This window comes from Plectropomus leopardus, chromosome 22 (assembly GCF_026936395.1).
Source record: "Plectropomus leopardus strain MGB_pleo_1.0 chromosome 22, ASM2693639v1, whole genome shotgun sequence".
Classification (NCBI taxonomy): domain Eukaryota; kingdom Metazoa; phylum Chordata; class Actinopteri; order Perciformes; family Serranidae; genus Plectropomus; species Plectropomus leopardus.
In genome coordinates, this window is record NC_142197.1 from 25,195,769 (window position 1) to 25,674,741 (window position 478,973).

The 478,973-nt window shown below is 39.7% G+C and overlaps 9 protein-coding genes across 22 annotated transcripts; 3 read left to right on the forward strand and 6 right to left on the reverse strand.

The window, feature by feature from the left end:
• The first annotated feature begins 7,244 nt into the window (after window positions 1–7,244).
• On the forward strand, window positions 7,245–25,277 carry rint1 (RAD50 interactor 1). The gene is made up of 15 exons (XM_042511351.2): window positions 7,245–7,672; window positions 8,275–8,400; window positions 10,427–10,542; window positions 10,776–10,949; window positions 11,070–11,210; window positions 11,831–12,020; window positions 15,025–15,135; window positions 15,233–15,458; window positions 16,413–16,550; window positions 17,423–17,517; window positions 18,531–18,635; window positions 19,589–19,809; window positions 21,555–21,735; window positions 22,898–23,016; window positions 24,805–25,277. The coding sequence occupies exons 1-15, from the start codon at window positions 7,439–7,441 to the stop codon at window positions 25,016–25,018; spliced, it is 2,391 nt and encodes a 796-aa protein (XP_042367285.2). The 5' UTR covers window positions 7,245–7,438; the 3' UTR covers window positions 25,019–25,277.
• A 4,752-nt stretch (window positions 25,278–30,029) lies between these two features.
• Window positions 30,030–135,207, reverse strand: LOC121961297 (DENN domain-containing protein 5B-like). 7 transcript variants are annotated; one of them, XM_088072776.1, is made up of 24 exons: window positions 134,789–135,207; window positions 94,491–94,550; window positions 89,047–89,156; window positions 84,179–84,872; window positions 68,609–68,796; window positions 63,422–64,024; window positions 62,472–62,703; window positions 58,248–58,398; window positions 57,093–57,183; window positions 56,695–56,802; window positions 53,537–53,668; window positions 52,797–52,949; window positions 52,415–52,496; window positions 50,817–50,898; window positions 50,458–50,586; window positions 50,031–50,152; window positions 48,559–48,704; window positions 43,034–43,075; window positions 41,576–41,694; window positions 40,627–40,814; window positions 40,070–40,152; window positions 38,440–38,566; window positions 37,500–37,674; window positions 30,030–35,046 (listed from the first exon to the last, which is right to left on the reverse strand). In XM_088072776.1, the coding sequence occupies exons 1-24, from the start codon at window positions 134,895–134,897 to the stop codon at window positions 34,863–34,865; spliced, it is 4,110 nt and encodes a 1,369-aa protein (XP_087928902.1). In that variant the 5' UTR covers window positions 134,898–135,207; the 3' UTR covers window positions 30,030–34,862. The 7 variants fall into 7 exon arrangements, with proteins under 7 accessions (XP_087928902.1, XP_042367158.1, XP_042367161.1 ...); XM_042511224.2 differs by having other exon boundaries at window positions 56,695–56,805; XM_042511227.2 differs by lacking the exon at window positions 94,491–94,550 and having other exon boundaries at window positions 56,695–56,805.
• Window positions 135,208–140,265: 5,058 nt separating this feature from the next.
• Window positions 140,266–148,993, reverse strand: LOC121961207 (uncharacterized). 4 transcript variants are annotated; one of them, XM_042511107.2, is made up of 6 exons: window positions 148,736–148,993; window positions 146,035–146,104; window positions 144,730–145,206; window positions 141,045–144,314; window positions 140,871–140,922; window positions 140,266–140,743 (listed from the first exon to the last, which is right to left on the reverse strand). In XM_042511107.2, the coding sequence occupies exons 2-6, from the start codon at window positions 146,060–146,062 to the stop codon at window positions 140,722–140,724; spliced, it is 3,849 nt and encodes a 1,282-aa protein (XP_042367041.2). In that variant the 5' UTR covers window positions 146,063–146,104; window positions 148,736–148,993; the 3' UTR covers window positions 140,266–140,721. The 4 variants fall into 4 exon arrangements, with proteins under 4 accessions (XP_042367041.2, XP_087928815.1, XP_042367043.2 ...); XM_088072689.1 differs by having other exon boundaries at window positions 145,714–146,104; XM_042511109.2 differs by lacking the exon at window positions 146,035–146,104.
• Window positions 148,994–174,000: 25,007 nt separating this feature from the next.
• ttll12 (tubulin tyrosine ligase-like family, member 12) lies at window positions 174,001–210,976 on the reverse strand. The gene is made up of 14 exons (XM_042510926.2): window positions 210,772–210,976; window positions 209,768–209,940; window positions 208,687–208,885; window positions 208,441–208,600; window positions 206,401–206,534; window positions 205,270–205,346; window positions 204,327–204,443; window positions 196,103–196,297; window positions 195,863–195,974; window positions 191,237–191,388; window positions 185,405–185,486; window positions 183,120–183,188; window positions 178,306–178,444; window positions 174,001–174,388 (listed from the first exon to the last, which is right to left on the reverse strand). Exons 1-14 carry the CDS (start codon window positions 210,910–210,912, stop codon window positions 174,237–174,239), a joined length of 1,902 nt encoding a protein of 633 aa, XP_042366860.2. The 5' UTR covers window positions 210,913–210,976; the 3' UTR covers window positions 174,001–174,236.
• Window positions 210,977–212,233: 1,257 nt separating this feature from the next.
• On the reverse strand, window positions 212,234–225,495 carry LOC121961314 (sorting nexin-4-like). Its single transcript, XM_042511255.2, has 14 exons — window positions 225,296–225,495; window positions 223,308–223,432; window positions 223,005–223,143; window positions 222,126–222,275; window positions 221,151–221,198; window positions 221,015–221,070; window positions 219,609–219,681; window positions 219,181–219,242; window positions 217,832–217,897; window positions 217,585–217,674; window positions 215,502–215,601; window positions 215,208–215,353; window positions 214,248–214,362; window positions 212,234–214,165 (listed from the first exon to the last, which is right to left on the reverse strand). Exons 1-14 carry the CDS (start codon window positions 225,425–225,427, stop codon window positions 214,118–214,120), a joined length of 1,350 nt encoding a protein of 449 aa, XP_042367189.2. The 5' UTR covers window positions 225,428–225,495; the 3' UTR covers window positions 212,234–214,117.
• A 268-nt stretch (window positions 225,496–225,763) lies between these two features.
• On the reverse strand, window positions 225,764–240,468 carry pnpla3 (patatin-like phospholipase domain containing 3). The gene is made up of 9 exons (XM_042511254.2): window positions 240,158–240,468; window positions 238,523–238,755; window positions 238,338–238,403; window positions 232,499–232,708; window positions 229,632–229,692; window positions 229,344–229,520; window positions 228,594–228,726; window positions 227,920–228,027; window positions 225,764–226,795 (listed from the first exon to the last, which is right to left on the reverse strand). Exons 1-9 carry the CDS (start codon window positions 240,342–240,344, stop codon window positions 226,546–226,548), a joined length of 1,425 nt encoding a protein of 474 aa, XP_042367188.1. The 5' UTR covers window positions 240,345–240,468; the 3' UTR covers window positions 225,764–226,545.
• Window positions 240,469–243,984: 3,516 nt separating this feature from the next.
• sult4a1 (sulfotransferase family 4A, member 1) lies at window positions 243,985–275,668 on the forward strand. 2 transcript variants are annotated; one of them, XR_015775544.1, is made up of 8 exons: window positions 243,985–244,385; window positions 252,773–252,903; window positions 257,020–257,100; window positions 257,859–257,985; window positions 258,122–258,216; window positions 260,672–260,810; window positions 267,286–267,371; window positions 271,051–275,668. XR_015775544.1 is itself a non-coding variant. In XM_042511569.2 (7 exons), exons 1-7 carry the CDS (start codon window positions 244,217–244,219, stop codon window positions 271,161–271,163), a joined length of 855 nt encoding a protein of 284 aa, XP_042367503.1. In that variant the 5' UTR covers window positions 243,994–244,216; the 3' UTR covers window positions 271,164–275,668. The 2 variants fall into 2 exon arrangements, 1 of the variants encoding a protein (XP_042367503.1); XM_042511569.2 differs by lacking the exon at window positions 267,286–267,371 and having other exon boundaries at window positions 243,994–244,385.
• Window positions 275,669–276,731: 1,063 nt separating this feature from the next.
• efcab6 (EF-hand calcium binding domain 6) lies at window positions 276,732–352,914 on the forward strand. The gene is made up of 31 exons (XM_088072933.1): window positions 276,732–276,971; window positions 278,847–278,986; window positions 283,463–283,644; window positions 292,828–292,931; window positions 293,031–293,091; window positions 311,665–311,801; window positions 315,601–315,719; window positions 316,750–316,862; window positions 317,238–317,386; window positions 317,552–317,653; window positions 319,634–319,724; window positions 322,032–322,265; window positions 322,364–322,444; window positions 322,643–322,803; window positions 323,854–323,988; window positions 325,404–325,617; window positions 330,747–330,861; window positions 331,617–331,744; window positions 332,234–332,463; window positions 332,547–332,610; window positions 332,795–332,913; window positions 333,009–333,179; window positions 335,548–335,703; window positions 337,985–338,189; window positions 339,556–339,750; window positions 341,102–341,329; window positions 341,721–341,927; window positions 346,643–346,826; window positions 346,905–347,092; window positions 349,030–349,179; window positions 350,708–352,914. Exons 2-31 carry the CDS (start codon window positions 278,848–278,850, stop codon window positions 350,828–350,830), a joined length of 4,485 nt encoding a protein of 1,494 aa, XP_087929059.1. The 5' UTR covers window positions 276,732–276,971; window position 278,847; the 3' UTR covers window positions 350,831–352,914.
• Window positions 352,915–355,187: 2,273 nt separating this feature from the next.
• Window positions 355,188–465,739, reverse strand: mpped1 (metallophosphoesterase domain containing 1). Of its 4 annotated transcripts, none has more exons than XM_088072730.1 (7): window positions 465,573–465,739; window positions 455,418–455,781; window positions 450,503–450,684; window positions 426,033–426,258; window positions 373,066–373,181; window positions 364,790–364,903; window positions 355,188–361,771 (listed from the first exon to the last, which is right to left on the reverse strand). In XM_088072730.1, exons 2-7 carry the CDS (start codon window positions 455,594–455,596, stop codon window positions 361,653–361,655), a joined length of 936 nt encoding a protein of 311 aa, XP_087928856.1. In that variant the 5' UTR covers window positions 455,597–455,781; window positions 465,573–465,739; the 3' UTR covers window positions 355,188–361,652. The 4 variants fall into 4 exon arrangements, with proteins under 4 accessions (XP_087928856.1, XP_087928857.1, XP_087928859.1 ...); XM_088072731.1 differs by lacking the exon at window positions 465,573–465,739 and adding an exon at window positions 457,245–457,347; XM_088072733.1 differs by lacking the exon at window positions 465,573–465,739 and adding an exon at window positions 457,203–457,268.
• Between the last annotated feature and the right edge of the window lie 13,234 nt (window positions 465,740–478,973).

The following is a 478,973-nucleotide window of genomic DNA, read 5'->3' on the forward strand; positions in this document are numbered from 1 at the left end:
AAATATGGCTTTTTCAAATTGCCTGAAATACTATCTCCAGTAAGCATAAAAATATCCATTATGAAAGACTTCCAGTCTGCTCATGTCTGTTTTGACTATTGCCAGCTCTCTGAACTGTACAGCAGAACAGATTTTACTTTGCTGTTATATAACATTGTCATTTTAAGGCTGTTGTTTAGATCTCCAGATGGAGAGGAGAAGGCATCCTGAGCTTTCCCCATTCTTGTTTTGATGTCTTTGTCAAGTCAAGCCAAGCCAATTTTATTTATAAAGCCCATTATCACAATGCACAGTTTGTCTCAGAGGGCTTTACAGCAAACAACATCCCTCTGTCCTTAGACCCTCACATCGCCTAAGGAAAAACTCCCCCAAAAACCCCTGTAACTGGGGTGGGAAGGTGGAAGAAACCTCAGGAAGAGCGGCTGAGGTGGGATCCCTCCTCCAGCATGGACAGACGTGCAATAGATGTCATAAATAACAAATAAATCATAATAACGACAAAAAAGAAAGTGAAAGAGAGAGGGAAAGAGAGCGGGACAGACGGGGAGAGATACGCAGCAATAACGGTAACAATAGCAAGTCATATTACAATAGTGATAGGTGTAAAATTACTAAATGCACTCTATGATAGCATGTGATGTTACGTGCAAATATTTTGTCTGTTGATAAAAGTCTCATGCGTATATTGATAGTGGAAGCATTTGTGGGTCTTACTGTCTGTCTTGATGAGGCTGCTCATGTAGGTGGTGGAGGAGTAGGAGGTGTTGATGTTGAATCTGACCTGTCTGGAAAAGTTGTGGAGTCTGTCAGTTTTAGCCTGCATGTGGGGGTGGTTAGTTGAATGGAGAGCAAGATCGTCTGCGAAGTCAAGATTTTCCAGCTGGGAGAACAGGGTCAACTGGATGCCTCTGGGTTTGTCCGCTGTGGTGTTGGTTGTGATCCGGTCCATGGTGACGAGGGTAAGGATAGAAGAGATGACACAGCCCTATTTCACTCCAGAACGGTCGGAAAACCATTCAGAAAAAGTGTTGCCCATGATGACACTGCACTCTGTATATTCATATAATGTTATCTATCTATCTATCTATCTATCTAAATTACATATGCATCCACTCACACACACACACTTTTGTGATGTGTGATTTGATTGTGTATTTCATTACATAAATTCATTATGAGAAAAGCTGGATACTTGCCATTCTCAGTTATATTTTAGTGTAACTCCTGTAATCTTTTGTGTAACTCCAAGATCTTTTTCTTGTTGGGTCTGGTTACAAAACTTTTCTAAAAGATTCTTTTCATGTGTTCGGTCCACTAAACACCTAAACACACCTATGTTCAGGTATTGTAGTCTGTGAGTTTAAAATTACTATTTCAGTTACTCTTAATCATCCTTGATTACAGTGCAGTAGACTGATCTCCCTTTAAAGAAACACTGTAGTATTTCCCTCTTATAGTTGCTCTAGAAATCGTTAAAAAACAGTTAGAATCTGGCTTTAGAAGCGGATTGGTTCTTAATATTTTTTTAAGTTTCTTTAGCCCCTCTGTGGCTCAGTATTGAACAGTCTGTGTTAGCTCCTTTACCTCTTCTTAATTGTTTGTCCACCAAACCTTCTAAGCACACATTGGCTCACCCAGTCATAACTCACCTTCAAAGCATTTGGAGAAAGGTCTCAGGTTTGATAGAGTTTGATCCATATTTAAATAGAGCTTCTAGTATTTGGTTAAATCCTAAGTTAATTATTAATAAAAAAAAACATTTATCTGGAAGGAGTGGGTTGAAAGAGGCATCCTTGTGTTGGAGAATTTATACAATACTAATATACTTAAATCATTCAATGACTTTGTATATTATAATATGACTTACCTAACTCACAATTCAGGAGATATCTACAACTACACCATCTATTGCAAAAGACTTGTGGAGTACATTCCTGAAGGCCAGCAGATAAGGTGGATAACATTTTTCAGGTACTGGGACAGGGTCATGAAACAGCTAAATATTAAATTAAACTAAATATTATAGGATGCTGATGGAATATGAAGGGGATGGAGGTGTATCAGCGCTTAGGCTAGCCTGGGAAAGGGATCTAGGGGCATCATTTAATGAACAAGAATGGGCTAATATTTGTAGGAACTCACAGGTAATGTCAAGTGGATTTAAAGGTGAGGCTTATCCACTTTAAAACTCTACATAGATCTTACTGGACTCCGAGTAGGCTTTTCAGACTTAAAGGACTCGGCTATTTGTTGGAAATGCTGCATGGGTGAAGGTACACTGGTACATGTGCTATGGTCATGCCCCAAGATTAATCAATATTGGCTGAAAATCCACAGTTACATTGTCAATGTCATCAAAAGACAATTTGTATTCTGTATTCTGTCCCAAGTTATATATACTTGCATTGTCTGCCTTTTCACAACCACTGAAATATTGGACGCAGACGGCAATTAAGATTGGTCGACACATCATCCTCAGGAACTGGAAGAAACCTGGAGAACCTCCTTTTCAGGAGTGGATGACAGAACTGGGAAAAGTGGCTGCATATGAATGGATGTCATAAAGGATGCAGGACAAAATAGAAAAATATCTCCTGAAATGGGGCATGTACCTTTACAACATACAGAGGTCAATGTAAAGATTAAGTGAAATCAGGTTAAGTCTCTTTTATCAAGACACATAGTTTATGTAGTTAGTTATTGTTATTACCATTATAAGTATTTTTTATTATTATTATTATTTTCTTTCTTAATTAATTAATTTATTTATTCTATTTTATCTTATATTTTATTTATTTGTCTATTTCTTTTTTTATTTTAAAATTTTATTTTTGGGAGCATTTAATGCAATTGATCCCTTGATCTTATTAATACAGTGTTTCCTAAGGTATCCATCCGCATTGTTTTTCTGTTAACAGAGTGAGAAATAAGTCATATGATAGAAGGTCGACCCCTCTTAGTTTATGGGTGGGATGGGTGGGTTGTTTTTTTTTGTTTTGTTTTTTTTCTTTTGTTGTTGTTGTGGTTTTTTGGATGCTGAATATACGACAATGTCTTCTGAAGACCATAGTATGTTTGTTTAATTTGAATATGAGAAAATAAAAATTGCTAGTCATTGCATGTCTTTTCCTGGTTTAGTAAGAGAGATTGTTTTATGCATGTACAAATCAAAGTGCTGGAGGCTATTGATTTGGTGTGCGTTTATTTCCTGGAAAACTAGGAAACTAAACACTTTCCTGGAAACTAAACACTAATGAAGAAAACTCTGTGTCAGTGTGGTGGCCCCAGTCAGCAGAGGAGTCGTGCTGTAAATGGAGTGAAAGGCCACAGCCCGAGTGAGTGCTGTCCTGAGGGCATGAACGGCTGTAACAGTCACCCTGTTACCCTGCAGGTCAGTCTGAATGTGACAACATGAGGGCATCTGCCCAACAACACTAAGTTCCTGTGTGTGTGTGTGTGTGTGTGTGTGTGTGTGTGAACGTGCAGCATAGGCACGTGCAGCAGTAGCCCGTTGTCATCACAGAAACTTTCGGTGCCTCCGGCAGTGTGTTGCTGTCACTGCCCTGAACAAAACTGCTCACTTTGTATTCTGATTTACAACAAAGCCTTTTTGATTATAGCAACATTTTTTCATGGTATATATCATAACATCATTTAAACATTTATATTCTTATTATTACCAGCTAAAACCTTCATATATTGTTTGAAAAATAATAATGTTAATTATATAATAATAATAACGTTCACTAAAGCCTAAAAAGCGTATTAATGTGTGATCATGGGGCCTATGCATCCACACACCCTTTTAGTAATTTGTTTATGACACCTAGAATAAAAAAATGCCATTCTATTTGCCTTTTATTTAGTTTTTGAGAAACAGACCCGTCCTTTAACCCTTTGAAACCCTTTGATTTCTTTCAAAAAACATTGGAGGAGGACAAAAATGAACCAAATTTTTTCAAAAATAATTAGTGGGAAGTACAAGAAAATTACCTGAAAATTAGTTTTTAAAAAAAAGAAAAAAAGGAAAGTAAAAAGAAAAAAGGAAATTACCTTGAACATAATTTTTAAAAGGATGGTTATGATCATTGTAAATATATATTTTCCTTGGCTTTTTTCCTTTTTTCATCCCCAGATATTTTATCCTAGCTTTTTACAAAATTATTTTCTAAAATCGATGAATTTCTTGCAATTTGTGGATCATTTCTTACACTAAAAAAAGAGAGTTTTATACAGTAACATCAGAACCGTACAGGATGCAGTCATGAAACTTTTTTCAGTGTGTTTCCCAGTTTAGTGGAGTCACAGTTATTGCTCAATCAGATCATTTAATTGGACTCCTGTCCTTGTCTCAGTATACAAGCAGCTGGGGAGAATCCATTTATTGATGAAGTATGTCTGACTCCTCCACAGCTGGTGGAGATCATTTCAGCTAGTTACAATAAATCTTTATTATTTATAAAGTCTATGATAAAGACCAAATCACAAACTGTTTATTCACAATAACACATACATATAATCAGACTGTACCGAGCAGACTCTGCCTTCATTAGTTAGTTTCAATACACCTTAAAAAAATCAATATCAGTTTAAGTGTACATGATATTTAATATATTTTCAGCGCTTTCCGTAAGACACCCCTTACTGACAGGGATTTGAAGCCATTCTATCAAAAACGTCACATTATTTTACTCCACTGAATGTTGGAGCTGCTGCTCTACTGCTGCCTCCATCAGCTGTTGTGGAAGGTAAAGAGACCATAAAATTCAAATAAAGTGAACTGATAGACTTTTTAAGGTGGCAAACATAGGTTTTGCTGCAGTCCAGTCCATAGTAGGACATCACTTTGCCTTAGTCTCAGTGTTGTGGGACTGTGCTTTATCAGAGGAGGGGGTGGCTACGTTGTGACTTTTTCATTTAAAATAAATATAAAATGCAACCTTTTCGATTATTTGTCCCTTGTCTAAGCCAAAATTAAAAGCACAAGTCCGTCCTCAGTGCTTACTTTTTTTTCTAAATGCCTGACCCGTTTTGCAGCACCCCTTTCCCCCTCAGAAATAATGAACAGTCTCTATCAATAACCACTGAGGGATTGGAATTGACTTCCAGTTGCATTATCTAGGTGTGTTGATCCAACTTTGAGAAATGCGATTTAGTCTGATTTCAGTCAGACTAACGTGTTTACATGTACTTTAAAAGTCCAGTTTTAGTCAGACTATGCAAATATTCAACTTTTTCTAACATCATTATGTACTGACTGCATCACAGCTGGAGTGATCACACAGCAAAATGTACATTAGTTTTACACAGACCAATTTCATGACATAATTTAGTATTAGGAGCAGATTTTGATAATATCTGGAAGGTGGATGTGGTGAGATCACTGAAGTTGAGCAAATCCACATGGGAGCTTCAGAATGGAATGTGACAGCTCCTCACAGAGCTGTTAAACAAGCGCTCCTCTTTCCACCGCTCGTACAAAAATCCAAATTTAAAAAGTTGCATTGTTATTTATGACATCTATTGCACGTCTGTCCGTTCTGGAAGAGAGATCTCTCCTCGGTCGCTCTTCCTGAAGTTTCTACCATTGATTCCCCTGTTACAGAGGTTTTTGGGGGGGAGTTTTTCCTTAGACAATGTGAGGGTCTAAGGACAGAGGGATGTCATATGCTGTAAAGCCCTGTGAGGCAAACTGTGTTTTGTGATAATGGGCTTTATAAATAAAATTGACTTAACTTAAAATCAGAAACAAATCATGTTCTTTTGAGGGGAATTAGTGCTGCTGATGTGGGAGTCAGTGATGTGTTTCTCCAGCTTCATGTGCTGCATCCTGTCAGTTTTTGCCATGCATGTGTCATACTTAAGTCAAGAAAAAGCCTGAGGACAAATCAGCAGCCAGCAGCATCAGGGCAGTTCGTGTGTCCACATTGAGCCTCATCAGGATGAACCCAGTGACCTGAGAGCTCCATTTACAGCTGACATGTCTTCACTGTACTCTGAAGGAGCACGTGATGTAATCAGGTTATGTAAAAGCTATAGTTTTGCTGCTTTTTGCAGCATTTGTACAAAATTTATATCCAAAGATAAAGTGCTTTCTTTTTATGGAAGGTTTTTGTCATTTTTTAAAAATCTACAAGTAAGGCTCCATCTAGGATTGAAGATATAATAATAATAACAATAAGAATGATTTTTATTTTGATGATTTTATTTACAATGCACTTTACATTTGAAACAAATAAATACTACATGATAAAATAATTAGCATAAAAAACTACTAAAAAAACAACCAAAATAACAGATAAAAAACAATAATGTTCCTTCACAAACACTTTATGTTGTTACACTGTTTAACTCTTTGAAACCTGAACTGACGTCATTTTTCTTGTGCTGTGTTCAGACGCCTTTCACAAGCATTAAAACCTTTGAGACTTTAGCAAATTTATTTGGTTTCTTTTAAAACTTGGGGGAAAAAGACAATGAGCAAAATATGCCTCACATGACAGTGAGGTTTGTTTTGCAAGAAAGCTTTTTTTTTAACTGGGGAAATGTCCAGAAATGTTACTGAAATGTGTTTTTGTATGTGTGTATTAACAATGTTTAAGGTCATTTTCTAATTTAATTTAATTTATCTTACTCCTTATTCTTTTTTATGCTTGTTTTCAGGTCATTTTTGAAACTTTTTTTCTTTACACATTTAATGCTAATTTGAATAATTTGGTGTTGCTCAATTTTACGTTGCTCATTGCCTCCTTTCCATATTTTGAAAAGAAATCAAGTCAATATGGTCATGTTTCAAAGGGTTAAACGACATGAAGAACATGTATGATTTCATACATGTAGAAGGGTCAGAAATCCAGGGCCAAGAGGATAAACAGAACCTGACATGCACCAGAAAGCGCCACAGGCAGACTGGCACTTAATTCACACATCTACAATTAAAATGTCATCATTTATTTATTCTTCTTTAAATGTGCAGTTTCATTTTATTTTATTTTTTGTTTGATTCTGTGCACCATTTTTTATTCCAAAGTTTTCCAATTTTGATGAAATTTTTGTTTTTGTTTTGTTTTTCTTTCTGATTAAAATAAATAAGAACGTATTTGTTGACGTGTAGCGTGTGACGTGTGGCCAGACTCTTTGGTGTCGACGTCAAACGTGTGAGTTCGTTTTCTTCGTCAGTGTGTCCCGTAGATACAGTGTTGGTGGGACGAGCCTGCTGCGTACGCAAGAACGCGCAGTTCAGTGGACAGAGTGAGTAGGACAAATAGTATCAAATTATCTTTATTTAAGGTCATATATGGACAATACGTTCTAGATGGACTTGGAGTAAAGAAAAAAACGTGGACATACAGTTTAACCAACCGGTCTCAGAGACACAAATCGAGCGCTCCCTCCTCTAACATCCGAGACAGTTTGTTGACGGCTGCAGAGAGCAAAGATGGCGGCGCCCACAACAGTCCAGCAAACGATGAGCAAACTGTCAGACAGTTTTTCAAACCCCGCTCACACAAACAGCCGAGACAGCGAGTTATTTTCAGAAGACTCGGACACTCGACATGACTATGTGCTGGAGTTTCTGGAGAAAGAAGTCGGCAGCGACCTGAAGTCCCTGAAGACTGTTGGACAGCTGCTGGACAGACTGAGAGAGGAGAACAGCGAGCTGGAGGAGCAGGTGAGGAGGGACACCTCTGAGAGACGCCTGTCCAGTGGGACAGACGGTGTCTTTGTCTGTCAAACCAAAAATATTTACAACTTAAGTTTGAAACTGACCACATGACTCAAATAAAGTCTGTCCATGACTGTGTTAGCTCTGAAGCACTGTAATGTGTCTCCTCCAGGCTGAGACTGTGTCCTCCAGGCTGTGACTGTGTAGTTTGTGTCTTCCAGGTTGTGACTGTGTCCTCCAGGTTGTGGCTGTGTAGTTTGTGTCCTCCAGGTTGTGATTGTGTATTTGTGTCCTGCAGGTTGTGATTGTGTATTTGTGTCCTCCAGGTTGTGATTGTGTATTTGTGTCCTGCAGGTTGTGATTGTGTATTTGTGTCCTGCAGGTTGTGATTGTGTATTTGTGTCCTGCAGGTTGTGATTGTGTATTTGTGCCCTGCAGGTTGTGACTGTGTCCTCCAGGTTGTGATTGTGTATTTGTGTCCTGCAGGTTGTGACTGTGTCCTCCAGGTTGTGATTGTGTATTTGTGTCCTGCTGGTTGTGATTGTGTATGTGTGCCCTGCAGGTTGTGACTGTGTCCTGCAGGTTGTGACTGTGTATTTGTCCTCCAGGTAGTGACCGTGTCCAGCTCCGTGCCTCCTAAAGTGTGTGCAGCTTTGTGTGCTGCTGAGGAGGCCACATGTTCTCTGGAGGAGCTGCTGCAGAAGGAGAGACTCATCTCCAACAAGCTGCACCAGGTACACACATCAGACTGTGTATATATATATATGTATATATATATATATATATATATATAAATATATACTTGTTATATACAGTCTATGGGTACACACATCAGACTGTGTATACATATATATATATATATATATATATATATATATATATATATATATATATATATATATGTATATTTGTTATAAACAGTCTATGGGTACACACATCAGACTGTGTATACATATATATATATATATATATATATATATATATATATATATATATATATATATATGTATATTTGTTATAAACAGTCTATGGGTACACACATCAGACTGACAGCAGAGACCAGCTGCAAACACACCACACAGTATAAACATGTAAAGTTTCTATTAGTCTTACAAATCACATCATCTACCTCTGACTGTCTGTATTCATGTCCTGCAAGTACAACATGTACTGTTACAGTCACCATATCATCATCATCATCATCATCATCATCAACATCAACATCATCAACAACAATAACAACAACAGCAACAACAACATCATAATCATAATCATATTCATCAACATCAGTGCTACATGTACAATACATACTGTTACTGTCAGTGCTAATCTCAATGCCTGAGTCAGTTACTGGAGGACACTTATTGATATTTACCAAAAAACTCTAATGTAAAAGCAATAAAACAACGATAAAAACGCGCTCAAAAGTACTGCCAAACACAGAGCCTACACCTGCTGCTGGTCGCTGCATGAGCATGCTCCGTCCTCATCTGCCTTTTGTCCAACAACCCATATGCTCTGAATTTCACACAGAGCCTTTTAAGGACAGCACTGCCATGAATAGATCATTACATGCAACAGGAAACTAAACTTGTTAAACAAAAAAATAGCCTGAATTAACCATTGTGTGTGTGTGTGTGTGTGTGTGTGTGTGTGTGTGTGTGTGCTTGCATGCGTGCGTGCGTGCGTGTGTGTGTGTGGATTTCAATAACTGGCTATTTTTTGAGAATTTCTTTCTCTCTGTGCAGTGCAAGTCAAAAGAAGGAAAAAAAAACAAATTCACATTAATTAATGAACATAAACTCCGAAGCCTTAATTTTTATTTTTTGTTGTCAATTTACAATTTACTGCTGTTCTCCAACAAAAGGGGCCACAGAGTGCCCTGACACATTCCAAATGCCAAATATCATGTAAGTGTTGCAGCTCTGTGACGATCCTGCTATGTTTAACACCACCAAATGCTTCCATAATGTTACTTCACCAGAGAGGTGATGCAAGCAGATTTCTATGTCTGTATGACAAAGACACTAGATGGCTTTCCATTAACCCTCAAACTGCACAAATTGAAATTGCAATTAGATATAAAATAAGAAAATACGCCTAATGGAAACACAGAAAAAAAAACCCAACTCCCATTTATTGCAAAAAAGTTGTTACACTCACTTGAGTTGGTATTTCATGCGAATTGAAAAAGCCATATTTGTCCAAACTGCAATGGAAACACACTGGCGTTTCTAGGTCACATGATGCTATGGCTATGTGCTTGTCAGTAGGAACTGGCTCCCTCATGATGCAGCAGGAGCTACAAGAACTGTTACTGCATCACATAACTCTTCAAAAGTTGAGCAGATCATCTGGAAGTTCTGAATCCACAATTCCTCTGTGAAATCAGCTCCCAGAAATCCCTCATACATGGCCGCTCCCACGTTTAAGGGGCTCGCCTTTCCATTATGGCTCCATAACTCGCCTACATGGCCTTGGATTGAAAATAATGATGGCTAGTGTGGTGGCTGCAATAGAAATAAAGCTGCTAATGTTTTGAATATCCATCACGATGCTTCTTGGAATGTTATCATCAGAGAAGTCTCATAACATCACTCAGTGGAGACATCTCACAATTGTGTTTTATCAACATTTTGACAAAATCATTTAAGTTTTGCGCAAATCTGTAATGGAAACCTGCCTTATAAAGTAATTTACTTAGGCCATTCTTGGATGTATAAACAATGGTTTGTATTCCTATATGATTACACCTTCCAGCACCTACAGGGGGCCCAGCCTTGGATGGATAGTCTCGGCCAGACGCTTAACCAGGTGGACACTATAGAGAGACACGTCAAGTACCTACGATGCCTTCAACATATAGAAGAACTCAGGTACTGTGAACTGGAGAGTGACACATGGATGTGTGGACAGACAGAGATGACGATGGAGACGTAGGGGGTCAATGTAAAGAAAAGAACCGTAAAAGTGAAGCACAAGCTGAGTTGTATAGAGGTCTAAGCAATGACATATAATAGCTTGGGGTCTAAATCAGGATGGGCACAGGTAGTCAGTCACTCTAAATGTTGAGGTCTTGGTAGAATGTCTGTGTGTTGTGTGTCTGCAGTGCTGCAGTCCAGCAGTGTCTGATGACCAGCAGTGTCTGGGAGGCCATACGGGCAGTGGACAGCATGGCTGCACTGGACACTGGACTCAGCCAGTCCGGATGTTCTCACCTCCAGGACTTCCTCCGAGAAACACTACACTTCTGGCACAAGATCATCAAAGACAGACTGGCCGGGTAAACCTCCACCCAACCCCCGACCTTTATTTGTCTGAATGTGCCAAAGTTCTGAAATGCAAAGATCATCATCCTGTGTTTGATATGTGAGCTCAGTCCTCCTCTTTAATTCCCACACAGTGATTTTGAGAAAGTGTTGACTCAGCTTCACTGGCCGATCATCTCCCCTCCAACTCAGTCTCTGACTCCCACCGCCAACGGTCAGGAGATCAGCAGCCAGTTGGAGCTGCTCGTCACACAGCTGCTCGCCCTGCAGACCTCGTATCCTTCACTCTGGGCTTCTACTTTCACATACAATCTTTCTTTTACAATCAATCACACTTTATTTGTGTAGCACCTTTCATACAAATTAACTGTAACACAAAGTGTTTCATACAATAAAACCATAACACCACACACACACACACACACAAAATAGCACTCATTAAAACCGGGAACTGAGGAAATGCTACCGTAAATAAGGAAACACCAGAGTCACCATAAAACCAATAAACAGAAAGATAAAAAAGACATAAGTAAGTAGATAAATAGATTAATAAATAACAATAATAAAAATAAATGAATAAGTAGATTAATAAATAAGTAAAATACATAAACTGTAAATAAGAGGTAAATTAAAGGATAAAAACAGTAAGTAAAATAATTTAATAAATATCTTAGAAGTAATAAAATGATTTAGAAATTAGTAAAACTATAAAACTGACTAAAATATAACAATAAATAGTCATTAATTAAATAAAGTTCAATTAAAAGCCAAAGTAAAATTGTATTCACTGTTTGATTGTTTTGCAATATCAGCATCAACATCAGCTAACAGGAGGTAAACATGTTGAACACTGCAGCTTCTCCAGTCTTTGTTTTCTTTAACTTCCCTCCGTCAGTGATGACCTCATATCCCAAAGGGCTTCGGCCTCTTCTCAAGGTGCGCCCTCCACCCAGCCTGCTTCTGCATCCACACCTCTGTCCAAACCTCCTCCCCTCTGCCTGCCCATTCAGATCATGCTGCAGCCGCTCAGCAAGAGGTTCAGATACCACTTCTACGGGAACCGACAGACCAACTCCCTCAGCAAGGTCTCACATGCACAACTCACATCACATATACACTAGGGGTCGATCGATATCGTTTTTACAGGGATGATACTGATACTAATTATTAGGAGTCACTAAGACCGATAACCGATATTTAAATTGATATGCATTTAGAAGAAAAATGAAGATCTCTCTGTCAGTGTTTGGAATTTGGAATATAACAAAATCTACAATTCTACAATTCTACAATTTCATTTAGCAGACGCTTTTATCCAAAGCGACGTACAACACAAGCAAGAATTTAGACTTAAGGAAAAAACCCTTAGTAAGTGCAAAAAGTGCTTCAGGTGTGATTGGTCACAGGTATTGCCGTCTAGTGGCAGAAGAAGTGCCGCACAGACCCCCCCCCCCCCCTTTTTTTTTTTTTTAAACCAAAGTAATAACCAGTAGCGATCTCAGCATCTGAGATTCAACAATCTCAGTATCACTACTTACGATGACAGTCAACATACAACATCACACAACTTTGTCAGTGCTAGATAATCATTAAGTGCTGGGTTTTGGACCTTCTGACTTAATTTACCCCAAAGGGCAAAGCGGAGAAGAGTCAGGTTAAGTGCCTAGGTGTTCTCGGAACAAATGAGTTTTCAATTGTCTCTTAAAAGTAGAAAGGGACTCAGCAGAACGCACAGAGTTTGGAAGTTTATTCCACCATTTGGGAACAACAGAAGAGAAGAGTCTGGCTAGAGATTTAGAGCCGTGCTGGGCTGGAAGCACCAGGCGTCTTTCGCATGCAGAGCGTAGTGGGCGAGAAGGAGAGTAGACCTGCATCAGGGATTCCAGGTAGGCTGGAGCAGTTCTTGTGATTGTTTTGTAAGCCAAGAGAAGTGCTTTGAATTTGATTCTGGCTGCCACTGGAAGCCAGTGAAGAGAAATTAGCAGTGGGGTGACATGTGCTCTTTTGGGCTGGTTGAAGACCAGACGTGCTGTTGCATTCTGGATCATCTGAAGAGGTTTGAATGAGCATGCAGGGAGGCCTGCCAGAAGAGAGTTGCAGTAGTCAATGCGTGAGATCACAAGAGCCTGAACCAGAAGCTGTGTGGCCTGTTGGGTCAGGAAGGGTCTGATCTTCCTGATGTTGTAGAGGGCATAACGGCAAGACCGAGAAACTGAGGCCACATGAACCTTAAAGGTCAGCTGGTCATCAATCATGACACCCAGGTTTCTGGCTGAGTTTGTGGGCACAAGTAGGCTCGAGTCAAGTTGGACACTGATCTGAGGCTGAACAGATGGACAAGCTGGAAAGACCATGAGTTCGGTCTTAGACAGATTTAGCTGAAGGTGGCGTTCCTTCATCCATGTGGAGATATCAGCCAGACACGCTGATATCCGAGCTGAGACAGTTCTGTCATCAGGTGGAAAGGAGAGGAAGAGCTGAGTGTCATCAGCATAGCAGTGGTAGGAGAAACCGTGGGAACAGATCACTGCACTGAGTGAGGTGGTGTACAGAGAGAAAAGTAGGGGACCAAGCACCGACCCCTGAGGAACCCCTGTCGATAGGCCATGTGACCTAGACACCTCTCCTCGCCATGACACTCTGAAGGATCTGCCTGTGAGGTCCTTCAACACAAAATTTTGTTTGAATGCCTTTCGCAAATGTTTCATCAAAACTGAAATTTTCAACATTACATACAGCAAGTTACCAGCAACCTTTTTTAAAAAGTCAAGTAAATGCTTTATAAAATGAATAGATAACAATATCTCCCTGTGGTTTTACTAAGTAAAAGTTCCTCCCATGCAGACACTTTCTTTGCACTTTCTCATTAGTTAATATCGGTGATCATTAAAATAAAACACTGATACAGATAATCTGCAAATGCCAGATATTGCCCTGATAATCGACTAGGCCAATAATCCGCCGACCCCTGATATACACACCTGAAAACACTCAGAATTTATGCACACCACCGAAACCGACTGACACCAACTTCAGTTTATGTGTCTAATCTGAGCATGGTTTGACACATTAACATATATTTTTTGTGCATAAATTGTAATGATTACCAGAGTTACAGTTTCATGGCAAGCACATGATAGCAGAAACTTCAGACAGCTCAGTGTTAAAGTAGACCTGTCTTATTACAAAGTTTCCCATCAGACAATGTTGTCTTATTGAGTCTGTCTGTCTGAGTTTGTTTCATTCTTGTGAACATGATATCCCAAGAACATTTTGGGGAATTTTTCAAATTTGGCACAAACGTCCGCTTGGCCTCAAGAGTTTATTGATTAGATGTTGTTTCATCAAAGGTCAAGGTAAATCTGACCTTATCTGTTTCATTCTTGTTAACGCAATATTTCAATAATGCTTTGAGGGAATTATTTCAAATTTGGCACAAACTTCCACTTGGACTCGAAGATGAACTAATTTGATTTTGGTGGTCAAAGGTGATGATTGCTGTGACCTCATCAATCTCATTCCTGTGATATCTTAAGATCTCTCAGGGAACTTCACATTTGGCGCAAATGTCCACTTGGACAAAAGGATAAACTAATTTGATTTCGGAGGAAGCTCTCAAGAACACCATGAGAGCTTCTTTAAAATAGCATGAAGGTCTGTAGCTCATACAGAATTGTAAGATATTCTTCAAAGGAAAACCTTCTTACTGACCCTGTTTTGCAAATGATTTCACGGTCTATCAGTTCTCATTTTGCATTGTTGATCCAGGAATTCCCATGTCTCCCTGAACAGCCAAAGTAGAAGCACACTCTGAGACTGAGTGCAGCTTTACAGCTGTGAACTCTTTACCTCCTGTTGGTCAGACAACATGTCACACACACTAGTTCTTTCTGGGCACTAGTCATGATGGTTCTTAAACACACTGTCAGCAAAGACTGCAACAACCTTTAGGTTTTCGGTCCTGATTCTCTAATATCTGCTTGTACAATTGGATCAGAGAGACTTATTGTCCCCACAGAAAATCAGTCGAAAGAGTCTTTGGCAAAGCTTTAGAAGAGCTCAAACTCCTCCTTTGTCTGCGTCTTCCAGCCGGAGTGGTACCTCACACAGGTTCTGATGTGGATGGGAAATAGCTCGGCCTTCATGGAGGAAAGGATCCAACCTATCCTGGACCGAGCCGGGGCCTCCATCAGTGCCATGGTGAGCTGATCTACACCTGTCTGCTCCGATCTCATCTGGTTAGTCCACACAGGTAGTTATTGTGCGTGTGTGTGTGTGTGCGCGCATGCGCGTGCAGGTGGAGCTGTGTCGAGGCCTGCTGTCTCTGGTCCAGGAGAAGGTGGCCAGCGATGCTTCCAGGCTGCTCTATGACGACGTGCTCTTCTGTCACCTTGTGGAGGAGGTGCTGCAGTTTGAGAAGGAGCTGCGAACAAACCAGTCGTACCCAGCAGTGCACCCCGGTCTGCTTCACCTCCTACTGGAGGACGCTATCCTTCAGAAGTGGCTCACTGTGGAAAAGAAGAGTAAGTATACCTAGCTATGGTGTGATTATCTCAGATTTGGTGCTACATTAAAGTGTTTTGATCCCTGGAGCATTGATAGAAATGGTCAAATTCCCCCGAAATACCACATTTAGACACCAAAAAACATCCTGTGATTTGGTATCAAAAACTTTATACATTTTGAGATTTCTGAGTTGATTTAATAGCAGGCAGTTTTAGAAAGTACAGAGAAATCCCTTGTCAATATACCAAATACAAGGCTCCCATGGTCATGGTAAACCTGGAAAAGTCATAGAATTCATCATAGAATTCATAGAAGTCATAGAAAACTTTAAACTTTTGGGTAATTTTTTTCCGTAGAAAACATTAACATTTTTAGTGATTGTTATTAAAAACATGAAAAGGTTTTTGATTTTCTTTTTTTTTTGTCTTCAAATATATTTAAAGAAAAGCTCAGATATATTTTTCAATTGGCAATTTTTTATAGAAAACTTAAAAAAATGTTGGCAATTATTATTTTTTTTAAGGAAATGGGTTTGGAATGCATGTTTTTGCAAAAATTACATCACTTATTATAGCAAGAAACTTTAAAAACTTACAGTAATTTAGATTATTTTTGGATTTTCAAATTTCCCATTGTCCTTGTACACTTCACTGGGGACACTGGAATTATGTCTGAAAAATGGAAAAAAGGAAAAAATTTGGGAAAGGTAAAAAATAGATAAATAAAAATAAAAAATTGTGAAGGGGGGTCCTTGAAACGTCATGGTAAAGTTTGGAAATTTTGTTCATGAAAATGTGTTGGGACGCTGCAAATAGATCAGCATGTGGCACAGAGATGGAGATTTATTGACATCCAACAAACTATCATCCCATACAAGCATACCACCGGTGACATGTTTAGACATGCAGTGTGCACGGCCTCTCTAAGAGCCGTGAAGAGCACCCTAACGCTGTGTTTGTGTGCGTACTCAGTGGCAGTAGAGAAGATGGACGCCATGCTGTCAGCAGAGGGAGCCTGGAGCTCTCAGTACAAAGACATCAGTGACATGGATGAGCTGAAGGCTCCAGACTGTGCTGAGACTTTCATGACTCTGCTACAGGTCATCACAGGTAAGACTACGCAGTATTTAACTCACTATCTGTATGCTCTTTTATTTAGTAAAGCATGAAACATTTACATGTAATACAGCAGACGCTTGTTTATCGACCATTTTCCATCTTTCGAAATTTAAAATGGAAGGAAAAAAATTCTTCTTCTCTCTGCCTTTTACAGGCACACTGCTGCGTTTTTTGTTACAGTAGCACAAGGGATGCATGATATTTGATTTTTTTGCCGATATCCAATATGCCGATAAATAACAACTCATTTGGCCGATAACTGACACGGACATTTTGCACATCACTAATACCACTACTTCCACTTTTTTTCCCCACTAATTTTAGTGATCATCAAGTCTCTGTTGTTGGTTAATTGACATAATATTCTGTATATTCTTATCATTGATGGCCCACCAGCGAATGGAGACATGAAGTACAGTGCTTTTTAGTGTGTGTAATATCCTTTCATTGTGCAAAATAAGAAAAATATGTTCATGTTGTCAATTAGAAAAAATATTTTTTGTTTGTGATATGGGCAAAAATCAGCGTGTTGGCTGATTTTAATCATTTATTTTAAGCCCATATCTGCAGATACCGATGCCTCAAAAAGCACCACATGATGGTTTGTGGAGCGGTCTGAAAGCACTGACAGGAAGGTGTATGACGTGACCTTCTCTGCATACATGACATACAAACAAAACAGGGACCTGCTGATAACAACGTTCCTCCACAGCTTTCCAAGAGTTGAAAGACTTTACAGGGTACCTGCTAAAGCACACGATAGGAATATATGAAGTCAGAGCTTATGAAGAGTAAAACTCTTGTGTTTGTTGTCCTCCTGCTGTCCTCCTACTGTCCTCCTGCTGTCCTCCTGCTGTCCTCAGAGCGGTACCGGGCCCTGCCCTGTGCCTCTGCACAACTCAAGTTCCTGGGCCTGCAGAGAGAACTAGTGGATGACTTCCGCATACGACTCACACAGGTAACCATGACAGAGAGACGGATGTCAGTGGGAGAAAGACAGTTAACCCTTAGTGACTGTTTGCTGCAATTTAGACGCTTTTCATTATTTATTATTTGATCATTTTGGCTGTGTTCATGCATATGGAATCAATGTAGGCAAGATAGTGTCTTTGGGTTTAATCAGTGAATTTCCAGCTCAGCTCCTACAATAGGTCTAAAATACACTGTGGGAACTAAACTTTTCATTCAGACTGTTAAAGTCAAAAAATGCTCCACTGAAACGCATTTAAACTGACATTTTTGATCCCACAGCCATCAAAGCATAAAAACATGCATTGTATTATTTCTCGGTATCATTCTAGGCTTTTGACTTGGAATTTGTCATTTTTACTATTTTCCACCTGGTGAAGTCATTTTCACCATATGTGGCGTATGGAGAAAATACATGCGGTTTCCACGAGGTGCACTGTCACAATCAATATTGCTGCTAATCATTGACATATCCCAGACTGTCATCATCATCAAAAAAAAAATCCTAAAAAAATAATAGTGTACTTCTCATGTTGTATATTTTTGTGTTTTTTTCATCTAAAAACAGTGGCATCAGGACAAACACCAGTTAGTGATAGGTTTATAATACTTGATAAATGATGAGGACTGATGATGGTTAAAAAATTAGCTCAGTGAAAGTAGAACAAAATAATGTATAATATTTTAATGTATAATATATAATATTATACATATAATATATAATATTGTATATTATAATATAATATATAATAATGTATAATATTCTTTAAGTGTAAGTAGGTTGGGCATTGTAAGATGGGTAGGAATAACAAGCTTTTTTAATGCTCTGTAAAACTCTTGTTATCTGTAATGGTGTTGTACTGTTCTCCACTGTCATATTGCCTTATTATTGTTGCATAGTCATGTAGTTATTTATGGACTTAATATAGTTAGAATTTTGTAAGTGAGGAATGACGAAAGCAGAGGTGTCTAAATAATAATAAGAGTTATTTTCCTTCCTAGGTGATGAAGGAGGAGTCTCGCTGCCCGCTGGGTGCTCGTTATTGCGCCATCCTAAACGCTGTAAACTACATTTCCACCATCCTGGGAGACTGGGGAGACAACGTGGTGAGTTGAGTTAATGAATTTATTATTTGTTTTATTTAAGCTTTTTTTCTTTTGGCCACAGCAGCAGCAGGATGTTGCCATTGCTGGACAGCTCCTAATTATCTCTCATGCATGAGTACGCCAAGCCCTATGGTTTTATATGAAAACTAGTTTCACTGGGAAAAATGTCATAAAGGCAGTCTTGACGAGGAGTCTCACTAAAAACAGTAGGTATGCACAAAGACCGGCTTAAAAAATGTGTACATGCAAATGGTACTATGCTCTTAAAGTCGTGCTCAAAATTTATGCAAAAGGAATTAATTAATAGGAAATAATTCTGTTACTGTCATTTATCAGAGCATCACAACATTGTAATGCTCATCTCTGAATTTTAGCCATTTTAAAAGTCAACAGATATGGAAAAAGAAGTAACCACTGAAACGTTTTCGCTGGCCTCCATGCTGCTTTTTATGGTTTACTAACTTGTTTTCCCAAGCATTCATAACATTTAACATGATGCACCAGTAAAAACAGAGGGAGCCGTGTACACAGCTCTGGTCTCTTGGCAATGGGAAAGGAGACTGTTTATTAGGGGATAGAGTCACAATAAAAAACATGCACACACGCCCTAATTTTGGTTGAAAAGGGTATATTACACAAATAGTCACCTATGTGAGGACTGATCATCATGCTGCTTTAGTGGTAGGGATTCTTTTAAATGCCAAAATGAAACTTTTGTGGGTTTGTACTCAAAAGGAATAAAGATAAAGACAGTTAATTCTCTTATTTAAAAAAAGACACAAAACTTCATGTTGATAATGTTGTGTAAACACAAGTAGCTGCAAGAACTTTGTTTTTATTTTTTAAAAAAGTCTGAAAATTGGTTTAAAACGATTCAGATGAGTTCTAATCAAACAATGCTTCCAGAGAGCAGCCAGCAGATGGTGACAGACCTGTTCCTCTTCTCTCTGCAGTTCTTCCTGCAGCTGCAGCAGGCAGCCGTGTCTCTCGGCGAGGAGGCGGTGCTTGGGGGCCTGGGGGTGATGGAGGTGGGTCGCCTGGCCTCTCTGGAGGGCTCTCTGTTTGAAGGTCTGTTGGCGCTGTTGGATCGACTGAAGGGTGACATGATGGGGAGACTGCTGGAATGGACCATGAGGGAAATCACAGAAAAAGCCAGATCATACAGCCAAGACAGGTGAGACATCAGTGTGAGGAGGAGCACCATATTAATGCCTCTTACCCTCAGCTTACAACACATTTCTATAGCCGTCTGTGCAGTCTCTTGCCTTCAATATTTACTGTAGGTTTTATTTTTTTCTGAATGTTACTAGATTGAATGATATGCTTGGCTCATGGAATGCACTTTAATTTATTTTTTTTCATTTGCTTTATAGATAAACCTGCTTTGCCTTGCCTTTTTACAAAGCCCGAGTTAGCTTAGTGATGACCTGACTGATAGGAGTTTCTTGGTTCGCCTCAGTGAGCATTCCTCTGAAGTGGCCCCAATATACTTGTGGGGTTACGCAAGACTCCATTTTTGGCCCTATGCTGTTCTCACTGTGTATGCTGCCTCCGGGTTCCATTTTTTAATAGACATAATATTTGGTTTCATCATTTTGCCAGTGATGTACAGATCTGTTTACCATTAAAAACAACATTAAATATTCTATACTGCAGGGATACTCAATGTGCTTTGCTTTGGGTCAACTTTTGCAAAATGACAGGAGGCCAGGGGCCAGTCGCAGCAGCCCCATAGATGTTTCTAGGATTTCAGTAAATTTCTTGGATTTCAGGACAATGCTAAGATTTAGAAAATTTCTCAGATTTATAAGACATTTCTTAAATTTGAGGATATATTCAGGATTTTAGGACATTTCTCAGACTATTCTAGGATTTTGGGATGTTTGTAGGATTTAACGACATTTCAGGTTTTGGAAATATCTTGGAATTTTTGGACATTTATGGGATTTTCAGATGTTTTTACAATTTGAGGACGTTTCTTTGACTTTAGGACATTTCTAGGATTTTAGGACATATCTAGGAATTCAGGACATTTCTAGGGTTTGAGGATCTTTCTTGGATTTTAACATTTTTAGGATTTTAGACATTTCTAGGACTAAAGGATGTTTTTATGATTTGAAGACTTTTCTTGGATTTTAGGACATTTCTTAGATTTTAGGACATCAGGGGCTTAGCAAAGACCTATGTCAGGGGGTCCAGGGGATCCTCCACTGGCAAGTTTTTTGATCAACAAACTCTATTTTTATTTTCTTTTCGAATTAAAAAATGGTTGCGGGGCCACCCGGCACCCTGTTGGGGGCCAGATTTGGTTGAGTATCACTGCTATATAACCTTTGCTGAACTCTTTACATGATGTTTAAACTTGAGTAAATTTAAACTTTGTCTGTCCTAATTTTAATTAGGCTGCAGTTGTTTTGTGTGTTATTCTTTGTCCTTTAGCTTTTCATAATCGATCATTTATTAAAAATGCTGGTGTGATTTTTGATAGTTCTTTAAATAAGTTCAGTTTTGCTTTGTTCATCTCTCAGGTCAACTGTTACTTTTAAAAGTGCTCTACAAATAAAGTTTGCCTTGACTCAAATGAAGCATTTCCAAGCACAAAAAGTAACATAACAGTTTTCGAAGTGGGCTCAGTCCCAGATGCTGACTGTGTAAAACAGGGACGCCTGCAGAAGGAGACAGGATGCTGTTAATGATGCAGAGAGATGACTGCGATGGAGCAGTGAGAGGCAGAGGAGATCTCAAATAGTTAGGAAAGACATTCTGAACCTTGGAAATAATTACCTTCTTATTTTATCTCCCAGTTTTGGCCCTGGGGTTGTTTTTCAGATGGATTGATTTGGTTTCTCTTCTGCTGATTTCACCAGTCAGGGTGATTAAAGATTTAACTCTGATTTATTGTCTTTGTCTTTTCTCTAGGTGGCTGTCCCTACCACCCCAGCAGGACCAGTCCACTATGACCCTGTCCAGTTCAGCATGTCCCATGATGCTTTGTGTGAGAGACAGATTGTTGCACCTTCATCAGGTCCTGAGTCTGTCTCTGTTCCAGCTGGCCTGGCAGGGTCTGGCCGAGAGAGTGGACCACGTTCTCTACCAGGATGTAAGAGATTAGCGTGCACTAAAAACCTGCTGTACTGTTTGGGTTTCATTTGTGGCAGAGCATATTAAGAACAAACCGTAAAGCAGACATAAAGGCCCAGGCCAGGCCAGGCCCAAAAATTTTACAGTGACCAGAATTAGAAGTTAATAGCAAGGGGAGACGTTAAAATTACAATCTAGATTTTGGTTCTTAAATGTTAGCCAGTCAATAAAGTTTGGCTTCCCAATATCAGAGGAGGTGGATTTCCATTAACCCTCAAATTGTGTAAATTGAAATTGTGTATATGAAATACCCCTAATGGAAACACATCAGTTAAAAAAAAATCCCATTTATCGCAAAAAATGTTTTTACACATACATGAAAGTGGTATTTCAGGCGATTCAAAAAAGCCATATTTTGCATAACTGCAATGGAAACACTTTTTTTTTGCTTTTGTAGGTCACATGATACAAGAGGTGTTATTCCATAATCTGTTATATCTTTTATATAACTCCTCAAAAATTCCTCTGTGAAATCGTGGACTATCAGCTCCCAGAAATCCCTCATACGTGACCACTCCCATGTGTAAGAGGCTTGCCTTTCCATTATCGCTCCATAACACACCTTCAGTGACATTTTTGTGGGTTTTTGGACCAATAATTACACTATGACTTTTTAACGCATTTTGGGATTTCATAGTAAATTATGACCTATTCATGCATTTTTGGACAACATATTATACTATGACATTTTTATGTTTTTTTGGACGACGTAGTATAATATGACTTTTTTAATCTATTTTGGCCGACATACCATTCCATGAACTTTTCATGCATTTTTGGATGACATACCCTAGTGTAACTTTTTCACGTTATTTTGTACAAGATATGCTATGACTTTTTTATGTATAGATGATGTAGTATCCTATGATTTTTTATACTATTTTGAATGCTGTACTATGCTATGCTATGCTATGCTATGCTATGCTATGCTATGCTATGCTATGCTATGCTATGCTATTCTATTCTATACTACACTACGACTTTTTCAGGCTATTTTGACATACTATACTCTGCCTGTTTTATGCCTTAAAATAGCGTCTTGTCCACGTGTTGCTCCATGCTGCTCCTGGCACTTTGTTCAGACATGTCTTCTGATCATGTACTGTGTGTGCCTTATTCAGGTGATCCTGTCCAATCATTTCAGTGAAGGCGGAGCAGCTCAGCTTCAGTTCGACATGACCAGAAACCTTTTTCCTCTGTTTGGTCACTACTGCAAAAGACCTGAGAACTTCTTCAAGCAGTAAGTGTGTGTGTGTGTGTGTGTGTGTGTGTGTGTGTGGGGGTGGGGGGGGTCATCACAAGGCTGTTGTTTAGAGTGTGTACCTCTTTTCTCTGTTTAACCCTTTAAAACCTAGGCAAATTAGCTTGCTTTCTTTCAAAATCATGGGAAAAAGGCAATAAGCAATTTAAGAAGAAATTACCCAAAAATCAGCAAGTAATGAGTAAGAAGTACAAGAAAATTACCGAAAAATGGTGCAGCCTCTAGCTCACCTGCTGCAGTGTGCGCCCCATATGTTGAGGTCTTTGCAGCAGCCTGCGATCGATTCCAGCCTGTGGCCCTTTGCTACGTGTCATTCCTCCTCTCTCTCCCACATTTCGCCCCCAAAAAAATCTTAAAAAAAAAACAGCAAACAAACAAAAAAAAGCAAAGTAAAGCAACTCCAACAAATAAAACAAACACACAAGGAAATTCCCATAAAAAACTGCTTAAAAATTTAAATAATTTTGTAAAATAATATCACATATGTAATTATGATAATTATAAATTGAGCTGTCTCGACATTTTCCTCTTACCTTTTTAAAAATAACTTTCTAAATCCACTAATTTCTTGCAGTTTGCGGGACACATCTTGCCAAGTTAGTCATTGCCTTTATTTCCCATGTTTTTGAAAGAAATCAAACCAATTTGCTCATGAAGGTTTAAATAGTTGTGAAAATCATCTGAATGCATTACAAGAGAAGTGATAGCAATCCAGGTTTCAAAGGGTTAATGGAGAAAGTTGCACTGTGCTTTAGATGTTTATGTATGTGTATACTGTATCGTGTATGTGTATGCATGTATATGTATACTGAAGAAAGATTGTAGTGCTGGGGTGGGTTCTATGTGGCTGCCAAGTTTTGTTTTTATTTATTTATTTATTTTTTGTTGTTGTTTTCTGGTTTAGTTTGTTTTGTTTTGATTTTATTAGGGTGCCTGCACTGCGAAGCAGTGCAAGGAACCTATTACTACTCGGTGCAACACATACCCCGAAGTGCCTACACTGCGAAGCGCATGCATTAGTACACACTAAACGCGTATACAAGTACCCCCAGACTGTCCCACTGCAGCACAGTGGGACAGTGTGGGCCCTTTGGAGGGCCTACAAGTAAGACACTGATTGGCCCTTGTCGCCCCTGAGCTTGAGGGAGCCCTTAATTGTAGGCCGTTGTGGTCTATTAAAGATATCACTTACTGATTAATGTCCATTAATTGGTTCTTGTGTCTTGTGGCCCTGAGTTAAAGTGTGGCCACCCCCCTCCTGCTCCTCACATACATTAGTGGCCCCTCAGCGGCAGGCACCCTTCAAAATTTCTGCCGAAATTTTCTAGTTTTGTTATTAATATTATTGTTATTATTATAATTATTGATGTTATTTATTTTCCTTTTGTCTGTCTGTGGATCCCTTTATATCTCTATAATTTGTATTTGTGTAATAAGTACAGTACATAAGTACATTTTAGTGTTTTCAAAATGAATAAAATATGAACGACAAAAAAAACGTTTGAGTTTGGTCACATCCCAAAGTGTTTGTCAGGAGAACCATCTGTGTGTGGGGTTATGCTCCAGTCATGACAGATGGGTTAGCATTGATCATCTATTTAGATGAGCTGAGAAAATACCAACAAATCATGAAGCCACTGGAAAATCAGAATTAAAAAGACAATCGAGGATTAAGAGCACAACTGAAAGAGATAACTTTAATGAGCATTCTCATGAGTTTGTCTCCATTTGCTCTCTCTGTCTCTCTGTCTCTCTCTCTCTCTGCAGTGTTAAGGAGGCGTGTATCATCTTGTGTCTTAACGTGGGCTCTGCTATTCTGCTGAGGAATCTCCTCAAAGAGTCCGAGGAGGAGACGAGAGACTGGGTGGGTACAGGGGATCCTACACCGGAGTCTGCGCTCAATGAGCTGGGGGTTTACTGCTTGGCACCCTGCGACGTCTTGATCCTCCTCAACCTCAGAGCCTCCTGGCCTGGACAGTAACAATCCTCTCTGCACTATTTTCTGACGGGGAATCAGAGCAAGTGCTTTAACTGTCTTTGTAAACAAGACAGGTAATATTTCAGACTGTTCAGATAGTGGTAATAGTGAGTTGATACTATTGCATTGTCATTGTATGAACTTATTGTGCATTATGTTTTGGGGACCCACTTACCTGTCACCTGAGTTGACTGACATATACCACAAAGGAGAAATAACAATTGTTATAATGGATTATGTAATAAACCCTGATAACCTGCAATGCCAAAGGTCTCATTATACTGCTCTGCTCCTGCGCAGAATACTACCATCCTTGCAGTGATGTTGCACATTTCTTTTTTTTCCTTTTTTTGTCTGGTGAGGCTGTGCTTTGTCTATTTTTGCTGGCTTTGACCCTGGCTGTTAACAGCGACAATAGATGCAAGGCGGCTAGAGCTTCCTCTTCCCTTTTTCCCAAATTACACAGGAGCATGTCCATGGTTTTCCGGGTGGTTGTCAGTTTCTGGTCGCCTCTCTCTGACCAGCAGGCTTTAGTGCATCATTACCGCTTCACCTCATTTAATTTAGTTCAATAAAGTTTGATTCAGTTCAATATTATTCATAACGTCCTTTATCACATATCACAATTTGCCTCAGAGGGAAGGAAAACTCCCCCCCAAAAAACCCTATAACGGTGAAAAAATGGAAGAAACCTCAGGAAGAGCAACTGAGGAGGGATCCCTCTGCCAGGATGGACAGACGTGCAATAGATGTTGTAAAAAACAAATTAAATTACAGTAGATGACAAAATTGCATAAAGGAAAGAGAAAGACAGGAGAGATGCAACAATAACATAACATTTAACAATTGTAATACACATAAAAAGAATAAATGTAATTTATGATAGCATGCAATGTTACATGCAAATATTGTAGTTTATGTAAGCAGCGATAACATGACATGACCAATAACGATGGCAGTAGATGTTTCTGCCGAGTAGGATCACAGCATCAGTGCAACCAAGACCTACAACACAGGCGCAGCCACTGACAGGACCACAGCAACAGCACAACCGTGACCACAATCCAGGTGCAGCCATAATCCGGGAAATCTACGCAACAAGGGAGCACAAAAGCTTCAGAGAGGAAGCCTCATAAAGACTAGGGAGGAGAGTTATGTAGTCGGATTTGTGGTTAGGCAGTCAGATAGCTGGGAAGCTCTGTGTTGAAGGCTGCAGCTGCCTTTGCGCATGCTTGTAGGTCTGAACATTGTACATCCTATTGTCGCTGGGTGAGTTGTGAACTATTGATGAAGTTGTGCAGGCATTCATGGCGGCGCCCACTGAAAGTTTTTTAGGTCATGTGGGATCAGTTGGTTAAAATAGCTGATTTTTACAAGGTTAATATTGGGCATAAGTTAATTTAAGTTTTAAGATGAAGGTGTTATTGGTTGGAGGGCCTGTCCTGTTTCTTCAGGTGCAGAGGACTTGTCCTGGTGTGGGTTTACCTTCCAAGCAGCAGAAAGAGTTGCCTTTGTTGCGCAAGTCAGACATTGAGAGGGAGGCAGCAGTGGAGATGGAGAAAGTGTTATCTGTTGAGAAGTTGAGCAAGAGATTGAGCAGGAAAAAGTTGAGTTGAAAATGGAGAATCTTACGTGTCCCAGTGATCCTAGGAGCTCAGTTGTTGGGGGCTTTATGCCCCTGGTAGGGTCACCTATGGAAAACAGGTTCCCGGGGAGGGACCAGACAAAGTGTAGCTCACTGCACCCCTTATGATGAAAAAAGGAAAAATATCGTCCAGTTTCCCTCGCCCGGACGCAGTTGTTTGTGCCTACGGTCCAAACAGCAGTTCAGAGTATCCACCCTTTCTGGATTCTTTAGAGGGGGTGCTGGAGAGTGCTCCTTCTGGGGACTCCCTCGTTCTTCTTGCTGCTCAAGCATAAGGGTGTCCATATGCACACTTGGCATCAGGACACCCTAGGCCGCAGTTTGATGATCGAGTTTGTAGTTGCATTGTCGGACTTGCGGCTGCATGTCTTGGACACTCGGGTGACGAGACGGGTGGAGCTGTCAACCGATCACCACCTGGTGGTGAGTTGGCTCCGATGGTGGGGGAGGACGGCGGTCAGACCTGGCAGACCCAAACGCATCGTGAGTGTCTGCTGGGAACGTCTGGCAGAGTCTCCCATCAGAAGGAGCTTCAACTCCCACCTCTGGGAGAGCTTTGACCATGTCCCGCGGAAGGCAGGGGACATTGAGTCTGAGTGGGCCATGTTCCGTGCCTCCAATGCTGAGGCGGCCGACCGGTGCTGTGGCCGTAAGGTGGTCGGTGCCTGTCGGGGGGCAGCAACAACCGAACCCGTTGGTTGACACTGGCGGTAAGGGATGCCGTCAGGCTGAAGAAGGAGTCCTATCGGGCCTTCTTGGCCTGTGGGACTCTGGAGGCAGCAGACAGGTACCGGCAGGCCGAGCGCAGTGCAGCAGAGGGAAGTCTGGGCTTCCCTGCTTAGGCTGCTGCCCCCGCGAACCGACTCCAGATAAGCGGAAGAAAATGGATGGATGGATGGATGGATGGAGAAAGGAAAGATGGCTGCTGATATCCTGCTCACTGATAATCCCTCACTTTTTTTTCTCACTGTTTGAGCGCCTGACTGTATAATATGTTGTAAAAAAGATCCATAAAATTGTTGTAGTATAATAAATCAGCTAAAAAAGCATGAAAAAGTCATATGATAATATGTCATCCATAATATTATGACAAAGTCAAAATCGGGTAAGGTCATTTCAAAAATGCATAAATAAGTCTGGATAAAATATGGCGTTCAAAAACAGCATACAATGGTCATGTTCACCAAAATAGCAAAAATGAATAAATAAAGTATGTGATCCAGAAATGCAAAAAATTTTTATACTGTAGTGTGTCAGCTTGAAAAGCATAAAAAAGTCATGGTATAGTATGTCGTCCAAAACTGCATAGAAATATCACCAAAATGCATAAAAATGTAGTATAGTATGTTGTCCAAAAATGAATTAAAATTTTCAGAGTATAAATTTTCATCCAAAAATACACAAAAAAGTTATAGTATGATATGTCGTCCAAAAATGTATAAAATGTCATATGTTATCCAAAAATCCATAAAAATGTCACAGTACACTTTGTTGAAAAATGTCAAAATATGAGATGTTGTAAACACGGCTGGAGACCACATAGTATAGCATGTCAACACGTCATTGTATAGTACGTCAAAAAATGGCCCCAAACATTATAATATAGCATGTCAAAAAAACAAACGAAAACGTCATAGTATAGTATGTCGAAAAATGTCAAAATATAATATGTTCAAAAAACAGCTGAAAGCCGCATAGTATAGTATGCCATCCCAAAAAAGAATAAAAATGTCATAGTATAGTTTGTTGTCCAAAAATACATAAAAACATCATAATATAGTATGTCATTAAAAAATACATAAAAATATCATAGTATAGAATGTCATCCAAAAATGGACAACAATGACCTGCATGCATAAAAATGTCAAGTCGAAAAAAGGGCTAGAAACCACATAGCATAGCATGTTGAGACACATTATAGTATAGCCTCTTGAAAACACAGCCCAAAACATCATAATATAGCATGTCAAAAAACAACTGAAAACGTCATAGTATAGTATGTTGAAAAATGTCAAAATATAATGTGTCCAAAAAACAGCTGAAAGCCACATAGTATAGCATGTTGAGATACGACATAGTATAGCATGTCCAAAAAATGTCCAAAAACATCGTAATATAGCATGTTGAAAAGTCCACCGAAAAAATCATAGTATAGTATGTCGAAAAATGTCAAAATATAAAATGTCGCAAGAGGACCGAAAACCACATAAAATAGCATGTCGAAAACACGGCCCAAAACATAATAATATAGTACATCAAAAAAACGACCAATAATGTCATAGTATAGTATGTGAAAAAATGTCAAAATATAACGTGTCCAAAAAACAGCTGAAAACCACATAGAATAGCATGTCGAGAATTGTCATAGTCTTATAACAAGATAAATAGTATGTTGTTATAACAAGAAAAGTTTCTTGCTATGATGTGAAAAGCTTATTTTCTAACATAATGACTTGAATCTTGTTAAATCATGACAAACATCTCGTTTAAAATTGTGAGTTCCCCTTTAAGTAAAAACAACTCATGTTTGTAAGTTCTTAGATGGTCAGAAAATGGACATTAGACATTTTAAGTCAACATAGCTTAACTTTACCCTTTGAAATCTGAGCAAATTGACTTAAATTTATTTCAAAACAATGGGAATAAGGCTTTTAAAAAGTCATTTTCAGGTTGTTTTCCTGACGGCCCTGCGGACTCAAAGAGAAAGTCAGGGATGGGTTACTGATGTGGACTGATCTGCTCCGTTCTCATTGTCTGCCGGTGTCTCCGGATGTCCGTTCCATTTTCTCCATTGTCCGACAGGTGATCAATCTCTTCTAGGGCACCAAAATGTCTAGATCCTGCTCTGATACTGTCATTTATTATCACGCTCGCTGCTTACAGTAACAGCTGAACACCGGTGTAAGTGGCCGCCGTCTCCCTCCTTCTGCTCCGTATGTGTGTGACGGGGACATGATGAGAAGACATGATGAGAGGACACGCTGGACGTGGTTTGAGTTCAGGTGTAGTGAGTTTCCAGCTCGGTTATGCTGAAATCATAAACTGATATCTGATGTATAAATGAATGAATAAATGAAAATGTAAATGAAATGTATTTTTTTTTTTAAATGAAAATGCACAAATTAATTTCATCTGTACTCATCACATCTCAGCCTTTCATACCCTCAGGTAATGAAAAACAACAAAAAAAAAAGAAATATCGGTATCTTATTACCCACAAGAAGCTGGAAATGATCAGTTTATCAGTATTGGTTGAAATAATCATTATCATGCATCACTGCTTAGTACTATAAATATGTTTCCCTGTAAGAAAATCCTCTTGACTTTTTTCCACCTTTATAATACACACACACAGACAAACACAGCTGGCACCTTTAACACACGGGGGTGTTTTTATTGAAATAAGCATAATAAATATCAGAACAGAGAAGTCAGTCCAACACCGACATGAAACTCCATTTGTCCGCTGGCTGTCGGTAGCATTTCCTGTTTTCCTGTTTGAGCAGATCCACTCGGGGTTAATAACACTCGTCACACGACGTGTTCATGTAAGTAATTAATTCGCTCAGTAAGCAAAGAGTGCAGTAGTCTAAAGAGGAGTCTCAGTTGGGGCCAGAAATCTGCCCTGTAGCCATTAGCGAAAAGTCTGAAGACAAACATCCATGATGAAATGTAGGGCTGATATTGTGCTTTTGGGTGTGGATAGTCCTGTAGGTGAGGCATTAGGGCAACAGCAGCAGGAGAACAAAGGGTTAAAACATGATAAAAACACATGAATAGTGGTTTAAAGACATGTTTCCAGTTAATTCACAGGCTTTATTAACCTTAAAATACCAGTGCTGCTGTCTGCCTGCCTTGGATTAACATGAAATTAATAAATACATGAAAAGACGACATTCAGAACAAACCATGACAGGCTGCGGCTCCTTCACAGATTCAGGAGAGGGCAAAATCACTACAGGGATCTGGGGATGCAACGATGACCACTTTAAGTCACCTCAAGACTCATCATGGGTCACGATAAATACAGCTCAGTCTAAGTGTCAACATGCACTAATGAGAATATTTACACCATTTCTCAGAAAAGATTCGTTTACACAGCGGCAAGTCGCAACAGTGGCTTAATCTCTCATGCAGAAAAAGTTTAACGGGAGAACAAAAATCCATCTGAAGAAAAATAGTTTCCACCCATCTCTGCTGGCTGCTGGAAGGTTCTGTTTCTCTCTTTTACATCTGACAGCTGTCATGTTGCATTTATGTCCTATGGGAATTAACAGCTTGTAACATGACACGCTCACATCAAAAGAATTCATTTCATGCCAAAACATTAAAGAATGAGACCATATTATATTTCTTATGTTGTCAACAAATCTCATGAAAAGACATAAACAAATAATAAATGCCTATTTGCAAAAAAAAAAAAAGAATACAGAAAAGCACATCCTAGAGCAGTAAATGGCCACTTGTGAACCAACTGTGTATTAATCCACCGCTAAAAATAGTCCCCCACAAATGAACCATTTTGTTCCTAAAACTATACATTTGTGCATTAGATATGTATGCCTCTTAACAGACAGGGCAGGGAAGTCAAAAAGTCTTGAGATATGCGCTTTGGGTAGTCAAAAAGGGCAAAATGAACAACATTCACATCCTTTTGGCTTCCATTCAATGTGACCAGAAGGTTGATGAAATTATTTTCTGGTGGCAAAGCAAATTTACATCTATGCATTGCGTTTTTAAATGCAAAGGAAAGAGTTTCCATTTTTAGTAGGGCCGTTCTCATCTAAATGTGGCCTTAAAGTAGTTAAAAATAGCCTGCCTGGAAACCTCTCTGACAACAAGCAATGTAAAGTAAGATGCATTTTTAAATGTGGAGAGGTACACACATTTGGTTTCCCAGAAAGCCAGAGGCTGTGTTGTATTAAGTTGCTGTGAGCTCACCACTTAAAGCAGAGGTCTCTCCTCTGTGCTGCTGCCTGCATGTCCGCAACTCCCTGTACCAAATAGGAGCGTGAAAGTCAAGAGCACTCACTCTGAAGTAAAATGCAGGGATGTTTTGGTCCCCAGATTTTGCTGTGGAGTGAGTACACTGGACAGAAAAAACTGATGATTCAGATCTCCAACTTCAAGGGGCAGCTCAATATAACATCACATTTCTTGGTATTTATTATTAAGTGCCACACCAAGCACTGCCCACAAATACCTCCTCTGCAGGCAATAGTCACTTGATTGCATGCAGACTTTTGTGACTGTGCCCTAACACTTAACTGGTTTTGGTGTTTTTAATGAGATTTGTTGACAATAGAAAATACAAGAGAACACCTTAAAAATGTAAGCATTACGTAACAGCTATCAGGATTCACGCAACATGTTTCCTATTGTGTACAGTAAATTCTACAGTTTTCTTAATTCTTCTTGAATGAATCTGAGATAATTCTGTTAAGCCTTTGAAACCTGAGCAAATTAGCTTGATTTCTTTAAAAAACATGGGATGAAGGCAATGAGCAATAAGCGAAAAAATGACCCAAAAATTAGCAAGAAACTGGTAAAAAAGTACAAGAAAATTACCAGAGAATTTGTTTTAAAAAATGGGGAAATGGGGGAAAAAATGACAAAAAACTGACTTGGAAAAAGCATAAAAATGTATAATAATTCTGTAACCTAATTTTAAATATAATTATGGCAACTATAAACAGAGTTTTTACCCTAGCTTTTTTCTTTTTTTCCTAGACATGTTTCCCTGAGTTTTTGAAATTTAATTTTCTAAATTTACTTATTTATTGCAATTTGTAGAAAATTTAGTTGCTTATTTACTTTTATCCCCCTTTAAAAAAACCAAAAAAAATCATACTGATTTGCTCAGGGTTCAGATATCTTATTACTTGAGAAAGGTGTCAGAAAGCAGCACAATAAAGTTGATGCCGCTCCAGGTTTCAAAGGTTAACTCAGAAAAACAGCTGATTTTTTCATTAATCCTCTGTAAACATGTTCTATAGTAGTCTAGACAGTGAGTGGCCGATGCACTTCACACACTCTGCTGTTAGTGCCTCTATTCCAGTGATTACTACATTCATTTAGAAACAGGACCATTTTGTTGCTTGTGTGTAAATTCCTTTTTGACCTTGGGAATTGTAGTTTTTACAAAATAATCTTAACTTAAGGTCCACTTACTAGTTTTTGCCACCATTTTAGCCAAAAAGCTAGTAGGTGAACCTTAAATTTGGATTATTTACTTGGACATTTTGTCATTGACGTGACTGTTGGCAAACTGTTAAGAAATTCTATATTGTGTGAGGTACACACACACACACACACACACACACACACACACACACACACACACACACACACACACACAGTACGCTACAGAAATGAGTTGATCAAAATTTGGTAGATATAAAAATAAATGCAGAGTAAACACACATGCACCAGCTTGCACAGATCCTGAAATATGACACACATGCACACACACTCGGACACAGCATTTCAAACAGACAGGACGATACCTGTTCAGTAGGAATGTCCCTGCGGCCACAGACTCAGCCCCTGACTCTGAGTCTCATCACTGACATCAGTTTGTGTTTTATGTGGATAAAATGCCCAACACACGTCCAGTGAGTTGAAACACAGAGCTGCATGAGAGCTGCTGACTGTAACACTGCGCAGGGTGACAGTCAGTAGGTTATAGAACATAGTCCTTGTCCTAGCGTGTCAGTGATCACTCAGTCTCTTCCTGAGGTCGTCTCATCTTTCCACGTCCCATAGGCATGCTCGCTAGTGCTAACGCTAACTAGGGTGTAGGGAAGGTGGCACTGTAATCGCCAGCTGCAGGCTGGAAAGTGAATCTATCACACAGTTTATCTAGTTTTACCTTCTGAAGGCAGGCTAGGCTATGATGATAGCATGTCTTCTGCTGCTACTAAAAGTTTAAAGAAACACTCCAGTGGTTTTGCAATTCCCCCCTTGTATGTGTGTATTACTGTCAACAATTTTCCAAAGCATATTTAACACTTTTCGTTAGTTTTTTCTTCCCTTCAAGCAGCCGCTGTTTCAGTTGTTTTAAATACACTATGAAAATTAACCTGCAGAAGCATTAGCTTAACATAAGCTTGCTGTTTTGTTGTTGTTGTTTGCTTTTGTAAAATTACATTGCCATGACATGTTGGTATATTTTACAGAATAAGTCTGTTGATATTTTATATTTTTCTTGCAGTCTTTCATTCCCATGAAATGAAATGAAAGATCCAACACTAAAACACCAGATATAGATTAATCCACCACTTAAAATAGTCCCCCAAAAATGCAGTTTCTCTCTGTTGAGGTGAATTTAGCTTTTCTCCTGACGTGCCGCAGCTGACAGGCAGCTGTGACGCGTCTGACCAGCGCTGCTCATGTGGGCGGTGCTGACGCTCAACCCTGCTAACACGGGCCCCGCTGCTACATGATTTGCTTTGTGGTGATATTTCCGGCTTTAAGTACTCTGATGACACGAAAACTCAACTCACAAAGCCACTTTGGCCTTTAATGACGTGTGGGGTCAAAGTGCACCACCGATCGCGATTAATCAGCGTTATTTTTTTAACACGTTATTTTTGGGCAAAAAATCCAATATGTTGCATCCCTGGTGGAAACCAATGATCTTGGAGCTGTGAGCCACATGCTGTAGGGAAATCAGGAAGTATTAAGAGACGGACTGAAAAGCTCTTGGTTCGGGTCTTTTCATGGCATTTACTGACAATAATAAAAAATAAAATACTATGATGGGCTACAGCAAGCTTAATGTTGCTTCAAGATTTTAAGTGTAATGAAAACAAGTGTAACCAGCGGCTGCCTGGAACGTGGGAAATCATTCCAAATCAAATGGAAAATTGTACACAGTCATGTTTAGTAAGTGGGATCTGTAGTTCATGAGATAAAACATGACTACAGACTGGTTGTTTTGAGTTTAAAAGGGTTTTTGAGAGCTGAGGGCGGGGAAATAATACTGCATCCAGCGCCCCAACCTCTCACAGAAGCAGTGGAACTTTTTGCTTTGGTACCCAAATGTCTCCTCAGTTTCCATGTCTTGTCCCTCACTCCTTTCTTACGTGCTCACATGTCTAATCCCAGAAGCTAAAGGTGGAGGGCTGGGTGAGGTTGGTGGTAGTGAGGAGAAGTTTTGGAGGAAAATGCAGAGCTAAGTGTCAGCGCTCTCTCCCGTAGCTATAGGTCGATGCCTTTGACCAGCGAGGCTTCCATTGTGATGGGGAAGTCATGGAGCGTCTCCAGGACTCCGATGAGGGCATTGACAGTGGTGCGGTCTCTGAGCAGGGCTGTGTCTTCGTACATCCGCTGGATCACTGGGCACTCCACCAGCAGGGGGAGCCACTGGGTTAGCAGCCGGTCTCTGCAGAACAAATGGTAAAATGCTTCATCAGGACATACTAACCCTTCGCAGGTATGCGGCGCTGATTGTTAAGTTGTGCACTCTGAAAGTAACAGCAACATTTCTCCTCATAATTAAAAGGAGGTGTGAGGTTTTTCAAAGTCACTTTTTAATCACATTTAGAGTGATATTTGTGAACTTTGTCAGATTTATTATTTTGTATAAAAAATGTTTAAATGTTTAATCTAAATGTTATACATAAATGTTAAATATTGAATCTTACATTTAAATGTTATAAGTTAAATCCAAATGCTAAATCTTACATTCAAATCTTAAATTTAAATTTTATGTTATATCTACATATTAAATCTTAAATTTAAATGTTATATGTAAACTCTGAATGTTAAATCTAAATTTTAATATTAAATCTAATATCTAAATGTTGTGTTTAACCTAAATGTTAAATCTACATTTAAAAATTTAAATGATGTTATATCTAAATATTAAATTTGAAATTTAAATGTCATATGTTAACTCTTCATTTTAAATGTTAAATCTTGTATCTAAATGTTGTGTTTAATCAAAAGATTAAATCCTAAATCCTTAACCTATATGTTATATGTCAAATGTAAATGTTAAATTATAATGGTATATGTTAAATCAATCAGTCAGACTGTATTTATATAGCACTTTTCATACAAGCAAAACTGTAACACAAGCATCTGAAAAAACAAGACTTTGTATTTAATTAAAGAGCTAAAATAATAGTACTCGTTAAAACCAGGAACTGTTAATCTTAAATCTAAATGTAACATTTTACATCTAAGTGTTATATTTGAATGTTAAATGTTAAATCTATACATTTAAATATTTAATCTTAAATCTAAATGTTAAGATATATCTAAATGTACTATGCTAAATCTAAATTTCAAATCTAAACATTACATCTGAATGTTATATCCAAGTTTTATATGTGAAATCTTGATGTTCAATCTTGAACCTAAACTCTAAATGTTAATAGTTATATCCATTTATTAGATCTTAAATGTTAGACATTAAATATTTAATCTTAAATCTAAACGTTTGAATGTAATTGTTAAATATTAAATCATAATCTTAAGAGTTACATCTACATCATGATTCTAAATGTTATGTTAAACATAAATGTTAAATCTTGAATGTCTCGACTTTTGCTATTTTTTAATAGTGATTGTTTTAGTTTATTTCATTTAGTAACGATTTTACCTTGAACGTGAAATCTTTTTTCTCTTTTATTATGTTTTTATATTTAATTCCCCTGTTGTATGACATGTGCTACACAAATAAAGCTGCCTTGCCTGCCTAAATTTGAATGCGTCATGTCAAATCTAGATGTTAAATGTCAAATGTTAAATCTAAATTTTACATTCAAGTGTTAAATTTAAAAGTTTAATTTAATCTTGAATCTAAATGTTATATGTTATATCAAATGTTAAATCTAGATGTTAAATATTTAGTCTTAAATCTCAATGTTAAGTTATATTTTAATGTAATGTTAAATCTAATTATTATGTTAAACTGAATTTTTAAATGTTATATCTATATGTAATGTCAAATCTAATTGTTAATTGTTATATGATAAATCTTAATGTTAAATGTTAAGTCTTAAAGTTATACGTTAAATGTTAAGTCTTAAAGTTATATTTTTAATATTTAATCTTAAATGTAGATGTTATATGTATCTAAATGTTATATCTACTTGTTAAATATTAAATGTTAAATCTAGACATTACAGTGAAAATCTAATTGTTAAATGTTACATCAAAATGTTATGTTAAATCTAATTGTTAAATGTTCTAACCTAAATGTTAAATCTTACATTTAAATGTTATATGTTAAATGTTATATCTGAATGTTAAATCTAAATTTTAGATGTTATATCCAATTTTTAAATATTAAATGTTGCGACAAAATGTTGTATAAGTTATATCTAAATGTAATATGTTAAATCTAAATATTACATCTAAGCGTTAAATCTAAATATTAAGTGTTAAATCTAATTGTTAAATATTACATCTAAATGTTACATATTATATCTACATATATCTACATTACAATGTTAAATCTTAAATGTCTGCACTTTTGCAATTTTTAATAGTGAATTTTTTATTTTATTTTTTAAAAATAATTTAGTGATTGATTTGACCTTGTATATATCTCTTTTCTCTTTTATTGTAAATCTGGGTCTTTTATTATGCTTTTATATTTTATTACTCTGTAAAGCACATTTTATTAACCTGTTGTATGAAATGTGCTATACAAATAAAGCTGCATTGCCTGCCTAAATCTAAATGTCCTATGTTAAATCTTAATGTTGAATCTTAAATCTACATGGTTAATCTTAAATCCAAATGTTTTATGGTAAATCTAAATATTACATCTAAATGACAGAATAATAACACCGACATGTCAAAGGCAGGTGGATGGCAGTGTACCTGGCTCCGAGGCAGACCAGCAGCTGGAACTTCCCATCCTTGCCAATGTTCCTGGGGGTGGAGTTGATGGCGTTGACATAGCGACAGAGTGATTGACAGGTCATCCCCAGAGGCTCCGTCGTCTCCTGAAGGTCCCCCATCTGGTCAGCTGACTCCATGTAGGCAACAGCCTTCTCTGCAGAGGGACGAAGGACATGTTTCCTTCACACTGGTGTCTCACACACACTTTGCTGTTAGCAGAGAGCTCACAGCATATATCACAACTTTCTACATTTTTTTTGTACTAAAATAAAATAATCATCAGTTATGCAACTCCTTCCCTTTTTGCCTTTTCTAAAAGCTGAAGCAGACATTGAACAGATTGTCTAATAACAAAAAATACACCTGACAAAAAAGACAAAAATGTACATAGATGGATACTCCTTAAGCCTTGCAACATCACTTTTCTTGTGCTGCAATTTCATTCAAAAACATGGGAAAAACGGCAAAAAGGCAACTTGGTAGGAAATGTTCGACAAATTGCAAAAAATTAGTTTAGTTTAGAAAATTATTTTAAAAGCTAGGGAAAAACTATATAATTAATAAAAATTATTTATTTAATTTTTAAATAATTTAAAGCACTTTTCAGGTCATTTCATTTCTTTTTTTTTAAAAACTAATTCTCTGGTAAATTTCTTACACTTTCTTGCTAATTTTTGGGTCATTTCTTCTTCTTCCTCTTTGCTCATTACCTTATTCCCAAATTTTTGAAAATAACTTAGCCAAATTTGCACAAGTTTCAAATGTTTAATAAAAACTGGTTTAACAAATCAAAATCTGTTTAAAAAAAGGGTGAAACAAAACATTATAAACACATTATTTCCCCATAAATCCCCTCTAATGGGCCAAATTAAACGGTTTATCCTGTCAGCAGCAGGGGGCAGCGTCCCTCCACACTCACCCACAAAGTCCCACACAAACACCGTCTTCTGGAAGAGCCGAGAGGACTTGAAGCCATGATGGAAGAACTGTTCCAGAGCTGCCACCAAACTGTTCTCTCCACACAGCAGGACGGTCAGACTGCCTCTCTGCAGACATAGAACACACAAAACACATCAGTAGGATGCGGATTTTTCTGTACATAAACTCTACCTGTACCTGGTATTTAAAGTTACGGCTGGTCTACATCCTTTAGATTGTGTGGAAACAAGCTGTAAACACATTATTGACATATCACCTTTAACCCTTTGAAACCCGGAGTGAAAACATTTTTGTTGTGCTGCTTACAGACGCCTTTCACAAATATTCGAACCTTTGATTGAATTAGTGATTTCTTTTTTTTCTTTCAAAAACTTGGGGAGAAAAGGCTTTGAGTAACTCAGTGAGAAATGACCCACAAATTGTAAGAAAGCAGTAGATTTAGCAAATAATTTTTAAAAAACTTGAGAAAAATGTCAAGCAAAAAGGGAAAAAAAAAGCTTTGGAAAAACCTAAATTTCTAAACCTAAAATCTAAATTTATCAAGATTACATATTCAAAATTATGATTTTTAAATTTTAAGCATTTTTCATAGGTCATTCCTTTTTTTTTTAACTTACTTTTTGTCTTTTCTTTATTTCATTCTTTTTTTTTTAACAGAAGGTTTCAAAGGGTTAAGTCACCTGCATCTATAACAAGATAATTTTATGTAACTAATGTACTCAGGTTACATATTTTCTACTCATGATCACACATATGTATAGATGTTATTCATACTATTATAGAGACAACCCTCAGATTGCACAAATTGAAATTGTGAAAATACACTCAACGGAAACAAATTAATTAATTTCCAAAAAAACTGAAATGGAAACACTTTTTTTTGTCTTTTATAGGTCACATGATGCTATGACTATGTGCTTGTCGTTAGGAACTGGCACCCTCATGATGCAGCAGGAGCTACAAGAGCTGTTACTGCATCATTTAACTCTACTCCACAATTCCTCTATGAAACATGGACTATCACCTCCCAGAAATCCCTCATACATGGCCGCTTCTACGTTTAAGGGGCTCGCCTTTCCATTATGGCTCCATAACACACCTATATGGCCTTGGATTGGAAATAATGACGGCTAGTGTGGTGGCTGCAATAGAAATAAAGCTGCTAATGTTTTGAACATCCATCACCATGCTTCTTGGAGTGTTATCACCAGAGGAGAAGTCTCAGAACATCACTCAGTGGAAACACAGTCATCTCACAATTTGTGTTTTATTGTCATTTCTAAAACATTGCTTAGTTTTGCGCAAATCTGTAATGAAAACTCTGGCACATTTTGAGCCACATAACTACATGAAACAACAGTAGTCCACTTCATGGCCTCTTCCTCCCCTCTCTTTCCTTCAGAGAGCACTTAGTGTGCAGCCTGAGCCCTGAGCTGTGGCTGCAGGACTATTAGACCATTAGAGTGGCCATCAAACACCACTTTACTGACTACAACATCATGAACGCAGGCAGCGGATAGAGACGAACAGTTATATCACCAAATGTTCAGAGAGAGTACAGCCGTGATTAAGCGACTAAAAAATGACTTCATTCATTACTGGTCCCTCACCTCTTTCTCCGGCTTGTGGAAGTGTTTGACGATGTTGTTCACAGCCTCCCCAATGGCCTCTTGGATTTGGGCTGAGGTCGGTTCTGGAATCAAGAAAACATCAAGACATAAACACAGTGTCATTAACAAGCCAACATTACAAGCGTCCTCTGACTGGTGCATTATATTGTTCACAGGACACTGAGTTTTGAAATATTCAGTCTGAAGTCTCCAGTGTTTAATTATTATCAATCAATAAACTGAAACATTTCATAAAGTGCTTAAACAGACAAATTTATTACTAAAATTAGAATTAACATTCTGGATTAATGACTTCAAAATTTTCAAAAAAGCCACATAAAGAAAAAATATGAAAAAGAAAAAGAGGAGGGTTATTCTGTGCAGTGATATGATTGGTGGATGAAGTTTGGTGGAGAGAAAATAGTTCCTACATGAAACTTTAAACTCCCTTTAATTGTTATTTTCTTCTGTAAATAAACTCTACTTCAACCGTTGTGAGTCAACAGTTATAAGGTCTGGAAATCCCATGATGCATGTGAGTCCTGACAGATACTGACTGTGTCCTCGTCCTGACAGCGACGTGATGCTGATGCGTCTGGTCTGGGATGGCGAGCGCTGCAGCGGGGGTGTACGGCAGCCTCTCCCAGAATCCTCCTCTCCGCTGGGCACCACCAGCTCACCGATCAGGACCCTCTCCAGGCTTCCGTCGTCCACGCCCTTCCCAAGCCACCGACCACACGGGAACCTGGAGGGGACAGAGGCAACAAAGTGCTGCTTTCAGATGGATGTGTTTGTCTCATTGATTGACACATTACATCTATTCTCTCCGTCAGCACGCTGCAGATTCTTTCATCTCAGCAGTTCTCTGAGACCTGCTGGTACTAAAAAACTGCAATACATGACCCTAAACAACGCCTTAAAAAAAAAATTGAAGTTGATAAAAATCACTTAAGATTTATATTTTAGAAACTTACAAAACTAAAAGGAAGTTGAAGGTTTCTGAATCTTAAAAAGGTCGTTTTTGCAAAGAGAACTTTATCCAGGACTGATGCTGGACTTGACGTAGACTCTTTCTCTTCCTTATGGATATTTTTTTAAGTCTCTGCCTTTTCTGAAATGTTGTAGTGTTTTCTGAAACGTTACCATGTTTTCTGAAATGCTGTAGTGTTTTGGGAAATATGGTGTTTTGGAAAATGTTTTGTTTTGGGAAATACTGTAGTGTTTCCTGAACTGTTGGTCTGTTAGTAGTAAGTTTCATGGGAATTCATCTAAAGATTTTTGACACAGAACCATAAGTTTTAACTTCATAGTCGCTCTAGAGGAAAAGTCAGAGCTTTTTAAGGATATGAGTAAACCTGAAATAAGTAATTAATGAATTTCTGTACAAAATGTCAAGGCCAATCATCAGTTTTTTGGTGAAATAATTCAGGCTGGACCAAATTTGTGGAGTGACCTACCATCGTCATTAGCTAAGCTACTAGGAACCAAAAAACAGCCTGCGCTCACCTGTAGGTGTGTCCTGTGATCTCATTGCGCACCATGACACAGTCCACCAGCCATTTAGCCAGGAGGCCGGCGTTATCGTGACCCAGCTGTGCCGTGGTCAGCTTCCCCAGGTTCTGACACTAAACACACACAAACAGATAAAAGAGAAAATCTAGTTGATGCAATATGTTTTGAATAATATCAACTTGCAAAATCAAATCCTGCTTTCTGTACTTAAACAGTGTACAAGTACCTGATGCACAGAGGAACCGTTACTACTCAGGCAGTCTTAACATGAATATAAAAGTACCTACTTCCAGAGTTCATATTTCACTTTAACTCTTTCAGTTAACCCTTTGAAATCTGAGCAAATTGGCCTGATTTCTTTCATAAACGTGGAAAGAGGGCACTGAGAAACAACAGAAGAAATGACCCAAAAACTTTGCAAGAAATTAATAAAAAAAAAACAAGGCAAACACGACTTTGAAAATGTGCTTTAAAAAATAGAATACTTCTGTAACATATTTTTAAATATGCAATATGAACATTTTGAGCTTTTTTCTTTTTCCCTTGACAGTGTTCCCTAACTTTTAAAAAAAATTTTTTTCTAAATCTACTAATTTCTTGGAATTTGTAAAACATTCATACCCAAAGTGCCCATTGCTTTTTATCACGTTTTTGAAATAAATTGCACCAATTCACTCAGAGTTCAAAGGTTTAAATATTATGAAAGGAGTCTGAATGCAGCACAAAAAAGTGAGGTCGCTCCAGGTTTTAAAGGGTCAGGTGTGATCTTTCAGTTAGTTCAATTTAACTGTGTTACTAAAATGAAGAAGAATTAGTCAAATTAAGTCTTTAATCCTTTTTAATCTTTTGAAATTTCAGGAAATTGGTTTAATTTCTTGCAAAAATGAGTAGACAGCAATGAGTGACTAAGACAAAAAGCCCCAAAATGAGCACAAAATTAGGAAAGGAAAGGTTAATAATAATAATAATAATAATAATAATAATACATTTCTAATAATTAAAATAATTATCAATAATGTTCCTAGACATTTTTCTTTCTTTTCTTGTTTAAATTTACCCCTTTAAAAAAAATTCTGGTCTTTTTCCTGTTACGTTTTATTAATTTTTTGCAACTTATGGTACGGGAAGAAATCAAACCAATTTTCTCAAGGAACAAAGGGTTAAATTGCTTGTAAAAGGCATCCAAACGCGGCACAAGAAGAGTGCTGTTGATCCAGGCTTTAAAAGTTTATGGATACTTTCACAGAATTCACTAGGCTGGAATTTCCACACTTTGTAACTCAATAAGCTACATTTAACATTTATCTAACGTGTGATTTTTTTTCTATCAGGGTAACAGACTATGAGCCAGTCTAAAGTCAGCACAGCAATGGCTTTAGGGGAAACAACAGAGGCATTCCACAGACACAGATAACGGGACATGGATGAAGGGGAGCAGGGGCTTCCTCTGACCTTGAACAAGGCGGAGATGTGCGTGTGAGGCCTGAAAGCAGACTGAGGGACACGGAAACACTTATTAGGACAAAATGGATGGACAATCAAAAAGATGGCGTGCTGGTCTCAGAGCTCAAACAAGAATGACATGCATCATGCAGACAGAATGAAAACATCACCCGTGTCAACATGCACCTGAACAGACATGCAGGAGGGCAGCAGGACATCTGGGCCTGCATGGAGCGAGTTATGTCTCTAGAGGAGGGGCCCTGCTAACAATTATTGGTTCTGAAAAACGTTCTGAAAATAGTACGATGCAACCAATGCAATGTTTTAGTTACGTTTTTGGCGACAAGTCTTTTTATAGTTTCCAGAACGTTTTTTGTATAGTTTGGGTAACATTCTCTATAAATTTAAAAAAATGTTGCAAAATACTTTTTTTGTTTGTCTGTTTTTTTTTTTGCTAACATATCACTTAAAATTGCATTTTCTTAAAATAATGCTCTTTAATCTCAATCCTCAATAACATATTCTAAATGTTCCTTTGTTCCTATGTAACATTGTGAGAATGTTGTTTTATTAAAAACATTCTGTGATCTGTCACCTCGCAACATCACCAAAACATTGTAAAAATGTTGCAGTTAAAACATAACATCTTATTCAGCATTTAACCTTATAGGATCATTATTTGAAATGATGAGCACCCCTAAAAGGTTCTTTGATCGTTAAATTAAAATATGTCTTTAAAACATTATTGCAACATGTAGGCAACGTTAGCTATGTTGTGGGAACATTCCTTGCTGGCTGGGTGGACTGATTTTACATCACCTGCGCTGGTCAGGGCAATTTTCTGACAAACAGACTAGTTAAGTAGTTTGAGCACTCTATTGATGTTCAGATTTTAGTAAGTCTGTCAAACCACTCATTTTTTAATCATAATTAATCTGAGAATTTCAATAGTAAATCTTTGTAAATTGCCTTTTTTAAATCATGTTTTCTGTTCCATTATTTAGCATTTTAAAACCTTCATATTTCCAAAGTGCAGCAATTCTTACCAGATTGTGTTGATTAGGAGTCAAATGACAGTAAAAAACTGAAGGGGACTAATATAAAGGGCACATGTCTGTAAAGGGGAGACTCGTGGGTACCCACAGAAACCATTTTTATTTAGATATCTTGAGGTCAAAGGTCAAGGGACCCCTGTGCAATGGCCATGCCGTTTTTCCATCACCAATATGTAGTCTAACTTTGGAGTGTTATTGACCCCCCTTCCTGACAACTTTCATCTGATACCAGTATCATCAATGTAGCTTTTAAACTCAGCTCAGTGCAGCCTCTTGAAGATGAGAATGTCTGCTGCTGATTAACATGATTAAAAAAGAGGCAAGGCAAGGCAGCTTTATTTGTATAGCACATTTCATACACAGGACAATTCAAAGGGCTTTACGAAGTAATAAAATATAAAAACATAATAAAAGATACAGATTTACAATAAAAGAGAAAGATAAGATATACAGGTTGAAATCAATTACTAAATAATTTTAAAAAAGTGCAGACAAGAGGTGCAAAGATAAAAAGATAATTTTTAAAAGATTTAAAATCAAGTTTAAAAATAAGTTGATAGTCAGCAGGTGGAGCAGGCAGTGTGAAAAAGGAACTTTTTTTTTTGGGCTTTCCCTTTAAAGTGATCAGAATCTGGGCTTGTCGAACCTCATCTGGGAGGTTATTCCAGGTTTGTGCTGCATGATAACAAAATGCTGCTTCACCATGTTTAGTTCTGACTCTTGGACGCTCAGTAGGTCGGCCCCTGATGTTCTGAGGGTCCTTGAGGGTTCATATGTCCCAAGCATGTCGGAGATATATTTTGGTGCTGAGCCACAGATTGATTTGTAGAAAAGCAGTGAGATTTTAAACTCAGTTCTCTGAGTGACAGGTAGCCAGTGTAAGGATTTTAGGACTGCAGTTATGTGGTCATATATCCTAGTTTTTGTCAGGAGTCTCGCAGCAGCCTTCTAAATAAGCTCAAGTTGCCAACAGCTTGTTTTGAAGGGCCTACAAACAGACCATTGCAGTATTCTAACCTACTAGAAATAAAGCCATGGGTGAGCCTTTCAAGGTCTTGCTGTGACATTATTCCTCTGACTATGGCAATGTTATTAAATGATAATAGGCAGATGAAGTTACTGATTTGATGTGACTGTGAAAATTTAAATCAGAGTACAGGATAACCCCGAGGTTTCATGTTTTACTCTGAGTTATGAGAGAGAGGGATTCAAGGTGAGTGTGGACACTCTGCCTTTCTTTCTTTAGACAATGATGTTGGTCTTATCCCTATTGAGTTTGAGAACATTTTGATGCATCCAATCATTGATTTGCCCAATACAGTGACATAGATGTTCTACAGGTTCATAATCACCTGGTGAAAGTGATATGTATATTTGTGTCATCTGCATAATTGTGGTAGGCTACTTTGTTATTTTGCATAATCTGGCCTAATGGAAGCATATAGAGATTAAACAAGAGGGGTCCCAAAATGGACCCCTGTGGGACCCCACTTGTCATAGTCATCTTCTCTGACTTACAATTTCCTATTGAGGCAAAGCACTGCCTGTCATGAAGATATGGCTTAAACCATTTAAGGACAGTGCCAGAGTCCGACCCAGTTTTCCAGTCTTTCTAATAAAATTGCATGGTCCACTGTGTCAAAGGCAGCACTTAGATCCAGTAGCACTAAAATAGAAACTTTGCTGGAATCGGTGTTAAGGCAGATGTCATTTATTACCGTTATGAGTGCAGTCTCAGTACTGTGATGGGGCCAAAAACCTGACTGAAAGTTATCATAGCAATTCTATAGTTTTAAATAGTTGCTAAGCTGCTGGTGGACAACTTTTTCAATAACTTTACTGAAAATCGAAAGTTTGAATCGGCAAATAGTTGTTCAGTACAGTGGCATCCAGGCTGCGCTTCTTTAGGAGAGGCTTGATGACTGCAGTTTTCAAAGCATTTGGAAAAGTGCCAGATTGGAGAGACAGATTAACTATAAGAGTGAGCTGTTTTACCAGACTTCTCAGAACAGTTTTAAAGAAGCTAGTGGATAAAACATCAAGGCAGCAGGTGGAGGAAGTGAGACTGGAGATAATTTCTTCCAGTGATTTGTCACTGATGACCTTAAATTGTTCCATACTTAGTAAGTTGCCTTGGGAAGCCTGCAGTGATGGCACATTATTATTTTTCATTATTCTTTGTCTTCAGATTCTCCTCTCCTGGTGTCAATGGCCCCCACATGCTCGATGACCTGTTTGATTCCAGGGTGGTTTGACAGTTCCTGGGAAAGAAGTCCAGTCATGTCACTGACCTCAGCACTTGGATAGCTGCATGTGATGATCCTCTTATTACTTACAGCACTGATAGCACCGACTCCCAGAAGAAGGATTTCTCTCACCCTCACCTCTGGCACAGATCCTTTGTCCTTGAGTGGCTTGTGCTTCTTCTTCTGTATGCCACAGCAAATTTCATGTTTCCCCTTGTGAATCTGAACATTTTTAATTCCCGGCTTTCCATTCAGAAAATTGCTCTCTGGCTCGTTCACAATTAGTTCAGACAACGGTTGGTATTTGTTTCTTAGTTGTATGCCTGGCGATGCTGTAATTCTTCCTGTGACACCGACGTTTGTTTTTCTAATTCTGTTCGGTTTTGGCTCAGCACCAAGTGTATGTCAGGCGGAAGCGATATCAGTCTGTTCGGGTGCCGTTCTAGCAAGTTTCAGGAAAGACACTGTGTCATCCAGGTTTAAAATATTTGAGGTAGACTTAGATGTCTTAGCATTGGATGTTATTGGGAGTGTCTCATGAAGTCTTTCTGCTTCATGTGTAAAAATCCGTAGCAATCTGTAGCACAGTGATTTCCTGTAGATATTTCCAGCAGTTCTGGCATGATGTGCCTATTGTTGATTTTACAGGATTCAACGAATTCTTGTCACACGGGTTCTATTCATACTGCAGCTCCTGCAGGTTGGAGCCATCCCTTGCCATGACTCTGTGTCAATACATGTAGTTTCTTCTGAAGAAAAAATAGATAATCCCGATATAAAAAGGTCAAAGATTATCCTCCAAATGATTTAATCGTTGTAGGAAACCTCCTTGAACGTGTTGGAGTTTGTGACAAGAAGGAAAAAAAGGAAAAAAATCGGAAAAATAAAAGCTAAGCAGAGAGCAAGCAAGAAGAGCGTCTGCACTGTAGTAGATGCATTATGTACGGACCTTAATCGCATCACGACTAACACGTTAATGCTGACAGGCTGAGTTTTTATGTCATAATTAAGACAAGCAGCCAACTGACCTCCCAAATGTTAGAGAAACTGCCTTTTTTAGAAAAATTGTTTTTTTGTTGGTGTGTCTTTTTAACTTCGGACTTAAGAGCAAACACAACAATTCCCCTGCAGGGTTTATTGTTATGATTCAAGGATTCACTTGTGTCTTTCTGGGCGGCACGGTGGAGTTGTGGTTTGCACTGTTGCCTCACAGCCTGGTTCGATCCCGGGTTGGAACGGGTTCGGACCGTGGGCGGGGGCCTTTCTGTGCGGAGTTTGCATGTTCTCCCCGTGTCTGCGTGGGTTCTCTCCAGGGTCTCCAGCTCCCTCCCACAGTCCAAAGACATGCAGCTCAGGTTGACTGGTGACTCTAAATTGCCCTTAGGTGTGACTGTGAGTGTGTATGGTTGTCTGTCTATATGTGTCGGCCCTGTGATAGTCTGGCGACCTGTCCAGGGTGTACCCCGCCTTCTGCCCGATGGCAGCTGGGATTGGCTCCGTCCCCCCCGCGACCCTTACGAGGACGAGCGGTTACAGAAAATGACTGACTGACTGACTTTGGTCTTTATTGTGTATTGTTTGATTTTTGGGTGATGCGCAACATAATTATTATTTGAGAAGCATGCAATACACAAGATACCTTACTTAAATATATAATTGTAAGTATACTGCATACTAGTAAAACGACAGCTGGAAATCTATTTATTTACTCTGGCTTTTCATTAATGTGATTCTTGTAATTATTATTTTATGTCAATTCTCGCATTTTAACTATTCTTACTAGTCTCTGTACTTTTTAACTTCACATTTATATGTTGATTTTCACTGCCTGCATGTGGATTGATCTTATTGTCTTTTTATTTTTCTTTAAAGCTGCATCCTTTGGATGAAAAGTGCTCAATGAATAAAGTTTCTTATGATTATGATTTTATTTTTTATTTATTTTCTATTTAGGTAGGCCTAAGTATGTATATTAGTGTATGTGCCACAGTCTATCCACCATGCAGTAATCCTGAATGACCCGTTAATGAAACTAAAACTCCCTGCATGTCATTAAATGTGCGTGCGGCGAGCATGCAGAGTGTGATGATGTCACAGTGACAAATGAGCTAAACAGAGAGTGGAACTGACACACAAAAATCCGACATCCCCCACACTGCACCTCACTTCACAACAAACCACACTGACTGACTGTCTGCTCAGCTCCTAAGGGGTCAGAAGTCACACTACTCACGTCGAAGGTCATCTCCAGCACGTTCTTGGGGATTTGCATGATGCCCGAATCTCCCAGTTCTCCTGACACACACACCCAGGGGTTGGAGGTGGTCATGGCGTTGCTCAGCTTCTTGATTGGAATGATGACGACTCGGTACGGGATCACTGCAGGGGCGAACCACACGTCAGCACCGGAACAGAGATGTAAACACTAACATGCTAATTAGGCTCAATGTAGGTTATCTAAGTGGGTCAGTTTGTTTATGATCTGCAGCAGAGAGGAAACACAAGACTTCAAAGCATCACCTGTGGCTGCAAACACACACACACACACACACACACACACACACACACACACACACACACACACACACACACACACACACAGTCTGCAGTGTGTGTTCATGTGTCTAAATGAGAGGCTCAGCTGCTCTGTCAGCTGAATAATACATAGTGTTTGAAATCGCAATAAAAATAAAGTGATTCATACTGGGAATTGTTTTTGTACTTTTAATATAAGAACACATACCTTTAACACCGTTAACATAAGGTGCCAGAGTGCATAAAACAGCATCAAAATACTGCTTGTTGATCAAAAAAGTGACAGTGTAGGATCCTCCACACCCTCAACAGAGGTCCTAGTTAAGACCCTAATGTCCTAAAATCCTAGAAATGTCTTAAAACCCAAGACTCCTGAAATCCTAAAAACTTCCTAAAATCCGAGAAACGTCCTAAAATCCTGGAAACAACTTGACGTGTCCTAAAATGTTTGAAATGTCCTAAATTACGAGAAATGCCCAAAAATCCTAGTAACATCCTACAGTCCGAGAAACATCCTAAAATCCGAGAAGCATCCTAGAAACAACCTAAAAGTGTCCGAAAATCCTATTCTGAGAAATGTCCTTAAATCCTAGAAATGTCCTTAAATCCTAGAAATGTCCTTAAATCCTAGAAATGTCCTTAAAGCCTAGAAAAGTCAGAGAAATGTCCTAAATCCTAAATCCTAGAAATGATCTAAAATCCAACAACTGTCCTGAAATCCAAGAATTGTCCTAAAATCCTTGAAACATCATAAAATCCTAGATAAGTTGTAAAATCCTAAAAATGTCCTATAACCCGACAAATGTCCTGAAATCTTTGGAACATCCTAAAATCCGACAAATGTTCCCAAAATCCTGAAATGTCCTAAGATCCTAGAGACATGTATGGGGCTGCTGCGACTGGCTCCTGGCCTATCATTGCCTGCTGTAAGGCTTTAGATGTTTGACAGGTGGGACAGGGTGCGTTATAGATGCCTAGAGGAGACAGTGAGGCGACGTTCCAGATTTTAAAAAGCTGCATCTTGTTTTCAACAAGATGTTTTCTGATAACGTATGAACACAGCCTGTACTTGTATTTAAGTCAGAGCTCAGGCTGTGATTGAACACTGGAGCTGGACTGTGACTCAAGAGAGGTCAGACGTCATGATGCAGCTGAGGGAGAAGAACTCACTGATGGTGGTGAAGACGCTGGTGAAGCAGAAGTAGTCGACAGCGTTGAGAGAGAGCAGGTGGAAGAGGAACTGCTCCTTCTCCTCCTCACAGCGCAGGAAGGCGTAACGCTTGTACAGCTTCCTGCGTACACAGCAGAGCACAGTGCAGCCAGGTCGGGGTTAAATACACTAAAGCATTACTTCAGAATATCATCATCTGCTCTTCAATCATCACTGTAACTACATGTTTGAAGAACGAGTCTGCATGTGTTAGACTTGTGGCTGGATAAGTGTTCATGTTGGGTCAGGTGCTGCTAATGAACAGCCCACGAGGTGCTAAAAACGAACAATTTCACCTATAAAGAGCACACAGCGTGCATGTGTGTGCTTTTTTTTTGTTTGTGTGTGTGTGTGTGTGTGAGTGTGGCAGATGACATGTGTGCTCACTTGGTTAAGGCTTGTCGGGACAGCAGCTGTTTGAGGTGCTGAGAGAGCAGCTTCTTCTCCAGGGAAAGACGGATCCAGGCTCTCGCTCGGCCCACATCTGTCTTTATCTCTGACATGCTCTGGATATGTCTGAGGACACACAGGACAGTGACGAGAAGCTCATCAAAAAAACAGGCACAAGAATCCATCTTCATCTCTCTCTTTCTCACTCACACACACACACTCACACACACACACACACACACACACACACACACACACACACACACACACAGCAAGCACACAAGACACAGCTTCAGAAAGACGAGCGCTCATCTCTTTGATCACCTGTTTCTGTAATTCAGTGAGTAAATACATACCTCATATCCTGTATGAGGGACACCCGGAGAGACGGCATTGCTATGGAGCTGTCAGACTTCCTCCTCTCAGGGACATGGGGCACTGTTGAAGAGACACACAGGACATGATGGCTGTGTGAGCATCAGAAATGTGTGTTGTTTAAGGCAGGACAGGAGGACTGGGAAAAGACATGTCCTCTGGCCCAAACTCAAATTATAAATACCAGATACAAACTGCTACATCATAAAAAGCTATTCAGGACTGAGATTACACCTGTTAAATTACAGCATTTCAGTCCAAATATTCCAGACAACTGCATTAAAAGCAGTGAAGAAATTGGTTCTCTGTTTGATTGCATGTGGGAATGTCTGAAACTCCACATGTTCTGGAGAGACGTTCTTGAGCTGATTTCTAAATTGACAAAAAGTTTTCTTTCTGTTAAAGCCAAAGTATGGTTATTACATTTATGTCCTATAGATTTTCCAGCAAATGTCAAGAAACGCAAACTAGGCCAAACGTGTAATTGCATTAAGGACAGAGGGTCACAGTACTTATTTTAGTCAGTGGATTAAAGAGGTGCTCACAGTCTGGCATTCAGAAAAATGAATTTACATAGTAAGAGGCAAAATTGGGAATTGTTTTTTGACACCTTTCTTAGATTTTATGAATGACTTAACTGTGTAGATGCCAGTGACTAGATTAATAGGTTCTATCTCCAAGATAGCTTTTAACTTAGACAGACAGACAGATCAACTTTATTTATTATTATTTAAATATACACAACAATGTACACAGAACAAAATTTCGTTGCAACTGGCTCTGAATTAATAAAAAATTCAAAGAAAAACTAAATAAGAAACACTGTATATAAAAATAGAATAAATAATTAAATAAAATTGCACATATGCATAAATATATTGCACAATGGTGATTTCACAATTATGAGTAGTGAATTTTAAAAAAAAGTCAGAAAAAGAAATATACGTAGCACAGCAATACACAGTATCACAGCAGTAACTTATACTACTGCTAGAGTTAATAGGAAGAGAAAATTAGATGACGGCTGTTTTATACATTTTTATTTAGTCAAAGAATTATATTGTTTTTATCATTTGGTTTGAATGTATTATGGTATGTATGTAAGCACTGCTGTATAAATAGGTGTGTCTTTTTTCTCTCTTTTTTTATTCATTATTATTAATAATAATTATTATGTATCAATTATTATTATCTGTATAATAAGAAAATAACTATTAATACTAATATAATTATTGTTATTTTAATAATAATAATAATGATAAAGATGATGATGACTATTATTATTATTGTTGTTGTTGTTATTATTATTATTAATTTTTAACTTTTTATCTTTATCTATTATGATACATGTTTGGTTTACCTTTTACCAAGAAATATTTTCTTATGGATTTGACATTTGTGAATATTGGTTCTGTTTATTCCAAATTAACATAAAAATCCAACATAATTTGGAAAAAAAAACAAAACAATAAAAGAATGCAGGATGGACAGTGCGCATGTGTGTGTGTGTGTGTGTGTGTGTGTGTGTGTGTGTGTGTGTGTGTGTGTGTGTGTGTGTGTGTGTGTGTGTGTGTGTTACCTGGTGACTCGGCCTGCTGCTCCTGCAGCTTGTCCTCTCTGGCCTGGTAGTGCAGCAGGTGGGACCACAGCGCTGACTTCCCCTGAGAGGAACACACACACAGACAGCTAATACACCCACTGATGAAGGAAAGATTATACACACACATAACGAGGATTTATCAGGCAATAACCCCTTAACCTCAATATCCAATATGATCATTTAAACCTGATTAACCGCGGTGTGTTTATACTGACAGCAGAGAGTCTGCGTGTCCTCAGATTTGCTTCTTTTTAAATCTGATTCAGAAATCTGGAGTGTGGTAGGTCTATGTGCTTCATATTTGTTTCCCTGATTGTTTGTGTGTGTGTGTGTGTGTGTGTGTGTGTGTGTGTGCGCTGACCTGTTTGACCTGCAGCCCGTGGCTCCAGATCCTCTCCAGCAGGTCACACAGGCTGGCGATCAGAGTGTTCTCCTCCAGCCCCGTGATGTTGGCCTCGCCGTGGCCCAGCTCCACCGCCTCCCGGCCCATCTTCTCCACCAGCATACGCTTGGTCTGAACACACACACGCACGCACACAAATGCACAAACACACACTCTTAGAACAAGCAAAATATATGGATCACTATATGGAGTCTAGATTCTCCCTTCCATCCAGGAAGGGAGAATCTAGACTCTAATATTCACTTAATATTTATTTTTCCTCCTTCATCTTCCTCTGTTTTCTGTAAACAATAATATTGATAAAAATTGTAGAAAGTTGATTTTTTTTTCATTAATTAGAACATAGGTAAGCCTTTAAATATGGAAATCATTTTTTAAAGCCATATCGCCCTGCCCGAGCTGTGACTCATATCACTCCTGCTACACCCGTGACGGTCCCTGGCCTCAGTGGGGGGCGCTATAATAGATAATGAACATTTTTTGTACGTCAGGTGGAAATTCTTCATCACATGTTCCCAAAACTTGGAGAAAAGACATTTCTGACATGTAATGTTGATGAACATGATATAGTAAATGACCTTTGTCTCTTCCTGCATGCAGTATTCATGAAAGGTGATCACCCTCAGAGATTTGGTTTGTGAAGACCACAGAGTGTGTGTGTGTGTGTCTGTGTGTGTGTGTGTGGCTCTGTGTTTCACCTTCATGCGACACTCCTTCAGCAGCCCCTCCACAAACTTCCAGTTGGTCTGGGCGATGACGGCGGGAGACAGATCGGACAGTTTGGGCTGTCGCAGGTTCTTCCCCAGGCTGCGGGCCTCCTGCATGTATTTCTGGAGAGCAAACAGTCAGTGAGTGCTGGAGAACATGCACTTTGATCAGGCCTCAACAACAGAGTCAGTAAGAGAAAGGCTTTAGCTGCTGCAGAAACACTACAAGGGGGAGACATTTAGCTTCAGTGAACATACAGCACACTGCAGGTTAACACTACGCGTCTAAAAACGCTCGCTTCAATCTGACGCACAAAGCTTCACATGCTTTCAATCAGCTGTTGCTGTTTTTTAAAAATAGACAAGCTGTGAACATTCAACAATTCAAGGGATGTGAGTTAGGAGGAGAGGGCATGACACGGGAGCGGAGTGAAAACCAGGACGTCCTTTAAGAAGGGGTGTGTGTGTTTGGGGTGTGTTGGGAGGTGAGCTGGGTTCCAACTGAAACCATAACTGAAGTGCCACAGATATTTTACAGTGTTTCAGAGCTCAGAGCGCCTCCTTAAAATTAAAAATTTCCATCTGCAACTGCTTCTGGTTTAGTTTGGTTTTCAGCTCAGAAAACGTCCAGGAACCAGGTCACATCAGAGTTTATAACACCGAACCTTTAGGCTGAAATCACGATTTCAGTCATTTCAGTGGTATTGCTTCTATCAGTACATTTAATGCTTTTGGGAAGAGTTCAACTTCGACATGTCAATTTGCACTGTTGACCAGTTTTACATTAGAAATTTGATTTGGCTGTATTAAAGCACAGTAGGTGTGGAAGAAAAAATTCAATACAGCATAGTATAGCAATATTTTTGTGTGGCAATATCAATGGATGGACATCAAGTATCAAGTATCAAGTATATATTTTATTATATAAATTATTTACATTAAACATTTTAGGTAGCCTGCTAGAATAATAATAATAATATCAATTGCAAGGCTGAAACCTTTATCTTAATCTGATGAGATTAAACAGATGTTGACAAACTTGTCCTTTTGGGACATAAGTAGCCTTAACTGTATTTTCATATTAATTAAGTCACGATACAATATTATTGTGGTTTAAACCTGTTGCGATATACTGATTATTGCAATAACAGCCACTGTGATATATTGCGATGTATTACCTTTTCTCAACTGCAAATTCAGTCACCTAATAAGATAAAGTTTCTGTCTGATCATCATTTTATTACAGCAAATGTGGACTAAAAAAGCAACTGATTTTATTATTCTGATAGGCCAACAAAAGTCTAATTTTTATTCGTAATGTTAATAATTTAAATAATAAAAAGAATGGAGATGCATGATGCATGCATTTGTGTATAAATACCATATTGCCTTGCATAAATATCTTGATACTTTGCTTTATCGATTCTTTATTGTCTTTTGGTAATAATCTCCTTACAAAGTAGTAGTTTTTATTGGCAGTGGCGGAGTCCGCCATTCCCAAACTGGATTCAGATTGCCTTCCTAAGAGCCAGGGATTGAGTGTAATCCAGCTAAATTTGATCTCATTAATATCAACAAATCTGGTGCTGGATCATACTTTTAATGCACAACACAATAATGCACTGGGCTGGTCGCTGCTCTGTAAACAGATACAGCAGCTGCTTTAATGTCCAATATCTGACAGAGCAGCAGGTCAGCAGCAGGTCAGTGTATAGGTCAGTGTATAATTAAATTCAAGCTGTCGCAAAATACACAAGGACTGAAATCTTACAAATATAAACATTTCCATGACTGAAAAGTGGCAGGTTAGAGGAAGTATAACAAATGAATTACCCAGAAAACAGGGGATTTTATTTTTAAAATAGAACTGGATTTTTGTGAAGTTAACCTTTGACCTTTTGAATATAAGATGTCATCATTTCATCTTTTTGTCTTTTCAGACATTTGTGTTACATTTTCTCATTTATCAGAGTATGAATTCATGAGTTGTGACAAAAGCATGGTGACAGGTCACAGTGACCTTGACCTTTGACCACCAAATTCTACTGTGTGAATTCAAGTCACAGATTTATAGTAACATCTAAAGGCCATTTGTGACAAATGTCAGGAAAGCCCCTCAAGGCCTTCTTGAGATATCAGGTTCACGAGATAAAGATGGATGCAGGGTTATAGTGACCTTGGATCACCAAAATCTATTAAATTCATTGTTGAGTCCAAATGAACATTTCCACTAAATAAACTAAAAAAAAAGCCCTTGTGTGCTCCCTTTCATATCCTCTGGTACTACAGGCTCTGCAGCTCACTTCAAACTTCTCAGAATGACTATATTATTATTTTGAAATGATTATTGTTTGTTTTTTTTGGTTTTGTCTCATCTCATTTATTGATTTATTTATTTTTCTCTCTGGAGCATTGGTGTCATTATCACTTATTATTACTTTCACTATTACCACAAGAATATTATTAATGTGACACCGATTATTATTATTATTATTATTATTATTATTATTATTATTATTATTATTATTATTATTATTATTATTGTTATTATTATTATTATTATTATTATTGTTGTTGTTGTTGTTGACTTGAATCTATTTGACTCAATATTTCTTTTTTCTAATGGATGTTGCTGCTACAGTATTACTTTTAATAGTACAACTAATTGTTACATTTTTATTATTATCATTATTCACTTCACTCACTAGTCTTTCTCCTACCCTTACTTCACAAACACCTATAAAGGTGCACACACACACACACACACACACACACACACACACACACACACACACACACACACACACACACAGAATCAATCCACTCCACACTGTTCTCGAGATATTATGTTAAGAAGAACGAGATGGGTGAGGTCAGAGACCTTTGACCTGTTACCACCAAAATTTAATCAGTTCACTGTTATGTACCAGTGGCTAAATTTTAAGGAATTTCCTCAATGCATTCTGAAGATAAAATACCTTCATGAGAATCGGACAGACAGTCAACCCGAAAGTAGCCACAGCTTTCACTGGTGCAGAGACATAAAAACAAAGCCGACACTAAGAACATGGGGGAACCCTGGGTAGGAGTGTAAGGTTTGGGGGTGGAGAGGTCTCAGAGAGGGAGTCCACACACACTCCTCCACATACCAGGCAGGATGCAGAGGCAGATTTTTTAGGCGGTTTGATAGGCGGAGGGGACGCTTTGTCCCACTCCCAAAACGCCATGGAGTTCTGCAGGACCAGACAGCCCTCCACCTGCTGAGGAGGAGTACAAGGAGGAGTGGTACCACCCGACCCCCGACCAACCGACAGGCACAGGACACATGAGCAGACAGGAGAGGATGGAAACAAAAAGAGAAAAATGGAAAAAAACAACAGAAGCCAGCATGCACATTGATAAAAAAGAAACAAAGAAAGCTCAAACCGAACAAAGAAAAATATGACGCCAAGAGACAAAGAAAACAAAGACATGCGTGTACACTCAGTAACGTTAGAGAGCAGAGGAGGGGACAGGTTCTGGAAAGGTTGTGAGGAGGTTTCTCTACCTCTTTGAGGTCGTTGTCGAGGCCCAGATGTTCTGTTTGTTGTCTGTGACGGTCTTTCCTTCGCTGAGCAGTCGCCGTCCGATGAGACCACCTGCAGTTACAACAGTGTGGAGTTAGACTGGTTTTAAAAATGTTATACAGGCATTTGATGAATGTTGGAAAGGATGGACTGAGTTTATCATCTCACATAGATCAGATTTCAGGTAATGAGCTTAAGCTGTACTGTAACTCCCCTGATTCTCTGCTACACGCAAATGTTGCTCTTATGATTTTAGTATGTCTGTTTTTGTCTTGTTTTCTATCATTTCGTTTTACTAAAAAAAAGATATACATTGTAAAATGCTGTACACCCCATAATATATGTCTTAAATAGATAGAAATTTTAAATAAAAAAAAAATACAGATGTTATACAGCTCATATCTGACCGAGCGTCTGCCCCTCTGTTCCTGAGAGAGGACAACTGACCTTTGAACTTTTGGATAAAAAAATTAATCATGTCATCAATTTATCAAATTTTATTTTGTCATAATAACCGTATGCATTATTGAGTTTTGGCCATAAACTTGTTTTGTGAGTTTACGGTGACCTTGACCACCAAATTCTAATCAGTTCACTGACTCAAATTTTGATCCCACAGCCATCACAGCATAAATCATGCATTGTACTATTTCTGGGTGTCATTCTAGGCTTTTTAATTGTAATGTCATCTTTACTATTTTCCACCTGATGGCATCATTTTTACCATATTTAGCATATGGAGAAAATACATGCTATTTCCACTAGGTGCACTGTCACCATCAATGTTGCTGCTAATCATTGACATATTCCAGACTGTGATGATCAAAAAAATAATAATATATTTAGCATGTAATAGCATGTAATATATTGAATATAATTCTTTTTTTTTTGGTGGTGGTGGGGGGGGGGCATCATGACAAAAACCTGCATTTAAAGGGTTAAAATCCTGGAAATTAATGAATATTTGATATTTATGACTAGGATTGCATCCAATATGAAAACAGACCAACTAATCAAATTTGTTTTTTTTTCCTGTTAGCTACGTAACATGTCGGAAGAATCAAAATCAGCTCACTAAGCCTGCACAGCGTTGGTGCTGTCGTGTGTTTTCAGTCACGAGGTGGAAGCTAACTCACTTGTTATTGGTCGGACCCGTGTTGAGCACGTCGGCCTGCAGTTTGGGGAAGAATCCCTGCTCGTATTTGCCCTGACCGATCTTCATGTCCAGCAGGTGCGGGTGGATGGCGGTGTGGTCGATCTTCATCAGTCGCTGCTCGATGGCCTGAGCTGTACGGGGGACAGAGCAAGATCATGGTCTGAGTAAAGACGTGTGGAGGAGTTCAGTTATAGCATGTTACTGAGGGGAGATTGACCCTGATGCACTGTAGGTGCACTGAGTTTTCACAACATTAAGTGACTCATGCACCTTCCAGCTGCTTGATAACATGCTGCACTTATCTCAATTCTGCATTATCTCAATCACTAATATGTTCTTTCTTTGCACACAAAATAAGTGTGTGTAGTAAAGTACTGTTGGATTCATGACAAAGAAAATGTTTTTGTACCACCGTGCTTCTTGCATGTTGGTAAATCAGAATCATTCAAAACTAATCCATACTCGGGGATATGTGCACCGCAACAACATGCAGACTTCAGACGATGTGAGCGCCACAACCTTGGGCAGACCGCAGACCTATAATTGATCCAGACTTTGCCATAAATAAAAACAAACAAGCCAAAAACTGCTTTGTAACAACACAGGCTTTTAACCACTGGGAAAGAATGAAAAAACAGCGCTTCATTTCTGTCATTCAAGCTGCAATTCCACCTTCAACCACATGAAGCGTCCTAAAATTCTAGAAACACCCTAAAATCTTAGAAACTTCCTAAAATTCTGGAAAAGTACTAAAGTCCAAGAAAGTTCCTTAAATCTTGGAAACCTCTAGAAAATTCTGGAAACATGCTTAAATCCTAGGAACATGTTTGGGGCTGCAGTGACCTGCCCCTGTCCTCCAGTCATTTTTCAAAAGCGGCCCCCAAGCAAAACAAGCTGAGTCTCCCTGGCTCGATGGACAACTCCATAACCATAACCTGAGTTTTACTGTCTTTGTTTTGTCTCTTTTTTTCCATCAGTTATGATAAAACTGCACTCACCACAGTAATTACTGAAATCTGAGGACATAGTAACATCACTTAACCTTTCATGTGGTAAAATTTAGTACCCAAAATTGCTCCCACATCTCAACAACTTGTCACTGGGACATAATGAGAACACACACTTCAGCTGTATTGTGGGAATGTAACCAAAAAGACAGCTATGTAAACAAATGCAGAACAAGACCTGACAAAACGTGAACAAAGACTGATAACTCCCCCTGCTGCACACACACGTGCTCACGCACACACGCACACGCACACACACACACACACACACACACACACACACACACACACACACACACACGCACGCACGCACACACACACACTCTGCTCCTAGCCTAATGAAGAAAGCCCGAGATGCTCTGACAGCTGCTCATTAGCCAAGATGAAAAATCCTGGCTGCACTTCAGAACAGGTTGTTTAGATTATAAACCACAGATGCAGTATGTCCTCTCATCCTTCTTTTTTACTCCAGGGGTCCCAAAACACACTCACACTGGCACTGAGTCTGACCCTGCTTTTTGTTCCCCTAACACAGCGAACACACACCTGCCGTCAACCTGTCTAAGCCTCGAACCTGTTCTGTGTGTGATAGACAGGAGTGCGTGGTGAGTGAGGGCACCGGAGCGGGGAAGGCAGTCAGGCGTAGGCCATGGCTGCCTTTTGTCTGGGTAATTGGGTACCGGCATGCACCATCGCCCCCAAATAAGCTCCCCATCACCAATTAAAGCTTTACATTGTTTGGCCCATTAGCGTGAAACAGTGTGGGTCAAAAACCAATGGCATGCATGTGCACACGTGCACGTGCACACACACAAACACGCACACACACCGAAAAATGTACAAAAGATCTGGCTGAAATGAACTTTTTGATCATCTTTATAGAGGAAGATAATGATCTGAGACAATAAAAGCAGCAAAACTGAGCATATTCAGTCAAACTGAAAGCTGCTACTGTCATATAGCCACAGTAATAGCGGTATGTTGAATCAACATAATATCTGTCTAATGTATCACATATATCATGATATAACTGTTCATAAAGTTGTTTCGGTATGAATTCATAACCTTCCTTAAAGTCATTTTCTGCATTTTTATGTTCAATAGGATAAATTGACCTTTATTAATTCAGTTAGCATTTAAAGGTTCAACCCTTTAAAACCCCGATCAGTCTAGTGCTGCCCACACATTTCACAAGCATTCACACCTCCAAAATGTGAGCAAATCGGTTTGTTTGTTTTTTTTCAAAAACATGGAGGAAAAGGCAACCAGCACTTATGCAAGAAATGTGCTTCAAAATGCAAGAAATTTGTAAAAGCTTAAAAATAAGAAAGAGGGACAGAGAATTATTAGATTAAAAATAGGGGAAAATACATAGTTTTAATTATCATTATTATATATTTAAAATTATTTTACAGATAGAATATGTAATAAAGATTTTTTTTCCCCAAGTCACTTTCCAGGCGCGATTTCTTTCAAAAATATGAAAAAAAGGCAATAAGCAGCTTGCTAAAAAACGTTTCTCAAATTGCAAGAAATTCGTAGATTTAGATGAAACTCATGTTGCTCATGGCCATTTTGCTCAGGTTTAAAGGGTTAAGGACTTATTTAGACCAAACCAGAGCTGGTGATTGTTGGAACAGTGGATTTACTAACTAGATTACCAACAAGAGTATTCTGGACATTTTGGTTGAGTTTAATTTGTTTCTGTCGAGTTTAAATGAAGTGTGTTTTATGATGAGTTAATGAGGCAATTAAGCCTCTTTAGTCGAGAAAGTTAAATTTAAACGGTGTAGAGTTTTATTTCTCTGTTTAGTAAGAAAATAAGTGTGAGAATATTGTTTTTCTTAACATTTTTGGGGTTTATGTTGTGTATAGATTAGTCTGAAAAGCTAAAAGTAAGTAGCACCACACACCCTAGCGTCAGTTCAGTTAGCTACTTACCCCTTTGCAACCTGGATCAGCATCCATTTTCTTGTGCTGCGTTCAGAAAACTGTTACAAATATTTAAAGCTTTCAAATGTCAACAAATTGGTTTTGATTTCTTTCAAAAATAAAGACGAAAAAAATGAAATTAGCAAAAACAAACTAAAAAAACAGTAAAAGCTGATAAAGAAAAGAAAAAAGGAAAATCAACAAATTAATAGGGAAAATATTAAGAAATGTATGTGTCTAATTAAATGTTCAAAATTTATTATTATTTTTTATCATTTTTTTTAAAATTACTTTTCTTTTCAGGTATTTTTAAAAATATTAATAATAATTTAAAAAATCCTATAAAAAATAAAATAAATAATAATTTTTAAAATCATTTTCTTATTAATTTTTAAATCATTTGTGGTTGCTCATTGCCTTCGTTGCATGCTTTTGGAAGAAATCGAGGCAAACTACTCAGGTTTCAGAGAGTTACACTTCCAAAACAGCTGGTGCAACCTGCTCCTGCTCTGTTCTTCATGCACAGATGCGACAGGAAGATCAATCTTCTCATTTCTCACACACACATTAGTCCTTATTTTTTAAAATACACCAGAGTACCTGTAATCCTGCTGCTTAGCAGCTGTATGAGCATCAGTAACCTACAAACAGTAACACACACAGCCTCAGATTCCCTGTTGGTCTCCAGCAGTCTGACTCCTGAGTCTGACCTCCTGCCTCACACTGCACATTCAGCACCAATTAAAGGCTTAAACCAGGGAAAGCCAAGCAGCACTAATTGAGAAAATCAGAAGACAAAAGGCCTGAGCAAACACTCTGGCAGTGTGATGGTGTCAGAGAGCGTACAGTATGTGAGAGAGTGATGGAGTGTTTGCTGTGTTGGGATGTAGAGAAATGAGAAGTGTGGTTTTGTGGTCACTGGGGAGAGCCGAGCTGCTTCCACACGCTAAATGAGAGACAAGAGGAGAAGGAGAGATGGAGGAGGGAGAGAAATGGATGCAGAGTGTTGTTTAAATTGCATGGCACAGTGCAATCCTGTGTGACCTCGGTAATGGCTGATTGGAATACTCTGAAGGACGCACGGACATGTACGGCCTGCTGATCGACGCTGCTGTAAATCAAAACACTACCTGTTTCTTTCTCCCTGCGGGGATGTCTCTCCAACCACTTTTGTTCCATTTCTAATTATGTTTCTTGTTAAATTATGCAAAGTAAAGCTCACTGCAACACATTTGAGCACTCACATCTACCTCTGCTGAGCTTACCGGACTCCTTGAGGATGGAGCAGCGCTGGTAGCTGGAAGATCGGAGGCTAGGGGCGCGGACGTTGTAGAGGCGGGCCTTGTCGATGCGAGCGTCAAAGACGCGGAGCAGTGGCTCCTTCTCCTCCCACTGGGACATGATCTTGTTGTCGATGAAGGTAGCAAACATCTGTGTCTCGATGAAGTGGGAGAGGAAGGGCAGGTAGGGCTCAGGCTGGTCGGACAGGAAAGAGGCCTAGGACAGGCAGAAATAAATGTATGAAACATCAGCCAGAGGTGAAGTCTGCTCAGGCAACAACAAAAAGATATAACCGCTTAATTAGTCATTGTGATCATCTGTGTTATAGAGGAGGAAGATGTGTTTACAAAACTACCTAAAAATGTGAGTACAGGTGTTTCATAGTTCATTGACTTTTAATATGTAACCTGTTTAATGTGGATGCAGTGTAAGAAACAGCAGATGGAGATGTGTGAACTGACTTTAACCACCTGTAGCCTCAGTAAGCCTAATGATTCTATCCTTCATGTTCCTATTATTTACAGGATATTTGAAATATCAAACATTACTGACATACAAATACTATTACAGCAAAAGGTCAAGTTAGAAATAACAGCCTGTCTCCAATCATTGTTTTCTCTTACTATGATGCAAGTAAATTTTTGAGAATGTAACACACAAATATTCATCTATTCACAACTAAAGACATATTTCAGCACTGCGCAGTAGATGGCATTTACAGAATTCATGAGGAAAACATACTGCATGTGATATGCAAACATTGTCATAGAATCCCCACAGTGCTCTGAACGCAGGGCAAATTAATCACACGGGCCCATGACATTTCCACCTACATTTGTTTTAGAGAGAAGCCTCTATTTGCACAAATGAGGTAGACACCGAGAAAAAAACGCTAGTTGAGAAGGTGTTATGTGTTTGTGGCTGATGTGGTCACCTTGTCAAAGTTGTGCATCTGCTCCCGGTTGGTGAGCCAGGACTCCAGGTCGGGGGCGCTCTGAATGACGAAAGCTTCATAGTCAGCAAACATGGTGGTGAAGCGGCTGGCGAACACCTCCCTCAGTTGGACGTTTAGCTTGGCATTCCTCAGCTCCTCCTCTTCAGCTGCTGTCCGGCCCCCTTGCCCCTCAGTACCCTGAGCTTTGACCCCGGCTCTCAGGGCATCCACACGGGCCACCGTCACCCCGGTGCGCTTGGTCAGCGCCTGCAGTCTCTCCAGTGTGGCGTTTCCCTGCAGCAGTTCCAGCACTGCCAGCTCTTCCCCTGCAAGGTTGCCGTTACGGCCGTCGTCCTCCAGCTGCCGAAGAGCCACGGTTTTACGCTCCCTGCCGGGGGTGGACGGGGTGCTGCCGGGAGCGCTGCCAGGAGCACTGCCAGGATTGGTGCGTGTCCGTGGTGGAGCCCCTGTGTTGGCAGAGATGCCAAAGCTAAGCAGCACCTCGCTGAGCTCCTGGATGAACTCGGCCTTGTTGGGGAACTGGGGGAAGTCCTCTGGAAGCTCGATGTAGTGGTTGTCAATGTCTACGAAACACAGGTTGGCCTGGGACAGAGAAAGATAATATTATAACAATAAAGCTCAGAAATAGATTGTGATCCTTATAAAATGATATTATTGACATTTAGTTTACATCCATGTATGTGAAAACATGTATGCTTCACACACATATTCTCCCAACAGCACAGACGATTTCTACAATCAGCACAGTTTACAGATTATTGTCACCAATTCAGTGTCTGACCTGACATGTCTCCCCTTCTGTTCCTGAGATATGACGTTGAGTAATGGCAAGAAAAGGGTTTTGCAGAACATTAGGATGTCACAGTGAAGCTAACCTTTGACCTCTTGGATGTAAAATATCCCCACTTCATCACTATATCTGATTAGACATTGTGTGGAATTTTAGTGTATGAATTATTGAGTTGTGGCCAAAACCATGTTTTATGAGCTAATAGTGACCTTTGACCTTTTAAACACAAAATTCTAATCAGGTCATTCTTGAGTCCAAGTTGACATTTGTGCCAATTTTAGGAAAACTTTCCCAAAGCCTTCTTCAGATATTGCATTCAAGAAAATGAGACAGATGCAAGATCACACTGACCTTGACCGCAAAATTTGAATCAGTTCTTTACTATTGAAATTCTTGAGATAAGAATAAAATGGAAGCAAGCTCCCAGTGAGCTTGACCTTTGACCCCCAAAATCTCCTCAGGTCATCACTGAGTCCAAGTTCAAGTTTGTACCAAATTTAAGGAAATTACCTGAAGGTGTTCTTGAGATACTGCATTCAAGAGAATGCAATAGATAAGATCGCAGTGACCTTGACCTTCGACATCCAAATTCTAATGAATTACTTGTTGAGACTAAACGTGATTTTGTGTCAAGGTTGAAGAATTTCCTTTAAGGTGTTAGATATTGCATTCAAAAGAATGACAAGAATACAAGGTCACAGTGACCTTTACCTTTCATCTATGACCACCAGTGAACAATACGAAAGATTATTTCTCTAGATAATGAGTACAAAAGAATGAGATAGAATGAGAGAGACAAGGTCACAGTGACCTCAACCTATGACCACCAAAATCTAATCAGTTCAATACTGAGTCCAAGTGGATGCTAAATTTGAAGAAATTCCCTCAAGGCATTCTTGAGATACTGTGTTCACAAGAGTGTGACGGATAGACAGATCGACGGACGGATGGATAAACAACCTAAAAACATAATGCCACTGGCTACGGCTATCATCGCCGCAGAGCTATCAAAACTAAATCAAATGTCTACATCAAACTTTGTATTAGATGAAACAGGTACAGGGTGAGCTGGGACAGGTCTCATCTGGAGACATGCTGAGGATGGACTTATTTAAGGAGGTACGGTGGGGCAACGGAGATGCTGAGTATGAGGAATGTAGGTCAGTGTGTGATTGATAATAGCACATTGTCAGAGATCAACCTAAATCTGACATAATGGAGTTATCATCACACTCTCACATGGGATTAAAGTAAGACCTGATAATACCCTAAACCCCTCAGAAGCACTGATATAGGGACACACTCACATGCACATGCCAGGAAACACAAAGACAAATTCTAATTTTAAATAGGAGTGACAGAAAACATCCAGATTGAAATGTGCAGGTCAGACCTCAGAGTGCGGTGTGCTCATGTGCTGGCTGAATCTCCAGCATCCACATATGTGCTGCCTAGCACATTGCAATTCATTACTTACACCGTCACAACAATGAAGCTGTAAAACAAACCAGCTGTGCAATAAGATAAGATCTATTTTCAAATCAAATAATGCAAATACGAAGCATGTGACACAGCTGGAAGATCTGAAACACTATATACTGAAAATGAAAAATTTATCCGGAAAATTATGATAAATGTGTGGATACTTTGGGTGAAAATCATAATGTTCACTGTTTTTTTTCTCTTAATGTTGGTAGTTTGACTAACCTGGAGGTCTTACTGCTCATGTTTCTTCACAAGTTAGATCTATTTTTAGCAATGTGATCTCAGCAATTAACTGATTGATACTATTCCTTAAATATTCTCAAAACTACAAAATTAAGATTTAGGTAATGAACTAGGACTTTGAAATATACTATAAAGCAAATTATTCCAGTCCTTCATTCGGATTGGCTGAGCTGTGTTCAAAGCCATTGTAAAATACTCCTTAAACACACAGGTATGACTGCATGAGAGTTTCAGTATTTCTGCATCTATTAGTCGCTTATTGTCACATGAGTTGCAGAGCTAAAGAGAGCAACTGCCTACTGAAGCCTAATTAATTTATCATTGGCCAAGACAGAAATGGTCAGAGGCCAAAAAATCTGTTTTTTGAGGTCATAGTACCCTTGACCTTTAAATTATGACCACCAAAATTCTATCAGACCATTGTTGAGTCCAAGTAAATGCTTTTTCCAAATTTGAAGAAGTAGCCTCAAGGCATTCTTTAGTTATTACATATACAAGAACGAAAAAAAGATGAGGTCTTAGTGACCTTGACCTTTAAACTACGACCACCAAAATCCTATCAGATCATCATTGAGTCCATGTGGATGTTTGAGCCAAATTTGAAGAAATGGCCTAAAGGCATTTTTGAGATATCGTGTTCACAAAAATGACACAGATAAGGTCACGTTGACCTTGACCTTTGATTTATGACCACCAAAATCCTCTCAGACCATCACTGAGTGACCAAGCGGACGCTTGCACGAAGTTATTATTGAGATATCTCATATGAGAATGGGACAGACGTAAAGACAAAAGTTTGAGAACCACTGCTTCCGGGTCACCCCTGAAGACACCACAAGTCAGGAACAAGCACACAGTAAGTATTTATTACCACTAAAGCTTCCTTTTTCATAAGACTACTATGTTCATCAAAGTTTTCAAATCTGGGTTTGGGGTTTGGTTCGGCTCACATACTTTCACTTTTGTTCACTGTTTCGCGAGACGATAAAAAACAGACTTAAAGAACTCGAACAAACTCTGCATATCACAAATCCTTTTGTCTCCAGAAAGGCTGCACTAGTTTGGATCTAAAGCCCATTAGGAATACTTGTATATGCAGGAGGAAAATGTAGAAAAGGGATGATAACTGTGCCATGTTATCTGTCTGTTGTGCAAACATCTTTATCATTTGACATCAGGTAACAAGCAGAGCCGGATTGAAGTTAAGGGTTCAGAAAGGCAAACCTCGTCTGGCATTCATTCCCCAATTACCTCCAGTTCCAGTTTCCTCTCTCTCATCTCGTCCCCTCTGCTTTGCTTTCAGCCATTCTTTCATCATCAGCCCATTTCTAGGTCACTGCCACTTCAAAGGATCATTTACAAACAGGGAGATTCACCCGTCTAAGCAGGCGGGGGAGCCCGTGCGGGAGGGGGAGGTGGGGGGGGGGGGGCAGACGGGCTCGTGGGTGCTCCGCTGCAGCGTCCTGCGCCGGCAGCCTGCGATAATTAGCATCCATACGGAATGTGCCGGATTAACGAGTGCTGGGAGTCGGGGGATGTGGGCAAAGCCGGAAGCCGGCGAGCCTGGATGTTCCGCTTTGTTGGGGCCTTATCTCGCTCTTACACATGAACACACACACATTAACTGGAACCCTGCATTGGGTTAAATACTGGTTTATATCCAGAGCACATTCACAGCCTCGCTGTCTCACAAGTGTTGGGCTGAAATAAAAAGGCAAGAAGAATAAAAGACTGAAATCCACCTCAGGCTCACTTCGCCTTGAGGTGAATTTGTAGACAAACAGCAGGTAAATCCCTGTTCTATTGTGTGTGTGGAGGCTGTTTATAACATAGAGGTGTTTCTTGTAATTTCCTGTCTGTCTGAACAGGAGCCTGGTAGTCTGCCTCTGTGTGTGTGTGTGTGTGTGTGTGTGTGTGTGTGTGTGTGTGTGTGTGTGTGTGTGTGTGTGTGTGTGTGTGTGTGTGTGTGTGTGTGTGTGTGTGTGTGTTCAGTGTTGACCTTGGACAGTGTATTGTCAGCAGTAATGAGCACTGACTACACGCTGCTGCAGCTTGTACATGCACACACTTTCACTACTTGTTTCACTATACTTGTGGGAGCCTTCAACTGCACTCACCAAACCTTCCTGGAGCCTTCATGTAAGACCAGTGACAGGGATTAAACCATCTATAGTCAACTTACTGCCTGTTGGCAAAATCTGGCCCCCAAAAGGGTGCCTGGTGGACCCCCAATTATTTTCAAATTCACAATATAAATAGAATGACTCACACTGGACTTTTGTACATTTAGTATACATGAGGTGCCAGAGTGCATAAAACACCATCCAATTGGAGCCTGTTAATAAAAAAAGTGCCTCTGAACCCTCAACAGAAGTCCTAGCCAACTCCCTACTGTCCTAAAATCCTAGAAATGTCCTTAAGTCATCGAAATGTCCTAAATTCCTGGAAACATCCTAAAATCCTAGAAATGTCCTAAAAATCCTACAAACGTCCTTAAGTCCCAGAATTATGGGGCTGCAGCATCTGGCCCCTGGCCCCTGTCGCAAAAGTGGCCTCCAAGCAAAGTAAGCTGAGTATTGTTGCATTAAACCCTGAGTCCAGAGTCCTGAGTCCAGAGTCCTAACAGTCCTCAGAGACTGACTATGTACCTCTTGAGGAAGCTCCAGTTTGGAGCGGTCTGTGCCCTCTTTGGACTGCAGGCCCATCAGGTAGGGAACAGGAGCGTCCAGGAAGTGGAGGAGGGAGGCCGGCAGGATGGGGACGTACACGTGCTGCCACTGGAAGGGAAACAGCAGGGTGGTGATGCCCTCGGCCACCGTCATCAACCGTTGGTAGTCTGACAGAAGGAGCAAGAATCACAACATAAGGGAACATAAAAATAATAGAATTTCACTTCACATTCTGTATTTAACAAACATTTTGAGAGAACACAAAAGTTTGAGGAAAAATGCAAACGTTTTGAGAAAGGATGCAAACATTTTTGAGAGCGAACGCATACATTTTGTTACAGCATGCAAAAGTATTCTGAGAGAATGCAAAAAAAATTTGCAAGAAAATGCAAAGTTTCTCAGGAGAAAGCAAATGTTTTGAGAGAAAACATTTTGTGAGAGAATATAAAAGTTTTGTGGGAGAGCAGAAAAATTTTGAGGACACAAAAGTTTTTAAAGAAAACACATTAGCTTTGTGAGAACACAAAACTTTTATGAAAATGCAAAAGGTCTGGTAGAGAACACAAACATTTTGTTAGAGAATGCAAACGTTTTGCGAGAAAATGCAAGTTTCTCTGGAGAGTGAAAAAGCTTTGCAAGAGTTTCTCTAGAGACTATCTTTATTGCCTACTCAGTGTTTTATTGGCAGCTCTATATTTTCACAATAACCCTCGAAAGACTTCATTTGGCTAATAAAGCTTTTTGAATTGAACAGAAAATATAATAATAATTTCATAGTTAATAATTTCATTTCATATTTTATTTCATAAAGGTGGTATTGAATTGCATAAGAAAGTAAGTCGCTGATGTGTTTTTAATGAACTCTTCAACGATGTAGGGTGATTTGATTGCTCTATACAGACTGCTGAACTGAGCAGAGGGGCTGGAGGTCAAAGAAATACACATTTATATTGAGAGTATTGATGTTCAAGAGAGGCTTTAATCAAGAGATTTCAATTGAATCTGAGAGTGAGTTAGCTTTAAAGACGAGGAATTACATTCTGATGGATTCTTTTCAATCATGTTTTCACGTGTATGTGTGTGTGTGTGTGTGTGAGAGAGAGGGAGAGCGAGTATTGCCCCTGTTCTCTAAAACAGATTAAGGCCAGAGGCTGCAGTATTGAGTTCAGCAGCAGTTTCATCACATGCTATTGTGACGGCCGGAGTGAAAAGCCAGCGCGACCTCGAGGAAAGTGAAAAAAAAAGAAGAATAAAACATGATAGAGTTATAGCAATGCATCCAATCAGCTGCTCTCCCCTTTAGCCCCCCCCCCCATTTTCATTTCCTTTCATTGTGTGTTGGCTTCAGTCCTCCTGTCTGTGCGCGCTCATATGGAATCTGTACACTTTCATTGAAAAGGCATTAAGCTCCTCAGCGTCTTCACCACAGAGCACAGTGATTTATATTCACCCGGACGAGATGCAGCTGCTCGGCTTGTTCTCTACAAACCTTGAGCAACGTTACTTCACATGTGCTGCTTTCAGACGCCTCAACAAGTATTTACACCTTTGAACTTTGAGCACATTGGTGCCATTTCCTTCAAAAATGGGAAAAAAGCAATGTGAGACATGGTAAGAAATGCTCTGTAGATTGCAAAAGATTGGTAGATTTAGGAAAAGGCTAAAGAAAAATGTCTATGGAAAAAATAGAAAAAGGTTAGAGAAATAAAACAAGAATTCATAGTTAAAAATTTCCATATTTATTATGTCAGAATTATGATCAATTTAAAGCATTTTTCCCAGGCTATTCTTTTCTCTTTTTTTCTGTTTCATTTAAAAAAATTCAGGTTATTTTCTTGAATTTTTAACTAATTTCTTTTGAATTTTTAGAGAAAAGGGTCTTGGGGAAGAAAAAAAGGTTAGGGAAAAAATGAATTAATAGTTATACTAATTATATATTTAAAATTATTTCACAGAATTATTATAAAATTTCAAGCACATTTTCCAGGTCATTTTCTTGTTTATTGTTTAACATTCCATTTCATTTACCCACAAAAACCCCCCAAAAAATCAGGTTATTTTCTTGTACTTTCTACTATTTTCTTTCTAATTTTTGGCTCATTACTGACCTCACTGCACATAATCTTCTTCCCATGTTTTGAAAGAAATCAGGCAATTGTGCTACAGGTTTCAAAGGGTTGAACACAAACATAAAATTACCGCCATCTGAATTTGTATGAACAGCAACTGCAAAGATCCAGATGTTGATAAAGTGAGCAGAACACTTCAGGAAGATGGCTTTACACTAACAAAATAAGTTCAGAAATGCAGATCACACACACACACACAAACATTAAACAGACACTCACGACACACACAGACACACACTCACACTGACACAACCCAATAAATCAATGTCAGCTCACTTGCTTTTTTCTTCTTTTTCTTCATGTGTTTGAAGAAGTGACAGTGAGTAGCGTGTGACACAAACGTGTGTGTGTGTCTATGTACGTGTGTGTGTAACTGGTTACCAGTGCTTGTGCAAGGCGTCGGGATGAAGACAGGCACATGGGCATGCTGTGACAGGAAAATTAAAAGTGTGTGTGTGAGAGAGAAAGAAAGAGAAAACTGAACCATCTCTTAGCTTTGACTGAATTCCAATTTACTTTCTCACAGAATTCATATTTACGCAACTTTCACTTCTTGTGCTCCGTGTCGTAATGACTCTTTTATGTTTGGTTGGTGGATGTGATCTCACCATTAACCCTTTGTAACCTGTATTGACGTCACTTTTCTTGTGCTGTGTTTAGACGTCTTTCACAAGCTATTTGTCCTTTTGAAACTGCAGCAAAGTGGTTTTTGTTTTTTTTGAAAACATAAAGAACGGCAGTGAACAACTTGGCATGACTTGCATGAAATTAGTATAAGGTAAAAAGATTGGAACAAAATAGGTGGGTTTCCATTACAGATTTGTGCAAAACGTAAGCAATAATTTTTAAATTTCGCTAAAACACAATTGCAAAATGACTGCATTTCCATTGAGTGATGTTCTGCAACTTGTCTTGCGATGTTGCGCAACTGTGCAAAACATTAGCAGGTTTTTTTCTATTGCAGCCACTCATTAAAGCCAATCTAATAACGCTGTAATTTCTTTGTCTCGTTTAAGAGTTAAGAAGATCTTGGTCTCTTCATCCGTCCACACATACTGAGCCAAGTTTTGTAGAACGTCATGTGACTTTATTGTACTTCTTTTTCTTCTTATTTGAGTTTAACAGCAGTTGGCATCCATGAAGTCGCATTATTGCCACCCAGTGTTGTACATTATGTGACCTACAAAAGTGAAAAAACTGTTTCCATTGCAGTTTTGCAAAATATGTCTTTTAGGAATCGCCTGAAATACCACCTCATGCGAGTGTTTTTTTTTTTTGCGATAAATGTGAATTTTTTCGAATTTGATGTGATTCCGTTAGGCGTGTTTTGTATTCACAGTTTCAATTTGCGAAATTTGAAGGTTAATGGAAACCCGCTGAGTGTGTTCAGTGCTTTGGTTTATGATCGCATGCCTGCAAACCTACTTACACTCCCATCAGCTAACTTTTCATGTTATTTAGACCTCAAAATACTACATTTATGCAACAACACAGAGAGAAGACATGTCAGTCAGAGTCATCCCACCGCTGTGTGTGTGTGTGTGTGTGTGTGTGTGTGTGTGTGTGTGTGCGCGCTGTATGTTTGAATGTGTATAGGCTTTGTCTCAAGTCTGAGCAGGCTGAGAGTTTCTCCCTCCCACCCCCCTCTGTGGGAAACAAAGCGCAAGACTGAAACACTCCTGTCTGTTTTTTCACGTCACATCAAACTCTCTCCCGCTCGCTTCCTTTCTCTCTCTCTCTCTTTCTCTCTCTCACACACACACACACACACACACACACACACAATGATGAGTTCAGCCCCGGTGTCTCAGCCGGCTTCATTAACACTTGTCTGTTCCAACCTCAGAATTTTCACCCTCTTTCTTTCCCTCACAGTGAAAAAACATCACACAGCGAGGCCTCCTGGGGAACAACAACAAGATGATCTTATCTTCTCCTTTTGCTGAGCAGAGTCGGACTAATTCATCCTTTTTGTTCCAGTTAGAAACAGCTTCGGGTGCTCCTCTCTACAGAGCACATTCACCTTTGACAGCATCTGCTGAAAGCAACTCCCTTTGCAATATGACAAATACAAGCTCCTGTGACAGATGAGCAAGTAATCATTTAAAAAGGAACAAATCTGATACGGCAGCCTGTAGCACTGCAGAAATCCCCGACAGAGACCGGGCCAAAGGATGCTGAAAAACAGGACAGGACATGTCGAGTCATTGTGAAAGTGCTGCTGTGCAGCAGGGACTGATAAACAGACAGCTGCGTCTCACAGGGGAAGCTGTCTGTGGTGAACAGCTGACATGAGGTGTTCTTCACAAGCAGAGGCTTTAGTTCAGCTGCACCCTGATAATGATAATGCTCTGATATCATAAAAGAAGATGACTTTATGGAGGGAAGATTACAAAAAAATCTAAATAAAAGAGGAGAAGTGTCTCATCCCATGACAAATCAAGCCAAGAATTACTAATACTGTGTGAAGACATGGTCAGCTACTAGTCAACTGACCTGAGAAACACACAAACACAACAGCCAAATAGTGGAAAACTAAACACAATAAAAAGCAAAGAATCGATTCAATCAGACAGAGCCCTGGCACTGAAACTGAGGTCATATGCAAAATGAGCATGTGACAGCAAGATGTGTTGCTCTCACCCCGGTATACACTGTGTGATTTGGGGCTGGCTCAAGCCTCCTGAGATTTTTGCAGTCTTGTAAGTTTAGTGCAAGCCACATTGTGCGACATGGATCTGAATAAACTTAGGTACGAAATCAAGTTTGATGTGTGCAGATTGTGCAATGACATCACCTTATGAATTGCAGGCTACGACATACGTCCATCGACGTCAACACGCATGAACAGAGGGTTGTTGTTAGTGTGTTATTCATCTACGCCGCTGCCGTGGTAGAGAAAAATGTTAAATAAATTGAGCCTTTGCTGTAACAGTGTTTACGTGTGTCAGAAAAAAAAAAGAGAAAAGGAGAAGGAGAATGTGTGGAGAAAAAAGGCAACTTGGCACTCCAGTATTGCAACGAGAGGTCAAAGTAAGTATTAGCATCTATCAGCATTTAGCAGTGTCGCGCTGGTCACTGCGTCATTTCATGCTGCATTTCTGTTGGCTGGTTAGTGGACGTGGGTTGTAACAGCTGTCACACAGAGAGATTCTCATCCCAAATATCCAACACTGTCAGATATTTATCCCAGGCTGTCTTTGATTGCATGACCATGACAACAGCCATCCTTGAAGCTCTCTCAATGTGCAGCGTAGGACCACTGTTGTAGAGCCATAACCAAAGATATCGCCACATTTCTGCCACGATGGTTATCTTTGGTCTGAGACAGCCCAAAATCACTTAAAGCCGGTCTCTCCCTCCTCTTCTCTAGATTTTTTCCCGACACACATAAACGCCACTACAGTAAAGACTTGATTTGTTTGTTTACATTTTTCTCTACCACTACAGCAGCATACAGTATGCACACAACAAACTTGATGTCGTACACAAGTTTATTCAGATCCATGTTGCACAGTGTGGCTTGTACCAAAGACTGCAAAAATCTCACAGTGTGCAGGGGGCTTGAGGCTCCATCTGCACAATGACATGTCACTAGAACATATTGCTACTTTCCTATGGTACGCGGCACCTGGCATGCACTCATTCCTTGCTTTTCAGACCACTCCTTAATGTAACATTTGGTCAAAGCAGCCAATTAGTACAAGCAAAAGGATTTACTTCTGTTTTGACGCTGGTAGATGTAGGAACAGCGGCACATGCAAACGAAAACTTGATCTTAGTTATTATTAATTATGATGGTCACCCCATTTACAGTTTCTGATGACTGCAGCAAACTTTTATTTTTTACTTTTTACTTTTACATAAATATGTGAGTGTGAGGGTTTTGCTGTGTCGTGCACGCAGCGCAGGCAGAGCTCCCCATGAGTTCTTCTTTTTCCTCAGCTGCAGTTTGTGACTCGCTTGGTGGACAGTTAATCTGTCGATCCATTCACAGCTGATCAGGTCAGATCAATGGATCACTGCGAATCAAATCAAACTTTTAGACCCAGCAGAATGATCACTTAAGTTTCACTTTCACTGTGCGAGACAACTGTGCGAGACAACTGTGTGAGACGTTCTGATGCTCCACCAGTTGTAGAAAAATGAATAACCCAAGGGTATATATACACTTCAATAGTGCTCCTAATGATGGTCCACCGCCAAAAATAGAAAATCTATTTGTGGCCGCAGATATTTTAACAATGGCAGGCAACCACAAATAAATGAATTTGTGGGAAACCTGCATGTATCAGAGTTCAATACTCTCAGCTTTTTTAGCACAAGGCCACATGAGCACTGAGGCCTAGCATGCCCAACTATGCGTTTGCTAAGGACCTTTTATGTAGGCATGCACATTAATATCAGCAAATCATCGGTATCTGCAGATATCGGCTTTAAAATGAAATATTAGTGTCGGCCCAAAATGAACATTTCTGCTGACAGGACAGGCTGACAAAATGACGCCTTAGTTCTGCGACTTAAAATAGTTGAAGTGGCGAAATTTGCCTGTCAGAATGTCAAAGTTACTGTCAGCATTTACATTCACATCTGCCTGCCAGGACAGTAAATTACCTCCACTGATCATCATAGCAGACATTCCTGCACACTTTACCTCCATCCCCCACTGAGCCCTGTGATTGGAGGAGGCACTCGCCTGTCACAGCCAATAATTGTGCAAGGAGGACAGGTGGGCGGGGCTGATGATGCTTCTATCTGTCATGGTGTAATTACTCATTGATTGATTGGGATGAGTGTGGGAACATATGGCCGAGCAGCGTCTCATTAACATCCAGGGAACGTCCTCAGTGTCTCTCCTGAACTGAACTCTTCCATCACCTGCCTGCAGCCAAATGACGCTCCGTGCAGGGTTTTCCCCCTCATTACAAAGCGATAAGGGCTCATTTAGAGAGACCTGTCTCGCATTCAGAGCCCGTGCTGGATGCCAGCGGTGATTCCTGATGAAAACTGATGAAAAAAACAGGGATGTTTTTCAGCTGAGTGAGGGCTGGTTTGAATCGTTTCCCTCCAGGAGCAAGTGTCTTTTACACTGACATTGATGAATAAAACACTGAGACCCATTTTTATCAAAGGATGACAGGATGAGAGAGGAGCAGGCGTGTAAGTCCACTGAGACTGTTTCTGTTAACATTTTTAATACGACTGCCTCAAATCGCCCCAAATGTAGTAGACATGCAGTCTTAATTCATGACATAAAAGTTAAAAGTTGAAATGCCTGACCTGTTTTTTAAATGTTGACATTTTGGTGCTATCACTGCTGAGCTTGTCATTCCTCTGTCCAAATGTCGGGGCCTTTTTTCTAGCTATTTACATTTGATGCTAAGCACCCAGGCAGACAGGAACAATGCCAAAGTTTTGACAAAATGGCCAAACCCTGTCTGTATCAGTCCCTCAGATAATGCTGACCCAAAAAGATGACGTTGACCAAGTTACAAAATCCACAATGACTAAAACAGACGTACATTAGCAGATGGCTAAACTGGAAGTTAGCTGCTTGACAGGCAGAAGTCCCTCTTAACTCCACCTATATATACTATACACAGACACTAAGAGCAGTATCAATCTTACTAGCTTACTCACACAAAGAAAGTAAAGTACGAGTCACGTCTTAACCCTATAACACCAGGGTTTCCCACACACATTTATTTGTGGCAGCCTGCCACGATTAAAACATCTGCCACCACAAAATAGATCTTCGATTTTTAAAGCTGGACCTATTCCTAGGAACACTGTTGGAATAGTTATATCATTTTCTTATGTATAGCACTACATTGTCGAAGCACACTCTGGGCACAGACGGAGCAGCAGAACATCAGGCACAGTGAAAGTGAAACTTAACTCTTACAAATTTAGAAAGGGGACAAAGTATGATACAAAGGGAGACACATTTGAGCGAACTACATAAAAAACAAAAGTTTGATGCCATTTTGACTTAGCATTTAAATAACAGAGTGGCTTTCATAGTAATTAAATACAACTAATATAAACTTTTCATCTGCATATGCCACAGTTCCTGCCATAACTTGCTAGGTCTAAAAGTCTGCAATCCACAGAAGCTGCTGCTCTCATCCATGTTGTGGCAAAACACTTCTGAAAACTGTTCTAAAATGAACTCGAACTTAGATCTAATTTAACTATTCTTGCAAGCTTTCTTCAATAATGGTGGTTGATGTGGTAGCTTCTGCCAAGGAACACTGGAGATGAGCAAACAACAAACTTAAGCCAATCCCAGGATTAGACTAAAATAACATTTCCCAAATCTTTACTTACAGTATATACTCTTATGGAGATTCTGGGGTCTCACTACCCTTTTCTGGGGACCCAGCACTCTCCTCCTTCTTAAGCTCTCATCTTCTGGCTCTGATTTAAACAGTGTCAGCTTTCACTGGGGTTCTGGGTACTTTTCCACACCCCTGACCTATCTCTCCTGTGACACCATTATTTCAAAGACCTTTAATTCTGTATTTTTAAAAATGATGCAACTCAGTTTTATTATAATATCACACACAGGTTATAAACTGGGTATACATACTGGTTAAATGTTTACCTTGTTTCAAACTATGGCATAATAGACCACACAGCAGATAAACACAGGATTAAGATTTAATTTACTTATGTGAAAACCATATTCAGCTATTGAAAAGAGTGCATGTGTGTTGGTCAACTTTTCACCTCTCCTTGTGTGTGATTGTTCAACTTTTCACCTCTTCTCACACAACGAAGATGCAGCTGGTCAAGTCCTTATGCCAAAAAGTTATTATGACCTTGTATCTTATCGTGCACCTGATCATTATACCTTTGTTTTGCATTCTTAAATTGTTATGCTATCTTTCTTATCTTGCAGCTGCTTCTTTTGTTCTTTTTCCCAGGCTGCTGGATTTTTCACACATTTTTTCAAACAGTTCTCTTAATTTTATCACTATAGTACCTCCAACTGTTGTCGAGGGTACAAAGAACTCACAAAGCGTTTAGCCTATTTATAAAATTATCTTTCATTGCTTAAGGCAGGTACTTCTTCAAATGAACATATTCCAAATGATTTTTAGTAAAACGCTGACTTTTCACAGTTCCAAATCAGTTATCAACAGCAGTGTCGCACTTGTACTGTACATCCCATGAGTCCTGAAGCTGCCCTCTAATCTCACTCCGTGGCCAAATCACTCGCTCTGAGCTGCAGTACAGTGCAGAGCCATACAGTCAGCCAATCAGATTAACAAGTCTAATCCTCAGCCCATTTGGTGTCATTACAAGCTTCTGGTGCAGAGACAGACTGTCTCACAATGTGGTGGAAGGACCGAAGAATCAACCCCAGTGCTCGATTAGGGTGGATGAGTAGGAGTATGTAGAATGGGGTCAGGGGAAGTACCAGAAGTAAACAAGCTGCCATAACAGCAGTGACATCTCTCTGCAGTACACGTCTTAGAATGCAAGCGGTTCTTTGTTTAGTTTAGTCTTTAATGTCCTCAAGGGCAATTTGGTCTACAACAGTCGTCAGCACCAGTAGAGGTGTACACTTTCTTCTTCTTTCTTTACTTTCTATGTAATGTTAATTTTGACAGCATTGTCTAGGAGTGAGGAGAGAGCCTGTGCAGGTCTCAGCTGCTCCAACACATCAACTTTGAGAAAAAGCTGGTCGGTCTTCAGGTTTCCCTTTTTAAATAATGAACACATGATACCGCCACCTGCTGGTATGGAGAGTTATGTCCTCGCAATAAAGCACAGAACATATGTGCTAGTTGGTAGCTGGCTATAGTGCTTACAATGTGCTCTAGCACAAATTTTGGGTAAGACACAGACAATGTGAGAAAATGCAACAGTCGGCCTTCATCACCACTGGTTCTTCAGTGTTGGTTGATGAATCTGTGCCTGAAGAGACAGTCTAGGGACTGCGATTGTCCCACATAATGAATTAACTCAATCAGCTAACTGTGGCATCATTGTGAAAAATTGTCATTTGTTTTAACTAGGACAACTAAATGACCTGAAAGTTAACACATTTGGCCAGCATCACAAACAGAACACATACAATGGTGTCTTGTGTTTCTGTTTAAATAGTGACCCCCAGCACGAAAGACATGTAGGTGTCCTCAGTGAAGCCTACAAATTTGTTTAAAACTATTTTAAATTCATACTCATTTGTGTTTATTATCCTACAACGGAGGAATAGGGCCATTTTAAAGGAAAAAAAGTTAGACTTCGAGAATAAAGTCAGAATATTACAAAAAAAAATTTGGAATATGATAAGAAAAAAGTAGTAATAATACAAGAATAAAATTGCAATATTACAAGAATAAAGTCGTAATTTTACAGGAAAAAAGTCGTAATGTTATCAGAAAAAGGTTGTAATATTACGAGAATAAAGTTGTAATTTTACGACCTGGTTGCCAAAGAGGCTGCCCGTTAGGGCTGGGTATTGTCAAGAACCTCACAATTCAATTCAATTTAGATTCTTTGGGTCACGATTCGATTCAGTTTCGATTCGATTCAATATTGATCCAGTTGCTTCAATATCAATTCAGTTATGTGTGTTGATGTCAGAGATATACAGATAATACATTAGCATACTCGCTGATATGTGTTCAATATAGTGTGCATTATCTATATTGATTTTTAAAAAAACTGACACCAAAACTTATTTTACCACTACATTATTCTTTATTAAATAAAAATTAAAACTAAAATAAATTTAAAGTACAGAAAAGTGCACTTTTTGGCGTGAGCCGAACTTAACAAAAGTGATAAACATTTATGCAGGATTTGTTAACCGGAATTTGTGTGTGATCCACAGCAGGTTGCAAAAAATCTGCGTGATGTCGGCTCAAACGGTTACGTAGGTTCACTGTATTGTTGCAGTGTTTTAAAAAGGAAAGAGAAAGAGAGAGAGAAAGAGACAGTTCTTATAAAACTGGGGCGGCACAGTGGCTTTGTGGTTAGCACTGTTGCCTCACAGCAAGAGGGTCCCTGGTTCAAATCCCAGTTGGAAAAAAAGCAAAACTTAAATCTTCTTTGGCAATAATGTCTACATTAAATTACATCAGTTAGTTAAGTTACTTTAAAAACAACAAACTCTGCTGCAGTCACTGTGGGCAGGCAGCAGCAGACAACTAAGACACCACAAATTGATATGGATGATTTTTTTACAATAGTTACTCTTTGCAAACAGCAGCACCTCTTAAGTCTGCACACTGTAGAGATGTGGTTTTATTTTGGGCTTCTATGTACATGACTCATCCAGCGCTGAAGATAAACAAACAGAGAAAGTGTTACAGAGCGCGCCGCAGCAGACTGGAGGAGTGAAACTGAGAAAGAGTGGGACAGAGGAATGTGCAGAAGATGAGCTTGGTCTACAGAGGAGTTCAAAAAGCTGCTGCTCTTTCTGTGAGGTCCTACAACAAACCTGCTCACTGCAGGTTTGAATAATGGATGAAGGGAAACCTAGACGGAGGAAGATCTGATCACCGTGCATCTCAGATAGCCTCATATATGTAGCCCAAGATTATTTGAGACCAAGTTTTACCGAAATATTACAAAAGAGTTTTTCTTGCCTCAATGTTTGAAAAATAAGCCCATGAAGAAATGAGATCTTCTCATATATCTTGTCTTCTTCATAAGTTTGAGCTGAGTAGATTCTCTTGCTCTGCCAACAAGCTGCTTTGATTGACATGAATAAGAAAGCCTTTTTGGACTCAGCCTTCTGGTCCAAACAGTCCAAAGTATGGAACAGTCTGCCTGCTGATCTCCATACAACATCATCTTTATTTAAGAGCAAATTTAACCCTTTGAAACCTGGAGCAAAATCACTGCTTTCAGACGCCTTTCACAAGTATTTTAACCTTTGCACCCTGAAAAAAATTGGTGCAATTTCTTTAAAAGGCAAAGAGCAAAAAAGAAACATTTCACAAATTGCAAGAAATAAGTAGTGAAAAATGTCTATGGAGAAAAGACAAAAGCTAGGAAAACTACATTTACAATTATCATAATAACATTTTGAAAATTAAGTATTATAATTTTAAGCACTTTTTCAGAGTCATTTCCTTATTTTGTTTACTTTCTGTTTTTTTTAAACAAATTTTCTGGTAATTGTACTTTCTTATACTAATTTCTTGCTAATTTTTGGGTTGTTTCTTCTTTTAATTGATTGCCCTCATCCCATGTTTTTGAAAGAAAGCAAGCTGGTTTGCTCAAGTTTCAGAGGGTTAAAACCTTTCGCTATGCATATTTATGTTAAGTACTTTCAACTTTTGTGCAATGTGGCTGCACAAATACAGTTAATCACTTTCTGCTTCTTCAAGAACACAACAGTAACACCTCTTGATGCCTCACTTCAAAGCCAGGTTATATAGACAATAATTGGTCAGTTTACAGAATCTGATCCCCCTCACCCCCATCCCACCATGCCCAGGTAGTACTGATGATGCATTATGACATCATCAAAACTGCATAATGATTATGTCATTAGTTAGCATGACCTCAAAATTACACTGCTTGAAAAACATCTGTGTTCATATGATAACACTGTGAAAACGATCCCTATTTACACGGATCCACAAACACAACAAAAATGCTGTAGTGTGCATGCCATGCCCGAATATGGCAGTGTAACTTTGTAACAGCGCACCACAGAAGAACACCATAGCATGTGCAAAGTGCGGTGGTGACGTCACCATTCTCACAGGATCTCACAGGAGCATTGCCAGTTTACACAGCAACAGAATGGGTGGCATTCTCAAAAGATTACACTCTGGATCCCAGTTTCAAAAATGTGTGTTTTCAGGCCCCCAAAGCACCGTTGACATGTAAATGGCCCCTAAGTCTGGTATAGACCGTATATTGTTACACACTTAATACATATATACATATTATTTTATACATGTTTCCAGGTAATTCTGCCATATCTGGTGTGTGGGAACATTCCCTGAGGTTGCCCATTTAAGTGCAGAGTTTCCCCTCACATTTATTTGTTTGTGGTGGCCCACCATAATTATAAAAACTGTCGCCATTTATTGACTCTGGGCACAGATGGAGCAGCAGAACAGACAGTGAAAGTGAAACCTAACCGTTCATTCTGCTGGGTCTGAATCTTTGCATTCACTTGTCACTACAGCAGCTGCTACTCTTAGCCATCAACCTGATCAGCTCTGACTAGATGAAGAGATCAATTATCCAGCCCTCTGCACATAGATTGTAATTCTGGGGGAAACACTGAATAGTGCATAACTTGAATTTGTAAATATTTCTCCTGTTTTAGCTTTTTTGCACTGGCTCCATGTAAAATCCAGGATTGAATTGAAAATTCTCCTCATCTACAAAGCTCTGAATGGTCAGGCTCTGTTCTATCTGTCACAGCTCATAGTTCCTTATCTAGATCACTATGCTCTGAAAATGCAGGGTTACTTGTGGTTCCCAAAGTCTCCAAATGTAGGATGGAAGCCAGAGCCTTCAGTTACCACGCTCCTCTTTTATTGAACCATCTTCCAGTTTCGGTCAGGGAGGTAGACATCATCTACACTTTTAAGGGTAGACTTAAGACCTGTCTCTCTGATAAAGCTTATAATTAGGGCTGGCTCAGGTTGCCTGGACCAGCCCCTAGTTAGCCTGACATAGGTTTAATCTGCCAAGGGACTTTCTAAGATACACTGAGCTCCTTTTTCCTTCTCTTGCTCCCTCCATCTAAGGTGTAGCGATGTAATTTCTCTAGATGGCATTACCTTGGCCTCTAGCACATCTGTAAGGAACCTCTGAGTTTTATTTGATCCAGATTTATCTTTTGCCTCCCATATAAAACAACTTCAGGGACTGCTTTCTATCACTTGCGTAAAATTGCAAAAATTAGACATATCCTGTCTTGGAGTTAAGAGGGATTTCTGCCTGTCAGGAGATGCTGAAAAATTAGTACATGCATTTGTCACCTCTAGGCTGGATTACTGTAATTCCCTATTATTCGGTTGCCCCAACAAATCTCTTAGGTCTCTTCAACCGGTGCAGAACGCTGCTGCTCGGGTTCTAAAGGGGACCAAGAAAATGGACCATATTTCTCCTGTTTTAGCTTCTTTGCACTGGCTCCCTGTGAAATCCAGGATTGAATTTAAAATCCTCCTCCTTACTTACAAAGCTCTAAATGATCAGGCTCCATCCTATCTGTCGCAACTCATAGTTCCTTACTTACCCTCAAGATCACTGCGCTCTGAAAATGCAGGATTACTTGTGGTTCCCAAAGTTTCCAAAAGTAAGACAGGAACCAGAGCCTTCAGCTTCTGCGCTCCTCTCCTATGAAACCATCTTCCAGCTTCGGTCAGGTAGACTTAAGACCTTCCTCTTTGATAAAGCTTATAATTAGGGCTGGCTCAGGTTGCCTGGAAGAGGGATCCCTCATCATCCTCTACTACTCTTCCTGAGGTTTCTTCCTTTTTTTTCCCGTTACAGGGGTTCTTTTTTCAGGAGTTTTTCCTTGGGTGATGTGAGGGTCTAAGGGCAGAGGGATGTCGTACACTGTAAAGCCCTCTAGGGGCAAACCATGTTTTGCGATAATGGGCTCTATAAATAAAATTGACTTGACTGGACTCCATCTGCGAATGCTCATGTTTATTTACTGCATTACACTAACTCGGTTGCCTCTCCGGAGCATTTGTGCTCCCTTGTTTCCTAGTTTTCCTGGATCCTGGCCGCAATCTTGGCTGAGCCTGATCGTGGTGATGGCTGTGCTAATGCTATGATCCTGTTTTTGACTGTGCATGTGCTGTGGCTGCACTGATGTTTTACCTCCGGTTCGCCTTGATCGGGGTCTTGGTTTTGCTATTGCTGTGGTCCCGTCTGAAGCTGCGCATGTGTCGTGGGTCTTGGTTGCACAGATGCCATGATCCTGCTTGATATGACCTTCTACTACCATTATTATGAGTCATGCCTCCACTATCAATATACGCATGAGACAATTAACAACACCTACAATATTTGCATGTAGCATCACATGCTATCATAGATTGCATTTAGTAATTTTACACCTATCACTATTTTTACATGACATGCTTTTGTTACCATTATTGCTGTTGCATCTCTCTCTTTCTCTTTCCTTTTTGTCATTATCTTCGTTAAATTGTTATTTAAAACATCTATTGCCTTCTGTCCTTCCTGGAAGAGGGATCCCTCCTCAATCGCTCTTCCTGACCTGCCCCCCCACCCCCCCCCACTACAGTTTTTCCTTAGACAATGTGAGGGTCAAAGGGCAGAGGGATGCCATATGCTGTTTTTATAATGGGCTTTATAAATAAAACTGACTTGAATTGACAAAGTGTGTGTACAAAAAAGTTTGACAATTCTAAGAAAAAGTCTGACTGGGTATGATCTTGACTTAATTTTTCCTTACCCTGTGAGTACAGCAGGATCTGCATCTCCAGCAGGGTGCAGGTGAACACCTGGACCAGGTTCTCCACTCCCAGCAGACTGAAGGCCTCCGCCAGGGGGAAGTCGGCTAGCTGCAGCTCCCCCAGCCCAGGCCTCTGACACACAATAGGCTCGTACACTCCGTGGAATTTGAGCGATCGTCCCGGAGCAGGGAGCGGCACCTCGTACAGGATGTTGTGAACGTAGCTCTCCAGCGGCAGCGGGGGCGCAGTGGCTGCAGTAACAGCCCTGTGTAGCTGTGACAGGAAGCGGCGACAGGCGTGCATGAAGGGCATGGGCGTGATCAGACACAGGGCCTTGGACACGTAGAGGGTGTCCCGCGATGAGTCGTAGCCAACGGCTCTGCGAGATGAAGATGAGGAGGATGAAGACGTGGGGGAGTCAGCATCGTCTAAACTGCTTGCCAAGGAGTCCATGCTGGAGGAAGAGGAGGAGGAAGAGGAGGGAGGGGTGTTGGCAGTGGCGCTCTCTGCATTGTGCATCTGGTAGAGGGTCTGCATGGCAGAGCAGATCTGTGGGCTGGTCACCTCCTCGAAGAAGGTGTGGACGAAGCCGTAGGTCCGAGAGCCGTCCTCCTTGGTAATGATGAAGGAGTGGAACTGTGGATCCCGCTGGTCTGCCTGCGTCCTGAACGACAGGCCTTTGGGCATACACAGCTGCAGAGAGAGGCAGGAGCGGGGGTCAGTCAATGCTGCAACACACACAATTTTCAATTCTACTTAAAACACCAGGTGTTTTTGCAACTTAAGTGTAAAGGATTGGGATGTTTATTATAACTTCAGTAATATCAGCTGCTGTTCGACACACTGCCCCTTGGGATTACCCGACAAAAGTATCACATCAGTTGTGCACAGGCCTACAGACAGAGCTTGGAAATAATGGCATCCAGTCGGGAAATAAAATCTTTGGGATGCAGTCAGGATGAAAGGACACGGTAAACTCACTATCAGCATGCTGTGGACGCTCAATGTTGTTTCCCTAATAATGCTACAATGTGAACAACTAATCTGTGTTGACATTGGCTGGAGGAGAGCTAGTTATCGTTAAAAGGTAGCAGGCGGTGGCTGAAACTTACAGCTCACTCAAGTTGCAATGACTTAAATGAGTATTAGGCAAAGGTAAATTATAACATTCTCATGATGTGTTCAAATGTCATTTTGTTACATGACGTTTTGGCGAGACACAAAAGATAGAATAAATGCCATCAATATCAAAATAAACAGCGAAAAACATTGGCACTGGCCCAAACTTCCCAAGTAAGAAAGCTGGTAGCACCAGTGAAAACTTAGTCTACAGCTCAGGGAAATGTGAGGTGCTTTCCTGTATCTGCTGTGGACCACTGCTATATGCCATTCAGAGGCGACTGCAGCGTGGTGCTGCCATGTTCGGGAGAAGTGACCATACGGCCGTCTTGTTGGGGTCATGATGTGTGTATGGTTGATTCATTCCACAACCCAGAAAAAGCCATGAATTACCAGAACCATCTGGAAACATTTACAATTATAAAGCAGCAGCTAGCAATGTAAGAAAATGCAAAAAAAACAATCAGAAATCCTCTTCAATTGTGCTATACCAAGATAATCCAACTGATTCAAGAATACTGTGATTTTTAACTCCTATGAACCACTATTTACAAGTTCAAATGATGATACAGGATAGATATATGTATTTTTTTACCCTTGTTTCCAGGTAATTCTGCCATAACAAGTGTGTGTGGACATGCTCCGAGGTTGCCTGTTCAAGGTTTCCTTCACATTCATTTATTTGTGGCAGCCCACCATAAATACGTGTATTGATTTAATATTTTTAGAGATGGACCGTAGGAGCACTATTGGAATATCTATAGTGTGGTTATTCATGTCATCACACTCTTGGAGCGCAGAGAGTACACTGGGCACAGATGGAGCAGTAGAACATCAGACACAGTGAAAGTGAAACTTCACCGTTCGTTCTCCTGGGTCTAAAAGTTTGCATTCACTTGCCCCTACAGCAGCTGCTCCTCTCCACCATCAAGCTGATCAAATCTGACTAGATAAACAGATCAATTATTTAGCACCTTGCACATAGATTTTAATTCTGAGAGTGAGTTTGTGATGACTGTGTGTGTGTGTGTGTGTGTGTGTGTGTGTGTGTGTGTGTGTGTTTGTGTGTGTATTGCTTTCACAGCCAACGCCACGTAAATTGTTAATATAAACACTCAGCAGTAGCAGCAGTTTACAATAAATCTGACTTATTAGCCTTATGGTGTTTATGAGGCTGCTGAGAGCTGAACAGGAGGTAAAAGCTGCTCTGTGCCAACACACATTCAGATGAGTGAGCACCTACTGCTCTGTAAACACACGTACAACATGCATATGGATGAGCCCCAGTGTCTGCATACAAGAACAAACTCATACATTTACATTCACATGCTTGTTTTTACCCTCATGTTTACATTGAGGGACAATTTATTCAGTTTTCCTACTTTTGAACATTTTATCTTCACAGACAACTAATGAAACAAACACACAGTCATGCCTGGTGACCTGATCGGATTATGCATAAGTCATGTGTCACACTGATCAGTCCTGACAGATGATCTGTCCCCCCACACCCAGTCTGTGTCTGACATTAGTCATCACCACAACCACAGTTTGTATTTGCTTTTGTTGTCGATAAAACAGTAATGTGTTTCACCTCTTAGCTCGGCCGAGATGAGGAAGGTAATGAAATCAAACACAGCGGTGAGAAACATGCTCCAAATCTCTCACAACGTGGCGATGAAATTTGTCAAGCTTTGTGTCAAGTAAGAATCACAGATGAGCCGGGTGCCTTCAGCATCGCTCAGCTGCATTAGTGAGAAGCAACAATGTGACCAAGAGTGATGTGGGAACAAATATACAGCTGACCTTCAGGACTAAGAAATGACCTAATTTTCCTGTTGACTTTGTTCTTGTGAAAAAGGCGTGAGGACAACAGGAGCAGAGAAGGTTCATACTGTTCACAGAGCAGAGCAAGCTAACAATATATATGCCATTTGCATCGAGGTATATTATTCCAGACATACCATTTTATGCCACTGATATAATAATAATAGAAAAGCATAATCCTGGAAGTACACTCTTTCAAAGAAAAATGAACATTGAATCATTAACCCTTAGGTCCCGCTTTAATATTACACACACTCTCGTATCGCTCTGCGCACAAAATTCACATTTTCAAAAATCAAGCTTTAAAAAATATTTAAATAAAAATATTTAAGTTTATTTTAATTTGGTTATTTTTTAACCAACACCAGTCCTAATCATAAATATCAAATATTCATTTATTATCAGAATTTGAACCATTTAAATACCAGTTGTTGTTTTTTGTCATAATGCCACGTTTTCAGATGAAAACAAAAAAAAAACAAAACAAAAAGTGAATTAGTTTCAATATAATACATGCAAAGTAGATTGTTTTGATAATGGCAGCCTGGGATATATCAATTATTAGCAGCAACATTGATTGTGACAGTGCACTTAGTGGAAATTGCATGTATTTTCTCCATATGCCAAAAATGACAACATCAGGTGGAAAATAGTAAAAATGACTAATTTCAAGGCAAAAGCCCAGAATGACTCTCAAGTGTGTAAAATGCACCAAACAGTCCCTAAGGGTTAATATTCACACATTCAAAATGGAATATGAATAAATCATATTTTTTAAAAAGTAAGAGAAAGTGTATATAAAATGATAGCACCTGTAAAGAAGTAGCCCAAAGCTACTCAGTTTCAAAATTAAATCAAATTAAGGCCAACAAAAACAAAACCAAGTGATGCCTCTTGCGACTAACACCCCTTTCCCACCAAAATCAGCACATGTATGCAGGGTTTTTAAAAAGGGGAAAACAAGCTAAAAACAGGAATTAGACTCCTTTCACATTGCCATTAGACTGGGGTTGTGTGCACGGCTCTGCAGCACACACGTGTGTGTGTGTGTGTGTGTGTGTGTGTGTGTGTGTGTGTGTGTGTGTGTGTGTGTGTGTGTGTGTGTGTGTGTGTGTGTGTTCTGGTGTGTCACGATCAATGTCAAGTAAGGGCCAGAAAACAGGTTAGAAAAGCAGCATGGAGGCCTGTGAAAAACATATGGTTCATTTTTTATTTCTCTTCCTTATTCGGTCTCTCTCTCAAACTCGGTGCAGAGTAATTAGGAACGATTTTTGATTGCTGACAGCTGTGCCTGAGTGTGTATGTGTGTGTTGGGGATTTTAACAACAACCTGCCACCACAGGAAGTGTGATTACACTACCCCCACCTCGTCATCTCACCTTGCAGCAGGAAGCGCAGCAGCAGCTGGGATGAGAACATTTCAGAGAGGAGGAGAGGATGATGGGAGGAGCAGGTGATGGAGGTATGAAGGAGGAGGGAGAGGGGAAAGAGGGGCCGTGTTGGTCACAAGACTTAGAAAGAGACAGAATAGATTTCTGTCAGCCGCCACCCTTGACAGCTCACAATCATCTGAGTGTCGGGTTTCAGACATGGCGCTGCTGCATAATGGCCCGTTTCCATGCCGACGTAAGGTGAGAAGCGGGGCTGAATTATTCAGCAGCACTGATGCCAGGGCAGGTGGAAAAATAGGCGGTGACCATGAAAGACACACACACAACGTCTGTGTATCCACATGAAGAGCTCCTGCTTGTTCCTCTTGTCAAGGTCACTGGACTAACAGCTTAGCACCTTCAAAATAAAGTCTCTAAAAATGTGTAGTTTCCAAACAAAGAGGCGTCTCTGCCCTGCCCTGCTCAAGTTAGCCCACTTCACCCTCACTTATCCACTCATTTCTCTCCAAATAACGGAACAATCCACCCACCATGTTGACAGCATCCTGGTCGAAGGGGTTCCACTCCACGTTCTCTGGGTAACGTGCCAGAACTTTGGACTTGAATGTCCTCTTCAGGGGGCTCTGCTCAAAGTTCTCACCTGGAAAGATAAAGACACAGAGACGAAGACAAGGACAGGTCAGCACCATGACTACCAGTTGGTCATGTCAAGATTAACTCTTTAAAACCTGGTTCGACATCAGTTTTCTTCTGCTGTGTTCAGACGTCACGGTATTTAACCCTTTTAAACCTCAGCAAATTGTTTTGTTTTCTTTTGAAAACATGCAGACAAAGGCAAGAAATGTCTCACAAAATGCAAGAAATTTATAACAGGAGATGAAGATAATAACCCGTGGGGGTTTATGTGTGGGGATTGTTAAAATAAAACAGTTGGAAGATGTTCTGAAAAATATATTTATAATCATTCTAATTATAAAATAATAACTATTTAATAATAAAAATAATAAAATATTTAAAAAATATTTTACAAGAAAAACATTTTGCACTTTTTTGGGTCACTTTCTTCTTTGTTTTGTTTTTTTAACTTTATTTATTTATTCATTTATGTATCTATTTATTTTCTTACTTATTATCCACTTGTTCATTTATTTATTTATTACTTATTTCAGGTATTTCTATACTTTTTTTTTTTTTAAAAAGTATTTTTACTAATTTCTTTCCATGTTCGAGCCATATTTTGTTAAGCTGCTTATTGGCACTCATCGTTTTTTAAGAAATTAATCAAATTGCCCAGGTTTGTGAAGGTTAACGACCTCTGATACGCATGTTCCTTATCATATTCACATGAAGCTTCATTTTCTGACTTGTTTCCATGTAGTTTACATGGAAACAAGCCACAGTTTCATTTACTGCTGGGAGACTGTGATAAACATGTTAGGTGTATGTTTCTGTTTGTTGTATATCTGAAAGTTTCTGGTGCAAATAATGAGTGTAGTGTTGGACAGGTGGAAGCATGACGCTGTGTACAATCAGTAGTTTGTGCAGAGAGAAGCAGCAGCAGCAGGAGGATGATCGCACTGTGTTCCTGAGAGCCTCTTTGACTGCGTGCACGTCATTCCTCTCTGTCAGCAGCTGGACCGCTCTATGTTTCCCCATCCCCCCATCAACACACACACTCCAGTAAAATCAAAGAACCACACGTATGATCAGCTTCTTTAACCCTTTGAAACCTGGAGCATCTGGCACTTTTTTGTGCTGCTTTCAGATGCCCTTACAAGTATTTAAACCTCTGAACGCTGAGCAAATTGCTCGATTTCTTTCACAAACATGGCAACTTAGTAAGAAATGTTCCACAAATTCATAGATTAGGCAAAAAATATCTAGGGAAAAAGAAAAACTATATTTCTATATAAAATATTTAAATTATATGTCTAATTATCAATACATACTTATGATACAAATCTGCTAGAAATTTTAAGCACTTTTTCAAAGTTTTTTTTTTTGACATCTAGTGCAGTGGCTGCAATAGAAATCAAGCTGCTAATGTTTTGGACATCCATCAACCTGCTTCTGGGGATGTTCTCACCAGAGGAGAAGTCTCAGAACATCACTCAGTGGAAACGCAGTCGTCTCACAATTGTGTTTCATTTTAACATTTCAAAAGTATCACTTAAATATTTGCGGAAATCTGTGATGGAAAACCCGCCTTTGCTAGTCTCCGTGGTCATCTCCAGCAGTGATCCATGAGTTAAAGCCATTCTGAATCAAGTCACGTCAATGACTTTATTGATCCCCAGTGGGATAAGTAAACAGATGATGATGAGTCTTGCTCATGGGCACTTCAACAGGGTAAATACTCAAACCTTTTGGCTGATGAAGTGCTGATGGTGCTCTGATACTGGGGTCAATATTTCAGCTCTGTAATGACTCTCTGTGGGCCGTTAAATCTCACACGTTATCCACACACCATTTCATTAGGCTTAAGCGAGCCGAACAGCTACACGGTGCAGACAAACCTTCATCGATTTCAGATAAATGAATGGGCTCCGGAACTGGGAGCACCGATGTACTGACTGCAGTACACCAGTGTGGCCTTTTGATGATTGGAGCGAGGTCAGGAGGTTACTAAAGATGAGTGCAGGTTGAAGGAGGAGGGGCAGGCTGATCGTTTGGAGTGTTTAGTCATTGATCACTGCAAGGTGGCCCCGTCACCGGATCAATCAGGGTTTTGTGTGAAGATATGGCTAATACAATGACTCTCTGCAATTACAGTCAATTCTCAAATAGTAGTCTGGGTGTTAATCTCACCTGCACACGCCTTTATTATACATTTTATTCCTAATTCTACTTGTTTTTAAGAGTATTTGATCATATTCTAGTAAGATACAACATTCCCCTCATGTTAACCTGTTGTATTGATATATACATCATTATAAATGTTTCTGCCGCACTATTCATGGATGGATGTAAGTAGTGTCACCCACTAGTTTGTGGACTCCCATTTTGAAGCCTCAAGTTTGAAATTTTTGCCTCATCATTTTTGATTTTTGTAACCAGAAGTGACCATTTTTGAACGAGAGGGTGGAGCTGTGGAGGAGCCAGGGGTGGATCTGATTTAGGAACGAGCCTCATAGCTCATCACTCAAAACAGCCCACAATTAATTATACATAACTTGATACAATCACAGAGAATTATGCAAAAATTCACCACTCGTACAGTTGTCATGAATGTTGAAATTAGCTTTATAGATCAAAAAGTGTTTTTTGTACCAGGCTTTAAACACGTTTATTTCTGCTGTAAAAATAACAAAAAATGCTTGCTATCATGTCTCACAGCCAAATGTGACATCTTTAAATGTCCGATTTTGTCCGACCAGCAGTCAGAATCATGCATAAGAAAGAAAAGCCTCAAATCCTCATGTCTGACAAACTGGAACTTTGACACAAACAATTAACAAATACTTGCTGATTTATTTTCTCTCCGTCATTTAATTGATTATTTGACTGTCGCTGCAGCCCTAATTAAAAACTTTCTGCTGCTGAGGAAAGAAAGAGAAATCATTGAGAGCTCCGCCTGCGCTGCATTTACTGACCCGCAAAAACGTCAGAATGTATTTTTAGGACAACAATGGAGCTCTGTGGCACAGAGAAAGAACATATATCAGGCTTTGATTCACACACAATCCCTCACAGTAGATATGTGTATTGTTCTAGTCTACATTTGGGATTTACTGACAATGAGAAACAGTGAAAGTCACCAGTTTTTACTTCACAGGATCCCTGTGGAGTTTTCTTGCAAATACACACAATTATGTTTACACTCAGTGCTTCTCTAAACTCCACTGAGTGTATCCCCGAGGCCTCGGTGATCGACGGATAGTGAGAGCAAGAGGGCGAAAGGTTGAGAGGTAACAGCAGCTGAATAATGAAAAGGCCAGCTGACATTTAAGGAGGCTTAGAGAGCAAAACAAAGCAAAACAAGGTTTCACAGCCTGGGGTGAACTGTTGGCCATGAGCTGATTCCCTCCACTTCTCTCCTGTGCACCTGCACACTACAGATCCTTCTGTATGAGAAGCATGAGATGACTTTTACACCTGATAAGGTAAATTCAGATTTTCTTTCAGGTACAAATAGCGGCACAGTGGCCTCAAGGAGCTCTCTGTCTATTTCTTTGTCTCACGCACACACACACACACACACACACACACACACACACACACACACACCCACACACACACACACACACACACACACACAAATACAGTCAAACACACATCTGGATTTCACTACTTGGCTGTGTGCCCCAGGACGCCCAGGGTTGTGTCTTCTCTGCAAGGACAACTGATGCCCCCTGAGGCCCTTAACCATGACAAACACAAGGTGACAGGAAAAGAAATGAAGAGAATACAAAAGAAAAAAAGGAAAGAGAAGACGCTTGCTCCCCTCCATCCTCTGCTTTTATTAACTCCTAAAACTCTCGTCCACAGGCAGGGACAGACATCAAAAACAAACAATAACCGGGAGGCAGGGAAACAGGATGACTGCTTTTCTTTTATTGCGGTTCGGATGAGGCGAGGGGCGAAGATATAAATAGTCAGCTAGGACTGGGGAGGACGAGAGGGACTGATTTGGATAACAAGATCAGAGAAAGTTGACCCAAATACTGTATGCCGAAGAAAGGAAATGAGAGTGAGGCTAAGAGGATGAACTGTGTTGAAGGGTGTAATCCAGGTGGAGGTGGTGGAGGAAGTGATGCACAGAGATCTAGAGCATATAAGTGATAGCAGCCTGACACAAATACACACTGAGTGATTTCTCTATGGGGAAAATAATTTTAATTTCTCTCAAAATCAGCCCCGACTGCAGATTACAGTGAATAAAGAAAACAAATGTAACATGTAAATGATTGTATACAAGGCACCACCACCCTCACACCAGATAGATACATTTTTAAAATAATTTCCACACTTGCATTTTATAGTCTATACGTGAAAATATTTGATCATCAGATGTTCTTGACTCACTGTCACAAGCTGTTTGCTGCTTATTGTTGCTTCTTTGAACCCCTTGAAACCTGAAAACATTGATTTATTTCAAAAACATGTGAAGAGGGCAATGAAAAACTGAAGAAATTACCCCAAAACTGCCAGGACATTTGTAAAATAAATAAATAAATAAATAAATAAATAAATAAATAAATAAATAAATAAATAAATAAATGAAATTAGTTATATAAACATAATAAATATAATATTATCTGGACATTACTTTATTTTTTAATGTTTTATATATATACTATTCTGTATTTCTATATTGTATATTTGCTCATTGCCATTCCACCCTATTTTCTAAAGAAATCAGAATCTGAATCCAAAGGTATCTAATCTAAACGCAGCAAAATAAAAGTGATGTCAATCCAGATTTCACACAACCTGCTGAGTTCACGAAAATGATGACATTTTCGTGAACTCAGCAGGTTGTGTTAATAATTCGGCTGCAATGGCGGCACTACTCCATCTTTTGTTAATGTTTTGTTTGAGAGACAGCCAGCAACAGAAAATTACATATTTTGTGTTCAACCGATAACCTTGCGTGTTGCCTGCATGTAACCTTTCGTTTTTTTACAGGGGTGATTAAGAGTGCAACTCTAATGAGTGAGTTTAAACCCCAGCCTCAGAATTAGACGCTGCCTGATGAGAATGGTCACATAAGTGCCTACTGTGTCAAAAATATATTAAAAGTGTAAAAACCTGATGAATCTGTGTCTGAGGTGATTATGTAAAAATCCCATTAAGTTTCCCCAGTGAGATCACTTTGGAACTGTGTAATTTATACTGGTGCAAGGCTGACGTCCTATTAGATCACAAAAGCTTACGGGGTGAGCAGCTGACTGCGCAAAAGCAGACACGCATGCAGACAGTGTAAGATGCTGCGCTCTGTGATGAAGATGTGCAACAGTGGATGGTGTTTTACCTGTGGCTGCAGTTTCTGGATCCCTGCCAAGGCGGTCTGCTTCTAGCCATTGGTACAAAGCTACAGAGGAGCCGCATGCAGAAAAACATGGAGCAAAAAACAAAGAAAAAGAGTGCAATGTCAAAACAAATGCACACAGAAAAGCAGATTATTAAATGCATGGGAATGAGTAGAGCATGAAAATGACACATACACTTTCAGTACACAACAGAGCATGACATGGCATTTGAGACACATAGGCTAAAGAGGGTGTATTAGCATTCTAAAATGGCACAGTTTACTTTTTAGTGTTACTTTTAGAGGGCACTGAACCACCAACAGTGCACTTGTGACACAATGCAGACAGAAATAGTATGTTAGAATAGTAGGTCATTGTCTGCAAAGAATGACATTTTTTGAATATTTGCTGTTTCAGGGAGTAAAACGTGCCATTTCAGAGGTGCAAGAAATGCTAAGATGCTTGTCAGTGTCTTGAATGATGGAGCTGTGAGTGAAGTAGTAGCTTGTGGTTTAGAGTTAGTGAGCATCAAACTCTTCTGAGTTACACCAAGCAGCATTTGCACAGAAACAAACATTTTCAGGAGCAGCAATCCACGACGACAGGGTCTCCCACACATTCATTTATATGAATGTTTTTAATCGTGATCTGCCACGATTAAAAACATCTGCCGCCATGTATTGATTTGATATTTTTGGAGCTGGACAGTTCACTAGGAGCGCTATAGGATGACGTAAGTTGTTTAATCATTCATTTCACCACACTAGGACAGGGCGTACTCTGGGCACAGATGGAGCATTAAAACATCACGCACAGTGAAAATTTAAATTTAACCTTTCATCCTGCTGGATCTAAAAGTATGCATACACTCACAGACAGCTGCTCCTCGTATTCATTGATCTGATCTGATCTGCCCAGAACAGACTGACCTTTACTATCAACAACCACAACTTAAAGTCCACAAACTGCTGCTGAGGAATAACTGAATTTATGTAGAGCTCCACCTGCGCATTCACAGACGACCAAAAAAAAAAAAGAATTCAGAGAAGAGACACAGAATTATACAAATGGACACTCACATTTATAGGAATAAAAACAAAAATGAAATTTTACACTCTAACTCTGTGGTTAACATGTTCTCTGGGCACAGATGAAGCAGCAAAACGCAACTCAAACGTTCATTGCACTCTGTCTAAAAGTTTGGTTTCCCTCGGCTCTACAGATTATATACAAACAAAAGATACCCCTCCTTCGGTCATCAGCTACAGCCATAGATTAAAATTAAAATTTAGATCTCAGTCAAACTCCAGATGGTTTCCAATAAATACAAATCCAAAGCTCCCCTAGTTTTTAAAATCAAAGCCACTCTATGCCCATACCGAGATAACACTGATGACATCATAATGACATCACCAGGATTACTTTCCCAGATTTGACAAAGCTTCACCAGAGCCACAGAAGACATTGTACAACCACTTTGACAGGGTGAGTATCACTCCCTGAGACGATCTTGCTGTCTGAAATTGATGACATTCCCCTTTCAGACACTCGAACCATATTCAGTGAAAACAGGCTCACACTGTCTACTGTAAATGTCTCGATTACACCACAATACAAACACGCTAATCTGTGTTGATGGAGGTCCTCAGTGAGCATACAGACAGTAGGCTAATGCCTGTGAGATCATCTCTACTCTTGTGATCGGAGTCAACAGACCAGAGATTAGAAGCCTTAATCGGGTCTTTTCTGTACACAAAACTGCCAGGAAAAGTGCCTTAGTTTTGAGAAAAGGTTTGAACACATCACAGGGAAAAATAAATCCCTAATCCTGACAGTATCAGCCTCGTGTATACTTGAAATGTGCACAGGACTATAACTGCTAGGCTAGGACAGCAGCACAGTATACCAGGGTATTTAGAAAATCCCGTCAGAAACAAAAGACACTACTCTTTCTACATAACTCATTGTATATAGTGCACAGCACACACCACCAGAGCTCAGTCTCCGTTCTCTACTGGTGGAACAGGCAGCTGAGCTGAAAAACCAAGCGACACCTAGTGGTGGTGGGAGAAGCTACAGGACTGTAAACAGCCAGCGGCCAGCAGGAAGAGAGAGATTGTGGGGAATAACAGCATATTTTTAACATCTTACTTGGTGAATTAAGGATTTATTTGGACCAAACCAGAGCTGGTGATTGTGGGAACAGTGGACTTACTAACTAGATTACTAGCAAGAGTAACCAAGACAGTTTGGGTGAGCTTTATTTTGTTTCTGTTGAGTTTGAATTAAGTGTGTTTAATGACGAGTTAATGAGGCAACTAAGCCTCGTGTTGAATTCAAAAGGTGTACAGTTATATTTCTCTGTTTAATAAGGAAAAAAGGTGTGAGAATATTAATAACAACAATAATAATAATAATAATAATAATAATAATAATAATAAATAACACAGAGAAAACATTCACAAAGAATGGATTGCAGCTGCTGATAGCACCATGAACTGTGCATCACGTGCAACCGCTATCTGCCCGTCTCAAGGTGCAATTCACGGACCTCACGATATTACTATGATAGTGTTTACAACCCAAGCACACCTATAAAGTTTTGCAGGTGAGTGCAATTATTCATGTGGCAATGAATAAATGGCACAAAAGCGACGAGACAATATTTACTTGGCAGTGCAGTTAGAAGTGCATGTAAGCCTCTGCGGGTGCTTTGACAGTTAAACACTTTCTTCTTGTCTTTTTTTGTGTAGGTTGAGCAGCTGCAAAAGCTGCGTGAATCGGCTACAAGCTTTTTCTCCACACTGCTTATCTTTATGACAGACTAACCTCCCTGCCAGTATTATGTAAGTCTAGACTTGGAACATTTAGTCTGCTACCTCTGCAGTTCTCTCCTTGCTGTGTGAGTCTTCCTGTCTGAGACAGTTTTTCCCACCAGCTCACTTACTATCTGTACACATGTTCAGGTACTTCTTTCTCTACTGGATATTGCAGTAATTAGCACTGTACTAGGGCTTCACGATTATGACCAAACTGGTAATCACAATTGATTTGATCAATATTGAGAACAGAATTATTTAGAATAATTATTCATTTTCTATCCACATTTAAATAAACAGAGCAATGCTTTCACCTCCACATTTCCTGTCAATCAACAAACCCTTGCATCAAAATATGACTTCAAACTAGATACTATATGCGTCTGCACACGAGTCAGGTTGCACTTACAGTTTACATCCATGTCTGTGAAAACATAGATGTTTCAGACATACAAGATCTATATAATCAGCACAGTTTCAAGGTGGTTCTTGAGTTATGTCCAAAAACATGTTGTATGTTGCAGATATATGATTTGTGAGAATGATACTCATGTATGCGGATCCACAAAAACATCTGAAAACGCTGTAGCATGCATGCCAGGGGCCAGTAGTTGAAGGTGTAACTTTGTCATGACACAGCATAGAAGAACACCAAACCGTGAAGTGCGTCCATGACATCACCGTTCTCACAGGATCCGCTCATTGCCAGTTTCCACAGTGACTGAAGCGGTTACGTTTTCAAAAGATTACACTAGTTTCCAAAGTTTGTGTTTTCAGGCCTCAAAAATGCCTTTTTTGTGTCAGCAAAAAGCCAAACTATGACAAACGTTTCATGCAAGAGCCGTTGACATGTAAACGGCCCCTGAATATGCAGCACAAGAACACTGATTTTGATCAAGGTTTCAATTGGGTTAATGGACTACAAGATGCTAATCCACTAGTATAGATTGTTCGTTTTCTTAAAATCTAAGTAACTCTGACAGCGCTGGGTCATCCTCCCCTGAGGGAAGGAAGGTAAATGATGGACCTGCCCACAGCGTCATGGTTTTGGCGTGATTTCTGTAGCGATGTCTCTGTGAGCTTTGATCTGCTCCTGGTCCAAACGGCCCTCCATGATGGCGTTTCCTCATTTTAGTCATCTGTGCTCAGCCATGTTTCTCATCCAAAGCCATTCTGTTTTGTGCCTTTTTATTGTCGTCTTTCTGTTTGTGTTCTGGGGGATGGGGGGTTGGTGGGCCTGTGAAGGGGGGTTGGTTCCTATGTTTAGATGTTTTTTATGTTTTTAACTTGTGAAGCACTTTTTGCTACATTAAATGTATGAAAAGTGCTCTATAAATAAAGTTTGATTTGATTTGATTTTCTCACCACGGGGTCTGCTGTGGTGCCTGGGAGTCATTCTGTGAGATGTCGTGTCACCAGGTTCAAACGGTGGATAAATCAGTAGAGAGGGAAACTGCTCAGCTGCTGTGCGACAGGAAGACTGCATTATCAGCCTCTTACATCACTGCACCACTGTCTGTCTGTCTGCCCACCTCTCCACACTCTTATCTGCCCATTCTCATGTCTCATTCTTTTTGAGAACTTTCGCTGATAAAATCAATCACACACACTGTAAAAAGATATATTAAAATATATTTTGGACATATCCTGGATCATGTAACAAAAACTCACCCGCAGATCCTTACATGTAAGCATAGCACCAGTGAGGCAGTTTTAAGTGATTATACAGATCAGAATTGGCAGGAAATCAATCAGTAGCAATATTAAGCTGATTAGGTATTGGTTGACACATTCTGCTGCTCAGGGCACTCCATGATTAAGATGATTATTGATGCTGCATAAATGCTTCCAACATCTAAACTGCATCTAATGTTGCTGTGATATTCTTCCAGCTGAGTCCTGGTAATCCATTTTACTGCTGCACAGGGATTATGCCTAGTTATAATAACAGAGTATACCAAATCCCATGTGCAGAGCCAAACCAACACTAAATGTATTCCACTTATAAGTATTGTGTGTTCATTAAGATTGACCCCAAATAGTCGATTATTTGATGATTAGACCAAAGGAGCCAGATTTAACTGCCAGTCTCACAGCTGAACTGAAACTGAAAATGTGGATATCAAACAAAGGATCATTCCATTTTGTCTATGTGTAAGGTAAAAGTTTGATTTTACATGTCATTGTTCGGTTTCTCCCAATAAATCAAGATATGTCACCTATTTTGGTAAACATGCATTAGTCTGTGCACTTCAGGGTGTTAAACACATTCATTTATTAGAGGCGATCCACCATGATCAAAACATGTAGCAATATCAACAAAAGAGCTGAAACACCCAATTACACAGTGTCTTATCAGAAAAAATGTAATTATGATAATTTATTGACAAAAAAATTACTTTATAATAGGACGTTTTCCATATAGCAGTGTTTTTGGGTGTTACGGGTGTGTTTAAGTACGGCGCTGTCTGTGGTACTGAAACTGAGCTGAGGGTACGACAGACAGACATGCTGCGCTGAAACAAAACTTGTGAGCTTGTAATTATGACAAGGGAAGTTGTATACACAACATGCTTGGCATTCAAGAGGTTAAGTTGTGAGAGCACCTCTGATAGGCAATGGCAACATGGATGCTACTGTCAGTGTGTAGAGGCCACTGAGGCTAACATTTTATCCAGCTAGCGATCAAGTTATTTAATGCAGGTAATGCAAAGGCCGAGTGTTAGAGATAAAAGATGAGGTCGCTGGGGATATCAACATTGTTCTGAGACATACAAAAAAAGATACGAAGAAGAACACTGTACAACTAAACTTACAATATCTAACATTACCATTCAGAGAGAAATTAAGAATCCATGAAAATGTCAGCAAACCTGTCACAACTCGTGACTCTGTTACTTCTAACATTCTACTGCTCCATCTGTGCCTAGAGTATGCTCTGCACTCCTACAGTGTGCTTTAAAAACCGAAGCATATATACATATATATATATATATATATATATATATATATATATATATATATATGTATACACTCAAATAGTGTTCCTAATAAACACTCCAACACCAAAAATAGAAAATCTGTTTGTGCAAATAGATGCTAATGTCATAATAACATATGGATCAATTCAATGAGCAAATCAAAACAACCCTTACTAAATAATAATGATTAAAAAACGACATGATTTGATGATTGCTCGACAACAAGCAAGACCTGACCAATCAGACTTGACTATATAAACTCTTAGTCAGGGACCCTCCTTGTGTGTATCAAAGCCATATATATATATATATATATATATATATATATATATATATATATATATATATATATATGCATGTATGTATGTATGTATACACACACACACACACACACACACACACACATATATATACACACACACACATATACATATACACACAGTATATGTCTTCTTCCTCAGTGCGAAAAATTACTAAAAACACATCAATGAACTACACTATTGCAATCCCTAATACACCATCCTGCTGCCAGAAATACTCACTAGAGTACCACCAAATGTGGATTAATCCACTGCTAAATATAGTCCCCAACAAAGCACTATTTCCTCCTGTTTGAGTAACATTTGGTCAAAACTACACTGACCTACTGCTTCAGGAAATTACAGGCTTTTGTCTAAAATGTAACAATGTAGTGAGGATGGACTGACATTGACACAGATGGAGTCTTGTGGTCCTGTGATCTTGGCAGCTTAATCTGTTTCCCTCTACAAGCATCAGTCCAGACAGAGGACTTACAGCATGAAGACGAACTCAGAATGCAGTTACTTACAGCTGAGACCAGCCATATTCAAACAGCATCATATACAGAGTGTAGGCAAAACACTCCTTGGCCTGAAAGAACGGGCTACTTAAAGGGATACTTCACTAATTTTCAAACAGCTTTGTATCAAAAAAATGTGCGTAGTTTGTGGAGATTAATAAAGCATTTCGCCGGCTCTTTCGGCTGTTGCTTAAACTTCAGGCTGTGATTACACATTTTCGTCTCTCAAACTCGAACCGAAATCCAATCAAACAGTAAAACTATTTAAATATAAAAGGTAATTTCAAAGTTTTTGTGTCTTTCTACTGCAAAGATGACCGGGTTTTATGTGAGGGCTCTCTTTATATTGGTAGAACATGACTTTAATAGCACAGAGGACATTATGATGAGGGGCAAAGCACAGAAGCTGTATAAGAGCAATATCGTCCCTCAGGTGCTTGCTGTACAGCAAACAAAAGCAATTACATCAGTGAGTCTGTTGATCCCAAACCACACCACCCTCTGAGACTCTGAACTGATGCAAAGATGGACTGTTTTCAGCCAAATTCATATTTATTATAATACACTCATTACTCTCAATTCCCACAATGACTTCACTCCCTGGGTTTCCCATCAGAAATTCTATTATCATTAATTTCCATTATCAAAGCTGAGCGGGGAGTAACAGCAATCCTTGTTCCTCCCCTCTACCCTCATCAAGGTGTGAGTGTCTGGTTGCCATGGGAAACCCGTGGTCTGAGAAAGTAGCTGCTGAGAGCAGCTCTGCCATTAAAAGTGAATGAGAGTGAGTTCAGAGCATGAGGGCCAATCGAGCCCCTGTGGACGGCCCCAACTGATGCCTTACAAATTGAATTGCAAAGCAGCAGCTGCGCAACAGCTCAGCAACAACAGATCAATGAATGTGTGAGTGTCTCTACGTGCTTGTTCCTCTGCTACTCTCCCTGTAAGAGGTCACACTCTCATACTTGTTTCTACTGTATCACTGCGAGGAAGGAAGAGAACATCTATTCATGGTCAAGAGGTTAGTGCTCATGACAGCGCAAGATGTAAACATTAGTGGCATCATCTTTAGATTAGCTGTAAGCTTAGCTAGCTCAGTGTTGACAGTTGAGCTATGAGTAGATGCACGCTTCCTCCAGCGCTGTGATTCGGTTGACGAGTGTAGTTCAGAAGAAAAAAATTGTTCCTCCATGAAACTGCTGCCACATTGAATTGCAAAGCAGCAGCTGCCCAACAGTTCAGCAACAACAGATCAATGAGTGTGTGTCTCTACCTGCCTGTTTCTCTGCTAGTCTCCTGTAAATGGTCACACTTGGATACTTGTTTCTGCTGTATCACTGTGCAGGAGGAAGAGAGCATCTACTCATGGACAACAGGCTCGTGACAGCACAAGATGTAACACGTAAGATGTAAACATTAGTGGTGCCCTCTTTAGATTAGCTGTGAGCTTAGCTAGCTCAGTGGTGACAGGTGAGCTAGCAGTAGATGCACGCTTCCTCCTGTGCTGTGATGTGGTGGATGGGTGGGTCGTATTAGAAAGAAAATACAGTGGTCCCTCATTTATCGCGGGAGTTACGTTCTAAAAATAACCCGCAATAGGCGAAATCCGCAAAGTAGTCAGCTTTATTTTTTACAATAATACAATTTACATTTTTTTTTATTATAGATGTTTCAAGGCTGTAAAACCCCTCACTACACATTTTATACACTTTTCTAGGACAGGCATTATCATCATAACATAACACATCAACACAAACACAAAGTTCAAACCTTCTTAGAAAAATAAGTCCAGTATTATAGAATGAAACCAAAGATCAAAACCTGTTTTCAAGCCCAAACATTTGTTTGAGAAATAAAAATATAAAGGTTTTCCTATAAATAATTATGATGACTTTTAGAACTAACAAATTTAATTTTAACGTTCAACCTACGAGGTTGGACACATAAGAAATTATTAATTGTGACTCACAAGTATTTCACAGTTCCTCCGACCGTGCCTAGCGATCGAAGATTTATGTAAATTTTGCAAGCTGAACGCATTCTGTACTGTACAGGAGACACGGCACGGAGGAGACTGATTGACAATGGTCTACAGTCCCTTAGCCAATCAGGACACAGAACACAATGCGCTGTAAAAAAAAAAAAAAAAAGCATGCAAAATTGTATTAAAAAAAATCTGCGAAACTGCGAAAGGTGAACCACGGTATAGCGAGGGACCAGTGTAGTTCCTACATCAAACTCCTCACAATAAGTTCTGTAGATTATCTTGAGTAATCGGGTCATAATTTCTGCAAAGACACATTACTGTTGAGTTTTTCAAATGCTATGCTTTAGCTATGATCACCACAAGCCCAGTGCCATCTAGTTCTATTATAATGGAGAGAATGCAGACATCTCTAAAGCTGATTTCTCCAGCACTCTGCAACTCACAACAAAACTATCTGGATCAATAAATAGCACTACAGGTAAGAGGAAAAATGTGTATTTTTGACTTCTCTGGGGCGAACTGTCCCTTTAAGAGACTAGTTGGCAAAATGGAGTCTGTCCTTTTTCTGACTACAATATTTTTAAAAAATTATTAGAAATGCAGTATACAGGGGTTTACTTCTCACCGACAGGCAAGGCTAAGCATGAACAAACACACACCACAAACATCTAACCGAGGGTTCAAACAGGAACTTGACCTTTGCATCAGGAGGTTGAGGAACAATAGAGCCTGTGATTTATCAGACTTTTGTGCCAGCCACTTCCTGCTGTGATACTGTGATATCTTCCTTAGTCTGCTCTTCAGATTAGTTGCTTCAAGTGTTTGGCAAGTCTCCATCTGTCAAATCTACCAAGCTCATTATTGAGCCCCTCAATCATACATTATTACATATAGCACCTAAACAGGAGTTGACTGTTCACTAAACCCCGCCCACCACAAGCATAATAGTGGAATGTGCATTTACTGTTGTACTTCAGTACACATTTGAAGTACTTCTACTATATTTGATTTTTTTGTTTTCATGTTTGTATTTCTTCTCTACTCCAACTCAAAGCGATATACTTTACTTTTTACTCGCAACTTAAGTTACTTTGCGATAGGCTTGGGTGGTATCATGGTATTTCACTATACCAGGGTGTTTAGAAATTCAGAGGGTATGTTTTTCAATACTGTCATAGATACAAACACTTCTTTTTCTATTAAACTCATTGTATGTAGTGCACAGTATGCCCCAGCAGAGCTGAAAGACACAGTGACACCTAGTGGTGGAGGGAGAAGTTACAGGAGTGTAAACAGCCGGCGGCCAGCAGGCAGAGACAGACTGTGGGAAATAACGGCATGTTTTTTGCATCTAACTTGGTGAATTAAGGAATTCACCACCAGAGTTGGTGATTGTTGGGACAGTGGACTTACTAAAGTAGATTACTAGTAAGAGTAAACAGTCAGCTTTGAATGAAGAGCGTTTTATGATGAGTTAATGAGAGAGGATAGCGCTCCACACCCTAAAAGAGTGAAATTTAGAAACAATGTATGGTTGCATCTTCCCAAATACCAGGATTTGTTTCTTTTTTCTTCCATTGATCTGTGATCAATTATAATAACTGAACAGAACAAACACTGTGAAAATGTCACTTTGGCCTCTTTGGATGATCCTGGCAGCCTTTCTAACTATTGTCTAAAAACCGAACAAAACGAAAATGCACAAACATCTAGATGACAAAAAACTAGATTCTGGACAAGAGATAATACAAAAGACTAAAAAAACAGAATCTGCACACAAGTAGATTAAATTAAATTAAATCTAATTACCATCTCCATGATAATTTTATATTTCTGTGAGCAAAGCCTCATGTGCAGATTCTCTAGGGTTTTTTTTGTTTCATAAAAAAACCTAACCACTCAATTCATGAAAACTAATCATCAGTAATCAATATAGATAATTTATCTATGCAGTCATATAGGAAGAAAAAAATGAGCTCCACCTCAAACAACTAGAGCGGTAAAATGCTTTTTACACATTAATGCATAAGTAGTAATGATTTAACATTATGATACAGAATATCATTTAAGTGACTGCGTTTATTTTTTCCTGCTTGAGTAATTTTAACACTTAAACATTTTTCTCATCATACTTGCATACTTTTACCACTTCCTTGGTAACAGCTGCTTCGAACAGGATGTTTGAACCATAAAATAAATAAAACAATTAAAGAGAAAATTATATAATAAAGTATATAATGGAGCAAATTTAAATTTGCTTAGGAAGAAATCCAGAAATTTTGCATTTGCGCCTTCATGTTTGGGGATCTTTATCATGGCACTGTCTTTCTGCACAAACTATTCATGCTCACACATTTTGCTGCAAAAAAAATAGTCCCCCCTCCCTCCCTCTTTCTGTATTTCTGCTGACAATCATCATAATAATGAGGTCATTTCCATCAATAGAACCCCCCCCCCGAGGAGGAGTACCCCCCCCATGTGTCAGGGGTGCGGGATTATATGACACACATTGCATCATTACAGCCACAAATCACTTAATGCACCTCTAATTACATGCAATAGGCCCCAGGAGAATACACACACACACACACACACACACTATGTAAATGATAACACACACTCACATGCACAGTACACAATGAGGAGAAAACGTCCAATTACAGCGCGCGCGCACACACACACACACACTCTCACATGCAGACAAAGAGAAGAAACACGCATGAACTAATCATATGTTGGCTGCAGACACTAATGCATAATGTATGTGGAGCCTGTTGCCCTCTTAGACCGGGTGATCACACACTGCTCTTTCTGTGTGTGTGTGTGTGTGTGTGTGTGTGTGGGTGTGTGTGCGCACGCGTGTGTGTGTGCGTGCATGCATGCGTGTGCATACGTGTGTGGACTCTGCAGTCAGGGAGCTTGACTGACTGACTGGCTTCAAGGCCATGCAGATTCACATCACTGCTTACGTGTGTGTGTGTGTGTGTGTGTGTGTGTGTGTGTGTGTGTGTGTGTGTGTGTGTGTGAGTTCTTTAGAGACAGACGGAGCAGACAGACAGAAAGGCAACTCTGCATCCAGACGACTGAGAGACGACCCTGTCAGTGATTCACCTGCAGCGTAAAGGTGCAGACAGACAGCGTGCATTGGTGGCTCTGACATCAGGCCCATGGTCGTCATTAATCACAGTCCCCTGAGCTTGCACGTCTTGTGCTACTTCAAAAGCATCTGCCTGTGCATATCCTTAATATCTGCTTCTGAATACATTAAATCATCCCCCCTCATGGAGTCAGTCATGCATGAAAGCAACAACGCATTCTGGACACAAAGAGCCTGTGGAACACAATCACTACTGACGTGGAAATACAAGCACAAAGAAACAAGCAAACACTTCATGAGGCACATAGTGCTGCTCCGAATGTGAACAGGTAGAGTCATAGTTGTAAAAAAAAAAAAGAAAGAATGAAAGAAATCTGCAAATACAAATTGATCCATTTGTCATTCATGCTCCTGGCTTATCTTACACCTTTCTGGACAAGGATAATAAAAGCATTTCCCTCAAAATCAACCTACTGATATCACAACTTTGCTCCAACATTGTATTCAACTTTTAAAATGGTACTCCAGCTACTCCATCTGCATTTTTTATATAACAGGTACAGGCTAGACACCGATAAAAAAAAATCTTAAAATCATAGAAGCAGACGCTGAGATATCCTGAATTTCCTGATCTTCCATCCCCTAAAACTCTATGTGATGGGGTCTCTTTGTGATTGTTCTGTGTCTCTTTTAGTCATTTTGTGTCACTATGGTCATTTTAAATCTCCTCGTTGTCGCTTTGTATCTTTTTGTGGTTGTTTTGCACCTCTTTGTAGTAAATTTGCACCTCCTTGTTGTCACTGTATCTTTGGAGTTGATTTTCATTTCTTTGTAATTCTTTGGCATCTTTTTGTAATCACTTTGCATCCCTCTGTTTTCACTGAGCATCTCTTGGGTTTGTTTTGCATGCCATTGTAGTTTCTACGCATCTTTTTTGATTGGTTTGCATCTCTTAGTCACTTTGCAGCCTTTTTGTAGTTGCTATGCATCTCTGTGGTCACTTTACATGTAGTCACTTTTGCATCTTTTTGTGGTCACTTTTGCATCTCTTTACAGATACTTGGAATCGTGTGTTAATTGTGCATCTCTGCACTTTACATCTTTTGGTTGGTGCTTTGCATTCTTTATAGTCATTCTGAATCTCCTTTTAAGTCACTTTATATCTCTTTCTGGTTGTTTTGTGTGTCTTTGAAGTTGCTTTGTTTCTCCTAGCAGCTGCTTTGCATCTCTTTGTGGTTGTTTTGCATCTCTGTATTGTAGATGAGCTTCTCTTTTTTGTTGTTTTGCATCTATTTGCAGTCACTTTGCATTTCTATAGACACTTTGAATCTCTTGATAATTTTGCATCTTTTAAGTTTTTTACATGTTACTTTGCATCTGTTTGTAGTTGTGTTGCACCTCTCTTAATGATTTTGCATCTCTTTTTAGTTGCTTATTGTTTAGCAGCTTTACATCTCTTTCTAGTCGCTTTGTATCTCTGTCAGTTTGCATCTCAGTAATTTTTTTGCGTATCTTTGTGCTTGCTTTGCATCTTTTTGTAGTTGTTTCATGTTATTTTGCATCTCTATGCAGTTGTTTTTCTCTCTGTGCTGTCTCTTTGCTGTCCATGGGGCCCCTCGAACCACTGGGCCTGGGTCCAGTAGGCCTGTTCAGTAATCTAGCCACGATTTAGGCTAGTACAGGACAGCCAGTTCAGTAAAGGAGAAAAAGGACATTATATGCACACAAAATTAAAGCTCCCAAAACATTACCACAAATAAAAAAAACACCTATAAAATATTAATCTTAATAAAAGTGGTAATATCTGAGCCCTCAAAACAATGTTTGTTAGCAGAATTTGAAATGTTTTCCCCACAGTGCCAACAAAGCTCTTACTCTCAGCTCAGTCCCTATTCAGCAACAGTCAAGAAAAGAAAATTCCTCTTCATGGCCAAAGCCTCAACACAAATCAGCAGGAGCTGATCTACTGCTCCCCTAACACTCATCCATTTGGCTTCACCAACACATTCCACCACCCAGTGCTCCACCAGCAGCACCTGCTACAACTGGGCAGCCTGCCTGGCTACACACACACACACACACATACACACACGGCATCCAACACCGCTCATATGTGCACAAAACACACACTCAACCTTCTCATTCTCTATTAATGGAGCTAGCGCCTGCTACGCAGTACTGGGCTGCCAACGCCTGGCACGGGCTGGGTGAGAGCAGCACCCCATCTGTCTCCTTGGCAACAAGACAACTAAAGATGGGGGGCTGCTGGGCGGTGGGGAGGCGTTGGTTAACACCTTCTAATCTCTTAATCATTATGAATTATCCTTACATGATGGGGATCAGGGCTCTCTCTCTCTGTGTGTGTGTGTGTGTGTGCGCGCGTGCGTGTGCGCGAGTTACAATGGTCCAGTGTCCCAGTGCCAGGGCTAAACTGGCTCTATCGGCCCCATTCAGGACGCTACCCCGGTGATGTCATCACCCTGTCATGCTGTCAAATGCTGCTTTGTTCCTTTATTCACTGTAAGGTGGTGAGGAGGAGGACAGAGAGACGAGGAGGGAGAAGAAAAGAGAGAGGAGGCTAGAGCAGGATGGACAGAAGAGGAGGGAGAAGAAAAGAGAGAGGAGGCCCGGGCAGGATGTGTCCGTGGTTGGCGGATTCATTTTCTTTCAGGCACATGCTCTGGTTGCTCCCTCGGGTCCTTCCGTCATGACTCCCTGTCACCTGACTGTATTAGCAGATTAGCTCTGCTGTTGATCTACTGAGCACTCATGAAAGGAGCACAGATAACTGCACCGACTGAATTGGTAACAGATACGATGCAGGAGGAGGTGTTTACATGTGCGGTGAGAAAGGATGATGAGGCACTGTTGCACTGAGGGATTCAGAGGGGAAAATGTGTCCCCACAAGTTCATTTATCCCCGTAAAGCTGTGGTTGTCACAATGGCAAGCGTCCAGCATTCTTTACTCATGACATAACTGTGTCAGCAGGCTGGCTGCAAGTCAGAGAAGAGCTCTGCTGCAGCTTAATAACAACTAAAGTCATGAAAAACAAAAAGCGGCTATACTTCTTTAACCTGTTGTACTCTGATTTTCCCATGAACTTAACCTTAAGTATATTAAGATTTGGAAGATCTGAATCATCAGTCAGAGACCTTCAGTTGACTGAGATTGTCGAACAGTCAGTTTTCTGTGCTGTGTACTGCGAAGTTAGTGCTCATGGCTTTCACGCTACTATTTAGCACCAGCAGCTGGGGACGGGCAGGCAGCAGCACAGAGGAGAAGAGACCGTCTGCTTGACATGGTGGACTAAGGGGTCAGGAGTTATTACTTTCCTTGTTTTGTTTAATACACAAAGTTTGTGACGTCATTCAGGCATAACAACATTTTTGCAACATTTCAGCTTCTTTGTAATCTCCGGCAGTTACATTTTCATGCAACAGTTTGAAATGTGCATAAAAACAGGTGGATGAAAACTGCACTTAGTGATAATCGATAACTGATAATATGATGACTCAGGTATTGTGCAAATTAAATGCCACAAAATGGATCAGTGTACCCATTTTATTTGTTGAATATTCTTCTGTAAACAGAACAGTTCTCAGCAGTGCGGCCACTCAAGTGACAGCTACTATATAGCACTCTCTTCAACGGCTATTAAGACATTAGACTGTGAATATTAAGCATTAAATTCAGCAGGGATATAAAGCAAACCTCCTCCACGTATTTATTTTATTATGACGAATAACAATGTCAAACATGCAGGAAGTAGATATCTGAGCTCTCTCTCTGTGTGTGTGTGTGTGTGTGTGTGTGTGTGTTAGTAAATGCCATCTGTTCTCAGAGCAGCTGTGAGCTATGATGAGGTGGTGATGGTGATGGGCCCGATGTGAGTGAGTCACTCTTTGCAGAGTGAAGAGATACATATAAGTTCATTATAGAGGCAGTCAGGTGTGTCTGTCAGGCTCAGGGCTCATCTGGCGTCACTTTTAAAAGTTAATTTGGGTTCATTTCCATGTTTATGGAGGAAACTAGAAAGTAGACTTATACACTTATAAACTACTGTCATGTTGGTCTGGCCTTTCAAAGAAGTTACTGTAAACTAATACAGGTTAGGGTTGTTTTTATTTACCTCAACCACACAGAGATGCAGACCTTTATTTAAAATGTCTTAAATATTCCCTGTTTAAATGATTTGATCACATTTAAGAGGAAAGTTTCTTTGTTTTCTGATCTGTTATCATTTTTGTATTTCTAACCTATATTCTGGTGCCCAAATCTCAGTGTGAAATCCGTATAACAGCTTTTCAAATTTTCCCGTTTCTCTCCTGATGTGACAGTGTGAAGTTCATGATGTGGAAACCCTGACTTAATGCTAAACAGAGTTGTGATTTGTTGACAGCAGCTTAACACTGATCAAAAAACAAAGCAGACACTTTCTCAATAAATTGGAAAACAGTAATTCTGATGAAAAGATAACTATGACATAACAGTGTTGCTATATCATATTTTGGCTTTTATTTGAGAATTCTGGTTAAGTACAACTGAAAAGCTGGAGTTCCAAAGTGTGTATGAATGTTGCATTATGGTTATGGAAAAACATATCAGTAACTTTATGAGACGTCTTGGTGACAGAGACAGAGAGACGGGGGTTCTAACCATCATCTGTGTTGTCAGCGATGACCGCGCCCCTGTGTTGTCTGAGTGAATACAGGAGATAAAGGGAGTGTAGCAATCCACTGCAAGGGATGACTGACAGAGACAGAGACAGACACGCAGTGAGCCTTGCAGTGATGCTCAGAAACAACAAGACGTGTGACAGCGAGGTGCGGGAGACGAACACGAAGCAAAACAAAATCGACGTCACTACAAACGGGACTGCCACAGCAAGAGACAGTGGGAGGAAGAGAGAGTGAAGGAGAGCGGACAGCTGTGGAGTCCGCGTTTTATTACATGAGACAGAAACAGCGCTGCTCTTTTAAAGCTGACATGACAACACAGTCACTGAATCCCTGCAACACAACTGTAGGGAGCGTACTCTGCTGTCTGCACGTGCAGACTCATATTTATCAAACAGAAGAAAGTCAGGTTCAGAAAGAGAAAAGTATCCATCCATCCATCCTTCCATCCATCCAGCCATCCATCCATTTTCTTCCGCTTAAGCAGGGAAGCCCAGTCTCCCCTCTCCCAGGCCACTTCGTCCAGCTCTTCCCAGGGGATCCTGAGGTGTTCCCAGACCAGCTTCGACCCGTCTCCTACCGGTGGGACGTGCCCTGAACACCTCACTGGGGAGGCGTCCAGGAGGCATCCTCATTAGATGCCCAAGCCACCTCATCTAGCTCTTCTCAACGCGGAGGAGCAGCGGCTCTACTCCGAGCTCCTCCCAGATGACCGAGCTTCTCACACTATCTCTAAGGGAGAGCCCAGCCACCCTACAGAGGAAGCTCATTTTGGCCGCTTGTACCCACGATCTTGTACTTTAGGTCACTACCCAAAGCTCGTGACCATAGGTGAGGGTAGGAACGAAGATCGACCGGTAAATCGAGAGCTTTGCCTTTCGGCTCAGCTCCCTCTTCACCCCGACAGATCGGTGCAGAGTCCGCATTACTGCAGACGCTGCACCGATCCGCCTGTTGATCTCCCGCTCCATCCTTCCCTCACTCGTGAACAAGATCCCGAGGTTCTTAAACTCCTCCACTTTGGAAACGATGTCCTCCCCGATCTGGAGGGGGCACGCCACCCTTTTCTGGTAGAGAACCATGGCCTTGGATTTGGAGGTGCTGATTCTCATCCCGGCTGCTTCACACTTGGCTGCGAACCTATCCAGCGAGAGCTGAAGGTCACAGCCTGATGAAGCCAACAGGACCACATCATCTGCGAAAAGCAGTGACCCAATCCTGAGGTCACCAAACCGGACCCCTTCAACACCCCGGCTGCAAATAGAAATTCTGTCCATAAAAGTTATGAACAGAATCGGTGACAAAGGGCAGCCCTGGTGGAGTCCAACCCTCACCTGAAACAAGTCTGACTTACTGCCGGCAATGCGGACCAAGCTCTGGCACAGTATCAGGTATCAGGGGGTTGGACACCCCATATTCCCAGAGTACCCCCCACAGGACTCCCCGTGTCAAAGGGACATGGTCGAATGCCTTCTCCAAGTCCACAAAGTACATGTGGACTGGTTGGTCCACAAACTCATATGCACCCTCCCACCCTAAAGTAGTAGTTTTAGCTTGCAAGTTGTAACTGCTAAACCAGTTTTAAGAGAACATTACACTTTGAAGCTTCAACAGTTGCCGTGTCCAAAGATGTAGCGGGATCAAGGACCAAAGTAATTTCGTTTTTTAAACTTGGTTTAAAAAATGACGCATAATGTCCTTCTACCTTCCACCTACTATAAGTATAAAGTTATAAAACTAAAATAAATAAATTAATAAAGTTGAACTATTGAAAGTAAAAGTACAAGTAAATGCTGGTAGTCCGAATTTGGAGAATTATGAAGTTTATTTCATCATAACATGCAATACCTTAAAATGGAGTGTACTTTACACTGAAAAATAAGGTCTTTTTTGTAACTTTATGGTTTTGAATAACAAAATACAGATTTTCCTTCTTTCCCATTTCTTAATTAGTCTGTCCATCCCCTTCTCCCTTCCTTCCCCATTTTGTAGTAAGTAACTACAATGCTTTGGGAAAATGTAATGCAGTAAAAGTGAAACTTTACAGGAATATAAAAACTCAAGTGAAGCACAGATACTCCCCCCAAAAAAGTACTGTAACAAAGTAATAATACTTTATCATATTACACTACTGTCATCTAGTGATGACAAATGAGACTAATAAGTCATAAATAACTTACAGAAACATTGCTTGCAATAGTCCACCTTCCACCTTCTCCTTCTTCTTTCTATTAACACTTTCTCCCACACACAAACATGCAGTGGCACTAAGTTGTACTAAAGTACAAGCATATCAAGTACTGTGTATATGAATGCAAGATTACTATATCCCCAACACTCCCCAATGCCCCCCAACAACCCAGTCACACAACCGCAGCACAGTTTCTCTTCTCTAACAGAAATACTGGTTGACTCTGCTTCCTTTGATTCATTTGATGTACAATCCCACCGACAGAAGCAAGAAAGGCTTCCCCAGCTCTGCTCAACAAGAAGCAAACACGGATTTTGCTCCAACATCAAGACATTGAGTTGAATGTTGAGATCAGGCTCTACACACACACATCTGTCATTTCACAGCCAGACTTGAAGCTGCACCGAAGAGTCTCTTCAAACACTGTAGAGCAGTGATCGCTCTCACAGTACTGGGTGATCTCCAAGAGGCCTGCGGCAGACATCTGTGATCTTTAGGGAACATCAGTTTACAGACAGTTTGAGCAGGGCAGTAAAACTAAGGAGTTGACTTTCTATAATAGACAAGATGTTTTTCTCTTATCTTAGAGTGCTCTCAGCCACTTGTAAATTTGTCTCTTACCTAAGAGAGGTGCAAAAATAAGCAATCACTGGCAATTCCTAGAAATCAGTGGGTACTAACAAAATAAGAACAAATGGAGAATAATATCAAAAATTAGAGAAAATCTGTTCATAAATTGTTTCTTGCATGAGGCCTGATGAGTGACATACTAGTTTTGGTTCTTTTCACAGAAGAGAAAAGAACGTTAGTATAATGACAGGCTTATTCATAAACAATGAATTTATACTTAAGTTCTTATTTCTCCGGTTTGGCTTGTTAAATGGTTATCCAATCAGAGTCTAATGTTGGTCTTGAAAACTGAAAACACATCCAAACAGATTCCATCCTGAGTCTTTTCAGAACACATCGAGGAAACTGAGTTTAAATGGTGGCTGATTCTTTGCAAACTGCCTTGCGAGTTGTCCTCTTAATAATAAGAAAATATAACAGACATGGTGTTTTCACATCCTGCACAACAGCCACACTTGATGTACATGTGCAGAAACACAATTGAGCTAAATGCTCTGTAGCCTGGCCAGCTGACAGTCAACATAAATTACTGCACATTATCACAAGGAGAGAGGATGAGAGTCAGCAAAAGGGGGGTGCGGAGATGTAAGGCGCTCTCTTTAGCTCATCAACCCCCTTTGGCAAAATCATTTCTCTTGCTTAAATTCTCTCCGTGATCTCCATGGCAACCCCTGTGCATCTTGAAGCACACAGAGAAGGCTAAAGGGCTGCTGTTAATGGAGGTTACATCATCCCATTTGAACCCAGGCGCATAATAATTACATTGCCTTCCAACAGGCCCCTCAGCTCATCACACAGGACTACCTGACTACCAGCAGACAATGATGTTGTTTTAGAATAGGCACACCCCTCTGGCTCCTAGAAAACCCAGAGGATAATGAGGAGGGGATGTGGGGGGTGGGGGTTAAGAGGCAGCTGGGAAGGGAAATGATAAAGACAGAAAATGAGTAAACGGTAGAGACAGACATGTTTATTGAAATGGCCCTAAGGATGAGCAGGACGTTAGAGACAGTTGCATAAGCTAATTCATCTGCATGTCCCATCCTGCAGCCTTCAAGCATAACAGCTGATATAATGTGAATGGAGGGATGAAAAGAGACGAGGACACAGGGAGCAGAGGATGTCCTTTCATTTCAGTGACTCAAAGGAGTGAATAAAAACTGAAGATGACAGAAGATTCTTGAGAGCTTAGAGCCAAAAGTTGGAATTAGGCTTGAGTGGTATGTAGCATTTCATATCTTCCCGAAATTTCATTGGGGTTTACGGTTTATGACGGTGCAGCGCTAACCTATTTTCCTTATTAAATAGAGAAACACAACTTTACCCTTCTGAATTCAACTTTCTCTCAGTCACAGAAGACTGTCAAGGCTTAATTGCCTCATTAACTCATCATTAAACACATTTCATTAAAACTCGACAGAAACAAAAAAAAACTCACATAAACCCTCTTAACTACTCTTGCTTGTAATCTAGTAAGTAAGTCCACTGTTCCACCAATCACCAGGTCTGGTCTGGTCAAAATAAAAGTCACCGAGTTAGATGTAAAAATCATGCGTTATTCCCCATGGTATTGGTCATCTTCATGAACTGATTTGCTTGAGGACTTCATACAGGAAGTTGAGATAATGTTTTGTGTAGATGAGAATCTCGGGTTGACTTTGAGGAACAATAGCTCAACAGCTAAATTCATTCCCGCCTAGATTTTGAGTTAGTTAGTTAGATGTTCATTTCCAGATTATTTTCTTTATTTAGGTATTTATAACTTTGACCAAGAGGCTCAGTTCAACAAATTATTGTTATTACATAGGCCTTTAAAAATCCACTATGGGTCCATCTCTACATAGGACTATATTAATGTCTTGAGCATATATTAAGTGTGTGTGCTTTACCAAAAAACAATGGTATTCTATTGAGTAGCTGCTTGGCTGATGGACAAAAAAGCGATTTTGGCACCCACAGCTGCCTCCCTTTGACAGACTGGTAATGCACCAAGAGCAGCAAATTATATATAAAATATATGTAAAACATGAAGCAAATGTCACTATGTTCCATTAATGTCACATCTCTAGCTGACCACTTGTGTTCAGATTTTGTTATTGCCTTCAGTATTTACTAGGGCTGTCAAAGTTAACGTGGTAATAACGAGTTAACGCAAATTCATTTCAGTGCCACTGAATTTTTTTGAGGCGCGATTAACACACGCACGTTCTGTAATTATGACCCTCAGCCTGGCCATAGTTTGGGAAATCGGGAAGCAAAAGCAGTGGTAACATTGTGGATGGCAGCAGAAACAAACCTCCTTGCACATTAATGGATAAAGAAAGGTTTTTTGTTTTTTTTAAATGACAAGTTCTGCTCTAAAGCCCGGCCAGATGGTTCTCTCAACAAGAACAAACTGTTTTTGAATTTACTGTTGATTTTCTTTTAAATCACTTCTTAAGACCATTTTTATACTAAAATTTATGTGATCTCTTTTCAGTCTTTTAGTTTCTTTAATTTACTTGTATTCATTTTTATCTATTTTAACCATTTGTTTTATCTTGTGTTTCCTTTAATTTGTGGTTTTATTGCCTTTATTGTTTCTGTTGTTGTTTTTGGTCTATTTATTTGTATTATTTTATACTGACATTTTACATCCGGCATCTTGCATTATTTGTCCTCTGGTTTTAATTTTACCCTAACTCTACCTGGTTTTCTTCTCTCTTGTCTTCAATCAGTCTGTTTGGCTCTCTGTTGTATCACTGTTTGTGTATCCCATTTCTGCTATTTGTCAAAGCACTTTGTAAACTTGTTTTTTTCAAGGGGCTTTATAAATTTTTTTTTTTTTTTTAAAAAGTCATTTCCAATTTAATTCAAATAAAAACATCCATCTTGCTTTGTGCTAACAGTTCCCTCCTTCCCCAATCCTCACATTACACCATCTACTCTTCCCTTTTCTAATTCCTTTCGTCCTGTCACGTTTTACCCTTCACTCCACTGTGATCAACAATCCAAGGCGCTGCTTCAGAAATAGCTGCAGAGTCTGTCTAATCTGCCTCGACAGGCCCACCGATGGCCCAATTACATAACCTGATGTCGTTTTCGGGGGAGGAGAGGGCTTCGCCTCGAGTGAATGTGACCCAAGTTCACTCACACACACAGAAGCAGTGTGGACTAATTGGTGATGATGTGGTGATGGAGGAGATTTTCGGCTGTGTGTTAAACTCATTCTGGGGGATTCACATTGAGCTGCTGTGTGCTGTGACATAATCAAAACGAGCTAATCCCTGCTGTCCTGAGCTCCCACTAATAACACTAATAACGCTAATAACGCTAATTGATTTCATCTGTAACTCATTATTTAGTCATTTCATTTTAATGTCATTTGTGTCTGGGTTTGTGAAAAGGATTTAGATAAGTGAATTAGAAATCATAATAGATCATAGATCATTTGCTGTTTGTGGACACACCGGCTGCAGGCTGTCCAGTCTGTCTTCTGTACTCTATACTACTCTATAATACTACAATGTTTTAAAAAAGGGTCTGGGTAATAAGGAGAAATACAAATATCACAATATATTTGACTAAACACCTCTATATCAATATTGTGACAATATTATAGGACATCATTTTACTGTGATCCAGCCTTAAAAACAGGGAAAGACGACACTTGTAATGTTGCAATATCCAAAATCTAAGACAAGAGGTTAATCACAGTACACCAGGGTATTTAAGAATACTTAGGGGATGTTTTTCAATACCCTTATAAACACAGGCACTCCTCTCTCTATTTAAGTCATTGCATGTAGTGCACAGCAAGCAGAGCTCGATTCACACTTGTACCATCACATACCATATACCCCAGTGAAATTTTAGGAACGTATGAAGGTATACATTATTACACACCACCCACGCCAAGACAATATCTCAGTGTTTCCAATGAAGAGCGTATTCGTGGTGGTAGCTTTTCTCAGCAGCAGCCAGTGACTCACTGGGTGAATAATTGATCAATCCAGTCAGAGCTGATCAAATCAGGTTGAAGGATAAGAGGAGCAGCTGTGAGTGAATGCAAACCTTTAGCCCCAACAAAACAAACAGTTAAGTTTCACTTTCAATACGCCTGACTATCTGCTGCTCCATCCACCCAGATCGGTGATGTCACGGTAGCTTCATCAATTATTTATACAGTCCATGACGTAAACACAACAAACAATACGGAGATCAGCAAAAGACCAAGGTCATGTCCATATATGGCACGGTAAGTTGATTACCTAATCATTGTGACAGGATGAACTGCAAACAACTTTTAGATTAATTCCTGCAACAAAAAAAAAACATTAAACTTATTTGACTCCTTATTCTTATTTTTCAACAGGTAACATGTACTGCCCTAAGTAACTGATTGGTCACTCTGTCAGACAAACAGTCAACACAACCCCCTCACAGAAAAACACATCAAGGTTATCTCTGCCTCATATCACGTACCCTTACAGCATTACACTTTGGACTACTGTGGCTGCCAGCGGGGTCTCTTACTGGTGTGTGTGTGTGTGTGTGTGTGTGTGTATGTGTGTGTGTGTGTGTGTGTGTGTGTGTGTGTGTGTGTGTGTGTGTGTGTGTGTGTGTGTGTAATGGCCACCCAGGAGCTGTGAGCCTCTGCAGCAGAGGGAGGTCACGACTAGGTGGCTTCATTACACACATCACCAGTTTGATTCACTACATTAACCTGTCTCGTGCACAGTTGCACAGGGTGTTCCACCTAATGGTGTGTTCTGCCGGGGGGTTGTTGGTGTAGATGTAGCAGAAGAGAAAGAAAGAAAAGAAAAGAGGCAGAGAGGATGAAAGAATGAGAGACACCAGAGACCATGGTAAAAGCAAAGTGGAGATAAATCAATCCATTCTCTGGTTAAGAAAGAATAAATAAAGTTTATGAAGTGGCAGTGAGAAGGACTATTGCTGCCTTCACCTGCTCCTCAGAAATATAATTTACCGTATTTACGAGTTACGAACATATCAACGGCCCTCCAAAGCTGTAATTACAAGTGGGAAATTAGGAAGTTTCCTTGATACCTGAGTTGCCAAGTTGAGATGTTTGTATGACGTTTCAGGGCAGTTGAGATGGTGAAAGGCATCGAAACGGTGTCAACAACTGACAGTAAACAATCATTATTTTGCTCCTAGTAGCTATTATTTACTTTTAATAGTTGCACATTTTAGCATATGCTAGGGATGTAACTATTCACTCAACTCACAATTCAATACTGTTCACAATACTGGGTTTACGATACAATTTTCTCGCGATTTAAAATATAAAACGGGATTACAGAAAAATTATGACTAAAAAATATTCTATTAATTATTTCAAACAAAACTTATACAAAATACTGCATTTCTCTTCTTTTCTATATCAAATGCCACCACACTTAAGTTTTGAAACTGGAGGGTGCAGCTCCTATTTCAATATCACCTGTATATAAAAAATAAAATTATAAGAATACAAATTAACTGGAAACAACTATCAACCTCTTGTTTAGGAGCTCTTAGCATTAAATTGTAACTTGCATTCTCACTTAACGACCTCAAAGCGCATAAACACAACAAAGTCGGAAGAACGGCTTCCCAAATCGACAACTCCGATCACACGAATGCTGTTTTGTTTACACTGCCTTATCACTCAGGCCAGAGATCAGTGGATGAGTTGGAACTCAATCAGTCAGAGATCAGAGTCCAATAAACCAGCAACATACACACACACACACACACACACACACACACACACACACACACACACACACACACACACACACACACACACACACACACACACACACACACACAAAACACACTTCTAGAAGTATGGCCAGATATCCAAATGCCCTCATAATATAGACAGGCACATTTTTCTTCAGATTTGCAAACTTGTTTTGAAACTTTTCACACCAGCCCAACAGTAGAAACACGTCACGATACAAGAAATAAAGTAATCGATTGCAATCAAGACACATTAAAATATTATTGTTGGTTTATTAAGCACTAAATGGTTTAGGACCAAATATATTTCTGACAGTCTGCTACACTATGAACCATCGAGACCTCTCAGGTATACTTGGACAGGTCTGCTGTCCCCAGAGTCAAGACTAAACATGGGAACGCAGTGTTAGTGTTAAATATGTGTTTTTTACACCACATATTTAGAACAAACTCCCAGAAAACTGCAGATCTGCTGCAACTCTCACTTCTTTTAAATAAAGGCTGAAGCATTTTCTATTTACTGCTGCCTTTTATTTTAAAAAAAAAATCTTACACTGCATTGTAACCTTTCTCATATTTATGCCTGGCTTGGTTTGTTTTTATTTTCTGTTGCATCTAAATGCCCTTTTACAGTGTGCTTCTCTTGTACTTTGACTCAATGCTTTTCATTTTTTTATGGAGAGCACTTTGTATTGCCTTGTTGCTGGATTTTGCCTTGCTTTGTTTAGCACTTATACCATATATTTAGCATGTAGTCATATTCATTGAACATATCATGGTTTGTTTTTGTTTGTCTTGCATGGTTTGTCTTGCTGCATATGATTTTAAAAGTTTCAGTTTTGATTAAACATTTGCCTCTAAACTCAATGGATGTCACATATTCTGTCTTTAGGTTAAACTATGATCTTAAAAGAAGTGTGTTGTTCTTAGATGAAGCTTTGCGCATGAGAGGAGGGCACACAGTCTGTATTTTTTTCACGCCCCGGCAGTGTCTGTCAAATTCACATTGTTGCTTGTCATTAGCTTGAAAAGTAATTACATAAGAAATAAATGCATTTCCGCTGTAATGCTGGGTATAATGCAGTGTCGGCTGTGTGTGTCCAGCATGTCTCACAGTGAGGTGATGTCCTGTTAGTCGGCAGCAGGGGATCATAAGGGGCCTTAGTTACCGTTGTGCAGCCTATCACAGTTATGTAAGGAGATTTACAGCCTGCCTGACATAACAGCGCACTCCACGCTGCTACAATGATGAGGTCTGTTTGAGCTGATGTCGCTCTGTGTGTCACTGGGGACGAGGAGGTTTTATATTACCGCATCACATTCGGCAATCAATGGAAATTAATTCAGGCTCATTAATCACAGCTGCTTCAGTTGTGGTTAGAATCTGGCCAGCTTGTTTTCTCCTGTTACTCCCTCCCTGCATCTGTGTTTTACCTGCTTCTGAGTGCACAGGAGGTTAGTTTTTTGTTTTTTTTTTTAGTAAAACTTCCTTTCCACCTAATTTCCTTGTGTTGCTCTCTTTCTCCCTCTTTCTTTGTGAGACCAACTTTTCTCCGACACTTAAAATAAAGGGTAATGTCAACTTGGTCTTCAAACGGACAAACACATCACCCCACAGAGGACAGAGTGCAGTAACACGCCACATAACCATTGATTTTTCACGATAAACACAGCAAATGAAACAAAAGTTACTCATTACACTAATAGACAGGGCAGCTGGCAGGGGGCTAGGTCAACCGTTTCGTTTTTTCTATATCTTGTGTGTGTGTGTGTGTGTGTGTGTGTGTGTGTGTGTGTGTGTGCGCGTGTGGGCGTCCCTTTTATCATTCTGTCTCCCCTCTCTAAATTCAGACATTTTTGCAGGCCCATGTGGCAGCAGAACTCTTCAAGAGTTCTTTTTTTCCTCAGCAGCAGTTTTTTTTTTAGAGTTTGAGCCCCGGGGTGGATAATTGATCTGTCGATCTGTTCAGGGGTGATTGAACAGGATTGATGGATGAGAGGAGCAGCTATTGTGAGTGAATGGAAACTTTTAGACCCAGAACAATTAACGATTAAGTTTCACTTTCAGTGCGCCTGACATTTTACTGAACTTTATTAAAAAACAATTGCTAAGAACTTGGTGTATATGATGCTGAACATTTCGGAGTTTTGTATTGGGGTTTGTTATATTCCAAATTCTAAGTATCGACAGAAAGATTTTCATTTTTATTTTAAATGCATATCAATTCCAAATGTCGGTTATCTGTCTCATTAACTACTAATAATCAGTATCAGTATCGGCCCTGAAAAACCAATATCGCTCGACCCTTAGTAGATACATTTCACAAGTGCTCCTAATGAACGATCCAGCTCCAAAAATAGACAATCAATACGTGGTGGTAGATGTTTTAACTGTGGCGGGTCGCCACAAATAAATGAATGTGTGGGAAACCCTGCAATATTACAGAAAGACGGATGGGCCACAGTGTCCTAAAACCCTACAGTAGCAGTAGTAGCAATCTCAGTACAAAGAATTCCTGATGACCGACAACCTTTAGATTTCACTAATGGCCTTTCAGTACATTGCCACAGTTACTGTGTGCACTCCAAATGATGAATGACATGCATGAGATGTTGGCCGGAGACAGCAGAGCTCAGTGTGATCAAGCTTTCAGAGGGAACAGAATGACGTTTCCTATTCAGTTTAACTCTGCGCTGAGGCACTGATGCATTTTGAGAGCCTTCATAATAAAGAATATTCATCATACTGTATGTATTTTGCATTTCAGGGATACTGAAAGCACAAGTGTTCAGGGTTTGAATGGAAATGGCAAATATCATGCCTTAGAGTGGATTTGTCTTAGACATTGATAATCGCAATACCATGATGCAATGTTGCCATAGGTGGCTCAGCTACAGATAAGGGAAACACATTTCTGAGTTAACACTGTTCTATCTGAGAAACCGTGAACAAAACCAGCCACAGGGGAAAACTGTGACATTTTCATAAAAACCCATTAGTTCCCAGAGGACATGCTTTGACATTCTGAGATAGCACCACAGAGAAACTACAGGCTTGGTTTTCAGAATGGTGTTGAGGACGTTTTTAAAGTGTAATACTTGAAAACGCACGTGTATGGTAAATGTACAGTTGGTGCTACACAGGCTACATTAGGGATACTGTCAGAACACTGCAATGTTCTACACATGAGACATCCATTTTGGAGTCTGCAGCGGTGTCCATACACACATGGGCAGCTAACAAAATTCACATCATGCAGACTTTAACAGACCCTTGAGGCTAAAAGGATGCAGCGTCTGATCCTCTTTTGTCATTCAAAGGTCCAGCGTGTAGGATTTAGGGAATGTATATTGGCAGAAATGTAATATAATATCAAAAGTACTTTTTCCTCAGAACATAACTGCCTAAAAATAAAAATTGTTGTGCTTGCTTTGCCTTAGAATGAGCTGCAGCAAACTTTCATTTTTGTATTTTCTTCTAAATGTGTTTCCCTTTGCTTCATTCTGTGTCCTCTCTCTAAATTCTGAGGTTTTTGGAGGGTGGATAATTGATCTGTTGATCCATTCAGAACTCAGACTGACAGATGAAGGAGCAGCTGCTTCGAGTGAATGCAATCTATTAAAGCCAGCAGAATCAACAGTTAAGTTTCACTTTCAACGTGCCTGGTATTCTGCTGCTCTGTCTGTACCCAGAGTGTGCTCTGCATTCCGACAGTGTGGCACAATGAATAACTAAATAGAATATGTATTTCAGCAGCCCTCTTAATGAACAGCCCAGGTCCAAAAATAGAATTTATTTGTGGTGGCAGATGTTTTCATCGTGGCAGGCCGCAACACGTAAATGAATGTGTGGAAATCTACCAGAAGTTTCAGCTGGTTGCTATCCTTACGGGTAGACACCACTGACTCCCCTTGAATTTTACACACTGGAGCTTTAAAAAGTGTTGAATCAAGGGCTGAGAATGCCTCTGAAACCTCATTGTCCTATATCCTTCTAAGGTCTAAATTCGGGGGCTCGTCTGACATTATTTTTTAACCTAAGCCAACTGTCAAACAATCACCAATCATGAAACTGGCCAGGTGAGAGGGTCCGCAAGATCTGAACTTTTTCCGTGGCTCTCCTTTTCATTCTTCATAGAGCTACGTCTGCCACTTTATGTCTGAACACCGTTTGAGGAAGGACTGACTGAAAGTGTGTGTAATTACTCTGTGTTAACTGATTATTGAGTCCCACTTTTCTCTTTGCCATCAGGCCTTTAAAAAGTAGCTGTTCAGAACAATTATAAATACTCTCGGCCTTTAGATATGGCTGAATGACATGCTATACCAACTAGTTTCAATCAAACCCCAACCTTCAGTGGTTGTTAATAGGCACATTTTACACAAAAAAACACCAAAGAATAATGAAGTTGACTTTCCATGGTCAAGTCCAGCTCTGGCCAAGTTGTAGGCCTCTCCGATAGGAGCAAAACAACAACCCCCAAACTCCCTCTGGTTTCTTTGTCCCCTTCGTCTCCCATAGAGACAGAACATATGGAGCTCAAGGTCAGAGGTCATTCTGAGAGAGGGGCTCCTCACGCCTCCTAAGATCAACTGCTCACTTTGCAATTGGAGACGCAGAAGCATTTGCAGAAGGATATGACCAGTCAGCAACAGCTAGCAGCATCTTCAGAGGTCATCAGGTCCCGCTGACTCCCAGAGACACACCATTCATCATTACTGCCACCCCCTCCTCCAACCCCCCGATCCTTGAACTTTGCCTAGCAGCACATGGTAGCCTCTCCCTCACTGTATGGGTGAAGGATAGGGCTGCACTTCCCTGACACTCAATATGTCAGGCAGATGACAGGTTCAGGGCTCTTCAACTTCTAGAAACAATATGCACTTGACGTAACAAAACTCTATTGTTTGTGCTGCTTTCCCCTAAGACACTTTTGGACAAGTGCCTGCCCCAAAACTGTTTCTGGCCAGTATCTGAGTTAGTGGAGTAAAGGCTTCCACAGACATGAAGGAGCATGCAGTAACTGCTGTAACTCTGCCCATATTCACTGCTTTGCTGTTCCGCCCAAGCATCACTCAAACATCATTCTAAAATAGTACGTACTGTATTTGACGCACAAAACAGACAAAAGCAGCAAACTGGAGAAACTGCAACCAGGGAATGTTTGGCATTTTCTACAGATGCACCAATTAATCGGCCAAACATCTGTAAGAATTTGTGCTCATTCAAAGACCAAGTAATGAAGCGCTGAATGACTTTAAAACAGTTCAGCTATTTTTTTTAAATGAAGAATTTATTTATTCCCTTGTTTTTGTATTCAATACACAAACAGGGGAATAAATACAAACAACAACAAAAACATTGGCCATGGCCAAATTGTTATTCCAACATCGTATCAGTATCGGCCAAGAATCAGTGCATTCCTTGTATTTTTATTCATTCATGGTCCGTAACAGAAGGGCCCCCGCTGAACTCATGGACCGAACCTCGTTCCAACTGGGATTGAACCAGGGACCTCTTGCTGTGAGGCAACAGTGCTAACCACGACGCCACTATGCCACCCAAGGGATGCACTAATTCTTAATCAAATTAATCAATTATCAGAAATGTTGCAAATTAATTTTCCATTATTTATTATATCTATCCAATTATTTGACAAAAGATTTTCCATGATAGACCATTTCAGTAGTTTATCTAGTCAGAAATAGAAAAAAAAGGTATGTTTTTCAATACTGTGATAAATACAAGTGCTCCTCTTTCTATTTAACTCATTGTATGTAGTGCACAGCACGCATCACCAGAGCTCAGTCTCTGGTCTCTACTGGTGGAACAGACAGCTGAGCTGAAAGACACAGCAACACCTAACGATAGAGGGAGAAGTTACAGGACTGTTAACAGCTGGCAGCCAGAGGGCAGAGAGACTATGTGGAATAACAACATGTTTTTTTTACAACTAACTTATTGAATTAAGGATTTATTTTGAGCAAATTTTAGGCTGGTGATTGTTGACATAGTGGACTTTTTTAGGTTGAATTAAGTGTGTTTCTTGACAAGTTCACGATGCAATTAACCCTAATCTGTCTTCAATGACTGAAAGGAAGTTGAATTCCAAAGGTGTAAAGCTGAATTTCTCACTTTAAGAAGGAAAACAGGTGTGAGAACATTAGTTTTGTTAACATTTTGTGGGTTTCATTTGTGTATTTATTAATCTGAAAAGCTGAAAGTAAGTGGCACACTCACCGCTGGGGGTCTGTTAGCACCGCAAACTTATACCGCCATATACTGTATACCCCAGTGAATTTTCAGGAGGGTATGAAGGTGTGAAACATTAGATACCCAAACCTGTAGTCAGGTTAACATATTTATATTTATTTTCATCAATTTCACAACATATATTAATTTTACTGTACTTTCTTGTGAAATTGACTTGCTTTTGATATGAAATTTAAGGACCTGAACGCCACTTAATACAAGCCATTTCTTTATCCTTAAAATTGGTCACAAACTCATTACTTGTCCACTGAGGCCAAAACATCAAAAGCCATTAACAAGCTGACCAACTCTGGGTGGCTTCATGGTGAAAGACAGGAGAATGCCGCTGGTCCTGTGTGTGCGGAGGAGACAGTGGCGAGGCCTGGCCGTGTGTTACATTACAGAGATGTGTTCAGTGTAGCCTGGAGGAACTGTCTGAATGGATTAGTCTAACAGGCTTAAAAGCAGCCTGGCCGAGCTAACGGAGCACGAGGCGGCAAGCCGGGGACAAAATGCAGAGAGATGGACCAAATCACTACAGGGGGAAGAGAGGAGGTAGGAACTGATGGGCCATGACAGAAAGAAAGACGCTTCACAAAAGCAGACATGGCAAAAGTGGATTCATCAACTAAAAAAAGACAGATGGGACAAAGAAAAAGGTCAAAATATTGTCATAATGTTGAAAAACAGAATGACATAGAGTATATAGTTCCTCCTTTACAATAAAACAGGTTTGCTCTGTTTTATGGAGCTTACCGCATTATTATGCCATGTACTATTATCTGCCTATTACCCGAGCATACTTTTGTTAGCATCAGTCAACATTGGTGTGCGTCGGTGTTGTGAGCCCCTGTCATCATTAGCATATGTCAGTGGGCAGTGTCGTGCGCAAGCTTTGTGCTGACTGACTCCCAGGCCGCTCTGTGTGTGGACAGATGGTCCGGGCCAGAGGGGAGCTTTGGCTGCTCAAATGTCTTTGTGTCCCTCTGCAGCCCGAGGACACTCCCACCACAGCCCGGGCCGACACACCTCCGTGCTCCAGTCACCAGCCAACTTCACAGCTCGCAGCGGCGGCGAGGGAGCTCTTTGAACGATCTGAATATTAATAGCCAGGAGCAGGATTAGACTGGCCCGCTGTGGCTGCTGGCTGTCCCGGAGGAGGACCAAACAGCTCAGACTGTTTACACTAAAGTGGCAGGCGAGCTCCACACAGGTGCGTTTCTGGGTTATACATTCATCACATCGTCCTCATGAGGCCAGGTCACTAATCTTTATTAGCACAGTCCTTTTACCTCAAAACACCTCCTTCATCACAACAGCTCATGTGGTTACATATCATGCCTAAATAAGAACCTGCGTCACTTTTATGTTAAATTCACAATGTAGATGATAATTTTCTTTAAATTTTGAGAAGATTCTTGATTTAAATGAGAAAGAATGATAAAAGATCACCTGCTCCAGAAGCAGGACACCATGCATATCAACAAATATACAGGTTATTCCATACTGCTGGTCTGATAGTACTTCACTCTATAACTTAAGGCTGGACAATATAGCTTTAAAATAATACTTTATTTAACTTTACTGTAACAGAACACCATTTAGCTTTATTACAGCATAACTTTGTTTAACTTTATGCTTACTAGTAGGTGGCACCTGGTACGGTAGCTCTGCCACCTGTGTGTGAATGTGTGTGTGAATGGGTGAATGTCACCTGTCTTGTAAAAACGCTTTGAATGGTCAAAAAGACTAGAAAAGCACTAAACTAAACAAGTACAGTCCATTTACCATAATAAAGTTTAAGTACTGTTATAATATTTTTTTTTTCTGTGAAGCCTCCCGTCTACAGTTAGCTGTTAGCAAAAGTTAAAGTGTTAAAGTATTCCTTTAAACGTAAGGATTTATTCACTGTGGGCAAACCTACAGCTCTCACATTCATATTTTAATAGTATTTGCCAGTCACTCTGGTGCTCCGTGGTCTCAAATTGCACGCGTAAGTCGCAGTCTGGGGGCCTGCAGATACAAAAACACACGCTTCACCTGATATATACCATTAAATTCATTAGTTAAACTGTTACCGTGGCACAGTTTACTCTGTAAACTAAAAACAGATTAACAGTTCTCCAGTTCAAATGTTAATCTGCAAGTCGCAATGGTGCTCCATGGTCACAAAATGCCACAAAACTGTAGCTGTCTGGAGCCATGAAAACAAAAACACACGCCTTGCCTGCTCATACTAACAGAAGAAAAATGATCTGGACAGGCAGAGTAGTGTGTGTGACATATCATGAATGAATCTTTCTTTGTGTGTGTGAGTCAATGAGAAGGAGAGAGAAAGAACCAAAACGCTGTAGCGAGTCTAATACTGATGGTTAAAAAAAGTGATAATTCATACTTGATGATTGCAATATAGTCAATTTAAACATCCAATGGGGAACAAGCCACGATACATAGAGTATAGTGGATGCATCACCCACCCCTACTGTAACTAAGCAGAACATGGTCATTAACAAACAGACTGAAACTTGCCTAAAGTGGAGCTGTTATAAAAGATATTCACCTTGAAGTGGACATGCTGAAACTTGTAAGAAGAGAGGAAATCTGTTCCTCTCTAAAGGGAGTTATTGGCACCTGGTGAGGAAGCGGAGGCGGCTGTAAACCCCTGAGATTTAAGCAGCCCGGCCGATTCTCCCTGAGGTGACATTAACTCATTTACATCCACGTTACAGCCAAAGACCGACCTGGAACAGGACACTGAACAAAGCCCATCTATCAGAGCAGAGCAGGGATCACTGCTGTGGGAGAGCACGCGGTGACGCTCGGGTGTGAGGAGTGGGAGGTGTGAGACAGAGGAGGAGATAAAAGGAAGGAGAAGAGGAGAAAGTCTGGAGCTGGCGGAGCCAAACGTGACTGGCAAGTGGTGGCAAGTTGAACACCTGATAGAGGGGATCATCTTAGAAATGAAACTGAGAGTTTATTGTTTTCAGAAGTGCATCATCATCACAGCCTCCACTGTGTGTGTGTGTGTGTGTGTGTGTGTGTGTGTGTTTACATACTGCACATCTGTGTGTGTTCATGCATGCATTACAGTAACGATACATGCAAACCAGCACAAACCTTTTGCCCTCTGCTCTGTCACTGTCACATCTTTGACTGTGGGTAAAGTGGTTTAAAATCAGCCCTCCAGCAGCTCTGCAGGGCTGGATGACTGCCACCTCCTGATCAGGGGTACAAGACACACATCTGACGCTGTGACAGCACTGACCTCATATCTCAATCTACAACTGGCACGCCAAACATCTCCCCAAATTAACTCCCCGCTCCTCTCACCTTTCCACTGCACAATGCTGCTGCTGACCCTGAATGCATCTGGTGGGAGAATGCAGGGGCTATTTCAAACTCTGCGTGCCAGCCAGGGGGTATTTATACCGCAGAGGCTCCATGGCACGGTATTGGCTGGCTGTCTGGATGATAACGCGGCGAGTTATGGGAGGAATTAAAGCTGCTCATTAGCCTTCAAGCTCAGGATCTATAATGGGCATGAACTGAAATAAATGAAATACTGGGGGATCTTGTAGACAGAAGACCAGGGATACTCTGCTTGGGGGCCACTTTTGCGACATAATAGGAGGCCAGGGGCCAGTCGCAGCAGCCCCATGCGTGTTTCTAGGATTTCAGGACATTTCTGGGATTTTAGCATGTTACAGGACTTGAGGACATTTCTTGGGTTTTACAATGCTTCTAGGATTTTAGGACACAAGTAGGATTTCAGAACATTTCAAGGATTTTAGGATGTTTTTGGCTTTTAGGACATTTATAGGATTTAAGGGCATCTCTAAGAGTGTAGATATAATTAGCATTTTAGGACATTAGAGTCTTAGCTAGGACCTCTGTCAGGGGGTGTGCGGGATCCTGCACTTGCACTTGCACTTTTTTTTAATGAACAAGCTCTATTTTGATGCTGTTTTATGCACTCCTGCACCTCATGTATACTAAAAGTACAAGAACAATTCCCAGTGTGAATCACTTTATTTTTATTGTGCATTAGAAAATTGTTGGGGGGGCCACCAGGCATACATATATAATGCGGGCTAGCTTTGGCCCATGGGCCATAAGTTGAGTATCACTGCAGTAGACTCACACACAGACAGAGAGGTGGCAATGTAAACCATGAAGAAGCCTGAGGCAGGTCTACAGGAAGTCTGGCTCTCTGACTGGAACAATGGGCTGAGGGAAATAAGGCCGCAGTGCCACACAAAGAGCAGGGAGGAGGGGAATCACAGCCCAAAATAAGCAAAGCCTAGAACGCTGCTTAATGTGGGTCACTGCAATTAGATCTGCCTATAACTCAGGGTTTATGGGGATGCTGAGACGAAGCTGTGTGCTTGACAAAAACATAAGGTTTTGGGAGCACCAAAGACAACATGTTGCTATCAATCATGGCGGCATTAGTGTAGTCTGGGTGATGGTGCATCATGGGGGAGGACAGCAACAGGCCTGATCAGAATTGTAAATGATCTCCAGTGAAGTGTAGAAGGGTGGAGGCTCAGTGAGGCTCCTCACTGAGGCTCCTGATGAAGACATGGGGTTGGGCAGCTCCGGGGATGACTGAGGGACAGGGGGATGTAACGTTCTGCTAATGCTCCATTTATGTTTACGTCAGACTTAAGCTAAGATCTATACTCAAATTCATACTGTTCTTTAGTATTCTGGTAACATGCACATGTATCAGTGTGTCATATTGTGCCATATACTTTTGTCCAGTTGTTTTCCTCGTGCTTCATGTGCAGAACACACTAGTGACACGCAAGTTAGCCTGGACTGAACCTCAAAGAATGAGAGGACATACAACAGCAGCTCTGATCTTTTTTTCTATCTTTTCAGAACATCCTCAGACTCAGGATTCATGGGTAAAAAATTGATAACAAGAAAATACAAGCCTCGTCATCCAGGAATCCTCGCTATTAAAGTTTAGCAAACATCTTCTTTCACAGCAACAGCAGCAAAGAAAAATCATTCAGTGTTCAGTGTGGAGGAGAGCACATCAGAGGAAACAGCATCGCAACAGCAGCAGCTAATCATGTGCAGTGACAACAGCCGTTTAAAGATGTGTCACCTCCCATGATCTCATCAACTCACACAGCGATGACATCATCGACAACCCCCACCACCATTTCTTTCATAGTTACTGCATTTTATGAAGATAACTGATAGATATATATCTTAATACCAGCTCCATCAGTGCATCATAAAAAGGTGAGTTTCACTTAGAGATGCAATAATTACTTGATTAAAGCTGGGGTAGGTAATTTTATTTTGTTGTATTGCAATTCAAGTTGTCAGAGAGAACACTAGTCTGTTGTCTGACTTCAGAAAATCTGAACTGGGATGGGAGACTTTGGCCAATCAGAATGCTGCAAAAAAAAAGTTCCAGCATCAACAACAACTGCCTGCACACACACACACACACACACACACACACACACACACACACACACACACACACACACACACACACACACACAAACACACAAACACACACAATCCTTCCAATCCAGAGACATAAACAAAATGTCACACACACAGAAACTGACACTTGAAACTCTAAAATCCTCTGCAACACGTGTCCCTCAAATAGAACTGATTTTGGCAGCAGTACTTGAAAAAAAGTCTCCTTCGGGTCAAAAAATGTGCAATCACATCTCACTGAAACTTTACTGTCCTGAACTTTGGCCCAGAGACTCAGTTCCACAGACAGAACCTACCGATATGCGTGTGATGCAACACCTCGGCAACAAAGCGTGCAGCCCTCTGCGCCGTAAAAACACAGCCATGAGGTAACGCTTGCCCTACTCTGATGACATGATCAGGCTGATACTGGACGGGAGCACAATAACTGAGCCAATGAGAGAATGTATGCTGACAGAGTAAACACAACAACAGAATCGTCCTGTCAAATGTACTGATACTAAACAAAGCTCCACATGTGGAACCCCTCATCAACTCTCAGCTTCTGTTCTTAAAATCATTCTCCAACAACCCTAACCACACTCACTGCAGCCTTTAATGCAACTCTGCTTTCACTTAGGGACTGTTTGTTATTTATGTGCGGCTGTAAAAAGGAGGAGGCATGCCAAATATTTTTTTAAACACTGAGGAGGAATTGGTGGTTTGAGGCGTATACGACTTCAAATGGCTGGATTTTCTACAAAGAGACAGGTGATCTAATGAAATAGATGGAAAGGTATTGCATAAATTACATTTAAACAAGTATCTGAGCAAAGCTAATTCAGATTTACTAAATGTATGAATGAAATTAATTTAGATTTACTAAATATCTGACCAAAATTAATTTAGGTTCATTAACTATCCGAACAAAAATAATTAACATTTCCTAAATATCTAAAAAAAAAAAACATAATTTAGATTTACTGAATATTTGTGGGAAAAAATTAGAAAAAAGTATCTAAGCGAAGTTCATTCAAATTTACTAAATATCTGAGCAAAATTCAGTCAAATGTAGTATAGGGCAGACAACTTTAAATGGCTGTATTTTTTATTTATTCTACCACCGATTTCGAAAGAAAGCACCAGCATGTTTCCTTTAAAAACTGCCAAAACAACCCTATATCATTGATCATAGCTAGAAACTGAAAAACAGAAATTAGTGTTGAAATTTAAATTTCCCAACAGTCCTTTTACACATTATGAAGGACAAATGCTTCCATCAGAAAAAAAAACAAATCTTCGCTTAAAATAGAGATGTTTCATCCAAATCATTTTAATCTTTGTCACGTTTAAAATCTTGCCAAAAATAAACCATCTGCATGAACTAGCCCACCCGCAGGATAAGAGTAAAAAATGGAGGCTTTTTTTTAACTCCGGGATTTCATCTTTAACTTTTAACTTTTCACTTTCAGAAATTGAAAGGTCAGTTTTCGAAATCTAATATCCAATTTATGGTGTGGGGAGGGTCATGCAGTTTTCCCAAGTTACTTAGGAAGGCTCAAGGAAAAAAGCTTTGGGGGTTAGTTAAAAAAAATATAGATAAATAAGTCACACCCCAACCATCCACCTCCTGTTATTAATAATGAACAGTCTCCAATTTAATCAGAAACACCAAAAAAAAAAAAAAAAAAAAAAACATAAACTGGTCAGGGGGGATAGCTTGCTTTAAAAACAATCCTTATTTGTAGGATTTTCTTAACTATCGACGTCACATAAAACCAGAGGAATCCAGCTCAGTTTGCCCAACATGCTGCACATGTAACCTAAGATAATGTCAAAGTAAGTGGAAAACACGGTGAGTAAAAACTACATAATGAACAGTAGTTTCACTCTGACAGGATCAGGCAGCACAGCGGAGCACAGGAAGCTTCCATCAGATTAGAACATTTCGAAAAGATCCTGGAGATCTTTCAGATCTGTCACTGTTGACACTGACGGAGCAGAGGAGCTGCTGACTCAAACAAACCTACTGCAACTCTGTGCTGTTGTTAAAGGGATAATTCAGTGTTTTTCAAGTGCGGTCGTACCGGGTACTTAATGATAGTTAATGTATTGCATACACTAGATGCTAGTTAGCACGCCTCTCCTTTGGAGAAACAGGTTGGAGGCTGACAGTGAAGTAAGTAATGTACTGCTGAGGATGGGGGCCAACAACAAAATGTAAAATAAAAAATATTATCAGTGTAAGTGTACACTATATTGGGAGTATTTTCACCACTTTAATGTTAGAGAGTAATTTCTAATGGAAAAACGCATTAAATCTCTCTGTGTCAATGCCAGACTTCGTTGAGAAAAACAGTATTTTTACATCTCTGAGCACAGGAGCTGCTGGTCTACTGCTGCCTCAATTTGTTTGCTTGTGGTTGTTTATTGTGTGACTTTGGCATTTGAAGTGATTAGTTTTGATTCACTTAAGTCACAAAATAACACAAACAAACTTATTGATCTAAGCAGCAGTAGACCAGCAGCTCCTGTGTTCAGAGAGCTAAAATTACATTTTTTTTCTCAATGGAGTCTGGTGGCTCTGATGAGTGACAGCTTTGTGACAATGTATAGTTGAATAAAATATGTTTTGTTGCTGAATCCGACCACAGCAGGACATTGTTTAGCCTCTGTTTCAGCACTCCAGCCTGCTTTTCTGAACTGGGGGTGTGCTGACTGACATTCACTGCATGTAACACACTGACTGTGGATAAGTATTAGCCTCACCTACAAAAAATCTGAATTGGGGCACCCAGTAGCTCACCTGGTAGAGCAGGCACCCCATGTACAGGGACTGTGTCCTTGTTTGACTCAAGCCTGCAGCCCTTTGCTGCATTTCATCCCCTCTCACTCCCTTTCACCCTTAGTCTGTCTACATACTGTACAATAAAGGCAAAAGCCAAAACAAGGATCTTTTAAAAAGATCCAATTAGCCCAAAATTAGCTTGGTTTCTTTCAGAACTATGGGAAGAAAAAAAAAGAGAATAAGAAATAACCCCAAAAAATAGCAAGAAATTAGTAAAAATACAAGAAAACTGGCTGCAAATTAGAGAGAAAGGTTAAAGTGAAGGAAAAAAAGTGCTTAAAAATTAAAATAATTATGTAAACTAATTTAAAATATATAATTAAAATGATTGTAAATACTCTGTGGATGTAGTATCTGGATGTTTTTCCTTGATTTAGAAAAAATCTAAATCAAATATTTACTGTGATTGGTTTAACATTTTTTAATCAAGTTGCTCACTTTTTTCCATGTTTTTGAGAAAAATCAAACCAATTTCCTCAAGGTACAAATACCAGTAAAAGGCATCTGAACAAGAAAACTGATGCTGATCCAGATTTTAAAGGGCTAATGTATGAGCTCTGTGTCAATAAACGAGTCATTAATGTTATTTAGTGCTTACAGTGTGTAATTTGCTCTCATGATAACTTGGATGCTGACTCTGGGTTTTGTGGTTTCTGTCACAGTGTAGCATATGACTGAATATACTGTGCATGCTTTAGCCACAAAGCTGTGGAAGGACATTTTTAGTCAACAATATTCCTAAAATGTGTTGAGCTGGAGGGCTGTTGCTCTTTTTATTTTTCAAAACAACAAGGGATCGTGGAGGAGAGAGCTCTTACCTGCTAACTCATCCGGTTCCAATCCAGTTTCGGTGTCTATCCCACAGATGACAAAGTAATGAGCGAAGCGGCAGGGCGCCGCGCCGGACACCGCGGAGCTCCCACTCATCGCGGCTACAGAGAGCAGCGCTGCCCGCTAGCAGCTCCTCCAGCGACACATCTCCAGGAAAACCGGGAAAACTGGATACAAAAGCTCGGCTAAAAGACGCTGCTAGTCTCTGTCCGTTTCCGCCTGAGAACAAAAGCTTGGTAGTAAACCGAAGTTGTTTTTAAATGTTGTTCCAGTGTCGGTGTGCTCTCGGTGAACCGTGTCCGCGGAGCTCACTGACTCTGTGCTGCATGTGCAGCCCGGGAGAGCCGCTGCTGGCAGGCTCCGCCCCGCTCCGTGGCGTACGGAGGAGCCCTCTGCAGGGCGGGACATTCAAACCTGCTCCTCCACTCAGGCTGTCCAGGAGACACGTGTGTCTCATCTGCAGTTTTTGCCGGATTGGAAATGTTAAACAATCATGACAGCGGTTATCGTAAATATCGTAAGCCGGTCACAATCACAACAACAAATAGGCTACATTTATAACTTTAATAAACTTCAAGCAACTTTTTGACAAATCGACCTATAGCCACTGCCTCAGAGAGACGCTATTTCTCAGTCTACAGGTCAGCCCTCAATTGACGTCGATGGGTTTTTTTTCCAGCGGGTGTCCGAGTGTTTACGAAAACAAACGACAGCTCGACTAACGTGACTCAAACGAGGCCTCCGCCAAACGCGACCGGCTGTAAGGAGATCATGTGAGAGGTGTGAGCACAGATATAGGAGCCAGGAGATGAGTTAAAATGAGACGTGGACTAACACTGGTCAAATTATCGTACATTACGGCAGTTTTGGAATTATTGATCGTGCAGAGGGCAAAATTCTACAATTCTACAATTTCATTTAGCAGACGCTTTTATCCAAAGCGACGTACAACACAAGCAAGAATTTAGACTTAAGCAAGAATTTGGACTTACGCAAGAATTTAGACTTAAAGCAAGAATTTAGACTTAAAAATTATTGCACAAATACGATAATTATCATACAACACAGGTGCTCACCCAGCTAGCAATTTTTGTGTCTAAAAATGTTCGTAGAACAGTAAAATGCAAATGTTTTAGTAACCTTTTCAGCAGCAAGTTTTTTTATGTTCCCAGGATGGTCTAAAGTTTGGGCATTATTCTCTACAAAAAAATGTAATAATTGTTGTAAATAAATGTTAATATATCACATTACATTACATTTTAATCTAAGAAAAATGTGTCATCTCAGTCCTCGAATAACTTTGTTTGAATGTTGCTTTGAAAATGTTCTTGTTTTGTTCTCATGTAATGTTGTAGGAATGTTTTATAGAAGAACATTATGATCTGTCACCTCTCTACATCACCAAAAATCCTCAGAATGTTGCAGTTGTAACGTTAGATCTCCAGTGAACTTCCAGTTCATTGTTCCAGAGGTTTTTTGTGCGAGCTGAATAATGCACAGAGGTCTCCTCCTCTCCCAAACAAACAAGCAGGTGATCAAAACCGGTACGAACACTGAATAAAGCGCCGTCACCTTAAAAATATGCTTTTCTCCAACGCTCTCTTCAATGAGGGGCTGCTAATAATAATGGCTGACCAAAAAGGTGTGAAACCATGAATGTCCCTATCGCCATCAGTGTTTGGTTTGTCCGTTGTGGGCTGCATGTGCTCCGTATGAAGATATAAATGGCTCATTCTAAAGTAATAAAAAAAAAAAAACAACAACCCACAATAATTCTTATTTCCAGGAAAGACACTTAAAAAACAGACTTGTCATACTATATTCCACTTCTGCCAGTGTATCCCCCTAAATCCCACACACTGGACCTTTAACCCTTTAAACCTATTGACTTTTTTCTAAAGCACGGGGGGAAAGGTAATGACCAATTTAGCAAGAAGTTTCACACACATTGCAAGAAATTAGGAAAAGGTGACAAAAAAGTTTTTGTTTTTTTTTTAAATTTAGGGGAGTATTAATAGAAAAATATCCAGAAAACAGGGGAAAATGTCCAGAAAGCTATATTCATAATATATTGGTATTACAAAAAAGTATCTTACAGAGAAAAAAATATGTAAAATAAATAGATATAGTATAATTTTTAGCATCTTTTTAAAGGCTTGTTTGTTTGTTGCTGTTTTTAAAATAATCTTTGGGCATTATGTTGTTAATGTGCTTCTTTGCCGTCTCCTCTTGGTTTTTAAAGAAATTAACAAACTTTTAAAAACAAATTTTACATTTTTAAAAAGGATTGTTTGTTTCATTGATATTTTGTGGGTTTTTTTGCTTGTTTTCAGGTTGGTTTTTTTTCTAAAATCCCAGATCTGGGGTCAATCTGGTCACACTTGCAAAATAACAAAAACACCCAAAATCTGCTCTTTAAAGGAAATATTGGGACAATTTCAACTCCCAAATTTTGGGGTGACTTTCATGGCTTTTGGAAAATGGTGTCATTTTTTCCCCCTTATCCACGTAAAACTTATTTCACTGCTGTAAAATCAACAAACATGGAACAATGCAAGGTTTGACAGAGGAAATGTGTTTGGTTTCAGAGATCATCAATCTGTACATTTTTATATCAATGGCTCCCTCTAGTGGCAAAATAAAGGAGTACACAAGACGAACAGTATTCTGATTATTTATGGTATGTATTATGCAAGGTGGTAAGAAAAGAAATGTATTTTTTTTGCCAATATTTTTTGAGGAGAATGTTTTGTTACCCAAACATATGCAGTATAATGAAACACAGTACCATAATAGTAAAAAATGAAAAAAGAGGATTACTGTTGAAAATTTTACAAACATTTTCACAAACACAAACATAAATTCACATAAACATAAATAAATAAATGTGTGTTTGTGTGTGTGTATTATTTTGTGTGCTCTTTATTTTTTCAACCAACATCAGTCCTAATAATATATACTGTATATATATATGTGTGTGTGTGTGTGTGTGTGTGTGTGTGTATAAATGTCTCTCTCTAGTGGTGAAATAGAGCACATGAGACAAACATACAAAGTTTTTATCTATTTCACTGTCTCTCTCTCTATATATATACTGTATATATATGTATGTATGTATATATATATATATATATATATATATATATATATATAGAGAGAGAGAGAGAGAGAGAGAGAGAGAGAGAGAGATGATAGATAAATACATCCAGTGCTGTGCTGTGAAAACACACCTCAACACTTTCATTATGGACATTTTTGTCCAAATGGGTCATTTTTCATGTTTGTTTTTGCAATCATTTTGGCCTCTTGATACATTTTGAAATTCCAATTTCAATTTGGATAAACCAGCTAGAGTGACCACAAGCTGGTAAGACCAGCTAAACCATCAAAAATGATGCAAAAACATACCTTAAACTGGTCAACCTACTTACCCATCGTAAATTGGTCAAGCTGTTAGTTTTTAGCATTTTGCTCTTTATGTTGAAACTGCTATTTGTTCAATTAAAATATGTGATAATATTTGATGTTTATAAATTGATTTCGCAACCAAACTAGCACAAGGCATTTTCCCCTTCTCAAACTCTTCACCTTCTCATTTTTTTTTAAAAAAAGCTCAGGTTTCAAGGGTTAAAGATACCTACAGTTACTTTCTCACTAGTCAAAATGTTTGTTCTTGATATCAGCAATTAATTTCTTGCCAGTGGAAATGTTTTTTGTACATATCTGTGACTTAATTGTAACTATTCAACTTTTGCCATTGTTATCTATTCAAACTTTCTCTTTCAACCACAACATTCCTCTATGCAATTATTCCAATTCTATGTGCAATATTCTTTAACTCTAGGCCAAATTCACCATGTTACACATTGAATATGTTGTATATATTATTGCTATTCTTACTTTTGTATTTATTGTTGGTATTGTAGCTTTGCACACATATTTACATTCTTATATTTTTAACTTACATATTAGTAGGTACATTGTACATTGTAGCATATGCACATTTATAGTTTCTTTTTACACTTACTAGGCACATTATCTTTATTATAATTTCAATTTTCACAGATTAGAGCTGGTTGTATTTGACATTTATGTTTACACACTTACATAATGAGTATATTTATCCACATACTTTTTAAAGATCTTAATATTTACACACAGTGCCAGTTGTTTGCTCTTACTGTATTTCTATTTTATGTTGTTACTGTACGACTGTAACAAACCGCGGGGATCAATGAAGTATTTCTGATTATGAAACTTGGTTACAGATATGTATAATTCAATTTTGACATGTCATAATTCCAAGCTGATATATCTATAATGTAATTTTGACTAGTTGCAATTCTGATTGACATCTAGAATTCTCACAATTAGAGATGTAAATTATTGATATTAACAATTCAGTTCCCATTAGTGGAAATGTCAGTTATTTACATAAACAAATAAGTTATCTCTAGTCAAATTGTTTGTTCTTGCCATCAGACAGATAACGGATATCATAACTAGAATCCTAGTAGATACCTAAAATCAATTCCAAGAAGCCAAAATAACATTATCAATGTGTCGTCTTGGAATTCTAACTGGTAAAAATGTCATTTCAAATATCTCCTATTTCATTTGAGGTATCTGAAATACATTTGTAAATAGTAGCAATTGTGTTATTATTGATTACAATCATATCTGAGATATCTACAGTTTTATAACTATAACTTTTATAACTATAATATACTCATAACTGAATTTTAGATAACAAAATAGGTATTTCCACTGATCAAAAATGTTATTGTAGATCTCTTCAATGTCGCATATATCCTACATATTCAAAATGAATATGCTAATTTTAAAGTTAACCAATGGCATTGTGGTTCCTCAATGATGACACACCCAAATATCCACGGTTTGTTGGTCAAATTGGAAATGCAGTTGTTCAAATGTATATGGATATTACATTTCCACAAGTCACAATCCTTTGTTTCAATGTATAGAAATTATTGTTGATGTCTGTAATCATTATTCTTAAGGGTGAAGAAGAATTACTGATGTCTGTGATTACAGATATATGTAACAGACATCTTGAGCCATTAAAAACCATTCCCACTGGTTAAAACTAATTGCTACTGGTCAGGACTTTGAATGAAATGTTAGAAAGGCTTGCCATAGACTCGAGGTGACGTTTCCAGCTACGTGTTCATTAGTCAGATAAGAACATGTAGCTCAAAACATCAGGTCGATGTTACTGAATTATATTTTTAAGGACGCAGTCTAGTGTTCAGACTTTGTTTTTTTGCTTGAAATATCTCTGGCCCAGCACCATGTTATCTGACATCTGAATGAGTGGGCTTTTGTGAAATTTTTACCATAGAATCTTACCTTACGGCATGTGTGCAGTGAAAAACTGACCTCATGTAGGCTAATTCACCACAGATTTGGTGGTGGGTAATTAGCAGAGCACGAGGGACAAACAGATTGTTTAAGACTTTTATGTATTTTCATATTAACTCTTTTAAAAAGCAATGTAACACAGCATAGTGCAATCAGAACAAAGTTCTCAAAGTAAAAACAAAAGGTTACACAGTATTCAGAGCAAAAACAAAGAAAATGAACAACTCGATGCAAAATGTTCAGACAGTTTGAGGTAGCAGGTAAAAGGAACATTTTTCTGTTAGTATCAAAACAATAAACAATGCCATTTCCAACAAGTATACCACAGTATACATATATACAGTATACATATAAACACACAAACTGTTCAAACACAGAAAATGCTTTGGAAAATAAAGATCAAATCAGTTACAACACTGGCTGATGTTTTAGCCCATCAACCGCCTGTCCCTTTGGGAGTGGAACAAACTTAGGAATCGTCGAAACTGCCATCTTTTTCCTCAGTGATGGGGGCCTTGGGGAAGATCTACAGGTCATCTCAATCCAGCTCAATTCTCCAACTAGAAAAAGCAGCAACAAGAGAACAAAGGATTACACCCGCATCTCTCAAACAACAGCCTGATGAAATAAACAGCATGCGAGTTGGCTGTAAGAGAATTGTTATGTATGGGAAATTCTGAATATCACCTTTCATTGGACTTGTTGGCTGATCTCCACTTGTATCCTTCACCAGGGAGGCCTGTGGTAAGAGTAAGGGGGTTGGGACAATGCCTTTTAATTAATACACATTTAAAACAATTAAATTGACAATTATATGAATTTATTGAGGAAGTTCATTTTAGAAACCTCAAAAGAACACACTTGGTTTTACTGTGGACTCCCGTCTTATGTCCACTGTCCTCTGTATGGCCTCAGTCTTGCTCTGCTTCACCCAGCGGGCTGCAGTCTCATAGGAGGGCCGCCTTTGTCTGGCCCTGCGACGGTGACGTGGCCCTGGTCTAGCTTCCCTTGACAAAGTATTTGAAGTGCTGGAGTACTCCTCCATCCCCAGGTTAGGTTTTCTGTCTCTCCGTGTTGGGTGATATCCTTCCTTCCAGTCTTTGATCACCTGTTCCCTTGTTGATAATGGCTTAGTACCAAAAGATGATGGGCCTTTTGAAATGGTACAAGGGCGGTTTATTGTCGAGGGGTTGCTGTTAGCGGGCTGAAGTTCAGATGAAGACAAATGTCTTGGAGCAAATGCGACATTTTCTCCAGGATGAGACAAAGCTCTTGAGACAGCTAAACTGCATCTGGCTTCAGAAGGCTGTCTGCTTGTAGAAGGCAAATTGTTCAAGGATGTGGATGGGCCTTTCTGTCCTGGTAAAGAAAGTTGTCTCGAAACCACTTTGGATTTTGATATGTTGGCCTGAACATCATTGTCCTTTACATGGTGTCTATTATTTGCAGGCTGTGATTTGGATGACAACGAGTCTGTCTTTGGGCTGGATGCTGTGGTGGTCTTTGGAAGCAGAGTACCATTTTTACCCTGCTTGTGGACTCTAGATTCATTTAAAAGTTTCAAGTTTTTAGCAGGTTGAGAAGGCTCCGCAACAAAAAGGCAGGAATTCAGAGGATTAGGACCAACAATAGGGTCAGTCTCTTCGTCTGCAGACAGGGTCTGCTTCTCTGAGTCTTCAGGTGACAGTCTGGTTTTTTGAGGCTGTGCCCTGCCAGTTCTACAAAGACTGTCCACAATTTCAGAAGAAGTTCTGTTTTTTGTGGTAGATACATCATCACCACTATACTCTGATCTCGATGTAAGAAATCCCTCTGTATTTGCTGTCTTTTTGAAAAATTTGCTTTTTTTAACCACTTTGTCAGAATCATGGAAAACTGCCCTTCTCTTTGACATCCTTTGCCTGTTGTTCTTGTGATCGCCATGCTCAGAGCTACCTTTAGCTCCAATCAGCTGTCCACTCCTCCTCAAGCTTTGTGACAGGTCAGAGCATGCATCCTGCATTACGTCTTGAACCTTTGTATCATGGAATTTAGACCTATGCTGTGGCGGTGATGGGTCTGCAGAGGACAGTCTAGTTTCTTGAATTGTTTCTTCATCAGTTCCAGAGTCACTGACCACAGTTATAGGTGACTGTCTCCTTTCTTTAACACATGAGGCATCATAACTGCCTAACCCCGTAAACAAGGATCTCTTCCTGCTTGGCTTTTTGTAGTTTTGGCCATTGTCGTCCTCTGAATCAGAGTCGATTATAATAATTTCAATTAGTTCTTCATTTGAAGAATTTTGTCTGTTATGTTGAACATGCTCAGAAGGCGCTTTAGTTTTAATGCGCTGCCCCCAATTTTCTGCATCTACATCATCATCTGAGCTTGAAGAGAAAAATGACTTTCCTTTTGCGATTGTATTGCTGTTTTGGTCGCTTTGATCCTTCATGTCAGATCTACTTGTTACTATCTCATCCTGTTTTGAAATCTTGTGTTCTTTGGTTTTAGTTTGAGCATGCTTAGGGTTTGCTTGAACCTTTTGTCTAAGTCCTTCCAAAATTCTGGACTTTTCCGAGCTAGTTTGACCTTTTGGCATATGTGTAACCTCTGAGCATTCATCCTCTTTTGCAGACACAAAAACATCTGTCTCTGAGGGCAGAGGTGCTGAGCTCTTCAGCAACTTCTTGGACACTGTCATGATGTTGCGTTCCGATGCAGGTGAGTAATTAATACTGTCTTCAGTTTCAGAGCTATCTACAGACTCTCTCCTGTTCTTGGGTGTATGTGGTTCTCCCTCAGAGTCTGTTTCATGCTCAGGTGTGCTGCTGCCTGATGGCAACTCCAACACTGCCTTAAATTCCACCGCTGTCACTTGCTGAAAGGTCTCAAGTGTGTCAAACACCTCTACCGGTGAAAAAGCTTCTGGATATGTAGATGGCCAGAGTGTTGGATTGGGGTCACACTGTCCTTCTTGGTCTCTTGTTTCCCCGACATCTAGCGCATTTTCTTGTAAGCTATCCATGTGGTCATCATCTGCTTCAAATTTAAGGTCCGACACATCTACAGGAATGAAAAACCAGCCATCATCCATCTCATCTTCCGTCTCATCTTCATCTGTCGAAACAGAGGACGGACTACATGAAACAGAGTGGTTTTCCTGACTCCCACTATCATCTTTTGGACACAGCAGACCTTCACAACTAGTATCAGTTTTAGAACACTGTGTTATATAAAGTATCTCTGTCTTTGGTGGAGGCTGATTTTGTAGAACAAGTTCCTCATTTGAAGTGATTTCTGTCTTCATTGAAGCCTGACCCTGCACAAGTCCATAAGCATCATCTTCAAATGGTGACAGCTCAACAATGGGTTCAGATGCTTGTGTGAGTGAAGACATCTCACCAGCAATATACTCAATCTGTGGACTTTCATCTTCACTTATATCTTCATATACCAGGTCTTCAGAGTGTGCTGGACAGCTTACTTCCTTGTGCTCTGTATATGGGTGTTCATCATCTGAAATGTCTTCATACACTGACTGTTTTACAGTGTTCATAGAGAGTTCTTCCTCACCCTCCCTTTCAGATGGAGGGACGTGCTCTTCTGCCTCAGTTTCAGGAAGTGCTATGCTTGCGGGTTGGGCTATGCTTAAATCAGTTGGTAAATTCATACAACCTGCATCCCCCAAACTTATCAGGTTGCTCAGCCGTTCACTTGAGTTTGTAGAAATTGAGACCACATTATGAATCTGAATTTCATCGAGTGATGAAGTTAGCTTGGAATGTGCTATTGCTTCCTTACTGGTAAAAATACAATGCTGTTGATCACCAATGTTTTTATCTTTTTTTGGACTTGCCTCTTGATTTTCAATGGCTGATTTGAATTCAAATACTTTGTTTTCAGATACCACTGATGCTGACTTCGTTTGATGATCCTCTGACAAGTCAGTCATACATTGCACATTGTCCAACTCTACTGCATCCACTGGTTTCAGGGCTGTATCTCTGTTCGCCTGTTCTGTAATGCGGCCCTCTCTGTCATCAGGCACTTGGCCTATGCCATCCAAATGCTTGGATGGATGGAGCACTTGACTCTCATCTTCATTCTTTGTGCAGGTGGTAGGAACTTTCCTCATTATTTGTTGATTTTCTGTGGATGTAAAAAGATTAATGTTATCTATATTCCCATTCCAAAATTGTTGCAGTACAACTTCAGAAAAGCTCTCCGTCTTTGAAATGGACCCTACATTCTCCAGACTAGCAATGAGCTCCTTCAGTGCAGTTAATGAATACTGTAGAGTGGTCATGTAATTCTGAAAGTAGTTAACACACCATTTACCATAAAAAACTTTTATCATTGGTATCACCAAACGTATCATCAAAATAAATACGTTTGTTACTGCCATTTGCAGGCATAATTGCTTCCAAGTGCTTTTTTACAGACAAATCAAAATCAACCTATGCGCTCTTAAAAGATTCATTTTTAGAAACATGTTTTGAGTTTTCTACAGCAGAAAATAGTAAACCTGTTGAATGTATCTCTGATGAAGATATAGCACAATCACCTGTCTCTTTAGACTTCTGCTTAGATTTTGCCCCACTGCTCTTTGAACCGTCCTCCGTAAGTGCTTGTCCAAAAGGAGCAGTGTACTGCCCAGTCTCAGCTTTGCTGTGACTGAGCCCTGCCACATCTTCTTTGTCAGAGACCGAGGTTGTGGGGAGAAGGTCAACCTCTGGCATGGTGCGGTCCGACTGCAGTGAGTAGACTTTCCTGTCCGACGCCTTGTTGGGATATCCATAATCTTTTGTTTTTTGAGTTAAAACAGTCCCAGAGTGTGCAAGCTTTTGTTTAATAAAGCCCATTATATCGTCATCTGTAGGAGGTCCAACAGGACAGACATTTTCTGAAGATGACAGACTGCTGACAGAGGACGAAGAGACGCGCTGCTGGTAGAGGATGGGGGGAGTTCCTCCTCTCATCTGTCCACACTTTAGAGCAGCTGATGACCCTTTGACTTGCTGATGTCTGTAATGTCTTTCACCTGAAAAGTTTGTGAAAGTATTAAGTTCAATGTTGGCATTAGTTTCTGCTGACAGAGAAGATGCTGTGATACAGATTTCAGAATCTGATGTATTTTCCTTCAGTAAGGCAGTCAGCAGTGGCAAAGATTTCTGCAGTTTAGCTAGTTTAATGCTGGCATTAATGCTGGTTTTCTCTGACAGAGAAGACATCGAAGTAGAGGATTTGGAATCTGAGGAATTTCCTTTTATTAAGTCAATCAGCAGTGGCGTGGGTCTCTTTAATTTATGAGCTGTTGCTGTGGTGCCAGCTAATGAGGCAGAATTCAAATATTGTCTTTGCTGCAGTGCAGGATTTTTGTTCAAATTTGCTCCTTTCAGGAAATGTCTACAAACATTTTGCCTGGAACACTCCCTGTGTTTTTCACTGAAATAAACAGATTGTCTTATAGAGTTCTCATAAGCTGATGTCCAAAAAGAATTGCTGTGTTGGGCAGATACATGTGATGAGAAACGAAACTCAGCCTCACCGTCTCTGCTTATTTGGTAGTGACTGTTCCAAGGAATACCTTCACTATCCATGGGTACTGGGTGCTGGAATCCAGTGCTTACTATAATTGCATGTGACTTCAGTTGGTGTGGTGTGTGAGTTCACTGAAATTTTCTTGTGATTGTGCATAGCCTTGCGGCAACTAAGCTGGACTGTAAGTCACCTGAAGCTCCCCAGGATATTGAGTGGCTATCATGTTGTTTTGAATTCCATTTTAGGTTGTACCACTGATACAGATGTTACACTGATGAGAGCACCAGCATTACTTTGATGCTGAAGTACAGAATAGGCCCCTCCTTGCCTGTGTGGAAATCCAAATCACATTGCATGTAGAGCAACTTTCAAGGGATGACTTCAGTTAGCTTCATATTCTACGGAGACAAAAGGAAAATTAGCGGTAAGCTGGTGCAACATTACTACAATAAAAGGACTTTGCCACTAAAGTCTACCTTACCTAAAGTCTTGCTTATGGTAGCAGTTATTTACTGGACCAAAATATTTTTCCTGTCAGCACCACATGAAGAAATCAACAGTGTTTATACATATATACTGATTCTGCTTCCCAGCCCACCAAAGTGAGTGAGAGGATCTATTATTCACAGACAGGCAAAGAGTTGATCAATCAATGTAGATATGCCATTTTAAAACACATATACATTGAATGTTTGTATTATTTAAAAAGCTATCTGTGCACATTACATTTCACTAAACAAAAATAGACTCAGACCATAAAAAACCTCAGGTGTCTCTTATTACCACTGAGATAACTTAATACCTTCCTTTGAAGCATAAAATTGAAGACAATATGTGAGCATAGCCACACTCATTAAAAGTGTCGAGCATGCAACCATCAATCAGGCTTTACAATCTATAACCCTCCCAATAACCCCCCCTGATGAGTTCCTCAATTTAAATTTGAGCACTGCTCAGGTGTTAGTTATAACTAAGTCAATTCCTGTTAGTAAGGGAACATGGATCTATTATGACTCTGGATACAGTCGTGGGGGCGCGGCCTGGTTCATTCCTATGAGAGCAGCTCAGTGGCGCACAAGCCCCCAGGGAAGTGTGCCATGCATTGATGCAAAATTTACATAGTGGCCGAAAGTGGAATTACACCGTTTGAGTCAATGTTTTATTTACTTGACAAAACTCCCAAAGGCTCAGACATGACTATGCTCTGTCTGACAGAGTCTTCACTCACCTCTCTGCCACCGCATACAGGTGTGAATCAAGCAGTGAGATAAGCGTATTTATATTAAATGGAACAGAGCAGAAAGAGCAGTACCAGCAGAAAACCTGTCCTGAAGAGAGAACCCAGCTCAGGAGAGCAGGTCGGTGGTTTGGGGTACTAGTCTAGTGCCAGTGTGGTTAAACCTACTATCTTTGGTCCATTCTGTCCACCTGCTACTGTGGATGGGGCCCAAGTTTCATCCCACATAAATCCACTGATCCATCCATCCATCAATAACTGCTTCTCCTTTACAGGGTCACAAGGCACTGGAGTCAATCCCAGCTGACTTTGGGCGAGAGGCCGGGTATAACCTAGACAGATCACCCATAAATCAAAAGGCTGACAAAGACACAGACAACCATTTACACTTGCATTCATTTGCTTGAAAATTACCAATCACCAGTCACCAATTAAATAATTATAATATTAATTATAATATATATATATAAATTGTTGAATGAATGCAAAAAGCGATTTTCTTCTCGGATACAAGAAGCTGAAATGTGTTTCCCCCATAAGGTGTCTGGGCTTAGCATTAGAGGCATAACACTCAGACATCCGGGGTGGGGGGGTGTCTGCAATACTCTGCTCCACCAGTTGCCTCCGCAACCCTGTCCAGGATAAGAGGAAGAATATGTATGTACGGATGGATGGATGGATGGATGGATGGTTGCAGAGTTTATTGTGTTGTCTCAGATAGCAACATCAAAAAACTCCAGCTACCCTCGATTCTCCATTGTTAAACTCCTCTCAGCACAGAGTGCAGAGCGGAGCGAAGTGGAGCAGCATGTTTTCACGGTAAGCCATTAAAATACATAGGGAATACAGATGGCACAGTTTCCAGTGATAAATATTTATGCCAAACTAGTCACGTATAAAACTCTCCCGGTAATCTCTGATGCGTTTTTACAGGCACATGGCATGCTGCTCTGTGCTGCCGCTCCTGTACCTGTCTCAGTATCACCTGCGCGATGTGTCAAGCCGTCTCGAGCACTACTCGTTCTGTGGCTCTGTTTACAGCATGAGACATCTGCTGATCATTAAACTATCACCAGCGGCCGGTGATAGTTTAATACTTCTACTTCAGATTCTGCTGATTTTGTGTTCCCCGTTCTCAGAGAGACACGGTCGCATCAGTCGACATCCTGCCAGAAGTCCCGACGTGTGCGGAGGTGCGAGGGCTCGTTCATCGCTGCTTGCAGCTTTAATTGTTGTTATTATTATAACTATTATTATTATTAATATTATTCTAAGCATATCTGTCTTAGGTCACCTGGTCACATAGTGGCCAACAACTTCCTGGAGCTCACCCTGTCAGCACACTTACATGAAACAATAAGGCACACAATAAGTGTTGTGATAATAGCATTAAGTGTTTTTTGCGGAAGATCCGTTTTCATCCGGGGGAGGGGCGTTCAAGGCGTTAGTCCACAAGTTCACTCCTTTTATCGTCGTCGCTGGCTGTACAGACATTGAAATAAAAACACCAAACAACAGCAAATTGTCGTCAATGTGTGAGTGTGTGACAGTACTAGACCGTCCGCTATCAACTTACTTTCGTTTCGTCGGTTTGAAAACGCTATTGTGACGTACGTAGGGTTTTCCTACAGATTTACGTAAATGAAAGTTACACTGCGTCACACGCCTAAAGTAAAGTTAAATGGTCCAAATACACGCGTTCTTTGCGATTTATCGCTTTATAGAAACGTCGAAAAACAACAACTTTGAGATGTAACCGTCGTTTTGTCCTCGAACGTTCAACTTAACTCACCTCCGCATTTCATCGTATTTAACACATTTCTCAGCTCAGCACTCCCACAGCCTCCTCAGCTCAGCAAAGGTCCTCTGAGGTGAATATTTCCCTATGGTGAATTCACCAAGCAAAAATCCCACAGTTTAATCCAAAGATTGCCATGGGTCCGAAGTAGGAAAACGTGAGGTGAGTTTTTAAAGATAGTTTCTTTCCGGACTCGCGATTCTCCGCGTGCTTTGTCCCGGCTGGACTTCTCTGTACGTCTCAAACAAAGTTAAGAGAGACCCTGCTGCGTCGACCACACTATTTATAGGATCCTCAGCGCGAGCTCTGATTGGTGGGTTTTTGGAAGGGGCGTGTACCCCTGCTGAACAAAATATGCAGTTTTAGCTGGTTTAAGTTGGTTATAGCTGGTTTAAGATGGTTATAGCTAGTTTAGGATGGTTTTAGCTGGTTTTAGTTGGTTTAAGTTGGTTTTAGCTGGTTTAAGATGGTTATAGCTAGTTTAGGATGGTTATAGCTGGTTTTAGTTGGTTTTAGCCAGTCAAACATGATCTTAGATGGTTCTTACCCAGTTCTTGCTAGTCTTTGATGGTTTAGCTGGATGGGCCACCTGCCAGCCATGCTGGTGTAACCAGCCTGTCAAGCTGTGGACATTTATCTTCATGACAGAGGACTTAACTGATTTATGCTAAATGGTTTTCATACATCCCCCTCATGACACTGTTATTTCTCCAAACTCATGGACATTGATTTGGTTTCAATTTTACAGGAATTTCAATGGATAAACCAGCTAGAGTTGACCATCACAAGCAGGTAGCCTATGACCAGCCAAACCATTGAAAATTATGCAAAAAAGTTGGTCAAACAAGCTGGTAAACCAGTTTAACCATCTTAAGTTGGTCAAGCTATTTTTTTTTCAGTATTGGATAAGTTGTGTCAGGCCAACAACAACCAAAAACTTCAAATGTTGACTATAATAAGCTAATTACAATAGCCTATCAGTAAAATTGTAATATGTGACCTCGCTTTAAAAGTCAAATAAAGATATATCTCATATAATGTAGCCTACTCTGCATTTTCTTCTTCTGATTATTATCATTATTAGTATTATTGAATGTGAATCTGTTATCCGATTTAAGTGACCAGTGCATCAGGACTGAAGACGCACCTTTTATTTTCTAAAAATATTTTATGAAAATATTCAGGGTTTTCTCAATAACTTCCATGCAGTGTGTCCCAGTGTCTCAAATGTAATACCTAAATATATTGAACATGCAGGACATACCAATTTATATACACATTTTAATGAAAATTATTCAATTATTAATTCAATTTCATTCTTCATTAACTCTCAGTGTCACACTTAGTGTAACTGATATTAACAAACAGCCTTGAAAACTGTTGTCATCATGTGAAGTTGGTTATTGAAGTGTACAGATCAATAGTCAGTCAATCATATTTGTGTCTTTATACATTTATATAAATTCTATATGAATCATGATTTTTCCATAAAAATATTTATATAAAATAGAAAAAGCGATAAACTCAAATATGAAGAGTTAATTGCCATGTGTCCTGTGTTGTGTTCTGCATTTGAATCCCTGGATAACATGGCATAGAACTCAATGAAAAAAAAACTTTCATAAAAAGTAGAATAAAATAGAAAAACAAAGAGAAAAAGCATTACTTGGTTTGTGAAACATGGAAGATGCTGAGAAAAAATGGGGTGGTCAGTGTAATTGTAATTTTGACTTCTTTGTGAGACACACAACCTCCCACCACCTCACCAAAATGTCAGACTCTTTGATTGTAATTGTTCATTCAATTCCTTTGCATTTCAACCACGTGAGACATCCTTTCCTTCTGTCTCCTCATCAAGATTCATATCCTTTTGTCAACCACTTGAGACTTCCAACTTCCCTTCTGCTTCTTCAGCAATATCCAAATCCTTTTGTATTTTGAACTGTGATGTCTAGACGGTTTAACTCACACCTTAGGGGGTCGGTACCGATACCTGCAAGAGACAAAGAGCGCGAATACACACCTTTGGATAAGGGGCCGAGGGGTGTGTTTCTCCACAAGCATAAAATATCCAGTTTTCCCCATGCTCGGGGTCTTTCTTCATCCTGACCGCTCACATGTTGATTGACCTTTTCTTTGCAAAGGAAATAAAACCTTGTCGGCCGGCAGAAGTCTCCATTTCATTCTTCACCAGCAGAAGCAGCAGAGAATTTCCACCACATCAGTAGCTCACCTGCAGGGTGAGCATGTCAGGTGCAGAGGTTGTGTCATTGCCGCAACAGCCACAGGTTTGACTCCAACCTGCAGCTGCATGTCGCCCCCTCCTTCTATCTCTCTCTACCTTTCACACTCAAGCTGTTCTAACTATATTGAGGGCAAAACAAAAAAAGGAAACTTTAAAGAACAGAAACGGCACAATTTAAAAACACTTCAGCATTTCACAAAATACTTTGACATTCTTCAAAAACACTTTAGCATTCTTCAAAAACACTTAAACATTCTTTAAAACACTTAAACATTCTTCAAAACACTTTAACTTTCTTCAAAACACTTCAACATTTACAAAACACTAGAGAATTTCCCAAAATACAGAATTTCCCAAATCATTTCAACATTTCCCCAAAAACTTCAACATTTCCCAAAAATTTCAACATTTCCCAGAACACGACAACATTGCCCAAAGAAGACAAGATATCCTAAAACACTTCAAGATTTCCCAGAACAAGACATTTCCCAAAACATGACATTTCCCAAAACACGACAACATTGCCCAAAACAAGACAAGATATCCTAAAACACTTGAAGATTTCCCCAAAGACTTGAACAGTTTCCAAAACACTTTAACTTTCTTCGAAACACTTGAACACCTCATAAAATACTTCAACATTCCCAACACACTAGACAATTTCCCAAAATACAACATTTTGCAAATCATTTCATCTCCCATAATACATTTCCCAAAAAATTCAACATTTCCCAAAACACTTCAACATTTCCCCAAACCCTTCAACATTTTCCAAAACACTTTAATAATTCCCAAAACACAACATTTCCCAAAACATTTAATTCCCAAAAATACTATAACATTTCCCAAAACACATTTCCCAACGTATGACAACATTTCCCAAGACACTACAAAATTTCCCAAAACACCAGTGTTGTGTAAAGGCCTTTATGTTTAATGAAATATGCATGAAGAAATACATTTATTTCACATCATCATATCATGATTGCTGTGTGCCTCCCTTACCCATCTGTATCGCTCCTTTTTAAATTCAAGGAGTCGTAACAAAATGCATCCATTTATTCAAAATGAAACAAACATTTTCCTTCTTTACTATGTTTTTTAAAAGTGCGAAAGTGAGTGTAATATAATAGAATCCTGGGGTTAAAAAGTAACATCATATAATAAACATCTAACAATAAATAAGAAAAAATAAGTATATGCAAATAAAATTAAATCCAGTGGAAAAAATCTGTGACGTATTACAAAAGATTTGCAATATTATATAATAAAAATCAGAAAAGTTCTCATGATGTGTTCAACGCGACCTTGTAAGATTTAGGTTTTGGCGAAAACAATCAATAATAAACAAATCAATGATACTGGCATTCATCGTACGAGTGGCAAATAATTTCATTTTCATAATTACAAAACAGATTTTTCATCAGTGTCATCTGTGAATTTTGGGAGCATCTGGCTTACAAGATAAATCAAATGTATCATTGTAAATGAGACTTCTGGAACAGTCACACTAAGATATGCTATTTCAAAAAATGGTACGACATAAAAAAACAAATAATAAGTTCAGTATGAAAAATAGAACTGAATACAATTACAGTATGATTATAATAACAAAATCTAAAACCTCCAGTCCAGGTTAATGGGCAGGGCTGATGTGCTGTGACATCACAAATGATGTCACCAGTCCAGCTTCATGGGCAAGACTTGTGTGCCGTGACATCATGAATGATGTCACCAGTCAAGGTTATTGTCAGGGATTATGCCTTGTGACATCACAAATAATGTCACCATTTGTTTCAGAGAGTTTATGAATAGAACCCCTGGTCTGCGTTCAGATCATCGTTCCCTCCAGTCTCTGGAGGGAGTGTTGCTGGACTGCTCTGATGCCCGGGGCCCAGCCGCTGGCAGCGCCCTGCTTCATGCTACATGTTGCGGGCCAGTTGTTTCGCGTAGGGCTCGGACAAACCAGAAGTGTCCGAGCCCGCAGCGCAAGCGCGAAACTGACTGAGACTGCTCCAGGCTGACTCTGTGGAGACCAGAGAACCAAGCGGGTGGGTGGGTGGCAAAGAAGCAAACAACACATCAGTCATCGTGGACGGATATATAGTGGTCGTCGGAGGACCTGTTTACATCCAGCCATTAGCCGAAAAACCACTGCAATGTATCAACGAGCCGGTGACGAAGACTGACGGAGGTTAAACTGAGTTACTTAATGATACCTTCAAGCTCCATTCAGTTAAAATGAGCACCAAGCGAAAGTCAAGTTCTCATGATGTGTTCAACGCGACCTTGTAGGATTTAGGTTTTGGCGAAAAACAATCAATAATAAACAAATCAATGATACTGGCATTCATTGTATGAGTGGCAAATTGTTTCAATTTCATAATTACAAAACAGATTTTTCATCAGTGTCATCTGTGATTCCTGGGAGCATCTGGTTTACAAGATAAATCAAATGTATCACTGTAAATGAGACTTCTCCAACCCTTTAACAGTCAGTAAGAAATGCTGTTTCAAAAAATTATACGACATTATAGACCATAGAATATGTTAACAAAATGCATCCATTTATTTAGAACAAAACAAACATTTTCCTTGTTTAATGTGTTTTTAAAAAGTGCAAAAGTGAGTGTAATATAATAGAATTCTGGGGTGAAAAGTAACATCATATAATAAACATCTAACAATAAATAAGAAAAAATAAGTAGATGCAAATAAAATTAAATCCAGTGGAAAAAATCTGTGACGTATTACAAAAGATTTGCAATATTATATAATAAGAATCTGAAAAGTTCTCATGGTGTGTTCAATGCGACCATGTAAGATTTAGGTTTTGGTGAAAACAATCAATAATAAACAAATTAATAATACTGGCATTCATTGTATAAGTGGCAAATTGTTTCAATTTCATAATTACAAAACAGAATTTTTCATCAGTGTCATCTGTGAATTTTGGGAGCATCTGGTTTACAAGATAAATCAAATGTATCATTGTAAATGAGACTTCTGGAACAGTCACACTAAGAAATGCCATTTTAAAAAATGGTACGACATTATAGACCATAGAGTATGTTAACAAAATGCATCCATTTATTCAGAACAAAACAACCATTTTCCTTGTTTAATGTGTTTTTAATAAGTGCAAAAGTGAGTGTAATATAATAGAATTCTGGGGTGAAAAGTAACATCATATAATAAACATCTAACAATAAATAAGAAAAAATAAGTAAATGCAAATAAAATTAAATCCAGTGGAAAAAATCTGTGACGTATTACAAAAAATTTGCAATATTATATAATAAAAATCTGAAAATACAATTTACTCAATAAAGTAAACAAATGAACAACCAAACAAAAAAATTATAAAAGAAAAATTCATTTAAGTACTGAGTGTCAAAAACAATAATAATATATGGTATAAAAAAAAAAATTGTAAGTGGCAAATTGGTTCAATTTCATAATTACAAAACAGATTTTTCATCAGTGTCATCTGTGATTCCTGGGAGCATCTGGTTTACAAGATAAATCAAATGTATCATTGTAAATGAGACTTCTCCAACCCTTTAACAGTCAGTAAGAAATGCTGTTTCAAAAAATTATACGACATTATAGACCATAGAATATGTTAACAAAATGCATCCATTTATTTAGAACAAAACAAACATTTTCCGTGTATAATATATTTTCAGAAGTGCAATAATGAGTGTAATATAATAGAATTCTGGGGTGAAAAGTAACATCATATAATAAACATCTAATAATAAATGAGAAAAAAACAAGTAGGTTCCAAAAAAAATGAATCCCGTCGAAAAAATTTGTGAGGTATTTATGGTTACAGAAAATTGGCAATATTATATAATAAAAGTCGGAAACTACAATTCCCTCAGTAAAGTAAACAAATATGTAAACAAACAAAGAAAACTATTCAAATAAATTCATTTCAGTACTGAGAATCAAAAACAATAATTATATACGGTATAAAAACCAAATAATAAGTTCAGTATGAAAAATAGAACTGAATACAATTACAGTATGATTATAATAACAAAATCTAAAACCTCCAGTCCAGGTTGATGGCAGGGCTGATGTGCCGTGACATCACGAATGATGTCACCAGTCCAGCTTCATGGGCAAGACTTGTGTGCCGTGACATCATGAATGATGTCACCAGTCAAGGTTATTGTCAGGGATTATGCCTTGTGACATCACAAATAATGTCACCATCTGTTTCAGAGAGTTTATGAATAGAACCCCTGGTCTGCGTTCAGATCATCGTTCCCTCCAGTCTCTGGAGGGAGTGTTGCTGGACTGCTCTGATGCCCGGGGCCCAGCCGCTGGCAGCGCCCTGCTTCATGCTACATGTTGCGGGCCAGTTGTTTCGCGTAGGGCTCGGACAAGCCAGAAGTGTCCGAGCCCGCAGCGCAAGCGCGAAACTGACTGAGACTGCTCCAGGCTGACTCTGTGGAGACCAGAGAACCAAGCGGGTGGGTGGGTGGCAAAGAAGCAAACAACACATCAGTCATCGTGGACGGATATATAGTGGTCGTCGGAGGACCTGTTTACATCCAGCCATTAGCCGAAAAACCACTGCAATGTATCAACGAGCCAGTGACGAAGACTGACGGAGGTTAAACTGAGTTACTTAATGATACCTTCAAGCTCCATTCAGTTAAAATGAGCACCAAGCGAAAGTCAAGTTCTCATGATGTGTTCAACGCGACCTTGTAAGATTTAGGTTTTGGCGAAAAACAATCAATAATAAACAAATCAATAATACTGGCATTCATCGTATGAGTGGCAAATTGTTTCAATTTCATAATTACAAAACAGATTTTTCATCAGTGTCATCTGTGATTCCTGGGAGCATCTGGTTTACAAGATAAATCAAATGTATCATTGTAAATGAGACTTCTCCAACCCTTTAACAGTCAGTAAGAAATGCTGTCTCAAAAAATTATACGACATTATAGACCATAGAATATGTTAACAAAATGCATCCATTTATTTAGAACAAAACAAACATTTTCCGTGTATAATATGCTTTAAGAAGTGCAATAATGAGTGTAATATAATAGAATTCTGGGGTGAAAAGTAACATCATATAATAAACATCTAATAATAAATGAGAAAAAAATAAGTTGGTGCAAAAAAAAAAAAGAATCCTGTCGAAAAAATTTGTGAGGTATTTATAGTTACAGAAAATTGGCAATATTATATAATAAAAGTCGGAAACTACAATTCCCTCAGTAAAGTAAACAAATATGTAAACAAACAAAGAAAACTATTCAAATAAATTCATTTAAGTACTGAGTGTCAAAAACAATAATTATATATGGTATAAAAACCAAATAATAAGTTCAGTATGAAAAATAGAACTGAATACAATTACAGTATGATTATAATAACAAAATCTAAAACCTCCAGTCCAGGTTAATGGGCAGGGCTGATGTGCCGTGACATCACGAATGATGTCACCAGTCCAGGTTGATGGACAGGGCTGATGTGCTGTGACATCACAAATGATGTCACCAGTCCAGGTTGATGACAGGGCTGATGTGCCGTGACATCATGAATGATGTCACCAGTCCAGGTTAATGGGCAAAACTTATGTGCCGTGACATCACGAATGATGTCACCAGTCCAGCTTCATGGGCAAGACTTGTGTGCCGTGACATCATTCATGATGTCACCAGTCAAGGTTATTGTCAGGGATTATGCCTTGTGACATCACAAATAATGTCACCATCTGTTTCAGAGAGTTTATGAATAGAACCCCTGGTCTGCGTTCAGATCATCGTTCCCTCCAGTCTCTGGAGGGAGTGTTGCTGGACTGCTCTGATGCCCGGGGCCCAGCCGCTGGCAGCGCCCTGCTTCATGCTACATGTTGCGGGCCAGTTGTTTCGCGTAGGGCTCGGACAAGCCAGAAGTGTCCGAGCCCGCAGCGCAAGCGCGAAACTGACTGAGACTGCTCCAGGCTGACTCTGTGGAGACCAGAGAACCAAGCGGGTGGGTGGGTGGCAAAGAAGCAAACAACACATCAGTCATCGTGGACGGATATATAGTGGTCGTCGGAGGACCTGTTTACATCCAGCCATTAGCCGAAAAACCACTGCAATGTATCAACAAGCCGGTGACGAAGACTGACGGAGGTTAAACTGAGTTACTTAATGATACCTTCAAGCTCCATTCAGTTAAAATGAGCACCAAGCGAAAGTCAAGTTCTCATGATGTGTTCAACGCGACCTTGTAAGATTTAGGTTTTGGCGAAAAACAATCAATAATAAACAAATCAATAATACTGGCATTCATCGTATGAGTGGCAAATTGTTTCAATTTCATAATTACAAAACAGATTTTTCATCAGTGTCATCTGTGATTCCTGGGAGCATCTGGTTTACAAGATAAATCAAATGTATCATTGTAAATGAGACTTCTCCAACCCTTTAACAGTCAGTAAGAAATGCTGTCTCAAAAAATTATACGACATTATAGACCATAGAATATGTTAACAAAATGCATCCATTTATTTAGAACAAAACAAACATTTTCCGTGTATAATATGCTTTAAGAAGTGCAATAATGAGTGTAATATAATAGAATTCTGGGGTGAAAAGTAACATCATATAATAAACATCTAATAATAAATGAGAAAAAAATAAGTTGGTGCAAAAAAAAAAAAAGAATCCTGTCGAAAAAATTTGTGAGGTATTTATAGTTACAGAAAATTGGCAATATTATATAATAAAAGTCGGAAACTACAATTCCCTCAGTAAAGTAAACAAATATGTAAACAAACAAAGAAAACTATTCAAATAAATTCATTTAAGTACTGAGTGTCAAAAACAATAATTATATATGGTATAAAAACCAAATAATAAGTTCAGTATGAAAAATAGAACTGAATACAATTACAGTATGATTATAATAACAAAATCTAAAACCTCCAGTCCAGGTTAATGGGCAGGGCTGATGTGCCGTGACATCACGAATGATGTCACCAGTCCAGGTTGATGGACAGGGCTGATGTGCTGTGACATCACAAATGATGTCACCAGTCCAGGTTGATGACAGGGCTGATGTGCCGTGACATCATGAATGATGTCACCAGTTCAGGTTAATGGGCAAAACTTATGTGCCGTGACATCATTCATGATGTCACCAGTCCAGCTTCATGGGCAAGACTTGTGTGCCGTGACATCATGAATGATGTCACCAGTCAAGGTTATTGTCAGGGATTATGCCTTGTGACATCACAAATAATGTCACCATCTGTTTCAGAGAGTTTATGAATAGAACCCCTGGTCTGCGTTCAGATCATCGTTCCTCCAGTCTCTGGAGGGAGTGTTGCTGGACTGCTCTGATGCCCGGGGCCCAGCAGCTGGCAGCGCCTCTGCTTCATGCTACATGTTGCGGGCCAGTTGTTTCGCGTAGGGCTCGGACAAGCCAGAAGTGTCCGAGCCCGCAGCGCAAGCGCGAAACTGACTGAGACTGCTCCAGGCTGACTCTGTGGAGACCAGAGAACCAAGCGGGTGGGTGGGTGGCAAAGAAGCAAACAACACATCAGTCATCGTGGACGGATATATAGTGGTCGTCGGAGGACCTGTTTACATCCAGCCATTAGCCGAAAAACGACTGCAATGTATCAACGAGCCAGTGACGAAGACTGACGGAGGTTAAACTGAGTTACTTAATGATACCTTCAAGCTCCATTCAGTTAAAATGAGCACCAAGCGAAAGTCAAGTTCTCATGATGTGTTCAACGCGACCTTGTAAGATTTAGGTTTTGGCGAAAAACAATCAATAATAAACAAATCAATAATACTGGCATTCATCGTATGAGTGGCAAATTGTTTCAATTTCATAATTACAAAACAGATTTTTCATCAGTGTCATCTGTGATTCCTGGGAGCATCTGGTTTACAAGATAAATCAAATGTATCATTGTAAATGAGACTTCTCCAACCCTTTAACAGTCAGTAAGAAATGCTGTCTCAAAAATTATACGACATTATAGACCATAGAATATGTTAACAAAATGCATCCATTTATTTAGAACAAAACAAACATTTTCCGTGTATAATATGCTTTAAGAAGTGCAATAATGAGTGTAATATAATAGAATTCTGGGGTGAAAAGTAACATCATATAATAAACATCTAATAATAAATGAGAAAAAAATAAGTTGGTGCAAAAAAAAAAAAGAATCCTGTCGAAAAAATTTGTGAGGTATTTATAGTTACAGAAAATTGGCAATATTATATAATAAAAGTCGGAAACTACAATTCCCTCAGTAAAGTAAACAAATATGTAAACAAACAAAGAAAACTATTCAAATAAATTCATTTAAGTACTGAGTGTCAAAAACAATAATTATATATGGTATAAAAACCAAATAATAAGTTCAGTATGAAAAATAGAACTGAACACAATTACAGTATGATTATAATAACAAAATCTAAAACCTCCAGTCCAGGTTAATGGGCAGGGCTGATGTGCCGTGACATCACGAATGATGTCACCAGTCCAGGTTGATGGACAGGGCTGATGTGCCGTGACATCACAAATGATGTCACCAGTCCAGGTTGATGACAGGGCTGATGTGCCGTGACATCATGAATGATGTCACCAGTTCAGGTTAATGGGCAAAACTTATGTGCCGTGACATCACGAATGATGTCACCAGTCCAGCTTCATGGGCAAGACTTGTGTGCCGTGACATCATTCATGATGTCACCAGTCAAGGTTATTGTCAGGGATTATGCCTTGTGACATCACAAATAATGTCACCATCTGTTTCAGAGAGTTTATGAATAGAACCCCTGGTCTGCGTTCAGATCATCGTTCCCTCCAGTCTCTGGAGGGAGTGTTGCTGGACTGCTCTGATGCCCGGGGCCCAGCCGCTGGCAGCGCCCTGCTTCATGCTACATGTTGCGGGCCAGTTGTTTCGCGTAGGGCTCGGACAAGCCAGAAGTGTCCGAGCCCGCAGCGCAAGCGCGAAACTGACTGAGACTGCTCCAGGCTGACTCTGTGGAGACCAGAGAACCAAGCGGGTGGGTGGGTGGCAAAGAAGCAAACAACACATCAGTCATCGTGGACGGATATATAGTGGTCGTCGGAGGACCTGTTTACATCCAGCCATTAGCCGAAAAACGACTGCAATGTATCAACGAGCCAGTGACGAAGACTGACGGAGGTTAAACTGAGTTACTTAATGATACCTTCAAGCTCCATTCAGTTAAAATGAGCACCAAGCGAAAGTCAAGTTCTCATGATGTGTTCAACGCGACCTTGTAGGATTTAGGTTTTGGCGAAAAACAATCAATAATAAACAAATCAATGATACTGGCATTCATCGTATGAGTGGCAAATTGTTTCAATTTCATAATTACAAAACAGATTTTTCATCAGTGTCATCTGTGATTCCTGGGAGCATCTGGTTTACAAGATAAATCAAATGTATCATTGTAAATGAGACTTCTCCAACCCTTTAACAGTCAGTAAGAAATGCTGTTTCAAAAAATTATTCGACATTATAGACCATAGAATATGTTAACAAAATGCATCCATTTATTTAGAACAAAACAAACATTTTCCTTGTTTAATGTGTTTTTAAAAAGTGCAAAAGTGAGTGTAATATAATAGAATTCTGGGGTGAAAAGTAACATCATATAATAAACATCTAACAATAAATAAGAAAAAATAAGTAGATGCAAATAAAATTAAATCCAGTGGAAAAAATCTGTGACGTATTACAAAAGATTTGCAATATTATATAATAAGAATCTGAAAAGTTCTCATGGTGTGTTCAATGCGACCATGTAAGATTTAGGTTTTGGTGAAAACAATCAATAATAAACAAATTAATAATACTGGCATTCATTGTATAAGTGGCAAATTGTTTCAATTTCATAATTACAAAACAGAATTTTTCATCAGTGTCATCTGTGAATTTTGGGAGCATCTGGTTTACAAGATAAATCAAATGTATCATTGTAAATGAGACTTCTGGAACAGTCACACTAAGAAATGCCATTTTAAAAAATGGTATGACATTATAGACCATAGAGTATGTTAACAAAATGCATCCATTTATTCAGAACAAAACAACCATTTTCCTTGTTTAAACAAGAACAATCTCTGGTGAGGAGGTGGCAGGGGGTCATTTGGTTGTCATTTTGGAAGTGTGAATGTCTTTCTAATCTATTCAAACGAATTCAGGTCGTTGGCTAGTTGACAGTTTCTAACAGTTTGGTGTGATGTTTTCCTGCAGGCCTGTCCAAATGCCCACATTTCTGAGTGCACATGCTGTGCCTTCAGCATTACAGTGTAGCTTCTCTTTGCTAATGTGATCTCCTTTGTCAGCAGGTTTGTGCATCAGATGGAAGTAGCCAGTTAGGAGATAAAATATTTCCCCAAACTCTTCAACAGTTCCCATAACCCGACAACATTTCCCAAAACACTTCAACAGTTCCCATAATAAACTTACAAAAAATACTAGCATACAACATTTCCCAAAACACTACAAAAGATCCCAAAAACACTTCAGCAGTTCCCATAACACTATAACATATCCCAAAAACCAACATTTCCTAAAACAGTTGCCAAAACACTTCAACTGTTCCCAAAACACAATATCATTTAGCAGAACACAATATTTTACAAAACACTTTGATTTTTCCCAAAACATTACATTTACCAAAATCCGACATTTCCCAGGGAGATGTGTAGCCTTTCAGCTGGCTGCTATAGACTGATCATGGGGAACAGTATGCCGGAAAAGTGCCAGCATTTCTGGAAAAGGCTACATGATTGAAAACATATGTGTAACAGCAATATGTATATACACAACTGAATGCTCTTTGTCCTGCCCTAATTTCATGAAAAAGAGTCAAGTCAATTTTATTTATAAAGCCTATTATCGCATATCACAATTTTTCTCAGAGGGCTTTACAGTATATAACATTCCTCTGTCCTTAGACCGTTATATTGACTAAGGAAAAAACTCCACCAAAAACCCATATAACGGGGGGAAAATGGAGCAATAGATGTCATTACAAACAACTAAATTACAGTAGATGGCAAAATGATATACAGGAAAGACAGGGAGAGAAAGAGAGAGAGAAAGTAAAAGAGAAAGAGGGAGGAAGAGAAAAGGAGAGGGGGGGAGAGATGCTCAGCAATAATAATGGTAACAATAACATTACATTAAACTGTAACAATAAACACATACATTTATTTAATTTAAGATGGCATGTAATAGCATGAAATGTTGCATGCAGATATTGTACTGGTGGTTGTCATGGCTCTTGGTGTTTTCCATTGAGGGGGTGAAAGCAGGGTCCCCAGCAGGGGTGTGAATGGGGGTAGAGATAAGATCTATAGATCTGAACGGACTGAGAGCCTGTTTCCACCTGGAATTATCATGCGGCATGCATGATCTGATTACAGGAGACAGCTCCAAACACCTTACATATGGCTTTTTGTTGTAAAGATTACAGTCAGCATTCACACTCAGGACAAATGACTCTGCAGCAGACATGGGTATTTATCGGCTCCAGCTCCTATCGGCATTGATGGAAACAGCTGGAATCAGCTGCACGCACTCAGAAGAAATATTTAGAATGTAACTTAAACATACAAAGTAGGAAAACAGGAGAGGGTGAGAAAGCATACACCCTCTCAGTTGCTGAGCATGATCTCCACATGAGGAAACTGAAATCTGATCCGAAGTGCCTATCTACAGTGTTAGCAGAAAATAACAGTATTTAGTTTGAGTTTAGATGAGTAAACATTTAATCTGTTTGTAACCTATGTGTGATATTATAATTAATCCAAGTTGCGTTAGTTTTTTTTAAAGAGGCTTTTATTGCCTTTAATGGACAGGACAGTTTAAGCGTGAAAGGGGGAGAGAGAGAGGGGGCAACATGCTGCAAATGGTCGAGGCCGGAATCAAACCCACGGCTGCTGCGGTGAGGATACAACTGCTGTAAACGAGGCGCCGCTCTATCCACTAAGGCACCAGGTGCCCCAGCATTAGTTTTTAAAAGTACATGACCGACTCCTGGGTCCCCAGAAAAGGTTGGAGATACCCCAGAGTCTCCAAAAGATCAGAAAAGTGAGTGTTTGAGAGTGTTAGTCCAATCCCAGGATCCTGGGAAGTTTGTTGTTGTGTTTTCAAAGGCCGCAATAAACTCCCTTTTACATTTAGCAAGAATAGCTAAAGTGGATCTGAGTTTGAGTTAATTTTAGATAAGTCTTCTGAGAGGTTTTTCCACAACATGAGATGAGATAACAAGCCACCACAACAAACCGTCTGTCTCTCTCCAAGCAGTGCTCAAACATTGTTCCAAATTAGTCTGCACTAAGTTTGAAAGAGAGACTGAAATAGTAAGAGAAATTTATAAAAAGATGAATCCACTGTAACATTTTCACGAGCCTCCATGCTGCTTTCTGCTGTTTAATAACTTGTTTTTTGGCCTGTCCACAATGTCTAATGTGACACACCACAAAAAAACCCCTGAAAGGCATACTCGTCTGCTGCAGAGCCATGTACACAGCATGGTCTACTGGCAATGAGAAAAGAGTCTATACCCTTATTGTCGTGGGTTTTACTGTGTTTACTGGCATACTCACAATTCTTGCCAAAGTGTGGCAGCTCAATATCATAAACTTTATTCACTTTTACTTGTAGGCATCAGCTGTGCAAACATATACAGCAAGTAGGCCTACATCAGGGATACTTAACTTGCTTTGCTTGAGGGTGACTTTTGCAAAATTAGAGGAGGATTTAAAAAAAAAAAAAAATAGCAAAGAATTCTGAAAATAATGGTGGTGGACAGACAGCGAGTAAATACATGAGAAATACCTAAAAGTCAGACACGATTAGAATCGAAGACACGTGGAAGGAACATGAGAAGGAGGGATCTCCTGGGGCTCCCAGAGAGGACGGTGTCATCCCAGAGTCTCTAAGAGTATAAGAAGATGCTTTTGAGAGTGTAAGTCAGATCCCGAGTTTGACTCGAGTTAGTTGTTGTACTGCCAACTAGTCCAATAAACTCTTTGTTTGCAACTGACTCTGCTTATCTCCAGTGAGCCACGTCATCAGTTTTTCCAAATATGGCTTTTTCCAATTGCCTGAAATACCACCTCATGCAAGCGCTAAGACTTTTTTGCGATAAAGGGGATTCGTTTTCCAAATTGTTACCATATTTTTTTCCGTTGGCATATTTTATATCCCCAATTTTAATTTGTGCAATTTGAGGGTTAAACCTGCCTAGTGATAAGTGAAGGCATTTGTGTATAGAGTATTTCAGAAACAGATCAACAAATCTGAATCATGCGTGAAAGCAGGGACTAAGTTTTGGCAAATTGGCCTTTTCTAGCGTAGCTAGCGTTATGATTTGGGATTTTTAGTTACAGTTTTTCTCAACTGCTATGACCCATTAAACTAAACTGGAATCCACCTGATCCTCATCACCTTCTTAGCAGAGCAGAAGTCTTCCCTTGCAAATGTGTTGACACTTTTTCTTTGATTTCACACATTCTTCACACCCTGTTTTTAACAGTTAGTGCCACTCTCATATACACACACCGAACTCTATTGGAATAACCGTCACAAACAAAATAAAAACATCTATACACAGCAACATCACTTCAGCTGCTCTCAGATGCCTTTCACATGTATTGAAATCTTTAAATTGGGGCAATTTCTTTGAAAAACATGGAAAAAGGCAGTGAGTGACTTGACAATGGTATGTTTAAAAAATTGCAAGAAATAAGTCAATTTAGAAAATCATTTTTAAAAAGGTAGAGAAAACTGTTAAGGGGAAAAAAGTAAAACACAAGGGAAAAACTATATTTGTAATTATCATAATTACACGTTTAGAATTATGTTACAAAATCATAATTCTTTAAAGACATGTTCAATTTCCTTTCTTTCAAAACTAATTTTCAGTCCTCAGACCCTTGGTCCTCACACCTTCATTAAGTCTGTATGAAAAGGAAGCAAAAACACAAGTTTTGCATTTGAATTTTTGTTGGTGAGAAGAGATAAAAAGGAGGTTCACTGAGGTCACTGTGAGCCAGGTACTGTGTGGAACTACATGTAATAATGTTTGTGTTGGAGAAAGACACAACACAGCTCTGTCCTTCAGTCTGAAGGGAAACAGATAAGGTACCTGGAGGAGTTTCTCTCTCTTGTGTGTGTGCAAAGGTAGCATACCCTCTGAGGGCACGCTATTTGGTGGTTAAGTCTTAGAAAAGAGTGAATTGATAGGTGTTTTTTATGCCAAACTAAAGCAATCATTTAATAATGTATTGATTAGTTAATATGTTTTGATATCATTATGTATCGTATCTGTTATTAACATTTTATAATCATGCATATCAACTTTTACATTTTTCATGTTAACTTTTAGATCCTCCATATCTTCACTGTGTCCTCACTATACTCTGAACTGAACAGAACACACCGGCGATACTAAACTTATGGCCTGCAGGTCAAATCGGGCCCCCAATAGAGGGCCATATTCTAATTCACAATAAAAATAAAGTGATTGACTCTGTGTTTGTTTTTGTCCTTTTAGGCCATGTCCACACAGAGACAGAACCGATCTATTTCTTTTTCGTTTTAAAAAAGTTTTCTGTAAAGACGGAATCATCTCAAGGAATGTGTGTGTCCACGCAAAACCCCTGAAAACGCTGTAGTATATATGCCAGGCCTGTAAATGGCGCTATCACGCTGCCACAGAAATACACCAAAAACAGAGAATAAGGCACGGAGCATGCGAATAAAACTTGTGTGATGAAAACAAACACATGAAGAAAAAGATGTCGGAGAATACGAATCGAACTAGAAAGGAGACATTTGTGTGGAGTGGAAGACATTAAAATCTGGAAAACATCCTAAAATCAGAGAAATGTCCTAAAAAACTTCAAGAAAATCAGAGAAATGTCCATCATACTAGAAATGTCCTAAAATCTAACAAATCAGAGAAAATGTCCTAAAATCTGGAGACTTACCATAAAGTCTTGGGAATGTCCTTAAATCAAGCATGCTTAAATTCTAGAAGAGTCCTTAAATCTGAGAGATGTCCTAAAAACCAAGAAATATCCTAAAATCCTAAAATCCTAGAAATGTCCCAAAAGTCAAACATTAAAAAATCAGAGAAATGTCTTAAAATCCTGGATATGTCCTTAAATCCAACAAATGTCCTAAAATCATATACATTTCCGAAAGTCAGAGAAAATATGTTAAAACTGGAGAATTGTCCTAGAACACAACAAAATGTTGTTCTAAATCTGAGAAACAACCCAATATCCTACTAATGTCCAGAAATCTGACAAATGTCCTAAAATCAGAGAACTTTCCCAAAGTAAGAGAAATTTCCTAAAATCTGGAGAATTGTCATCAAATCCTTGAAACATCCTAAAATCTGAGAGATGTCCTAAAAACCGAGAAATGGCCTAAAATCCTAGAAATGTCTTGAAAATCTGAAAAACATTCTAAAATCCTACAAACACCATAAAAGCTGAATAATGTCCTAAAATCCGAGAAATGTCCTGAAAATCTAAAAAACATCCTTAAATCCTAGAAATATCTTAAAATCCTACAGACATCATAAAGTCTGATAAATGTCCTAAAATCAGAGAGATGTCCTAAAATACTATCTTAAATGTCCAAAGAATCCTAGAAACATCCTAAAATCCTAGAAATGTCCTAAAATCTGACAAACTGTCCTTAAATTAAAGCAAAATTTCCTAAAGTTAAGAAATGTTTAGAAATCTGACAGATGTCCTAAAATCCTAAAAACATCCTTAAATCTTAGAAATGTCCTAATATCCAAAAAGCATGTATGGGCCTGCTGCAACAAGCCCCTGGCCTCGAAGCAAAGCAAGTTGAATATCGCTAGTTTACACACACAGTTGAAATTCTCTGTGCTCATACAGGGGAGGCTCATGGCTCCTCTGCAACCTGTCATGATTGAGAAATACAACATTTGGGGTCAGTGATACCATATAAGGAGATGTTTTGCTCTATTAATGGCTGAGCTGATTGCTAATCTGTCAAGGAGTGTTTGGGATTATGGAGGTTTCATATCCCAAACTCTCTTGAAAGTTGTTTTTTTTGCCACATTTCTGTTTTTCTTCCCTACATGTACATTCCCATACCCACACATATCTCTGCACAAACAGCTACACATCAAATCATCAGCTCATGGACACACACATTTTCCCAAGACCAAGTTCTTCTTCTTTCAGGAGACTTATAACACAATCATTAGCAAACTTTAAAAAGTGTCTGATCTGTTGTTTACTTTGAAAGCTGTCCTATAGGGAAAATAAAGACCAGGAGACAGAACACACCATTGAGTGGATGAGTGAAGCTTGTTTGAAACTTCACAATTTAAGGAATAGTTTGGATTTTTCGGTCCACTTTTTAATGACTTAATGAACAACGGAGGAGAGAGGATGAAAGTGAAAGAGGAGAACACTTGAATGTATGAACACCAGTGTGCTGGACTCAAGCGCGGTCCACAGGAGGTGTGAAAGTAACTGTGCCGTGTCTGTGCTGCGGCCACTGCAATGACAATAACATAACTAACTCCTGTCACATTATAAGAACATAACTTATAACCAAAAAAATGTATAAAGGAACCAGATCGATGATTGTTTTTCGTGACAAATATGTGCTCTAATTATTTCATCACAGGAAAATAAGACTGCATGACTTACATGTTCTTAAAGAGCATATGTAAACGTTTGACCAAAACTGTAAGCATCATAAACATTAATTTTCCACAGAGCTGACTTTCTGCAATTATCCAAAAACCAGTGGAAAAATCCCATAGGCTTTTTGTCAAGGAAACCAAAACGATGTTAACGCTGCCTTCATGTGTTCCTTGAAAATACAGAATCAATATAGAAATGGCTGAAAGCATGGAAACCGTGTCAACAATTGACAGTAAAATAATATACATTGTGTTATTTTGTTCCTAGTAGCTATCATTAACCTTTAGTAGTTGAACATTTTAGTATCTGCATCTATTAGCTGCCAAAAAAAGCCAGGTGGGTACAGGCGAGCTAGGCGAGTACATTCAATACTCTGCACAAAAATTCGCTTTTCAAAATTCAGCTTTAAAAAATATTATACATTAATATTATTTTCTACTTTAATTAAGTTAAAGAAAATAGTGTGAAGGGCTAAGCAATTAATTGTACACAGATGCTTTCTGGGTCAGACATGCGTCAGATGCATGGTGTAAGCGGCGCTGGAGGGACATTGTAGCGGGATGGAGCAGGAGATAAGGTGATGCTCCAGCCAAAATCCTCCCACTCTGCTCACATGCTGTGATTCCAAGATTAAACAAAAATACACAATCTTTCCAAAATGTTTGCCATGTGCATGAACACAGCCAGAATTATCAAAAAAATGAACAATGAAAAGCGGGTAAAATGCACCAAACATAAGGGTTAAACACTAAAGTCACACCATAACACAAATTAGATAACTGACTGAGGCGGTGGAAGACCAGCAGCTCCTGTGCTCAACAATGTTAAAGTGACTTTTTGTGTTTTGCTTTAATAAACACTTTATATACCCGACTAATGTCTCTCAATTGTGTGCGAAAAGTGTGCAATTTAACATATTTATGAATACTTAATGCCAGGGGAACATCAGCCTGAACTCGTTCCACAATGTCCAAAGTCCAAATAGGAGGCATCATGATAACCAACAGATAATGGTGGGGGAGGATCAGGAAGTGTACACTCCAGGTCTGCTTTAGTTGGTGTGTGTGTGGCTATTTTGTTTTTTAGGGAGCTAAATGATGTTGATGATTCGATTTAGAAAGAAGAATAAAACATGTTTTCTCATGGTGGACATCTAAATCCTGTGTTTGTCATATTATGTATATGAGTTATATCTGTATCGTATGAATTGAAACTATAAAAAAAATAAGAGAACCAGCTCAGTGCAGTTCGAGTTAGAGGTGAAGAGAAGAAAAAAGAGAAAGAGACAGCTGAGAGTAGCATGAAGGAGGCAGCCAGAGAAAGGAGAGATACAGAATGGAATGCTACACTGGTGGAGAGAGGCAATTCATTTTTTGCACCAGAGAAAAAAAAAGTCGATTAATGATTCATTGGGCATTATGCTGACACAAAAAGAGCTTCTGAAGTCAAAATTCATAGGTCTGTGTTGGTTGAAGACAGTTATATCACAAATACATTTATTAAGAATTCATCAGTTCACAGGAGAAAAGGCACAAAGTGATGAGGTCGTCAGCCAATGCTGAAATCCACCACTTCACCACTTTTCGTTCCTTATAGCCTGACTATCTTCCTGCCTATCTCTCCTCTAACTGGCTGGAAACCCCCTCTCTTCTCCACACAGCAACAATGGTCCTTTGCCATATTTAGCGTCACCCTTGCCCAAAGTTTGGGAAAGTATCAAGAACATTCACTTTCACACCTGCATGAAATGACTGTTGTAGTCATGAGTATTCATCAGCTCCGGCTCTGATCGGCATTGATGGAAACACAATATACGGGTAATCGCGTTCTTACATATCTACTTCCACATAGCTACTTCCTTTGTGAACCTTAGGAAGGCTAAATTCCTTAGCAAGATCCTGGTTAACTTCTACAGAGGAGTGATAGAAAGCATATTGACTGGAAACATCAAGAACTGGCATGGTTCATGCACGGCCCAGGACAGGAAGGCTCTACAGCGGGTGATTCAAACTGCCCAGAACATCACTGGTTCCCATCTACAGAGCATCAGTGACCTCGGTGAAGTGAGGTCTGACAGAGCCCAGCGGATGCTGAAGACAGCAGCCACCCCAGCCACAGTCTGTTCACCCTGCTGCATTCTGGGAAAAGATACAGTATAAGTATCCGCTGCAGAACCACCAGACTACAGAGCAGCTTCTTTCCCCAGGCTGTACGACTCCCCAAACTTCTCCTTTAACTCCAAAAAGATGTAGCAGAATTTAGGATCAACTTTAAATTGAATTTCTTCTTAAAGCACGTATAAGAAAAATAACAATACATCTACCAACAATACATGTACCTTGTTAAAATTCTGAAAATGAATGAATATTTGATGTTTATGTTTAGGACTGATGTGCTGTATAGTGTGCTTTGATTAACCTTCATATCCTGCTGATCAGATTTTTAGTAAACAAAGATGGCTTGCCAAACAGGACATCTGAGTCTTCATTGTTTTCTTCTAGATTCCAAGAATTGTAGGTTGATTACGAAATTAGAAGGTCAAGGAAAGTTAAGCAATGCTTATTTTAGGAAGCCGCCCATAGTTTGGCAATGATTCCTAAAGCTTGAGTGTGTGTGGCTCAGACATCCTGTGTATTTGCTGAGAAACCTGTATGTTCTGATGTTATACATTTCAAACTGTTTTTGTTACTAGATTCATTATTATTTGTCTTCATTTCTGTTTATTTTATGAGGTTATTTTCATTTTTTGGATTTTACCATATATTTCAAACATTTTTTTTTTTTTTTTTACTAGATTAGTTTTTATTTGTATCTCTTTATTTTATTTTATTTTGTTTTATTTTATGTTTATTGTATGAGGTTTCATTTATTTTTAGATTTCTATAGCATTACATTGATTTTGGGCCCATTTTTATAATTCATTATACTGGGAAAATGTTTTTTTTCTTAATAAAATGATGCATTTTGTTAACATATTCTACAGTCTATAATGTTTTGTTTCTTTTTCTTTTCACAAAGGCATTTCTCAGTGTGACTGTAAAAAGGTTATATTTAATATGCCTGATTTGGACAGTGACTTTGTTATGTGAGAAGCTGAAGAGAACTTTTCACACTGTAGAAAAGAATGTTCCCAGCAAGCATTGGGCATCAGCTTAAGGAAATGAATATGGAAAAATATTACAATAAAAGATGAATAAGAATGGTTTGAATGCAACTTGGGCCCACTGATAAGATATCTGAAGGGTTTGCTGGATGTGACTAGGGAAGCATAATTACAACCTCTACAATAAAACTCTTTATGTACTTTATGTATACGAAGTAAATATAATTTACGGTATGCCATGAAGGATACATTTCTCTGCCTTCATCTGCCTGTCCTTTCTTACTAATATTTTTTTATTATCATAGCCTATATGTATATATATATATTCATACAAATTTTTAATTGTTTTTCTTATCAATGTTAAGAGACTGTATGCACTGATTGTTAGTTTTGTGGGGAACCTCACTTGTCAAAGCCCCTTGAGGGTTTTCTGGGTTTCTCCTGCATGTCTCCTTTTCTTGAAATGTTTAACATTGTTGTTTTTAATATGTGCTAAATAAATCTAATCATGTGTGAGCTCTTCTAGAGCTTCTTGCTTTTACTTGGCTTTTCTCTAATCGAACACAAGTTATTCAGACAGGAACTGAATAACTTGGCTTTTCTCTAATCGAGCACAAGTTATTCAGTTCCTGTCTGGATGGTCTGTCTTCCTTATTCTTCATGATCTCTCTGGACTGCTGCAGTCAACAGCAGGCCTCACTGTGCCCCGCAGGGCTCGAGGCTCCGCACAGTCCTGGACCCTCATTGCATGTGGACCACTGACACGTCAAGCAACAAGGAGGTAAAGAAATAACAACAAAGTGGACAGTGGGCTGAGGAGAGAGGTGAGTGCATGTTTCACCCTCTGAAACCTGAATCATTTACTTTTCTGGGGCCTCATGTACAAAGGGTGCGTACGCACAAAAACGTGGCGTACGCTCTTTCTCACGGCAAAGTTCAGATGTATCAAGAGTGAAATGACCGTGGAAATGTGCGGTGCCTCACGCCAACTTCATAGCTGGCGTACGCACGTTTCTACAGCCGTTGATACTTTGGCGACACTCAGAGGTGATCCTGGGAAACATAAAATAAACACGTGTAACCAATCCGTCCTCTGAATGATGACTTAATGATGTGCACATCAGAGACACATGAACAATTAACACCAGTGAACAATTAACACACACACACACAAACATACGTGTCTCCAATTACATGAGTGGATATAAAAGCGTGCGCAAAGTGGTGCAAAAAGTACCGCTGAAAACAATGGCAGCTTTAGCAGCATTAGAGGACATTGCAAATGGTGCAATTAGAAGAGAGCGTGTGTTTCGAGACAGAGACGATGTACTGGCACACGATGACGACTGGCTCATCAGCCGCTTTAGGTTCCCGAGGGCAATCCTCGTGGAACTGTGCGCAGAGCTGCGGCCGGCCTTGGAGCGCAACACAGCCAGGAGCCATGCGCTGCCTGTGCCCATACAGGTGCTGACCACACTGGGGTTCCTGGCAACCGGGGCATTCCAGAGGGAGCTGGCCGACCGATCGGGACTGTGCCAGTCGACCCTCAGCCGAGCCATGCCAGCCGTGTGGGACGGAGTTATCCGCATGTCAGCCAGATATATCAAATTCCCATACCATGCAGCTGAACAGGTCAACATTAAAGCGCAATTTGCAGCGAGAGCCGGTTTTCCTAATGTAATCGGAGCTATCGACTGCACACACATTGCTATACAAGCGCCGTCACATGATGAATTTGTATACGTGAACAGGAAACACTTTCATTCCATCAATGTACAGATCATATGTGATGCGCAAATGCAGTTAACCAACATTGTGGCGAGGTGGCCTGGTTCAACGCACGATTCACGCATTCTGAGTAACAGCATGGTTGGGAACAGATAAGCTGGCACTGTGCGCGATGGGTGGCTTCTTGGTAAATAAATTTGTCGTGTAATTGTCCTAATATTAGTCCCTGTGATGCGCATTGAGCATGTGCGCCCCCAAATCATATCCCGTCTTCACCGCATCATTACAGCGGTTAGAGTTAGTGACTTGCTGTGTTTTGCTGGTTAAACTACAGTTTCAGATCTTTCTAACAAGCCCCTATTTGTCACTGTGCGCAACGTACTCATGTTAATAACCCCGTGCGTAAAGTGTGCATAAAGACTTATCAGCCTCACCTTCTCCCCGGCGCACTTCTGCACTAATTTGCAACAATAGTGTGTGATCCGTGTAAGTGTATAAACTTAATGAATGGAAGCTTAAAATCCCGTCTTACTCATCTTTTGTTTCTTATTTTCTGATCGTGCAGAGGGGAATCTCAGGTGCAGGGCTTATTTAAATATGATTTGCGTATTTAAATGGGGGCGTGGACAGGGAGTGGTCGGGTACTCCAACATGTGTGCTCAATTCCACGCTGATTGGGATGTACAAAGGGAATGTGCTTGGATTCATGCGTGCGCCCAGATTCATACATCAGGATTTTTTTGTGCGTACGACGTTTTCTGGATTTGAGCGTACGCCATGTTTCAGTAGGAAATCCACGCAAGTCTTTGTACATAAGGCCCCTGGTGCTGCATTCAGACGCCTTTTACAAGTATTTAATCCTCTGAAACCATGAGCACATTGGTTTGATTCCTTCAGATTCAGAAAATTATTTTTCTCAATAGCCTGGAAAAATTAGTAAACGTATATTTCTAATTATAATAATTCTATGACTTCCTTACTTAACCTTCCTTTGCTTCCTCAGGAAACAGACACCATTGACAAATGTCTTCCATTTGACCTGGCTGATAGTTTTTACTAGATCTCCTCAGTTGAGCACACTCACATTTCTGCCTGGACACAGAAAAAACAAAAACAAACTCACAAAAAAAACTACAAACAAAATACATACACAACATATATTATATAATATACAACAAAATATGGTATAATATACAATAAGAATTCTATTTCTATTGCTATATCGTTTTTTTCAAAACTTTTCATTTCCTTTCAAGTTTGTGCCCCAGTTTTTATAATGTTTTAGATTTTTTTTGTTCCAATTTTCTTCTCTTTCCTTTCCTTTTTTTTTTAACTTGTTTTTTGCATTATTCATCTTAAGTTGTCATCTTCCCATGTTTTCAAAAGAAATCATGCCTATTTCCCTGAGTGTCAAAGGGTGAAGTTTCAAAGCACCAATCATTTATGATGCAATTCCATTTTATCCAAAAAATGTTTTTATTGCTTATTTGTACATTCGAGTTTTGGTTTTCATCACTGAGTTCGTAACGGCAGCAGTTTTGGGGACAACTGTAATAAATTCATCAATAGGAAAAAAAAGTAACAATTTTAAAATTTTGGGACCTGAGCTACAGAGGCAAAAATGTTTCATAGGCTCCTAAAATCAAATTGGAAAGATGGTCGATACACTGGCCGTGCTGTGGAGTCGATCATAGGATCTGGGTGACCGGGCACTGCTCGGGCTGATCCAGGAACAGAGTCTGGAACATGTGGTTGTAGAAGGAGGGGTGGTAGAGGCAGGCCCTTGCACAGTCTGGGCTGAAATTCATCTCCAGGATCTGAGGCTGCATGACTCGCTCACCTGAGCAAAGATCACAACGTTCAAACGTTAGAGACAACACATGATGACTGTGGGAGCTGGAAGTATCTTAAACAAAGGCAGCCACAGCACAGGTTTTGGCTTTTAGCCTTTATTAAACAGGACATCTTAAGTGTGACAGGAAGAGAGAGAGAGAAGGTGACATGCAGGAGAAGGGCAGCAGGATGAAGTCGAACCCATGGCAGCTGCAGCCTCTGTACTTGTGTCGCCCGCTCTAGCACATAAGCTACTGGACGCCACAAAAAAGTATTGCAGATTTGAATATAAACATATATGTACAATGCACTTAATTGCATCAACCCTTAGGGCCTGCTTTTTAAAATTAAGTTTTAATTATTGCACACACTTGTATCACGCTGCGCACAAAATGCACCTTTAAAATTAAGCTATAAAAATATTATACATTCATATTATTTTCTACTTCCATTGAGTTAATTTGTCTCATCAACATCAGTCCTAATCATAAATATCAAATATTCACTGATTTTCAGAAGAAGAGTTTAAAACTTTAAATGCCAGGTTTTTATCATTGCTGCCACTATTATATAAAAAAAACAACAACAAACAAACAAACAAACAAAAAAAACCCCCCACACAAACAATGAACTATTTTTAATATACTAAGTAGATTACTTTTTTTAATTATCACAGCCTGGGATATGTCAATGATTAGCAGTAACATTCATTTGATTATTCAGTATTTTGTCAAATACTCACATTTCCAACACTCTGCACACAAAATGAGCTTTTCATAATAAGGCTATAAAAACATTATACATTAATAGGAATTAATAGGACTTTTTTGAAACCAACATCAGTCCTAACCTATGAATATCAAATATAGTTAAAGATATGTCAATGATTAGCAGCAACATTGAGTGTGACAGTGCACCTAATGGAAATAGCATGTATTATCTCCACATGCCAAATATGGTCAAAAGTTATGTATTTAAATTTTGGAGTCACTTGCTTTCAAAGTAAAATACTTTTGGCTGATTTCTGTTTCCATGGAAATATATGTGGTCTGAGTAATAACTGGAAAGCAACATCAACAGATCCATGTAATGAAACTTCGTAAGTACAAACCCCTATTCCAATGAAGTTGAGACATTGTGTAAAATGTAAAAAAAAAAACAGTGTAAAATGATTTGCGAATCCTTGTCAACCTACATTCAATTGAATACGCTACAAAGACAAGATATTTAATGTTCATACTGACAAACTGTATTGTTTTTTTGCAAATATTCACTCATTTTGAATTTGATGCCTGCAACATATTCCAAAAAAGCTGGGACAGGGGCAACAAAAGACTGGGAAATTTGAGTAATGCTCAAAAAACACCTGTTTAGAACATTCCACAGGTGAACAGGTTAATTGGAAACAGGTGAGTGTCATAATTGGGTATAAAAGGAGCATCGAAAGGCTCAGTTGAACTTAAGAATTTCATCATCTACAGTCCATAATATCATCAAAAGATTCAGAGAATCTGGAGAAATCTCTGCATGTAAGCGGCAAGGCCGAAAACCAACATTAAATGCCCGTGACCTTCGATCCCTCAGGTTGCACTGATTAAAAACCGACATCATTCTGTAAAGGATACTACCATGTGGGCTCAGGAACACTTCAAAAAAAACATTGCCAGTTAACACAGTTCGTCACATGCAAGTTAAAACTCTACCATGCAAAGTTAAAGCCATATATCAACAACACCCAGAAACACCACCAGCTTCTCTAGGCCTGAGCTCATCTGAGATGGACTGACGCAAATTGGAAAGTCTGACGAGCCCACATTTCAAATTGTCTTTGGACATGGATATGGTGTCCTCCGGGCCAAAGAGGAAAAGACCCATCCAGCGTGTTATCAGCGCATAGTGCAAAAGCCACCATCTGTTAGTACCCATTGCATGAGTAACTTGCACATCTGTGAAGGCACCATTAATGCTGAAATGCACATGCAGGTTTTGGAGCAACATATGCTGCCATCCAAGCAACTCTTTTTCAGGGACATCCCTGCTTATTTCAGCAAGACAATGCCAAGCCACATACTGCACGTGTTAAACACAGTGTGACTTTGTAGTAAAAGGGTGTGGGTACTAGACTGGCCTGCCTGCAGTTCAGACCTGTCTCCCACTGAAAATGTGTGGCGCATTATGAAGCGCAAAATATGACAACGGAAACCCCAGACTGTTGAGCAACTGAAGACGTACATCAAGCAAGAATGGGGTAAGAATTCCACCCACAAAGCTTCAACAATTAGTGTCCCTAGTTCCCAAACGCTTATTAGGTGTTGTTAAAAGGAAAGATGATGTAACACAGTGGTAAACATGCCATTGTCCCAGCTTTTTTGGAATGTGTTGCAGGCATCAAATTCAAAATGACTGAATATTTGCAAAAAACAATACAGTTTATCAGTTTGAACATTAAATATCTTGTCTTTGTAGTGTATTCAATTGAATATAGGTTGAAAAGGATTCCTAAATCATTGTATTCTGTTTTTATTTAAGTTTTACACAACGTCCCAACTTCATTGGAATTGGGGTTTATAAATCTGATCCATCTAATTTTAAAATTAAAAACTGCAGCTATGTGCTCGCCAAAGCAACATGTGCTGACAGCATGGATGTATTAAAGAAAGTCTGGATACAGCGTTTGAGGCGGGGCCTGGTTTATTCCTATGAGAGCTGCTCATTGGTGCAGGACAGAAAAAAAGAGAGCTCTTTTTCCAGTGTTGAACAAGTGGAAAATAATGCAATTAATGAAGGCGGGGACCTGGGATGAGAGTCCGAAAGCAGATGCTGCGGATTTGTCAACAATTAAAGCAAACCACTAAACCAAATTTTAGTTTTTTAAAAATGTTATCTAAAGAGTTTTAAATCAGACCCAACCATGAATTTTTCAGCCTGATTTATAGGCATCTGAAAACAGAACCAGACCTGTTCTACTGATTTTGTTTCTTGTTTTAACTTTTTCTTTTTTATACCTTTTGCATTAAACCTCACCAACTATGACTGAGTGAACAAATAAAAGGCGAGTAAAAAAAAATGAAGCTACAAGCCCTTTTTGTGAAGTGATCATATTGGAGTGAGTGTCAAAAAAACAAAAAAACAAAAAAACGACAGGTTTTCGCCTTTTTGGTTAGCGATATCCCGATAGGGTACTAACAGGGCCTCAGATATGAGTGCCCTCCTCCTCTCCTCTTCCCATGCTCCCCTCCAGGTGCCCGGGCTGTGCTGGCACTTCACGTTGGTGATGAGGCCACAGTGGGTTCTGGAGGCTGGGTCGCGTAGGGGACCCACTGTAGCAACCTGACGAAGGACAGAGAAACTTGCGCATTTCTCCAAGGGCTACGGGCCCACTAGCATAGTCTGACTGATCCATGAGTGCTGTGAATGTGTGGGAAACCCTGAAGTCCATGTGATCTCCCCTCCAGCAGACAACAAGAATCTGATTGTATTTACTGTAAACCCCTAAAGGAACAGAGGTCACACTGGCATAGTGGCAGTGTCTGAAAGTTAGAGTCCTGGTTTAAAGGTCCTCTCAAGTCTAAAGCTGACCCATATGAGCCAGGTATGTAGAGACATTTTTAAGAGACCTGATCCCAAAGGGACCTAAAAACAGTCAGATTAAAAGAACCCTGGGCAAAATTAAACCTGATCCAAATGTAGTACACTTAAATCCCCACCTTGACCCTTGACCGTTACAACCACTTGTCACTGGAAATGCCACATGGGACCTCTGCATCTGCATCTGAAACCTCATTAGCATCAACATCTGAGAGATGGAGAGTAGAGTTATGGCCTCTGAAACAGTTTGGGCTCAGGCCCAATGCGACTCAGTGTCTAACATTAGTAGATGCTTCTTTAGCACACTGATAAAGTAAGTATACAACAGATGCTCACCATTAGGCCCCTTGCTCCACTTCAGCATGAGGTCTACAGCGTAGATCGCCCGGGACGACGGGTAGGAACAAATACCGTAAGGAGCTGGTCGAGATGAGGCTGCCTCGAAGAACTCCCTGAACGCTTTAAACACCTCCGCCTGTGAGAGGGAGGAAGGAACGTGTTATGGACATTGTTGTGTTAAAAACCCTAAAGAAAAAAAACGACCAAAAAGTACAGGCTGTTTAGCCTGTTTTTTTTGTGTGATTTTGTGTCTCTTTGTAGCCATTTTTTGGCTGTTTTGTGTCTGTCTGTTGTCATTTTGTGTTTTTTTTGTCATTTAGTGTCTTTCTTGGTCGTTTTGTATCTTTTTAGTCATTTTGTGTCTCTTTGTAGCCATTTTTTTTGTCTGTTTTGTGTCTGTCTGCAGTCATTTTGTATCTCTTTGTAGCCATTTTGTGTCTTTCTTGATCATTTTGAGTCAGTCTTTTTGAGTCATTTAGTGTCTTATTTTAGCCAATTTGTGACTGTCTTGGTCCTTTTGTGTCTATTTGTAGTCACTTTGTGTCTCTGGCAGAAACTGAGCTGTTTTTAGTGATAGAAATGCTGCAGCAGGTGCTATAACTGGATCCCAAGCGCCCAAAACTTGCCATTTGTTCACATTTCTTTGATTTTCTTTTTTTGGAGGTGAGATCTAAATATTAACGGCATGAAAAAAAAAGAAATCTGACGGGTTTTTGCTGCAGTTCACTGGCATCTCCACTGTTGGCTGTGAGGGCAATTCCCCTCTCTATAGAAGTGACAGACTCGAGACTCGGTGTGAGGAATCAAGTCTTTTTAACACATGCAGCAACGAGACCCAGAGTTCTCTGACAAACCTCAAAACGTATAGACTTTTATACCACAGCTGCACTCGAAAAGGAGTGTGCCCCCCACAAAACAGAGTCATCAATTTCCCCGACCAGAAAAAGGAATTCCCCCTAAGATATCGAAAAATGCCATCTAATATGAATTCCTGAATGATTCCCACATTGGCCACTGTGTTGGAGCGTTGTTTTGCCCTCCAAGGCTTGTAGTGCAAAATCCCCTGACATACTGTAGCATCAAGAAGGGTGTGGAGATCACAGGTAGGTCTGATGAGCATGCACATGTGGCTGTTTCTATATGGGACGAAGGTCAGACCATATACAAAAAAACATATTTTTGTCAAATGATGACACCAACAACTAAAGACTAGGCAAGGGGACTCAGATAGGTTCGACCAATAGCATGTACTTTCATGAGGCTCAGGTGAGAGGCCTCGCCTAAACTCAAATGATAAAGAAGAACATCAAATAAGCCATGCAAGGGCCCCAAGATAGCCATGGGTATGATCTCACGTGTTCAGCCCAAACTGTGAACCCCACCCACGAGCAAGAGAGATGGAAAAACCATGACACTGAATTTATTATAGATATATAATTATAAGAACTCACTGTATAACTTAATGGGCACTGGATGAAATGTATTTAGAATGAACATTGAGATGGTATACCTGACTGAATCACTGTATATCAACAACTAAAAAAAACATTATATAAACCTTGTGTGACAACAATACTGAATACAAAAAGAACAGATAATTGTGTGTTGCTAAACACATAAAGTTGCATTAATTAAAAAAAAAAACATAGCAAAGAATTTCGAAAATAATGGTGGTAGACAGAGAGTGCGTAAATACCAACCCAATTCCAATGAAGTTGGGACGTTGTGTAAAACATAAAAAAAAAAAACCAGAATATAATGATTTGCGAATCCTTTTCAACCTATATTCAAGCGAATACACGACAAAGACAAGATATTGAATGTTTAAACTAAGTTTAACTAAATTGTTTTTTGCAAATATTCACTCATTTTGAATATGATGCCTGCAACACATTCCAAAAAAAGCTGGGACAGGAGCAACAAAACACTGGGAAAGTTGAGGAATGCTCAAAAAACACCCGTTTGGAACATTCCACAGGTGAACAGGTTAATTGGAAACAGGTGAGTGTCATGATTGGATATAAAAGGAGCATCCCCAAAAGACTCAGTCGTTCACAAGCAAGGATGGGGCGAGGTTCCCCACTTTGTGTACAACTGCGTGAGCAAATAGTCCAACAGTTTAAAAAGAACATTTCTCAACGTACAATTGCAAGGAATTTAGGGATTTTATCATCTACAGTCCATAATATTATCAAAAGATTCAGAGAATCTGGAGAAATCTCTGCATGTAAGTGGCAAGGCCAAATACCAGCATTGAATGTCGCTGAACTTTCCTCAGGCGGCACTGCAATAAAAACCAACATCATTCTGCAAAGGATATTACCATGTGGGCTCAGGAACACTGACAAACCATTGTCAGTTCACACAGTTTGTCGCAATATCTAAAAGTGCAAGTTAAAACTCTACCGTGCACAGCAAAAGCCATATATCAACAACATCCAGAAACGCTGCCGGCTTCTCTGGACCCGAACTCAACTGAGATGGGCTGATGCAAAGTGGAGAAGTGTGCTGTGGTCTGATGAGTCCACAAGTTGTCTTTGGAAATCATGGACATCGTGTCCTCCGGGGCCAAAGAGGAAAAGGACCATCCAGACTGTTATCAGCGCAAAATTCAAAAGCCAGCATCTGTAATGGTATGGGGGTGTGTTACACATCTGTGAAGGCACCATTAATGCTGAAAGGTACATACAGGTTCAGTCAGGACCACTGAGTCAAGAAAGAACACTTCTTAGCAGGTTTTAGATTTAGCTGATGTTTAGGGCCGGGACCCAAAGACCAGAACAGGAATGTGCCAACCGCCAATCAGGTCCTTCATGGATGACCTGACTGTTAACATAGAGTCAGTACCAGGGAGCAGGTGGATTCTGCAAGGGCTGGAGGAACTCATTGGATGGGCAAGGATGAGGTTCAAGCCTGCAAAATCAAGATCACTGGTGCTGAAGAAGGGCAAAGTTGTGGACAGGTTCTGCTTCAGCATTGGAGGGACACCAATCCCAACTGTCTCTGAAAAGCCAGTGAAGAGCCTTGGCAAGGTGTTAAACAGCAGCCTGAAAAATTCAGTATCTGTTCAGGAAACCTGTCAGGAACTAGAGAGCTGGTTGAGAGCAGTGGACCGGTCAGGGCTTCCCGGAAAGTTCAAGGCTTGGATCTACCAACATGGTATCCTGCCTAGGATACTTTGGCCTTTGCTCATCTATGAAGTTCCTATCTCCACTGTAGAGGGCTTGGAAAAAAAAAGTCTGCAGCTTTCTCAGTAGGTGGCTGGGACTGCCTAGGAGCCTCAGCAGCATTGCCCTCTATGGACGCGACACCAAGCTTCAGCTGCCCCTGAAGTCACTAGAGGAGGAGTTTAAGGTGACAAGGGCAAGAGAGGTGATGTTATATAGGGACTCCAGCGACCCCAAGGTGGGGTCAATGAGGGGTCAAGGTGAAAACCATGAGGAAGTGGAAAGCCGACGAAGCTGTATCGCAGCAGAGTCGTGGATACGCCACAGAGTCCTGGTTAGAGCAGTGACCCGAGGCAGAGCTGGTCTGGGGACCTTTCCAACTCCACAGTACGAGAAGGCCAAGGGGAAGGAGAGACGCAGACTGGTCCAGGAGAAAGTGAGGGCAGAGGTGGAGGAGCGGAGGACCAGCAGAGCTGTCGGCCTGGGGCAGCAGGGTGCCTGGACAAGGTGGGAGCAGGCCATCGACCGGAAAGTCACATGGACTGATCTCTGGCGGGCAGAACCACAGCGCATAAAGTTCCTTGTCCATGCAGTGTACGACACTCTGCCGAGCCCATCAAACCTCTCCATCTGGGGCAAAACAGAGTCTCCAAACTGCCAGAAATGCCCAGGCAGGAGCACATCCTGAGCTGCTGTCCAGTAACTCTTGGGCAGGGTCAGTTCACCTGGCGCCAAAACCAGGTTCTGAAACCCACCACGGAAGCCATCAGCGTGGGAATCAGCAGTAGCAGCAGACAGTCCCGCTCCACCAACCAGGCGATCGCCTTCGTGAAGGCTGGAGAACAGCTGCGAAGAACCACAGGAGCCAGGAACCCATCTGAACTCCTGGCAACTGCAAAGGACTGGCAGCTGTCTGTCAACCTGGAGCACAGGTCGACAGACAGCTTAAGTTTCCCCAGCACATTGTTGCAACCACCCTGAGGCCAGACATCCGTCTGGAAGAGGCCTACAATTTAAAGAGCTTTTTGGAACGTGTTGCAGGCATCAAATTCAAAATTAATGATATTAAAAAAACAATAAAGTTTATCAGTTTGAACATTAAACATCTTGTCTTTGTAGCGTATTCAATTGAATAGGTTGAAAAGGATCTGCAAATCATTGTATTCTGTCTTTAGTTACGTTCTACACAACATCCCAACTTCATTGGAATACCTAAAAAGTCAGACACGATTAGAATCGCACATACGTGAAAAGTACATGAGAAGGAGGGATCTCCTGGGACTCCCAGAGAGGGCAGTGTCATCCCAGAGTCTCCAAGAGCATAAGAAAAGATGCTTATTAGTCAGTCAGATCCCAGGTTTAACTCGAGTTTGTTGTTGTACTGCCAAATACTCCAATAAACTCTTTGTTTGAAACTGACTGCTCATCTCTAGTGAGTCGTTCCTGAAGCAACATCATCTGTCTTCAACTGAAGATAAGAAGCCTGTAAGATTAGATTATTTAGATCTAAAAAGAAGTTTGAGTTAGCTAAAAACAAATCTTTTGAGTGTTTGGCACCACAGGCTCCGTGCCAGTCACGTGACTGAAAACTATGAATATCTGGAAAAGTTCCCATTGTTGAAAAGAGATAAAGTTTCCACTTACTTCCACCTCCTTCCATGGATACAGTGGGTACTGATTCTCAAACATGGGGATGAACTCATCGTAGTGCACCTAGAGATGGAGAGAGTCAGTGATTTCACTAACTGTTAAAAAAAACAATATGGGAAATAATGGTGTCAGGAGGGAGATAGAGTTTGCCCATGGAAAGTACCTAAAGTACCAGCCAATACCAGACAGGCTAAGAGATGCGAACATAAGAAGGAGGAGACTCCTGGGTCCCCAAAGGGTGGAGACACTCTGGAGCCTCCAAAAGAGCATACAGTTGAATGCTTTGAGAGTGTTAGTCAGTCTAATCCCAGGGTTGACTGAGTTTGTTGTGCTGCTAAATACTGTAATTAACTCTTTGCACCTGACTTTGCCATCTCCAGTTATCTTCTTGAGTAACTCCATCTGACTCCACTGAAGAGGAAAGCTTTCAAGTTCAGACAGTTTAGACCATGAAGTTTAGAGTTAATTTAAGATACTCTTCTGAAAATCTTCCACAACACACCATGCCCCTCCCTGCAAAAATAATCAGAAGGGAATAATCTTCCCTAATAGGAAGTCAGTGTTTTCCATGGAAGTTTTAGAGGCTATGGTGGGTGGACATTGGAGCCTGTACGGGACCCTCTAACCCTCTAGAGGAAAAAAAAAAAGTGAACATTTTAAATTCAAATACATCAATCTGGTGCACTTTTAGTGCAAAATGATGGAGCTAGGATCTACGAAAAATGAAAAAAAAAAAAAACAATCATAAATGCATTTTGTTAAGAAAGGTCATGCCACCGCAACAAGCACACACCCGTAGACACCATGGTTACTGTTGTGGTAGACACTCAGAAGACTATCTTAAGTTAACTTAATTTTGGGCTAAATAATGTAATTTGAAAGCTTCTTCAGTTGAAGTCAGATGAAGTCAACTGAGAGGATGGAAATGAGCAGTGAGTTTGCAGTCAGTTGCAAAAAGAGTTTATTGCAGTCTTCAGCAACACAACAACAAACTCAAGTCAATCCCAGGATCAGACTGACTAACACTCTTACTACACTTGCTTTTATAGCCTTCTCCGAGGCTGCAGGGTGTCTCTGTTGTGCAAAAACCCCCTGCCAAAGAAAAAGAAAGGGTGAGGAGATCACAGGCAGGCTCATAAAGCATGTTGTTTGTGTCTGTAAGGGACAAAGGTCAAGCCATATAATGAGGAAACATGTTTGTGTTAAGTAATGACATAATGAAGAAACATGCTTGGGGCGAGTAATGACCCAAATGACCAAACAAAGCCTAGGTGAGAGGCCCCTTAGATAAATCCGAATGGTAGTATGTACATCCAGGAAGCCCAGACGAGAGGCCTCAGCCAAATTCGACTGATGAAGAAGAATATCAAAGAAGCCCTTATGAGGTCCCCAAAATAGCCATAAGGCGTGGCTCCACGTGTTCAGCCTGTACTATGATCCCAACCCAGGAGCAGAAAGTGATAAAGCAGGCAGGATACTGAAACTACAATAAAGGTAATTATAAGAACTCATTATATAACCTAATGTGCACTGAATGAAATGTATTAAGAATGAATACTGAAATAGTACCTAATATACTTGAGTGAATCACTGTATATCAACTAAGAAAATATTATAAGTGTTGTATGACAATAAGAAAATAACATATAAACTTTGTGTGACAATATTGAATATAAAGGAATAGATAATTGTGTGTATTGCCAAACAAATAAAGTTGCATCAATTTTTAAGAAATACATAATAAAGAATTCAGAAAACAATGGTGATAGACAGACAATGAATAAATACATGAGAAAAACCAAAAAGCCCAACACGATTACAATTGAGGACATGTGGAAAGGACATGAGAAGGACGAATGTCCTGGGACTCCTAGAGAGGGCGGTGTCGTCCCAGAGTCTCCAAAAGTGTAAGAAGAGATGCTTTTGAGAGTGTTAGTCAGTCAGATCCCAGGTTTGACTCAAGTTTGTTGTACTGCCAACTACTCCAATAAACTCCTTGTTTGCAACTGACTCTGCTCATCTCCAGTGAATCCTTCCTGAAGCAACGTTTTCTGTCCTCAACTGAAGAGAAACTTGCAAGATTGGATCATTTATCAGAAGTCTGAGCTAGCTAATGAAAACTCTTCTGAGTGTTTACCACAACGTCTCCAACTCTTCATGTTCTTACCATGTAGCCAGTACAGACTGCAGGGACCAGATCATGTTCTTGTGGCCTCAGACTGATTGCACCAATGGATAGTGCTTTGATAAGCTAACAGAAAACATCAGTAAAAAGGTACCTGCTTCAGTTCCACTCCATCTGTGTAGTTCATGACGGTGAAGTGCTTTTGGTAATCATCAAAATGGTCCAAGGAGAATGGTCTAAGGAGAAGAAACAAACATCAGGTCCAGGCACAAGAAAAACTTCAATCTCTGAATGAATCCTTTATTATCACTACCAACAAAACTAAACCAGAACATGCCAAGTCACATGTACATTCTGAAATTTTAGACATTTCTTGACACGGGTATTGTTTATAGACACACTGGTAGCAACTAGATCAAAAACATGATTTTCACAAAGTGCAGGGATGAAGAGAGGCTTTAACAATCACTAGGTGTTTACAGGGGCCACTGTTTTGATTATTTATTATTTTCTTGCTTTATCTTTCTTTTTTTTCTGTAAATAGAAATAAAATTGTAGAAATTTAATTTTGAGTGTATGGATGTGTGTATATATTTCATTACTTATACTCTAGGTTTAAATGAATAAAGAAGCTATTTAATTAAATTTCAATGATTTTTGGGGAAGAAGTACAAATAAATTTGTACTTCTTCTCACTCCTTTCCAAATGTGTAAAGCAAGTCATTGTATATTGGCCATTTCTTTTGCTTTATATTTTTAATTGTCTGTAATTATTTCTTTGTTTTTTGGTCTGTCTGTTTTTGTATAATATTTTATTTTTTATTTTTTATTTATTTTATTTTGAAACAAATAAAAATCAACTTGGTCTAAAATTGCATGTTGATCAGTCCATTACATTGGTCCAGACTAAGGTTACCTTGCCACGTTTTGGATGGATAGCCATGAAATTTTGTACGGATGTTTATGGCCCTTGGAGGATGTTTACTCATGACTTTTGTCTTCTAGAGGTGAAAGGATGATTTCTTCAAGAAGGCAGACACCGATTGATGCTTCAATCAGGAAATGTTTAATACAAGTACTCGGGTAAATACAGAAACAAAGTATCATGCAAGTCGCTGGCCGACAAAGCCCATAAGGGGTACAGGACATGGGGGTAGTCCTCACGCGATCATTACCATATGCCTACCATGACCTGCAAGGCCATTGACATAACTGTGAGTTGGTAAAAGTTAACATGAGGTAGATACAGAGTTATAAAATAATTATAAAAGATAATAAAAAATACATAGTAACAAGAGGTGTTAGACTACATTTTTATGATTATTCTTGCTTTACAGCTGTTTTATAACTTTGTATCTACCTCTGGTTAGTCCATACCTATCTATGGTAAAGTCTAGCAGTAGTGTCACATTCTTCATCCATCAGAGGACTCTCTGTTCTGTGTCAAATGGGAACTTGCATGTTCCTTTCATTTCTGTATCGACCCGAGCACTTGTATTACACATTCCCTGATCAACCCAGAGTCAACAAATTAAAGCTAACTGTGATTAACCCAAAGGATGGCGGAATACAGATTAGTTTCTGAAAAGTCAGTGAAGAGCCTAGGTAGGTGGTACAATGTGGATTTGAATGATGATGAGCAGATTGTGCAATTTAAAAAAGATGTTGCTGAAGGACTGGATAGAAAAGATGAGTCAGGGCTCCCAGGAAACTTACTTTAACGAGTGCAAAATCCAAATTCTAACGTAGTTATTAATAACTGCTACACGAGGTGCCACCAGTCATCCACATGAGCAGAAACACTGTGTTTCCATTCTGTGCAGCACCGACAGAGGAGAAAAAGTTAACTTCCTAGAGACACTAGAGGCAAAAGGTCAAATATAATGTAAACAAGAAAACTACACCCACATTCTATCCGGTGACACCTGGACCTCGCAAATATGCAGCATCACTCATCAGGCAAAAATACAATGTAATCAGGTTGTAAGAGGGGCAGGAGACAGAGCAATGGGCCAAGATATCTACAACGCCACATGGATCTGGATATATAATACTATTGATGGCACTGAACCCATGGCAGACATATTTTGGCAATGTGACAAAGAAAAGCAAGTAAAAGCAGTATTGTCAAAAAGCTGGAAGGGCATATGCGCCGCAGTCATGTTAACAGGACCAATAATGATATTTAATATTGCTGATGATGACATGACTAAAGAGGTTATGAGTAGAGAACGACGAGATGTAGCCCCTAGCACACCATAGGGAGAAGATGACCAAGTATACATATCATAGGATCAGGTGCCATATGGCGTGCCAAAGGACCATGAGGTCATAGGCGAGTCCTGGATAAATGCTGGACACACCACAGAAGGCTTCCCCTTCACATGCCCCATACAAAATGCACAGTACATAGTCCAAAACAGCAGATGTGTGAATTACCGGTGGTACAACCAGCAGCGGTTCAAAAATCGGTCTACTGACGCGTTGGAAGGAGTCAGTGCGCAACTGCATAAAACATCACTGATGACCATGCAAAACAGATAAACCATAGAAACACTACTATCAGAAGATCAAGGTGTGTGTGAAGTGACTGGCAGTGATTGCTGTATGATCATCCCCATGCACAAAGGAGATGACGGTAACTTGACTAAAGCTCTATGCAATATGAGAGTAATGCGCAACCGGCACATCAGGGACTCTAATTGGAACACAAGAGTCCCCACACTGATGGAATGGTTACAGAGTCTATCCTTAACCAAGATTTTCAGAGTAGTTGGAATATCCATCGGGCTAGTGATAGGATTACTGCTAATTATATCATGCTGAATATTCCCCCTAGTGCAAATCGTGATAAAAAGGGCCATTGTGCATGATGATGATGATGATGATGATGATGATGATGATGATGATGATGGGACAGTTCCCCTAAGTGACGGAACAAAATGTTAACATCGAGCTAAATCCTATGCACGACTATTGCACATATGAGACTCACATAAAGCCATCAGCCTCAACTGTGAAGCAGTGAGTGTATACATGCACATGGACACAAGAAGGAAATAGCTGAATGATGTCACCATCCCAAACATGAAACCTTGAACAACTAACCCAGTACACAACTGTACAGACACATAACGTAGGAAGACATGAATAGTGCATGAATAATAAGGTAAAGCAAACTGCACAAAAGACTTGTGTGTAGGCTAATCAAGACACATGTACTAATCATTTTATGTTCGTATTAATTAGATAAAGCAGTCATGGCAGGATATGCAGAGAACAATGGACATGACCACTATATAGCTAGTTGGGGCCCATCACCTCCAGGCACCCAACCGAAATACTTCCAGGGTCCACACATGGGTGCATAACCGCCACAACCACGGGGCACCCCAGGCCAGTGGCGACGGCAGACAATTTTTTTTTCAACAAGAAGATGAGTGCTGTAGTGCAAAACTACAAAGTCTGATGAGCATGTAAACATGTTTGTTTCTATAGGGGATGAAAGTCAAACCATATAATATGATTATCTAGGTGGTAAACAAACATCTAAGAAGCCCAGGCGAGGGGCCCCATAGTAAATACGGGTAATCCCAGGTGTGCTTAGCCTGCGCTATGATCTACACTTAAAAGAAATGGAAAGCATAATAATGTTACTCATATAACCTAGTGTGTAGTAAAAATTTATTTAGAGTATCACTGAAGCAGTATCTAATATACCTGTGTGAATCACTATGTGTCAACAAATAAGGGAACATTTATGTAAGCCTTTGTGTGAAAACATTAATGGATATAATTGAATAGATAATTGTGTGCTAACAAACAAATAAAGTTGCAGCAGCTTTTTTAAAAATACATAGCAGAGGACCCCAGAAATAATGGGGCAGATGGAAAGCCAGAAGATACATAAAGTATACATAAATTACCTGTTAAGATCAGACACAATTAAAATCGAAGCCATGTGGGAAGGACATAAGAAGGAGGAATCTCCTGGGACCACCAGAGGAGGTGGAGACACCACTGAGTCTCCAAAGAGTATAAGAAGAGACGTTTTGAGAGTGTTAGTCAGTCAGATCTGGGGTATGACTCAAGTTTGTTGTTGTACTGCCAACTACTCCAACAAACTCTTTGTTTGCTACTGACTCTGCTCATCTCCAGTGAATTGACAGTCTTCTGGGTCTTTTCCAAAACACATCATGACAAAAACCTGGCATTTAAAAGGTTGAAATTCTGAAAATGTATAATTATTTGATATCTATGACCAGAACTGATGTTGGTTAAAAATGAACTAAATGACAGTAGAAACAGTAGAATGATATTAATTTATAATTTTTAAATATTTTTTATTATATTTTTTGTGTGCAAAGCAATATGAGTGTGTGTAATATTAAAGTGGGCCCTAAGGATTAAAATACACTCTGGAAACATGTAAATATCACCTTCCTTATGTATATACCCCAATTCCAATGAAGATGGGACGTTGTAGATAAGATATTGAATGTTCAAACTGAAACTGAAACTTTATTGTTTTGTTGCAAATATTCACTCATTTTGAATTTGATGCCTGCAACACGTTACAAAGAAGCTGGGACAGGGACAACAACAGACTGGGAAATTTGAGGAATGCTCAAAAAAAACATATTTGGAGGTTAACTGGAAACAGGTGAGTGTCATGCTTGGGAGAATCCCTGAAAGTCTCAGTCATTCACAAGCAAAGATGGGGCAAGGTACGCCACTTTTTGAACAACTGCGTGAGCAAATAGTCAAACAGTTTAAGAACCACGTTTCTCAACGTACAATTGCAATGAATGTAGGGATTTCATCGTCTACAGTCCATAATATCATCAAAAGATTCAGAGAATCTGGAGAAATCTCTGCACATAAGCGGCAAGTCCGAAAACCAACATTGAATGCCTGTGACCTTCGATCCCTCAGGCAGCACTGCATTAAAAACCGCCATCATTCTGTAAAGGATACTACCATGTGGGCTCAGGAACACTTCGGAAAACCATTGCCAGTTAACACAGTTCGTCCCAACATCTACAAGTGCAAGTTAAAACGCTATCATGCAAAGCGAAAGCCATGTATCAACAACACCCAAAAAAAAACGCCTGCTTCTCTAAGCCCGAGCTCATCTGAGATGGACTGATGCAAAGTGGAAAAGTGTGCTGTGGTCTGACGAGCCCACATTTCAAACTGTCTTTGGAAATCATGGACGTCGTGTCCTCCAGGCCAAGTATCTGTGATGGTGTGGGGGTGTGTTAGTGCCCATGTTATGGGTAAATTGCACGTCTGTGAAGGCACCATCAATGCTGAATATACATACAGGTTTTGGAGCAACACATTAAGCCATCCAAGCAACAACGGAAACCCCGGACTGTTGAGCAACCGAAGTCGTACATCAAGCAAGAATGGGAAGGAATTCCACCTACAGAGCTTCAGTGTCCTTCATTCACAAATATTTATGAGTGTTGCTAAAAGGAAAGGTGATGTAACAGAGTGGTAAACATGCCCCTGTCCCAGCTTTTTTGGAATGTGTTGCAGGCATCAAATTCAAAATGACTGAATATTTGCAAAAAACAATAGAGTTTATCAGTTTGAACATTAAATATCTTGTCTTTGTAGTGTATTCAATTGAATGTAGGTTGAAAAGGGTTTGCAAATCATTGTATACTGTGTTTATTTACGTTTTACACAATGTCCCAACTTTATTGGAATTGGGGTTTGTATAAAAAGCAACCGGTTACATTAATTATTCCATATTTATTCCAGGACCATTTGCAATACCATCCATTTATGTACAGTATATACATAGTGTTCCAGATTTGTTGTCCTTGTCTTCAGCTGTATCTTTACTTTTGTGAGTCTACACTGAAAGCAATAAAAAATCTGGAGGCAAATTCCTTGTATGTGTTCACACTGAATGCAATTAAAGCTGATTCTGATATATGCGTGTACTATGTGTATGCATGTCTGTATGTTGTACCTATTAGCAAAGCGCAGCCAGAAGACGTCGTAGGCATAGAGGCGCAGAGGCTGCACAGAGCGCAGCATCAGCATGTAGCGAATGTCAAACTTCACCATTCCAACCTCCTCTCTGTTGAAAAGCACTGGATCCTCAAGGTACTTACACACCACCTGGAAAACAAAGACACGCACAATAAAACATCTATGTGTTAGTATTGAAATTAAAGAGGAATATATCATTTAACCGTTGAGACCTGAGCAATATGGCTTGCTTTCTTTCAAAAACACAAGAAGAATACAATGAGCTATGGAAGAAGAAATAAGCCAAAAAGTAGCAAGGAATTAGTAAAAGCACAAAAAATTACTTGAAAAATAGATTAAAAAAAGAAAGAAAGGAAAACAAAACAAAAAAATGAAGACTTAGAAAAAGGTGCTTAAAAAATTAAAATAATTCTGTGACACAATATTAAAGATATACTTATAACAATTATTAATGTATTTTGCCCCTAGTTTTTTCTGTTTTTTTCTGTATACATTTTCCCATTGCTTTGTAAAAATAGTTTTCCAAACCCTTCTTTTTTTTTTTTGCAAGTTTTGAAACATTTACAAGTTGCTCATTGCCTTAACCCCATGCCTTATGAAAGGCATCAAAAAGCAGGAAAAGAAAATTGATGTTGCTCCAGGTTTCAAAGGGTTAACTACTGTATATTTGCACAATGCAACGGCTGCCATTACTGCAATTTTTACTATTATTCTAGTGATATTAGAACACTGGCATTGGGACCATCACTTTGTCATCAAAATTTGACCACTTACAGCCTATGAGCTCATAACTTTTGTTGGCTGATCCTGGTCATGTTGTATATTTTAGAGTACCAGAATCATTTGATCACAAAAAAAAAAAAAAAACTATCATCAAAGAAATATGTAAACTGTGTGCATAGTCATATTCCACAATAACTCAAGTGTAACTCTCATGAATGATCCTCTGAGGTCTGAGGACAAGCAAACTGGTGTCTGCAACTGCTGAAATGTCCCATGATTGGCGGTTGTTTTTGTCCTAGAAAGGAATGAAGTCGGCAGCCAAAAGCGTGTCTGGGGACTGGCACTTCTCAGGATAGGGAACATTTAGAGTTTGTTTGGGGCTGTTTTGGTAACTGGATGTTGAGTTGACCTGGCAGAAATGTTGGCAGTGTGGGGAGGATGAGATTAGGGGTTTTTGTCAATAAAAAAGTCAATACAGTAGGCATCTCCTGTGTTCAGGAGCCTGCTTTCATCACCAACAGAGCCCCCTGTTGCCGCCCCTTTGCCATCCTCACACCAATTACTTTGTGTATGTGTGGGGGGCAGGGAGGTGTTGTGGATCAAGATGTAGTACGTATGGGTGGGTAGGTGACCGGGCGTGTGTTAGCCTCCCTCCCAACCCTGCCCCTTTTTTTGAGACTTTTCTTTTACATTCCAGGGAGGTGGCACTCAAGCCAAAAATTGGGGTTTAGTTACTCTTTAATATTTGAGTTTGTTAAAGCTGGGAGAGGCTGTGTTATTTTTTGCGTCATTTGGAAAAAAATCCCATTATAACCTCTAAGCACATTGTAAAATATTGTGGCAAAACTAACAAGAGGTTTGAGAGAAAACTAGATGTGTGTGCCTTGTCTCTGATCTGTTTTCAGGCTTCAGAACATCAAGCTTGTGACAGGTTACTTTGGCCAATTACAGGCCATTCCAGGTCGATTTGGTGTGGTGTAATGGAAATGTTTGGCTGCACAGAGATGGAGGGTTTCAAGTCTTAGACAAACTTTCTGCATGGAATGTCCAGGGACTGCTGCAGTCATCAGGAGAACGACTGTGCGAGCATGTGCAAGACTGTGATCCCAGGAGCAAAATAAATGTAGGTTGTATAATCGTTGTATAGCAGGCTGATTAATACACACACACACACCACCTGTTATATTTATATTGGAAAGAAATACAAACCCCAATTCCAATGAAGTTCGAAGGTTGTGTAAAACGTAAATAAAAACAGAATACAATGATTTGTGAATCCTTTTCAACCTATATTCAGTTGAATACACTACAAATACAAGATATTTAATGTTCAAACTGATAAACTTTATTGTTTTTTTGCAAATATTCACTCATTTTGAATTTGATGCCTGCAACACATTCCAAAAAGGCTGGGACAGGGGCATGTTTACCACTATGTTAAATCACCTTTCCTGTTAATAACACTCAAAAAGCGTTTGGGAACTGAGGACACTAATTGTTGAAGCTTTGTAGGTGGAATTCTTTCCCATTCTTGCTTGATGTACAACTTCAGTTGCTCAACAGTCCGGGGTCTCCCTTGTCGTATTTTGTGCTCAATCACACGCCACACGTTTTCAATGGGAGACAGGTCTGGACTGCAGGCAAGCCAGTCTAGTACCCACACCCTTTTACTACGAAGCCACGCTGTTGTAATGCGTGCAGAATGTGGCTTGGCATTGTCTTGCTGAAATAAGCAGGGATGTCCCTGAAAAAGAGTTGCCTGGATGGCAGCATATGTTGCTCCAAAATCTGTATGTACCTTTCAGCATTAATGGTGCCTTCCCAGATGTTACCCATGCCATGGGCACTAACACACCCCCATACCATCACAGATACTGGCTTTTGAACTTTGCGCTGATAACAGTCTAGATGGTCCTTTTCCTCTTTGGCCCGGAGGACATGACGTCCATGATTTCCAAAGACAACTTGAAATGTGGACTCGTCAGACTACAGCACACGTTTCCACTTTGCGTCAGTCCATCTCAGATGAGCTTGGGCCCAGAGAAGCTGGCGGTGTTTCTGGGTGTTGATACATGGCTTTGGCTTTGCATGGTAGCATTTTAACTTGCACTTGTAGATGTTGGGACGAACTGTGTTAACTGGCAATGGTTTTCCCAAGTGTTCCTGAGCTCACATGGTAGTATCCTTTACAGAATGATGTTTGTTTTTAATGCAGTGCTGCTTGAGGGATCGAAGGTCACAGGCATTCAATGTTGGTTTTCGGCCTTGCTGCTTATGTGCAGAGATTCTCCAGATTCTCTGAATCTTTTGATGATATTATGGACTGTAGACGATGAAATCCCTAATTCCTTGCAATTGTACGTTGAGAAACATTGTTCTTAAACTGCTGGACTGTTTGCTCACGTAGTTGTTCAAAAAGTGGTGAACCTCGCCCCATCCTTGCTTGTGAACTTCGGGGATGCTCCCAAGCATGACACTCACCTGTTTCCAATTAACCTGTTTACCTGTGGAATGTTCCAAACGGGTGTTTTTTCAGCATTGCTCAAATTTCCCAGTCTACTGTTGCCCCTGTCACAGCTTCTTTGGAACGTGTTGCAGGCATCAAATTCAAAATGAGTGAATATTTGCAACAAAACAATAAAGTTTATCAGTTTGAACATTCAATATCTTGTCTTTGTAGTGCATTCAATTAAATATAGGTTGAAAAGGATTCGCAAATCATTGTATTCTGTTTTTATTTACATTTTACACAAGATGCTAACTTCATTGGAACTGGGGTTTGTAGATGTAATCTTTTTTGCACTGATGCAATTGCACTTTGTTACAAAGAAAATGGTCTGTGTAAAGAATGACAATACTGATTATACATTAATATGATTTTCCACTCTCATTGAGTTTATTTTTTTCATTTTAATTTTTTTAAGATAATTTTTTGGGCGTTTTTGCCTTTAATTGATAGGACAGCATGAGTGTGTAAGGAGGAGAGAGAGGGGATGACATGCAGCAAAGGGCTAAGGCTGGAATCGAACCTGCAGCCGCTGCGGCGAGGACACAGCCTCTAAACATGGGGTGCCCGCACTATCGACTGAGCCACCAGGCACCCTGAGTTTATTTTTTTTTAAACAACATTAGTACTAATCATAAAAATCAAACATTCATGAATTTTCAGAATTTTAACCCTTTAAATGCCAGTTTTTTTGTCATGATGCTACTATGTTTTAGATGAAAAACACACAATACAAAAAATGAATTATTTTCAATATATGACATGCAAACTAGATTTTTTTTATTATTATCACAGCCTGGGATATGTCAATGATTTGCAGCAACACTGAGTGTGACAGTGCACCTAATGTAATGCATGTATTTTCTCCATATGCCAAATTTGGTCAAAATGACATCATCAGGTAAAAGATAGTCAAAATGACAAATTCCAAGGCAAAAGCCCAGAATGACACCCAGAAATAATACAATGCATGTTTGTATGCTTTGATGGCTGTGGGATCAAAAAACTCTGAATGGGTTAAAATGGAGCATTTTTTTACCTTAACAGTCTAAATGTAACAATTTAGTTTCCACAGTGTATTTTAGACTTATTGTAGGAGCTGAGCTTGAAATTCACAGATTAAACAAAAATACACAATCCAAAATGTATGCCATATGCATGAACACAGCCAAAATGTTCAAAAAATGAAGAATGAAAAGCACGCTAAATGCACCACACAGTCCCTAAGGGTTAATATCTTGATATGTTTGTGGTTCTTGGCAGAGTCCTTTCATACCTTAATATACAAAGATGCCCTTTTGATATTTATCAGCCCATGTCTGCCCCTTGTTGTTATGACCTTTGGCCTTAATATATTTAGACAAGTGTGTGTACCTTTGGTGTACTCTCTCTTTGTCTGATTATGTAGTCCAGGTTGTTGGTGATATGTGTATCCAGTCCACGGGCCAAGTTCCAGGGTTTACAGATCCAGTGGTTATCCTCTCCCCTGAAAAACACACACAAGGCGCACACACACACACGCACACACTTTATTTTTTCCAGAGCTGATCAGACCATCACTACCAACTACAGGCTTGTGATTCCACAGAAGTATTAAAAATAGAACACTCAAACCTGTGTTGTCTCTCTTGATAACGCTTGATGAACTGTGGCAGCTCTGACTGGAGGTTGAAGGTCTCTGGTAGCCAATCAGGCTGCGGGCCACCTCTCAGTCTGCGGGCCACAGCGGCCATGAGGTCCTTCACAGTGACGATGCTCTCACAGGGAAACTGGTTTAACATCACATGAGGTCGTTGCTCGCTCAGCTTCCTGTCAGAAAGGAAGATGTAATGACGACTGACCGTATAACTAGAATTACTGCCTGGCAGTTGTATACCTCTGCAAACCATTCAGGTTTCTCCAACCATTTACATCCATGTCTGTGAAATCATAGATGCTTCACACACATTTTTCCCCAGGCAGCACAAAAAAACATTTAACATTAGAACATTAGAAAAGTGTTTTTACAGAACATTATAATGTCACAGTTGACCTTTGACCTGGACATAAATGCCAGAACTTCATTATTATACCCTAATAGACATTTGTGAGAAACATGAGCCAAAAATGTTAGGGCCAAAAGCATGTTTTATGAGGTTACTGTGACTTTGACCTTGACCACCAAATTCTAATTGGTTCATTCTTGAGTCCAAGTGTTAAATTTGAGGACATTCCCTCAAGGCCTTCTTGAGATATAGCACCTATCACATACACATAAATGCAAGGTCACGGTGACCTCGACCTCTGAGCACCACATTCTCAACAGTTCATCAATGAGTCAAAATGAATGCTTGTGTAAAATTTGAAGAACTTCCCTCAGGGCGTTCTTGACATATAACTTTGACAAGAATTAGACAAATGCAAGGTTACAGCGACCTTGACCTTTAACCACCAAAATCATCAGTTAATCCATGAGTCTAAGTTTATGTTTGTGCCAAGTTTCAAGAAAATGTGTTACAGGATGTCACAGTTGTCCTTTGACCTTTTGTATTGATAGGATGAATTTCTAGGATGACTCTTACTTAGGAAATGAGATACCCGTTGACACTTCAACCAGCAAACGTTTATTACGAGTGCTTGGGTCAGTACAGAGACATGGATAGAAACATGCAAGTTGCTGTCTGACACTGGACAAATAGAAGGAAGTGGCATTTGTACTTCTTGCTGGTTACACAAATGGTTTCTATCAGTTGCCCAACATATCTGCGTATGTCCACAGGGATTTGCTTCTAGGAAGTGTTCTTCTAGACTTAGGGTGCCAGTCTAGCTCAAGTATCTAAAACACTGGACCTACAGTTACCATCTGTCCAAACACAACTTGCAGGAACAAAGAATTTACTATAGGTAGGTATGAGCTCACACTGGGTAGATACAGAGTTATAAAATTGTCATAAAAGGTGCCACCACTAAATTCTAATTCTTCCATCCCTGACTCAACATGGACATTTTTTAAGAAATTCCCTACAGGAGTTATGAGTTGAGTTGTTATTGAGAATGAGACAGATGCAATTTCACAGTGGCCTTGACCACCAAAATCTTATCAGCTCATTGTTGTGTCTAAATGAATGTGCCAAATTTGAAAAAAAATCTGTTTTGTGATATAGCGTTCACAAGGAGAAGCAAGACAAAGTCACAGTATCTTTGACATTTGACCAACGACCAACAAATTGTAATCTGTTCATCGTTGAGTCCAAATGGATGTTTAAACCAAATTAAAAGATGTTCCCCAAAGGCATTGTTGAGATATCTTTTTCATGAGAACAGGATGTATCCTATACTTTAAAAGAAAAAAAAAGGCCAACATTTTTAAAGAAAGCATACCTTAAAATCCCACGTTTTTTATAAAAATCGTCAGTAAAATAAATACAAGAAACAGACATTTAAAGTTGTATGCCCCTCCCCCCTAAAGCCAAAAAACCCATAAGTACCTCCACCAGTGCTTCAAGAACTTTAACCCTCTATGGTACAGCGTTGCCACATGGCAACAACCCCATTTTAAGCCTTCTACACACAGATAATACATTCAAAGTTATGATGCAATGCATTAAAAAAGAGGTGGGGTTCTAAGTAAACCAATTGCAGTGTTTAAATTTGTCACATTACTTTCTATAGGCCATTTTGAAACCCTTTTCTGCAGACATCATGGACGGGAGGAGCCTCACCATTTGACGCCTAAAAATTCAACAAAAAAAGTGTTTTTTTGAAGTTTTTCAATGGGAAAAAAAATATACACTCAACAATAGGTTAGTTAAGTTCATTATCATGTAGTTTCTTGCACTGTAGTCGATCAATAAATAATAGAAAATGTTAAAAATGTGTACGTTGCCATATGGCAACACCGTACCATTATGGATTGCTAGCCTGGCATGTTGATAACATTTTGTACATGGGCCTACTTTGCAATTGCATTGGTGTACACTGATCTTCTATAGTCTATAAATTATAATAATGCACTTTGTGAGTCCTTTCCACATTGCATATGATGATATTTGACACATCTTTCTTCCATTTACAGAATGAATGCAATTTTTTTTATGGTACATCATGAAAAAGGCTGAACTAGCCCTCCCACTAGATGATAGTGAAGATGACAAAGAATTCAGTGACGAGGAAAATGAGCTGCTGGAAACACAGAGTGAGAGTGATGAAGACAGTGAGACCGATGAAGATTATGAGCCAGAGAATGAGGACAGTGGGGACAGTGAGGACAGAGACAGTGAGGGCAATGGAGACAGTGAGGAGAGGGAGGACAGTGAGGATGAAAGTGAAGTGACAGGTATTACCAGTAAGAGAGTGCAAAATGGGTAACATCTTGACCCTAACCCTGTTCAGGCTACTGGGGATTGTTTATACTATAACATGAGTTTTAAAATAAATGTTACATACAATTTTAAACAAAACTCATGTTTTCATTACTTTCCATTATGGTACGGTGTTGCCATATGGCAACGAACCCTAAAAACTACTAAAAAAATAATATTTTTTGAAAATGTCTCTTAATTATGTTTACTTGGTCTATTTTAAGACAAAAAAACACCCCAAACATTTTTTTACCAACTGGGATCATAGTGCGTACCATAGAGGGTTAAATTCCTGCCAATTTTTGCACAACCCCCTCCCCTCTCATAAATAACAATAATAATAATAGTCCCTAATAATGATTAAAAAAAAGCCCCCGATCTAATAATCTGCCATTCTGTCAATACTTATACTTGACTAAATTTACTTTTGATTTTGCAACTTTGAACAAGAAGACAGACTATTCACTCTAGTCAATAAATGTTAAATGACAGCAGTTGTAAAGTATTCTGTTTTTGCTCAGTATTGATCACTAACAACTATTAATAAGTTAAAAAAAATCAGGGTAAATAATGCCAGAGTGCATAAAAAAAGCATCAAAATAGCGCCTGTTCATGAAAAAGGATCACCCCTAAAGAGGTCCAGGCTAAGCCCCCAATGTCCTAAAATCCTAGAGACGCCTCTGCTGCACGGTACTTTCTACAGGATAAGGGAGTGAGTCACTAGTAGAACATGTGAAAACATGACACTGCAGCAAGAGACAAATGTTTTTCATGAAGTGAGGAGGAGTTAGATCTTGCTTTGCCAAGCCCCTACAGCTCAGTACGACTATATAAGGTAAAGTTTGTGATGATTGGTTCACTGTGAGCACACTGAGCAACGGGAAGGGAAGATAAAAAGCCTGCCGAAACCTAGACAGACATTTCTGTTGACTTTGCTCCATTTGTGATGTTGGGAGGCTGTTTGTTAACACATCAAACTTTCATTTTAACTGATTTTGTTTTCTTTTCATTTTTTTTGACTCAAACACATCATACCTGTTGGAAGCTTGGTTAAAAAGTCGTTATATTTATTTTTAAAATCGATTTCAATATTGGCCAAACCCCAAGGGAGCAATCTGCCAACTCGCTGTTACAGGAAGCACATCCTGTGTGTAACACATCCTGTGTGTAACCGCTGCATCCTGTGTATAGTGTATTGTGTATACACACCGATATATAACTTTGAATTTGTAAGTATGCTCATTGCCTTTTCCCCATTGTTTTGACAGAAATCACACCAATTTGCTCAGGTTTAAAGGGTTAAATTAATTACTTGTGAAAGGCATCTGAGAGCAGCACAAGAAGGTTTCAAAGGGTTAAAAACATGGACAGCAAGGTGCAAACCATCAAAACATGCAAATATGACGGTTAGAAAACACAGACACACTCAGTGCACTTGTGGTTTTTTTGTCTTGTTTATCACAGTGTTCTGTTCTGAGCTGCCGTAGAGTTCATAGAAAATTCACGCTGGTTCCATGAAAGCAGGCGGCAGCTGGTGTGTGTCACATCTGGGAAAGCAGATGCATGTGCACTGCCTTTTGGTTTTAAATGGTTAACCATAGTTGGAGGCAGTCTTGTTGGTGTTGTTGGTGTTGGTGCCTGCGGTGATCGTATCTGGATTGTAATTGGATTCAAGTGAGATTTTGGCACTTTTGGAAACCACATTTGAAACTCCACTGATATTCCTAATTCTCTCCATAAGTTAGTGTTGGAGAATCTTTGGGGATGGATACAGACTATCATAACATGTAAACTTTGTGAGAGATTTTTTGGGCAAGTTTGATCTGTGTGATAGGAGCAGCTGTAAGACATCCTGCCTCTAAGATTTTATGGTGTGGTTATTATCTTTTTGATATCTTTCCACCTGGTGGTTTATCATCCTTTGGTATTTTGGTTGCCCCTAAATTGATATTTTCCATTTAATCAGTTTATTGTTTTATTGTTCATGTGGAATGTTCTTTGATGTCTTGTTTCTTGTGGTGGTGGTGGAAGATGACCAGATAATTAAGCCAGTCCAAGCAGCACTGTCAACAGAGAACTACTGTGTGTCTTCTCTCCATGAGATCATGCATTAAAGGTTTTGATCTATCACACCGTGGTTGTATTTTCTTCAGAGAACTAGCAATTCTCAAATTCTTGGAAGAAGTTCCTCTCACAACTTTTAACAAAGTAGGACTTGAAATGCAAAGGGCGTCACTGAATAATCTTGAACAACAACACACTCACAGCAGTAAGCTTCCTCATCAGCTGTGAATCTAAGATCCAATGATTTTTTTTTCCCCTGGGTTTTGCCTCTCAGGCTGCAAACTTTTTAGGCTGCCATACGAGTGAGACAGGAAGTTCTGCAGCAGGAAAAATAGCACTTCATATGTGAGCAAACATATCAAAAACTGTGGGTTTATCATTAGTCATATTTAGAGGTTACTCTAATATCCTGACACTAAAGTGAAACTTCAATCAGTGATATGGCAGCATAGAACAGTGATCACAATAAGAGATGAGAATAAAAGTAACTTTCCTGTTGTCCTGTAATGCATGCTGTGGAATTTAAATTTTTAAATGGAGCATTTCCTTTATATCACAGTGAACAAGTTATTTATATATATATATATATATATATATATATATATATATAAATTTCTAATTTTGCTTCCATTTTTATTTTTTGTGTCTATTATTTGTTTATTTAATTAATTTATTTATTTCCATTTATCATTTATTTCCATTTCTCTGTTTCTCTGTCTCTCATTATTCTTGTATGGTGATAAAGAGTAAATGATTGTTTGAAACTCAACTAAGTGTCTAATAAATAAATAGTAAAAATAAAACCATCCTCAAAAAGCATCATATTTGCATTATCCACTGCCGACTGAATATAAAAGGAAAATAATTAAGTCAATAACTGCCCACCATGTAAGTGTTATATGCAACTCCACTCCATAGAAATGTGCACACACGCTGCTGCAGCCGCAGAGGGCCCTCTGCTGACGGCACCCAAAGGTTACAGTCTAAAGTATCACTCCCTCAGTACAGCTGATTAATATCAAAAGCATTCAAAATGCCAAAGATGTAAAACACTGAAACATAAATGTTCACCTGCACCTCTGTAGGAGCAGAATTCCAGCTGAATGGTGTAAAAAATCTATTGAAATGTACTTTTACAAACACACAAAGAAGCAGGGGTTGACAGATTATCAGCCTGGCTAATTATCAAGGCCAATATTTGGCATTTTGCCTTTTATCTGTATCGCTGTTTTATTTTGATGATAATAAAAGTAATTAATGAAAAGGTGTGCATATTACACTGAGCCAAAAGCAGAGAAGGCAGTCTGCAATACATACAAAGAAAGTGTCAGCATGGGAGAACCTTTTACTTTGTAAAACCTCAGGGAGCTATTTTTATTTATTCATTTTTTATTTAAGTTTTCACTGAACTTTATAAAAACGTTGCATGGAACTTGCTGTATATGATGCTGAACGTTTCCACTTTGATTTACTAAAGGCTTTTAAACAAAGTTTTGTGGAGTTTGTTATGTTCCAAATTCTATATATTGACAGAAAGATTTTCTTTTTTTAATGTAAATGCATATCATTTCCAAACATCAGTTATTGGTCTCATTAAGATACTAATAATTAGTATTGGTATCAGCCCTGAAAAACCAATATTGGTTGACCCTCACAAAGAGTGATGGATGGTCTACTGCTGTCCCCCTGCTTGTTGTACACATTAAAGTATCTCTGTCAGTGAGCTGGAAAACACAGGGCTACAGTCAGAAATTGAAATTGAAATTGAAAGACGAACAGAGGGAGGAGAGCCGGCATCAGGACGAGGCTGACTTGACTTGGACCAAGCCTGCTCCTCTACCAAGCCTTCTTCTGACTAATGTCTGGTTGCAGGAGAATAAAGTGGATGAGATGTGATTGAGGCTCTCTCAGCAAAGGGAGATTGGGGGACAAAGTGAGACTACTCTGCACACATCTTCACATGGTTAACCCCTAACATTCTGAATCAAGCTGTTGCACTGGATTGGCAGACCTTGTTCGCAGCTAAAAGGACACTAATGCAAAAAAATGCACTGCAGGAATTGCATGATGCCAACAGCAGCAACATGTCTGAGCAACCAGATGGAATCTGGTAGTAGCTGCTGATTTTAATCAACTCATCCTATAACTCCAAAGATGCAGCAGGGTCAAGAACAAATGTAATTTCATTTTTTAAACAAAGTTTAAACAAAGTTTAAAAAATGACAAATAATTCTACCTTCAAGATTTTAATAGGGATATAGCGTGGGTTATGCTACATGCTGAGTACATTCCACATGCTACTTTGTTCTCCCAATTATATTCTTTTAATGTTGGGGGTTATTCAGAGATACACATTTGGACAGTAATATTCATGCATAAGGAGAAGCAATTGCACTCTGTGCCACCTGTAAGGATTGGGATAAACAACTCATGACAGAGTTAGGCAACTATGTGAAAAACAACTTGTACTGGCAAAAAGTAGATGTTCGTTCTGGTGGTAGGGACACAGTGACAATGTGGTAACGTTCTTGGTACTTTCCCAAACCTTAGTCTAGGAGAAAGACCAATTTGGTAAAGGATCATACTGTGTGAAAAGAGAGGGGGTTTCCCGCCAGTTAGGGGAGAGATAGGCACGTAAATAGTTAGGCTATAGGGGGTGAAATGTGGTAAGGTAAATGGATTTCTTCGCTGGCCGACAACCCCATCACTTTGTGCCTTTCTCATGTAAAATTATAAACTCCTAATAAATACAGTTTGTTGTAACTACTATAACCTACCAGCTCTTATGTAACCACAAAGACACTCTCTGCCTATGAGCCTTTTGTTACAGCAATTTCCACCAGATCATCACCGTACACACTGCCTGAAATATCATCATCATCACCACAACAATAATCATCAACATTATCATCATCATCACTATCATCATCACCGTCATCATGTTCTCATTACCATCATCATCATCATCATCACCATCACCATCACCATCACCATCATCATCACGTCATCATCACCATTATCATAATCACCACCATCATCACCACCATCATCATTATTATCACCATCATTATCATCAACATCATCATCATCATCATCATCACCACCATCAACGTCATGACTGTCATCACCATCATCACCATCATCACCGTCATCATGTCATCATTACCATCATCATCATCACCACCATCATCATTTTAGGTACAGCTGTTCTCTTCTAAACATGGCCTAAATTTTTGTTTGTTTTTTTTGGGTTTGTTTCTGGCATTTCTATACCTTGCGTACCATGCATTATTTCTGATAAATCTTCTTAATATTTACCAATAAATCATGCATCAGAGCTCAACTCCCACAGCAGATCTTATATTTTGTCTGACTGATGAAAGAGCACCGCTGGGCCAGCAGCAGTGTGTGGATGTATGCTGTGTGTCGCTGACCTGTAGTCTTTGATGTGATCGAATCTCCAGATGATGTCGGCCTCCTCCTCGTCCTCTGTCAGCTGGAAGCGTGGATGCGTCAGGTTGTTTATGACTTGAGACATGTCAGAGTAAACCCTGAAAGCACAGAGACATGAAATGATGAGGAAAACAGGCGTAACGGGTCAGAAACACTTTTCCACATAGTGTGGTTAATTAAAGGGATAGTTCAGATTTTTTGAAGTGGATACAGTAAATACATTTACTGTTAATTTATTTATTCAATGTTGAGAGCCACATTAACCCTTAGGGACTGTGTGGTATAATAATGTATAAAAATCAATGTTGCTGCTAATAATTGACATATGCCAGGCTGTCATAATCAACATAGTAATAATCTTTCTAGCATGTAATATACTGAAAAGAATTCTTTTTTGTTTTTTGTTTTTACATTTGAAAATATAGTTGCATCATGCCAAAAAAGCATTTAAAGGGTTGAAATTCTGAATGAATGAATGAATATTTGATATTTATGATTAGGACTGATGTTGGTGAAAAAAAATACTAAAAGAAAGTAGAAAATAATAATAATGTATAATATCTTTTTAAAGCTTGATTTCTAAAGCGCATTTTGTGCACAAGACGATATAAGTGTGTTTAATAATAAAGCTGTCCCTAGGGGTTAATGAAATATTGGCCAAATTGTGTGCACAACTCAAAGAGTGTAAAGAGTATTGCAGTCAACTCTCAGTTTTCCACTCAAACCAACATTATGTAATTTAGGACTGTTTATGGACCCCAGTACAAAGAAATATTAATTTAAGCAACAATTAATTGATTGTACATTTTAACCTAAAATGGTGCTTATATGTCACTCTATACATTTTGTTGCTTCTCTGCTCTGCACAGCTGTGGTTTATCTCTGTAGATGCTGAGTGTGAAGCTCATGAGGTAAGAGACTTACTTGAGGATTTTGTCCTCGGGGACAGTGTGGGGTTTGATCTCAACAGGAAGCTGCTCCTTGTTCTCCAATGCAATGAACTGGAGACAGAGACACAGAGGACAGTGATGACCTAACAGTCTGTACATTTCAGAGCTCTATTAGGTTGTGTTATTGGACTCCCGTCCTTGTCCCAGTGTACAAGCAGTGGGGGAGAATCTATTCATTGATGAAGTCTTTCTGACTCCTCCAAAGCAGGTGGCAATATATCTTCTTTCAGCTAGTTTCTATAAATCTATATTATTTATACAGTCTATGATATTGACTGAATATAACTGTTTATTTACAATAACGTCAGGGTAGAAAACTGCTGCTTCATGTGCATATAATCAGATGATGCTGATCAAACTCTCTCTATATATACATATATATACATATATACAACCCCTGGCAAAAATTATGGAATCACCAGTCTTGGAGGATGTTCATTCAGTTGTTTAATTTTGTAGAAAAAACAGATCACAGACATGCCACAAAACTAGTCATTTAAAATGGCAACACCATTCCATGTTTTTTTCCCTCTGCTTGATTTAAAAAAGCAATTGTTATTGACTACCACAATTTTTTCAAGATTTCTTTTAGTGTTTCTTAAAGCTAGAAAGTTGCCATTTTAAATGACTTTAGTTTTGTGGCATGTCTGTGATCTGCTTTTTTCTACAAAATTAAACAACTGAACAACTGAACCATCCTCACTGGTGATTCCATAATTTTTGCCAGGGGTTGTATATATGTATATATGTATGTATAGAGAGAGTTCGATCAGCATCATCATGTACATGAAGCAGCAGTTTTCTACCCTGAAGTTATTGTAAATAAACAGTAATATTCAGTCAATATCAAAGACTGTAAAAATAATAAAGATAATTAGAATCTAGCTGAAAGAGGATATATCGCCACCTGCTTTGGAGGAGTCAGAAAGACTTCATCAATGAATAGATTCTCCCCCACTGCTTGTATGCAGGACTGGTGACTGGTGATTCCATAATTTTTGCCGGGGGTTGTATGAAACCTGCCAATTTCAGTCAAACAAGAGTCTTTTGTGTTTGACAAATCAAAGTGGTAGTCTATTTCATGCAATCCATGGGTAGTCCTCACCTCATAGTAAGAGTCTGGGGGTTCAGTGGTGACACTGCTGACCCCTTCTAGCTCAGCAGGTCTCCATGGTAACAGCCGGCATTTCCTCAGCAGAGGGTCTGGCTCCCCGTATGTGTAGTCTCGGGTTACTTCATCTGTGGAGATAATAAGATTTTAGCTGGGAGGAAATGTTGTCTCTAGTGTCTGCCCTCCCTGCTGTCTGCGTCTCTCAGCTCAGAGCAGACTGCTCCCTACTGAGCACGCACGGCAACTGTTGTGGCAAAACATCTCTGAAGACTCTTCTAAAATGAACTCAAACTTAGATCTAATTTAAATATTCTTGCTTGCTTTCTTCAGTAATGGTGGTAGATGTGGTAGCTTCTGCCAAGGAGCACTGGAGATGAGCAAAGTCAGTTGCAAAGTAGAGTTTTATTGCGGTCTTCAACAGCACAACAACAAACTCGAGCCAATCCCAGGATTAAAATAAAATTACTTTTGAAATGCTCATTCTTATACTCTTTTGGGGACTCTGGGGTCTCTCCACCCTTTTCTGGAGACACATCAGTCTCCTCCTTCTTAAGCTCTCATCTTTTGGCTCTGATTTAAATTCTGGTTCTGGGTACTTTTCTACACCCCAGACCTATCTCTCACTGTATGTACTGTATTTTTAAAAATTAATGCAACTTAGTTTAATTATAATATCACAAACAGGTTATAAACTGGTTAAGTGTTTAACTTATTTCAAACTATAGCATAATAGACCACTCAGTAGATAAACACAGAATCAAGATTTAACTTATATGAAAATCATATACAGCTTTTGAAATGGTGTGTGTGTGTGTGTGTGTGTGTGTGTGTGTGTGTCAGGATTCTTTTTAGTGTGTGTTGTTCACCTTTTCACCTCTCCTGTTTTTCTCACACAACGAAGATGCAGCTGGTCAAGTCCTCATGCCAAAAAGTTATTATGACCTCTTATTTTATCTCTTAGCTGCATGCGGCTGATCATTTTAATTTCTTGCTAGCTAATCTTGCTCACTCTGTTTGTTTTGCTTTAACCTTTAATCATTATCTCATCATTCTTATCTTGCAGCTGCTTCTTTCATTCTTTTTCCCAGGCTGCTGGATTTTGGATTTTTTCTGTTTAGTTTGTTCTTAAACAAGGGTTAACCCATTAACACCTGAACCATCATCAGTTTTCTTTAGCTGTCTTCTGACGCCTTTCACAAGCATCTACACCTCTGAAACCTAAGAACATTGGTTTGATTTATTTTTAAAAAAATGAAAAAAAGGCCATGAGCAGAGGGGGAATTATATGATATTATATAAAAAAGAAAATTTGGGAAAAATTTTGAGACATTTTCATTTTTCATTTATAAATCTAATCATTATATATTTAGAGTTATTCTACAAAATAAAACATTTTTAATATAGATTTTCTTATCTTTTTTATGACTTTCTTAAGGTCATTTTTGTGTTTTTTGTTTTGTTTGTTTGTTTATACTTTTCTGTTTTTGTTGCTTATTTTCATGTGATTTTCTTATAGCATAGAATAGAATAGAATAGAATGGAATAGACTAGAATAGAATAGAATAGAATAGAATAGAATAGAATAGAATAGAATAGAATAGAAAAACTATATTAATCCTGTGAGGGAAATTGTTTTGTTGCAGCAGCAAATAAGAGAGTAGCGACTAAATAAAATATTCATTAAAAAGGGCAAAAAATGCATCTATATATATATGTATATATATATATATATATATATATATGTATATATATATATACATATATATATATAAAGGAGGGCACTTGTAAATTTTTGTGAATCTCCTGCTAATTCTTTCCTGCCATTTTTGCTCATTGCCTTCTTCCTCTCATGTCTCTGAAAGAAACCAAGTCAAACTGCTCAGGTGTTAAAGGGTTGACAATAGGAGAAATAAAAAAACAAACAAAAACAGACTCATCCCTTCAAATTCTTCCTTCTTCTGAGTGAGTGTGTGTGTGTGTGTGTGCGTACGTGTGTGTGTGTGTGCGTGCGTACGTGCGTGAGCATGCTCTCACCTCCCTCCTGCAGGTCCTGCAGGGGCCACAGCACGGAGTAGGTCAGGCCTCCCTGAATGTAGAAGAAGGGAGCCAGAGCGCAGCTGGGCTGGTCCGAGTGCTGCACCTGGCTGCCAAACTCATCCATGATGTACCACACAGGAACCTTGTCCTCTGGAGACTGCACCACAAGACACAGTGGGACGAGGACAGTGAGTGGACAGGGACGACTGAGACAGAGACTGTGGACCGTAAATTCTAACGTACCCCCTGGTTGAGTTTATAGGTCTGGTTGTACTTCCACATGCAATCCATCACCAGCTCCACCGTGTCCGGGTCAGGGGCCTCGCCGTGGAAGTCCACCCCCATGAGGGCCGCCATTCTGGGCAGCAGGCCGGGGATCTGCTCCAGCTGCTGACGGGCACCTTCCATACGATACGTCCAGGCGTGATCCACCAAGAAGACGCTGCAGGAAAACGGACTCAAGTTCAGCTTTACAGCTCATTTAAAAAAACCTCCACTTTGTCACACATGAATACATATCAATCACTTTGTTTTTGTTGTTTTTAATAGGGCCCACTTTAATATTACACACACAATCATATTGTTCTGCTTACAAAATGTGCTTTTAAAAATCAGGCTATGAAAAATATTATACATGTTCTACTTTCATTTAAATAATGTTCTAAGCAGCATCAGTCCTAATCATAAATGGAGAAATACATGCTATTTCCACCAGGTGCACTGACACACTCAATGTTGCTGCTAATCACTGACATATCATAGACCATCATAATAATAATAAAAATCTACTTAACGTGTTAAAAATAATGAATTATTTTTTGGTTTTTTTTTCATCTAGAAACATTGTGGCATCATGACAAAAACCTGGCATCAAAATTCTGAACATGAACAAATATTTGATATTTATGATGAGGACTGATGTTGGTTACAAAAAATAACTCAGTGAAAGTAGAAAATCATATTGATGCAAAATATTTTTTATAGCCTAAATTTGGAAAGCGCAGTTTGTCTGCATACTAGTGTGTGTAATATTAAAGCGGGCACTGTGGGTTGAATCTAAAAACACCTGTTGTTCAAAGTTACTGCAGTGTCACTTCCATCATGTTTGCTCATTATACTGGCTCTGATACATTTGGTGCGAATAAAAACTAAATATGATTATTTAAGGTGGAGGGAGGGTCATGCATTTTCCCCAGTCACTCAGGCACAAGGAAATTATTAGAGCTTCCTTTGAAGGTAAAGGTTAAAAAATAAATATATATAAAAAAAATAATAAAAAAAAATCACAAAGAAAAACAAAGCCCCCCCCTCCCCTCTCCCTCACCTGGTCGGCTCTGCGGCGGACAGCCCGCTATCCCGGGTCACCACCACCTTACAGCTGATCGCTGCTCCAGGGTTGCACCTCTTCTTCTCCTCATTCTCTCCATTTTCCTCCTCCTCCTCATCGTCTGCTTGTTGGAACTGCATGATTCCGAAAACCTCCCCAGCATCATAAATCTATGACATAAAAAGTAACATATCCAGACACCATTGGAGAAATTGTGAATTTAAACTTTGCTTGCCTGTAATCTTTATTGGAAGTCAGCAACGCAGCTTAAACACGGTTAATAATATGGTTGATAGTTCCACCCTCTAACTCGGCACACATCACATACCCAGACACCACTTGATGTTGTTCTCGTTCTTTCTCCTGCCATACACGGAGATACATACCGCACCCAGAATTTGGCGTGTGAACCAACTAGTACAAAGATCGAAATTTCACTAAAACAGCACACAGATTGGTGGCTAAATTATATGACGAATTGACCCCAGGAACATATACATGTGTTATAATTTTAAACCATGGCATACCGGCTGTGTGTGTTTGCAAACAATGAAGGAAAATGAGAACTATCAGATTTTTAAAGCGAGTTTGGCATGATCGCCTCCTTTGCGACAGAACGGGATATACTTGAAATGAATGTTATATTCCTAGCCGGGGAACATTACCGATCATCACTATGCTTTTCTCAAATAAAGGGATTATAATATGTCCTAATTTGCCAATAGCGTCATTTTCATACAATCGGAGCTGTGCTGCTGCACGTGCAGTTGAAAAGACGGATGAGAGATGCAAAAAAAATGCATTTTTGTGTCCACCTGCTGTTTTATTCTGTGCTGTGCTGCAGTTACTGAAACTGAAGCAGCAGCTGCAGGTGTGATCTGGTTTGGAGCGTGTGATCGGTGCTGTGTTCGGGTGTGATCGGCGCTGTGTTCGGGTGTGATCGGCGCTGTGTTCGGGTGTGATCGGCGCTGTGTTTGGGTGTCAGTGAGCAGCAGGCAGACCTCGTTGGTGATTTTGTGGTGGAGGCTCCTCCAGTAGATCTGAGGGATCCCTGAGGACTGCAGGACCCCGCCGTATAGGGCCACAAAGCCCCTGAACTCCTCGTCCTCGCCTCCGTTCACAGTGACAGAGTTTGTTGACATGACGCCGGTCACTTACACTCACGTGGAGGTAGCTTGAACAGACCCGGAAGAGGCTGGCAGTTAAGCCGGCAATGCATTGTGGGAGAAACTTAAAGGGCAATTGTGTATTTTTACAACTTTCTACATCGAACTCCAGTTTTACTTCGCTGTGCTTGTACTTTCTGTTTATACTTTAATATTACACACACTTGTAGCGCTCTGCGCACAAAATGCGTATGTTTTAAATTAAGCTTCCATAAATATTATACATCTACATGATTTTCTGCTTTCGTTTAGTGTTTTTTTTTTAACCAACATAAGTATTAATAATAATAAACTATCAAATATGCACTCGTTTTTCCTAATTTTAACCCTTTAAATGCCAGGTTTTGGCATGATGCCACTATTTATTAGATGTAAAATAAATAATTATTTTCAATATATTACATGCAGACATATATTATCACAGCCTGAGATATGTCAGTGATTTGCAGCAGCATTGATTGTGGCAGTGCATCAAGTGGAAACGGAACGTATTTTCTCCATGTACAAAAAAATGACAAATTCCAAGTATTTTATTTGTTGCTATCTGCATGGACACAGCCAAAAGAATTTTTTAAAAAAGAATGAAAAGCGTGCAAAGTGTGCCAAAGGATTAATATTACTACTCAAGTTACACTATATATTACTGTTACTATATATATGTTGTATATATATATATATATATATAAAATATATATATATATGTTACTATATATATTAACTCCATCCAATACTACACATGTTCCCAAAAAGTGATGTTTCCATTAGTTAGTTAATGATCTTGTAGGAACAAGTTATCATCTTGTTGGAACAAATTAGTATTTTATAAAAACAAATTACTTTTTGTGGGAGCAAGTTATTATCATGAATTATTAATTCTTGGGAACAAATTAATATTTAATAATTTTTTTTAAAAGATAAAATATACTAATAACATAAAGCAGAGAAGAGCTAAAGAAAAACATTATTAAAATGATCAGGAAAACTCATCTTTGATGAAACATTCACAGAAAATAATCTGCTCAAAATGTATGCAAATTGCTGATTTTTCACAAACTTCTTGTAGTTTTCATAGCATTCACTATCTAACTGTACAGTTAATCACTTGTTCAGTTCAGTTATTGCTATGCATTGAATCTATTATAAAATATCTGGATATCTGAACATATGAAATATACATTTTCCTCACTAATAGTGAAAGGGGTCTCATAAGGAAAAGGTTGAAAACAACTGTCTTAGTTCATGTAAAAAAAATAAATAAAAAGAAATACACCAGAGAAACTACTCTGCAAACACAGTCCGCTGTGAGACACATTTTTATTAAAATAAATATAACAAAAAACAGTTACATCCAAACTGGGGATTAAAATATGAAATGTAAAAGAGTACAAACAAATGGAGTCTGAAATCTTATAGACACACACACACACACACACACACACACACACACAGACACACACACAGACACACACACACATACACACACAAAGCTTACTGCTAGCAAGCCTCAACAACAGAAAATAAACATTTCAGTCAATAAATAAAGATGCAATTCATCTAAAGTGAATATGACTTGAATTTTATACACCAACATCCTGCAGCCTCTCTGATTCATTAAAGCAGAATTAAAAGCCGTTCCCTCACAGCAGAGGGGAATGTAACGTCACACACAAGATATTTTACACACACACACACACACACACATATATGTATATATAAATATTTGTTATCACCACAGTATCCACTCCTGAGTATTAATGAGCACTAAGTGTACCTCAGAAGCTTTTATAGTCATGTTTAAGAAGCTGAAGTTCCTTTTACACCTGCAGTTTCCTGTCTTTGGTTCAGGCCAAAGGAAAAATATGACACAAGCTGCCTTTTAGTTCTGCTCCAATTTGGTTTAACCCTTTAAATCCTGAGCAATTTGCTTTGATTTCATTCATAAACACAGAGAGGCAAAGGAGCAAATTGATACTTTAAAATTCATTTTAAATAATGCAAAAAAAATGTTGGCACTACTTCATTTTTATAAGTAATTAACTTAAAACATATGTTCATAATTATGGTAATTAAAAGTATATAATACTTTAGAATTTGTGTCAGATGATCTGGACAACTTAGAACAAATTTACTTGTATGGTTAACTTAAACTATAAACTTGTGTTCATAATTATGGTAATCGAGTATTCGAGTATTTAATTACCAAAATGAGGAAGACACATTTTTAAGTTATATCCTAATCAAAATGAAGTTTTTCAGATTATCTCAAATGAATTTCAAAGTGTTATGGACTGTCACCATAATTATGAACATGTTTTTAAGTTTAGTAAAAATTAATCTGGTCCAACAAAGTTTTCTATTCTACTTTAAAAAAAATAATTTTAACAAGAAGACATGGCCTAAAAATTAGTAGGAAAGGTATATATATATATATAAACTATTATTTGACTGTATCATCATATTGAATATCTAATTACAAATAATAAATAAAAAATATAATTACAAATATGGTTTTGGTTCTGGATATTCTTTACCTAGGTTTTTATTTTCTAGTAATCCTGCCCTTTTTAAAACATTCTTTTAGGTCATTTTCTTGTCACCTTTTATTTATTTCTTGATTCCCCCCCCATTTTTTCAAAAGAAATCATATCAATTTGCGTCGGTTTCAAAAGGTTAGACAGCTTGTGAAAAGCGCCTGGATGAAGCAGAAAAAAAATTCTCCAGGTTTCAAAGGGTTAATAGCTTCAGCAACTGAAATCAGCTCCACGTCGATCAAATTGAACTCTGGCGGCAGACAGCCTCTAATGCTGCTCTTTATTGGACCTGATGCTTTACTTATGTTCTCTGGATTTATGACCATATGTCATAAATATTGACAAATGAGTAAAAAGGGATCTTGACGTTAGCATGTAAAAAGTGCCTCTTAAAGGTGAGAGAACATGGTCTCAGCTAAATATTGACGACCCTCCAGAGTCCCAGTCGTGTGCTTTGCATGATCCACCACCTCCCTCAGCCTTCTCACTCCACAAAGGGTTAACAGTGAAGGTAAATCACCACTCAAAGTGAAATTTATATGAATGGGTTTTGTGTAAATACTTGTTATCTTTTTACATAAAGTTGTTCCTGTACTGTTCCTCCATCCAGAGGACATCAGCATCTTTCTCCTGTGAATATGGCTTCATCTTCACATCTTGAGGAAACATTCTTTGGCATTGCTCCACATCTGTATTCCCTGCAGGAGGAGAAATAAAATAAAGAAAAAACTTTAATTAGTAGTCCTATACCCTTCAGAGAGCTGATGTGCTGTCCTGTACCTTTTTACACATGCTGATCTGCATGACAGCGTAGTTGATGAGCGCTTCCCGCAGATCTTTGTCTTTCTGCTCCTTAAAGCGCTGCATGTCCACCCACGCCCTCTCCACATGCTCTCTGCAGTCAAACACAGCAAATGAAGCGCACATGAACCTGAAAAATCTGTTGGACCCGCTTTAATATTAAAAAACACTCATATCACTCTATGCACAAAATGTGCTTTTCAAAATCCAGCTTTAAAAATTTTTAAATGTTAATATGGTTTTCTTTTTTCTTTGAGCTTATTTTTTTTTAACCATCATCAGTCCTAATCATAAATTTCAAATATTTGTTAATTTTCAGAATTTTTAACCCTTTAAATACCAAATTTTTTATCATGGTCCCACTATGTCTTAAGATGAAAATAAACAAAAAAAACCCAACAAAAACTAAAATAAATTATTTTCCATACATTACATGCTGAGTAGATGTTTTTGATTATCACAGTCTGGGATACGTCAATGATTAGCAGCAACACTGACTGTGACAGTGCACCTCGTAGAAATAGCATGTATACAGCACTGAGTCTAAGACAAATTTCCCTTATGGTGGAAATAAAGTATATTATATCATATCGTATCGTATCATATCGCATTGCATCACATTGTATCATATTTTCTCCATATGTCATCATCAGGTGAAAAATAGTAAAAATGACAAATTCCAAGGCAAAAGACCAGAATGATACCCAGCACTAATAAAATGCATATTTTTATGCTTTGACAGCTGAAAACTCTGAAAAAGAATATTTGATCTCTATGATTAGGACTGATGTTGGTTAAAAAATAAACTCAATGAAAGTAGAAAATTATATTAATGTATAATATTTTTTTTGTCTAACTTTGGAAAATGCATTTCGTGCACAGAGCGGTGTGAGTAATATCGAAGCGGGCCCACACAGTTAAGCAGTGTCAATGACTCACTCGCACTCCACTGTTTTCTCCTTGACCGTCTCCTCTCCCTCTGTGATCAGCTCCTCCAGCAGCTTCAGCCTGGCCTCCCTCTGCTCAGGCGCCTCTTGGCCAAAAAGCTTGTTGGTCATGCCTTTGAAGGAGAACGTCCGCACGATCTACGGGAAGGTGTGAACACAAATAATGAGTTTAGAAGTTAACATCTAGAGTCCTCCTCAGCAGTCTCACCTCGTCAGACGTGACTAAATAAACCAGAACTGCTAAAGAATAAGACAAAGCAACAGTAGAGGAGTGCGTGAAGAGTACCCCTGTAGCCAGCTCCTCACGCTGCTGCTTCTTGGAGATGAGGTCCTGGGACGCCATCTCCAGCTCAAACTGGGTCAGCTCATGCTTCCTGCAGACCGCCCTGTGTAATGATAAAATTAAGAAAACTGTGTGAAAAAGTCTTCAGCCAAGGCAAAAAAATGAAAGAAGCAGCTGCAAGATAAGAAAGATAAGATAATGATTAAAAAACACGCATGCACTCTTTTCAGTAGCTGAATATGGTTTTCACATAAGTAAATTAAATCTTAATCCTGTGTTTATCTGCTGTGTGGTCTATTATGCTATAGTTTGAAACAAGGTAAACATTTAACCAGTATGTATACCCAGTTTATAACCTGTGTGTGATATTATAATTAAACTGAGTTGCATCGTTTTTTAAAAATACAGAATTAAAGGTCTTTGAAATAATGGTGTCACAGGAGAGATAGGTCAGGGGTGTGGAAAAGTACCCAGAACCCCAGTGAAAGCTGACTGTTTAAATCAGAGCCAGAAGATGAGAGCATAAGAAGGAGGAGACTGCTGGGTCCAGTGTTCCTTGGCAGAAGCTACCACATCAACCACCATTATTGAAGAAAGCTCGCAAGAATATTTAAATTAGATCAAAGTTTGAGTTCATTTTAGCAGAGTCTTCAGAGATGTTTTGCCACAACACCTGTCAAAGCAAAGAGTGAGTCAAACTACAGCTCCTGACAGAAATCACTCATATTTATTTTTTTCATTTCATATTCATTATTTCATAGTTTAGCCTCCTCTTTTTCCTGTAAATAAGAATGAAAAATTGTAGCAAATAGCTACTTGAATTTGGGTATGTGGGTGCATGCATATATGTTTCATTAATTGGAGTACAGGTTTAATTTGATAAGGAAGCTGTTTAATATAAATTCAGTGACTCATGGAAAAGGGACAGGGCTCAATAAGTTTGTACCTCCTCTCACTCTTTTTGGACTACATAAACAAAGTCATCATGTGTTTGACCATATCTTTTGCTTATGTTTTTCATTGTAAACATTACTTTTTTGTCTGCCTGCTTGTTTGTAAGAAAAAAATCTATATTTTCTTTTTTACATGTCAAAATAAATCAAATCAAATCACTCCATTAGCATTAAATTAAACAAACTGTCTCATTAATATTTCATTTCTTTAATCTCTGTACTTTTTTCCCCATGCTTGAAAAATAACAGCTAGTTTTAAGTGAACTTTGGGATTGATTTGGTGTGCTAAGTGAAGGGGGATGATCCTACATGTTTCAAACGCAGACAGTACACACGTTAAACTGCAAGGAGCAGCTCTTTCTTCAGACCTCAGGAATGCTGCACAGACATCATAAAGATTTACAATATCCTGCAAACAGCAACAGTGCAGATAAGAGGACCCTCCACCTCCCACATCTCCAAACCTGAACCCTCACCCAAACCACCGTTAATCCCTTTAGATCTCGACGAGTCAGAGATGCAGGAGCAACTCTCACCCCAGTGTGAACTTTTAGGACAACTTAGATAAACATTCCCCACCAGCTGCCGTCATAAGTCACCTCAGAGAGCCCGTCACCTGCAGAAACTAGCTGGCGCCAACATTAATCCCACCGAGAACCCTCCACTGAACATGTAGTTGGGATTTTGTCTGAGGACAATACATGTAGTGTATCAGAGTGTGTGTGTGTGTGTGTGTGTAACAACTGGCCCCATGCAGCAACATTCTCCTGCTAAGAGAAAATATAAAAGAATTTTAAAAATAAAATTAAGAGCAACGAAGGTGTCAGCATGGGAGGAGCTAATTTACCTTATTCTTTTTCTTTAAATTTCACTTGACTTTAAAAAAAGAGTTGCAGGGAACTTGCTGTATACGATGTTGAAAGTTTCCGTTCTGATTAAACATTTTTTAAAGGCATTTAAACAAAGTTTTGTGTTGGAGTTTGTTATTTTCCAAATTCTAAATTTTGACAGAAAGATTTTCATTTTAAATGCACATCGGTTCCAAATATGGCTATCAGCCTCATTAACTGCTAATAATCTGTATCGGCCCTGAAAAAACAATATGGGTCGATGTTGCTTTAAATGGTTCTTACCTCAGAGCTTCAGCATAGAAGAGATATTCCTTCAGTTGGTCTGCATAATGTTCCTCTTCCTCTAAGATATCGTCTATGGAGGCAGCGTATCTGCAGGTGAATGATTAATAACATCAGCAGAAGCAGGAACAAGCCTGCAGTATGTGTTATTTAGAGAGATCACATCTGTCCAGAAATTCTATAAAACTATATTAACAGAAACAAATGGGATTATGAGCAGGCGGAGAGACCCGACTCAAACACTCACGCATCCATATGATGACCGGCACTCTGCAGTCCATCGCCCATCTCTTTCTCTATGGCACTCCACTCACTGCAGGGAGCACACACACACACACACACACACACATACACACAAACACAAACACAAACAGACACACAGAGCTACATCTGAGGAAATACCGTCTTGAAGAATGTCTGAAGTTTTGTTTTCCACTATGAATGATATTCATTGTAGGATTCATTTACATTGTATGTAAAAAAAAAAACAAAAAAACATTTGTCATAAAACATAATTTTAATTGTTCTGAATTTTGGGACTGAAGAACATTTTTAAAGGTTTCTTTGTCATTAAGTCACACTTTTTTTTCCTTGACACTCTAGGCTCTAATGACAGAAGTCATCTTATGCTGTACAGATGTAACCCTTTAGAACCTGGATTGACATCAGTTTTGTTGACACCTCTCAGCTGAGAAAACTGGTTTGATTTCTTTTGAACACATGGGAATAAGGCAATGGCCAACGCGGCAAGAAATATCCTGACAAATTGTTGAAAAAAAAAATTAGGAAAAAGTGACAAAAATTGACTTGGTAATTTTCCCATATCCTTTTTTTAAAAAAAAAAACAAACAAAACTTTTTTGTTTGTTTGTTTGTTTTGCTTATTTTCAGGCAATTTTTTTGTAATGCTTTACGTTTAAAAATGGGTGTTTTGCACACAATTAACCCTTTAGAACCTGGATCGACATCACAATTGCTGACACCTTTCACAAGCATTTAAACCTTTGGCGCCTGAAAAAAATTGGTTTGATTTCTTTGGAACATGTGGGAAAAAGGCAATGACCAACTCGGTAAGAAATGTCCTTAAAATTGTTTTAAAAGAAAAAGAAAAAGTGAAAGGTGACAAGAAATTGACTTGAAAATTAGCTGCAGGAACATTATTAAATTTTATCAAAACTAGAGAGACATATCCAAAAAACTATATTAACATTCTTAGAAATTCTTATATATATGTATTTAAATTATGCTACTGAAAAAAATAGTTGTTTTTGGTTTTTTTTTTAGTACTTTCGTAGGGTAATTTTCCCATTTCTTATTTTAACTTCCCTTTTTCAAAATATTATTTATTAAAAAAAATGTTGTAACATTTTACTAAGTACTTACAAATTTTTGAGCCATGTCTTGTTAAGGTGCTCATTCCCTTCTTGTAATTTTGGAAAAAATCAAGCCTGTTTTCTCAGATTTCAAAGGGTAAAAGCCCTTTTTGCAAAATTGTGATTTTGGCCTAAAACTGTTTTGACCTGATAATGGAAACAATACACATTCATGAGCAGACCAAGTCTTGCACAGATAAAATGTAACATGCATGCTGTCAAACCTGAAGACTCTTCCATAGTTCCCGTGGACCTTGTAAACCCCGTAGAGCCGATCTGCAACTCTCTGGAAGAGACAGAAAAAAACCTGAAAGTAAGTGTTAATTATGATAAATATATAGGAAACATTTCAGATTTTCATTGTATGGAGCCCAGCAGGTGCCAGGAGTATTTTCTTTTACTTCTGTTCACATATTAAAAATATCCAGCTGATATCTCCAACACTCGACAACTCACACTACAACAAGCTAGACTGACAAATGACTGTGGGGTGAACTGTACCGTCAAGGTTAGGTGTAAGGAATGCATTATGTAAAGGATGTGTAATGCATTATGCATTATGAAGAGCAGAGGTGGAAGTACAGCGTGTGTGTGTGTGTGTGTGTGTGTGTGTGTGTATCTGAGAGTTAAAGAGAGACAGACAGAGACTTACTGCTCGTGCTCGGAGCAGCTGAGATGTGTGAGACTGCAGCTCATCGCTGTAGTGTTTCATCTCCATGAAGCGTCTGAGTGAGAGAAAATACACAGAGCACAGTTATTAGTTTCATTTGGCTTCTCCTACTAAGTTATTCAACAGTGTAAATGTATTTGTTCATCCTTTAAATTACTTTTTTACTTTTCTTTTGATTTGACCACTGTAGAGGAGTCACATTTTTTATAATACTATATTATCATTTTAATAATCATTAATCACTTAATTTTTAACAAGCAAAAAGACCAAAAATCTGAAATTTTCATGTTCTCAAATGACAAAACAAAGACATTTCATTAATCATATCAGCCGTTGTGACATTGTCACAGCTGTAAATAATAGTATTTTGTGCTCTGGCTCTTGCTGGCATTTCCTACTGTAACCTTATGTTTTATGAATCAAACAATGAATTCATTAATCGAGAAAATAATTAAAAGATCATGAAAACAATTATTAGTTGGAGCCCTAGATGGACCCACACATTAGGGGCCTTTCAGAAACTGACAAGAAATATTAGGGATGCACAATAATATCTGCATGTCATCAGTACTGGCAGATATTGGCTTTAAAATCAATTTCTGAAATCCAACTGATAAAGTTGATGAAGAAATGAAGCCAACTTACTGATTTCTGCCAGTTTCCCAAACCACTATATTGTTTTTAATTGACAAACTGTACATGTACAAAGTTTAAGTATTTTTCTTATTTTGCACAGTTAAATATTATTACACACACTGAAAAGCATTATATTTCATATCTCCATCTGCTGGTGGGCCATCACAAAAAAGGAAGCAGAATACGATATTAATTCCACGTCAGAAGAGACTTGACTTAATGAAATAAAAAATGACTAGTGAAATGACCTTGTGTTAGCAACTTCAGTAAACCAAGGTAGTCTGACTTAAATAGATCATGACAAAAAGGATTTCACCAATGATGAAGTTAGGAGATCCAAGTCCTGTTTTTTAACATGTAAACTTGAAATTTAAAAAAATGATTGACTAGTTGCAAATAGCAGAACACAGACATATTGCACAGAATACCTGATTTACTGAAGTAGCTAAGACGAAGAAAGATTGATTAAATTAAACTTCAACAACTGCACAAAATCAAGTAAATATAACCAAATTTTCAGTAAACTTGACAATTGAATATAAAACAACCTAAATTAAGATTAAAAGTTATATTTACTAACATTTTTCAAAGCAATTGGTTTTCTAGATTTAATTTAAGTAAGTTAGCTTGGGTCAACATCCAGCTCCAACTTGAAAGTACAACTCCTCAAAACCAGAGGTGAATTATTTTGACATTAAAAGAAAATTTTGACACATTTTCAATACAGCAGAGCTCTTCTTACACTAACTTACTTATCTGGATTTCTCACCCTGAAGGTGGCGCTGAGAGCTCTCAGCCTGGAATCTGCCTGAAACAGGAGCAACAAGAGCTTATCAAGATTTGTCAGCACTGAAAAGTCTTTGTACAATATAAAGTTACACAAAGTACCTTTGCCTGAAATCCTGTCTCATACACCACCTCCTTCCAGCCATGTTCCTGCAAAACACACCGCAGAAAAAAAACATTCAACACATCAAGCTATTAAAAAAATTAATTAATTTGAGTTAATTTTTTAACCAACATCAGTCCTAATCATAAACATCAAACATTCATACATTTTCAGAATTTTAACTCTTTAAATGCCATGTTTTTGTCATGGTGCCAGTATGTTTTTAGATCAAAAAAAGATTTATTTTAAACATACTTCACACAAAGAAGATGATTTTGTTTGTAATCACAGTCTGGGATATGTCAATGATTTGCAGCAACGCTGATTGTGACAGTGCCACTAGTGGAAATAGCATGTATTTTCTCCGTATGCCAATTATGGTTAATGAAAAAAGGTGTCATCTGGTGGAAAATAGTCAAAATGACAAATTCAACGTCAAAAGCCCAGAATGACACCCAGAAATAATATAATGTCATGTTTTTATGCTTTGATGGCTGACGCCAACTTCTACTGCCATTTTTATGAGCCATGCCTCCACTATTAATATACACATGGGAATGTTAACAACGCTAACGATATTTGCATGTAACATAAATTGCATTTATTAATTTTATGTCTATCACTATTGTCATATGATACGCTGTTTTATGATATGCTGTTGTTACCATTATTGCTCCCATTATCACCCCCCCCCCCTTCTCTCTTCCTCCCTCTCTTTCTCCTTCCTTTTTGCCATTACTGTAATTTAACTGTTATTTATGACATCTATTGCACATCTGTCTGTCCTGGAAGAGGGATCTCTCCTCGGTCGCTCTTCCTGAGGTTTCTACCTTTTTTTCCCCCCGTTAGAAGGTTTTGGGGGAGTTTTTCCTGTATTGACTAAATGTAGGAGCTAAGCTGGAAATTCCTAGATTAAACAAATACACACAATCTTGCCAAAAAGCAGCCCAGAGCTGTGGCCCTGCAGCGTGTACCTCAGTGAGAAAGTGGTGAAGGATCTTGTCATTGGACAGGACTGGATGTGATGCCACACGGAGCAGGAAGTTCTCCAGGCCGACCCTGCGGCGCTCCACAAAGTCTGGATCCATGTTGTCTGCAGACAGCTTGTGCCACACAAACTCTGCCTGCACGCAAGAGAACAAGGAAACCAACTGCATTCAAGTTTTTGTCAGTTTTTACTGTCTGAGTAACCAAACTGCCTGAAAATAAGCAAAGCAAAGCAAACAAACAAACAAAATAAACACATATTTACAAGAATTGAGAATATAGTTTTCTGGATATTTCTCCCTGTTTTTGATCAAATCTCCCTTGAAGCTAATTTTCAAGTCAGTTTTTGTCACCTTTTACTAATTTTTTGCCATTGCCTTTTTCCCATTTGTTCAAAAGAAATCAAACCAATTTTCTCAGCTGCCAAAGGTTTAAATGCTCGTGAGAGGTGTCAGCAAAACTGATGTCAATCCAGGCTCTACAGGGTTAACTGTGTACAACTAAACTAAACTAAGGTTGCACACTGAAATGGCAGTTGTAGTGTTAAATCTGCACTCACACTGATTTGAATTTAGGGATGGGACTGAAGCTTTAGCCCATTCCAATCAATAAATGTCACCACATCGTTTAGTTAGCCATTATTATGATCATTATTATGTTGTATACTTTACACAATCATGTACTATCAACTTGGTCTCCTGTTTTATGTGGCAGCTGGTTAGTTCAAATAATAACTCTGCCAGCTTTGTCTGAACTACATGGAGCAAAATCCAGAATCCAGTCGTGATTTCTCAAGCTTCTAATTCTGCTCTTTTTCCATTTTATGAGACATGAGATAAAGCAAGGCTGCATTCCTCTGCACTCACCCTCTTCTCAGGCAGAGGGGGCACCACGATGAACGGGTAAGTAACTAACAGATAGTTCCTCAGCAGCTCAAATTCGCTGTATCTCCTCCACAGAGAGTCGGGGGCCGGGTTACGACCTTCAGCAACTGCATCCATCGGCCTTTAAAGATTGGACAGTTTTTGGTGAATTGTTTTTGCACAGCAACAAAATACAGAAGGAAGCACATGCACCAGAGAGATAAAACTAAAGGGAAGTACAGACATCACAACATCTCAACCCACAGCACTTCCTTTCTAATAACACCGTGTGTGAAGTGATCTCACCGTGTTTCTATGAGGTACACGGTGAATGTCTCCTGCATGTTCACTGCGTTTTTGCCGCTCCTCTTCTCAGCCTCAGCGACGCAGATCTCCATCCTGCGCAGGAGAGTTGAGCCCTCCTCCACCATCTGAAACATCACAGTGTCCTTAACAACCTGTGAAAACCGCCTAATGATGCTCTATACTACATATTACTAAACATTTGAAGTTTCAAGTCAAGCACTGATGAAAAGATAACCTGCTGATTCTCCAGTTCAGGGAAAGAGCTGCTGTGACACGGGCCTACAGAGATGATAATAATGTGTGTGTTACAGTAATGCTTTTGAGTTTGAGCTCCACTATCTCTCTGAAAAGGCATCCAAAAATGGTCTATTATAACACTACTATTAATAAATATTATTATTATTATAACATAGCAATGACCTGTAAATCAGACTAATTTTAAAAAATACAGCTGTTATTAAGGATTTTAAGTAAAGATGACACAATAAAATTATTTAAATATGAATGAGGGAAGTTTGAATACTTTTTGGTTAATTAATTTATATATTAATTGGGTAATAAATAAAATCATCCTTAGAATAATCAATGAACTAGTTGTTAGATTAGTTGACTAATAAAAAAAAATGATCTTAGCTTAACTGAGAAAAAAAAATAGATAAGTGCAGCTATTCTCAGCAGGGTCCAGAATTAACACCCACCAAGAGCCAAATGTGGGTAGATTTTCTGTTTGGTGAGTAAATCTCAGAGGGCGGTCTGTCACACTGACAGGTTAATATTTTTACCAAAATAGTTACACAATAAAAAAAGATAACGTAACCATATACTGAGAACATTCCCCTGGCTGCTTTTACAACATCTAGAAATGTTGTTCCCAACTGGTGGGTCACGGGTCCATTCTAACGGTGACTCCTGACCATGTCAGGTTTGCAAAAAAAAAAAAAAAAAAATTGCACTTTAGTCTTTCAATAAGTTTTACTTCATTCTGTTTTAACCCCACATTATTTACATTTTTTCTAATCAAATTGAATATGTGGTAATTTGTAGAGGTTGACAAATTATCGGTCTGGATGATTATTGGGGACGATATCTGGCATTTTCTTATCTGTATCTGCATTGTATTTTAATGGTTACCAATAAAATTAATTAATAAAAAAGTGCAACACAATGGCAGCATGAGCGGAATTTTACTTTGTAAAACTTCAGGGAGCTATTTAGTTTTGATGAAACATTTGCTAAAGGCATTTAAAGAAAGTTTTGTGTTGGAGTTGGTATATTCCAAATTCTAAATATTGACAGGAAGATTTTGATTTTTATTGCAAATGCATGTATAGTATGGGTTATCGGCCTTATTTACTATTAATAATAATCAGTATCAATAGTGGCTCTGAAAAACCAATATCGGTCGACCCCTAGTAATTTAACATAAGTGCGTACCTTGAACTCAGTGCTGAGGAGAAATGTGTCCCCAGAGGCTGAACCAGTTAGGAACCACTGATCTACAACATCTGTCACTCATTTTCTGTCCAGCAGCTCCAGACTTTATACCCAATAACATCACAGATTTGAGTTTTTGCACTCTGTTTTTTTGATTTGGGAGACGGTTGTTCATAATGACTAATGTTTTGGACTGTCTTAGACCAAAGGAACAGCATATATGAATTTTGAAAAAGGGCATATTTCCCCTTTAAGCAAGCTAATGTTAGCATGAAATAACAACAGACTGGTGGAGTCACAGACTGGATGAAATAGTGGACGGAGCGGTCATTTATTAACGATATACCAGAGTTCATTTTGGCGGACACTATTTAAATGGCTAACATATTGGCTGAATTGTGCCAAAACAAGATTTATGAACTTATATTCGGCTAGCTTGTATATACCATAATGCAAGCTAGCTGAGCCTGTCAGCTCAAACACTGTAGCGTTAACACAGCCTTTCTATCAGAACAATCCTACGACTAAAATGTGAAGGGAAGCTGCAGTTTTACCGTGTTGTTGAGGCTGCTGCTCCCGTCTGCAGCTGTGTGCTCTGAGTCATCGTCAGTAGCCACCGACTCTTCCCTCCCATCCTCCGCCATCCTCCTCCGTCCTGCTGATGTGGGTGCGGAGCCAGGACGCATGCGCAGAGCCTCCCATCACCCAGCAGATGTTTTCTCTGATGCTTTCCTCGATTTCACTATAATACATCCATGGTTTTCCTGCTGAGACCCGGTGTTACATCCAAATGTGTTCTCCCGGTGTTAATCCGACTTTACTACAATACAGCCATGCTGTCAATGCAGCGGCCCCCTAGGTGGTAAGGGACTGTTCCTTATTTATGAGAGGAAAGGGGGTTGGTGCAAAACGGGGAGGGACTAGGGGAGGGAGTTATGTTTTAGGAGTTGGCTTAGGTCAGGAGCATTCAACTTGAAATGGCTGTGTTTTGTAGTTATTTTAAGACTAAACAAGGTCACAGGTTTGACAGATTTGAAATGTTTTAATCTCAAGAGAACATCACAGTAAAACAACATAACTTTACATTCAAGTGAGAAGTGATGAAAAACAGACTGAAGGTCAGACCATATACACAGACAACACTGATAATCAGAAAACACTGGATGCACTGTCCTGATTAGTACAGTTAGCATCAGTGTTTCATTTTGGCAAAGGAGGTCCTAAACATCAATGTGGTAATGTGTTGTGTGGGGCAGATCGCCCTCTACTGGATAGATAGTGCAAGGACATCAATTCTAAGTAAAACAAAGACATGTTCTCTGCACTTTATTAGGAAAAATAAAAGTGTTAATGTCGGCGTCTATTGACCAACTTTTTGCTGATAATGATAATTCTGAGATAGACTAAAATCAGCCAAAAAAATCGGCCGGCCAATTAATCAGTCAGGCTCTAATAGATAGAGCCACTCATAATTGGATCAACTGTATTGGAATGGGGACTAAATGCTACATTTGAGTACAAGTTAAACAAACAGGTAGGTTATAGTTAGACTGCAAAACCAGACTGTACATTAAAAAAGGCCATTAAACACATCCATGATCCTGAGTGAGTTGCGGCGCTGTCTTCCAGAGCACTCATTCAAATATAATACACTGGTGTTGTCTGGTGTGTTCAGAGTCAGAGATAAAGTGTGCTTCCTTTAACATTCACACACTACTGCTTCTTGGTTCAAATGTTTTCCCACCCATCCACCAGCTCCAGAGTGGAGATCTGATCACTGATACAGTGCAGGTCCTGGAGCATTTCACTGCTGTGCTGGGCTGTGAGGTTCATCCTGCGAGCCAACAAAGAAGCAGACTTGTTGTGGAGAGGAGGGGATGGTGTGAGAATGAGGGTGGGACGAGGAGGTCAAACAGCAAGTAGATTTGGGGATCTCCCAGTAGCTGCCGTGCAGGTCCAGGGAGGAAAGAGCAGGTGGTGTGTCCCTCTGCAGGGGTTTGTCACATTCTGACGAGAGAGGCGGTGCGCTCAAGCATTTCCTCAGGCAGGGCTCACTGTAAAGACAATCACAAGGAGTTTGTGACTGAGATTTGATCTAGAATCACTGCCTCGCAGTTGTATGTCTTCATGCATCAGTCATGTCTGTGAAAACACTGATGCCTCACACACACCTTCCCCTCGCAATATGAAGTTCTCTAGAATCAGCACAGATTACAGATTTGTGTCACCAGTTCAGTATCTGACCAAATGTGTTCCTTTCTGTTCCTGAGATTTGACGTTGATTTATGGCCAGAAAAGTGTTTTTGTAAAACATTATTATGTCACAGTGAAGTTTAACTTTAACCTTTTGATATAAAATGTCATCACTTAATGATTTTATCCTACTAAATGTTCGTAAATGTTGACCAAGTTAGCGTATGAATTCTGGAATTATTGCCAAAATCATGTTTTATGAAGTCACAGTGACCTTTGACCACTAAATCCTAATCACAACAAGTCGTTCCCACCGCCAACAGTGGGAGTTGATGGATGAGGGAGCTCGGAGAAAAACTGCAGCGGAGCTGTAACGCAATGCACATGCAACCGGTGGAAATAGCATGGGAGGAAGGACTTGCTGTGTCGGTGGTTGTAATGTTACTGCACTACACTACTACTGTAAATCACAATTTGGACTTCTATAAATTTCCAGATCATGTACCCAGCCATTAGTAAACTGAACGTGGGCTTCTAAAAATGTAACATTTGGAAACTAGGACACAGTGTTACGCACTAACACTACACAAGATAACTAAAAAGAGGGAGACAAGGTGTCTGCATCACAAAGCCAGTCTTCTTTTGGTACTTCATAAGGATCTACTCTGATAAAGTTAATCTTCTCAATCTTCTCAACATTTTTTGCCTCGGGTAAGTTTTTCCCTGTACATTCCACTGTCTTTTGAACTACTTTTCAGCACACTGAGTGATGATGTTGGATGCCAAGCTCTATAGGCAACAAAGATCAAAAGCAAATACATAGTTTGATCTAATGTGTGAAAGTCTATGGAGGGTGAAAGTAACAATTTGTTTTTTTAATTGATGTGATTCGACTTGTTGTTTATATACAACCTTTTTACTTTGTTTGTAATGTACAGGTAGCCAACTCAGTGACTGTATTGCACTGTATGAAAAATCATGTTACCTCATGGAGGTGGCTGGTGCTCCTTTCCAAGCCTGCTGGTACATCCCACCTGCCACCCCGATCAGCCAGCGCATATCAGCTGGCACCTCTGGGATCCACTCCACAAACCTGGAAAGGAACACAATCATCTCATTAGGTGTCGACTGATATTGGTTTTTCAGGGCAGATACGGATATTAATTATTAGTCGTTAATGAGACCCATAACTGATATTTGGAACCAATATGCATTAACAATAAAAAAGAAATCTTGAAATGCCTTTAGCAAATGTTCCAAACGAAACTGAAACTTTCAACATCAGATACAGCAAGTTCCCTGCAACTGCAGTCTTTAATTAACAACTTTTTAAAATAAAAATGAATATATAAAATAGCTCCCTTGAGGTGTTACAACGTAAGTAGTCCTACCATGATGATATTTTCCATGCACTTTTTGATTGATTAATTTTATCGGTGATCATTACAATACAGTGCCGACACAGATAATAAAGTAAAATGCCAGATATCGGTCCCAGTAATCGGCCAGGCCGATGATCTGTCGACCCCTACATGTCATTATATAAACAGGCACCAAACTGATGCTGAGTTCAGAGACCTCAAGAGGTGAACAAGTTGCAATGAATTTAAGGTGTAGAACTTGTTTGCTGAAAGCTGAAATATTGCAGTATTTCCTCACCTCTGGGCCACTGAGTAGGCCGACTGTACAGGAAGAGTGTATGGCATGAGCATGTAGGAGGCCACTTTCACTGGCAGCATCTCAGACACCTTGGCAATCAGGCCGGGTTTGTCTTGGCAGGCCTCGCAGAACACTGATGGACACCAGAAGAACAGTTAACAACACACACCACTTTAGAGCAAATGAGCTTGATTTCTTCCAAAACATAAAAAAGGCAATGGGTAACTAAACAAGAAATGACCCAAAAATTAGCAAGAAATTACTAAAAAGTTAAACAAAAATTACCTTAAAAATTTAACCCACAAAAAAAAAAAAAAAATACCTTAAAAGAAAAGTGCAAACTTTTTTTTAATGGATTAAAAAAATCTTTCTGTTGCATAATTTTATATAATATGTTTATATTACTATATGAATATAGTTTATTGGACATTTTCCCTGTTTTTTAATGACTTTTTAATTACCTCTCTCTTTTTTTATTTTAATTTTTTTTTTTACCTTTTACGGATTTCTTGCATTTGGCCGGACGTTTCTTGCCAAATTGTCGATTGCTCTTTTCCACCGTGTTTTCGACAGAAATCAAACCAATATCCTAACAGTTCATAAATTTAAATGCTTGTGAGAGGCGTCTAATTGCAGCTCAAGAAAACTGATGTCGATCCAGGTTTCAAAGGGTTAAACAGACATTACAAAACCTCAGCTCAAATGTATCTCCATCACTAAAAGCCAGTAGAGTCTATGGTGACAGCACACCTTTCTTAATGTGTGTGGGCAGAACGATATGCTCATCCAGCCACCAGTGCTGTTTTCGCAGTAGGCGGAGCCTCCGCAGCACCCACTCCTGGGTGGTCTCTGTGTGTTTGCAGCAGCAGGTGGGCGTGCTCTCTGGAGGGGCGGGGCCTGATGTCGGATGCTCCAGCATCAGCAGGTCTGGCACCACAAAACATGTCATCAGTGACACAGTCCAAAGGTTAAACTGGAGCATCATAACTAGGTAAACTTATGTGAGTCAACCCGGTAACACAGTGGTAAGATACTCACTGTTCTCTTCCAGAAAGCGTAGAGCGTCCTTATAACCATTCTGACACATCTCAGCCAGGATCTGCGGACAGGAACACAGGACATCTTATGTTCGGGAAAAAGGACAATCGCTCTTTTTCAAACATTTTAAAAAGACGAAATAAAAACCTAATCAACCAAAAAAATATAAGTTGAATACAATACACTATCATGTGTATTTCTGTTTTTAATTCATGCATTTGCTGTGTCAGAATTAAATTAAAAATATATGTTGATAGGACAACTAATTAGAAAACTAAGCTCAGAAGTGTATTGCACTTCAGTGTCCAGCAGAGGGCTATTAGATGTCTGTGCTGGACAACAGTAAATCTCTTGTGGTTGAATTTCAATCTGGCATGGAAAACTCCTGACACAAAAATAAGTCATTTAATTAAAGACAAAAAGCTCAGTTGTTAACATTTTAGCACATGCTTTTCACTAAATATGACACAGTAAATGCTAATATTACAAATGAAATACTCATAACAATTTGTATTTTCACTTTCACCTCACTTTGGTTTATTTATTTTAATTAAGCAATTTTTAATCTTCTGTACCCTACTGAACTCAATAGTAGAGTCAAACTTCTAAAATATATTGACAAATGTATTGAAATTTATTTAAGGCGGACATGACAGGTACTCTGGTATCTTCAGAGAGCTCTGACATCAGCAGAGGTGCTCACAGCCAATCAACAGGCTGCACTGACAGGAAGAGGTCACCACAGGTCAAAATACACAGAGTTTTATTTGACATTCAAATTCTGTGTACCTATGCACGTCACTACAGCAGCTGCCAAGAGAGTGTGTGTGTGCATATGTGTGTGTGTATGTGTGTGTGTGTGTGTGTGGTGACAAAGTGACGTAGAGTTACTGCCATGAGCACATGTGGGTAAGCTTGTTTTCAGGTGGCATGGTACAGAGAGGTAATTCCTCCCTCCAGGAATGTGCTCGGAACACACGTCCTCTGTCGCACAGATTTATGCACCCAATTACATAACTGTGGAATCCAGACGGCATAACACACACGTGAGGGGAGCAGCCTGGAAGCCAGGCTATGTAACAACAACACAGCTCTACACAAACATGCCATGTCATCTTTAAAAGTTACCTAAGAGGGAGTGGACCACGATTAACAAGCAGGAGGGGTGAGCACTATGTCATGCAGTGAAGGCACAAATATGGTGTATGATAGCTATTTCAAGATGAAGTGATCTGCATATGAATCATAGCATTATTTATCAATCGCACTTTGTCCACTCCAGCTCTCGTGTGTGTTAAACGGACTTCTACCGCACGTGACAGTGACACATTTCACTGCAGTGTCAGAGGGGAGTTACTTTGACTAATACTGGCATGCTGCTCATAAGATTAATAAACCAACTCAGTAATTTTTAGTTATGTTACACAATAGCTTTTCAAAGTTTGAGAATTAGGGGTCAACTGATAATGCTTTTTTAGGGCCGATACAGTTACGGATATCGATACTGATACCGATACAGATAATTGGTATTAGTTATTGAGACAGACAGACACATATTTTGAACTGATATACATTTAGAATTTGGAATACAACAAACTCAACAACAAAACTTTGTTTAAATGCTTTTAGCAAATATCTAATCAAAACTAAAATGTTCCACATCATATATAGAAAGTTCCCAGCAACATTTTTATAAGAAGTCAAGTGAAAATTTTAATAATAAATAAATAAATAAATAAAAATAGCTCCCTGGGGTTTTACAGAGTAATAGTTCCTTCCATGCTGACACTTACATTGCACTTAATTAATTACTTTTATTGGGTATCATTAAAATAAAATGCAGATACAGATAATCTGCAAAATGCCGAATATAAACCCCCGATAATTGGCGAGGCCAATAATAAGTCGACTCCTATTGAGAATATTTGCTAACATTAGCCACCATAAGCCACTGGTCATACCAAACCAAGTATTAGGGGTGGGAATCACCAGTGGTCCCGCAATACGATATTATCATGATAATTAAATCACCATACAAAATTTTTGGAATTTTAAATGTGACGTGGTGAGTATTCTGATTAAATATATGATGAGATTTTGCAATTCATCACCCTTTTTCAATCATAAAATATGTCCCCAAATGAAACCTTATTTATATAAGATAAAGTTTTGTTTATCTCACAGCAAATTGCTTTTACTGCAGCAGACTGTTTCTGGTAGTCTGAAAAAGAGACTGATTTTATTATTCTGGCAGGCTACTAAAAGTTTAATTTATAATTGTAACATTAATAACTTATAAATTAAAAAAAATGGCACTTGGCATCTCTGTATCAATCCAATATTACAACGCAAAAATATTGCTATCACTATGTTGTGTCGTTTTTTTCCCCTACCAAATATGGCTGTAAAGTTTGCAGCAAAATCCATTTTTTAACAAGTTCATTAAACTGAACAAGGGAAGGTTTTATTGCCTAAACATTACATTTTATTTGTAAGATGGAGAATGTTATTTCTTCTTTTAAAAGTGACAGTGACCTTGACCTTTGACCACTAAAATCTAATAAGTTGATCACTAAGTGGACATTTGTGCCAAATTTGAAAAAATTCCCTCAGAGTGTTCTAGACGTTAAGACAGTTATGAAGAACAAGGTCACACTGACTTTGACCCTTGATTTTTGACCACCAGAATCTAATCATTCTTTGTCTAGTTCAAGTGAACATTTGTCCCAAATTTAAAGAAATTCCCTTGATAAGTTCTTGAGATATTGTATGGAAGGACAGACAGATAGTAGAATGTACAACTGAAAAACACAACACCTCCATCCACAGCTAAAAGCAGTGTTCCACTGATGCACGGCTTTACCCACCTTAGGCTCCGGAGGAAACAGCGCCCTGCTCAGGCGGTACAAGTTTCCCAGGTTCATCTGGATGCTGGTGTTGGTGAAGCGCAGCTCATGGAAGCTGGTCGATTTGTCACGGGGGCAGATGTCACTCTCGCCAGAGAAGGGCGAGATGGTGATGGTGTTCTTCAGCTCCGACTGCGGCAAGTTGTCGCTGATCCCGCCATCCACGTAACGCTAAAGACACACAAACAGGCAAAAAGACAGAAATACTGTGTGAACCTTAACAGACCCCTTGAAACCTGGAGTGACATCACTTTTCTCGTGCTTATTTCAGACTCCATTTATGATATTTGAACCTTTGAACTCTGAGTTGGTTTCTTTCAAAAGAAAAATGGCTACAAGCAACTTGGTAAACAATACAAAACATTTTTTAAAGCTAGGGAAAAACATCCAGGGAAAACTATATTTCTTATGATCATATTTAAATTACTCAAATTATGTTACAGAAATATTATGATTTTTAAGATTATTTTCTCTGTAATTTACTTTTTGATTTCTTTCAAAAGAAAAAAGGCCATAAAAAACAACAAAATGTGATAAAAGGCTATAAGCAACTTACATTGTTTTTGTAGACTTTGCAAATTATTTTTTAAAAACTAGGAAAAAATGTCAAGGGGAAAAAGGGAAAACTACATTTCTAACTGTCAGAATTACTTTTTCACACATTTTAGAGCATTACTCTAATTTTTAAGAACTTTTTCCAGGTCATTTACTATTTGGTTTCTTTCAAAAGAAAAAGGCCAAAAAAAAAAAAAAAATACAAACAAACAAACATGGGAAAAATAGGCTGAAAGCAACTTTTTGCAAAAAAATGCAGACAATGAGTAGATTCAGAAAATTATTTTTAAAGATCTAGGGAAATACATGTAGAGTAAATTGGAAAACTATATTTCTAATAATCGGAATTACATTTTTCATATAATTCATATCAGGGGTGTGTGTATTTTGTATGTTTCTTTGTTTGTTTTCTTTATATCATTTTTTAGGTAATCTTGATGACATGAATTGATGGCAACACACTTCTAAACTTCTTTAACCCTTAGGAACCTGGATTGGCATCACTTTTCTTGTACTACGTTCAGACACCTTAAACCTTTGGACCCTGAGCAAATTGGTTTGATTTATTTCGAAAACATGGAAAAGAAAGCAATGAGCAACTTGCAAGAAATTAGGAGATTTAGAAAATTAATTCTAGAAAAAAAATAGGGAAAATGTCCAGAAAACTATCCTGCTGAATTATTAGCATTTTTAAGTACTTTTTCCCCTAGTCATTTCCTTTTTTTTCTCTTTTTTTTTAAACTATCTGGTCTTCTTTTTCCTTTATTGTTGCTAATTTTCAGGTAATTTCTTGCTAAATTTTGGGTAATGTCTTTCTTCGTTGCCTATTGCCTTCTACCTATGTGTTTGACTGAAATCAAGGCGATTTGCACAAGTTTCCAAGGACTTCATCTAAAGTTAAACTTTGATGATTGCAATATCATCTGTTACATAAAAACACATGGGATATTGTTCCTGGCTCCCGTAACATGTTGGTGTACTTGGATTGCACTGACCTTCTACAAAAAACACTTAAGCCTTTCAAATTGAAAAACCCAAATGTTCTGTACCAAAATAAAAAGTCAGTCAGTCACATCTCTCTAACACTAATATCTTTGTATGTATAAGTGTCATCTTTTTTCAGTACACTTTATCCAGTAATTTATTTGATTAAATGCTCCTGTTCCATTTCAGATTCAACCTCTGGAGCATTGGAAAATGAAGGGAGGGTATTTATCACTGAAAGCGCTTTAAATGCCATGGAGGAGGGATTAACCTTATTCCAAGTGCTGGTTGTAAAATCCTACTCAGCCTGGTAGGGATGCTGCCGGCGGCCAAAATGGGTGAAAAATGAAGAGTCTGTGTCAAGAGCTGACTCACAGACTGACAGAATATAGGTCAGCGAGGAAATGGAGGTCAGGATGCATCAATGTGGATAAAGATTCCTGGAAATGTGTGCTTTTATCACACTTTTATCTGCATCAGTTAACGTCTTATTGTAATAATGGATTGCCTAAATTAGTATTGGCCTATAACATTGAGACACAGCAGTACAGAAATAAATGAGGTTAGCATTTAGCTCTGAGCATGGCATGCATTTGCACATAAAAGAGAAAATGTAATCTAATGTTCAAAGAACCTTTGAAGGATTTTTATCATTTCAAATAATGTTGCTGTAAGATTAAATGCTGACTAAGACGCAACGTTTTAACTAAAACATTCTGAGGATGTTTTGGTGATGCTGAGAGGTGACAGATCATAGAATGTTCTTTTATAAACATTTATGAGAACAAAGGAAGAATATTTTAAAATCAACAGTCAGAAAATGTCTTTAGGATGTTACTGAGGCTTGAAATTACACCATTTTTTTAAACCTTCCTGTAATGTAGAAGGAAAAAAAAACATTTTAACATTTTTATGTTGTTTATAGAGAATGATACCCAAATTTTTTACATCCTGGGAACTGAGCCAAAACATTTCATTGTGCTATTCTTAAAATATTTTCAGAACCAAAAATTGCTAGTTCGGGGGAGGAGTAGGAGGTGGCAGAGCTTTCAGCCCGATCCGACATGGGTGGTTTTTAGTCTGTTCAGACCTGCCACCCTGGCTCTGCCTCCTTTTTCTTTCTTCTTTCCTCTTTCTTTCTTTTTTTCTTTCTTTCTTTTCTATTATTGCTCTCTGGCCTTTATACTTAAGTCGTAATTGCTGATTAGTGACCCTAGGTTCTTCATTGAGCGCTTATCCTTTTCTGGAGCACAAGTTTTTTCTCCCTCCATCTGAAAACGCTCATATCTGTTTACTGCCTTACGCTCACTGCATTATGCTAACTCCACTGCCTCTCTGGAGCATTCCTGCTCACTTGTCTCCTAGTTTTATCCTGGCAGCAACCTTGACTGTGCTCGATCGTGGTGATAGCTGTGCTGATGCTGTGATCCTGCCTTGGTCACTGACACTGTACCCCCGGCTCGCCCTGACTGTGGCCTTGGTCTTGCCACTGCTGTGGTTCTGCCTGAAGCTATGCCTGTGTTGTGGGTCCTGCATTTAGTAATTTCACACCTATCATTCATGTAATGTGACATACATCTGTTTTCATTATTGCTGTGCATCTCTCCCCCTCTCTCCCCCTCTCTTTCTCTTTCCTTTTTCCCCCGTTACAGGGGTTCTTTTTCAGGAGTTTTCCTTGGGTGATGTGAGGGTCTAAGGGCAGAGGGATGTCTTGCCCTCTGAGGCAAACTGTGTTTTGTGAAAAGGGGCTTCATAAATAAAATTTACTTGACTTGACTTGACTTGACTTGACTAGTTGGGAACACATTTAAAAGTAATATAACTGTCAAATATCAATACCTGTAATTTTTTTAGATAATTAATTATGTTTTTTACAAAATTAAATTATTTTATGGGTCCTGTAATTTCTTAGGATGTTTCCTTGGGAAAAAAACAATGAAAATTTGCTAAATGCAGCAAGTATCAACTAATTTGAGCTATGAAGAAAGAACTAGGAAGTAATACAGTAGTTGTATAATAGTAAATAAGATTTTTATAAGCATCCTGTAATTTCCAGAGAAATTTCTTTTAACCATCCACTAAAATCCTAATCTAATCTTCGCTAATGAATTTAAACCCTAGCAAATAATTTCTTCTTGAAAACTTTATTTCCATATGTATTGAATTGTGCTTATGTCTGTTATGCATAATAAAACTGTACTGTGTGAATTGGTGAATTATAAGAGTCTGAAATCGGGAAGAAATGAACAACACTTGAAAGCGAGTTTCGTGTTTCCCTGACCTTAGCATGTAGCTACAGGTAGCAGTGTAGGTTGCGTGATGAAAACCCATGCAGTAGTGTGCCTGAAGCAGACTATCATTAAAAATAAAAAACAGGCACGCTATTGCTGCCTTCACATGCTCCTCAAAAATATTGTATGTACCGCATTTATGACATATTTACAAGTTCTGAGTTACAAGCACATAACTACTTGTCAACAGGATGAAAGGCCTCAAGTTATTGCACACTCATGCATGGAAGTGGTGAGTCACATGAAACTGGGCTCTGAGCCAGCAGGCAGCACAAAGTACACTATGTACAGAATCAACAGATACTGCCTGCAGACAGAATGTGTACATACAAGCAGCCATGAAACATGTTAACAGTTGAACTGAATCTAGCTTCAGGTTATGGGTCACAGTGTGCTCCATGTGGAGTTTGGACACACAACTTTGACACAAAGACTGAGACAAGAGGCTCAATTCGGGGTGAAATGCAGCGAGATGTCCACAAAGAGGGTGTCTGTCAGGGACGTCCTGTTACTCCACAGTGATTTACTGTGAGACTGGAGCATATCTGTCCAGACGAATTATTTATATAATTTTAATCAATTTTTACTCACTTTACATTATCTGCACTTCTCTTAATGTCATCCAGTTGATTACTTTTATCTGTCTTGATTGTGAATCACTTGACCTTTGCATTCTGTTATTACTACATAACGTCATCTGAATCCAACCTGGCTGACTTAGTTATGCTTGTGTACAATTAGCACTGCTATTCACAGTGACACACACGCACTGTAACCCCAGCTCTGTCTATCCCAATTATATCACTGTCAAAGTCCAGCTGATAAGTTACAGTGAAGAAAACCGTTGTATCTGACAATAGGACATAAAGCCAAAATGATTATCACAGTTCTCTTTCGAAACAGGCAAATCACCCACCCTGATTGATTTGTAATGGAACATGAAATGATCTGATAGCTGCCTTGTGCCTTGACCTACATTCTCCCTGTTGCATTTTTTTTCCAGACTTATTTTCAGGTTTTAATAGAATACTGTCATGTTATAAATCAATTCATAGTTGAGTCCAAGTTTGTGCCAAATTTGAAAAAAAACCTTCAAGTTGTTCCAGACATAAGGCTTTCATAAGAATGAGACAGGTGAGGGCACTGTGATCTTGATATTTGATAGCCACAATCTGATTAGTTAATCGTTGAGTCTAAATCGGTGTTTGTTCCAAATTTGAACAATTCCCCCAAGTTGTTGAGACATCATGTTCAGATTAATGAGACAAACAAGATCACAGTGGCATGACATTTGACCACCAAAATCCTAGTTCATTGTTGATTCAGAGTGAATGTTTGTGCCAAATTTAAACAGTTCCCTAAATTTGTTTTTAGAGATATTGTGTTCACAAGAATGAGACAGACAAGGTCACGGTAACCTTGACATTTGCCCACCACAGTCTGATTTGTTCATCATTGAGTACAACTGTACTACAATTTAAACAACTCCCTCAAGTTGTTCTTGACATATCGTGTTCTCAAAAACGAGACTGAAGAGGAACGTGACATTTGACCACCAAATGGTAATTGGTTCATTATTGACTCCAAGTGGACGTTTGCGTCAAATTTGAAAAATTCCTTCAAGAAGTTATCGAGATACTGCATTTACAAGAATGGAAGATTGGGATGTACAAAAGGACAACTCGAAAACATAATGCTTCTAACGATGGCTCTTGCCAGTGCAGAGGAATAAAAAGTGGTGTGTGATCTTTCTTTTCCACTGAAACCTCGTTCTACCTTCTAAACTTTATTTTCAGTCACGTACATGGTCTTCAATGAATGGCTTTGATCTCACGTAAAGAAACAAACACTGACTATTCTGGGAGAGGAAAAAAGGAGTGAAATATGATGTGGTACAAGTGAATGCGCAACACAGACGGACAGACTAGAACTTAACCTTGTTGAATAGCATCTCAGGCACAGACACTTACCACTCCTCTGAAGGATGGAGGAATCAGCCCACAGTAGATGGGTATGAAACAGCTGCAGATCAGTGCCTGTGGAAAGAGCACGGGGTTAAATCGGAGAAATTCCATATCCTGATCCTTGCATTATTGTAACGAAAGCCTTGGATGTGGCTTCTCTAGATTTGAAACATGTCTCCAACTCCTCGCACCTGGATGAGCTCCTCTTTGGAGCTAAACTCCGACACCAGCACGTTCTGCCCGTCAGACACTCTGGTCAGCGACACACACAGCCGCCCCGAAGCCAGGACATGAGCATCAGAAGGCAGGTCACGATTCAGGCCGGTCTTGATCACCTTGACCAGGTTGAAGGTGGGGTGAAGGGGGCCCAGGTTCCTCTTCCTGGCTTCTTTTGCCACCTCGATCACATCTTCACAACATTTAGCTAAAAATGACAGAAAAAAATAGTTAAGGGTCAGGAGATTGGACTTTGAAGCTACACCCTTAAAGATTCCCTGTTATCAATCGACTGCAAGCAAAAACACACCTTCAAGTGTAAACTTGTGATTGGGTTGATACTGTATCAGGCTACCAGGAGTCAGCGACCAACAGTAACCTCAGCAAGCCCTCTCCTGAGTACTCAGCCCATTCAGCTTCATGTTGGTCAATACACATGTAAACGGTTATCAGCCTTTATGCTTTTTCATGGGAGAGAAAGCGAAAGGGTGCCTGACTCACGCTGTTCACAGCACCAACAGAGCTCTCATATGATCCCGTGCTTTCACATATGTTACCAAAAGTACATGTAGTCATATACCTGAAGGTCTACATGTTTGTGACATAGATAAATAGAGTCAATCTGTGTTTCATACATGAAAAAATGTATAATAAGTACATTTCTGATAAATTTTGGTATTTATGAATGTGTGTGTGAATGGGTGAATGTGACATGTAGTGTTAAAGCTCTTTGAGTGGTCAATAAGACTAGAAAAGCGCCATACAAGTATAGTCCATTTACCATTTAATAATAACAATAATAATAATAATTTCATTTTCCGTGGAAATATTGTATTCATACATGAATGTCAAGTATCTAGTTTAATTTTTTTAAATTCATTTATTCATTATATATTTTTAGTTTATTTTAAATCAATTTGTCCTAATTTGCAGTTAAAAAGAAGATAATAAATAGCACTGTATGTTATTGCAATACCTAGAATATCACAAAATGTTTAAAATCATTGTCACATTGTGATAGAATCTGGTTATTCCCACCCCCAAATATAACATAATAATAACAATAACAATAACAATAACAATAACAATAACAATAATAACAATAACAATAATATAGTATCACAATATTTTACGTGGCAATATTGTGTCCATAAATAAATGCCAAGTACCTTTAAAAAAAAAAAAATCACTTATTAATATTACAAATACAAATATAACTTTTGGAAACCCAATAGAATTTAAAAAACCAATTGCTCTTTTATTCCACCAGGTACATTTTTGCTGCAATAAAAAATTAGTGAAGTAAGATGAACAGACTGAAGCTTACACATGGGGACAAAATTTTCCTTTGGGGAGATTATTTGCAGTTGAAAAAAGGTAATACATTGCTCTGTATATTATAACAATACCTATTAGCGTATAGCATAGGCTAGGATTAAAATCGCAATATTATCGTATCATGGTTTAGGTGTCATGATAATATCTGATAATTACAACCCTATTAATAACAATAATAATAATAATAATTTTACAGGACTCTATGTCCTCCATATCCTGCATTCAGTATGTATGTGAGCTCCAGGCTCAGGGGCTCCAGCGGTGTGTCTTACTTATTGAAGCCTGACTGGCGAGCACCGAGGCGGTCAGCGCACCGGCGGAGGCTCCGTACAGCTTGGTGGCTCCTTTGAGGAGGTAGGGCGCTTTCTCCAGCAGACAGCTGGCAACTCCGATGTGGTAAATTCCCAGAAACCCGCAACCGGCAAAAGACAAGTTCCAGCCGCCGTTTAGGTCGAACATGGTGGGGCATGCCCCGGCTGAGGAGCCCTGGGAGCGGACAGAAAACCGAGCGCGCGGTGGCTGAAGGAGAGTCACCGGGCTGTCACTGCTGCTCCGCGGACGGAAGCGGACTGATCCTTCGACTGGTCAACAGCTGGCTCTATACAGGCAGGAAGCACCGATAGTGAAGCCTTCAGGGGCCGTCGGAAATATCACAACCACGACACGAGCGGTTCAATAAAGGCGTCTATCGGGAAATTTACACTATTTTCTTAAAAGCTAAAAGTTAAGCATCAAATTCTCACAGCAATTTCACTGTTTTACAAGTGCGCACTTGTAGTGTTCCGTTTACCCTTTGAAACCTGGGCAAATTGGCTTGATTTCTTTCAAAAACATGGGAGGTATGCTATGAGCAACCAAAGAAGAAATTATCCAAAAGTTAGCAAGAAATTAGTTTAAAAAACAAAAAAGAAAGAAAGAAAGAAAAAAAAGTAATATAAATTAATTCATTAATTAGTTGGGATTCTTTTTAGGAAAAAAAACATTAAAAAAAGAAACTGGACAAAAAAAATAAAATAAATTATAATAATTCTGTAACAATTTTAGTAATTATAACTATAAATATAAATAGGCCTATTACAAGTATAATTTTCCCTAGCTTTAATAATTTTCTAAATCTACAAATTTCTTGCAATTTGTGGAACATTAATTACCAAGTTGCTCATTGCATTTTCCCCGTTTTTGAAAGAAATTGCGCTTGGGGTCATGTGAAAGCAGCACAAGGAAAGTGATGTAACTCCATATTTCAAAGCGTTAAGCTAAGAGGCACGACCTAATGTGTGCGTTTGTGATATTATTATCCAGTGTTGATTTCATCAGGTGATAAAAGTGTAGGCTAGTAAAAGTGTCATGCGCTTGTTCTCACCGAGGGACAGTAAAAGCAACATAGCTACCCCGAGCATGATTGGATTCATGCACGTCCATCAATTTCTTTCTCGACACAACAGCCAATCAACAGCAAGTGGGATGGAAAACACGTGGTGACTTCACAACAACAAAAAAACAGATGCGAAAGAAGACTCTCACCAAGCCTCCGCCTACTTCTGTTTTCTACCATTGACAGTTATTTCACTTTCCTGTGTATTCGCTGTGGTGACCAAACACCGTCGATAATGGTGCTAGAGCACGCTATCCCTTTGTGTGATTTTACATAAGAGCAGGAAAGAGAAAGAGAGAAAGAGAAGCCTGAGTTATAGATTTGACCAAGTTCATACTGTCCCCACTGATTGGAAAAGCTTTAGCTGCTTGCTGATTATTATTCAAAAATAAATATTTTTCCTCTTAGCTGTAGTGCTGTTCATCAGTCTAGATAGTTTTGGTGTGTGTTGCAGAGTGTTCCAGATATTACACTAGAGATGTTTGCCTTCTCCCCAATATAATGAAACAAGATGGCATTCAGCTTGCGGTGCCAAAAGACAAACAAACAAACAAACATTTTTAAAACTAAAGAGCAATGTCTCTTTCCAGAAATCATGACCTTGTTACTCAAGATAATCCACACACATTATTTGGGTTTTCATTACAAATTCGCACAAAAGTTAAGCAATATTTTTTAAATGTCGATAAAACACAATTGCGAGATGACTGCTTTTCCTCTGAGTGATGTTCTGCAACTTCTCCTCAGGTGATAATATTCCAAGAAGCATGCTGATGGATGTTCAAAACATTAGCAGCTTTATTTTTTTTGCAACCACCCCACTAGCAGTCATTATTTCCACTTGAAGACAACATGTGTGTTATGGAGCCATAATGGAAAGGCAAGCCCCTTATACGTGGGAGCGGCCACGTATGTGGGAATTCTGTGGGATGTTACTTCATGATATCACAGAGGAATTGTGGATTCATAACTTCTGGATGATCCACTCCACTTTTGAAGAGTTATGTGATGCAATAACACTTCTTGTAGCTCCTGCTGCATCATGAGGGAGCCAGTTACTGCTGACTGTGAGTCGTTTATTTATTTATTTATTTATTTATTTTTATTTACTTGTTTCCATTAGACACATTGTGTATTCCCAATTTCAATTGTGCAATTTGCTGAAAAAAACAAGCAGATGCAGAAGTGCCAAAAGCTGCAGTTCCTCTAATGGCCACTTTGGGGCCAGAGGCGATCCCCTTAGACCTCCATGTTGAAATGCCCAGCTTTACAGCAAAAATAAACATGTTTACAACCTGGTAGTAAAAAAAACAAAAACATTTTGGTTTCGATAGCTTCTTTTAACCTTTATCACATCTGTACGGGGGGATGATTTTTAATTTTATGCATATTTAAAGGCGGGCCACTTGATTGACAGGCAGTCTGCGAAACACTGCTGTAGTCTGTGAGTCAGATCCATGGATGTATTAAATAGCAGGCTCAGATCCTCCCTCGCTCCTCCACAGCTCCACCCTCTCATCTCAATATGGTCACTTCTAACTCCAAAAAATGAGGCTTCAAAACAGCAGTCCACAATCCAATGGGTGACGTCACAGTAGCTACATCCTTTATTTATACAATCTATGGTCATAAACAGTTTCATGTAGGAATGATATTCTTCTACGGCTAGCTCGCTTAGCACAACTGAACTAACTAATGCTGCATTAATATTTACATATCACGCTGACACCAGCACAAGCATCTTGTCCATGGGTAGATGTACACATGGTGAAATGGGTTGACGGGTGTAGTTTCCTGGAAAGAAAATGTTCTGCTCACAACAAGATCCGAGGATTAACCTCAGCAACCAGGTCATGATTTCTGGAAAGACACACTCAGTATGTTTTCATGCACAGTTTAGTTTAACTACAGTTATAGCTCGATTAGGCCATTTAATTGACCCTTCGCAAAGCCCCTCCCTAGGCCGCTGCCCAATCCTACTTTAGCAACCGTTAACTATGCACGGGTGGCCTGTCATGCTTTTAGCAGGAGCCAATATGCAGAAGCCAATATGCGGAAGTGTGTGCTTATGGGACCTACAAATCTGACAGTCGATATCCAAAAAAGTTTAGAGGCAGGTGTAGAATTTTTCGCCTTCCCAAAGCCGAAGACCCAAGAAGAGAGATATTAGATATGAATAAAACAGTGTGGAAAACCACATGAACAGCTCAACCCATCAAAGATGAATAAAAACACCTTTGTTTATTCCGAGGTAAGATGCTAACTAACATTAGCTGAAGCTAGCTTTGTGTGCTAAGTTAGATAACGTCAGCAAACAAAGACCGCTGATGATTTATATTAATATTAAAATATGTAGGCCTATTTTTGATTTTCAGCTGAACTGTCCCTTTAAAGTATTATAACCTATACTGTACTATACTAATTGCATAACAAAATTTGAAGCACTTAGAAACACTATAAAAGCTAATCAAGTTGACATTGTGAGCCACACAGTAATAAAGGCTATAATATTGTAAGCTTACACAATTATTGTAGCAACATGCTAATAGTCTTACATGATACACAACAAAACCACAGGATTATATCATAATATTATGGGATTATTACAGCAGCCTTGTGGTGGTAGTTTTTACTGGAGCGTGTCGATGTGTGTAATGTGTTGGGGAGCATCCTTCCTCTGCTGTCGCGCGCATCCCCGAGCTCGGGCGAGAGTGGTCCTGATGCTGAGACTTGTGTGCGCGCATTACATCACTTCTCCCCCGCGTGATTGGCTGTAGGTCAAGTTGTCCTGCTGCCGTGCAGCATCCGCAGCAGCGGCGTTTCAAATCAGCCTCATCACCGCCACCATCATCATCATCATCACCCTCACGTTTGATTGAATTATCCCCCAAAAAGGAAAAACGTTCGCGTGGGTGTGCGCGTTTTCTTGTCCTTGCACTGGCGGCTGGTTTCGAGGATGGCCGAGAGCGAGGCAGACACGCCGAGCACGCCGATTGAGTTTGAGAGCAAATACTTCGAGTTTGATGGAGTGCGGCTGCCGCCCTTCTGCAGAGGGAAGATGGAGGAGATCGCCAACTTCTCCCTTAGAAGTAGCGACATATGGATCGTCACCTACCCGAAGTCAGGTAAACAAGCCTCTGCGTCACCCTGCTGTGCCTGTCTTCACGTGTGTGCTGTGTTTGCAGCTCTGAATGCAGCGCGGAGATGTTAAGATTGTTAAACTTTCATATAAATATCTATCAGAGCACAGAGCGAGCAGTCACTGGGGTTCATTCTACACGACGCACAGGCCACAGGCATTAAAGTTGCAGATCAGGTGGTGTTTGATAGTGAGCAGCCGTGGGTGGGTCACACTTACCTAACAGCTCTGTTTATATCGCGCTTGTGCAACACAACCTATATCTAACAGGCCTGTATCACGGAAATCGATGAATATCTGATAGTGCATCAGTCAGCTCGCACTCTGAGCTGGCCTTCAGCAGACGCCACAGCACGCGCTGTCAGACGCAGATGAAGTTGATGTTTACATCCAGACGTGGAGTGAGGTGGCGCAGCGCTGCTGCAGGCCGGCTGCCGCGCGGTGCCCCGCTGCGCGCTGGGTGGGTCCGGTCATGTGACGGCTGTTGGGCAGCTCGAGCTCGCTGTCAGTGAACGCACAAGGGCATAGATACATTGATTATTGTCACAGGAATTATGTCTGTTTGTTTTGGTTTAGCATGAGGCCGGTTCTGGGCATAGGCAAGGGGGACAATGTCCCCCCAGATGCTCCACCTGCCTTACTAACACCAAACATAGACATCCTCAGCCCTAAAATTCTCACTTTGAGAAGTTATTATACTAACTAAAGCGAGGATACTCAACCTGCCTATACATGTTTCTAGGATTTTAGGACATTTCTTGGATTTTAGGACACTTCTCATATTCTAGGATGTTTCTTGGATTTTGGGTAATTACTCACATTTTAGGACATTTCTTGGATTTAAGGCCATTTCTAGGATTTTCGGACATTTCTAGAATTTTAGCACATTTCTCAGATTTTATGACTTTTCTGGGATTTTTAGGACATTTCTAGGATTTTAGGACATTTCATCAACAAGCTCTATTTTGATGCTGTTTTATGCACTCAGGCACTTTATGTATACTAAAAGTACAAAAACAATTGGAACAATAGAAATACTTTATTAATCCCATGAGGGAAATTGTTTCATTACAGCAGCAAATAAGAGAGCAGCAACTGAATAAAATTTTTTTTAAAGGGCAAAAAAATGCAAATACATATGCAAAGGAGGGCACTTAGCATAGAATAAAATTAAATAGAAAAGAATAAAATAAAATAACAACAATAATAATAAAGATATGTACAGTATGAACAGAGAACAAAAAAGATTTTAAAAAAGAAAAAAATGCAAATAAGTGTGCAAAAAGTGAATATGGATGATGGATGGATGCGTGAAGAACTCATATTACCCACCATCTCTTAATTCCTCCCCACTCCCCCATTCCGCCTGGTCTAGCCTCTCAGTGGCACAGGAACACCCACAGGTAGAGATTTCAGGGCGACACAGAGGATGCAGCCCCCTCGATAAAAATCTAAAAGTAGCAGAGGACTTTTATTTTGACAAATTTAAGACATTATTAATACATTATACATTATAAATTTAAGACCCACACATACGGGTCCCACAAAATATTAAAATAAAACTATGCCAATTTGGGAAGACCTTTAAGCAAGCAAACAGAGGTTTATTTACATTCCAGGTAAAAGCTCAATGTGCTGCACAAAGCACAAGGAGCAAGTTGCAAGCACAAAACAAAGCTGCTAACTGACTATAAAAGATAAATAGAACAATAAAAGATGAAAACACACAAGTAAAACAAAACAAAAAAGACCAAACTATAGGTAAATCAATAAACCAACAACAGTAAAAACACCCCCAGGTTAAAAACGATAGAATAAAATAAATTAAAATAAGTAGTTAAAACTGTTGAACCAGACTACTGGAATGCGTGACTAAAAAGAAATGTCTTCAACTTAACTTTAAAAGGTGATACAGCACTCCTTATGTCGTTTGGTTACGTGTTCTAGCAGCCCGGAGCATGACAGATGAAGTTGAAGTCATAGTTCATGAGCATAGCAGAAAGGTATTGGGGTCCCTGACCTTGTCAAGCCTGAAAAACAAACTATTAGATCAATCCAAAACTTCCTGGAAGCCAGTGTAGTGACTTCAGCACAGTGGTTATATTGGCATTTTTTTGTTCTGTAGGCTATATAACTAAAGTCAGCTATAATTAAAAGCTAAGTTAGTCATCATCAAGGAAAATGAATCAACTTTGACCTAAACATTTTGTCAGTCTTCCATATATATATATATATATGCTGACAAAAACATTATTGAAACATTGCATTGCGTCATTCTCAGAAAGTTACACGTTGTGAGCTGGGATTACTTTTGCACATGTGCTGTGGAAACTCTATGTTTCCACAGCACGTCATATGTTCAGGCGCAAAAACACTTCAGCTAGGTTTGAAAAAAGGTGGTTTGTGGGGCACAATCCCTGCTAGAAAAGTATTAAGGTCTCCATAAAACTACAACTTTTCCTACCTAAATTATATGCTGATTCTACATAAACTATAAAAAACTTAAATAATTTCTTGTTTTCTTTGACATTCTATATAAATATGCAATAATACACATACAATAATATGCAATAACAACACTAAAAAAGTTTTTATTTACGTCATCAAAAAGACAAACTCCACCTGTACTATGGTTTTCTTTTTTCCTTTTTTGGTTAAAGTAGTCTGTAGCGATCAATAACAAAATGATATGCTTATTCTACATAAACTAAAAAAATATATAAATAATTTCTTGTTTTCTTTGGCATTCTTGTTATAGATATGCAATAATGTGCAATAATGATTGTTGGGTAGTATGTATAATAATATTGCCCAATGTCAGGTTTTTATTTGATCATGTGATGACAGGATAAACTGCTGGTAGTTTGGATGCAAAGTCAGTAATTCCCATAATATTGTGCACTTGGGCTCATCATAACTACCTTACACCACTGGCATGAATGTAGTGTATATTTGTCTGCAGATGTTAGTGAGCGGAGTGCAGCATGTTGCTGCATCATACTGCTGTACACATTCTGTTACATGATACTGTGAGAGAAAGCAGAAGAGCCCAACTCTCCCGACTGTAACAGCCCGTGCTGCTTCCTGTTGAGGTTTTGCCCTGCAAGCATAGATTTGTGCAACATTCTCCCATTCCACCCAGAGAGACCTTGTGCTTATTGCACACAGCCATGACTCATTCAGACCCTTCTGGAACTCACTACCTCCCATGCTGACTGTAGAAAGAAAAGTGCTCTTCTCAAAATAATCTCAAATATACTGCAGAAGGAGTTATTTTTTAAATTATTATTTTGTGCCTAGGAGGGTGGCACAGTGGTGTTGTGGTTAGCACTGTTGCCTCACAGCAAGAGGGTTCCTGGTTCAATCCTGGTTTGGAACAGGGTTCAGTCCATGGTCAGGATCCCTTCTGTGTGGAGTTTGTATGTTCTCCCCATGTCTGCATGAGCTCCCTACAGGGTGTCCAGCAACTTTAAGACTTGCACAAATCAGTTTTTCATTTGAAAAAATTGATCAAATGACTATGTGTGATGTGAAATGTATCACTTATAGAGTAATTATCAGGGTAGCAGAGCTTTTTAGCAAACTTTCAGCTCATTGTGTTGGTATTATAGCACCCAGCTTTGTTTCAGTTCAGGTTTTTTCAGAGAGAAATCAGACAAAGATGGCAACTAGCTCGTAGCTGAGCATGTAGAGAGGCCGATATTTCTGTCGGACTTTGATGGAGACTATGCAGTAATGATATTGACCGAACACTCACTGCGTGGCCAGAATCACCACTTAAAATAAACGTTGCTCATTGTCTGCTGGATGTGTTCAGTGGGAGAGAGAGCTAAAGGGCTTCTCTCCTTTTATATTCGTTATTTCAATTTGCGCAATTAGAGGGTTAATGGAAACCTGCCTTGTGATGCATTCATTTCTGTTCAAAGAAGTCAGTCAAAAGCACCTGCTCTGTGTTGGTGTATCTCCCTCTTCTGGTGCAGAGGGAAGAAAGAAAGCACATGGCAGGCCACATGGCTAGGATGCATGCTGCAGAGCTGTGAGGCCACAGGCTCACATGTGACAGTCTTGGCCAATGGGATTTGCGAGGTACAATGAATTGGTGTGTGTGTGGGGGGTTGCTCTGCAGTTATGATCGCAATGCATTTATGACTAGTTTTGACATCAGCCATATGCTCAATCATGTCCCCCTGCAAGATGCACACCTCTGCTCTGCGCTGTGCACACACACACACACACACACACACACACACACACACACACACACACACACACTCAGGGCTTATATAATAAGAAGCACAGACACAGAGGAGAGAGCCTCCCCTGCTTTGGCTGCATGCTGTGCACTGCTGTGCAAAGCAGAGGTTTTCAAAATTAAACTGATGCAAATTTAAAGAGGCGCTCGATCCTACATGCCAAAATAATCTCTAGTCATGGGGAGTTACAACTCAGCCTGGGGAATCAGTTTAAGAGTATAATGTCCTCTGTGGCTCTGGAGGAGCTTTATGAAGCCTGACAAAATAACCCTGATGATGTCATTTGGGGTTATCTCTGCTTGGACTTACAAATTCCCACCAGTTAAAAAAACTCTGGACATAATTTACGTTTTTGTTCACCTGCCACTGTGGCTGGTGGATTCCAAAATGTACCAGCTGCTCAAAAGATTACTATTGTTTTTTTGGCAGGTGAGTGAAGCAAATCTAGCAGCCACTTGCATATTCTACCATCATGGTGGCTGGTGCTAATTTCCACCCTGCTGAGGGCGTGTCCGCTTTGAGTGACAGGTGGGTGCCATCAGTTAACAAGTTGCTACCAAAGCAACAACACTGGTCAGATGGACCAAGGTAACCATGGCATAACCCCAGATTCACAGAGTAAAAGGTTTAGGTGTAGCTGTCACTATTTCTGTGCATTTTCAGTTAATAAAAGTTAATTGTAACATTTTGGTTGCCAAGAAAAGTCTTGTTCAGCATTTGGTTGCACTACAAAACCCTCTACGTGGGTATCTGGATATTCAGTTTTTCTGGATAGTTCATTTTGTTTTGATAGTTTTATACTTTTATATATATATATATTTAAATTTAGCAATATCACAATTTACCATAGCTGTAAATTCACAGTGCTAACCAAGCTAGCAGCTTAAAAAATAATAAATAAAACAAGCTAGTAAGATCAAAAGTCCATTCATTTAAAAGAGTGAAAGTCTGTGAAGTCTAAAAGTCTGTGGATATGGAAATTGCCAAGAATAATCAGAAGCTAAATCATAAAGGTAATATTGTAATCCATTCCACACAGCACAAAATATGGCATCATGAATCTGTACATTAGCCCCCATTTTCCTATTTATTAAATTTTGCAGGTCTAAAATAAACCTGAATGACCACAGTTAAAGAACAAATATAATTCTCTATCTGAATTACAAAAAGCACATGTATCGTCTATAATTATTTAAAAATTTTTCAACACTTCTTTATCAGAGTAAATTCAGTGTAAAACTTTGAAGAATACTTCTTTCACCTTAATATTAATGTAATATTTGTTACCAAGCTAGCAGCTTTGGACGAGATGCCTCGATCTTGTCCAAATACGGCCACTAATTGCTCCAAAAATCCAAGATGACAACAGCCTAAACTTCAAAACTGGAGTTCGCAAACCAATGGGTGACATCATGGCAATATTTATTATTTTATCCGGTCTACGATGTAAAGCCAACTGATGTCATTTCAGCTGAAACAATGCATCTAGAAATGAGAAGCTGTTTCTGCTGATATCAAGGAACTATGCTTTTAAACATTACTAAGAATTTTGATAGTACATCAGTTTTTCACGCATCAAATGTAACCTTTCATGCATGCAAAGTGCATCATAACTGGAACAAAATGGGAAAAAGTTTTTCTTCAAGAGGAAGAGCAACTTTTCAACAAAAATCTTGATAAAATGGTTGATATGGTTTCATAGTCAGCATGCCTGAGGCCACACAGATACACATCATCTTCCTCTAAATATGAACATTCAGTCCTCACTACGTAACCCTTTTCTGCAGAATGTTGGCATGCTCTCATTGATAGCCAGTGTTTGTGCACCTTCACACTTCACAAGAGTTGGCTCAAAGTTCAGTTCACACAGATTCAAAAGAAATAGTTCTCATTCATAGTTCAATTTTTGTATTTTGAACCAAGGTCACACCCAAAAAGTTTAGGTTACTTTATTTGTACTTGTTTGCAGTAGGAGACAACTATCTTGACACACATTTTACAAACAACACAAAACAATTGATAAAAGACAGGAACACCCGTCTCCTGAGTCCTGTGCCTGTTGGACCAATCTACCTTCCACCTTGCCCATTTTAAATGGTCTTCCATGTTTTTTTAATTCCACGTCTACTGTTCTGACAGTCAAATTATGGATGTAGAGTTGACTGAAAACCTGGTGTATCTCATACAGGCACTAAAGGGTGCATTGTGCTTCCCCACCAAGGGCCACTTCCAAAGTGCTGTCTTTTGATGCTCTAAGAGTGAGGCCAGGCTGCTTTAACTTAAAGTGTCTACATTTTTTTGACAGTGTGGCTGGTGTTTAGATTTGTTTTTTCAAACCTGGCAACTTGCATAAAAATTTGTAAATTCGCGAGTGTGGTAAAACACAGTATGTGAGCATCATTAAAAGTTGAGAGAGTGAACACTCACATTTGTTGGTTACAAATGAATATTTTTTGGCAATTTTGTGTTTATTAGATAGGACAGATCAGCAGTGTGAAAGGGGGAGAGAGAGGGGATGACATGCAGCAAATGGCCGCCTGCTGGACTTGAACCTGCGGCTGCTGCGGCACAAACAGTGCCATTCTTCATGGGCTGCCTGCTTTATCCACTAAGCCCCCGGATGCCCCAGATGTTGGGGGCAAATGTATACGTTCTTTTTACTATATTGATCATACTTTGATCCAACCCTGAGTAGTTGCTTTTCTCTCTTAATGAAGCAGTGTCTTTTAGGTTTCCAACATGTTATCATCCCAAGTCATCACAAGCTGCTGCTCTGTCAGTGGACTTTTGTTACGCTCTGCATATCCTTCTGCATCTGCTGTTAACGTTTCAGGATGCCGCTCCTGACACCATGATGTCATCAAAGGCACATAGTAGGATTACACTACAAAAGCACATAGTTATGTTTAGGCAACAAAAGCACTTGGCAACCAAAGCTGGGATGTCAACAAAAGCTGTTGTCACGGATAGTTAGGGTTATAAGGTGTCGAAATAAACAAAACAAAACATCACATTCTGACAGAAAGCAAACACTGGAAACCTGCATGAAAGTCCGGGGTTTGTTGGACCCAACTACTGCCACTTCAGCACACTCTATAGGGACCTTCGTGCTCCATATGTTACGTTGTTACCGGCAGTCTTTCAACCTGACACCAGCCTGTGGTGTATGATGCGGCCATAATAGGTTCTGTCCCACTGTGTTTTCAAATGACGGCTGCATATCATGCTACTGCGCCAGGCACCGTTCAGCGGCATATCATCACACCACAAACAGTTCTGTGAGGCTGTGCTCTTATCTGACACTACCCAGTGGCGTATCATACAGCAGCAAAAGGTGGCTTTACGTGTTGGGATCTTATGCCAAAATCACTGCAAAGGTTGTATTTGACGACTTCAGAATGAGAAGGTTTCATATGGTGTGATGGGACAGTTGCCTCAAGCCTTCACTATGTAGCATTTTTAAAATTTTCAAAAAAAAGTGTGTGGGATGTCAGGCTGTCACACTCCCACATATCTGCAAAGCAAAATTAAGACACCAGCACAGACTGGCATGGCAACGAATACAGCAGTATTATGAGGAAAGACTCTCTCAATCAGTGTCTGCATAATGCAGGCACTGATTGGCATTCATACTTAATAAGTGACTGTTGGTAAAAGCAGCAAATTAAGGACTGAGTCACTTGGCAGACTGAAAAGGTGGGAAAAACTAAACAAGTACTTATTTTCTCATGGTTTAACTGCAATGTGGATAATGTTGGCACCACATTTTTACAAGGGAGATGAATTTGTGGACCAAAAATTTAACATTTGGTTCTTTTTGTGATGGAGTGTGAATCTAAATCAGTTAGGTCATTTTCTAAAATTGCATCCACTGGGCCACTATCGCTAACTTTTTTGCAAAAAAACAAGCTATTGCATTATACAGACAAACATTTATTTGGAGTCATGTTTCTGTTCAGCTTGAGGATTCATTGTGCTTTGAGCTTTGGTTCGGTCTCAACCAACTCCCACAGTTAGTTTGGCCTTCATTTTTTCTAAGTTCATTCTTAGTGTCCAGCCATTTTCCTTGTTCTTCTTCTGACATCCCAGGGCTGATGGTGCTCTTGTTCTCTCCTTGTAGGCACCAGTCTACTTCAGGAGGTTGTGTATCTCGTGAGTCAGGGAGCAGACCCAGATGAAATCGGCCTTATGAACATTGATGAACAGCTGCCTGTCTTAGAGTACCCCCAACCTGGCCTGGACATCATACAGGTAATGTAGCTGAAATATGATTAGCAGTAATTCATTTTTTCTTGAGCCTGCATGATAATTATTTGGAGTGCAGGAGTTTCAGGCTCTGTCGTGGCCCTGCAGTGTTTTGCTGGGTTCAGCAGCATTAGAAGAAACCAACACCTAGTTTGCCACTTCAAGGACTGTCTGTCCAAACAGTTAGGTTGATTTAATGTTCCTCTGGAGAAATAATTAACCCCAAAAACTCATCTATGATCACCAAAATTACACAAGAGGTTTTCTTTTAATGACAAAAAATCTCTTCATGCCTTAAACTGCTTACATGTAACTCAACAGCTTAGTCTCATTTTGTATGCATAGATCTATGAATATAATTGGTTGCCACCTGTTTCTCCACCCACTTCTCAACTGCAGTCCTGCATCTCAAACCAACCTGCTTACCTTCAACTCTGCTCATCACTCTACAATGAAACGGTGGTATTAACACATTTCAACTAGTCATACATCAATGCTTGGTCAATGGACATTCACATCTATATATGACGCCCGTGGTATCCTTGTTGACATTTTAGGAGGGCGTGTCAAATTACTGTTAAATTGCAAATGCATTGTGTCTTTTCAAAATGCATTTTTATTTTCACAGGATATGTATAATACAAGTTATACAATACAACTTAGATGCATACAGCACTTTTCAAAAAAAAACTTACATCAGTAAAACTCCTTGTATTTATGTTTATTTCCTTCTGCAGTAAGAGCATGTGCTTAGATTTAGAAAAAACACATCATGGTTTGGCTTAACATTCATATGAGAAGTGAACACCGGGCTCCTGGGTGAAAGTTTGGGGTTTGTTGGACCCTTCCCTCCCAACCTGCAGAGACTTTCCATTTCCTTATATTAAATTGTTACTGGCAGTGTTTGAAACTGACACTACCTGGTGGTGTATCATATAGCTCTGACATGTAACATCTGGCCTTGTTCATCCAGATTAGTATGATTTACCACCATGGAAGGTGGCTTTTGGCATCGGACACCAAAATAACTGACCATCATCACTGGTATTTAATGACTTGGGAATGAGAACGAGCTGGTAATAAATAACATGAGCCTTCGGCTTGACTATGTAGTTAAGCAGCTAATGATGTGTCTCTAATGGATAAACCTTATTCCTGATCACAACTTGATAAGTTTAAGTGAAAGTGAAACTTGACTTGCATAATACATTACGTACAGTAGCTTCAGTACACCTGGCTTCTCCTCCTATTCTGCCCTCAGTGTTCGACTTGAATGCGACTATGCAGACAGATAAACTCCTCGACAAATGACAGTTGTACTATCCTCTTTAAAAAGATTCAATTATTGACAGAGTGTAACATAAAGAAAACAAAAAACACAAACTTCAGGCATTTAGCTGTGGTATAAATATAAAAACGACAAAAATATATGTAAATGGAAGAATTGTGAAACATTTATAGCCTGAGCAACTTAAAGTAAGTGTATGAATTAGTACTATTCACTATACACTACAACCATGTTTCAGAAATTTACATAGCCAATATACAGCTGCATAACCACCAAATTAACTATAAAGAAAACAATCAAAATGCCTAAACATTCAGTGATGATGCCTTAAAGATATGTCAAAATAAAAAATACTCACAGGCAATGCTCTCTATAAGGCAAAAAAGAAGGATGGATGCAGATTTGTTTGAAACTACCTCAACCTCTGTATCTGCTGGCAAAAACTAAACATGTGAGACTTCCTGTCACCTGTCTGACTGACATCATTCAAAATGGCTGTTGCAACACAAGAAGAAGAAGAAGAAGAAGAAGAAGAAGAAGAAGACAAAACACACTGAAAACAGTAACACCACCTCCTGGCAGAGTTCATATGTGCCAGCACATCTCTGATGCCTTTTTTTGCCATAGTTTTATGCAAATTATATCGAAAGCTCCAAGTTGACAGGATTGGTTGTCTGGCTCTCTGAATCCCTGTTTTTGAAACTGTCATTGGTTCCAAGCGGGAAGTGTTCAGCCATGGCATTAACAGCTTATTTTGCTAATGATGCGTCTTGCACATTATGTACGTGTTTAACATCTCACTCGGAACTCAGGATGTTATAGGAATATGCGCTAAGGATACATAGAACATCATAAATCGGCGTGAAAGGTTACTGACCGATCGTCTCCAAGTGTCGACTTGGTGACGTGTAAAAAGACTGGACTCATGAGTGATATCCTTGGTTTGGTTCAAACAAAAGTTGTTGACCTACAAGTCTGTAAAGTTCATAATGGCAGCAATAAACTGCTACCTTTAGGTTTAAAAGGTATAAGCAAGGGGAAAGGGGATTGAGTAATCCAGTCCTTGTTACCCAGCAAATGTATATTTTGTGCTACCTTTTAGGGGTGCCTTGCATTGTGTTAGTTACTTAAATCCTTCCACACTGACAATGGCTAAAGCACTTTAAAACGAGTAGGAAAAGGTCTTTTCTGAATAACTAGAGTTAATCGAGGAGGTCTCTATCTCAGCCCACAGTTCTTGAAACTGTTCCACTGTTAAGGGTGTTCTGTTTTAAAGGCAACCAAAACTGTAAACTTTAATTATACTTTGTAATTCCATTGCCCTTTTATTACAGCACTGATTCTTAATGTCAAATGACTCATGATGGGGACTGTGATAACACTTGCATAATGTCCTCACCCTTCCAAAGTCTGAAAAAGAAATCACAGATGATGTCATCTTAGCTTGGGATACAAACCTTCTTTTCTTTTTAAAGGGTGATTCACACTAGGCATTACAAATGAGTATAACTGAGCCTCTGAAACTTACACTCTCACAATCCCCTATCTCCTTGAGTGCAATGCAAAGCACTAGAGAAGCTCCTTAAGAAGACTTGCCAGTAAACAGAGCTAACATGTTCTCACTTCCAGCTTGTCAGGTATGGCAGGTTGGTCATTGGCCCTATGCTTCAAACCATGATACTCTATAACCCTCCAACTTTAGACCACAGATATATAAAGAGAACTGGATACAGCCTTGGATGTGGGGCCTCATTAATTCCTATGAAAGGTGAAATTGAAAAAGTGAAATTTGCTGCGTCTTCCATTCTGCCTCCGTATCGTTGAGTCCACAGAGCAGATGCACTCGAGAATAAATGTCCAGTTTAGCGCTGCGAGAAGTTTAAATGGGGTAAAATGATTTCATGTGGCTCTTCAAGACTTTTGAATGTTATTGGACCAAATGGAACACAACCCTGTTTGTGAAATAAATCATTTTGCAAGGGTTGTGTTGCTCAAAAAAATGTATCCAATGAGTAGTAGACGTCTCTTTAACAATGTACGTCAGTGTGAAAAAGTATTTATGGGCCCAGTCACACTTTGGCCACTTTTCCATGTTGGCTTCAAAGGCAGCTGCTGTTCCAGGATGCTTGTTTTGGATGTGTCAATTTCTGCTGGTTAGGTCTTCTCAAAATAAATTTTTTTTTTTTTTTTTACTTTTGCATCCTGGCATTTCCATTTAGAGTTCCTAAGCACTACTTGAAAATATATAAAAAACAGGGGAATATGGAAAAACTTAACAGTTTATACTTTCAGTAAAATGCATCTGAAACCAGGATGTCTTTCAACATAAAAGAAATAGCTATAATAGCCAGTATTCACACATCTCTTTCGGTTTTATTTTTGTATTACCAGATCAACTGCACCTTTAATACTCAACCTCGTTCAGACGAGAAAAAAAGACCAAAATCTCATATAAACAGCACATTCAGAACAGACACAGCGTGTTAGCATTGTGGCTGGAGCTTGTCACCTGTGCATGCTCCGTATAGAAGAAAACAGGGAAAACATTACATATATAACCTGTCATATAGATTTAATGTGGAATTAATTTATTAAACCTGCGTGTGTGGAGTCACATCTTGGTTTTTTTTAGTTTAAGATGGTTATGGATTTTTTATTTTTAGTAGTTATCATGGAAATCCACTGAGGCCAAGAATATTCCTTGAGTGAAAAACTTCATCGCATTTTCCAAGAAATAGAGATCTTGTTCACCTGACTTTCTGAGCAGATAAGATAAGACCCATGTAACAGCTGCAGAGCAGATATAAGTAATAACTTCCTCTGTGTTTCCACAGGAGCTGACATCTCCTCGTCTGATCAAAAGCCATCTTCCCTATCGATTCCTCCCCACGGCCATGCACAATGGAGAGGCCAAGGTCAGTGCACTGACACTGGACAGCCGTAAACAATACCTGGGACTTTTAAATACATAAAGAAGGTAGAAGGTAGATTTATTAGTCATTTTTAAACAAAGTTTAAAAATTGACAAAACAAAGTTTTAAAAATGAAATTACATTTGTCACATACTCATTTAGAAGATTACAGATGTGTTGATATTTTGAGGTATGTTTCAGGTACATTGTGCAATGAATTGTATATCATTTAACAACACATAACATAAGTCAATGCAGGACACTTAAGTCATGATGATGCATTGATGCCAATGCAACCTCTATTGTAAGCACATATGGAGATACAATACAGCAGAGTAAAGGGTTAGTCACAAAAGTGTGAAAAAATGCTTTGAAATGAGAAAGCCATTTACAGTACAATTCCCTAAGCCAGTGTGCATTTTCATTTTGTTAAGAAAAAAACAACAAAAAATTGAGATTAATAAATAAGCATTAAAACTAGATGTATTACATATGATACAATTAATAGATCCTAAATGCCGATTACATTTTTGTTCTATCAAAAGGTTCAGTTGACACTAAAATTATGATTTTATTTAAAATTGTGTAGTGATTCAGAAAGAAATATTTGCATTGTCTAACATAGTCTACTCTCTAATATGCAGTCTGTGAAAGAGGACATTGTGCATTTTTGCAGGACTGCACTCCAACAGCATTGCATGGGAATAATATTACGTTTTGGACTCTAAGTATTGTTGAGTATTGTTGTGGTTGTCTCCTAGGTGATCTACATGGCTCGTAACCCTAAGGATCTGGTGGTGTCTTACTACCAGTTCCACCGCTCTCTCAGGACCATGAGCTACCGGGGAACCTTCCAGGAGTTCTGCCGGCGCTTCATGAATGACAAGCGTAAGTATGGAGGTCACTGGAAAATTGGGCCACTGTGACCTTCCTTCTGGTTTTAAGTTCTTTGTCTAAATACTACTGTAAATTAATTTAGCTGTCTCTCTTTCTGTGTCTATCTCTGTATCTCTCTCTGTCTTAGTGGGATATGGCTCCTGGTTTGAACATGTTCAGGAATTTTGGGAACATCGCATGGACTCCAATGTCCTTTTTTTGAAATATGAAGATATGTACAAGGTAACATCATCACCATCTCTTCTATTTGTTTTTATCTCCTATTTTGACTGTGATGTAACTCCAGGGCATCACTCAGTCACCCAGACTCTTGGGACGTTTGGTGTAATTTAGATTAATTTAGATTTAGATTTTTAATTCAGAGACCCTCTCCAGCGAAGGTGTTGTTCTAATGAATGAAACTGTGTACTCTCTGGTTGGAGGTTACTTTTTAACCTGTGTCTACTGAGGGGACTCTCTAAACATGCACACTCCTCATATTAACCCTTATCTTTAACCACTTTGACATGTTTTTCTGAACACATGAAGTTTACCTTGCTAGCAATGTAGCCCACAGATTACAATTTTACATTATTTCTTGTTTTTAATCCCATTTTTCTGAATCCAAAAGAAGTGAAATGAGTGAGTTTTTTTCACAATTGACTCTCACTATGAACTATATTTAATTATTAAGTAAAACCGGACCAACACATAGAGCATGTAGCCTCTGTGTCAGGTGGCAGACACGTGTCCTATCTGTCTTTTATGCAAAACATTCTTACATAAAACTCCGAACCCTTTTTGCATTATCTGGGGTTATCACATTTACGAGGACACAAACATGCCCTGTCTTTTGCAGATAGGCTTTTCTTAGAACAGATTTCTTAGGTAACACAAATGATCATCAACATTTGACTTTTCTTTGGAATTGTTCAAAAAGCATAAAATCATTTTAAAGATGCCCTGTGTCTGATAAAGACATATGACACATACATCAGATGCTGACTGTTAATCCTCTACTTCATATAAATATCCACAACTGAAGCAGGTAACATTCCAGACTCAGCCAAAAAGGCAAACTTTGTATCCCATTCACACAAGCCATAGGCACTATTTTTCAAGCAATTTGAGATATTATAATGCTTTGAAAATGTGTACATCATTTAGGAAAAACATGATAACTGCCATAAAAACCATCCCATAGAGTCAGCATCCAGTTTTGTGTCTTCTTGTTCTCCCGCTTGTCTTCACTACTTTGAAACCATAACACAAGAAATGTTGAGGTTGACTCATTTTCACTCCTGCAACCCACAGAAGCAAAAATGGCGCAAGTTGATTTTACAGGAAAAAAAAAGAATAAAGTAAATCAATTGCCTTGAAAATGTAGGTAAATGTAACTGTTAATCTTAATTTATGTTAACTCTGTGTCTAATTCTTAATTTTACTTAAAATTAAGTTTTGTTTAAATTAAGTTCTGTTTAAATTAAATTTTTAGGTATATTTACTTTCCTTTGTTAAGGCAATCAGTTTCCAAGATTATTTTAAGTATAATCACATATACTGACAGTATTTCAGCCACTGCTTGGCCTATTTGGACATTTTCTGTTTTTTTTGTTTGTTTGTTTTTTTTTTTTAGAATAATCCATTAACAATCCATTTCTGGAAAGAAACGGTTTCAGGACTTTTTTTTTTTTTAACCAACATTTACCAACTGTGCATTAACTCAGTGTGATGGTCTGTGAATTTAGATGTTAACTTAAAGCATTGTTCTATTCATGTTATAAATATAGTACAGTTAATAACTAATGAGAAGTTATTTCAATTACTTCAAATAAATAAGATAGAGTAAGTTACCTGTCTAATCCAGTCAGTTTAATTTCCTCTAAAACATATACATTTAATAAAAAAATAATCAATATCAGCCCAACTGCAGTTATGTTTGGTAAGTATGCAGACTTCTGGTTTAAAACATACATTTTGAATTTTGAAAATATCAGAAATGGCTTCAGCATCTTCAAAAATCCCCCAAATCACCCATATAATGTCCAAGTTGGCCAAGCAGTGCAAATTATGCAAATTGCCCAGCATATGCAATTTAGAATCTGGCAGTTTCCTAATGTTGGGGACCCATACTACGCATTTATAGTATAAAACTTTGGGGTACTCAACATTTCCGGGTTCACAATGGGACTCTATAGGCTGGCAAATGGGCTTTAAGGACAGGCACACTCAACTCACCCATTTCTCCCAGCATTGCTAACAGAGCTGCTGCAGACATTTTTTACATGTCATCGCAGAGAGAGTTTGGCTTCATGTGTGAAAGCTTCAGGTCAGTAGCCTCGAACTAAACCTGCCTAGAACACATGCATGTGTATAACCCAGTTCTGCAGACTGATAGCCTGTTTTCTACCGTCCTTAGATGAGCTGTACAATCTGTCCTTGTCATATGTTTGTATTCAGTGTTTCTCTGCTTTGTGCCGCACAGATAGTTTAAGCACAGTGAGCTGTGTGTTCTTCTCAGCTGTGGGTGGATGCTGTTTGGGGAAACAGAATCACTGCCTCGCTGTTATTTAAGAATTCAACAGGGAGGCAGTTTGTGCTCTGTTTTTGTGTGATTATTGCATTCATAACTCCCCATTTTTCTCCTCTCTTCTCTTCTCTTCTCCTCTCCTCTCCTCTCCTCTCCTCTCCTCTGCAGGATCTGGGGACGTTGGTGGAACAGTTAGCGCGGTTTCTGGGTGTTTCCTGCGACAAAGCTCAGCTGGAGGGCATGGTGGAGAGCTGCAACCAGCTCATTGAGCAGTGCTGCAACTCGGAGGCGCTGTCCATCTGCAGGGGTGAGTGGGGGAGGAAATAGATTAGGAACAACCCTTTTTAAAAAAAAATCATACTATGTCATTGGTTCTTTAGCCCAAAATACACAATTTAGGAAAAAAATAAATTCTAGTTTTAGGGTTTTCAGTAATGATCAGAAAGGTATTTTTGTTAAACATTCTAGTACCAATAATTTTTCTCTGACTTGAAAAAACTCCTCTAGAGCCATAGTGGACATTAAATATCTGTTTTTTTACAGGCTCTGTCATACATAATAATCTTTATGTTCATTCAACCTTTATTTTAATTCGGAGATACATTAAGGTAGAAACCTCATTTACAATAAGGCTTAGTATAAAGAAAGACAAAACAAAACAAAACAAAACAAAACAAAACAAAACAAAACAAAACAAAACAAAACAAAACAAAACAAAACAAAACAAAAGATTATAGGTATCAGGGACTCAGTAAGAAAATGTAGTTAAAAATGGTGATGCAAAATAAGAATGATAAAATGAAAAGATTTAGTGGCATCTAGTAGCTGAGGTTGCAAATTTAAACCATTCAGATTGTTGTTGGAAGGGGGTGGCATGTGACTGTAGTTCATCATCAGGATGAGGACATCAACTCACCAATCTGTAAACTCTTCTTCTGCTGACTTCTTCTTGCTAACAAGGCTATGGTTGTGTGTTGTCATGTAACGTTCTTCACAGATAAGGTTTAGGAAAGTAAGGTTATGTGGGTTAGCTTCAGAAAAAGAATCATGGATGGGCATTGTCATGTTAAGAAGTTGATGTAAAGTTATGTTGGTAAATGTTTACGAAAGTTGTGTTTTGTAGGTTTGGTTTTGAATAAATAAAAAAAAATAGCATAGCATAATTTGCAGATTGCTACCAAGCAGATTGATGTTGAACGGTGGTGGCGTGTGGCTAAGAGTCACTCATCAGGAAGAGGACATCAACTCACCAGTCTGTAAACTCTCCTCCAGTTTACATCGAGCATGCTAGCTGCTAGCTAGCCAGGTCGAGGTTTTTTCAATGTAAACATCAGTAAATGTCACAGAAAAGATGAGAAGAAAAGACGCCAGCGTTCTGTTAACCATTGTACAGGCGCTAGAAAATAAACTGTATGATTTCTGTGTTACATAAGTTTCCAGATAGACATCAGGAAGTGTAATATCCTCTGATTCATCAAAATTTGATTAAATCCTGGTTAGTGCCATTCAACCAGGAGAAGGTTTTACAACTTGCCAATCTGACAGAGCAGGGGACTTTGGCAAGAAGGAGAGGAGGAGTGTGCTTTATGGTGAAAAAGGACTGGTGTAATGGTGGGAGTGTGTGGTGCTGTCCTCTTCCTGCTGTGGATCACTGCTTGACACTGTGCAGATGCAGCTGCAGAGCAGCGATGCCCATGTTATGGAGGAATGACTATGCAGCTGTCTTGTTGGTGTCAGAATGTGTAGACAGTTCAATTACATCATGTCAGTAACAAATATATAACTTAATAATTATTTTTATATCATAACTTTAAATAATTCCACAACCAGAAACCGAGGATTACCAGAACCATCTGCAAACAATGAAACAAACGATATAAAACATGCACAAATTACAGAGCACAAGTTTTTGGAGCTGATGGGATCACATTTCACTTGTACCTTGTGTAATTCAATGTGACAAATAAGTGACTGAGTGATTGATCAACTTCCCATGTGCCAAGCATGTAGGAGAATTATGGTGGCTGGCATGAAAACATGAATGGCCCTCTCTAGAGCCAGTATTTGGTTTGCCCATTCTGGGCTACTGTGCAAAAACATGGCGGACTCTGTGGAGGAGGACCTGCTATGTGTGTGGATATAAACGGGTCATTTTGAAGCAGGGATACTCAGTTCTGCTTAGGGATGCTTCTTTTGAGGATGTGTCTAGGATTTTAGCATGTTTTTCGGATTTCGGGACATTACTAGGACTTTTGGACATTTTTGGGACTTTGGGATGTTTCTAGGATTTTAGGACATTTCCAAGATTTTAGTATATTTCCAAGATTTCAGTAAGGTTCTAGGATTTTAGGACTTTTCCCAGATTTTAGGATGTCTAATATTTAAACAAGCTCTATTTTGATGTTGTTTTATGCACTCTGGCACTTTATGTATACTAAAAGTACAATAAATATTCCCAGTGTAAATCACTTTATTCTTATTGTGAAGTAGAAGATGGTTGGGGGGTGGGGCACCTATTGGGGGCCAGATTTGGCCTGCGGGTCCCAAGTTGAATTTCACTGTTCAAAGGTGACAAAAACAATTACACTTACTTTCAGGAGATTATTATAGCATATTCCATCTCTGCCAATATATCCCTATAAATCCCTTTAGAATACCTAAAGCAGTTAAAATTTAAGCAATTGAATCAACCGACACATAAACAGCTGGAGATGAGATCGGAGCAAATGAAATTTTAAACTGCCCTAAGAATAAAAGTGAGGCAAACCTTAGATTATTCTGCATATTATTCCAGGATGCAAGTGCACAGTGAGAAAAACTGGATTTCAGAAGTTTAGTGAAAATAACCTGCACATGCAGAGTAATCTAGCTTTTTGAACATGTTTAATAAGGGCAGTGGTGAGTATCGTAATTATCAGCAGTAATAAATCTTAGTGCAGAGTAATAAAGAGCATCCATGGGCTGCAGACTTACTGTGGTATGTATAAAATGTCACCAAAATGCAACCATTGCATTTATGTGTAAAATGAGGTAAAGTGCTCCTTTAATTTGCAATAAAAATGCTGCCTTTAATTAACAGGTACAACACTGTAAACAATATATAACAGCACTATGAATTCAAAACAGTGTGGACTGTATGCAGAAATATAAGTTTAAAAACAAGTTAACTATTCTTGTCTTGCATAAAATCATATATATTTTTAGTCTCTGCGTGCTGAACAGGAAAAACACAAATGCAGCATACAAGAAGCAGTACATGGAAAACTTAAGTCACAGTCCAGTTTAAATTTCCATGAAGAAGTGAAGCCAATGTGATTCCTGCTAGCGCACGGATGGAAGCACTGCGGTAATGGCAAATAAGTCTCGGATACATTTGAGAGAAAGAACTATGCAGACAGAAGCAGAGCAGACTGAGAGGAGAGAGAGCATGAATGTCATTAAAGTGCCTTTCTTAGAGTCAGTATGTCGGGCCGATTCATATCAGTGATCTCATGATATCGACTGATTCGCCAGAGCTCCTCTTACAAAGCTATTTAAGACCAGGGAGGTAGACAATAATTACATCACACATAATACATTTCTTACTGTGTTGTGGAATCTGATGTTAAGCTGCTGGGATCAATATCTTTGTTATTGTGTTAGTTATTTTAAGCTGCTCTCACGAATAAAGGGCTTGCCTTTCCATTATGGCTCCATAACACACTTACATGGCCTTGGATTGGAAATAATGACGGCTACTGTGGTGGCTGCAATAAAAACAGAGCTACTAATGTTTTGAACATCCGTCACCATGCTTCTTGGAATGTTATCACCAGAGGAGAAGTCACAGAACATCCCTCAGTGGAAACACATTCATCTCACAATTATGTTTTATTGACATTTCATAAATATCGCTTAAGATTTGCGGCAACACTATGGTTTACAACTCTGAAATTAATTCCTAAATTCCTAGGACATTCAGATTGATAAACTTCAGATTCATTAATTCCTAATTATTACCAAGCCAGCCTAAAACTCTTTTAGTAATTGCACAGCAAACAGTTCAACACATATGGAGAATTACAAATAAATAAATATTTCAATAATTTAAATGGAGTAGTTTTTTTCAAGGGACTCTGAAAACCAACAGCTGCTTATAACCTCAGCACAGCTAAACTAACTCACATGGCCGCCTCAGAACGCTGTCTCTGTGTTCTCCTGTGCTTTCAGATACCCTCGCAAGCAGACTGGGTTGCTTTCTTTTTATAATAGGAAAAATGGTAATGGGCAACTTGGCAAGAAGTTTTCTGAAAAAAAAAAAAAGTGGAAAATGTCCAAAAACTATATGTATAATAATCATAATTATATGTTTAAAAATACTTTACAGAATTATTATCATAATGTTCTTATTATAAAAAAATGTAGCCTTTTAAACAACTTTTTTCCTCTTTGTTTTTATTTTATTTTATTCTAATTCTTAGATATATTTCTTGTACTATTTTTTCTTTTTGGGTCACTTCCTCCAAAGTCGCTCATTGCCTTCTCCCCATGTTTTTGAAGTCAAGCCCATTTGCTCAGGTTTCAAAGGGTTATCAAAGTTAACAGTTCAAGAAGTGATTAGGAAATAACAAATCTGTAAATGAAAGCATCACTGCAGGGTTATTCCACTGTGTTGTACATGAGTCTTACCATGCGTAAAGGCAATAGGGTTCAATGAGTTTCTGGGGAGGTCACTGACCTGTTGTGAGCAGTATGAATGCTCTCAGTGAAACTGGACACTGTATTGAAACTCTAATACACACCGTACAGCAGGTCTGATAATCTGACGTGGTGTAAATACATTAATGCTCCACCTGCTCACTCATTCTGTGCACTATAATAAGATTATAACCAGAACAGGATTAGACGCACAGGCTCAGAGAGTCTTGAAACCAGTTTCACAAGACAGATTTTCACATCAGCACTTTTAGATAGTTGTCAGTACTTTGACCCTCACAGGCCCCAGACTGAGCCGAGCAGTCGCCTTTGAAAGCAGGACGATTATATATGAGACACTGTTCACACATCAAACCCTGACACCAAAACACTGGACAAAATAACACATTTTACCCACCATTATGGATGGAGCACAGCGTTAAGAGGCAGGGGCCAACCCAATCAACCCTCATTGCCACAGTTTGCAAAATCCAAAAATAACAAGAACAATTTAAATAGCTCAACACAACTAATATTATAAGTGGTTTCTTCAAATTCCACACAAAATGCCACTTTTAATGACTATTGCAGTGTCAAAATTATTCAACCCACATTTGTAAATCAGATGTTGTCTCAAGCACACCAGATGCAACTAATCAAGGGCTTTAATAGTTGCATTAGGTGTGCTTGAGTTAGAACACATCAAATACCTTGACAGGGTAGAGTTTGTTGATAGTGACATTTGATTGCATGTCAGAAATATGGCTAAGTCAAGAGAATTGTCCAAAAAGTCGAGAGAAGAGATTACTGACTTGCACAAACAAGGAAAAGGATACAAAAAATAGTAAAGGCACTGAATGTTCATAGAGATACTGTTGGAGGCATAGTTTGCAAGTTCGAAGTTCAAGGATCACTGGCTACACTACCTGGACAAGGCAGAAAGAGGAAGTTATCAACTGTAGCCACCAGATTCTTGAGTGGGCAGGTAGTCAGAAACCTTACAGTGACTGCAAAAGACCTGCAGCAAGACTTGGTAGCAGCAGGCACTGGCGTTTCAGTTTGCACAATAAGATGCATACTAAACACTGAAGGTCTCCATGCCCAGACTCCAAGGCGCACACCATGACTGACCCATAAGCACAAGAAAAGTCAGCTCCATTATGTTCAAAACCATATAAATAGGCCACAGAAGTTTTAGGATTCTGTTCTGGGGAGTGATAAAACAAAAGTGGAACTTTTCGGGCCTATGGATCAGCAGTATGTCTGTAGAAGTCCACCAAGGTTTGATTTCAGAGTCTTGGAAGATTCTACAGTGGCCGTCAAACTCGTTTGACTTGAATCCCATAGAAAATATCTGGTGGGATTTGAAGAAGGCAGTTGCAGCCTGCAAACCCCAGAATATTAGTGAACTGGAGGCCATTGCCCAACAGGAATGGGATAAGATTCCTCAGGAATGCTGCCAGAAACTGGTGTCTGGCTATGCATTACGTTTGCAGCAGGTCATAACAACAAAAGAGTGCTCCTCTAAGTACCCTGGCCATAAAGGGGTTGAATCATTTTGAGTCTGCAGTAGTCATTGAAAGTGGCATTTTGTGTCAAATCTGTGACATCTCTTTTAATATTAGTTGTGTTGAACTATTTAAGTTGTTCTTGTTTGACTTATTCTTTGGAAACAGCTGAAAGTTTGTAAATTTTGCCATATATATATACAGCATTTCATATAATTCAGATAATTATTTATTTCTTACTGTTTTTTTTGTTTTTTTTTAACTTTTTAATACTTAAGGCTTCTATAATTATCTGTCAGTGTTACAGTTCTTTCAAAAGATATGAGGGTTTTCTCACACTCAGTTTGAGATGATGAGCACCACCATGTGGCTACATGCTGCATGTACACCACAGACCGCATTTCATTTGTGTGCATTTCAACCTGCAGGCCCAGTCTGTTGATGTCTCATGTCTTTGATATTTATTCCTTAATTTGTTGAAATTATTCAATTCGGTTTATGTTATCATTCATATTTAATTTGATGTTTACATATGTGTTTTTACTTATGTCATCTGTTTTTTTTCTTCTTCAGTTTTCCATCTAATTCTTTTTCTTTTAGTGCATGGGAGTCTGGTGTCTGGTGTGCTATAGGCTTAACACTCAGCTGACAGCTGTCAGTCTGATGTGTCACACAGGCCACAGCAGGTGAGTCAGAGCCATGTCAGGCAGCGTTCACTCTGCAGCTCAAACTGTCCCATGAATCATCAGAATTCATGTGGGTTTCATCATGCAGAAGAGTAAAAAACACTGTCATCACTCCTGAACAGGGCCTATAAAGACTGTTTCAGCACTGAAGCAATACTTAAGGCCTTAAAGCCAACTGCATGTTAAAACAGCAGTTTGAGGACATCTTGCATCCTCATTTTGATGCACTGATTGTGTTGAAACTGGAAATCAGGACGGGACTAAAATAATTAATTTCTCTCTGTAAGTAAAGAATTAACCAATCCTGTAAAATTAAAAAAACGAATTAAAAGAGATTAAAAAGATGAAAGGACTACTCATATAAGATAAGCAGCCATCTTATACAAATCCAGTTGTGCTGGAAATTGAATTACTTCGCTAGATGTTCATTTAAGTGACTCAAAGCTACAGTTGGTAACTTTTTTTTTCAATAACAAAAACAATATGATTTTTTTAAGTTTTATTTTTGTAAATGTTACTATATCCTTGAAGTAGACCACGAGGCAGATAATCTGTGACAAAAACAAATCATGCTCTCCTGTCTCCTCATAGTACCTCTAATAAGAGTCGAGCAGTCTCTAACACAGCTGTCAATCATGTCAATCACTGCTCCTGAACTGTGGTCAAACTGTCAAGCTATGGGCAGCAATCAAATATGAATCCAGATTCTTTTACTGCATTGTATCTTGACTCTAATGTTTTCAGACATGTTTAAGTGTACTGTTTAGCTATAAGTGGAAAAAGGTTACAGACGAAGAGAGGGAGGGAATCAGTGTTTTGCAAGAAGAGTTGAGAGGCAGGCTGGCAGCACTTAGAAGGGCAGAGCATCTTAGGAAAAAAAAGGGAGGAAAAAAGAATATGCAAGGACAGCTTTTTTTCGGGGACCCCTTTGGCAAAAGGTTTGTTTAATCAGGAAAAAGGAGGGCAACTTAAGGCAACAAGGCTAGAGGTTAAAGAGTGTTTGAAAAAGACTTATTCATACTTAGAGGAGAATAGGAGTGGAGGTCTTCCACCTGATATGCCTCCATTAGGAGAGATAAGTCAGGAGTTAGATGTTAGGTCACCTAGGTGGAAAGAAGTTGAGGTGGTTAGGCGTGCAAAGGCTAATGGAGTCCCCTACTGGGTTTATAAAAGTGCATCTGACATCCTTAAGTTTTTGTGGAAGTTTTGTCTGAGAATAGTTTGGGAGAAACAAATTATCCCAAGAGCATGGCGCAGGGCATGTCTTCATCCCTAAGGAGAAGAAGTCCTCAGGTCTTAGCCCGTTCCGGATGATTTATCTCCTGAATGTGGAGGGGAAGATTTTCTTTAGTGTAGTAGCGTAGAGATTAGCTGGTTACTTAGAAAGGAATAGCTTCATAGATTCGATGGTGCAGAAGGATACCAGGTTTTTCAGGGTGCTTAGAGCATGCTAGCATGATCTGGCACAAGATTCAGGCAGCTAAGAGGGAGAAAAGAGACCTGCATGTAGTATGTTTAGATCTGGCTAACGTGTTTGGTTCAGTGCCACATAGCCTTATTTGGAGTGCTTTTGAGTATCTTACGGTGCTGGGAATAGTTGTCAAATTAGTGAAAGCATATTTTCAAGGTGGAGAGATCCACCAATCAGTCCTCTCAGGAGAAAATCCAGGAAGTGTGACGGTATTTAGGAGTGGAAGTGGCCTGTTTGAGTCTCTTTTTGTGAGACTATGCTGCCACCCAAGTAACTTTGTTTGTTTATTCTTCCAATTCATTCTTATTTCCTTTAGCTTGAGCCTTGTATGTGAGTTGTAGTATATAACCAAGTGTGATGCATGTGCTAGGGAAGGTAGCAGTCACTATCTGGAGCTCGCATAAATGGAGCCTGGGTCTGTTGAAGGTGGCATTGCTGTTTGGGCTGTGATAGCCATGTGATTGCCAGCCTAGCTAGCTTGGCTAGCTTAGCTTAGTCTTGTATCTGTGATAGCCATGTGTTAGCTTAGCTTGACCTTGAATATGTGATAGCCATGTGTTCGCTTGTCTTAGCCTTGTATCTGTGATAGCTATGGTAGTGTAGTTTAGCCTTGTATCTGTGATGGCCATGTGGTACTGTCACTACCTGGAGCTTGCTTAAGGGGTCTGTTGAAGGTGGCAGTGCTGTTTGGGGTGTAATAGCCATGTGGTGGTAACTAGCTTAGCTAGCTTAGCTTAGCCTTGTACCTGTGATAGCCATGTGTTAGCTTAAGCTTAACCTTGTATCTGTGATAGCCATGTAGCAGCTTAGCTTAACCTTGTGTCTGGTAGTATCGGTATTGTCACTACCTGAAGTTTGTATAAACGGAGCCTGGGTCTGTGGAAGGTGGTAATGTTGTTTAGGTTGTGATAAGCCATGTGCGAGGTAAGGTAAGATGTATGTAGCAGTTGCTTGGGAATGTAGCATCGGCACTGTCACTCCCTGGAGCTTGCATGAATGGAATCTGGGTCTGTTGAAGGTGGCAGGGCTGTTTTGGCTGTGCAGGAGCAGTGAGAGCTGGCACTAGGGGAGTGGCTTTGGGACACCAGAGTTCACTACCTAGCCTCCTTGAGGTGTTGTGGGACCAATTAAGTGTAACACTGATGAAAGGAGGTTCCCACCTGATGACCCCAAAGACGTGTTAGTCTTCACTGCTCTCTGGCCTTTATATTTTATACATTATCGCTGATTAGTGACCCTAGGTTCTTCAGTGAGTGCTTATCCTTTTCTGGAGCACAAGTTTCTTGTGTTTAGTTGAACTCCCCGTCCGTTTGACGGGGAGGAGGAGGTGGCAGAGCTTTCAGCCCGATCAGGCAGGGTTGGTTTTTAGTCTGCCTCGTCTTTCTTTCTTTTCTATCACTGCTCTCTGGCCTTTTTATTTAAGTAATAATTGCTTATTAGTGACCCTAGGTTCTTCATTGAGTGCTTATCCTTTTCTGGAGCATAAGTTTCTTGTGTTTTAGTTGAACTGTAAAATGAGAAAGTTTGTGCCCATTTTGTGACGCCATGTAGGAATCAGTTTAGCTGAAAACCAAGCCCTGTCCACCAGCCAAACCATCTTTCTCATCTTACAGCTTTATAGTACACTAAAAATGAGTTTCTGGGTAAAAAAAAGTCAGATGAGATATAAGCAATGCAGTAACAGAGTCCCTGTTTACATTCAGTATTTATCTGCATCTTGCGAGGACAGTTGTTTATGCAAGTGAAAACAACAACCAAAACAATCAATTTTATGATAAGTTGGACAAAGTGTTGTTTGACCATCTGTTGTTTTGACTAGACAGCAATATCTCTGACACATTCTTATCCCGAAGTAAACATGTATCGCTGCTTTGTCACTGCACTTCTGCACTGACATTTTATGCTCTAAATATCCTTCTGCGTCTGCTGCTGAAGTGGATGTCAGCTACTATTGCCGGAATGTCAACAAAAGCAAATGGCAACCAATGACAGGACGTCAGCAAACACACATAATTACGATTATGCAACAAAAGTACTGGTGGTTACTTTAAGGCAAATTGGGCACATGGTTAAGTGTAGAAAAAAACCATCACATTCAAAAGGGAAGTGATCATCGGAGTCGGGAGTGATTATCAGGGTTTGTTTGCTGTAACTGAACTTTTATGAATATTTAAGAGTCCATCTTCTTCCTGTGTGTCCTTCCTGCAGGGCGTGCGGGTCTCTGGAAGGACGTCTTCACAGTGTCTATGAATGAGAAGTTTGACACTGTGTACAGACAGAAGATGGGCAAGTCCGACCTGACCTTCGACTTCTGCCTGTGAGGAGCACCTGACCCCGCCCTCACCCTGTGCCGCGTCTCTCCCCCCACTGATCTCAGTACAGTCAACAAGTGTACACTTCCTACCACGCTCCCACGTCTCCATTCAGTCAACCAGTCTGAAGGTTAACGGTGCAGTCCGACAATGGGATCACACTACAAGACTTTTCCACAATGCAATCTGTCTCAATAAGTCAAAGCACCCTCACAGACTGATCAAAATGAATCCAGATTTATTGAAATTGAAAGTGAAACCAAACCTCCCTTAACCCCTACCTCCACAGTATGTCCCCACTGCTGTGTGTGTACATGTGTATATACTGACCAGGGCTGGACCGATATCGATGTTTGAAGGCAGATAACTTTTGAGCTAAATTATTAGTCAACATATATTTTCAAAATCTCATACATTCTTGCCATGTTCATAACAGGCCGTCAATAACAGCTATTAAACTACCTGCAAATATTTGTGACTGAAATTCACTGGAAATTACTAAAATGTCAGGGCAGAAAAAAACACCCAGTTCAGAAACTCACTGTGTTGATGTAATGTTTACCATCTTCCAGGCGAAGAAGCTTTGTCTGTTGTTTCTGGTCTGTAAAGGTCTCTGTATGCTAGAAATGAACTGATTAGTGAGAAGTGTTGTCAGGCTGGATTTAAAGGCAAAAATGTTAACACTGACTGACTTATTATTTGTGGTGTTGATCAGCCACAAATAGCTCTACACAGCTTCAGTAATCTCTCAGATGTTTCTGGTTGTCAGGTGGATAAACCTCCTGAAACATCCTGAGACACTACAGGATGCAGTGAGGCCCAGGCCAATCAAACTGCTTTACTAGATGTTAGTCGCTCTGTAGGTCAGGCCACACACACACCAGTTTATTGGAGAGGAAGCTGGACTTGTCCATCTTAACTTGGTACTCAACTTGGAACTGGATTTGGGACCTCCCTGCCTTGACTATAGAGATTTGGTTTGGGACATGATTTGGAACTTGCCAGGCTTAACTTGGGATTTAAACTGAAACTTGTCAGTCTTGACTTGGTATCTCATTGGGGATTTGCCTGTCTTGACCAGGGATCTGACTTGATTTGAGACTTACTTGTCTTGACTTGGGACCTTAAATTGAACATCTCAGTCTCGACTTGATCCGTACTTGACTAAAGACTTGAGTGTAAAGACTTGTGACTTGTGAAACAATGACTTGGTCCCACCTCTGGTCATAGATAAGGTGGTTCTATTCAAACTGAACAAGCTTCCCTCAGAGAATCCCTCCTATCTGGCCTTCAGTGAGTCGTATATCGGTCAGACCCTGACTCTTAGTGCATTAGCAGTTGTCCTGATACGGCGGGGGCTCTGAGCCAGCAGAAGCACGTAGGATAACTGTGAGAGGTGAAGCCAAACCTGTAGGGAAGAAGCCTATCACGCCTAAATCCATTCAGCAGCTCACTGTCACAGCTGTGACATTGTTGGCCTTCATCATTGTTCTTTTCTTTTTTTGTTTTTAGCTCAAAGTGTTGCAGGGTTTCAGCCTCTGTCACTGACTGTCACCTACATGTGAGCTTCATATGTGTGTGTATGGCTGCATGATGTGTGTTTGAGAAAGAGAGAGAGAGAGAGAGAGGAGAGTTCTTCCAAAATGTGTAATGGTTTTCAGAGTGATTTTGACATATTCATGGATTTGTCAGTGATCTCTAATTCCACATTGAATTTTCATGTATAAAAAATATCACAGCAGGATCTGACACTGAGATGGACACAAGGGTTTTATCTTCACCATCAGAATAATTTGACAGATATTCTAATCCCAATTCCACAAATAAAACATCCAAACCTGAGCAAATTGGTTTGAAAAAAAAAAGAGGACTAAAAATGCAATGAGCAATATAGCAAATTTCAAGAAATTAGGAAAAGCTGACAAGAAAATGAACTGAAAATTAGTTTTAAAAGAAAGAATAACAGAGTGAGACAGAGACAAAAGTATTTGAAAATATTTTTCAGAAAACTATTATAATGTTAATTGCATTTACATTTTTAGCACTTTTCAAGCCAATTCCTCCTCAGTTTTACCTTTTTTTTCTTTTTGTGTGTTAATTTTCAGGTGATTTTCTTGTTACTTTTTACTAATTACTTGCTATTTTGGGGTATTTTTTCTGTATAATTGCTATCTGCCTTCCTCATATGTTTTTGAAAGGGCCAAACCAATTTGCACAGGTTCTGAGGGGCCTATGGAGAAGCTTTCTCACTCCTCAACACTTTCTTGAGATTTTACCTTTCATGCACAAACAAGATGGTTACATTATCAGCATTTGAGGCACAATCTGCAGTTGCACTGTATTTACTGTGTATCATAAAACATATATATACCCTCTGGGTGGTTAAAATGAGCAGCTGCTGCTCAGTTACGGATGCAGCTGTGCCAAACAGATAATATATAATGTACCGTCCCCAATTGCAGATTAAAGACCTCCATCTTTAATGTTTAAGGTCTTTGCAGATGGATTTTAAGACTGGGGATGTTGATAGATTAAAAACACAATTTTATCAAATATATATGTACACAAAGACATTCACATACATACGAACAAATACACATAGACGTACATGTGCTCACATATATGTGAGCGAAAAGTTTAGAAAAGCTCGAGCAGGGGAGGCAGAAAGCTAAAGGCGTATGAAAGTCATCCTCTAGTCTGTGTATGAAAAAATGGATGACGCTCTCCACTTCCTCCCACTGTGCCAAAATATCTTGGACATGGCCTTATAATGGTAATGTCATTTGGAGCCAGAGTCTGCACAGTAGCAATCTTTTTAGCACCACTGTCTGACCAATCATGAGCAGCACCATTGAACGCAAGTACACAGATTGGCGCACACACAGCTGTCAGACTCAGTTTTTTTAGCATCAAAAACTAATTAAAACCAAACTTATGCGATAAATGAGCACTTCAAAAGCCTGCTTGCCGCCAGCTGTTTACAGTCCTGTAACTTCTCCCTCCACCACTAGGTGTCACTGCATCTTTCAGCTCAGCTGCCTGTTCCACCCATAGAGACCAAAGACTGAGCTCTGGTGGTGCATGCTGTGCACTACATACAATGAGTTTAATAGAAAGAGGGACACCGGTATTTATGATGGTATTGAAAAACATACCTTCAGGATGTCTAAATACCCTGGTATACCATGATACCACTGCAGTTCAATATCACCCAACTTTATTATACAGTCTATGTTGGTAATGCACCTGAGCACCTGAAGCTAGAAAAACACCAGAAGAAGAATAACTTGTGCTCTTTAGCAGTTTAATCACAACAATAGTTAAACCTGTTCAAACTTGGATCAACATCAGTTTTCCTGTGTGGAGTTCAAATGCCTTTCACAAGTATTTAAATCTTGGAACCCTAAGCCAATTGGTTTGATTTCTTTCTAAAACTTGAAAAAAAGGCATAGGGCAACTTGGTACTTCAACTATATATACATAATTATCATAATTATATATTTAAAATGATGTTATAGAAATATTATTTGCTTGTATCAGGTAATTTTCTTGTATTTTATTATTATTATATTATATTTTTAAATTTATTTTTTACAAATTTTGTGCTATTTTGAGTAATATCTTCTCAAGTTGGTTTTTGCCTCCTTTCCATGTTTTTGAGAGAAATTAAGCTAATTTGCGCAGGTTTCAAAGGGTTAACTAGGTTGCTAATACTGCCTTTGCAGGCTCTGACTCATCAGTCACAGGTTGTTCTGATCAGGGATCAGACAGCATGTGTCTTTCAGCATGTGTCGGGATTGATAGAGTAATTTTCTCACTTTGCATGTGACAGGAAGAACAACAGCTAATTTCTGCTTAGTATCAGTGTCACTTGAGCTGCTGTTATCACAGACCCTGTGCAGGCTGCAGATAGATTAACTGACAGTTACACTTAGGAAGAGGAGAGATTGCATCAGATAGATGAATTCACATTAATGCATCTTGGATGCATTTACATGTGGCTCTTAGCGTGCTGCACATGATCACTGATGGGTGAACAGCCTCCTTTCTCTCTCTCTGTTGTTAGAGATGTCAGGTTTGGGCTGCAGCAGAGGAGAGAGCAGAGTATTAACCCATTACCAGCATTAACTCTAACTGTTTTGTATTCTGCTACTCAGACTATTAAGCTGAGACATCACCTCCAGCCGGTGCAGCACCTCTCCCCTGTTGCCACAGTAGTTTCCAGTCCAGCAGACCCCCCCGCGCCAGACACTTGTGAATGTCTTTATTGTGTGGATGCAAACGTCGGCACTGTGGTCCCTCCGCCTCTTTTACGGCTGCTCATTCTCTCCTGCCATTGTTCTTTCCTCCTCTCCGTCACTCTGTTTACAGCCGTTGGCTTCAGCTGCCCATCTCCACTTTTATGGTTTGTTTGGGTTTTTATACATGCCTGTCTCTGTTTCCTGGACATCTTGCGTTGTATTTTACATGCTTTGCTTGCTGGTTTATTATTAAAGTTGTGTCTTCAGGCAATATCTAATGGCTGTGTCTGGGTCTCTTCAGTGTTTGAAGGATTGTTCTTAAAACCTTTTAAATTGCAAAAATGGGGTTTTGTTACCATTATAAAATACAGGCTGGTCAGGACATGAAATATGGTTCAAACTGGAAACATACAGGGCTGCAACCAACAGGTTGCACATGAACATACAGGATTTTTAAGACAACTTTTAACTGCAAATGTTTAAGGTACAAGTAAGGGTGTAAGCACACGTGCATAGATACTTCAGATGACATGTAAGCCTAAAATTCCATCTGTAACAATTTAAATCAGCCTGTCTATGATTCAATATATCTAATTAAGGTAGAGTAACAAGGATGGTTTTTGGCAGTGCTGAAGACGTAGTAAAATCCTTTGGACCTATGAAAGACTGAAAGAATAAATACCACAAACTTCTTACAAATGAGTAATAAATAAGTTGAATTCATATGCTCTAATCAATACACACAAGGGTTTTTGCTACTACAGCCTTTGTCTGGTATAAACAAGTAACCTATGGTCATGGATGGATTATTGTGCAGGCCTAAAAAGCACAGGCCCAGGAGCCCAAAGCGTTAAGAGCCTCCTCTGGCCTTTATCTACGCTGGAGGAGACCCAAAATGACAACAAAAAACATAAAATGACCATAAGCAGACATAAAAGAACTACAAAGAGATGCAAAACAGCTGCCAAGGAACATAAAGAGACTCACAACAACTACAAAAAGGGCAAAGTGACCACAAATAGATACAAAATGACTACAAAGAGACACAAAGCTGCTTCATAGAGATGCAAAACATAGTGGCATCATAACAAAAACCTGGCATTTAAATGGTTAAAATGTCTAAAAGTTGAAAAGTGCATTTTGTGTGCAGAGCGGTATGAGTGTGAGTATTTGACACTGCACAAAAAATAATAATATATAAAAATCAATATTGCTGTTAATCATTGAAATATCCCAGGCTGCAGCAATACAATAATGCACATCAACCAAATAACAAGCTCTGCATTTGAATCATGCAATAAATGATTTGTCCACTTCAAGGCACCAGAAACAAATCTCACGCTTGTCTAAAGCTAACCAATCAAACCAACGAAGGTAACGAGTAACAGCCAATCAGAGGCAGAGTAGGGCGGGTCATACCTTCGTTGGCCTAGGAAACCCAGATTCGCTCAAGGAACTTTTCATAGATCCATAACTTGTCAGCTAACCATGTAGTTAGCCAACAGGTGCCTTGATTCAACCGGCACACACAACATTAGCATTCATTTCAAGCCGTGTTTGTTGCCACCTGAAGAATGTAAGTCCAGTTTTCACTCTCTTTTCACTCTGTTTTTGGTCTCCAGTAACTCCCGAGAAATGCCTAATGCTCCGCTGTGTTCACTAAACTAGCTAAACGAAAACCGAACAATGACGGAAAAAACGTTGCAGAGCTGAGCGGAAGTGTAAAGTTGTTTGTAGCTTATCTCCTTCAAAGTAACTGACACTAACTGTATTATGAATTTAAGGGAATAAAACGTACTATATTTATCTTCTTACAAAGTAACTGACAACTATAGCTGTCTGATTGATTTAAGGGAATTAAAAATACTATATTTGCCTCTAAAATGTAGGGGAGTAGGTGTATAAGGTAACATTAAAAAAAAAAAAAACTAGCACAGATATTTAAGCAGAACGTTGGTGCTTCAGTAAATGTAAATGTTAGGTTTACTTTTTCACGACTGTTTTGACTGCTGTCAAACCCACTTCTGTCAGAGGAGCCTCCGTGTTGTTTTTGAGGTGCGTGCATATAGAAGACATTACGGTAAGCGCGTGTAGCGCTTAAATCAAAACGGAAGCGTTGTCCTTATGAATCACATTTATTCAGCAAGTCAGTAATAAATGTATGAATGACATTAATATACAAAAAATGAAAACGTACATTAATATTACCCTTTTTTACATTTATTGTACATTAATAAATGTAAAAAATGGGTAATGTTAGGTAATATATTGAAATAATAATGAAAACTGCATTAAGACTTCAGTGGTGTTAATTATTCAGATTAACAGCAAAGAAAACACAAGGTCGTGTGTTCATGAAAAACCTGGAAAAGTCATGAAATTTGCAAATATCAGTTTTTTAGACCTTAAAAAGTGTTAGAAATTTAAATATACCTTGAAAGTTTAGGAAAAGTCTTTGACCTGTAGAATAACACATGACGTGTTCAAGTGCTGATTAAAATTTAAAACTCCAACGATAGTTTCTGTTTTTTGTTTCTGGCTGTGGTAAATTATGTAATTTTTGTTATTTTTGTAAGAAAACTATCAAATGCAGGTTTTCTCTAAATATCACCAAAAATAAAAACAAAACAAAATAAAAACTAACAAAAAAATTGTTTGACAAGTCTCCGAATTTTAGATCCCCACCCTGCATAAATAATAATATGAATGGTCCCTAAGTTATATTTTAATTTTCATTTGTTATCCCGTTCTGTTCCTTTTTTTTTTTTTTGTAAAATATGTATTTAAAAAGATATTATATTGTAATAAAAAAGTATTGGTGATCATTTCAGAGAATGTATTGTCTTCAAAATTTGACTCAAAGTCTTGGAAAAGTCATGGACATTTATTGGTAAAAATGTATGAATGTGTAGACTGTGTTAAAAGGCAAAGAATACATTTCAGACGTACTTAAGAGTGTCTTTAAAAAACACCCTGTTACCACAAACAGACCTCAGGATGTCACTCAGACAGTATCAAGACCTCCTGATGTAGAATTTCAAAATAAAAACATTCTAAAGTCTCACATTTGACATATATAACCTGACATGAATTGTGACCTTTCATTATATATTTTACATACATTTATATATTATACATTGAACATGTAAAAATAAGATATATTGATAGATTGTTTTGATTGTTTGTTTTTTTGCATCCATGGTGACAGATAACTGGGTTTGACAATAGTGAGTGGAGGCAACAAAAGCAGACTGCGTGGTTGAATACAGTGTGGCGTGCTAACAAGTATCAACAGCTCATTCAACTCTGAGAGAGAGAGAGAGAAAAAGAGAGAGAAGAAAGAGAGATCATGTTCAAGTGTTAACTAGCAACCGCAGTCACCACTCAGTGTCGTTAATCACGCTGCTGTCCTCCTCCTGCCTCTCTCCCCACACACACCACTTTCACCCAGTATGGCCAAACTGCTGCCTCTCCAGCCTGGACCGGGACTGGACATAAGCCCTCGGCCCCACACCGCTCCGGGCCGCACCACACACCTGTCCACAAGAGGACAGACAAGAGGGGGGTCCCGGCAGACAGGGACAGACAGAGGTGAGTGGTTTTCAAACTCACTTTCCTCCACTGTATTTGCTGATTTTGCACTCAGAGCTTTAATATTTCATAGTTTATAATAGCTAATGCTGGATAACAAGTTTTCACTGAAGCAGACTTTTTTTTTTTTATATCATTTAGGCCTTGTACATAACGAGTTAGTCTGGACTTTATAATAATGAAGATGGGGTTCATACAAGGTGCTTGAGGTGTTAGAAGTACTTGAATTTGGCACTCAGAAATGTAAGCACTGGGGAACCCTGACATTGTGATGGTTTTGTATCTTGGTCTTTACAAAGTACTCAAACCATTTGAAAATTGCATACAGACACCTTTCACATGTATTTAACCCTTTGAATCCTGAGCAAATTGGTTTGAGTTCTTTCAAAAACATGTGGAAAAAGGCAATGAGCAAGAAATATCCCACAAATTTCAAGAAATTCTTCAATTTAGAAAATTATATATATAAAAAAACTATAGGTAAAAACATCCAGAGACTAGATAAATATATTTATAATTATCATATTATATATTTTGAATTATTTTACAAAATTTTTATGGTTTTTAAGTAGTTTTTATCAGGTTATTTGCTTGTTTTTATCTGCCTTTTTTGGCTTGATTTCTTGTGGTTTTTTTTGTTTCGGTTTTTTTGTTAATTTTCACTTACATACATTACACTTTTCACTACCAATTTTGGGTCATTTCCTCCTCAGTTGCTCAATGCTTTCTCCCCACGTTTTAAAAGAAATCAAGTCAATTTACTCAGGCTCAAATGGTCAATAAAATAATGAGGAGAACAGAATTATTATTTTATGAAAAGTAGTAGAAAAATATTTTAAACTAGGAAGCCAAGAATGGTGATGCTTGCATTTTTTTTCTTTTTTTAATTAAAAAAAATAGTTATACTGTTTTTTTGTTGTTGTATTTTGAATTATGTTTAATGCCGTATGACTGTATGAACACCAGTGGGTTGGTAAACACCAGTATCCCAATGCTAGGATGTTTTTCCAGCCTGAGAAAACAATCCCACCGGAACATCAGCGGTATTACTTTAATTCTGCTTCTTAACATTGAGACCGATGGTTGCAAAAGTACCAGTTTCATCCTTGAAACTACAAAGGAGTGCTTGAAAAAGTACTTGACAGTCTTTGAGTTGACTTGCCCCTGCCAGTCTGAACCCTGCTGAGAGCTTCAATAATGCTGAATAGATCACATACCAATGCTTAATGGGTTAGTTATTAGCCATTGTTAAAAACATTCAATTAAAACCTCTTGCAATGTCAGGACTCAACAATAAGGATTGCCTGATTACCCAAGACAAATAAAATTCCACGTAAAGCTGGTAAATCTAGCAGCTCATTTGACTGGATGGACAAAAACAATTAAACTTTTTTTTTCTGGAGCTGATGATGGCAGTAGCTAACACATTGCACAAGCGTCATACCGATAAACATTCTTATATTCTTGCACATCATGAATTAAATGTAATGAAAATTTCCTTTAATTTTTTTTTAAGATAATGAGCTCTTGATAACGTGTAATTAATCATACCATATCTGTACACTGTGATATCTGAGGCAATACTGGCCCACTTCAAAAACAAAAATAAATATTTTTTTTGTATGTTTTAAAAAACAGAAGGTGAAGCTGATTGACCTGTCTAGTATTACATGAATGAATCTGTGAATGACCATGGCGGCCTTTTTAATTACCTGTTACGAGTATATAGCACATTAGCTACCCCCAGGCTGCTGTGTATGTATTTTTAACACCACAAATATTAATTATATATAAATGAAAGTGAAAATATGTTTTTTTTACAATGTAAGGCAAGAATAAATGAAAGAAAATGCAAAAAAATATGAAATCGGCTCTGCATGTTATGGTAGTAACTGGATAATATTGCAGCAGTGGAGAGTACAGCAGCATATTAACATAGGCCATGTAACAATGCTCAGTAAATGTACTGCCTCTGAATGTTGACATCAAGAAAATGTCAGCATTATACATAATTACCTCTATGTGACTTATGTACTTAAATGAAAATAACAGTAATAATAATAATAATAATAATAACAATAATAATAATAATAATAATAATAATAATAAAACATCCACAACTCAGACTCACTCTCCTCATTTGAAAATATCCTCAAAGCCCACCATTTCTCAACAATACCTGTTTCCCACTGCCTCCCCAAATCTGAACTTTTTCTGAACTCCTGTATAAATGTAGTTAAATGTAGCATAGGTCATTGTAATAGGTGGTGTAAGTCATTAAGTCATTCTATCAGTTGCAAATGTCTATCAGAATGTACTTTTTCCTGTATAAATGTGGTGAACTGTGGCATAGGTCATTCTGGTCATTCAGTGGTAATCCACTACTGTACTAATCTACAGTACTTAGCACTGTCATTTACTCAGGCATCGTAACAATGCACAATAATCTGAACACTACAATATAGACATGTAAAAATGACATGTAAACCTCAGGGGGCATTTTAAAGAATGACTGAAAGAATAGATGGAAAGCCAGCCAGTGAGTGGCTGGTATTCAGTGGTGTTACTGGTATTAGGTGCTAACTGCTAACTGAAGGAATACAGTGACAGCTCACAGTTTGTATACCCACAGGTGATCTTGTGCCTTTAATACTCAGAATAGAAATACTTGAAATGGAATGTCTGTAAACATGCAAAATAAAGTGCATACATGAATAAAACATAAATAACTCGGCCATTCCATATAAAGAAAACTTTACTGATTCACGGCACAGCATAATTAAAATACAATATGATGAAATGACCAATTACTTTGTAAATGTCCACAGAATTGTTAGTGGGTATTTTATTTGCTCCTCAGGGTTACTGGGATCTAGATTATGTCGATTATTGCATGTGGATCCAATGGGATAGGAAAGTGTAACCAACCGCTGGCAGCCATTTTGAAAAATGGTTGCCACAGCAACCATTTTTCAGAGTTTGTGATGGCCCGATATCCATCTAATGTATCCATAATCATGTCTGCCAAATGTGGTGCTTTTATCACAAATTGAATGATTGTTGTGATATACTGAGCTGTGCCGCCCCACTACATTGGAAAGTGTGACATCTAGGGCTGAATGTCGATACTCAATACCTTTGAGGTCATTACCATAATAACTCAGTACGAAGAAGTATCCAAACCTTAAGAAGTATCTAAAAAAACCCCACTATTTGTATGGTTTTGCATGCAGCCAATCACAACAAGTGTTCTTTGATTTAATGTGACATGTGATTGGCCCAATGCTGCATCAGCTACAACCCATACAAGATGGGTTTCTGTTAATCCTCTAATTTGAGCAAATTGAAATTGCCAGTGTAAAATACATCTAATGGAAACACGTCAGTTTTGAAAAAAAATCCTATTTATTGCAACAGAGTTTTTACCCTTACATGAGGTGGTATTTCAGATGATATGAAAAAGCCATATTTCTCAAAACAGCAATGACATATGATGCAGCAGGAGCTACAAGAGGTGTTGGATCACATAGCTCTTCAAAAGTTGAGCGGATCATTTGGAAGTTTTGAATCCACAATTCCTCTGTGAAATCGTGGACTATCACCTCCCAGAAATCCCTCATACGTTGCCTTTCCATTATGGCTCCATAACACGCCATGTGGCCTTGGATTGGAAATAATGACAGCTAGTGTGGTGGCTGCAATAAAGCTGCTAATGTTTGAACATCCATCCAACATCATCATGTTTACTGGGATTTTATCACCGGAGGAGAAGTTGCAGAACATCACTCAATCGAAACACAGTCATCTCACAATTGTCTTGTAGACATCTCAACTCAAAAATATCACTTAAGTTTTGAGCAAATCCGTAATGAAAACCCATCTTGTAGTGTGATAAAGTGGAGTGAGGTGTATTTGGTGCAGTCAGCAGTTGAGCGTGCTGAGATCAAACCGTTAAAAAATATGGCTATGTTACATGTCTGGAGTCTGATGGTATTTTACAAAACTGAATGCTGCCATTTACCAAATGGGCATTGAATGTACTAAAAAATGTGCGAAAGTCCAGTGGAAAGACACCCAGTCCAGTGACACCTCAATAAGTGCGCCTCAGTTCCCATCAACTCTCTTCAGATGCTAATAATTTCACTGTGACTGTGTGTGGCAGTTAGAATCTGACTGTTTTTATAATGAGGCTCATTTACATAGAAAGGGGCCAATTTTGCTCCGAATGTGTGCATGCTACCTGATTTAAATTGGTGAAAATACTGCAGAAGCACAGAGATGCTATTTGCTTTGCAGCACAGTCAGAGGTGCATTTCAGCCTCTGTGGGTGCTTTGAGAATGACGCTTTCCTTTTGTCTTATTTGTTCAGCTTTAATGACCACAAAAGCCATGTAATTTATTTGTGCAATGTCCTCTATCTTTTTTCCTCTAAAATAGCTTCAAAATAACATAGGTATTTCCTCGACCCCCATCTAGGTCCACAGCTCATCCTGGAGCAGGTGAAGCCTCTGATCCACAGCAGACTGTCCCACATCAGGTCAGCCTTCATGGCAGCAGACCCCGATGGTACAGGGCTGGTGAGCAGTGGGGAGTTTAGACGGGTCCTGAAGAGCCTGCTGTCTGTCAGCCAGAACCAGCTTGACACGGTCCTCAATCAGGTGAGATGGACAATAACTCTACTCTCTGTCCATGTGGGGTCAGAGGTCAGAGTCTCCCAACAGCACCTCAGCATGGAGGCTGCTCTAACACATTTGCAAGATTGTCAATAGTTTTTTTTCTGAAGTGGAAGGAAAAAACAGCGCTCAAAAAGGCAGAAAAGAGAGATGGGGCGGGTGTAAAGCCAGGTATACACGGTGCCGATCATTTCTTTTTGTTAGTTTTTCATTACCTGAGGGTATGAAAGGCTGAGATGTGATGAGCACAGATGAATGTAACATTATAGCTCTGACCTAACCAGATATAACAGACATCACTACAGTTAATACAACAAAAACAACAACAGTTCTGACTCTTCAAATGGACATTTTGTTTTTAAAATTAAATTCTGTCAAATCAGAGTAACTGTAAATTGTATCACTCAATAAAAAATATAAAAGCTTTTATATGACCAAAAGTCTATGGCTGCTTAGTCTGTAGATAAAACACTGACAAATACAGACAGATAGTAGACTGTTGTGCTCAAAAAAGAAATAGCTTTCATAGAACATAAAGCCTATCCTAAAGCCCACACTGCTGACTGCGATGACATGTTTTGAATTGATCTAGTGCACTAGAATAAACAGAGTAATGACAATGGAAGTTCAAAATGCTGGGGCGTCACGTGACTCATGGAGGCTTCGAATAGTTGGAAGTTGGAAATTAGCTTTTGCTGTGCTAACCTAGTGTTTCATATTATAGGCCTACAATTATTGATCCTTTTTTAATAATTTAATCAGACTTTGATCCTCTGTCAGCCTGCCTGTCCCTGTGTCCAAGCTTTTTCCTTTGTTTAAAAAGGTCTGGGCTACTTCATTGTTCTATGTTGTCACACTACTGTTAATATAAGAGAGTGATTTTAATACAAAGTGTAAATCACTGCATGTGAATGCATGAATTAGTCAGATCTGAGCTACAGAGGAGAGCCTTCAATAGGCTGAGTGATATTGCCCTCTACTGGATTCATGCGTTAATGAACTGCATTAAACTAGAGCCATCTGTCTTTTTATAACCCGCTTCAAAATAGTTCCTCCAGCACCCAGTGCTGCTATTGTAAGTTACCAATAAACAATAACAGGATTACATATATAACAACATAATAATAAAATATAATATAATACTGTAGTGTAACAATTTCAGTGTGTAGAATAATTCCCCATTAAGTCTAGTATGTTTTATTTTTCTAAATGACTTACCCTGTGATCTCATTCAGGTCTTTGAGCTTCCCTCCCTATGCCATCAATGGGAAATCAGCTGAGCTGAAACATAATAAAGAATAATGGAATCAACAGAAACACAAAGCTAAAAACATTCACCCTTAAATTCTGTGTCTGTTTACAGTAATGTTTTTTTTACATTCTGTTGAGATGTCTCAAATATACACTCTTAATCCACATCAATACTAGTATATCACAAAATAGCACTCTGCTATCAAGCACCATGCTGTATTTAACAAAGCTGACATGTAGCTCACACTGAGCTGTAAAATAAATCACACAAGCCTTTTCTCCCCTTTAACTCCTTAACGTTAGATGAAATTATTAAAAAGCAGGACATTTTAAATTAACAGGCTGTTAGCGGCTAATGAAATGTGTTCAGTATATATAGTACAGTGTACTAACATTAGCTTGCTCTGTCAGCATGTCTGTTATTGCTTTGTAAATCTAATTACTAATTTAGCGGCAGATAATCCAATATCATGCTTTAATGCACTTGTTAATTTAGCTAAGATATGCTGATAATATCAAAAATGATTCTTTAGACACATACCTTGTTAAAGCCCATCACAAATGGTCTTCTCTGCTGCAACTCCATTGCACCGGCAGCTATTTAGATTCTCCACGTTTCACCATTGCTGTGAAAAAATGGTCCATTGGAGCGAACGGAGATGACACGACTCTCTTTTAAAGGGCTCTGGATTGATCTAGCAGGTGTAGCAGTATGACATCACATGCAGCATACTGTACTGGCGGAGTGAAACCATGGGCAACATGGGCGAAAGCAAAGCAATTTCTGCTTATTATTATCGGTTCTATTTATCAGCTAAAAATGTCATTATCGGAATTATCGGTGTGGCTGGTAGGCGATGATGGAAGTCGGCGATGAGGTCCGTATCCAGGATGTGCAGGTAAGGGACCCAGGACTTCTCCTCCGGACCGTATCCCTCCCAGTCGATGAGATACTGGAGCCCCCTCCCACAACGACGAGACCGGACGATAAAAGCCGGGGACCCATACACCAGGTGAGGAGTAGGAGGAGGTGGTAGCGCAGGGGACAGTAGGCTCTCGTGCACCGGCTTGAGCTTGGACACATGGAAGGTGTGATGGACCTGCATGGTGTGCGGGACCTGGAGCCGTACTGCCATTGGGCTGATGATCCGTTGGATAGGAAAGGACTGATGAACCTGGGTGCCAGCTATTGGGACTCAACCCGGAGTGGAAGGTTGTGAGTCGAGAGCCCCACCTTCTGGCCCACCTGGTAGACAGGGGCTGGGGAATGCCGATGGTTGGCGGCAGCGGTGTAATGCTGCACAGAGCGCTGGAGGACGGCATGTGCTTGGACCCAAGTCTGCCAAAGCGGCGGATAAAAGCTTGGGCCAACGGGCAGGCTGACTCTATCTCCAAGGTTGGGAACGAGGGGGCTGATAGCCGTAAGCACACTGGAAAGGGAGAGGCCTGTGGCAGGGTGTTGTGGGCGTAGTTGATCCAGGGAAGCTGCAGGAACCAGGAAGACGGGTCACGAGAGACCATACAGCGGAGGGCTGTCTCCATCCCTTGATGGGCCCTCTCTGTCTGCCCGTTGGGCTGGGGTTGAAACCCAGAGGAAAGACTAGCAGAGGCCCCCAGGAGCTTGCAGAACTCCCTCCAGAATATGGAGGAGAACTGCGGTCTCCGGTCCGAAACAACATCGACTGGGATGCCATGGAGGCGGAAGATGTGGAGGAGCACCAGCTGCACGAGGAGGACAATTGAATCATGCCTGCAGCCAGGGAGTCGGTAATGTAAGTCTCCATGACAGCAGCATGGATACAGGTTGAGTCTGGTGGGTGATGGTGCCCATGCGGTGGCCGTCCAGAGCCTGGGCAGGAACAGGACAGGGTAAGAGCTCCAGCCTGAGCACTAGCTGATGAGCCAGGTCCTCACCGACGATGTTGGCTTTGGTACCTGAATCCACCAGTGCGGCCAGAGAATGGGAGCCAATCAGACCCCGTACAGTCTCCAAATGTGACGCCCCCTGGCTGAAGACCTTGCGCATCTCCTCGGAGAACAGCTGAAAGGAGGTGCAGGAAGGAGAACTCTGCGGTTTCCCACAGCCGCGCCTGTCCGGTCAGGTGGTTGATGGTGAAAGCCACTCTCGCCTGCTCGGAGGAGAATGTGCGTGGCTGGAGGAAGAGAACAATAAGAAGCAGTTGGTGAGGAATGGCCCACAGGTTTCTGGATCTCTGTTATAGCACTTAGGGGTGCCCACCCTGGGTTCTGGCACGTCAGCGGGGAGGAGAGGAGCAGACGCCAGCGCTGGTGGGGAAAGTGCCGTCTCGGTTATCTGGGTTGCCAGTTGCTGGAGCTGAAGAGAGAGAGCGTTGAGAGCCCGCTCGTGATTCTCAGCCGGCATCTTTGTCTCCTGACAGGAGCTCCTTGTGCTGTCCGAGAACGCCCTCTAGCCTCCCCAGGCGATCGAGAGGTGAAGGAGTGTGTACTGAGTCCATAACTGGCCAGATTGTACTGTCAGGGCTAGTACTTGGACCCAAAAGCAACACACAAAACAGGAACAGTCCTAAAGAGTCTTTAAAGAAACTGGCAGAAAAATTCACACTTCATTGAAAGTCCACTGAGCTGAACGTCGGTGCAGATGACCCACCGGATCGATCCCCGAACTGAGCCCAATTGACGAGGAGGCTCAGGTAGGAAACCTGCCGGGAAAGCGGAGCAGGCAAGCAGCGGTGATCAGCTGATTTCTCCCTAGCAGTGGTGGATCAAGCAGGCAGGCAGAATCGCAAAATATCACCCTTTCTCTGCGACCAGAAATCAGGAAAACACAGATCGAGCTCGGAACCAGAAGACGGAAGGCAGGTCGGATTACCGGGACGGGGACAGAGCAGGTTGGTCAGGGATGGGCAGGTTCGGGAAAAGGAGATCAGGCAGGAAAATAACGCTGGATAGTCTTGCATGGCAAAGCACAATCTGGCAGTGAGGATGAGACACAGGACAGGTTAAATGCAGGAGCGGGGACTGACAACAGGTGAGTGTGATTACCGCTGACGAGGGTGCGGTCAGGTAGAGGGAGGGACAGGGAAACACCACATGTGATCGTCGTGATTAAAGGAGAGGTGAGTGAGAGGAAGCGGCAGTGGAGCAGACGTGATAAAATGTGCTTTTTATCTCTTTTTCCCAAGACATTTTTCCCTTTTTTAAAATTTTTTAAATATATTTTTTTAATCTATTAGTTTCTTGCAATTTGTGAAAAAATAATTTAAAAACTGCGCATTTCCTTTTTTCCATGTTTTTAAAAGAAATTGCACAAAATTGCTCTAGGTTCAAAGGTTTACAGGACTTATTTTTTTTTATTATTTTATCATTTATAATTATTATTATTATTTTTTTTACAAATGTTTGTTGTGCACCATGGGGAGTTTGCAGTTTTGTTTCATGCTTGTTCATATGATGACAAATAAAGTTCTTCTATTTACTGGAAAACACTTCCAGTTTGAGCTGATTAATTTGAGTGTTTAGGCAACACTTGGTTAAGATGTGAAAGGTTGTTTAAAAAGCCTGTCAATTACATGTGCATTAGATTTATTTCCCTTCAAACTCTGTGCTGTCATGTGGGGCAGATACCAGAAGGTGGCAGTGTAAGATTTGCAGAATGTCTCCCAGGCAGCTGACATTGACAAATGATGCTCGGTGGCCGTGGAGACTGGTCAGAGGAGAAGTGAATCTGGCAGCTGTTAAAGCAGACGTTATTTGTTTGCACCTCTATTGCTCTGGCATCAGATTTGCCTCTGATCCAGCCCACTGACTTATTTTGTACTCTTTTATTCCATACATTGCTCTGCGGATGGTTACCAAAGAGAAGGAATATGAAATGTGTGTGATGCAGGACGTGGAAGTCTTCACTCTGCGTCCATTGGCTCTAATGAGAGTGGCGAGGCCTCGAATCAGGACGCTGCTCCTCTCTGGCATTGATCAGTCGTGCGTGCACGCGTGCGTGGCGTGTTTGGGCTGTGCACGGCGGCATTATTCCCCCTCTCCCTTCATATTCGTGTGTGTGCGCACTGCCTCTGTCACTCTGCGACGCCACTGTAATCGTCTCCACTGTTCCTCTTTGTTCCGTCTCAGCGCTCACGCTTGACAGTTTGACTGCCTGTCTTTCCCACACAGATTTCCTCCCATAATATCAGCACTTTGTGTCCCCCCCCCCCGCGCGCACATACACACACACACACACACACACACACACACACTCACTCACTCACCCACTCAGTGTCTTAAATGAATGAGAATGAGTGGGAGTGGGTGGGCGAGGGATGGAGAGAGGTGGGGTTGTGTTTGTGTGTGTGTGTGTGTGCACTTTCTGGAGAGTTGCTGCAAGTTTACTTTAAAGGACTATCACTGGAGGAGCAGCTGTTGTTCTGGTGACATTTCCGTGCTTTGTGCTTGGGGGAGCGAGATGCCACAAGCAGCACGACAACCCTCCCTTCGTCTTCTGTTCTTTATTTATCTATCTGCTCTCACGCACCAACATCTTTTTAATATTGATCAGTGATTAGATGGGTACTAGCTGGGCCTGTAAGGGAGAAGTTGCTTAAATAATCAGAGTTTAATATGAAGGAGGGAGGGCTGATGACAAAAAGACATTCACAGCTGACAAATGTGATGCTGAAGAAGAAGGCGCTGACAGACAGCCAGGCTCACGCAGAGAACAAGACAGAGAAAATCCACTGCATCATGAGAGCTCAAAGCTCCATCTCCTCCCTCGCTAAATGTTTTTTTTTCTGTTTATTCAGTGTGATTAGAACAGACTTTAATTCCTCTTAAATGTTACTGCATTCTCTCTTCCTCTTTGGAGGCACAGCATTTGAGGCGTAATTTGAACCCACATTTAGCCTCAGAGACTGATTTTGCAAGATTGTTGAGATTCTGCGCTCTTTTTTAAAACAATGGCGTGTAGATGTAGAAAAGAGTGTAGACATATCGCCATGTGTTTGGATTTATGATTAAAACCTCTCACCAAATCAAATGTCAGTCAAAAAAATTTCATTTGATTCTACAATTTGAGCCAAAACCAATTTCTAAAATCCCCGATGCCGGGGTCACACTTCCTGCGGGAGCAGCACGTGATGTCTACCTCACTTAACTGCTGTGGCTGGTATGCTTGTGGTGTTGACACAGACAGCGTCATTGTTGTGGCACTGCTGCAGAGCTTCCTGCTGCTGTAACTACTTTATTTCCACAATTAAAAGCCGGTCATTTATGAAGCCATGTAACCACTGCCATTCTCAACAACAAGATCATTCCAGTATTCACATAAAAAGCCTTGTGTCAACAAATGAGGGAATTCTGTCTCTAGAAATGTCATCAGAGGGCTTTTATTTTTAAAGGTCAAGTTTAAGTATAGTATGTAAGTAAGTAAGTTATGTAAGTAAGTATATGTCAGGAATAAACAGTGAATTTTGAGTTTCTGCATATCTCTAAAAGGTCTTGAAGGTTTTGAATTTGAATTTGAATGATCTGTAAAAAAAGGCCTTAATTCATATTCAGTTGTTTTTAATCAGGCTTTTAGAAGTCTTAAAAATGCAAAGACTTAGGTTCTTGTAAATTGTTTTTGTTCCTGATTTTGCATTGTGAAAACTTAAAATAATTGGTAATATTTATTTCTGTTAAATAATTTCCTAAATACCGCTTGCATAAACATCACAAAGATCAGTATAGCGTAACTAGTAACACTAATATTTTGTCAGCTGGGATGCTCAGAGCAGAGGGGTGCAACAAGTGCAACAAAAAATAAAAATTGGCTATTTAACAAAGATTTCATGACATGGCTGAAACTACTATAAGGCAGTACGTACGAGGCTTGGTGTTTTTCATGTGAGAAATTTTCAAGCTCTTGATGGGAATCAAGACCGTGGAATTCTACATGCAAAGCGAGAAACATGAAATTGCAGAGAAAATGCAAGGTATGAAAGTACCAGTTCCAAAAATAGAAAGTCCATATGTAGCAGCAGATGTTTTAATCGTGGCGGGTCAGCACATGTTAAATGTATTAATGTGCCACTGTTACACTATGTTTTAGCATTGAAGGCCTCAGTATGCCTCAGCCAAAATAGCTTGTATAACACGCAGTATGACCATTTATCTAACTATCTATGGTAAATGAGCTGTATTTGCTTTTCTAGTGTTTTTGACCACCACGTCACATTCACTCATTCACACACACATTCACACACTGGTGGCCGAGGCATCAGGAGCAATTTGGGGTTCAGTATTTTGCCCAAGGATACTTGACATGTTACTGGGAGGACTGGGGATTGAACCTCTGGCATTTAACCCTCATGTTTATTGTGTAAAATGAAAACTGTGGTTCAGTGAGTGGTTTCACACAAAACTAAATGTGACTGCTATAACAGACCGACAACAGACTGCGACTGTCTTGTTTTGCAAAATCATCTTTTAAAATTGACAAATGTATAATTCATGCTACAATTTAAACAGGATTAAAATGTATATTTTTTTGACCATCCTATGTATTTTTTTCCCCCTGGAGGGGAATTTACTGAAAAGGCAAATCATTTTCTTTAGTTTACTTTTTTCAGTGTTACAATAAGCATGTTGCACACCAATCATGTATCCATTCATTCCAGTAGCATTCCTTAGTTTGAAACTGCAAGACAACAACTTAATTTGCTCCTATTTCAAGTACTTTTTTTTTTTTGTACATAACAGATGTTTACATGGTTGTTTGTTTTATCACAGTTAATTTAGATGAATTTAGATTTTCTGTATCAAAGGAAGATTTGTTTCCACAGCCAGTACAACACAGACACTTACAGATATACAGCAGAGGCAGCGCAGCATTCACTGAAGAGCACCAGCTATTTTTTTAAACTTAAGATGATAATTTAATATTGAGCTAATATTTATAGATAGTTGTGTTCAGATTTAAAGGCAGATCTTATCTCATGGCCTCTGCCCTGCGTACAATCAGCCTCTGACCTCTGCCTCACCTTCAGCCTCGAACTGAACTGCAGGTGTGTAACCACGCTGTCACAGGTATATAGAGCATGGATCCCCCCCCATCCCTCCCCTGAGGTGGGGGCTGTGTGTTACGCTCTGTGGCTGGTGATAGCAGTGATAATTGGACGGTATGGTGTCTATAATAAGACTCAATGCCAGGAGCGCCGCTGGGGACGGCTGCACTGGATTACACCATGGAAGGATGTAGGGCAGGGCAACAGGGACTCTACTTTGATTATGAGCCACCAAAATAGGTATATGTGTGTGTGTGCCAAGTATTTGTCTGCTTGATTGAATGGATGTGTGTATTTGTGTGTGTGTTTTTGTGGAAACTAGTTCTCTGATTTTGTGTGTTTGGGTATGTGCCAACTCTTTACCAGTTTTCTGGGAAGTGTGTGCGTGTGTGTGTGTGTGTGTGTGTGTGTGTGTGTGTGTGTGTGTGTGTGTGTGTGTGTGTGTGTGTGTGTGTGTGTGTGTGTGTGTGTGTGTGTGTGTGTGTGTGTGTGCGTGCGTGCGTGCGTGCGTGTGTGTGTGTGTTAAGCAGCACAAGGTCAGAACAAAAGCATGCGTCTGTATTTCCCAGGTGTGCCCTGTTATAGAGAACGGCACCTAGCATATTCCCCGAACAGCCTAGTCCTGAAAATTACTGCTCAACCCACCTGACGCCATCACCGCGCCGCTCTCCCTGTCTCCACGGAGACACCATTACATGTGCCATTATCGCAGACGCTGGTGCTGGAATGTTTGAAAAGTTTGGAGTGGGCTTGAGTGCAGGAGTGTGTTGGATGTGGAGTAATGTTTCCACCACACTGTCATCTTCATCCTCCTCTTGCTTTTCCATCATCATCATCATCATCATCATCATCATCATCACAGTTGTGTTGTTTTATGTCTTTGTGTGTTTGTTTGCTCTAGGTTTGTGAGAGGGGCAGTGCAACAGTGGACTACATGCAGTTCCTGAGGAGGTTCAGCCGAGCTCCGGCGGTCCACAGAGCCTGCAGCAGCTACAGCAGCGTGAGGTACACACACTTCTCTCCTCTAGCTGCAGCACACACTTTGTTAGGCGTTTGGTGGCAGCAGCTGAACATGAGTGAACTCTGTCTGTCTGTGTGTCTCAGGCGTGGTCCACAGAGCACTCCCATGTCCCTGTCAGAGATACAGAGGCATCTCAAAGAGAAGGTGTGTACCCTCTGTTGACTGTTCATTGATAAAAGCTGAAGTTTGTGTATCAGTGGTGGTCAGCTATAGTGAGTCTGGTGGTTGTCGAGTCTGATTAATGATATGCTCAGCAGAAAAGGTTGACACAATTATTGTTTATAGAAGAGGTATCCTGTGGAGTTTACCCTGAAATTGTGCAAATTGAAATTGAAATACATGAATATAATACATGTTCAATGCTCAATTTAAAAAAACCTTCAATTAATTGCAAAACAAATGTTAATCACATTAGGTAAAACAAAAAGGAAAGTATGCCTCAAGTTTAGCTTTGGTGTACTTTGGCATGTGAAGTTGTTGTATTGACAAATAGCAATTTGTCTTTACAGTTCTGACCTTGAAGGACGCAGAGCTGGAGAGTCAAAAACATTTTATTAAAGTCAAGTAAAGTCAAATCAGAGATTTACTTCTAAACACATGTCAAAAACAATTCCTTAAATCAGTGAAAAAACTGAACTCTATAGTACTGAATAGGGCTGGGCGATAAGGCTTTAAAATAACAATATGATATTTTTAGGCTACATCGTGATGCACAATATTTATGTCGATATTTTGAAATTTCCTCTAAGCTACTGTAAACGACTAAAACACAAAATTATCGTACGAACTACAGTTACAAATATAGTAGCTGCTGCCATTATATAAATTTACATCACCTACTGTCATAATAAATTTTAATAAAATACTGTTATAAATCTAAATATAGTTCTAAGTTATAGTGGTGCTGTGTCTGACTTTTCATACCCAAACCATGTTTAAACGACAGGAGGAGCTCGCTTTTCGCCATTTCTGTGCTCAGTTTCTTTTGGGTGGCCCTGAAATCAAGGCTCGATGACACACTGGAGGAGTCCTTATCGTAACCCTTTACCTATGATAAACACTAGAGGTCATCGCGTCAGTGGTTACAACACACACTTACCACAGTCTACAGTTTGCGAGCTAACCATTAGCTTCGAGCTTTGATTAACCCTTTAAAACCTCGTTCAGTTTTGTAAACTGAGCAAAGTAGTTTGATTACTTTCAAAAACATGGGAAAAAAGGCAATGACCAACTTGGCAAAAAGGTCCCACAAACTGTTGGTTGAAGAAAATGACCTGAAATTAGTTTTTTTTAAAAAGGTGGGAGTTATTAGAAAAATACACTTGCACTTTGGGTCATTTTCTTGTTTTTCTTTCCTTTTTTTGCTTATATTCAGGAAATTTTCTTACATTTTACATTTTTCTTGCAATTTGCAACTTGCAATCTGCTTCTCCCCATGATTTTGAAAGAAATCAAACCAGTTTTCTCAGGTTTCAAATCCATATCCCTGAGATGCATTCAACTGAAGTTCATGAATGTGAACACTTCCTGGAGACAGACGTGTAGCATGACTCCCTGACAACAGTGATGTCAGAGTATGTGAGTTAACATCCATTAATGCTGCAAAGTCACACTTCCACAGACTGAGCAGAAACGAATAAACGCTAAACATAAACATGACTCACACACACTGAGGATGATGTGTGTGTGTGTGTGTGTGTGTGTGTGTGTGTGTGTGTGTGTGAGTGAGTGTGTGAGAGGGGGTCTTTCATGTAGCAGCAGCCGTGTTTGTGAGGCCAGCTCTGGCAGAATCGAGGCTCTTCGTAGGAAGCATGACAGAGCTGACTCTGGATTTGTGCTGCTTGTGTTCCACATATTAAAGCAGGCCGTGGATGTTGGTGTGAAACTCAGAAAATTGACCAAATCCCATCTGTGGATAAATGAAGGCCTGAAGGCTATCAGGGCTGTCCTAATCCCTACCACAGACATATATGTGTGTGTGTGTGTGTGTGTGTGTTAAGCCATGTTCCTATGTTGACTACATTCAGGAAAAACATCTCTCACAGCCCACATCCTTCAGCCGGCACAATTAAAACATTTATTTACAGTCCATCCGTATTCTCCTTCTCCTGCATTGTGCCACTCTTTCAGTGTTTTTCTTTTTCGTGTCTCAGCAGCCAATCACGTGTCCAAAGAGACAGACTTCTAGGACCAGTAATATAATGCCAGCTATTCACTAATGCAGGACTGTGTCACACTAACCCACTCTGAAACAAATCAACCTTGTCAGGGGATTTCATTTCATAAACAAAACATATTGGAGTTTTAGTCCAACCACATTAATATTTTCTCAATATAATAAATAATATGTTACATATTCTGTCCTTTTTTATGCCTTTTATGCCTTGAGGTGATTTCATCATTTAGCACAAACATCCACTTGGACTCAGCTATGGACTGATTAGATTTTGGTACACAAAGGTCAAGGTCATTGTGACCACATCTGTCTCATTTTTGTGAACATGACATTTCAAGAAGTTCTTGAGATATTTTTTTCAAATTTGGCACGGACTATGCTTGTGCAGTATCTACTTTTTCATACCTTCTAGAATGTCATGGGTGTGTACGGTATATGATGGTATCAGTGTGCAACACCAAACTCCATTCTGACCCCCGGCACCACAGACCAGTAAATTTGCTAAGTCCTGCAAGCTGTCTTGGAATTTTTAGCCGACTTAAAAGACAATACACTCACGAGATGTCGACAAAAGGTAATATTCTCGCACCTATTTTCCTTATTAGACAGAAAAAGACAACCATACACCTTCTGAATTTATACATCTCTCTTTCACAAAATAAGACGTTAGCTTAATTGCCTCATTAACTCATCATAAAACACACTATATTCAAAATCAACAGAAGCAAAATCAAACTCACCCAAACTGTCTTAGTCTCAGTTTCGGTAGTTGTTTAATTATTCCACTGTTGTACCAGTCAGCAGCTCTGGTTTGGTTGCATTAATCCCTTAATTCACTGGGTTGGATGTGAAAATATGCTGTTTTGTGTGCCGTCTCTGCTGTTACACTTGCAGTCAGCTCAGCTGCCTGTTGCACCCACAGACTGTATATAAAGACAACATGACAGCTTCCCCGAAGTGAAGCTGTTCGATCTGGATTGCTTCCTAGTGTCTGACTGCAGTATAGGTCATAAAGTCAGCCCCTCCATGTTAGTGAATGGTCATAGGCCAAACTTAAAACAATGATGCACCCTCACTAAAAAAAGAATTAGTGAGGGCCCATCATTGCATATTGCGGGTTAAGGAGCTGAAATTACCGCATTCACCTGGGTGATGTGTTCCCATTAATGCCGATCGGAGCCAGAGGCGATAAAAACCCATGTCTGCTGCAGAGTGGTATGACCTGGGTGTAAATGCCGATTGTGCACATTCTTATTGCATTAAAAAGCCAGATGTTAGCGGATGTTAGTGGTTCTTCTGTGCAGTGGTAATGAGGCTTAAAAGAAACTTGACTGTTGTGTGGAGGCATGCAACTGCATGGCGGTATATCTCAGTTTAATGTTCTCTCCAACAATAACTGTTTGGTCTTTCTTCCATTAGTATAGTTATTATTCATAAACAGCCAATTCTCCCATGGACTTCTATCACGGCACCAACTCTGGCTGCTAGGTAACTTGTGATGCAACTGTAAACTTCTTTCCACCCAAGCAAATGCTGTTATTTTTAAATCCATCTCCATAAACACTCTGCATTTGACTTGTGTTACTAAGACAATAGCTTGTGTTGTCACGGCAACAGGATGAGGATGTTGGCCTACCCAGGTAGCGACCCCTCTGAGGGACAAAACGAGGCTCTATGTTAGAGGAAGTTGTGATGAATAAATCAGATATTCAGAGGCCTGTTTACTGAACAAACAACAGAGCCACCGGGGATTCCCTCTCTGCAGTCTGCACACTTTTGGTGACTTTGATCTCTGTCAAAATTGTTTGTCAATTACTGTATTAAGTGAGCATGTGTAGGAATGCGTGTGAGAGGGGGTGTGTGTGTGTGTGTGGTCACTGTCTGATGACTCGCCTCAGAGGACCAGCTGTGTCTGTTAATGAGTGATGCTCACACACATATGATGAAGTAGCAGTCACAGCTGTTTACCCTGTGTGCTCGCCTCACTTATCAATATTCAATTAAGATCAGTGCACTGAAGTAGCCATCCAAGGGTGGAATGAAGGATGTTCCTCAACTCTTTATTAACTCCATCTGTGTCTCCATCTACTCTCTATGCTTTGTTCATTACTGAGGGCATCTTAGTGCAGAGTTATATCTGAAAAGATGCAGTTCAGTGCATATACATTGATCATTAGTAGAACATCCTGACTGATCAACATGTTCCTCACCCCAACTTGTTAAATGTCACCGCTTTGTCAGTGGACTTTAACATCTACATATCGAGTTATTTGCCTGTGTATCTGTGCGTTTTTCTCGGACGGTGTGTAAATTTACACCTGTTAGATGCAAGGTGTCCTTTCAAAATACACTTAAGTTTTCAATATTTTGATTAGGGCAGGGTGATATGGCTTTAAATGTTATTGTGATATTTTAAGACATATCACAATACATATTTTTAATGTTAACTACTAAAATAAAAAAATGTAATGAATTGCAGTGACAATACAGGTAAATACAGCTCTCCAATTCATATATTAATAGTATTTGCAAATCGCAGTGGTGCTCCATGGGCGCAAAATGTGACCAAATAGTCACAGTCTGGAGCTCTACAAAAGCCCTGCTCTGCGTAGGAGCCATTTTATTGTCACTCTTCCACATTTCATCTCTTTACTATATAAAAATGTTCCCAAAATACAATCTGCTTAACCTACTTTGTTCAATAGAGATGCCTTCTATTATGATGCATCTAAATGAACACTGTAATGTTTAAACAAAAGCATTCAAAAGTTTAAAACTTTGAAACAGACCAATCCTTTTTAGACAGATGGAGTTTTTGTATAGTTAACCCAGCCGAGCAGCAGCTGAATTGTGTTAAAATACATATAAAACGACTCAGGCAGGACCAACATTCAATCACATTTCTGTCTTTTCTGTGATGGATTAGTGTTTTACTTCTGTCATTTTAATCCCATTTTGAAATTGTAACTAATCTTAGTCTGCTTGTCCGTCTGAATCTGCCACTTTGTGGAATACAGTTAAATAAATACAGTACTGCAAGTGTCAATCCTCTTCCTGCCTGTTTACATGTGATTAAAAACTGTACTGTTAGAACTGCTGAGGGGTCAAAAGAGATTTTCAATACTGGGATGGACGCAGGCCTAACCTTTAAATACAACTGTTTCTAGTCCTAATAATTTTTCTTAACTTTACAGCATCACTTTTCTGCTGATATGGATTGTTGCTGAGCCATGGTGTTTCCCTAAACTGAATGTATTTTAACATGTGAGTGAGTGAGTGTTTCAGAACGCACTTTATTGAAAGGAGTGTTGAGAGATTTTAGTTTGGCATGTTAAATTAGTATCAGCTGACAGCTCACTTTGAATTTTTTATTGTCTTTATCCATATTATGTGAAATTGGATTGGGGATAACCATGCCCAAATCAACTCAGCTTCAGGAAACTGAGGAAGAACTCAAATGACAATATGTCTGATCATTTTCGATGCTTTTTATTATGCATGTAAAACCCTAAATTACATATTAAATATTTTGGAAATTTGTGTTCCCAGAGACATGAACAAGCAAAAACTGACATGTACACTAAATAATAAGCAATGTTTGTATTTTACTCAAATTTACTGACAACTCAGTTTGTTTCCATGCACAAGTAAGTGGTGCTACAGTTATAGCTTCATTAGGTCATTTAATTGGATTCCTGTCCTTGTCCCAGTATTCAAGCAGGGGGGAGAATCCATTTATTGACAGAGGTATGTCCACTACACCACGGCAGCTAGTTTCAATAAACCCATATTATTTATACAGTTTATGATATAGACCGAATCACAATCATAACTGTTTATTTATGATAACTTTGGGGTAGAAAACCGCCGCGTCAGGTACATATAATCAAACAGCGCTGAGCAAACTCTTCCTTCATTGATTAGTTTTAGGTAGGTGTCTGCGGCTCAGTGGATAGAGCGGGCGCCCCATGTACATAGGCTCTCTATCCTATCAAATAATTCCCAAAAAAGCCCCAAAAATATCTTTAAAAAGTAGGGTTGTCAATGGTTAAAATATTTAATCGCGATTAATCACATGATTGTCCATAATTAACTCACAATTCATGCAAATTAACGGCACAATTTTTAAATGTACCTTAATAGGTTATTTTTAAAAAAAAATTCTGTGATTGTATTAAGATGGGAGTGAACAAATATGCTTGTTTCATGAAAATATGCATTTATTATTATTTCAAAAATCCAGAACAATCACAGTTACTCACCAGAATATTCTCCAGAATAACCTCAAAGGTACTGCTTTCTCAAAAAATACTGAAAGAGTAACTTGAGCATATTTCTGTAGAGAAACTGTGATGGCTGTTGAAGGCTGTGTGCGAAGCAGGGCACATACATGAACGGGAGCTGCTTGGTCACTGCAGTCATGTAGCTGCACTCTCAGTGGTCAGTTTAGGACTTTATGTTCAGTGTCCTTCTGTCTGTCTGCCTACCTGCAGAAAGTGCAGGCCTGCTGCAAACTATGCAAACTTGCCTGTGGCAAGGGGGAGGAGGGCTCTTTCCATCAGCTGTGTATTTGGCCAGTAAGTGCTATTTGAGGCTCGACGTTCTCCGGTGGTGACTCACTTCACATCGACAGTAAATGCAAATAACTTTAGTCTTGTTGAGAGAATCGTCTGGCTGGGCTTTATAGCAGAACATTCAAAAAACCTCTTTCTTAATCTATTTCTGCACATGGAGATTTGGGGTGGGCCGAGGATCATAACTACAGAATGTGCATGTGTTAATCCAGGGTAAAAAAATTAGTGGTATTAAAATTATTTTGTGTTAATTTGTTATAAACGTGTTAACTTTGACAGCCCTAGTTTATGCCATATAAAAAAAAAAATCAATATCACTTTAAGTGTACGTCCCTCGCTGATGGGGATTTGAAGTCCTTATATTAAAAACACCAGATGCCATTGAGAAAAGCAGTCATTTTACTCCTCTGAAGGGCACAGCTGCTGGTTTAGACAGCCTTATTGTGGAAGGTAAAGAGGAGACAATATTCAGATATAGTGAATGAGTATATATTTTTTTTAGGTGGCCAAACTATGTCCTGCTGTGGATCTGTCCACAGCAGGACATTGCTTAGCTTCCCTGCTGGTGTTGTGGGACTGTTATTCATCAGAGAAGGGGGGTGGCTGGGATGTGACTTTTTTATTTAAAATAAATATAAAATGCTACCTTTTCAAGTTGTATGTCCCTCACCTAAGCCAAAATTCAAAACACAAGTCCCTCCTCAGTGCTTAATTTTTTTTCAGTGTCCTGCCCATTTTGCAGCACCCCTTCATCCCTCTATAGTGACAAACAGTCCCGATCTCTTACCACCGAAGGAGGCCTGCATGGAGACTTGGAGCACGCACAGAATGCAGAGTCCAGTTAAAGTCCGACTGAAGTGTTTATATGACCAAAAAACACAAAACACCAAACATCCCCAAATCACCAGCAAATCACAGAAATGGTGATTCACATGGGACTAATATCATCCCGTGACCTCTGTGTTTGCCCAAATATGGTAGGTAATTTGCCCTGGAATTTTTACTTTACAAATTATGGACATAGCTGTTTTGCATGAGATTAAAATCACAGCTATCCTCTGCAATTACAAATTACCAGAGATCTCCAGGTAATACTAATCCTGTGTGAATAGGGCTAAAGACAGGACTTTTTGTAACAGGATGTATCAGTGTATAGGCACACTGGTCTGGGGGACATATTTTGTTTTTGTATATAAAGAAGGCAGTCTGAGAAAATCTATATCTTTAGCTGAGAATGTGTAAAAATATCTCTCCTAACAGCTCTCCCTCTCCCGAGCAGTTCTGATTAAACCAACACAACAGCAGGAAGCTTCCCATACGGGGATTCCCAGGAGTTCATCTTCATCACATGGGGGTCTGTGGTCTAATCTGCATCTATTTCAGGAGCCCAGTGTTGGTGGGAGGCCCTCTTGTAGACCCTCCATGTTGTGTAGGTTATGCTGTGTCTTTGTAATACTAATGTTTGGATAGTAAGCGACAGCAGCAGAACGGTCCCAGAGCCCCTTATTATCCCTCTGAGCTCCACTTTAATGCCGCCTGTCTCTGGCACTCTGGAGCCCGACCAGAAAGAAATTAGCCTTCTAATTGACAGACAAAAGAAAGTTCATCTGCGCGCTCTCTTGTGATCGCTGTCTGATCTCCTCTCGCTTTTTTCTCTTTTCTCCTCTCTTCACGCTCCCTCTGTCACTTCTCTCCTCCTCCGCTCCCATTTGTTATCTGACTCCCTCCCTTCATTCCCTTCCAACTCTCCGTCCTCCTCTCTCTCTCTCTCTCTCACTTCCCGTCTCCCTCTTTCATCCCTCCTCTTCAGAGAGCAGTCCTATCCCTCCGCTTGTCTCCTTCCCATAATTCATAGTGACAGGAAAGGTTAGAGCGAGCACGGCGGAGCTGTGGCTGACAGCGAAAGGAGAGTCGAGTGTCTTTTAAAGCCATGTCGTTACACACTGTTTACAAGTCGGCACAGTTTGAGGGAAAATACTGCGATGCAGCTCTGTCTGTGACACTAAATAACATTTAAATCAGGAGGGAGACTGTACTGTGAGGATTAGTGCTACACTTTACATATTCATTATTACACAGATATCCTGTCATGTTCTAAGAACCAGGTTACTCCTTTCATTAGAGTTTCATTTGGTGGTTTGAAGGTTCATGAATTTAGGTTTCATCCTTTTGTCTCGTACAGAATAGTGTCAGAATGAAAACAGCGGACCCGTTTTACCCTCTGCACACACTGCCATGTCAAACAGTATTTGTTTATACAAACATACAGGTGGGGCGAGGAGGGCTGGAGACGCTAACACATCACGAGTCATTAATCATCACTTTAATTACACCCAGCTGAGAAGGTTTCAAATTATTGAAGATATTTTCATGTGTTTAAAGAGGTCAGCTGAATAAAGGTAAGCAGTTTAAAGAACTCGTAATGTCACATAAGAACAAATTTAGTTTCATGCATTCAATTATTCATTGTCAGTAACCGCTTGTCCTGTAAGTGTCATGAGGGGGCCTCTCGCTTAGCTGTCACTGGGTGAGAGGGGGGGTACACCCTGGACAGGTCACCAGACTATTGCAGGACTGACACATAGAGACACACAACCATTCACACTCACATTCACACCTACGGCAAATTTAGAGTCACCAATTAAGCCTGGATACAACTGCCTGCGTGAGTATGAGCAGTGCGTGAGCGTTGCCGTACCTTGGTTTATTTTTCAGTGCCCGTGTTAACACGTCAGAGCATCAATGCTGCCTGTGTGAACAGGGCTGCTCAGACACATCTTAACTGCATGTCAGCCGCGGCACATCTAGAGAAATGGTGGCTTTCCAATGTTTTTACGTATGACGCTTGAGTTGTCAGCAGAAATACGCAGTGAAAATGGTGTTTTGATAATTATATTGACTCTATACCACCTCTTACTGCAGTTTCAATGTCTTCATTTGTCATAGAGATGAGACAATACAAACACATCTGTTGTACTCAAACGTTTCTGCTTCCGTTTCAAAATAAAAGTCAACGTCTCTGTTGACAGAATTCCTTCAGTTGTTGACACAAGGTATTTTATTGTGAAATATTGGCAGAACCATGTTATTAGCAATGCAGGAGCTGCAAAACTTCATAAATAAGTGGAATTTGTGCTTATAAATGTGAAAATACGTTACATCAGCAGAAGCGTCACAGCAACAAGGCTGCCAGTGTGAAGACTACAAGCATTCAAACCGCTGCAGTTTGGCAAGGCTCCCGTCACACGCTGCAGTATGTACACGCTGCCCTGCATGTTTTTGGAATGTTCAAACCTCACCCCAACCCGGATCTGAACTTGGGCCCCTTTTGCTGTGAGGCATTCAACATAGGGGTGGGGATATGGCTTTACAATGATATGTCATACACAATATATATCTTGAATTTTTAAATGTCCTTTAAACTAATGTTAACTACTAAAATACAATTTTTTTGAATGAACTGCAGTTACAAAAAAGATAAAGTAGCTACTGGCTGAGCAAATCAATGTGCTGCACTCTACAAATGAATACAAATTTAACCTGGTTTAAATTTAAAAAAAAAGAAAATCATTCATTTGCGGTTTTAAAGATCCACTCAGACAGTATCTGTGATGACAGTTTGTTATAAAGACATAATACAACACAAACACCAACCCCTTCTGACCACTCACTATGACTTTCACCACAGTAACAGAGCCAGCTAATCCCAGAGCTGTGCAGGACAACTGATCTAATTCTGTCAGTCTTCACGCTGCGTGTTATTAAACAGCTTGGATATTTGCTAAAATGAGTTGGAGCAATATATCAGTGGTGTTACTTAACAGCACTGAGTGGCATTATTGGGTCAATTCACCCAAATTACAAAACAATAAAAGCATGTTTTGTGGGTTTAATCTGATGGCATTTTGTCATGCAAGTCCACATCAGTCTGACTTTTGCATTGCGGGTGGTTCTAAATACTTAAGTACCCATGAGCCTCTGCTGCTTTGGAGTGAAGATAAATCCACACTGTTCTGAGTTTTCTAAGTAACCTCACCAAAGATGAATAAAGCTTTCACACCATTTTTAAACATTTGTATGTGGGACTTTTTATGCCTGAATTATTTTTGATAATTCTTTTTGCAGTTGTTAGCTGTAATTTTTGTAGGTAAATTTGTGTAGCACATATCTACATCTTTGTAGAGTTTTGTGACTCACAGGAAACTATGATGATAGGTAGTTTATGCAGAAAAGTTGTGGTGATCTGGCAAAATTGCAGTGTCACACTGAATTCACAGAAATTTGTTAAATTTGCGTTAATTGTTGCAAACCTGATTGCAACATCCTGGAGGGGCTGTCTTGTGTAGACACCCACTGATAAAAACAGCTTTATAGCATTGCTAGTGGTCAAAAGCTCTACAGGCAACCTTAACTTATCTAACTGTTATATGCACAGCCTTGTATCTTGGCTTTTTTTTACGCCTCTATTCTGGCGAAAGCTGAGGCTGGAGGCATAATGTTTTCAGGCCGTCTATCTGTCCATCCATCTACATGATATCTAACACCCTTGGAAAATTTCTTCAAATTTGGCACAAACGTCCACTTTGACTGTGATGTACTGATTAGAATTTGAAAGTCAGAGGACACTGTGACCTCTCATTCTCATCAATCCGATATCTCAAGAACTCCTTGAAGGAATTCCTTCAAAGTACAAACAAATGTCCACTTGGACTCAGTCATGTTTAGATTTTGGGGATTGTAGGTTAAAGTTCAAGGTCACTGTGACCCCTTCTGTCCTGTTCTTGTGATCATTATATCTCAAGAACACCTTGAGTGAATTTCCTCAAATTGGGCACTAACGTCATCTTGGATTCAATGATGAACTGATTTGAATTTGGTAGTCAGAGGTCACTGTGACTGTGTGTTTGTGTCAATCTCATGAAAGCAATATCTCAAGAACACCTTGCATTAATTTCTTGGACTCAAGAATGAATATGGTCACTGTGACCTCATGAATCACGTTTTTGGCCATAAATCAAAAGTTCAGACACTATTCATGACAATATTTCACACAAATGCCTAGAAGGATAAAATTATAAAGTGCTGATATTTTATATTCAGTGAAGACAGTTGCTCATCTATGATGACTCGCCCTGGAGAGGTTCAGCTTGGCTTGGATTGCTTGAAATGCCATTAACCTAACATACAAAAGATAATTGAGACATTTAGTAGCAGTAGTCTTAATAGTAATAGTAGTAGTAGTTTTTTTTTGAACACGTGAAAAAAACATGTACAAAAGAAAAAAAGACATCATAAAGTAGCCAAACCTTGAATGTCCATAACTCTGAACAATAGAGGTGAGTGGAAAGAAACTGAAACACTGAAAGAGATGTAAACGTAAAAATGAATACATAGAAAATATCATTAATCTCCATAGTACTGGCTGGAAACAGATTTCTCAATACTGGGACAATAAAACTATCTGCGTGGCTAGATACCAACAGAGGTACGGAAGAAAATATGTTGTTTTGCTGTTTGTGTGAACTGACCGTTTAATTGTGCACGAGAATACACTGTGATCAAAGCGATATCAAACCTGACTTTGGGTCCCGGCTGTCGAGATCATACCAATCAGCTGAGAGGGTAACAAGCAGACATGGAGGAAGGACGGGCATGCACACGCAGGGCTTGCTGGATTAGCATATAACAGGCCGGTAAACAAAAACAACAGAGCTTTCATTAATTAAGGACCATGGGGCTGGGTGGGCAGACGGATGGGCGAGGGCTGCTGAGACTCTCGGAGAGCGGCACAGCGCCAGGCCTCCAACCACGCCAACCAGAACACAGCTGCCTAATGGAGCGCTGGCACCGCCAAAAGACGGGGGAGTGCAGAGAGAGAGGGGGTGAAAAAGAGAGAGAGAAAGGGGCTGAAATTGGAGATAAAAAAATAAAATTATCAAGGAATTTGTCAGAGAAAAAAGGCAGAGGGAGGCATGGGCTGAAAGACAAAAGGAAGGAAAGAAAGGGAAACAAAGTTTGCGAGGGAATTGAGTAGAGGAGGAAACAAAGGCAGATAAAAGGAGAGGGGGAGTGTGTGTGCAGAGGGAGAGATGAGATGGAGATAGAGATGGAGATTGGATGATATCCCTCTGTCTCTGTTCATTAATACCGTATGATCTCCTCTCTCCCTCCTTTGTGATTTTAACACATTTCTAATTAGCACAGAATCCTCTAAGTTGGAGCGAGAGGGAGGGAGGGAGGGAGGGGAGAGAATCATATTTATATCTGCCTTTAATAAATTCACTTTCATTTGATCTTTTTTTAAACGCACGGCTGCTGTGGAGCGCCTCTTCTCTTTCCCCTGACTCTGGCAGAATGAAAGGTGGTGTAAATGCAGGGCTAATTGTTATGCTTGTAAGGAAGCCTGAATGCGAGCTGAAGTTGTTAGACTACAAAAAGTGGAGATTTTCAAAGTTTTACTGGAGCACAAAAGAAAAAAAAATGATTCAAAAGGAGCTTAACCCTTAAAACCAAGGACAACAACTCCTTTCTTGTGCTGCTTTAGGATCCCTTTTACAAGTATTTAACCCCTTGAAACCTGGATTGAAAACCAATTTCTTGTGTTGCATTCAGATGAGCAAAATTTTTTTTGTGTGTGTGTTTTGTTTTGTTTTGGTTTTTTTTTCAAAAACATGGGAAAAAAGGCAGTGATCAACTTGGCAAGGAATGTCCTACAAATTGTAAGAAATTAGCAAAATGTGTCAAGAAAATTACAAATAAATTAAAAAGGATTATTAGAGGATTATTAGAAAATTGTCTAAAAATTGGGAAAAATGTTTCAAAAATTTGATTTGATAATTAAAATAATTTTATGTTTAAAATTGTTTCAAAAAAAGTTAAATAAATACATTTTTCAGCATTTTTGGGGTCTTTTTTGTTTTTGTTTTTATTTTTTCTGATTTTCAGGTAATTTTTCTTCAACGTTTTCACTAATATCTGCAAATTTTTGGGCCATGTCTTGTGAAGTTGCCCATTGTCCTTTCTCACTGAAAGTTTTTGAAAGGAATCACACCAATTTGCTCAGAATTCAAAGGGTTAAACCTTTGAATTCACATGACAATAATAGGGCAATGAGCAACTTGGTAAGGAATGCTCCACAAATTGCAAAAAAAAAATTATTTTAAACAAGCAAGGGAAATTTATTTCGGGAAAAAAGAAAAAATCTAGGTCAAAACTTTGTTTATTGCCAATTATCATGATTACATATTTAAAATGTTGCAGAATTATTATTTTAAAGAATTTTTAATGCTTTTATTTTTATTTTTTATTTTTTCAAAGCTAATTTTCAGGTCATTTTTCTCATACTTTTTAGAAAAATCTTGCAAATTTTTGAGACAGTAGTAGTTTATTTTGTTGCCCATTGCCTTCTTCCAGTGTTTTTGACAGAGTAAGCTGATTTGCTCATGTTTCAAAGGGTTAAGGTGTGGAAATCTGGAATTACAGAAACAAAACCCGGAACCGCTTGTTTTCAGAGGTCAGCATCTTGTATATTTTCTCTTGACTTTACTCCATCTGCTCTACTTTGCGTCTTTGTGGAGACAATGTCAGTGTAACTGCACATGAGGGACGCTCCCTCCACGCCTTTCACTGAGAGACTTGGCAGCTCGTCTAATCAGAGTGCAATTAGACAGAGACTTCTCTGGGCGACAGAAGACTCTGATTACCCAAGAGTCAACGGGGGTATATTTAGTATCTCTGCTCCCGTTCCTCAGTGGTTAGCATGCCGCCCCCGAGCTATGCAGCGAGCTGGTGCGTGGCAGGGACATTGGAAGGCGGGCCGGGGCTGGACTTGGCCAGGGCGCTTAGTCGTTCAGACTGACTCCAACTGAGCTCTGACAATGTTAACCTGATCCAAAGCGTCATCATGCAGCAGCCCGGGGTATGAAGGGCTTCCAAATTACACATGTATATAATCTCTTTGTGCCTGTAGCTCCTCAGTGCTCTGATCCCAGACTGCTCACTGTGTTAGTCAGAGTCAGGCTCATATATCGCCTTACCTACAGGGAGGGCCCATATTGCAGCCGCTTTTAAATGCAGTCCAGTATCTCTTGGAATTCTGTACATTTTGGACAGCTCCGCAGCTCATGATTACTATCAAGATGCCAGCTTTCAGTACCAATGTGGAAAGTAGCATGTCCTTTATGTAGCCAGTAAAGGGAGTGGAAATGGTTTAGAGAGAGGTGGGTGAGGTGGTTGATGTCCATTAAGTGTGTGAGACTTAATATCTTAATAAAAGATACTAGAGTTTGTTCCAGTTTAGTCACAGACCTGGATCTGGGAAAGGAAACATTTTGAACAGCAGCGAGTGTGCTAGTTACTTGTACTTGTACTTGTAATGCTAGTTACTTTGAGCTTTTCAGATTAATAAATACACAATAGAAACCCATAGAATGTTAAGATTCTCACACCTGTTTTCCTTATTGAACAGAGAAATACAACTGCACACCTTTTGAATTCAACCTTTTCTTGGTCACGGAAGACTGATGAGGTGTCATCGCCTCATTAATTCATATAACACACTTTATTTAAACAAAATAAAACTCACCAGAACCTGTTTTCGTTGCTTGTAATCTAGTTAAGAAATCCTTTGTTCCAACAATCACCAGCTCCATTTTGGTTGAAATAAATCCTTAATTCACAAACTTAAACCCATTATACAGAATGCAATTTGGGCTGTCCCAGATGAAAGATGACCATCGTGACAGAAACATGTCAATATCTTGGTTCAGGTATCTGGTTTTGGCTCTAAAATGGTGGTCCTATGTCACACAGTGAGAGAGGTTCAAGCATGGCCGTTGTCTCGGCCATCATTGTCTTTAATGCTAAATGCTAATCGATGCTAATAAATACTTCGCCCCAAGCTCTCGTTGGAGTCTGGCGTGCCAAGTTGGCCTTTTTTCTATAGCCACGACCGCGTCCGCCTTCTTCCTCCTCTTCTCTTTTTCAACACACATAAATGCCACTATAGTGAGGGCTCTATATGTTTGTTTATGTTTTAAACATAATCTACTACAGTGGTGTAGATTGATGACACATGCTGAGGATGTTTTGTCCTTGCATATTGACATCACTGGACATGCTTAATAGCTTGCGATTCAGTCTGCATACATCAAACTTTATGTTGTACCCAAATATATTAAATCCACGTCGTAGAGTGTAGCTGCACTAAAATTATAAGACTGCAAAAATCTCAGTCTGCAGGAGGCTTTAGATGTAAAAAAACATTATTCCCCACATTTCTCTGCATGCTGGCAGCTGGCTGTTTACAGTCCTGTAACTTCCCTTTCCCCACCACTAAGTGTTGCTGTGCCTTTCAGCTCAGCTGACTGTTCCACCAGTAGAAACTGGAGACTGAGCTCTGGTGGTTTGTGCTGTGCACTACATACAATTAGTAGAAAGAGGAGCACCTGTATTTATAACAGCATTGAAAAACATACATTTAGGATTTACCCTGGTATACTGTAATACCATCATACCACCCAATCTTAAGCAACAGGGTTACCAGTAGGGCTGGGCATCATTTAAGAAAACATAACAACAGTACCTTTAAACGAATACAAATGGAGTGCTTCATTCAATACCCATATTATAAATGGAGTGGTGTGTACATTGTAAAACTTAAATTAATAGCCTGGGCTTTAATCTGCTTTAACTGATGGAGAGATAGAAAGACACAGAGACAGTGTTACAACAGTCATTTTATGGCACTTTAGGATTAACGCACCCATTATACCAACTGTTGTTTTTTAATGGAATGGTGTGATTATTGTTTTTATTGTAAGTGTGGAGATGTTATCTGACTATCTAACTCTTGTTCCTATTCAAACAAAGCTGGCCACCAGTGTTGTTAGACATTGATATTTAGGTTGTGACGTCTGGTGACCAAAGAAACTGAAGCTGCTGCTGAGTGAAAACTCCACACCACGGCAAGTTTTGAGAGTCTGCTCGGCATTTTCTGTATGTCAGATAGTAAACAATCTAATAGCGCTAACTACGGGTCATAAATGTGCAACAATATATTTTGCCGACACTAGATATCAAACAAAAGCCAGAGACGGTATTGTATTAAAGTACTGTTAGCTGCAAATTCACCACGACCGAGCAGAATGCCAAAGATTAGCATGAAAGTCATGAGCACTCACTCCACAGCAAAATCTGGGGACCAAAACATCCCCAGAAGTACACTGCACAGGATACTGTATTTGTATCTGTATTTTTTTTTTAAATGACTGCTCGACTTGAAGCAATCTCAGTTGTCAGAGGGGTATCCGACTGATGTTTTGAATCTCTGACTTTATTTAATAGGGCTGCCCCTTGAAATGGGGTAACTATAATGAAAAAGAAAAAATGTGTGGGAACCTTGTTAAAGGCTTTAAATTGGGCAAATGAGAAAAACTCCAAGGTGTTCTGAGTCCCGAGTATTATCAGAGCCATTAATATTACTCCAGACACCGTGGCTGTAACTAAGGCCTCCCGAACTTAAGAAGCTGGTAAATCAGAGTTTCATCTGTAATGTTCTGTGAGTTTTAATAGAATATTTAGTGTCACATGATGCTCTCTAACAATTGTTTTTCAGCATTTCTTGGCCCGTGACCTTGTTTTTAGACTCCAGGATTCTCATTAGCCCGGCAGTTAATGAGCTGTCAAGTTGTCATGTGAATTGTGCTCATGACATACTTTTCTAAGCTATTTTCTCTGGCATAAAATGGTCTAACGAAACAATGATTTACTTCAAGACTGTGACATTCAAGTTATATGTATGTCCAACAAATTCCTCACTGCAGCTTAACCACCTCTGCTTTAACTGTAGCCCTTTGAAACCTGAGCAAATTGTCTTGATTTCTTTCAAAAAAATGGGAAAAAGAGAGAGTAACGAAAGCAAAAACGACCCAGAAATTAGCAAGAAATTAGCAAAAAAACGGAAAATAAATTACCTGGAAATTAGTGGAAAAACCTGTAACCTAATTTCAAATATGTAACTGTAATAATTTTTCTGTGATTTATTTTTTCCCTATTAAAAATTAACAAATACTTAAAAAATAATATTCTAAATCTACTAATTTCTTGAAATTTGTGGAACATTGCTTACCAAGTTGCTCATTGCCTTTTTCCCATGTCTTTCTTTTTTCATAAAAAGTATAATAATTCTGTAACCTAATTTTATACATGTTATCATATGTATAGTTTTTCTCAAGCCTTTTTCTTTTTTCCCTAGAGATTTTTCTCTATTTAAAAAAACAAACAACCAAAAAACGTATTCTAAATCTAATAATTTCTTGCAATTTGTGGAACATTACTTACCAAGTTGCTTATTGCCTTTTTTTCCTGTGTTTAAAAAAAATCACCCCAATTTGCTTTGGGTTTAAAGGTTTAAATACTTGTGAAAGACATTCGAACATCTGAAAGCAGCACAAGAAAAATGGTGTTATTCCAAGTTTCGGAGAGTTAATCTACTTAAAGCTTTGCTATTGAAGATCCGTAAATGAAATATTTGCAACTGCAGTTAAGTAATGAGTAGATATTATCCTTCAGATCAGATCACCTTTAAGAATATTTCCCAGTCTTCAGTCATGGAACACAGGAGCTCATCCATTTCAAGCTGCTGTTGTAAACCTTAAACCTCTCCGTCTGTGCTGCGCTGACCCATAATCCCCCTTAGTGCCCTCCCTCCTCCTCCTCTCTCTGTTTCATCTGTCTCCCAGCCATCTTTGCATCTCCCCTCCCTCCCTCCCGCCTCATCACTTGTCAGCACTTTGGGGAATCGACCCGGGCTTCCACAGATCAAGGCGGGCGTGTCAATAACCATGTTCACAGAGATGAAAGCTCCGGCGAGCCGAGCCTCACAAGTCGCTCTGGTTCAGGAGTTCACAGGCACCGATGAGGTGTAGTGTTGCTGTTGCTGTCAGTCACTGTGTGTGAACCCCGCAGATCGGAGGCAACCTGAGGACTGTGATCAGAGTGTTCGGACTGTTTGACTACAACCGAAAAGGACATGTCCAGCGGCACGAGTTCCGCCGCATCCTGGACAACTACTGCATCCATCTGACAGACAAGGAGTTTGAGAGGTGAGGATGGTGGTAAACATCGCAGTTGACACAACAGATCACTGTCAAATTTGTCCACACACACACACACACACACACACACACACACACACACACACACACACACACACACACACACACACACACACACACACACACACACACACACACACACACACACACACACACACACAGAGAAGCTTACTGCTTACTAAGGTGCAAACATTCACATTCTGTCCCAAAAACTGCTATATAGCACTGCATTCCTAGCACTGGGTATTGGTAGCTAGTACTATTGAAACATCTCCAGTCAAACGAGACCTACATTCGATGCATTTTGTACTGGGGGTCAGATCCTAGACAGCCCCAGCTCTCTGTCAGATCAGCACACTTTCTGTGGCTGCCCTCTCCGAAGCTGCTATCAAAGACCGAATAGTTAGTTAGATGAGCAAAACATAGCAGCAGTGGCTAACATCAATGACTGAACCATTAACCGTTAGGGCCCACTTTAATATTACTCACACTCGTATCACTCTACAAATAAAATTAGCTTTTCAAAACCAAACATTACAAAATATTATAGATTGATATGTTTTTCTACTCTAATTTAGTTTATTTTTTTAACTAACATCAGTAGTAGTAGTAGTAACATCAGTAAATATCATATTAAAAGCCAAGTTTTTACCATGATGCCATTATGTTTTTAGATGAAATGAAACAAAAACACTATACTATACTATACTATACTATACTATAATATATTTCAATATACTATATGCTAAGTACATTTTTTGTTTGATGATGACAGTCGGGGATATATCAGTTATTAGCAACAGCATTGATTGTGGCAGTGCACTTTGTGGAAATAGCATGTATTTTCTCCATATACCCTATATGGTAAAAAAAGACACCATCAGGTGTAAAATTAATTAATGACAGGGAGCGGGGTGCCACTGTAATGGCATTCTGTGATGTCACTCTAATATCTGACATTTTTTGTGATCTGTGAGTGCAGCGCAGTAGGCAGAGTTCTTTTTTTATCTCCTTTGCAGCTGAATGTCACTTGTGAGGAAGATAATTGATCTGTTGATATGTTCACAGCTGATCAGACTGATAGATGAGAAAAGGTATTTGGATATTTTTGTAAGTGAAAGAGAGTTTTAGGCCCAGCAGAATGAACGGTTTAGTTTAGCTTTTAATGCGCCTGACGTTCTGATGCGCATCTTTGCTTCTACTGCGCTAAAAAAGAACCCAACAGTGTTTTAGTTCTGCTCCTAATTAACAGTTCAGCTCCACTGAGACTATGGCGGGACAAATTAGACTACGGCGGCCCGCCATAATCTTGGTTATTAATGAGAAACACGCTTTCTCACAACCATTGTGTCTGATACTGACACCGAAAAACATCACGTCTGTGTGTGTGACACATAGCTGTCTCCTGGTTACTCTTTGTCACACGTTGTTATGCCTCTGTGCCAGCAATAGCCGAGTCCAGAACACATTTGCTTTCTGATTAGATTTTGGTGGTTATAGGTCAAAGGTCAAGGTCACTGTGACCTTGCATCTGCCTCACTTTTGTGAATGTGATATCTCAATAATAGCTTGGGAGAATTTCTATAAATTTGACACAATTATCCGCTTAAACTAAAAAATGAATTGATTAGAATTTGTTGGCCAAAGATCAAGGTCACTGTGACCTCATCAAATATTTTTTTTTGCCATAACTCAAAAATTCATATGCTTATTATAACAAAGTTATACATTGACATCTACTTGGATAAAATTATGAAGAGTTGACATTTTATAGCCAAAAGGTTGAAGGTCAACTTCACCGTGACATCATAATGTCCTGCAAAAACACTTTTCTGTCCATTACATCATATCTCAGGAACAGAAGTGGAAACGTTTGGTCCATTACTGAACTGATGACACTAATGTTGAAACTGTGCTGATTGTAGAGATCTTATGTGCTGCTGGGGGAAGATGTGTGTGAGGCACCAGATAGTGGTAATTCTAGTTCAAATTGTTAAAGCATCATGGTTAGGTCTAGGCAACACAACTAACTGGCTAGGGTTAGCTAGGGTTAGCAAAATGTCATGTTTTGGGTTGAAATGACTACACAATTGTCATTAATCCATCGTGTGTGACATAAGTTGCCTATTTGACAGACAGATTGAAGTTACATAACATCATGTTAAAACACCACCAACTTTTGGTTTCACATGGCAGACAAACTGCAGTTTCCTGGCTAAAAGTCTGTTTGAGTCCTCCACTTCCCTTGCTCCCTGCATGAACTTTCTCACTTTTTATTCTTTGAGCTTCACAGATGCGTTTACACTGGAATAAGCTGAAAGCCTAGTGCATCTCATAGAGACGCCAAAGGATGCTGTCAGCCTTCCACAGGGTGTGGCAAAGTTCTGATGACCAGGGGGGAACACAGGCTGTCATACTGTCAATGGACTGAAAGACTGTGTTTTGAAATACAATGACTAAATCATTTAAGGTCGTCTTTTGCTTTGCTTTCAAATGTCTTCATTAATGAATGAATGTCCCTCTTACAGCAGCTCACTGTCCTTTGTACTATATCACGTACACTCACACACACACAAACATACACACAAACATACACACACTCATGCACTCTTCATTCCACACCGGAGCTCTGATTGGCCCGACCCTGTGTGAACCCAACAGTTTCTATCCTAGCCTGACCTGATCCTGACCCACAGCAGAGTCTGATTAAAACCAGAATTTGTTCTGTTAAAAATAGGTCTGTTGTATATTACATTTTATATATTATAAATTAAATCAATTTTAAAGATTTAATAGATGTATTACAAGATAAGAGCTGGCATCTTTTCTCGCACCACTTCTTCTTCTCTGTCTTGTCATCTCGTGTATTCAGCAAAGCAGGCAGTGTTCCTCGGTGTGTCTAGTATGCATGGCGATGGCGATGCAGCACGTTGATGTTGATCAGCACTCTCCGCTGCATGTTATTTACATCTCCTCCACTGCTGAGGAGGGAGAAGCAGAAACTACCAACCAGTTCACCTTGCAGCCTCCCTTTCTCTTCCATCCCTCTCTCGTCTGCTTTCTCTCTCCACCCTCTTTCTCTCTCTTTCCCTCTTGACTCAGTCCATTAAAACTCTTGCCAAAGTGTCCTTTAAACATGTGACAGATCACATCAGTTTCATAAAGAAATCTAATAAATAAACATAAATTTGTTGAATCGAGCTGGAGGGAATAGTGAGAAATTAAAGCCTGGCCTGGCCCGAACCCGGCGGGTCGGGTCAGGCTCTGGTGAGTTCGGGGAGAGAATCAAAGCTTTATTCTACACTCCACAGCTACAGGTCTGAACACACACACTCCGTCATCCAACCAGCACAGCCCGGCTCTCTGCAGTATTCTCAGCGGTGGGTTTGCTGGCTAGGATGAGATCACTGGCACTAACTTTGTGGTCAGCCATTGTCTCAGGATGACCACGTGCTAATCAGTGTTTCAAACTTCGGGCCCTGCAGTCAAATCCATTTCAGAAATGCTCCTTCACTTTTTGGATGTAGCTCTAGAGGATTGTATGTGACAGGTTCATTTTCAATGGCTTTAATTGGTTTTAGTGCTCAGGTCTCTCTCTCTCTCTCTCTCTCTCACACACACACACACACACACACTTGTGCTGTGTGTGAGAACAGATAGAGCAGAGCATAAAGCACGACCTCTTTTCTTTTCTACCTCTTTTGGATGTTCCTGACATTATAGTCACACGTGAAACTGTACTTTTTAATGAAATATAAATATCCTGCATGTGTTTACTTTATACTAGGCTGTGGAATCATTACAGTCCCAATAACACATCCACCATCTCCTATGAACTATTCCTGGACCAGCTCGGCTTCAGTGACAGCCATAACTTAAGGATCGCTCCAGTCTGCACTAAACTAGGTATGGGAACAGTTAAATTATGGAACTCATCCAAATCAGTAAATGACTGTGGAAAAAAATATTATCTTACACTGATGCTAACATGCTCAGAATGACTACACATAAGCGTCTTTAGCAAATATTGTTAAAAATGGTTGCTGTCTTAGTTTAGCATTTTAGCACGTATACAGTATAGACAAATAGGAAAAGGAAATGTGCAGTTCCTCACAATGTGCAATTATTCATGTGCAATTGGTGTAAATATTTCTTCAACTGTTGAATTTTACATTTTTTTATACTCATTATACTGTTCATTATGCTTTCTTTATTTTCCTTGCTCTTGTCTTGTCTTGTTCTCTCTTGTCTCATCTTGTCTTAAAACATTTGCAACTATGCAGAGTTGCTGTGGTTTTCTTCATGTCAAATAAACTTGAAAATCCTAAGGTAAAGGGAATTTTTTCAGTCTGGCTCCTATTCTCACATGTTTTTGTATCCTATTCAAACATTTTTTGAATTTGGTCCAGTATTGAAGCCAGGCTGCGATGTAAACATTCAGGGCATGCTCACAACATCAGTTTATGTCCACTAAAACTGCATGTTTTTGCCACTGACAGACTCAGATTGTTAGTTTAAGTGTCGGACAACATTAAATTGATTTCTTTGAAAAACATGGGAAGAAGGCAATGAGGCAAAGACAGGAAAAAAGACCAAGACATTAACAAGAAGTTAGTTTTTTCAAAAAAAGTACAAGCAAATTAGATAAAATAAAATAACAAAAAAAAGTAAAAACAAGGGAATGATCTAGGGAAACTTCTCAAAGCATTAAAATAATAATTCTGTAAATTAATTTCAAATATGTGACTATGATAATTATGAATATAGTTTTTCTCTTGCCTGTTTCTTTCGGCTGAAAACCTCCACATGATTAAAAACAGATTGCAAAGTCAGATGCAAAAGCAAATTATTTCATGAAATCAAGTCTCACACACTCTTTTGGCCATATGTGTAAAGTAAAAACCAGTGTCAAAATTTTTAACAATGTGTTTTGTAGAAGTGTCCAGACCAGGGACGACTCCACCTGACAGAGTCAAACAGAAGAAGCAGAGACCAGAATCTATATCCAGTCTGCGACCCAGGACTCGGCAGACTCTCTTCTATGACAAGGTAGAGACTCTGTGTGTTTGACTGCTCCTGTGTGCGTGTCACCATCTGGCCCTCTCCAAGGCATTATCCTGTTTGAGGACGGAGGGCTAAATTGGCTCTAAGTGGCGCGTCAGGATGCAAACGGCAGAGGGAACACTTCTAATTAAAATGTTTGCCCAGAAAAATCAGCTCCCGAGTTAGTGTGTTAATCACAGCTAATTTGTGGGAACAGTGGCAGAAACGCTCCTCTCTTGCATCCCAGAGCCGCACTGGGATGTTCTCCATGGCAACCAGAAGCGGAGATGACTCACTTCCTGTCTATATTGAGGAGAGAAAAATGAAACAAAGAGAAAGGTCAATCTGTAAAATATGAATGTTTGTTATTCTTTCGAACAGATGTGCATGAACTGTGTGCTGCTTTGGCGAGCACTGCAGGCCTTTGACACCAGCCGCTCCGGCCTGGTTGAGCAGGACGTCCTCAGGGCCGTTCTCAGCAGCTTTGTATTTCCCATGAACCCTCACTCCTTCCAGAAGCTGACCAGCCGGTAGGGAGAGCAATAATTTATTTATCTTTCTTCTCCCTGTTTCTGCCGACCTGCTCTGCCTCGACCTTGCTGCCCTTTTACTCTTTAAATCTTAAAATCCAGCTCTCATCTATTCTGTGTGATGTATTTTTCATGCATGTGTATGGATTGTGTGTGTGTTTGCAGTTATGGTGTGCGAGTAGCGGGGCCCGTGAGGTGGAAACACTTCTTGGGCCACTTTATGAGCCCGATGAAAGAAGAGGGCGACACAGATGTTGACACTGACAGGTCAGTTTGCCCTCTCCTTTTTTTAGTTATTCCATACATGGAAACTCAGTCAGGTAACGAAAAAGAAACAGAACAATGCAAAGAGAACATAAGAAAAACAAGAAAGACAAAACAAAAAAACATGCAGGATGAACTGTACATAACTATATACATAAGGGGTATCAAACCAAAGTATCAAACAAAAATATTTAGCATTTTCCAAATGTCCAGTGTTTTCTTAGCTTTGCCATTTTTCAGTCTGTATAATGTTTGCATATAATGTCCTATCTTTTTCTTAATTCTTATATTTTTTATTTTTTTAATATATATTTTTTAGGGCTTTTATTGCCTTTATTTGATAGGACAGACAGACAGCGTGAAAGGCGGAGAGAGAGAAAGGGGATGACATGCAGCAAAGGGCCAAGGTTGGACTTGAACCAGCGGCTGCTGCAGCGAGGACACCACCTCTGTACATGGGGTGCCTGCTCTACCAAATAAGCCACAGAGCTCCCCAAATTCTTGTATTTTTCTGAGTCCATTTACATTCACAAATGTGATATTTTCCATACAAAAAAAGTTCAAAATATATATATTTTTTCCCAAATATCAACTCAATTGTAATCATACAAAAATATATCTCTTTTTTTCTAACACTTGAACCAGTCAGTGTTTGAAAGAAATATTCTTTATATCCAAAATAATTTAACACAAGGGCTCTGATAGAATAGGTGACAAATACTTTTGGTTTCATCATTACAAAAGACAGAATTTGTAATCCATGTCCCTAAATCTGATTGACCGGATAATTTAAGGTATGATTTAAAGGAAACTTTTATAACTTTTTTGGAGAGACAGTATAAAATTCCAAACAGTGTTCCATTTCATATTTTCATATTTAGATTTCCAAACTGCTGTGCCAAAGAGTTGTGGTTTAAATCTTTAAACTGGTTTCAGTTTGCCCTGCTCACACATGGAGCCTCCACATGTGCTGAGGTCATCACAGGTTATTCACACGTCTCCTATCATCTGTGTTGAGTCTGTTGTAATGTAAAACTGAACTTCGCTGTAGAACAGAAACACCATATTGTGTGCATCTTCCAGCCATCTGCAGCTCCATATTTTTTTCTTTTTGTCTTCTTACTCGCTGTTCATTGTAGAATTGCACAAATGAATTCTGCCTTTCTTTCTGTCAACATTATTGAGAATGCAGTCATTATATTGGGATAAACTGTGGTGGACTGGATTCATCTGTACATCGTGAGCATGAAAGCGGCTCTGCACCGGCTAAGCAGGCTCTAACCATTCAAAAAGGCTGATTAAAATATGTAAGTGAGTTAAAACAACTTATAGAATAAATAAAAACATGTAGCGTCTGCCCAGACTTAGGCTGGATTTATGCTTGACGCAAAGGGTTAATGGCAGTCCCGCTGTAGATACCCTCAGCATAGGTTTTTAAATTTAAGTTCAGGGTGTAAATTCAGAGGTTTTTTTGTGAATACAGTGCAGGCAGAGCTCTCCACGAGTTTTTTTTTCCCTCAGCAGCAGTTTGTGTCTTCATTCATTGATCAGTTCAGCCCTGATCACAACAGATCAATGAATGAGAGGCGGAGCTGCTGCTTGTTTGTAAATGGAAACTTAGACCCAGCAGAATGGACAGTTTCACTTTCAATCTGCATGAGATTCTGCTGCTCCTTCTGTGCCCAGAGTACCCTCTGACAGTGTGGTGGTATAACTAACCATGTGGTATATGTAGTTCAACAGTGCCCCTAATGAATGGTCCAGCTCCAAACGCAGAAAATCTATCTGTGGTGTCAAATACTTTAACCATGGAGGGCCGCCACAAATAAAAGAAAGTGTGGGAACCTTGGTTCAGCAACGTGTTCTGTACAAACTTGGAGAGAATAGCCAGTAAGCCACAAGAGGTTTCTAACTTCTTTCTTTCTTTCTCTCTTTCTTTCTTTCTTTTCAATTGTTTTTACTTTTCCTTTCCTCTCCTCTCAGGGAGTGGGAGCATCCTGCCGCAGAGGCAAACGGCTTGGATCTTCAGGACATTAACCCTCGACTGAGAGAAATCTTCCACCTGCTGGACACGGTAGGAGCCAGAAAGTGAATAACAGCAAAAAAATGGAGTGATGAATCTCCTTCTCGCACTAAAGACACAGTGAGATGCTTTCAAACCTCTCCCTTATTTGCATCACCTTGCAAAAACTGCAGTGAGAGACAAGACAGAAGTGATTTGAATGTGATCAGACAGGACACAGGGGAGTAATCTCAGCAGATTGCAAAGAGACAAAGGCACATGCTCAGGTGTATGCTTTAAATATAAATGCCAGACAGCTTTACAGATGAGCCAATCATCATGCGCAGCTTTTTGATGGCCATAAACATGATTAGATGATTGCATATGGCCACTGGTTAGCCACTCAGTCACTAGCCATATGTTCGTCTGACAGCCGTCCCCTTCAACACGCCTCCGCATCCAGTTCTGCCTCTTTAATTTCAAATCAGTCTTCTTCAGCTGGATGAAACTTTGGAGTTTGACTAAACTTTGGGGAAAGGGGGGGCTGAATTTCCATTAATTCACAGTTATGTTTGATGTTGCTGCCGCCACTCACAAAACAACAGTCGGCTTCCAAGTTGGAGGAAGAGTGTGTATATGTGTGTATGTGTGTGAAGCCTCTCCCAGATATGAATCACACATATCTATCTGCCAAAATCTCCTCCTTTTAATGGCATGGGAGGGAAAAAAAATCCATCCATCAACTGTTTTAATAATCTATTCAGCGGGTGGGAGATCAAACAAGAGTGTCCTCACACCGCCAGCCAATAATGAGCTTTTTCACTCAGGCACGTTTCAAGCCAACTATGGTTTTTCGGCTATCTCTGGGGAAGCATTCATGAGCTCCCAAGACTTGCTATGATTCACATTGTTTGTGTATGATTCACAATGTAACGTACACATCAGATGGATGCACTGTGGTGCCAGGCTATAATTAGTCCTATCATAATATTACAGCGCCTTATCATATAAGCCACTTAAATATTGAGTATCATAATACAGCATCAACATATGTGGTCCACTGTTAATGGAAGCCAGTGTAATAGTCCTTCAGTAAAGGAACTCTGTGCTTTGTGGGAATGTATTTGATTTATCTCTTAACTCTAATTTATGACATTTGCCCAGTTGTAAATATATACATTATGTTTATATACATTATACATAATGGAAATTGATATGTGTAGGTAAAAATTGTGTTAAATTAAGATAGTAAAAATAATGAACATAGCTACCATGATGTTCCCCATTAGTTCATTGGACTGCTGCTTTGATGCCTCGCCATCTTGGTTTTTGGGAGCCACAAGTGACCATATTTGGGCGCAGGATGGAGATTTGGAAGAGAGAGGGGAGGATCTCGCTCTATTGTGGCACCTTGTAGACAACCTTCCACTCAAAACGGCCACAACCTTAATTAGATGTAACTTAAAATCTAGGATTTGAGGAAATTTCTAATATTTTAGGACATTTATAGGATTTTAGGACAACACTAAGACTTAAGGATGTTTCTAGGATTTCAGCATGTTTCTAGGATTTAAGGATGTTTCTAAGATTTTAGGACATTTTGAGGATTGCAGACATTTCTAAGATTTTTGTACGTTTCTTGGATTGTAGGACATATGAAGGATTTTGTGACATTTGTAGGATTTAGGGAATTTATTTTACAAAATTTCTCAGATTTAAGGACCTTTCTAGGATTTTAGGACATTTCTAGGATTTAAGGATGTTTTTAGGATTTTGGGACATTTCTAGGATTATAACATATTTCTTGGATTTGGGACATTTCTAGGATTTTAGCATGTTCACAGGATTTAGGATGTTCCTAGGATTTAAGGAAATTTTTTAGGATTTTAGTTTCCATGCTTTTAGACATTGCTTTTTCATTATAAGAATTTCAGGAAATTTGTAGGATTAAGGACATATCTAGGATTTAAGAACATTTCCAGGATTTCAGTACATATCTATGATTTTAGGACATGTCCAGGATTTCAGGATGTGTCTAGGATTTTAGGACCTTACTGGGACTTTGGGACATTTCCGGGATTTCAGGACATTTCCAGGATTTCTGGATATTTAGTAGGATTTTAGGTCATTACTGAGATTTTAGGATGTTTCTAGGCTTTTAGGACACTAGGGTGTTACTAGTGTGAGGGGTTAAACTCTATTTTGATGCTGTTTTATGCTGTTTTCATGTTTTATGCAGTGTGAATCAACACATTTTTATTGTAAATTAGAAAATGATTAGGGGGCCACCCAGCAATCTATCTGGGGTCAGACTTGGTCTACGGACCGTAAGATGAGTATCACCTGTATGAAGAATACTCACACTGCTTTTCTTTCCAGAGGGAGGCAGGGTATATCCCCAGAGCAGAGCTGAGACATTTTCTGGAGAGACCAGGTAGGACGCTGCCCAGGTGTCAGCAGCCACAGATCACAGAGCTGCTCAATGCTCTGGACCCAGAACACAGCGGGGTCATCCAGCGGGCCAGCCTGGAGAGACTCAGCCCCAGCATCACCAACACCGCACCTCCACCCGCCACTGCTGAGGACACTGCTGAGGACGCTGAACACACTGCTGTATGCTCATTAACCCTTTGCTATGGTGTATGTATGTGTGTGTGCATTGTAATTCCATGTAAGGCCATTAATTCGTACTTATTCTTTATTTTTGTCAGGAGGAGCAAAAACCAGCAGAAGAGAAGCAGACCACACAATGTGCTGATAAAGTGTCTGTGGCATCTGCTTCATGGACAACAGTGAGTGTGTTAACAGCACACTGTGATCAAATATCACCCATATCACACAATCACACACACACCCACACACCCACACCCTGAGATCAAACAGAGAGAAAACACAAGATGAGATCAAAAGAAAAAAAGGGGTTAATTATTAATACGCAGTTTGATTTGTGTGTGTGTTTGCTGTGTGTCTGTGTGTGCACTTGTGCTAAGGTGGAGAATGTGCTTGTGGAGAAGCTGTGTGAGCAGCTCAGTTCAGTGCTGGCGGCTCTGAAGCTATGTGACCCTCAGCACACAGGATACGTCACACAGGAAGATCTGAAGAAGGTCTTAAGCTGCTGTGGAGCGCCCGTCTCAGACACACACTTCAACAAGTAAGAAACACACGACGCACGCAGTGCAGCAATAACAAAAGATGACAACTGTTCGAAATCGTCAAGATGTCAAGAACTAAAACTCCTCAGTCTAACAGAGCACTCAAGCAGGAACAGATACACATGTCAACACCTATGAGCAGTTTCCCAGCATGTAGGCTTGTTTTGGGACACAGAGTTGCCACACTTAACCCTTTGAAACCTGGAGCAACATCATCTTTCTTGTGCTGCTTTCAGACATCTTTCAATATTATGTAAATGTTGAACTCAAAGTAAATTTGTTTGATTTATTTAAAAAAAAACCCATGGGAATAAGGCAGCAAACAACTTGGTAAAAATTGTTCCACAAACTTTAAGAAATTCGTAGAATTTTTATTTTATTTTTTAAAAAAAGCTAGGGAAAATGTCCAGGGAAAAAAAGAAAAAAGCTAGGGAAAAAGGATATTTACAATCATCATAATTACCTATTTAAAATAATTTTACAAAATTATTATAGGTTTTAAGGTATTTTTTTTTACTAATTTACAGGTAGTTTTTTATATGTTAAATTTTTGGGTCATTTATTCTTTTTGTTGCTTAATGCCCTCTTCCAATGTTTTCGAAAGAAATCAGATAAATTTTCTCAGGTTTCAAAGGGTTAAGACATGTGGCAATGTGCAAATAGGACCTGGACCTTATAGCTGTTAGCACCAGTGTTAACAGCTCAGGCACCGTGTAGACCTATCCAGGGGTGTTAGTTTCAATTGATTTAGCTTTTTACAGCTTAACCCAATACCCTGTAACTAAGTGGTTAATTTCTTAGAAAAATAAAGTGAAGGGAGGTCAAAATATTTCTACATCGGCGCTATTTGGTCGGTGTGGCATGATAGCAGTAATCACTTAATGAGCTGCGCTGGTCTAAATGTACACGCTTTACAGTTCATCATACATGTTAGAGGTCGGAAAAAAGCATCTGTCTTTCTTGCTGTAGTTTGATGCTTTGTGTGCTTTTCTCAGTTTGGGGTTTGAGTTTGCTCAGCTCACTCTCAAACTTTCTCTTTGTGTTTCCAGGCTTTGTGAGACCTCCAGCTCTACATCTGACAGTTCTCCTCAGCTGGTTTCTTACAGGGGCTTCCTCAGGAGCCTGGGGGTACCACTAACAGATGAAACATCCTCATTCCACGAGGACACCTCCCATACTGAGAGGTGAGCACAGAGACATGTAGAGTAGGTCGGCTTAGACCTGTACTGTAATTGTTGTTGTATCATCTCTGGCATTTACTCTTGTAATTATCAGTTGCCTTCCTCAAATAGTGGGTGGTATAGCTCAGTATACCATAGCAATGGTTTCCTTTTTGATAAAAGCACAAAAAATGTTCTTGTATTATATGTTGATATGTTGATGGAAGATACTTGAGCAAATGAGATACAGAGGATTTTTATATGTAATTTCCCACAAACTTATCTGTTAGTATGTATACTTTACCTAGCATGTTTACATACACCCCCATTCACTTTCAAGCATTTCAGTTTTGAATATTAAAGGCCAGGATCACCTGTGGGCATATAAACTGTGATCTTGCACTGCATCCTTCAGTTGGCAGTTAGCACCTAATACTAGTAACACCACTGAAGTCCAGCTGACTCACTGATCATTTCTCATTTATGCTTTAAGAATAAAACATTTCTAAAATATGCCCTCCTGTGAGTTAGCTTGCACACTATGGTTATAACACAAATGCTTTTTTATTTAATGAATTACTTAATTTTGTTTAGAAAGGTACAGGAGCACATCAGTATCATATTATTAATATAAGATCTGTCATTTACTCAGACATTTAAGTGCCATGGTATGGTCCGTGGCAAGTTGTTTTGCTGTGATGAACAGTTGACATGATCAAGATGAGTTAATAAAATAATTTCAATAGTATACAGCAATGACACTGGTCTTTGAAATAACTGAAGCAGCATAGCTACTGGCTTCAGTACAGTTCAGAACATGTTACATTACCTGTATTAATATGCAACTGCACTGGCTACTGCTACAGTTGAACCCAGTCAATACTATAACATGTAGAGGCAATTATTGCTTTACATTGTAATAAAACATGTTTTCATTTTAATTTGTATGTTATTAGTATTTGTGGTGTTAAAACTTGGAAACAAAAGCTTAGGGGTGGCCAAAGTCCTCATCTGAATTCAAATTTATGATGGCCCAATATCCAGATTTCTTCTAAATATGTGAACCTATATTAGTGCCAAATTCGGTGCTTTTATCACGAAATAAACAAGAGGTTAGCTATGTCGCCTCACTATAACCTTAACCTCTTAACCTGAACCCTAGAATCCACCAAACTTTTGATAGATTGCTTCCTATGACTTCACTTTTGGTTCTTGAGGGGCAGATGTCCTGCCAACAGATCTTATTTATCTTGAGCATTGCTTTTCACATTTGGAGAGATATTGTTGCATGTTTAGGCTTCAGGTTGGATTACAGCATTATTTGCTCTAGTCTCACTCTCAGCTTGGAACTGCTCTTAACTCCAACTGTATACTCTTGACTGCAGCCCTGCTAACACCATCTTTTATTCACACTGAGCTCTGAACAATCTGTCCTACAGCCGCTGCTCATCCCCTCAGTCCACTCTGCCGTCGGTCAGGGGACAGCGGCCCCGCTCTAGCCTGCAGGTCAGCTCACACACCTGCAGCATCCTGGACACTGTTTTCAAGAGGATGAGATCAAGGTTAGAGCAACGCCACAGCAGCCTGACTGAGCGCATCCAGGCCCTCACCCACAGCTCTGAGGGGACGCTGTCAGAGACGGACGTACGGAAGGTGAGTGTTTAACGATGAAAAGCTTAAAAAATCACGGCAAAAGATGCCATTCTATTGTATATACATCCTCCATGCAGGCCGACTCACATTACCTCACACCTAATCTGAACTGTGAACTGTTAGATCTAAGGAATTCACTTACCTTTCACCCATCTAAGAGTTATAGTGGCTTATTGACAGTGACCCTGGGCTTGGAATAGTTTCAAAATGATTCTGCTGAAAAATGCATCTACCTCTTGAACTCGGTACTTTAAATCATATTGAAAGAAATCAAACGGTGCTATCTGCACATTCTTTATCTGACCGCTTTGACACAGTGTATTTTACATACATTTTGCTTGGATAAAAAACTAAATTTAGAGTAACTGTTTATTAAAGCTGTCTGAAATGCTCAAAAACACACCATGTTCACCCCTATATACCCCTAAATATTAAGACATTAATTTAGGAGCCTCACCAATTTCAGAGCACTAGTATCAAGGAAATGCTACTTCTGTAATAGTCTGATAAAACATTAAAGACTCTATCACACATTATTTGGTCACATCAAAGAGCTCAAAGTGGCAAGAAGGTCTTCAAATAAATGGAGTTTAAAAAAACATTTTTAAAGGGTTTGAATTTAACTTCAGGATTCGGGCATATACCCTGCTTATAGTATGCTTTTAGAATGAATGAGCAGCAAAACTGAACCTAGAGCAGATTGTGGAGGACTTCAGTATGCACAAATGTCTGTCTATGAAAAACAATTTCTTTTTGAAAAGTTCAGTGGTGCAATTCAAACTAGTAGTCAGTGCGATGTTGCTCCAGTAGTCCATAGCATGGCCTGTGAGACGTAGCCACTGTAGCATCATCCACTAGTTTGTGGACTCTTGTTTAGAAGTGTTAAGTTTGGCATTTTGGCTATCGTCATCTTGGATTTTTGGAGCAGGAAGTGATCATATTTGAACAAGAGGTTGACGATAATCCTAACGCTAGCTACTAGCTTTGTTAGCATGGCTGTTAACAGCCATGGTTAATTGTGATAATGCTAATGTTAAGTTTTGCAAGAGAAAAAAAGTCTTAAAACCATTAAAAGTAAATGTACTGAATGGAAAAACTGATCGTCAGACTCCTTAGAGGGTAATTTAGTACAACCAAACACTGAACACAGCAGAAACATTACAACAAGCTTATGGTCCTCATCTGATGTCAGTTGTAGTGGCTTTTCTTCCTTCAGAATTAGACCAGCTGTCCCTTGAGAACTCGACTCATAGTGCATGGTAACGTAAAGATTTCGGTGTGTCTGGACAGGTGCTGTCAGCAGGGCTTTGGGATAAAGTTGTGAGAAGGCACAAGTTAGGAGAAGAATACAGACCAATTTCAAAGACCTGAATTATCCATCTGAGTACCCTTCAGAGTGTTATGAAGAAGTGGAGAGCGTATGGCATCACCAGCACCTCGTCTAGATCGGGGTGTCCACACAAACTGGATGACTGAGCCAGGAAGAAGCCACCAAAAAGGCTAACGGCAACTTTGAAAGACTTACAAGTCTTTATAGCTGAGAGTGGTTGCTCTGTGCATGTGACAAAAATCTCACAAGCTTTACACAGAGCTGGCCGGCATGGCAGGGTGGCAAGAAAAAAGGCTTTTCTGAAAAAGTGCCACACTGAGACTTGCTTTTTGCTTTGAAAAAAAACCCAACAAAAAACACACTTGGAAGACTGTGATGCCATGTGGCAAAAGGTTTAATGGTCAGATGAGACCAAGATTGAACTTTTTGGACAGAACTCCAAGTGCTATCTTTGGCGAAAACAAGAATGCACCACCCAAAACACACCACACCTACTGTGAAGCATGGAGGAGGCAACATTATGTTGTGGTGGTGTTTCTCTTCAGTGGGGATGGGGCTGTTGGTCAGGATTGAAGGGAAATGGGATGCTGCCAAACATAACCAAACTCTTAATGAAAACCTGTGGCCCTAGACAGCTGAATGTGGGCAGGCGGTTCACCTTCCAGAGGGACCCCAAACATACCACCAAAAAAACACCACAGTCACTGAAGGATCAGAAGCAGAATGTTATTCTGCGGATGGACTTGAAGAGAACAGTCCATCGCTGCTCACTACGCAGTTTGACGGAACTCCAACAAGTCTGTGAGGAAGAGTGGACAAATATTCACAAATTCTGCTGTGCAAAGCTGGTAGTGTTTTCAAACAGACAGTAATTAAAGCAAAAGGTAGTTTTACAAAGTATTAACTCAAGAGACTGGTTCCTTCTCCAATCCTGGTATTCTGTTTTTTCCAGTCCTAGTATTCTGATTTTTCAGTTATTTATTTTTAGAACCGTTGCCCCTTTTTCGTTATTTGAATGCCTAATTCAAGATGTGTAATGCCAGAACAAGCATTTTTTTTAAAGGGTTTTCAACCACGTCTATCTACAGTAACATGTAGCAATGACAGCAGACAATGCTTCAACTCAGGATGTTACGTAATTGCTCAAAACTTAGCGATACTTGCTCAAAACTTAGCAATATTTTCAAAATGAAGCTAAAACACAATTGCGAGATGACTGCGTTTCCATTGAGTGATGTTGTGTGACTTCTTCTCTGGTGATAACATCCCAGTAACCATGGCGATGGACGTTCAAATCATTAGCAGCTTTATTTCTATTGCAGCCACCACACGAGCCGTCATTATTTCCAATCCAAGGCCACGTAGGCGTGTTACGGAGTCATAATGGAAAGGCGAGCCCCTTATACGTGGCAGCGGCCTCGTATAAGGGATTTCTGGGAGGTTATAGTCCACGATTTCACAGAGGAATTGTGGATTCAAAACTTCCAGATGATCCGATCAACTTTGTAAGAGTTATACGATGCAATAACAGCTCTTGCAGCTCCTGCTGCATCATGAGGGAGCCAGTTACTGCTGACAAGCACATAGCCATAGCATCACCTATAAAAGCCAAAAAAGTGTTTTCATTGCAATTTGGCAAGATATGGCTTTTCGAATTGCCTGAAATACCACCTCATTCAAGCGTTAAAACTATATTGAGATAAATGGAAGTTGGTTTCTTTCTTTTTTTTTAAATAATAATAATTGTTTCCATTAGGCGTATGTAGATTTGTAGTTTCAATTTGTACAATTTGAGGGTTAATTGATACCTGCCTAGTGAGAGCTCAGATGTGGAAGACCCAGAATCTCTGGTGCCAAAATGGAGAGTTTCCATCACAGGATGAATACAGGTGTTCCAGCAGACAGTATGAAGGAAAAAAATGTTTAGTATGAACCTGTAAATGAGCACTAAGTCTCCTTTAACAAGTGAAGGGAGAGTTTCTAATTATGACATGAAGTTTCCATGACTCATTAAAATGAAAACACAGCCCAGAAAACAAAGAGGTGTATTAGACATCCAGCAGAGAGCAGCACAGACCTGCCAATACTGAATACATCAGCTGTCATTAGATTCCATAAAGATGGACGGGGGAGCTTTTTCTTCTTTAGATGGGTCAAGTCATTCATGCCCAAATAAAAAATAACCAATAGTCCAATCACAGCTTCAGGGCGGACCTGTGGGTGGAGCTTATTGTTGCCGATATGAGCTGATGGCAGCCATGACAGACAGCAGCGTCCTGTTAGAGCTAGCCGGCCGCACTTTGTTCTCTGTGTTGTGATTTAATTTTAATGTATAAATTCAATAAACTGTGTTGTGTGACCTGGGCAATTCGTATCACAATAAACAATCCATTTATTCTTTATTTAATTGCACACGTGAAAAGCAAATTATATAAAGTTTATAGCAATGTGTATTTCATTTTACTTTGTTTCTTCATTTTTTATTTTTGGAATTCAACTCTGACACCTGGAGCGACATCACTTTTATTGTGCTACTTTTAAATGCCTATTACAAGTATTTAGACCTTCAAATCCTGAGAAAATGTGTGCGATTTCTTTGGAAAACATGAGAAAAAAGGCAATACACAACTTGGCAAGAAATGTTTCACAACTTGCAAGGAATTTTTAGATTTGGGAAATTATTTTTCAAAAAGCTAGGGAAAAATGACAAGGGGAAAAGAAAAAAAGTTAGGGAAAACCTGTTTCTTATTATTATTACATATTTAAAATTATGTTACAAAATTAATAGAATTTTCAAGCACTTTTTCCAAGTCATTACCTTGTTCTTACTTTTTAACATTCTTTTCCTTGTTTAACTAATTTTAATGTTTTTTTTTTTTATTTACTTTTTACTATTTTCTTGGTACTTTTTTTGGTTCTTTCTTTATTAGTAGTTCTTTATTAGTCATTGCCTTCTTCCATGTTTTTAAAATAAATGAAGCTACTTTCCAAGGGTAAACCCCTAGAAACCTGAGCAAATTGGCTTGATTTCTTTTAGAAACATGGGAAGAAGTCAATAAACAACAAGAAAAGACTAAAAAATAAGAAAGGAAAGAAAAAGAAAAAAACCCCTGAAAATTGGCCAAAAAAGGATAGTCAAAGACACACAAAAAACAAGGACCTGAACAATGACCTGAAAAAATGCTTGGAAATAAAGTAATAATAATTCTGTAACATAATTTTAAACATTTAGTATTAATATGATATAATTAAAACTTTTTTTCTGGGCATTTCCTCTTATTTATTTATTTATTTATTTGCATTTTGCAGGACCTTTTTGGGCAAGTTGCTCATTTAGAATTTTTTTTTTAAAACTAGGAAAAAATGTCAAGGGGAAAAAAAAAGAGCTAGGAAAGAACTATATAATTATCATAACTACATATTTAAAATTCTATTACAAAATCATTATAATTTTTAGGCACTCTTTTTCATGTCATTTCCTTGTTTTTTTCTTATTGATTTTCTTTTTCCTTTATTTTTAAACTAATTTTCAGGTTATTTTCTTGTATGTTTTACTATTTTTTGAGGGGTAATTTTTTTGGTCACCTCTGCTGTTGTTGCTCATTGCTCATGTTATTGAAAGAAAAATCCAATTTCCCTGGATTTCAAAAGGTTAAAATCTTGCATAGCTGGTCAGTGAAAGCCAAAGGTGAAATGTCCTCTTGTCCATGTTGTACTTGCAGTTGTGACTCTGGTAAAAGGTTAATCAGTTCAGCCTGAACCTGAGAGCTTGCCCTTCTTTCTCTTCTTCTGCCTGCAGATCCTTGAGGACAGCTGGGTCGTCCTGGACGATAAGAATTTCCATGAGTTCACCGAGCTGCTGGGCCTCAGGGACGGTGGAATGGAGTGCTCGGTGTTCCTGGTGAAGTACGAGGGTGAGACAGGAGAACGGCAGCCAGAACATCTTGACCAGCGGCGTCAGCAATCCCATCAGTTCTGCATGGCAGGGTTTTCAGTGCTTAAATAGAGATTTTTAAAATCCCTTCCTACTCCCCCACCAGGCTCCCGTCCCCCTCCACTCCATCTTGCCTCGCATCCCAACTCCTACCCCACCCACGGTGATCAAACATAAGCCCCCCGCTTCCTGTAAAATGATGTCTTTCTTAGCACATGAGCCATTGGAGAAATCATGGTGGATTATAAATAGAGTAAGAGTGAGCCTCTTCGTCTCTCATTAGCAGAGCGGAGAAGCACACACATTCACAATCGCACTCATTTCTGCTTGTTTGGGCTAATTATATGCTTTGGAAGCAGAAAACAGAGCAGCAGGGCATCGCTCTAATTTGTATCCTCAAAAAAAAAAAAAAAGAAAGAAACAGTCGAAAGAATAACAAAAAAAAGAGAAGAATCATCAAACAAAGCCAGGACGTAAAGTTAGTCATGTTTGCGAGGCAAAAAAATCAAGTTTCCTAGATTTAGAATACAAGAGTACTTCTAATTAAAAGTAAATTAGGTCAGGCAGTTAAATGCCCAGTGTGCTTGAAGACATGAAGAGCACTCTGCGGAGTGTGGAGGAACACAAATGACTCACAAAATGGAACAAAAAATCCAATTTGTTGGGTGTAATTCCCTCACAAAGATTATTAAAAGGCCAGAAACCCAACATGTGTTTCCCCCATGGTTTCTGCAGAGGCCACGGCCAGAGACGGGCAGCAGCGCTCAGAGAGTCAGAGTCATCAGGAGGAGCTCGGCCCCCTGCTTACCTCTGCTGAGCAGTGCCTGGCTGCCATGAAGACCAGGATCAAGATCATCCACGGGGTGAGACGTGTTCACAGGACGACTTTCACATCAGCTGCAAACCTGCCAGAGGCAGACATTCAGCAGCTGATTTATAAACGAAAAAAAATGAAGGATATCTCTAAAACAATAATAAAGATTTAAAGATATATTCCCAACGAGCTGACAGAGAGAAAATGTGGAACAACACAGTGATGTTGGCAGTCAACCCTTTATTTATATATATGTATATATATATATATATGTATGTATGTATGTATGTATGTATGTATATAAAAGCCAAAATGGGCGTTTGCTAAAAAATATCATAAAACTGCGCGCACGCCTGCTATTATAAATCCTAAATCAGCTTGCCGCCTGGATCAGCCTCATTTCTGCACACAAACATTCAACCACAAACTGTCAGTTTGAAACACCCTTTGAATGTTTATGCGCAGAAATGAGCCTGTTGGCCAATTATTTTTTACATCTCTGTGTCTCTGTTCTGATAACCCAATGTCTCCCCATCAGGACAACCTGACGGCGTTCCGCCTGATGGACAGGAAGCGTAAAGGCGTGGTGGACTGCCGTGATTTCAGAGAGCTGTACAGCAGCCTGGGCCTCCTCTGCAGGGAGAACGAGTATGAGCGGCTGCTGGATTTGATTGGCCTGCATCCCGGAGCCAACATCAACTACACAGAATTTGTAGATATTGTTGAGAATAATGGCAAATGCAAACCATGGACACAAACAGCTTGTGTGTGAGTCTAAGAGGGTCATTATTTCTGATGCGTGGTCATTTTGAGGGCCGGCTCTGTGTCAGTTTTTCTGTCTCTCCTGACAGACAGGAGCAGCTCCATCAACTCCTGGCCACTGAAGTACGCTACAAGTGGGCAGACATGTGCAAGGTCAGCAAACTTTGTTGAGTTTCTTGAAGACATTTCACCTCTCATCCGAGACGCTTCTTCAGATCTGAAGACTGAAACTAAAGAAGCCTCTCGAATGAAAGGTTTAACTTCTTCAAGAAACTCAAGTCTAGTTGCCTATGACTTAGCACTTAGAATCTGGACTTATTCCTCTCTTTTCCATCAGGTGCTGTGCCAGTTTGACACAGACGGTCAGGGCTGGATCCATAAAGCGGGCCTGAGGGGACTCCTCTTCACCTATGCTCTTCCAATAAGCCCTGAGGAGTTTGACCAGTTTTGGTTGAGGTAGGAGATACCCAGCTGAGGCACCACAGTCACTACATTGTACCGTGATGTGCTCTCGCCTTTGCCAGCTAAGATTTTAAACTTCATTTTGACAGATATGACTTAGAGGGGCGGGGCCGTGTGGCGGTTTGTGACTTCCTGAAAAGGCTGGGGTTTCATCATGAGGGGGAACTCAGAGCTCGCAGCCAGAAGCCGAAACAAACTGTTGCCCAACAGAACGCTGGCAGACCACTGTCCTCTGATGCGGCCTCACTGCAGTCTATAGAGTAAGAGAAGAAGGGTCCATCCATCCATCCACCAACCAACCCATCATCCACTTACCCATCCAACCCATCCATCCAGCCATATATATGTCCATCTGTCTGCCGGTCCCATTTTTGTGAGCATGGTACCTGAAGAATGCCTTGAGGGAATTTTCTCAAATTTGGTGCAAACACCCACTTGGACTCAAGATTGAACTTATTAGAATTTGTTGGTTGAAGGTCAGTGGGACCTCACGAAACGTGTTTTTGGCTACAACTTAAAACTTAGAATTAATACACAAAAGGTGTAAAAAAAAAAAAAGGCATATTCACACAAATGGTAAATAGGTTAAAATGATAAAGGGACATTTTTATCCATAACGGTCAAAGGTCACTTCACTGTTACATCATAATGTTCTGAAAAAGCCTTTCTGTCAGATACTGAATTGATGATGCTCATCTTGAAAGTGAAAGTGTTTTTGCAGAACATTATGTCACAGTGAAGTTGACCTCTGACCTTTTATGTACACTTTGTCATTATATCCTTTCTGATATTTGTGAGAAATGTTTTTCGTGATCCACGAATGATTCCTTGAATCACGGCCAAAATGATGTTTTTTCGACTTTTGACCACTAGTTCATTGTTCAGTGTCCGAGTGGAGGTTTGTGCCAAATCTGAAGAAACTCCTTCAAGGTGTTCTTGAGATATCACACTCACAAGATTGAAACAGATACAAGGTCACATTAGCCCCAAATCACCAAATTCTAATGATTTACGTTGAGTGCTAGTGGATGCTGGTGCCAAATTTGACGAAATCCCCTGAGGGCCTTCTTGAGATATCGTGTACATGAGAAAGTGATGTACGGACATTTATATGGACAACCCAAAAACAAAATGCCTCTGGCTTCTGCTATCTCCGGCGCAGAGGCATAAAAATGTTTAATGTTTAAAAATGTTTTATGTCTCACAAGAATGGGACAGACATGCCGATGGACCATACAAAAACAAAATGCCTCTGGCCACGGCTATCACTGGTGCGGAGGCACGATGAGAAAACAGAGGCAAGGGACAGAGTCTCTGCAGATAAATACACCAAAACACACAGAGTGGCTCATAATAGATGCCTGAGAGGGATTACTTTTTTGTTACTGTAAACCTTGTTAGGAAAATCATGTGTAGTATATCTTTAAGTAGCCTTATAAAAATTTTAAAAATATTTTTCAATTTAATATGACAATGTATGCTAAGGTATGCTTTATGACAAAATACTACTACTAAAATAAACTTCAACAAAAAAAACAACAACAAAAGTTTCATGCACCAAGTGCTTCACATGAAAAGACAAAAAGACATAATAAAACCTGCATGTTTAGAATAGAATATATAGAATGCATCCTCACATTGGTAAAAAAAAACCCACTTGATAATACAAGTAGAAGTAAGATAAAAATACGGATAAAAACTGAATGCACAGCATGGAGAACATGAGATGGAAAATGATGGAAAACCCACAGAGATAATATTAATAAGAAATAAAGCTAAAAATAGTGTAGAAAATGCATGAAATTAAGGAAAATATAACATTTTAAAGAGGTGCAGCAGTGCGCAAGTGCAAAGCAAAATTGCAAAGCAGTTAAGTCAGTATGTCAGCGTCAATAAACTTAACAGTGTAAACACAAACATTTTGGGTGGGCTTGATACAGAAAAAAGTTGTGACTTATTCATAAGACATTTCTAAAGTTTAACAAGATTTTCAAAGCATGCACCAATTTGGAAAGCATACACACATTTTAGTGATTGTAAACTTTAAACTTGCGCATGAGTCACAGCTGGTTCCGTTGCCTTAATGACTCAGGCAGAATCTACACCCTTAGAGACAAATAACAGAGCATATTTATAGATTGATATTTGGAGATTTGAGTTTTGTAAGCCGGCTTTACTCCGGAGTGTCAGTACTTTTCAACAGTACATATGCTGTTGTTTTACTCTCCTGAATGAGCGGCGTACCCCGGGGGGTTTGGATAAACAAACATTAAAGTCTGGCGTAGAAGCATTTTGCACATGCTGTGATTATTATTGAGCCCTTATTAAAATATTTTTTTTCTCAATAAATATTTTGAATGCCATGCAACAAGGCTTATTAAACTCCACTAATTTTCAAGTGTAGCTGCACAATAGGTACGGCAGTTTATCAGCCGTGTGAACACTAGTTTTGATTCATGAGAGCAGAAAATAATCTGCTTTAGAGTTTGCAAGTGTTTAGTTTCACATCTGATTATGTTTGTAGAAGTCAAAACATTTTTACTGTACTGTCCATCTGAACAGAAATATGAGTGCGTAGCGGCACAGGTTTTCTGTTTGTATCATCAGCCATTCTTGTACTGTCCACAGAGCGATTGTGCAGAAGAACTACGCGGGGTTAAGTGACTCCTTGACTCGCCTGGAGACGAGGAGACATGGCACAGTGACGGTGGACGAGCTGATCAGTGTGTTACAAACCTACAGCTGCTCCATCAGCAGACAAAAGCTCATAAATCATCTGCGCAGGTCAACTCCATCTTTACTTTCTCTGTGGGAAAATACATTAAGACATTTGTATTTTTCATAAGCAGATTATAACATTGAGCTTTGTCATGCAGATTTAGCTAGATTTGACATTTTTCTCATTTTAAAATATTTCTCTTCTATTTTAAATAATTAATAAGAATTGATAATTCTATAATAATAATTATAATACTACGTATAACAATTTTATAATCTTTATCAAATGTAATTTCGTTTTTTAAACTTAAAAAATAAATTTACCTTCTACCTTTATCATGTTCACCATCTTAGTAAGAACCAATATTTGCTAATTAGCACTGAACAGAAGTGGAGACAAGTCATTATTTTGCAAAACACAAGTTTCCTTGAGAATTTAAGTCTTTACACTTAAATCCTAAACCTTGAGCTTTAAGTTCTGAACAAGGCGTAATGTGCTTCACACTAAATGCATTGCCACAACAGAGAAAGATATATATATAATTTACAAAAGTCATGGATGCTTTTTTAAATGTATAATAATAATAATAATAATAATTTTTTATTTGTATAGCACCTTTCATACGATAAATGCAGCCCAACATGCTTTACAAAACAGAAATTACATGCACCAACTGCTTCACATGAAAAGACATAGAAGACATAAAGACATAGTAAAACCTGCATGACATCTATGGGCAGTGTGTTCCAAACCTTTATTTAAACCTTATTTGTTAAAAAAAATTGTTGGAATGTTGCGTCTCCATTGTGATTTTCGATCTTCACGTTGTGCATACTACAGTTCATTTTTGTTGACCACTCTGTAGTTTTTGTACGTGAACAAAATGATTTTTGGTATCATTTTTTCCAACTGACACTGTAATGTATCACTAGTTCTTTGTGCTTTTCTGCTGCAGCTTGATTGGATGCTGTCAGATTGGTTAAAACAATGTGAATCCTGGGAATTAAGTGTCAGCTTGCTGGAAACGAAAAGTATTAATATTTGCTGATTCAGTGAATGAATGGATTTGTGGCACACTTTAAATAACATATTTGTAATCTTTGGGCTGAGGGGAAGGTATCAGGTATTTTGAAGTCAAAAGGCTTGAGTCCAAATGAAGTCATGAGTATTTATGTTATAGTCCAAGTCAAGTTGCAAGTCTTTTTTTGATTGAAGTAATCAAAATTGTGATTTGACTCCACACCTCTGGCACTAAACACAAAGTACAGTTTAGGCTGATGTGAAGATTATTAGTTTAAAAGATATTCAGTCTTTAATCAAAGTTTTGAACAAATGCTGGCTTTTCAAGTGAAAATGTATCATTTATGACAGTACTTTCTGTGGGGACCTTAAATATCTAAGAAAAGAAATCAAAATTCATGCAGATCCATTCAAGACTTCAGGAATTCACACAAAACCAGAATATGTCCAAAACACGGCGGTGCTGGAGCAAAGGTCAGGATTCATCCTCTGGGATGCATTTAAGGGATAGTTCAGAATCTTTAAAGTGGAGTTGTATGAGGTACTTATCCATAGTCAGTGTAGTACATACAGTACGTGGTCAATCCCCATAGACCTCCATGTTAAAATGCCGGACTTAGTAGCAGAAATAAACATCTTTACAGCCTGGTACAAAAAAAGGTTTTGTCTTTAGAGCTAATTTCAACATTAATTTTTATTTAATTCACCCATTTACATATTACTAAGGCCCAAAGTTACACATATTTAGCTCTCTAAACCCTATATTAACACCTGTTTGCTTTTGCTTCATGCAGATGTGGGAAAGACATCGGAAAAAGGCGATGAGCAACTTGGCATGAAATGACCTGCAATATGCAAAAAATAGTATCAGGTGACAAGAATTTTATCAGAAAATGATTTTTATATTGCAAAGCAGGAGAATCATTAGAAAATTATTAAATAATTAGGGAAAACTAGCAAGAAAACTATATTTATTTTTTACACAAATTAAATAAATATAAATAATTATTATTAAACATGTTATTATTGATTTATATGTATTTTTTTTATTTTAGCATTTTTTTCCCAGGTCATTACCTTTTGTTATTCTTTTACTTTTCTTTTGTTGATTCATGATTTGTTTTATTTCAGGTCATTTTCATGTTACTTTTTACAGATTTCTTGCTATTTTTTGGGTTATTTCTTGTTATGTTGTTCATTGCCTTTGAAAAGAAAGAAGAAAGAATTTGAAAGAAATTTAGGCAAATTGCTCAGGTTTCAAAGGGTTCAAATCTCTCTTTGAAACCAACTGGTCTGTGCTGCTCTTCTTCCGTCCTCTCTCTTCAGGCTCCATGTTTCCATGGATGATAGTGGCGAGAGGCTAGCTTACATGGACTTCCTGTCTGCGTTTGAGCAGAAAGCAGAAGAGAAGTGTGAGCGTCCTCCTGTTACTCCTGATGCTGTGAGACAGTCTTTGGACAGCCTCAGTCCAGCTGCGGCTCTGGCTAGAATGAGAGAAATTGTAACTGCCTCAGCTTCTACTCTGGATAAGGTGAAGCTCCCACCAGGCCTCCTTTTTTTGGCTTGATTTACGCTACATGGTTCATGTGATCCAATTCTGATTTTTTTTCTCATGTGGCACACACCGAATATGTATCATGAAGCATGCAAGCAGGAAAAGCACATGAAATCAGATGTTCTCAGTTCAGTTTCAGGCCTCATTCATATGTGGAAATAAATATTTTCAAATGAGTCTGTAGACAGGTCAGATATTCCCTGGCGTTGGGATTCATACGTTACTGAAAATGCGACAATGGTCACCCAAAATTGAAAAATCAGTCATTATCTGCTTGCCCTCATGCAATGGAAAGTACACAAATTTTACAGTCCACAAAACACTGCCGGAGGCTTAAGGGAAAAAGGCATTGCACTCATCTCCCAAACAGTGGAAGCAAATGGTGATCAGAATTAAAAATATTTAAAAAATGCACAATAAAACCAGAGTGTCCTGAAGTTCCAAGTTGTTTTGAAAAATGTCACTGGTGTAATGTTTGTAGGCTTTCTGTAGCCTGTAACTCCTAGTGTGTCGCATTCATGCATGCATGCCTCAAAACCAACAAATGGTAAATGGACTGTACTTGTATAGCACTTTTCTAGTCTTCTTGACCACTCAAAGCACTTTAACACAACATGTCACATTCACCCATTCACACAGACATTCACACACTAGTGGCTGAGGCTACCATACAAGGTGCCACCAGCTACTCAGTAATCATTCACACACACTCACACTCCAATGAAGCAGCATTGGGAGCAATTTGGGGTTCAGTATCTTGCCTAAGGATACTTCGACATGTTGCCTGGAGGAGCTGGGGATCGATCGAACCTTCTGATTAGAGTGTGACCCGCTCTACCTCTGAGCCACAGCTGCCCCAAAAAACAAGAGCTTGCTGAATCTGCACGGCAGTGTTTACATGCTACCTAGAAGCCTCCTTCACACAGAGAGAGAGACTTGTGGAGCAGCAAGCAGCAGGTCCCCTTGTTGGACCTAAAACTACTGTATGTGGGGCAGGCTTCCAGGTAGCATGTAAACACTGGTGTGCAGATACCGCAAGCTCTCGTTTGTCTCATGCTTGCATTCGTGAACGGGCTCACACACTGGTGAAAGTACAGCGTGCATATTAAAACAAACACATTTATGAGGACATTTCAGTATTTGTTTACTCCTGTCGTTTTCGAGCGTAAGCAAAGTTTAAACTGGTGTAAATGTAGATATCTGACTTGAGTTAATTATGAGAGGAGATGTAAACAGGCAGTCAAAAAAATGGATATAGACAACAAATCAGAACTGGGCATCAAGACTTGGAAGTGTCCCTTGTCAAGGCTTCCTCAGCTGATCACTGTCTCTGTGGCTCCAGGTATTCTCGGCCTTTGACTGCAGCGGGACAGGGACGGTCAAAGCTCTGGAGTTTCGTCAGGTGCTGGAGAGTTTCTGTGCGTGCCTGTCAGACAAACAGTACAGATACATGCTGACCAAACTGGAATTGGACTGTGAGAGCTGCACTGTTAACTGGAGGGACTTCCTTAACAAGTTTCAATCACAGAGCCCACTGGTGAGAGAAGTGTTTATAAAGGTACCGAAGGTGATAGTTCAACATTTTGGGAAATGTGCTTTTTGCTTTCTTTCCGAAGATGCTAACATGGTAATCACAGTCAAAATCTCACTCAATGAACTGCTGTGCCCAAGAACAATTTCTCGAAGCCACTAGCATGGTTGTGAGATAGTTATGCTAAACTAGGCTAACCACATCCTGACTCCATCTCTTTATCCAACACACAGACATGAGATTAATAACACTGTTTCATCTCAAGGCCCAGACACACCAAACTAGTAGGGCAACTGTTGCCCATTCGAAGGGAATGAATCCTCACAGTGAAAGGCACAGCAGTATCTGTTTGACTGTCCGCTAATGCTAACATCCACTTGCTGACCGGAAGCTTCATAGAATCGCTAGCAGCTCCATTGATTGCGAGGGCATGGATTAGCTGTCACAGCTGTCAATCATGGTGGAAAACCCTCCTTTTGTATATTTAATTACTCATTAAAGCCGAACTTATCATAAAAACAAACACTTGAACAAACATCAAGGTGATGAGAACTACCTTCAGTGTCAGAAACTGTCTTAAGAAAAATGTATTTGGTGTGTACTTTGAGTTTTTATTTGGGCCCATGTCCCATTCACCAACATGGAGGGGCAGGCTTTATGACCTATACTGCAGACAGACACCAGGGGGCGATCAAGACAAAAAAGTTACACTTATGGGGATCTGTTTTGCTGTCCATCTTTATTTACAGTCTATAGGAAGCTTCAAGGCCACAGCAAAACACTTCCAGCCTGAGACGAGTCAGGCACTTCAAAATAAAAGCACCATGCGTCACACTTTTTAATTAATTAATTTAATAAATTAAAACAGTACTTTTTGAAATTTCCTTATGAAAGTACTTTATTTAACTTCCTTATAACCATATTTAAATAAATGTTATTATAACAGTAATGTATTCAACTTTATTATGTGACAGTAGCTACTTTATTTAACTTTATTGTAACTGCAGTTAATTCAATAATTTTGTATTTTAGATATTTTAAAATATGGAGATATATTGTGTATCGCTGTATAGCCTTAAAATATTGCAGTAATATTTTAAAGCTATATTGCCAAGCCTCACATGGATGGACATTAACACTGAAAAGGTGCTAAAATGTCAATGTGTACTGAGATCGTTTTGCACAAAACTGGATGTGGCTACGGATCAACCAAATGCCTTTACAGGGACCATTTGTCCCCACGTCCTGAGTATAGGCTATCGCCCCAAAATGTTGAACTATTCTTTTAGTTGTTTGTCCTGTATGCCTCACATTGAACATGCGTGTGTGTTGTCTGCTTCTGTTCATACTGCTGAAGCTGTCACAGAGGTGCCCGATTAAGACCTGTGAGAAAGGGAGTAAACCCAGATCCCCCCTCCAGACAAATACCTCTGGAGTCACACAGCTCCAGGAAGTGGTCTCAGGTCACTTGTATGACATGACCGAAGAGCTTCTGGATCTGGACCCCTTCAGCAGCACGACAATGTCTAAAAAACAGTTCAGACAGCTCTGTGATCGCCACTGCTTAAGACTCACAAATGATCAGGTAAAGCCAGAAAAAGTGTTTACTCCTGCGTATATTCCAGTGCCTTCTCATCCTGAGCATTCAAAGATGAGACATTCAAGAGAACAAGCACATTTCCAACAACTCTCCCAGTGCTTTCAAGCTCTAACAAAACTCGCTGGCTTCAGGCCACGCTTACAAATGAGGAACCGAGTCTGGTTATCGCAGCATTTGCCAGTTCCATTCTTTTTACTCTGATATGTTTTCTTTAATTATTCTAATCAAAATTTAATTCATCTTCCTGATAATTATTGACTGCATGAGAGAGTTAGTCATCTGTAAAGCCAATTTACGTGCTGCATGTGGCTCTCTTTGGGGTGCTGCTCCCCTCAGTGCACATAATATTATTTGTGTGCTTTCCTTTGCTTCTCAGTTTGAGTGTGTGTGGAGTCAGATGCCTGTGAACAAGCGGGAGAAGCTTCAGTACAGAGAGTTTATGGAACGGTTTGGTGAGTTCGGCAGGACAGAAGCAGGGGGTCCCAACGACAGTGCCCCATCAGCGTCCTGTCAGCCCAGAGAAACTGCCCCAGCAACATCTGGTTGCCCAGAGACTACAGGGGGCGCTCTGCAACGCACTAAGGTACAGAACATTACAGGGAATGTTATCTGTCAAGCCCTACCCTCTACTTAATCTCTGGGTAACACTTTGTATAAAGACCACATCTATAATGCATTATGAGTACACTCATAAACACATAATGCATACTGATACACCATATCAACAGTCCTAAAAGATTAAAGATGTGACTTATAATGCATTACAAATGTCAACATACTTATGGATACTCTTGCCTTGTTATAAACCAGAATTCGTGAGGAAGACCAATCAATCATAGCCAGCAGAATCTTTCTGTTCTTTAGTAAATATTTGTCTAAAGAATCTATGGAGGAGAAGCTCATCATTGGAGTGCAGGCGTACACAGAGCTGTACAGTCGGTCCCATGGTCAATGTTAAAGGCAGAGTTTTGATGAAATCAGCTCTACTAAAAATTGAATAGTCTTTCCCTGTGTTGTTAAAAATTCTGCAGTCATATGATAACATTGTGAAAACGATTCTCATGTACATGGATCCGCAAGAACAACTGAAAACACTGTAGTATGCATGCCGGGCCATAGTTGGTGGTGTAACTTACTTGTAATTACACACCATAGAAGAAGACCACCCACATGCATGAAGTGTGGCCGTGACGTCATTTTTCTGACAGGATCTGCACATTGCCAGCTTACACAGGAAGGAGAGGTGGCGTTTTCAAAAGATAACACTCTGGAACCTGGTTTCAACCATTTGCGTTTTCAGGCCTCATATGAACAATTGTCATGTGAACTAAAGGCCAAACCACAACAAAAGTTGACCTTTTCATGCCAAAAGTGTTGCCGTGTAAACGGCCTCTGATGCAGCTCAAGTTGGTCGAGCTGGCACCACTGTAGCACCTAGTGCCTCAGCTCACATTTTCCTGGCAGAAAGAGACGCGGGATGTGTCCTAATACTGAAAAACATTTTTCACTCTTCTCGCTGAATGTAGCTGTATGATCGGTGGTGCAGCTGCTTCGCACAGCCAGACATGCTCAGTATGTTACCATATCCGCTTTTACACCGAGATGGCACTATAGGTCCACAATGAAATCCCCTCCTTTATACCACCTCTGCATTTTTACACAGAACCAACCAACAGCAGCATCATTCTGCTCCAGTGTGTGATTAAACACTGCATCACGGCATCCCACGATCAGAAGAAGCATGACGGGTGTGATGTTTAACACACACACACGTCAACCTCAGGCATGATATATACTATATGCGTCAGCAGCGCTTCATAAACAATTTTTTAAAGGCATGTCAATCCCAATCATTTACCGCCTCTGTTCTATGGCGGCTGATCTTGTCCTCTGCTCTAAGACGTTCCTGAATCTCATTGTTTTCCCAGTTTGTGGTCATTTACTGTTTGTTTACTATGTGTCATTTGCTGTTCTTCCTCATTGAATTAGCCGCTATGCTAACTATGCTGCTTTTCTAAAATGTCCTGTGGTGTTTCACATGCATGACTATATTGCCATAACATTACACCCATGGTGCCGCCCATGGTTATGTCTTTCTGGCTTTACGGTTTACACAGACCTCGTTAGGTGCTGTTACTACTTCATGTCCTGGCTCCGAGGCGAGACCACCCTGTCCCTCCTTCCTGCAGTCTGACTTTATACACAGAATAGCGAGGTGATGTAATGCTGTGATATTCCCACCTTGGACAGGCAATGTAAATGAAGAGATTTATATTTGTGCCTCAATCCTGAGTGTGCGAAAGGATAAATCTGACACAGAAAAAGATTTGTTGCAAGACCATGAACTGTGAGAAAATTACAGAAATTATCTAGAAAGAAAGAATGATTTAGTTTGAGCAACTAAAAAAAATGTATAAAAAAAATCTATAAAAATCTTTTTACAGCTTAAAACATGTATGCATGGATTCATATCCAGAAGACTGCTCTGTAATAACCTCACTCACTCAGTCACTCCCTGCTCTTATGGACTTACAGTCTCTCTGCTCTGTGTACTCTTCAGGTTTGCTAAAGTGTGTCAGCGTGTCACAGTTTGAGCCAGTTACAAAAAGCACACAGAGCAGAGTTCTGAGGTACCAAATAAGAGAGGTTATTATTTTGCACTTATGTGCATAGCAGCAAACACAGAAATAATTGTATTGAAGACTGAGTAGATTTTGCTCGCTCAAATAAAATCATTCCACATAATATGTTTGCAAGTACCCAAAAAAGGTCCCTCTGCATGCTCAGAACTGAGTCACAAATATCATGCCGCAGCAAAAATGCATAAAAAAATCAGCATGTGTCAGAGCAATCACACACACGCCGCATGTGTATGTTGCTACGTAGCTACAGGTGACGTCTGTACCGTTAATCCGTTAGCTGTTTGGGGTGAATAAACAGACTGCAGAGACTCTCCATCTGTCGCATTCATACAGATAACATGAGGTGAAAATTTGCTTTATGTACACAATGGGAGGCGAGATCCAGTAACAGTGTTGTCTTCTGGAGGTTATATTTTAGAGATATTTTCCAGAATGTCCTGCATGTTTTAATAGTCTGAAGATTGAAAGCAGAGAGCGGTTAATGTTGAGCGGGTCAGGAGAGACCAAACAGGACAACGTGCATGTCCTCTGTCCACACCTGTACTCCACCAAGGTCGATTAAGGGCTGGTGTTTGGAGAAATGCCATTCACAGTACAGCCTCCTTGAAATGATGTTAATCAGATGGCTGCTCAGTCCTGCTTTTAACCCTTTAAAACCTGAGCAAACTGGATTTATTTCTTTGAAAAACATGGGAAGAGACAATGAAAAACTTAATAAGAAATGACCCAAAAAATAGCATGAAATTAATAAAAAGTTTTAAAAAATTACCACAAAACTAGCAACAGAAAAAAACAAATGCAAAAACCAGGAAAGTAAAAATTACCTGGAAAATATTGTAATTGGGTAAGATAATTTAAAATATATAATTACTTAGAAATGTTAGAAATGTTAATTAGAAAAGTTTATTTGTAGAGATCTTTCATCCGCTTTTTCCTTTTTTTAATTCCAAACTATTAATTTGTTGAATTTAAGGTTTAAATGCTTGTGAAATGTGTTTAATTGCAGCACCAGAGAAGTCACTGTTGGGTTTAGGGTTAAGCAGCAGTTTTAGATTTGAGGCTGATGGAGGCTGCGGATGAGCACTGCTTTTACCACATTTTCAGTTGATGGGCCTGTAAAGACCACTGTGGTTAACATGTGTAAATGATGTACTGTCTTCACTTCAAAGAAACCAGTTTTCATCTTTGTGGGCAATCCCAAAATTCATCTTCACTTATACTTCATAAGTAAAATGATCCAACATGTTTAGGCTGGTTTGCACTAACAAGAATTCATTTGTTTTCACATTATTTCTAATCAAAATTTAGCAAGACAGATTTAAAGTGAGTCAGTCCAGATTTAAAATTAAGCAGAGCTCAGTTACATCATTAAAATGTCTCCATACTGCTCGCAGGCCAAGTGTCATTAAGTCCCGACGTGCCAACTTGTTTTGGTGTAATGTTTTTAGCCTTGTTGTAGCCTTTAGCTCCTAGTGTGGGAGCCATGTTTAAGTATGCGCACTTACTTAAGACAAGCAAGTGCTTATCTCGTGATATCTGCACAGCAGTGTTTACTACCTGGAGGCCTTCCCCCCATACAGTATCTTAAAATGTCCATCTACCCATGTATATATATATATATATATACACGCACACACACACACACACACACACATATATATATAAAGTATGAAAGTATTTTTAAAAAATCAATTCACATTTATAAGCATGAATTCCACTCATTTATGAAGTTGTACAAGCTCCTGCATTGTCAGCAACACAATCCAACACAGGCAAATATTTCAAGATCTGTATTTAAAATATTTCAAAAAATTATAAATTAACATGTTTTTTTGACAGCCTTAATACACACACACACACACACACACACACACACACACACACACACACACATATATACATACATATTAAGTCAGGTACATTCATACCAACAAACTACATATTTACACATAACTACATTCCTTGCAGTATATGCATGTGTGGGAATCCTGTCTTTATTCCTCTTTTTAAACTGGGTGATGTTTGGACATTGCCTTAACTACACATGCTGACTGTTCAACAATTTCACTCCACAAACTGAAATACTAAATACTATTTTTTTCACAGTGTACGAGCACTGAGAGTCTTTAAATGTATTGCTCCCCTCAAATTATAGTCCCCATTTCTCCAAAAAAAAAAATTTTTGATGGTTTTTCGTTGCCCTTTACATTATTTGTGCAATCAAAAAATTTTAATTTATATTTTAAGAATAATACATTTGTGTCCTCATGAAAACCAACTTTATGCTGTATTCTCTTGGCTCTTTTTTGAAGTGTACAAAGAGGTTAAGTGTATTTTTGTGTGTGTTTCCTCATAACTGCATTTGAATACAGTAAAACCAGGGAACAGTATAGAAGATTGTCTTGAATGGTGGCGCAACGTGATTCTAAGTTGGACTGTGATTCAAATTTAAAAAATGAACCGTAATTGTTCTTGCAGCCCGGCCTTATTCCAAACACTAAGTGAACCTGTACTCGATGAACATTAATTTATCTCAAGAATCATTTCAGTGGCTCCTGCATAGTCTCACCATGAGAATCAGCTGTTTGCTGCAAACTGCTGCTTCATTCAGTGTAGATGTGCAGCCCTTTTCTTCACCTCCTCTCTTTTCTCCCAGTCTGCCCCCCAGATTTCCTCCAGGCATCCCGCCTCAGTGGGGAGGCCTGGGACAGGAAGCCCGGCGGGCAGCGTGGAGAGGAGGCTGCGTGGGGCGGTGCAGCGTTGCTGGAAGGAGATCCAGAGGAAGTGCACAGAGGAGGATCCTCAGAGAGAGGGACACATCAGCACCTCGTCTTTCCTGGGTGAGCAGTGAAGCACACACAGTCATACATTACACACCGTCTGCCTGCTGTGTGCTGATGACTGATTGTGTGCCGCAGAGATCCTCCAATCCCTCAGCGTCACTGTGACTCAGGAGCAGTTTGAGCGTCTGGCGGTGAAGTTTGACATCATTAGTAACGGCCGTGTTTCATATCACAACTTCCTGCATCACTTCGTCCTCAACCTGAAACCAGCAGAGGCCAGGGTGCCGTTTGAGCGACGTAAACTCCCTCCTCCTACTACACTGGTAAAAAAAGTCATTCTTCAATTTAGTGTCTGCATGATAAAGCTCTGTGAGGGTCTCCATTAACCCTGCACAAACTGAAACTGTGAATAAAAAATATGTCTAATGGAAACACGTCAGTTTCTAAAAAACTCCCATTTACTGCAAAAAGTTTTTATCCTCGCATGAGGTGGTATGTCAGGTGATTCAGAAAAACCATATTTCACAAAACTGCAATGGAAACACTTTTTTGTCGTTTCTAGCTCACATGATGCTATGGCTATGTGCTTGTCAGTAGGAACTGGCTCCCTCATGATGCAGCAGGAGCTACAAGAGCTGTTACTGCATCACATAACTCTTCAAAAGTTGAGCGGCTCATCTGGAAGTTTAGAATCCACAAATGCTCTAATAATAATAACAATAAAAATAATAATAATAACAATAATGATAACAGGTAATAGATAGGTCTTATATAGTGCTCTTCTAGGTGCTCAAGATGCTTTACATGAAATGCAAAAAAAACAAAAAACAAATACTTATGCAAAAAAAAAGAATACAAAATACATAAACAGAACAGACACAAACACAAGAGCAGAATGCAAAAGCAAAAATCATATGATATGGCAGTTCAGATTTTGGGAGGCAGTGTGTGTGTGTATGTGTGTGGCAGTGTTTTGTGAAAAGGCCTGTTTTGAGTTTATTTTGAAATGAGGGGAGTGGGTCTGAGTTGTGGATGTTTGGAGGGAGGGCGTTCCAGAGGTTTGGGGTAGCAATGGCCAAGGTTCTGTCCCCCCAAGGTACGGAGCTTAGTCCTGGTGATGGGGGTTAGAGGGTTGGCGTCAGATGATCGGAGGTGGCATGTGAAATTGTGGACTTTCACCTCCCAGAAATCGCTCTTACGTGGCCACTCCCATGTATAAGGGGCTCGCCTTTCCATTATCACTCACATAACACACCTGCGGGGCCTTGGATTGAAGTTTTTCGAAATTTATGTTTCCATTAGGCGTGATTTAAATTCACAATTTTAATTTGTGCAGTTTGAGGGTTAATGGAAGCCCGCCTTGTGGCATGTAGTGTTAAAGCTCTTTTGTAAGACTAGACAAGCTCTACAGAAGTGCAGTGTGTCTCTCCTCAGCTCTGTCCACCTGCTGCAGCAGCTTCTGTCCACAGCTGAGAGCTCAAATGACTCCAGTCTGCCTGTTAGCATTTGAAAATCTCTGTATGTATCCAGTCCTCACAGTCGGATTTTAATGTGAAATTGGGACACAGGGTTTGTACTTTGAGCTACACATCCCCATGCTGAGCACATATCAAATTAACTCTGCCGTCCCTCTCCTTCCCTCCATTCAACGTCTCATCTATTGTACTTTTATTGGCTGCAACTTTTAGTTAGGATACAGTACAGTGTGTGTGTGTGTGTGTGGGGGGGGCTCTGGAATGTGAGGGGGTGGTGATGAGCGACGGCGGCTTGCCAGATTGTGTAAACTCAGCGGGGACCTCCCACCCTCAGGCTCTCGACTATCGCCTGCGATGACGAGCGAACCGGGCGAGTTTGGTGAGTTGCAGCGCTTTTTTGGCATGGCGAGGTGTATATGAAGCTTTGAACAATGACACACGGGTGGGCACGCTCTAAAAAGGCCCCCCGCTGAGCGACTAAGCCGAGCCCCCAAGCTTTCAGTAGAGCGTGTGGGTGAGGGCCTAATCTGGCAACCCGTGAGCTGCAACCTCCAAACCAACTTCGGAAACACAAAGACCTGCATTGTGTCGGCCGAAGCCGCCATCTGTGGAAAACTGCAGAGACCCCCTGCATCTCATCGCAATCAAACCTTTTTATCTGATCACACAAGTACTAACTCTTTGTTCCAAGTCTCAGTGTGGAGAAGTGAAATATTACAGAGTGTGGGGGGCTCTCACCTTTATCGGCTGTTTTTCTGTCTCATTGTTCCTGTCTTCTTGTTCAGACGAGTCGCGGCGTCCTGAGCAGAGACTGCATGGAGGTCATGCTGAGGATCCACGACATCGTCCACGCCTCCTGGACCTCAATCAGACGCTGCTTCCTGTCGTCTGACCGTGCCCGCACAGGAAGTGTCACCGTGCAGGACTTCAGGAAGGTGAGCTCTTGTAGTCGAGTCACTAAATCTCGAGTCTGAGGTGAGTCTCGAGTCCCCTTTTTTCAATTCTGAGTCACCAAGTTGAGTTCAAGTCACCAGTACCTGAATCCGAGTCCCGAGTCCGAGTCATCATTAATGCGCCTTCAAAAAGCTGCTACACATACTACATTCAATAAAAATGACACCAGTGTGCTTCGTTATGTTAACTGTATGCTAAAGTTATATCGATAACAAAGCATTTTGTTAACTCACCATTCAGTGAGACCGTGAAAAGTATTATTTTGAGAATCTTCAGATTCTGAAAGTTCAGAGGGTGCGTTCAGAAACACTCGTTGTGAGGGCCGGAGCATGCTCCAGCACAAACTAGACTATCTGCTAATTCATGGAGAAACAGAACGCTCTGTGGCTACCAACATCAGCTCTCTCATTTTAGAGTAGAGCGTCAGATTAGATTTAGGAACGTTTCCTGCTGAGTTGCCCTCTTGCCATGTTTTTTGAGGAACTTGTTTTAGGTCATTTTATTTTTTTATTTGTATTTTTTATTGTTTGTTTGTTTGGATTTTTTCCCACTTTTTTTCTTATATTCTAGGAATTGTAATTTTTGGGCCATTTCTTGTTAAGGTGTTCGTGTCTTTCTCCCCATGTATTTTTTTTTTTTAAGATTATTTTTTAGGCTTTTCATGCCTTTATTAAAGTGCACTCAGAGAGTGACAGGAAATGGGGAGAGAGAATGGGGATGACACACAGCAAAGGGCCACAAGCCAGAATTGAACCCAGGCTGCTGCGGAGGACTCGCTCTACTTGCTCTACTCAATGAGCTAGAGGTCGCCCCGGCTCCCCATGATTTTGAGACAAGTCAAGCCAGGTTTCTAAGGGTTAATATACATCAAATGTTAAGCAATTTGTTGTTAAATATATACGTTGTCTGAATCTTCATCCAACTTGAGTCCAACTTGCTTGAGTTAATACTTGAGTCCAAGTTCAAGTCATCAGTGGGCTAGTCCAGGTTGAGTCATGAGTGCAGAGAAAAGGGACTTGAGGTGGACTACTCCATCACTGCAGCTCCACCTGCTCCACGTCAAACACTCAAGAGAGAAACTGCCTCTGTATGAATTATTGATGCGATCGTTTGAGCTCCGCTTGTGTGTCTTCTATCAAAATGTCTGATGGAGAGTGACTGGAAATCCATGAAGCTTAGGCTGCAGCATCACACACAACACACACACACACACATACACCTGTTCACTTGACAGCCAATCAGTAATTTTAATTGTTCAATTAAGCCCAAGGTTGAAACAAGACAGCGCTGACATTTTGGCCCAGGAGAGCAGCAGCTGACACTCCTCTTTTATTGTCGCTGCCATTTACCTGCTGCACAATTTACCCACCACAGCACTCCCCGTGCTAATCGATAGAAACAATTAGCAACCTGGTTAGGGATGACATCTCCCAAGCCCCAGCCACACACACACACACACACACACACACACACACGTGTGCGCCAACTCATGCTGTGGTTGTCCTGCAGGTGCTGCACCACTTCAGCATCAAACTGTCGGAGGACGAGTTCTTCCACCTCTGCTCTTATTTTGATGGCGACACCACGGGGAGGATCTCCTTCAACGACTTCCTGTGGCCTTTTCTTCACTGACCTTCACTCCCAAGCCCACAGCTGCGGCCCTGAGGGCCACCACACTCTGGGACCACAGGTTTAACATTTAGCAGTAACTTTGTGTTAATTTGATTAATTGCAAATTTGTGATATATTTGTTATACAGTAGTATGTTTTATAAAATGCTAAATATAACCTGAAATGTTGAGCATCTTAAAGTGACTTCTGCTTCTTTATCCCTTCAAACCTGATCAAGTTGGCCTCATCGCAAATCAAAAACAACAACTTCAAAAGATGTTTCCCAAAATTAGCAAGGAGTTAGAAAAAGTTATAAAAATTACCCGGAAATGACCATACAAAAAAGTAAAGGGAAGGACTCTGGATGTGAACTGATTTCGACCCAGGTTTCAAAGAGTTAATCATTATTCAATAAGAGCCAAAGTGTATGTTTGAAACTCAGCACCTCCGATTTACTTTCAGTGCCAACAAAAGTGTTTATGTAGCAAAGTGGAGAGTGAGAGTGTGAATGTCGGGGTGGTGAAAAGGTGTGTAGCATGTTGGACTTCACAAAGCAGCTGTCATAAAGTAGCATTATGCCTTAAAGCTTAAATTATGCTGTAGCTGTCATGTGCAGATATTGTAGAGAGAAAGAATTTTAAAAATAGTTGTAATATGTGGTTTTGCACAATAGCTCCATAATGACCAGGGGTGTTGTAGTGGGGTGAAAGTGGGACTGAGGCCCTCGAAAAGCTTGGAATGAAGAGTTTAGATTTGTTTGGAAATTTGTGTTTTTTTCTTTAATTAGTGCAATAACTCAATTGAAACTTCCTGAATTGATAAGAAAACTTAACTTTGTATAAAAGAAATAATAAAGAAATATCTCTCTCTAGAGCGGGGAAACTGGAGTTCCAAAAAATAAAAGAAAGGCAGGGAAAGAAGCAAACTCAATTTGTTAAAAAAATAAAATAAAAAACCTGAAAAGATGCTTGAGAGACACAGATCAAAAGAGGACAGGATCTGGGTTCCACGGAGACTTCTTATGCATAGGGCCCACAATCTGATTGACGTCGTGTCTCCTGTGACAATGGACTGCCATGCAACACCACCACACACAGCACTGATGACTCATCAGCATTTACATTACAAAAGACGGGGTCAATGCGTCCCAGAGCACCTTAGCAAGTGGTGTGAGCGAGCCTATCACAGTTTGTCTTAGTGGTTGTTCAGTGCTGTCTACTTGTGATCGGATCACCCAAGACACTGTCAGTATGCATGTGTCTTTTATATTCTGATAGATCAGCTGAGAGATTCAGATTTGCAACAGATCTGCAACATTTCACTAGAGAGGAAAGTGAAACACTCTAACGTTCTGTTATGAGACTTTTAAAAAAAGTCATGGTATAGGGTGTCAGAAAATGTCATTAGACAGTCAAAGTAAAGAATGCCAAAAGTCATACTAAATGTGATAAAAAAATGTCATACAATATTTCAATATGTCATAGTATAGTAATGCCAAAACATGTGATGAAATAAGTAATTGTATAGTAATCTATGAATAGTAATAGTAATCTCATAGTATTCTCTGTCCAAAAATGTGATAAAGAGTCCAAGTATGGTTTGTGACAAAATGATGAAAAAGAAGTCAACAAAACAAAAAAAAGTCAGTGTAGTATGCCATAAACAATGTGACAAAAAAGTCAGAGACTTTATCACTACCATGTGATGAGAAACTCTTTCTTTATCATGTCATAAAATGTGATGTGAAATGTAACATGTAACAGTAATAGTATTTAAGTGAATGCCATTGAAAAGTGTTGAAAAAAAGCTTAGTGTGATATGCCATAAAAATGTGAAGTAAAAGTCATTGTATAATATAGCATAAATATGTAATGAAAAAAGCATAATATAGTTTGTGATTAAAAACAATCTAAAAGTCATAGTATAGTGTGCCATAAAAATAAAGTACATAAACACATGATGGAAAAAAGGCATAGGAAAGTATGTCATAATAATATGGTGAAAAGGTCATTCCATAGCATGTCATAATATTTTTTTTTATAATGCCTCATAGTTTAGTCTGTAGTATGGCAATAAAAGTGTGATTTAAAAAGTCATAATAAAGTGTGTTGGAAAAATATAATACAAGTAATAGTATGTTATTTCAAATAAAATGTGTACTATAGTCATACTATAGAAATCAATGAAAATATGTTTAATCCTAATTGTATAGTTTATCATAAAAAATGCGTCAAAAAAATCAATGCGTAGTATGAAATAAAAAATTCTTGAAAAAATGTCACAGTACTGTATGTTCTGTCAATAATTATGTGATGAAAAGATAGCATGTCACAATACTTGTGATGAAAACATCATAGTGTATTGTATTTCGGGAATAGCATGAAATTTGTATAGTTGTATAGTATAATATTTCAAAAATAGTAGGAAAAATATCATAGTAAAGTTTGCTGTCAGAAAGCATAAAAAAGCCAAAGTATATTATGTCATCTAGAATAGGATCAAAAAGTCATGTTCATAGTAAGGCCATAATGTAGTATGTTGTGAAAAATAGAAATAAAAACTCTCAGGATAGTATGTCATCCAAAAAAGCATGAAATGCCATTGTATAGTATGTTGTACAAAAAGAATAAAAAAAGTCATAGTACAGTCTTGACCAAAAATATATAAGAATGTCATTGTATTCTATGTTGTCAAAAATGCATCAAAAAAGTATAGTTTGTCTTTCAAAAATCATGAAAAACATCATGTTGTCCAAAAATAATAATAAAAAAAAAATGTAATAGTATAGTATGACTGCCTAATATCATAAACAAGTCATTGTAGAGTATGTTGTCCAAAAATAATTAAGAAAAATCATCTTTACATATAATGCTGACCAAAAATCATAAAAAATATCTGAATATAGTATGTCATCCAAAAATCATTAAAAACATCTTAATACAGTATGTAGTCCAAAAAAGCAAAAAAATATAATATAGTATGTCTTCCAAAATACCATGAAAACAACATAGTATGGTATGTTTTTCAAAAATGCATAAAATGTTTGTGTTGTCCAAAAAAGTGACAAAAACAGAGGAGCAAAAACAGTTTTCTGACTACAATGCCAGGTGATGTCATGCTAGATGTTGTTGTGAGAAGTTGTACTTTGATTAATGTGTTAAGCTAATGCTAACAGCTACTCACGATTAGTAACACACTTGTTCTTCACCTTATAGCATTTAGTTACAGCATAGAAAACAATCAGTGACACATATTTACCTCTTGTAGATCACAAAGTCCAAACTCATTGGGTAACTGGTTGTCAGGCACTTCCTTATGAACCAAAATTGCTCTTGTACAATCAACAAAATTCACTTGATGGTGATAACTCGCTTCAGCGTTTCTCCAAGGCTAGGGACTTCTACGTCCCCCGTGGAGATTACGCACATGGGTAAGGGGGTGGATGAATAGGGGCCCATGGCTAAATTTTTTCCCTTGGGCTGCTTGATGGTTTATTTGGCCCTAACTTCAGAATTTCAAATCTGATCTGCCACTGATGCAACAATCACGGGATGTGATGACTAAAAAAACCTGAAAAAATAAAGAAGAACAACGAGAGATTGATAAATGATTTGAGAGTTCTCCACCCTCTGTCTGCTGCCCGACTGTTTGACACTGATTTTTGTTCCAAAGCCAATCAAATAAAGTGCCTTTTTAACAACGCAGACGACGGGAAGCGCTGGGTGCATCCTTTGTTCCGACATGGAAGTGTGAAGTGAGATGGATGACAAGGAGATAGAGGGGACGTCTGTCATTCATTCAAAGAAAACGCCGCAGCAGCAAGACGTACGGTTGCTCTCAGAGAGGAGAGACGAATGTAGGAGAGCTGGGAATCATTATCTGAGGAAGCCGAAAGAAGGATGAGCAGATGGAAATGGAAAAGGGATGATCAGAACTGAGAAAAAGAGCTCAGGATTGTGGTTGGAGAGGCGTAGTGAGAAAAAAAGAGAGGGAGGGAGAAAGACAAGAGTATATGAAAGCTAGTTGTATTAATGGCAAAGTAAAAAGCCATCCGCGAATAAATTACCCGGTCTCCCCCGGGATTACTAATGTAATTATTTGAACGAGGGTTCTCATTAGAATGTGCAGAGGTGTGGAAGACCTGCGGAACAAAATGGGAGACAGAGACGGAGCGGCGAGGGTTTAGCTACTGGAAATTAACTGGCTGCTCTGGGCTCTATAATTGATACGAGACACAGATACCTTTGATTGGAACAAAAGGGAAGAACCAGGACGAGGAAAGTTTCCTCACCACCTCTAATTTTTCTCTCTCTAGAACAAGAAATAAAGGAGACAAAAGGGAAAGCGAGGATGGAAGCAAGGAAGCATGATCCAGCAGTCACAGATAAGGTTTTATTCAATCGGTGAATAGTCTCTCAGAACCAGCAGAATCTTCACGGTTTTTAAGAAAGAGAGGTACTTCACATTTTTAGTTGTCTCCAGGAACAACATGGTAACATTTTGCAGCCGTTGGGTTTCCATTTTCTTTAAAAAAAATGTCCCCAACAACGATGGCAAAATACCACATGAACATTTTTATTCCAAAATGCTATACATCCATTTAAAAAAAAAAAGACCTGAAGTTCCCAAACCGTCCAGTCTTGTTGAAATATAGAGGATCCAGCCGGTAAAAATGTAACCAAAGACAGAAGTTACTAATGATGCTTTAAAAAGTACCACCACGATCGGCTTTTAAGTTTCAGCTGTCAATCACTCGGCCTGTGTAGGCGTCCCTTCTTTCAAACAGTGAATATCTCATTTTGGAACAAAACTCTTCATATGCAGATTGTCTGGGTAGCAGAAGTCATTAACTCCTTTAAGCATGCCTCAAGAAAGAAATCAAGAAATAGTACAGCACTTTTTTTTTTTCTCGGAGAAAACAGGAAACACATAACACGGCTACTGAAGCAGGAAAGCATCAAAGCGAGACATCTAAATGAGGACTGGAAGTGGAGAGTGGGACCAAACAGATAGCTTTTCATGAAACTCAGATGAAAGTTCCTCCCATCTTTTGGTTTTTAATAGTTTCCCTTTATTCCTCTCTTGGAACATTTTCCTTCATGGACATTAATTAAGTCTGTGTTTTAAATGATGAAGCTGAGCACTCCCTTTCCTTTACACTCTTAAATACACACACACACACACTCTCCTAGGCTGTGCTTGTATGGACGATCCACGGGTTACATTCAAACTATTCCCTTTGACCCTGATCAGAGGTCCACGTCATGCCTAAAATCCTCTTTCTTTGAAGAAGATCCAGTGATATATAGTTCCAGAATTCAACAAAGAACCATTACTTGTTCTTCCAATCCAACAAAAACCAATTAGCGAGGGGGGACTTGCTACTGAGAAAGTGGTGCAACTGTTTCTCATAAACAAGAAGGTTTTGAGCAGAGAAAGTTTTTACCTGCCTGATGAAACATCAATATACCATAAAACACCCTCTATCTTTTCTAGGCTCTTAATGGAAACATCTGTAGAAATTGCTATTGCTCAACAGCAATAGAATATATGGGAAAGCAGAAACACTATCAGAATTAATTAGATAGATTAATAATAGTTTTTCCGTTTTTAAGACTCATGGCGGTTTTTACTTTTAACCCGGTCGCCAGAAGAAAATGTCGGCTTTGTGCATTTCTGCAAACCATGAATAAGTTAAATCTGTAGGTTTTGTCTTGAAGTTTATAAAGTGGTGTAGTATATGAGCTGATTTCATCTGGATGGCATGACATCGAGGCAAGACGCAGGCCAAGCTGCAGACCACTGTTCAGCAGCAACGAACAACAAAACCTGTTGTGTTTTAGCGAGTCAATGCTGTTTTCCCAGCAGCTTTTTAGGTTACATACATGATTGTTTTGTAGCAACCTTTCAGTGTTTTTTCAGAGAGGATAGTGCCACAAAAGGCATTTTTTAAAACAATGTTTTCCAGTAGGGATAGTGCCATGAGTGGTGGTGGTTGTTTTCTTTTTTTTTTTTAAACCTTGACATTGCTGTTTTTCCAGCAGGGAGAATGCTATGACAGGCAGTTGTTTTTTTTTTTACCAAGACATTGCTGTTTTTCCAGCATGAATAGTTCTACGAAAAGCTTTTTCTTTTTTTTCTTTTTTTTTTTTTTTTTTTTTTTACCGAGACACCGCTGTTTTTCCAGTGGATATAGTGCCACAAAAAGTAGTTGCTTTATTTCTGAAACATTGCTGTTTTGTAGTGGGGATAGTGCCACAAAAAGTGTTTGCCTAGCCATTGCTGTTTTTCAGGAAAAGAATAAAGGCGTTTAACATAATTTTTTTTTCTGGCGATTAAATGTTAATATGTTCTACCTTTATTATCCTATACTTGTAAACGGTTTTTGTGCTGGCCACATGAGACTATTATTTGACTGCCATGTTTAAAATGAAAAACCTGGGCAGCCTGGGTATTTTTGTTGAGTCTGTTAGCCATCATATTTAATGCCTCATAGCATTTGTGGATGATAAACCTTAAATTTTCTTTATACTTCTTTGATGGCTCCACCAGACATTTAATAACTAGTGGAACCTAAACCAACAACCTTGCCAGCATATTCATATTCACCAGTTTAACATATGCCACATTTAGAACAGGGCTGCAAATACATGATAAATAGATTTAGATTTTGATGTGGTGTTGAGGGTATTTCAGTAATTCAGTTGTTTCATTTTGCAGCCCAGTTGCCAAGAGAAAATCTTCTCAGTGTACAATTCAGCGAATTACAAATATATTGCATTCCTAACCTATAAGTAGCTTATCAAAATTTCTAATGGTTGTTTCTTTTAGTAACCCTTTGCGGTGTTTCCATCAGTATTTGTGGCATCACACTTGTTTTTCAGGTTAAGTAACGCTTAACCTGGAAGTTTTTTTTTTAAAGATAATGTTTTGGCAATTTAGCCTTTATTAGATAGGACAGATCAATAGCATGAAAGGGGGAGAGAGAGGGGTTGACATGCAGCAAAGGGCCTCAAGCAGGAATTGAACCTGAGGCTGTTGTGGCAAGGACACGGCCTTCATTCATGCTTGCTTTATCCACTCAGCCACCGACAACCCAACCTGGATAATTTTGGCTGACCCGTCACTGCTTTACCAGTGACATTTGTGCTTCCAAACGGGTATTTTAAGCCAAACATGATCTTTTCCAAACCGTAACCAAAAGGTTTTGTGCCCAAACCTAATTTTCCCCAAAGTATTCTGTAGACACACTGAGTGGCTTCTATATTGTCACAGTCAGAAAACCATCTCCTGGGTTTTTGACTTTAAAATATACAAACTAAGCACTAAATTTAATTTTTCTCCTAGTCTTTATACCCTGCACACCATACCTTAAACTTAATCTTAATTCTAAACCCCAATTCTAACTCTAAACCTTGAAGAAATGAATCTAAACCAAAATGTCCTCAATTTCACGGCCTAAAACTCAAACTGCTTCACATCACATTAGCATAACATGTACAGACACTCAGGCATCAACGTTCATGCTCGCACCTCCCACCATTATCCACACACTGGTTTCTTGGTGAGCAGTTCTGCTTCTCTCTCCTCTTTCGCCTATTTGGAAACATTAAGACATCAGCTGGCACAATGAATGCTGATGTGCTGAGGAAGCGGGAGTGAAGTGGGAGTAAACTGCAGCCCCGGGGAACGTTCATACATAATGTCGGAGAGCAGGAAGATCAAAGTGTGACGTGGTCTTGTTATGCTAAGCACATTCAGACTCTCACTGAGAACGGCCTTATTCAGAAAATAGAGCAAAGGAAAAAAAATGAAAGGGTTTTTTTTTAAACACAGACAAACTGCTAAGGGACATGAAAGAGTTAATAATCACCAAATGGGGCCCAGCAGCTTCACAGAGAAGGAAATACCATAATAAGCATTTACATTACTAAGAAATAGAGCAAAGGAAATGTAACAACCACAAATATTAACATTTTGAAAAGCATTGCAACAACTTGGAAATCTTCAAGAAAACCTTTTTTTTTCTCTTTACATTGACAGAGAACATTTACATAGACCAGTTACAGTACATGTAGTTACAGCTTTACTCCTTGCGATAAAAGATCAAATGTCCCATCTCTCCCAACACAAGGGAGGGCCCTTAAAACAACCACCACGGCTCAGAAATGACTGTCCAGAAGTAGCAATAACATGTAGCACCTGAACATCGCATGTCTTTTCCAAGTCCAAAAAGCTTGCAGTCTCAGTCGTCGTTGTAGTCATTAACAGCATGAAGGATGGAGAGGAAGGAAGAAATGAAAAGGAGTAGACAAGGTGAAAGGGGGAAAAAGGTATAGTTGCAGACAATGAGTACCCCACTAATGAAGTTTTTCTGTAGGCAGATGCGGAAGTTCGCCCTGGTTCCCTCATCAAAAAGTTGACAGGATTTTTCCATTGGAGTTTAGATTACTGCAGAAAACAAGCTCTGTGGCAAACAGAGCTAAGGTTTTTGATACATATCGTTCAGGATGTTTTGTTCAGCAAGATAATGCCCTGCTGAAAAGAACAGTTTAAGATGGTTAAGCTGGTTGACCAGCTTAAGGTATGTTTTTGCATTATTTTTGATGGTTTAGCTGGTCATATCAGCTTGTGATGGTCACTCTAGCTGGTCTATCCATTGAACTTCCTGTAAAATTGAAGCCAAATCAATGTCCTTGAGTATGGATAAATAATAGTGTCATGAGGGGAAAGTATGAAAAGCAAAGGACATAAATCAGTTAATCAATCTGTCATATGTTATGCATAAAGATAAATGAGCACAGCTTGATAGGCTGGATACACCAGCATGACCAACGGTACAGGCTGGTCACACCAGCATATCAAACCATCAAAGTCCAGCAAGAACTGGACCATGCCCATCTAAGACCATCCAAGACCAGCTAAAACAGTGGGGTATTTTGACAAATTTTATGTTGTGAAAGAAAAGTCTCTTAAACTAGTATTAACCACAAAACCTTATGTCAGGCTTCTAACCAAAAACCCATTCAAAGACAACGACAAGACTTTGAGAAGAGGGAACCGGAGGTACTTAAATTTTAAGTTATTCCTGGGGCACGCTATTCCGTTTGTAGCATACATGACACGGCCATAAAAACCATGCCCACCACTAGTACAAGACAAACCCACCGACGCATCAGTTATCCAAACCCTTCTACAATGCTACACTGTAATGAATAAATATAAAACCAAATGTAGCAATATTCCAATATTCATAATACATAAAGCCGAGATGATAAAGATGTAAGCCTCCCCCTCTTTTAAAGTAAAACTTCATAGTTGCTAATTGCTAATTAAGCATTGGCAAAAGTATGTAGCCTTCCCATTATCCTTACTCTAACCTTAACTGCCTCTTTTTTCAAGTAATACTTCAAAGCTAGCTAATTTCTAACTTAGCATTTGCATAAGTAACAGGATGTAGCCTTCCCATTTACCCATACCCTAATCTTAACCACTTCTTTAGTGTAATACTTCATAGCTAGCTGATAGCTAACTTAGCATTAGCATAACAAAATAAGCCCTCCCATTGCTCTTAATATAACCCTTACTGCATTAGCATTACTTATTAGATGTAGCGTTCCTATTTACTTACCCCTACACCTAGCCTTAACGGCCTCTCTTTTATACTTCATAGTTAGCAAATCACTAACGTAGCATAAATAACAAGGTGTAGCCATCCCATTACCCTTACCGTAACCTCTCTTTTAATGTAATTCTTCATAGCTTAAAGTCTATGTATGTAGCGAGCTAATTGCTAACTTCACATATGCATGAGTAACAAGATGTAGCCATCACTCTACCCTTACCCCATCCATAGCTGCTGCTCTTTAAATGTTATACTTCATAGCTAGTTAATGTCTAGATGTCTAGTATTTGTTCGGACTTTCTCTTCTAAGCCATGGAGCGAAGGGGGCTGATCTTTGACTGACATTAAGGTATGGTGGGCAAGTCATGTAACTACACGCCTGGTCACGTCGCTGCTCCAGCTGCAGTTGTACCTGGGGGATACATGGAAGGAGTAGCAGAGAGAGACGGGAATAAAGGAAGTGCTGCACGTGGTTTCCTGAGCGTTCTCCTCTCTGCCAGTTAAGAGGCTTATGAGGGCTGTAATGAGGCCCAGGGGAGTGGTGTCAACATGTTTGACACCCTGACTCTCACATAACCCCTGGCAGAGACCTCTCACTGCCCTCACACACTCACTTTGATCTCACACACACACTCTGGCAAAAAAAACTCTCCAAGCCCGAGGAGGGGTGAGAAACAGGAGGAAGATGGGGGAGAAATGAGGAAATTAATGTTTAAAAGTGAGAAGTTCTGTTCCAATCCCCCGGGCTAATGTTCTGTTGCTGCAGTCGAGTCGTGCCTTACCCAAAACTCTCTTGTAGACGAGATGTTGGGTTACTTCACTTTGAGTCCAAATGTCTATGGTTCATCCAAAGTGAAGTGAAAAAGGCCAACAGGGACGTCCAGCGGGGTGTCTCTCTGAGAGCCACATCAGATTGTCAGTGCAGTAAAAGAGCACACAGAGGAAAGTCTGTCCGCATTAAAAAGCGCCTCTGCGCTCGTCCATTAGTCTGCCTTTAGACTCAGTGTTGAGATGAAGAAATGATGGCACATAAAATAACATTAATAGCGTCTGGGAGCGTCCCTCACAGAGTCTGCTCCATCTCCAGACATGTAGCGTACATGTCAACGCACGGCTGCCTCATATTTACAGAATGTGCTCTGCCCTCCACCCTCACCTACCTCTTCTGGCTCCTTTTTCCTGACTGGAGGCAGGTGTTTGGGGGCGAGCTTCCTCTAGTCATGTGGTCCTGGGGTTTGGAAGGTCGAAGACGATGGGAGCATTCATCGGCAGGAAGTTGACAGTGCAGGCTGAGGCGTTGACGAACGTGGTAGTGCCGTCGGTCATCATGCCGTAACCTGGAGAACAGTGGGAGAAGGTGAATGCCAGAACACTGTCAGCACAGAGACCTTGTATTCAAAGCTATAACAGGAAGTGTCTTTCTCCACCTGGCATATAGGTGTGCATAATGTAAGACTCAGTGAACCTCAACTGTCAATCAAATTACATGAATTTCTGCAGTTAATAGCGTTGCTTCCATAAAGCATTTTCACATTTGTAGCTCTATTCAGTCATACACTAACTCTACTGAATGTGTCTTTCTGTTGTGCATTTTCCATGTCTGCCAAAGTGGTGGATGGCCTACGCTACTGCCAAAAATGGACCCGCATTTGAAGAGTGCTAATTTCAGAACCTGCTCTCAGATTTATATAAAAAACACTGTGAAAAATCTTCATTACAGCCCTTTAATAAATACAGATTCTTAAAATACCTTTATACTGCTTGCTAATTCAGGATGCATATCCTCAGTAAATATGAACTAATACGTGATTGAATGATACAATTAAATTAGAGGAAGCAATGCCAATCACAGTGGGCCCGAGAATAAATAACAGATTTCCAGGTCCACCAAGGTGGCAGATGGCCTAAAAAGTTAACACACCACTGACAACAATTTAACCACATTAGCTGGGTGATAATTCAAGACCATGCTCTTAGATTTTAATTTAATAAAATAAAAATAAAAAATTGCATTTTGAAATAAAATAAAATAAGAGTCCACAACATTAATATATAGAATTTAAATACTTTTTGACTGCTTACTACTGAAATGTAATCTCCCCAAAAGGGATGCAAATCCTCACTAAGCATTTACCAACATGTGATTGAATGCTACAATTATATCAGAGGAAGTGCTGTGGACTTCAGGATGAATATCAACTCTCATGTATCTGATGTGGGTCATAATAAATACATAAATGTGGACTTTTTTTTAAAGTGTTTATCAAAGTGGTGAATAGCCTCATGATTAACATGCCACTGCCAACAATGTACCTGCATTTGGTGGGTGCTAAGTCCAAACCCTGCTCTCAGATTTTAAAATAAAACAAAGAACTGCAAAACTTCAGTGTGGCTCTTTACAAATATAGCATTCTTAATACAACTGCTCACTACAGAGATGCAGTCTCCCCAAAAAGTGCTGCAAAATTCTCAAATAATATTCACCAACATATGACTGGATGATACAAAATCAGAGGAAGTGAATTTTTACTTTGATGCCTGTGATGGGTATCACAATAAATACACAAACATGGAGGTCATCTTTTGGCTGTGCAAAGAGAAACAGTTATTAGTATTAGAGTTATTAGCGCTTCGAATCACAACGCATCTTCATGGTTTCTAAAATGGCGAGAATCCAGCGTGAGGAAATGTAGTGTATGCATGAGAGTGTGACACTAACACCACTACAGTTAAAAAAATCTCTGCTTCAGAGGCACTTTGGATCAACGTTTCTTCCAAATGGCAGATGTAAAAGTGTTACCATTTTGTCAAGCATAAGTTAACTACCATCTCTCAGAAAGTACTTTGCACTATCAGTGATTTTTTAAGTGGAGGTGCCACTTTCACCATCTCTTGGAAACGAGCAGATGTCTGTGTTGGTCCTTTCAGATTTGGAATACATGAATACAAAAAATTTCTGTCGAACTCCTCACATTAATGAAGAGAGCGGCTCGCAGCCTATTTTTCCCTCTTATAAAATCTGATCTAGTTTCTAATCTGGTTCTCTGTCATGGGGGGGCCGCTGCTCCAGGGGCTCAGCGCTGACCTGATAACCCCGAAAAAGCAATCCTCGGTCCAGGGAGACGGTCTCTCTGCCCTGGCTGGCCTGGATGAAATGCTGATGGGGATGAGGCAGCTGAGCTGTTGTATAATAAACGCACACTTTAATCATTTTCTTCCAGGAAACAGCATCTCCATATTCTCTAAGGTTACAGGGAATTGAATTTTCTCAGTCAGTTTAATTACTTAAAAAGATTCAGTGTAAGGGAAATATAATAATGTGATCAAGATGATAGTTTATGGTCTATTTGCACTACATCTACATGTGACTGGTTGATTTATATAATAAGATAAATGTTTAGGTGTTAAGAAATGTGAGAAGTAGAATTACCGCCTCGTGTTTGTATGCCTCTGCAAACCACTAAAGTTGCACTTACAGTTCAAATCCATGTTTGTGCTTCACATGCAGAAGATCTCTACAATCAGTACAGTTTACAGATTAGTGTCACAAATTTAGTATCTTACCAAATGTCTCCACTCTTGTGCCTGATTTATGACACTAAGAAGTTTATCATTAAGTACAAATGAACATCTGTGCAAAATTTGAAGAAATTCCTTAAAGGCCTTCTTGAGATATCCCAGTACACAAGAATGGGATGAACGGACTGATGGTCAGCCCAAAAGCATGATACCTCTGGCCTCTGCTATTGCCGGTGCAGAGACATGAAACTTCAGACAGTTAAGACTAAAAAAATCTAGACAGTTAAGTAGCGGCAAGTGGAAGTATGTATAAACTACTGCTGAGGCAGAGATCCTTCTTCAGTTTGATGCTAAATATTGTAATAATGTGTAAAATGTAAATTTAAAAAAGGAGGGTTGGGGGGGTCAGTTAGAGTACTTCCCTGATTTGGGAGGCTAATTTGTTTTAGACAGGGACAATCAGCAACATCATTTCTAAAATTTGCAGTCAAGGGTGCCAATTTCCACTGGAGATGACAGAGTCCTTTTTCTCTTCCTCGCTTTTACAGTTTCAGTTCAACACATTGACTTCAAGACCAAGACCACTAAACAGTGTGTCTGCTTATTATCTAACTGCCTCAAGGTCTGAGTTGATCAATTATTCGTGTATTCACAGCATTTAGGCTTTACAAGCGCTAGTGAGTGCTTATACAACCTTGATCAATGTATTTATAAAATAAAACTACACATTCCAGTAGTAATTTCAGTATGACTAGCATTAACAGTTGACTCTAGAAATGTGCTCCAACAGCCCTTTTGTGTGTCTTTTTAAGTGTTTTACAAGCACCTGCGCATACCTTCATGAATGTGTCCGAACACATGTAATTTGGGTTGGACTCTCCTCTGGACCGTGTTGAGCAGCTCCATGCACCCCACACGCTGCATCTTCTTTGGGACCCAGTCCAGGAAACCTGAACACAGTGAAATCAAACACACCTTTAGCTCACACTAAACATGCTGCTGGGGGTTGGGCATGGGGGTGACAATGACAACTGAAAAATGTTTTTTTTCCCTTTTAAATACCTGTGTGACCCTTTGTATCATTTTGTGTTCCCTAAATTCAGATTTTCCACAGGTCTGTGTAGGGAGCACAGGCAAAGTTCTCTGCGAGTTCCGTTTTTGTCTCAGCAGCAGTTTGTGACTCGGGGTGGATAACTTTTCTGTCGATCTGTTCAGAGCTGATCAGATCATGGCTCAGCTGCTGCAAGCGAATGCAAATTTTTAGACCAAGCAGAATGAACAGTTAAGTTTCACTTTCAATGCTCTTGATGTTCTGCTGCTCCACCTCTGCCCAGAGTACGCTCTGTGCTCTGACAGTGTGGTGCAATGACTAGCCAGTAAATGTACTTCAACAGTAACCTAACAGTGTGGCTCCAAAAACAGAAAATGAATTTGTGGCGGCAGGTGTTGAAATCATGCCTGTTATATAAATATCTATTTTTCTTTTATAACAAAGTATTTTATGGAGCTAATTTATTCCCTCATTCTGGGGATGACGAACTGGTGCGGGAGGAGTTGTGTTTTAGGTTTTGTTTAGTTAACAAATGTTTTGGAAACATCCAAAGCAATAATATTTTTTTTTTAAAAATCAAGAAAAACATCCTAACTCAATGAAATATGGTGCATTGTCTTGGAAATCATGTTGTGTTGCTTTAAAATATTTTTTTTCAGTAATATTTGACTGTTTTATATTGGGATCAAAACAATGGTCTGTTTAATCCTTACATTTCTACATACACTGGCAGTTTTACAGTAATGATGCTGTAATGATGCTGTGTGGATCATTTCAGTGCTGCATTTAATGCGCAACAGTGTGATGATGGTGTTGGGTTGATTTTCAATGTTTCCGTGGCTGAATGTTTCTCCAAGGTTATAAATTTAATCTCCCTTCAAAAAACGATACATCACATCTTAGAAGGAAGCTCTCTTGTCTAATGGCAAACTGCACATCACAGCAGAAAAAAACAGACTCTTAGAAAGCAGCCATAGAAAATAAAGATCAATCACAGCCACACACAGATGCAGACTTCACAGTGTGTGACAAGGATGAAGCATGGAGTGTATATGATTTAGTGGCTGCTCTGTGAGCAGGGATGCTGCTGATGCTGAGTCAATAAAAGCATCAAGTCGGAGAAATCAAATGAGTGAGGAGCTCGTGCCTCCATCTTCCTGCCGTCTGTCGCTCGGCCCAGACACCAAGAAGAAAGTAAACACAAAGGGAAGGAGGAAAATAAAGTGAAGTGAACAAAAGAAGTAATTATCAAGTGAGGGAAGAAATATTTTAAGTCCAGCTAGAAGTGTTTTAATCAGTTTATCAATAGTTTTATCCATAATATGTCAGAAAATTGTAAAGATAAAAATGTCCATTGCAAATTTCCAAAAGCTAAAATTGGGACAGGTTTAGTTCAGATTTTGGTGCTAAAAGAGGGGTTCCCTGGGTCGACAAAAATTGTAGTATTGATCCATTGCTCATTATAATCAAAGCCTTGAATGCTGTGCAACAATAATGTTTCAAGAAACAGCATGTCTCTCCCACATTTATCATCAGGGTACCTTTAACAGAGCTGATTTCATAGAACTCTCACCAGTATATTTGGACCAACATGATGGGTCGACAAGGACAGCTCAAAGACAATTGTCAGTAGGCAGGCTTCTATTACAGATTGTTGCAAAACTATTGCGATATTTTTAAAATGTCGATAAATGCAAGATGACTGTGTTTACGTACAGTTTGGTGCATTTTATATTCGCAGTTTCAATTTGCGCAATTTTAGGGTTAATGGAAAGTCGCGTAGTGTCATCCTCATGGTGACTCCACTGATTGGTGTGAAGTGAGCTCCTGTTCATTTTTTACAAGATGCAACTAAAATGCTTCCAAAAGCATTGTGGGATAACTGACTGAGAAAGAGGACTGAAGTTTAAACAGATTTCAGCACCTGATGGTTCAGTGAAAAAGTAGGCGTCCAGAAAGTTCAGTCTTTCGCAGCAGTGGTTAAATGTCTACTGAGATGAACAGGTCCTCTAGTTTCTATATGGACGTTGGCACAAAGATTATACACAAACACTAAAATTAATTCAGCAATAAATTGGCATATTGAAACAGAAAAAAGCCTTCAACAAACAAACAAACTGCATGTCCACTGTTTAAAAGTGGACATGCAGGCCCGAGGCTGCTGCGACAAGGACACATTGCCTCTGAATATGGGACGTGAGCTCTACCAACTCAGCCCCCTGGTGCGCCAGGATCATGTGACTGTAATGTAATGTAACCTTATCTGACCTAATCGGATTTAATGTAATGCAATGTAATCTAAATCCAATCTAATCTAATAAAACTGTACAAAAGTTTGTGGTCATATGCTTGTGAGAGTTGAACTAACAAGTAAGAAGTCTCGTTTTTATTGGGGCAAAAGAAAAAAGAGAAAAGACTCTCTAGGGATAAAACTTTAAGATTCTTTATACATTTATATTTTTTTCTTACTACCAAACAAAGTGCTTAAAATCTCACTCAAGACAAAGTTAATGGACCCTCTCACACACTTAACACGGACATAAAAACTTCCATGTTCTCAGTCAGCAGTGAATCAGTCATTCTGCTAAAGTAATACAGTCTGACGCCTTTGTCCTCTAAATGTATCTACCTGTAAAAAACACACTTTTAGTATCAGTTCAGGTATAAAACACCTTAAAACTGTAAGTGTGTTCTTTACAAGCCTTGGGAGACGGTGGAAGTGAAGTGAGAAGTTACGAGGGCTTTTTGTGTCTCGGGGTATTTTGCTCTAATGTGCCGCTTGTTTCAAAGCAGCTGCTGCTTTGGGCACAGCGCCTGTTTTCCTCTTTTTGTCTCACTTTCTTTCTCTCTCTGCTGTTAACTTGTTCCTCACAGCCAGATAAAGAGGCCATATTTTTCCTCTCTAGCTGCCGATCTGCCGCTTTATCGCGCCTCATAAAAGACGGGAGCTTTTTGCTGCAGTGCGAAACAATGTCTTGCTCACACTCTGTTCTCCGTCACCTTCTCGGCCATCATTCTTTTCTCACTCCTATAAAAGAATATTTTTAAAAAGGATGTCTTTTCTTGACCTCTTGCACTTTAAATAATCCACTTCATCGTCCACACTTTTGTCCTCCATCCCCTTCTTCTTTTATGCTGCTTTCTTTCTAATGCCATTCCTTTCAGTCTTGCTCTGTGTGTGTGTGTGTGTGTCTCATGCATTAGTAGCCTGCTGTAGCTGCTCCATATGCCAGTGGCTTACGAGCAGATAGCTGGAGACACTTCGCTAAGCTGAATGGAAAATAAACGGCCGTGTTCACAGCCGAGAAGCAGGCACAGAAATCAATCACACACACTCGTCTGAGCACCACAGCTGCAGCGGGAGATGAGGTGTGAAAGTGTGTGTGTTAGAGAGTGAGAGTCAGACAGAGAGAGAGAGGGAGAGAGAGGAATGTGTGTGCACGAGTGTGTGTTTCTTTGTTTGAGACAGAGATACAGGATGTCAGTTAGCTTGTGAGCCGACGATGCGTTTCTTCAAACTCTTGCCGTGTGTGTGTGTGTGTGGATGAATGTTGGGTCGAGGCTGAAAGGTGTTCACTAAGAGAGCTCATAATCTCTTGAACTGACAAAGTGTGTTTTATGTGAGAGAATAGGTATTGACAGTTTCACTGCAGTATGTGGAGGTCCCCCCTTTGACAGACAGACAACGCTCAAGGATGCAAGTCCCCTCTTGGCAATTTTTTTGAAAAATTATGAAAAGCACATTTGTAGTAATATTATGAAAGAAGACTGCAAAAATATATATTTTTTCTATTTTTGTTTTTTTCAAAATGACCACAAAAAGAAGACTACACTTGGATAAGGTTCCACAGCAGTCCCCTGTTGGTAATATTGGAGTGTATGTATGTGGATGAAGACTGTTTAGAGGCTGAAAGGTGATCGCTAAGAGAGCTCATAATCTCCTGGACTGATAAAGTGTGTTTTCAGGCCGAGCAGGACGAGCTGACTGGACTGTGTGTCACCGCTTTGATTACCTTCATCCTTTATTCATCAATACTCAATACGACAGTGATTCAACGGAGCCACTTTCTCTATTCACTTTCAGTCCAGAAGAAAACACAACATTCACAGAGAGTTTGCTGTGTGTGTGTGTGTGTGTGTGTGTGTTTAAGAGCTGTAGATAGATGAGTGCATATACCTGTATTTTGTAAATGGTTTGTATAAATATTTACGTGTTTATTCATTTACTGGAAGGACCACTAAGGTCAAGTCCTCTTACAAATATGTCACCAGTTCTTGTCCAGCTTGGGACTTTTGTTGCATGTCATTCTCTTACTTAGTACATTTACATGATATAAAAAGACAAATTATTGTGGTAATCAGACTAAAACTGGACTTTTAAAATATATGTAAACATATTAGTCTGACTGAAATTGTACAAAGTCTAATATCTCAAAGCTGAACTAACACCCAGATAATGTGGCTGAAGGTTGATTTACTCTGATGTATACACCTCAAGTGAACCTGATCTGGCTGAGGCGTTCTGCACATGCTCCCCTGTCCTCGCACCACACTTTGACCTGGAAGTCTAACAGCATAAATTGGTAGAAGAAAGCAGAGGCAAACAAAAGAAGAAGAAGGGAAGACAACAAAACAAGATGAACATATCAACATGGTGAGTGCTAGAGCAAGAACCACACATTTTTGGACAGACGATGAGACACTAACTAATGTTTTGTATGTGATATAATAAGTCAACTGGACAAAGGTCCAGCTGCATCTAGCTGAAAGTGGGCATATCTCCTCCTGCCTTGGTGGAGTAGGACATACTTCCTTCAATAAATGGATTCTCCCCCGGTGCTTCTATTATGGGACAAGGACAGCAGTCCAACTGAATGGCTTAATTGAGCTGTAACCGTAACTCCACTTATATGCGCATGGAAACATAGTGAGTGATGCTGGTTACTTCATGGCAACGGTGTTGAGTAGTAATGTCACAGTAATAACATTACTTTTTCCAGTTACAAGTAGTAGAACAAATTACTAAATAAAACTCTCAAATTGTGTAAATTGAAACTGTAAAAATAAAATATGTTCATGTTTCATGGAAACATGTCGATTAAAAAAAAAACTCCCATTTTTCGCAAAACAATTTTTACGCTTGCATGAGGTGGTATTTCATGCAATTCAAAAAAGCCATATTTCGCAAAACTGCAATGAAAACACTTGTTTGGCTTTATCAGTGACATGATGCTATGGCTATGTGCTTGTCAGTAGGAACTGGCTCCCTTGGACATGATGCAGCAGGAGCTACAAGAAGTTGAGCCGGTCATTTGAAGTTTTGAATCCACAGTTTCTCTGTGAAATCGTGGACTAACAGCTCCCAGAAATCCCTCATACATGGCTGCTCCCACATATAAGGGGCTGTCTTTCCATTATAGCTCCATAACACGGATACGTGGCTTTGGATTGGAAATAATGACGGCTAGTATGGTGGCTGCAACAGACATAAAGCTGCTAATGCTTTGAACATTCATCTTCATGCTTCTTGGGATGCTATCACCAGAGGAGAAGTCTCAGAACATCACACAGTGGAAACATAGTCATTAGCAATTGTACCTAATTGACATTTTGATCATCAATCATTTGCAAGCTATCAGAGTAAAGCCTTATCTGGCTAACCAGAGATAACCTTCATTCTCACAGAGGTCTGAATTTTGAGGAGAAAGTACAGGATTACTGATTTTGTGGGGTGTAATGCAAAAGTAAAATGATGTGTGTCACAAATTACTATTGGCTGAGAGTAAAAAGTAAAGTAATAATATTGCTTTTGAAAAGTGTAACAAGTGATGAGTAATAAATAAGTTTTTGAGAAACAAGCAATTTATTGTTGGCTAGTAACATTAGCTGTAACGATAACGTTCTGGCTATAATTTGCCTCTTCAGCCTACCTAGAAGCAGCTGTCTGAGATGAGTGGAAAAAAAAATCATCATTAATTTTTATTTGGGTTTAAAGCTCTTTCCAGATGCTTCTTTTTTCTTCTCTGCCCTGTTCCTGATTTGTGTGCAGGTCCTGGCATAGCTAACAGTTGAAATCAGAAAATTTCTCAGGTCATGTGGCCAGCAATTACAAATACTGGTCAGTGTTTATTTTTGTTGTTTTAATATGCAACTGTGACTATTTTGGTTTAAAAATAAAATGTGGTTATCATTACGCTCATATTAAAGATGAGTGGTGTGTCCATGGCCCCCCTGTAGTGTCTGGACCCCAGAAAGCATTCCCCCCTTTCCCCCCTTATGGGTGGCACTGGCCATCCCTTTACTGTATAATATCTTTAAAAAACATGATGGGGATTTTATAGGCTGATGCCAGAATTTTTAAATAAATAAATATATAAGTAAATAAAGCGCCGAGGGCCAGATTTACCGCAGCGTTTGGGCCCTTTTTTCAGGCACAGATGTGACGCATTCTGCCCTGAACACATGCAGTGTATTAATCACACTGATGCAGCAGGCAGGAGCTGCACTCTGTGTTCCATTTGTTCAGGTGCATATTTATCCTCAATGCATATTCATATAGGGGAGGACTATGCATATGGTAGTAGGAGTCATGTTACACTAAAAGAGGATCATTATGTGTCCTGCTGGATTTACTGAGGTCAAGACCAGAAGTGACATAGCACAGATTGGAGATGTTGTAATGGTATAAAAAGGACACAAATATAGGACAGTATATGATTAGGTAGTTAAGTTACAAAATAACATATGACCAATATTCTTGTAAAAAAATGAATTTCATTGTGAAAAAAATACATTTTAAACATTTAACAGATCTACAGTTTATCTTGATAAAACAGTTTTTTCTTCTCCCATGCTGTCTCCACATAATGAGCTAATTTAAATGTTTCATATATTTAAATAACCTCTTAAATCTTTGTGCATTATTCATATGTACTAAATCAATATCTGTTTTTTGTTACTAAACAAACATTTGTACAGTTCCACATAAAAAGGGCAGTAAAAACCAAAATGGAACTCGTTTTCTATATCACCCAAACAGCACAAACACAAACACATTTCTTCTTCTAAATTCATCTACTGTCCAGTTTTAACCATCAGTGGTTAATTACCAGACCTAAACTGAGCACACAGGATCTTTGCTTTTTAATCAAATTATATAAAACAAAATCCTCAGTACCATATTCATACTTCATCATCCTAAATGTTGGCAGTTTTGGTTTATATAACTGGGAATCAACAATCAGATTACAGGCTTTTACCAAAGAACACATTATCTGTGATGCAGACGTATAGTGGACCCTTACATTTGAATTTAACCATCGATGAAGTTTTAAATCACTTCGGGCTGCAGATGCATTTATTACTTTCTTTTGCACTTACCTAAATATTACCATCCATTTCAACACCATCTCCAACCCCACCTGCTGCTCTCTCTCTCTCTCTCTCTCTAAGTATTCATATTTAGATTGTGACTGTGATAAAGTTTTATGAGTAAAAGCAGTTTTTCTCAGTTAGAGTTGAAAGCTAAAGTAAAAGAACATTACAAAAGCACATTAAAGTACATTTAACCTTTGGCTGAACAGAATACAGACACTTATATAAACTGTGGAGTGTTGTCTGATTAAATGTTCTCTTTGTTTTGTCACTATGCTTTCTTATTATGATATATTTTTGTTTTAGCTGTCAATTCAACATCTGGGTCTGGTGATGGCTTCCTATTGGTTTCTGCCGCTATATAGGTGGGGCCATATCTATACTGCATATGTTTTTAAAGCCCTGATGAAGACCGACAGTGGGTGATGCATGCTGTTTTGTTTTTTGTTTTTTTTTCCTCAAATGATTTAGCCACTATATTAAAGGTTTTTTAATGTAATTCCTCCTTGTCTTTCACATTTTTGGAGTGACTGAATTTCCCTTCTGTTTATCCTAAAAGACAATATATATAATATATACTACGTATGTGTGTGCGTGCGCCTGTGTGTGTGTGTGTGTGTGTGTGTGTGTGTGTGTGTGTGTGTGTGTGTGTGTGTGTGTGTGTGTGTGTTGTAATGTGTGTCTCACCCAGTGGGGGGCAGTGTGTGACCAGGATGTCTGTGTTATCTGGGATCTGGTTCCACTTGTCCAGCAGAGCCTGACCCCGCGGCAGGTTAAAGCCCCAGCCGTAGTACCAGGGCTGCCTGCACACACACACACACACACAAAGGCAAAAAGAAAAACAGACACTATGGTCAGTACACTCACCATCAGAAGTACAGACAGCATCATGTGGGATATGTTGAATCTTCACTCTGTTGTGTCTGCATTAATAACTCTGCTTATTAAATGGGATGTAGCTGAAGGTAACATGAGAACTCTTCATATTACACTCCCATCAGAACATACCACACAACCAGCAACACTACAGTGCAATGTAAAGTAGTCCCAACCATCAGGCTGCAGCAAACATGAACACAAACTCAGTCTGGAACCAAACAGTCTGACACAACACATGTCCCTCTGCAGTGAGAGCCAAAGCACGAGTGCAATATGATGATAAAACCTGATCCAATTTGTACAGTATGGAGAGTTATGATCATGCCATGCACACTATAAAGAAGTCACAGTTTTGACGCTGAAATGATATGAAGTGCTGAACAAGAAAACACACAGCAAAGGTGTAACGCTGCAAAATGCTTCCTGTTAAACCCTGGATTTTTTATTAGGACGATGTGATCTGGGCTGAACCTGTTAGAATTTGGAATAGTGTGGCATTTTCAGGCTGTAGACAAAATAACACACTTTGATGAAGCTGATGATGAGAAGCTGTTGCTGACAGTGTTGATTTCAGTGGATGGGTGTGATGATTTTCCTCTAGGATCTAATACAGAGATAGTCATCATGCTTTGCCTGGGGCCACCTTTACAGAATGACCAGGCCAGGGCCAGCTAATACATAAACATAATGAATAGCTTGTATGCAGTCACGTGTGCGAAAGTCATATGGAGAGCTGGAAGTAAAGAATGCCAGTTGGGAATGGAGAAAAAGTGAAGACACTAAAGCCTTAGATGGACCTGCACGCTGCAGGTATCAGCAGAAAATTTCTAGACACATTGGATATGATCCCTACACTTAACAGTCCTGCAGACCTCCTACTACACGGCGGGCCAAATTACGGCATGCAAGAGTCTTGAGGCTTGTAACTAGTTCATGTGTGGCTGGGTCAATGACATCGTATCGAAAGCAACACTGAATGACTGACGCTATTTCTTTTCTCGGGTGAGTGTCTTTGCTTGAGAATCACTGTCTTTTTTTCTGCTATTTCAACTCTAAAGTAACTTTACATGGATGCATGCAGTACTAGCATCAGGCTATGTGCTAGCGGACCAACAGTCGCTATTTTTTACCTTGTTCTGTTCAGTCAACCATTCTCAGGTGTTCAGAACCACTGCTGAAAACATGACATACAAAACATGACAGACACAGTGTTGTCTTACTCCACTCCTCCAGACTTAAGATGGATGTTTTTAATCATGTCTGCCGCCGTTGCTTTTGCTTTAATGTGTCACTTCTTTCAGGACTCCAAAGTAGTTTTGGTTTTCTCCCCCACTTTGACCAGTTGGCACAGCTGTAAACAGCACAAAACTTTGGCCAGATACTATCCACAACTTTTATATCCATGTCAAGTTGTGAGCCTTTTTTTATTTTGGCAAGTCAAGTCTAAAGTCATCAAATTTCTAACTCCAATCTGACTCATGTCCAAGTCAACTTTATAGTCCATGTCAAGTTATGAGTCACTTTTAAATTTTGGCAAAACAAGTCTAAAATAATCAAATTTTAGACTCCAATCTGACAAAAGTCAGAGTCATGTGACTAGAGTTCACACCTTAACCACGTAAAATCCAAATCTTTAAAGTCTATGTCAAGTTGTGAGTCGTTTTTGATTTTGGCAAATCGAATCTTAAGTAATCAAATTTCATACTCCAATCTGACTAAAGTCTGAGTCATGTGACTAGAGTTCACACCGTAACCACGTACCATGCAAATCTTTAAAGTCCAAGTCAAGCTGTGTCTTTTTTGATTTTGTCAAGTCTAAAGTCATCAAATTTGAGACTCCATTTTGACTCAAGTCCAAGTCATGTGACTCTACACTTTAGCCAGGCACTATCCACAACTTTGAGTAGAGCTGTGTTGGATGTGTCAGCTGTGTGATTGTGTTGAGACCAATTTCATCCCTCCATCCCCTAAGTAGGACAGGTGGATAATGGATGTATGTGCACCTTTTTGGCAGCAGTAGTAAAAATCTGTCCTCTGTTGCCTTAAGAACCTTTTATTAAATCTGGGTTCCTTTTCTAACCATAACCTGCTGGAGCTGCTGACAGGAGCAGCTCATGATGAAAAAAACACAAGATGAAGAGCAAAGATCATAAATCCAGATGACCTCTCACTCCTCCCTGCTGCATCCCACACAGACACAGTGTCAATGTGCTTCCTGTTAGCGTCTAACCATGTGGTTTGACCTTCAACACCAGCAGCTGCCAGGGGGCTCATGAAGAGCAGTCATCTAGTGGAGGATGAGGGGAGGAATCAAACACATTCCCAGCTGGGAGGAGGGGGTGGGGGGGTGAGCACAAAGCTACATTAAACATCTCCTTGATCACAGTCAGCCCTGGAACGCTCGCCGACAGGAGGACGACAGAAGAAAAGGGGAGAAATGAGAAAAGAAGAGAAGAAGAAGAGGAGAGCGTTGATGGCTGGGGCTCGTGTCCCTTTACTTTGATAACGGACGCCTCGGCCGTGAGTGACGGAGAAGAAATTAACATGTCACTTACAATCTGTACTCCGATCCATCTTCTTCTCCAACTCATCGCACGTTGTGTGTGTGTGTGAGTATGTGTGTGTGTGCAATCGTAGGCAATGACGTTCGCCGCCACCACACAACCAGCTTTTTTTAAATTGCCGGGTGCAGTCACTCGAAACGCCAACTTTATCGTTGTGGCCGCTGCCCGACGTGTCTGTGCTCAGTGGAACATCAGATGAGGATTTTTTAGAATAATTTCCGGAGTGTGTGTGTGTGTGTGTGTATGTGTGTGTCTGACATGCTTGGGGACTTCGGAGACAGATGGGGAGACAGAAAGACAGGCCTACAGATAGGAAGAACTACCTGTCACACACACAATGTCTCCTTGTCCTTCTCTCTAATTAAGAAAGTTAAAAATGGGGACACCGGGTCACCTGCGCAGGGATGGCTGGTCAAGCACTGCCCTGGTGCATCATGGGAAATCACGTCCTAATTCAGCCGACGATTAAAATTCCATCATTTCCTGAACATCAGAGACTAAACATTTCTGACGAATGATCTAATGCTGCCCATGAACACAATTTCAATAATTTACACAGCGAATATTAAAACATTTAGACTGGCGTCAGCATATTAATAGAGCCCGTGGAATGTAATATTCATCTCCATCTTCACATGGACATCTCAATTAAAATGAGATGAGCTCGGTGGTGCGGTTGATGCTCCCGATTCTCTCAGTGTGAACACGGGATGAAGAGAGAGCAAAGGAGAGACGGGTTTCCTCCGATAACGACCAACGGACGCTGATTTACACACATACATATATATATATCATTATATAACATAACAGAGTCTGAGTTAAGCAAAGAGAAAGATTCATGAGGATGGAGAGAACAAGTAAGATGTTGAAGTGATGGATAAAGCAGATCAAGTCAACATAAAGGACAACACAGTGTAGTTTCACATGTTTTATACATTATTCCCGTTTTCCAAAGCATATTCAACATTTAGATGAATAACAATTTGTGGACTGTGAAAGCGAGATGTTTTTCTCTTATCTTGGTCAGAGTGCTTTTGACTTCTCATAATATTCTCTCTTAACTAAAAGAAAATAAGAAAACATTATTGAATCCCCCAAATCAATGGGCACTAACAAATTAAGAACAAATCCTGGGTTCAAGAAAAAATAAGAGAAAATGTGTTCGTATATCTTTCCTTGCGTGAAGCACATTGTTTTAATGTTTGGTTCCCTATTTGTTTTTTTCCTGCCAGTGGTTTTACTATTCTGTTCATCTACAGGAGGTGATGATGTCATGAACACACATCAGTGAATATGTTTCTATGCACAGTTAATTGGAGCTACGGTCATCGATTCAGCCATTTAGTTGTTCTACTGTCCTTGTCCCAGTATAAAAGAAGCGGGGGACAATCCATTTAAAGAAGGACAGCTAGTTGCTATAGACAGAATCAAAATCACAACTATTTATTCACAATAATGTTGAGGTAGAAAACCGCTGCGTCACATAGTCAAACACTGCTGTGCAAACTTTGCCATGACTGATTAGTTTTAAGCCTCCTAAAAAAGGCCCACCTAAAATTTAAAACAACAATATCAGTTTAAATCTACACTATATTTAGAATATTTTTTACCCTGCTGGAAGACAGCCCTTACTGATGGGGATTTGAAGCTGTTTTATCTAAAACACCAAAACCATAAAATCAAAAGTCAGCTTTGAGTTATTAGTTAAGTTAAATAAACGTGTAACTTTGCCTCGTCAACCCCAACCATGATTCCTTCCCTAAAGCTGACCAGAAGGGGTGCTCATTTATCTTTTGAAGCATGCGCATAGTTTCTGTTAAGATATCATGTCAACTGTTAAAAAGGCTGATGAGTTGGTTTTGGCCCACTTTCGGCATATTTATGTGTCCAGATTAAGGCAAAAATTGTAAATATCAATGCTCTCCATTCACAGCTTGTTCTGATTGTCTAGAGTTCATATGGAGTTTGGAAAAAGAGCCATATGTATGCGGCTCCATAAATGTGGAATCTTCTGCAGAAACACCTAAAGCTGCCCTCAAGGTCATTTCAAAACACTGGTGCACGACTTTTGTAGGTAAGCTTTAATATGCCAATGTCAGGGTGTATCTGAGCTGTGCTTATTTTTATGGTTTACTAACAACATATATTAACATGCTTTGTGGCCCTTCCTTATGGTAACTTTATTTAGTCCTTCCCTGTGGTAACTTTTTTGTGTTCTTTTTGTGTTGTACATCATTTCTGGAGTTGCATATTTTGAATTTTGTGCATTTGTTCCATGTTGTTTGTCCGTCTTGGCCAAGACACTCTTGAAAAAAAGAGATGTTTTTTTTATCTCAAGAGTTTTTTTCTGGTTAAATAAAGGTTAAATAAATATATAACTAAATATGTTAACCAGTTGGAAGTACTCGTAGCTGGATTTCAGGTGAAACTTAGTTGTCAGAAAATTAAACCTTGAAGAAGAAAATACTGAAGCTGCCACATTATAATGTGAACTTGGTCTGACTCAGCAGGTTGTTAACTGACAGCAACATTGAGTATCTGTGCCTTCTTGAATGCACTGTGTTTGGAAATCTATCTAAAAGCTGATGGTATGCTTTGGAAAATGGTTGGCAATAATGTTTAGAACACACTGTCTGTAATTACAGGACTGTCCTAAACACCAGTTTAATCTGTGACTGATTAATGTTGCTTTTCAGTTCCTGTCAAAACTTCTGAAAATACATTTTCAAATGAAAAACTTTCTTTTTAATCTTTTTAGAGGCTGTGTATCCAATCTGGGAGAGAATAAACCTCCGGTTTGTCATGCAGTATACCTAAAACAGTGCTGATCCAGTCTATCATTGTGTCAGCCGAGGATTACAGTATCCTTTAGAAAGTACCGCAGCTGCTTTAATTTGGTGACATCAATCATTCTGGAAGAGAAGGCGCCGCTCTTTGTCAAACGGTTTATATCTCATTTTGCAGCAAACCTCCTCTTGGCGTCCACCATGCCAGGAAAACGTCTCCATGCCGACTGTGGGCGTCTCCATCACAGTTGCTAAAAAGAGATTATCTCTTGCACAGAATTGACCGTAGCTTCCCGCCATGAGAGAGCCACTCCTGTGTTTGCTGAGCAAACCCGAGACTAACTGAATGTAATTCCACGGATAATATCCCTGCTTCAGAATGATGATGTTTTTATCAGGTAAGGGATTACAATGGTACAAGTGATTTGTGTTAACGTGGAGGAGGAGAGGCGGGTGAGACGTGGAGAATATTAAAGATTGTGTTAATGTGCTGGGCTGGTATTTGTTATGGGGTTTAAAAAAGGAGAAAACAGATGTTTGTGTTGGAGCGCTCAATCCCCCGGCACATCTTCAGACTGCACTCTGGGAGAAAAACAACAGCGTTCAAACCATTACTTTATTTCTCTCTCACACACATACACACACACACACACACACACACACACACACACAGTAGCAGCTTCACCTCTCTTCAGGACATGAGAAAAAGTCAATCCTCACACTTAATCTAAAATGCTTTGAAAGATTTAACACAGGGACACTAAACGTGCTTTGCTTGGGGGCCACTTCTGCAAAATGAAAGGAGGCCAGCGGTCAGTCACAGGGGCCAAACACATGTTAGGATTTTAGGACATATCAAGGACTTTGAAACATTTCCAGGAGTTTTTAAGGAATTACTGGAATTTTAGGATATTTCTAGAATTTCAAGGATTTACAACAACTCTAGGAATTTAGGACATTTGTAGGATTTTACAATGTTTCAAGGAATTTAGGATATTTCCAGGATTTTAGAAAATTTCTCAGATTTCTAGGATTTTAAGATGTTTCTGAGATTTTAGGATATCTAGGACTATAGGACACACCCAGCACCCCTTTCAGGGTTCAGATTTTTCCCGCAGGCCATAAATTGAGTTTCACTTTTTTAACACAAACAGGTCAGTGCAGTGCTCTTTGCTTAAGGTTTTGAGCTTGCGTGTGTTTTTGTGTGTCTCACTAACGGAGGCCTGCTGATATCACTGCAGTAAGTCCATGAATCATTGAATGCCGAGGGCTGCCAGGCACCCATACTGCCTCTCTCCCTCTCTTTCCCCTCATTCTCTCCTCTTCATCTCTCCCTCTCATCACATCTCTCTGTCCTCTCCTCCTCCTTCCCTCTCTGCCTCTTCTTGACATGTTACTCCATCTCTCTCTTTCTCTTCAGTTCTCCCCCTCTCTCTCTCTCCTCGTTAGTGGGGGAGCGACCTGCTGCCAGGAGAGCCGGCTGCTCTCTGAGAGGCTTCCTTCTGTCTTTGAGAGGGAATTTTTAAAAACCACATCAACGGTGAAGGTATTCTGAGGTCCAGCGGGGGAGAGAGGCAGAGTTGAAAACATGGGAGAGGACTGGGTATCATACTTTAGTATGCCTACTTCTTAAATTACTACCAAAACGTGTATGTAACATGGTGAATTTTCCTGTTTTGAAGCTTTGAGTTTGGCATTTTGGCCGTCGCCAATTTGAAACCAGAAGTGACCATATTTGGACAAGAGAGTGGAGCTAACTGTAACACCAGCTGCTGGCTTAACTCGCACAGTGCATTTATAGCTATACTTAACCCCTTGAAACCCAAGCAAAATGGCTTGATTTCTTTAAAAAAAAAAACATTGGAAGAAGGCAATTATTGTGGCTTATTAAGAAATCACTCAAAAATTATGAAGAAATTAGGAAAAGGTTACAAAAAAAATCACCTAAAAAATTGCAAAGAAACCCCCCCCCCCACTAAAACAACAACAAAAAAGTGCTTAAAAATGACAACAATTATGTAGAATTATTTTGAAAGTATAATTATGATAAATATAGGTGCCATGAATGTGAAGGACTTAAGGACTTTACAACATTTCAAGGAATGTAGGACAATTCAAGGATTTAGGGATGTTTCTAGGAATTTAGGACATTACTGGAATTTTAGGACATTTCTAGGAATGTAGGATGTTTATAGGATTTTAAGACATTTGTAGGATTTTGGGACATTTCTGGGATTTAAGGATTTTCAAGGAAGGATTTTTAGGATTTTTGGACTTTAGTATTTAGGTTATTTGTCAGATTTTGGGATATTACAAGGATTTCAGATCAATTCTTCTCTGATTTTAGGATGTTTCTAGGGTTTTATAACACATTGGATTTTAGGATGTTTGGTAGATTTTAGGACATTTCTGTCATTTTACTGTATTTCTAGGTATTTAGGACATTTCTAAGATTTTAGTACATTCCTAGGGTTTTGGGACATTTCAAAGAAAAACAACTATTTTGTACTTTCCAAACTAAGGTATTAAATAAAAGTATAATTCTTGATAAGTATCATTATCAAAACTTTTTGAATGAGGTTCAGACAGGATAAAGAGAACAATACAGCAAAACACACACGCACACACACACACACACACACACACACACACACACACACACACAGGATGAGGAGGAGGTGAGGAAGAGCTGTGGTCGTAGTGTGAGAAAAAAAGGAAATAAGAATTAAAGCGGATGACTGTAACAAGGTCCATCTTAATGTGCAACACGGGCCTCGTGCTAATCACTACATGCACTGACGCAGTGAAAACACCCAACCGTGATCACCTCTGCTAGATTTAATTAACTACCCATGACTTAACGACCCCAATAACAGCCCGGGAGGCAGGGTGGAGGAGTGGAGCGGAGCACAAGCACAAACACACACACACACACACTCACACACACACACACACACACACACACACACACACACACACACAAACATACATCATACATTGGTGAAATGATGTTTCCTCTGTGATTGATGTGCAGCACATGAGTGTAGATGCTTATTCACACGTGTACTTGTAGCTCTTTATCAGTGTTTTCCCCACAGCTTTGTTTCCAAACTTCACGCCTGTGACATCTGTCTCTTTACATCCATGGACCTGTTTGCTCCCCTCATTAGGAAACATCACTGGGGAACTGTTTCAATTAAAAATGACCGGAGGGGAGACTGCTGCTCCCCCCGGGACTTCCCCGAGGTCGACTCTGAAGCCTTTTCAAAATCATCTGGCAGGTGAGAGCGCCTGCCGCTCCGCCTCAGAAGCAGACTCAGCCTCTGTAGTTGGCTCCTGAAACCCAGCCAGAAGCCGGGTTTCCCTCTCTGCCTCTCTGAGCTTTTCTTGCCATGTCAGTGGAACAAGGCGCCAAGGTCGCTTCCACAAAACAAGGGTGCTGTGGGAAGCTTTACAATCACCGCCTCACTCAGCAGCTGGCTCAGATGGTCCAATCATATTTCAGGGTTCGCACAGAAAGGGGCAAGCCGAATTCAAGGACTTTCAAGGACTTTTTTTAACACTCATTTTTATTTGGAAGGATGAAAATAAGATTGCACACGTTCTGAAGTGGAGCAAACATGCCATCAGGGTCTAAAATCAACTTACTAGGAATTAACCCTCTAACACCTGGATCACCATCAGTTTTTTGTGCTGCATCCATACACCTTTCATGAGCATTTAAACATCTGAAACCTCAGAAAACTGGTTTGATTTATTTCAGAAACACAGGAAAAAACATAAGGAGCAACTGAGCAAAAAAAAACCTAAAAGGTGAAATGGAGATGATCTGAAAATTAGCCAGGGGTGATTATAAGTTACGAGTAAAAACAAGGGAGAAATGTCCAGAAAACTACACCTATAATTCTATTACTTATATATTATATGATGTTAGCGAGGAAAAAAAAAACATTTAGCAGTTTCTTGATGTCATTTTCTTTTTGTCTTTTCTTTGTTTGCTTTTTCCACTTTTCCTAATATATTTCAGGTCATTTTCTTATAACGGAGTCGGCTGTTTGCTTCTTGTATGTTGTAGAGCCAAACCATGTTGTTTTTTCCTTAACCTAGCCTTGTGCCTTTGTTGCCTAAACCTATGAGCCTATGAATGTTATTGCCATAGAACATCGCTCAATGGAAGTGCAGTCATCTCACAATTTTTATCAACATTTCAAAAAGTTTTACGCAAATCTGTAGTGGGAACCCACCTACTGTGTATTTTCAGACCACCTCTTGAGAACCCAGGTGCTAGAGGGTGCCTTTGGCATCAAAATCAAAGGCAGAGGGGCCTGACAAAGTCTCAGTTTTTGATGACCTGGGAATGAGAATGGGCCATTTATTAAGGATATTTAAGAGAGCTTTTCAATTTTACGTGTCATCTTCTTTGATAAGGAGAAATTTATGAAATTTATGCCATATGCATGATGAGAGCCAAAATTATTTAAAATTATTATTATTATAAAAATGAAGAATGAAAAGCCTGTAAAATGCACCAAACCGTCCCTAAGAGTTTAACAACCTCAACTAATTGAATATAGCTACAAAGCAGTCCCACCCAAAAATTACAAATAACAGTCTGTGGTTAAACTTCCTGACAGCCGCAAGTGATCAGCAGTTACAAGGTGAACGGCATCTCTTAAACTGAGACACCTGACATTAACTGAACAATGAAAATTCTCAAAGTCTAGTCTCGGATGTCTGCAACAACAGGGAAGAAAACAACAGAAGGCAATTCGAGAAAAGTCAAATCATCAAAAAACAAGACAACAAGGGACAAGAGCAAATTAAAAAGTTCCTCCTCTGACAGAAGCTACACGTAAAAAAGTGGCGTGTTTTAAAAGCAGAGTTCCTCCCGGCCTCGCTTCCCCCTCTTCCCTCCCACACAGTGGGATTAACCGAGCTCAGTTCGACAAATCTGACAGTTATAACTCAATAGATACGGCTGCGCTTGTGGACACAAACAGGCGTGTGCGTAGGGGCAAAATGTGCTGCTGCGCTCACATAGCCCGTGGTGGTACATGGCGCGCATGTGAGAGTTTGCCTCGGCCGGCCCACTCAGCACAGCGGGGCGCCCGCTTCCAGAGACACACACAGGGAACAAGTTGTTTTATATGTTACAAAGAGACATTTCTTCAATTTAATTATTTACTGCGACTGAAAACCACTGCTCACACATGCCACTTTATTCCCACTATCACGTACGCACTTTGATGTTTAATCGTGGGCCGACACACGCGAGTTGGCCTGCCGTGGTGGGCTGATCCTCACAGCAGGAGGACAGAGAGAGGGCGAGAGACATGAGAGAGACAGACAGTGTGAAGGAGGAGAGAGGATGCAGGAGACATGTTTCAAATTTGATATGGCACACAAGAGAGACAAGATGGAGAGAATAAGTGGAATTGTTATGGGTGAAGAAAGAAAGAGAAGGATGTGTGAGTACAGGGAGGAGGGACAGAAGCAGTGAGGGAGGGACGGATGGAGAGAGGAAGGAAGAGAGGACGACAGCGCTGGAAGGCAGAGTATATCTGACTCTGACAATAAGGCGGATTAGAGATGTGACAGAGACTAGCCTGCAGCGCCCTGCTCACTGTCACTGTCACTGTGTGTGTGTGTGTGTGTGTGTGTGGGTGTGTGTGTGTGTGTTGTCCTAACACCACTTCACTCCATCCATCCCTAACTCACTACTTAGTTTACTTTCCTCACACACAAACAACACCAAACTTTACAACAGCTACTTAACAGATTTTGTGCTGAGAATGTTTTGTCTCTGCCACAGTGTCAGTCTGGACCTCCGAGGCTGAAGAATTAAGCCAACATGAAGACCCAAAAAATACAGATCCTATAATGGCCACTAGGGGCTGGCTCCAAGAGTGAGTCAATCCCCATAGACCCCCATATTCAAATGCCCAACTTTACGGCTGAAATAAACATGTTTACAGTTTTGTGCTCTATTGCTTATTTTCATACAACTCAACCATTTACATTTTATTAGGCTTAAAGCTACACATGAATTAAGGTTGTGGCCACTCTGAGTGACAGGTAAGTAGTGTTTGCTGACTGCTACCACGGAGAAAATGCTGGTTATAGGTAACCAATGGCATAACACAAGATTTACCATAGCTGTCACTATGTCTTCTTTCAATCTTTCAATTCATAAATGTTTACAATGTTTTGGTTGCCTAAAAAAAGTCTTGTTTAGATGTTTTGTTGTACAAAAAGACCCTCTAAGGAGGAGTTGGATATTCATTTTCTTTGGTAATACATTTTGTTTGGTTGGTTTGTAAGCTTTTTGTCCAAATGTGTTTACCTCTGACTCCAAAATTCAAGACAGCAACGGCCAAAATGCCAAACTCAAAGCTTCAAAATGGCAGTCAACAAACCAATGGATGACATCACTGTGTCTTTGTCCATTATTTCATACAGTCTATGGTCTTGACACACACATCTGCATCTATGATCACCATCATAATGTCTGCAGAATAGAAGAAAGGAACATTTAGGTTTGGTGTATGAAATACCTCAAATCAAAGGTTACTTGTACCTCTTTTTCTACCAGAAACTGTTGCATGTTCGCAGGTTTTTTAAACATGAGTAAACCTGCTTAAATTGGCTATTGACGTCTTTCCCATTGCCAGTAGAGCATGCGGCTCATCAGCAAACAAGTATGCTTTCTGTGTATGTTTTGTTGGTTTGATCATGGACAGGCTGGAAAACAGGCTAGCAGACAGCATGGATGGAGGCCTGTAGAACTTTATGGTAGTTACTTCATTTTATATTTCTCTTACTAATTTCTCTTACTATTTTGGGGCTAAAATTACCGTGTTCACCTGAGTGTTGTGTTTCTATCACTGCTGATCGTAGCTGGAGGCAATAAATAACTGATATTACTGCAAAGTCATTTGACTGGGTGTGAATGCTGATTGTCAAGTCAAGTCAGTTTTATTTATATAGCCCATTATCACAAAACATGGTTTGCCTCAGAGGGCTTTACAGTGTACGACATCCCTCTGCCCTTAGACCCTCACATCACCCAAGGAAAAACTCCCCAAAAAGAACCCCTGTAACGGGAAAAAAAAGAGGAAGAAACCTCTTCCTGAGGTTTCTTCCTCTTTTTTCATTCCCCATTACGTTAAAAAGCCAGATGTTAGCAGGTGTCAGTGGGTTTTGTGCAGGGGAAAAGCGGCTTTACTGACTTTGTTTTTTAAACCTGCAGTCTCACCAGTGAGTTCATTACAGTTGAGGTTAATCTTGACTTCATACGCATCAGCTGCACGGCTCAATTGGTAGCTGTTCTGCTGCTTTTGATCATATCACATGACCCGAGGGTCATGCACAGATAAAGTTGCAAAGTTGTCACTGGATTGTAAATGTTTGAATTTCCCTTTTTTTCTGGTGAAAATGTTGAGTTAACTGCTGCTCATGATTACTATTGAAAGTAAAATTGAAAACAGAGGTGATCAGACTTTTTCATGGCAGGCATCTTCACGTCACACACAGGTGTGACTAATATTATAGGTGTTTGCTGCAGTGCACTGAGCCCTTGGTAATGTTATTGGTTCCACCTGTGCTCTGCCTGCTATGACAAGCTAACATGTTTCCTGTCAATCTGATTCACTCAGAAAATAAAAGAAACAAAGGCTCTGCTGACATAGAGGCTATCAAGATTCAAGTTAGCCAGATTCATTCAGAAAACAAAACAGTACGAGACGGAGGGACTTTTGACGAGGTGGAAAAGAAAAATCGGAAATGCTCATCAGTAGACGCAAAATATGTTTATACTGCAAACCTTAGGGTTCAATTCGGATTTTTTTATAGATCAGATTTTTAAATGTAGCTGTTTAAATTATCGTTTAAACTGGGGCTAATATTAACTCCAGTGTGAACTGGTCATGGCCCAGATGTGGCCCACATGCCCAGAACACAACAACAACAAGACTTAAGGGGATTTGCATGGCACGACCCTGTGCAGACCACAGACGTAAATCTGCTTTGTAACAACATTGGTTTTTGTAAAAGAATGAATGAACAGTGATTTATTTCTGTCATTTAAGCTGCAACACCACCTTTGACCACAATGTGAGCTGCAATGGCACAGTGGCGCTGCCCGTGTTTTCACTCATTGACTCCACAGGCAGAGGAAGAAGCAATTCAATGTTTTTTATGAAGTATTTTAATACAAAACGGGCAGTGGGTGAATGAGGCAAAGGGCTTCGTCAGTCTCTACCTGTGGCAATTTGCAAATTTTAGATTTATTGGGCAACCCATCGCGGAGAAAAATGGATGCAGACAAATGTACAGACGTAGTTTTCGTCATTTTTTAGAAGGATGTCGAACTACAGTGACATAAAAGTTGCATTAAATTCCAATACAGATCTTATGGCTGTTCAGACTGAGGTTGCATTTCAAAAAAATCAGATCTAGAGCCACATATGAAATCTGATTTAAAAAGATCAGATTCCATGTGATTTGTGCTGTTTTGAACAATCACATCTGGGTCATATAGGGGGAAAAAAATCTGATTCAGGCCAAACCATTGTCCAAAACATGAAATGAAACAGCCTCTGCACACACGAAACTGCAACACTGAAACAAAATGAGGGTGACTTGACCAGTAAGGAGGCAGATGAGATGGAATGAGGAGAGTAAGGAGAGAGCAGGAGGTGCCTGATATGAGGTGAACTGTTCCTTTAATCTGCCCTTCCTGTGGCCTTGGGTCCACCTGTGTGGCGGTGACTGTGTCTTCACCCCCTCACCTCTCTGCAGAGGACCAGATTGGAGACATGTTGGCCGTCAGCAGGACTTATGTAACTCGCAGCAGGTCCCAGGACACACACACACACACACACACACTCACACACACACAGACACACACACACACACACAGACACACACACACACACACACACACACACACACACACACACAGAGTCAGTTTTGGTTTTGCAACATTATCCTTAGATAGATAGAGATAATATGTATTGTAAAATTCTCTTACCTACATATCTTTGTGTGTGTGTGTGTGTGTGTGTGTGTGTGTGTGTGATCTCTGTCACGGTGTAATTGCAGGTAAGCAGTGAGTGCAGCAGGGTCTCCGCAGAAAGTAGCGGAAGGATTAGGAGGTTGCCAGAGCTCCAATCTACACACAGTGACACTGTCTACTCTCTAATGAAACACTAGCAACACACACATGCACGCACACACACACACACACACACACACACACACACACACACACACACATGCACACACTCAGTAGTGGGCCCAGTTGGGTTTAGTTTGCTTTTGTGTGTCCAAGCATCCTGTGAATCCTGGACAAGGACACTGTGGCATCACAGAGCCCATCTGTGGGACAGAGAGTGGGGACATCTGTCCATTTGACACACACGCACGCACACACACACACACACACACACACACACACACACACACACACACACACAGTGAGCGAGTTTCATTAAAGAAACAGTGAGAGGACACAGAAACACTACACAGGAGTGTCCCTTGTCTGTGAATGAGTGTGTGTGTGTGTGTGTGTGTGTGCGTGTGTGTGTCATGGTGCTGATGAGTGTGCAGACAGGCTAGTGATGTAGACATTTTCTGAATGTGTTGCATGCCGTTTCACTGTTTCTGTGATGAACCTCACTTGTGTGTGTGTGTGTGTGCGTGTGTTTGTGTGTGTACAGTAGTTGTACTGTATATCACACAGGCAGAGGCTGCTTGTCAAATCTGAACTTAATTTGAACAATATATTACCTCTCAAAAGTTTAAAGGATCCCACGTTAATATAGTAATGTATAGCAGGGGTCACCAACTATATTTGTCAGAGGGCCAGAATTTTACCGGACAGTCATCTTGGGGGCCGGACCCTCAAATAAAAATTAAATAAAAATCAAATTTTGGCATAACATTATTATTTGATGTTTACTGTTTATATATATTTTCATTTCATTACAAAACTGAAGGCATTTTTAGCCTTTATGAGTCAGGCTCCTATCACCTATACCACAGTCAACCACCAGGAATGATAGAGATATTTTGCCTCAACTCAATTTGCCTCAAGTCAACTTTATTTATAGAGCACTTAAAAAACAAAAACCGCTGAAGTGAAAGGAAAAGGCCTCTTAACACAGATTAGATGGTACTCTCAAAGGCCATGAAACGAAAAGTTGATGTGGAAAACAGATCCTTTACTGATGACTGGACTGAAAACTACGCATTTATCATGCCAACCTTCCAAAATGCGTCACCTGTATGCCTCATTTGCAACGAAACTGTTGCTGTTACAAAAGAATATAATCTGTGCCGTCACCACAACACTAAACATACAAATTTCAAGGATTCATATCCTGCAACGGAACAGACAAGATGAAGACATTCATCGCAGAATTAAAACAACTTCTCTGCCAGATTCGATGACTGTTTCATTTCCAGGGATGTCACTGGATTTGTGCGTGAGCCATTCACCATCAGCCCAAGTGGAGAATTCTCCACAAACACGGTGAAAATGATGCCGTTGGACGAGGCGGTCATTCAGAGCGAACTGGCTGAAATCCAGGCCGCAGGCGGCATGAAGGCTGCTCTCCGTGGTGTTGAAAGCCTGAGCGCATTTTGGGTGTCTTGTCCCGAGGACAATGGCACATTGAAGACGCTGGCTATGTATGTGCTCACCATGTTCGGTTCAGCCTACACCTGCGAAGCTGCGTTCTCCAAGATGAACTCGATAAAAACACGAGAGGAACTGACTGTCAAATCAGTCTTTGGAGGACTGTTTGTGCATAAGTCTGACAGCGGCCAAGCCTGATATGAAAAAGTTGGTGTCAGAGGGGAAATGTAACTTCAGCCATTAAGCAGTGTGAGTAGCCCATTTCAGCCTTGTGATTTGAAATCGCTATAGCACACTTAACGTTTTATTTGATGTGCGAACATTATTTGTGACCTGTTTTGTTGTGGTACCAGGTTAGTATTTATTTACCATGCTATTTTAAGTTATGCCAGTTGGTTTTTCCTCCTCTTTTTGTCCTGAGAAGTCTACTAGTTTGAAGCTTATTGTTGAAACTTTGAAATAAAAACCAAATGTTAGGTAAGGGCATGAGGAAAAGTTATGTTAAAAGATAAAGAACTGTGTGAAACAATAAATGTTAAACAGTGCAGCGAGTCTGTCGTCATTTCAGCATGTAGCCTAAATAGAGTCATAAATGGTGGGGATTACTGATAGTTAAAAGTCTCAGATGTTGCTGTTTTCAGTTGCTTTAATAGTGAGGACCACATGGTATTTTCTCTTTGATCCTCACAATTTTGGAAACCAGTCGCGGCCCGGATGGGACAGTTCGGCGGGGCGGATTTGGCTTGCAAGCCGTCAGATTTCCGGAACGCCGAAAAGAGCATGTGGTCGGGGACAGAAGGCAGGTAGGTACACCGGGAGGCAGGCGAGGAGAGCAGGTCGGGGACAGGCAGAGTCGGCTTCGGAAGATCTGGTAGGTAAACGCTGGAAAGTCTTGCATGACGCAGAGGAACAATCTGGCAGTGAGTGAGAGTGTTGAAGTGTCTAATATACCGGGGTTGATTGGTGATGAGCTGCAGCTGTGGGGAGAGCAGGCTGCAGCGGTGGGCGTGGCTTGCAGGTAGAGCGGAGCAGAGGAAGGGTGAATGGAAAAATACTGGCAGTGGGGGGGGGGAAGGCAGGTACCATGACAAGCAGGCTGTGGAGGTGTTACCTCTAAACAGGATGATTTCCCTCTTAGATTAATTAAGTTTGAGGAAGTTTGCACTCAGCCATAATTTAACTTAACTCAGGCAATCAAGAAAAGTCTGAATAGAGTCCTTGTCTAGCGATCTTAGTATGTAAATTTGGACATCGTCCGCATAGCAATGAAAAGAAATGTTATGTTTCTAAAAAAACATCCCCAAGTGGCAACATATACAAGAGAAAAAGAACAGGACCCAGGATGGAGCCTTGAGAGACTCCACAGGTCAGTGAGGCCACATCCGAGGAAATGTGGCCTAACTGCACAGAGAAGGTCTGCTCTGCCAGGTAGGATTTGAAACAGCAGAGGGCAGAGCCTGTGATGCCTACATAGTGCTCAAGATGCTGTAGGAGAATTTCATGGTCTACGGTGTCAAAGGCAGCGGACAGGTCTAGGAGTATCAAGTCGTCAGGACTATCGGCGTCAACAGCTAAAAGCAAATCATTAAAAACTTTTAGCAGTGCAGTTTCCGTGCTGTGTCTGGGTCTAAAGCCAGACTGAAACTTTTCATGAATGTTGTGCTGGGTTAAGAATGACTGCAGCTGGCAAGCAAGTTAGAGGGATCAAGATTTTTCATTTTAATTAAGGGTTTGACGACAGCATGTTTAAGACGTATGGGGACACGGCTAGAGCTAAGACTGGTGTTGATCAGCAACAGAACAATAGCTCCAACTGAGTCAAAAACCTCTCGGAGGAGACGAGGGGGAATGGTGTCTGAGGGGCAGTTTGTAGGACGCAGATGCTGAACTAAATCAGAGAGTTGGGAGAGGGCCAGAGGCTCAAACTGGTCAAAGGTAGCAGAGAGCAGAGTAGGAGCAATGTCTAAAGAGTGCCTGGCACCTGTGTGAGCTGGTCTGAGGGCAGCAACTTTTCTGATAAAAAAATGTAAAAAAAAAGTCATTATACACAGTAGGCGTTGGTACAAGAGGAAAGACATCACTAGGATTGATAAAAGAGTTCAAAACATTGAATAAGACTTGAGGCTTATGACTACTGTTTGCCACTAGGGTGGAGAAGTAGGCTGTATTCGCAGCTTTGACAGCTCTCTGATATTTGGACAGGCAGCCATGAAGAATTTGGCAGGATACAGTTAGTTTGTCTTTTTTCCATTTCCTCTCAGCACACCTACAAGCACGTCGGAGTGTCCATACATGTGGAGTTGAAGACAAATAAAATCTCATCTGCACTGAAAGCATCCTTATCATCAAGCAGGGACCTACACAAAAATGACTCATTTAAAGTAGTGCGAAACTGAGTGGCAGTCAAAGGACTAATAGCGTGCCAGTGGCACATGGGGGCAGTTGGTTTATCCACTGAATATGACAGTGTCAAAGTGAACAAAATGGGCAGAAGATTTGAGATACATGTGGTAGCACATATTTCATTAATGGAGACAGACAAACCATAAGATAAGACGAGATCTAAAATATGCACCTTTTCATGGGTTGGGCCAGATACGCATTGGATAAAATCAAAAGAATCTATCAGGTTTAAAAATTCTCTGACCAGATCGGTTGGGATTCGCAGCACACATGTATATTAAAATCACCGGAGATTAAAATATGGTCGTATTTCACCACGATCCCAGACAGAATATCAGCAAAATCATCTAAGAAGTCTTTGTTGTATTTTGGTGGACGTTATACAACAACGCACAGGACGGGGGATGGCAGTTTCAATTCAAAGAGCTGCAGCTCAAAGCTGGAGTAGCTCTTCATGGGCTGGGAAAAACAGCATTGAAGTACGGATTTAAAACACAGTGGCCCTGCCACTGCCACTGCCTGTTGTGCAGGGTGAGCTAAAGAACGAACAATCCGGAGGAAGGAGTTCGGAGAACGGAGTATAGTCACCAGCATAAATCCACGTTTCCGTCACACACATGATTTGCGGGTGGTGAAGAAGTCATTTAAACTAAAAGATTTGTTCGCTACTGACCTGGCATTGAGCAGCTCCATGCTAAGGTTTCAATCTGAGCTGGCTGATGGCGCAGCGCGTCTCAGCTGTCGGAGGTCGCCATGGTAAGTGCCGCAGGGAGGCTGACAGCTAAGCTGTGGTAGGAGGTCAGGTCACCGGTGACAGCAGTGGCAATGGATCTGGGAAGATGGTTCAGATCCACCGGCAGTTTAAAAACCGAACAGGAGAAGTAGGTCCGAAGCGTGGATCGGCCGAAAAAGAGGCTCTCAGATAAGCCTTGAATTGGTCAAGTGCGCTTTCACCGGCGAGGTGGGCAAGGCAGCCGGCGTTGGTAATCAGTGCTGGCGGATTATGGCTTCTGGCCGCGCTCCCTCCTGGGAGAGACACAGGGCAGTCGGCGCAGGTGATCAGGAATGTCCGCCAACACAGGAAGAAGTGTTATCCGGTCAAACAATGAGTGATCAGATAGCAATAAGGTCTCTGACGAATCCCTTTTTTTAAAGAGAGACTGGAGATCATATGTCAATAGAGCAGACACATCTCGGTAGGCATGAAGCAGCAGGAACAGGGCAACAGCAAACACAACAGTGAGGGAGCGAGACAGACGGCGTGCCAGCACGGGCGCCATCATGTTTCAGAATATAGCAGAAAAGGCAAACCTAGAAAAGCCAAAAGTGCTTCCGCAGTTTTGCAAAATATTATTGTTTCAAATCACCCGAAATATTACCTCGTGAGCTTAAAAACTCACTCAAACGATAAACGTCTTTTTCTCTTTTTTTTTCAATTGTTGTGTTTCCATTAGATGTATTTTATAATCGCAATTCTAATTTGTTCAATTTGAGGGTTAATGCAAACCCACCTAATGACACTGTATTCAACTGTTACCTTTATGCAGTGTCATAAAAACCAACAGTGATGGTTGTATGAATCCAGAATGATCCTTTAACTATTTTTGGAGAAACTTTCAACAAATAAATCATTTTAATTCTGTCAGCAGGAAAAGTTTGTCTGACCAGAAATGGGCATTGCCAAACTCTCCAGCTGAAAACAATTGTGAATAATGTGCCTTCTTCTTCTCAGATCCCATTCTCTATCCATTCCCCAAGTGATTGCTGTCACTTGCAGCTGTCTTCAACCAAAAAACTGCACCACCATCACACCAGCGTCCTCTCATTTACCCGCTCTGTCCATACACTCCATCTATCCATCCGTCCGTCCCCAAGGTTGTAAAAGCTGCTTGTTTGCTGAAACGCTAAAATATCACACCTCAAGGCCTGCATCAATTACACACACACACCTGGCAGGTCTCAGTCTCCTGGCTGTTTCCTGCTTTTAATAAAAGACAGTCTGCAGTCGTAGCAGGGTGGAGGGTGGTGGGTAGAGAAGAAAAAAAGGGAAGAAGAGAGAGGCTTTTGGGACGATAGATAGGCAGACAAAGAGAAAGACGCAGAGCAAGTCGTGGAGGAAAAGGAAGTCGGGGAAAAAGCTGAAATGAAAGGAGATACATCGTCGGCAAACAAAGACATGAGGAGAAAAAGCAGACACAGAGAGGGGAAAGTGTGATCGTCGTGGACAAGCAGAGGGAAGCAATAACACACAGGATTAGTGACAGATGAATAGTTGAGTCCCCCGTTCCTGCTCTGACACTCACTCCCTCTCCATCTTCCTCTCGCAACAGCCTTTTGCACTCCAGTCTGATGTCAGGAGAGGCAAAACTGATTCCAGCCCTTCCAGGGAAGGTTCCATGTCACACACCCTCAGTTAAGAAGATTTGGTCCTACGAGGCGTGTGATCAAGCTCTGTGTTGATTTCAACTGTAGACAGTGATGGTGCCATCCTTCACTGAAGGCACATCTCACACATGCTGAATCCAACATTCAAAAACAGAAAGACACGAGGCTAGATGCTTCGTGCATTATTTCAAACATATTGAAAGCCATCTGTATTTCTGTCTATAATTTTTGGAAACTTGACAAGAACTAAAGATAAAGTTCTGAACAAACCTTGACTGCACAATGCTCAATTTGCACTGATGGCTCTGTCAAAAGCTCTGTCAGGTTTAAAAGGTTGCTCAAAAAAGGGAATAATGACTTTTGTTCACATTGATGGTTTTAGTGCAAAATGATCACACAGAAGAAATCATTCAGTAGTGTTGCCTCTTTGCCCCTTGGAACAAAGTTAAAAGGAGTGGTTGAATTCTTCCCCAACAACATAGGACAACCCTTCAGATCCTGATACACCAGCAGTAGTCATGAGTGGCATTTCAGTAAACAGATGTGAATGACACAATGTAGCTTTTCAATCTGGATCACCCCCTGGTGTCTGACTGTAGTATAGGCCATAAAGCCCACTCTGCTACTCAGTGTGAAACATTAAAACACACTCAGACACCAGCCACAGCCACTGCCGCTACTTTGAGGACTGCAAGTATTTGATTGTGTCCAACAGACTATATATAAAGATGGACGATGCATCTCCATGTGCTCCCACTATACAGATATGAAGGCAACATATCCAGGATAAGCACGCTGCCATTCTGCAGTTGTGATGTAATTTGGTGCCACAATCTGCACAGTAGTGATAGGCAAGGAGACTAGCAGTATCTAGTTCTTGCCCACACACCTGCTGATCCAATTGCCTAAACCTAAACATTTATTTCAAACAAACCAGCTGACCAAGGGGTAAGCTCCAGGATTGAAAAAAAAGACCAAAGTACCAAAAGCTACAGTTCCTCTAATGGCAACTTGAGGCTCGCTCCAAGAAAGAGTCAATCCCCATAGACCTCCATGTTAAAATGCCCAACATAACAGCAGAATTAAACATGTTGGGGGGGGGGGGGCATAACTTACATTACTCTCATTTAAATGTTATTCAGGTTTCAAGTTATGCATAATTACATTACAAGTTGCAACACACTACTTATGATGCTTTAGGTATCCTTCTGTGTTGGCTGTTTTATGTCCCTGGATGCCACTGCGGTGCAATAAATGCACTTGGTGGGATGATGCAGCACGGTCCTTATGTTTACACAACAGCACATGGCAACCAACAGGACTGCCATGATGATAAGCAGTAGGCAACAATGTCACTGATGGCTAGGGTAAGGCAAAAGAGGCACATGTTAAGGAATGGAAAAAAAAAAACTCTAGACTCCCAAGCGAAAGTCAGTTTTTTGTTGTCCACCCACCATACAAGTGCACTCACATTCCTTATATTACGCTCTTACTGGCACCATTATCACATCCAAATATGGTCACCTCTGGTCCCCAAAAGTCCAAGATAGCGACAGTCAAATGCCAAAGTCAAGCCTCAAAAAAAAGTCCTTGGGTGATGTCAAAGGTGGCTATGTCTATTATTTTAAACAATCTATACAACTGAGACACACATGGGTGTGGGCTAAATCATGATGTCACGCCCCCTTTTTATGGCATCAAATTACTTAAACAAAATGTTTCAGAAAAAAAGGACACTTATTAACATCAGCATAACAAGAACTACCTCAACTGACAGAAACCATCTTGGGACAGACTGATGTGTACTTTGGTGTTTTAGTTTGGCCCATGTCCCGCTAACATGGAGGGGGCGGGGTTTATGACGAATACTGCAGCCAACCTGATGTTTTGACTTCACTTTTAGGGAGCTGTCATGTTATCAGTAAGACGACTGTATGAAGGAATTAGTGAGGCCTTGATGTTTGGACTGTTGAGACACTCTGAATTACCCCTGAATGCCTTTTAATCAAGCACGCTGAAGGTCATCCTTTCATTCATCTTCTTATTTACCTTTGCAGCTTCATTTAATCTGTCAAATCCTGCAACTTTCAAGTATGCTGAAGGCCTGAAGGAGCCGTACAAAAAAAAACTCACCCAGAGAAACACGATTTGTGGCTAGATTCAAACAATGCTAAACTTTTTCCAGCCTTATTTCAATGTAGAACACAGAGAAAGCAGAATATCTAGTAATGTTTACAATGCTAACGCAGAATACTTTAGTAAAGCTGTTGTGGGGCTTCTGGATGAATTGATGTACACACTGTGATGAAGCCAATATGCTGAGAAATGTCTGTTTGAGTCATAAATCTTTGCCTGCGCGGCTGATTTCCTGCAGCCCATCTCATGCATCTTGTAAGTGGATGAAGCTCTGCCGGGGCGCCATTTCCATTTCACAGTACAATACAGAGCCATAAACAAAACTGCATGAATCACTGTAAACAATACCAGCGACATGACAAACGCCACATGGAAATGCTCTCAACACGCGCCACGTGACTCGCCGCCGTCCCTCTCTGCCGACAAGAGTTACTGTCAAGAAACAAGACAGTAACAAGCGCAGGCCGTAGAAAAACACTTTGCGACGCTCCCCAGAGCAGGCAGTTCTAGACGATCCCCCCCACCCCTCCCCACCCCACTACATCACACACACACACACACGCACAAACATACACCACTCAACACTCAACAACACCCCCAATCTGCTGGGCTTGACAACGGGAGGGAGCTGGGATGTGACAAATCAGCCGGGACCCTGGCAGTCAACTTCATGCCCGGCGATAATGAGCTCCCGCCGGAGACGACTCTCATCGGGAAGGAACGGCGACATGGAAAAACGTTAACGATGCGCTAATCGGCCGAGGTGGAGTGTGTAAAGAATTTTTAAAAGAACAAGAAAAAAATCTCTTCTCAGGGAGTGTGAAAAATGTGAGGATGGGAGGGTGGGAGGAGGAGGAGAAGGGAGCAATTTGAAGACAGGCAGATGGGTGGACAAACACAACCAGGAAGAGGGGATGAGTGCGGGAGTCTCTGCGGAGGCTCTGAGTGTGTGCTGGATGCGCAGGGGATGAGGACGGGCTGGATCAGAGCACATGGTTTTAGCCCTGCGTAAGCCTCCCTCGGTACAGCAGGTGGAGGCTGCAGTGAGTGTGTATGAGAGCGTGTGCGCTTCCAGAGCAGGTGGGTGAGTTGCTGTGTCATTTGGAGATGCCTGGAGCTGCACAGGCGACAAAGGAGGGCTAATTCGAGCCTGTGTGTGGGCACTGGGGGTGTGGAATGAGGAGTGTGGGTTTAAGCAGCGCTTGAATTAGGCCTATACTCACCCCAGTACTGTCACTACGTACTTACTCCTAATAATTAAAGGTACACATGGCAGGGTTGACAGACACAGGACACACAGCTGGTCAATATGAACTTAGAGTAGATTCTCCTGGGAAAAACCAACAAGTCCTCCACATGGTAAAATATATTGTGAGGTGTTTGTACCTTCAAGCCTGCAGGTTGATTCATTTGCTTCAGAGCAAGGAAAAAGCATGATCCATAGCTGACTTTTAGTTCTGGTGTGCTTCACGAGAGCAGGCTGTTCTCATAAATCAGACTGTTCTCATTCCAAACCATAGACAACACACCCCCACTTATCCCCACTATGCTTAAGTGAGGTTAAAATATCCGGGATACAGGCGTTGCCGTCTTGCGCTGGTGATATCCACAGTAGTGGAGTTCCTGCCAAAACACCTGTCCGACCAATCATGAGCACCTCCATTGAACACAAGTGCATGGATTGGCTGACACAGCTGTCAGCTATGGCCAAAAATCCCCCTTTTGTATAATTAAAGAACTCATTAAAACTGAATTTATCATTAAAACAAACACTTGAACAAACATTGGGGTGATGAGAACTACCTTCAGTGACAGAAATCATCTTTGGGAAAAATGCGTGTACTTTAAGTTTTTAGTTTGGCCTATGTCCTGAAGGGGTGGGCTTTATGACCTATACTGCAGTCAGACACCAGGGGGCGATCCAGATTGAAATGTTACACTTGAGGGGAGCTGTCATATTGTCCAAGTTTATATACAGTAGATGGTCCGAACTTCCACACTTCCACAGTGTTTTTGGCGTAGGACACCAAAGCAACCTTTTATGTCTGCATGATATGCCACTTGACAGCGTGAGAGCTCTGCCAGATAGTCGCAGTGTCATAAAATGCCGTCAGATAGCTGGACAGCCGCAGCCATGTCTGCATGATGAGTGCATGGATGATGTTACTTGAAAACACAGCTGGACAGAACCTGTCACATACACATAAAATGCAACAGGATCGTGTCAGGTTGAAATTCTGCCAGTAACGATGTAATATGAGGAGCTCAAGGGCACATATATGGGTGGGCAGAAGGGTGGTGGATGGATCCAACAACCACAGACTTCATGCAGGAGTCCAGTGTTTGCTTCCCGTCTGAATGTGATTTTTTTCCTACACTTTACTATGTGCCTCCATCCCTTAAACCTGACCATCCTTACCAGCATGTGCGTTTGTACCATGCTATTGAACTCACTCCAACTTAAGAAATTGCTGTCCAAGATATACAAACTCTTTTCTCACAACAATAATACTCTTCAATACCAACAGACAAATGGACATCTTCACCTTCACACACTGTCCATCTGCAATACACAACCACCTCCATGCATTCTGGCTCTGCAGTCCAGTTGGACATTTTGGACAGACTATCCAAGATCCTCAACCTCAGAATCCCACTCTTCCCATCCATAGCCCTGTTAGACCTCCTCTCTTCACTCACAATCCCTAAGCATCTCCAAACATTCATCTTAACTGCAGTAACTGTGGCCAAGAAAATCATTTTACTTAATTGGAAAGAGAATAAAATTATCAATCAGTCACTGGTACGGTGTGCTAACAGATCACTCCAACTTAGAAGAGCTCACATCCAGCCTAAAAGACAATATGACCCCTTTCCATAACACCTGCTCACCTTTTCTGACCTCTGGAAAACTCAGTGCTTCAACAGTCATCTAATCTCAATTATTGTCTCTGAATAACAGATTTAACAGTTCAACAAAATTCAACAAAACTGGCAACACTAATAAACAGTTTGTATACACAGTTTATTACAGTATTAACATATTTGTTTCATATAAAGGTCGAAGACCTTTAACAAATCGGCCCTCAGTCCAAAGCTTCCTGCTGCCCCAGAATGTAATCTTCACAACTGGCAAGCATTATGTTTTAAAAAGCGATATGACTTTACCAAGTTTCATGATAGAACAATCCTCACTGCAGTAGACGCATGTTCGGCTCTGGCCTTAGCCCTGTCCTGCATGTCATCCTCTCTTTCCCTCCTTTCGTCATGCTTAAACTGTCCTCTCAAATAAAGGCAAAACTCTCCCCCAAAATAATCTTTAATTATTTTTTTTTTTAAAAAAGTATGTTGTCAGCATTTGAATTTGCACCTAGAATATTACTTAGACTAAAGGCCTGGACTCACCAAACCCACATAAAAGAACTAATGTTGACAACAGTAGACTGTCATGTCACCTAACATCACCTTTGTCTCACCCAAGAAGTTGTGCATGAACACACCACAAAGACTACAGCCAATGGCCAACGAGCATGTACGTTCTGCACATGTGTGAGAGGAAACAACACAGTACAAGCAGACAGTTATCGTCTGTAATCGTCATTCCAAAAAGCAAACCAGAACACCCGCAAACTTTTTTTGACTTCATGTGTTAGTGAGCAACTTTCATAGGGATGAACCGGGCCCTGCCTCAGATTCTGTATCCAATTCTCTTTATACATCCACAGCAGAGCCAAAACTCTGGGGTTTAGTCAGTCTTTAAAAATTGGATCGACATCAGTTTCCTTGTGCTGCCTTTAGACCAAATGCCTTTAACATGAGAAAAATGGTTTTATTTCTTGAAACGAAACGAAACGAAACGAAACCAAACCAAACCAAATGAAACGAAACGAAACAAAACAGAGAAAGGCAATCAGCAACTTGGCATGAAATGTACTCTATAAGTGCAAAATATGCAAAATATTAGTAAAGGGTGACAAGACAACGATCTGAAATTTAAAAACAGAATCAATCATTATAGAATTATCAATTACCTTGGAAAAAAGAAGAAAATGATATTGATTATATATATATATTATTATTTATATATATATATTTAATTATTTACTTATCTATTTTGATTTAATTTTAGCACTTTTTTCAGGTAATTTATTTTTTTCTGAATTTCTGGTGTTTTTCTTATCTTATCCTTTTACTAATTTTTTTTTTTTTTTTGGTTATTTCTTGTTAAGTTTGTCACCTCTTTCTTTCCATGAATTTTTGAAATAAATCAAGCAGAGTTTGCTGAGTTTTCAAAAGGTTACATTTTATGTTTGACATTAATATCTCTTATGCATAATTTGTGCTGCAGCTTCTGCTCTGGATGCTGCTCATTTCGAGTAGTACCGCCTTTTTATTCAAATCAGTGTTTTGGGGGTTTGTGTGGGAGCAGTAAAGCAGAAAAAAACCTGTCACTTTGCTTTGTTTTGTGCGACGCACAGTGACCGGTGGATGTTTGCCAGGCACCACTGCAGCCACTGATCGATTAAAAAAAAAAAAGTATATCGACAGTGATGAAAACAATTTTTGCTCTACTGCTGTTAACACAAAAGAGCCCACTTATTTTTTCTTGCTTTTTCTCTCATTCCTCCCCCTCGGCTCATCCCTCAGGCTGGGCACACACTGCATTTTGACGGAACATAAATAGCGCCACTTCACCTGTTTTCCAACTTTCTGCCTTCAAACAAACCTCCCTGAAATGTCACGGGAGGAAGGGGAGAAGAAATCCTTCCCCACCACGTCTTGTCGTGTCTGGAGTGCAGCATGTGACATTTTACACAACTGCCAAGACCCCCAGCATTCCTGGCTGAGAGCACAGCTATAATGAAGGGCCGTTTAACTTGCATTTAGAAGCGCTGGGGGAAGCACATTTGTCCCCTCCTGTTCTAAATAATGACCAATTACCAGGGAGTATGAGGTGGGCTCTGGCGCGGCGGATGAGACATTTCAGACAGCGGAAAAGCTGTCATGGGTGGGCGGCTGGGGGTTGGACAAGAGGGTTTAGGCCTCTAATTGGTGGCAGATTTCACAATGATATTTCTGATGATGCAGCAGCATGAGGGATGGAGAAAGAGAGAAAAGAGAGGAGGAAGAAAGGAAAAAGGGGAGGGGAATATGAGGGCACAGGCAAGAGAGGAGCCTGTAAAGAGAGACAGACAGACAGTGGGAGACGGGGAAAGTGGAATGAGGGATGATAAAGAGATGGAGAGAGGGAAGATGACATGAGGAGAGAAAGAAAGAAAAAAGAAAGAACAAGCCCTGCTGCTGTTTGTCTTGCAGGGATAATATTCCACCAAAGTCTAATTCTGTCCATAAAAGCTGTTGGACTTCTTTTTTTTTTCTTTCCTCCCGCAACCTGCCCCCCCCCCCCTTCCTTTCAGAGTGATAGTTGCCTTGGCAACCGTGGCAAATCTTCCTTTTCTCAAACAGATGTCCCATTTAGTTGGAAATTAGAATGTGTAAAAAACCCACGAGACGCAAATTATTTCAAAGTTCTCCGGTGGAGAGAAGGAAACGAGGGGCGGGGGAGAGGAGAAGAAAGAAACAGAAAGACAATAGGAAAAAAAGGAGCATCCCCCCTCCCTTGTCTTGTCTTCTTTCCTCTCCTCCGCTCCTCTGCGCTTCAGTGTGTGAATCGAGGAGATTAGCCAGATCACCCAGAGCTGGGGGCTTGTTCAGGGGAAGTGGAGGAGGTGTTGCGGGTGGTTGGGTGGGCAACGGGGTGGCAGGGTGACTCCCTCTCCTGCATCCGGGACTGGATGGGAGCAAGTGACTGTTAGCCCCATGCCAATGTAGCAGAAGGGACACACTGCGGTGTGGAGCAACGAGCTGCCCCCGAGGGGAGGATGGAGCCCTTCCTGTTGTCTCTGCACACTGTAAAAAATATCCTGCATGCAGTACAATCTCATTTAAATGGAGCTGAACCTTTAACCCCTTTGGAAACTTGGGTAAGAATGCATTGTGAAGCTTCAGAAATTATGCAAAAATGGTAATTATAAATATTACTTTCTGGACGTTTCCCCCAAGCTTTTTTAAAAAACATTTTTTCTAAATTGACTTAATCTTGCAATTTATGGGACTATTTTTTGCCAAGTTGCTCATTGCCTTCTTTTCCCTGATGTTGTCAAAGAAGAAATCAAACCAATTTGTCTGGGGTTCAAAGATTAAAAAAATACTTGTGAAAGTGTCTGAATGCACAAGAAAAATGATGTCTCTCCAGATTTCAAAGAGTTAAATGTTAACAATTTGTGTTTTCATTGGAAAAAAATTTAGTGCAAGAAAACCAGCACCTTGTGTTGCATTAAGTCAGAATTAAATAATCAATAATAATTTTCTTTAAACAACTCCAATTCTTGCTCTTGTTTCAAATGCAAATCAGTTCTTGGAAAAATACCCACGAACAGATTATTTGATCAGATTTAAATGGAAAAAAAAATCACCCGAAAACACTTGAAGCACTAAAAAAGAAGCTGGCTGGGACAAGCGATTAACTGGCAAAATGGAAACAACGCAATGTTCTTCTGAGACATTTCCAGCAGAGCCGCACTGGATATACTCGAGCACTGACATTCAGCAATCAACAGGGAGAAATCCATCAGAGCAGACTCGCGCAGAAAGACCAATCACAGCACTGACAGCAGTCTCTGTAGAGGAGAATATGCAATGCAGCCTCAAGACATGCTGGATCTGTCTCAGGGCCGAGGAAGCCTCCTGCTCAGGTAGGATTCAGGAGCAGCACAGAAGATGAACATAAACAGCTAACTTATCAAATGTTAGCTGAACTATTGGCAAGTTAAAGTCCTTGTCCCAGGAAAGGGATTTTGAAATTATGAAATTATTTCTCCACTTTGCAGTGATAGAAGAAACCCGGGCTGGCACCAAAGGCCCCATGATACGATATAATCGTGATACTTTGTCACAATACAATATTATTGCAATTATAAAAATTGAAAAATGTACCTATTGGACTTCAAAAGCAATTAATTTTCTTATTCTAGTAGGCTACTCAAAGTTTAATTTGTCTTTGCAATATGAATCAATTAGGTAATAATAATTAAAAGAAATTTGGCATCTCTGCATCAAAAAAATATGACCATACAAAATATAGTGATACCATGCTGAACTGAGTTTTTCCCTCACCCCCAAAGGAAACTACAATTCCCTAGTTTATAGGGCAACAGGGCACAACGTGTCACACAGATTTAGGAATACAATCTATAAAGCTGTACATTTATAATTTTAACAAATCATTACATATCAAATATATTGAGTTATTTTCTAGTTAAAACAGTATTTCAAATTCAAATAAAAAGTAATAGCTTTAGTAGGAAAAGACTGGTGAATCTGCGCCTGGTACATTTATATGATGTTAGAAAAAAATGGAATTATTGTGTTAGTCAGACTAAAACTGGATTTTTGAAATACATGTAAACATGTTAGTCCAGGTGAAATCGTATTAAGTCGGATATCTTGAAGTCGGGGTAACATAGCTAGATGATGCGGTTGGGCATTGACTGATTGTTCCATTCATTCGTATTAGTCTCTGCACATGATCCATAGTCCCCATGCCAGGCTTTGACCCCAAAGTTGAGAGGCGTGAATTCGTAGAAGAAAGCCAGGAAAAACAGGAGAAAAAGAAGAAGAAAGTAAAAACAAAACAAGACTAAGGTATGCAGTAAAGCATAGAGTACGTACAAAATGTACAGTGCAGAAAAGACATGCAACCTGTTTGCTGTTTGCTAACTTGTTTGGTATGTGATGTAATAGGTCAATTGGAAGAAGCAACTAGCTGAAAGGGGACATATCTCTACAGTGGCGGGGTCGGACATACTTCTGTCAATAAATGGAATCTCCCCTGGTGCTCGAAAACTGAGACATGGACAGTAGTCCAATTAAATGGCCTAATCAAGCTTTGACCATAGCTCCACTAAACTGTGCATGTAAACATACTGACTGATGGAGGAAACAGGACTGAAACAACCTCAGAGATTCCAGGAAAGCAACAGTGGTGATAGTGAGTTTTGTCTTCCCAATATAATCCCAACAGGGTAAATGGATTGATTTAGGAACATAGTCATCAACCCAAAAAATAAAACCTGAACTAATGCAAGCTGCTCACAGACCTCTCTCCTTTTTCATTCTTCACACAACTACTCATTACTTTTCACATGTACAATGGAGTGCAACGCTGAAAGTCTTAAGGACAGACTGCCTAAAGGTCTGCACAGTTATCCCCCTGTTAAAATGGTTACTGTCAACCTTTCATGGCTGACTTTTCACCTAGCCTTTCAGTGTGGTCTTTCAGAACAGCTAAAAAAAACTTTGGACAACACTCAAACTAGTTTGTTTCAAGTATAACTTGGATGAATGCTATTGATACCGTCACGATTGTAAAACTTGAATGCACAATAGGCTTGAGCGGTTTGTATTATTTCATACCTGTATGCCTTCCTGAAATGTTACCAGGGTATACAGTATGTGAAAAAATACGTGTGCGACACTACATAAATCCTTGATTCACCAAGTTAGATGTAAGAAAAAATTCCACTCTCTCTGCCTGCTGGCTGCTGGCTGTTAACAGTCCCGTTAACAACAGTGCTCCCTCATTCTCCCACATTCTTACCTGCATCTTGTTTTAATCTGTATATCTTTGATTTTTTTTTTCTGGTATATCTTTGATTTTTGTATTTCAAACCTGTACATTTTTTCTTCTTCTTTGATACATGCCTATTTGTGCACTTTTGTATATTTTATATTTTGTATATATTGATATTTTATATATTTTTTCTGTACACACGGCTGCTGTGACAAGCTAATTTCCCACAAGTGGGATAAATAAACGTGTCTAAGTCTAAGTCTAAGTCTAAGTAAGTCTGTCGCTGTGTCATTCGCTGTGTCATTCAGCTCAGCTGCCTGTTCCACCAGTAGAGACCAGAGACTGAGCTCTGGTGGTGCATGCTGTGCACTACAAACAATGAGTTTAACCCTTTAACAGTCACACTAAGAAATGCCTTCGCAAAAAAATGATAGATTATAGAGCGTAGAATATGTTAACAAAATGCATAAAACCTTTTCCCAGTATTATGTGTTGTGAAAAGTGCAAGTCAATGTAATATCATAGAAATCTGAAAACAAAAGTAACTTCATACAACCAAATGGCTACAGATGCTCCACTCCTTCACCAAGATTTGTGAAAATCCTTTCAGTAAATTTTCTCTAAGCTTGCAGACAAACCAAACCCATAACCTCTTCAGCAAAGGTAATAAATTAATGCATACAGTACAAAAGAGGAAATTACAGCACTTCAGCACAAAAAAAAACAAACCGTGGAATTCCGATAAAATAATCCTAATATTGGCAGACTATGCAAATATGTGTTTGTCAGTATTCTCCATAAAGAAAATCAGTGAGACAATGTCCCGTAATTTCACTACATCAACATGTTTATCTTGCTTGAAAGGCTCATTTTAATGCAAGTGGATCAATCAGAGTTAATCTGCCTTGTTTCACGGAGAACACATTTGTTTGTGCAAAATTGCTGCCATAAAGAAACTGTATTTAGAGGAGGCAGAATCATCTCGTTTGCTGGTTGGGAGCATGCGAGCGAGGTATGAAGACAGAAACGATATGGCTTCCCAGCGTGGACACTTTTTGCAGCGGCCGTGGCATCCCAACTCCCCTGACTCTGTGGTCAAACACCGAACATAACCGCTCGCTGATGAACTGGCGAGACGGAAAGAGGAAGAGGTAGGGAGCTCTGTGTGTGTGTGTGTATGTGTGTGTGTGCGTGTGTCTGAGTGTGCAGAGGCAAGAGGAGAGAGACTGAGGCGAGGAGGAACATAAGGACAGAATCACTTTAATTCAGTTTTTCTCCTCGACAATGCCACATGCCTTGGGGAGGGAAGGCATGTGTGAAATGGAGGAAAATGCCCCATAGCATGCCATAACATGCAAGCACACACAACTGCTGACACACACACACACACACACACACACACACACACACACACACACACACACACACACACACACACACACACACGCAAGCTGAAGTCCTGCCCCTGGAGGCCATTTAACAGGTAATTTAAAGAGAAATCCCTCCAGGGAAACGACACAGTAAATGTCCTCTCGTCTGTTCTTCCTCCATAACTGTTTATTCAGCTACAGGGCTGGAGACTGGCAGACACTTAAGAGGGAGGAAGAGATGAAATTGGAGAAGAGTAGGGGAAAAAAAAGCAAAGGGGGGTATGTGTGAGAGGGTGGGAAAGTGACAAGTGTTAAAGTAGGCCATTTCTTTTTTCTTTCTTTCCTCCACCAACCCCCTTAAGTACCCGTTTATTAATGTTCAGTGTTCGTAGGCTACTTTATTTGGGTCCTGTGGGAATGGAAGTGCTACGGGGATGGAGGTGGGAGATGGAGAAATGAAGGGATAGAGGAGGAGAGGACAGGGCCCAGGGGGGATTTGGGAGTCTCAAAGTGAATCGGATGTTAATTTAGTGTGGGCTCTAGTGAGGAGGCCCAGAAAAGCACCAACTCCCAACTGTACATCTCCTTGTGTCTTTAAAGGAGCGTGCCGGTGCTGCTGCAGGTTCTAGCCCATTGACTGCAAACTGTGCATACATTACATCCTCCAACCGCATTTGAAAGCATACCTCATGTTTGAACATTCGTTTCCTTACCTACTAGCTTAGCTATTTGTTTCAGTTCATTTCAGTGGATGGTGGAAATCAACATAGAACTTGGCATTTTGGCAGCTGTGTGTTTTTCGTCCATGAAAATTGGTAAAGTTAGGCAAAGCTTACGGCTGTGGAAAAGAGGAACCAATGTATGATGCAAACTACAGTCTCTACTGCCCAATTTAGACAACTTGGCCCAATCCCATTTCTTATTTTTACCCTAACCCTCCTGCCATCAATAGGGAGGGGAATCAGTAGTTTTATTGATATTGATACTATTATCAACACTCCTTAACGATCTGAGTCCTTGTCAATACCACTATTGATACTCTTCTATTATTTGGTGGAAAGACGAAGCAACTTTTTTTCATTTTAATGTTTTGATTTAAATTTACTTAGGATGATATTTTATTTATTTATTTGCCTAATAGTCACTTTACTGAGCTGACCTTAAACACATCACACCTTATGAAACCTTACAGAACCTCGTTTATTTGGTACGATTGCAACATTGGATTACTATTTTTGAACTGATGGGACTTGCTTCAAAGTTTGGGTGTACTTCTCCCTGTTGCTGTGAGTGGATGATGACAGAATTGTGCTGACGGAACTGAAAGATTTTTAACCTGAAGACAGTTGAAGGTTCTACATTTAGGTTTAGTTTGATGCACAATGTTGATATGCTCGGCTATGGAGGCTGTGTTCTTCTTCAATCAGTTTAATGCTTGTTTGCTGGCCATTCAATTATTTTCAAATACTTTATTGGACAATAAATGTGTGTGGACCAGTGACTGAATTTTAATGACGTGAATAGACTCGAATGTAATGTTACATTATTAGATAGCAGTATTGATAAGGTCCAATGTTATTGATTTACGGGTTTCGAAAAAAAAACAGATCCAGGTCCTCAATAGAACCGGGTTTCCATCCCCATCCCTAGTCATCAATGGCATTTTAGTAAACAGATGTGAATATAGAAAGAATGGTATTATCTAGCTTGTTCTCACACAGAACTCATCAAATAGCACCATTCTGTCTGTGTTTTTGGCGTACCAGCGTGTCACCAAAAGTCACCTTCCATGTCCAACTGCAACATGACTGGACAGCTTCAGATGAGAATGTACTCAGACAGAATCGCATTATTATGATATGCTGGCAGACGGCTGGATGGCACCGGGTGCGTCCACATGCAATGGGCATGAACAGCAAGGAATGCAGCCGGATGGAACCGGTCGAGTCCACATGAAACACTTGAAGGACATCGACAGGTAATAACCCTGCTGGTAACCATGTAGTATAAAGAGAGGACAATAATACATACAGAGACTGGAGAAGTTTAAGGATGCCAGTTATTTTGAATAAGACACAGTGTGGCTGCAAAGACTCAGCAGCATTTCCACTAACCCTCCATTGTTTTCTCAGGCACTCAAACCTGGAGGGAAGATATACTCCACTGCTCAAGACGTCTTGATAAACTTTTGGTAGCAAGCAGTGTAACTTGCAAAAAAAAGTAAGATGGTAATGCACAAGAGACTTTATTCCATGAGCCGACGCTCCGCAAGCTCTGAAGAAGACAGCATCACCAAAGCTGTGAGGAAGCCTCACTGTTGCCAAAAAAGTCTACGCTTCATATCTTTTATCCTAAATTTCCATGGCATATTGATCCCTCATTTTCTGCAGGAAACAGAAAAACGAGTTGTTTTCTTCACCGCCACATAATGGACATCATATGTAAATGTAATGAGATATAAAGACTTGAAGAAGAAAAACAATACACCGCTCTGGAAATTAACTACTTTATCGTGCATCAGTACAGAGGTGATGTCACCAAGTACTGCCCAATTGGAGATGCCTATGTAAATTACACGCTCAACCAAAGGTGGGACCAAGATGTAGTGAGTAGAAAGTCACAAGTCTTTGTGCTCAAGTCGCAAATCAAAACTTGCAAGTCCTTAGTCATGTCCCAAATCCTAAACTCATCATGCACTTTTTACCAGTAATGCCATTTTAACAACAGAGAAAAATTTATTAAATTCACAAAAGTCATGAATGCTTTTTAAAATTTGCATTTATTTGGCAAAACCAGTTTTTTTTTCATACTGCCATTCAGTTTTTGTTTACCATCACATAGTTTTTGGACACAAACTAAATTATCTTTGGTGCAAATTTTCTCCATGGTTCTGTCCTGCAACTTAATTGGATGCTGTTGGAATGGAATAATTGAGTTGATGGGAATGAATAGTGTTAAATGTTTGTTGATTCAGAAAGTGAATTGATGCGAGGCACATTTTTTAAATAACACCTTTGAATCTTCATGGGCCTGGAAAAAAAACATTTTCAAGTCAAGAGCCTCAAGTTAAAGTAAAGTCTGAGTCGAGTTGCAAGACTTCTGTGATTTGTACAGTCCAGTCAAAAACCATCAAATTTGTGACTCATGTCTGACTTGAGTCCTAGTTGTGAGACGAGAGTCCAGACGTCCATGCTCAATACAAATGCAGTCAAAAGCTAAAGACTAATAGGAAGCAGAAGGCAGTTCAATTTTGAAAATGTTAGGGGAAAATGTCCAAGTTATTATATCTATAATTATCTTCATAATATATTTTTTGTTCTTTTTTATTTCTTGTTACATTTTTATTGCAATTTTTTGAGTAATGTCTTGCTAAGTTGCTTATTGCATGTCTTTTTTTTTTTTTTTTTAAAAAGAAATCATGTCAATTTGCTTGGGTTTCAAAGGGTTAAACCCATGACTACTGCAGACTCATTTGAATGCCTATTGATACCTTTCCCATTACATTAAAAAGCCAGAAGTTCGCGGGTTTTTGTGCAGTGGAAAAGTGGCTTAGGATAGTTCTTCCAAATGGTCCCTGTTTGCAGCCACATTACCTCATGATGTAAAACAAAAGCCACTAAATGTTCCCTCTGATGGATTAGCCACCTTGGTTCCTGCAAGTTGATTTTCATAGCTTCCTGAAATGAAGTGAAACAAATGGCTGCCTAGGAGGAAAGAAATCAGTCTGAGAACTGATAGAAAGCTTTAGAAAATGCTTGGAAGTAATGTAAACTAAACACAATTTGTAGTTAATGGGCTAAAACATGCAACAGTGGCGGCGGAGTCCTTTGAGAAGTTGGATTTGTCACTCATTCATTCTTTTTTTCTCCATCATTCAAACTTCTCCCCCTCTGAAGAGTCTCCCCTTTAGAGGGAGAACAAAGCAAACTCAGAGGAGAGAAAGACGGTCAATTTACCTTCATGCCATCTCCACCATCATTAGACTCATTATCATTAAAGGAAAAGCTTTGCACGCCACCGCCGCATTTTACCTCTCCTTTTCCACCTCTCCGCTCTCCCTCCTTTTTCCTTTACTTTCACCGGGGCCGTGAAAACAAGCAAGTTAATTAAAGTCGGCGAGAGTCCTTTCCATTTCCCGCTCATCAGCGAGGACAAGCCATCAAACGGAGCGCAGGTAGTCCATTTCTGTCAAATGAGAAAGTGGAGGAAGAGAGGGAGGAGGAAGACGAGACGGGGGGAGGACAGGGAAGAGGAGGAGGCCTCTCTTCATCTCTTTAGTTTTTGATGAGCTTTCTTAATTGGGCCACTATAGAAGGAGAAGTGAATCCTCAATAATTAAAAAATCTAATTAAGGAGTCTTTTGCATCTCCGTCCTTAATTATTCCACGCGGAGCAGTGGGGAGCGATACATTTCTGCCGTTTTCATTTAAAGAAGAAAAAAGGGTCTCTCGCTGTCTCTCCCCCGTCGCTCCATGCAAATCCCCCATCAACAAACAGACTACTTTGTCTCTCTCATCCCTGTGTCTGTTTGTGTGTGCGTGTCTGTGAGCAAGCTGTCCGTCTCCCCTGCCTGTCTTACGGTCCTCAGAGACCATCTTTATCAACATTTAAAGAGATTTAACCCGTTCACACTGGCGCATATAGACACTTTCCTCAGCTTCCCCCACCTGTCCTCACTTGCTGTTTCTGTCTCTCAACCCACAAATTCAACAGTAAAGTACTCAAAGACGATACTTGTAGACAACAGCCGTCTTTCACCAGCGAGCAGCTCTCCTCAAGTTAAATCTTGACCCAACAAAACATCCCCCTAGGATTTGGAATCAAGTCTCTAACCCTATTAGTTTCAAAGTTATTAGGGCTGCCCCCTAAAATTCAATTATTCCAAGCATCTGTCAAAGACCCTCGAGCCAAATAGTCTCTTGTCAAGGTTTGACACGTCTGCTGTTGCCCGGAAAATAGGCTACATTTTTAAAGGATAAAGCTGGTGATATTTTACATTTTTCCCAAGAAAAGACACAGCAGTTTTTTTATCCTCAGAACAAGTGTTGTGCGTGTATCAAAGGATGATATCTGTGCCATAGACCTCCACTGTTGTCCAAAAGGTATTAAAAACATGTCAATGATGGCAGGTTTTATTAACCCTCAAATTGTGCAAACTGAATTGTGAATATTAAAAAAAACACCTGAAAAAAAAGTCTATACATGAGGTGGTATTTCAGGGGATTTGAAAAAGCCATATTTCACAAAACTGCAATGGAAACACTTTTTTGGCTTTTCTAGGTCACATGATGCTATGGTTATGTGCTTGTCAGTAGGAACTGACTCCCTCATGATGCAGCAGGAGCTACAAGAGCTGTTACTGCATCAAATAATGTTTCAAAAGTTGAGCGGCTCATCTGGAAGTTTTGAATCCACAATTCCTCTGTGAAATCGTGGACTATCACCTACCAGAAATCCCTCATACTTGGCTGCTCCCACATATAAGGGGCTCGCCTTTCCATTATGGCTCCATAACACGCCTACGTGCGGATTGGAAATAATGACGGCTAGTGTGGTGGCTGCAATAAAAATAAAGCTGCTAATGTTTTGAACATCCATCACCATGCTTCTTGGGATGTTACCACCAGAGGAGTCACAGAATATGACTCAGTGGAAACACAGTCAATTGTGTTTTTAGCGACATTTTGAAATTGTGCAAATCTGTAATGGAAACCCTCCTACTGTGGCACTGGGTGATGTTCCTTCATAACCATATACACACACTGGAGCACCATTTTTTGCTTCTTCCTGCTCCTTTTTGGACATGTTAAGAAAATTATGTGTTTGATTGTTTTGACTATTTTAGTTTGTCTTTGCTTTTTGTTTTGTTCTTGCATGTTCGAAATGTAGCCTTCATTCATTAACTCACACTGCAGTTTGTTATGACTTTATTCTACATGCACCACCCTGCTGCCACAAATATTCCCTAGAGCACCAAATGTGGATTATTCCACTATTAAAAGTATCCCCCAAAAATGAACCATTTCCGCCTGTTTGAGTGACATCCATCCATCCATTTTCTTCCGCTTATCCGGGGTCGGGTCACGGGGGCAGCAGCCTAAGCAGGGAAGCCCAGACTTCCCTCTCCCTGGCCACTTCGTCCAGCTCTTCCCGGGGGACCCCGAGGCGTTCCCCGGCCAGCTGTGAGACATAGTCTCTCCAGCGTGTCCTGGGTCTTGCCCGGGGCCTCCTACCGGTGGGACGTGCCCTGAACACCTCACCAGGGAGGCGTCCTGGAGGCATCCTAATTAGATGCCCGAGCCACCTCATCTGGCTCTTCTCAACGTGGAGGAGCAGCGGCTCTACTCCGAGCTCCTCCTGGATGACCGAGCTTCTCGCCATATCTCTAAGGGAGAGCCCAGCCACCCTACGGAGGAAACTCATTTCGGCCGCTTGTACCCGCGATCTTGTTCTTTCGGTCACTACCCAAAGCTCGTGACCATAGGTGAGGGTAGGAACGAAGATTGACCGGTAAATCGAGAGCTTTGCCTTTCGGCTCAGCTCCCTCTTCACCACGACAGATCGGTGCAGAGTCCGCATTACTGCAGACGCTGCACCGATCCGCCTGTCGATCTCCCGCTCCATCCTTCCCTCACTTGTGAACAAGACCCCGAGGTACTTAAACTCCTCCACTTGGGGCAGGACTTCGTCCCCGATCCGGAGGGGGCACGCCACCCTTTTCCGGCTGAGAACCATGGCCTCGGATTTGGAGGTGCTGATTCTCATCCCAGCCGCTTCACACTCAGCTGCGAACCGATCCAGTTAGAGCTGAAGGTCACGGCCTGATGAAGCTAACAGGACCACATCATCTGCAAAGAGCAGAGACCCAATCCTGAGGTCACCAAACCGGACCCCTCAACACCCTGGCTGCGCCTAGAAATTCTGTCCATAAAAGTTATGAACAGAATCTGTGACAAAGGGCAGCCCTAGTGGAGTCCAACCCTCACCGGAAACGAGTTTGACTTACTGCCGGCAATGCGGACCAAGCTCTGGCACCGGTCATACAGGGAACGGACAGCCCGTATCAGGGAGTCCGAAACCCCATATTCCCAGAGAACCCCCCACAGGACTCCCCGAGGGACACGGTCGAATGCCTTCCACAAAGCACATGTGGACTGGTTGGGCAAACTCCCACGCACCCTCAAGGACCCTGCCAAGGGTCCAGAGCTGGTCCACAGTTCCACGACCGGTCGTGGCGAAAACCGCATTGCTCCTCCTGAATCCGGGGTTCAACTATCCGGTGGACCCTCCTCTCTAGTACCCCCGAATAGACCTTACCAGGGAGGCTGAGGAGTGTGATCCCCCTGTAGTTGGAACACACCCTCCGGTCCCCTTCTTAAAAAGAGGGACCACCACCCCAGTCTGCCAGTCCAAGGGCACTGCCCCCGATGTCCACGCAATGTTGCAGAGTCGCGTCAGCCACGACAGCCCCACAACATCCAGGGGCTTGAGGAACTCCGGGCGGACCTCGTCCGCCCCCGGGGCCCTGCCACCGAGGAGCTTTTTGACCACCTCGGTAACCTCAGCCCCAGAGATAGAGGAGCCCACCCCTGAGTTCCCAGGCCCTGCTTCCTCACTGGAAGGCGTGTCGGTGGGATAGAGGAGGTCTTCGAAGTATTCCTTCCACCGATCCACAACGTCCCGAGTCGAGGTCAGCAGCGACCTGTTCCCACCATACACAGTGTTGACGGAGCACCGCTTCCCCCTCCTGAGACGCCGGATGGTGGTCCAGAACCTCTTCGAAGCCGTCTGGAAGTCGTTTTCCATGGCCTCGCCGAACTCCTCCCACGCCCGGGTTTTCGCCTCGGCGACCGCCGCCGCCATACTCCACTTGGCCTGTCGGTACCTGTCTGCTGCCTCCGGAGTCCCACAGGCCAAGAAGTCCCGATAGGACTCCTTCTTCAGCTTGACGGCACCCCTTACCGCCGGTGTCCACCAGCGGGTTCGGGTGTTGCTGCCCCACAACTCACATGGCACCCGACCCCTACGGCCCCTCCTATGGGTGGTAAGCCCACAGGAAGGAGGTCCCATGTCACCTCTTCGAGCTGTGCCCGGCCAGGCCCCATGGGTAAAGGCCCGGCCACCAGGCACTTGCCATCGAGCCCCACCCCCATTTCCTCCTGTTTGAGTGACATTTGATTAAAACTATGGTGAACAGCTATTTTAAGAAATGATTGAGTGAATGTAGCTCAGGAGACAGAGCAGTTGTCAACCCATTAAATGGTAAATGCACTGTACTCGTCAGCGTACCTGTATATCGTTTTTCTTTCTGGTCGAGGCAACCGTACAAGGTGCCACCTGCTACTCAGTAATCATTCACACAAAGTCACACTCCAATGACAAGGCATCAGGAGCAATTTAAGGTTTAGTATATTGCCAAAGGATACTTCAACATGTTGCCTCGAGGAACTGGGGATTGAACCGCTGACCTTCTGATTAGAGGACGACCTGCTTTACCTCTGAGCCACAGAGAGGGTCAGCAGTTCAATCCCTGGCATTTAACATTCATGTTAAAGTGTCTTTATTTGATGAAGGTGACACCTTGGTGGCCTTAGCTATGAATGATGGGCAATCTGTTGATCCTTTCTGACAAAACCCCACTAAAAATATGTTATAAACATACATGTCCTCGGCCAGCCAGCATTTGTATCATGTTTCAGTTTCATACAATTGGTTTAATCTTTAATAAATCATTTTTAGCCTCAAAGTTAAAGTCAAAGCATATAGTAGAGTGGGAGAATATGAGGAGGCTGCGTTCACACAGACTGAGCCTTGTTGTTCAGTTAAATGAGCCTAGTCCAGCAAGATGCAACGAGGCAACATGGAAGGTGATGCGTTGTGGCAATAAAGACAAGAGCACATTCCTGTAGATGATTTTGTAACGTAACACCTGTATTTCAAGCTTGCTATCATTCCAAAGCTGTCAAATACCATCACTTTGTCAGTGATTTTGGTGTCAGACACCAGCACCAAGAGCCACCCTTAACAGCGGTATGATACGCCGCCAGGTAGCATCAGTTTGTCATGTGGTCGGATGAAACCGTCCATAGTGTTATGCCATTAGTCAGCCCAGATGGAACCAGCAGATGCATGTGGATAACTAGCACATATCATGTAGACGTTAAAGTCTATTGATAAATTGGCGATTTGTGACGACTTGCTGGTCGGAGACGAAGGTGCTGGTATTTCTACTCCTTACCTCATAATCATCACAACAAAAGATAAAATACTAGCCACTCCTAACTTTTCAGTGTTATAAACCACTGTGTTTGTTTCTGGCATCTGATGAGTCTTCAAACATGTTTTTCTCAAACTTCAGAAACTCAGACTTTCTGGATTTCATGACACACTGCAACTGTTACCTGTTTTCAATCTGAATGCCCAAAGCCCAAGACCCCCAGGGGCCCAATACCCATTTTCAATCCATATCAGCTTTATACAGTTTAATAATTTGTCAGAAATTTGCACCCTTAAAGTCAACACACTCACTCACACCTCTTCAAATCTCACAGTCAGCAGCCCAATGCTTCAAACTATGATGCTTTAGGCACCCCTCCAACACCAGTTTCAGGGATGGTTCACGGATGGTGCATCAGCTTCCAGTTGCTAAGGTCTAATTTTTTTCTATTATGGAATGTAAGGCTGCTACCAACATTTTTTCTCATAATTAATACATCTGATTAAGATTTTCTATGAAAATTGGTTGACTGTCAGAAAACAGTAAAAAAAAAAAACGCCAATCATAAATTTCAAATCCCAAAGTTACTTACTTGACTTGATTACCAAAATTGTTGCTGGTTAATTTTCTGTTGATTGGATGATCAGTTGTAGAAAGTCAGGGAAAATAACTGCCATGTACAGGGGAGAACAACAGCAAAAAAATGTACATCTCTCTTTGAATGACAATACACTTTTCAGCATCTTCGAGAAGAACAAGTATGCCAGGTGTGAAGATTTTCTTCTACTGTTTATACAGGACGGGACCTTGTTTAGTAAAATGTACTACAATGGCTTCAGTTCCAAAGTGATATATACTGTATATTAAAAGAATAATTCAGTAATAAAGAGAAGAAGATTCCTATCAGACATGAGTTTGTTCTTAATTGGCTGCTGATTAAGAAATTGCACAGAGCGAGACGCTCATACTCATGGCTGTGTTTGTGCTCGTGGAGGAGCAGATCCATGAATGTGCAAAGCTGCGTGTCCCGGCCATGCAGCTCATTATTATAATGACTCAGATGTAATCTGCCGAGGTTGCCAGATTGGTTTCTGCTGCCGAGAATCTTAGTTGCTAAATTATGAGTAGAGAGTAGTTCTGAGATCCTGAGCATCCAAGATCTGTGATACCAGCTGGTGAAACTATTATGTACTTTCTGTGTGATTTTTTAATTTCAAAAGTTGCTTTTTTAGAGCACTATGCTGTCCAGTAATAAGAAGACCGAGATCAATTTTAATGAAAAAATAGTAGACAGATAATACCTTTTTAATTCTGTACTTATAAACTGGTACGAAACTGCTGGAGTGCTTTCATCTATATTGTTTATTTGCCAAAAAATCTCTATCTGATATTATTATTTAAAGTCTTCCCGGACTGTGTCCTAGAATTTCACAAGTGAACAAAACTGCAGTCGATGATGTTTCCACACCTTTTGCACAAAAAAAGTAATGGGTAACACACAGGGAACAACTGGGAATCTCTCACCCCTCTGGCATCATTATTTGTTCTTATTAAGGAAAATAAGTCTTAAAGGCCCACTGAGAGAGTAAATGTAAGACATTTTTTTTTAGAGAAGGAAGTTTATATCCCATAAAAATGGTCGCCTAAATATAGCCACAGAACATTTTTCATGTGTCACGTTGCTCCTGTTGTTTATTGTTATTTCTGGAAAGGATTCCAACTTGCTGGATTGTATTTGTTTAGCAAATAAATCAAAGCTTCTGCAGATCCGTACACTTAATTAATTTTGTTTTTTTCTGAACTAGGTATATATAATGGCGCTTTTACTTATTTCACTAACCCTAGGGAAATTTTGCATCAGACTTGCTTGGGTGTTTTAGTTTCAATTTTTTTTGCATGTACAGGTCAAAAATGTTACAATGCATAGTGATTTCAGTGAAAACCACACCACAGCTTCAGTGTGCCTATGAAACACACTCAAAATCCTCAAGTAAATATATTATATTCATGCGGGAGAAGTCGAAGGGGAAATTAATGCACTTGAGCTCTAACTGTTTTCATGGTAGATTCAGGTTAGTGTTCATTGCATGGAAATATTTCCACTTATAAACCAAAATTCATGTCACGCAATTTTTATAATTACAACAGTTTAAGGTATTAGGTTTACCCGGTATTCTTTGAAGGCTATTTCTCCCAGCAAGAAAGTAATCAGTCATCACTCTAATTTTAGAGTTCTAATTTAAGAGCTACGTTTTGTTACTATTTTATAATTTGTTACTATTTTTAAAATACTACCTAAACAGGCTCTTACCTTTGGTCATACACTCTTCCTACGTATACCTGCGAAAAGTAATGCACCATAATTTGTATATAACCCATAAAATCACAAGCCACTAATTTGTGTGTAACACACTAAATTGGGAAGGCTGTGATCATGTGACCAATGTGCTGACAGGAGTAAATAAGAAAGTAATATACAGACTTAAAGTCAATGTAAGGTGGCAGGTTGAGCTGGTGGATGGGTCAAACAGAGCAGGACTTTCACAAAGGAGACTGGTGTCCGTGTCCCATGTGAAACCAAGTGAACTTTTAGTTATTTTAGAATACATCATCACAATGTTTATTACTGGAAAGCTTATTTACGTAACTTTGTTTTTTTTAGAAATTATACAAACCACTGTATGAGGACACATTGAGTCTAGGTTATAAATGGTGGTTATAAAAATGGCAACAACGTGGGCAGGTGGTCGTAAGTTACAGAAAATTTGGCTTATTTCTTCAAGTTCCATGAATACCATTATTGCTCCCGGCAGATGCTACCACAGACTCATGACGTAGTGTTTAATTAAATTCGTGATTTCCATCTATGAATTTTAGAACATTTATGGCAATTTTTCCTGATTGGTTGGAAATTTTACTTTAGAATTATGGTATATATCCACATACCAGGAGGCAAAAAGGGAAAGTTAATACCAATACTTAAACAGTGGTGTATAATAAATACTATACTACTTTAAACTTTACTCTGTGGCTCAGAGGAAGAGCGGATCATCCTCTAATTGGAAGGTCAGCAGTTCAACCCCTGGCTCAGGGCAACTTGTCAAAGTATCCTTTGGCAAAATACTGAACCTCAAATTGCTCCCGATGCTGCGTCATCGGAGTGAGAGTTCGTGTAAATGATTACTAAGTAGCAGGGGGCACCTTGTACAGTAACCTTGGCCAGTGTGTGAATGAATGGTTAAATATGACAATGTAGCATGAAGCGCTTTGAGTGGTCAATAATCGCTATACAAGTTTACCATTTACATTTATGGCTGAAATTAGTTCATCATTGAATTAAAAGTGAGCAATTAGCAACTTAACAAGACATGGCCCAAAAATAAGTAAGAAATTAGTAAAAGGTTACAAGAAAATTACCTGAAAAAAAGAAACTGTGCTGTGGTTCAAACAATTAAACAGACAGTAAAAAGTATTTAGAACAGTAATGTGTTGAGCTCTTAAAAGTGTGACATGTGACCTCACATTAATGATTAATGACATTAATGACCTGTTTGTCTTTCTCAATAATGTGCAGCGATTTTTTGTGTCAATACACTAAAAATGTTCTTAATCAGTAATTTCTTATTGGCATCAGAGAACACAAATGTACCCATAAAAAGCATGAAAGCAACATGACCTGCTGTGAGTTTGATTTCCCCAACGTATGTCCTGATGATGCAGATTGCATCATCAAAACTGTCCAATCAATATGCAGCCATGTCACTGACTGCACCTAATGCAGACTTTTTTTTCCCTTATTTTGCTTTGTGTGTGCAGTAGGTTCTCTGCAGTGTCTGTGTGTGTGTTCGGTGCACATGGGACTGCTGTGGTTAATACCCACACATCCTAAAATCCTACTTCACTGAGTGAAACATGCACATGAGTTTTGCCTCCCTGTCCCTTTAGCTCTCAGACAGAGGGTGGCTGTGTGATATGTCCGTGACAAATGACTTGTAAACCCACATTAGCGTCAGGAGCGGATCAGCGCCCCCCATGCCATCCCGCTCTGCTGATGCATACAGTGACAAATTTGAAAATTTTGAGGGAATGGAGAAATGTAATTTGATGTTGGGATGGTGAGGCGATAGGATAGGGATATGCAGTTTATAGACAAATATATATATACGTGTGTGTGTCTATGTGTGTGTGTGTGTGTGTGTGTGTGTGTGTGTGTGTGTGTGTGTGTGAGCAATTGAGGCGTGGGATGGACTGGAAGGACCCACTGAGAAGCACACAGCATCAAACTACCTCTGTGGTGGAGAGATGGAAAAAAGGAGGGGATGAAGTAGGAGTAAGGGATGGCAGAGGGAAAGAGTAAACGGCCTGTGAAGCCAGATGGATAGAGGGATGGAGGAGGAAAAAGAGACGGGAAGTGAGGAAGACAATGGCAGACAACGGGATGGAGTGAGAGGAGGTGACAGACAAAGATGAAGAAACACAGAGCCAATCAGAAGACAGGAAATGGGAAAGGAGAGGATGGATGGATGGATGGATAGATGGATGGATGGACGGATGGAAGGATGGATGGAAAAAGACAGGATGGATGGATGTCGGGCTGCAAAAACGAACTGATAAAATCGATAATAATTGATCATTAAATGTGTTCGCAATGAATAAAACAATTGATTTGTTGCGTTGTGCAATTATCTCATCACTCGCTGTGTCACGAGACTGTTTACATCACATGCAGATGGAAGAAGCTGGTGTTTTGAAGAGACATGGCGAAGGCAGAGACGTTTCGTATGAAAACTTCAAAAGTTTGGGAGCACTTCACGTTACGCAAAACAAGGAAGTGTGTTAGCTGCAAAATATGCAAAAGAATGGCACGCGAGCATGATGGTTATGATGCAGCATCTAAAATGAAAGTGAGGAGGAGGGGAGCTCAAGAAGTCTTTACAAAAAAACATGTATGTTCAGTTTTAAAGTAAGGAAACGTAATGGTATGTAAAACTCATGCCATTTACTTTTTAAATTGTTTCTGATTGATTTTGTACTTATTTATTATTTAATATTATTTTGACAGCTCAGGGATGTTTATGCACTGCAGTTTTTGCACTGTTGTCAATGATAATCTGTTTTTGAACAACGTGATGGGAGAAAATTGAAAAAAATAATCAACCGCTTGATCGATTATCAAAAATAATCGTTAGTTGCAGCCCTAGATAGATGGATGGATGGAAAAAGACAGGATGGATGGATGGAAAAAACAGGATGGATGATGGATGGGTGGAAAAAGACAGGATGGATGGATGGTTGGATGAAAAAGAGGATGGGAGGATGGATGGGAATAGATGGGAGACAGGATGGATGGATGGATGGATGGATGGATGGATGGAAAAAGACAGGATGGATGGATGGATGAAAAAGATAGGATGGAAGGATGGATGGGAATAGATAGAAGACAGGATGGATGGATGGATAGAAAAAGACAGGATGGATGGATGGATGGATGGAAATAGACTGGATGGATGGATGAATGGTAAAGGATAGGGTTGATGGATGCATTTATGGAAAAGTACAGGATGGATGGATGGATGAATGGATGGATGGAACGCAGAATTCTGTCAAGGCAAAATACAAATCTTGTCAAGGAATGTCAAGGAAAGCAAACAATAATTTGTGTGTACGCCACACACAAATTATTCACCACATTCAGATTCACACCAAAATGAAATAGGTTCTTCCATAGTCCATGCTACACCCATCCTCCAAGTTTTATGAAAACCAGGCCATTACTTTGGTTCTGTTATCCTGCTAACAAACAAACAAACAGAACCAAAGACATAAGCTCCTTGGCAAAGGCACTTAGCACTAAATGAAAGTTACAGCTGAAGCTGATTTGAATGTTTTCAGCAGTAAGTATTTCAGCATATTATTGGACAAATTACACTGACCTGAGGATGGCACTAAAAAGTCAGAGGATCATTAAAGTCACAATTCATCCTGAAGGGGAACATGGATGTCCTTACCAAAATTCATGCTGATTTATTCAATAACTGTTAAAATAAGTCACTCAAAGCCACTTGCGTGTTTTTATCCATTTGCTGGTGTTAGGGTGCTGTAAAAACAATTCAGGACAGCTAACCTTGAAGTCAAAAATGCCATGGTAGAGTCTTTACAGTGCACAATTTTCGGTGTACAGAGTATTACTGGATGCACTTCCTGTTAGCTCCAGCCTCACAGACAGACGAGTGATAAGCGCTCACATAATGAGGTGGTCAGATAGTCAGACACCTCCGGGTGCTGGAGGTGATGCTGTTAGTGATTGTGGCAAGAGGGGGTGTAGTAATTCACGGGCCATGAAGCAGCACCAGCCTGGCATCACCATGGCGACGGAGGGACTGGAACAGGCACTGTCCCACTAGTCCTGCCAGAGAGTGGAGGAGGTGTGTGTCATCCATGTAGAGCCCATCAGTGATCAGGAGGGGCAAAGAGTACACGAGGAAGAGGGAGAGGGAGTTCAGGGAGCAGAGGACTAGGAGGGGAGGACAGGAGGAAGGGGGTCGAAAGAGGGGATCAGTTAACCCTTTGAAACCTGAATAAATTGACTTGATTCCTTTTGAAAACATGGAAAGAGGGCAATGAGCAACAAAAGAAATGAGCCAAAATTAGAGAGATTTAGTAGAAAATTAACAAGTAGTAAGTAATAAAAAGAAAAGAAAAAAGAAAAAAAATCAAAAAGGCAAACAAGACTTGGAAAAAGCACTTTAAAAATGATAATAATTCTGCAACATAATTTAAATTATGTAATTTTATTAATTACATAGATTTTGCCCAGCTTTTTTGATTTATTATCCCTAACTTTTGTTAAAGTAATTTTCTAAACTATTTTCACTTCTTGCAATAATTGATTATTATCATTATAAATATTGTATATAATATATAGTAATTATGTTAATTATGAACATCTCTCATTTTTAGAGAATTTTTATTTAACCCTTGACATTTTTCCCTAGCTTTTTAAAAAGGATTTTCTAAATCTACCAATTTCTTGCTGTGTGTAATTATGACAATTATAAATATAGTTTATAATATATAGCAATTATGATGACTATGAATACAGTCTTTTTCCCTAGCTTTATCTCTTTTACTAATGACATTTTACCCTAGAATTTTTTCCCGAACTTTTTTTTATTGTATAAATCTACAATTTTTTGTCAATTTGTGGAACATTTCTTACCAAGTTGCTCATTACCTTTTCCCCCATGCTCTTGAAAGAAATCGTACCAATTTGCTAAGCGTTCAAAGGTTCAAATACTTGTAAAAGGCGCCTAAAATGAGCACAAGAAAAGTGATGTCTCCCTGAGTTTCAAAAGGTTAAGGATGCCATAAGAAGAGAGGGTTAGACTGAGATAGATAAAGGGAAAAAGTATGAATGGCAGGAAGCAGAGATGGAGAGATGGAGGAGGTAAGGAAGGAGAGAAGACGGGAGCAGACAGTGCAGAGGGGGGGACACACGGAGCCTCCAGCTGGAGCCCCTCTGTGCTGCAGGAACACACCCTGAGGCTCACACACACACGCACACACGCACACTTGCACGCCAGCATGTCGTCCAAAGCAAGTGAGAGCACAAACCGACAGCACACATTCAGACAGAGATATTCTACACACACACACACACACACACACACACACAAACACACACACACACTCGTCACCTCATGTGCCCATTACAGCAGCCAGGGCCAGCCGGTGCATCTGAATAAAATCATCTCCTAAATCTCCATCCCACCCTCCCTCTGTCTGTCTGTCTCCTTCTCTCCCTCTGTCACCACCTCTTCCTTCTTTCCTCCATCTCTCCTTTGTCTCCTATCCCTCTGACTTTGTCCCCACCCTCTCTCCTTCTTTCCCTCCTCCTTTTGTATCTCCATCTTCCTCTCGGTCCACCTCAGGCAGCGCTCTGCAGTGGCTGGAGCAATAAACTCAGGGGACCCTGCTATCACAGCAAACCAATTACCCAGCACTGGGGGCACACACACACACACTCTTAGACATCGCCCTCGGGAGACTGTCACCAAAATACACACACAACAAACACACACACACACACACACACACACAAAGAAGATCATGGACCACCACCTAACTATTTACAGTGCACACTACACACACAAACACACACACACACACACACACACACACACACACACACACACGCAGTGTTCATAAGGACTTTTGATAGAAAAACAGAAAGCAATGTAAGTCGAAGTTAAATGAGAAAGCAAATACATGATTAATTTCAATGATTCAAAGACACACAGATAAAGCTGAACATAGACCGGTGGGAGAGCGTTGTCACAAAATTTTAACTTGGGCATTAAGTCATGGCCAAATTAACCTGTGATGGGGCTTAGGGCAAACATGCTCAAGCCCAAGCCTATCTGACATGGACTGACACAAAGTGGAAAAGTGTGCTGTGGTCTGATCAGTCCACATTTCAAATTGTTTTTGGAGATCACGCTGTGATCGGACGTTGTGTCCTCTGGGCTAAAGAGGAAAACGACCCTCCAGATTGTTACCAGCTCAAAGTTAATGCCCAGCAGCTGTGATGATATAGGGGAGCCCATGGCATCATGGGACGCAAATATGTGAGGGTACTAAGAACACTAAAAGGTACAGGTTTTGGAGCAACATATGCTGCCATCCAGTCTTTTTCAGGGACGTCCCTGCTTATTCCAGCAAGACAATAAAACACATTCTGTATATGTTCCAACTGACTGAACTGCTACAGTGTAGAACTGTCTCCTATTTCAGTTTGTTGCGCATTATCAAGCTCTAAATATGACAATTAGAGAACCCGGACTGCTGAGCAACTAAAATCGTACATCAATCATGGCTTGGCTCACCTGCACGCCTGTGAAGGCAGCATAAGTGCTGAAAGGTATATACAGGTTTTGGTGCGACGTATGCTGCCATCCAGACAACATCTTTTTCAGGGACATCCCTGCTTATTCCAGCAAGACAATGAAACACATTCTGTACATTTTCAAACAGTGTGGCTTCGTAGTAAAAGAGTGCAGCTACTAGACCGACCTGTCTGCAGTCCGAACTTGCCTCCCACTGAACATTTCAGGCACATTATGAAGCACAAAATACGACAATGAAGACCCCAGACTGCTGAGCAACTAAAATCTTAAATCAAGCATGGCATGGGTCACTTGCATGTTTGAAAAGGCACCATGAGTGCTGAAAAGTACATACAGGTTTTGGAGCAACATATGCTTCCATCCAGACAATGTCTTTTTCAGGGGCATCCCTGCTTATTCCAGCAAGACACTGAGACACATTCTGCATGTGTGGCTTCGTAGTAAAAGAGTGCAGCTACTAGACTGGCCTGCCTGCAGTCCAGACATGTCTCCCGATGAACATGTGTGGAGCATTATGACGAACAAAATACAACAATGGGACCTGGACTGTTTAGCAACTAAAGTAATATATTAAGCAAGAGTGGCATGTAAGCATCAAATTTAGAGCAAATGTATAATCACAAAAAATACTTTACAGTGGGTTTAATTTTCTATGTAACAGATGAGGCATCGAGATTTAACTTATTGCTCAGGGTTGAAGCTTATCTATCTTTATGGCATTTCTGGTGTGTTCCATGTGAGCATCATATGATGCAGTGCTACAAGACATAATGAGTATGTGCTGACTTTTAAAGGCTTTTTTTGGAGTGGGTTGTTTTCACCTTCACCTTTTTGGGGTAACGAAGTAAAGTAACGCATTACTCTAAAAATATCGGTAACTACACTACTTTACTAGACTACAGGAACGCGCTTTCCTGCGTTACCTAGGCCGTGTTTGCCTGTGCTGTGTCTGTCTGTTTAAGTGGCGCAGGAATTATGTGCATGCTGCGGCTGCTGTCTGTGTGCGTGCGCGACGCGTGCTACATAGAGAGGGGCGAGTGACGTTGCTGCCGGTACGAACAGGAGAGAGGGAAATGGAGACGGAGACTGAGACGGAGATGGAGACGGAGACTGGGGGGTTCGGCCAGTGGCGATATTCCCACTACTTTCAGTTTATAGCTTGAAAGGACAAAAATATTCGAGTGAAATGCACTCTATGCCCAGGCGACAGGCTCCTTTCAACTGCTGTCCTGTATCTACTTGGTAAATTAAGAAATGGGAAAGTAAAGTAATAAGTAGTGAAGTTACTTTTCAAATGCAGTAACTAGTAAAGTAATTTCATTACAATTTACAGAAGTAACTAGTAATAAGTAACTAATTACTTTTTTTGAGTAACTTCCCCAACACTGCTCGTATCCAAGCAACAGCAGCAAGCAAGCACACCAGACACAGAAATTTGGATCATCAGCAATGGCTACCAAAATGTTTCCTTGATGCTCATAGAAGAAAACTAAACTTAAGAGCAGCAATTCTGTAATTACAAGATCCCTCTGTAATGGGGGCCTTTCTCGGGGCCACTAAAGTGCAATACTGAAACATAAGGTCCAAATATTGAGCAAAATTGATCATATCTGTGTATATCTTTACAGACACTGGTGACAATAAATACCACATGAAAGTGAAACCTCAAATACTTTTTTCAGTAACTGCAGTACAAGGCATTGGCTCTTGTGTGGTTCAGTGGAGAGGATTACTCACCAGGGGGAGCCGTAGATCCTGAAGCCTCGCACGGTGACCTCGGAGTCCTGCAGATAGATGCAGTTGGTGAGCAGCGACTGGACATTCTCATAATTCTCCGGCTTCAACTTGGAGGCAGAAGGAAAGTAGTAGAAGTCCTGCTTGATCAGGTCAGCCATAAACTCCTGGTCAAAGGTCAACTCGTGGTTTCCGGCAATTACTATTTTGATGTCGTAGGGCAGGGTACCTGTTTGGGCAGGAGAGGTGGAGGTTTAGAGGGGTAAAAAAGGAAAGGGAAGAGAAAAAAGTGCGGAGGCTTGACTCTGTTGTGTTGTAATTGCTATTTATCTTTTAAACAACACCATGAACAGGAATGTAAGACACTGTAATTTTAGTAATTAAAGTAGGTATGGGTAATGGAGATGTGGTATATCATGCCAGTAGGTGGCCGTGTGACCCGCATTGTGAATATACTGAGCACTTGTATCTGACTCTCAAGCAGTAAACACCGCTCCTCTGAACTAGCTCGCCTGCTAGTTGTCTTTCATTCAAACAATACAACAGGAGACAAAATAATAAATTTAAGCTATGCTAATGTGTGTGCCTGCAGCATGGACTATACATAAAGATGGATGACGCGGTCCCACTTTCCCCAGCTATGCTGAAGTGAAGCTAAAACATAAGGGAACGACCGCTGCCATTTTGTGCTGGTGATGTCATTCAGAGCCGGAGTCTGCGCAGTAGCGATATCCGCGGTGGGGGAGTTCTTGCCAAAACACCTGTCCAACCAATCACGAGCAGCCCCACTGAATGAGGGATAAATAGAGGAGGAAATACAAAATGGAAGGAGACATTAGGACATAGGTAGGGGAGCTATAGGGGAAGGGATGAGAGGAGGGAAATCAAGGAAAGAGGGGTGGCAGGCAGAGTGGTGAGGGAAAATTGAAGATGATATGAAACCCATCCCAGACGGCTTGGCATTCACATGCGGCATGGCTCTCTCATTGTTTTCCCCTCCAGTTCTATGAAATCTGTACATCTGTCTTAGCTTCCCTCCATCAGTCAAGGTCTCAACCCAGTGCACTGCTGTCTGCTGTTTATAGAAGCATAGCCCAACGCATCCATCAGAGAATCTTTATCTGGAGGAATGATGGGGAGTGATCATCGTGAAGTTTACAACGCAGAATATTAAACATTTACCGGCAACCACTGCTGCATCTTTTTCCCCCCAGTTTCTCTCTCATCATCCTCCTCTAATCAAACACCCACTCCATCACATCACCCCCCATTCTCTCCTCTGTCTCAATGGCTTTAATTGGCTATTCAGAGCCTGGCGCAGCAGGGCGCGCGATCGATCTGCGCCCATCAAACCCAGCGGCGGCCGGCCCTTCACAAATCTACATGTTGTTTTCAAAGCTCTGCTGAGGAAACAGAGCGCCGACACTGACAAACATCTGGGGGTCTGCTTTGTCAGGTAGAGCGGCTGACGGCGAGTTCAATCACCATTTTCTTTCTTTTAAAAAAATACTGCTAGGACGGCGTGGCGTGCAGCTGAGCACATCGGTTTGTGTGTCAGCATGTGCGTTTGCGAGTGACTTTCCCTCGTGTGTGAGAGTTTGCATGCATCTGTGCATGAACGTGTCATGTTAGTGAAAAGGAGTAATTAAACTGAGCTTTAGAAGAGGCTGACAGCCCGGCGACGGCCCTGTCATAACAGCCAATCACAGCCCGGTGACAGAAAGAGGGAAAGAGTGGGGGGGATAAAGGGAGGGAGAGGAAGGAGAGAGCGACAGAAATACTTTAGGAAGCCCAAAAATCCTTGAGTGTGAAGGAGGAATAATAACAAGATGAAAGCAGCTGTCAGAGACTGCCCGTCTCTGCAGTTTGGGGCCGGGGACGCCCCCTCTCCCCCAACACGGCTCCCATTTGTTTGGCAGAAGGGCTTGTGTTTGGTTGTCAAGCAGACACCAAAAAAGCCCCGTAAATGAGGGGCTGCACCTCCACAAAAAGGCACACGGACACACACACTCACGCCACCGCACAATCGAAAGATGTTTTTCGAATGCTTTTCTTCAGACTTTGACATCCGAAGGAACGTTCCCGGGTAAACCATGGATGAAGGAATATTCACTCCAAAATAAAAATTTGATCATCATATTCAGTTAAATCCCTGTTAAAGCTCGCAGGAAGGCTTGTAAATCTGTCTTGCACAAAATACTGAAGGTAATGTCCGTTTAACAAAAATGCATAAAACTCATACTGTACACTTGAAAAAAAAGTATTTTATGGTGGCAGGAAAAACCCTTCAACCTCTCAGAAAATTTGGGCTCCAAATTTGGGACCAACTGTAACTAAAACTGTTATCTTGGTTTTGTTATATAGTCTCTCACATTCATATAAATGACAGAAAATGGGGAACCACATGGGTGGGGGTCTTGTTTTTCTTTTCCAACTCTCATAATTTCTGATCCATTCTTGAGTTTATACACAAATGTTAGTACCTCCGAATGTCCCTTAGTTATTAGTACACCATCTCTGTGTATATATTTATAGGAATAATTTACATTTTCTTTTTAGAATAATCTTTTCAAATGCATGAGTGGAAACCTGACATATTTTTGGAGCTTCAATTGCACTGTAATTTGAGCATTAATAAAAACAAAATTTGAAGGAAAACAAAAGCATGAAATTCCTCCATATTGTCTGAAAGCCTAATGCAGCATCATCACTGAGTTTCTACAATATGGGTTCTGAAGTCCAGTATTTTACCTCTATATTTTTTTCACAAAGAATGAGGAATGTAATAGGGAAGTAGACATGACATATTAGGACTTAAACTTAAAAAACTTAAACTGCACAGCACAGAGTACCTGGAAAGATTTCAACAATGTTCAACTTTGCACCTCCAAACACACAGGAGTGATGATTTCAGCAATTCAAGACCTCATGTTGTGTCAATCCATAGAAATTTGCATTTGAGATATCCACTAAGAAACTCAGAGGCTGCAACTGATTAAAAATGTACAAAACATAAATTTAGATGAACTTTTTTTTCAATGGCAAACTAGTATTTCAGACTAACAAACATTTCTCCATGCTTTTTATGTCAGATTTCTGCAGCTACTTTAACGTAAAAGCTTTTCACCTGTTGGAAATCTAACAAAACTCAAAGCAGAAAGCAAGGATGTACTGGGAGGCTTTTACAGTGAAGCTGCTGCAGGGACAAGATGCAGAAACATGTTTTGTGTTATCGGACTCACAGCATTATTAATGTTGTTGGTGGCTAAGAACACAACATAAGTGGATAAACTGCATTTTCTTCAAAGATTATCACCTTATGTACTATTTGGAGTCGTGTTTGTGTCCACCTGTGGCATTTAAGTCCAATATTCACTCTCTTTTTAGATCTGCATTGAACAACACAACAAAACTTTGGGTACAGAAGAGAACTACATCCACTGCAAAATTAGCCAGCTGGCTGTAACTAATGCTGCCTTCATCTGCTCCTCAGGAATATCGTATTTATCATATTTATGAGTTACGGGCTCATGAATGGCCCTCCCAAATTGTAATTTTGATTGGGTAATTGAGAGAATTCAATGATACCTGAGTTGAGATTTTTGCATGACGTTTCAAGGCAACAGAAATGGTGGAAAACATGGAAACAGTGTCAACAATCGAGTGGGCCTACAGTTTAGTGAAAGCAGCAAAGCAAAACTGTAGGGGTCATTTGTTCTGAAAGTTTTGAACTTTAAATTGCCACTGTAGCGCCACCATTAGGATTCTTGGCCCCCAATTTGAACTGAAAAAGATTAGCATGGGACTGGACATATGTGCCAAGTTTGGTTTATTTTCATGAGAAGTAAGATTTCCTCCAAAGAAGGAGAATGAGACTATTGGCAAATACAAGAAGGAACTGCAGCAGAGGTACCCGGCCCCTAAAAAGTCTAGAAGTAATGAACATGAAATAAATTAACTTGCATTTATTACAGCCATCTCAGGCTGCTCGTTTCCAGCATGTAGCCTACAAATCTTGTTTAATTACATCTCAAACCGCCGCACAAAGTGCTGCAAATGTATCAGACAAGTATTTTCTCTGCAGCCTTAATGATGACTGTGATAGTTTCTGGGGAAAAAAAACTCACCAGGAAAGGAGCCAAGTAGCTGCATGGGAGCGCAGCATCTACCTGGAGACTTGTTTAGCTTGTTGTTTCAGTTTTTGAAGACTGGAGCAGTCTGAGTGATAGATGAAAACTAGACTGACCTGAGGCCACGTGCTTAACAAAAACATAACATGAAAAATAAATGAAGCGAGGTCAAGAAGGAGCCTTCAAAATATGTCTTTTCTACAGCATGTCAGGTCAGGGATATTTTCTCAGGGATGTCACACTGTCTGACACCAGCAAGGTGACAATCAGAGACAGACTTCGGATGAGATCATCAGCTAAATGCCAAAAATGCAAAAATAAGTAAAGGTAGCGAATATACTCTGTGTGTGTGTGTGTGTGTGTGTGTGTGTGTGTGTGTGTGTGTGTGTGTGTGTGTGTGTATGTGTATGTGTGTGTGTGTGTGTGCCCGAGGAAGACAGACAGCGAGGCAACGCGGCGCTCATAAATTTTTCGACAAATAAACACTATCTGTGTCTCCTCAGAAATTCTGCAACGCGAGCAGTTTTTCACCCATGAAGTTTGACGGCCAACTGTAAACGGAGAGAAATAAATCACAGGCAGAAATATAAAACTCCACCAGCTGGACACAAATACCCCACCATCCTCCTACACACACGCACACACACACACACACACACACACACACAGAAGCGCTCTTACTTAGCAGAATTAAATTTCAATTTCATGGATGAATTTTTTGAAAGTTTCCCCCAGTAAAAAAAAACCAAACAAAAAGCTGCAAAAAGACAAGGTGTGAATACCAACAAGCTGAGTTGAATGTGACTAAAAGCAGCCTGTGTGTGTATATTGTAGGAATTCAACTGCTGTCAATATGAAAATAATAATACAAAAAAAAGAAAGACATTCGGCAGTACAGTCTGTTATTGTGCGTGCGCACAAAGAACAAATCAATCACAAAAAGAATTTCAGCATCAAATGAGAATGAATGTGTTGCCTTTGTGACAAAAGACAGAAGAAAAGGGAAGAGGATGTGGGTGGAAGTGTGTGAGGGAGTGGGGCATCTAAACATTTGGGCCGACACCCCCCACCCACCCACCCACCCCTACAACACGCGGGCCGCTCTTTGTTGCCCCGCCATCTTTTGTCTTTGAATGCAAAAGGCTGCTTTTAAGCAACAAATAGTTTTTAATTCGTCTGTGAGTGAATCGGCGGCGGCACGGGGAGGACGGCCACCTCTCGTGTTTTGCCGCATCAAAACAAATAACAAAAGAAGAAAAAAAAGTCAGCAAGTGAACGAGTGCAGAGATTTGGGGGAAACGCAGGACAGCGCAGGCTGAAAAGCGAGGCTGCGTTCAGGAGTGGAAACAGCTGGACTTCAGTGTTTCCTTCTGCCCCTTCATCCCTTTATTTCTCTTTTTCAATCCCTTCCCGCTCAGTGTCTTTGCTCTTTTGTCAAGTGCCTGCCCGCCTCCAGTCATCCCAGATCTGCTGTGTGTCTGTCTGTCACCACAAAAACCTCCGTCCTCCCACCAGCACCGCAAGGCAGCCTGTCTATGTGTGTGTGTGTGTGCGTGCGTGTGTGTGTGTGTGTGTGTGTGTGTGTGTGTACAAGTGCCCCATGCTGCCTGCAGGTATGTACATGATCCCTGAGGGTCTGTGCAGAAGCAGATTGTCTACACTATAAAATCTGACAAGTTGATCCAACATGTTCTCATCTCAAGTTGTCACATAATGCCGCTTTGGACTTCCATGTCTACATATTATGCTTTAGGTATACATCTGCATCTGCCCTTTAAGGTCTTTATGTCTCTACCATGATGTCAACACAAGCACACGGTGGTATTACGCTGCTTGTGGTTATGTTGATAGCACATGGCAACCAACGCTGGGACGTCAACAAACACACATAATAGAACGGATGGTTAGGATTAGGGAAAGGAGACACATGGTAAGGCCTGGAAAAAAACATCTTATTCATACAGGAAGCTAACACACTCCTGCATCAAAGTTCAGGGTTTGTTGGACCCATCCACAAGGCACCCATTGCGCTCTATATATAACGTTGTTAACGGCAGCATTTTCGACCTGTGTGTTTCATGTGCACACGAAAGCTGCCATCTGCCAGCATACATTAACTCTGAAACTGGTTCTGTCCGGCTGCGTTTTCACCTGACATTGTCCTGCAGCTCTCCATGCGAACACAAAAGGTGCCTCTTAGCATCCACTTTTATACCAAAAGCACTGACAAAGCCGGGCTATATTCTGAGTTTGGAAAGAGAATGGGCTACCTTCGGTTAACTTTGGAAACCCATTGCCTTGAAAAAGAAAAGTAAAAATAATCAATAATCTCTATATTTACACAATGCCTAACTGTTAAGTTTACTTAAAATGTTGCTATATTTACTTATTTTTGAGGTTGCTGAAACATAAAAATGACAATTGCAATCACCTCACTCTTTTTATGTTTCAACAAAAGTTAGTCTGACTTAATTTGATCTAAGAGAATTTTGCCAATGATGAAGTTTGGAGGCCTGTGAGGTCTGTTTTGTTAACATTCTTGAGAAAATGCAAATGTGACTGACTAGTGTGCAACCAACAAAATACAGATATATAGCACAATAAACTTGGTTTACTGAAGTTGCTCAAACTTGTAAAGTTTAATTTAATTAAATTTGTCATATTGAAGTTAAAACAACTTCACAAAGTTGAGTAAATATAACAACATTTTAAGTAAAGTTTTAAAAAAAAAGGTCTGTAAAAATAAATTTAGAGTTTTTTTCTTTACATTTTTCAAAGCAAGTTTTTTGAAAGTAAAATCAACTTGTCAAATTTTATAGTGTATCTTGATGTGCAAATGTGTTATTGTGTGTGAGTCGATGCATATCACAGGCAACAGTGCATGTGTGTGTGTGTGTGTGTGTGTGTGTGGACTCCCACCCCGCCACAGGAAATCTTCCGGAGTTCGGCCACCATTGTTCCAAGGCTGCGATGGGTGGTCTGCTCTTTGAAGAGGAAAATCCCTGCTCTGCCCAAAGCTCTGGCATGTACAGGGGGATTACTGCCCATTGTGTGTGCATGTGTGTGCGCGCTCTTATATATGTGTGTTTGTGTACATGCAGGGGGGAGAGAAAAAAAGCCAGAAATGTCCTGCCTGCCAAGACAAAGTTAATTCCTAAGTGTGTGTGTCTGCATTGATACTAACAACTAGTAGCCAAAACGTCCTGCCAAATAACTTAATACCAATGTGTGTGTGTGTGTGTGTGATGCAAAAAACAGGGGCCAAATATATGCTGCCAACCCAAAATGATTAAATTAATACCAGTGTGTGTGTCAGAATGAGTGAATGCATGTGTACGAGCAGCAGCAGCCAAAAGTTTCTGCTAAAATTAAATTAAAGGAAAAGTCCACTTTATTATAACTTAGGCCGTATTTTTCACAGGAGCCTTTATCGTGTGTGTGTGTGTGTGTCTGTGTGTGTGTGTGTGTGTGTGTGTGTGTGTGTGTGTGTGTGTGTGTGCTGTTAAACAGATTATAAAGGGTCACTATTCAAAATGACCATATCAGATCATGTCAGGAGCTTAAATTTGGGTTTGGAGGGCAGAGGATAAAAACAAATACAGAGAAACAAGCAGGTCGTGTTTGCAATGGTGGAATGTAACTAAGAACATTTGCTTGAGTAATTCACTTCAAATTTGAGATATTTTGTGTGTTTCATTCTTTGACACTTCTCCTTTTGCTACCTCTCCATGACAAGACAAGAGAGTAAGAATTGCTAAGAGATAAGAATTGCTTTACCTGGACTTGAAAACTGTTTTGAAATGCAAAATAATGAAACTGAAAATATGTGATTTAAAAAATGCATTTCATCAGACTTTTTTGCAGCAGTGAACTGATGGCCACAACCAAGAACATAGTCATAAACCAGTTATTCTTTTTAACCCTTAGACCCGCCCGACATTGTTTTTCTCTTCAGATGACTCTCACAAGTATTTAAACCTTTAAAACCTGAAAAAAAAATTATTTCTTTCAAAAACACAAGGGGAAAGGGAAGTAGCAACCTTGTGTCCCACAAATTGCAAGAAAATAGTGACCAGAGGTGACCAGAAAGTGCCCTGAAAACTAGTTTTTAAAAGGGGTTGATTTAAGACAAAAAATTTAAAACTAAAAAACTAAATTTTAATTTTAATGTTTCTTTTACTTTTTTTTTTTTTTACATAAAAATTTCCAGCAATTTTTGAGTAATTTTCTTTTGTTTTGGCTTTTTTTTCTTGTTGTTTCTGCTTATTTTCAGGTAATTTAATTCCCAGCACTTTGTGTCTCTTGTTAAGTTGCTCATTGCCTTCTTCCTATGTTTTTGAAAGAAATCACATCAATTTGCTCAGGTTTTGAAAGGTTAACTAAACTCTGAGTCTGGGTCTCCTTTTACTTTATCAGAAGCACTCATGTCTGTGTGTATTTGTGTGTGCATACACCCCACAGCTTATGTATGTCTCCTTTCTGTATAGAACAGAATAAGATTATAGCCAAACAGCACAGCTTTAGGCGTCCTTTATCTGTGCGTGCATAAACAGAAATGCAATAATTCAAAGTGGAGCTTCAAAAGCAACGGCACTGATGTTCAAAGACAGACAAGCTAAAGACTCAGCTCGGATCAGTCGTAATTCCTTTACAGCGTGTGTGTGTGTGTGTGCGGGTGGACTCGTCACAGACGGAGAGGAAAGACTTGGATAGGAGAGAAGAAAGTAATGTAGGAGAGAAGACGAGAGAGAGAAAGAGAGGGAGGTGAGGATGGGAGAAACATGCAACAAGGTAGAGATGGATGATAGAGGAAGAGAAGCAGTGCGGCTTCTGCCTTCTCACCTCAGCTTAAACTTAATACTCACGCATTTCATTTAACTCACCACCCACACACTGCTGCGTCTCTCTCTCTCTCTCTCACACACACACACACACACACACACACACACACACACACACATAATGATAGCAGACGGAAAACAAAGACAGCCAGCAATTATGAGACGGCGTACACAAACACCACCTACTGAGCCACGCATCCAAAACACACATTTTATCTGAGTACAGCAGCACCTCCTAACACTTCACAATGTCCTCACTAAACATAATGTATTACACAAACATACATACACACACACTCACACAGATATGCACACACAGAGACGCACAGAGTCAGTGACAAAGACAGATACAGCGCATCTTCAAGCGTCCTCGTAGGTGGTCTCTCTCTTCTCCATCTCTCTCCTACACTCCATCTCTGTCTCTTTCATCCTGCCTGCTCCACTTCCACGTTCAGCGTGACGACGTCGCCTCTAGGAGAATATGGCTGAAGATTAAGCTGCAACTTTCACAACAACGTGGGCTTCTGATGAATGCTGATGAATTCAATGACTGGCCGCACGCCATCTGTCCCATGTCTGTTTTTAAACTGGATTTCGACTGACGCCACACTTAGCCGAGGTTAAACTACAACCCTCACACGCTGGGGAATGCACCTTTATGTTTTTGTCAAAGATTGTTTATCACACAGAAATGGAGTTGTGATTGTTCTGAAAGCAGGTATAGGCTGACGTACTTGAGATTTAAGTGTTTTTGGCTGAACTGCAGAATGCAAGGCCAGCCGACGTAAGTGTTGGTGTTTCCCTGTTGACGGTTGCTCATTGAAAATAAACAGATGCCAACAGTTCTGTCTTACAAGGCAGGTTTCCATTAACCCTCAAATTGCACAAACTGAAACTGCGAATATAAAATGCGCCTGTTGGAAACACATCAGTTTAGATAAAACTCCCATTTATCACCAAAAAGTTTTTACGCAGACTCAAAGCAGCGATGAAATACCAGCAATTGAAGAAAGAGATACACAGCTTATGACCACTTTTTTGTGCTTTTGTCTTTTTTGTGTCTTGTTATAACAGTTATATACACTGTACTGTCCAACTTCTCTATTTGGACATGTTGCCACAGTGTTTGTACACACAAAATACAATGTAATGCATTGTTATCAAGTAGTATTGCTAACAAAGCTTAGTAGTTTTTTTTTAAAGACTATTTCTTGGGGATTTTTCCCTTTATTGATAGGACAGCTGTACAATGATAGGGAATGTTGGAGAGAGGGGGACTGACACAAACCCGGGCCACTAAAAAGGCCTCAGCATATGGGGCGCACACTCTAGCAGGTGAGCTAGAGGCTGAACTTAATCAGCTAGGGTGTGATTTCATTCTTAGCTCCGAGCTCTGAGGTGGAACGTAGCAAAAGTAGGCAGGTTTCCATTACAGATTTGTGCAAAACTTAAGCGATATTTTTGAAATATCGATGAAACACAATTGTGAGATGACTGTATCTACACTGAGTGATGTTCTGAGACTTCTCCTCTGGTGATAACATTCCAAGAAGCATGGTGATGGATGTTCAAAACATTAGCAGCTTTATTTCTATTGCAGCCACCACACTAGCCGTCATTATTTCCAATCCAAGGCCACGTAGGCGTGATATGGAGCGATGATGGAAAGACAAGCAATTTCACAGAGGAACTGTGGATTCAAAATTTCCAGATGATACACTTAATGTTTAAAGAGTAAAGCCCGTCTCATGTCTGCTGGGAGGTCTTGATTAACTCTGGCATTTTGTTTCTTGTTTGTATCTAATATCGCTTAAAGTTCTTTGTCTCATATAAGACTTAAGAAGATCGTGGTCCCTCCACACATACCACACCACGTTTTTTAGCCATTCGACTCTTTGTTGCACATCATGTGACCTATAAACGTGAAAAAAAGCTGTTCAGCCAATACCGGGTTTCTGAACAATCACAATTGCATTTCTGTGTGATGAACATGCTTTGACAAAAACATAAAGGTGCATTCCACAGAGTGCGAGGGTTGTGGTTTAACATCAGTGTGGTGTCAGTTGATCCGATGAATGGGAGTTTTTCAAAATCGATGTGTTTCCATTAGGCGTATTTTATATTCGCAATTTTAGTTTGCACAATTTTAGGGTAAATTGAACAACATATTGTTTCTTTTTCTTAAAAAGACAGTTGTAACTATAGAAAACAAAATAAAAAATGCATGGTTGTTGTAATGAGGCAGCATTTGCTTGACTAATCACAACTGCTATACATGTAATTCTGCAGTATGTGGAACCTCCTCTGTGTCTGATGCCTACATCTGTTCACAGAGTGACTCACATGTGCCTCCCCTCTGCTCTGTGTCTCCCTCTGTAACAGCTCGCCCTCTGTTTGTTTGCTTTCTATTTCTGCTTGAAAGAGAGGGCTAACGCAGATTCAGCAACAGTTTGCATCCAGCATATTCCACACACTGACGCTGACCCAGAAAACAAATCTGAGACAGAGAGAAAGGAGAAAATTATGAGAAAGACTTCCATCATTTCATAAGTGATTTCCACCGAGGCTTTGCTCTCTTCCAAATGTTTTCTGAACTTGGAGGAAATAAAAGAAAAGAATGTGTTTGAAAGAAAAAGTGGGGATGTTTCTGAGACCATTCTCTCACATCCCTTTGCATCTTTTTCCCTCCCTCATGCACACACGCACACACGCACATACACAAACACACACACGAGGAACGCAGTCTTTCAAGTGTGCAAATAGAAGACACAAAAGCAGTGAGGGACAGATGGGAAACGGTTTGCTTAAATTTACAGTCACTTGAAATTCTGTCGAGTTTCCCAATGTTAAAAACCATAAAGGAGTGTCAAACCTCCTCGTTATACTCTCCTCCAGCAGCACTCACTGCTGGGTAAACATAAGAGAGGGGGGTGAGGAGAAAGAGATAGGAAGGAAGGAAAGCGTAGAGAATGAGAATGAAGGAAAATGAGGCTTCGAGGGAGGAAGGAGAAAAACGGCTAGTGAAGGAAAGAGGGAGGAAGGAGGGAAGGGAGCAAAGGAGGAGAGAGCGTGCTACAAAAAGACAGCAGTCATGAAAGTTTAATGCCCTCGCTGTTACCAAGCTAAAGGGAGCAAGCTGGAGGAGAGCGAGGGAAGCTGGAGAGGTGAAGCAGAGGTCCAAAGGGGAGGTGGGGAGGTGGAGGGTGGGGTGGGGGGTGTATAACACCTGACAGAGGATGGGGCCAGAAATCACACACACTCACACGGCTGCAGAGGTAGGTGCAGAGTGGGAGGCTTCTCCCAGGGCAAAATAAAAAAAAAAACACACACTCGCATTTAAAGTGCCTACACGGCAATCGCATCATGGTCGTCACTTATCTATTATTCAGCAGTTAAGGGGGAACAGAGTCGAGCAGGCGCTAAATAAAGAGTTGTAGCAGAGACTAAAGGCTGTAGACCTGAGTCACAGAGAGACACAGCCCTGTAGCTGTGTTTTTATTAGGGGACACTGAGACAAAATCTCAATACCAAGTTAGGCTTTCTATGGCTTCAACACTCTCTCTTTTTCAGGGACTAATTATGCATTTTTACCTTTGATAGCAGTGCATTGTGCAAATTTAGATTTTTATATTAATGCATAGTATGCATAGTTACTCTTTCATGCATACGCCTCTACTGGACCTGAACTGGCCTCGCTGTACTGCCTAGCTCCATAGTCCCAGCACCAGGCTTTGACCCAGAAGTCCAACATCAAAAACTCATAGAAGAAAGTCGAGAAAAATAAAAAAGAAGAGGGGAAGAAAACAACACAAGACAAAGGTACCAAGCAAACGTATGAAATGTACAGCATCGAAAAGTTATCCATGTTTTCAACATGTAGTCTGTTTGCCATTTGCAAGCTTCTTTGCTATTTCACATAGCAGGTCAACCAGTAGAAGGTCCAAATAGCAACTAGGGGCATATCTCCATCTGCTGTGGAGGAGTTGGACATACTTCATCAATAAATGGATTCTCCCCCGCTGCCCATATACCAGGACAAAGACAGTAGTCCAATTAACTGGACAGACTGAGCTATAACCGTAGCTCCACTTGACTGTGCATGGCAATGTACTGACTGATGTGCCTGGTGCATCTTTGCGTAGGCGTCTGGCACGTCATCATTTTCAAAGCAGTTGTATTTGATGAGTCAGGAGCTTGAAGTGATTGGGTAAGTATGACATGCACAAATATAACGCATCCGTGGTTTGCAGAAATGTACAAAGCCAACATATTCTTCTGGTGACTGGTCTGCAGAAACTCATCAGAATTAATCCTAATCTGGCTCTGTATCCGCTGGACAAGCATTTCACGAAAATGTTTTTCATTTTCAGCCTAGCAAGTGTATAGGGTTTTTTTTGTTGTTTATTTTCAGCTTGCTGGGGCACTGTTCTGCACCCAGGTGGCCAACAAAAAATAAATAATCAAATAATGCAGCTTTAATATCTCAACAACTTCTATCTTTATGGCAGTTTCAAAAGTTATTTACACCAAATGAATGCTCATGTTTCTCAGTATCTGCTGAATGTGGAAAAAAGCACATCTGTGTAGTCAAAAAAATCTCTATGAGGGTCAGCAAACAGAGGGTGCATGTTGTAAAGCTGTCTAAGGCATTTTAAGATTTCTTGGATTGGGATTTATAAACAAAATTAATTAGAATTAATCAACAAAACATCTTCCTGCACTTCTCATTGTTCCCGACACATAAACAAATGCTCTACCATTGCCACTCTGTGAGATAGCTTAGTTAAAAAATGTGCTAAAAAAAGTGCTTTCTAGTGGATGAAGGAACAACACTGTATCCTAATTACTTTAAGCATAATTTTGTATTACTGTACTGCAATGAGTTGTGATGTATTGGTCACATGACACAAGAATATCCGTTATGAGTTATAAGCCAATACAGTTTATGTAAACTGTAATATAACATCCACAGAAACATCACAAGCATAACTCTCCACATTTCTATTGTTGATGCATATGCTGGGTATTCTAACACTCAATGTTGCACTGCAGGAGCGCTTTAATAACTTTCTACGTACATTCAAATACATTCTGACACCTTTTTTGCTGTGACTTTTGTCACCATTGGAAACCATTGTAACTGTAGTGAATCTGAGCTGGCAGCAGCTCCAGCTCTACGGAGGAGCAAGCCCTCAGGTGGGGGGTATTTCATGAAGTACTAAAGTATTCCTTTAAAAACTCTGCTACGGTACACAAATAAGTGACAATATTTTCTACCTTGAATCTCCCCATGAGTGGAGTTCATAAAAGAGATGAAATTCTTTTAATATCACTTTAATATTTCATACATCTGTGGATAAAAGTTGTTCTCAGAAACTCAGAGCTTAAAGTTTGCATCCATGTCTGTGAAAACATGGATGCTTCACACATATCTTCATGAGGTCACAGTGACCTTGACCTTTGACCAACAAAATCTATTCAGTTAATTCTTGAGTCTAAGTTTACGTTTGTGCCAAATTTGAGAAAAATTCCTTAAGACGCTCTGCAGATCATGACAATGAAATGGAGGCAAGGTGATCACAGTGATCTTGACCTTTGACCACCAAATTCCAAACAGTTTGTCAATCCAAGTGGATGTTTGCATCAATTTTAAGGAAACTCCCTCAAGGCCTTCTTCAGATATTGCATTAACGAGAATGAGACAGACATAAAGACCGTTGACCACCAAATTCTAATCAGTTCATTGTTAAGACTAAGTGGGTGTTTGTGTCAATTTTCAAAAATTCCCTTGAGACATTCTTATGGTATCATGTTAATGAGAAGGACAAAGATGTATGTTTATAGTGACCTTGACATTTGACCACCAAAATACTCCATTGTTAAGATTAAGTGGACGTTTGTGCCAAATTGGAGGAAACTCCTTTAAGGCCTTCTTCAGATGAAAGATCATAGTGACATTTGACCAAAAAGATCTAATCACTTTATCCTTGAGTCCAAGTAAACATTCATGTCATATTTCAAGAAATGTCCTCATGGTGTTCTTGAGATACCACGTATACAGGAATGAGACAGATGAGGTCACAGAGACGTTGACCTTTGACTTATGACCACCAAAATCTGTTTAGCTCATCCTTAAGTACAGGTAAACGTTTGCGCCAAATTTGAAGAAATTCACTCCAGGTGTTCTTGAGATGGCATGTTCACCAGCATGAGACATACAAAGTCTCAGGGGCCTCATGTACAAAGCGTGAGTATGCACAAAAACGTGGTGTACGCCCTTTTCCACGTTCACCCTCAGATGTATCAAGAGTGAAATGACCGTGGAAATGTGCGGCGCTTCACACCAACTTCATGGCTGGCGTACGCACATTTCGGCTGCTTTTGATCTGTTGGCGACACTTAGAGGTGATGCTGGGAAACTGTTATTAATGTCAAAACAACTACTCCTCTGAGTGGTGTGCACATCAGAGACACTGATGAACTTTTAACACATCCACCTGTCTGCAATTAGATGAGTGGACATAAGAGCATGCGCAAAATGGTGCAGAAAATAATTTTAACAACAATGGCAGCTTAAGCATTATTATAAGATATTGAAAATGGCACAGTGTGAGGACAAAGCATATTTAAAGGCCGAGAGGATTTTATGGGCACATGATGATCTGAAACTGTGCTCGGAGCTGCGGCCGGTCTTGGAGCGCGACACAGCGAGGAGCCATGTGCTGCCTGTGCCCATGCAGAAGCTGACCACACTGGGCTTCCTAGTGACAGGGGCACTCCGGAGGGAGCTGGCCGAGCCGAGCCATGCCAGCTGTGTAGGACGGAATTATCCGCAGGTCAGCCAGGTATATCAAATTCCCATACAATGCAGTTGAACAGGCCAACATTAAAGTGCATTTTGCAGTGAGAGACGGTTTTCCTAATGTAATTGGAACTATCAACTGCACACACATTGCTATAAAAGCACCATCACAGGGTGAATATATTTATGTTAACAGTAAGCATTTTCATTCGATCAATGTACAGACCATATGTAATACGCAGATGCAATTAACAAACAAGGTGGCAAGGTGGCCTGGATCAACGCACGACTCATTAATTTTAACGAACCGTATGGTTGGAAACAGTCTACAAGCTGGCACGTGAGCGTTGGGTGGCTTCTTAGTTAGTAAATAATTTTTTTCATGTAATTGTCCTAATAGTAATCCCCCTGATGCGCATTGAGCATGTGCGCCCCTGAATATCACCCTGTCTTCACAGCATATTACTTGTCAGTAGTTCAAGTTAGTGACTTGCTGTTTTTACTGGTTAAACTACAGATTATAAGCTTTCCAATAAGCCCCTGTTTGTCCCTGTGTGTAAAGTAATTATTTCAATAAACACGTGTGTAAAGTTTGAAATGACTTGGTCAGTCGCACTGCTGCGTTCATATACAACAATAGTATATGATCCATGTAAGTGGTGTGTAAAATTAACAAATGGAAAATGTAAATGCATTTTGCACATAAAATGTACTTTGAGGAGCATCTCCAACTCACATACTGAAAAATTCTTCTTCCCAGTTTTACTTATTGCTTATGTTTGTGTTATCTGATGGTGCAGAGAGGGGAATCCTACCTGCAGGGCCTATTTAAATCAATCTGCATATGTAAATGGGGGCATGGAGAGGGAGGAGTCTGGTACTTGTGTGCTCAATTCCACGCTGATTGGGATGTACAAAGGAAATGTGCTTGGATTCATGCGTGTGCACAGTTTCATACATCTGGATTTTTTTTGTGCGTACAACATTTTCTGGATTTAAGCTTGCGCCATATTTCAGTAGGAAATCCACGCAAATCTTTGTACATGAGGTCCCTGGACCTTTGACCACCAAAATATAATCAGTTCGTCCTTGATTCCAAGTGAAAGTTTGTACCAAATTTACAGAAATTTCCCTGAGATGTTCTTGCGATGTCACGTTCACATGAATAAGACAGATAATGTTGTTGATGATGTGACCTTTATCTTTCACCTATGACCACCAGTTTATCCTTGATTCCAAGTGGATGTTTGTGCCAAATATAAAGAAATTTCCCTTTAGTGTTCTTCAAATATCATTTTCACAAGAGAAAGACAGACAAGGTCACTGTGACCTTGACCTTTGACCACTGATATCAATTCAATTTATTCTTCAGTCTAAGTGAAAGTTTATATCCCTCAAGAGATATAGCGTTTATTAGAATGAGACAGATGAGGCCACAGTGACCTTGACCTTTAATCTATGACCACCAAAATCTAAAGAATTCATCTCTGAGTCAAAGTGATTGAGCATGCCAAATCTGAAAAAAATCCTTCAAGGCTGGTTGTTAACGGACCTGTGCTTTCTTATAGTGAATTTTCAGTATTTAAGTGTGTGATGGCTGTTAGGCAGCGGCTGAGCTGGGGTCAGACAGAGAGGGAGACTGACAGAAGGAAAGAGCCGGAGAACAAAGCCTTTAAGAATTAAAGCTGCTCCTCTCTTGACCCCGAGTCAACTCGGCAGCACAATGAGATCCATATTTAAACAACGTTCACTGCAGTATATTCCCACTCCGCTCCGCTAGCTCACGCTATCACACGCCATGAATAAAGACGTCACTCAAGTTCTACAGCGAGGGCAGCACACACAAACAAACACGCAAACACTCGGAGAAAGCTTGGCTTCCGAAATCCACGTGTATTTTTGTTGGTGTGTGTGTGCGTGTGTGTGCAAGCACCAACAGCCAAGAGTGTGTGTGTGTGTGCCGAGAGCCTGATCAAAGAGGCCATTATTGGAGACAATTGGACTGAAGTGTTGCTGCTCGCAAGCTTGAGTTCTGCCCCTCACCCTTAATATCCCTTTCCCCTTCCTCTTTCTGAAGCTCTCGCCTCTGTCTCTCCTCTCACCTGTCCCACACAATCAGCCTCCATCCCCCACAATCCCATGCTCGCTTCAGTACCAACAGGGGCATTTCAACATCGCTTATGGTCGTCTTTTCTAGCTTTAAAGGCTCTTCAGGCTGCTCAAAGTGCTTGTTAGAACATTTGGCTTTACCTTACACACACACACAGGCATTCACAATAACTAAAAAGGTAAAATGTGAGTTTTATCAGTAAAGATGAAAAAAAAAAAACACCAAGGGAAATAAAGGCTTTTTTTAAAGCTGATGAAGTTTTAGCTATTTCATTTTAAATTCTGCATACTGAACATCTTTGCCGACTATATTTATATGCAATTCTTTTTTAATTGACTGGATTTGGTTTCACCTGTGAAATCTTGTGTCCCAGGATATCAACTGTTGTGGGAATAACAGGAAGCCTTCAAATACAATATTATCACGATACCTAAGTCATGATGCAATACTATTGTCACTGTAAATGTTTTGCTATATGCCTAATATTGTGATAACATTTATTGCGATTTATTGTGATTTACTACCTTTCATTTAACTGCAAATTAAATTAAATTAATTTGTCAACAACTATTTTTATTTTAAGGTTTCAGTTCGTCCATCCCACATCAGTCGTTTTTATTGTAATAAATTGTATCTACTGGACTACTATGGCGTATTAAAGCTACTGTAGATTTTTTTTTAAGAAAAAGAGGGCAATATTCTGAGAAAAAAAAGCCTGAATTTCCGAGAATAATGTCACAAATTTCCGAGGAAGCGAAAAAGTCGCAAATTTGTGAGAAAAAGTCAGAAAAAGTGTTTTCTGTTTTTTCGCTTTTTCACTCTGGATCAACCTCATCACACAGACGCTGCTGCCTGCTGGGTATTATGCCTGCAGTGCATGGACTTGTCAAATTAAACTTTACATTTGTGAAAGGGCAAGAGAGAGGGATGATGTACCGCAAAGGGAACCTGCGGCCGCTGCAGCAAGGACGTAACCTCTGTATGGGGTGTCCACCATTTTTTCTCCATGTTTTTAAAAGAACTTGTAACAATTTGCTCAAGGTTCAAAAGGTTTGAATACCTGTTAAAGAAAAAATGATGTCACTCCAGGTTTCAAAGGGTTAAAATAAATAAATAAAATTGTATGTCCTTAGCCCATATCAAAATAAAAAACACAAGTCCCTCCATAGTGCTTAATGCCTTCCCTGTTCTGCACCACCCACTCCCCTCAAATAAACAGTTCCTTATACATCACTAGTAAGTTTGCAGTTGTCTCCAACCACTCAAACTCTGGTCTTACACACTAAAGTTCAAGAAGTGTAGATTGCAGAAAAAAATACACAAACAAACACACACACACAAACTGTGGTGACATGGTGCTTGACAGCTGGACCTACATGGATCACCATGACAACAGGGGGCAGAAGTTTGGCATCAGACACCAGGGCTGTGAGCTGAGACTTTACCCAGGTAAGGTAGCTCTCCTCTGGGGAGAAGCCTTCTTCCTCCTCCTCCTCGATAGTCTTTTTAAACCTCCACCTTCTCTACCCCTGCCATCCCATCATTTTCCAGCTTCCTCTCTCCCTGCGTGAATTTCATCTCCTGCCTCCTCAGTCCTCCCCTCTCCTCCTCTCTTCTCCCCCTCTCTCCTGCAGCGTTCACTGTCCCTGACAAAGCCTTGAGCGGCTGCCAGCGGCCCCCGAGAGCCGACTGACTTCCTGCTAAAAATAAGATTCTCAGAGAGCTGCCACTGAGGGCTGAGACTGGAGAGAAGGTTGGAGAATGTGGGAAAAGAGAGGGAGGAATATGGAAAATGAGCAGTGAGAGGATGATGGGATGGAGGTGGAAGAATGAGTAAGAGAGAAAAGGGTGAAAAAGAAACCCTAACTAAAGAAAACAGGAGTAAAAGAGGAGATAAAGGAAAGATTGAGACTCCACCAGAGGGAAGATGAAGGAGCAGAAAGTTTGGGAGCAGATTACCTGACCGAGGCTCCGTAATGAATACACTAAACCCGATCTCTCTGTAAATCTGCTCTGCACACACTGAGCAGCAGGAGTTACATTCATCTCCAGAATGGGACGGCGTGTGTGTGACAGAGACGGGGAGCAGGAGGGAATGAAAGAGGGAGAAAGAATAGGAATAGCCAGATTATAAATATTTATACGAGCAGGCGAGAGGAAGAGCTGGCAGAGTTGCAGGGGAGAAGGAAATAACGGCAGAGGAGAGAAGGAAGGGATGAAGAGAGGAGAGAGTGACTTCAGAGGCAGCAGCAGGCGCGTTTGGCTCGGTTTATCTTTTCTTTCCCGTCTCTCCCGTTGCCTCTCTCGCCGCTGGAGTGCGGGCTAGCGGATTTGCAGCTCGCGCTCCCTGCAGCTCGCATGTGTGTGTGAGGAGGGGGAAGGACAACAAGTTCTCCCCTTATCTCCCCCCTCTCCGCTCCCCTCCCTCAGAGAAAGAGATGAATACACAAAGGCCTGCGCACCCGCTAGCAGGCTTCTGCCGCTTCCCGGGGAGGTTTGTGCCGGTGTTGATGACGCCGATGACAATGATGATGATGATGGCGATGATAGCGGGACTGCTCTGCTAGCTCCAATGTTGTAGATTCACCGATTCAACAGTTTTTCGTTGCGCGGCTTCGTACGAGGTCACATCATTCGGGTTTCCAACAGATATCACGTAGCGATGATAAGACTTACACTTGCTCCCAACTCAGTGCAGAGATAAGGTGCTTCCAGTGGAGGCTGCTGATGCACAAAGTCAAAGAAGAAAAGTCTGAGCTCAGTAGTCTCTACACCTCTGCCTGACAAAAGGAGACGACCAAAGAACGTACTGCAGCAACCTCAACGATTAAAAAAGCTGTTATTGAGTTACAGCAATAAAGAAGTAATATTTTATTATGACTAAATATCGGATATAGTAGAATTTTATCATGACAGTACATGATATGCTAAAACTGCCACTATATCGAGACTGTATTTACATTAGATGCTGAAAAAGTCACTATATACAGACAGTCGTACACCAGACACTGAAACTGCCACTATATCCGGACAGTAGTACACAAGATGCTGAAGATGCCACAATTTTCTGACAGTAGTACATGAGATGCTAAAACAGTCACTATGTCCTGGCAGTAGTATATGAGATGCTGAAACTGTCACTATCACTGTATTATTCAGCTGTAAAGTTGAGAAGGTGTTTGAAGTCACTTTTTCTTGTTTTACAGTCCGATGTTTGAGATTACTGTAAATTTCTAGGCTTGGCTCGTGCAAATACTGAAAATCAATGACGTGAACATTGTCAACAGCCAATACCCCTTTCCAGCACCATGAAACAGTGAACTTGGTAGATGGTAAACATGGAGGGGACCCTGGGAAGGCGCAAGACCGTAAATCTGTTCTCTTCTGCTGTTTCAAAAATATTTGTGGGCTGTGTCGAGACAGACAGACCGACCGATCAGGTGTTCTCAAACCTAATCATCAAAGGTTCATGTCTGATTTTTAATTAAGGTCACAAATAAAAATATGATACTGAAATGCTTTAGTGTGACTGAACTGTGGCTATACAGATTTGTGACATAGCTATAGCATCCCGCAGCCTAGGGTGATGCATCATTCCTGCACGTTCCATATGTATACCATGAAAAAAATGGCTATCTCATGAAAGCAAGAAGAAGAGCTCCCTTGTTTGTTGTATTTGGTGAAGAAGAATAGGATCGAGTTTAGGGACTACAGTACAAGCATGAGACAAGTGTCTAGTTTGCCTTTGTAGCACATGCACAGTCAATGCACCAGCACTGCATACAGTCATGGTGGAGACCTCTGCATAGTTGTCCTCACGGACCTTTGTGGGCATAGACAAATGACAAATTAGACAGTACTAGGACCCTCACAAGCTGTTTAAGCAGCAACTATGGATTGCTTTGACAAAGAAACTATAAAGAGAAGCAGAACAGAATGCAGCTAGATTAAATGTTTGTTGCTGAAAAACACCATCCATAAGTAGCGTTAACTAAAATTATGCTTTTGCGCACCAGTCAAGTTGCAGTTACAGTTTACATCCACATCTGTGAAAACATGGACACTTCACACACATCTTCCCCCAGATCACAGAAGATCTTTCCAATCAGAACGGTTTACAGATTAGAGTCACCGATTCAGTATCTGACCAAATGCCTCCCCCTCTGTTCCTGAGATATGACGTTGAATAATGGACAGAAAACTGTTTTTGCAAAATATTATGATGTCCCAGTTAAGTTGACCTGTAACCTTTTAGATATAAAAAGTCATTACTTCATCATTTTATCCTATTAGAAAAGAATTTGTTCAGAATTGTTAAAATTAGAATTTGTGAATTCACAGCGACCCATGATCACCAAATTCTCATCAGTTTATTCTGAAGTCCAAATGGATGTTAGTGCCAAATTCAAAGAAAACTCCCTCAAGGCCATCTTAAGATATTGTGTTAACAAGAATGAAACAAATCAGGTCAGAGTGACCTTTGACCTATGACTACCAAAATCTAATCAGGTCATGGCTAAGTAAAAGTGGACATTTGTACTAAATTTGAAGAAATTCCCTTATGGCCTTCTTAAGATACTGCATTCAGGAGAATGGGACATTCAGACATACAGACAACCTGAAAACACAATACCTCCAGCCACGGCTATCACTGGCACCGCTGCATGAGAAGTGAAGCTCTATATAATGAAAATCTTGAGTATAAAAAAGGGTAGGGAAATATTGAAAGCTGTGTGAGGATGATCTAGAGTGAACTTCACTTGCCTGCTTTGTTTCAGCGGTTTGTCCCTGCTGTCAGTGTTAAACTACGCAGATGTGAAGTGGGACATCCCTGCCTGCAGTGTAACACAAACCAGACTCACACCGCAACACATCACACTTACACAACCTGACTGCAGCTTTTGCATGTTTAACACAAATCACATTCTTCTTTACATTACTGCGGTCCCTTTCCCAAAGCACAGCATCAGGTTTTACTTTGATTCTTTTCTGCTCTTCAGGCAGTCATTAGTTTCAATTGATGTGTTTGAGTTGCAGAGACCTCCTGTCCATCACAATGAATGATCATTTAACTTGAGTCTTTTGCCAAAGTTAGCCCTGTGCAGAAATGCAATAAAAAAAAGCCCCAACTCTTTGTGATGTGTTCAAGGAACTCAGTGATTTAGACTCAGCTTGCACAAAGCACTGCATTCATGAGCTCTGCTGTCAGGAAATTGAACACAGAGCAAAACCTTCATTTCTTGCATTTAGAAAAATGTGCTGTTGTCGCAAATCTCTGATTTTCTCACAGTGTCCTTGAACTCACCAGGAAGAAAAGACTCAGATCTATTCACTGAGGAAATCGTTTTTTAAAATGCATGTCATGCGCTGGAAAATTACGGAACTGCCAGGGTAGAAAAATTGGAACTGATCAGTATCAGGTAATAACAGGTAATAAGGTTACATGTAATAAGAAGTTTCTCGTTATAATAAGATATTTTTCATGTTTTAATAGATATTTTCATGCTATGAAAATGTCTTCATGATATACAAAGAAACCTTTCTTGTAAAACAAAAAACCTGGCTATAACATGAAAATGTCTATTAAAACATGAAACCTTATAAACTGTTATTACCTGTAAAAACTTCTTATAACAAGAAAAGTGTATTGTTATAACATGTTATTGTAACATAAAACATCTTGTTATACCATAAAAATATGCTGTAAAAATGTGGAAAAACATCTTGTTATAGCATGAAGTTGTTATCTCCAAATTATTCTGGAAACTTTTCTTGTTATAACATGAAACTATCCTGTAAAAATGTGGGAAAATATCATTTAAAAAAGAACTTTTTTCTTTTTTTAACATCAAACATTAAATAAAAGATCTTGTTATAACATGAAAACTTCTGTTTTAACATGAAAATATCTCATAACATGACAATCTTGTATAATCTAGTTATAACAAGAAACTTCTCATGTTCTGACAAAAAATATCACGATAAAGCATGAAAACATCTTGTTATAACATGACTATCTTATAAAACCGTTATTAAAACTATCTAGTTATAACAACATGTTTTGACATGAAAACTTATTGCCTTAATATGAAACTATCTCTTACACATGACAATCTTGTAAAATTGTGAAAAATATCTAGAAATAACAAGACACTTTCCATGTTAAAAGCCACAATAAAATGTCTTGTTATAATATGAAAATATCTTGTGAAAATGTGAAAAACATCTTGTTATGATAAGAAACTTTTCATGTTATAACCTGTTTTTATTTTTTTGGCCTGGCAGTTCTACCTCTTCCATAGAAAACGATCAGCAGTGAAGTAAAGTAGATTTTTGATTTGCAGTTTAAATTACTGTGGAAACAATTTTAAAAAAGCTTACTGTAGCCCTGAAAGCCAAAACTTCAAAGACTCCTCTCCTGTTCAAAGTTTTCTTAAAAACTTTGAGCACAGCGCCCAGATTGAGTAAATTTAGCCTGGCACTGACCCCAGCCCTATTAATAGATCGACACGAGGGGACCTAGTTCGAGGAAACAGGGCCCTGACCTGCTCTGGATCCACACACAGACACTAACTCTAAGAGATGCTGACCTAGCCAGTCGTTGAACTTCTTGACCTCTGAGGGCAGACCCAGCTCAGTGAAGTCTCCAGCGTGGATGAACACGTCTCCGTATGGCATCTGGATGCTGTCGGTGCGGGAGTGCGTGTCCGAGATGCACACAAAGCGGGTGTAGCCCGGCGGCTTGGGCGTGTCATGGGGCATCGGGTCCACCCTGAGAACAACAGAAGAGAGGAAAGTTAAGGCCCAAAGGAAGGGAAAGGGGTCACTGCGACTCTGCAACAACACAGGAGACAGACACGCAGCCCTGTATGCAAAGTCTCTGCGGTGAGCGGCTGACAATGAAAGGAGGCGGAATTAGTATCCAGCAGAAAATCATCCCCACAGACCGAAGCAAAGGAGGAAACAAGAGACGCAGCGAGAAGCGAGAGGCCACAATAAAAGTGCGGCGCTAAGAGAGACAGAAAGAGAAATGTGGAGAGATAGAAAAAAAATAAAGCACAGATATAGAAAAAGAGCAGAGTCCTGTGGGATTTCCAGCAAGTGTGCAGATCCGCGGGGTCTCCAGGGGGAAGAGGGGAGCTGGTGAATAACCGTGGCCCACTTTAGTGAGCTTTCCTCCAGGTACGATAACACCCAGCCCTGCCTCCTCCTCCTCCTCTGCACCCCACCACAAGAGAGACAGAAAGAGACGAGTGGAAGTGGGAAAGGAGATATGCATCCATGTAGGACAGCCAGTAAGAAGTGTGAGTCACAAAGTAATGAAATACAGGCGAGGTTTCATGAAAAATGTTTCATTTCCTCTATTGAGTGTAGGCAAATGTAAAGAAATGTTAAGTGATGCTTGATGGAGCCCACAGAGAGACTCTCTTTCAGAGCATCACTATAAACATGTTTTAAAGACACTTTTCTTGGTTATACAAACTACATCTTAACTAAAGTTGAAACTAAAACTAAAGTTTTGGAAGTCAGAGAAGGCTAAGAAGCTGTCAGTTACCTCAAATACCAGGGTTGGGAATCAGCAGAGGCTCGATACAATATTATTAAGCTGCTTAAGTCTTGATACAATATCATCACGATACGTAAGTACCGTGATATTACTGTATCCAGGCTTAAGTCTGGATACAATATTATCACGACGCTTAAGTCTGGATACAATATTATCACGACGCTTAAGTCTGGATACAATATTATCACGACGCTTAAGTCTGGATACAATATTATCACAACGCTTAAGTCTGGATACAATATTATCACAACGCTTAAGTCTGGATACAATATTATCACGATACTTAAGTCACGATACTTTATAAATAATAATAATAATAATTCTGTGAAAATATATATATAATAATAAATAATGATAATTACAAATTAAATAAAGAGTTTTGGACATTTTCCCCTGACTACAAAAATAATAATTTTCTAAATATAATAGTTTCCTGGAACACTTCTTGCCAAGTTGCTCTTTGACCTTCTCCCATGTTTTCAAAAGAAAGTAAACCTATTTGGGGTTCAAAGGTTAAAATACTCTTAAAGGCGTCAGCACAAGAAAATTGACGTCAGTCCAGATTTTGAAGGGTTAAAAATCTTCCAGCGGCTCAAAGGGCATAATCCCTGACTGTCCAAGTCAGCTTTTAATGTGAAACATTGCAAGGAAGTGTTGAGCTCCATGAGCAATAGCTTTACGCTGATCATAAAAACTGCAAAGTTGCAACAGATTAATTAGTAACTAAGATGAGCAGCAGGTAATGATGACTATCACCGTAGAAATGTACACTATATGCTTAATTTATTCACACAGCAGGTAAACACAAAGGAAGTGTTGAGTTTGCAATAAGAGCAAACAGCAGCCACAGCAAATTAAAAACAAGGGCAGAGCCAAAGAGGCTTTGCACTTAAATATGATATAATATACATATGAAACAAGAAAATGATAAGTCAAGGCCTGCCGCTAACATAAAGCTGTTCCAGATCATCCATGAACTAGCTAGTTTTTCTTGTGTTGGTGATCCCAGGGGAATACTATGTAGCATACCCAAGTAGTATTCCTACTAGGAGTTGACTGATATTGTTTTTTCAGGGTTATCCATATCGATTATTAGTAGTTAATGAGACCGATAACTAGGGCTGGGCGATTAATAGATTTTATGGATGAATTCGAATTTGTGGTTCAGGACAATTTTTAAAAATGAAAACCTCTATTTTCGCCTCTGCCATGCCTTCCCAAAAAAGACACAGTGTGGTAATTCATTTGGAACTGCTTTCGGTTTTGCGGCGTCAGATCTCAAACAAACCACAGTCAGCTGCAAAGTTTATTTAAAGGCTGTTGCAACTAAAGGCAGCAGGGCGACCACTTTGTTCCAACATGTCAAACAGAGGCAGCAGCCGAGGGGAAAAATGTCTCACTCTGAGATGCATAAGACCGTGTCAACCCACAAACAAAAAAGCAGCCGACATTAGTGGAAGCATTTTCCCACTGTGTGCCGTACAACCACGTGCGTAATCTCCACGGAGGACCAGGGGTCACGTCCGCCCCAATATATGAAAGAGGGAAATTTGACGGAACATCCAACGGCAGCTGGTTAGAGAGTAAATACTGAAAATGCACAAAAATAGTTATTGTTTTGTTTTCATAAAACGAATGTCTCCGAATACAGACTGTTCGCCAGGTGTGTGTGTGCGCGTATTTGGATACTAGAGCGCAGCTCGTGCCACACATTAGTGTTTGAGCCAAAGTAACTGAGCCCAAGTGATTAATTTTCCTTTTTTAAAAAACTGACAAAATTCAGTTTGCCTTTAATTGTTACTGCTAAAATCAAAACTAAAACTTGTTTTGAGAAATGTTTTTGTCATTTGTAGTTTGTTTTAGAGAAGGAAATAAAAATCGATTAAAATCGTAAATCGGGTTTGGTGTGAAAAAATCAAAGATTTTAGTTTTAGGCCATATCGCCCAGCCCTACTATAACCCATATTTGGAACCCATCTGCATTTACAGTAGAAATGAAAATCTTTCTGTCTATATTTAGAATTTGGAATATAACAAACTCCAAAACAATACTTGTTTAAATGCTTTTAGCAAATGTTTAAGCAAAACTAAAACATCATATACAGAAAGTTCCCTGCAACTTTGTGAAAATTTATATCGTTAAATTTAAATAGTACCCTCAGGTTTTACAAAATAAAAGTTCCTCCCATGCTGACAGTTTCTTTGCACTTCTTAGTTAATTTTATCGTCGATTATTAAAATAAAATGCTGGTACAGATAATTGGCAAAATGCCAAATATCGACCCTGGTAATAGGCCAGGCGGATAATCTCGTCAACTCCTAATTCCCACAACCAAACATTGCGGTTTTATATTTTTGTTCAGTTGCTAGGGATGTAACCATGCATCGCGAGGCGGTTAAAAATCAATAAAAAGTATGTGAGATTCAAATCGGTGAAATGAAAAATGAACTGCGATACTGTTTTTGAACAGCAGAGGGAATCATCTACATATGCCATTGCTTGCTTGACCTGCTATGTCACTATGTGACGTCCTACGTTATGTCTGAGACCTCGCCAACTTAGATAAGACAAAGCAAAGGCAGCAAAGAGTCTGTGATGGGCGATATTGAAATAGAAGACGCACCCTCCAGTTTCTACCTTCTGTTACTGAAGTAAGAGTACTAATACCTCAGTGTGAAAGAGCTCTGTGACCTCTACCAGTCACATGTCTAAGTATGTACGTACAATCAGGAAAATGTATTTGAGCATTAAAAATAAGAGTTCTCAATGCAAAAAAAATTAAATCAATGTAATAAATCAAAATTGAGAAGCTGGAACCATGAAATGTGTTTTGCATGAAAAACAACGGGCTTAGTGATTCGTCAGTTTGTTAGTTAATGAGCTTTAGAGTTAGGAGTATTTTTTACACTGTGACAACTAGCCCTTTGAACCCTGGATCTACATCACTTTTCTTGTGCTGCTCTCAGATGCATTTTACAAGTGAACCTTAACCCTTTGAAACCTGAGCATAATGGCTTTATTTCCCTCTAAAACATTGGAGGGTGATAAGCTCTTTAACCAGAAATGGACCAGAAATTTGTAAAAAGTTAAAAGAAAATCACTGGAAAATATTTTTAAAAAGTACAGAAACAAGTAGAAAAGAAAACAGCAAGAAAATGACCTCAAGAAAGTGCAAAAAAAATTAGTAAATATATAATTCTAAGAATTCTTATTACAGTTTTCTGAACAGTTCTGTCTCAGAATTTTTCAGCTATTTTTCAGATCAAATCCTTCTCACCTTTTATAATTTTTTGCAGTTTGCGAGAGATTTCTTGCCAAGTTGCTCATTATGTATTTCCTGTTCCCATTTATTTAAAAGACATCAAGCCACAATTTTCACATGATTTTGAGGTTAAACTGATTGTGAAAGGCATCTGAAAGCACAAGAGAACTTACGCTGATCTAGGTGTTAAAGGATTAAACGCTGAGCAGATTAGTTTGGTCTCTTTCAAAAAACATTTGGGGAAAAAAGACAAAGAGCAACTGAGCAAGAGATGTCCCGCAAATAGCAAGACATTAGTAGAATTAGAAAATCTTTTTTTTTTTTTTTTTTTTTTTAACCTGGGAATATATGTAAAGGTTTTTTTTCACTTTCCTATTTTTTTGTTTTTTTGTTTTTGTTTTTTGTTTTTTTTTTCAAATAAATTTCTTGCTAATTTCTGGCTTACTTCTTAAGTTGCTTATTGCCTTCTTCCCAAGAAAGAAATAAAAGAAATCAGGCCATTCAACAAGGTTTCAAAGGGTTAAACTACATCCAGGATGCACAGATAAATTATCAGAGGAAATGTGAAGCAAAAGGTCCAGCATGAAATGTGCCATGAGTGTAACTGACAGCTGTCTGCTCCTGTAGGCAGCCACATTATGAGTGTGTGCAGGCATGTTGGTTGTGTGGACTCACATGTGGACGTGTGGTGGCTGGAAGCGTCCCTGGTTGATATTGTAGAAGGTGAAGGCCTGAGTGGGGTTGGTGCTGTATTCATCCACTTCCACCGCTGTCCTGCTGCCTCGCTGGGCGTGCGACTGGGCCTGCGACTGCTGCCGTCTGGCCGCCATGATCTCTGACAGGGTAAAGGCCATGGCACTGGGTCTGAAGGAGAGCAAGGCGTCGGGGCAGGAAGGTTAGCAGCTTGTTGCTTTTGATGTCGGATGGTGGGCAGAACGTCTCGGCCTGGGAAGAGGCTCAAACCCTTGTTGAAGCAACGGTCACAGTGAGCTGCACATCACCTCCTCCCTCCTCTTCCTCTTCCTCTTCTTCTGGGCACCTGAGAGGAACACAACAGAGCACAGCTGATATGAAGAGAGTGAAAAGACGGCAACCTGTGATGGGCATGTTTCATAGTTTTCTCATAATTTATAAGATAAACTGTAATCTAATTTACCCCCGAGGCGCGCTTTAATACTACACACACTCGTATTGGTATGCGCACCAAAAGCGCTTCTTTGAAATCCAGCTTTTAAAAAAAATATTCATTAGAATGATTTTCTACTTTCATCAGTCCTAATCATAAATAACAAATATTCATTAATTTTTCAGAATTTCAACCCTTTAAATGCCAGGTTTTTGTCATGATGCAACTGTGTTTTTAGATGTAAAAAAAACACAACAAAATTAAAAAAAATATTTTTCAATGATAACAGCCTGATAAATGTCAATTATTAGCAGCAACACTACGACAGAGCACCTAGTGGAAATAGCATGTATTTTCTCCATATGCCAAAATAATTAATATTTAATTTTTGTTGTTGTTTATCAATGTTTCTTCAAAAGTTATCATTGTTATCTTCTTATTTAACTCTTTTTCTCCTTTTTTTGTCTGGTTATAAAGTTATTAATGATCTCGTAGCAAGCAGGAGGCTGGGTAGGAACTTGTTTCAGATGTATCATGTTCAAGCTGTATTTTATTTCATTTTTTTGGTGATATATTTGGAAAATAAAAAAGACCTGGATAAAAAAAAAAAAAGAAAAAACAATACGTCATCATGGAAAATAGTAAAAATGACAAATTCTGAGGAAAAAGCCCAGAATGACAGCCAGACAGAAGTAATGCATGTTTTTATGCTTGATGACTGTGGGATCAAAAATGTCAGTTTGAATGGGTTTCAATTGAGCATTTCTTGCACTTAACAGTCTGAATGTAACAATTTAGTTTCCACAGTGTATTTTAGACTTATTGTAGGAGCTGAGCTGGAAATTCACAGATTAAACAAAAATACACAATCTTGCTAAAATGTATGCTATATGCATGAACACAGCCAAAATTATCAAAATAATGAAGAATGAAAAGCTGAAATGGCACAAAACAGTCCTTAAGTGTGAACTATATAACTTTATGTTACATTTAGATGAAAATGATGACAGAAATAAACAAACTTGCAGATTTCACACATCTCCGCAATTCAAAACAGCCAGTTTTCTACCAATAAGTTACTGTTGCTGTTAGCAAAACGTCAAATAAAGTGTTGTTTGAGTATTAAAGCTGTAAACATGTTGCAGTATAAACTACAAATGAAGCTGAAGCTGAAAATAAGCAGAATATGGAACAAAGATGGCCGTGCCCACAGCCACACACTCACCCTCACCATGTTCACTTAACCTTCATTTGCCGTCATTTAAGTTACAAACATGTAATTTATTCGGTTTAAAAGTTACTCAGTAGCACTCTGACAACATGTTACCATTTACCTTTGTAAGTTATTAACTCTTTTCTTTCTGTTTTTGAGTTACCTGGAGCTTTGTTCCTGTTTGGAGTTTGGCAAAAGTTGCTGCTGAGGGCGGAGCCTGGCCTAATGCCCCAGGCTAGCAAACGGACCAAACCAAGAGCTCTGGCATCAAGGTGGGGGGGGGATCAGGGTTTCCCTGTGCCACTTTTAGTTATCGTCTATCTAGTTCTCCCCCTGTGTGTTTCATTTGGTCTGCTCAGCCAGTATATATGTTGCCCCAGTGTCTGTTCTGTTAAGTCTGTTAAATCAATTAATGGTAGTTTTGTTTGCTTTGTTTTACTTTACATTTATTATGAATATCCAGCTACTAGTTGCACTACTCTTACAGTAAGTTACTGTATCATTTTTACAGTAACTTATTGTGAAATATTAGTTACATATGGTGAAATCCTGAAAATAATTAACAGTGGCAAGAGATGCTGTGATTCTTTTCATGATTTCACCAAATGTAACTGTAGTGTTTCACAATAAATTAAACTGATGAAACTGAAAAATGATACAGAGATATAGATTCACTGTAAAATGTTTGACTGTACATTTACAATATAGTGACATATTGTGAAGTTATTACAGCTACATTTGTCAAAACCTAGAAATAATTAACAGCGTATAGAGATGCTGTAATTATATCCAGGGTTTTAAAGGACATAACTGTAATAATATATTACTGTAAAAAATTATACAGAGATAGAGATAAACTTTAAAATGTTTGACTGTATATTCACAATTAATTCCTGTCTACTAGTTACATTAATTTACAGTAAGTTACTATATCATTTTTACAGTAATTTATGCTGAAATATTACAGTTACACCCCGTGAAACCCTGGAAATAATCACAGTATCATTGTTTCTATATCACTGTATCATTTTACAGTATTTTATTGTGAAATATTACAGGTAAATCCTAGAAAATCCTGGAAATAATTAACAGTGTGCAAAGATGCTATGATTATTTCCAGGATTTCAGTGGATAATGCTGATAATGCAGAGGACATGCTGTTAAATCTGTGAGGACCTGTGTCTTTGCATGGAACTTTATGCTTCATCAATCATGCATTATGCAACATAATACACATATTAAAATGAACACAAATTATGTATATTTACATATTTGTAGAAACACACAATGTTTAACAATCTAGAATCGGAGAATTTTACTTTTTCTTAACAAAAACAAACAAATTACTCAAAACTATTATTACATAAATATATTAGTTTACAACTAATCAATTAATCCTAACTATGATGCTATCTGGCCTCATATCATATTTATATATTAGTGATATTTTGCCCAGCTCTACAGTCTAATGGGATGTTTATTTGGGCATCCCCAACAACAAGTTGAGGAAAACAATTCTTCCTCAGCAGCCTGACTGAAAACACTGAGAGGAAGTGGCTGTAAAAGGCAGAGTGTGAAAACACCAGTATGCCCAAACATTTGTTGGTGATGCGTTCCATGTAATGACAGACTGTGGTGTTTCTGAAAGCTCACAGGCGAGCTCTTCGTCTCCTCCAGCTACTGTAGTACAAGTGCATCTGTTAGCTTATGTTAAATCTGATATTTCATGTATCTGAGCCACACAAGCAGCCTGAGCATTTACACCTTTAATAAGAAGCCAAATGAAAAACAGATAAGCAGCAGAGTGTTCTGCAAATTGTTGCTCAAGAGCTTCGGTGATATATTGCTTAATTTTTTTCTATTTTAAATGTTTTTCTGTTTCCTGTAACAAACAGTTTGGTCTTTTCATTTTTGCAGCAGAGATATAAAATAATCAAGTGAATTAATGAAATCCTTTAAACCTGCGTCCCTGGTGTGTGAGGCCTGCGCGTGTGTGTGTAGCCCATTAAGAATGGATTCAGCTGTGCAGCTCATTTTCGGAGGCTCTGGCGACCGCTGCGAGGGAGCGTAGCCGCTGAGAGATGCTGAGAAGAGGGGGACGTTGGAGACGGAGGTGATAATTTGGGGACAGACAGCTCTGGCAAAGTCTTCCTGGACCGCCATGCGATGTCGGCGCGCCATCTCGATTCTTCATTCACTGCAACCTCACACTGACAGCACACTGACATGACACATACACACTTCACACTGCGTCTTTTTTTTTTCGTCACGGGCAAATCCCAGCATGCTCGGGAGATGTGTTTCAGGAGTGCCTTCATTACGTGTGTGTTCTGTGTGCACAGGTTGATGTGTGTGTGTGCATATTTCAATGTGTTTCTGTTGTCATGAGTGTGACAGTGACAGCCCCTCACACTACCAGTGTGAGACAGAAAGATGCATTAGCAGATGCTGCGAGATTATAACACTGGGCCCAAATGTAGCTTTCTTCATCATGTAGGTGACAAAATACAACTGAAGCGCCAGCTCCCAAACATTAACAGCAGCCCAAAATCAGTCCCTCTGACTCTGTGTAAGGCAAAATGTTCTGTTCCTTATATCTGACGGATTATTACACCCGGACAACACTTATCTGTGATAGCATTTGATTAAATCTGAATCCTCTTCTCCGCATGTGTGACAAAAGTTTAAAATAACTCAGATATCCCATTGAAACTGTAATTGTGTTGCATTACTGTTGTCATTTAAAGGCCCATTGTGTCAGATTTAGGGGGATTTAGTGGCATCAAGTGGTGAGGTTTGCACATTGCAGCCAGCTGAAACTTCCTCCACTCAGAATTCCTTTGGTGTTCATAGTTCAGCAGGTTTTTAGCGGGAGCTAAATTATCCGTAGAGATCTCTCCCCCTCCAAAACAAATTGACCTAGTCATTTAAACCGGTAAAAACACTGAATAAAACAGATTCATGTTACAAATCAGTGTTTCTGAGATGCTGTTTGGCTTGTTGTCAACAGGTCACTCAAACAGCACCTGCTAATGTGTGCTCAGCTTTTCTCTCTGATAATTCAGAAGGTTTTTACTGGGAGGCCAAACATCAGCAGAGGTGTCTCTGTGGTCATTTTTGTCTCTTTGTAGTTGTCTTACATCTCTCTCAATAGTTTTACATCTCTTTGTGGTCGTTTTACAAATCTTTGTGGTCGTTTGTCATCTCTATGGTCGTTAAGCATCTCTTTGTGGTCATTATGTGTCCCTTTGTGGACAGTTTGCATCTCTTTGCAGTTTTTTTGTATCTCTTTGCATTTACTTTGCATGTCTTTGTGGTCATTTCCCATATCTTTGTGGCAGTTTTGTGTCTTTTTGTTGACATTTTACATCTCTTTGTAGTTGTTTTGCATCTCTTCTTGGCAGTTCTGTGTATCTTTATGGTTGGTAAGCGCGTGTTTGTGGAAATTTTGTGTCTCTTTATGGACATTTTTGCATCTCTTGGTGGTTGTTTTCCCATCTCTTTGTGACAGTTTTGCATCTCTTTATGGGCATTTTGCATCTCTTTTTTGGACATTTTGCATCTCTAGTTGATTTGCATTTTGCATATCTTTGTGGTTGTTTTGTGTTTCTTTGTGGTCATTTTGTGTCTCTTTGTAGTTGCTTTGCCTCTCTTTGCGGTTGTTTAGCATTTCTTTGTGGTCATTTTGCATCTCCTTGTTGTCATTTTGCACCTCTTTGTGGTGATTCTGTGTCTCTTTGTAGTCATCTTGCATATCTCTGTGACTGCATCTCTTGTTATCATTTTGCATCTCTTTGTGGTTGTTACATGTCTCTATGTGACAATTCTGTGTTTCTTTACAGCAGCTGCGTCTCTTCATAGACATTTTACATCTCTTTATGTATGTTTAATGTTTCTTTGTAGCTGTTTAGCCACTCTGGGTGGTTGTTATCCATCTCTATGTAGTCGTTCTGTTCCTGTTTGTGGACATTTTACATCTCTTTGTAGTCGTCTTTACGTCCCCTTGAGCCAATCATTCATCATAGGGCTCATAAATCCATCTGTGGGGAAGTCCATCCAAACATTGTTCCCACTTGTTCAATTCATTGTGTCAATACTACAATTATACAAACGACACAGAATTGTTGGACAGAGACCAGGGACTGTCTGTATCTCTTCGTGGTCTTTTTACGTATCTTTGTAGTTTTTTTTGTCTCTTTGTAGTCGTTTTGTGCTTCTTTGTGGCCTTTTAGCATCTTTTTGTAGTTGCTTGCATCTCTCTCTGGTTGTTTTGCATTTCTTTGTGGTTGTTAAGTGTCTCCATGGGGTTGTTTTGCGTCTCTTTGTAGTTATTTGACTGACTTGAACAAGAAGAAATGTTAGCAATCACTTCAAATAGAGGATCTGGTCCAGGTATCCCAAACCCCTTGGACCCATTCATCAATCCATCCGTGGGACAGTTTATCCACGCATTTTCTACATTTCTGTGATTCATTGCATCAAGACTACAAATACAGCAAAAATACTTGCTACTGGAGAGACACTGTGTTGCAGTGAGGAGAGGGATATGACAGCAGACTTCTGGCCCAACTTTGAACGTGGAACTCATAACAGATATAAACACTTTTTCTTTAGATGCAATCTGATGATTTGTCTGACAGCCTGGTTTATCTGAATCATCCTGGACTGTTAAGTCAATCAAGATGAAAACACAGGCTTGTAGCTCAGGGTTATAAAACAGAACCAGAGTTTTAGTTGTGAGTGCAGTTCCAGGGTTTCCTACACATTAATTTACTAGTGGCAGCCTGCCACAATTAAAATATCTGCCGCCACATATTGATTTTATATTTTTGGAGCTGAACTGTTCATTAGGAATGTTATTGGAATACATAAACTGCTTGGTTATTCATCGCACCACACTCTCATAGCATGGAGTGTACTCTGGGCACAGATGGAGCAGCAGAACATCATGCACATTGAAAAGGGCACTGAAAGTCAAACTTAATTCTTAACTGCGTGTGGCCTTAAAGTTTGAATTTACTCGCCTCGGCAGCAGCTGCTCCTCTTATCCATTGATCTGATCTGATCTGATCAGTACTGACTGGTTTGTCAGATCAGTTATCAACACCACAAGTCAAACTCCCCAAACTGCTGCTGAGTTAAAAGTAACGTGAAGCGGCAGCGTTTGTCTTAATGACTGAATTTAAAGAGGGGGAATATAATGATAAAAAAGGGACACACACACTAACACAATAAAAAAACGTAAAATGAAGCAAAATGAAGGTTGCTCCCTACACACACACACACACACGACAATTCTATGCAATTTAGAATCCAAATGCAGAAATAAAGGAGATATTATCTGGATGAATTTGCCTGTTACGAAAGGTGCATGTATACCACCGCGGTCAAAGGTGACACATAACTCAACCTGTCTATTTGCATGATGGAATATCCAGGTGCAAAGTAGAATTCATAGAACCACATTTAAGTTTGGAAGTCTTAACTTAATTTGTATTGAATACTTTTCACTTTAATGTATCAAATTATCTTAATATTTTAATACTATAATTTATTTGAATTCTATTTCATTTATTTTACCTGGTCAGTATTATTTTTTGCTGTTTTGGAAAGTATTATGCTGAGAATGGTTACATACAGAGAATGGTTATGAGTTTACACCTACAGTCAATCTACACACACTTCTTGTTTTTACATAAAATACTAAGTAACACTTAACAGGACCACCTCCAGTTAAAAGGAATGTCCCTTTACTTTAAGGGACTCTTCAATATATTCTCAAATTTTCAGTCATAGATTGTTTTCAGGCATATGAGACATATTCCCTGGCAGAACATTAGTGTCTCACTGTTTTCTGGAAGTCCACAGCGAAGTGCAATTCTGCCTTTGTGTAGGGTTTATATGCCCGCTTTCTAAAATCATATTCAAGCGCACTGATTTGCAGAGTTACCTCAAACTCAAGAACTGATCACTTTACACTTGAATTGGACAGAGCATATCGTCCACATATCTGTATCATTTCATGATTTTTTTTTCATGACTGAATATAAAACCGTGCACAAAGAAGCAAACATAAACAATTTCCATCCATGCTTGTGCCCTTTAGAAAGAAATTACCATTAAAAATGAAATAGATCAAAATACAGAACGAAACAACAATCAGAATAATTATTTTTCCGTGTCAGGAATTTGGAACATGTGAAAATATCATTGTTGTTCCTGAACATGCAAAAAAATGTCTGATTTTGGTCACGGCCCACACTGGCACAAATATTAAAGAAACCACACAGACTTTATGGACAAAGATGAGAGACATTGATGTCAGTCAGGTACCAGAGAGGATCCAGCTTAAGGGCCCCTAAATCCTGGGCAACCCTAAACCCTAACCCTTGAGACAAGATGAGATGAGATGAGATGAGAAGAGAAGAGAAGAGAAGAGAAGAGAAGAGAAGAGAAGAGAAGAGAAGAGAAGAGAAGAGAAGAGAAGAGAAGAGAAAAAAGAAACGGAAAGAGAAGCCTCTGTCAGCAGCAGCAGTTTAGACCAGAACAGTCCTACAGAGATCCCCCTTTTCCACCAACATGGAACCAGCTCTGTTCTGGTTCCCCGATCTTATTTTGAACCATTTAGAGCATTTTAACCAAAAATAAATTCCTTCAGAACCCGAAAAGTTGGAGACTAGACCTGCAGAGTAAACTGTGCTGCATTAGTTGATGTGTCATATTCTACAGGTTGGAAGGAAAGGACGGAGAAGGCAACAATGGAGATTTCAAGCAAGCAATGGTCTCATTAATATTTGCTTGCTTTCGGGTAAAAACAAAAATCTGCAATAACGTAACAAAACGTTTCAAGGTGGTACTGTAATCTACAAATGCGCCTCTACTGTTTATTTCCACTTTTCGTTGTGCAACACCTTCCATCCATCTCCATCCTTTATTACAGTGGTTTCACTTGCAGGCTGGTGCCAAAAATTCTGAATGGAATGGGTGCAGGAAAAGAGCTAATTTGGTGGGAAAGGGGTAAGAGACAGAGGCATATCTGTCCTGTCCTGTTGGCGAGGTTCTATATAAACGCAGAAGGCGAGCAGAGTATCTGATTGATGCTCTCGGCTCTCGGGCACATTCTCATATTTAACAAGCGGCCGTCACATTAAGCAGTAGCAATCTCCTCTGCTTCTTCTCTCCTTTTCTGCTACATATGGAAACACACGGAAAATTAAAGTGCATCTAAGTGTGCTGCTGTATTACAGACATCTGTTTTATGCACAGAGATGTAGCTGGTGTGGTTTAGAGCCGTGGCTCTGTGAAATATGTTGAGGTGAAAATCACATTTAGATAAATAATACACATTCAAACAAGATGGAATAATTCTAGAGAAAAAAATACGAACAGATGATTTTTTTCTGTGTGCTTTTCCTGTTGTTTTTTTTTTTATCCTATTTGGCTAGTTTCACCTTTAATAAACTCACACATGGTTTATTTCAATTAATTGGTTCCCTTTGAAAACCTGAGCAAAATGGCTGGATTTCTTTCAAAAATGGGAAAGAAAGCAATAAGCAACAACAGAAAACTATCTATCAAGAAATTTACAAAAAATAAACAAAAAATATACAAAAATATATTTTTTAAAGCAAACAAAGACCCAGAAATAATAATTATATATAATAATCATAATAATTCTGTTCTATAATTTTAAATATATCAATGTTATAATTCCTAGCTTTTTATTTTTTTTCCGGACATGTTTTCCTAGAATATTTATTTATATTTTTTTGTTTATATATTTTAATATATGTATATATATATATATATATATATATATATATATATATATATATATATATATATATATATATAAATTTACTAATTTCATGCAATTTGTGGCAAATTTCTTACCAAGTTGCTCATTGCCTTTTATCCCATGTTTTTTGTAAGTAAACCCACCAATTTGCTCAGCGTCCAGTGTTAAAACACTTGTGAAAGGCGACAGCAGCACATGAAAAGTGATGTGGCTCCAGGTTTCGAAGGGTTAATTCAAATCAGACATTAAAATTATTTTAGCTGAATTATCAAAGTGTCCAGTGCATTATCAGCTTCGTGCACATTTTGCAGAAGTTTCCCTGTGTTTAACTCAACTGATCAAAGTTTGGTCCCACCGGCTGCAGCGGCTGTCTCTGAGTGAGGCATGCCGGGAGCTGCGGAGTCTCCGCTCTGCACCGGGCTCACACTTTGCCCTTTGGATGTCACTGAAACCAGATCTAACTTAAAAGCGTTCCTGTTGGAGGCGTTAGATGTGTGTGTGCGCACGCCCTCATTAACATCAGAGCCCCTTCACATGTGCGCGAGACATCACATAGGCAGCAGCGGATCCTGATTAACCCGCGAACACGCAGCCCCGTGCGGGTTCAATGCAAGTCTGTGCTCGCGTGCACAATAAGAGCCCTCTGCATAAATGCACGTAAAAGAAAAAGATGAAGAGAAAGAAGGGACCTACCGGCTCCGTGGTCAGCTGCAGGCTGCGCGGTGGCGGATATGCAGAGAGGACGGTGGGTGCGCTCAGAGGCACGCGCTGGTCAGTTTGAATGCTGGACCCCGTGGTGCACCGGCTGAGCGTCGCGAGGAGATCTGCGTCCTCTCTCTCTCTCTCTCTGTCTCTCTCCCTCTCTCTCTCTCTATATCTCTCTCCCTCCCCTATCTCTCTCTTTCCCCTATTTCTCTCTCTCGCTCTCTCTCTCTCTCTCTCTCTCTCTCTCTCGCTCTCTCTCTACAATGAGGAGGAGCAGGAGGAGGGAGGAGCGGGAGCTGCTGCGCGGCTCCACACAGCTCATTCCCGGTCACACAGCAGCAGAGATCACCATGCAGCTGACACCGGGGCCACGGGGGCCACGTCCATTATACTCCCACAAACCTCTGACAAATATTTACCTGTAAAATTTTAGTCACTCAGGTATCATCACATTTCACATTTCATCATAATGATTACAAGCCTACCCTTTCTGTCTTTTTTTCTTTTCCACAGATGGAAGATGCATTAGTATACTCTCTTAATTTCAGTAGCCGTAAAGCCTGTTTTTTTTTTCTTCAGAAGTGCCAGTTCCGAAGAAGGCTATTTGCAGATAAAAATGATCAATAGTAAAAGCATTCATTTGGCAGAACGACCCCTGCCAGTGTTACATCAGGTATAGAGAACTGTGGGAATGAGTCCTCTCAAAGAGTTTTTTTTTTAACGTGTTTTGGTTAGAAGCTTGAAATAAAGTCTGTTTTTAACACAAGCTAAAAACACTTTCATGTCTTGTTTTATGATATAAAATATGGTGTTAATTTGTAAAGACTTTCTCGCTAAACAAATTTTGTAAGTAGCCCCATTATTCTTTGCAATGATCCAAAATCCAACTGAAAAATCCCATAGGCTTTTTAACAGGAGAACCAGGGCGATGCTCACGTCTGCATCGGCCTTCAGAAAAGCTTAATCCCTGGAGCACTGTTGTTATACCATAAGCCAGAAAAAAAATGCTGTATGATTCTGGAAACGATGTATATGCTACATTTGCACGTTAGGGTCCCAGCTGGTGACTAACATCATTAAACACTGATATTTGTTTGATTTAGGTTGTGACGCTGGGTGACCAAATTTTAATGGCAGGATGTCTATTGCCAACTTCAATTTAATGTGGAACACTGACGACGGATGGTGGTGATTATTTGTTGGTTTTAAGATTTGTTTTCAAGTAATCAAAATGCAATGTCACACAAGCATCTCATGCCAACGTCATGATGTAGACTAACCGGTCTTCATGATGTAAGTCATCTCTCTGCCATCATGTTGGCATCAGGTGCCAGCTGAAATATGTTAAAACTTGACATTTTAACAACAAAATGAAAAAAATTAAAAGTGTATTCATTATACAAGAACAATGCCAACATTTTGCTCTGGTGACTGTTAGTTATTACTGATGCATCAGGGTCTGCTGTGAATACAGCAATTTATGTTGTAGCCTCTTTAAGTATAAGATCTTATACTTCTTCGAGCAGTGGTAGAGAGCCATGTCAGTAGGTAGGTTTCCATTACAGATTTGTGCAAAAATTTAGTGATATTTTTGAAATGTCAAAGAAACACAATTGTAAGATGACTGTGTTTCCACTGAGTGATGTTCTGAGACTTCTCCTCTGATGATAACATTCCAAGAAGCATGGTGATGGATGTTCAAAACATTAGCAGCTTTATTTCTGTTGCAGCCACCACACTAGCCATCATTATTTCCAATCCAAGGCCATGTAGGCGTGTTATGGAGCCATAATGGAAAGGCAAGCCTCTTATATGTGGGAGCGGCCACGTATGAGGGATTTCTGGGATGTGATAGTCCACAATTTCACAGATAGTGAAATAATAATAGAATAATAAAAGTAGATTAATAATGTTTATTTGTACATTACTTATCAAAAGCAAGGTGACAAAGTGCTTCACACATAAAATAACAACGATAAAACACAAGCACGCACGCACACACACAACTGAACTTCTACGAATAATGGATAACTAAAAACACAAAGGAAAAATGTGAAAGCAATGCCTCAGTTTAAAACTGAATTGTCGATTCAAAACTTACATATGATGTGCTCAACTTTTGAAGAGTTGTGTGATGCAAAAACACGTCTTGTAGCTCCTGCTGCATCACGAGGGAGCCAGTTCCTACTGACAAGCACATAGCCGTAGCATCATGTGACCTAGAAAAGACAAAAAAGTGTTTCCATTGTAGTTTGGACAAATATGGCTTTTTGGAATCGCCTGAAATACCACCTCATGTGAGGGTAAAAGCTTGGGATAAATTAGAGTTTTTTCAAAATTGACATGCTTCTATCAGGCATATTTTAAATAAATATTATATTATTATATATATTTTAAACACATATTAGGGGAAATGGAAACCTGCCTACTGTGGATCTGTTGTAAGATTTAGTTTCTCTTTATTTCTAGTATGAACACACAAAGGTTCAGGGGCAACTTTCTATAGCAGCACCTTACAGATAAGGTTAACCTGCATGTCATAAAAAAGATGGAGAATGACATCAGGGGATGTGTGCTTTGGTACTGAGGTGAGGCCCCTTATTTGTCTGTCTCCTACTTCAGGCCCACTCTTTCAAAATCTGTCCTGGTGAAACAGCCAGCCCACTAATCAATTCACAGAAACAATCAGTGAATCAGTTACTTGTTGAAGTTATTTAAAGACAGCATTTTTAAATATCCGTGCTCCATTTATGTGTTGCTTTTCTTTGTCCACTGAAATAATAAACTGAATCCCTTTGAGTGTGAGCTGTTTGTTGGACAAAAGAAGCTCTTTGAATATTTCATCTCACACTGCAAATTGTGATAATTATTTCGCAATATTTTCTGACATTTTACAAAACAAACAAAAGCTGCTCTTAAAGTTTGAGATACTTTTACTTGAGTGATTTCATTTTGTGGTACATCATGATACTTCTGCTCCACAACTTTTATTTCACAGTAGTACTTCTTACTTTGAAGATCAAGGTTTTATACACAAAATCTATGAGTTTATTAAATATGATGCAGAGTTGTAAATAAAATCAATCAATACTTCACTCACAGAATGACCATATGACCATCAGTATATCAGTTGAAGTTTCTCTTTCTCACATGCCTCCATAGTACGTGAGCGGAGAATAAAAAAAAGATAAATATTCCTCCTGAATGTTGAATCCAGTAGGATGCTCGGTACTTCCCAAAAAACAAGTCCTGCATTCAAAATCTTGCTTTAAAATAGTATTATCAACAAAATGTACCCAAATGTAAAAATACTTTGAAATATTAGAAACAAACAAAAAAATCATCTTATTTAATGTAACACCTGGGTCTAAAAAGTAGTTTTGCATGTTAAATAAATGCAGCCGCATTATTCAGAAGTAAGTTATTTCCTAATTTGTATTTATAATTTATTATTTAAATTTAATTTTTTGAACAGTTTATTCTTGCACACATTACAAAGTATAGATAGATGGAGCAGATATTTGTAACACTTTGTTAATAATTAATGATTGGTTTGCAAATTATCAATAATTTTGTTTTGGATTGGCTAATCTTACATGGGTGTCAGTAAAGACGCAGTGTTTATAGATGTACATTATAGAATTTATTAAGCATTTCTCAAGGTATTATAATCTTAAATTGCAGCTTCATAATAGCATCTTAATCATTGTTATGGATGGTTTACAAACCAGTCATAAGCCATTAACAAAGTGTTACCTATTTGTGATTCAGAAACTATCAACAAAAGATTTCTAATAGATTCAAAATCATTTGGTAATCATTAACAAATACTTCATAAAATGTTATAATGTGTAAAACAATAAACTGCCAAAATAACATAAATTACAGAATTATTAGCAATTATTTAGGATGATCAATGATATGTTTTTTGACAATAAAATATGTATTAGCTAAATTTTCAGTAACTATCAAGTTATATTTATAAGCTATAAGTTATTATTAATGATAGTGATTATAAAGTGTCACACACACCTATACATACATCATATACTCATAAAATAATAATAATGTTTATTTGTATAGTACTTATCAAAAGCAAGGTGACAAAGTGCTTTACACATAAAATAACAACAATAAAACACAAGCACGCATGCACACACACAAATAAACTTCTACGAATAATGGATAACTAAAAACACAAAGGAAAAATGCGAAAGCAATGCATCAGTTTAAAACTGAAACAGTGCAAACCTTAAATGCATTGTCTAAAGTAAAGTAACTCAGTGATTAAGAATGAAAATAAAGCAACAAAAAAAAATTAAAAGAGAAATTATAAGATTGTAGGCATTTTGATAAAGATGTGTCTTCAAAAGCGATTTAAAAGAAGATAATGATGGAGCAAGCTGGAGCGCCTCAGGCAGGTTATTCTCCACTGTAAAAAGAAACAATTACTTTTAACTTAAAAAGCCAGTGTTCAGACAGCAGAAGAATCTGGGGCCCTGACTCCTTGGGCCCCTGGGTTCAAGAGTTTAACTCTGTGTGACTTGTGTTGCCTGTTTGCAGTGATGTTATTTTATAGTTTTAATGTATTCCCTCCTTCCTTTATTTTCTATGCAACCATTCACCTCTGCCCTCCCCGAACAGAAGCCATCATTGTATTTTATTGTCAGATCTCAATAAGCTTCGCCGGTTAAACCTCCACATTTGTGCTGAAAAATAAAAAAGGAATCGACTCCCCACATTATTGGCCTTGTATGGGATAATCAGTGAAATTACAGCATTACAGCGTATCGCCACCTCTGCTCCTGTTTATCCTCAGGTAATTGGACTGGGATTTCGGCTGGTAATGAGCTAAACAAATGGACCGCAATCTGGAGCTCAAACACACGCATTCATAACCATCCAACTCGGGCTGGAAGCTTCCAGAGGCCCAGGCTGGAGTGAGTCCGCCATCTGCTGGCCGTGCGTACTCAACCTGTCAATGAATGTGAACTAACTGAACACCATTCACTCAGCTGTGCAGCACCTGATGGGATGGAAGGTGTACAAATGTGAAGAAAATGTCTGTCTACATTTTTGTGTGACAGGTGTGTCTGAGAAAGGAGCAAATAAAAAACAAAGAGAGCAACGCCTGCACACTGTCCTGCTTACTGCTGACTTATCTATTGAGAAAAATTACGTTTGGGTCTAGCAGACCTTCATCAGGTTTAATGGCAACATCAGAACATGTCTACATACGAACAGAGACTGCTTTAAATCTTCCACCATCCAATCAGAGGACTGCTGAGAACGATGATCACCTGCAACTGCTTTGTACCATCAGCTGAAAAATAGAGTAAAAACATTTTTTTTTCACATTTCACAATCTCAAAATATCACAGGTTTCAAGCATCTGAACAAATGGAGTTAACAGAGTGAGCACATCATCCAGCATCCATGCAGTCAACAAAGAAATAGTCAACTATTCCAAGACAGAGACAAAATACAAGCACACACAAGAGATTAGTTTAACACATTTGGGAAATTTGTAGAAAAATCTTTTAGAGAAAATCATTTAGAGGAAAAAAAATGTTTTAAATTCTTTAAAAAAAAAAATGGAATTTTTTTGAAAAAAGAAAAAAGATTTTTTTTGTAAATGTTTTAGATTTTTTTTGTTGAAAATTTTCAAAAAATTCTCTAGAAGTTTCTAAAACAGTCCCATCTCTGAATGATATCTGCTCAATTCCTCCCATGATCCAAATATCTAAGAGACTGATTGTTTCATTCTGAGAGAAGGAAACCACCTATCTGTCTATCTAAAAATTGCTTGAAAAATAATATTGATTCTGTAACAAAATTTTAAATACATATTTATGATCATTATAAATCTAGGCATAGTCACAGTAAACTTTATAATACCAGGTTGATATTATCCGTTTATACATGATCCATTTTTATATAGTTTTCTGGATATGTTGCCCTAGCTTTTTATTAAAATAATTTTCCGAATAATCTTGCAATATGTGGGACATTACCTTATGTTCAGTCAAATGTGAATATCTGTTATCAATATCAGTTCAGTTCTTTTTTCCCATGTTTCTGAATGAAGTAAAACCAATTTTCTCAGGATTCAAAGGTTTAAATATGTCTAAAAGGTGTCTGAAAACAGCACAGCGCTAAGTGATGTCAATGCAGGTTTCAAAGGGTTAACCACACTGCATTTAAAAAAATAAATAAATAAATAATTTGACATAGCTACTATGACATCACCTACTGGTTTGTGGGATCATTTTGAAGCCCTCAAGCTTTATATTTTGGTCTTCACCATCTTGGATTTTTGGAGCCAGAAGTGACCAGATTTGGACAGAATGGAGATAGCCCTAATGCTACCTGCTAGCTTTGTTAGCATGGTGCATTTAGCCTACAGCTATGATACATTGTGATGATGCTTATGGTAATTTTCTGCAAAAACAAACAAACAAACAAAAAAAGACTTAAACCACTTAAATCAGGACTGCCAAATGGACCACAGGCTGCTGGCTCACCTAAGAGTCCAATCTGACCCTCTGGATGACTTTCGGCACCTAATGTTGCTGCACGTGTGAAGGCTAACAGCTACCTGGCTTCAGGAGCAAGTTTAACAGTGAGACCCCTGCTTCCTGCGAAATGCTGCTTTAGAGGCTTTTCACCCTGACCACAGTACTGTTCTATGAAACAACAATGAATACTTATTGTAGTACTGGTAAAATTTCTAACTCCTAGATCACATTCAGTTCAATTAAGTTTTATTATTTTATCACATATAGCAATTTGTGTTGCAGCAAGTGTAAAAACATAATAAAAACACATAAAGCACAAACAATATGTACATCGCTGTGTCTCCTGATGACACAGGGCCTATTGATGCCCTTTTTAACTGCATTTCAGACATAAATTCATGGATGGCAGCAAATTTCCTACAGCTCAACCAGGACAAAACAGAGGTTTTAGTCATCGGTCCTGAAGGCCAGAAAGAGAGACTTTTACCAAAGTTACAGGCTTTTAGAACATCACAATCTGTAACAAATCTGGGTGTGATTTTTGACTCTGAGCTTACTTTTATCCCACACATCAAAAACACAACAAAAATTGGTTTTTATCATCTAAAGAACATAGCCAGAGTCCGCCTGTTTCTCTCTCAGGCCAGCACGGAGGTACTGATGCATGCTTTTATCTCTTGTCGTCTAGATTATTGTAATGCCCTGCTCTCTGGTCTTCCCAAAAAGAGCATTTCCAATTTACAACTATTGCAGAACTTCGGCCGCACGAGTGCTGGCCTTGAGGACCAGAGGCGGGAGCATATTACACCGGTTTTAAAATCGCTTCATTGGCTCCCGGTGCGTTTCAGGATTGATTTTAAGGTTCTTTTACTTGTTTTTAAGTGTCTCAAAGGTCTTGGGCCTTCTTACCTAACTGAGCTGCTTTTACCTTATCAACCCTCGCGGACCCTGAGGTCCTCCGGCACTGGCCTTTTAACCATACCAAAAGTTAGCTCTAAAAGAAATGGGGAGGCGGCTTTCAGTTACTATGGCCCCCGTCTGTGGAACAGCCTGCCGGAGAACCTCAGGATCACAGACAGTGTTGAGGTTTTTAAAAAGAGGCTCAAGACCCATCTTTTCAATCAGGCTTTTAACTAACTAACTAACTATTTATTTATTTATTCTACTTTTTTTTTTATTTTATCTTATCCCACTGTTTTAGTCTCCCATTTATTTATTTATCTAATTATTAGCGGTTATAACCTTTAAACTATTTTACTGTGCACTTGTATTCTTTGTCTTATTTTACTGTTTCAGTCCCTTACGTTCTTAGCTTTTATGTTCTTTACCTTATTTTATTGTGTTAGTTTTTAGCTCCAGTGTTTCCTCATCGGGGCCTACCGGACTGGGAGTGGTCTCTGGTCCACCATTGGGGGTGCTGTACCGTGGACTGTTTCGGCCCGGGTGGCTAGAGGGCTCGGCATCTTGGTGCGGGCACTCCTGTCCGCCCGGGTTGGGATGGTCTCTGTGGTGGCGCCCCAGCGGTGCTGGACCGTGACCTCTCTCAGTGAGGTTGGCCCCCAAAGGTAGCTTCTCCCTCGCCTCAGGTCTCAGTGCCTAGCCATGTCTCTTTAGTAGCAATTGGTGTGTGTTGGTGTATGTGTGCGTGTGTGTGGGTGGTAAGGGTGGATGTTCGGGTGCCTTTGCGAATATGTGTGGGAATATCTACATGATTGTGTGTGTGTGTTGTTGCGTACGTTTATGTGGGGGTGGGAGGGTCAGGCTGTCTGTATTTTTCTTGATTTTCATTGATGTTTGTCATTTCTGTTATTGTTTTTAATCTCTGTGAGGCACTTTGTGTTACTCTTTGTATGAAAAGTGCCATACAAATAAAGATTTGATTTGATTTGATTTGATTTGAATATGACACAGAAACATACACTGAAAGACATCTGTGCACAGGATTAGCTACGCCTGTAGCTAATGCTGCTGCAGCCTCATGAAAACTTTGCAACATTTTTATGTTTTCTGTGATTTATAAAAGTAGTTTGCATTTTTTACTTGTGTGCTGTTGTGATAATAGTGGGATAACTGCGTGTGGTATGATTACTAGTTTTGGCAACTCCGATTAATTTGATTTCTTTAAAAAAAAAAAACATGGAGACAAAAAGCAATGACCAACTTGGCAAGAAATTTCCCACAAATTGTAAGAAATTAGTAAAAGGTGACAAGTAAATGACCTGTTTATTTTATTTTATTTTTACAAAAGGGGGAGGATAATTGTAAAATAATTAAAAATAAATAAATAAATAAATAGATGAATGAATTAATAAATAAAATAAATCAATTACACCAATAAATAAATAAATAAGGTAAAATTGTCCAGAAAATGATTGTTATAATTATTAAAATAATAGATTTAAAATTATGTTAAGGAACAAAAATGTATCCATTTAAATTTTCTTGTTGTGTGTAATTTTCTTTTTCTTTTTTGTGCTTATTTTTAGCTATTATTTTCTTGTACCTTTTTACTAATTTCATGCTAATTTTGGGCTATGTTGTAGTAATTTAATCATCGCCGTTTCCACTTGTTTTTGAAAGAAATCAGGGTTAACCAATAGATGTACAGTAATATGCTGTTCTACGGTTTTGTCTATCATTCAGTGACAAATGTACGCCTCTTGACTACATCTGTATTTGCCCTGTCACTGTCCGTTATGACCGATGAAATGACAGTACTGTCAGTATGTCTGCTCCACTAAAGCTGCAGAAGAGTCACTACATTCCACCTCTTTTCCCCTGATGTTTCAGAATAAGATGTCAGATGTGTAATAGAATCATACAGAAGAAATAATTGTATTTTAGCAGATTTGTAACATGTATCATATTGCCCTGCCCTATACGCACCAGATTCATGTTGTAATTAGACCTTCTGTCACATTGTTGTCACTCCATCAGCCCACGTTCTGTCTGAACTTTGAGCAGAGCGAGTGATGGAAGGAAAGCAGCAAGATAGCGGAGGGAGCATAATCTCAGCATCTGGCACACTTGCATTTGCCTGCAGATGCCAGTGGCTGATTGGACAACTTGCAAAGAGCACGTAGGAAATATCAGATCTTCCTGTCAAATATGATTCATGACCAACAGCAAAGTTGCTGAAGAGTTACAGTAATATTCTAAACAGGCTGTGAGCTTCATCATTAAAGCCGTTATAGGCCATGTGCAGCTGGGTAAATACAGTGATCATTCTGTAACTGCAATTCCAAATAAAAACAGAATACAATGATTTTCAAATCCTTTTCATCCCATATTCCATTGAATTCAGTCCAAAGACAAGATATTTAATGTTCATAACGATACATGGTGTTGTTTTTTGTAAATATGCATTTGCTCTGAACTTAATGCCTGAAATACCTTCCAAAAAAGTTGCCACAGTGGTGTGTTTACAACTTTGTGACATCACTCAGAATGTGTTTGGGAACTGAGGACACTAATTGTGGAAGTTTTGAAAGGGAAATTCTTTCCAATTCTTGCTTGATATATGACTCCTGTTGCTCAGCTGTTCGAGGTCTCCGTTGTTGTATTTTGTGCTCCATAATGCTCTAACACATGTTCAAAAGGAGACAGGTTTGGACTGCAGGCAGGTCAGTCTAGTGGCTGCACTCTTTTATTACGAAGCCATGGTGTTGGAACACGTGCAGAACGTGTCTCATAGTCTCACGGAAATAAGCAGGGATGTCCCTGATAAAGACTGTATGGCAGCATATGTTGCTCCAAAACCTGTATGTATCAGTATCCACGGTGCCTTCACAGACATTCAAGTTACCCACGATGCCATAGGCACTAACAAATCACCATACCATGACCAGATACTTTGAACTTTGAACTTGTAACAATCTGGATGGTCTTTTACTTCATTAGACCTTAGCCATGATTTCCAACAACAATCTGACTTGTGGACTCATCAGACCACAGCACACTTTTGTACTTTGTGTCAGTCCATCTCAGATGAGCTAAGAGAAGTCGGCCGCATTTCTGAATGTGAACAACTGAGGGTTAGACAAATGGTTTACTTTCCTTCTGGAGTATCTATCTATCTATCTATGATTTATTATTATTTTCATTACTCTGCACAAAACAAAAAAAAAATTGACAACAAAAAATTTTATCAGTTTAATAATGAATATCTTGTCTGTAGTGTATTCAACTGAATGTAAGTCAAAGAGGATGATCAAATCACTGCATTCTGTCTTTGTTTTAGACAGCATCGCAACTTTTTGGGGATCAGGGTTGTACAATCATCTCTTTTGTGGCTGTCTTACAAAAGTTAACTTTACAGTGACACACGAGTCAACTGAGTGTGTTCTAAGGTGACATGTTTATTTCCCGGAGCAAACGTCCTCTTCTCCAGGTGTCAGCTGATCGACAGGTGTCATGTGGTATGAAAACACTCCTCTCTGGCAGAATGAAAACAAACTCAAATGCAAACTTTGATCAGATCAAAAGAAGTTGTCACACTGTGATGGATTATCTTGCTCTGTGGAAGATGTTTTTTTTTAGAATTTGTAGGAACAAACAGCAAATGGCAGCTTGTGACAGAGGAAAACAAAGCTGGATATTTCAGAGTGCTTTTACAAAGCAGGGAGGCTGCAGAAGGACAAGGGGAGCCAATATGTCACCTTTCTTTGTGTGGAGTCTGTAGTTTACTTTAGGTCAGTGAGTGACACTGTGCATGTTAATATGAACAGTGAGAGACTTCATGTCCCGAAATTTTTAAGAAATCAGATCAGACCATATGCATGAAAAACAGCCATAATGATCAAAAAATGAAAAATGAAAACACGCCAAACAGTCGCTGAGTGACTAACTTCAGGGAAAAATTGGATAAACAAACTTAAGGTCTTCCCAAATCCTACCTCACTTCTCTTGTGATGTGGGGTTAAAGTGCTCCCTGAAAAACACACAGAGACAACGGACAAGCTTTACTTCCTCAGGTTCTCCTGCCTCCTCCTGGTTTCTCTCCCTAGGACCGCTCCTGCTCTCCTCTTCATCCAACGGCTCCTGATTGCCGACTGTCCTCAGCTGGGTTCTCTGCAGCGCTGGCTGAGCTGAAATACTCCTGAGTGATTATCATACCCAGCTGGTGTCTCTGCTGAGGGTCAGGCAACAGTGTTAGGAGGAGGTCACCACAGTTGCTCAGATTATTTTAAAAATTTTGGTTCCTTTGAGTTGATACATATAATTGTATAGAACTATCCTAACCTCTGGGTTTTGATACTTTTTGGATCAGTTTCTTTGTGGCACTTGTAACAGTACATATGTTCGGCAGCTTGTGCTGTCTGCCCCACAAAACTTCTCTTCAAAATTCTTCAATGCATTAATAGTCATCATGTGCAAGTTTACATTAAGATAAATAAAATATTGATTTTAATGCAGTGATTCAGCATTCCACCTGTGGGGCGTTTCCACCAGCAGGTCAGTTCAGTTCAGTTCAGCTTGATTAACAGTAGAGGCAGAGTGAGCACAAACCCATGGTAACAGCAAATGGGAAAACTCAAAGATCCACGAGCGTTCATTTTGATCGTTCACACATCGATTGAGCCATATCAATGTATTCATAAAAAAGTGGAATTATTGTGTCAGTCTGACTAAGACTGGGATTTAAAAATACATGTAAAGTCAAATTTCTTAAAAGTCGGAGTAACACAACTAGATAATGTGGTTTACTCTTTCATGTATATGCCTCAACCGAACCTGAACTGGCCTAGGCATTCTGCGCATGCGCCATAGTCCCCATGCCAGGCTTTGACCCAGAAATTCAACAGCATAAATTTGTAGAAGAAAGCCAAGAAAACAAAAGAAGATGGAAAGAAAACAAAACAAGATGAGGTACAAAGTAAAGCGGAGAGTTCGTACCAAAAGTACAGCACCAAAAAGTTATCTGTGTTTTATCGTCAGTTCAACTAACTTGTTTGGTATGTGACATAATAGGTCAACTAGAAAAAGGTCCAATAGCAACTAGCTGAAGAGGGCATATTAACACCTATCACGGAGGTGTCTGACATACTTTCACCAACAAATAAATTCTCCCCCAGTGATTGTGTACTGAGACAAGGACAGTAGTCCAATTAAATGGCCTAGGTTAAGCTATAACTGTGGGCCAAACTAACTGTGCATGGAAACACACTGAGTGAGTTTGGGCAGTGCGAGAGGTCCTGGGTTCAACTCCCAGACGAGCCCCCACTTGTTATACCTAGCTCATTCAAGAGCATAACAAAGAAGGGAGGACCACACAGTAACCATTTAACTGAACAGTAAATTCATTAAAGATAACACAACAAAAGCAACCAAGATGTAGGTCAGTAGTCAGTGGTGAGGTACAGGTTTTGGGTGCGTGAAGTGCGTGGGTGCTGACTCAAACCATAAAAAAACAAGGCACCAGCCTTCCAGGAGGGAGAGGGAGCTATCTTGGATATGGCAAGGCTTAAATAGACTTGTGGCAGGTGAGGTGAATCCCAAAACTGAGGTAGGAGGAGCCGAGCAGGGAGGGAGATCCTGAAACAAAGAGCACAGGCAGGCCAAACAGGAAATGACAAGTGTCCCAGGAGCATCACAGTACAGTCTAATGTTACAATTTGGTTACATGATTTGCTTCAGGAGCTTTCTACTGAAGCACCAGGAAAAGGTGGTCACCCCGCAGCAACCAGCAGAACTCATCAACTCCTTGAAACTTGTGAATGTCACTTTAGTTAAGTAGGTGAATATGCACAGGAAGTGTAGATATCTGACAGCGGAGCGGTTCAAACAGGTTATCTCACTTCCCTTTTCCATTCTAAGTAAGACAAAGACAGAGAATATAAATGAAAAAAATCAGTGTGGATGATGATGAGTG

Excerpts from the sequence above, each read along its gene's own strand:
- rint1 (XM_042511351.2), top strand. The coding sequence starts at position 7,439 with ATGGCGGCGCCCACAACAGTCCAGCAAACGATGAGCAAACTGTCAGAC. Across the intron at positions 10,543-10,775 it reads CAACATATAGAAGAACTCAG|TGCTGCAGTCCAGCAGTGTC; the intron begins GTACTGTGAACT and ends GTGTGTCTGCAG. Across the intron at positions 15,459-16,412 it reads GCTCACTGTGGAAAAGAAGA|TGGCAGTAGAGAAGATGGAC; the intron begins GTAAGTATACCT and ends GTGCGTACTCAG.
- LOC121961297 (XM_042511224.2), bottom strand. The coding sequence starts at position 134,897 with ATGAGTGGGAGCTCCGCGGTGTCCGGCGCGGCGCCCTGCCGCTTCGCT. Across the intron at positions 64,025-68,608 it reads AACTGGAGCTTCCTCAAGAG|GCCAACCTGTGTTTCGTAGA; the intron begins GTACATAGTCAG and ends TCTCTGTCCCAG. Across the intron at positions 53,669-56,694 it reads CTGCCTCTGCATCCTGCCTG|AAATACATGCAGGAGGCCCG; the intron begins GTATGTGGAGGA and ends TTTGCTCTCCAG.
- LOC121961207 (XM_042511105.2), bottom strand. The coding sequence starts at position 145,765 with ATGGATAGTGAAGGTATTCCTTGGAACAGTCACTACCAAATAAGCAGA. Across the intron at positions 144,315-144,729 it reads GCAGAAGTCTAAAGAGACAG|AAAATCAACAAATAATGAGG; the intron begins GTGATTGTGCTA and ends TTACATCCACAG. Across the intron at positions 140,744-140,870 it reads GCCAACAAGTCCAATGAAAG|TTGGAGAATTGAGCTGGATT; the intron begins GTGATATTCAGA and ends TGCTTTTTCTAG.
- ttll12 (XM_042510926.2), bottom strand. The coding sequence starts at position 210,912 with ATGTCAACAAACTCTGTCACTGTGAACGGAGGCGAGGACGAGGAGTTC. Across the intron at positions 191,389-195,862 it reads AAAGAGAGAGTACACCAAAG|GTGGTGTGTAAGTACCTTGA; the intron begins GTACACACACTT and ends TTTGTTTTCCAG. Across the intron at positions 174,389-178,305 it reads GTGGAGCAAGGGGCCTAATG|GTGAGCGAGTCATGCAGCCT; the intron begins GTGAGCATCTGT and ends ATCTTTGCTCAG.
- LOC121961314 (XM_042511255.2), bottom strand. The coding sequence starts at position 225,427 with ATGCGTCCTGGCTCCGCACCCACATCAGCAGGACGGAGGAGGATGGCG. Across the intron at positions 219,682-221,014 it reads AGGGTGAGAAATCCAGATAA|ACGCTTCATGGAGATGAAAC; the intron begins GTAAGTTAGTGT and ends TCTCTCACTCAG. Across the intron at positions 214,363-215,207 it reads GAGAAAACAGTGGAGTGCGA|AGAGCATGTGGAGAGGGCGT; the intron begins GTGAGTCATTGA and ends GTTTGACTGCAG.
- pnpla3 (XM_042511254.2), bottom strand. The coding sequence starts at position 240,344 with ATGTTCGACCTAAACGGCGGCTGGAACTTGTCTTTTGCCGGTTGCGGG. Across the intron at positions 228,727-229,343 it reads GCCCACACACATTAAGAAAG|TGTTCTGCGAGGCCTGCCAA; the intron begins GTGTGCTGTCAC and ends GGTGTCCATCAG. Across the intron at positions 228,028-228,593 it reads GCCTACTCAGTGGCCCAGAG|GTTTGTGGAGTGGATCCCAG; the intron begins GTGAGGAAATAC and ends GTTCCTTTCCAG.
- sult4a1 (XM_042511569.2), top strand. The coding sequence starts at position 244,217 with ATGGCCGAGAGCGAGGCAGACACGCCGAGCACGCCGATTGAGTTTGAG. Across the intron at positions 257,986-258,121 it reads GCGCTTCATGAATGACAAGC|TGGGATATGGCTCCTGGTTT; the intron begins GTAAGTATGGAG and ends TCTCTGTCTTAG. Across the intron at positions 258,217-260,671 it reads AATATGAAGATATGTACAAG|GATCTGGGGACGTTGGTGGA; the intron begins GTAACATCATCA and ends TCTCCTCTGCAG.
- efcab6 (XM_088072933.1), top strand. The coding sequence starts at position 278,848 with ATGGCCAAACTGCTGCCTCTCCAGCCTGGACCGGGACTGGACATAAGC. Across the intron at positions 322,266-322,363 it reads AGGACGCTGAACACACTGCT|GAGGAGCAAAAACCAGCAGA; the intron begins GTATGCTCATTA and ends TATTTTTGTCAG. Across the intron at positions 349,180-350,707 it reads CCGTGCAGGACTTCAGGAAG|GTGCTGCACCACTTCAGCAT; the intron begins GTGAGCTCTTGT and ends GTTGTCCTGCAG.
- mpped1 (XM_088072730.1), bottom strand. The coding sequence starts at position 455,596 with ATGGCCTTTACCCTGTCAGAGATCATGGCGGCCAGACGGCAGCAGTCG. Across the intron at positions 450,685-455,417 it reads CAGCCACCACACGTCCACAT|GGTGGACCCGATGCCCCATG; the intron begins GTGAGTCCACAC and ends TGTTGTTCTCAG. Across the intron at positions 373,182-426,032 it reads AGGATCTACGGCTCCCCCTG|GCAGCCCTGGTACTACGGCT; the intron begins GTGAGTAATCCT and ends GTGTGTGTGCAG.